General features: G+C 40.3%; 13 gene segments (V, D, J or C); 3 read left to right on the top strand and 10 right to left on the bottom strand.

Annotated features, from left to right (window-relative positions):
- Positions 1 to 46,845: 46,845 nt before the first annotated feature.
- Positions 46,846 to 368,393, bottom strand: LOC104661218. The segment is given in 4 exon segments: positions 46,847 to 47,374; positions 51,571 to 51,605; positions 332,777 to 333,071; positions 333,197 to 333,326. Coding segments are annotated over 4 exon segments (705 nt in total).
- Positions 80,670 to 81,816, top strand: LOC104661217. The segment is given in 2 exon segments: positions 80,670 to 80,950; positions 81,164 to 81,816. Coding segments are annotated over 2 exon segments (507 nt in total).
- On the top strand, positions 114,696 to 116,376 carry LOC104661220. The segment is given in 3 exon segments: positions 114,696 to 115,081; positions 115,329 to 115,433; positions 116,181 to 116,376. Coding segments are annotated over 3 exon segments (291 nt in total).
- Positions 125,538 to 126,149, top strand: LOC115894314. The segment is given in 2 exon segments: positions 125,538 to 125,586; positions 125,703 to 126,149. Coding segments are annotated over 2 exon segments (330 nt in total).
- A 20,159-nt stretch (positions 368,394 to 388,552) lies between the features above and the next one.
- LOC115894309 lies at positions 388,553 to 389,112 on the bottom strand. The segment is given in 2 exon segments: positions 388,553 to 388,875; positions 389,001 to 389,112. Coding segments are annotated over 2 exon segments (378 nt in total).
- A 22,385-nt stretch (positions 389,113 to 411,497) lies between these two features.
- Positions 411,498 to 412,073, bottom strand: LOC104676478. The segment is given in 2 exon segments: positions 411,498 to 411,802; positions 411,972 to 412,073. Coding segments are annotated over 2 exon segments (354 nt in total).
- A 19,195-nt stretch (positions 412,074 to 431,268) lies between these two features.
- On the bottom strand, positions 431,269 to 431,795 carry LOC115894310. The segment is given in 2 exon segments: positions 431,269 to 431,591; positions 431,717 to 431,795. Coding segments are annotated over 2 exon segments (378 nt in total).
- Positions 431,796 to 451,135: 19,340 nt separating this feature from the next.
- LOC104676489 lies at positions 451,136 to 460,659 on the bottom strand (the record flags this gene model as incomplete). The annotated part of the segment is given in 3 exon segments: positions 451,136 to 451,482; positions 451,606 to 451,636; positions 460,651 to 460,659. Coding segments are annotated over 3 exon segments (387 nt in total), but the record flags the coding sequence as incomplete, so codon positions are not given.
- A 9,643-nt stretch (positions 460,660 to 470,302) lies between these two features.
- Positions 470,303 to 476,523, bottom strand: LOC115894308. The segment is given in 2 exon segments: positions 470,303 to 470,859; positions 476,461 to 476,523. Coding segments are annotated over 2 exon segments (396 nt in total).
- A 23,671-nt stretch (positions 476,524 to 500,194) lies between these two features.
- Positions 500,195 to 500,797, bottom strand: LOC104676477. The segment is given in 2 exon segments: positions 500,195 to 500,517; positions 500,643 to 500,797. Coding segments are annotated over 2 exon segments (378 nt in total).
- Positions 500,798 to 520,398: 19,601 nt separating this feature from the next.
- On the bottom strand, positions 520,399 to 521,075 carry LOC115892029. The segment is given in 2 exon segments: positions 520,399 to 520,736; positions 520,862 to 521,075. Coding segments are annotated over 2 exon segments (378 nt in total).
- A 5,826-nt stretch (positions 521,076 to 526,901) lies between these two features.
- Positions 526,902 to 527,425, bottom strand: LOC115894311. The segment is given in 2 exon segments: positions 526,902 to 527,224; positions 527,350 to 527,425. Coding segments are annotated over 2 exon segments (378 nt in total).
- Positions 527,426 to 540,342: 12,917 nt separating this feature from the next.
- LOC104676487 lies at positions 540,343 to 561,339 on the bottom strand. The segment is given in 2 exon segments: positions 540,609 to 540,956; positions 541,082 to 541,293. Coding segments are annotated over 2 exon segments (378 nt in total).
- Between the last annotated feature and the right edge of the window lie 15,377 nt (positions 561,340 to 576,716).

Genomic DNA, 576,716 nt, shown 5'->3' on the forward strand with positions numbered 1-576,716 from the left:
TCAGGAATCAGGCTTGGACAGAGGTACGTGCAGCACTGGAGATGACTGATGCAGGGAGAGAGAGGCTCTGGAGCAAGGGAGCTCATCACCTGCTGGTGTCCCAAGGAGGAGCGGATCTAAGTGAGTGAATCTAGCGGCACAAATTGGGATCTGAGCTCTGCAGATTTGGGGGAGGAACTGGTAATGCTCCCTCACAGCCCCTCCCTTTGAACAGGAGCTCGCCTTTGACTCTCAAGTCCAGCATCTAGTTTTTACTGAGACGTGCTTCCCTGCACCTGGCTGTGAAGCAGGCTCACCTCCACCCCGGCCCTGGGCCCACGTCCCACGCTGACCTCCTGCCCGAGGCCCGCTCTCCTTTGCCCACCTCCAGAAAACCCATGCTCTGACCGCCCCTACAGCTCCACTTGCTGGCCCAGAACTCCGCTCTGAGCGGCTCATCAGCTCCTTGTGAATGTTCAGACCTCCTCCACCTCTTCCTGGCTCACACTGAGCCTCTGATGTTTCTTCAAAAGCCTCACAAGCTCAGTGGGCCCCAGGGTCCTCTTCTTGCCCCACTCTCCGAGCCTGATGCCTGTGGCCCCTGACTCCTCCTGCCTCCCTTGCCAGCCATGTGCAAAGCCACCCCAAAGGCTACTGATTTCCCTGCCTAGCTCATGGGACATGCATTTCTCCCTTGTCTCAGCCACTGGCATCCCAGGCCAGGCCCAAGATACCTCCCTGCCCAGAAAGGCCAGTTGTCCTCACCCAACCCAGGACATCCACCCAGGAGGAGCCATGCTGCTGGTTCTTACCAGAACTCTCCAGGATTCAAATCTTTTGTAAAATCCAAACAAGGAAGACAACAGGAACCTCAGGGAGGTGAGAAACGAGGTGAGTGAGACATACATCACCCATCCTTGCAACAATGGGTTTGCTACTCAGGTGGTGGCCACCAGGATCCAGACCTAGAACCCAAATATCTGGAAGATAAAAGCATTAAAGGAGGGGCTTCATTAGCTAGTGTCGAGCATGTTTCCCTTTGCAGGGCATCTCTTTTCTGTCTCTAGTTAAACGTTCAGGTGAAGTTAGGAGGTAACCAAGCGGGAAATGGGGAAGGAAGGCTGGCCCCTCTGAGTCATGGTAAAGTCAGATCCGGTTGTTAGGAAATTCAAGGGATTAATGCAGAGGTTGCAAACAGAGGGACTCTCGACCAACTCTGGCCTGTGAATGTGTCTTCTTGGCTCAAGCAGTTTTGGCACATACACTTTTAAACAATTCAGAATAAGTTGCCAACATTTAAAACAGGATATTTCATATGGAAAATCCAGATTTGGGTCATTTCTTTAGAAATCCATGGGTCCTGGCCACAATCTACCCATTTCTCAGGTCAGAGTAGGCTTAGAGTAGGCTGGAATGAGTTGTGACTGTCTCTTTAAAAAGGACCTGCAGTCCTCAGTGGACCACGTCCCCTCACCCAGTTAACCTCACAGCACGCTGTGACACGTTCCCTGTTGCTCACTGACAATGTGGAATTGTTTACTAATGAGATAGAGCTTATTTTTGCATATTTGTTAGCCATTAATATTTCCTTCTCTGTAAAGTCTTTTTAATTTTTTTATCAGTTAAGTATTTTAAAATAGATTTTTCCTTTTCTTATTGATTCATAGGAATTCTTGACAACAGTGCAGATTTCATGGGCTGTCATAAACATTGCAAATATATTCTACTAGCACTCACATACTTTATGGCTTCCTTTGATTAACTAAGCCTGTAATTTTAATGCAGTTGAATATGTCAATCTTTTCCTTTATTGACTATGTTTTTTATAAAGTTTAAGAAATTCTTCTCTATTTTGAGTCATGAAGATATTGTTGCATTCCAGATTTTCCTCCTGACACAATTTTCTTTCTTCCTGAAGTGCACCCTTTAGTAATCTCTTTAGTGAAGGTCAGTGGGTAGTAGTCAGTTTGATTTATTAGAAAATGTCCTTAAATTTCCCCTGACAATTATTTTCTCTCCACACTTCTGAGATGTATTTCCGCCGTGTTGCATATGTTCCGTATGCTTCTGTTGTGTTCTGGCTTCCATGGTTGCTGCCGAAAGGTCAGCTGTCAGTTGAACTCTTGCTTTGTAGGAATCTGTCTTCCGTATTTGGCTGTATTTAGTCTTCACTCTGTCTTTGGCATTCTGCAGTTTGTGAAACAGTGATACCATGTGTTGAGATGTGGATTTTTTTTTATTACTCCTGGTTGGTATTCATTCTATATTCAATATCTGAAAATTCCATTCACTTGCTCTTAATAGCTTGATTCTGCAGTTTGTGGCTTCCATTAACTTCTATTCTTGTTCACTTGTTTCCTCTTATGTTTAGTGAATTTTGTTTGGAAGTTCATGTCTGTGGGGGTAACTCAGTTCTGAATGATGCATTAGAAACTTTCTAGACCAAACAACTTCACTCACATTTTTCTTTCTTGAGAGAGTCTCTCTCTGTCACTCAGGCTGGAGTGCAGAGGTGCAATCATGGCTCACTGCAGCCTCCAACTCCTGAGACCAAATGATCCTCCCACCTCAGCCTCCTTAATAGCTAGGACTACAGGTACATACTACCACACCTGGCCAATTTGTATTTTATTTTTTGTAGAAACAGGGTCTTGCTGTGTTGCCCAGGCTGGTTTTAAACTCCCAGCCTCAAGCAATCTTCCTGTCTTGGCCTCCCAAAGTGCTGAGATTACAGGCATGAGCCAATGTGCCCTGCCTTCACTCTTTTCTGCATAGCTCAGCCAAAAGATATATAACTTCAGTTCTGCTTTCCAAACTATGTCCCTGGCTTTCTGGGACCAGCAGTTCTTATCTTACAACTGGCCAATACATAGACATAGATATATCACCCTTTCCCTTCTGAGGCTTCCACTTGCTGTTGTCTGGCTGTTGTCTTTGAATTTATGGAGTATTCATGGTCTCTTAAGGAGAAAAAAGAAAAGGGAGATGAGAAGCCAGAATAGAACAGGAAGTTGACCTCAAGGCAGACTCCTCAGCAAGGAGTACAATCACAACTTTACAGGGCTGGAAAACAGCCTCTTAAAGCACCAGTTCTGGGAGCAAATTCCTGTTTAACAATCAATATCCAAGTGAATTTTGGAAGTCCTAGGCTGGTCTGAGACTGCCAAAGAATGAGTCAAGGCTGGCTTGTCCCAGAGAGGGGGCGGGAGGGATGGAAGCTGCTGTCCTGTGGCTCCCCCTTAACTGTGCTGTTGCGTGTCAGTCCCAGTGGCAAGGGCTGCTGATGCTTCAGAAAGGGCTGCTGATGCTTCAGAAAGGTACCAGGGCTCAGCTTTAAGGCACTTACCAAGCGACCTCTCTGCCCAGCCATGAGAAGTGCATTAAAATTTTGGCATGTGAACAGCACCCAAATAATGCTGGTTATTAGTGGTTCACCAGGTACTTTACAGTTAATAAAATGCATTCACTCAGAATGCCTCGTTTAGTCCACACAACAATTCTAACTCCCTTGGAAAGACCAGAGAACTATCATTTGATACCTTCCACTGCTTACTGCTAGCTCACCTGTGCCAGGCATGGGGACAGCAAGGGAACCTCAGCTGCATCTTGCCAGTCAGTGCCTGCAGAGAGGTCCCAGTCCCTGTCTTTCCATCAGAAGCTTCCTTGACCAGACACAGCGATATGCATGTTACTTACATTCGCACATTTAATCTTTGCCACAGTCCATGAGGTAATACTGTACTGGAGGGGACTGGGGCCTGAGGTCACACAGGCAGTGCGTGGTGGGGGACTTGGACATGGTGTAGGACACTTGTGGTTTTTGCCCTGAAACCAGATTTCACCGCCAAGGGCAGGGCCAGATAGAGGCTCCTAGAATGTGCTGTAGGGTGGCCTGCTAGAGCCTCAGCCAAGTTCTGCCTGGGGCATTAGGGGCCTTGATGGGGATATCATACCTGCAGTCTCAGGGAGCCCATCAGTGGCCTTCTCTCTCTGGGTTCCAGCTACGGCTTAGGGATCCTTGTACTGCCTTTCACAACAGGCCAGGGGCCTCTGAGCATTTGGGAATCTACTCAAATGTCACGGGAACCTTCCTGCAATGGCTTCAGTGTTGCAGAATTAATGTTCTGCAGCAGAAAGTCACTCATTTCTTATTTCCACACCCCTCTACCTCCTGAACAGTAGGAGGGACCAGAGCCAAGGGCTGCAGGTGGATTTAAACCCAGTGGAGTTCGTGATCTCATTTCTGTCTCAAGTAGTGTAGCTTGGATTCCTTATAGTTGGGAAAACTTTGAGTATTTGTTTTTACTTTTTCTTAAAGCTCATATGGTGGCCTAAACTGCTTTCCCATTTTAATGTTTATTTTTGTATTTCATCAGAGCTGAAGACATTTTTCAATGGTTGGGGCTGGCCCTCAAAGTGGAGAAATATTTGATTACAGTGAGCCCTTTAGAGCAAGTAGATTTCAAGCACAACACCGGCAAAATCCTTTTCTATAAGAAACACACACAGTCTTATATAAATTTTCCAAAAGGCTGAACTGACACTTGAAAGGACGTTTTAAGGAAAGATGGATATTAACAATAGGTTTTTAAAACCTATTCTTCTCTAGAACATGAAGAAGAGCTCCTTCATGGTTAGAAAGTTGGTTAAGAACCAGAATATAATAACTGGGGTAACAACACCCAGATTGGAGTCCAGGAAGAAAGGGCTGACACCAGGTTTGGAGAGGGAGGTTGAGCCTGGATGTTACCACACCAGATAGTGAGAAAATTTCCAAAGGCTCTTGAGGTCCGGTCAAAAGGATCAGAAGGCTCCTGCTGTCCAAAGATGGGACCGCTTGGGCTTCTTACAGCTACAATGGATTGGAATGCACCAACTAAGGTGAAATTCACGAGTTCAAAATGATACTTAAAACAAAAACTTCTTTGGTCACTTTTGGAGGATGCTTATTATTTTGAAAACTGCTTTAAAAGATAAAGAAACTGGCAAAAAATGTGTTGTGGGGGCAAAGAGCTTCTCAAATACACGCATAACTGAGCACTACCCTCCGGGCAGCACTCCAAGTCCTGCTATTCCTAGAACCCTTTGGGGACTTCAAGAAAGTCCCAAGGTCTGGGTCCTGCCCCAGAGAGTCTGCTTGAACAGGCAAGGGAGGCTGCATTGTTGAGAGTTCCCCAGGCGGGGTGGCCAGGGCTTAGAAAACCTGAGGCCAGCTCTCTACTTCTACTCTCACCTCCACTCCATGCATCATGCAGCACCATTCCTTCTGGGTTTGAATCCCAGCTCTGCCTGGTGGGTAGGTTGTTTAGCTTGTCTGTGCCTCTGTGTCCCTGTCTATCAAATAGAGGAAGCAGGGGTCTCACTGGCCCCTCTATCATCTGGCCCTTGTGAGGGCTTTGTGAGTCTGTCTGGTACATGGTGAATGTTGGCTGTAGTAGCCATAACCATTTGGAATGGCACAGAGGGCAGGAAGGGACATTCCATGAGAAGGATACAGAGGAAGGAAGGTCCAAGAGGGGCCTCTCTAAAGGATGGGAGGTTCACTTTTGGAAAGGAGGGATGAGAGATCAATTAGCTGGGTGGGCAAGATAACATTTAGAGGGCACAGACCTTTCTTATGAGTTGATGATAGCTTTAGCTACCAAGAAAAATGTACCTATACACATACACAACCTTTGCCTACAAATCTAAGGACTCACAGACCCCCCAATGTCCATCTGCAACCCTCCAGTTGAAGACCATTGCCACCTCCAGGTTAAATAACTGTGTCATCAACGACTCTATTATTTTGGCATTATTGATCAAAACATTACATGCTCATACTCTTCAACTAAGTAATTTCGCTTAATGGAATTTATCCTACAAATGATGCATGTGAGCAAAATGACGAATGCAAAAGTTGTTTATTGCAGCCTGTTGATTACAGAAAAGCTAGGAAATGACCCCTTCATCCAGAGGGAGACAGTTAAATCAATTATGTCTGTAAAGTGAAACACTCTGCAATCTTCCAAAAAAAGAGAGAAAATTCTGTATTCCAAAATGGAACAAGCTCCAAGAATTTGTAAAGGCACAGACCAGTGTACCCAGTGTGCTATGATTTGTGCAGAAAAATAAGAAAATGCATATGTGAGTGTCTGTGCATATGTGCATTTGTTGCAGGTGAACAGAATGTTTCCAGAATGAAACGCAATAAGCCAGTCCATGCCTTGGTGTCAGGGGAGCAAGACCTCTTGGCTTGGAGACAGTTTTGAATGTAGGACCATGTTCATGTTTACATTAATCCAAAACAAATAATATGTAAATTTTTTTAAAAAAAGAAAGCTGCGTGGGCATTGGAGGCTCACTGGAGAATTCTGAATGGGAAAAGATAAGGAGGATGGCCTTTGGGGATAGTGGATCTGTTCACCTGCACAGAGCAGCTGGAAGCCTCTCATGGGCTAGAGAGGGGCTGCTACAGGGGCCAGGTTCACCCACTGAGAGGTTCTGAAACAGACACTGCCTGAGTAATGACGCCCTGGGAATGGTGAAGGATATGTCAAGAAGATGCATGGTCTCAGGTCTGTGTGGCCAGGGCTCCAGGCTGTGGCTGGGAGGTGTGAGTTTGGGGTGGGGCAGACAAGGAGCTGAGAAGCAGGAAGGAGTGCCAGGGGTGGGTACCTGGTGGCAGGTTTTTCTGCATAGCTGGGCGTTGCTTCAGCATGGCAGGTTTCATGTACTGCCAACCCCAAATTCCTTTTCTTACTGCGCCTCTTAATTTTCATGACAGCTTTGCCTCTCCTTCTCTTCCCTGGTATTCAGGTGACCACAGGCTTCATAAAGCCTCAAAAACTTCAGGCCAAGAGGAAGAGACCCCAGTCAAGATGGGTGCGGCTCATGTCATCAGCACACAAGTGAGCTGGGGTCTCCTGGTTCCACTACGGGCCAGGCAGGCGTGGGCTCTGTAAAGGACACACACGGGCGTTGCCCACAGTGGGAACCTGGATGCCCCGAAGGCTCCCTCTGCCACTGTGATGTTTCAGGATGAAGGAAACGATTGTCCCTCGTATTCAGGTGTGCAGAGTACATGCTGTTTAAGTCCAGGCTCTCTTGTCTACTCTATACCTCTCTCTCTTTTTAAAAATTGTGGCTAAATACATATAGCAAAATCAACCATCTTAACCATTTTTCAGTGTACAGTTCAGTGGCATTCATATTCATTCACACTGTCATGCAACCATCATCACCATCCATCGCCAGAGTGCTTTCCATCTTGCAGATCTGAAACTCTGCACCTGTTAAATAACAACTCCCCATTCTTCCCTCCCCACAGTCCCTGGCAGCCACCATTCTACTTTCTGTCTTCTCTGGGTACCTGATATGAATGGAATCATGCCTTGTTTGTCCTTTTGTGACTGCCTTTTCTCACTTAGCATAATGTCCTCAAAGTCCATCTGTATTGTAGTATGTGTCAGAATGTCCTTTTTCAAGGCTGAATACTATTCCATTGCATATGTGTGTCACAGCTGGTTTATCCACTCATCTGCTTATACACACTGGGCTTGCTTCCACCTTTTGGCTGTTGTGAATAATGCTGCTATGAACACAGGTGTCCAAATAGCTCTTCGATGCACACTCCCGAAAAGGAAAAAAACAGCTGGGTGCAGTGGCTCACGCCTGTTATCCCAGCACTTTGGGAGGCCAAGGTGGGGATCACTTGAGCCCAAGGGTTCAAAAGCAGCCTGGGCAACATGGCAAAACCCTGTCTCTAAAAAAAAAATACAAACATTACCCAGACATGGTGGCACATGCCTATAGTCCCAGCTACTCAGGAGGCTGAGATGGGAAGACCACTTGAGCCTGGGAGGTGGACAGCCTTGACTATGCCACTGCACTTCAGCATGGGTGACAGAGTGAGACCCCGTCTCACAAAAAAAAAAAAAAGGGAAAAAGCAAGACAAGGCCTATCCTGGGGCTGTGCTTCAGACCCCATCAGGCAGTTGCCATGCAAAATGCTTCAAGAGTCACAGCTCTGTCAAACAGATGTGCGCATGTTCCTGCCACTGTAGCATCCCTTGGGAGTTTGGTTCTGTTCATGCAAAATGAGTGGGAGTTTGGTTCTGAACACGCAGCACTAAGGGGACCTCAAAAAGGACACCTTACAGCACAAGAACTCAAACAGGAAGGCAGAGTGTCACCTTGCTTGACCTCAGCTGGGAATGTGTGTGCATGTGTGGCAACTCAAGTTGTTCGTTGCTCTGAGCATGTCAGTGACTGTGAAAGTGCCAAGTGTATTAATTTGGGGGTTACAAATACATCTTAGCAAGTGGATGAATTTGCAGAATCTAGGAGTTATGAGGGTCCACTGTATTTTCAATGTCAAAATTATCTTCCATCTATTTGATAAAACCTCATTTACTCAATTAGGCCCTAGTCAGGGTATGTGGGGTTTTCTAGCTTTTTCCTCTTACAGATGCTGCTGCAGCAAACACTGCAGCTGGCCTAGAGCTAGCCTCAAATGCCTAGCCTCCCAACTCAGCTTCCCAAAGTACTGGGATTACAGGTGTGAGCCATTATACCCAGTTGGCTTCAGTTCAGAGAGCATTCTCTCGTTATAAACTTTCTGTGGAATGAGCTCCCCAACTGGGCTTTCTGGTGAGAGGTATAGGCTCTCACCAGTAAGGGGATGTCACTGCCCATGCCATTAGGTGGTTCACATTCCCTAGCTAGGGACACATACTTGACTATTCAATAAGACAGAGGGAAAGTCTTCCTGGTGCCTAAGAAGGGGGCACAGGGCACAATGGTCCTCTTCTTGCTCTGGCCATTACTGTGCAGTGGTGAACCTGGAGCCATGAAATGGAGGAGGAGAAAGGTGAAAGGAGCCTGCATCCCAGATGACATGACCAAGTTGCTGACCCAGATTGCAGGACACAAGATAGTGCATTTCCCTTCTGTTAAGGCCAGTCTCAGCCAGCGACAGCCCTTTCACAGCACTGCTGAGGAGTCCATGGGATTCAAGTCTGTGCAGGTCACCCATACACCTCGCCCTCTCTTCAAACACTGCACTGCCTCCCACAACTCCCAGGCCAAACTCAGGGCAACCACTCTCTGCCTTTATGCCGGACTCCCCAAGCCTCCACCACTTCTCCCAGTCCTGAGACTGGCAAACTGTGAGTGAGACTCATTCATGGATTGTGACTTCATTTAGTGGATTATCAACCAGCATTAAGAACTGAAGCTGGCCGGGCGCGGTGGCTCAAGCCTATAATCCCAGCACTTTGGGAGGCCGAGATGGGCAGATCACGAGGTCGGGAGATCGAGACCATCCTGGCGAACACGGTGAAACCCCGTCTCTACTAAAAAAATACAAAACCTAGCTGAGCGAGGTGGTGGGCGCCTGTAGTCCCAGCTACTCAGGAGGCTGAGGCAGGAGAATGGCGTGAACCCGGGCGGCGGAGCTTGCAGTGAGCCGAGATCGCGCCACTGCACTCCAGCCTGGATGACAGAGCGAGACTCCGTCTAAAAAAAAAAAAAAAAAAAAAAAAAAAAAGAACTGAAGCCAACTGGGCATAATGGCTCACACCTGTAATCCCGGCACTTTGGGAAGCTCAGGTGGGAGGATTACTTGAGGCTAGGCATTTGAGGCCAGTCTACGCAACAAAGTGAGATCCTGTCCCTAGAAAACATTTCAAAAAATTAACTGAGCATGGTGACACACACCTGTAGTCCTAGCTACTTGGGAGGCTGAGTGGGAGGATCCTTTGGGCTCAGGAGTTCGAGGCTGCAGTGAACTATACTCATACCACTGCACTCCAGCCTGGGTGACAGGGCAAGACTCTGTCTCTTAAAAAAAAAAAAAAAAGAACTTAAGCAGACTAGGATATAAAGTATAGGAGTGTATTTTGTACAGGAAAGGGAAATACTGTTTCATGAGTATTTTGTTTCACTCACACACACCCACACCCGGCTGTAGTGTACCAGGTTGCCATGGAAATCTCTTTCTGTGAATGAGTTTGTGGGAGACTTTGCTCCAGCATGCCTTCCTTCCTGCCTGTCCCTGGACCACTCCTCTTCTTCACAGCACTTTCCCATGGGTAGGCCACAGCCCAGCACAGGTCCCAGCCTGGCAGCTGCAGCAGGAGCCCCATCCCAGGGCCTCAGGGGCCATGTGGGGGCCTAGGTGGGAGTGGGAGCCACTGAAGAAGGTAAAGGGAAATGTGGTGAGATGACAGGCCCGTTGTCAGGGAGTGTGGGAGGAGCCCTGGAGTGCCCTACCTCTGTGGGGCTGGAATTCCCTGTACCTGAGCTAGGGTCTTCCACACACATGTTCCCACCCAAAGTGCCACAACTGGAGGCCAGGGACCCAGCCAGGCTGTGCTGGGTGCTCCTGGGCAGGGCTCACCTGACTGCAACTCTCCCTGTGGGTGGCTCAGAGACCCAGAGCCCACCTGGGTGCTGCTTACAGCTCATGAGGCACCTCCCACCCCCGTGTCACTGGCCCTGCAGCCTCATGAAGCCTTCTGAGCAGCCATCCTTATCTCCTTTGTGCTTTGAATACGGGAGGATGCTGGCTCTAAAAGGCAGAGGGGCATCCTCAGTTACCCAGTAGGGGCGTGGCAGGCCTGTCTCCTGTACCCCAAGAGGACACCGCAAATAAGTAGCATTGCATGGAAGTTCCACACTCTGCAGTTCAACCTAGCACACTTCCAAACCCTGAGTCACTGCGTCCTGGCCATGGAGGGAGAATTTCCTTTTTCTGTGGCTTTAAGACTAGTAGGAAATTGCCAGCCCAGGCCCCTTAGGCCTCCAGTGAGGGCCAGTTCTCATCTCCCACTGGAGAACAGTGTGGGTGGGAACTTCCATCCAGCACTGGTGGGAACTCGCATCCACAGCTGCTCCTGGCTGAGCAAGTCATATAACAGGGTCCTTGGCACTCATAAGCACTCACAGAATGCGGCTGGCAGTGTGCCAGGCCTCCCTGGGATGGGTCCAGAATGCCAGGAAACGCAGTCTGGGAGGAGCCCTGAGTTAGGGCCAGGCCTCCCCATTCCTGCTTCCTCCTCCCCCAGGACCACGTCTACCCATTCCTCTTTTATTTTCTTTTGGTATATATGTAAAAATTTTCATACCACTATAATTCATCTTTTTAAAAAACATATATATGTATGTATAACTTTCTTAGTAATTTCTGTAGTTACTGAATCTGGAAGGAAGACTAAGAGGTCACCAGGCAGGCAGTTTGATGGAAGGAGTGAGGGGAGAAGGAGCATCCACACCGAGGGAACAGCGTGTACAAAGACAAGGGTCAGTGAGGACGTGGTTGGTACAGGTGAATTCGAGGAACTTTGAAGGCTGACAAGTAATGCTGGCTCTGGGGAGGTGTTGAGAGAAGAGAAGGGAAGGGAGGAGCCATGTAATGAAAAGCCGTGCTCACCATCACTAAGAACTCTGGACTTAACCTGACAGTGGGGATTTTTAGGCAGTGGAGTGGCATGATCAAAGCCATTGCTGGCTGCAGGGAGGAGGCTGGGTTGAACGAGGCAGAAAGAGTTTGGGCTGGGGCATCAGTTATGAGTCTATAGAAATGGTTCAGGGAGGGGTCTCAGCTGATTGTAAGGCTTTCTTTAAAGCTGATGGAATGTTTTATTTCCAGTTTCAAGGCACAGCAAGTGTGGGTTGTGAGAGATGCTTCTGCTACCACTTCTATTGCTCACAGCAAGGCAAAATGTCAGTCTAGATTCAAGGAGGCGGAGAAATAGATTCCACTTCCTGATGAGAGAAGGAATGAATGCAGTTTGCAAGTTGTCTGTTAAAGGGAATGACAAAGATGCAAGAAGAGTTAAACTAAAGTTCATTCAGCTGGCAGCATCCAGTCCAGTGGTGGGTGGCAGCAGTGACAGGAATAGCATTCAGGCAGCAGCATTAATAGTGACATTTATTTTTTTCCCAGAATGTTTTAGAGTAGGACCTTGGCCATATTTCCAGCTTACCAGCTTCCCTTGTTTTCACCTATTTTCTGAGCCTAATTTTTCAGGCTTCCCATTCACTTTGGAGTTGCATGATATCCTTTTAATAAATGTCCTTTCTGCTTAATTTAGCCAGAGACAGCCTCTGTTGTTTTCCTCTAAGGGTGCTGACTGATTCTTTGGTCAATAAGATAATCACTAAGGACTGTACAGTAAAATAAACAGGATAATTTACCAAAGAGGAAATGCAGGTGGGTAATAAACTCCTGAGCAATGTCCCACCTCACTTACAATAAAAACAAAACACATCTAAATTGAAACAGTAACAACCAGATGCCTTTTTGTTTTTGCCTTTACATTTGCAAATGCATCTAATCACAGCTGCAGAGGGTATGGTGAGACAAGCTTTCTTCAACTGCTAGTGGGATAGTAAACCGACCTAACCTTTTTTCCTGGAGATTTTTTTGGCTATATGTACTAAGATCTTAAAATGAGTCATTCTTTGTCACTTCCAGGAATCTAGTCTAAGCAAATACTTAGACGTATGGAAAGAAATTTATGCACGAAGATGTTCACATTTTAGTAAAAATTGGAAACTTGAAATGAAATGAGGCAATTAAGATGTGATATAATAAGATAATAAGCAGAAGCAACCCCTAAGAAAGGTTTGTAAAGAACTGAGACTTGGCTGGGCACAGTGTCTCACGCCTGTAATTCCAGCACTTTGGGAGGCCAAGGCAGGTGGATCACGAGGTCAGGAGTTCGAGACCAACCTGATTAACATGGTGAAACCCTGTCTCTACTAAAATACAAAAATTAGCCAGGCATGGTGGCAGGTGCCTGTCATCTCAGGTACTGGGGAGGCTGAGGCAGGAGAGTTACTTGAACCCGGGAGGTGGAGGTTGCAATGAGCCGAGATTGTGCCACTGCACTCCAGCCTGGGTGACAGAGCAAGACTCCATCTTGGAAAGAGGGGGAAAAAAGGGGGGGCTGACGATTTATAGGAAAACCTTAATGGAATAATAATCCATTGTTAAGTAATAAATTAACCAAAAATTATACATGTGACATTTATCATTCATGATCCAGTGGGGAAAATAAACTGCCCTGGACACTTTAAACAAAGGGAATTTATTGTGGGAAATGCTTCACAGGTGATGAAGAGCAGAGACCTAATCATCATGGAAGCAGCCCAGAGATGGGTCACAGCAGGAAGCCACTCCACCCCCAGGGCTGCAGAAAGTGGCGCTGAGAGAGCCCAGAGTCTGGGCACTTGGTGGCAGCTAGAATCATGCAGGAGATGCAGCTACTGATGCAAAACTCTTCCTGAAGCAGAGAGAGGGACAAGTACCCTGCCTTATCCCTTCTTTTCACTACCCAGTCTCTTGCTGGTGTCTCCCGTTGGCCATGTACAGCTGGAAGCCAGTTGTCAATAGAACCATGGACAGGAAACGGATCTGAGTAGATGGACAATGACCACCACACAGCATCATCTCGACTAGATAAACATGATGCATGTTAAATGGTATTAAAAGTACTTACTTTTGCTGATAGGGCTATATATGGCTTTTAGTTTCCTATTTTTTCTGTATTTTCTAAAGAAACTGAACAATATTATTAAAATTAAATAAATGGAAAGTGTGTTTGTGGCAGATACAATAACATTTTAAAAAAGATAATGTGTATTTAGGGATGGATGAGATGTTGTTATACAATGGACTTCGACATGCTGTGTCTCCTCCTGCTCCCTCCAGCTTTTGTCAGTGGCCCTAAAAGGGCTAGTGTCCTGGCTGCATGCGGCCAGCAGGGGGCGATCCAGTCTAGCACAAGGCCTCCCTTGACAGGTGGACTGTGGCTGGGATTTCCTTGCATTTCAGAGCAGGACCCTAGGGCAGGTGTCATCCTGTCAGCTAGCTCCTGCCTCCAAGAGGTTTGTCTCTGTCAGCCTCCATCTCAGAGCTGACCCTTCCTCCCATTTCAAGCAGGCTCTTACCAGGACTCATGAGAAAGCCAAGCCAAGCACCAATGGCACTCCAGGGTCCTTCCTTGTCCCTTTGGGTGATTGGCACGGGTGTCCATTGAGCCCAGAGCCTCACTGTGCTCATTATGTGTAGCCTAAGGGCACTTGCATGGAGGTGCCAGTGGTCACTGCTTAGAGCTTTCAGCCCTACATGGCGTATCATAGTTAATGCTCCACAAAACCCATCGTGGCTTTTCCTTAGGAAGCCTCAAATCACTGCATGCAAGACTTCATATATGAGAGTATCTGCTGTCTCCTGGAGCCATCTCACCCAAATCCACTGACTCTGGGAGACCAGCCCAGGCCACAAACCAGCAAAGCACCAGTTATAGTAAGAGCTGCATTATGAAGTGGCCAGAGGACATTTCTTGGCAGTGAGATGTGTATTGTGAATGTTTGGGGCCAGTGCTCGCCTAGTCCTCATCTTTGCTCTCCTAGGTACACAAAGCCATCCCATGGCTGCAAACGTTAGCTGGGCTGGGCTGCCTACTTGCCTCAAGCCCCTTCATAGACCCTTCAGGCACATGCTTTTCCCTGGACATTTACAGACAGGTCCTCAGAGGTCAGAGCAGGTTGTCCTAGGGAGCAGGGAGACTTCCTGGGGAGATCAAACTCCAAATAGTGGATGTGGCAAAAATGCAGTTGTAGCCTCACGAGGAGCCGCCCTGGGCTGCCACTAGGGTTCCCACAGTGTGCGCTGCCAACCTGCTGCCCGTGCAGAAACTCTGGGGTAAGAGCTGGCTCCTAGAGTCCCACCCAGGCTGTGTGTCCCTCACAGTTTGCTCTGTGTCTATGTGTGTGTGTGTGTGTGTTGGGGGGATATTATTGGACAATTCAAGGGAGGTTCAGTGAGGAGGAAGGAAAATTTCATATAATTCTTTCTGGTTTGTCTTTCTCAACCCCCTCCTCCTGCCTACTCCCTAACTGAGAGAGTGTACTTTTATTTGTGTCACCTGTTTTTTTCCTCCAATACGCATGGAAGTTTGTATAACTATGCTTTTCTGTTTTGGAAAATGACTTAAAATCATTTAAAGAAAAAGTTTACTTAGGTGAAATGTAAATAAAGAGATTGTGTCAGCAAAATATAATTCTTAAGGGTAACAAGGGTCATGGATGCAATTTTAATTGTGAAAATAAGCAGAATTTCATCAAAGTAAACTATTGCAGGTGAGAAAAGTTGAATTGCCATAAATAAGCATTATCCTGGGCTGATAATGCTTACGAATGTTGATCTTGAAAATTCTGCAGGTACCTTTCAGAGCTGAGAGTTGTGCTCTCTGGGGTGACTCTCCAAGAAGATTGGGTCCTTTTTTAAGCACAATTTTCTTGGGTTTTTAGTACATTCTTACTTTTTATTGAAATATACAATAAAAATTCATCATAATACACTCTTACTCCTAAAAGAGATTGCTGTATCATAGGACATGTGTGCATATGAAATTTTATATTTATGTTGAAAAGTTTTGAGGAGAAAAGAAGAATCCTTTCTCTAAGTAACTTTATAGATTTTGTTTTTAATTGCATGCACACAAAAAGCTCTCATTAATTATAAATTCAGTTCATGGGCAAAATATATTTTCTGTGTGCCCCTTTCCATAGGAAACTTACTGGATTATTTGTAATTCTGAGTCTGTATCTGAGTGTAAATAGTGACAATAAGTAAATGATCCCAAATATATTTATATAAGTAAGAAATTGCATTCTAGAACCTATTTTTTGAATAATTTCCTATGATTAAAATGACGAGCACTTTTACAATCTGAATTTCATAGTAAGGATAATTCTAAACAAATTTTGAAAGTTTTGGTTTTAGAAGAAGTTCAAGAACTATTTGGCTCTGCAAGGAGAGCTTATACAAGCTGTACCTCTAAGCCCTAGCTGCTTGTTATGCCTTTATTAACATACCAGTTTTGGGGTTAAAAACCTACTTTAGAGCGAAAATATTTTATTAAAAATTTTAAAAGCCTACTTCAGAGATAAAATATTTTATTAGAAATTTCTTAGCCTGGGGGATATGGAGTGATAGAGAGAATAACTTCCCATGGCTACTCTCTTGCACTTTTTGAATATTTTACCAAATGCATGCATTGCCTTTCCAGAAGAAATGGAAACATTATAATAGTCAAATCAGTAAAATTTCTGATGCTTTTCAGTTTTTTTATACCTACTTTTGCCTTTTTGAATACTCTCAAGAATGGAACTAGACAAATGGAAGTGATAAATTAGAGAGAAGTGACTTTAACTTAAACATGCATCTGTCCCCAGACACACCCTTGTTAATTTGTTAATATTTTAGACAATTGTCAGAATCTAGAGTACTTCCAGTTCTCAATCTAGAATGGCTGGACTTATTTTTGTGGTTCTACATGCCACTTGACAATAAAAGATCGTTTATGATTCTAGGAAGCATTTGCCTCTCATGTGGCATTGTAAATCAGTACGATCTTTTGAAAAGGAATTTAGTAACACATTTCAAAAGCCACGAAAATGCCACTCCCTTTAACTGAATGATTTCAGTAAATTTAAAAGTCAGACATTAGAAGGCATGCCATGTTGCCTTTCACAAAAATAATTCTGCTACCATCCCAGGAAGCTGTTGTTAGAAGGTCATGTTCAATAAGCTTACAATGTTTTCTATCGTTGTTTGTGTGACCATTAAAATTTCACCAGTATTGGGGAATTTTTACCTTTCGGATCATTTAGTTCAAACTGTTAGGAAGCAATTAGCTCTTATGTTCTTCTGGTTGGTCAAAGTGTTTTACTTTTGGTGCAAGAGCAGGGTCTCTGGGGCTGTGGAATGATCCACGCAGGCCCTGGCATGGGAGGGACTGGTTCCATCTCAATCTGAAAATCAGACAAAGGTTTATTTCTTACTTCTGCTATGCAATGTTGGCAGGTTGTTCTGCCTCTTTTCCCATTCCTGAATATTACTTGTTGTGTAATAAAAATGATATTCTAACTAAAAATTTTAAAGAAAAAATTTGCAATCTTGCACTTTGATGCAAGATTAACCATAGTCTCAGCATTTTTGTCTGTGTTCTCTTTTCAGGCTTTGTTTATAAACACATATGTTTCTATGTAGAGCTGACTGTAAGAGGTATAGAATTCCACACTTTATAAATGCTTAGTTAACTTATTGTTTTCCATGTTGTCACATAGACTTCAAGGGCCTCCTCTCAACCGATTGCAAGTTACCCACTGAATTGGTGCCCCATTAGTTCCTCGGTCATTTCTCCTATTGTTGAGCATTTAGAACTTTTCTAACGATTGACTTTTAAATTTCTTGAAATTATTGAGTTAAAGGGAGCAGAATTTTAGCGACCTTTGTTGTGCATCACTAAATCCCTTTTCAAAAGATTGTACTGATTTCAATGTCAATTAAATGTTTTACAAGTGTTATTTTCCAACTATGTGAGGATTATTTTTCAGTTTATTTCTATACATTGCTATCTCTCCTCTCCAACCAGCAAAGAAAAAAAAAAGTTCTTGGGAGTGAATTAGGATATAGACATATATATATATGCTTGTGTGTTTACTTTTACTACGAATGTCTAAGCCTCAGATATTGAATTCTACAGATATTCTCTCACTGAGGAACAAGAATAACTGACTTATCCAGGCTGCAAGTCTGGTGCTTGTTCTATTTGATAGTCTGATGCTGTAAGATTTTTTTTTTTGGTCACAAACTCTGAAGAGTAAAGTGGAAACTTTGACTTTTTGCTTCTGATTGCAGATTTCTATCCAAAGAGGGAGTTGAGGGAAATGCTCCCTGCTGTCCTAATTACACAGTACTAAGTGAACACTGGATATGGAGTCAGAAGGGAACGTAGACTTGTGAGCCCATCACATACAGAGAAAATGCTTTTGGTTCCTACTGTTGGCAGGGACAGGGAGGCATGCCATGTTGCCTTTCACGAAAAAAAATCTGCTACCATCCCTGGGAGCTATCGTTAGAAGGTCATGTTCAACAAACTCTCACAGTATTTTCTTGATCATTGTTTGTGTCACCATTACTCGATGTTGTGTAGAATGTAGTCAGGTGATTTTATCCCCAATTTTATACCGAGACTTATTTTAGATGGGTTATATGATTCAGTCAGAATCGCATCAAAGCAGAACCAGATCCAAGTTTGTTTTCAACTCCAGTTCTGCTTTCCAAAGTTTTATTTCCATTTTCAGCAACTTAACTATTTTAAAACATATCCTTTGGAGTAGGGATCTCTCAATAGGAATCCATAGCAAAGATAAACAGAAAACTAGATCAGTTGCCTTGGCAATTTTGTCCACTCAAACCAGGATATTCAGGGATTTCTAGATTGAATTTGTGTTTCCTTCTGACTACATTGTTGAAATAATCTGGATCATCTCCTGATCTTGCTCTTGGACTCTCTAGGTGTGTTCTCAGTGTCTTTGAGGGAGGGCATGTGTTTTAAGCAGTGAGTTCCTAAAGGCCTGTGGAGGCCCAAGGCCATGCACACTGGGGGAGTTGTGGATCAAGCTGCATGATGGGCCCAGTCTATTTCAGGCAGAGCTATTATTTTAGCTGTTATTCTCTTTGGTCCATTATCTTCCTTAGAGTAGTGCCTCTTTGAATGCTTTTTCATTTGGTGAAATCTAAACATTTGTCTCTAAAAAGAATGCTACCAGGCCTCTTTTCATAATGAAGTGGTCATCTCCACATTGTAGATAGTAAATCATGTTCAAAGAAAAGACCTTAAAAATTCTTCATATTGCCTTGCAGAAATCATAGTATATCGCTCAGTCTAACCTGCTCATGTTACAGACAGGGAAACTGAGGCCTGGTGACTTTCCCAGTTATTAACAAGGTAGTGACTGAGAAGGGACTTCAGTTCACTGTTTTTAATGACTGTTTAGTGAGCATCTGATGTTTGGTCTTCTTCTACAGAAAGGGAACAGAGTTGAGTAAAGGGAAAATATCCTAGTTCAGAAATCAGAGGCAAAAAGATTAATCATAATCACAATGGCACCTTACAGTTGTGGAGTCCTTTATAGGTTTTAGACTCTTAGACACAGAGAAATAGAGAAATATAAATATAGAAAATAAGGTTTATTTGATATTTTATGAAATGGAACCTTAATTTGCCAACATTTTTACCCCTTTATAGTACTGCAATAATTTGTTGTGAAATTCTGAAATGGTTTCTGAATTATCAGAGGAAGAAAATCATTTAAAAAAGGAAACCAGAGCTACTGGCTCTATCTTACTTCAGTCATGGTCTTTTAAAATCTATTCAATTTATTTTAACTAGACTAACTCATTCTTAAAGTAAGGCAGCTAATATAGAATTTTCTGAGGTTACTTAAAAAATTTTGGCAATTTCCTTAGCTCTGCATCAAGTATTTTTATTTCTTCTTCTTCTTCTTTTTTTTTTCTAAAGAAATAGTGTTTGTGGATCTTGATAACTGCCCACAACAGATCTTAAATCATCTGGTTTTGATAGATCAAGGGGGTCTAATGAATGATTGAAACTAACATTTACAAAGTCTTTCAAGTTTGAGAGGCAGGTTCTTGGAAGAAGGAGGATACAACAGAATGGCCTCTGTATCACTGGTAGGACTCTGAAGACAGGATTTATTGCTTATGTTCTGATATGAAGAAACAGACTAGTGAAGTATGTTGTCAAAACTTTGAAAATTGTAAAGCAATGTTCACATGTAAGTTAATAAAAGTAACAAAAGAAGTTAAGTTTACCTAGGTCCTACCCTAGGTGCTGCCATGTTGTCACCACCTTCATAATAACCTTCAAAGACGTGCTCTGTTATTATCTTTAAAAATTACAGATGAAGAAACTGAGGTTTAGACAGTGTTAGTAACTTGTTCAAAGCCAGTCACTCAATGTGTGGCAGAGCTGGATTCCAAGTCAGTGCTGTCTGGCTCTAAAGCTTAGAATCTTTTCATTGCACTTTTATTATTAAATCAAATAAATTATGATTAAAATATATTTTGCTTTCCTTGACAATTTATTTCAAGATCTAACCATTTCTTTTTCCTGGACCTGCTGAGCACAGAGCACTAGCTCTCAACTTCCCTGCCTCTACCCTCTGGCTGGGCTGCACCTTCTCCTGCTTCCTTTTCCTCCTGCTTCATCAGCACACAGTGGGACTACATATGAGCCAGGGTGTTAGACAGGCCCTCCCAGGAATTTGTCTTACTTTCCCCCTTGGTGTTATGAGGACAAGCTCTGTAGTAACTAAATTGAGAATCTTAGGAGCAAAGTCTCCCCACCCCCATGGGGGCACATCAGTGACATTTGGCTCCTCCATTTTGCTTAAGAAACCTGTGACCCAGACCCTCACCCTAGGCCCATAGTGAGAAAAGTCTGTTTTCATTTCTTCTTTCACCAGGCCCATCTGGATAGAGCAGGTGCAGGGCCAGGCTCTTAAAATAGAAGCCCTTGTTTCATGTGACGTGGCATGGTGGAAACTCCCTTGCTTCCTTGCCTGTTGATCAGATTAATGAAATGATGAAGATCTTTCCCCTCATCGTGGTGTTTTCTTGACTTCCTGTCATTGTCAGTTGACCTTTCTGGTTTCTTCATTTGTAAAATACAGGACTTGTTCTTCCTAACCTCAAGGGTCTCTCCTAGCTTTGATAATCTGTGTCCATGCTTCTGATAAGGGCCCAGATTTTGGAATTCACCATTTCTATCTTGTTTAGTTCTCCCAGCAATGTTATTCCAGCAGGAATAGCTTGGACTAAAACTTATTCTTGGTTAAAGCACATCATCTCACCATGTTGACATCACATTTGCTCTATACCATCAACCATCTCTGTCCCTAGGCCCTGAACCCCAGTCTCCTTCTCTGTAAATTAGGAATAATAATACCTTATTCATGGTGTGAATCATATGAGAGAGAGGATTTAACATTGTTTGGCAAGTGATACAAGTTAGGCATTCAGACAATGCTTGTTCACTTGAGGTCAAATAATAAAGTCCATTTTCTCTTCATGACTTCTAGTTACTGACTAGCTTTGAGGCTGAAAAATGAGTTTCAGATGGGCCCTCTGATCTCAAGAGGCTAGCAATATTTTATCTCTTTTTTAAAGCTATTTCCTAGAGGAAGGAAAGCTAGCAATATTTTGGATAAGATAAAATAAATGCATATGAAACACAGAAAGGATTAAGTCAGGAAAATCCTTCAAATGCTACACCTAGGACAAGGTAACTCATGCAGAACAGGCAAATTCTTAAAAAGGTGGTCTCTGAGTCAAATTTTGGAGAGTGAAGTGCCAGCATAGCTGATCATCCTAAGAAAAAGTCAAGACCCCAAGTTATGGGTTCCAACAATGGAGAAAAGGCTAAGTAAGTTATGCACTGTTAGTAAGAGGGAATGATGTGCACCTTTGAAAATGGTCAACATGATGTATAAGTAGAAAAAAGAAGTCCTGTGAAACAACAGCAAGTGAAAGAATTTGAACACAAAATTGTAGTAATGGTGTCAATGACCCTATGGCTATGTATGAAGATACTCAGATAAATGTTAGAAAAGAATATAATGTGGGAAATTAAAATAATAGATGTGTTAGGGTTATGGGTTTATGGATGAATTTCAAAAACTTTCCTTTTATTAGGCTTTCACTTCATAAGCCAAGCACTTTGAAAAATTACACATTGCATAATGACTTGGATGGCACAATATACCAGTCCCTGGGTGAAGATTCCATCTTTTTCTGGGGCAGGATTTCCTCTCTGGTTTTCATCATGATTTCTGCCTTTGAATGGCTTGCTTTCTTTTAAGAGAAAAAGGTATGACAAACCCAGTAGGTGATGGAATCCTCTCTCTTCCATTTACATTTCTGTGGATCTTCCTTCTGAAACTCCCTATAACCTGATATTGAATCCGAAGGAAGGGAGAGTTTCTGGGAGCCTTGATACTAGGGTTCAGGGATTTGTTCTGCCATTTCTTTAGAAAATGCCTGGTTCTCCCAAGAATGGGTCAGCCCTAATGGAGGTACCTATTCCTTCAAGAAAAAGCAGTCAACTTAGCAAACGGATAATTCCAGAGGTGATTTACATTTTACTTTGGCAGATGGAGCCCTCATTTTCAAAAGAACTCCCTGTGAACTTCCTTTAAAAGTGTTTTGACTTTCCTGGAACACATGGACTCCATGCAGTGATGTGCCCTGTGGGTGGTAATGCATACTTAGGGCTGGCCTTCCACAGCTTGGGTAGGTGGGTTCCCTTTAAATGAAACAATCTGAAGAGATGCAACACAGCTGTGATCCTTGGTGGTCTCCCAGCTTTTAATCGGATTTGAGTCACTTGTTTCAACCCTATGCAAGCCAATCTGACGCAAACGAGTCCAATCTAACCAGTCCAAAAAATACTCGGGTGTTTGTGCCAGTAAATCTAATGATCAAATCATTTCCCTGTGAATTACAAGTTAACAAAACAGCATAGCTCATGCTGCCCTCTAGTCATTGCTGCCACCATTAAGAAGCCTGAGGCTCTTTCTTACTCCTTGTGCCAACTTCTCAGGGCCTCCTTGTCTAATTTTGCTTGAGAATGTAGAGTAGAGGAAGGAGAAATGGACAGACAGCCTCGAGAAGTGGCTTCTAGTCTGGGTTCAACTCCAACTACTAACAGTGTTGACAAAGTCAGTCAGCTTCTAAAAGTCTCAGTCCCCATATTTGTTAAAATAAAGAGGGTAGTCTGATTTTTCTGGCTCCTTCTCTCCAGTCCTCCTAGTCTATGAATTCATTTTTAGCTTTTTAATGCAAATTTTTGATTCATTAGAACCTAGCTTCTTCACTCTGCCACTTTTATTTGGCTCTTGTTAGAGCATTAGTGCTCAGTTTGCACTATTAGAATTTTCCCGTGTTTGTACCCTTCAAAATTTTTCTTTTTTTGGCAAGAATTGAATTTTTTTCTTTTTAACTGGCTCCTTGAGGATAGATGTTGTGATATTTGTGTGCTTGTATGTCCTCACTGTGCCCTGCATTCTTAGGCCCTTGTCAAAACAACACATTTTTCAGTGATTCTGAGACTCTTTCTCTTATCTTTCGAAGTCATAGCTCAAGAGTAAAATCATATCAATATTTTACATAAACCCTATAATTTTTATAGATTGAATATTTCTTTTTAGAGTACATATTGGAAGTAACTTCACAAGGAACATTTTCTTTTCTTTTTTTTTGGAAAAAAGATTTATTATTATTATTATTTATTATTATTATACTTCAAGTTCTAGGGTACATGTGCATAACGTGCAGGTTTGTTACATATGTATACTTGTGCTATGTTGGTGTGCTGCACCCATCAACTCGTCAGCACCCATCAACTCGTCATTTACATCAGGTATAACTCCCAATGCACCAAATGAGGTTGTTTGGCAAATTTGTCTGGAGAGACACACACCCTCAGGGCAAATAGGCACTCCTTTCCTGGGCAACTCAATGACCTCTTGCCTCTGGTCAAACCACTCCACAAATAAAGTGGACTGATCCTCTTGACTCTACGTGTAAGTGCCCATTGTGTGTGCACAGAGCTGGTGAGAGTGGCCATGGTGCTAGGTGGGGGCAGTGTTGGTGGAGTTGGACTAGATTATCTGGGATCATGTGAAATGAAAATTCATTTCTAGCTGGCTGGTTTCAGAAGATGCCATCTCCTATTTTTATATGAAGCGTTCTTTGGAACTCAGGGCAACAAAGGGTGAGTGTGCTGCACAAGGACAGCAGAAGAGTGAGCTGACCAGTCCCTGAAGTCACAGTTGGAAAGTGGATTAGTAGTGTAGTAGAACTCTTCAGGGAGGCCTGGGCCATCAGGTCTAATGGTGTTGTTCCAGGTGGGTGGTCATGTGGAGTAAAAAGATTTGAAATCAGCGAGCACGTACCTGAGAGATGACATTTCTACTTGGGCAAGTCTCTTGATATTTCCCGTCCTGTTTCTTCATCTGTAAACTGGGTTAGTAATGTCACACTCTGTGAGCTGGTGCATCCAAATAACAAACAACCCCACACACAGAAAAACAATCTCCATAAATGCCCTATAAACATATATTAATCATCAACAATTCATTTATTCATTCACTCATTTATTCAACAAATACTTGTATGACCAAGGCACTTCGCTTTGTGCTAAGCACTACAACAAATATGAAATTGTATAAAGACCAAGGTGTAAAAATTCTAGTTCAGGTCCTCAATAAATGATAGGTGAATCAGACTGAAACATGGAAGTAAAGTAAGGAGGTCTTCCACGACTATTGTGATCCTCAAATGTTCTTTTGGGTGCACAGTTTCCTAGGGAAACTTCCAGTTTCTATAATGGACAAAAGGCCTTGCTTTTCAGGAGTATGTATTTTGATAGGAAATAAAGATAGAAATACTTGGAACTTAGACAAATTAAATACATAAATGATGGATGGTACGTAGTGAATACAGTACTGTGGGGAATCAAAGAGAGGGTGAATTCTGGGTGAAATCAGGAGGGTACCTCATTATTCACAGATGGTCTCTTTAGGGGAGGTGGGACTTTTTAGGTCAGCTGGAAATGGAGCCAGGCTTTCATGTTCAGATATACCTGCAGATAAATAGCTCACAAGAATTATAAGACTAACAACTTTGTTAGTGTTACATTTGACAATTTATTTGTGTCTCGTTATTTTGGAATGTGTCAAGAATCTGATAACATGGGTGACAATGCTATTTACCACTGTATTATCAGGTAGTTCTAGTGAATATGTAACTTTTAAGAACTTGTTTAATTGTATCTACCAACTCTTACTACAGAACATAGACTTGAAAGAAGCACATTCCTTTTTCTTACTTAATCAAATCATTTCTTACATTAATCATTAGGGGTTACTACATTTCTGAGCAACAAGGCTCAAGAGTTTCCAGTGGAAATGTAATTTCAATTAGAAAACCAAACTGAGGTTGAGGGTGGAGAGAGCCAGCTGCAGAAGGTATCTGGACAGCAGCACGTATCTGCCAGCCTGCGTGGGTGCCAGGGTGGGGGCAAGGAGGGGTAGATTGTGTCATTTTCCGCATATGTTTATTTAGCTTCTCCTGTTTCAGGAACTTTGGGTTTATTAATAGTCAATTTAGGATATTCTGCCTCTGTCCTCAAGCATTGACAATCTTAAAAGGATGGGTGGGAATAGTGGGCATTAAGCCTCAGAATCTTCTAGCCCCTTGGCTGGAGTGGTTCTCTTTGCTATTGCTGCAACCTGAGGAAATCTTTCAAATTCTGGGTAGGCTGCTCTGGTTAATATAGTGGAGACTCTAATAAAAATATGTCATCCAGCAATGGAACTCTGGTGCAGTGAGTGGCAGACTAGCTGATGAACATCTCAATGCACAGCATTTCTCAGAAACCCTCAGTCAGAACCCTCCTAGGGAGGGCCTCTGGTTACAATGCTCTTCAGAGCCTGCCCGGTCTGTCTCTGTTTCTCTGTCTTTTCCTTTCCTTTCTCAGTATTCCCATCACTATTATTGTTTCTCTTTCTCTAAAGTCAGTATATTATCCTTTCCCCTAGTCCTTTGAAAAATTTACTTCAATTGCACACACAGTGGAATTAAATGATAAACATCAATTTTCTAAATAAAATACTGTGTACACCCACACTCACACCCACAGAATATTTTCTATTTCTTAACAACAACAAGAAAAACAACAAAACACATAGAAATAATTAAAAAATCTGGAGGAATATTGAAGGCCAGGGCAGATTATTTGTTTAGATTAGTGACCCTTAATCCAGAATTTCTTCACATCTAGATTATTTTCTGGTGGATGACAAAGGAAAACATATATTGGAAACCCAATTGTGGATCCTTGAGAATACAGTAGAGACTACAGTGAAAATTGAATGGGAGAAGGTGAGAAATCCTTCTTATTCATGTCCAGGAACAGATTTGGGCTTTGGTTTGGTGGCTGCAGCTCTGAAAGGACTCAGTGAGTGTCTGTAAATCCTGCTCAGCACTACGAGGACAGGGGTTGCCATGTCCTCCTCTTCCTTGTGTTCCTTCCCTCATCTGCCTCCCTATTTCTAGCACATGGACCAGGGGTTCATAAATGTCTATAGGAAGGAAAAATCCAGGAATACATGTGGGGTCAGAAGTTGTAAGAGATTGGGTTGAATATATTCTGATTCCCCAAGTTGTTTGTCTACTTATTTTCTTTTTCTTCTCTATCCGTGATGGTTCTTTTTTTCTTGTTGTTTGTATCTTTGCACAATGAAAGACAAAAAAAAAAAAAAAAAAAAAAAAAAAAAAAAAAAAAAAAATAGTTCTAGTCCCTAGAGGACTTCAGTAAACATGCTATCACTTCCCTGCCCATGAACCAAGAGGTTGGGAAGACAGGTCTCAATTGGCATGTAGCCCGAGAAGAGTTTGTCACATCTTAGAGTCTACAACCTCCTTTCCCACAAAGATACAAAACAAACACTTAACTCACTGGTGTTTTGGCTGGGAAGATAGCTGAATGATAGCACCGCTTTAAATTATATACTGATGACTGGTGCTGATGGTGCACATTTCTCTTTTTTTTTCAGTATGAAATATCAGTTTTTGTGGAAATCCACCACTCACCCTAATCTTGCAGCATTTTGTAACTTCCATCATAGCACCAGGCAGGAGGCAGGAGGCAGGAGGCAGGAGGCAGGAGGCAGGATGGACTGAAGGGAAATACACTGAACTGAACAGGATCCTTAGGCCTGTAGGTGAGACACAGTATTGGCAGCTAGTGCCTTCACCTTGTGGCTCAGTTTCTTTAGGTTTCAAAATTGAGAAACTTTTTTTCCCCCTCATTAATTATTTTATTTATACAGGAAAGGTAGAATTCTTTATCCCTCTCCGACTTTATTTATCAATGCGTAGAGTAGTCACTTAGTGATCTAGCAACCTCTCATGTAAACCAATGCATTTTTTAAAGTATCACAATGAGCTCACAAATTTGTATATAGTTGATATTTTAATCCATTGCAGTCACTATTCTTTAAAATTTTTACGTAACTTCTTTGATTTTATACTTGGATCTCTTTTTTCTTACTGTGAAAATCTCAGTTCCTAATGGAATTAAAACAAATATTTGCTTTTCTTTTTCTGTGTCATGTCATTATTGGTACTACAATAAGACAACTGAATGCAATGTAAGTTTTTTGTGGTTCTTTTTCCTTTAGAATATATCCTACTAGAGGTGTACTGACATTTATTTATTTATTTATTTATTTATTTATTTATTTATTTATTTATTTTACTTTAAGTTCTAGGGTATATGTGCACAACATGCAGGTTTGTTACATATGTATACATGTGCCATGTTGGTGTGCTGCACCTGTTAACTCGTCATTTACATTAGGTATATCTCCTAATGCTATCCCTCCTTCCTCGCCCCCAAAACTGAGAGACTTTTTGCTTTTACATGTTAGGTAGGTAAGGATGAATGGAAGGATTGTAATGTATTGCATATTGGAAGAAACAAAGGTATCAGGTCAAAGTTAAGAAGGATTTCTTTGTGAAATTACTGCAGGGAGAATATCCACTGAGCTCAGCCGTTGAACTCAAGAGCCTGTTAATAATAAAGAATATGAAAAGATTGTGAATTGAGCACCTTCTCTGCACCATGCCCTGTACAAAGTGGATTATACACAGTATTTCATTTGCTGCTCACAGTGATGTTGACATAGAGGTTTACTGTTATTGCTTTATTATAAACAAGTAACCCCAAACCAAGAGGGGATAAAAAAGTGATAGATTCCCATGTGAGAATTCATGAACCCATGGCATCCCAAACAGAGGTCTGGAGGATTGGAATGACTTGTGAAGACACTGTTGATGTTAGGTAATTCCCAGGTTGACTCATGTTTGGGCAGGAGGGGTGTACCTTCTCTGGCCTCCAATATGTGTTAGGTGCCCCTTCTGTGTGCTTACACAGAGCTCTCTAGGCACTCCTTTCAACTCCATTTCTCTGTGTTGCAATTTCTGATTGTTTCTACACTAGGCTAGGAGCTCCTTGAGGTTGAGAGTTCTGTCTTGTTGACTATGTTATCTGCAAATCTTTGTTGAGAGCCAGGTACACGGAAATGCTAATACATTTCTATGGAATTAGTGAAGGTGGACATTCATACACCTAGGCATAAGAACAGGTATTTTCTGGAGTTGTTGTTATTTGGTGTAAAAGGGCTGTCAATAAGCCTTATGACTTGAGGAAGGATCAACAGATGGGTGGATAGAAGTACAGATGGTTATATGCATGGATGGAAAGGGAATATGGTAGAAGAGAATGCTTCTGTCATGGGCTCTAGGAAGTTTACTGAAATAAACTTATTCTTCCCAGCCTCTCTTTTCTGAGAATACCAAACTATTCAACATAAATGGTTTATTGCTGCTCTTAAATATTTCCAGGACACTTCTGGGTCTCATGAAGCTCCTGCTTGCTCACAACTTCATTCTCACATGCAGTCTGCATGGGTCCTGTTACCATATCCAACTCTTGGAGGACACTATTCTGGCCTGAGGTTTTCCAAGATGAGAACCCCAGGACTGGAGATGAAGCAGTGCATTTAGGTGAAGTGATATCAAACAAGGTTGGGGTTCGTGTTACTTCCATACCAGTGCTGGACACAGCCTCAGCCAGGTGCTGTGGGGGCCCCAGGTGCGTGGGGCCTTGGGAACTTCTGAAAGGGTGTGGAGTGCTCCACCCAGCCCTGTTGGAGGAGGATGGGAGTGAAAGCAACAGATGTGCCCAAGGTTCTGTTTTCAGTTCCCCAAAGCGTCTTCTCCTTGACCAAAGCAGTGTGACGGTTGCTATGACAGTTGCTATCTTGGTCCCTGGGACTCTCCCTCATAAGGTAGCATTACTTTTTTTAATCTTCTCAGGCCAATAACCATGAAACTCTGTAATAACTAGTCTGAGGTAGGGCTGGTTGGGGGCATGTTTGGGCCTGAGTACTGGGATGTGATGGTGGAAGATGCTGGGGTACCAAGAGGTACCTTTGATTAATGAGTTATTTTTCCAAATTAGACCAACACTCCTCCTAGTTGTCTTAGGCTTGGTGACTCTCCATTTTTGCAGACATTCAGAATTCTTCCCCTGAGATGTCTGCAATTAGCTCAAATAGTGAAAGCATAACAGATAGAAAGAACATTGACCTTGAATCTCAAATCTGTCTCTACCAGGTCATGTCATTCAGTCTCTGCTTGGGTCTTTTCATGTATTAAATGAGAGACTTGATTTCCAAGCTCCTTTTTACTCTGCGAGTCACTGATGCTTTGCCTCTGAAAATGGCAACCACGAAGAGTAGTTATTGAGAAACCAGCACTGTGTTTTAGAGTTAGGGCTCTTGATCGGGCTGCCTGAGTTTGAATCCTGATTTGGGAATTTCTGATGATGTGATCTTGGACATGGTATTAACTCTCTCTAAGTCTTAGTTTTTTTTTTTTTTTTTTTTTTGTATACAAAAGAGGGTAAAACAAGCTCCCCAGAGGTTGCTGGAAGATTCAGTGACATGATGCTTGTCAGTGTTGAGACGTTGTATCCATTACAACTATCACAGAATGAAAACCTGTTACAAGTTGGCATGGGCCGAGATGCCAGCAATTTCATACATCTCTTTTGTGCCTATTTTGTTTTTCATTTTGATCATCAATATTTTAATGCTGTGTCATAAATTGGGGGCTCTTTCTTGTTTATTCTTGGACCCATGGTGAAATAAAGGCTTGTATATTTTTTAGAAGGATTCATAGAGATGAAAGGCCCTTACTGAACATTTAGTCTGACTTTATTAGTTTTAAAGGAGCTGACTGAGACCTAACTGTTCTTATTACAAACCAATATTATTGGAAACCAACACAGAAGCTACCATGTGCAAAACTGTGGGGAATGCTTGGAAGTCTGGGTTTGACAAACTGAGTTTAAATAGTGATTCTTTGTCTTATTAGCTCTGCAATCCCAAACACGTTATGCAATCTTTCTTAGTCTGTTTCTTCATCTATGAGACAGGGCGAATGAGAAACATTTCAGTGTATGGTATGACAGCAAAGGGGTCATACAAGTGACAGTGCTAGCAAACGTCAGCCTCCTCCTCTTCTCTACTTCCTAACTCCTTTGACCCTCTCCTCTGTCATCCGTTTTCTGGCTACATGCAGAGAATCTTGCTAACTTTAGGGATACAAAAGGTTCCAGAGTTGGGAGACAGACCCTTCTCATACAGAGATCAATAACCACATGGTATGGGTAGTAAGGGCTGTTCAGACCCTGAGAAGAGCTTGGCAGGTCAATAGAGAGGTGAAAAGGATGAGAGGAACTGGGGAGAGAGACAGAGAAGAGGGAAGGAAGAGGAAGGGAGAAAGGACATTTTGTATCTGAGAACAGGAAAGGAGCAAGTGGAGTGGAAAGAGGAGAGGGAAGGCAGCAGGTGAGGGCATGTTTGTTGGGGTGTTTATGGAGGGTCTTTTCAGGGAAAGGGTCTGCAAGTGGAGCCAACAAGAAAGGACTGGCAGGTGGTCGGGATGTCCTCCTGTGAGAGTCACTCTTCTCCCCATCCTCTCTTCTCTTAGCACCCTCGCTAGAGCTTTTCCTTGCTCATTTCAATTTTCAAGATGTTCCCAAGCTTCTAAACCTGCAAAATCTAAGTGACATACATTTATTGGAGAAATCACAAACAGTTCCCAGCACCCCTGTGGACCTCTCTGCATCTGTGCCCTGGATACCTCTTTCTCCTTTGTTTCTGTGGATGAAGTATCTGTGTTCCTAGCTGAGGATGACACCTCCATCTATCTTCATCCACCCTTCTTACCTCCTCAGGAACATTGCTCCAGCAATTTTCTCTTCTCTTCCCTTCAGCACTAACTTTTCCCTTTCTACCAAATCATTCTTATTAGCACTTAAAAGTGCTGTCATTTCTCTCCATTTAAAATAAACCCTCACCTGCATATCATGTAGAACTATCTATAAACAAAATGGTAAAACATAAGAAAATAAAGAAAAAAGGTAAGCCCCCTTGTCCTTCCAGTGACCACCTCATTTCTTTCCTTCCCTCTTCTAATTCTCTCCTTGAAAGCATTGTCCACGCATGCTCTCTCCAATTTCTTTGCTCTTATTCTCTTTTTAACCCATTTGGATCAGACTTTTGTCCCTGGTGTTCTATAGAAACTGCACTCGTCTAGTTCACCGGTGATTCCCAATATGGCTAAATCCAGTGGCCCATTTCCATTCCTAATCTTGGTTGACTTGTTATCAGCAATTGACATAGTTGATCCATTTTTTCCTCTTTGTAATGTTTTTCCTCTTGGGTCCTAGGATAACACCTGTCTCCTGTTTTGTTTTTTTGTTCATCTCCTTCTCTGGCCAGTCTATTTCAATCTTCTTTTCTGCTTCCTCCTCATCTTGCCAGCTTCTTTACATTGGAGTGCCTCCTGGCTCAGTGCTTGGATTTCTCTTTCCATATGTCATTGCTAGGTACTTCCTCCCAGTCTGATGGCTTTTTACACCATATGTGTGGTGATGACATCATGTTTGTGTCTCCAGCACTGACCTCTTCCTTCTGAATTCTTGACTCTTACAGCCAGTTGTCCATCTGACATCTCTACTTCGTTGTCTAATAGACATCTCAGACTCGACGTGCCCAAAACAGAGCTCCTGAAACTTCAGGAATCGAGACTGTGTCTATTGGCATAAGGATAATCAAATTGATCAGGGGAATTAAATAGAATAGAAATAGACCAAACTTACATTGCCAGTTGATTTCCAACAAAGGCACCAAAGCAATCTAATGGGAAAGAAAAGTCTCTTTACATGAATAGTGCTGGAGTTTTCAGCAGCTCAGGAAATAGGTATATATTTTATGAAAAAAAAGTAAAAATAAAAGTAAAACATAGTGCTGGAACAGCTGCACATCCACATGGAAAAAATGAACCTTGACCCTTACCGTATACGCAAAAATTAATTCCAGGCGAATTCAAGTTGAGCTTCCAAACTTATCCCTATATTCTATAGACTTCTTCATTTCAGTTAAGGCAAATCTATCCTTCCAATTCATCAGGCTGAAAACCCTGGATTCCCCCTTCAATTTTCTTTCTTCCCCACATCCACACTGGCAGTGTTTCCTGACAGGGCTACTTTCAAAGTAGCTTCATCACCCGCTTGGATTATGTAATTTGCTCCCAACTGGGGTTTCCACACTTCTTCCTATCCCACCCCTGATGGGTTATTCTCATCAGATTACCTAGAGAAATCCTGTTTATATATATCATGTGATACTTTTTTTTTTGGCATTAAGCTGGCCCATGAAGAAATAAGATATAAGAAATAAGAGTTTCCTTATAAGGGGAATAAGGGACTCTACAGAGTCCCTAAATAAGGGGCTCTACAGAGGGTATTATTTTTATTTTTGAGACAGGGTCTCACTCCATCTCCCAGGCTGCAGTACAGTGGCACGATCACGGCTCCCTGCAGCCTCCACCTCCCTGGGCTCCCTATCTCAGCCTCCCAAGTAGCTGGGACTACAGGAACATGCTACCACACCTGGCTAATTGTTTGTATAATATTTTTTGTAGAGAAAGGGTTTCCCCATGTTGCCTAGGCTGGTCTCAAACTCCACCCACCTCATCCTCCCTAAGTGCTGGGATTACAGGCGTGAGCCACCATCCCTGGCCTCAATATTATTATTTTGCTCGAAGCCTACCAGCCTCAGCTCACTTAGAGTAAAAGAAATGCTTCCTGTGACCCACAAAACACGACATGACCTGCCCTCCTTATAACCCTGTGTCGTGAGCACTCTGGGCACATGCCCACCTCGGGACTTTTCATTTGCAGTTCCTGCTGTGTTCTTACCTATTTATCCACATGGTTTACTTCCCACTTCATTTAAATCTTCACCTGAATGCTACCTTCTTAGTGACACCTTTCCTGATGACCCTGCCGAAACTTATAACCCTCCTCCAACAATTCCTGCCCTTGCTTTAATGCTTTCTTTACCCCATCATTACCTGAAATAATAAATTTTAAAATTTATCAATCTTTATCATTTATCTCCCCAGCTAGACTATAAGCTTCACAAAGGCAGGGAGTTTTACCTGTGTGATAACCTCAGCATCAAAGACACTACCTGGCACATTTCAGGCATTCAATACATACTTACTGAGTGAAAGAAGAAAGTGTGGCCTGACGCGGTGGCTCACACCTGTAATCCCAGCACTTTGGGAAGCCGAGGTGGGCAGATCATCTGAGGTCAGGAGTTTGAGACCAGCCCAACGAACATGGTGAAGCCCTGTCTCTACTAAAAATACAAAATTAACCAGGCATAGTGGCACATGTCTATAATCCCAGCTACTCAGGAGGCTGAGGCAGGAGAATCACATGAACCCGGGAGGCAGAGGTTGCAGTGAGCTGAGATTGCACCATTGCACTCCAATGTGGGCAACAAGAGCAAAACTCTGTCTTGAAGAAAAAAAAAAGAGTAAATTGTGATTGAGGTCTACAGATGACTGGTCAGTGTTTCCCATGTCCCCAAACTGTTTTCCTGCCTGATGCTATTGTTTCATGGGGCAAGTTCAACTTCCTTATCCATTGCTTGACTGTCCAGTTAGATTGGCAGAGCACTAATGGCAAGGACTGTGGATCTTATCTTGTACTGTTCTATATCTTCCACTACTGCTGCCATTGTGAGGGGGAACATGGGAGTGGCTTCCCTCCATCCAGTTCCCTACATCATATGTCATATCATACAAATAGATTAGTGTTTATAAGTGTTTTAGGTCTACCTCCTTCTCACTCTGTACAAAATATGTCATATCAATATTTGAGTTTTAGTATATTCATATTCTTGGGCAATTATGTAATTATGGCTAATGTTGTTATAACTTCTATGTGTATATTTATAAGAAAATTATTGAGAGCATTTCCAGGAGAATAATTGACTGAAAGAAGAGAGAGTGGTGAAAAGGAATTAATAGTGAGCTAACTGTCAGGATATACAAGCCCAGCTTTCTAGGAGCCAGATAATCTGAAGCAAGAATTTCTCTGTCAGTTTTCTTGTCTGTACAATAGTAAGAGTGGGGGTGTTGAAGCAGAAAAATCCTTTGATTAATATTTATTCTAATCCTTGCTGAGGTGCTGGGTGTGAGTCTAGGGAACTCTTATTTCTTATATCTTATTTCTTCATGGGCCAGCTTAATGCCAAGATCCAAAACTCTCTTGTGCTTGGGACCACTTTCAAGGATACGTTTAGTAGTTTAGAATAATCTAGATAACACTGTCTGATAGAAATACGTGGGAAATATAGAAAATTATAATGTGATCCACATATATAATTTAAAAATTTTCACTAGCCATGTTATAAAAGTAAAAAGAAATCTGTGAAATCAATTTTAATAATAAATTTGGTTGCTTCCAATATATATAGGGTAATCTCAACATGTAATCAGTGTGAAATATTAAAATTTACCTGTATTTTTTGTACAAAATATTAAAAAATTGGATGTGTTTTTACATATATAGCCCATCTCAGTATGGACTGGCCTTATCTCCAGAGCTCAATAGCTCTGCGAGGCTAGTGGCAGGATATTGGATATCAAGTCTAGAACATATATGAGTTAATTCAAGGTTCAAGCACACTGAGGCTGAAAGAGTTATGACTGAAGAGCAAGTTCAGGGAGGAAATCAAACAATAGCCAAATTTCACTGAGTTACTCCTTCCACTACTAATGATAACAAATATTTATAGATCCCTTAGTATATATTAGACCTGATGCTTAGAACTTTATGTGAATTGTTTCATTTAATCCTCACAACAATCTTACAAGTAAGACCCCCACTCCCTTTCAGATGAGAAAACTGAAGAACCAAAGTGCAGTAACTTGCTATTATGACTTGTGAGCATATTTTCCTAGGCAATTATATGCACAGGATGATGTAGGGAAAGCAGCCCAATAACTTATTCACTGTGTTTCTCCATGCTCATGGTAATGGCTGACTTGATCCCTGGTGGCCACCCACCTGTGCTCCATGAGTGAGGGAAGGGCTGCAGAGCCCCTGGCTTGCGTTCTAGTGACTCACGCTTGGGTTCTCCAGTGGCTGCTCTGGTTGACACTTTAGTTTAGTAAAATGATAGATCCCACCCTGATAACTGTTATAAAAAATCCTCCTTCCCCTTCACCAGCACAGGTACCCAGCCCAAGGGGCACTTTCTGTGGGAAGAAGAAAAGAACTGGCATGCACTTGAGCTCACTGGGGGTGCAGGTTTCAAGAAAGAACAAAGAGAGCTATAAGGTTGAAGGGAAGCAGCTGAAGAGTTAAGTCTTGGAATTGTTAATACCTGGAACAAGGTCCAGCGTGAAAAGACAAAGAAACACACAAACATCGATCTGGCTTCCTCTTTTCTCTTTCTGTTTCATTTCTTATCCTCCATCAGTCAGCCTTTGCTTCCTCTTTCCCCTCCTTCACCTCCTCCTCCCCGCCCTTCCCAATTTCTTTCTGTCTTCCATTTATTGTTCTTCTAAAATTCATTTACTCATCCTCTCTTCTCCATTTCTCTTTTCTCCAAAATAATATGTTCAACTTATTGACTTGCTCAGGGACTTGTGGGTGAAGGTATTAACACCAACTCTAGGAAACATGGCGAATTCTAAAAACTTGTTCTCATAGGAAAAAGAATTAAAAATAGAAAGCGATAGTCCGGTTTTGAAGCCACAGAGGACCCCACTCTGATGTATAGACATGAGACCCAGAAAAAGACTTTGAAATGATCAGCGAAGCTCCTTGTCCCACAGACAGGGTGAGGGAGGGACAAGGGGAATTGTGTGCCCAAGCTTACCTGGGATGGTGTAGGTGACTGATAAGAGTGTCAGTGGAGGTGGTGGTTAGCATTTGGAGTGCCCCAATCTTGTGACACTAAACATTTATTGTTATACTAACCCCACTGCCAACTATCAGTAAGTTTTCATTTTTCTTACTGTGTCTTAGTCTCTGTGGCATCCATATACTGTTTTCCCCCATGTCCAGGCATCGTTCCTCTCCCACAGTTGATGTGAGGCTCTGTGCCATGGGTGTGGGCCTGCCTCTTTTCTCTCAGAATGACCACTGTTTCATGCTTGGTGAGCCATATGGTGTGCCAAGCTGCCATCTCTGACCTGGAGTAAGGATACCCATCCTACCACAGATGGGGCATATCATGGAATGGCCTTCCTGGTTTTCCTTTGCAGACGTATTTTTCTCACTTTTTTGTCTCTCCTCCCTTCTCTTTTTCCCTCCCTCTTTGATTTCTTCTCTTTTCCTTTTCTTTCTCTTGCCTCGCTTCTGCCTTAGATCTACCATGGGACCCAGGGAGCTTTGGAGCCAAAGAGTAGCCTACCCTGAAGATCAATGAAAGCACATGTGTTCACTCAATAGCTGGCACTCACCGAGCTTTTCATACAATCCACATTGTGCTGAGCCTTTTACTCGTGCTCTCTCTTTTAATCTTCACAATCCTTTACCTATCAGGCATTACTATCATGATCTGCACCTCACAGGTGAGAAAGGGAGGCCCAGGCAGATTAAGAAACTTGCTCAGGCCCTTGACCCAGCCATCCCATTACTGGGCATATACCCAAAAGATTATAAATCATGCTGCTATAAAGACACACACACACATATGTTTATTGTGGCACTACTCACAATAGCAAAGACTTGGAACCAACCCAAATGTCCATCAATAATAGACTAGATTAAGAAAATGTGGCACATATACACCATGGAATACTATGCAGCCACAAAAAAGAATGAGCCCATGTTCTTTGCAGGGACATGGATGAAGCTGGAATCCATCATTCTGAGCAAACTATCGCAAGGATAGAAAACCAAACACCACATGTTCTCACTCATAGGTGGGAATTGAACAATGAGAACACTTGGACACAAGGTGGGGACTTGTTGTGTGGTTGGGGGAAATGGGAGGGATGGCATTAGGCGATATACCTAATGTAAATGACGAGTTAACGGGTGCAGCACACCAACATGGCACATGTATACATATGTAACAAACTTGCATGTTGTGCACATGTACCATATAACTTAAAGTGTAATAATAATAAAAAAAGAAACTTGCTCAGGGCCACACAGCCTGTACCTGTCAAAGTAAGGGCATTCTTATTCCAAAGTTCATTTTTAGAGCCAAAAGCATACCACATCTCAGGAGAAGCAGGCTAGACCTCTTGTCTATTTGGCTTTTAACTCATACTGACCTGAACTTTTTGGATTTGAGTAACTCTCAGACCTGTGGAGCCTGATTTCTGTGAGTGGATTTGGCCAGCCACCTGGGGAGGTGAAACCTCGCTGGGGTCTGGCTCATCAGTGTAGACGGGAGTTCCTTGGGAAGTGTGCTCTCTTCTTGGCCATCCCCATTGTAGTAGTTTCTTGGTTCTGCCCTAACAAAGTACCACGAACTAAGAGCCGTAAAACAACAGAAGTTTGTTCTCTCATAGGGCCTGAGACAGAAATCTGAATTCAAGGCACAAGCAGAGTTAGTGTCTTCTGGAGGCTGTCAGGGAGAAACCATTCCACACCTCCCCAGCTTCTGGTGGCTCCCAGCAATCCTTGGTGCTCTTTGGCTCTCAGCTGCATCCCTCTGGTCTCTGCCAGAGGCATTCTTGGTCACGTGGTATTTTTCCTCTGTGTCCCTGCATCTCCAATCTCCTTGTCTTTATAAGGACACCGGTCATTGGATTTAGGGCCCACTCGGATCCAGCATAAAAAAAAGTTTTTTAAAAATTACTTGGAAATAGTTATAGATTCACAGAAAGTAGCAAAGACAGGATATAAAGCACAGAGGACTGATGTGCCCTGAACCCATTTTCTCCTGATGGTTACTTCTTACATAATTACAGTACAATATTAAAACCAAGAATTTGGGGGGGCAGAGCAAGATGGCTGAATAGAAACAGCTCCAGTCTCCAACTCCCAGCGTGAGCGACACAGAAGACCGGTGATTTCTGCATTTTCAACTGAGGTACTGGGGTCATCTCACTAGAGAGTGCCGGACAATCAGTGCTGGTCAGCTGCTGCAGCCCGACCAGTGAGAGCTGAAGCAGGGCGAGGCATCGCCTCACCTGGGAAGCGCAAGGGGGAAGGGAATCCCTTTTCCTAGCCAGGGGAACTGAGACACACAACACCTGGAAAATCGGGTAACTCCCACCCCAATACTACGCTTTAAGCAAACGGGCACACCAGGAGAATATATCCCACACCTGGCCGGGAGGGTCCCACGCCCACGGAGCCTCCCTCATTGCTAACACAGCAGTCTGTGATCTAACTGCAAGGCAGCAGCGAGGCTGGGGGAGGGGCACCCGCCATTGCTGAGGCTTAAGTAGGTAAACAAAGCCGCTGGGAAGCTTGAACTGGGTGGAGCTCACAGCAGCTCAAGGAAACCTGCCTGTCTCTGTAGACTCCACCTCTGGGGACAGGGCACAGCCAAAAAACAACAACAAAAAAGCAGCAGAACCTCTGCAGATGCAAACGACTCTGTCTGACAGCTTTGAAGAGAGCAGTGGATCTCCCAACATGGAGGTTGAGATCTGAGAAGGGACAGACTGTCTGCTCAAGCGGGTCTCTGACCCCTGAGTAGCCTAACTGGGAGACATCCCCCACCAGGGGCAGTCTGGCACCCCACACCTCACAGAGTGGAGTACACCCCTGAGAGGAAGCTTCCAAAGTAAGAATCAGACAGGTACACTCGCTGTTCAGCAATATTCTATCTTCCGCAACCTCTACTACTGATACCCAGGCAAACAGGGTCTGGAGTGGACCTCAAGCAATCTCCAACAGACCTACAGCTGAGGGTCCTGACTGTCAGAAGGAAAACTATCAAACAGGAAGGACACCTATACCAAAACCCCATCAGTATGTCACCATCACCAAAGACCAGAGACAGATAAAACCACAAAGATGGGGAAAAAGCAGGGCAGAAAACTGGAAATTCAAAAAATAAGAGCGCATCTCCCCCTGCAAAGGAGCGCAGCCCATCGCCAGCAATGGATCAAAGCTAGTCAGAGAATGACTTTGACGAGATGAGAGAAGAAGGCTTCAGTCCATCAAACTTCTCAGAGCTAAAGGAGGAATTACGTACCCAGTGCAAAGAAACTAAAAATCTTGAAAAAAGAGTGGAAGAATTGACAGCTAGACTAATTAATGCAGAGAAGATAATAAACGAAATGACAGAGATGAAAACCATGACACGAGAAATACGTGACAAATCCACAAGCTTCAGTAACTGACTCCATCAACTGGAAGAAAGAGTATCAGCTATTGAGGATCAAATGAATGAAATGAAGCGAGAAGAGAAACCAAAAGAAAAAAGAAGAAAAAGAAATGAACAAAGCCTGCAAGAAGTATGGGATTATGTAAAAAGACCAAATCTACGTCTGATTGGGGTGCCTGAAATTGAGGGGGAAAATGGAACCAAGTTGGAAAACAATCTTCAGGATATCATCCAGGAAAACTTCCCCAACCTAGTAGGGCAGGCCAACATTCAAACTCAGGAAATACAGAGAACGCCACAAAGATACTCCTCCACAAGAGCAACTCCAAGACACATAATTGCCAGATTCACCAAAGTTGAAATGAAGGAAAAAATCTTAAGGGCAGCCAGAGAGAAAGGTCGGGTTACCCACAAAGGGAAGCCCATCAGACTAACAGCAGATCTCTCGGCAGAAACTCTACAAGCCAGAAGAGAGTGGGGGCCAATATTCAACGTTCTTAAAGAAAAGAATTTTAAACCCAGAATTTCATATCCAGCCAAACTAAGTTTCATCAGTGAAGGAGAAATAAAATCCTTTACAGATAAGCAAATGCTTAGAGATTTTGTCACCACCAGGCCTGCCTTACAAGAGACCCTGAAGGAAGCCCTAAACATGGAAAGGAACAACTGGTACCAGCCATCGCAAAAACATGCCAAAATGTAAAGACCATCGAGGCTAGGAAGAAACTGCATCAACTAACGAGCAAAATAACCAGTTAATATCATAATGACAGGATCAAGTTCACACATAACAATATTAACCTTAAATGTAAATGGACTAAATGCTCCAATTAAAAGACACAGACTGGCAAACTGGATAAAGAGTCAAGACCCATCAGTCTGCTGTATTCAGGAGACCCATCTCACATGCAGAGACATACATAGGCTCAAAATAAAGGGATGGAGGAAGATCTACCAAGCAAATGGAGAACAAAAAAAAAGCAGGGGTTGCAATCCTAGTCTCTGATAAAACAGACTTTAAACCATCAAAGATCAAAAGAGACAAAGAAGGCCATTACATAATGGTAAAGGGATCAATTCAACAGGAAGAGCTAACTCTCCTAAATATATATGCACCCAATACAGGAGCACCCAGATTCATAAAGCAAGTCCTTAGAGACTTACAAAGAGACTTAGACTCCCATACAATAATAATGGGAGACTTCAACACTCCATTGTCAACATTAGACAGATCAACGAGACAGAAAGTTAACAAGGATATCCAGGAATTGAACTCATCTCTGCAACAAGCGGACCTAATAGACATCTATAGAACTCTCCACCCCAAATCAACAGAATATACATTCTTCTCAGCACCACATCGCACTTATTCCAAAATTGACCACATAATTGGAAGTAAAGCACTCCTCAGCAAATGTGCAAGAACAGACATTATAACAAACTCTCTCTCAGACCACAGTGCAATCAAACTAGAACTCAGGACTAAGAAACTCAATCAAAACCGCTCAACTACATGGAAACTGAACAACCTGCTCCTGAATGACTACTGGGTACATAACAAAATGAAGGCAGAAATAAAGATGTTCTTTGAAACCAATGAGAACAAAGATACAACATACCAGAATCTCTGGGACACATTTAAAGCAGTGTGTAGAGGGAAATTTATAGCACTAAATGCCCACAAGAGAAAGCAGGAAAGATCTAAAATTGACACTCTAACATCACAATTAAAAGAACTAGAGAGGCAAGAGCAAACACATTCAAAAGCTAGCAGAAGGCAAGAAATAACTAAGAGCAGGGCAGAACTGAAGGAGATAGAGACACAAAAAACCCTCCAAAAAATCAATGAATCCAGGAGTTGGTTTTTTGAAAAGATCAACAAAATTGACAGACCGCTAGCAAGACTAATAAAGAAGAAAAGAGAGAGGAATCAAATAGAAGCAATAAAAAATGATAAAGGGGATATCACCACCGACCCCACAGAAATACAAACAACCATCAGAGAATACTATAAACGCCTCTACGCAAATCAACTAGAAAATCTAGAAGAAATGGATAATTTCCTGGACACTTACATTCTCCCAAGACTAAACCAGGAAGAAGTTGAATCCCTGAATAGACCAATAGCAGGCTCTGAAATTGAGGCAATAATTAATAGCCTACCCACCAAAAAAAGTCCAAGACCAGATGGATTCACAGCTGAATTCTACCAGAGGTACAAGGAGGAGCTGGTACCATTCCTTCTGAAACTATTCCAATCAATAGAAAAAGAGGGAATCCTCCCTAACTCATTTTATGAGGCCAACATCATCCTGATACCAAACCCTGGCAGAGACACAACAGAAAAAGAGAATTTTAGACCAATATCCCTGATGAACATCGATGCAAAAATCCTCAATAAAATACTGGCAAACCGGATTCAGCAGCACATCAAAAAGCTTATCCACCATGATCAAGTGGGCTTCATCCCTGGGATGCAAGGCTGGTTCAACATTCGCAAATCAATAAACGTAATCCAGCATATAAACAGAACCAAAGACAAGAACCACATGATTATCTCAATAGATGCAGAAAAGGCTTTTGACAAAATTCAACAGCCCTTCATGCTAAAAACGCTCAATAAATTCGGTATTGATGGAACGTATCTCAAAATAATAAGAGCTATTTATGACAAACCCACAGCCAATATCATACTGAATGGGCAAAAACTGGAAAAATTCCCTTTGAAACTGGCACAAGACAGGGATGCCCTCTCTCACCACTCCTATTCAACATAGTGTTGGAAGTTCTGGCTAGGGCAATCAGGCAAGAGAAAGAAATCAAGGGTATCCAGTTAGGAAAAGAAGAAGTCAAATTGTCCCTGTTTGCAGATGACATGATTGTATATTTAGAAAACCCCATTGTCTCAGCCCAAAATCTCCTTAAGCTGATAAGCAACTTCAGCAAAGTCTCAGGATACAAAATTAATGTGTAAAAATCACAAGCATTCTTATACACCAGTAACAGACAAACAGAGATCCAAATCAGGAATGAAATTCCATTCACAATTGCTTCAAAGAGAATAAAATACCTAGGAATCCAACTTACAAGGGATGTCAAGGACCTCTTCAAGGAGAGCTACAAACCACTGCTCAGTGAAATCAAAGAGGACACAAACAAATCGAAGAACATACCATGCTCATGGATAGGAAGAATCAATATTGTGAAAATGGCCATACTGCCCAAGGTTATTTATAGATTCAATGCCATCCCCATCAAGCTACCAATGAGTTTCTTCACAGAATTGGAAAAAACTGCTTTGAAGTTCATATGGAACCAAAAAAGAGCCCACATTGCCAAGACAATCCTAAGTCAAAAGGACAAAGCTGGAGGCGTCACGCTACCTGACTTCAAACTATACTACAAGGCTATAGTAACCAAAACAGCATGGTACTGGTACCAAAACAGAGATATAGACCAATGGAACAGAACAGAGTCCTCAGAAATAATACCACACATCTACAGCCATCTGATCTTTGACAAACCTGAGAGAAACAAGAAATGGGGAAAGGATTCCCTATTTAATAAATGGTGCTGGGAGAATTGGCTAGCCATAAGTAGAAAGCTGAAACTGGATCCTTTCCTTACTCCTTATACGAAGATTAATTCAAGATGGATTAGAGACGTAAATGTTAGACCTAATACCATAAAAACCCTAGAAGAAAATCTAGGTAGTACCATTCAGGACATAGGCATGGGCAAGGACTTCATGTCTAAAACACCAAAAGCAATGGCAGCAAAAGCCAAAATTGACAAATGGGATCTCATTAAACTAAAGAGCTTCTGCACAGCAAAAGAAACTACCATCAGAGTGAACAGACAACCTACAGAATGGGAGAAAATTTTTGCAATCTACTCATCTGACAAAGGGCCAATATCCAGAATCTACAAAGAACTCAAACAAATATATAAGAAAAAAACAAACAAACCCATCAAAAAGTGGGCAAAGGATATGAACAGACATTTCTCAAAAGAAGACATTCATACAGCCAACAGACACATGAAAAAATGCTCATCATCACTGGCCATCAGAGAAATGCAAATCAAAACCACAATGAGATACCATCTCACACCAGTTAGAATGGCAATTATTAAAAAGTCAGGAAACAACAGGTGTTGGAGAGGATGTGGAGAAATAGGAACACTTTTACACTGTTGGTGGGATTGTAAACTAGTTCAACCATTATGGAAAACAGTATGGCAATTCCTCAAGCATCTAAAACTAGATGTACCATATGACCCAGCCATCCCACTACTGGGTATATACCCAAAGGATTATAAATTATTCTACTACAAAGACACATGCACACATATGTTTATTGCGGCACTATTCACAATAGCAAAGACTTGGCATCAACCCAAATGTCCATCTGTGACAGACTGGATTAAGAAAATGTGGCACATATACACCATGGAATACTATGCAGCCATAAAGAAGGATGAGTTTGCATCCTTTGTAGGGACATGGATGCAGCTGGAAACCATCATTCTTAGCAAACTGTCACAAGAACTGAAAACCAAACACCGCATGTTCTCACTCATAGGTGGGAATTGAACAATGAGATCACTTGGACTCGGGAAGGGGAACATCACACACTGGGGCCTATCATGGGGAGGGGAGAGGGGGGAGGGATTGCATTGGGAGTTATACATGATATAAATAATGAATTGATGGGTGCTGACGAGTTGATGGGTGCAGCACACCAACATGGCAAAAGTATACATATGTGACAAACCTGCACATTATGCATATGTACCCTAGAACTTAAAGTATAATAATAAAAAAAAACAAAAAACAAAAAACAAAGTGTATTGGCATGGATTTTGTTGCATCTTTGGTAACTACGTAAATGAGAAATTTTATGTAACCCACAATAAAATCAAAGCCATGAAAAAAAAAAAAACACCAAGAATTTGACATTGATAAAATAAGTGTGTACAGCTCTATGTCATTTTATTACATGTCTAGATGTCTGTAACTACCACTGCAATCGAGATACAGAATTATCCCGTGATCATGAAGATCTCCCTTTATAGTCTCGTCTACTCTTCTTTCTCCACCCTAACCCCTGGCAACCAGAATCTGTCCTCTATCCCTATAATGTTGTCACTTCAACAATGTTACATAAAAGGAATCAACTCTCAAATGACCCTTTGAGATTGTTTTTTTTCACTCAATAGAAAGTTCTTCAGAATCACTCCAGTTGTTCTCTGTATCAATACTCCGTTCCTTTTTATTGCCTCATAGTATTCTATGGTATGGATATATTACAATTTGTTAGACCAGTTGCCTATTGAGGGATGGATTGGCTCTTTCTAGCTTTGACTAGAACAAATAAAGCTGCTGTGAACAATTCTGTATGGGTTTCTGTGTGGACATAAGTTTTTATTTCCTGGGGGCAAATTCCCAAGGAGCACAATTCCTGGATCATATGGTAGGTGTCTTTTGTTTAGTTTTTCAAGAAACTGACAACTATTTTCTAGAGTAGCTATACCCTTTTATATTCCCACCAGCAATATATGAATGATTCATTTTCACCACATCCTCACAGACATTTCAGTATGACCTAATTTTGACTTGACTACCTCTGCAAAGACCCTATTTCCAAATAAAGTCATGTTTATGGGTACCAAGAGCTAGGAGTTGAGCAAGCCTTTTTGAAGGACGCAATTCCACCTGCAGCACCTGTCTTCACTTGCTTAGGTTATGGCTGGGTCTCGCTTCAGAGTGTTGCCTTCTGAGAAGAAGGTTTGAATTCATAACTGGATTATGCCTGCCTTTGATTATTCAATTTGGCCCCCAGGGATGAGTGAGCAAGTTCACGTCATTAGAAGGGACATTACTGAGTCTTTCTTACCCCTACTCAAACCTCCAAAGTTTGAAAGATTTGATAATCATCGACATTCTCAAGAGGCAGAAGGGCAAGGTGCTTCCTTATAGAGTTTTTCCATGACTGTCCTTCCCCACTGTCCCAGCACTGACGGGAAAGAAAAACAGAGCAGGACAAGGGGATTGTCAGTCAGTTGAGGGAAGGGGTGCTGTGTTAGTTATTCCTGAACCCCCTTCGGAGTGTAGGCAGAGAGAGGTGCTTAAAAAGGTGTGTTGGATAGATGAGTAGCTGAGAGGGGTGGGGCCAGAGTGCCCCACAGAATGAGGAAGAGTCAAAGTTGGTATTACATGTGCCCCTCCCACTTCCCAAAGATGTGAGCATTCATACATGGGTTTCCAGTGTCTGGGCAAGGTTACTTCTATCCTCTGAACCCTCGCTGAAGGTCTGTTTCATTTAATTTCTGTGTATGTGTGCTCCTAGCTAGACAAACAGGGCAGAGATGCCAGGAAAATAGCAGGCCTGCTATTTTGTCCAGTACCTTGAGCCCTGGAAGGCAGGCTCATTCAGGGGTCAAGAGGGCAGGATTAGGCAGGTAGCTATTTGATCCCAGGCCCCCGCCCTTACCAGCTGTATGGTCTTGACTTATTACTTATTCCTCTCCACCTCTTCTATCTATTAACTGTGTATAAGATGTTCTTTATGTGCAGTTATTTTGAAGCATAATGTATATACAGAACAGTGCACAGACCATAACCTCACAACCCCACACTGAGGAACAGAACATTACCAAGAACCCAGAAGCCCCTTCTTGTCTTCTCCCAGGCACTACCTCACCCACCCCCAGCTGAGAGTAATTTCCATCCAAATTTATAATTTTATTTTTACCTGGTTTTGAACTTCATGTGGATGAAAACGTACAGAACATATTTTTGCACTGAGTTTCTCTTATGTAACATTATTTTTACGAGATTTGTCTGTGTAAGTAGGTATAGTTGTAGTTTGTTAATTCTCCTTATTGGGTATTCTAATGTATAAACATACCACAGTTCAATGACTCATTCTATTGTTGGACAATCGGGCTATTTCCAATTTTTGGCTTTGTAAATAAAGCTGCTTTGAACATTCTTGCATAGTTTTTGGTGGGTGGGGACACTCAGTCATCTAGAAGTGAGATTGCTGAGTTATAGGATATATTTATCTCTCAGCTTTATAGAACCTTTGCAACATTTTAATGAATGTTTTTAACCTCACAGTATAGTGTGGATTAAATTAGGTTGTGGAAAGTACTCAGTAAGGCCATTGGCAGACAAAAGTCACTCAGCACATGTTTAAAAATGTAAATAAGGCATGACATTCCATTAAGTCTAAGTACCATGATGAACTTAAACGTTTCCCTATTGTTTGTTCGTTTAGGTTGCTTTTATTGTGTTGTTATTTTATATCGTGTTGCAATGAATGATTCTCTTTATAGCAGGTTTCTTCTTTTGAAAAATTTGCTTTGGTAGATTCTCAGGGTAGGTTGAATTAGATCAAAGGATATGTGACTGTAAGAACTGCCACCCTTAAAAAGGACTATGAGGGCTTGCTGAGGAGGGGAAATCAAGGAAGCAAGTCTCTCCTACCACGGCCCAGGGGACTGTGAGGACAGGAGGCTTGTGGGTTTGAGGGAGGAGTGTCTTGCAGAGGATGACGGGGTAAAATAGAATGAAGGATGATTTTTATAAATGCTGATGCGCCTTAGGACAACTACATATTTAGTCCCTTATAAGAGAAATTGAGTAGTTGGTAAAACAACAGATAATAATTATTAAATGAGGAAGGAGAGAGAAACCACAGGTGCAAAGATTCACTTTATTTATTAATTCTCCTCCAATATTAGCATAATTAGAGCCAAGGAGGAGGAGGGGGAGGAGGTGAAAGATGAGCTCGAGGGCTGAAATAGGGGTAGGTCCCCTGTGGGAAAAGGGCCAGAGGCCAAAGGATGGGAGGGGGTGAGGCTGGGGCTGAGGAGCAAGTAGGGGGCCTGGGGCACTTCTCCCTCTAACACTCTCCCTTGTTGAAGCTCTTGGTGAGGGGTGAGCTCAGGCCCTGATGGGTGACTTCGCAGGCATAGACTTTGTGTTGCTGGTACTGTGTGCTGCTCAGCGTCAGGGTGCTGCTGAGGCTGTAGGTGTTGTCCTTGTCCTGCTCTGTGACACTCTCCTGGGAGTTACCCGTTTGGACGACATCATCCACCTTCCACTTTACGCTGGCCTCTCTGGGATAGAAGTTATTCAGCAGGCACACAACAGAGACAGTTCCAGATTTCACCTGCTCATCAGATGGCGGGAAGATGAAGACAGATGGTGCAGCCACAGCTCCTGAGGAAAGAAGCAAACAGGATGGTGTTTAAGTAACAAAGTTTTGCACTTGGGTGTGTTACTTGCGGATAATCACAGGGCATGTTAGGGACAGACAGAAAACAGCATGCTTATCCTGGATAATTATAGCAAGGAGGCCAAGAAGTGTATTCAAAAACTTGATGTTTGAGTTTCTTCCTAGCTTCCCCCTATTCCTTAATAAAGTTCTAAATTGTTTTGTTGGAGCTCTTTGCAGCCGTTCTGAGGCCTTTGCATGCTTTTCTGACCTTGCAGTAAACTCAATGCTTTAGGTAAAGAGACGCCACGTCATCTGACCCCCTCAGAGTTTAGAATTCAGAACAGGTCTGAAGAAGACCAGGCAGTGGCTGAGTCAAGAAAAGCCTCTGTCTGCTTTTATTTCCGCTGTGCCTCTTCCAGGACTATGCAGCAGGCTCCTGGGGGTTACTTTGGCTGGGCTGGGCTAACACCCCCTTGCAGAGTGGGCCCTGAGCCCTGCCTCTGTTCCTGGGTGGTGTCAGCCCCTCCACCTTCTGACTGTTCCAGCAACTCTCTAAGCCCTCCCAAAGGCCTCGTAACCATATGCGGCAATTTTCAGTCATACCAGGAGAGGTCAACTGTAATCTTGACCACCTGCTTAAGAGGAAGTGGCTAGCTTCACTTCTGACCCTCAGCAACTGCCAGGTGGCCTCTTGGAAATCCCCCTCTGGGGATTTCCAGCCGTCAGGTGGGAGAGCAGTAGTTAAAATGAAAAACAAGAATCTTTTGCCGGGAGAAGTCAACAGATAACAGGAAAAGGATTTTTTTTTTTTTTTTTTTTTAAAGCTAAATTCGCTGTTAACCAAGTAGTTCAACATGAAAGACTGAAGCTTTTATGTTTAATATTTTCTTCTCTTTTAACCTTCATTACTAATTTTTTTCAGGTAATTGTATAAAATAACCATGGTAGCAAAATAATGTGATCACTGGAAAATAAGCAAGGGAAAACATGCTATGAAGATACTCCTATCTGTGTGAATTCTTGATAGCTTTACCTTTTTCATCTGACATTTAAACATTAAACAATGTATTTGATATGAAAATTATTTCAAGATATCTTATTAGCTTTTAATAGAGTTTAAAAAGTGTTTAAAAGAGTTTTCAAAAGGCTCTAAAATCATTTTGAAATAGTTTAAAACAGTTAGATAGTTTTGAATCGTTGTAAGTTAGTTTTAATAGAGCTTTAAAAAGGCCCTAAAATAGTCCTATCAAGTTGCTGCAGACCAAAATAATCCTCCTTAAATATCACTTTTGAAGTCAACTGGAGTGAACAACAGCAACACAATGACAAATCGTTAAACCATTTTAGAGGTATGAAATTAAAATACTCAGATTAAAATTTTCCTATCACAGAATTAAGGTACTGGAAAATATGTTTGAGTTTTTATTAATCACATTGCTATAGGTTTAGATATTTTGTACAACTGAAATATAATCACACACCGGCGGCTACATTTTTGAAAATTAGAAACATGGTCACGAATATATCTTATTTTTAAATCAGTTAATATTCCTTAATGGTATTTAATACCAAATTCAAAGTGAATTGATCAAGCCCTCAGTGGCCAAGTTACGGGTGTGATTTTTACTCTGAAAGAATTACATATTTCTTTCTTTTTGATTGAGCTTTTGTTATTTAAATACATTTGATGAGAGGATATTGAAATAATTAAATAGCACTGAAAAAAAAAAGCTTTAAATTCTTTACAATCCCCAATGGAAATTTTCACTAATGAGATATCGTAATGAGTGTGAATTTTATTTCTGAAATCTCTAATAAATCAGTCTTCTCCCTGGTTTTCCCAGCTCAGTGTCCGTTACTTTTCTGTTCTCTTTCCGTTAATGGCATTATTTGTATCACTGTGCATCAGGAAATCTGGCTACGGCAGCATTAATCAGGCAGACGCGGGGTGGCCATGGCCGCTAGCGGCAAGGCGGGTGCCCCAAGAGGGCGGTGGCAAGGCCACCAAACCCGCTCAATCAAGAAAGACCACGGCTCTGTCTACAGCTCGCGGTGCCACGGACTTCTTGGCGGATTAAAAATGTAGACAAGTAACAACAGAGGGTAATAAAAGAACATACTCTTTAAAATATTTCCTATTTTTTCATAGACCCATGGTCATTAAAAAATGCAATTATTTACTTTTTTTCATTTAAACACATTTCTTTGAGATTGAGCTTTTGGGAATAACCACCTTTCCACCATTGCAATAGGCGATAATTTCATGTTTAGTCTAATGTACAAATTGGATTTTTAAAAAATGAGCTCTCTCTGTGAAGCCCTTATTCCTACAGAATGTGTCTTTTTGAGTTTATTGCTTATTATAGACCCTGAAAACAACATTGCTGCGGATTTTCAAGTAAGCTGCCTCTTCTACATAGCAAATAGGTACATGTCACTTTTTCCTGATTTTTTTAGGGCATGCTGTTGATTTTTACAGTTGTCTGAAAAGGTAATTTATCAAACAAAAGGGAGAAAGACTAAAAAATATATTTTTCCACTTCTCTGTATCATGCATAATCAGCAACAGCCAATACAATATTTGGCAAGAGTGAACAAAAATAAATTTACTTTTGCTCCTTAGAAATACAAGGATTCCTTTTTAGTTACACTTTTTTTTTTTTTTTTTTTTTTTTTACTTTGTGTCATTCAATTTAGAACAATTTAATTTTTTTTGTATCCAAATCCATTTTTGAAGCTGAGTTTAACTTTTGCAACCCATGGTATATCTTAAATGCCCTAATTTACCCATCTTTACAAAACTCCTATTTAAGCCTCTAAAAGTCAATACTGGCAATCAGACCCAAATTTCAGAAGGCAATAGTGAAAAATTACTTACGTTTAATCTCCAGTCGTGTCCCTTGGCCGAAGGTGATCCACAGTATTAACTTAATTACTTTCCCCTTAACAAAAATCTCTTTTCACTGTTAATATCACTAGCCTGACTGATGCAGAGAAAATCTTGCAATTTAGATGCCTCACTCAACCGGCAAGCGCTTGGCTATCCCTTAAGATGAACTAATTTTCGGTCCCTTATTCATCTGACTTTTTGAAAGAATCTGGTACTCTTTGGAATTGACCTGAGCTAATATCTTAAACATAAAAATTCCCCAAATTTACAACCTTGTAAGAAAAAGCATTACAAAAGTGCACTTACGTTTGATCTCCACCTTGGTCCCTCCGCCGAAAGTGAGCCACAGTGAGGGATCTTACCCTTTCCCTCAACAAAAACCTCCCTTGAAGCCCATCATATGAGATAGGCTGCTTGTTCAGAGAAAAATCTAGCTATTTCTTTCCCATTTCCCCCATGAATCCTATTCTCCTCCCAAACCCAATGATTTGTCTATTTGCTCAGCTTTTTAAGTTGATTTTCTGGTGTCCTGCTGTTTACTTCTGGGTCACCAGGTTTATTTAACCAAAATATCACAAAACTTGCACAAATGATACAATGGCACCAAAATCTCACAAATCATTGAGACAGATGTACTTACGTTTGATATCCACTTTGGTTCCGGGGCCGAAAGTGAATCACAGTGATTCGTCCTAACTTCTCCCTTTACAAAAACCTCCCTGAAAGGTCAGCAAGCCTCCTTCCCCCAATGAAGTTATTTTGATTTAGAAATCTTAAAAGTTAGCCACAAGCTAGCCTGCTGTGGAACAATTTCCCCTCCTCTGCACCTAGCCCGGGAATGAAGTTTGTTAGTTCCCTGACATCCAACTAATGAAAATCCACACAAAGGAACACAAAGTAAACTAATTAGACAGAAATAGTGAAGAATCAGTGGAAAAAAGTACTTACGTTTAATCTCCACCTTGGTCCCCGCGCCAAAACTGTACACACAATGGTTCCTCTTAACCTCCCTCCTATACAAAAACTCCCTTTCTGACAATTGACCAAGGCTTTGTCCAGAACATGTTACGTTCCCCAGGACATTTCTGAAGCTATTGCTTAGGCAAGTTATTCTTACCCAATGACTGAATCTTGCTTGCTCTTCAAAGAAAATGTACACTCAATTCTCGAGTTTGACTACAGACTTATCTTTATATTTTCCCTGAAGGATGTCAGAGTCTGATTGCAGAGTCAGCTTATAGATCACTTCATAGACACAGGGAACAGAAGACACAGACAACGAGGAAGCAAAGTTTAAATTCTACTCACGTTTGAGTTCCAGCTTGGTCCCTTGGCCGAACGTCCACCACAGTGAGAGCTCTCCATTGTCTTGCTGTACAAAAACCCTTCTCACCAAAGGGGAACAGAGCCCTGGGTCAGCTGCTGAAGCTCAACTCCCTTTTTGAGCAGGTGTCAAAGCCCTGAGGCTTCTCTGACATAGCATATGTTTGTTTTCTTAGGTGAGATCTAAAATCCAAGAAGAGAATGTATTTATTTCTACGGCCTGATTGTTCCTTTCTTTAGCAACTTGCCACATCTGGACTGCTTATTATTTATTTATTTTTTTAGAAAGTAGACTGAATGTAAATTACAAATAAAAACAAGCAATGAAAAAAATGGTCAGTTTTTTTTGTACTTTCTTTTGGGGTGGGCTGGGGGGCTTTTGCAAAGGATAAACTTCATTTAGTGTAATTATGGAAATCATCAGCTTCTCAGTGAGTAATAATTACAGGCTGTCTTACTATTTTAACTTCTCCTTTGCTGCAATGTTATTTTTAAAAAGGTAGACTAAATGTATATCAAATTAAGGCTCATAACTTTGAAGTACATTTTGAAATGTAGCTACGGATGATGTACAAAACCAAAGTGAAGATTAACAGAGTAGAAAAGTAGACTTTACTTGGTTGGTGTGTCTGTTGTCACAGCACAGGTAGAGCTCAGCTCTTATTGAGCTGGACCAGGTGCATGCCATCTTTGGAGCTGCCATGGAGTCCCAGTGTTCCATAGTGTTTCCACAGAAATCTCATCAACAACACTGAAGATCTTTGCAGTGTTTTGAGTCCAGCTCCATTTTTGCAGTCTTGTATCTCTCTTAACCTTCCATCTCCACCGCTTCCATACATTACTCCCACCTCCCGACACTCCTTACAGTTTTTCTATGGCCTCCAGCTTTTGCACTCCCTCTGCTTGGGAACACCTTTGTCCACTTGGATTAGTTTGTGAACTGCTAATTGTCTTTCAAGATTCAACTGAAGAAAGACTTTCTCTCAGATTATCCCTGAGCAGGTGACCTGAATTTACAGAGTACAGAGACAGGTCACTGGGCCTAGAGTGCCTATTTATTTTTTATTTTTTATTTATTTATTTTTTTGAGACGGAGTCTCGTTCTCTCGCCCAGGCTGGAGTGCAGTGGCACGATCTTGGTTCACTGCAAGCTCCACCTCCCTGGTTCACGCCACTCTCCTGTCTCAGCCTCCCCAGTAGCTGGGACTACAGGTGCCTGCCACCCTGCTCGCCATCATGCCCGGCTGATTTTTTTGTATTTTTTTAGTAGAGACAGGGCTTCACCGCGTTAGCCAGGATGGTCTCGATCTCCTGACCTTGTGATCCGGCCATCTCAGCCTCCCAAAGTGCTGGGATTATAGGTGTGAGCCACCGCGCCTGGCCGAGTGCCTGATTATTTTTACCTGCTTTCAGATTCTCTTCTACCCTTCTAAATTATAAGTTGTTTGATGTTTTATTTGTCCTGTATTTGGGAGGCTCAGTCCAGTATCTTTACTTAGTAAATGATTAACAAACATTTTCAGAATAAATAAAAAAAATACACATTTGAAAATCAATAATAGATCAGAGATGCTATCATAGACCAGAGACTAATACTGACTACCACAATAGTAACTTTTACAACACAAAACATAACTATAATTCTAAAGATTAAGGGTAGGTTTATTTGATTCTGTCACTGGCAGCTTTGCTAGTTGCCTTGAATAGCCGAATCAGCAGTTGGTCTCACCAGAAGGTGAGGAATGAGAGGGATCAAGATAGAGGTGCAGAGTTAACATTGGCAAGTGAAATTTAAATGTGCAAAATAGCTGACCAAGGGCACAGTCCTTTTTTAAAGGGGACATAAAATGATTTTCTCTGCAGACATACAAGCAATACCAGTCATAAAGGGTGACATTTATTGAGCACTTACTTAAGTGCCAGACATTGTACATGGATCATCACATTTAATTATTCCCAAAGACTCTATGAACTACCCCTATTTTGTAGGTGCAAAAACTTGAGGGCAGAGAGGTCAAGGAACTGGCATATGGCAGTAAGTGGCAGAGCTGTGACCTAAACTCAGAACCCATGTACTTAACTGAACTTTATACTCCAGGAGTAAAGTCACCCAACGGAAGCAGCAAGCATGACAGGGAGTGCTGAGATTGGGAAAGGTAAAAGGAGCTCCTTAGACTGGGATAAGCGTGTCCAGACTTATATATAAGACTACGCATGGAAATATTGTTTAAAAAGTGAAAAATAACTGAAATCCTCATTAATAGGAGTTTAATTAAACTCCTATTAGAGCTTTACAATGTAGCACAAAGCCAGAAAATAAGAGGAAGACGTAGGCTTCTATATAGTTATGTGGAAGGTGTTTGTGAAAATGCAGGTCACTGAAGAGTATGTGTGGTGAGATATCATGATCCCATCTAAATTGATTATATATGTATATAAATATGGGCTGATTTTTAAAGGACACATAAATTGTGCTTGGTAGTTATCTCCTGGGATTGCAGAGGAGGAACAATGACACTTTCTCTTCCTACTCTTCTGTATGGTTGTGTGAATATGTTCATTTTACAGTTTTTAGAAATAATAAAACTGTACTAATTTTGAAAAAAAAGTAAACTCTGATATTGCCTAGTAGCATTCTCAATATTCTTGTGCAATGCGTAAACATAAATTTTTAAATGATATGTACACACATGCGTGAGTTTTCTTTGTCAAATACTTTTCTATAATCTTTAAATCAAGCATGCCAAAAAGGTAAAAGCTTTCCTGTTTCAGTGTAGGAGATAGTCTTCTGCAAATGAAAGAGATGTAGGGGATAGAAATGGGAATGGAAAAGATGACTGAGCTGTTCAAGGGACTCATGTTCCTAAGTGAACTAATTGGAAATCTAATATGAACAGTGCAACCTAATAACTATTGTAAAGCAGAATTTGTAACCAATAAAAGACGATTAGCATAAGTATCATTGTGGCAAAACTACTTTATTGATCACATGCAGTGGTGATCTATAGGAATGATTGTTGTAATGTTTGCTGTAACATAAAATGAATCATGGAAAGTGGCTGAGATCCCTAGGATGTGTGTGGCTCATTTTTTGAAAGCAAATGATATCTCAGAAGCATCTGTGAGACTCTGCCAGGATCTACCATTCTACAAAATATCCATGATGGACATTGATAAGATTGATTTGTTGAGGAAAGGCAAGGTGTCAGTAAGATAGTCTGAGAGGTTCTTGGATTTCATGTATAAGAGTGCTGGAAATAGAATTTCTTGGGGAACATTCCAACTAACTCATCACTGAAGCTGCATTACATTGAATCAGCAAAGTTAGATTATCAGAAAAAAAAATAAACTGCTGTGGAGGGGAGAGGAAGGAAAGGCAGGGAGGGAGGGAGGCAAGGAGAGAAAGAGAGAGAGAGAGAGGAGAGAGAGCACAAGCACACACTTCAATGCACATCTATAAATCATCCTGAAAACTACTGATAAATTATTTTAGCAATGTTCCTCAGGTGTAACATTTCAAGAATCATCATTTTTGCTTTTTATTTGGCATAATTTTCTAGCTAATTTAGGAAGTTCCCCTCACATCAGTAGCATACAGTACATCACCCAGTACGTCAGGGGACACAATGGCATAAGTTTGCCTTTTGCAAGGTTTAAGGGATGGTAGTTTCCCTACCTGACTCAGGAAAGTCTGTAGCTGATATCCATCTTCAAGTTTGTGGTTCTTTCTCTCTTTGTATATATTTGAGCTCAGCAGTCACGCTGAAACCCAGAGTAGGTGATTCTTTTTGCTTTAGCTTGACTCCTTCTTAAGATTGTAACTCTCATTTTTACATTTTTTGTCAGACATAAGCTGATATTCCACAAGGAGAGGGGGAAATTCTGTGGTTCACATCCAGTGGTGCTTAGAACCTGATTGGTTGTCATTCTTCCAGCTAGTTTGTCACGAGTGGATATCTGTCCTGGATTCCCAAGGATCAAGGCTGCCCCATTAGCCAGGAAGGAGGGAGACAGAGGAGGTTACTTGAGAAAGAGCTGCTTCTTTGCTGCTTCCAGGTTGTGTCTGTTCCCTCTCATGTCTGAAGACAGATGTGCTGGCAGAAGTAAAGTCCTTTGTCCGGCCATGTGCAAATGCATGGGACATAAATATGAACAGATATTCTGGTCCCACTCTAGAAAATGTCGATGTTCATCTTGTTTCCAAGGGGACAGTAGGGCTGCAGGTGTTTTTTTGACTTCCTTGAGAGAAAGAGAAGATAGAAGCAATTGTGTCAGGGCTTATTATCCTAGGAGGGGTTCAGCCACCGATATTTACATATTCAGTGCTGTGGTTTTTGTTTCATTTTGCAAGAGGAATGAGCCCCTCAAGCTCTGTCTTAGAGTTCCCTGCCCTCCCTGTCTACCTACTTGGCACCCAGCCCCTATGTTCTCTTCTCATATTAAGGCATAGAAACTCATCATAGGCAACTATTATGGTCAGGCTGGCGCGCTCAGCATACGGAGGACCCACACCGGCACCGGTGTCTGAGTTCCTTCAGTATTTATTGATTACTACTTTCACTGTCTCAGCAAGAGGAATGCGGCAGGAGAACAGGGTGATAGTGGGGAGAAGGTCAGCAAGAAAACACGTGAGCAAAGAAATCTGTGTCACAAATAAGTTCAAGGGAAGGTACTATGCCTGGATGTGCATGTAGACCAGATTTACGCTTCTCTCACCCAAACATCTCAGTGTAGTAAAGAATAACAGAACAGCATTGCTGCCAGCATATCTCACCTCCAGCCATAGAGCGGTTTTCTCCTATCTCGGAATAGAACGAATGTACAATTGGGTTTTACACCGAGACATTCTATTCCCAGGGGCATGTAGGAGACAGAGGCCTTCCTCTTATCTCAACCACAAGAGGTCTTCCTCTTTTACTAATCCTCCTCAGCACAGACCCTTCACGGGTGTCGGGCTGGGGGACGGTCAGGTCTTGCCCGTCCTGCCTGTAAACATATTGTTAACAAGGCACATCCCGCACAGCCCTAGATCCCTTAAACCTTGATTCCATACAACACATGCTTCAGTGAGCACAAGGTAGGGGCTAAAGTTACAGATTAACAGCATCTCAAGGCAAAACAGTTGTTCAGCCTACAGATCAAAATGGAGTTTCTTGTGTCTTCCTTTTCTACATAGACACAGTAACAGTCTGATCTCTCTTTCTTTTCCTTACACTGGTGGAGGCTAGAGTTCCAAGTCCAAGAGGGAGGATAGGAGGCCGACAGGCCAATGGAAACAACAAATGAGCAACAGATGGAAACAAGGAATAATGTAGATTTTTGAGTTCGTTAGTGTATCCTCCACTCTTTCAAAACCTCCTTTGCAATGACAGAAGAAATATAAAAATGATAATGAATTTATTTCATGGTTGGAGAATCATGAGAGGTCCTATTAGAAGAAAAAACTTTGAAGAACACTACAGATATTTAAACCATGTCATTGAATTCATAGAGAAACTGGAATCTAGAAACGTTTTTTTCCATTGCAAAAACAGGAGGAGTCCTTGAAGCAGCAGCCAGTTCTAGTTTTCCCCACAGAGCCCCAGAAAAGCCATACTTCAGAGCTATCAGGGGCTGGGAATGGTATAGGTGGGCAGTGGAGAGTGGAATAACACCTGGGTCATCTCTCTGCTGGTTACAGACAGCTTGACCCTCATGCTTCAGGCTGTGGGAATAGAGATTGAAAGAAAAAGGGGCCAAGCTAACAGGCATTCAACAGTAATGGGATTAAAAAACCCTCCCGAACCACTAGAAGGAAAAGAAATAGACAAAAATAATAAACCAACCCAGCAAAATTCAGGAGAAGTGAATAAAAAATTGAGGCAAGCATGATACATCAAATACAAAATAAGTTTGAAGGACAAAGCCAAAATACACAGTCACAAACTACCGTGAATGTTAAGTTATTTAAAACTTTAAATAATCTATGTAAAAATAAAAATAAAGCAAAAAGATGACTTTGTGTCTTTTTGAGGATGTTTGATTCACTAGAGAAACAGTTCATTTGCTTTCTATTTATGATTGATTAAAAACTAGATTGCAAAAAGTTAGATGTTAATGTAAAGAAAACTTTATGAACATGATAATGGATTTTTATCTAGTAGAAAAGATAACCCCAATGCCTGTGGTTTTATTGCTCTGTAGGACATTAACAAGTTGTGCATCTTATTTAGCAAAGTTATTCCAACATTAGTAGATGGGCGTGTGTGTGTGTGTGTACACATATAGGTGTGTGCATGTATGTGTATATGTATGTATGTAGGTATATATGTATATACTAGCAAATGATAAGGCTGGTTCAAAGGAGGATGTACAGTAGTACATCCTTATCCACAGTTTTACTTTCTGGGGTTTCAGTTACTTGTAGGCAGCTGTAGTCTGAAAATATTAGATAGAAAATTCTAGAAATAAGAATGTACCCATTTTAAATTGTGTGCCTTGGTAGTGTGATGAAATCTCATGCCCTTCCGCTCCATACCAGCCTGGGACTGAATCATCCCTTTGTCCAGCATCTCCATGCTGTCTTCACTTACCCTCCTATTTAGATGCTTAGTAGCCCTCTTGGTCATCAGATTGACTGTCATGATATCCTAGTGTTTGTGCTCAAGTAACTCTTATTTTACTGAATTCTTCTATTTTATTACTAGTTATTGTTGTTACTCTCTTGCTGTGACTAATTAATACATTTTATCATAGGTAGGTATGTATAGGAAAAAACATAGCATGTATAGGGTTGTGCACTAGCATCCGCTGGGGGGAGAATTTTGTTAAAGGTAGAACAGAGAGGACTGTCCAGAAGAAAGAATTTTCTGTTTTTTCCACCTTTTTTCTGTTTGATGTCGCCACGTAAGTCTCAGTGTTATGATCTGTCTCCCCACCTCAGTCACTGTCTTCTGTCTCTGGAAGGAAATTCCCATTGGGCTGAGGCCAGCATGGTGCTAGACAGGAGATATCCAGTACCCACTCTGGAAAATTTCATAGGATGTCTGGTTCTCCACCTTCTTCAGGGACCTTTTATTATATCTCATGTGCCCATGGCCTTTGTCACTGCCATCTGCACAACACTGAACTCCAGCAACATCAACTGAGAAGAAAGACAGAGAGGGGAAGAAAGAGAAAGAGAGAGAAAGAGAAAAGTCATTTGTTGATTGAGCCACAAAAATTATTATATTTCTAATTAAATTATATATCAAGGTAGCTGCAATATGATACAATCCCAAATACACATATTTATTAAATATTATTCAGAGAGCATTTATTGAGTACTCTGTATCAAGGCACAAGGTAAAATAAATGCAAAATTACTGGTGATTTTTATGCCTTTCTGTGGCACTTGACTCCCTCTGGTTGGAGGTACTGTGTGAGAGCACATAAGCTCCAATCAGGTGGTCTGGAGGGAGCAAAATGCCACTGTTGGAGGTTAAATATGAAGAGAAATAGCAGTAGGCACCAGATAGCACAGAACGAAAATAAAAGTACATATACTTTTAATGTCTTGTTCTAGATTCCTTTTTTTTTTTTTAAATTTTGTTTTTGAGACGGTCTCCCTCTGTTACCCAGGCTGGAGTGCAATGCCGTGATCTTGGCTCACCGCAACCTCTGCCTCCCAGAGGCCATTCTCCTGCCTCAGACTCCTGAGTAGCTGAGATTACAGGTGTGCACCACCATGCCTGGCTAATTTTTGTATTTTTAGTAGAGACGGGATTTCACTATGTTGGTAAAGCTGGTCTCAAACTCCTGACCTCATGATCCACCTACCTTGGCCTCCTAAAGTGCTGAAATTACAGGCGTGAGCCAGCGCACCTGGCCTCCTTGTTTTTTAAAACAGTTCAAACCCTCAACTCATAACTTGGGAAATTCAGGTCATAGGATGCCCTGTTTTTTATAAGGTATTCAGCAACAATGCATGGAACAGAATATTTAACTATTAAAAGCTTATATTAGGTTGTTGCAAAAGTAATTGCTGTTCTTTTTTCCTCCTTCCTTCCTTCCTTCCTTGCTTTCTTCCCTTCTTCCCTCCCTTCCTTCCTCCCTTCCTTCCTCCTTTCCTTCCTCCCTCCCTTCCTCTCTCTTTCCCTTCCCCTTCCTTCCTTCCTTCCTTCCTTCCTTCCTTCCTTCCTTCCTTCCTTCCTTCCTTCCTTCCTTCCTTCCTTCCTTCCTTTCTTTCTCTCTCTCTCTTTCCTTCCTTCCTTCCTTCTCCCTTCTCCCTTCCCTTTCCTTTCCTTTCTTCTTTCCTTGTGTTCCCGGATGATTTAGTGTTACCTACAGTTCCCAGAGAAAGGATCCTCCCTTCCTTCCTCCCTGCCTTCCTCCTTTCCTTCCTCCCCTCTTTCCTCCCTTCCTTCCTCCCTCCCTTCCTCCCTCCTTCCCTTCCCTTCCCCTTCCTTCCTTCCTTCCTTCCTTCCTTCCTTCCTTCCTTCCTTCCTTCCTTCCTTCCTTCCTTCCTTCCTTCCTCCGTCCTCCCTCCCTCCCCCCTCCCATCCCTCGCCTCCCTCCCTCCCTTCCCCTTTTCTTTCTTTCTTTCTTTCTTTCTTTCTTCTTCTTTCTTTCTTTATTTCTTTTCTTCTTCTTCTTTCTTTCTTTCTTCTTTCTTTTCGTTTCTTGCTTCTCTCTCTCTCTTTCCTTTCTTTCCCTCCCTCCTTTCTCCTTCTCCCTTCTCCCTTCCCTTTCCTTTCCTTTCTTCTTTCATTGTTACCTACAGTTCCCAGAGAAAGGATCCTGTCTTGAGGGGTGGCTGGGGCAGGGTACTGCTCTTCTTGCTCTGTGCTCTAGTGGCCGTTGGCTCAGGTCCAGCTGCCAGGCCACATTTCCCGGGGAATAGCATTGTGTCTTCCTAACAAGGACAAAATAGGTGCTTAGTAAATATAAGAGGACTTCAGGTTTAGTACATGCGTAATCATAAATATAATTTGTTTAAAACTTGAACTATTCTGATGTTCTCACTGGCTAGCCAAACTTAAAATGTGTTTTTGGGCTTGAATTTCCCACCAAGGGTGTTACTGGCTTCTTTATTGTTGCAGCTGCTTTTTGTTTTGTTTTTGAAAGTTTAAAAAAATACACAAGGGGGCTTTTGCTTCCTGAAAGATGGAGTAGAATTATTTTTACCTATTTCTCTCAAGTAAAATAAAAACCCTGGACATTGCACTTAAAGCAAACTTACGAATACTGTGGAGGGTGGAGAGAAGAAGGCAGACCAGTTAGGAACACTGGGACCTAAGGAGCGACCCAGCAGTGCATTCCCCGGGGTTTCTTTTTGCCTCATCCATTCCAGACTTGGTTCTGGAGAAGTTTTTGTCAACCCAGAAACACCAAAATGCCCAGACAGACAAAAAGCCCTAAGAAAAGCTGGCTCTCTCTAGTCAAAGGAGAAAGAAAGAGGAAGCCCAGTGAAACAATTCTTAGGCAGTAACTGCTCTGCTCCATTCATACACCATGACAAAAACCCTAACTTTTTCCTGAGTGGCAAAAGAGGAAGTCCGCTGAGATGAGTTTAAACGAGATACAAAGCCTCATAACACAATACTCCAAAGTCTAGATTTCAACTGAAAACCACACATCCCACCAGGAACCAGGGGAACCAGGAAAATCTCAGCTTTAATGAGACAATTAAGAGGCACTAATACTTACATGACAGAGATGTTAGAATTATCTGACAAGAATGTTAAAGCTGCCATCATAAGAACACATCAAACTCAACAACACCATCAATGAGCAAGATCATAAATCAACATTGCTAGAAAACTCCAACCAGCACCAGCAGAATTCACATTCAAGTGCCCATGGAACATATACCAAAATTGCCATATACTGGGCCGTGTAACAAACCTCAACAAATTCAATAGAATTGAAATCACACGGAGTGTGTTCTCTGACCACCTGGAATCAAACTGGACATCAGTAATAGAAAAATAATGGAGAAAATGCCAAACCCTTGGAAACAAAACAGCACACTTCTAAGCAATCCAAGGGAGGTTTCAAGGAAAAGAAACAATTATATATTGAATAGAATAAAACTGAAGATGCAACATATTATAATATCAAGAATACAGCAAAAGCCCAAAGAAATGAAAACTTATCCCAGAAAAATGAAAACTTATGTCAGCACAAAAATGTATATAGTACACAACTATTTATAGCTGTTTTATTTGTGTTAACAAAAACTAGAATCAGCCAAAATGTCCTACAATAGATTAATGGTAAGACAAACTGTGGTACATCCATGCCATGAAATAGTACTATTAAAAAGTAGTGAGTTGATCACAGTGGTTCATACCTATAATTCCAGCACTTTGTGAAGTAGAGGTGGGAGAATCGCTTGACCTAGGAATTTGAGACCAGCGTGGGCAACATAGTGAGACCATGTCTCTTAAAAAAATAAATAAAAATTTAGCTGTGTGTTGTGTCCCGTGCCTATAGTCCTAGCTACTTGGGAGGCCGAGGCAGGAGGATGCTTAAGCCTAGGAGTTCGAGGCTGCAGTGAGTTATGATCTCACCACTGCACTCCACCCTGTGTGACAGAGTGAGACTCTGTCTCTAAAAAACATAAAAAATAAAATAGTGAGCTCTTGATACACATGACTTGAATGGATCTGAGGGGCATTATGCTGAGTATAACTGGTCACATATTGCATGATTCCGTTTACATAGCGTTTTTGTCTTTTCAAAAATATTGCAAGGGGGTACTTCTTGGTTGCAGGGTGTGTGCATTTTTCAATTTACAAATTGGCCTCAAATTCATGTATTAAATTTACATCCCCACATTTGCAATGATAGTTCCTCCATGGAGTTTCCTCACTCTACATCCTCTCCAATACTTGATATTATCAGGCTTTTTCATTTTTTTCCAGTCAAATGGGCAACACATTGTATTTTATTTTTGGTTTAATATACATATTTGTGTTTTCTGATCACTCATGAGGTTGACCATGGCTATTGGGGTCTCATCTGTTGTGAATTGCCTGTTCTTAAGGTATGCCCACTTTTTTATTGAGTTGCTTATTTTTTTCGCTATTACATAGATGTTTCCAATCTTTCCTCCCTCCTCTTATTCTTTCATAACAGAATCCCAATTTTTTACAGGGCAACAGTGTCCCAGTCAAAAATCTAATTCCTCAGCTCCTTTTCAGTTAGGACTGTTGAGACATAATCTGAAATCTCTTGTGCATTTCTGGAAAAATTTTGCTTGATTGACAGAGGCAACCCTGCTTATTTATCCTTTGTGTTCTGTCTTCTTCTGTCTGGAACTTGGCAGAAGCACCATCTTGCAGGATGAAAGTCACAAGCTAGAGTGGAGAAGCAGGTAGGGAAAGGACATGGGTCCTGCAGCAGCTGTCTAGTTCTGAAACACCTGCCTCCGGAGTCAGTCTTGGTGAGAAAAATGTACCTCTTTATCTGATCAAGCTCGTCTAGTTAGATTTCAACTACATGTAGCTGAGTGAATACTGATGAATACTGAATAATAATACTAGTACACCTTTCTAATATTTTCTTTTAGAGTTCTGCATTGAAGTTTTAAAATAAGTTTAGTCTGTACCTTTCTTTTTCATTTTCAGTCTTCAATTTTGACTTCAAGATAATTCTAGCCCTATGATGTGATTTATGTTTCTAAATAATGGAATTTGGCTGGGCGCCGTGGCTCAAGCCTGTAATCCCAGCACTTTGGGAGGCCGAGACGGGCGGATCACGATCTCAGGAGATCGAGACCATCCTGGCTAACACGGTGAAACCCCGTCTCTACTAACAAATACAAAAAAAAAAACTAGCCAGGCGTCGAGGCGGGCGCCTGTAGTCCCAGCTACTCGGGAGGCTGAGGCAGGAGAATGGCGTAAAACCCGGGAGGCGGAGCTTGCAGTGAGCTGAGATCCGGCCACTGCACTCCAGCCTGGGCGACAGAGTGAGACTCCGTCTCAGGAAAAACAAAACAAAACAAAAACAAACAAACAAAAAAAATGGAATTTACCCTCTTTCACTATTCCCTGGAATTGGAAAAAATATAGATATTTATTTATTTATTTATTAGGTTTTGGTAAAACTTAACCATATGTTTAACAGGAGGTGGACTTTGATTTAAGCAAAATTAGGGTAAAAGCAGTTTGAAGACAATCAAGGAAATTTGAATAAGAAATGGGTATTGGATATTAAGGAATCACTCTCCATTATGCTAAAAATCATAATAGAATGGTAGTTATTTTTTAAAAGTCCTTGTCAGTTGGCAATATATTAATGATTGACTGAAAAATACTACCAGTGTCTGTGTGTGAGAGGGTGAGAGAACAGTAATTGGTTGGGGGGCGGTATTTGAAACAAGATTGGCAAAATGTTAACTTGTGAAGCTTAGGGTTCGTTATGCTATTTGTGTATATTCATAAATGGTTGAACATTTCTATAAACATTGAAAATGAAAATAAAGTGGTTTCACGTTGCTGACTGTGACTGTGACACTCTGTCAGCAGATGGCAGTGTTGTATAAACCATGAGCCTACACAAGCCTAATGGATCATTGTGCTTGCTAAGTAACAGAAGCAATGACACAGGTCAGATTTTATTGCTTTTAGACAAAAGGGCATGGTAAGATTTGCAGAGTAAAGAACAGGTACAGAGTAATAACAAATTATTTTTAAAATTCTAAGTGATTCACTGAAGTCTTATAGAGAAGTTAGGTAGAAAACTACATAAAATCCCCACAAACCTATGAACTTATTACAATTATAAAATCATTTGGCCTTTCTTTCTCAAAGTCTCCTCTTATCTGCAATTTAAATCAGTATTTTCATACATACATATTTGCAAAATCTACTTGGAATTTGCTTTAAAACCTTATATGATAAACATAAATATTATTCTGTCATTCTTTTTACCCAGCTTTTAACTGGCATAGTTCAATCTATGAAAAGAGCTCCATATTTTGAAAGATTTTCTAACTATGACAACAGGCAACATTTCATAGATGATAAAATGTCTTATCAACTAATACCATTGTATTTTAACTTAGGTTATGTACAATAGCTTTAAGAACCAGTTGTAGAATTTGATATATAGAAAATAATATAGACTCTGTCGCTGGACAAACTTATGGTGGAATCATTTTTTGTGTTGTTGTGGACAAATTATTCTTTCTGAAACCCTGTTTGGATTTTTTTTAAAGCCTATAATTTGGGCATCCTTATAAAGTAGTGAAGTCTGAAATTAGACAATCAATGTCAGAGAGCTAGTTTCCTTTCTCGGCAAGAGAATATGACTCTAAAATTTATGGCCAAGTTAGACTATTTCTATCTTGCCTCTTTCCCCTAAAATATTTGGGTTTAATTAAAAATTTACAATGAAATTAGAAAAATAAAAATAAAAATAGAAATTCAAATTGAGATAAAATAACAGTGGTAATCAAAATCAACCCCTATTTTGATCTAGAAAAGAAAAGGAAAAAGATAATTTGGACATCATAAAAATTAAACTTCTGCTTTTCAAATGGCACATTAAGAAAATAAAAGGTGCCACACATTGGGAGAACATATTCATAAAACACAAATGTGAGAAAGAAATCATATGCAGAATATACAAAGAACTCTCATAGTCCATAGTAACAACACCCCAATAAAAACTTGATCAAAAATTTGAAAGGATATGTCATCAAAGAAGGTATATAATGAAGTTACAATACTAGGCTCGAGCAAGTGGAACCCTCATACACTGCTGATGGGAGTGCAAAATAGCACAGCCACTTCGGAAAACAGTTTGGCAGTTTCTTATACACCTACCAGATGACTCAGCAGTCCCAAAGCTAGGAATTTACCCAGGCGAAATGAAATCCTGAGTTCACACAAAAATCTGCAATGAAAAGCTTACAGTAACTTTATTCTTAGCAGCCAAGAATTAGAAATGACCTAATGTCTTTAAATTGTTAACTAGATAAATGATCTGTGGCATATCCACAAAATGGAATACTACTCAACAAAAGACAGCGAACTAGTGATATATGAAACAGCATGGATGAATCTCAAATGTATTCTCCTAAATGAACAAAGTCAGACTCAAAAGGCTTCACACTGCATGACTCCATTTATATGACATTCAGGAAGAGGCAAACGATTGGATCAGACAAAAACCAGTGGTTGCCAGGGGCTGGGGGTGAAGGAAGGGGCACAAAAGGGTGTTAAAGGATAATTGACCTGTCTTATATCTTGAATGTGGTTGTGGTTTCAGAGCTATGCATTTTCCAAAACTTATAGAAATATACATGAAAGGGTGGCTTTTATTGTAATTTATACCTCAGTAAACTTCACTTAAAATAACCAGTTTTTGATTGATCACAAAATCTGGTTCTGAGCTTTTTGGAAACTGACTGAATGAAGATAATGTGTTAACTTACATAATTTTCGTCTAGGGGAAAAAATTCTAGTTTCTAAGTGTGACTGAAGGTTTTCCTGGGATAAAAGTTGAAGACAATTTCTATTTTGGGGCATTGCATAGGAGCTGCTAAAAAGATAATATTGCAGGCATTGCATAGAATCTGCATTGGATAATACTCTTAGTAGTAATTTCATAGAGAATAAAAAGCAGAATTCGTATGACTTTATTTTTACTTGTATAAATTTAAGTGGTACAGGTGCAATTTTGCTACATAGCTATATGTGTAGTGGTGAAGTCTGGGCTTTTAGTGTATCTATCGCCTGAATCATGTACATTGTATCCATTTAGTATTTTCTCATCACTCAACCTCCTCCCACCCTTCCACCCATCTCAATCACCAGTGTTTATCACACCACACTCTATGTCCATGTGTACACATTATTTAGCTCCCACTTATAAGTGAGAACATGTGACATTTGACCTTCTGCTTCTGAATTATCCACTTAAGATAATGGCCTCCAGTTCCAACCACATTGCTGCAAAAGACATGATTTCATTCTTTCTTTATAGCTGAACAGTATTTCATTGTGGTATGTACACACACACACACACACACACACACACACACACACACACTACGTTTTCTTTATCCAATCATCTGTTGATGGACACTTGGGTTGATTCCATATCTTTGCTATTGTGAATATGGCTGCAATAAACATGTGAGTGCAGGTATCTTTTTTATATAATAATTTATTTCCCTTTGGGTAGATACGCAGTGGTGTTAATGCTGAATCACATGGTAGTTCTATTTTTAGTTCTTTGAGAAAGCTCCCTAGGGTTTCCCATAGAAGCTGTACTAATTTACATTCCCACTAATAGTGTGTAAGTATTTGCCTTTCTCTGCATCCTTGCCAACATGTTATTTTTTGATGTTTTATTAATAGCCATTCTGACTGCTGTTAAGATAATATCTCCTTGTAGTTTTAACTTGCAATTCTCTAGTGATTAGTGATTTGAACATTTTGTTTTTTGTATGCTTCCTGGCCATTTGTATACTGTTTTAGTCTGTTCTTACGCTGCTAATAAAGACATACCCAATATTAGGTAATTTATAAAGAAAAAGTGGTTTAATTGACTCAGTTCCACATGGCTGGGGAGGCCTCACAATCATGGCAGAAGGCAAAGGAAAAGCAAAGGCACATCTTACATGGAGGCAGGCAAGAGAGTGTGTGCAGGGGAACTCCCCTTTATAAAATCATCAGATCTCATAGGACTTATTCAGTATCATGAGAAGAGCATGGGATAAACCTGCCCTCATGATTCAATTACCTCCCACTGGGTCCCTTCCACGATATGTGGGGATTATCATAATTTAAGGTGAGATTTGGGTGGGGACACAGAGCCAAACCATATCATATGCCTTCTTTTGAAAAATGTCTATTCATGTCCTTTGCCCACTTTTTGGTGGGGTTATTTTGTTGCTGTTGTTCTTGAATTGTTTGAGTTCCTTATACATTCTAGACATTAGTTCCCTGTAGGATGCATAGTTTGCAAATATTTTCACTCATTCTGCAGATTGTTCACTCTATTGATTATTTCTCTTGCTGTTCAGAAGCTTTCTAGTTAAATTAAGTCCTGTTTGTCTATTTTTGGTTCTTTGCCTGTGCTTTTGATATCTTAGTCCCGAATTCTTTGCCTAGATCAATTCCAGAAGCATTTTCCTTAGGTTTTCTTCTAGTGTTTTTGTAGTTACAGGTCTTATATATAAGTCTTTCATCTGTCTTGAGTTAACTTTTGTATTTAGTGAGAGATAGAGGTCTAGTTCCATTCCTCTGCATATGGCAATTCAATTTCCCCAGTACTGTCTGTGGAAAAGGATCCATATGACTATTTCTTGTGTAAATGTTGAATGTGAATAGAGAGCATCAGATGGTAAAGCTGGTATGTGGCTTGGGAATCAGGTGGACTGTCCATCTGGTGGTCTCAGAGGGTGGCCTCCTAGGTATTCACCTTGATGAAGCTAGCAGAGCTGAGGGCACACTTTTATGCTTGTGTGCTCATGAACCCTTGGATGCAATTTCAGCGCTGGATAGATTCTACTATTGCAAACCAAAATGTTGATTTATTCATCTGTGCCTAGAAATCTAACCATCCTATAAACTTGACGACGGCATCCTTTGGCTAGCATGTTTCTTCTTAGTTGGAGGCGTGGTATGTTCAATGGAGCATCAACTTAGACACGGAATTAGAATCCTAACTCTGCATCTTATGAACTAGGTGTGACATTAGGTAAATTATTTAACTTTCCCCAAGCCTCGAATTTCTCATCGGAAATGTGGAAATAATAACATTTCTCTTATAAACTTGCTGTGAGGAGTAAATAAAATAATGTTTATGAATTACTTAGCATAATCCCTTGGCATGTAATTTCTTGGTAAGTACTAATTTTTGTTGGTTAGATCCAGTTACAGGGGAAGCAAATTTATAGATACGTGGTTCATGAGCAACAGGTTTTTGGATTATTGTCTTACACACAGTAACCAGACTGATCTTTAAAAATCACAAACAATAAACAAACCAAATTATTCCACTACTTAAACTCTCTGAAAGTTTCTTATTGCACGTAGAAATTCATTGTTATGATCCCTAGGCCGACATCTGTGGTTCTCACCCTTAGCTACTGTGCATAGAAACTCCTGGAGAACATTGAAAACTGCTGGTGCCCAAATTGATGTCTAGAAATTCTGAAGAGCCTGGTCCATGTGGGGAGTGGGCACTGCGACTTTTATGAGCTCTCTAGATGTTTCCAGTATGATCTTGCCTTGACCCCTCCCTCCTGTCTAACTGTGTTTCTTATTGGGCCTTCTCTCCTTCCCTGCTCCTTTGACTGGGAACTCCCTTCTAATCTTTGAATGCATTGAGCTCTTCCTTCAGGACCTAAAGCCTCTTCATTCTGAGTCAGGTGCTACCACCCCTTCCATGTCAAGCTCATGTTCCATCTTCATTATGACTCTGGCCTCTGATCAGAACCTGGGGTGCTCTTTCCCTTCAGGAAACTGGGGCTTGGAGGCCCGGGATTTCACCATCACAGTCTTTTGTTCCTAGTTGTAGTTGGAATCTCATGCATTTTCATGTACAGATTACACTGTTTGCAGGGCCCATCTGGTCTTCACAGTGAAGAGAGAAGTCTTAGCTGTTCAACAGTCATGTTGCTTGCTATCGGAGCCCCTGATATGTGGCCCAGACTATGGTGAGAAGAGTGAGGCATTGCCTTGGTCATAAAATTTAAGGAGGTCCCCCAAACTCAATAGTGAAGATAAAGAATATTTTAATGCAATATTTAAGCAATCAAAATTAATGCAAAAATCCATGATGAAAAAAAATCAGAATTTAAGTCAATTCTGGGTCTATTTAGTGAATAAAGAGACATCAATAGGGACTGCTTTATCTTACTGGATTTTATTTATTTAAGATGGAAGTCTCGCTCTGTTGCTCAGGCTGGAGTGCATTCGCACAATCTTGGCTCACTGCAACCTCCACCTCCTGGGTTCAAGTGATTATCCTGCCTCAACCTCCCAAGTAGCTGGGATTACAAGTGCCTGCCACCACTCCTGGATAATTTTGTATTTTTAATAGGGATGTGGTTTCACCATTTTGGCCAGGCTGGTCTTGAACTCCTGACCTCAAGTGATCCACCCTCCTTGGCCTCCCAAAGTCTTGGGATTACAGGTGTGAGCCAACACCCCAGGGACTGTTTTATATTTGTGGCTAAGGGGGATATGAGGGATAATTTGAGTCTGTTCTGCTTTCTGGGGTTGTGTTTCTCAAACTGCTTTATGGGGATTTCCAACGATGTAAATTTTGTGATGAAAATATTTTATAGTAAAGCACACATGGCCATATTGCGGAAAGAAATGCCAAAATTTTATGAAATTTTGAAATAAATCAGGCTCAACTACTAGAGAAGCTGAGGTAGGAGGATCGCCTGAGCCCGGGGGTTGGAGGTTACAGTGAGCTATGCATTCAAAAGCAGAACAGAATCAAATTATCCCTCGAATGCACTATAGCCGCAATATAAAACAGTCATTACTGATATCTGTTTATTCACTAGATAGATCCTGAATTGTCTCGCTCTGTCGCCCAGGCTCGAGTGCAGTGCGAGACCTTGTCTCTAAAACAAATAAATAAATAAATACAAAAACAAATACAAACAAAAACAAGCTCAAAACTTTGAAGAAATGGTACCCCAGAGCTTTGAGAACAGAGACTCCCGAGTTACACATATTTTCTTCTTTCTGCTACTAGGTGGAGGCAGTGGAGCGGGTTGAGAAGCACTGTCATAAAGCTTGTAATTAAAGAACATCAGAGTGCCAGTGGAGTTGCTATAAAGTGCAGAGTAGCTACTCTTGTGCTGTATACTTGGTCGCGCATGAGAGAGAAGTGAATGGGAGGGAGGCTCGAAACAATGGGAAGAGCCCTAAGAATCAGGTCTGATGAACTTACATAATCGGCCTTGCACACAACTTTTCTGGCTGAACCTACACTTCCCATAAGTCAAATGCAAATGTTGGAAGGAATATCTTGTGAGGTTCTTTTTTTTTTTTTTTTTTTTTTTTTTTTGAGACGGAGTCTCACTCTGTCGCCCAGGCTGGAGTGTAGTGTAGTGACCGGATCTCAGCTCACTGCAAGCTCCGCCTCCCGGGTTCAGGCTATTCTCCTGCCTCAGCCTCCCGAGTAGCTGGGACTACAGGCGCCCGCCACCTCGCCCGGCTAGTTTTTTGTATTTTTTTTAGTAGAGACGGGGTTTCACCGTGTTAGCCAGGATGGTCTCGATCTCCTGAGCTCGTGATCCGCCCGTCTCGGCCTCCCAAAGTGCTGGGATTACAGGCTTGAGCTACCACGCCCGGCCAAGGTTCTTTCTAGCTTGTACAGTCTGAGCTATTTTAAAGGAGAAATGCTGACGAGCAATAGTCCTTGGAACTTGTAGTGCATAAACTTGACCAACAGAGGGCGGCAGTGCCCACTCTTTTAAGGAGTAACCTTCCAAATTTTCTACTGCCATGGGAGAGTTCTGATCCTACAAATGAGGCAGCGTTTGGACCACTTAATAACAACCAACCCTAAAAGTAAATTTTCTTTTTATTAAACATTTTAATTTTACATTTGTAAACAGAAAATAAATTCTTATTGTGTTGGCTCTGGGACACCACGTTCTTGGTTCAACTCCTTCTTCCCTGACCACTACTTCTAAGTCTCCTGTGATGGTTTCTTCTCATCTCTTTGACCTCTGCTTGTTGGGTTACGTACCAGGGCCCAGTCTGCCTTCATTGATTTAACTCATTACCTAGTAACCTCGACCTGTTTCCCAAATTTGCATCTTCAGCCCAGACTATTTCTCTGAACTCCAGAATCACACATATTCATCCACCTGTCCAAGGGATATTACCAGTTAGAGGTCTAGCAGGTATCTCAAATGTCTAATATGTTCAACTCTAAGCCCTGATTCCCACCTGCCTTCCCTGTCTCAGAAAACGTCCTTCCAAATTCTCTAGTTGCTCAGGTTCAAGCACTTGCAACCACCTTGATTTCACATTTCTCCCATGCCTCACATCCAATATGTTAACAAATGCTATTTTGTTTACCTTTGAAACATGACCAGAATCTGACACTTTTCACCACTGCTGCCACCGGGCCTCTTGACTGCCATTAAGAAAGGAGGTATGCTCTGGTTTGTAAAGATTTATTAAAAGATGTTAAATTGGGACTTTTTTTTTTTTTTGTATTTGTTTTGTAAGGTATCTCAAAGGCCGAGAATAATGTAACAGATATTGTGTCCTCTAATGGAACGATTCATTTTCTCTCCTCCTCCACTGGCTTTCTGGGGATGGTGGAAATATTGGAGGATTTTCAGAATAAGAAACAATTTTATTGCTGTTCACCAGATGTCAGGAGGGTATGGTGTGGTGGGCCTGTGAGTGGACTGCTTAACCTTAGAACTTAGAAACTAGGGTCCCTGTGGAGTACAAACCCTAATAGGTCTTGGTGAGTAATAGAAGAGATAAAAGAGAGCTCAGTCTGGTCATAAATCCTTTGACCAGTTGCCATCTATTGCCATGAGAAATTCCCCAAGAAGGCACCCACCTCTTTTGCAGACAATTCTGTTTACTAGATTCTGAAGGATTCGTTATCATCGTATCATAGAACTGCCTTCTAGTTGGATGGTGCGTTAGTCAGAATTCTTTTTGCAAGTAACATAAGTCAGCTGTAACACATAAAACTAGAAAAGGAATTAGAAAAAGAAAAGTAGTTATACTAATGTGAAAGAAAAAATAAACCTCAGGACCCCAAAATCACTAAGCCAAAAGTGAAAGTAAAGCTGGGAACTGCATCAGGCAAACCTGCCTCAGATTTTATTCCTAAATAAGATAGCTACAAAAATAAAAAGCTACATAGCTCCCTCACAATTTTCCCACAAGGGAATTCTTTGTGGACAAAGAAAGGACTGAACTCAAAGTCATCCCTCTGTTCACTTCAGACAAATGCATATGCATTGCTTCTTCTGCGCTATTGTTCCAATAAGCTGGACTAAGGCATAGGTGAGTATTTCTCTACCCACCTTTCATATGTGAATTGTATATTCAGTGAAAGGCTGATCAGAGACTCAAAATAATGCAACCCCATCAGGAAGCCCCCTTCCCTGCCTCGAGTTGTCACGCCTTTTCAGACAGAAGTGATGTACATCTTATACACAATGATTGAGGTTTCTTGTCTCCCTAAAATATATAACACCAAGCTGTGCCCCGACCATCTTGGGCACGTATAGTCAGGACCTTTGGAGACTTTATGATGGGCTTCTCCTTAACCTTGGGAAAATAAACTTTCTAAATTAATTGAGATCTGTCTCTGACACTTTGAGTTCACACTAGGTTGCTCACAAAGACACAGGGAAGGCTGTAGATCCAGGATGGGGCTATGCAGGTGGAAAATGTACCCTTGATCATGTCACTAAACTAGTCCAGGGATACGCCCAAAACATGCTCAGCAGCGTGAGGCTGCAGCGTGCGCTGATGACATGACTGTTTATGGACTTGGTCTCATTGCTAATGTGAGTCATTTTCTTGATTACTTTTCTCAAATTTGGGTGAGGTGAATCTGTAGTTCCACAAGATGGTGTAACAGGGGGCAATGTGAAGCCATGTAACCTTATCAAACGTCTTTTTAGAGTGTCCATTTTACTTGAATGTTTAATGGAAAAAAATTATATTAAAATTTACGCACACATAAAAGGCACAAGTTGTAATATTTACATGAGAAGAAAACATGATTTAAAAGATAAGCTTCAAACTGCACAAATAGCAGTGGGGGAGACGAAGGCAGTTATTCATTTCCCTCTGCAGCTTATTGTGAACCATGAGAAGCCCCATCTTAAAGCGTCTGATCAAATACACTGACTTATAATAGCAGATTTATGCATATGTCTTATTTTAGCCTTTTCTGCTAGACTTTGGGTTGGAGAAGTGATATGAGAAGGTGGAAAGAGCACAAAATTAGGAGTCAAGGGGGCGGAGCAAGACGGCCGAATAGGAACAGCTCCAGTCTCCAACTCCCAGCGCGAGCGACACAGAAGACCGGTGATTTCTGCATTTTCAACTGAGGTACTGGGGTCATCTCACTAGGGAGTGCCGGACAATCGGTGCTGGTCAGCTGCTGCAGCCTGACCAGCGAGAGCTGAAGCAGGGCGAGGCATCGCTTCACCTGGAAAGCGCAAGGGGGAAGGGAATCCGTTTTCCTAGCCAGGGGAAGTGAGACACACAACACCTGGAAAATCGGGTAATTCCCACCCCAATATGGTGCTTTAAGCAGACAGGCACACCAGGAGAATATATCCCACACCTGGCCGGGAGGGTCCCACGCCCACGAAGCCTCCCTCACTGCTAACACAGCAGTCTGCCGCGATCTATCCACAAGGCAGCAGCGAGGCTGGGGGAGGGGCGCCCGCCATTGCTGAGGCTTAAGTAGGTAAACAAAGCCGCTGGGAAGCTCGAACTGGGTGGAGCTCACAGCAGCTCAAGGAAGCCTGCCTGTCTCTGTAGTCTCCACCTCTGGGGACAGCGCACAGCTGAAGACCAACAGGGGAAGCAGCAGGGGCCGGTGCAGACGCGAATGACTCTGTCTGACAGCTTTGGGGAGAGCCGTGGATCTCCCAACGCGGAGGTTGAGATCTGAGAACCGACAGACTGCCTGCTCAGGTGGGTCCCTGACCCCTGAGTAGCCTAGCTGGGAGACATCCCCCACTAGGGGCAGTCTGACACCCCACACCTCACAGGGTGGAGTACACCCCTGAGAGGAAACTTCCAAAGGAAGAATCAGACAGGTACACTCGCTGTTCAGCAATATTCTATCTTCGGCAACCTCTGCTGCTGATACCCAGGCAAACAGGGTCTGGAGTGGACCTCAAGCAATCTCCAACAGACCAACAGACAGTCCTTCTGACTGTCAGAAGGAAAACTATCAAACAGGAAGGACACCTATACCAAAACCCCATCAGTACGTCACCATCATCAAAGACCAGAGACAGATAAAATCACAAAGATGGGGAAGAAGCAGGGCAGAAAAGCTGGAAATTCAAAAAATAAGAGCGCATCTCCCCCTGCAAAGGAGCGCAGCCCATCGCCAGCAATGGATCAAAGCTGGTCAGAGAATGACTTTGACGAGATGAGAGAAGAAGGCTTCAGTCCATCAAACTTCTCAGAGCTAAAGGAGGAATTACGTACCCAGCGCAAAGAAACTAAAAATCTTGAAAAAAGAGTGGAAGAATTGACAGCTAGACTAATTAATGCAGAGAAGATCATAAACGAAATGACAGAGATGAAAACCATGACACGAGAAATACGTGACAAATGCACAAGCTTCAGTAACCGACTCAATCAACTGGAAGAAAGAGTATCAGCGATTGAGGATCAAATGAATGAAATGAAGCGAGAAGAGAAACCAAAAGAAAAAAGAAGAAAAAGAAATGAACAAAGCCTGCAAGAAGTATGGGATTACGTAAAAAGACCAAATCTACGTCTGATTGGGGTGCCTGAAAGTGAGGGGGAAAATGGAACCAAGTTGGAAAACACTCTTCAGGATATCATCCAGGAGAACTTCCCCAACCTAGTAGGGCAGGCCAACATTCAAATTCAGGAAATACAGAGAACGCCACAAAGATACTCCTCCAGAAGAGCAACTCCAAGACACATAATTGCCACATTCACCAAAGTTGAAATGAAGGAAAATATCTTAAGGGCAGCCAGAGAGAAAGGTCGGGTTACCCACAAAGGGAAGCCCATCAGACTAACAGCAGATCTCTCGGCAGAAACTCTACAAGCCAGAAGAGAGTGGGGGCCAATATTCAACGTTCTTAAAGAAAAGAATTTTAAACCCAGAATTTCATATCCAGCCAAACTAAGTTTCATCAGTGAAGGAGAAATAAAATCCTTTACAGATAAGCAAATGCTTAGAGATTTTGTCACCACCAGGCCTGCCTTACAAGAGACCCTGAAGGAAGCACTAAACATGGAAAGGAACAACCGGTACCAGCCATTGCAAAAACATGCCAAAATGTAAAGACCATCGAGGCTAGGAAGAAACTGCATCAACTAACGAGCAAAATAACCAGTTAATATCATAATGGCAGGATCAAGTTCACACATAACAATATTAACCTTAAATGTAAATGGACTAAATGCTCCAATTAAAAGACACAGACTGGCAAATTGGATAAAGAGTCAAGACCCATCAGTCTGCTGTATTCAGGAGACCCATCTCACATGCAGAGACATACATAGGCTCAAAATAAAGGGATGGAGGAAGATCTACCAAGCAAATGGAGAACAAAAAAAAGCAGGGGTTGCAATCCTAGTCTCTGATAAAACAGACTTTAAACCATCAAAGATCAAAAGAGACAAAGAAGGCCATTACGTAATGGTAAAGGGATCAATTCAACAGGAAGAGCTAACTATCCTAAATATATATGCACCCAATACAGGAGCACCCAGATTCATAAAGCAAGTCCTTAGAGACTTACAAAGAGACTTAGACTCCCATACAATAATAATGGGAGACTTCAACACTCCACTGTCAACATTAGACAGATCAACGAGACAGAAAGTTAACAAGGATATCCAGGAATTGAACTCATCTCTGCACCAAGCGGACCTAATAGACATCTATAGAACTCTCCACCCCAAATCAACAGAATATACATCCTTCTCAGCACCACATTGCACTTATTCCAAAATTGACCACATAATTGGAAGTAAAGCACTCCTTAGCAAATGTAAAAGAACAGAAATTATAACAAACTGTCTCTCAGACCACAGTGCAATCAAACTAGAACTCAGGACTAAGAAACTCAATCAAAACCGCTCAACTACATGGAAACTGAACAACCTGCTCCTGAATGACTACTGGGTACATAACGAAATGAAATCAGAAATAAAGATGTTCTTTGAAACCAATGAGAACAAAGATACAACATACCAGAATCTCTGGGACACATTTAAAGCAGTGTGTAGAGGGAAATTTATAGCACTAAATGCCCACAAGAGAAAGCAGGAAAGATCTAAAATTGACACTCTAACATCACAATTAAAAGAACTAGAGAGGCAAGAGCAAACACATTCAAAAGCTAGCAGAAGGCAAGAAATAACTAAGATCAGAGCAGAACTGAAGGAGATAGAGACAAAAAACCCTCCAAACAATCAATGAATCCAGGAGCTGGTTTTTTGAAAAGATCAACAAAATTGACAGACCGCTAGCAAGACTAATAAAGAAGAAAAGAGAGTGGAATCAAATAGACGCAATAAAAAATGATAAAGGGGATATCACCACCGACCCCACAGAAATACAAACTACCATCAGAGAATACTATAAACACCTCTACGCAAATCAACTAGAAAATCTAGAAGAAATGGATAATTTCCTGGACACTTACACTCTCCCAAGACTAAACCAGGAAGAAGTTGAATCCCTGAATAGACCAATAGCAGGCTCTGAAATTGAGGCAACAATTAATAGCCTACCCACCAAAAAAAGTCCAGGACCAGATGGATTCACAGCTGAATTCTACCAGAGGTACAAGGAGGAGCTGGTACCATTCCTTCTGAAACTATTCCAATCAATAGAAAAAGAGGGAATCCTCCCAAACTCATTTTATGAGGCCAACATCATCCTGATACCAAAGCCTGGCAGAGACACAACAAAAAAAGAGAATTTAAGACCAATATCCCTGATGAACATCGATGCAAAAATCCTCAATAAAATATTGGCAAACCGGATTCAGCAGCACATCAAAAAGCTTATCCACCATGATCAAGTGGGCTTCATCCCTGGGATGCAAGGCTGGTTCAACATTCGCAAATCAATAAACGTAATCCAGCATATAAACAGAACCAAAGACAAGAACCACATGATTATCTCAATAGATGCAGAAAAGGCTTTTGACAAAATTCAACAGCCCTTCATGCTAAAAACGCTCAATAAATTCGGTATTGATGGAACGTACCTCAAAATAATAAGAGCTATTTATGACAAACCCACAGCTAATATCATTCTGAATGGGCAAAAACTGGAAAAATTCCCTTTGAAAACTGGTACAAGACAGGGATGCCCTCTCTCATCACTCCTATTCAACATAGTGTTGGAAGTTCTGGCTAGGGCAATCAGGCAAGAGAAAGAAATCAAGGGTATTCAGTTAGGAAAAGAAGAAGTCAAATTGTCCCTGTTTGCAGATGACATGATTGTATATTTAGAAAACCCCATCGTCTCAGCCCAAAATCTCCTTAAGCTGATAAGCAACTTCAGCAAAGTCTCAGGATACAAAATTAATGTGCACAAATCACAAGCATTCTTATACACCAGTAACAGACAAGCAGAGAGCCAAATCAGGAATGAACTTCCATTCACAATTGCTTCAAAGAGAATAAAATACCTAGGAATCCAGCTTACAAGGGATGTAAAGGACCTCTTCAAGGAGAACTACAAACCACTGCTCAGTGAAATCAAAGAGGACACAAACAAATGGAAGAACATACCATGCTCATGGATAGGAAGAATCAATATCATGAAAATGGCCATACTGCCCAAGGTTATTTATAGATTCAATGCCATCCCCATCAAGCTACCAATGAGTTTCTTCACAGAATTGGAAAAAACTGCTTTAAAGTTCATATGGAACCAAAAAAGAGCCCGCATTGCCAAGACAATCCTAAGTCAAAAGGACAAAGCTGGAGGCGTCACGCTACCTGACTTCAAACTATACTACAAGGCTACAGTAACCAAAACAGCATGGTACTGCTACCAAAACAGAGATATAGTCCAGTGGAACAGAACAGAGTCCTCAGAAATAATACCACACATCTACAGCCATCTGATCTTTCACAAACCTGAGAGAAACAAGAAATGGGGAAAGGATTCCCTATTTAATAAATGGTGCTGGGAAAATTGGCTAGCCATAAGTAGAAAGCTGAAACTGGATCCTTTCCTTACCCCTTATACGAAGATTAATTCAAGATGGATTAGAGACGTAAATGTTAGACCTAATACCATAAAAACCCTAGAAGAAAATCTAGGTAGTACCATTCAGGACATAGGCACGGGCAAGGACTTCATATCTAAAACACCAAAAGCAACAGTAGCAAAAGCCAAAATTGACAAATGGGATCTAATTAAACTAAAGAGCTTTTGCACAGCAAAAGAAACTACCATCAGAGTGAACAGGCAACCTACAGAATGGGAGAACATTTTTGCAACCTACTCATCTGACAAAGGGCTAATATCCAGAATCTACAAAGAACTCAAACAAATATACAAGAAAAAAACAAACAACCCCATCAAAAAGTGGGCAAAGGATATGAACAGACATTTCTCAAAAGAAGACATTCATACAGCCAACAGACACATGAAAAAATGCTCATCATCACTGGCCATCAGAGAAATGCAAATCAAACCACAATGAGATACCATCTCACACCAGTTAGAATGGCAATCATTAAGAAGTCAGGAAACAACAGGTTTTGGAGAGGATGTGGAGAAATAGGAACACTTTTACACTGTTGGTGGGATTGTAAACTAGTTCAACCATTATGGAAAAGAGTATGGCAATTCCTCAAGGATCTACCATATGACCCAGCCATCCCACTACTGGGTATATACCCAAAGGATTATAAATTAGTCTACTACAATGACACATGGACACGTATGTTTATTGCGGCACTATTCACAATAGCAAAGACTTGGAATCAACCGAAATGTCCATCTGTGACAGACTGGATTAAGAAAATGTGGCACATATACACCATGGAATACTATGCAGCCATAAAAAAGGATGAGTTTGCGTCCTTTGTAGGGACATGGATGCAGCTGGAAACCATCATTCTTAGCAAACTCTCACAAGAAGAGAAAACCAAACACCGCATGTTCTCACTCATAGGTGGGAACCGAACAATGAGATCACTTGGACTCGGGAAGGGGAACATCACGAACTGGGACCTATCATGGGGAGGGGGGAGGAGGGAGGGATTGCATTGGGGAGTTATACATGATATAAATGATGAATTGATGGGTGCTGACGAGTTGATGGGTGCAGCACACCAACATGGCATAAGGATACATATGTAACAAACCTGCATGTCATGCACATGTACCCTAGAACTTAAAGTATAAAAAAAAAAAAAAAAAAAAAAATTAGGAGTCAAAAGGCCTGGTTTTAACCTCAGCTCTGCCACAAACTAAATAAGTGACCCGGGTTGAGACATTTCTATCTGTGCCCTCTAAGATATTTCCTTACATCAAATAATGCGATAGATAATTTCTACGATTCTTTTTGGTTTTTAGTCTGTAAGTCATTGGAATGGAGATGTTAGGCGAGCATTCTTCTTTGGAGCTGTAGAACATTAGTGTGATCACCAGAAGGCACAAGATCCTGTGGTGATATAGGAGTATAGGAAATGAACAAAACACAGTCTTCTCTCACTCACTTCTCTCACAGTCTTCTCTCACTTCTCTCTCTCTTCTGTCTTTTATGTATTTATATTATCCATAATAGGGTAGGTTATACCATTGCCCCAAATCTCATGGTCTAGCACCAACAAATGCTTATGTCTTGCTCTTGCTACATTCTTCACAAGGGCCATCCAGTCACTCAAGGATCCAGGCAGACAGAGGCTCTACCATCTTGTATTCACACCATTTGGAGCACATGGCCTCTTAAGTTGCTTCTGTAGATAAAGGATAGACAGGAAAATTCCATGTGCTCTTTTTCCTGCCTCAACCTGCAAGGGATGTATGTTACTTCCATGCCTATATCATTGGCCATAACTGATTACATCTGTAAGGAGGCTGGGACATATAGGTGAGCAAATGGAACTTATAGAAAGTAATGAGTTATTTAATATCCCGAGCTGCCTTTGGAAAATGTTGCTGAGCAGGCACTGAAGAGTATCAATAAAATTTATTGAGAATTTGTTTATTATGATTGATTAACACAGTTAAAAGCCAGCATATTACTGATTAATATACGTAAAATGCAGTCAAGAAATTGGGAATGCTTTCTCTTCTGCTATGATGCACAAGGTGTTTAACATTTATGCCCCTATGAAAATTACTAGGTAGTCCTAGTCATTAGATCATCTAGAAGTTTGTAGTTTTAGAGCTTCGAAGTTGACTTCTGTCTTTTCTATTCATAGAGTTACATATTCTGTGGTGATATTTTTGGCTCTTGATTTACATTGGATACTTTCATAAGTCACTGCTCATGAAATTTGCTTTTGTACTTACTGATCATTTTTGCATAGACCCCTCCAGGCCATGACCAGCTGTTCGGATTTTATAAACGGGACCTTTGCATTGTGAACTGAGCTACAACAGGCAGGCAGGGGCAGCAAGATGGTGTCGCAGACCCAAGTCTTCATTTCCCTGTTGCTCTGGATCTCTGGTGAGGATTTCAAAAGTGCCACAGTCTTTTCAGAGTCATATCTGTGTGGAAATAAAAAAAAATTAAGATATAGTTGGAAATAATGACTATTTCCAATATGGATCCAATTATGTGCTGACTTATAATACTACTAGAAAGCACATTTAAATGACATATTTCAATTATATATGAGAAAGCGTGTGTAAGTTTATGTATAATCATTGTCCATTACAGGTGCCTATGGGGACATTGTGATGACCCAGTCTCCAGACTCTCTGGCTGTGTCTCTGGGAGAGAGGGTCACCATCAACTGCAAGTCCAGCCAGAGTCTTTTATACAGCTCCAACAATAAGAACTACTTAGCCTGGTACCAGCAGAAACCAGGACAGGCTCCTAAGCTGCTCATTTACTGGGCATCTACCCGGGAATCCGGGGTCCCTAACCGATTCAGTGGCAGCGGATCTGGGACAGATTTCACTCTCACCATCAGTGGCCTGCAGGCTGAAGACATGGCAGTTTATTACTGTCAGCAGTATTATAGCACTCCTCCCACAGTGCTTCAGCCTCGAACACAAACTTCCTCCCCATGCATTGGGCCAGTGGGTCTTTGCTGCAGCAGCTGCTTCCTCTGCACACAGCCCCAAACATGCGTGCTTCCTCTATGTGTCAGGGAGGTCACTCTCTTGATTTAGTCCTTGGAGGGTTTGCAGGGCCCAGGATAAAATTAAGGGATTTGGCTTTTTCTGGATTTCTTTCTGTGGAAGGTTATTAAAGCAAAATGTTGTAAAGATCCCTTAGAGACATTGTCAGGAGTTTTCGTGTTTCAGGAACCTTCATGTTTCACACTGACACATCACATGACCGAGCCAAATAGATTTATCTTTACTTTCTAGACCAGGGTTCACTGAGTTTTCCACACGGATGGGTGAATTCTTTCTTCTGTGTGCTTCCTTGACTCTGGAAAGTTTCTACTTGGATTCCTAATTCTCTTATTTTTTTTTTTTCCTTCATCTGCAATCCTTCCCAATGTTAAACCTTGATCCTTCCTGTTCATAGCCTCCCACATAGAAGGTAGTGTCCTTCTGTAGCTTTTTCCTTCCAGAGACCTTCTACTTCCTTTTGTTCTGCCCTTCCCACCCCCAGTTTCTTTCCATCATATTAATACTTTCATAGGCAATTTTCTAATTTTTGTTACTCTAGAAATATGTGACAGCATTTTTCATTGCCTTTTACAATAGTTTGCCAACTTTCTTCTTATTTATCATTTTTAAATTTTCAATTTTCACGGTACATAGTAGGTGTGTGTGTGTATGTATATATATATACATACACACACACACACATATATATATATGTTGAGCACCTGAGATATTTAGATACAGGCATGCAATGTGTAATAATCACATCATGGAGAATGGTGTCTCCAGCCCCTTAAGCATTTATTCTTTGTGTTACAATCCAATTATACTCTTTTAGTTATTTAAAACTGTATAATTAAGTTATTACTGACTAAAGTCACCCTGTTGTGCTAGCAAATAGTAGGACTTATTTATTCTTTCTAACTACGTTTTGGTATTGATTAACTATCCCCACTTTCCCCCTACTCCCCACCCCCGCCCACTACTCTTCTCAGCCTCTGGTCGCTATCCTTCTAGTCTCTATGTTCATGAATTCAATTGTTTTCATTTTTAGACTCTGCAAATACATGAGAATAAGTGATGTTTGTCTTCCTGTGCGTGGCTTATTTCACTTAACGTAATGATGTTAGTTCCATCCATATTGTTGCAAATGACAGGATCTCTTTCTATTTTATGTCTGAATAGTACTCCATTGTGTTTATGTACTACATTTTCCTTTCCTTTTCTGTTCATCTGTTGATGAACATTTAGGTTGCTTCCAAATCTTAGCTATTGTGAATAGTGCTGTAACAAATGTGAGAGTGCAGATCTCTCTTTGGTATACTGATTTCATTTCTTTGGGGTATATACCCAGCAGTGGAATTGCTGAAGGACGTGGTAGCTCTATTTTTAACTTTTTGAGGAACCTCCAAACTGTTCTTCATAGTGGATGTACTAATTTACATTCCCACCAACAGTGTACAAGGGTTCCCTTTTCTCCACATTCTTGCCAGCATTTGTTATCGCTTGTCTTTTGGATATAAGCCATTTTAACTGGGGCGAGATGATATCTCATTGTAGTTTTGATTTGCATTTCTCTAATAATCAGTGATGCTGAGCACCTTTTAATATGCCTGCTTGTCATTTTTATGTCTCCTTTTGGGAAACATCTATTCGAATCTTGTGCCTAATTTTGATTGGGTTATTAAACTTCTTCCTATAGAGTTGTTTTAGCTTCTTATATATAAATTATGGTTCTTAATCTCTTGTCAGATGGATAGCTTATAAACTTTTTCTCCTATTCTGTGGTTGGCTCTTCACTTTTTTGATTGCTTCCTTTGCTGTATAGAAGCTTCTAAACTTGTTGTGATCCCATTTGTCCACTTTTGCTTTGATTGCCTGTGGTAGTGGGGTATTACTGATGAAATCTTTCCCCAGACTGATGTGGAAAGTTTCCCAAATGTTTTCTTGTAGTAGTTTCATAGTTTGAGTTCTTAGACTTGTCTTTAATCCATTTTGATTTGCTTTTTCTATATGGTGAGAGATCAAAGTCTAGTTTCATTCTCTTTCATATGGATAGCCAATTTTCCCAGCATTATTTATTGAAGAGAATCTTTTCCCTAGTGTCAATTGATGACACTTTTGTTGAAAATGAATTCACTGCAGGTATGTGGATTTATTTCAGGGTTCTCTATTCCTTCCCTTGGTCTATGTGTCTCTTTTTATGCCAGTGCCACCTTGTTTTGTTACTATACCTCTGTAGTATAATTTGAAGTCAGGTAATGCAATTCTTGAAGTTTTGTTCTTTTTGCTTAAGATAGCGTTGGCCATTGTGGGTCTTTTGAGGTTTAATATAAATTTAAGGATTGTTTTTTCTATTTCTGTGAGAAATGTCATTGGCGTTTTGATAGGGATTGCATTGAATCTGTAGTTTGCTTTGGGTAGTATGGAAATTTTAACAATGCTGATTTTTCTAATCCATGAGCATGAAATATCTTTCCGTTTTTGGTGTCTTCTTCAATTTCTTTCATCAGTATTTTATAGCTTTCATTATAAAGATCTTTCTCTTGTTTGGTTAATTCTTATGTATGTTAGTGTGGTTATTGTAAATGGGATTATTTTTAATTTTTTTCAGAGTGCTCACTGTTGTCATATAGAAATATTATTGTTCATATGGTACATCTAGTTCTAGATCCTTGAGGAATCGCCATACTGTTTTCCATAATGGTTGAACTAGTTTACAATCCCACCAACAGTGTAAAAGTGTTCATATTTCTCCACATCCTCTCCAGCACCTGTTGTTTCCTGACTTTTTAATGATTGCTATTCTAACTGGTGTGAGATGGTATCTCATTGTGGTTTTGATTTGCATTTCTCTGATGGCCAGGGATGATGAGCATTTTTTCATGTGTCTATTGGTTGTATGAATGTCTTCTTTTTTGTGTGTGTGTGTGTTGAGACAGAGTCTCGCTCTGTCGCCCAGGCTAGAGTGCAGTGGCCGGATCTCAGCTCACTGCAAGCTCCGCCTCCTGGGTTTACGCCATTCTCCTGCCTCAGCCTCCGGAGTAGCTGGGACTACAGGCGCCCGCCACCTCGCCCGGCTAGTTTTTTGTATTTTTAGTAGAGACGGGGTTTCACCGTGTTAGCCAGGATGGTCTCGATCTCCTGACCTCGTGATCTGCCCGTCTCGGCCTCCCAAAGTGCTGGGATTACAGGCTTGAGCCACCGCGCCCGGCCATGAATGTCTTCTTTTGAGAAATGTCTGTTCATATCCTTTGCCCACTTTTTGATGGGGTTGTTTGTTTTTTTCTTGTAAATTTTTTTGAGTTCTTTGTAGGTTCTGGATATTAGCCCTTTGTCAGATGAGTAGATTGCAAAAATTTTCTCCCATTCTGTAGGTTGCCTGTTCACTCTGATGGTAGTTTCTTTTGCTGTGCAGAAGCTCTTTAGTTTAATTAGATCGCATTTGTCAATTTTGGCTTTTGCTGCCGTTGCTTTTGGTGTTTTAGACATGAAGTCCTTGCCCGTGCCTATGTCCTGAATGGTACTACCTAGGTTTTCTTCTAGGGTTTTTTAAATCATGCTGCTATAAAGACACATGCACACGTATGTTTATTGCGGCACTATTCACAATAGCAAAGACTTGAAATCAACCCAAATGTCCATCTGTGACAGACTGGATTAAGAAAATGTGGCACATATACAACATGGAATATTATGCAGCCATAAAAAAGGATGAGTTTGCGTCCTTTGTAGGGACATGGATGCAGCTGGAAACCATCATTCTTAGCAAACTCTCACAAGAACAGAAAACCAAACACCGCATGTTCTCACTCATAGGTGGGAACCGAACAATGAGATCACTTGGACTTGGGAAGGGGAACATCACACATCGGGGCCTATCATGGGGGGGGAGGGGAGAGGGATTGTATTGGGAGTTATACATGATATAAATGATGAATTGATGGGTGCTGACGAGTCGATGGGTGCAGCACACCAACATGGCACAAGTATACATATGTAACAAACCTGCACGTTATGCACATGTACCCTAGAACTTAAAGTATAATAATAAAAAAAAAGAAATATTATTGTTTTTTGTATGTTGATTTGTATCCTCCAACTTTACTGAACTGGTTTTTCAGTTACAATAGTTTTTCAGTGGAGTCCTTAGGTTTTTCAAAATAAAAGATCATATCATCAGCTAACAAGAATAATTTGACTTCTTCCATTCAATTTTTGATACCCTCTATTTCTTTCTCTTGTCTGATTGCTCTAGCTAGGACTTCCAGTACAATGCTAAATACGAGTAGTGAAAGTGGGCATCCTTGTCGTGTTCCAGATCTCTCAGGAAAAGCTTTCACTTTCCTCCCATTCAGTATGATACTGAGTGTCTGTTATATATAGTTTTTATTATGTTAAGATATGTTTCTTCTACATCCAGTTTATTAAGCGGTTTTTATTTATTTATTTATCTCTCTTTCTTTTTTTTTTTTTTTTTTTGAGATGGAGTCTCGCTCTGTCGCCTAGGCTGGAGTGCAGTGGCACAATGTGGGCTCACTGCAAGCTCTGCCTCCTTGGTTCACGCCATTCTCCAGCCTCAGCCTCCCTAGTAGCTGGGACTACAGGTGCCCGCCACCACGCCCGGCTAATTTTTTGTATTTTTAGTAGAGACGGGGTTTCACCGTGTTAGCCAGGATGGTCTTGATCTCCTGACCTCGTGATCCACCCGTCTCGGCCTCCCAAAGTGCTGGGATTACAGGTGTGAGTCACCGTGCCCGGCCATTTGTTTGTTTTTTTACACACCACTTCTATTGGCCATTCCTAGCTCCAAAAGGGTCTGTGTTGATGTTGTTATTGTTTTCTAATAAGGAAAAAGAGGACAACTGAGGTTAGGAGACAAATGCCACCTGTGCACAGGGTCAGACATAAAGTCAAATGATCACTGATGCAGTTCTGGTGATCAGTTTCTCTGAAAAATCACCAAACTTAACCCCAAATCCTAAGGACTCCATACCTAAAACCCCCTAAAATGAGATCAGTGAAAATGAACAGGGAGCAAAATTGGGACCCATGAGAATGCATCCAGTAGGATCATGATCAGTCAAGCAAATGGGTTTAACTTGGGTTTCCTGGACTTGGTTTTCTTTCATTATTATTAATATTATTATTATTATACTTTAAGTTCTGGGATACATGTGCAGAACATGCAGGTTTGTTACATAGGTATACACGTGCTATGATGTTTTGCTGCACCCATCAACCCGTCATCTACATTAGGTATTTCTCCTAATGCTATCCGTCCCCTAGCCCCCCCATCCCCGACAGGCCCTGATGTGTGATGTTCTCCTCCCTGTGTCCATGTGTTTTCATTGTTCAACTCCCACTTATAAGTGAGAACATGCGGTGTTTGGTTTTCTGTTCCTATGTTAGTTTGCTGAGAATGATGGTTTCCAGCTTCATCCATGTCTCTGCAAAGGACATGAACTCATCCTTTTTATGGCTGCATAGTATTCCATGGTATACACGAGCCACATTTTCTTTATCCAGTCTACCATTGATAGGCATTTGGGTTGGTTTCAAGTCTTTGCTACTGTGAATAGTGCTGCAGTAAACATACATGTGCATGTGTCTTTATAGTAGAATGATTTATAATTCTTTGGGTATATACCCAGTAATGGGATTGCTGAGTGAAATGGTATTTCTGGTTCTAGATCCTTGAGGAATTGCCACACTGTTTTCCACAACTGTTGAACTAATGTACATGTACCAAAACACATATATAGACCAATGGAACAAAACAGAGGCCTCAGAAATAATTCCACACATCTACAACCATCTGATCTTTGACAAACCTGACAAAACAAGCAATGGAGAAAGGATTCCCTATTTAATAAATGGTGTTGGGAAAACTGGCTAGCCATATGCAGAAAACTGAAACTGGATTCCTTCCTTACACCTTATACAAAAATTAATTCAAAATGGATTGAAGACTTAAATGTAAGACCTGAAACCATAAAAACCCTAGAAGAAAATGTAGGCAATACCATTCAGGACATAGGCATGAGCAAAAACTTCTTTAGCATTTCTTTAATAGAGTAGCACTGACAAGTATCTGTTTTTTTTCCAACTGTATTTCCTTCTGCTCTATTATTTTTTGTCTCTCTGTGACTTCAAATATTTGTAAATTAATTATTGAGAAAATAATAATAGTAATAATAATAATTATTATTATTTGAGACAGAGTCTCACTCAGTTTCCTAGGCTGGAGTGCAGTGGTGCAATCTCCATTCACTGAAACTTCTGTCTCATGGGTTCAAGGAATTCTCCCGCCTCAGCCTCCTAAGTAGCTGGGGCTACAGGTGTACACCACCAAGCCTGGTTCATTTTTGTATTTTTAGTAGAGGCAGAGTTTTACCATGTTGGCCAGGCTGGTCTCAAACTCCCGACCTCAAGTGATCCGCCCACCTCGGCCTCCCAAAGTGCTAGGATTACACGCATGAGCCACCGCACCCAGCTGAGATAATGATTTTTTAATCAAATAATTAAGTTTTATTTCTGTTCTCTATATATTGATGTATGATATATATTGTTATTGAAATTTTGATTGTACTCACCATGGGAGATCTTACTTTGGGATAGGCAGCATCTCAAATACAATTTATTCCCTTTGGCAGAAGGAGGATTATTTTGTTGTGAATTCAAACCTTCATTAACTTTAGTGCAACATTATGCCATAAGTGATGTGTTCTGTTATTAAATCACAAATAGTATTAGGAATGAGAGGCTTAGGCAGGAAAATGGCTTGAGCTCATGGGTTTGAGGCCAGTTTGAGTGACAAAGCGAGAACCCTTATGGAAAAAAAAGAGAAACTTTTAAATGCAGTATATATATATATATATATATATATATATATATATATATTTTTTTTTTTTTTTTTTTTTTTTTTTTTTTTGAGACGGAGTCACGCTCTGTCACCCAGGCTGGAGTGCTGTGGCCGGATCTCAGCTCACTGCAAGCTCCGCCTCCCGGGTTCACGCCATTCTCCTGTCTCAGCCTCCCGGGTAGCTGGGACTACAGGCGCCGCCACGTCGCCCGCTAGTTTTTTGTAGTTTTTAGTAGAGACGGGGTTTCACCGTGTTAGCCAGGATGGTCTCGATCTCCTGACCTCGTGATCCGCCCGTCTCGGCCTCCCAAAGTTCTGGGATTACAGGCTTGAGCCACCGCGCCCGGCCTAAATGCAGTATATTTAAAACATATATTTCTAGACATTTATTACTGGTATAAGAAAATCATATTTATTATCTAATATTATAAACTGACATGATCACTATCATTTCTTTAGTTTTTAAAAATTTTCCGCATTTATGTGATTATGTCATATGTATTTATTGATTGACATAGACCTTAATGTCTTATAATAAAGAAGTGGACATCTGTATATTATAATTTAATTAAAAAATGAAAGAACTTCCACGTAGAATACCCCCATAGCTGTTGCTATAAATGCAGAAATAAACAAAAAGTTAACTAAAAATTCATGTGTATGATGACATCGGAGAGCTACAGAAGACACGAAGATCAGATGAACTAAAATTCTAGAGAAGAAAGAGACGTCTGTAGGTGAGATAAATCTGAGCTCTCATTTAGGTTTGTGTGTGTGTGTGTGTGTGTGTGTGTGTGTGTGTGTGTGTGATTTCCATGGAATTTATTTAATCAGAACGCAGAAGGTTCTAGAAAAACACATTTTTAACCAAGGAGTGCAGATGATTCTAAGTTTTGAGTAAAAACATGGTTGGGGGAAACAATTTTACGCTTTACTGTGTGTCCAGTTACATATACGATAAAACTAAAAGCCATGTAATGGAATAAAACATTGCTTTATATATTAGTAGATACCTAAATGCAATATGGTCTTAAAAATGAAATCATATGTATATAGTTGTATTCCTAAGTATATTAGTGCCCCCTCATGCAAAAATCCCCTTTCTGTGGTTTCAGTTACCTATAGTCTACTGCAGTCTAAAACACATGAGTACTGTACAAGAAGATATTTTGAGAGCAAGAGAGACCGACCAAATTCACAAAAATTTTTATTACAGTATGTTGTTAACATTGTTCTATTTTATTATTGTTATTAATCTCTTGCTATGCCTGATTTACAAATTACACTTTATTATAGGTATGTATATATAGGAAAAACAGTGTATAAAGGGTTTGGCATTTTCTGAGGTTTCAGGAGTCCACTCGGTGTCTTGGAACACATCCCTGAGGATAAGGGGGAACTACTCTACCCAAAACTGAAGCTATACAACAATGAAAAATATTGAGAAGACAAATCCAAGTATAAGTGAAGACATTTCTTTGAATTCCCAGGTTTCATCAAGCATCAAACCTGCCAATCTTGTTGCCCTTTTCTTGTATGTTATTTTGTATCCACATTCTCTGAATCTGATTGGATCCCTGTATTTTATTTCATTGTCTGTGTGACATTCTCCATATATAGTTATAGATATACATATATAGATATACATATACATGACATACATATGTATATACATATGTATGTCATTGGTTTCTGCTTTAGGGGTTGAACGTCCTTCTGGGTGTCCATTGTTAGCCCCTGCATGGCACAGGGAAACTTCTCACTCTGCGCTTCTAAACAGAACCCGGCTTGTTGCTATCTCACTTAGTTCTGCAGTGAAGTTTGCTGAAGTTGAGTGTTGACAGGATTTCTGGGTTGGCCCAGGCAGAGGTACACTACTGGGAGGAGAATCCAGCTGAGTTTGGCAGTTGCTTGGAGCTGCCTTAATAGATTGTCAGGAGCTGAACTCGTAATACCGGGCTGGATTTCTCCTTGGTATATTTGCTGTGGTCTCGGGTGAGAAAGGCAGCTGAGAGGGTGTGCCTGAAAGACAGTGTGAAACTTCTCACAGTTTCATGGGGCTTCCTGTCTCTAATGCTGCACTAATTGTCCCTTATATGTTCTTAGACATGGCCCTTGGCTCCCACCACTGAATCTCCTACTGACCTTCCCAGACCCAGTTCTGCCTTTTGGTCAACATAATCTACTTCCTGACTACATGGTCTGCTCTGAACGATGTTCTCTCTCAGATCATTTTCAGGTGTATGATAAAGGTAGATTCAACCTTTGGCCGCTCACCTATACTCTACTGTGTTAAACAAGAATGTGTGATATGACCTGAGGTGCATTTGGACTGGAACTTTACTAACCGTTGAATCTCTGAGACTGAGAGCCCCGTGTGATGCTCCTCTTTCCCATCAGCTTCATCAGCTTGCAGTGGCTCAGGGCACAGTCTTGAGTGCCAGGAAGGCATTCCTTCAACTCTGTGATTCTTCCTAAGAAATACCTCAGAGCTCACACCTGGATTTACATCTCAAACCCCACCCACCAGCATCAACATCCAACTTAGGAGCCACAGAGCTGGGTCTTGAGCCCACAGTTGACCTCTACCATGTGCCCTGTATCTTCTTATTTACTGTCCTATGTCCAAAGCCAGGTGTGTGTGTGTGTGTGTGTGTGTGTGTGTGTGTGTGTGTGTTTTGGGGGGGGAGGGAGAGATATTAGCTTTTCTATAATCTTGTATTGAGCATATATTTTTATGAATTCTAATTCTTCCAGACTTGGTGTTTTACTTTTAAAATGCAGCTTGGAATAGAAAAAATTTTTTATTCCAAGTCTGTGACTGAGACTGTTCAAAGACTCTTTGGCACTAGGCCTTTGTGTTTGAAGAGATTTACAAACTCTATCCAGCAGCTCAAAATAAAAAATATAAATAGTTTTCCTTTGCTACTCCCTGGAAGACAGTAGTATAAAATCCTGTGCCTGCCCCTGCACTGGAGAAGGACTTGTGCTAGAAGAAAGTGGAAAGGGGGAAGTGGGGTAAATGAAGTGGGAGTAGAAAGTGGGAGGTGGGAGAGAAAAAGTGTCTTATGTCACCAGATATTATCATGTGTGCACACTAGCACCTGCTTAACCAAGTAAAACAAACAAAAAAGTCTCACTTTTGCGTTGTCATGAATAAGCTGCAATTATGTGGCTCTCAGGCTGAATGAATTTAATTGATGAATGTACACAAGGCAGGGAGGAGGTGTATGAGCTTTTACTAGGCTTTCTCATCTATCACTTCTGGTTGCTTGAATGCCTCCATTCTGCTCCTGGTACTGCCATGCCAAACAGCTGCAGCTGAGGAGGTTGAATGAATGGTCCTTGAGTTGAAGCTGAGGCATGCATGCACCCTAGCCCTCAGGGGTAAGCTCTTTCCCTGAGCTCTTTGACATCTTTCCATTATATAGACTCAGAGATTCTATTAAATTACTCCCCGGAGAAGCAGCACATGTGGGGAGCTGAGCCACTTCAGCAGGGAAGCTTAGGTTTGGAACTGTATCACTGTGTGAGGAGATTGTGTACCTTGCAAGCAGTGATAAATCCCAACATCCTCAACCTCCACTCTGCTGACTTTTAGTGTGAAGTCTGTGCCTAACCCACTGCCACTGAACCTGTCTGGGAGCCAGAACAGGTTGGAAACACCATAGATCAGGAGCTGTGGAAACTAGCCTGGCTTCTGCAGGTATCAATGCAAATAGGTGTATTCATCACTATGCAGGAGGCTCTAACTAGACCTGCAGGAGATGGAGGCCGGCTCTCCATGGGTGACGGGCAGGGAGAGTGGAATCTGGGTCATCACAGTAACCCTAATGAATCCTGAAACACTGAGAGAAAAGTACAGGGTTATGTACAAATGTGTGTTATTTTCATAATTTCATAATTTTTGTGAATTATTTCAGGCTATATCATTTTTGTATGATTATGATTTGGTTTACATCTCTAAATGCCTAATTTTTAAAGAATGGATATTTACAAGACACATACGAACTTCTAGAGTTTTCCTACATCATCTTCCTCTTTGCGTGTCAGAGTCTTTCCCACAGCACAGGTCCTTGTTCCTTCTGGATTATTCCACACATTCATAGATCTAAACATCACATGCCCCATCCTGGAGGACAGTAACGTGCACATCTGACACGTGCACAGAACACATATAGGAGTCTGTGGGTCCCCCAGAGCTCACCCTCCTACCCCATTCTCTTTCCTTGTCTCCTTCTTTCCTTATCAGGGACCCAGAGCATCAACAGCCCCAGGAGCTGAGCAGGGAGCCTCATTGTGAGAAGATGAACTGAGGAGTCCTGATCAGTCAAGGCAAGGTTAGAGCTGAGCTTTTATCTCAGACTCACAAGGGAAAGTCCTCCCTAGGGGACAATATGCAAATCCCCTGGTGGGTGCAGCAGTGTGGAAAGAGCCAAGGGGAGGGTGGCGGTCCTCTTTTTTGAGCAAAATGACATCAAGCATTTTCTGTCTTTGGAAGAAAGCATATAGAGATTAAGTCCATGCCCCCTGAAGCAGGGGGCAGAGGGATTCCAGTGTGAAAGTCTAGATTTGTGGTGAGGACACAGTGCATGTGGTCCTGCCCCTCTAAGAAAGCATCACAGATCTGACAACATGGAGATGTTTGTTTAGGTCAATCTTTGGGATTGCCGTCTTGTTTGGCTCCTTTCCAGCTAGTCTGAAGACGGAAACAGCTTCCAACTTGTCTAGTACTGATCCTCACAATTTTTTCCTAATAACAGCATGGAGTTGAACTAGTTCAAGAATTGTCTGGTATCTGCTATTACCAGATAAACTGTTTAAGAATGTTAGGAACAAGTGTTAGAAATGGTCTTTTCCTAAACATAGTGAATTAAACTTCAAGACAGCACTCAAGTCAAGAAAACTTGGCAGGGAAAAATACATCTGCCTCTTTAAGCTAGAGAGTTAATAACTTTGTTTAAGGTAGAGGTAACAGGGAAAGGATTTCAGGCCTCAGATAGTGAATATAAAATTTCTTGTAATTAGTTGTTATAAACTGGTGGATATTCTATTCTCTGTGTGTATATTTATAAAATATATATGCATAAAATCTTTCTATATAGAGATTATATAGCATGTATATGTGTGTATATGTACATATATAATTCATATATGTGTGTATATATGTTTATACATCTATATCAGATTAATCAAAAGGTTTCTTAAGGAAGTAATTCTCATTAATCAAAAGATTTCTTAAGGAAAGAATTTTCCCAGGACAGTAGGACAGAATGAACAAGTAACTATAATTTGCAACCCAACACTTAGGAATAAATACACAGATTGGGCCGGGCGCGGTGGCTCACGCCTGTAATCCCAGCACTTTAGGAGGCCGAGGTGGATGGACCACGAGGTCAGGAGATCGAGACCATCCTGGCTAACACAGTGAAACCTCGTCTCTACTAAAAAATACAAAAAAAAAAAAAAAAAAAAAAAAAAGCTTGGCGTGGTGGCAGGCGCCTGTAGTCCCAGCTACTTGGGAGGTTGAGGCCAGAGAATGGCGTGACCCCAGGAGGTGGAGCTTGCAGTGAGCCAAGTTCGTGCCACTGCACTCCAGCCTGGGCAACAGAGCGAGATTCTGTCTCAAAAAAAAATTAAAAACAAAAAAAAAAACCCAACCAACCAAACAAACAGCAACAACAAAAAAGAATAAATACACAGATTAATATCCTAGTTAACAGAGAGCTCAGGAAAAGCTCGGTGAATGTATTTATTCTCTGAGTGTATACATCCTCTCTAAACAACATGAGAAGCAGGTATGTTCACTTTCCTGACTTTTCTGGACCCTCAATACTTTGCCCTCCATCGGCTGAATCAGAGTGAGTAATAGTAAATAAATGAAAGGAAATGGATTTCGAGCTCATAGGAACAGTCACAAAGTAAAATCATAAAATCTAACAAAAATCTAGAGAATATGATAACTTGTTAGAAACCTACTTGGGCAGATCTTACTCATCTTTAGTGTCCTCGTATCCAGAAATTAGGAACCTCCTCAGCCCAGACAGTTTGACTATGTCATATTATGGTATCCTAGCAGACGTAGGTAAAATTGGAAACAGATTATAAGAATTCATTTAAATATTCTATATGAGAAAAGTTCCCCTAAATTATCCATTTATAGAAAAATAAAAGGGGAACCATGCTGTTATATGGAGAAATTAAAACTCATGTTTGGTGGTCAATAACGTTCTGGCTGAATGCTAAAGTTTTAAGATAAGTTAAATAATTTTATTTGGATCCAAACTAGCCTTCGATGCCAATTAAATCCAGTTGGTTGAAGAGATTCTTGTTTTCCCTTTTTCGCTTTTTGTACTTTGCACATAATGGCAAGTTTGTTACTCATTTCCTTAAATATGCTTTCATAATCCCAAATATGAAATCTAGGCAGACTTTGCTCTTTTGTTATTTCTGTTGTTTCTCCTTCATTCTCCAATTGTTGTATTGTGCTTCAAAATGAAGAATCTCTGACTTCGTGGTCTATTGGCCCTTAGAAAACTATTTGTAAAGTTTCTTGAAAATTTAACATGGTCGTGCCCTCCTCCAGAGGACATTTCATTTGGATGCCACACCAGAAAAGTTATCTTAAAGCAATTTCAAGACTGGAGAGCTCTAGACCCTTCTTGGACATGCATTCTTGGAATGAAAATCCTTGGAAGTGTTGATCTGCAGCCATTACTTTCTAAGGAAATCGTGTTTGGTTTTTTCTCTCCGTTTCCCAATTAACCTGGAACCCTCTTTTCAGTTTCTAGCAGTTGTGGAAAGCAGACTTTCCAGTTTCTCTTTGGTTCACTCTTACTTTAAGATTAGAGCCCCTCTTGCCCCTAGCTTAAATTAGGGTCACACAAGATTTTCCACATGAGTGAATTCTGGGCCTGTGTTCTGTTGCTCTGGCCCAGACATAGCCCTGAAGCCAGATCAGATTGTTGATCTGAGTAAGGCAGCCTATCGTTTCTGCAAACTCAACCTATTTAAATATATTCCTGACTTAAAACCAAAGGTCTTCACTAGATCATTTAGTGGTGTGTAGTAAGCTTCTGAATTTATCTTAGAGTTTCTCAAATTATTTAACTGATCTGGCTTCAGGGCTATGTCTCAAATTATTTAACTGATCTTAAAACTTTAGCATTCAGCCAGAAACATTATTGACAACCAAATTGTCTTTAATTTCTCCATATAATCAATATGCTTTCCCCTTTTATTTTTCCTTAGCACCATTTGCATTGTTCTTAAGTACCTTCAGGATACAAGTGGCTTTAGAGATGATACATTTTTTTGGTTACAGATTTTATAAAAATTTGAGCCAAAAGTTGTCATTTTATTTTTGTCTTTTCCTTTCTGTCCCTCTTTTTTTTCCCTCCTTCCTTCCTTCCTTCCTTCCTTCCTTCCTTCCTTCCTTCCTTCCTTCCTTCCTTCCTTCCTTCCTTCCTCCCTCCCTCTCTCCCTCCCTCCCTCCCTCCCTCCCTCCCACTCTTCCTCCCTCCCTCCCTCCCTCCCTCTCTTCCTCCCTCCCTCCCTCCCTCCCTCCCACTCTTCCTCCCTCCCTCCCTCCCTCTCTTCCTCCCTTCCTTCCTTTGTTGTTTTGTTTTCTTCTTAGCATGTTTTGTTATTTCACTAGAATTGTTGATCTGAGGAAGGTAGCGTATTCTTTCTGGAAACTCAACCTACTTAAATATACTCCTGATTTAAGACTAAAGGTCTTCATTAGATTACTTAGTGGTGTGTACTAAGCTTCTAAATTTATCATAGTTTCTAAGTTGAATTTTGTGTCTTTTCTAGTCACACAATTACATTTTCTGTGATGATATTTTTGGGTCTTGATTTATGTTGGATACTTTCACAGCCCATTGCCCATGCAGTTTGCTTCCAAACTCTCTGATTGGTTTGCACAGGACCCTCCAGACCCAGGTTAGTTGACCAAATTTTGTAAGCGGGAACGCTGAAATATGAACTAAGCTGCATCACACAGGCAGCGGCAGCAAGATGGTGCTTCAGACCTAGGTCCTGATGTCTCGGTTACTCTGGGTCTTGGTTTTAAATTCCTCCAGAATTTAAAATTGCCGTAGCTTCTTCAGAGTAACATCTGTGTAGAGACAAAAAGGAATTTTAAGATGTAATGAGAAAAAAATGACTATTTTCAAAGTATACTCAATTATGGGCTGACATTTAATATCATTAGACAGTAATTGATATCATTGTTTTGTAAGTGACATATTTCAATGTGTATAAGATAAAGTGTGTGTGTATGTGTATGATCATTCTTGATTGTAGGCACGTCAGGGACATCATGACAACCCAGTCTCCAGGCCCCATGGTTGTGTCTGCAGGAGAGAGGATCACCATTAGCTGCATGTCCAGTCAGAGCAGTAGAAACTACTTCACTGGCACCAGCAGAAACTGGGACAGGCTTCTAACATGCTCACCTCCTGGGCATCCATCCACCTGGGCATCCGCAGTCCTGGGTCAATTCAGTGGCAGTGGATCTGGGACAGTTTTTACTCCCACTATCAGCAGCCTTGGACTCAAGATGTAACATTATAATTGTCAGGAACATTCCACTCCTTTACAGTGCTTCAGCCTTGAACACAGTCCTCCTCTCAGAGTCTCACCTGCTGCTTCCTCCCCACATAGCCCTGGACTAGAATATGTACTGTATCTGCCTGAGAGACTGTGTCCTGACTAACTTACGGGAAGGTTTGCAGAGCCCAGCAGAAGATTAAGGGACTCAGTGTCTCTTAGATTCCTGGCTATGGAAGATCCTTATTTAAAAAAGTCATAAAGAGCCAGGCATGGTGGCTCACGCCTGTAATCCCAGCACTTTGGGAGGCCGAGGTGGGCAGATCACCTGAGATCAGGAGTTCGAGACCAGCCTGGCCAACAGGGTGAATCCCATTTCTACTAAAATTACAAATAAGTAACCCAGCGTGGTGGTAGTTGCTTGTAATCCCAGCTACTCAGGACGCAGAGGCAGAAGAATCACTTGAACCTGGAAGGCAGAGGTTGCAGTGAGCCAAGATTGCACCATTGCACTACCAGCCTGGGCAATAAGAGCGAAACTTGGTCTCAAAAAATAAAAATAAAAGAAAAATGTCATAAAGACCTTTGTATTAGCTTTCTTTTTCTTCTGTAACAATTTACCACAAACTCAGTGGCTTGAACATTAGGAATGTATCATTTTACAGTTCTGAAGATCAGAAGTCTAACACAGGTCTCACTGGGCTAAACTCAAGATGTTGGCAGGGCTGCGCTCTCATCTTGAGGTGTAAGAGGGAATCTGTGTTTTGCCTTTTCCAGCCCCCAGACTCCTGCATTCCTCAGCTGGTAGCCCCACTCCTCCATCTTCAAAGCCAGCAAGAAGTCATCTCTCTGCCCATTCTTCCAGAGCCACATTTCCCTCTAAAGTGTCTCCTATTTGCTTTCCAAACATCAACACTGAGAAATCTCACTCCATGCTGATGATGGATGTGATTTTGTGTTTGACAGACTACCTTCCAGTCCTCACATCTCCCATGAATGAATAGAATTCAATGTTTGGAACAGAATAATTTTTGTGCCTTTATGAAAATGATTTGCTAACTAATGCCATTCATATATTTATTTAAAATAATAATTGAGCACCTACTCTGGCACAGGGAGATACAGTGGAGAACAAGGGTCCCATAGACCATATATAAATGTTTGGGAACTCCAGAGCATTTTAAAGCTGTCTGCATATAAATCAGCCCTTCCTAATTTGCTTTGTCTGCTGACAGGTCTATAGCAGGAACATGGATGTGTTAGGTGTACCCAGAGAAGAGTATGAGGTGGTGTGAGCTGTGTGAAGTAAATGTATAATGGGATCTCACCTGAAATGTTATCTATAATTAGGATATACAAAGAATTTGCATAACAGAAATAGCTGATAGCCCTTCCTTACATCCTATACAAAAATTAAGATGGAGCAAAGACTTAAATGTAAAACCCCAAACCATAAAAACCCTGGAAGAAAACTTAGGCAATACCATTCAGGACATAGGCATGGGCAAATAATTCATGATGAAAATACCAAACACAATTGCAACAAAAATCAAAATTGACAAATGGGATCTAATTAAACTAAAGAGCTTCTGCACAGCAAAATAAACCATCATCAGAGTGAGCAGACAACCTACAGAATCTAAGAAAATTTTTGCAATCTACCCATCCGACAAAGGTCTAATATCCAGAATCTACCAGGAACTTAAGCAAATTTACAAGAAAAAAACAAGCAACCCCATGAAAAAGTGGGCAAAGGATATGAACAGACACTTTCAAAAGAAGACATTTATGCAGCCAACAAACATGAAAAAAAAGCTCCTCATCACTGATCATTAGAAAAATGCACATCAAAACCACAATCAGATAGCATCTCATGTCAGTCAGAATGGCAATTATTAAAAAGTCAAGAAACAACAGATGCTGGCAAGGCTGTGAAGAAATAGGAACACTTTTACACTATTGGTGGGAATGTAAATTCATCCAACCATTGTGGAAGACAGTGTGGCGATTCCTCAAAGATCTAGAACCAGAAATACCATTTGAGCCAGCAATCTTGTTACTGGGTTTATGCCCAAAGGATTATAAATCATTCTACTATAAAGACACATGTATATGTATGTTTATTGCAGCACTATTTACAATAGCAAAGACATGGAACCAACCCAAATGCCCATCAATGATAGACTAGATAAAGAAAATGTGATATATATACACCATGGAATATTATGCAGTCATAAAAACGAATGAGATCATGTCCTTTGCAGGGACATGGATGAAGCTGGAAGCCATCATTCTCAGCAAACTAACACAGTAACAGAAAATCAAACACTGCATGTTCTCACTCATAAGTGGGAGTTGAACAATGAGAACACATGGACATAGGGAGGAGAACAACACACACACTGGGGCCTGTTGGTGGGGTGGGGGATGAGCAGAGGGAACCTAGATGACGGGACAATATGTGCAACAAACCACCATGGCACACGTACACCTATGTAACAAATCTGTACATTCTGCACATGTATCCCAGAACTTAAATTAAAATAAAAAAAAGAAAAATGGAAGAAATGAAAGAAAAAACATTTTTTCTTTAGAATGAGATAACAATTTGAACTGTCTTGTGATGTCCCACATAGAAAGAAACATCCATATTGGGCATCTGAAGCCCCTGGGACCTTAATCAAATGCGCAGGCAGCAGCGTGAGTCAGGTCCTTTAGGAGGTCCTCAGCTCGGTCCTGTCTCCTATAGAGCACTTTGCCCAGAGTTTCCCCAACTATCAGACAACTTAGCCAAAAATACAGAAGGGATAGACCCATGACCTTTTCAAAGCTGATCTGTTCCTACTTGTATTTTTATAGAGTTCTATTCAGCCATAATCTTGTGAGTGTTGACACCTATTAGGAAAATACCTGTGGTAGGAAAAGAGCAGAAACTGACCAAAGTTCATCTCAAGTCCAAGATTTCAGTATCATCTTGGCCATGAGCTAAGTTGGACGCACCATTAGCCTCCACAGGCCGACTGTGAGGGTGAAATGTGCCCAGACCTACTCTCATAGAAGTGGTTGGAGACCTCAGAGATGTTCTTGGGTAACAAGTGGATCAGGAGCTTAGGAACTTTTTTCTCCTGTTGCTAGTTTCACAGGTATCACCAACACTGCTGCTCCTGACCTTGACTGGGCAGATGTTAGCGGTCCCCTCTCCTGGAAAAACGGTCTAAATAAAGACAGGGTCTGTTCATGGTCCAAGGTAGAGGCTAAATTAAAACTTACATGAGAAACAAAGGCAAATTCCTGTGTGCTTGGGGAAAGCTAAATGGCTTGTGAGAAGCAGTCACTAGGAATGGTCCTCACTCTGAGTGTCCTTGCCAGTAGGTAAGGGAATAATTATGCATACACAATCACACACAAACATACACGTAAACACAGCACACACACTTACATATATTCATGCTGCATTCCCAGCTGTGAAGAAGTTAGGAAATATTGATGAAGTTAGGAAATATTGATGTTAAGGTCTTAATCTACTTGTCAAAGATTTATGAAGTAGAAAATGTGTGAAATAAAATGTAAGCTGTTTACACACATCAAAATTTCTAAAATTAAAGACAGAGTTTAACATATTTTTTCTAGCCTACATTTCTTATAATAGAACCAGTTAGGAAATACTATTGAAAAAATAAATGTCTTAAGTGTTGGAAAAAAATTAGTGGGAACAAAGAAAAACATTTCTGCATAAATTTTCTTGGTCTCTACAAAGGTAAAAGAATGATGACCTTTTGGCCTCCTTGTTAAAAGTCACTAATGGTTAAAGTGAATGAAGAGAGAGCTATGAAGTTCATAACAAATTAAAAATAATCTTTAAATATGTAATAGAAAAAAAAACATAACCTCATAATCAGTCTGAAACACAAAATGTCTCAGTATTGCTAGAGCTCGTTGCCTTTCTGATTTTTTTCTCTCTTCCCTTACTGTCCCTTTTGTTGGTTTCCAAAAATTTACCATGCACACTGGATGAAGTTAGACATTTTAATGCATGGAGGAGTGACTAAGAGTATGTACTTATAATTAAGTAAAACTAAATTTAAAATAACAAGTTATAAAATCTAATAATTTTATAAGAAAGATACAGCAAACACTAAGCTATTACACTAAGTTTTTAAAAATAAATTTTATATATATTTGAGATTTACAACATGATGTTATGGGATACATGTGGATAGTAAAATGGTTACCACAGTGAAGCAGATTAACAAATTTATCATCTCACTTTTTTTGGTGACAAGGGCAGCTACATTTTATTTAACAAAAATCTCCAATAAAATACAATTTTATTAACTATCTAAACTTGTTTATCCTATGTATCTGCTGTATATATCCCCCTTTCCTTCTGCTCCCTGCCCATGGTAACCACTGTTTCATTCTCTAGCTATGCATATTTTGAGTATCTTCCTTTTTCATATTCCACATTTAAGTGAGATCATGCATTTTTTTTTTTCTTTCTGTGCCTGGTTTATTTCACTTGGCATAATGTTCTCCAGGTCTATCTGTGTTGTGGCAAAAAGCAAAATCTCATACTTTTCCAAGGCTGAATAATATTCCATTATGTATATAAACTATATATTCTTTATCTACTTGTTTGATGATGGACATTTAAGTTGTTTTCGTATCTTGGCTATTGTGAATAATGCTGCAATGAACATAGGAGTGCAGATATCTTTACAAGCTGGTGATTTCATCCCCCTTGCATACAAACCCAGAAGATAGATTGATGGGTTGCATGACAGTTCTATTTTTAATTTCAAAAGAGGAATTAAAAAATATCTTAAGACAAACAACAACAGAAACACAACATATCAAAACCCATGAGATGCAGCAAAAGCACTTCTAAGATGGAAGTTTATTTATAGCAATAAATTCTTATTAAAAAAGAAGGAAGATTTCAAGTAAGCAGCCAAACATTACACTTCAAGGAGCTAGAAGAAGAAGAACAAACTAAATTCAAAATTAGCAAAGGAAAGAAACAAAATCAGAACAGAAATAAGTCAAATAGAGAACAGAAAAAGCATAGAAAGAAATCAATAAAAACAAGAGTTGGTTCTTTGAAAAAATAAACAAAATCACCAAACTCCTAGCTGAACTAAGAATGAAAGAGGGAATACACAAATCAATTAAATCAGAAATCAAAGTGGAGACATTACAACAGATGCCTCAGAAATAAAATGGATCATAAGGGACTACTATGAACAATAATACACCAAAAAATTGAATAACCTAAAGGAAATGGATAAAAAGCCTAGAAATTCTAACTTACCAAGTTTGAATCAGAAAGCAATGGAAAGCTTGAACAGACCAGTAATAAATAAACTGATTTAAGTCCTTGATCCATCTTGAGTTAATTTTTGTGTAAGGTGAGAGATGGAGATCTAGTTTTATTCTCCTACATGTGTCTTGCCAATTATCCCAGCACCATTTCTTGAATAGGGTGTCCTTTCCCCACTTTATGTTTTTGTTTGCTTTGTTGAAAATCAGTTAGCTGTATACGTTTTGGTTTATTTCTGGGTTCTCTGTTCTGTTGCATTGATGCATGTGCCCATTTTTATGCCAGTACCATGGTGTTTTGGTGACTATGGCCTTATAGTATAGTTTGATATCAGGTAGTGTGATGCCTACAGATTTGTTCTTTTTCTTAGTCTTGCTTTCACTATGTGGGCTATTTTTTGGTTCCATATGAATTTTAGAATTGTTTTTTCTAGTTCTGTGAAGAATGATGGTGGTATTTTGATAGGAATTGCATTGAATTTGTAGATTACTTTTGGCAGTATACTCATTTTCACAATATTGATTCTACGAACCCATGAGCATGGAATGTGTTTCCATTTGTGTTGTCTATGATTTCTTTCAGCAGTGTTTTGTAGTTTTCCTTGTAGAGGTCTTTCACCTCCTTGGTTAAGTATGTTTCTAAGTAATTTTTTTGTGCAGCTATTGTAAAAAGAGTTGAGCTCTTGAACTGATTCTCAGCTTGATCACTGTTGGTGTACAGCAGAGTTACTGATGTGTGTATATTAATTTTATATCTGGAAACTTTACTGAATTCTTTCATCACATGAAACTATAAAAATTCTAGAAGGTAACATCAGAAAAATCCCTCTAGACATTGTCTTAGGCAAGGGTTTCATGACCAAGGACCTAAAAACAAATGCAATAAAAACAAAAATAAATAGCTGGAACTTAATTAAACTAAAGAGCTTTTGCATGGCAAAAGGAACAGTGAGCAGAGTAAACAGACAACCCACAGAGTGAGAGAAAATCTTCACAATCTACACATCTGAAAAAAGGCCGATATCCAGAATCTACAACGAACTCAAACAAATTAGCAGGAAAAAAAAAAACAAACAATCCCATCAAAAAGTGGGCGAAGGACATGAGTAGACGATTCTCAAAAGAAGACATGCAAATGGCCAACAAGCATGAAAAATTGCTCAACATCACTATGATCAGGGAAATGCAAATCAAAACCACAGTGCAATACCACCTTACTCCTGCAAGAATGGCATAATCAAAAAATCAAAAAATAATACATGTTGGCATGGATGCAGTGAACATGGAACACTTCTACACTGCTGGTGGGAATGTAAACTAGTACAACTGCCATGGAAAACAGTGTGGAGATTCCTTAAAGAACTAAAAGTAGAACTACCATTTGATCCAGCAATCCCACTACTGGGTATCTAACCAGAAGAAAATAAGTCATTACATGAAAAAGATACTTGCACACACGTGTTTACTGCAACACAATTCGCAACTGCAAAAATGTGGAACCAACCCTAATGCTCACCAATCAACAAATCAACAAGTGGATAAAGAAACTGTGAGATATCCATATCTATATCTATATCTATATCTGAATACTAATCAGCCACAAAAAGGCATGCATTTTTCTGATCATTAGTGATGTTGAACATTTTTTATACGTTTGTTGGCCATCTGTACCTTTGGGAGGTAATTAGGATTAAATGAGGTAATGAGAGTGAGGCATTAGTGGCTTTATAAGAGAAGGAGAGACTTGAGCTAGAATATTCAACCCCCTTGACGTATGATGCCCTGCGCCACCTTAAGACTCCATAGACAGTCCCCACTGGCAAGATGGCTCTCACTGGATGTACCTCCTCAAACTTGGCCTTCCCATTTCTACTCCAAACTTCAATGTCATGCAATATACCCATGTAACAAACCTGCACATATACCCCTTAATCTATAATACAAGTTGAAATTATAAACAAACTTACCAAAATGTTAAAAAAAAAAAAAAAGAATGTATATCTACATATAAAGTGTATAGAGAGGGTATTGTTACCAACAGTAAAATGTTAATCACTGGGAGCTAGGCAAAGAAATTTAAAAAAAATCAGAATTAGTTTTGCAATTATCTGTAAGTTTGAAATTAATTTAAAATAAATAATTAGAAAAATTCCCTTAAGAGCATATTATCAATGACAGCCCCTTGGGAATCACAGCTCCAACATCCCTGCAGTTCCTGCCTTCCCACTCCTGTTTCTTCCTTTGTGACTTTAATGTTTATGAAGTCAGAAACTTGGGAGGGCCAGGAACTATTCCTCCCTGCTCCCTTTGGAGTTCCCTCAGGAAACGGAGACAACAAGGATGCATGTATTACTGTGTTGTGTTAGGTACAGGCACCAACACATCCCTGTGCAAGTGGACAGCTCTCCAGCACACAGGTCCAGTGTCCACCCTGTATCCATTACTCACATCATTTTTCATGAGCTAATAATTTGTCTTCTACACAACACTTTCCTAAGTGGCTCCCAGCAACTTACTCCAAACAGAGACTAGTTAAACCACATGCGATTTCTCATGCCCTGATAAGTAAGTGAAGTTATTTTATTTTTTTCTATCTAGCCAATTTTCATGAAATGAGGGCCCAGTTTCCGTGGAAACAAGAAGCAGGCAGGTATCTGTGGCCCCTCTTGAACCTTCCATTTCACATGATCAGCTCTGATTTTTAGTACCTTACTTTTGGGTCCACAGCAATGTCAGCCATTTCAGAGTCATATGGTCACCTTCGCTCTCCCTTGCTTGGATTATTACCTTATCACATTCCCATTTTAATAATGTATTATTAAATTATTACATATCTCATTTACCTTATCACATTCCCATTTTAATAATTTAACTATGTTATTTCTATTACATAACCCTAACTCTGACTATTCCCTCTTCCAATGAAATAAATTTCACTTCTAATCAATTCTCCCTACAATGTCAGATAGAGATAAATGCTATGAAGATAATAACACAGGGTGTATGTGGGAGAGCAATTGACTAGATGGCACTGGGGATATTAGACAGAATAGCAAAAAAGCCAGGAACAAGAAAAATTTAGATGACATATTAGAGAAAGTTTACTTTCTATGGTTTTCTAGGCGGGGCCTTTACAAATGCGGGCCAGAAAAAGTATCTGCCCATTTCTGAGGGAAATTCTCTGCCCACATATCGTTATGAATTACCAGACTAGGCCAGTTATTGAAGTAGCAGTGCTTAAGTTATAAACCACATATTGGAACTGAAAATATTGATATACTTCCGGGGGAAAAGTGTCACCTGACCCAGGCTTAGCCAATGTAAAGACTTACCAAGGGTTTATGACATGGGCTAGTATAAACATATGTCAAAGATGGATGATGGAGATTAATTGGTAGTCATATATTTTCCACATAGAAATTTGACCAGAATTGTCTAGGAAGACAATTTGTCAGACTGTAGCAGAAGGAGGAGCTGAAAGGCAGTGCAAAGCCAGGAGTTAGATACCACTTGTAGCTGAGACAGGCTCAGAGAAAACATGTTCTAGGTAGATCTTGAAGAGTTGGTGGGTGGAGCTGAGAGAGGGAGGGAGCTGGGAAAGAGACAGCCAGGCTCCAGAGGAGCAGGAATTAAACACCTCCCTTGCCCAGAAGGTTGCAACACACCCTCACCTCCAGGGCTGCTTCCCCTTAGGAACTGACTTCAGGGGTCCAAGACTTTCCTTCTTCATGGTCCTGATAGTGAGGTCGATGCAAGCTCACGTCTAGTGTTCACATTAGTCCTTCTATAAACTCTCTAAGTTCAGTATATTTCTCCTTCTTGCAAAATGGTACTCTGTCAGCCTTATTTCTCATGAGGCTCCAAGTACTAGACGCTCCCTCATGTTTTCTGAAAATCACTTTTTTTGACTTTGGTACTTTTATATTATAAAGAAATGATACTAAGGTGATCAACGGCTAAAAATCAGGAAAGGGTTCTTCAGGCAGCTGTTAGTGTTGAGTCTCACCTTCCCACTCTGGGACTCCTTGAGGAGTGTGACATGTGTCTTTAGAAGCTTGGCATGAGGCCGGAAGCAGTGGCTCACACCTGTTATCCCAGCACTTTGGGAGGCCGAGGCGGGCAGATCACTTGAGGTCAGAAGTTCAAGACCAGCCTGGCCAACATGGTGAAATCCAATCTCTACTAAAATACAAAAATTAGCTGGGCGTGGTGGCAGGCACCTGTAATCCCAGCTACTCCCCAGAGGCTGAGGCAGGAGAATCACTTGAACCCAGGAGGCGGAGGTTGCAGTGAGCCAAGATTGTGCCACTGTACTCCAGCCTGGGCAGCAGAGCGAGACTCTGTCTCAAAAAAGAAAAAAAAAAAAAGAAGCTTGGCATGAACACAGGAGATCTGTGTCAGATTTCTTTCTCTTTGAGGCAACTAAAGGAGAGGCTGGCTGAAGTGCTGCTCTGCAGAGTGGGAGTCCAATGATGAGAGGTGGATTTCTTAAGCGAGGCACTGACTCCCAGCACTGGAACAAGTTGTCTACTCTCCTCACACTGAGGGAGCTGGTGGCAGTGAGATCCGTGCAAGGAAAGTGAGCTCAGGAGAGAGGTGCCACCTGACCCCTCCCCACCTCAGACAGCAGCCCATGGGGAACCCAAGCTGGGGGAGGGGAGGGAGCGGAAGACCAGTGCTTCTTCAGGGGGCAAGCAATACCACACACCCAAAGAAGACTCGACTGTGACAAAAAATGTCCATATGATGGTATTATTTCAGATTTACCAAAAATGGTGTGAGATTTGCTGGTGATTTCATCCAATGGGCAAGAAAAATGACCCCTCAGGTGGAAATTAGCACCACGGGGGAAGATAACAAACCTTTGTCTGAGTTCATCTCACGATTCAGCTTGTTTAATGAATAGCTAAACAACCAAGGGGCTAAGTCTACAGTGAGGATAAGTTGAGAAAGAAGAGTTGGCCATTCTACTGTTCTGGAATCACAGCTCAGCACCCAATAAATGTCCACAGGAAAAGGAGCAAAGCAACACCTGGGGACAACTGACCTTGTATTTCTGAGTCACAGGGACACAGGTGTTGTCTGATGCCTCATAGATGACTGCTCTTGTTCTTTTATAGGCGGTACCATGGTATATCTTAGAGGTGACATAGGGCCCTGCTGGGGAATTATGAACACAGGAGCTGCACCCCTGTCACTACCAAATGTCTGTTTACACTGGGTGTTGTGGGGGGAGCTCACATAACCACAAGCACAGGCATATCGTGACATCCCCAGGGCAGGGCAGGGCAGGTGGCCCAGAGGATGCTCTGGTTGGTGCATCACCAGGTGTGACCACAACCTTGAATTTCAGGAGCCCTGCCTTCATCCTGGATGAGGATTTGCATAAATGTCCTCACTGACCCCACCACAGGCACAGTCTTGTGACTGAGCCTAATAAATAAAGCCTTTTGTCAGAGTCAGGCTGGTGAGAGGCAGAAAGATGGTGCTATCCCAGCTCCTAGGGCTCCTGCTGCTCTGTGTTCCAGGTGAGATAAGGTCCCTGTGGACAGCTCCTTCAGGGTGTTCCTCGTGCTCCCTGAGAAGAGTGGTGTTGGGAGGGGCAAGAAACAAATACCACTAACGCCACAGGCCTGGTTAGGGTTTGTCCTCACCCTTGTGGGCACATTCCAGCTTTAATAGGATCTCACAGCACCTCTGGATTAACCCTGTGTGCTTCTGATTTCAGGTTCCAATGGGCAGATTGTGCTCACCCAGGCTGCAGAGTCTCTGCCCTCCTCCCTGGGAAAGAAAGTCTCCCTGCGGGGCCAGTGAGAGGCTCCTCTACACGGACGGGAAGGACTACTTATCCTGGTACCAGCACAGACCTGGGCAGAGCCCTAAGATTCTCATTTGCCGTGCTTCCACCCAAGTCGACGGGGTGCCCATCCGGTTCAGTGGCAGTGGATCTGGGACAGAATTTACTCTCACCATTGAAGACCTGGAGCCAGAGGACTTTGCAACCTATTTCTGTCTTCAAACTCTGAAGAGTCCTCCCACAGTGATTGAGCCCTGAACACTAACTTCCCTACCAGGGCAAGCCCACAGACCCAGCCTCCCTTTGGGCCCCTCACACAGGAGCTCATCTGGCAGGAACAGCTGAGCACAGTCAATACACAAGCATGTGAGAAGCAGTTTAACGGTACTGGCCACAGGCTGCCTGGAGACCTCTCTTGTCCCCTTGTGGTCTTAAATATTTTGCATAGAAAACACTTCAAAGATAGGAGCAGTCACACGAAAAAAGTAGAAGGAACCAGGATGAATTTATTCTCTGTCTCTTTCCCACATGTCCCTCTCCTGAGTCTCCTCTGGACATTGGCACAGCTCCTTCTCCATCTCTTACAGTCACTTCTCTTCTTATCCTTTCAACCCCTAACTATGGAATGTAGGCCTAGGTCATTTGCAGCCACAGGCCAGCCCTCTCCAATTAGACTTAACCTCATTTTCCAGTTGTCCATCTCACTGTCCCTACAACCCTGTTCACTAGGCCCACTGATGGCCACTGTTACCTTCATAGAAACATTTCTCCTCTATGGCTTTGTGGCCTGACAAGACCATTTAGTGCCATGACTCAGCCACTGGCCTAAAAGTGAGACTCTGTTAGGTCACTGGCTGTCTTATTGCCAGAAGTAATATAAACTCTGCTTTTTCTAGATGTCTGTCTACACAGGGAAGGACTCCTAGCATAGACACAGTTTGGAACAAGAGGTACTCTTTATCATAGAAAAATCAAGAATTACATCTTGCATAAGAGAAGCTCATCAAAGGAGTTTACAAGAAGTGAATCACTTGTTCAGTGACAGATAAATAATGTAGATTTCTAAAATTTAGTACTTAAGCACAGAGTTTCTCTTGTCCTATCTCTCTCCACTCCCTGAGTTTTGAAAATCTTCTACTATGTTTTTCAAAAACTCTCGTTAGTTATCACGAAATCTTCTTGAATAGCACTGTTCAATAGAACTTTCTGCAACGATGGAAATATTCTGCATTTGTGCTAAGCATTATAGTAGCATTAGAGTCTAGTGACTAAACCCACGTGGCCATTGAGCACTTGAAATGTGGCTAGTGCATCTGAGGTCCTGGATTTTAAAATTTAATATAATTGTACTCAATGTTAAATTTAAACTATTTTTCCATAGTGGCTGTACTAGTTTACATTTACACCAGCAGTGTAGAAGTGTTCCCTGTTCACTGCATCCACGCCAACATCTACTGTTTTTTGATGTTTTGATTATGGTCGTTCTTGCAGGAGTCAGGTGGTATCGCAATGTGGTTTTGATTTGCATTTCCCTGATCATTAGTGATGTTGAACATTTTTTCATGTGTTTGTTGGCCATTTGTTTATCTTCTTTTGCACATTCAGCATGATGTTGGCTCTGAGTTTTTCATAGATGGCTCTTATTATTTTGAGGTATGTTCCTTCAATGCATAGTGTGTTGAGGACTTTTAATGTGAAGTGATGTTGAATTTTATTGCAAGATTTTTTTACACCTACTGAGATGAATCATATTGTTTTTGTTTTCGTTCTGTTTATGTGGTAAATCACATTTATTGATTTGTGTATGTTGAACCAACCTTGCAGCTCATGGATAAAGCCTTCTTGATTGTGGAAGATTAGCTTTTGATGTGCTGCTGGATTTGATTTGCTAATATTTGTTGAATATTTTTGCAGCAATGTTCATTACGGATATTGGCCTGAAGTTTGCTTTTTTTCTTGTGTTCCTGCCAGGTTTTGGTTATCAGGATGATACTGGCCTCATAGAATGAGTTAGAAACAAGTCCCTCCTCCTATTTTTTGGAATAGTTTCAGTAGGAATGCTACCAGTTCCTCCTTATACATTTGGTAGAATATGGGTGTGAAACTACCTGGTCCTGAAATTTTCCTGGGTGATAGGCTTTTTGTTACTGATTCAGTTGAACTCATTATTGGTCTGTTTGGGGATTCAGTCTTTTCCTACTTCAGTCTTGGTAGGTTGTATATTTCCAGAAATTTATTCATTTCCTCTAGATTTTCTAGCTTGTGGGCATAGATATATTCAGAATAGTCTCTGAAGGTTTTCTGTACTTCTGTGGGGTCAGTGGTAATGTCCTCTTTGTCATTTCTGATTGTGTTTATCTGGATCTCTTTTCTTCTTTATAAAATACATGATCAACATATACTGGTGGTCTGTTGTATAACCTTTCTATAATGTCTTCTGTAATTGATTCCACTGTTTTATTTATACTCCATGAATTCTAATATTTTACTAAGCTTGCCCTATGTGTCCTTGACTCATTTTTCCTAGTCTGATTACATTTTTTTCATTTATATTATGATTCCTAGTTCTGCTTTTCTTTTTCTTCAACCTATAGCCTGATAAATTTATTTTAATATAATTTTCCTGTTAAATATCTCACTTTTGTTATAAATTGTATGTGAGTTTTTCGGTGTCTTTTAAATGTACAATTATTTGTTGCAGAAAATAATTTCGCATTTTTCAAAATAGTAGTTTAATTTGCCATTGTCTTGCTATGTTCTCTCACCAGGCACAGATCTCTTCCCCATGATGCATTTGCAATTTTGCAGTACCATTTCATTTAAAGTTACTTATCTTTGATGGAATTACTCTATTCAATCTTCTATTTTTCAAAATATTGCACAAGAATTCTCCCTGATTTTTCCAAATACATCTGGGTACATTTTATGATTACCTTCCCTCACCACCATTCAGAATTGGGCCTGAGCACTGTGTCCTTAGGGGCTTTGTTTAGCAGATCCTTTGTAGCACTTGGTTGTTGGGCAAAGAGTGGAAGACAGAGCATGGGGCCATGGACCATTTCAGGTGGTTGATTTTGTCTCCGTTTTCTTTTCTGAAATCCTCTTAATGACCAGTCACCTAGATTGCCTAGTAAAGAGCTCTAGCTCTTTCTCCAAGTCCTTGCATTTTCCCTTCCATCTCTGCTGCTTTCCTCCTCCACTCAGAGTTGTATTAGTCAGTCAAGTACCGGGGCTTCTGGTGAGAATTTATCAGCACTTTGCTTCTAGCATAGCTGCTTCCCTGAAATATTTTATTTTTTAATTCCATCAACAGATCTTTTCCGCCCACCTTCTACCCAGATGATATTCCTTCAGCACTATTCTATCTTTATCACTAGAGTGGGAAAAGCCAGAGGTACATATTAGCTGTACTTCAGGCACTGAGAAGTCATAATTTATCTTCATGACAAGAGACACATTTTGCCTTTTTACCACTGAGAATATAACAGAAGTGCTGAAATAGAAAATTTAAGCGCTACTTTATTCTACTAAGTCAACCACTGACATTACCATTTGGATGCATTTTAATGCAGGTGTGTGTTTGTGTGTGTGTGTGTGTGTGTGTGTGTCCATGTGTGTATTGCTGATCACTGGGTAAAGAATGAACTATTTCGTAAATAATTTTAGGCAATGTATCTTATTCATATGGGAAAAATGCTATCAGATTTTTTTTATAACATACACAAAAAATACTTTACAAATGGATTAAACTCTTAAATATAAAACACAAAGTATTTAGACTTATAAAAGAAAATATGAAGCAGAACATATTTAGAAAATGTGAGCCCTGGGTAGGGACATCGGATTCATCAAAGCATGTCTTAGTCTCATTCTTTTTTCTTCTGATCTTACAAAGGGTCTTAAGGCTAGTAATTTCCAAGCCTTTCAATTACAGAACCAGTAAGTAAACTTTTGAAACACAGAATTGTGAGACTTTCTGTTGTAGGTGAACCCCAAATTGAGACTCAGCCTGGGAGACCAACTGAGTTATTGGCTTACTGTAAGAAAGCATTCAAGAGTCAGCCAACATAGTAAAGTAAAAGCAAGTTTCTTAAAAAGTCAAAGAATAAAAGGGTGGCTGCTCCATAGGCAAAGCAGGGTTACTCCATAGGTAGAGTAGAGTGGTGGGGAAAGGAGGGGGCTACTAGCTGACTATTTTATGGATATTTCTTGATTATATGCAAAACAAGGTATAGATTATTTATGAGTTTTCTGAGAAAGGGGTGGAGAGCTCCTGGAACTGAGAGTTTCTCCCCAGTCCATACCATACAGGGTAACTTCCAGGTGTCACCATGGCATTTGTAAACTGTCATGACACTGGTGGGAGTGGGAGTGGTTTTTAGCATGCTAATACATTATAATTAGCATATAATGAACAGTGATGATCACTTTTATTACCATCTTGGTTCTAGCTGGTTTAGGCTGGTTTCTTTACTGTATCCTGTCTTATCAGCAAGGTCCTGCTTGGTACCTGCTGCTTACTGTCTCTTGTCTTCTCAGTGGGGTCATGTGACCTGTTGCCTTGGAAACTAGTACTGTCTTATTCCTATTTTACCTCCATGCTCATATTTAATCAGAATCATGAGTAGGCAATCATTGGAGAATAAAGAAATGACACTCTGGGATGACTTGGATAGTTGTTTTGGGAAGGAGAAATGTAAGGGAAGAAAATCAAAATCAAAATCTAATACATTGGTTTTAATCTTCAAAAAATCTAGAAAGAGGCTGAGCGACAGTATTTCACATGAAAATCAGCATCTGAAAAGCTTTATAGCACTGCTTCCAAAACCAGAGAGAGGTGAGTGCTGGAACCTAAGGTACTGAATCCACCTCAAAGGAGAATTTTGTTGAGGACTGAAGCTCTATGGGAGGAAGGTTCAGTCATGTTGACAGGAATACTTGCAGCTGTATCAACCTGGTATTCTGATTGGAGTGAGAAATCTGTGTGGCACCCACTGCCTCTGATACCACAAGGGACCTCAAAGGTTGGGATGGCAGTCATGTAAAATAAAAAGTTTTAAAATTGGCTTTAATTTGTCAGGGTAGACAGCTAGTTTGTAATTGGTTGTGATTCTCTCTTTTATAGACACTATGAAGGATGAGGAAGACCGAGTCAGCACAATGTTACAAATAAAGTGTGGAATTACACTGAGAAGGTCCACACAATGAGAAAGTAAAACATAGGCAGATCTGAGGACAATCATGCATCACTATAAACAGACTGCATGCCAAGGCGTTTGCGATCAGACAAACTTATGTCTAAACTCTGACTCGTCTTTTAGCTAGATGTTTGAACTTGAAATTTATTTAACATATCAACCAGGTGATCCTCAAGGAGTGATTAAAAAAATATCTCACAGACCTGATAGGAAGCATAGAGGAGATGTTGTGCTTGGTATGGGGCCTAGGAACATAGAATATGCTCTGTTAGCTGTAGCTATTAATCAAAATTCTAAGCACTACTGTTTTCATATACTTGTGTGGCTTAATAAATTGCAATTAAACTGAAGTGTAATTAATTTTAACTCTCCAGCCTGAGCACCAGGACAGGACCTGCTGATGCTCAGGCAATAAACACAAATAAAAGCATACATAGGAACACTGTAATAAAATATATCAGGGAGCTATTAGAATTCTTCAAAGAGTAGATTCTCCAGTTTTGAAAACTGCTACAACAATGCAAAACAAATTTCCACAGTATTAGAGGTAAAAATTAAGTGTAAACGTATTGTTATATTTGATAAAAAAAGAACATTATTTTCATATGAAGCTTCAGATTAATCAATTATTAGTGACAAAAACTATTTACAATATTTTTTCTTGTAGTGGAAGAGACAGTGATAGAATGTATCAATAGACATCTTGAATTATATGAAGTCTATCTTGCTACTCATGTTATTATTATATCTTAAAACTAATAAAATATTTTAAAGGGAATTCTCCTCCTGTTTCAACAAGCAGCCCTGCATTTTCCCCCTGCCCAATGGGGCCTACAAGTTATGCAGCTGGATCTGTTTTCCAGTTTTTCAGCTGGATCTGATTCCAGTAATCAGGGAATTGAGTGTGCAGTATTCAAGTGAAGCCTCTCTCACCCCGGATTTCACTGAGAGTAACAGAATAGGATCCTGGGTATGGTGCTCAAAGAGTGGGTAATTATTGCTAATGTTAAGAGTATCACCATGGAGTCTACCACTGGTAGGTACTAAGGATCAGAACCACAGAAGATATAACACTAAAGCCTGCAGAATGATGAGTTTTGTGGCAGAAAAGCAAATAAAGGGAAAGATGATAACAGCGTGCCCAAGAGGTTACATTAATCATGACGTTCTGAGTGTGCACAGTTGTGAAGATAAAACCATGTGGATCTCACGGGTTAGGTTTCACACATTCTGCCATTTAAGCACTCTCTCCCCATGTCTTATCATGTACCATATAATTCACATTTTTTTCCCTTATATAACCCCCTATCATCTCTGCAGTTATCATATATGCTGTCAAACTGATTAGGCAACTACCACCTGTAGGTCGGGGCCAAGGCCACGGCATCCCAGGTTCAGCTCCTCAGCTTCCTCTTCCTCTGGATCTCTGGTTAATGAAACAATTCCTCTTCCCCATGTCCCTAGGTTCTCCACATCTCCACAAAAATATAGTTTCATAAAGAATTGATTTTCCTCATTCTCTCCAAATATGATGTAGTTGATTTATGTTTTTTACTTTCCTCCATAATCAGATGCTAGGACAGAAACGATACTCACTCAGTCTCCGGCGAGTGAGTCAGCGACTCCAGGAGACAAAGTCACCATCTCCTGCAAAGCCAGCCAAGACATTGATGATGATATGAACTGGTACCAACAGGAGCCAGAAGAAGCTCCTAAACTCATTATTAAAGATGCTACTACTCGCGTTTCTGGAATCCCACCTCAATTCAGTGGCAGTGGGTATGGGATAGATTATTATCCTGACAATTAATAGCATGAAATCTGAGGATGCTGGATATTACTTCTGCCAACAGAGGGATAATACACCTCTCACAGTGATGAACCCTGTTACAAAAACCTCCAAATGCTCTCGGTGGGATTGCCTCAGCTGCTACTGAAAATATTCAGAATGTGGAACTGGGTGGCCCTGTGGTGTTTATAATGCTTCTCCATGCCCATGCAACTCACTTCCTTTTTGTTTCTGTAGTTTCTGCTGCCCCCATGCTGTGCCTGACACACTTGATATGGCAGAGACTAGGACAGCCTTCCTCACATTGTCCAGCTGTGCCAATAATCTCATTTCCGAGCAGGGGTAAGTTCACATGGCCAAGTCCCTGTTTTTTGCCAAACTCATCATTTCCACCTCTAAGGAAAACAGAAACAAAGACCAAGATTGATCTAGCTTAGATTCCAAATAGTAGCATTAAAGGAAATTTTTCCTCCCTCTCAGCGTGCTCACCCTCATCCACACAGTCATTGTGACTCTTTGCTAACGCTCTGAGTTCTCCAGTTCTCCCTCCGATAATAGGGGGAAAACAAGGATAAATATGAAAGCGGCATGTAACCTGGGCGCAGATCGTACAGTCTTGCTCTCCTTAAATCCCTGGAATTTTTATTTCATCTGGTTTGTTCTTGCTAAATGACCACTAATGACCACTAGGATCTCTCTTACTTATTTCTCTCTCTTCTTAAACATCTCCATTCTTCTTTGATATTATTCAACTACGTAATACCAAGGTTAAAGGGTTTCCTCTTGTACTCTTGGCATAAACTATTATCAGGTGACCTTTCCGCTTAACCCCATTGCACTACTGGCCAACTTTCACCTAACATCTTACACGGAAGGAGTATGTAGAGAACAAAGACATTACCTTAAATTTTGGAATTCAGAATACTCAAGGAGGCAATAATCTGTGTACCACCCCATTCTAATCAATAAGGATTAAATAACAGTTAGGTTATTTAATTATTTGTTGTCTAAATGAAGTTTTGTTGTGTCTGCTGAGAAAACAATGATAACATTAAACTAATCTCTATGTTTTGATCTTATCATTCCCAGCGTATCAGCTTCCTTGCCGTTGTTTCCCTATAGTCTCCACCTACAGAACTTTCATGTGTATGTGTTCAAAACCTGTGGCTTCTAATGAGACTTTGAGGTCTACCCAAAACTACACCTGACTCTACAACCTTTAATGAGTACTAAGTTTAGTATTTAATAGCCATCAAACAAAGAAAGCAGTGGAAGTAAGGGGAGCCCCAGAAAATTGTCAATTTTAAACAATTCTTTTCATACACTGTAATCATTTAAAGTTGTAAGTTTTCCTCTGAGTATTGTTTTAACTGCATCCCAAAGTTTTTAAATGAATGTTATCATTCTTAGTTTCTTGATCATAAAAACATTTGGAGAATACAGATTATTATAATTGGAGTTAGAAAAAGTATTAAGTAATGTTGTTGCCATTTTTTTCAAATGTATATATTTTCAATTGACAGATAAAGCTGTATGTATTTATCATGTACAATATGATATTTTGAAGTTTATATACATTGTGGAATGGCTAATTCTAGCTAACTAACATGTGCTTTACTTCACATAATTCTTATTTTTGTGGTGAGAACATGTAACATCCATTCAGCATTTTTCAAGAATAGAATGCTCACTAGTCATAGTTACTTTGGTGTATCATAGATCTCTTGAATTTGTTTCTCCTATTTAACTAATTATGTATTTTTGACCAACATCTCCCCAGTACATCTCCTCTCCCCTAACCACCCCAGGCTCTGGTAACCACCATAATGTTCTATTTCTATGAGATCAACTTTTTTAGATCCCGTATACGAATGAGATCATGAGGTGGTTGTCTTTCTTCATCTGGCTTATTTCACTTAACATAATGTCCTCAAAGGTCGTCCATGTTGTCATAAATGACAGAATTTCCTTCTTTTTATGGTTGAATGCTATTCCATTGTGCAGATATACCACATTTTCTCTCTCCATTTATCTGTTGATGGACCCAGTTTGATTCCATATCTTGGCTATTGTGTATAGTGCTGCAAGAAACATGGAAGTGCAGATAGATCTTTGACATATTGATTTTATTTCCTTTGGATGCATATCCAGTAATGGCATTGCTGGATCATATGGTAGTTCTAGTTTTTGAGAACTTGGTGTTAGGCAAGTTGAGGATAGAAGCATAGATATGGAAGCCTGATTCCCTTACTGTCTGCTAGGAGTTTTTTCACTTATCTGTGGCTTCAGGAACTCTTTCAAACTCATATTTGAGTTCTAAGATATTGTTAGGTAAACTTGGTGCTGTGGCATCATCTTGCTGCCATTCACTGCCTAATGTACTTGGGCCCAACTCCAGGGAACCTCATTAATACAGCTTGGTGCCTGAGGAGCCTATGCAAAATTTCAGAGAGCATTGAGAGCAAAATTGCCTCCGTGAAGACAAGCAGTGGAAAGAGGAGAAAAAAAAAAAAAAAAACCATTACTCCAGAAATGTGATTGTATGCCTACAAGGCTCAGGAGTTAAATTAAAACTAAAAGTTTTGATAAAGTTTAACAAAGTTTCTTAATGTAAATTTTTTACATCATCTACACTCTTTCAAATCAACAGCAGTCAACTTGAATGCGTAAATAACTTTTATAATAGACCCTGTGTTTATAAGCATGTAATTTCAACACACAATTGAAACATAAATTTGATATCAGTATGTGAAATATATTTGTACCACTAAATGGAATAAAGTGCTCAAATTTATCTATCTCAGACTCTCTTTTGAATTTTGAATACGTATTTTAAGTTTCTCCTGGACATCTCATAGGCACTTCAATAAATCCAGACCAGATCTCTGATATTTCCCTCAGCATAAACAATATCTCAGAAAATGAGTCACCACAGACTTAGGAATCTCCCTTGTCACTGCTTTTAGGTCTACCAGGTTCTCAAATAACATGTCAAGACCTCCCAAGTCCTTCTGTCACTAGCAGACCTAAGGTGTCACAGCTCCTCCTGGGGGTGGTAGGTGAAATTGCTTCAGCTTTTAAACTGGTATAGCAATTCTTCATTTATTCCAAAACCCAAATAAAAAACGTTTGTAGAATTACACAGATAACAGGATCATTATTTGTATAAAATAGTATACAAATAACAGTATCAACATCTTGAACTCTCCTAGGCAGAGTGCATTTTGAACAAATACAAAAGAAGCCTTGCCCTCATAGAGTTTTCATTTTAATGGCAGGGACAGGTAGTAAACAAACAGATAACATTTCACTGCTGCTCTGTCCCTGCTCCCCCTGAGTTCCTCCCCTGGAGATTCTATTACTCAGGGCAGGTGGGGCACCTGGCACCCGGGTCCACTTAGTGTATTATTACTGTTCATTCCTCAGCATGGACAGTGAGAGGAAGGGGGAACATATTAAGGAAGTTGAACACTTACATTTTCTGAAAAATACAGCCAATTGTAGTCTTGTTCATTGCCAGATAACGAAATCATCTTATGTTCAAAGATAGTGGTCTTTTAATGCATCATATCCCTGCTATGTGAAACCTCCTAACACAGTGCTCTGATACCATATATAAGAATGAACTGGACCCAATTTTAGCAGAGAGTCTTTTCCTAAGTTTAGTATTTATTTGTAGTGAAGATCACTTTCTTCCTCTTTACTCTCCTCTATTTTCTTCTTTAAACATGTTTGTTTTTTTTCTAGGCAAAAGAGAGAAAGGAGCCATCTTTCTTTATGTCCCTCAGATCTATAATGACTCCTCCTTGAAATTCCAGCTTATCTTTCCACTTACATTCTTTAACTCTGAGCTATGTTCACAGATGGAAGAGTGAACATTTGTATTCTTTCGTCTAAAGCAGCTATTTTCTTCTTCCATAGATCTCAATTACTATTTAACAGGCTGTTTTGTTTTGGAAATATATATCCCAATCCAACTCCAAGGATGTATTGCCCAGTTGGGTTTAATCTCAGAATTACTGCTGGAGTTATAAGAATGAGCACCATATATGAACAAGGAGTATAAAACACCAGGATTTCTCAGCGTCAATTCTAAAGCCCCTTAATATGGAACTGGCACAATGGAAAGCACAGTGGAGAGGTGTAGGGTCCAGCCCCACAGGGTCGGTGGGTTTTTCTCCCCGTGTGTGGAGACAAGAGATTGTAGGAATAAAGACACAAGGCAAAGAGATAAAAGAAAAGACAGCTGGGCCTTGGGGACTACTGCCTCCAAGATGCGGAGACTGGTAGTGGCCCCGAATGCCAGGCTGTGCTGTTATTTATTGGATACAAGACAAAGGGGTAGGGTAAGGAGTGTGAGCCATCTCCAATGATAGGTAAGGTCATGTAGGTCACATGTCCACTGGACAGGGGGCCCTTCCCTGCCTGGCAGCCGAGGCAGAGAGAAAGAGAGGAGAAAGACAGCTTACGCCATCATCTCTGCATATCAGAGACTTTTATTACTTTCACTAATTTACTACTGTTATCTAAAAGGCAGAGCCAGGTGTACAGGATGGAACATGAAGGTGGACTAGGAGCGTGACCACTGAAGCACAGCATCACAGATGAGACCGTTAGGTCTCTGGATAACTGCGGGCGGGCCTGACTGATGTCAGGCCCTCCACAAGAGGTGGAGGAGTAGAGTCTTCTCTGAACTCCTCAGGGGAAAGGGAGACTCCCTTTCCTGGTCTGCTAAGTAGAGGGTGCTTTTCCTTGACACTGACGCTACCGCTAGACTACAGTTCGCTTGGCAACAGTCATTTTCCCAGATGCTGGCGTTACCGCTAGACCAAGGAGCCCTCTGGTGGCCCTGCCCGGGCATAACAGAAGGCTCACACTTGTCTTCTGGTCACTTCTCACTATGTCCCTGCAGCTCCTATCTCTGTATGGCCTGGTTTTTCCTCGGTTATGATTGTAGAGCAAGGATTATTATAATACTGGAATAAACAGTAATTGCTACAAACTAATGATTAATGACATTCATATATAATCATATCTATTATCTATATCTAGTGTAACTATTCTTATTTTATATCTTTTATTATACTGGAACAGCTCATGCCCTCCATCTCTTGCCTCAGCACCTGGGTGGCTTGCTGCCCACAGAGCGGTAAGAATAAATTAGATTGTAGTGACAAAAATGAGTCAATTAGATAAAGCTTTCTCTGAAAACTTCTTCTCTGGACTTTATGTTAACTTGAGTATTGACTCAGCTTGGATTTGTTTCCCATCAAATCTCATGAGGAACCAGGATCCCCAGTGTTGGAGGTGGGACCTAGCGGGAAGTGTTTGGGTCAAGGGGGCGAATCCCTCATAAATGGCTTGGCACACTCTGGTATTGAGTGAGTTCTGCCTAGTTAGTTCCCTGGAGAATGGATTGTTTAAAAGAGGCTGGAGCCTCCTCTCTCTATCTTGCTCCCTCTCTCGCTATGTGATGCTTTCTGCCCTTGTCTTCTGCCAGAGCAAAAGCTTACTGAAGTCTCACCAGAAGGAGATGTTGGTGCTGTGCTTCTTGTACAGACTGCAGAGCCATGAGCCAAATAAACCTCTTTATAAATTACCCAGCCTCAGTATTCCTCTATAGCACCACTAAAAGGACTAATACAAATATCAACATTCCATTTACTATTTAATACAGTGTAAGCTGAGATTTTTGCTCATTGGAACTAAAAATTTATCAAATGATCCTGTAGTCTTAACCAGTGTAATTTGGTAATAAAATGGAAAATATCATCATTTTATATTTCACCCTACAAGTGAAATTCACAGAAAACAAAAAAATCATTATTTAAAATGGTCTATTCTTAAATCACCATAAAGAACTTATTCATGTAACCAAAAACCACCTGTTCCCCGAAAACCTATTGAAATAAAAAATAAATTAAATAAAAATCAAAAAATTAAAATAGGCCGGGCGCGGTGGCTCAAGCCTGTAATCCCAGCACTTTGGGAGGCCGAGGCAGGTGGATCACGAGGTCAGGAGATCGAGACCATCCTGGCTAACATGGTGAAACCCTGTCTCTACTAAAAATACAAAAAAATTAGCCAGGCGTGGTGGCGGGTGCCTGCAGTCCCAGCTACTCGGGAGGCTGAGCCAGGAGAATGGCATGAACCCAGGAGGCGGAGCTTGCAGTGAGCCGACATCGTGCCAGACCAAGACTGGGCAACAGAGCAAGACTCCGTCTCAAAAAAAGAAAAATTACATGGTTTGTTTTTAAACCTGGAGAGTCATGAAAATTACAAATCAATATTTCACAGATCAGCATTTTCTAGGCAGACAGTTCACTATTTCATAGGATTATTAAAAAGGTTTTTCAAGTCATTAAAAGCCATTAATTTGAAGAATAAATTTAACATTTAAAATATTATTACAGTCCTGAGACAGGACATGATCTAATTCTGGAATGAGTACAGAAGGACAGAATGGAACACACACATACATATATTTGTAATGAAAACAGCGGCAACATTGGTAGCAACATTGGTCAGTATCTTTTAATTACCTGCATATGTTTACATGTATTCTGCCATCTATTTTTCATCATATATTATGTTATCTTCATCTTCTACATAGAAAAAATATTGCTTTGAATAGAGACTTTTAGAATACATTTTGATAACACAGATATCTAAAAACATTGAGTAACATTTCTCTATACAACAGAAGGTACGTGAGTCATCATAGATGCAAATGGCACCAGTACCGCTGTGCAGACACCAGCATTCCCACCCTAGGTTGTGTGGACACGGGTTCACTTTGCAGCCTCCACTTCAGGCCTTGGGGACTCCTTGGCGTTGATACATGAATAGCAGGGCAGGTGTTTTTTTCATCCCCATTTCCCCTTCCTCCCTGGTCTCTCTGCAACTAACAGTAATTTCCTAGGTGACATGGTCTTGGTTGCTTTTCATCCTACATTGAAGAAAATTAATCCCAGGTGACCTAGGTGATCCAGGATCTATCCTAATCCAGACTCCAATTATGAGGCAATCCTTTTTAGTTGGAGGAAGAAATGATTTATGCTGAGGTAGTTGGGCCTGACAACACTAGTCAGAATTTTATCCTGATAAGATATAGAATATAAAGCCAAATGATGCCAAGGAGGTAGAATATGGGGACCCCAATCAAGAAAGAGGCGCAATTTATTAGTTCACTGGGTATTAAAGAGACTTATGACTTTTGGTCTCTGGACAATAATGTATGTGTGAGTGGCACATCCTTTGAGCAAACGTGATATCATCTTGTGTATCTCTAGTAAATCACTTGATGTTATAATGATGACAGAGATGGGTCGGAGCCACTCCAAAATACTAAGAATATCTTTAGCACGCACTTGAGAACTGATGTTTTATTTTTAAAACTTTGAAAGAAATGTAAGAACAGGCTGGGGACGCGGTGACTCATGCCTGTAATCCCAGCACTTTGGGAGGCTTGGCCAACATGGAGAAATCCTGTCTCTATTAAAAATACAAAAGTTAGCTGGGTGTGATGGCACATGCCTGTAATCCCAGCTACTCATGAGGCTGAGGCGGGAGAATCGCTTGAACTCAGGAGGTGGAGGTTGTAGTGAGCTGAGATCGCACCACTGCCCTCCAGTCTGGGCAACAGAGTGAGACTCAGTCTCAAATAAATAAATAAATAAATAAATAAGAAATTTAGGGACAGCATGAAGTACTTATTTCCCACTGGAACCATTTGAGGGTAAGTTGAAAGTGTTATAGACGCATTCTAAGACTCTACTATGTGTCACTACAAATGACTTTCTCCTGCGTCATTTCAATACAATAATGAAATCAGGAAACCAGCATTAACACATCACTCTATGTAGTCCTCAGGTCTGTTTCAAGTTTTGTCAATTGTTCCACTAATGACTTTTGTAGCAAAATGACCCATTGTGTGCCTCCTTTACCGGCCCTTGTCTCTGTAGTTTTCTTTAGTCTGGAACAGACCCTCAGTCTTTCCTGAACTTCATTGTCTTGTAACTTTTGAAGATGATGCACTAGTTATTTTGTGAGATGTCCCACAATTTGGGTTGGTTTGTTTGTTTCCCCATTATTAAGTTCATTATTAAGTTCATTATTAAGTTATTATTAAGTTATTAATGCATCTTTTGCTGTAGATTCATTTGTTACAATTGCCAGAGCAAAGTACCACAGATTGGGTGGCTTGAATTTCAGAAATTCATTTTCTCACAATTCTGAAGGCTACAAGTTTAAGATATAACTGTCAGCAGGATTGTTCTCTTCTGAGGCCTCTCTCCTTGGCTTATAGATAGCTGTCTTCTGAAGTGTCATCACAGGGTCTTCCCCTCACATATGTATGTGTCCCAATTTCCCCTTCTTATAAGGATACCAGACATGTTGGATTGGGCCTTAACCAAACGATTTTGTTTCACACAATTACTTCTTTAAACACTGTATCTCCAAATATGTTCATATTATGAGGTACTACAGGTTACAACTTCAACATATAAATTTTGGGAGATACCAATACAGCTCACAACAGGCAGGAATGTCTAGAAGTGATGCTCTGGTTTTCTCATTGCATCCTACCAGGCGGTGCCTTATTTTAATTTGTCCTGTTACTGATAATGTTTGTTTTGGACCTGAATTAAGGTGATGTCTGCCAGAACTCTCTGAGGCACAGTTGCTTTTTCCCTTTGTAATTAATAAAAATTTGGGAAGTTGTTTGATATTTTATGACTCCCCCATTTGTTTTTGAAATATCGGTATGAACTCACAGGCTTATATTTTCTTCATTGGGTTATAATATGATATCATCATTAATCATCATTTTGATACTTAAAATTTCTCAGATCTGACTAATTGGTGTCACATTCAAATTGGCTTGTATTTCCTCTTGCCATGACTACATCATTCTTTCAGCGTTTGTTAGTTTCAAGATGGTCCAGGCTCATCTTGCATTTTCTCTATCCTAGTCCTAGAAATAGACGTTTCTCCAAGAATTACTGGTTCCTTTTAGTGGAAAATGGCATTTTCAAATGAATATCTGAACACCATGGGTACTATTTAGGACTGCGGTATCATTTTTTTCTAGGCTAGGAAAGATTATCTATTTACACATAGATACACATTTATGTCTATATCTACAAAAACCCTGAGTTTACACTGGTATCTCTAATTCTATTCCAAAACCAAAGAGTTTATTAAAATATTCCTCTTTTATTGTTTGTAACATTTTTTCTAACTGCGAAAATCTTGGCTCTATCATTAATGCATTTGCTAATTCAATTTTTCTATTAAAAACCAGTCTCTAGTCATCACTGTCACCTACCCCTTCCTTGCAGACAGCTCTGCACACACAAATCCACACCCCCTGCTCTAGTTCTGATACCATTTCTGTGGCCATCCCTTACTTTGTGCCCTCTGTGTTGGTGTCCTCCTTACGCCGCCTGGGCTCTGACTTCTGCACTGGGAACTCTTACCTATGTGAATGCACTGCCCATCCCACCTTCTGGTATACACACTGACCCAACAGTGCCTTCTCTTCCATTTGGGGAAACATCCCCTTACCACTGTAGTTCCAACATCCCAGGCAGGGCTTCTAACTTCACATTCTGCCTGCTTCTCCTCACCCTGCTTGGGCCCCACTGTCTTAAACCCAACCATTGAGAAGTGCATTTATTTTCTTAGTAATACGAAGAGATTTGGTGATGATAAACGATGTGGGTTTAGGAACACAGTAGATTGGAGTATAAATGAACACTTGATCTACAGAGGACCTGAACTTCTGAAGGGAATGGCTTGGGTTAACAGGGAATAGAATGCATGACAATAATCTGAGGCACTAAGGGAACATTCAGCATGTATCTGCGGTAGCAAACCAACCCAGGAAGGTAGCTGATGCTCTGATGCTGTCAGATGCGGAAGAAGAAAACCCTTGTCCTTAGCTGGCCTTGATGGAAGTAGTAGGGCACAGTGCTCAGAGATGGAGAAGGACAGGTCACTTAGCTGGAGATGGCTGGTTAATAATGACAAACACTGTCCTTCCTTACAACTCATGATCTACTATGTTTTTTATTACTCTTCTACTTCATACCATCTCTGGATGATAGTGCTGATAATTTATCACATGAAGGTCATTACACAATCAGAGCAATGAGGAAGCCTGTCTGGCCTTCGTCATATGTACAGGTAACAAAATGTAACCAAATGCCCCCCCAGCAAGAAACATGTTCTCTGCAGGCAAATCTGTTCAGCTCTTATCTAACCTGGGACACCTGGGAACATTGGGCCTCTGCTGAATAATTGCCCTGCAGCTGTGCTCAGCCTGCCCCATCCCCTGCTGATTTGCATGTTTGCAGAGCACAACCCCCTGCCTTGAAGACTTATTAATATGCTGGTCACACTCTGTGCAGGAGTCAGTCTCAGTCAGGACACAGCATAGACATGAGGGCCCCTGCTCAGCTCCTGGGGCTCCTGCTACTCTGTTTCCCAGGTAAGGAAGGAGAACGCTAGGAATTTACTCAGCCAGTGTGCTCTGTACTGCCTGGCTCTTCACAGAAATTCTCTTACAACATAACTGTGCGGATAATTATTGTTTTTCCCTCTCAGGTGCCAAATGTGATGTCCAGTTGACCCAGTCTCCAACCTTCCTGTCTGCATCTGTAGGAGACAGAGTCACCATCGCTTGCCGGGCGAGTCAAAGCATTAACAGAGGATTAGCCTGGTATCAGCAGAAGCCAGGGAAAGCGCCTAAGCTGCTGATTTCTTATGCATCCAGTTTGTACACTGGTGTGCCATCGAGGTTCAGTGGCAGTGGATCTGGGACAGATTTCACGCTCACCATCAGTAGCCTACAGCCTGAAGATGCTGCAACTTATTATTGTTTCTAGTATAATAGTTACCCTCTCACAGTGTTACAAGTCAGAACATAAACCACCCAAGGAAGAAGATATGTAAGGGTGGGCTGCCCAAGATGCTCCTCTTGCAGCTCTATCTGCTGACAGCATTTCTTGGAAATAGCCACATTTTGAAGGTCACTTTTTGGTTTTGGTAGAAGGAGTCAGGGATGCTCCTCTGCACTTTAATAAGTCTCTTCTCCTCAGCCCCAGCAACACAGGCAAGACCATTTATCTCATGAGTTAATTAAGGACAGCCTGTTACACTTGAGTAGTTTGGATTATAGTATCAGTCAGTGTTCATAAAATAAGGAAAATCAGGCCGGGCGTGGTGGCTCACGCCTGTAATCCCAGCACTTTGGGAGGCCGAGGCGGGCAGATCACAAGATCAGGAGATCGAGACTATCCTGGCTAATGAGGTGAAACCCCGTCTCTACTAAAAACACAAAATATTAGCCGGGAGTGGTGGTGCACACCTGTAGTCCCAGCTACTCGGGAGGCTGAGGCAGGAGAATGGCGTGAACCCGGGAGGCGGAGCTTGCAGTGAGCTGAGCGAGATCGGGTGCCACTGCACTCCAGCCTGGGGGACAGAGTGTGAGACTCCATCTCAAATAAATAAGTAAATAAATAAATAAATAAATAAGGAAAATCTTCTCTGGATATTCCAATAGGTTTTTTTTTCTTTTAACACAAGGAATTATATTTTAAACTATAGCCATTAAAATCTAATTTTATCAGCTATGATACTCAGGAAAGTTGATACTAGAAATACAGAAGCCAGAGCACATTTTCTGCTGAAGGTATAAGTTACTTAACCAGGTGGTCCTCAGACCTGTCTGGTATGCTGAGGGGTGTGGGTGCTGATGCTCACAGTTGCTTATAACACCTTTCCGGCTGATCTTCCAGTCCTCACCTGTGTCCACCTGTCTGTCCACAGATGCTGATGGCTAGTATTGAATCCTGCTCTTCTGACCTCCAAATCTCAAGTGAGATTTGATTAAAACTATACAGACAAATATAGATATCGCATATGTTTCCCTTAATATGGAAATACCTTGCTGTTCAAAATGTGTTCAGAAATTATAGGTAACTTGTTAGAAATGTGAAATAGAAGTCTGTATACCTATTGATGAGAATGTCCATTTTAACAAAATACTAGGGGGTCTGTATAAGTTTAGGATGCTGTGTTTAAAGGGACATTTATGGCAGCCAAGGTGACCATTTTTTTTCCAATGAGGTTATCTTGAAAAATTCTGTTTAAAGCCACACAGTGAAAATGGTCTTGCTTTCCTTTCAAATTAATGGAATTTTTTTTGAGACAGGGTCTTGGTATGTTGCCCAGGCTAGAGTGCAGTTGCGCCATCATAGCTCACTTCAGCCTTGAACTCCTAGCCTGAAACAATCCTTCTGCTACAGCCTGCCGATTAGCTGGGGCTATTGGCATGCACCACCCCCTCAGCTTTTTGTATTTATTGTAGAGATGAGGTCTTGTTATGTTGCCTATGCTGGTCTTGAATTCTTGACCACAAGCAATCCTCTTATCTTGTCCACCCAAAGCATTGGAATTGTAGGTGTGAGCCACCACCGCTGGCTCAAAATCATATTTAAGACTTATTTAAAATTGTCAAAAAAGAAATATATAATTATTTTTCAATGATGTCTTTAAGTATCTTGGAAATTAAATGGGGTAAAAGTGTTTTTGTTGTTGTTGTTATTTTTCTCCAAGATATTGGATTAGAAAGTTTGTCAGCATGCCTCATCTATTTGGAAATAGCAAAATTGTGTGTTAGGGATTCACAGTGTGAACTTTTATCCAGAAGGAACATGGGACCTCAACATAAAAGTGAAAGAAACTTTAGATACTTTGAAAACTATGGTGGGCAGCAACCTGCCCTGCTGGTCTAGTGGAGAACTGTGAGCCTCCAGTGCACGAGACTCCCCAGATCTAGCGCTCAGTTGTCTGAAGGAGCTCCACCATAGCCTGGACTACCTAGCTTCCCATGTATGCCCACTGGGGAGCTGGGTATTCCAGGGTATAGTGGAGCTCCTTGAGACAACTAAGTGCTGGATCTGATTTGGGGAGCACAGGACAGACTGTGAGAAGGAAAGGGAGAAAGAAGTGCTTGGTGCATGCTCACAGACCTCGGCATTGATGGAAGGCAGCTATTTCTGATCCTTACTCTGAGGGGGTTGTGGGGGAAATCTGTTAGCCAGCACAGGCTGTATGCAGTCAATGGTTTGGAGAGTCTCCGGACTGAGATTTGCAGTCTAGTCTTGAGTAGGGTAGGAGCCCCACAGCCAGATATGAAAGAAGAGTATGGCATGGGCTTGAGCCATGGGCAGAAGGGGAATCACTTTTGCTTTTTCTTAGAACTGGACGGAGAGGGGTGTGACCTAAGAGTCACAGTTTTTGTCTCAGGCACAGAGTTTTATGGCTTGTGGCGGTTTTGCAATCTGATGACAGCCTGCTTGTAACTGGGCTGACTGTTTCAGTTTTCTGCCATCAGTAAGCCATGGGAGGAAACCCTGCCAAGTCAAGAGAATGGAAGTGAGGCAGGTCTCACTACCACCTGCTTATCTGTGGATCCATTCCTATTTCCAATGTTAGCTCTTTGGCATGGCAGAAGTTGCTCTATTTCCCTCTGGAGTGTTGCCCCTGCAGTTTGAGAGCTGCTTTCTGACCCCCATCATGGCCAGAAATTGTGCATACCACTGGGGAGTCCAAGCAAAGGCTTTCCCAGCCCAGCCCCTCCTAGCTTTCCTGCCCCACAAACTTCAAAGGTAGAGAATGAGACTGGGACTCATTGGAGTCTGGTAGCCCATTCCATTGACCAGGATATACCAGTACCTCTCTTCACTAACAAAGGTCAAGCCCTAATATCACAATCGCAGCAGTTCTCACTTACAAGTGATACCTACTGCCCTGGAAGTCAATTTTGCTAGCCTGTTACAACATCTACTGACACAATTGCATAGCACTCAGAAAGGACACAAATTTTGCATGACCTCTGCTACCAGCAGCACCCACAACCCTGGCTAATCAGGATGTCCAGAGCCTGCTCACCCACCTGTTCTATTACTAGTACAACTGGAATTTGAGAAAGGCAGTAAACAAAGGCTACTAAAATCAAAGTAATCATACAGTGTACACTATGTTCCTGCCACTCCCATCAGGGCTGGTGCTTGTACCTGCTACTGGACAAAAGGGTGAAATTGGTAGTGTCATCTTTGACAAGCCTGATCCCTCACTCAGGGGTGAGCATGGAGCCCAGGCTAGTTCTTGGCATGCATTTCACAGATCAGCCTATTGCCTGAGGTACTGGAGAGCTTCTCCAAATTAAAAAAAATGCAAGCATAAACCCTACTTCTACTGCTGTAGCTGGCTCTTACCTGCAAGCATGGACTACTGGCTTGGAGGTGAAAGTGCATAATTCAACACAAAATCTGCTGGTATGAGAGCACAACACCTGGGAATGCAATAAGCTTCCTGATACCTCTGCCACGCAGGCTCTACTGGAGGCCATGAGCCTGCTCACACAGCCAGTACCTCACTGGCTGTGATTGGCATTTAGGAAAGCTACCACTCTAAGGCTATCTATAATCAAGGAATTTGTACAGAGTTTTTGACACTGAAAGTACCCAGAAGCAAAACTAAAGGACCATACAAAACATATAGGCACATCCTCAAGTGGAAAAAAAGGAAAAGATCCCATCCAAATGAACATAAATTCAATAATAAGAAATAATAGTTTCTCCAGATGAGAAGGAAGGGATCAGTGTATAGCAATACTGGAAGTATGAATAAAACAGGATGTTATGACACCCTTAAAGGATCACACTAACCCTCTAACAATGAGTCCTGACCAAAATGAAAGTTTAAAATACAAGATAAAAATTTTTAAATATTGATTTTTAAGGCACTTAGAAAGATCCAAGATAAAATGTAAAATAAATATAAAGAAATCTGAAAATCAATTCAGAATATGAGTGAGAAGTTTACTATAGAGATTTAAAAAAAAAGAAAAAAGAAGTTCTTGAAATAAAAAATGTATTAAAGGAATTACAAAATATGATTGAAAACTTCAATGATAGACTATACTAAGTAGAAGAAAGAATCTCAGAACTTGATGACAGATCTGAATTAATTCAGAGGGCAAAAATAAAGAGAATAAAGAAGAATGAATAAAGCCTTCAAGAGGTATGAGGCTACGTAAAATGATGAAACCTATGAATCATAGGTATTTCCAAAAGAGAAGAAAGAGCAAAAATTTAGAAAACCTGTTTAAGTAAACAATTGAGAAAAGCTTCCCTAGTCTAGCAAAATATTTAAATACTCAGATACAAGAGGACCAATGAACTCCAGAAACATACATTGCACAAAGGACCTTGTCACAACATAATCATCAGACTATCTAAAATCAACGGTGAAGGAGAAATCCTAAAATCAGCAAGAGAAAAGCATTTAATCACTTATAAAGATAATCTCGTCAGACTAAGAGTAGACTTCTCAGCAAAACCTTATGTCAGAAGAGATTGAGATTCTATTTTCTAAGTGTGCAAAGAAAAAAACTGGCAACCCCCAATTTTGTATCCTGTTAGAATAAGCTTCAAAAGTGAGAGAGAAATATATAATTTCCCAGATAAGAATATGCTGAGAAAATTGATCACCATTAGACTGGTCTTACAAAAAGTGCTCAAAGAAGTTCTAAACATGGCAAGGAAAGATTGATACTTGCCATCATAAAAATACATGAAAGTATAAAACTCACAAGTCTTATAAAACAGTAATAAAAAGGAGGCCACAAAGCAAATAGTAAGTAATTAACATTATGAGAGTAACAAAATTTCACATAGCATATAAACCTTGAATGCAAATAGATTAACTTTTCCACTTAAAAGATATGGATTAGCAGAATGAATTTTTAAAAGCATGATCTAAGTATATGCTGCTCACAAAAAACTCATCTTACTGGTAAGTACAATTGGAGAATGCAACAAAAGGGGTGGAAAAAGATATTCCATGCAAATAGAAGCCAAAACCAAGCAGAAGTTTGTGTATCAAATCAAACAAATTTTAAATCAATAATACTTAAAAATGACAAAGAAGGTCATCGTGTAATAATAAAGGAATCAATTTGACATGAAGGTATAGCATGCTGAAACATATATGTGGTCAATACTGGAGCACTCAGATTGATAAAACAAATATTATTAGACCTAGGAAAATTGATAGACAGCAATACAATAATAGTCGGGGACTTCAACTCCCACAAACAGCAATAGACAGATCACTGAGATAGAAAATCAAAATAGATCTACTAGATTTAAATTAGAGTTTAGACTAAAGTGACCCAACTGACATTTACAGAATATTCTACCCAACAAGAATATAGAATGTAGAATATATATAAATTTTTCTTATCAGTACATGCGACATTCTACAAAATAGACAATATATTAGACCACAAAACAAGTATAAATTAATTTAAAAAATTTAAATCATATATGTATCTTTTTGGACCACAGTGAAATAAAACTGAAATCAATTCCAAGGGGAATTCTCAAAATAATGCAGAGGTGTAGCAACTAAATACGATGCTCCTAAATAATTTTTTGGTTCATTGATGAAATTAAGATGGAAGTGAAAAAGTTTTTTTTGAAATAAATGAAAATGGAGACACAACATACGAGAACCTTGGGATAAAGTAAAAGCATTTCTAAGAGGGAAGTTTACAGTGTTAAATGCTACATCAAAAAAATGAAAAGATTATACACTAACACTCTAATGTCACAAACACAAGAACTAAAAAAGTAAGAACAAACTAAACCCAAACCCAGCAGAAGAAAAGAAATAACAAAAATCAGATCAGAAATAAAGTAAATTGGAACAAAAAATACAAATAATAAATGAAACAAAATATTGGTTATTTGAAAAGATAACATTGATAGACCACCAATTATGTTAACCAGGAAAAGATGAGAGAAGATTCAAATTAACACATTCAGAAATGCAAAAAGAAACATTACAATTGATATCACATAAATAAAAATATCATCAGAGATGACTATAAAATCCTGTGAACACAAACTAGAAAGCCCAGAGAAAACAGATAAATTCCTGCAAACACACAACCTTCAATGATTTAACCAGGAAGAACTAGAAATCCCAAGTTGGCCGCTAATCAGTACTGAGATTGAATCAGTAATAAAAACATTTCCCAATAAGCAAAACTCCAGCAATAGATGTATTCTGTATTAGTCAGTTCTTGTATTGCTATAAAGAAATACCCGAGACAGGGTAATTTATAAGGAAAAGAAGTTTATAAGAAAATTGGCTCGCAGGTACAGGAAACATGGTGGTACCTACTTGGCTTCTGAGAAGGCCTCAGGAAATTTACAAGCATGGCAGAAAGTGAAGGGTGAGGCAGCAACGTTTCACATGGCCAGAGCAGGAGGAAGAGAGAGAGTGGGAAGGTGCTACACACTCTTAAATAACCAGATCTCATGAGAACTCTATCATAAGAACAGCACCTGGGGAGATGGTGCTAAACCACTCATTAGAACTTTCCCTTATGGTTCAATCATCTCCCACCAGGCCCCACCTACAACACTGGGGATCACAATTCAACATTAGATTTGGGTGGAGACACAGATGCAAACCATATCAGATTCACAGACAAATTATACTCAATGTATAAAAAAAAGGGTACCAAGTATACTGAAACGGTTTCAAAATACAGGGGAAGAGGGAATCATTCGTATCTCCTTCTATGAAGCCAGTATCACACTGATACCAAGGTCAGGCAAGGATGCAGCAACAACAAAAAAGAAAACTACAGGCCAATATATCTGTTGAATCTAGATACAAAAATCCTTAACAAAATACTAGCAAACCAAATCCAACAGCACATCAGAAAGATAATACACCACAGCCAAGTGGGTTTTATTCCAGGGATGGAAGGATGGTTTATCAATGCAATCAATAAATGTGACTGACCTCATAAACAGAATTAAAAACAAAAATGATATGATGATCTCAGTAGATGCAGAAAAGGCATTTGATAAAACATAGTATTCCTTGATCATAAAAGCCCTCACAAACTAGGCAAAGAAGGAACATACCTCAAAATGATAAAAGCCATATGCAACAAAATCACAGTTATCATTATACTGAATGGGGAAGTTGAAGTTCCCCCAAGAACGGAAAGAAGACGGGGATGTCCACTCTGCCATAGTACTGGAACTTCTACGCAGAATGTTCAGGCAAGAGAAAAAATAAAGGTAATCAAACTGTAAAAGAGGAAGTCAAATGATCTGTGTTTTCTAATGATGTAAATTTCTACCTAGAAAATTCTAAAGAATTCTATAAAAGACTCCTAAATTTGATAAATGAATTAAGTAAAGTTTCAGGATACAAAATCAATGTTCCAAAATCAGTTTTATTTCTATACACCAATAACAATCAAGCTGAGAACCAAATCAAGAGCCAATTCCAATAATAATAGCTATCAGGAAACAAAACCTAGGAATATATTTACCCAAGTAGGTAAAATACCTCTACAAGGAAAACTAAAACATTTACAAAAGAAACTGTACATGACACAATCAAATGTAAAAGCACCCCATACTTACGGGCCAGAAGAATCAATTTTATTAAAATGACCATTATGTCCAAAGTAATCTATAGATTTAATGCAATTTCCATCAGAACACCAATGTCATTTTTCATAGAATTAAAAAACATAATTCTAAAATTTATATGGAACCAAAAAAGAGCCCAAATTGCTAAAGCAATTTGAAGGAAAAGGAGCAATGCAGGTGCCACCACATTACCTGTTCAAATTATACCATAAAGGTATAATAACCAAAGCTGCATGATAATGGTGTAAAAATAGAGAGACATAGAGGGACAGAACAGAATAAAGAACCCACAAATACAGCCATATACTTAAAGCTAGGTGATCTTTGATAAAGTTGACAAAAACATATACTAGGGAAAGGACACCCTATTCTATAAATAGTCCTGAGAAAATTGGATTGCCATATGCTGAAGAATAAAAATGAATCCTGTCTCTCACCATATACAAAAGTTAGCTAGAGATGGATTAAAGACTTAACTGTAAGGCCTGAAACTATAAAAGTACTTGAAAAAAAAACCTCGAAAAACTCCTCTGGATATTGGCCTAGGCAAAACATTCATGACTAGATTTCAAAAGCAAATGCAACAAAAACAGACAGTTGGGACTTCATTAAACTAAAAATCTTCTGTAGAGCAAAATAAATAATCAACAGAGTGAACAATATGACAAATGCAAAAAACTTATGCAAGTCTACCTGTATCCTAATGATTTTAACAGACAGCAGCATTGTGATAATCATTTTGGTGTAGATCACCTGCTCTAATTCCTCCTTTTTATAAATAAAACAGGATAAATGGGACTTAGAGATGATTACTACTGAATATTAAAAATTCCCCAGTTAGGCACTTTGGTATGAGAAAAAAATAAACACTTATAATTCCTGGTTAATCCTGGTGTTTCCTTTTGTTTCTGAATTATTTATAGAACTGGGAAATTTTCTTTTCCTAGATAGTTGTGAGAATGTATACTCCCCCTGACTCCTCATGATTGTTTTCTTACACACTCCAGATTTTATGCCTATTGTTTAAAATCCTTAAATATGAACTTTGATTATTACCTCCCAGGTCGAGATTTTTACCTCGCTTCAAAAAGAGAGGAAAATAAAATATGGTACCACTTGCCATGATAATGACTCTACTATTAATTCAATTTTCCTGGGTCATTCTGTAGGTAAGTAACATGGCACCAAGAGCAGAGCAGTAAGAATGATCATGTCATGATACCACTGAGAGGAACACGGCCATTACGTCATTACTAACAGGATGGGGCCACCTAACAGTGCTGGTCAAAGCACCTGTCCTATAGCGCTTAAACTCCTTAAAAAATAGTTACCTTGTTGGATTGCTAGGAATATTCACTAGAATGAATGATAGCATTAAATGTTCTAAGAGTCTGGTTTTTATTTCTGTAATTAATTTTTTTTTTTTTTTTTTTTTTTTTTTTTTTGCTATGGAAGCTTGCTCTTGTTGCCCAGGCTGGAGTGCAGCAGCAGCATGATCTCGGCTCACTGAAACTTCTGCCTCCTGGGTTCAAGTGATTCTCCTGCCTCAGCCTCCCAAGTAGCTGAGATTACAGGTGCCCACCACCAGGCTTGGCTAATTTCTTTATTTTTAGTAGAGATGGGGTTTCACCATGTTGGCCAGGCTAGTCTCAAACTCCTGACCTCAGGTGATCTGAGACCTGATCTCAGGCCTGACCTCGGCCTCTCAAATTGTTGGGATTACAGGCTTGAGCCCCTGGTTTTTATTTTTTAATATTTGATATCTGTTCCAGGTAATAGATTTTGCTGTCTCAGTCTCTAGCTCCCCTTTCTGCTTTTCTCTTTGGGAGGCTGTCACCTTTTTCTGTAGAACCTCTAAGACAGTAACTTACGAAAGAGGCTATCAGGTCACACAATAGTTTTAAGAGAAAACAGGATAAACACCTAACCACAGACTATACTATGTCGGTCAACTTTCTGTATTTCTGTGGTGCCCATAGAGCATGACAGTTTAAATGACTGGACCACAGATTTAACCTTTTCAATTAATAGTCTTGAGGCTAGTGCCATTGTTAAGTTTGAATACCAACAGGTCAGTGAAGCAAACTTTCCAGGCCCTAGTCAGAGACTTGGCTCTCTCACCTATGACACCCATAAGAAAGGGGTTCTCAGTTTAGTCACCTGGTCCTTAAACCCCTGTACAATCATAACGTTTTAAGTAGCGAGAAAGCCAAAAAAGAAGAAAATGAGATAATGAGATACTATCATTGATTGTTACACAACTATGGTTACTCATTTTTTAAATTATATTATACTATTAGGAACAGCTTGATTCTAAAATATGTGGGGAAATTTAATAGTCAAAAAATTGAAAGAAGAGTAAATTTGTAGAGCTATAATAGCAACAGAGTGAATGAAAATACATTTCGTATTTTTGATATTTCTTGTGTTGACTGTATGGCAGAAAAATATAAAACATTTGAGAATTGCATTAACTGGCTTCACAAATATGGCTTGAATCATAATGTGACCTATTTATACTAGACTAGATCACGCAGTTAGAACGATTTCTAAATTTTTTAAAATAAAAGTGAGATAACTATGATATTAAGATAGTAAAAGTAACGTAAAGAAAATCACAGATAAATGTTTGGGTGATGAATATGCTCTTTATCCTGACATGATTACTACACATTGTATTTATCGAAACTCAATATGTACCACATAAATATATAAAACTATTATGTGTCTTCTAAAAAATTTAAAAATCAGCTCTCCAAGATGGCCAACTAGACACAGTCAGGTGGAATATCTTTCATCAAAGGACTGGGATATTGAGAAGACTGGTATACTTCTAGCAGATTTTTAGAGGGAAGACATCGAGGGTGGACAGAGGGAAGACACAGATGCTGGGAGGAAGGGGGAGAAAGCTGGGAACCCTGCACAGGCTACTTCATACCAGGACTTGTTCCTGGCCCCCAACAACTCCTGTGGAAGGGGTGAGTCGAACAGGCAAGGAGCAACTGTCTCTTGCCACAGACCCCTGGAATCCTGGCAGGAGGAGACCACTCAACCACCCTGGACACCAGAGTTGCAGGGAGAGCTTCTTAGAAAAGAAGTAAGGGCAGAACTCCAGCTGGTGCAGAGCTGGAGGGTTTGGTGCAGGAGCATCTGTGATGGAGCACCGCCAGGGATGCCCATCTCCCTAGGTTCAACTTGCTCCCATAGGAGACTTTCAGCCCTAGGAGAACTGTCAGATCTGAGCTCTCCAGGGTGATGGGGTCATTCTGACCTGAGCACCTCAGTCTGCTTGCCTCTTTTGGGCCCCCTGGGACAGTGCAGCTCCCCGCTCCGCCCAGGTGTTTCCTCTGGGCTCACATCATAGCTCCAACACTGGCAGACCATGCCTGGCCAGCAGAATGCTACAGCAGAATGGGCCCTGGTGACATGCAACAGCCCACCCACCCTCCTGCCACTGCAGCCTCCCCTGTGTCACTTTGCCTGCATGCACTTGCCCAGGGCCACTATACAATTGCTTTGCCATGTGTGCATGTACACAACTCAATTTCTCTTTACCAGCATGCTTGTGTACATGTACCGTGCCATGCCACTGTTACTGGCACGAGTGTACCCCATTTCCCCTTCCTCTACTGCACAGTCATCATTGTCACACCATTTTCAGACATGGAGCCCACCAGCCCTGCCCCTGCCAGCACCTTTCACCTGTGCTGCCACTGCCACTGTGGAAAACTAGGCATTCAAAACAGCGAAATCACACCCACTCTGAGTGGCCACTGCTACCTGTGGAAATGTGTACAGAGGGTGCACATAGTACTGTGCCCTGCAGTGTCGTGCCCCTGTGCTAACACCACTGCTGGAGCAAATGTATGCACTGTAATTAATGGGAAACCCCTGCCTCTCCAAGTTGTGCTGCCACTGCTCCTGCTGCAAATACCTGCATAAATGCTAGCACCCCAATACCCACTAGGACACTGTTGTGGCCAATAAGCATTCACCATGCCACACGGTCACTGCTGCTGGCACATGCAAAAGAGGGATGCATTCCATTGCCACAACCCTACAAAGTTATTTGGCTGGCAGTACCCATCAGGTTGTTGTGATCAGTAGTTTGGGAGAACTTTGGCCCCTCCAGTACAGCACATTTCTAACCTCAAGGAGCCAGAGAACAAAGCTAGGGTCCAATAACAGTACCCCAGAGTTAGAGCAGGCAGTCCAGGAGTCCTGAGCTGAGCCTTGGCCCCCTAAAATATTATAGAAACAAAGTCAGTTGACTGAACCCACCTTATAGCACAATCAACCCCCAAGGTCATCAAATAGGATAAGAAAAAGAAAACCCATTTCTGTCTAGGGACAGAAATGTCAAAGATTGAAGGAACATCATCCCGCAAAGATGAGAAATAACCAGTGCAAGAACTCTGACAATTCACATAGTCAGAGTGTCTTCTTTCCTTCAAATGACTGTACTAGTTCTCCCAAGAGGGTTCTTAACTAGAAAATAAAAGAACCTAACTGACCTAACAGAGCTGAAAAACACTGCAAGAATTTTATAATATAATTGCAGGCATTAACAGCAGAATAGACCAAGCTGAAGAAAGAATCTCAAAGCTTAAAGACTGTCTTTCTGAAATAAGATAATCAGACAAGAATAAAGAAAAAAGAATTAAAAGTAATAAAAAACTCCAAGAAATGTGGGATTATGTAAAGAGACTGAATCTATGACTCATTGGCATCCCTGAAAGAGATGGAGAGAATGGAAGTAACTTGGAAAATATACTTCAGGATATTATCCATGAGAACTTCCCAAACCTAGCTAGAGAGGCCAACATTCAAATTCAGGAAATGCAGGGAACTCTAACAAAATACTTCACTGGAAGAATATTCTCAAGACAAAATTATCAGATTATCCAAGGTTAACATGAAAGAAAAAATGTTAAAGAGAGCTAGAGAAAAGGACAAGTCACCTACAAAGGGAAACCCATCATAATAACAGTGAACCTTTCAGCAGAAATTCTATAAGCCAGAAGAGACTGGGGGCTAATATTCAACATTCTTAAAGAAACAAAATTCCAACTAAGAATTTCATATCCAACCAAACTAAGCTTTATAAACAAAGGAGAAATAAGACCCTCTGCAAACAAGCAAAAGCTGAGGAAATTCATTACCACCAGATCCGCCTTACAAGAGCTCCCGAAAGAAGCACTAAATATGGAAAGGAAAGACCATTACCAGTCACTACAAAAACACACTGAAGTACACAGACAGTGACACAATAAAGCAACCATATAAGCAAGGGTGGAAAATAACTACCCAACATTATCATGACAGGATCAAATCCACACATATCAATAATAACCTTGAATATAAATGGACTGAATGCCCAAAGTATTAGACACAGGGTAGCAAGCTAGATAAAGAACAAGTATGTATTGGTATGCTGTCTTTGAGAGACCCATCTCACATGCAATGACACCCATAGTCTCAAAATAAATGGATGGAGAAAAATATTCCAAGAAAATGGAAGACATAAAAAAGCAGAGGTTGCAATCCTAATTTCAGACAAAATAAACTTTAAACCAACAAAGATCACAAAAGACAAAGAAGGATATTACATAATGGTAAAGAGTTCAATTCAGCAAGACCTATTTTAAGTATCTATGCACCCAACACAGGAGCACTCGTATTCGTAAAGCAAGTTCTTAGAGGCCTTCAAAGAGACATAGACTCCCAAACAATAATAGTGGGAGACTTCAACACCCTAGTGACAGTATTAGATTACTGAGGCAGAAAATTAACAAAGATAGGCCCGGCGCGGTGGCTCAAGCCTGTAATCCCAGCACTTTGGGAGGCCGAGACAGGCGGATCACAAGGTCAGGAGATAGAGACCATCCTGGCTAACACGGTGAAACCCCGTCTCTACTAAAAATACAAAAAACTAGCCGGGCGAGGTGGCGGGCGCCTGTAGTCCCAGCTACTCGGGAGGCTGAGGCAGTAGAATGGCGTAAACCCGGGAGGCGGAGCTTGCAGTGAGCCGAGACGGCACCACTGCACTCCAGTCTGGGTGACAGAGCAAAGACTCTGTCTCAAAAAAAAAAAAAAAAAAAAAAAAAAAAGAAAATTAACAAAGATATTCAGAACACTGGACCAAATGCACCTGCTAGACGTATACAGAACACTCCACCTAAAGCAACAGAATGTACCTTATTTTAATTTTCACATGGCACATACTCTAAGATCAACCACATGATTGAAAATAAAACTATCCTCAGCCAATGTAAAAGAACAAAAACATAACCACCACTCTTGGACCACAGCACAATAAAAGTAGAATTCAAGACTGATAATTGTTCAACCCATACAATTACATGAAAATTAAACAACTTGTTCCTGAATGACTTTTGGGTAAAGCATAAAATTAAGGCAGAAATCACGAAGTTCTTTAAAACTAATGAGAACTAAGATACAATACAGCAGAATATTTGACACACTAAGGAGTGTTAAGAGAAGAGGGAAATTTATAGCACTAAACTCCCACATCAAAAAGTTAGAAAGATCTCAAATAACCAACTAACATCACAACTAAAAGACTTAGAGAAGCAAAAGAAAACCAACGTGCATGCTAGCAGCAGACAGAATCACAGCTGAACTGAAGGAGACTGAGACACACAAAAAAACTAAAAGTTAAATGAATCAAGGAGATGTTTTGAAAAAATAAAAATTAATAAGATACATAGATCACCACCTAGACAAATGAAGAAGAGGAAGAATATCTAAATAAACACATTTAGAAATGCCGCGGGGAATATTACCACTGACCCCACAGAAATACAAAAAGCCATCAGAGAATACTATGAACACCTCTATGCAAACACAGTAGAAAATCTAAAAGAAATTAATAGATTGCTGGACACATATGTCCTCCCAAGACTGAACCAGGAATACTTTTTTTTGAGAGAGTCACCCAGACTGCAGTGCAGTGACGTGATCTTGGTTCACTGCAACCTCTGCCTCTCGGGCTTAAGTGATTCTCCTGACTCAGCCTCCCAAGTAGCTGGGACTACAGACATGCACTATCATGTCCGGATAATTTTTGTGTTTTTGTAGAGATGGGGTTTCACCATGTCGTCCAGCCTGGTTTCTAACACCTGACATCAAATGATCCATTGACCTTGGTCTCTCCAAGTGTTGGGATTACAGGCTTGAGCTGCTGTGCCCCACCTAAACCAAGAAGAAATTGAATCCCTGAATAGACCAATAAAGAGCTCTGAAATGGAATTAGTAATAAATAGCCTACCAACCAATAAAAGCCCAGGGCCAGATAGATTCACAGCTGAATTCCACCAGATGTAGGAAGAGCTAGTACCATTTCTACCAAAACTATTCCAAAATTGAGGAGGAGGGACTGCTGTATGAAGCCAGCATCATCCTGATACTAAAACCTGGCAGAGACAAAACAAAAAAGAAGAGAACTCTAGGCCAATATCTTTGATGAACATTGATGGAAAAATCTTCAGCAAAATATCAGCAAACTGAATCCAACAGCACATCAAAAAGCTAATCCACCACTATCAAGTAGGTTTTATTCCTGGGATGCAAGGTTGGTTCAACATATGCAAATCATAAACAGAACTAAAGACAAAAACCATATGATCATCTTAATAGATGCAGAAAAAGCTTTTAATAAAATTCAACAACCCAGTCATGCTAAAAATTCTCAACAAAGTATTGAAAAAAATATACCTTAAAATAATTAGAGCCATCTATGACAAACCCACAGCCAATATCATACTGAATAGACAAAATTTTCCATATGAAAATCAGCACAAGACAAAGATGCCCTCTCTCACCACTCTCATTCAACATATGTTAATAATTTAAAGTCATTGCCAGAACAATCAGGTAAGAGAAAAAAATAAAGGGTTTTTTTTTTTTTTAATAATAAACAAAGAAGAGAGGAAGTCAGACTATCCCTGTTTGCAGATGACATGATTCTATATCTACACAATTACGTATTCTTGGCCAAAAACCTCTGTAAGCTGATAAACCACTTTAGCAGTGTTTCAGGATATAAGATCAACATGCAAAAAAAAAAAAAAAAAAAAAAAAAAATCACTAGCATTCCTGTACACAAACAACAACCAAACCAAGAGCTGAATCAGGAAAGCAATCCCATTAACATTTGCCACAAAAAGAATAAGATACTTAGGAATGAGGCTAACTAGGGAGGCGAAAGATCTCTATAATGAGAGTTACAAAACTTGCTCAAATAAATCAGAGATGACATAAACAAATGGAGAAACATTCCATGCTCATGGATGGGAAGAGTTAATATTGTTTAATGACCACACTGACCAAAGTAATATACAGACTTAATGCTATTCCTACCAAACTACCAATGACATTCTTCACAGAAAAAAAAAAACTATTTTAAAATTCGTATGGAAACACAAAAGGGCTCAAATAGCCAAGGCAACCCTTGGACAAAAGAACAAAGTAGGAGACATCATGCTACTGGACTTCAAACTATACTGCAAGCCTACAGTAACCAAAACTGCATGATACGGGTACAAAAACAGACACAAAGATCAATGGAATAGAACAGAGAGCCCGGAAGTAATGTCTAACACCTAAAACCATCTGATCTTTGACAAATTTGACAAAAACAAGAAATGGAGCAGGTATTCCTTGTTCAATAAATAGTGCTGAGGTAGCTGGCTAGCCATATGCACAAGACTGAACCTGGGCCTCTTCCTTACACCATATAAAAAAATTAACTCAAGATGGATTAAATAGTTAAATGTAAAACCCCAAACTATAAAAACCCTGGAAGACAACCTAGGAAATGCCATTCTAGACATTGGAATGGGCAACGATTTCATGCAAAGGTGCCAAAAGCTACTGCAACAAAAGCAATAATTGACAAATGTGAAAATTTTTGCTAACTGTGCTTCTGACAAAGGTCTACTATTCAGCATGTATAAGGAACTTAAACAAACTTACAAGAAAAAAAAAACCCATTAAAAAGTGGGCAAAGGAACAGATACTTTTCAAAAGAAGGCATTTATGTGGCCAAAAATCATGACGAAAAGCTCTACATCGCTGATTATTAGATAAATGCAAACCAAAACCACAATGAAATATCATCTCACAGCAGTTAGAATGTATATTATTAAAAAGTAAAAAAAATAACAGATGCTAGTGAGGTTACAGAGAAAAAGGAACACTTATACACTGTTGATGGGAATGTAAATTACTTCAACCATTGTGGAAGACAGTGTGGTGTTTCCTTAAAACCTAAAAGCAGAAATACCATTTGACCCAGCAACTCACAGGAATATAAATCATTCTATTATAAAGATACATGCCTGTAAGTCCAGCACTTTGGGAGGCCGAGGTGGGCAGATCACGAGGTCAGGAGATTGAGACCATCTTGGCTAACACGGTGAAACCCCGTCTCTACTAAAAATACAAAAAAAAAAAAAAAAAAAAAATTATCTGGGCTTGGTGGTGGGCACCTGTAGTCCCAGCTACTTGGGAGGCTGAGGCAGGAGAATGGCGTGAACCTGGGAGGCAGAGCTTGCAGTGAGCTGAGATCATACCACTGCACTCCAGCCTGGGTGACAGAGCAAGACTCTGTCTCAAAAAAAAAAAAAATTAAATTAAATAAAAAAATAAAGACACATGCATGCATATGTTCACTGCAGCACTATTCACAATAATGGCAAAGACATAGAGTCAACATAAATGCCCATCAATGACAGATTGGATGAAGAAAATGTGGTACATATACACCATGGAATACTATGCAGCCATTAAAAGGCAAGACCATGACCTTTGCAGGAACATGGATGGAATCGGAGTCCGTTATCCTTAACAAACTAACACAGGAACAGAAAACCAAATACCACATGTTCTCACTTCTAAGTGGGAGCTAGATGATGAGAACATATGGACATACAGAAGGGAACAACACGCACCAGGGCCTGTTGTACGGTCAATGGTGAAAGTTGGAAGAATATGAAGAAAAATAACTAATAGGTACTAGACTTAATACCTGAGTGACAAAAAATCTGCACAACAAACCCCTGTGACACAAGTTTATGTATATAACAAACTTCCACATGTACCCCCGAACCTAAAATAAAAGTTTTAAAAAACCCACTCATTAAAAAAGATTAAAAAATTAAAAACAAGAAAATTACAGACCAATGTCATGTGTAGACCTAAATGCATAAATAGTAAATAATTATTAAAATTACTTCCACATACATTATTAAAATACTGTGATGAAATAGATTAAATTGCAAGGATATGAGGAATTTGAAGGATGTAAGAAAGCTTTAAGAAAATTTGTATGAGTAAGTTCACATTTTTTTGTTTGTCTGATACACTATCACATGGGAATGGTCATAGGGTTGGTAATTTTCTAGGGAGTATTTGAGAATGGCTGACGACGATATACCCATCATGGCTGAAAAATGTACTTGCAAGAACACTTCAGAGTGCTGGTCCTTTCGGCCACACAATAGTTGAGATGAAGGAGAGATTTTCATAGTGTTGTGAGGTCAAGAGTATAAAAGGTTTGTCCCAAAATATCGGCTATGTGGTGTAATTGAATTTCCCCTTAAGAATTGTAGCTGGACCTCAGGGAGATAGACAGCCACCTTCTCAACAACTGCATAGGGTCAAATGAGCATCCATGAGTGCCCACCCCACATGGCCAGCTATAGGATAATAATGATCCCTAGCATCTCCCATGGTAATGATAATCTCAATAGCTTCAGTGAGTTCAGAAGGTTTATTGAAGTATTTGTACGTAAAAATGGGTCACAGAAGAAAATGGTTCAGTTATATTAATAGATGATATAAAGATATTTGCTAAAACATTAATTACTAATTTTTATTTAAGAAATATATTATTAGTAAACTGGAAAGATAAAAGGAAAGATAAAAAATCTGTATATAGAGTCATCTGAATTAAGCCATTCATGAGCATTTACAAATTGGACGCTATTAATGATAACACAAGAAATATATCAAGCAAAAAGAACACATCGTTAACTTCAGATATGAAAGTACAATGAGAGGAATTTAGTGAGAGAAATGAGAAAAAAGTTAAGTGAAAGAAAGTTAATATACAAAATATATTAATCTCCAAAATTGACAATAATGCTGGATGTGGAAATATACTCCAAGAAGCTATGAGCCTTCTCTGCTGCACAGTGCCCAAAGTGTCGTGGCACAGATTTCCTCCAAAGACATTTTCTCCTCTTTTCTTCCCCCATAGTTCACAATATCTACGCTAATAATATATCAAGATAAAAGCAATACATCCACCTCTAGCAGATAATGTTTTGTGTAATTCTAGGGGGACAGTTACATGTTCAAATTAAAGTTTAAGTCTAGGGAGGGGGGTCATTTAACTTTTAAATTTCCTCATTCTTAGAAGGAGGACTTCATATTCTAACTACAATCTTTTATGCCCTGAGGATACATAAAGACCAGAAAAATTAGAGATGGTTTTATCTTACAAACACTAGGAAAGAACTCCTCTGAGACTGAAAGTGACACCTGCATTCAGTGTTTGAATGCAGAGCCGAGAAGGAACAGAGCCCTTCACGGGCATCAGCTCTTCAGCTGCAAGGCCAGACCTATTCAACCCCTCCCTGGTTTGCATAATTTCCCTGGAGTCCACATCTGCTTTTCAGAATTCTCATGAATAGGCTTCACAGTGGTTCTGGGCAAGAAACAGCCTCTGGCTTACCTAGAATGAACATGGGTGTCCTGACTCAACTCTTTTGCCTTGTGCTGCTCTCTCACCCAGGTGAGGAGGGGAATGCAGGGAATACCTCTGAGATGATGGGGACCTCCTCTCCTAATTGTGAGAGCCCTGCAGCATCTCTGTGGATTTCTGATCCATCGTCTCCCCTCAGAGACCCAAGTGCTCTCAGGTTAGGGGTATAGAGCTTCTGGAACATGCTGGAGGAAAATGGAGTGGGATTGAGTTACTGAAGGTGAATTTGTGTTTTGCTTCCTTTTCAGGTGTCAGAGGGAACACTGTGCTGACTCAACTCTCCAGCCCTCCTATCTGTGTCTCTGAGAGACAGCATCTCCATCCTTTGTAGGGCCAATCAGAGCCTTCGTGTTTATTTAACTTGGTATCAGCAAAAAACACGCATGGCTCCTAAGATCCTTATCTATGATGCTGATAACCTGTATTCTGGTGTCTCCCCTCAGTTCTCTGGGATACAGTCTGGGACAGACTTCATTCTCACAGTCAGCAGTGTGGAGGCTGATGACGCTGCTACTGATTACTGCCAGCAGGACTATGCAGTCCCTTCCACCATGTTACAGCCCTTAACACAAACCTTCCTGTCAGGCTCGTTGTGCAGTGAGTGTATATGGTTTCACGGTTGCACTCTCCCATGTGGTGTCTTCAGAAATACAGTGTCTAATTTTGAGTAGAGTTTCCAGGTTTCTGGGAAAAAAAAACCTGAAAGGAATTTTTGTACTCGAAAGGCTTACTTTTGCAACAGTTAAAGACACCCAAGTCTTCAATTAATTCTAAAAAGGATATCTCTGGATTAGGCCTGCCAAAGACTCCATTCATAGTATGGTTTTTGAATTCCCTCTCTGGGAAGAGATGTTTTCTTAGGTAGACAACTAGGTTAACAAACAAACAAACAGACAAAGAAACCAATACCATATCCAGGGAAATAACAACTACAACTCTTAGGCAACTACATTGTCTGTTGTCATTTACTAAAGTCCTGGGGACTTCCTGTGTGTTGAATATAGTACGAAGGGTAAATAAACGTGGCGGAATTACTCTCACAATAATCATCTGTAGATCAGAAGTTAGAGATTCCCAGAGTTTTAATTGCTCAAGGTACCAGTGTTTGTGAGAGAACATAAAACAGATACTCTGATACTAATCCGCTAATGTTGACTGTGTAATTTCTACTCATCATTCATTACTTTCAATGGCAAAAGCTGCAATTACTTTTGCACCAACCTAATAACTAATTTTTAAAATTCTAAATATAGCTAAATTTAGTGAACTGTATTTACTGCATATAAAGTGAATATAAAGTGTACAGTTTAATGAGTATAAACATATACATACCCGCTGTAACCACTACCCAGATGAACCCATACACCGTCCTCAGCATCCCAAATGGCTTCCTCATGCTCCTTCTCCGTCAGTTTCATGATCCATCCACCACTGCCAGAGACCATAATTTTCTATTGTCCTCCAATATTGATTGAGTTTCTTTGTTCTTGAATGTTATATAAATGAAATATTATAGGATGTAACCTTTCATATCTTGCTTCTTTGGTCATCATGTCTTTTGAGCTTTTCCTATGTTGTTGGTGTGGCAATAATTTGTTCCTTCTTACTGCTGTGTAATTTTCTATTATATGAATATAATACAATTATCAATTCATTCTTCAATTAATTGGTTGTTTTCCTTTTGAAACTATCATTAATAAAGTTGTTAGGAGCATTTTTGTACATGCCTCTTGTGGACATGTGCACACACTTCTCTTGGATATATTTGTAGGAATGGAAGTGTCAGTCATAGGACTGGCAAAGCCTTGGCTATTGGTAGAGCTCAGTTTAGGATCCTGTGATTCTCTTCATGACTGCCCCCATCTAACTTTACCCTGACTCAGTGGAACTGGTGGAAGACAGAGGCGTCGCTCACAGTCAGGGCTCTAAGGCTGAGGAGACTGCACAGTAACACCTGCCTTGGTCCTCCTCACATGATCCTGCAGGAGAGTCTGTGACCCCTTGTGCTGCTGCCTCTGGAGTCCAACCTGCACCAGCTGCTTCCTCACTCCCATGGTGACTTTTTGGGTTACTGTGATGGGGATCAGAAAAATAGAGTAAATTTCATGCAACATAATGTTCAATCTCACTTTGTATTACTTAACAATATGTAGTATATGATAACAAAAGACAATTCGAGGCACATTGCCAAAGAAAGGTTCTGCAGTTTAGCATCATTTTATTTACTTGCAAGTAAGCCGTAGAGCCATAGGCTTTGATTATTTCTACATGATAGATGGTGCATGTGGCCTGTTAGTTCTCCTGGGCAACTGTTGTAACATAACTGATCAGTGTTCACACACCACCTCCCTTTGCTGATACAATTTGCACAGTGCAATTGGTCAGGTTCAGAATCATGATAATGGCGCCCTCCACAACTCAGCAGGTGAAAAAAATTATCTATATAATTTTTATTACATAATTATAATACACATGTGTGTGTGTGTGTTTTCATTCAAAGCCATGGCTTTGAATGAAAAAAAGCTATTTGACAATGAGTGCATTGTCCCATCACTGCAAAGTAACCTAGTCATTATTCCAGGAGCGAGTATGGCTGTCGTGTCTCTCTTCATCAAGAGGAACAAATAGCAACTAATTAAACCTATGGATTCCACCAACTCCCTATGCCTACAACCACTACCTGAGTGTTGAACACTTCTTCCTGTTACTCTAGTTCTTTACTCAACATTCTAGTCCTACCTGATGTGTCACTCAAAGCAACTATTTCTCAGGGAGGACATTTATATGAAAAACGCCTAAATATGATGTGTCAATTTTTTTCTGTAATGACAATTGTTTTGTATTTGCATTCAGATTATGATTACATTTCTTTCTTTTTCTATAGTTTCCCATGCTGTGCTGATTCAGTCTCCATTCCTTCTGTCTGTGGCCATGGGAAAGAGTGTCTCCATCTCATGCAAGGCCAGTCTTAGGCTCATCCACAGTAGTAGAAACACCTACCTGCACTGGTTCCAGCAAAAGCCAATGATCATAGGATGTCCAACAGGGCTCCTGGGATCCCAGCCTGGCTCAGTGGCAGTGCTTCTGTGACAGATTTCTCACTCACAATTACTGATGTGCAGCATGGAAATGGTGGAGAGACCTTGAAAGAGGGTGGGAAGATACTCAGGGTGAGCAGGGATCCCTCTCATTAGATGGCCAATGTCCAGACTGCATTGCTGGGGTGGCTCACAGATGGCTCTATGTTGAGCCTCTCCCCTTGGGCTCCTAACATCACTGACCCCGAAGGAATGGTCACCTGTTCTCCATGTCACCAAGAGCACAGGCCTGCATGGCCCTGACTTCAATCTTACACTCACAGCCTCATCGCAGATTCCACTGGGCTGTAGGCAGTGTTGCGTCCCCAAGGAGAGGCTGTTCTGTGGGCCTAATAACACTGTCCTTCCCTTATTCTCCCTCATGAAAACGTTCAGGTCATTACAAGCTGAATCACTCTACACGGGTGCTATCATAAAAACAGAAAACTTCCCTCAGTATGAGAAACATAAGACAACAAAGTTTATATCTTACATGATTGTGATCTAGTCAGAGACTCATATTTTGCTAAATTCAATTTGATTCTGAAGCTTCTGATTTTTGGATTCTCTCCATGTGTTTCATGTGGTCCATCCATCCTAGTTCTCAAGCTGGCTATCCCTCGTTCATGTTTTTCCCAAGTCTGACATAATTATCCCTTAACAATGTTGTAAGTTAATTCTCTTACTTTCTGGATTTCTACGGAAACAAATGCCTTCAAGTTTAGTCTTGTCGAGACCTCAGAATGACAGGGCAAAAACAGTGAAGTGACCTTGTATGTGTAAGAGTGGTTTGGTCATTATTCTGTCACTTATCTTTTTGGTAAGTTATTTCTTTTCTCTTAAAGGAGGTTTCCAATTTGCAAATATATTTTTTTAACCATCTGTGACTTCTTCCAATACGTTTCTTCTAAGTCTTTTCTCCAAAAGCCCTTAAATTTCCTACTGGCCCTTAAATAGGACCCAGTAGGAAGAGTGACAAAAGAAGTTGTCATGGTTATGCTTGACCATAACTATACAGTATTGTTGGCCTCAGCCCTCTCCTAAATCTTGCCTTTCATAACAACCAAAATACAAAGTCCCATTGATTGGTTGGATCAGTAACTGAAAACAAGGAAAAACACATATTACTAGAAAGAAATGTCGTATAGATGCAGCCACACCTTCTTTAGCTGAGACCAAAGAATTTTAGATTCCTGGAAGTAATGGCTCAACTGTGCGAATCTTAATATGGCACCAATGGCATCTCGATCCCCCAGGTAGATATTGCTTAGCACATGTTGTACCTATTTAATTTCCGCAACATTCTAAGAGCTGGAAAATTCCATCCATTTATCCATTTATTTGACTGAGCTATAGGCATTCACTGGTGGATACTCACCATGTTTTTACAAATCCTATTACTCTTCTTTCTCCATACTCTCACCTTCCCAGTGGTAAACGGCTATTACAAAATCATTTGTCATTTAATAGTAAACAAAATGTATTTCTTCAACAATGTCTACTGGATAGCAGCCTTTAAAAAGAACTAAATTCTGAAAAATATAAGTAAAGACAGACTCAAAGAGAAAAATATTATTTCTAATAAAAGTGAGCATAGGACCCAGTAAGAAGAGTGACAAAAGAAGTTGTCATGGTTATGCTTGACCATGACTTACTGATGAGGAGGGTTTCATTAGTCATGTTCATTTATTATCAGCAGTGATAACACATATTGACATTATGTGATTCTTGATATGATGAACTGAAAAGGATTTATTCTTTCTATAATATTTTTGTCAAAAATGTGTAATGTGAATCTAATCAATAGAAAACATCAGACAAATCTGTGTCAAAGGGACATTCTGCAAAACAACTGTTCAGTATACCTTAAAAGTGCCACAGTCATGAGAAAAAAAGAAAGAATAAAGAACTGTCACAGATTTGGAGGAGACTGAAGGGATATGACAGCTAAATTCAGTAGAGAATCCTGGATTTGGTCCTGAAACATATAAAAGCTGTCAACAAGTACTGTAATTTAACCAACATGGGATGGCAGCAAAAACTCGTAGCTTCTTGCCAAAGGGGGTGAACTTGAGTCGGGGTGGAGACTGGAGCAATAGTCTTCACCATTTCAAGTTATTTAAATATTAATTTTAAAATATTTGGAGAAAAAAATGGCAAAAACTTTCAAACATAATGAAACATATTAATCTATTGATCAAAGAAACTCAATGAAACTTATCTAGGTAAACACAATGAGACTCAGAATTACACACATTATAGTTCAAACACTGCAGGACAAAGATTTAGAGACAATCTAATGCAATAAGAAAAAACTGACCCATATATTACAGGGAAGTAATAATAAAATTATTGGCTAACTTCATCATTACCAGTGGAGGTTAGAGAAAAGAGGAATGGCATATTTAAGTGTTGAAAGGAAATGAAAGTTAAAAAGAATTATGTATCTAGGGAAGCTAATCTTCAAAAACTATAGGCAAAGGCTGGGCACTGTGGCTCATGCCTGTAATCCAGCACTTTGGGAGGCCAAGGTGGGAGGATCATTTTAGGTCAGGAGGTCGAGACCAGCCTGGCCAACGTAAGGAAACCCTGTCTGTACTAAAAATATAAAAAGTATTGGCACCAAACTATCCAAGAGAACCCATTTAACCTGTCTTTCATTGTTTGTTTGTTTGTTTGCTTTTTGAGATGGAGTTTTGCTCTTTTGCCCAGTCTGGAGTGCAGTGGCATGATCTTGGCTCACGGCAAACTCCACATCCTGGATTCAAGCACTTCTCCTGCCTCAGCTTCCTGAGTAGCTGGGATTACAGGTGCATGTCACCACACCCAGCTAATTTTTGTCTTTTTAGTAGAGAGGAGGTTTCACCATGTTGGCCATTTCATTGTTTATGTAGATTTATATTGGCATTTTCATAGTCCTCTTCTTTTTCTAGTTGTGGCTGTTTTATGTGCTCTTGTGACACCTGGGCATACTTCGTGCAGCACAAGAATGTACAATAATGTACGTGTATACATATACATACACATATACCATATATATACACACACACATATATACATACACAGTTGATTCTTGCTATTTATGAGAGTAGTGTTCTATAAAGACACCATGAATGCTGAATTACCATAATACTATTGGTCTTAGGAGAAACACAGGCTTAGGGGGTCTATGAAGACACTGGTTACAACACTTCATCAACTGGTCAATTCATGACCTTGGGTTGTATGTCTTTGTTTAAAGACACCATATTTAACATATATATAATCTATGTATTTAACATATATTATATATTTATTCTATGTATGTGTGTGTGTGTACATATATATACACATTTGATTCATTCACGTTGAATGCACAGCAAACAGTACTGTTATTCATGGATTCATGCTTGAACAAAGCTAATTGAACACACCAGTCTTCTCTTTGGACACATTAGAGCTTTTTTGTGCTTAGCAACATTAGACAGCACTTTAGTACTAGACTTGGGTGCCATTTGAGAGTGACATCACCAACAAAAGCACACAAATGTGAGCAATGTGGGTGTAAATTACTGAAAATTGTCACCACTCTGTTCACATTTCTGGACAACCATGAAAGTGCTGGATTACAAATCAATTTTAGCAAGTAGGCAAACTTGCAAATATGGAAGCCAACAAATGATGAGCATGTATGTATCATTTACAATAGACTGTGAGCTTCTGAGTGTTAAGACACAGACATTTCTCATCCTTCTTCCAATGGAAAGAGTATCATGCACTGGGTAATCTATAGACTAAGCTATTCTTATACTTTTAAAAATTATAGTGTTTATTAAAAACTTAAAACACATATAAAATAGGTAAGTCCAAATAAAATAGATAAAAGTTTTCCTCTGCTTGATATTTTGTCATTCCCCTTGTCCTTTGGACCCATCAAGTGAATTGTGAGAGATTATATTACAAGCAGGAACCAGGCCTCTAGAAATGATGCTTTTCAGATTCTAGGATCTTAGCTGAGTGCATTTTTTCTTACTCAAAGCTGTCTCACTCCCTAGGCATTCTTAGGATAAACGCACTGATGCCACCTCTCCTGGAAAACACCACTTACGATTCTTAGTTTGATGTCATTCCTCAGCTGGTTGGTGTGTAAACATGCCTAATATATACAACTGGTATTGAAAAGACTATTTCAAGACAAATTGTAAATTGTCCTGTTGAGATCTCTGCCCCTTTTGCTTTCAGAAATCATTAGGTAACATAGTTTCCTGGAAGTAATTACTCTTCTTATATAAGGAATTCATTAGGGAGGAGTGAGGCCCCAAGGTATTGCATGAACCCACACCAAACTCAGGCACAAACATAATTGTCCATGTAGAAGGGCTTTGGGAGGGCTTTCTATACATTTTTATGTTATAACACCCCTGTGTAATGTTACAGAAGGACTATGTTTAACAGTTGAGGTTTGATAATGTAAAAAGAAGCAAAATTAGACCTTAATCTGTGTCAAAGCCAACTAAATGAAATTTTCAACATACTTAGTCCCTGGTCCTGGCAGAGAATCTAGGTGATGTACCCAAGAGTTGACATTTGTCTACCAGTTCAGCTGTTCTTTGCCTATAAGGGCTGTATGAGAAAGTGTTCCTATAGACCCCACAGTCCCAGAAACTACCTTGGAACACATATCTCCTTTCACAAATCTAATATTCTGGGAGGAATATTAGATTTGTGAAATATAATATTTCACCTAAACAATGTTATTTCATGAGACAGGATCAGCAAATTTTTTTCATCCTCGCCATCTCCTGTAAACCCACAAGGAAAAGTGCTCTGCGTAAACTTCAGGAACCTTCCTCTCATGTTTATGGTAAATATCAAGAAACAAGAACATGCTTCCTGCCTTGTAGTTCTGTTTCCTACAACCAGGATTCCAATATTATATAAGGCATTCAGCTTCTCCTTGGCTTCCATTCTTTGAATGAACATAAATTTTAGAAAGATCCTATTTTCACATGAAGAGGTGGCTAAAGTCTCATAAACTTAGACCACATTTCACGTGAAAATGGTTGTGTTTCTCTGGTGATACAGCCTCTGTCCACAGAGAGTGGAGATAAGCTAAACTACTTACTATAAAGAAATGCATTTTGGTATTCAATGGAAGGGATGTGACCTAAAATGTGAAAGTTTAATCTGTGGCAAGGAATCTACGGTTATAGAAAAGTGAATCTTTGTGGATGTTCTGATGCCAAGAATCAACTTATCTTTCAGCAAGATGTGGGAGATGAAAATATAGTTGGTTTTTAATGATTATTGATCTTTTGTATATCTGTCTTGCTGGTTACCAAAAATAAAAATAAAATAAAATAAATAAAATAAAAATACAAAAAGCCAGACGTGATGGCACATGCCTGTAATCCCAGCTACTTGGGAGACTGAGGCAGGAAACTCTCTTGAACCTGGGAAATGGAGGTTGCAGTGAGCTGAGGTCGCACCCCTGAGTTCCAGCCTAGGTGACAGAATGAGACTCCATCTCAAAACACACACATATGCGTGCACACACACACACACACACCCCAAACAAACAACCCACCCCCCAAAAACCATAGGTAAAGTAAAAACATTATTTGATAGACAAAAATGAAGAGGAATCGGCCAGGGGTGTGGACTTATGCCTGTAATCCCAGCACTTAGGGAGGCCAACACAGAGCGCTATTGAGGCCAGGGGTTGGAGACCAATTTGGGCACCATAGAGAGACCTTTCTCTACAAATAATAATAACAATAAATTAGCTGGACATGGTGGCGTGTGCCTATAACCCCAACCACTCAAGAGGCCGAGGCGGGCAGATTGCTTGAGCCCAGGAGTTCCAGGTTACAGTCAGCACCACTGCATTCCAGCCCGGGTGACAGAGTGAGACCCTGTTTTCAAACAAACAAACAAATAAACAAACAAACAAGCAAACAGACAGACAAACAAACAGAAACATTACATGCAGACACTCTCTGTAAGAAATTCAAGCGAAAATCCTTTCTACTCACAGGAAATGCCGTGGGATGGTTACTAAAATACACAGGAAGGAATAAAAGTCTCCAAAAGGGTAAAGAAATAAGAAATAATCTAGAAACAAAATGATACTTTATTTGATATGATATTCAAGTCCAGGAAGACCTAAGGCATTGTGATTGATGTAAAAATGGCAGTTACTTTGGTTGGAATATCAAGAGCAATAATCGACAGAAAAGGTGCATTAAAGAGGTATCTGGAGAATTTGAAATATTCTGTACTTTGATCTGGATCATGATTACTTTGATCTGGATCATGATCTCCATGATCATGGAGAAAACTTTATTCAGTTTCATACTTGAGGTCTCTACCCTTTACTCTGTATGTATTTTATGTCATTCCCCGCCGAGAAAAGAGACCAAAACTAGACAATTTAAACCAATATGAACAAGTAATTATTTCATAATTATTTCACCAAATAATTATGAAAACTCAACCTTATTAAAATGAAGTGTGAAATGTGCCTGGGAAACTGCTAAATAACTAGAACATGGGTAGAAAACAAACAAACAAAAAAACAGAAAGAAAATTAAAATATATTCTTTCTCCCAGTCAGAGAACATAGATTTTATTTCCTAGTTTTGCCTCAAACACAGAAGACATTTTTACATTACTTTGCTCATAAGAAGGGCTTCTCTTCCCCACTCTCAACCCCTTCTGGCTCTTTCCATATCACTACACCCGCCAGGGGATTTGGATGGTGTCTCCTAGGGAGGACTGCTCCTTGTGAATCTCAGATAAAAGCTCAGCTCTACCCTTGCCTTGACTGATCAGGATTCCTCAGTTCACTTTCTCACAATGAGGCTCCCTGCTCTGCTCCTGGCGTTGCTAATGCTCTGGGTCTCTGGTAAGGATAGAAGGCGATGAGGGAGGAGAATGGAGTGGGAGAGTGAGCTCTGGGGGCCCCACTGCCTCTCATGTGTGTCCTGTTTATTTATTAGATGTGCACATCTTGTCCTCCAGCATGGGGCATATGAGGTTTAGATCTGTGAGACTGAGGAAGATTCCAGAAGGAGTAAGGACCTGTGCTCTGGTGAACACTCTGACACAAAAAGAGGGGGATGGTTTAGGAGAATTATAGAGGGGTTTTGTGCTTGTAAAGCTCAGTAATTCAATGTTTTTGGGGCATGAATAAAAATCACAAACTTGAAAAATGATTTAGACTGAAATTAGTAACGAAGGTAAATTGTGAAAATTGCTCATAACATTTGTAAATAAATTCTCACTTCTCTGTCATCATTTCAGGATCCAGTGGGGATACTGTGATGACCCAGACTCCACTCTCCCTGCCTGTCACTGGGCCAGCCTCCATCTCCTGCAGGTCTAGTCAGAGCCTCCCATATGGTAATGGAGTTAACTATTTGAATTGGTACCTGCAGAAACCAGACCAGCCTCCACAGCTCTTGATCTACTTGGGTTCCAGTCATTTTCCTGGAGTCCCAGACATGTTCACTGTCAGTGGGTCAGACACAGATTTCACACTGCAAATCAGCAGGGTGAAGGCTGAGGATGTCGGGGTTTATTACTGCGTGCAATGTCTACAAATTCCTCACACAGTGGTACAGCCCCAAACACAAACCTCTCCCTTAAGGTGGTCCAGTTGCCCAAATGTTCTTCTTGTCCAGAAAACAACAGACAGATTTTCTGAGTCTACTGGAGAAGACTTGAGAGAACCCAGGGGAGTATTTACTGCTGAGGGCTCTGGATCCTGAATGCTACAGTTTCACCTCAGATACCTCATGTTTATGTCCCATCAGTTGCAGCTCTGACAGCCATAAGCAGCAGGAGATAAGTGGTCCACATGTCGGTGAATACCCTGGCATGAGGGAAGGGAGAGGTGAGTAAAATCCCATCCTAATTTCACTCTTTTTTGTACATTTGGCATTTAAATTTAGTTGGCATCACAGACAGAGCACTGAGGAAGATTTGTGGCAATACAAGTGGAATACATGCTGGGGTTTAGGAGATTTTTTCCTGTATTTTTCGTAGGACAATATTTGTTAATATGTAGAAACTTTCTCTCTCAACTTCCTATGTCTCTTTGTTACTATGTATCTTCCTATGCCTTTAGCAGGTTTGAGATAGCATTCTACACAAGTTGTCCTCAGAAAGTTAGCTGAGAACAACTAGTAAAACCCTTGACTTTGAGCAGCCAAATAGCCTTTTGTAAATTCATTGCACATAGAAGATCTTAGTGTTAAAAGTCTTTGATTTGCCTCAATTAACTTTTGCTCAAAGAAAAACTGAGTTCTTGAAATTCCAAAAGCAGAGTTTGAAAACTAAACGCATAAACTGGAAGATGTAAAGTATAGAATTTACCCTTACACAACTAGACAAATACAGAATGATATGACATCTTATTTTCTTTTTCAAAACCTAAGAATATTAATTCTTTGGGCAGACTGCAAGAATGGGTACATGAAGAGACTGTAGTAGCCATCAGTTATTGGACAATTAACCTGCTCTTTGGCTTATAAATAGCAGAATTGGGGGTAGTGGTAGGGTTGTGAGTTGATAATACATTGATAATACAAACCTAGAAAAAAGCCCAGATGTGTTTTTTTTTTAAAAGAATCAGTGTTAAAGGAGACTCTGTTAGACTTCCTAGAATAAACCCTGCACCACTGAAAGTTCCATTAGTAAGTAGTACATCAAGCAGGACTTTGCTTATTTCTGTAATAATAAAATGTTTAGTAAAGTTCCTGCGCAAGGAGACCTAAGATCATGTCACCCAGTCCCAGTCAGCCCAACACAGCAGAGGAGAACTTCAGTACACTCTGCCCCAAGACATGAACAAAATTGTATATTACATGAAGAATACAGAATTCAGGTGAAAAATTCCAACAAAGAATTTTGTATATCACCAAATCTTTATCAACAAAGGAGAAATCAATTTTTTTCCAGAGACACAATCTCTAATAAAATTTATTACCACTAGACCAGCTGTACTAGAGATCTTTAAGAGAGTTCTAAACCTGGAAATGAAAGAATGATACCTGCCACCACAAAACACAGTTAAATACATAGCCCACACACCCTATAAAGCACTTATACACTAGAAACTATGAAACAATCAACAACTTCACGATAGGAACAAAACCTCACAGGTTGATATTAACCTTGAATATAAATGATCTAAACTTTCCCAGGTAAAAGGCACAGAGTGACAATTTGGATAAAAAAAACAAGACCCATCTTTCTGTTGTTTTCAAGAGACTCATCTCACATATAGTGACATCAACAGGCTCAAAGTAAAGGGTTGGAGAAAGATCTACCTTGCTGATGGAAAACAAAAAATAAGCAGGAGTCGTTGTTCTTACATCAGAGAAAACAGGTTTTAAATCAACAACAGTGAAAAAAGACAAAGAAGGACGTTACATAATGATAAAGAAAACAATTCAACAAGAAGACTTAACTGTTCTAAATATACATACATGCATCTAACCTTGGCGCACCCAAATTAAAAAAATAAGTATTTCTGGACCTATGGAAAGGCTTAGACAGCCACACAATAACAATGGAGAACAGCAACACCCCCCACTGACCATGTTAGACCATTGAGGCAGAAAATTAAGAAATTAAATTCTGGAATTAAATTTGACACTTGGCCAATTAGACTTAACAGACATCTACAGAATATTTACCCATCAAATATAAAATATTCGTTCTTCTCATCTGCATATGGGACATACTATAAGATCTGACCACAGTGAAATAAAAACAGAAATCAACACCTGGAATATATCCCAAAACCATGCAGTTACATGCAAATGAAACAACTTGCTCCCAAGTGATTTTTGGGAAAACAATGAAATTAAGGCAGAAATAAAACTACTATTTGAGATAAATGAAAAGAGAGACAAGACATACCAAAATCTATGGGATGCAGCAAAAGCAGTGTTAACAGGAAAAGCTTATAGCAATAAACACCTACCTCAAGTAGATAGAAAGATCTCAAATTAATGATCTAACATCACACCTAGAGGAACTGGAAAAACAAGAACAAACTAAACTAAAGCTAGGTAAAGAAAATAAGTAACTAAAATCAAAGAAGAACTGAAGGAAATTGAGGCCCCAAAATTCATACAAAGGACCAACAAAACCAAAAGTCAGTTTTTTGAAGGGATAAGCAAGATTAATAGATCATTATGTAGATTGCAAAAAAAAAAAAAAAAAAAAAAACTCAACTAAGCACAATCAGAAATAAAAAACTCACATTACAACAGATCCCACAGGAATACAAAATATCCTCAGAGACTATTATGAACACCTCTATGCACACAAACTGGAAAAACTAGAGGAAATGAATAAATTCCTGGAAACACACAACCTCCCAAGATTGAACCAGGAAGAAATCAGATCTCTGAGCAGGCCAATTTTGAACTCTGAAATTGAATCAGTAATGAAAAAAAGAAAAACTGCTTACCACAAGAAGTCCCAGACAGATGAGTTCACAGCCAAATTTTACCAGATGTAGAAAGAATAGCTGGTATCAGTACTAGTGGATCTATTCCAAAAAAATCAAGGAAAAGGAATTGCTCCCTAACTCATTCTATGAATCTAGCATCATCCTGATACTAAAATCTGACAAAGACACCACAAAAAACAAAACAGCAGGGCAATATCCTTGATGAACATAGATGCAAAAGTCCTGAACAAAATACTAGCAAACTGATTTTAGCAACATATTAAAATATTAATTCACCATGATCAAGTAGGCTTTATTCCAGGGATGTAAAGTTGGTTTGACATACACAAATCAATGCATGTGATTCACCACATAAACATAATTAAAAACGAAAACCATAGGATCATCTCAATAGATGCAGACCAAACTCCTGATAAAATTTAACAACCCCTCAGAACAAAAACCCTCACAAAGCTAGGCATCAAAGGAATTTACCCAAAATGAATAAGGGTCATCTATGACAAATTTATAGTCAACATTATAATGAATAGACAGAAGCTGGAAGCATTCTCCTGAAAAACTGGAAGAAGAGAAGGATGTTCATTCTCACCACTACTATTCAATATGGCACTTGCAATCTTAGCTAGAGCAATCAGGCAAGAGAAAGAAAGAAAAGGCATCTAAACAGGCAAAGGAGAAGTCAAATTATCTGTCTTTGCTGATGATATGATTCTATACCGAGAAAACCAGTGAATCTGCCAAAAGGTTCCTAGAAATAATCAATGATTTCAGTAAAGTTTCAGGATACAAAATCAAATACTAAATATTTGATGCATTTCTATACATCGATAGCATTCAAACCAAGAGTCAAATCAAAAACTCCATCCCATTTACAATAGCCACACATTAAAAAAATTATCTAGGAATACATCTAACTAAGGAAGTAAAAGATCTCTACACAAAGAACTACAAAACACTGCTGAAAAGAATCAGAGATTATGCAAATAAATGGAAACACATTCCATGGTCATGGTTGGGAGAGTCACACTATCATTAAAATGGTCATACTCCCTAAAGCAATCTGCAGATTCAATTTGATTCCTATCAGACTACTAATGTGATTTTTCACAGAATAGGAAAAAACTATTTTAAAAAAGTCTGTGGAAACAAAAAGTGCCTGAATAGACAAAGCAATCCTAAGCAGAAGGCATTACACTATACTATAAGGCTACAGTAATTAAAACACCATGGTACAGGTACAAAAATGGACACATAGACCAATGGAACAGAACAGAGAATTCATAAATAAAGTAAGACACTTACAACCATCTGATCTTTAGCAACGTTGATAAAAATAAACAATGGGGGCCAGGTGTGGTGGCTCACGCCTGTAATCCCAGCACTTTGGGAGGCCGAGGCAGGCGGATCACAAGGTCAGGAGATTGAGACCATCCTGGGTAACATGGTGAAACCCCATCTCTACTAAAAACACAAAAAATGAACAGGGCGTGGTGGCGGGCACCTGTAGTCCCAGCTACTCAGGAGGCTGAGGCAGGAGAATGGCATGAACCTGGGAGGCGGAGGTTGCAGTGAGCCGAGATCATGCCACTGTACTCTAGCGTGGGTGACAGAATGAGACCCCATCTCAAAAAAATAAATAAATAAAATAAAATAAACCATGGGAAAGTGCTCCCTATTTAATAAATGGTGCTAGAGTAACTGAGTAGCCATACGCAGAAGAATAAAACTGGTCTCCTACATTTCATCATATGCAAAAATTAACTCAAGATGGATTAAAAATTTAAATGGGAGACCTCAAACTGTAAAAATCCTAAAAGAAAGCATAGGAAATACCATTCTGGACACAGGACTTCACAAAGATTTCATGGCAAAGTAACCAAAAGTAATTGCAACAAAAACAAAAATGGACAAATGGGACCTAATTAAACCAAAGAGTTTCTGAACATCAAAGAAACTATCAACAAAGTAAACAGACAGCCTACAGAATGGGAGAAAATGTTCACAAACTATGCAACTGATAGAGGCCTAATCTCCATAATCTATAAGGAATTTAAATGGCTTAACAAGCAAAACACAAATAACCCCATTAAAAAGTGGACAAAAGGCATGAACAGAAACTTTTCAAAAGAACACAGACAAGTGGCCAAAAAACATGAAAAAATGCTTTGCATCGTTAATCATCAGAGAGATGCAAATGAAATCTACAATGAGATATCATCTCATGCCAGTAAGAATGGTTATTGTTAAAAAGTCAGTAAATAACAGATTCTGGTGAGGCTGTGAAAAAAACAGAATGCTTATGCACTGTTGGTGGAAATGTAAAGTAGTTCAGCCACTGTGGAAAGCAGTTTGGAGACTTCTGAAAAATCTTAAATTATTTGACCCAGCAAGCCCATTACTTGATATATATCCAAAAGAAAATAAATTGTTCTATAAAAAAGATACATGCACTCATGTGTTTATTGCATCACTATTCACAATAATAAAAACATGGATCAACCAAGTTGCCCATCAATGAAGAATTGGATAATGAAACTGTGGTGCATATACACCACGGAATACTATACAGCCATTGAAAAGAGTAAAATCATGTCCTTTTCAGCAACACGGATTCAGCTGGAGGCCATTATTCTAAGTGAATGAAGCAAGAACAGAAAACCAAATACCACATGTTCTCACTTATAAGTGGGAGCTAAACATTGGGTACACATGGACATAAAGATGAGAACAATACACACTGGGAACTGCTAGATGGGGAGAGAAGGAGAAGGGAGAGAACTGAAAAGCTGCCTATTGAGTAGTATGTGCACCACTTGGGTGATGGGATTATTTGTACTACAAGCCCCAGTGTCACATGGTAAACCTATGTAACAAACCTGCACATGTACCCCCTGAATCTAAAATAAAAGTTGAAATTATTTGAAAAAAGCAAAATAAAAAAGGAAAACCGTAGACTAATATTTCTCAAATCATAGTTGCAAAACCCCTTGACAAAACAGTTTCAAAAATAATCCATCAATAAATAGAATGGAATAATGCATCACAACCAAATAGAATTTCTTCCAAGAATGTAGGGCTGATTTGTATTTGAAAAGCAATCAATAAAATTCACTGTAATAACAGATTAAAAAAGAAAAAGTAGCAATTAGAGAAGTAGAGAAAGAAAATGGAATGAATTATGACATAAGACGAGGAAACAGAGTTGCAAATGTAGAACATTGGTAAACACTAAAAAAGATTCAACCTTGCTGAATATGTACTATTCGGTAGAGATTTTAAAAAACAGTATATTCATATGGTATCTTATTTAATCATTTTCATATTCTGAGAAATAGTGCCTGACATTGTTTTACATACAAGTGAACTGAGGCACAGAAAATAACTTGACCTTTTTTTTTTAAACCAAAAATATGTCTGGAATCCTATGAACTCATATGTGTCTTCTTTCATAACCCACCTTATTTATTAGTAACTAGCGCTTTCTAAGCCTGGCTGAACTTCACAATCATGGGAAGCTTGTGAAAATATGTTTTCTCCAGATATCAACTCATCTTAAAAGATCAGCATTTCCAAACTGCGGAGGGGAAATCTGCATTTTAACAACACCCTAGGTGATTCTTCTGTTGCCTAAAATAACAGCAGACATGCTTTTGAAGGCCACATTTGCACGATATTTTTAAAAGACAGAAGAATCACAGTATTGTCTACCAAAATTTTAACATGGTTAGTTATCTAGAACAGTGCACCACACATGGTGAATCTACAACAAATAACAATGATTATGTGTGCAAATGTGAAAGTGAAGTCAGACAAGGTAAGAAGGGAATACTTCCAATTGGATTTAAATTTCTAGTTCGTGAGTGACCTATGATTGATGGATCAAGTTATCGAGATGGTTGCACACATTTACAGAGTTAACACTGGTGGCTTCTGGAGGGACAAAGAGCACCATGCGCTATACTTATATCTAAAGAAAGCCTATACGGAGGAAGTAGAATACCAGAATGGAAATTAGAAAATACTTATGTCCCAGAGGAACAGGAAGGAGGAAAGAATCCAGTTTGGAAACAAAGCCCACAAGGTAAATGCAGAAAGTCAGACCAAGAAGCACTTACTAGAAGAGCCTTGTTGGAGAGTATATAGGCTAGAGAAACAGCCTAAGGTCTGATGAAGAAGTTCTTGATAGTAAGGTACTGAGGATTGAACCTGGGAGGCTCCCAAGGTGAGTGAGTGATACGAGCAAGGTGACACAGCAAAGGAACAAAATGGAAAGTTCAGTGTCATCAGACACAAGGAGGAGATGGTGAATGAATCAGGGTGTAAAGCCAGCTATCTCTACACCACAAGATGCATATGAAGGCTGGATGGGCTCAGCATACAAATACATCTGTCGGGACAACGCAGAGTCAGGTGATGGAAAGAAAACCTGGAGCAACGTAGAGAAGGGACCATGATAGATCACTACAGAGTGTTCATGGGATAACTTCCATGTGCAAGAGACTCAGAACAGGATAACCTTCTCAATCTTCTCTTGAAACGTGCACATACTTCCATGATTAAACTAGGAGAAGGCTTCTCATACAAATAAGGGAGAAATAGGGCTGAGCAGAAAGGAGGCAGCAGCTGCAGCAAAGACCCACTGACCCATGTCCTGGGAAGGAGGCTTGTGTTTGAGTCTGAAGCACTATGGGAGAAGTGCTGTAATAGTGCTGACAGTAATAAACTGCCACATCTCCAGCCTGGAGGCTAGTGAAGGTGAGAGTGAAATCTGTCTCAGACCTGCTGCCAATGAACTGGTCAGGGACCCCGGGTGCCTGGGTAGATGCCCAGGAGATGAGCATCTTAGGTACCTGTCCTGGTTTCTGCTAGTGCCAGGCGAAGTAGTTCTTATTGTCAAATGTGTTTAAAAGACTCTGACTGGACTTGCAGTTGATGATGACCATCTCTCTTGGAGACACAGCCAGCAAGCCTGGAGACTGGGTCAGCATGATATCCCCACAGGCACCTGCAATCAGGAATAGACAGTGACAACACGTTCTATCACAAAGATACTAAAATGTACATCTAAAATATATTTTTAATCATAATAATCAGACTGTTTTCAGATGAAATTTTTCACTCTACATATCAGAATCATGTTTCCAATTTTCTAAAAGGACAGTCATTTAAACCTTCATCTGAGATTCAGATACCAGGAAGATTAGAAATTTGGACTGTGACTCCATCTTGTTAAATTCCCTCTTCTGATGCCCCCAGGCCCCATCTCCAAGAAACTCCATGAATAGAGCTCTGAGAAGCCAGCCTGGTGCCCGAGAAGCCTATGCAAAGCATTAGAGAGGAAGGCAGCAAAAGTGTTTGTGCAGTGAGCTCCAAAGACAATGGAAAGAGGAGACCACAATACTATTACCCCAGAAATATTATTGTATGGCTACAAATGCCCAGGAATCAACTTAAGACTATAATTTTTAATAAAGTTTAGCAAAGTTTCCTAATGGAAAATATTTTTTACATACACTATATTCTTGCAAATAAGATGCAGTCAAGTTGAAAGCATAAATGACTTTTGAAATAGACTATATATGTTTGTGAGGATATAATTTCAAAACTTAACTGAAACATTAATACGGTGTCAGTGCATGGACTGCATGTGTGTCACTGGATATAGTGAGGGTACAGCGCACAGATTTATACCTCTATCTCAGATTCTCTTTTTAGTTTTAATTATATATTTTAAATTCTTCTCAGACAACTCAAAGGCAAATACATCCAAATTAGACCTCTGATACTTCCCTCATTACTACCTGAAAAATCAGTTATCCAATACATATGAATTCTCCTTGTCACTGCTATTTAGGCCAACTAATTTCTCAAATAACATCTTAGAGTCTTCCTAGATTCCTGTCACTAGCAGACCTAAGGTGTCACAGCTCCTCCTGGGGGGAAATTGGTGAAATAGCTTCAGCTTTCAAGTTGTGATAGAGCAGTTCCTCATTTATTCCTATCCCTTTTCCCCAAAATACAAACTTACACAATTAGCAGTATCATAAACTCTTCTAGGCAGGGGGGATTTTGAACAAATTAAACAGAGCCCCCAACTGCATAGAGCATACATTGTAATAGGAGGGATGGATAATAAACAAACACATAACGTTTCTCTGTGGCTCCTCCCCTGCTCCCCATTAGTTCCTCCCTTGCAGCAATGCAATTACTCAGGGCAGGTGGGACAGTGGGCATCTGGGCCCACTTAGTGTACCCTCATCTCTCAGGATGGACACTCAGAGGAAGACAGAGCAAGTTGGTGTAGCTGAACACTTGTGTTTTCTGAAAAAAGAGTCAATTGCAGTCTCATTAATTGCCTGATATCCAAATTATCTCATGATTAAGGATAGTGATTTTATAAGGCATAATTTTCCTGCAGCATGAAACCCCCAGCACACAGGTCAGTGACAAGAATCAATGTTTTGACACAATATATAAAAATGAGCTAGACCCACTTTTAGCAGAGGGGTTTTTAACGTTTCTTATTTATTTGTAGTGCAGATCACTTTATTTCTCCTTTACCTTTACTTTTTTAAAATTTATTTTTTATGTATTTTTTTTCCTGGGCTAGATAAGAGAAAAGGAGCTTTCCCCTGTTATGTTCCTTGGGTTTGCTATAACTTCTCATTAAAGTTACTGCTCTGTTTTTTTTTCTGTAATCTGTAACTCAGAGTTCTACGACAAGTAGAAGTATGGACGTTTGTGTTTTCTCCTCCAACAGTGTCTATCTACTATTTTAAAACTCTCAATTGCTGTTTGGTAGACTGTTTGGCTTTGGAAATGCTGATTTCAACCCAGGGAAGAAATGCAGGACAGTGATGAGCCTCTCAGAGAAGCCATCTCCTTGGCTGCAATGACCTGTCAATGGATGGTCATTATCTAAGCTTTACTACATGGAGAGAATGTCAGATTCCTGATGGAATGTGAGGAATGAACACAGAACATAAAAAGAAGCATATAATTATGGGATCTATGGGCATCCAGACTAAATTTTCCTTAGTATGTAACTGGTACAAAGGTAGACAGAGTGCAGAGGAAGGACACTGTCTAAGTCATATTAGATCTTAGTGATGCAAATTAGATCTTACTGATACAAATGAGACATTGAATTAAGTCTTTCTCTCAGTCTGGCCCTTAGAATTTTCTTTTGTAAGATTTTAAAATGCTTTAAGAAATACTTACATATGTAAAAGCTGACCCCTGAGCCATCACTGACACAGATGATACCAGGACCACTGTGCACAGACAGGCTTTTGACTCTGAGTAGCAGACACAAGTTTGCTGTATTTGCAGCCTCCACTTGAGGGCTTAGGGGTTCCCTGGCCTGACTACATTGATAGCACAACTGGCTTTGACTCTATCCCCAATTCCCCTTCCTCCCTATCACCTATGCAACTCACAGTAATTCTCCAGGTGATATCCTGCGGATATTCTTGGTCTTCATCCTGCCTTAGAGAAAACTGATCCTCAGCGGCCTCACCTGATCCAGAGTTTTAGGTTTATCCTGACCCAGACTCTAATTCTAGGGTTATCATCTTGAGTTGGAGGAAGCAATGGTGATTTTTAGAAGATAATCGCTGTGGCATCAGTAGTCAGAGGCTTCGTGTTGATGAGCTGTAGGAAATAAGATCAAATGGCAGCAAAAGCATGGAATATGGAAGTTTCCAAAATAAGAATAAGGTATAGCCCATTTGGTTCACTGGAAATTAAAGAGACCTATGGCCTTGGACAATGATGTATGTGTGAGTTACCCACTCTTCGAAGAAACATGGTGTTATCTTTGTGTATTTTCACTGAATGGCTTGGTCATATAATGGTAATAAGAATGGCAGCAAAATGCTCAGTCATTGCCCAATGGGCTCATGAAAAAGTGATCGCAGTGGCAGGGATGGAGCTAGCTTATGCATGGCCTCGGTAAAATGGACTTTCATTCCCTACAGCTGATCTGGCTGTGGCCACAGCTGAGTGTCCAATTGGTCAGATGCAGAGACCTACACTAATTCTCTAATATGGCACCACTCCCCTGGGTGATAAGCAGCTACCTGGTGGCAGATTGATTACATTAGACCACTTCCATAATGTAAGAAACAGCATTTCATTCCTACTAGAATAGATGGCTACTCTGGATATGGATTTACCTTCTCTGAACACAGTGCTTTTGCTTGAACTATGATCTGTAAACTTACAGAAAGCCAATAGTCCTAAGCAATTTTATATTCTCTGGACATGGTGTTTAGCTGCTGCAATCAAATATGATTTAATTAACTTACCATGAGTAAGTGGCTTCTCTTGCTTAGCTAACAAATATGCCACTCAAAAACTTAGTTTGGCGGCAGCCTCATTTTCATTTTTTAGTTTTGTGAATAAATTCTGCTATGAACAGCTATTGTGTTTTAAATTTTCTAATTTTTGAAAGTCATGAATAGGTATTGGATTTTGACAAATGATTTTTCTGCACCTAATGATATGATCATGTGAAATTTCTTCCCTCTCAATCTGTATATCTTTTATTTCCATTATTTGTCTTATTATGTTGGCTAGAACTTGTAGTACTATGTAGAAAAGGAAGTGAGAGGGAACATCCTTTCCGTATCTTAGCAGGAAAGCTTCTAATTTCTCACCATTAAATTTATATGTAGATTTTTGTAGATGGACTTTATGACTTGCATCTACAAAAGGAAGTTCTTGTCTATTCTCAGTTTACTGAGAGTTTTTTCTTTATAATTAGTGAGTATGGGATTTCTTTAAGTTCTTTTTCTGCATCTATCGATATGATTATGTATTTCTTCTTAATCTGTTGATATGAAGGATTACATTAATTGGTTTATTAATGTTGAACCAGCCTTGCAGATGTGGAATAAATCTCAATGGTTGTAGTATATAATTCTTTTTAGATATTGTTGGGTTTGATTTACTAATATTTTATTGAGGAATATTGCATCTATTTTCATGAGCAATAGTGGTCTGTAGGTTTTTTTGGTAATTTCTTCATTTTGGTTTGGCATTCTGGTTATGTTGGTCTCATAGGAACAGGAAGTATTCTCTCCACTTTTCTCTTCTGTAATATGTTGTAGAGAATTGGTATAATTTCTTCCTTAAATATTAGATAGAATTCACCTATAAACCCATCTAGGCCTGGTGTTTTCCATTTTGAAAGCTTGTTAATTTTTGATTCTACTTCTTTAACAGATATAGGTCTTTTCTGATTTTACTATTTCTTCAGTGTGAGCTTTAGTAGATTGTATTTTTCAAAAAGTTGGTTTATTTCATCTAGTTTATCAAGTATGTTATCTATAGTAATCCTGTACTATTCTTTAGTGTCCATAAAATCTGTAATGATGTCCTCTTTTTAATTTAATTCCTTGATACTTTTCCTTGCTCTGAAGTCTGGTCTGTCTGAAGCTACTCTGGTTTTCTTTTGATAAGTGTTAGCATGGTATATTTTTCTCTATCCCTTTACTTTTAATCTATATGTCTTTATATTTACAATGGATTTCTTATAGACTACATATAATTGGGAGTGTTTTTAATGTATGCTGACAATCTCTTTTAATTGATGTATCAACCTATTGATGTCTAAAGTGACTATTAGTACATTTGGATTAATGTCTACTGTTTATTATTATTTTGTATTTGGTGCCCTGGTTCTTTTTTCTCATTTGTCTCCACACTTTTTTTCTGCCTTTTGTGATTTCAATTGAGCATTTTGTATGATTCCATTTTCTTTCTTTCCTTAGCATATCAGTGAGGGTGATCTATTTTTTTTTTTTTTTTTACTTTTTAAGTAGTTGTACTAGGGTTTGCAAATGTACAATTAATCTAAGTCAACTTTTATTTTTCTTTTTTATGTTAAATTTTTTGTTAGAATGAAAGCTGATAAGAAAACAACTTATAGAGAGAAAACTTTTACTATATATTCTTAAGTGTAGATTATATAAGTGATGTTTGAATACATTCTTGTTATTATGAGACTACAATAAAGTATTTAGATTAAAAAGTAAAAGCCACTCTTTATATACCACTAGTGGTCTTTCTACTCTTCCGGTGATTTAATAAAATAATTTTTTATTGTTTTTCCAAAATATTTTATTATTAAATTTTAATTTTTCATATTTATAGGATAAATGTGATATTTTGATATATGCATACAATGTATAATGATCAAATCAAGATATTTAGGATACCCATCATTTCAAACATTCATAATTTCTATGTGTTGAGAATATTCAAAATCTTCTCTTTTAGCTATTTTTAAATGTACAATGTTATTGATAACTATTGTCACCCTATGATGCTATAAAAAATTTAAGCCTTTTCTGTAACTGCATGTCTGCACCCATCAACCAGCCTCTGTTTATTCCCCCCTTCCCAGTTTCTGGTAACTATCCTACTCTCTGGCTTCATGAGATCCACTACTTTAGCTCTTACATATGACTGAGAAGAGGAAATATTTGTCTTTCTGTGACTGATTTATTTCTAAGTCCACTTTTAATTTACATTAAACTGTTTCATGGGTAGTGCAAATATGTTATGATAGCTATTTATAGTCCCCATCTCCTATTCCCTTCATCATGACTGTCAATTATTTCATTTCTTGATATCTCACTCCCCCCGTCCTTGTTTGCCTGGTTTCTGAGGAGGAGTAGTGTGAAATTTTTATCTTTGCTTGTCTACAGGTACTGTGACTTTTTTCTTTGGTTTCTTTCAAGATATTACCTTTGCATCTTTTTTTCTGAATTTTGCATCTGATATGCCTAGGTATAATTTTTTGTTATTGCTTTTTGTTGCAGGGCAGCATTTATCTTTGCTTGGTGTTTTCTGAGCTTCCTGGATCGGTGATTTGGTGACTGACATTAATTTGGGGGCTTTCTCAGTTGTTACTCCAAATATTGTTTCTTCCGAATACTTTAACTTGGTTAATTTTCTTCTGAATATTTTTCACATTAAATTTACGAAATTTAATTTTAAATTAATAAAATTAAACGTTCTTCAATTAGTGAGTTGTTTACAATTGCGGGCTGTATTTAGAAAAGTTTTTAGAAACATTCTTGTACATGTCTTCTTGTGGACTTGTGCAACCACTTCTCTTAGGCGTATTCCTAGGAATGAAAGTGCTGAGTCGTAGGGTTGGCGTAGGTTTGTCTTTACTAAACCTATGAATAATGATGTTGGGTGACTTGTCATATGCGTATTCTTTATTGGCTATTTGGATAACTGTTTATTGAGATATGCTTGTTTAAATCTTGCAATAAATGTGTAATTAATCCAAATCAACTTTTTTCACCCTTTTAAGCTAAACTTTTTATTAGAATGAAACTCAATAATAAAGTCTATATACATAGGTTCAAGATGTGCTTCTTCAAATCATGCATTTAACACCATGCATTTAAATAAGCACTATGTGTCTCAAGACTATGTGTATAGCCTTTTAAAGTTCTTTATATATAGTGTATATAGTCATTTTTTGAGTTCTTTGTATATTCTGATAACATTTTTGTTATAAATATGCATTAAAATATCCTCTCCCCTTTTTCAATGTGTCTACTTACTTTATTAATGTTATCAGCACATCACTCTCAAAAAGTGATCCTTTGGGGATTTTAACTGGATTGCATTGATTCTTCATGTCAATTTTTAGGAAATTTAAATTATAACAATACTGAGTATTCTGCTCAGTGAACATGCAAAAAAATATTGACTGAAATCTTCTTTAATTGACAGTAGATATTTTATACGTTGACATCATATCCAAAGACTTGGTTAAGTTGTTGTTTTTATTGGTTTATTTGTAGATTGCCTAAGAATTTAGGTACACAATATACTACTAGCAATAAAGACATATTTCTCTTTCCAGAATTGTACCTTTTACTTCTTTGTGCTGCTTTATTGTATTTTCTAAGACCTTCAGTAAAATTTTGAATAGAAATGGTGCCAATGGATATCTATGTGTTTTTTTCTAATCTGGTTGATAAAATATTCAATAATGTATGACTGAGTGTGATGTTTGTAGTAGGATATTTGTATGTACATCATTAGACTAAGGAATTTCTCCTTTGTTTTTGACTTACTGAGAATTTTAACTATGAATAACTGTTGACTGTTTTTAAATGATTTTAGCATCTATTGGGATATTCATATAGTTTTCTTTGGTATTCTCTCACCATGATGAATTATACAGATTCATCTTTTTACATTAAAGTAACTTTGCATTCCTGGAATATATTCTACTTGGTCATAATGAATTGGTGTACATACATATAGATTACATATAGATATAATATTGATTATATAATATATGTTGACACAGTCTCCAGCCACCCTGTCTCCAGGGGAAAGAGCCACTATGACCTGCAGGGCCAATTAGAGTGTTAGCAGCTGTTTGGCCTGGTACCAGCAGAAACCATGCATAGTCTTGTGGATGGATTTAATTTTCTCTCTCTCTTTTTTGTTCTTTTGAGACGGAGTCTCGCTCTGTCGCCCAGGCTGGAGTGCAGTGGCGCGATCTCGGCTCACTGCAAGCTCCGCCTTCCGGGTTCACGCCATTTTCCTGTCTCAGCCTTCTGAGTAGCTGGGATTACAGGTGCCCGCCACCAAGTCCAGCTAATTTTTTTTCTATTTTTTAGTAGAGACGGGGTTTCACCGTGTTAGCTAGGACGGTCTGGATCGCCTGATCTCGTGATCTGCCCACCTCAGCTTCCCAAAGTGCTGGGATTACAGGCGTGAGCCACTGCGCCCGGCCTTCTCTCTTCTTAAAAATAATTTTTATGCCTATGTTCATGAGAAATATTGGTTTTTAATTTCATATTTGTAATGTTTCTATCACTTTTTGGTATTGAGATTACCCTGAGCTCATATAATAATTTTGGAAGTATTTTTCCTCTTTTATTATCTTGAAAGTTCATTTAATTTTGATATGGTATATTACTTAAACACTTGGTATAATTAACCAGTCCACCATATATGAGACAGGAGTTTATTCCAGATTCATTATTACTGTGTCAAAAAAGTTGCCATAAAAGTTTCACATCCTCCTTTTATCTTTTTACTTTCATAGTCTCTGTAATGATTTCCTCCTTTCTGATAATGTATTTTGTGTCTTTTTCTCTCTCCCCTCATTTTGTCCTGTCCCCCTTCTTGGATAGCCATAGGCTTCAATTCCTTTTTGGTGCTGTGATATGTTGGTTATTCTGAGTATGAGACTATTCACAGTTTTTATATGTAACAATTTGGAAAGCGTTATGACATCAGCCTCCCTTTCACCAAACTGTGACCTGTTCAAGCATTATCTCCCAATCAATGCACAGTTTCTCTGCTCATTACTGAAACAATTCAGATAAGCAGTACAGGATTTCAGTTTACATTTGGAATGTAACCCTCCACAACTCAGAGGGAGTAAAGAAGATGAAATGATTAATAGATATAAAGTGGGTTTGAATAAGAAAATCTATTTAAGAAGGAAAGCATAATCATTTCAGTATAAGCTAGCCTAGTAATTCTTCCAGGAGTGAGCCTAGTTTAATATCTCTCTCTCCATCATCATAAAAGTGTGGCACCTAACCAAATCTAAGAAACCCACCAGCTCTCTATGTTCACAACTGTGACTACCTTCTGTTATGATAGTCTTTTCCTCTACACTGCAATCTTACCTGGCATGTTACTCAAAGCAACACTTAGGAAAAAAAAAATCCAGATAGAGCTAACAAGACTTCTCCAAGTAAGGGATATGTAAACTAGCTTGATTGTGGTAATCGTTTCACAATGTATGTGTGTATTGAAGTTGTACACCTTAAATATGTATATTTACTTCTCTAGAGATGTCTGGACCATCATTTCTCCATCTCTAGAGGGAGCTATGGGTATGAAGAAGAGCAGAGCTTGTAAATCTTCCAGGCGCTTTTACTCTGTCTTCCACAACAACAACAACAACAACAACAACAACAACAACCACAATCACACAGCACAGCACAGGCCTCTACTGTTTCTAGTGCTTTTATGTCATAAGTATTCTGCCTTTGACACAATTGACACAATTGTGGTTGTCTTTGTACCCATAGTGCTGGGCCTAATTGGGTGTTGCTCTTTGTTAATTCTTACAGAGAATAAGAAATGAGGTGGCTTCAGAGAGCTTGGGGAAAAAAAAAAAAGCCAGGTAGTAAAGGAAAGAATAATTTGAAATATAAATTTCTGGGCAACTCCTTATTTTGTCTGTTTCAACCATGCACCAAAGGAGGTGTCTGAATGTTTTGGTGTTGGAAAGAGAGACGGGACCTCTCAATATGGTTGTACTAAACACCACCTAGCTGAGTCTAGGTAAATGGTATGGTGAGAAGACACAGGGATTAAATTTTTTGACCACAGGGGAGGAGTTTTACCCTCAGGCTGAGCCAATGGCCTTTCCTAGCCTGACCACCTGGGCAGGGGCTGCTCCGTGCAGAGAAGAGGAGGCAGGTGGTCTCTGCAGCTGGAAGCCCAGCACTTGCCTCAGCTGCTTTGCATGTCCCTCCCAGCTGCCCTGCTGTCATATTAATGCCAGGATCGGAGCTGGAGGAAGAGCTGCTAGGTTAGGACCCAGAGGGAACCATGGAAGCCCCAGCTCAGCTTCTCTGCCTTCTGCTACTCTGGCTCCCAGGTGAGGGGAACATGGGATGGTTCTGCATGTTGGTGAAACTCTCTCAATGTCGTGGAGTCCTAGGACCTGGCACCTCTGCTCAATAAGCACAAAAATTAAAGCTCAATGTAGATCAGTGGTCCTGGATGTACTGGGAAGACAGTGGGTTTGATCTAGATTGCATGAGTGACTTTTCCATTTTATTCCAATCTCAGGTACCGCCGGACAAGTTATATTGACACAGTCTCCAGCCACCCTGTCTTTGTCTACAGGGGAAATAGCCACCCTCTCCTGCAGGGCCAGTCAGAGTGTTAACAGGTACTTAGCCTGGTACCAGCAGAAACCTGGGCAGGCTCCCAGGCTCCTCATCCATAGTGCATCCAGCAGGGCCACTGGCATCCCAGACAGGTTCAGTGGCAGCGGGTCTGGGACAGAGTTCACTCTCACCATCAGCAGCCTGGAGCCTGAAGATGTTGGAGTTTATCACTGCTATCAGTATAATAGCAGGTACCCCACAGTGATTCAACACAAAACAAAAACCTCCAGGAGACCATCAGTGTGTTTCGCTTACACCACCTGTTTCCTTTATAGGCAGCTGCCATAGTGGCTGCTCAGCTTCAGCATTTCTGCCTCTATTTGGAAATTTTAGGGTTCTAAAGAGTAACTCCTTGATGAGATTTGGGCTCTGATTTCCAGAGTTTTTCTCACACTTAGTTACACAGGAAGTTTCAGGAACCATTTCACTTCCAGTGGTATTGGATCAGACTTACATGAGTGAATGTCTTTAAAGATATACCTGGTCATGCCCAGTGCAATAAGACAACAACAACAACAACAGCAAAAAACAAGAATTAGAATGAAAGAATTAAAACCGTCACAATTGGCAAATTAAAGAATCGTGTGCAGAGAAAATTTGAAAGATTATACGGAGAAAGTATTAGGGTTAATAAGGGAAATAGCAAGTCACTGGATTCAGGTTCAATACAGAAATATCAATTTGGTTTCTATCTAACTGTAACAAATGATGAAAAATGATGAAGCATCATTTGTGATTGTTTGGACGAACGGAGGCAAGATGGTGCACTTCCGGGTTCTTCTTCACCAACTTTTCCCGCAGAGCGAAAATGCAGCAGGCGCCAGGGAAGGTGCAGACCAACTGGGCATGCGCCAGGTGACGTCAATCGGAAGAGACCAAGATTTACCTGGTCGCACCTGTGGAACGCCCCCTGACACGCCCGTGCCCCGCCTATTGCCCTCCCACTCCTAGAAAAGCCGCTCCGGAGGGATGCCACGCGCGGCCTTCCTCAGTCCTCCACTCCTGTCAGGATGTCAGGACTGCAGGAACTCCGTCCGAGAGCCCCACCGGGGGACTCTGTCGGCCTTTTTTGCCGGAGGCCGACAGACCTCTTCCCCACACCTTAGGTGACCAAAATAAACTTGCGGTTTTGCTCCTACCCTTGCCTACTCACTGGTTCTTTTGTGCCCGCTCTGGTGGTCTTAGAAAAACAAATCAGTGATTGCATAAACACATTAAATATTTAGGAAAGAATAAAAAAGTGTAAAATTTCTACACTGAAATATCCAGAATAGCATTCAATGAAATAGAAGAAAACCTAAGGAAATAGAGAAGTATATTATGTCCAAGGATTGAAAGTTTTAGTATTATATGGATGTTAAGTCTTCACAAATTGATGTGTTAATTCATTATAATTGAAATCAAAATTCTAAGATAATTATCACAAGAAGAGAAAACCAAACACCGCATGTTCTCACTCATAGGTGGGAACTGAACAATGAGATCACTTGGACTCGGGAAGGGGAACATCACACACTGGGGTCTATCATGGGGAGGGGGGAGGGGGGAGGAGGGAGGGATTGCATTGGGGAGTTATACATGATATAAATGATGAATTGATGGGTGCTGACGAGTTGATGGGTGCAGCACACCAGCATGGCATAAGTATACATATGTAACAAACCTGCACGTTATGCACATGTACCCTAGAACTTAAAGTATAATAAAAAAAAAAATAAATAAAAATAAATAAATAAATAAAAATAAAATAAAAGTATTTATTTTAAAATACTAAAAAAAAAAAAAAAAAAAATTTGTAATGGAAAAGTATAAGCTGATTTTAAATTTTTTATGGGAATGTGAAGAGCATAGAACAAGCACAACGATCCTGAAGAAGCACTGGAATAAAGTTTACAGTGCTCCATGCCAGGAATGTGCAGCTGGTGTAAGTTCAGCCACATTGTCCCATGGAACAGAAGAGAATGTTCAGAGATACACCCACCCATATACAGTTTACTTTTTAACTTCAAAGATGACGCTGCAGAAACTGTATGTACCTCTTTACAGAAAAGATCTAGGTCAATTATACACATGAATGGTCAGCTACGATATAACAGGTCCTCAGCATCACAAATCACCAGAGAGTGACGATCACAGCAAGCAAACTACTGCTAAATCATAAGATGACTAAACACTAATAAGACAAACCGTGCTAAACACAGCATAGGGAGTGGAGCATCTGGAACACTCAGACTTTGAGTTTGGGAATGTGGGGAAAAGACAGAGAGATCAGACTGTCAGTGTGTCTATATAGAAAGAAGTACACATAAGAGACTCCATTTTGTTCTGTATTCGAGATGCTGTTAATCTGTGACCCTACCCCCAACCCTGTCCTTGCAAGAGACATGGGCTGTGGTGACTCAAGGTTAATGGATTTGGGGCTCTGCAGGATGTGCTTTGTTAAACAAGTGCCTGAAGGTAGTATGCTTGTTAAAAGTCATCACCATTCTCTTAATCTGAAGTACCCGGGGACACAAACACTGCAGAAAGCCACAAGGATCTCTACCTAGGAAAACTAGGTATTGTCCAAGGTTTCTCCCCATGTAATAGTCTGAAATATGGCCTCGTGGGAAGGGAAAGACCTGATCGTCCCCAGCCTGACACCCATGAAGGGTCTGTGCTGAGGAGGATTAGTCAAAGAGGAAAGAAGGCCTCTTGGCAGATGAGATAGAGAAAGGCATCTGTCTCCTGCCTGTCCCTGGGCAATGGAACCTCTCGGTGTAAATCCTGATATTGTATGTTCTATTTACTGAGATAGGAGAAAACTGCTTTAGGGCTGGAGGTGAGACGTGCTAGCGGCAATGCTGCTCTTTATGCACTGAAAATGTTTATGGAGATGTTTGCATATGCACATCAAGGCACTTTTCCTTAAACTTATTCATGTCACAGAGATCTTTATTCATAGGTTTTTCTGCTGACCTTCTCCCTGCTTTATCCTGCCACTTCCCTTTTTCTTAAATATGGTAAAGATAATTATCAATAAATACTGAGGCAACTCAGAGACTGGTGCCAGCGCCAGGTCCTCTGTAGGCTGAGCGCAGGTCCCCTGGGCCCACTTTTTCTTTCTCTATACTTTGTCTTGGTATCTCATTTCTTTTCTCAAGTCTCTCGTTCCACTTAATGAGAAACGCCCACAGGTGTGGAGGGGCAGGCCACCCCTTCATGGGAATTTTCAAGTGGCACTAAGCTGGAGAACTCACACTGAATATATAAATCTCCTGTGATCCATCCTTTCCACTCAGAAGCACATACAGGTGTGCAGCGGAACACATGGCCAATAACGCTTATAGTATTATTTGTAATAGTGACAAACGGGGAGGAGCCCAAGTGCCAACCAGCAGTTGAATAGTTATTTCCATTCAGTGTTCTGCTGACTGAAAATAATTGTATCATTGGAAGAACAGAGAGGGGTTGATTCTGCCAGAACACAAGTCAGTTAGATGATTAGCTGCTGGGCATGGTTGCGCGCCTGCAGTCCCAGCTACCCTGGTGGCTGAGGTGGGAGGATCTCTTGAGTCCAGGAGTTTGAAGCTGCAGTGAGCAATAATTGCACCACTGCCCTCCAGCTTGGGTGACAGAGCTAGAGACCCTGCCTGTAAACATAAATTAAAAAAAGAAAGAAAGAAAGCTCTAAGTTTTCTTTTCTTTTTCTTTTCTTTTCTCTTATTTTCTTCTCTTCTCTTTTCTCTCTCTCTCTCTTTCTCTCTCTCTCTCTCTCTCTCTCTCTTTCTATAGCACTTAGGATTCATCTCCACTGGTTAAAGATAGATCTGATTCCATTGAGGGATAAGGGGTTACTCCAGGACTCCTCACAACAGTGTGGAATTGTGATGTGTTGATGTTACTTTTATAATCTGTTCTTTAGAACTTGTTTTTATGCCTGATGCTTTTTAATGTCTTCTGTATTTTTCTCTCTAAATACTTTACTTTCTGCATGTTATATTTCCTTTACATATCATCATGGAGAAAATTATATAAATTTTTTCTTTTATCTTAAGTCTACATAAATCTACAGTTAGTATTTGTAAAGTTAAGGGAAGAAAGTCATTACGTTTCTCCTTATGTTAATTTAGTGTGAAGGCAAAACTTGCTTTCTTCCTTTGACCCCAACCCCCAATTCTGCTCCCTGTTTTTACATGAGTAATAACATCATTTTTATACATAGATTATTGTATCTTAAATTCTATTGTATTACATACCCTGTATTTGAGGAATTGTTCAAATGCAATGAATAGTTATAAACAAAGTTTCAAGCTACTTAGATTAAGTTCTTGGTTTCAATGATTTCTATCCTCATCAACAGCCTTTAAAACCACAAATCACAGTTTATCTTCTTAACTCTCAACTGTATTATTTCTACTCTTGACCAGTTGAAATCAACCTTCCAAGATTTTCTATTTTTTAAATTTTTATGGGCACTATAATTTCTGCCTAGCTTCATAACTGCAAATTTATGTCACATTCATCATTCCTTAAGGTCACTATCACATGCTTGGGTCATAAACTTTTTTCTCTCAAAACTTTATGATTTTGTAGATATCATTACAACACCAGAGTAGAATGCCAAATTAAACCTAAATATTATGTCTTGAGGAAAAAAACTTTTAGAAGTTTTAGCTTTTCATTTGATTATGTTTTTAAAAAAAGTTACAAATTATTTGTATGCTTTTTTTTGTACTAGACTTAGGCCTAGGATTGAGTGAATCCATTCAATTTATAGTCAGCTCCTAGCGGCCTCAGAAATATTATCTTAAATTATGTATTTTTAATTGTTTTTATTCAAATAATTCTGCTATAGTTCTAAAAATGTTTAATTCTTAGGTTTGGCTCTCTACACTGCTTTTTTTTTTTTTTTTTTTTTTTTTAAAATCTATTTCACTCCCTCTCTTTATTATACAATCTCATTATACTTCTAGAATGTGAAGAGGGCGCAGTGCTCCAGTGTGACTTTCACGTTGCAGACAGGCTCCGTCATAGTGCTAAGTCCAGTTGCTATTGCCTTAAATATTGGTTATTTTTTTAAATAGTGAATTTAGGTTGTATTTTTCTCATTCACCAGCAGAGTTCATAGACCTAGACTTACATTTACACTTTTGTGTTGCACATTTTTGTTCGATTTTCTTGTGGGATTATGATAGTCATTCTTCAATTCTATTGATTATGTGAAAATACTGCAGAATTTTTCTTCTGGAATCTGCATAAGATTTTTTCATTACTTATTTTTATTGTCATCTTTCCCTCTGTCTTTCTTTCTTTTGTCTTTACACTATCTTTGTATCATTTTTCTTTTTTCTTTCCTTTGAGATAGGGTTTCGCTGTGTTCCTCAAGATGGACTTGTACCCCTGGGCTCAAGTGATCCTTGTACTTCAACCTCCTGAGTAGCTGGGCCTGCAGGTGAACAGCACTGCAACCAGCTTAATTATCAGCATTTGTCATTCTTATTTGCTATTAATTATTACAGTTGTGGTCTGTAATAATTATGAAGATGTTTAGATCAGATATAAGTTACTGTCATGGTTCTAACTTGCATTTTGTGTAGTAGGTTCACATGAGTTTATTACATTGTTATATATAAACATATTAATGAATGAGTGCTTGAATAAATAACTAATCATTACCACAGTTGTGGTCTATAATAATTAATAGAAAATAAGAATGACACATGATCATAATTACTTAGCTATAATTTTTGGTTCATAATACACTTTCATTTGTCCTTTCATGGCTCTTTCTTAGTATTTATTCAGGCACTCATTTTATTAATAGGTTTGTATATAACAATGTAATAAACTCATGTGAACGTACTACACAAAATGCAAGTTAGAACCTTGACAGTAACTTATATCTGATCCGAACATCTTCATAATGCCATACACCTACCTCTCCCCACCAAGGTAATTACATTCTGAATCTTTCTTTTTTATAATTTGGCTTTCTTCTGGGAAGTTTATTTCTTCAATATGTATTTGTAAAAAGGTAACTGTATTTATTTGTTTAATACAAAAAAGAAATCATGCTAGTGATGTCTAACTTGTTATTCTTTTCCATTGTGTTTGGTGTGTTGTATATCTTTTTAAGAAAATCTTTGGCTATGTTTAGGTCATTAAAGATGTTTCTATGACATTTTCTAGAATCTTTATTCTTTTCACTTTCATATTTAAGTCAATGATTCATTTAGCACTGATATCTATAAACGGTAAAACGTAAAGTTTAGAGTTCATTTCCTGGAGTTAACGGGAGGAGTGTCACAGTTTATCTACTAATAGATCTCATAGATCACACTGTTAGAGGAACATGTAGAATGAGAGATCTTCTTACAATCCTCTCGGAGAATATAATCATTTATGTTCACCTTTGCTAAAACAATCCACACTCTGCCCATATGTAAAATACACTAATTCTCATCCCCAAATCCCAAGTATTATTCCACAAGTGTCAGGTTAAAGTCCAAGATACCGTTATTTAAATCAAGTTCTGTTGTGAATGAGTTCTCTTGTCTGTGGTTCTTTGAATGCTGTTCCTTGAGTCCTGTTCTTTTAAATCTGAGAACCTGCAAATAATAGTGAGACAGGAATGGCACAACTGCTATAGACCCTCCCATCCAAAAAGAGGGCAGTAATTAATATTCTTATAGTGTATAAGGCAGCTTCCCTCGTGGGCCCTCTATCTTGCTCTTACTTCCTCTATTTCAACCCATATTTATTCCTTTAAGCTACTTCATCAGAACAAACCCCAATAATGAGTCTTAAAAAGTGTTTTCTATGTTAATCTCACTTCTTATTCCTCTTACAGGCAGTTTTAGCTAAATTTTTTTTATAAATCCTTTTCTATTTTTACTTTATTATGACATTTTCCTCTTTAGATTACACATTATTACTCTCAAATATAGCAGGTATGGCTGCAGTATTGAGTTATTTAAATTCTTTATTTACATTGTTCCACCGAATTCTAAATTCAAAAGTTCCTTTAATTTGGAAACTGTCTTGACAGTTGTGATCAGTCTTCGATTGAACGTTTCCAGAGTTAGGTTCATACCAGGAAAAGGGTTCTGTGTTCCAGCTGTTAGAGGAACCCTTGCTTACCAGGCCTCTCGTTCAATGAAACATGCCAAGAGTGTCTCCATTTTAAAGTGAGTAGCTGAGCACCCAGAGGGCTGGGTGGGAGTCATACAGAATAAAAGGCTTTAGAACTAGCTTTAGTTTAACAGCATAGACAGTTGGCCAGTTTATAGTTACCTGTGATTCTCTCTTTTATAGACATTATGAAAGATGAGGGAGACTGCAGCACAATGTTACAAATAAAGTGTGAAATCACACCAAAAAGATGAACATGAGAAAGTAACACATAGATGAATCTGAAGACAACCATGCATCACTGTAGACAGACCAAGGGCTTTCAGATTAGGCAAACTAAGGTCTAAACTCCGACTTTTCTTTTAGCTAATGTTTGAACTTAGGAAAGCTATTTAATGTATCAACCAGGTGATCCTTTAGGGGTGATTAAAAATATCTCACAGACATGATAGGAAGGGTAGAGCAGGTACTGTGCCTTTGGTATGGGCCCTGGGAACATAAGCTATGCTCTGTTAATAGTAGCTATTAATCAAAATTCTATGTATTACTGTTATTATATAATTATGTGACTTAATAAATTGAAATTAAATTAACGTATAGTTAATTTTAACTCTTCAACCCGAGTATTAAAACAGGAACTACTAATGCTTAGGCAGTAAACAGTGTGAGTAAAACATTACAAAATAAAATCATACTCATAAACATTGTAATAAAACTTATCAAGGAGTTATTATAATTCTCCCAAGAATTTAGAATCTCCACATTTGAAAATTGCTGTAATAATGCAAAGCAAATTTCCAGTCTTGGAAGTAAAAACTAAGTTTAAATATTGTTATATTTGATAGGAAAGCACTTTATTCTCATATGAAGATTCAAATTAATTATTAGTGAGAAAAACAATTTAAAAATTATTTTTTCCTTGTAATGGAGGATCCAGTGATATGATAGAATGCATAAGCAGACATTTTGAATTATATGAAAGCTTATCTTGCTATTCATGCTACTACTATATTTTCAAAGTTAAAAAATATTTTAGAGAAAATTCTCTTCCTGCTTTAAGAAGCAGCCCTGCATTTTTATTTTGCACTGGAGCTCACAAATTATGTAGTTGGTTCTGTTTTCCAGTAATACATATCAGATACCAGCAATGTTGAAGCTTGGAAACTTTCTAGAATGCTTTTTGTTTCATTAGCAAGAATCCTCCACCTCCACGTCTAGAAGACATCCTTTGTCTTCTAGAAGAATAAAATGGGAAAAACAGAATTTTATTATTAAAAAAAAACCCAGGAGAGTAACATCACTTTCCACTCAAACTGATTATACTAATCTAATTTCTCACTCTTTATCTCTTTTATGCTAAGGTATGCCTGTAATTTTCAGAGTTCCATTTTCAAAGTCTGCTTATAGTTTTTAAAAATGTGCATTTATGGTATAGAAAGAAAATCATTTTATGACAACCAGGTTCCTTTGAAAAGCAATTAATACACTGTAGTCAAAATAAAAATTTTAATACATGAAAACAACTCTCAGGATATTATGAAGTTATAGTTTAGTAGAACTAACAAGTGCATTAATGCCAAAGAAAAGTAGGGCTCAGTAATCAGGGAAGCGTGCATTGTAAAAGTACAGCCTCTCTGACCCTGAGTTTCATCACAGGGAACAGAACAGGATGCTTGATGTAGGGCTCAAAGAAAGGCAATTGTTGGCAATGTCAGGAATATTGCCAGGGTGTCTACCAGTGGTAGGTTACTGAGTATCAGAACCACAGAAGAGGCAGCACTGAAGTCTGCAGAATAATGAGTCTTGTTGCAGAAAAGCAAAGAAAAAGAAAGATGATAAATGCACACCCAAGAGGTTACGTCAATTTTAACCTTCTGAGTGTGCACAGCTGTGAAGCTAAAACTATGCACAGCTCATGGGTTAGATCTCACACACTCTGCCATTTAAACACTCCCTATGTCACCATCATGTACCACATAATTTGCATATTTCTCCCTTATATAACCCTGTAATATGTTTGTGACCATAAAATTTATGCTGTCAAACTGATTAGGAAACTGACTACCACCTGCAGGTCAGGGCCAAGGTTATGAGATCCCAGGTTCACCTCCTCAGCTTCCTCCTCCTTTGGATCTCTGGTAAGAGAAACACTTCATCTCCTCTGTGCCATTAATTCCCCTCATCTCCACAAAAATATTATATTTTCATAAGGAATTGATTTTCCTCATTCTCTCCAAATATGATGCATTTTATTTATGTTTTTTACTTTGCTCCATAATCAGCTACCAGGGCAGAAACGATACTCACTCAGTCTCTGGCATTTGTGTCAGCGACTCCAGGAGACAAAGTCACCATCTCCTGCAAAGCCAGCCAAGACATTGATGATGATATGAACTGGTACCAACAGGAACCAGGAGAAGCTCCTAAACTCATTATTAAAGATGCTACTACTCTCGTTTCTGGAATCCCACCTCGATTCAGTGGCAGCGGGTATGGAACAGATTTTACTCTTACAATTAATAATATAGAATCTGAGGATGCTGCACATTACTTCTGTCTACAACATGATAATTTCCCTCTCACAGTGATGAACCCTGTTACAAAAACCTCCAAATGCTCTCGGTGGGATTGCCTCCGCTGCTGCTGAAAATATTCAGAATGTGGAACTGGGTGACCCTGTGGTGTTTATAACGCTTCTCCATGCCCATGTAACTCACTTCCTTTTTCTTTTTGTTTCTGTAGTTTCTGCTGCCCCCATGCTGTGCCTGAAACACTTGATATGACAAAAACCAGGACAGCCTTTCTCACATTGTCCAACTGTGCCAACAATTTCACTTCCAAGCAGAGGTAGTTTCTCATGACCAACTCCCTGTCTTTTGCCACACTCATCATTTCCACCTCCAAAGGCCAAAAATGCATCTAGCTTAGATTCCAAATAGTAGCATTAAAGGACACTGTCCCCTCCTATAAACATTCTCACCCTCATCCACACAGTCATTGTGACTGTTCCCTAACCCACTGAGTGCTCACCAGTCCTCCTCAGTCCTCCCTCCAGTGATGGGGAAAAGCAAGTGATTGAGAGCAACATGTAACCTGGGTACAGACTCTTACTAGTCAGGTTCGCCTCAGATTTCAAGTATTTATCTTTCTTTTATTTTCCTTTTTTTTCTTACTTATATTGATCAGTAAGATGTCTCATTTCTTCTTTTTAAGAAACTTGTTCTTTTGAGATACTTGTTCTTTTAACACAATTCAATTCTATAATTCCAAATATAAAGAGATATCCTCTATGTCTTTGGACAAGTTTTGGTTTATCCCCGTCATGCCACTGCTCAAATCTTACCTGAAATCCCACATAATTTTCCAAAACCTGAAAACTGTGTAGAGGTTGAGGAAATTAAATTTGACAAATCACAATACTTGAGGAAACACATATCTTTCTATCTTCACTCTTTAATGTTCAGGAGATTCTTTTTAATTGAGCATTTGCTATTTAGAATCACTTCTCTGAAACTTGTGGGAAAATAACACCAGCGAAGTAGTCTTCACGTTTCGACCTCGTTCTTCCCAGATTATGCTAGCCTTCATGTTGTTGTTCTACTACAGCCACTACCTAAAGAAATCTCATGTAGGATTGTTTCCTAAGGAAATATTAAGATTTATCTGTAATTATCCCTAACTCTGCAAACTTAATTGACTTCTCAGGTTAGTATTTAATAGCCAACAAATAAGGAGTGGCTGAAATAATATTACCAAGGAAGGAAATAATTGGATCATAGAAAAGAGGACTTTGTGGTTATTGCATGGTGAAGACCAACAAAGGCCATTGCACCCAGTAATAATATGCGCAATGATGAGCTCATAGTTAAGAGCAATTTCTGTCTTAGATTTACTGTCATTAAACTGGGCTGGAACCCTGGAGGGCAAGGTAGATGAATGATAATCAAAAACATGATTTCATATGTGAAGTTCTTTGGAAGGCTCAATTTCAGAGATCTCCCCCACTCTCTGTAAGAGCAGACATCAGAGAATCTGATTCTGGAATCTCATTTTTTCTCTTACAGCTCTTTTCTGCTATAATTGTTTTCCCACTTCCAAGGACATACATTGATAAATATGGTCAACAGAATATTAAGGTGATGTCAATATTAGTGACTACCCTATAAGAGTGAACAGAAACATTTGTGTTTGTCAGTTTTTAGTCCTCACTTATGCTTCTTTCTTGACTAATGTAATCTCTCCCCTTAATGTCTGGAGCAGACATCAATAAGAATAATAAATAATATGTTTAGTCTCAAAGATGGTGAATACAGAAAGTGGTCAGAATGTGAACAAGACTATTGAGTATTTAGCTAAAAATAAAACTATTGAGTTTTGCAGATTCTTATCAAGTCTTCTCTAAGATTGAAACTCCAGGTTTTAGTGAATATCTTGTCCAGGAAATATTACATTATAATCCCTTTCTCTCTGCTCCCATCTACTTTAGGCTCATAGTGACATAAAAGTGAATTTCCATTCTATGAGAATATATAAACCCTGATTAATTATTTTTATATAGATGCTCTATCCCTTGCCTATGTGCTACTTTCTTACTGAGTCACTAGCTTGCACCATATACACAACCCCCAGTGGTTTATGATAGGATGAACCTATTGAAGCAGCTGGCAGAGATAAGGTTATTTATGTGGGTAATTGTGTACACTTCTTGGACAGTCCCTGGGTCTCTCACACTGTTACCACAGCAGCATTATAAAAACATCATCTATCTATCACTCTATCAGTTGATCTATCTGTCCATCTATCTATTGTCTGTCTAATCTATCTCCATAAACACACACACATACTCACATTTGTGTGTGTGTGTGTGTGTATAGAAGAAATGATAAAAGTTATATATATCTTATGTCTCAAACTTTAGAAAGGATATGTAACATGTTAGCAATCTTTGAATACACTTGGTGGAATATAAAGTAAAATACATTGTTGCTGGTATATCAAACTGTAGTGGATAATCCTTTTGATTTCCAAACAGGGTATACAAATGTACCTTTCTACCAGCAATGTGTGAGAGTTTCTATTGTTCTACATCTCCACCAACACTTGGTATTGTAAAACTTTTTAATTTAAGCCTTCCTTCTACATGTATGTAGTATCACTCCATAATTATGGTCTGTGTTTACGGGATTATATATGGATTGTATATGCTTGTAAGGCATTTGACCATCCTCTGGGTTAAAATTTCTGTCCAGGTCTGCCCATTTGCTAATGCATTTTCTGATTTAGCTGAATTGATATGTATGAAAAAATATATATAACATACGTGTGATATATATCAGCATATATCTGCCTATCATCCATCCATCTATCTATCCATTGATCAAGACAGACCGAATGTTTGTGCTCTGCCAAAATTCATATGTTGAAATCTTAATTCCAATATATTGATCAAGATTGAGCCTTGGCAGATAATTAGACTGTTAGGGTAAAGCCCTCATGAATGGAATTAACGTCTTTATAAGAAGAAGCCAAGAGACCAGAAGGCTAGGTAGCTCTCTGCTCTCAGCTACATGAGGATGCAAGGAGAAGGCCCTCTACAAACCTGGAAGTGGGGCTTCACCATAGACCAGATTGGCTGGCACCTTGATCTTGAACTTCTCAGCTTCCAGAACTGAAATAAATTTCTGCTGTTTAACCCCTTCCATCCCCCAGTTTATGGTAATCTGATATAGCAGCCTGAACTAACATCTGTATCCGTATTTATAAAACTATAGATATAGATAGAGAGAACCAGTATTTTTTTGCATTTGTCTCTGTCTCTGGCAAAAATTATCTTTTTATTCACTTAAGTCTGTAAATGGAATCATTTTCTTAATTTATTTTTCAGATTGTTTATTGTTATTGTAAAAATGAAACTTTTTAATTTTCTGTCCTGAAACTATATTTAATTTATTTATTAGTTCTAATATTTTTTGATGAGTTTTAAAAAAATATTTTGTTTTAAGTTCCAGGATATATGTACAGATGTACAGGACGTGCAGATTTGCTACATAGGTAAACATGTGCCGTGGTGGTTTGCTGCACCTATCAACCCATCACCTAGATATTAAGCTCTATGTACATAAGCTATTTATCACGATGTTCTTCCCCATCCCCCAGTGTGTGTTGTTCCCCTGCCTGTGTCCATGGGTTCTCATTGTTCAGCTCCCACTTATAAGTGAGGACATGAGATGTTTGGTTTTCTGTTCCTGTGTTAGTTTGCTGAAGACAATGGCTTCCAGCTCCATCCATGTCCCTGCAAAGTACATGATCTCATTACTTTTTATGGCTGCATAATATTTCATGGTATAAGAACCACATTTTCTTTATCCAGTCTATCACTGATGGGCATTTGGGTGATTCCATGTCTTTGCTATTATGAATAGTGCTGCAATGAACATACATGAGCATGTATCTTTGTAATAGGATGATTTATATTTCTTTGAGTATATACCCAGTAATTGGATTGCTGGGCCAAATGGTATTTCTGGTTCTATGTCTTCGAGGAATTGCCAAACTGTCTTCCACAATGGTTGAACTAATTTATATTCCCACCAATAGTTTAAAAGTGTTTCTATTTCTCCACAGCTTCACCAGTGTCCACTGTTTCTTGACTTTTTAATAAGTGCCATTCTGACTGGCATGAGATGGTATCTCATTGGGGTTTTGATTTGTGTTTATCTAATGATCAGTGATGTTGAGCTTTTTGTTCATATTTTTTTGGCCACATATATTTTGTCTGTTCATGTCATTTGTCCAGTTTTTAATAGAGTTGTTTTTTTTTTCTTGTAAGTTTGTTTAAATTCCTGGTAGATTCTGGATATTAGACCTTTGTCAGTTGGATAGAGTGCAAACATTTTCTCCCATTCTGTACTTGTCTGTTCACTCTGATGATAGTTTATTTTGCTGTACAGAAGCTCTTTAGTTTAATTAAGTCACATGTGTCTATTTTTGCTTTTATTTCAATTGCTTTTGATGTTTTTGTCATGAAATATTTGCCTGTGCTTATGTCCTGAATGGTATTGCCTAGATTTTCTTCTAGGGTTTTTATAGTTTGGGGTTTTACATTTAACTCTTGATATGGTTTGGTTGTATGTGTCCCCACCCAAATCATCTTGAATTGTAACTCCCACAATTCCCACATGTCATGGGAGGAACTCGGTGGGAGGAACTCGGTGGGAGGCGATTGAATTATGGGATTGGGTCTTTCCTGAGCTGTTCTCATGATAGTGAATGAGTCTCATGAGATCTGATGGTTTTAAAAAAAGAGAGTTTGCCTGCACAAGTTCTCTCTTTGCCTGCTGCCATCCATGTAAGAGGTGACTTGCTCCTCCTTGCCTTCTGCCATGATTGTGAGACCTTCCCCAGCCATGTGGAACTGTAAGTCTAATTAAACTTCTTTTTCTTTTTTTTATAAATTGCCCAGTCTCAGGTATGTCTTTATCAGCAGTGTAAAAACGAACTAATACAAGTCTTTAATCCATCTTGAGTTATTGATGAACTCTTCCGGGTTTTCTGTATATAAGATCATGCTGTCTGTAAGCAGAGACAATTTAACTTCTTTCTCTTTGATTTGAATGCCTTTAATTTCCTTTTCTTGCCTAATTGCTCTGACTAGGACTTTCCAGTACTATATTAACAGAAGTGGTTAGAGTGAACACTCTTGTATTATTCCTGTTCTTAGAAGAAAAGCTTTTAGCTTTTCACCACTGGGTACAATGTTAGTTGTGGGATTGTCATATATGGCCTTTATGTGGAGGTACATTCTTTCTATACTTAGTTTGTTGAAAATTTTTGATCATTAAAAATGTTTAATGTAATCAAATGTGCTTTTGCATCTATTGAGATGCTCATATGATTTTTTTCCTCTTTCACTCTGTTATAGTGGCATATCAGATTTTATTTACCTGTGTATGTTGAACTATCCTTGCATCCAAGGGATAAATTCCTTTTAATTGTTGTGAGTAATCCTCTTAACATGCTGATGAATTCAGTTTTCTAGTAATTTGCTAAGATTTTTTGCCTCTAGGTTTATCAGTGATATTGGTCTGTAATTTTCTTTTCTTGTAGTGTTCTTATCCAGCTTTGGAATAAGGGATGCTGATGTTATAAAATAAGTTTGGAAGTGTCTCCTCTTCTTCAATTATTTGGAAAGCTTGAGAGTAATTGGCATTAATTCTTCTTTAAATGTTTGGCAGAATTCAATAGTAAAGCCATCAGGTCCTTTTCTCTTCTTTGTTGAGATATTTATGATTACTGATTGAATCTTCTTACTAATTACTGGCCTGTTCAGATTTTTAAAGAAATTTTCACAATTCTCTCTTGGTACATTGTTACTCATCCTTATTTTATGGCACAGCACAGGTTATGTCTTATTTTGGTGAATATTCTATGTACACTTGAAAAAGATGTATATTCTTTCATGTTGGGGGATAGTGTTCATGAGCAGTTAGTTCAGGTTGGTTGGTATACTCTGTTACATTTTCGATATACCTAATGGTTTTCTGTCTTGTTATATCAATTACTGAAAGTAGTATGTCAAAATGTAACTGCATTTATGGAAATCGGTAAATGCTGCACACCAGGAATTTTAGTTTTTTGAGGGGCTGATTGCTACATATTATTAGCCCAATAATGGTGCTATGCCGTTTATAATTGTTGCTTTTTTAATTCTCTTTAAAAAAAAAATTCTATTACTGTCTTTCTACTTTTCTTTGCTCCTAGGTCCTCTGTCTATTGCATATAATTTTTTCACCTACAATGATTTTTAAGGCTGTCTAAATCACATGCTTTCTGACAGATTTCTCTTAGACCCAGGCATCTCATTCCCAGGGAGGATGAACAATGTTCAGGGAGGACACTTGTATCCTACCTGCATGACTAGAGAAGACATTAGGGACTGCCAGGTCTTAATTACACCAGATTAAAGGGTCAACAGTCAAGGAATGCTGCCCTATCTGCTATCAATAGGATTTATCATCTCAAGAAAGAAAATAGAAACAATAGAATGGGCACAATACTGTAAGAAATTTGTCAGTTTGGACATTTCATAACATCATAGTCCCCTTTTTGGGTAACCCTGTTAAACTTCACAGGGATTAGAATTTTATCATTTATTCCAAAAATAATTTAAATATTACCATTCACTATAGAAGAAGGTTGGGTTTTATATCAGCAGTCCTTAATACAAAGTAACATATTATTTCAACCAAATGACCCAAAGGATCCAGGACTGTGTGCTTGCTGCCTATAATCATATTTTCTTGATTGGAGAGAAGTTCTACTGCTAGTTTTATCCTCCTCGTCCTGCTTATGCAGCCACATCTTAAGAAACAACCTACCTAAAGATTAATGCTCTACTGAGAAAAGAATTGCAACATACCTGTACTTTTGCCTTTGTTACACCAGCTGCCACCAAACTGGAGCCCTTTCAAGGGGTTTATTTGTCCCCTTGACCTTGTTTCTTTACTTTCTTCTACTGGTCAACCATCATCAGCAGTCAACTAATCCCACCCAGACTTCACTAGAGGCCACTGTGAAGCAAGAAGCAGGGACCATGACCCTCACAGTCTCAGAGGGGGAAGCAGATGGGCCGTGAGGAAGAGGGTTTTTGTTCCAGTCTCTAACACTGTGGGTGGAATGTTATTCCAATGCTGACAGTAATAGTTTCCAGCATCTTCAGCCTCCATGCTGCTGATTGTGAGCGTGTAAGAGGTCCCAGAACCGCTGCCACTGAACCTGGCTGGGACTCCAGAAGCCAGACTTGATGTTCTATAAACAAGAAGCCTTGGAGGGAATCCTGGCTTCTGTTGGTACCACTGCAAGTTGCTGGTGCTTACACTTCAGCTGGCCGTGCAGGAGATGGTGACTCTTTCTCCTTGGGAGACAGCCATGGATGTTGGAGACTGGGTCAGCACAATTTCTCCATTGGACACTAGGATTATATAGAATGGATGAAAATGTATAAATGTGAACAAAAATAGAATATTCTTATACCATGCAATATGTAAAAGTACTATAAGACTTAATTTTAAAAGAAAAAAATGAAAAGCCTATTTTAGACTCAAACTCCCGTGCAAAATACAATCCTGAGTTTAGAGCTTCCTCTCTTTCTTACCTGTGACACTGAGCAGAAGGAAGATGAAAATTTGAGCCTGAAAATCCATTATGTTAGCTGAGCCCTGTCACATGCTAAACATACCTCTTCTTAAAATGAACACCCTTTAAAAGCAATTCTGAGCATTTTGTGGTTATTGAGGAAGAAGTAGGCAAATTAGCAGGGTAGGAGGTCCTTGGCTTGTAAGTCCCTATGGGCCTTCCTCTTGTATAAGTGATACAGGACAGGGAAGCTTCTCAGTTCTTTTTCTGAAGTGGTGTGAACACTGGTTCAGGGCATTATCTGTTTGTGTGCACACAGGCTTAATTTGACCTCTTAGCAAGGGAAGTTCTACTGCGCAGGGTGTGAGCTGTATTTGCTCTGTGGTATGAATTTGCTAAGGAATACCTATATAATGTCCATGGGAAAACCCCAATTCCACAGATGTTCCTTCTCTTTCTCTGGAAGTTGCTAAACGGAGACCTTGCCCAATCACTATGGTCTCCTCAAATGACTCTACTAAAATCCCAGTAATCTGGAACCTAAACATCCTCAGGGATGTTTTCACAGAAGATTCACACTGGTTTCATTCAGAGAAGATAAAACACCAGTAAGGTAGGGCAAAGTAAACCTTTTTGTGTGAAATTGATTGAAATCCAGTCATTAGTTCATTAACAAGTACAACTTACCTAGCACTATACCTCTACTGATTTTGAAAGCACCCTGGGCTTTATGGAGCTGGAATAGAGGTTCAGATTAAATAACTACAAATCAAAGTGATGGTTATTTTAGTCACAATATGGGTAGTGTTCTATTGCTAGAGTGTTTAGCTAGAGGCCCTATTTTTATCTGGGTATGCTGAAGAATAGTTTTCCTAAAAGTTATATATTAATTAACAAAGAGTTAGTGAGAGCACTAGAAGCAGAGAATATATGTAAGAGCTTGTTCAAAGTAAGGTCTTAAATTTTAGTCTCCTTGCAAATCTGGATTCTATTCCTCTTGAATGGACTACTGAAGAGTAGTCCTCTTGAAGTTCCTCATGAAGACCACGAGGAAGCATGAAAATATCTGCATTGCTTCCTCAAGGATGTTTAATTGCCTCATTGATTCTCTTGGGAAAGAATTCTCCCATTGTTGCTCATTGATTCTCAAAGATTAGAAGTAAAAATAACTTAGGGAATTTGTGACTAAAGTTCTCATGCTCAGAGATACTGACCTCCTATGTGGTGTTGAGTTTACCTTAATTCTTGAAGGATGCTTAACTTTGAAGCGAATTCCAGGTATATGGCTACCTTTTCTTATCATTTTAAGGATATTTTATGGTCTCTGCTTCTCCTTATTTATGTTTAGAGGTTAGCTATTAATCTTATTCTCATTTCTTAGAAATGAGAGAATTTTTTCTGAATAAGATTTTTTGTTTGATCAGTAGACACTAAAGTGTGACATTATTTATACAAAGTAATGCTACATAGCAAGAAAAATTAATAAATTGCAACAACTTGAATTTTTACAATAAAATTAAAATGACACGTATCTACTACCCAAAACACATCTGAGAAGCCAATTTATAGAAATAGAAGTATGCATGTGTAAAGATATAGGTAAAATTATATTAACTAATCTATTGGTTATGCTAGCAAAACCTGAACATAATTTAATTTCCCCTCAATAGAAATGCTTGAATGAAGTATAGGTTCTCTACACAATCCAAAATGTGACGATAAAGAATAGGTTATATTTTTCATCTCTTGATCTGGAGATAATCTCTTTAAATATATTTAAATATAAATTCCCAAAAATGTTGTTTTATGAGCCAATATTTGAAAACACAGAAGCAGAATTATGAAGAGTAGTAGTTTGTCTTTTCTATCTTTACAAATATGGAATCATTTTGCATCTTGTGGGGTTACAATAAAGGCAAAAAAGGGGGTTATGACAATGGGAAAAATGTATGCATAACACACAGCAATGTTCACAGAGATGAATGAAGTTATAGTGACAAATGAAAAATGTAAAAGGCAATTTGATTTATATTGAATATATATATGTCAGGAATATGGAATGAGAGGAGACAGGTAAACACAATAAAAACTGACCAATGCCTGAAATAAGGATACTACAGAAATAAAACAATGCTATATAAACATCTAAAAACAGCATAATAATCACTAAAACAGCATAATAATCACTAAAACTAAAAGAGATCCTGTATATGTGTATTCATTCATAGAAAGATGGAAGTCCCTACATTACAATTAATATTTTCACCATCAGAGAAATAGTATGCCACTCAGAAAAATATTTTTTAAACAATTGACCTAAATCATATCAGGTAATGAGATATTTCTTGAGTCCAGGCATGATCGTGTAAATGCATGTTGGTTAAATCCTTGGACTTGTAATGCACATTACAACTTTCAGAACTCCCCTCTGTTTAGCATTATAGGAGACTTTCTGACTACATCAAACTTCATCTAATCACATTTTAACTGCACTGAAAACTTTTGGCGGGAAGTGAGATGGAAAGCTGTAGTGTCATTGCATATTCAGACCCCAAGAGGGAGCTGAGAGATCATGCCTTTGGGAAGTGATTATGAAATAGTCCCCACAGTGGAGGATTCCAGAGCTCTGCGTGATAACATTGCCTATCCACTGACCCACGCCCTCCCGAGATGTGCAAAGAAAGTCCAGCTGCCGGAAGCCCTTATCAGTGTGCAGATTCACCATAATCAACACTCCTTTGCACCCACCACATCTGTAGGGGAAGTGTAGTTCCAGGCTCAGCTCCTCAGGTGTCTTTTACCCAGGTGAAAGTCCAAGGTAGATCCGTCACAAAATCAAAGTCCTCTGTGGAATTTTTAAATTGCTTTATTAAAGTACAGTGTCAAACCCTGAAAAGCACCTATTTTAAGTGTGCAAATCAATGACTTATGGTAAATTTGCAAAGTTGTAGATAACAAGAGTTTAATCTTGCAACATTTTAATCACCCCCTGAAGGATCCCTTATGCAGACCGGCAGCTATTTTTATTTCCACTCCCAGTCTCAGGCATTTATTAATCGACTTTCCCTCTATTGATTGTCTGATATGAACATTCTATATAAATGGAATAATGCATGCGTACTCGTTTCTATCTGGTTTCTTTCCATTAAACTAAGTTTAGGTTCATCCCTGTTTTAGCATGTATCGGTAGTCCATTCCTTTTTGTTTTGGATAGCATTCTGCTATATGGATTTTATTTATCTATTCACAGGTTGAGGAACAATCAGGTCCTTTGCACTTTTTGGTTATACGATGATCAACAATGCTGCTATGAATATTTGCCTGTAAGTCTTTGTGTGGACACTGGTTTTGATTTTTCTCAGATAGACCTCTACAAGTGGAAATGCTGAACCATACAATAAATTTCTGTTTGTTTTTTAAAAACTGCCAAACTGTTTTCAAACGTGGCTGCATCATTTAACATTTGCACCAACAGTGTATGAAGGCTCCTTTTCTGTCACCATGGGAACTTTTTTGTCTGGCACCAACTTTTGTTATTGTCTGTTTTTTAAATTATTATCAAAATCATTATAGTGTATATGGAATGGTGCCTATTGTGAATTTAATTTGATTTTTGCTAATGACTAATAATGTTGAGCACCTTTTCATGTGCTTACTATCTGTTCATGTATCTTCTTCCATAACATTTATACTAAAATATTTTATTCATTTTTGAATTGAGTTGTCTTATGACTTATATATTCTGGAAATATGGCATTTATCAGATAAATGGTTTACAAATAATTTCTCTTGTCTGTGGTTTGTCTTTTCATTTTTTAATGGTATCCTTTGAAATGCAAATGTTTTGAACATTAATGAAACCTAGTATATTGGCATTTTCTTTCATAAGTTGAGCTTTGGATACTGTAACTAAGAAATATTTGATGAACCCAGAGATGGAAAAGTTTTAACCTAAAGGCTTTATAATTTCAGCTTTTAGGAATGGGCAGAAGCTGGAAACATTCCCCTTAAAAACTGACACTAGACAAGGATGTCATTTCACACCACTCCTTTTCAATTGAGTATTGGAAGTTTTGGCCAGGGCAATCAGGCAAGAAAAAGAAATAAAGTGCATTCAAATAGGAAGACAGGAAGTCAAACTATCCCTGTTTGCAGATGACATGATCCTGTATCTTGAAAATGTCATCATTTCAGTCCCAAAGCTTTTTAAGCTGGATAAGCAACTACAGCAAAGTCGCAGGATACAAAATCAATGTGCAAAAATCACTAGCTTTCCTATACACCATTCATACATTCGTACAGCATTCCTATACACCAACAACAGTCATGCCGAGAGCCAAATCATGAACTCCCATTCATAGTTGGCACAAAAGTAATAAAATACCTAGAAATACAGCTGACAGGGGAAGTGAAAGATCTCTGCAAGGAGAACTCTAAACCACTACTCAAAGAAATCAGAAACAACACAGACAAATGGAAAAACATTCCATGTTCACTGATAGGAGGAATCAGTATCATTAAATGGCTATACTGCCCAAAGCAATTTATAGATTCAATGCTATTCCCATTAAACTACCACTGACATTCATCATAAAACTAGAAAAAAACTATTTTAAAGTTCATATGGAACAACAATAACAAAAAAGCCTGAATAACCAAGGCAATCATAAGCAAAAAGAACAAAGCTGGAGGCATCACACTACCCAGTTTCAAATTATGCTAAATGGCTACTGTAATCAAAACAACATGGTAGTGGTACAAGAACAGACACATAGACCAATGGAATAGAATAGAGAGCCCAGAAATATGTCCTCACACCTATAACCATCTGCTGTTATCCTCCGCAAACTAACACAGGAACAGAAAACCAAACCCTGCATGTTCTCACTTATATAAATGAGAGTTAATGATGAGAACATATGGACACATAAGGGAGAACAACACACACTTGGGCCTATAGGAGGGTGGAGGGTGGGAGAAAGATAACTAATGGGTACTAGGTTTAATACCTGCGTGATGAAATAATCTGTACATCAAACCCCCATGACACATGTAACAAACCTGTACATCCTGCGTATGTACCCCTGAACTTAAAAGTTAAAAAATAAAATTAGGTCTCTGATTTATTTCGATCTAGTGTGCATGGCAAGAGGTCAGGGCCTAAATTCGTCTTTTCACCTATAGATACCAATTGAAAATCTATCCTTCCTCCCATTTAATTTCCTAGGCATTATTGTAAAAAATAACTTACCAAAAATATAAAGGTTTATTTCTAGATTCTGAATTCCATCCTACTGATCTATAAGTTCATTTTTGTGCCAGTACCATCTTGTCCTGAAAACTGTAGTTTATAGTTGTTCTCTGCTTTACAGTATAGGCGATCCTTGGACAACACTGATTTAAGCTGCGCAGGTTCACTCATACATGGATTTTCTGCCACATCTGAAATTACAAGACCAATCTCTCCTCTCCCTCCTCCTCAGCCTACTCAATGTGAATACGATAAGGATGAAGACATTTATAATGATCCACTTTCACTTAATGAATAGTAAATATATTTTCTCTTCTTTATAGTTTTCTTAAAACATGTTCTTTTCTCTATGTTACTTTATTGTAAAATACAGTATATAATACATATAACAGTCAAAATATGAGCTAATCAGCTGTTTATACAATTGGTAAGGCTTCCAGTCTACAACAGGCTATTAGTAGTTAGATTTTTGGGGATTCAAACATTACACATAAATTTTCTATTGTGCACAGCGTCTGGGCCCTTAACTCCCACATTGTTAGAGGGTCCATTGTACATTTTCAAACTGGAAACTTTTATGCCCTCCAACTTCAATTTTCTTGCAGAGTTGTTTTGGTTATTTGAAGTCTTCTGAATTTTCATATAAATTTTGGAATCAGTTCACCAAATTCTATAAGAAGGCTACTGGGATTTTGACTCAAACTGTGTTGAATCTGTAGATCACACTGGAGAGAATTATCATGTTAATAATATTGAATCTTCCAATCCATGAAAATGTAATGTCTCTTCACTTATTTAGCTCTTCTTTAATTTCTCACAGTAATGTTTTATAATTTTCAGCATATCTCTTTTTTGTTAAATATATTCAGAAGTATTTTCTTCTTATCAATGCTTGTTCATTGTCTTTATACTTTATTTTCAAGTTATTGATCAACAGTATCCTATTTGTGTATTGATCCTATTTGTGTATTCTGTATTTGTGAGTTTGCCTGCCTGCTAAAATTTAATGTAATCCCAAAGTCAGTACACATGGTGCTTTTATTCTCATTTGTGGACATGCACAGAGTGGCAAAAAGATTGAGCCACCGAACATGCATGTTCCCAGCTGAGGTTTAACAAAGCTACACTCTGTCATCTTGTTTCACTTCTCATACTGTAAACAAGCGTCCTTCTGCTCAGTTTTGTTCTTTATGTCGGTAATTTTGCTGTTATAAGTGTTCCCCAAACATAATGCTGAATTGCTGTTTAGTGTTCCTAAGCACAAGAAGTCTGCCATGTGTCTTATGAATAAAATATGTGTGTTAGATAAACTTTGTTCAGGCACAAGTCACAGTGTTTTTGGCCATGAGTTCAATGTTAATAAATTTTGTGTGTGTGTGTGTGTGTGTGTGTGTATAGGAAGATGCATTGTTTTATTGCACTTCACTTTGTTGCTCTTTGAAGATACTGTTTTTTACAAATTGAAGGTTTGTAACAACCTTGGGTTGAGCAAGTCGATCAACACCATTTTCCCAAAAGAATGTGTTCAGTTTGTGTCTCTGTATCACATTTTGCTAATTTTCACAATATTTTAAACTTTTTCATCATTATTATATTTATAAGGGTGATCTGTATTCAGTGATCTTTGATGTTACTATTATAATTGCTTTAAGGAAACACAAAACACACAAACCACACCTATGTAAGATGCAAACTTAACTGATAAATGTGTGGTGGTGACTGCTCCAGTAACTGGCCATTTCTTGTTTTGTTCTTGTTGGGCCTCCCTATTTCCTGAAACACGATAATATGAAAATTAGGCTAATTAAGAACTTTATAATGATCTATAAGAGTTAAAGTCAAAGAAATAGTCACATGTCTCTCACTATCAATCAAAAGCTAGAAATGGTTAGACTTAGTGAACAAAGCATGTCAAAGGCTTAGATAGACCAAAAGCTAGACCTCTCGCCCCAGTTAGCCAAGTTGTGAATGCACAGAAAAACTTCTTGAAGAAAGTTGACAGTGCCACTCCGGTTAACACATCATGAATGTCTACAAAGCAACATAGCCTTATTGCTGATATGGAGACAGTCTTAGTGATCTGGATAGAAGCTCAAACAAGTCGCAACATTCCTTTAATCCAAAGCGTAATCCAGAGGAAGGCCCAAACTCATAGAATTTATGGAGGCTGAAAGAGGTGAGGAAGCTGCAGAAGAAAAGTTTGAAGCCAGCAGAAGTTGGTTCATGATGTTTAAAGAAAAAAGCCATCCCCATGACATATACGTGGAAGGTGAAGCAGCAAAGTGCTGATGGAGCACCTCCAGCAAGTTATCTAGAAGATCTAGCGAGAATTATTATTATTATTATTATTATTTTTATTTTTATTTTTTTGAGATGCAGTCTCGCTCTGTCGGCTAGGCTGGAGTGCAGTGGCTGGATCTCGGCTCACTGCAAGCTCCACCTCCTGGGTTTAGGCCATTCTCCTGCCTCAGCCTCCCGAGTAGCTGGGACTACAGGTGCCCGCCACCTCGCCAGGCTAGTTTTTTTTTTTTTTTTTGTATTTTTTAGTGGAGACGGGGTTTCACCGGGTTAGCCAGGATGGTCTCGATCTCCTGACCTCGTGATCCGCCCATCTCGGCCTCCCAAAGTGCTGGGATTACAGGCTTGAGCCACTGCGCCCGTCAATCTAACTAGAATTATTAACGAAGGTGGCTACACTAAACAACAGATTTTCAATGTAGATGAAACAGTCTTATGTTGGAAGATGATGCCATCTAAGACTTTCATAGCTAGAGAGGTTCCTGGCTTAAAAGCTTCCAAGGACAAGCAGACTCTCTTATTAAGATAATGTGGCTGATGACCTACGTTAAGTCAAAGTCAATGCTCATTTACCATTCTGAAAGTCCTAGGGCCCTTAAGAATTATACTAAGTCTGCTTTTCCTGTGCTGTATATATGGAACCACAAAACCTAGATGACAGCACATCCATTTAGAGCATGGTTTACCAAATATTTTTTGAGACCTACTGCTCAGAAAAAAACATGTCTTTCAAATATTACTGCTCATTGATTTACAATGCACCTAGTCACTGAAGGACTCTGAAGGACATGTACAAGGAGATGAATGTTGTTTTCATGCCTGCTAACACAACATTAATTCTTCAGTTCATGCATCAAGGAGAAATTTTGACTTTCAAGCTTTATTGCTTAAGAACCACGTTTCATAAGGGCTAGAACTGCTGTAGATAGTGATTCCTCTGATAGATCTGGGCAAAGTAAATTAAAAACCTTCTGGAAAGGATTCACTATTTTATATGTCATTAAGAAAATTTGTGATTCATGGGAGCTGGCCAAAAGATCAATATATGTATTGTGAAATAACAATGGATTGTATATTTCTTTTTAAAAAATAACAATGCATTGTATATTTCTTTTCTTCTTGTTTTCTTTTTTTATTTTCTATTATACTTTAAGTTCTAGGGTACATGTCCACAGCATGCAGGTTTGTTACATATGTATACATGTGCCATGTTGGTGTGCTGCACCTGTTAACTCGTCATTTACATTAGGTATATCTTCTAATGCTATCACTCCTCCCTCCCCCTACCCCAAGACAGGCCCCGGTGTGTGATGTTACCCTTCCTGTGTCCAAGTGTTCTCATTGTTGAGTTCCCACCTATGAGTGAGGACATGTGGTGTTTGGTTTTCTGTTCTTGCAATAGTTTGCTGAGAATCATGGTTTCCAGCTGCATCCATGTCCCTACAAAGGACATGAACTCATCCTTTTTTATGGCTGCATAGTATTCCATGGTGTATATGTGCCACATTTTCTTAATCCAGTCTGTCATTAATGGACATTTGAGTTGGTTCCAAGTCTTTGCTATTGTGAATAGTGCTACAATAACCATACGTGTGCATGTGTCTTTATAGCAGCATGATTTATAATCCTTTGGGTATATACCCAGTAATGGGATGGCTGGGTCAAATGATATTTCTAGTTCTAGATCCCTGAGGAATCACCACACTGTCTTCCACAATGGTTGAACTAGCTTACAGTTCCACCAACAGTGTAAAAGTGTTCCTATTTCTCCACATCCTCTCCAGCCCCTGTTGTTTCCTGATTTTTTAATGATTGCCATTCTAACTGGTATGAGATGGTATCTCATTGTGGTTTTGATTTGCATTTCTCTGATGGCCAGTGATGATGAACATTTTTTCATGTGTCTGTTGGCTGCATGAATGTCTTCTTTTGAGAAGTGTCTGTGCATATCCTTCACCCACTTTTTGATGGGGTTGTTTGTTTTTTTCTGGTAAATTTGTTTGAGTTCGTTGTAGGTTCTGAATATTAGCCCTTTGTCAGATGAGTAGATTGGAAAAATTTTCTCCCATTCTGTAGGTTGCCTGTTCACTCCGATGGTAGTTTCTTTTGCTGTGCAGAAGCTCTTTAGTTTAATTAGATCCCATTTGTCAATTTTGGCTTTTGTTGCCATTGCTTTTGGTGTTCTAGACGTGAAGTCCTTGCCCATGCCTATGTCCTGAATGGTATTGCCTAGGTTTTCTTCTGGGGTTTTTATGGTTTTAGGTCTAACATTTAAGTCTCTAATCTATGTTGAATTAATTTTTGTATAAGGTGTAAGGAAGGGATCCAGTTTCAGCTTTCTACATATGGCTAGCCTGTTTTCTCAGCACCATTTATTGAATAGGCAATCCTTTCCCCATTTTTTGTTGTTGTTAGGTTTGTCAAAGATCAGATGGTTGTAGATGTGTGGTATTATTTCTGAGGGCTCTGTTCTGTTCCATTGGTCTATATTTCTGCTTTGTTACCAGTACCGTGCTGTTTTGGTTACTGTAGACTTGTAGTGTAGTTTGAAGTCAGGTAGTGTGATGCCTCCAGCTTTGTTCTTTTGACTTAGGATTGTCTTGGCAATGTGGGCTCTTTTTTGGTTCCATATGAACTTTAAAGTAGTTTTTTCCAATTCTGTGAAGAAAGTCATTGGTAGCTTAATGGGGATGGCACTGAATCTATAAATTACCTTGGGCAGTATGGCCATTTTCACGATATTGATTCTTCCTATCCATGAGCATGAAATATTCTTCCATTTGTTTGTGTCCTCTTTGATTTCACTGAGCAGTGGTTTGTAGTTCTCCTTGAAGAGGTCCTTGACATCCCCTGTAAGTTGGATTTCTAGGTATTTTATTCTCTTTGAAGCAATTGTGAATGGGAGTTCACTCATGATTTGGCTCTCTGCTTGTCTGTTACTGGTGTGTAAGAATGCTTGTGATTTTTGCACATTAATTTTGTATCCTGAGCCTTTGCTGAAGTTGCTTATCAGCTTAAGGAGATTTTGGGCTGAGATGATGGGGTTTTCTAAATATACAATCATGTCATCTGCAAACAGGGACAATTTGACTTCTTCTTTTCCTAACTGAATACCCTTGATTTCTTTCTCCTGTCTGATTGCCCTGGCAAGAACTTCCAAGACTATGTTGAATAGGAGTGGTGAGAGAGGGCATCCCTGTCTTGTACTAGTTTTCAAAGGGAATGCTTCCAGTTTTTGCCTATTCAGAATGATATTGGCTGTGGGTTTGTCATAAACAGCTCTTACTATTTTGAGATACGTTTCATCAGTACCAAATTTATTGAGAGTTTTTAGCACGAAGAGCTGTTGAATTTTGTCAAAGGCCTTTTCTGCATCTATTGAGATAATCATGTGGTTATTGTCTTTGGTTCTGTTTATATGCTGGATTACGTTTATTGATTTGTGTATGTTGAACTAGCCTTGCATCCCAGGAATGAAGCCCATTTGATCATGGTGGATAAACTTTTTGATGTGCTGCTGGATTCGGTTTGACAGTATTTTATTGAGGATTTTTGCATCGATGTTTATCAGGGATATTGGCCTAAAAGTCTCTTTTTTGTTTTATCTCTGCCAGGCTTTGGTATCAGGATGATGTTGCCCTCATAAAATTAGTTAGGGAGGATTCCCTCTTTTTCTATTGATTGGAATAGTTTCAGAAGGAATGATACCAGCTCCTCCTTGTACTTCTGGTAGAATTTGGCTGTGAATCTATTTGGTCCTGGACTTTTTTGGTTGGTAGGCTATTAATTATTGCCTCAATTTCAGAGCCTGTTATTGGTCTATTCAGGAATTCAACTTCATCCTGGTTTAGTCTTGGGAGAGTGTATGTGTCTAGGAATTTATCCATTTCTTCTACGTTTTCTAGTTTATTTCCATAGAGGTATTCATAGTATTCTCTGATGGTAGTCTGTATTTCTGTGGGTTCGGTAGTGACATCCCCTTTATCATTTTTTATTGCATCTATTTGATTCTTCTCTCTTTTCTTCTTTATTAGTCTTGCTAGTGGTTTATCAATTTTGTTGATCTTTTCAAAAAACCAGCTCCTGAATTCATTGATTTTTTTGAATGTTTTTTTGTGTCTCTATCTCCTTCAGTTCTGCTCTGATCTTAGTTATTTCTTGCCTTCTGCTAGCTTTTGAATGTGTTTGTTCTTGCTTCTCTAATTCTTTTAATTGTGGTGTTAGGGTGTCAATTTTAAATCTTTCCTGCTTTCTCTTGTGGGCATTTAATGCTATAAATTTCCCTGTACACACTGCTTTAAATGTGTCCCAGAGATTCTGGTATGTTGTATCTTTGTTCTCATTGGTTTCAAAGAACATCTTTATTTCTGCCTTCATTTCATTATGTACCCAGTAGTCATTCAGGGGCAGGTTGTTCAGTTTCCATGTAGTTGAGCTGTTTTGAGTGAGTTTCTTAATCCTGAGTTCTAGTTTGATTGCCCTGTGCTCTGAGAGACAGTTTGTTATAATTTCTGTTCTTGTACATTTGCTGAGGAGTGCTTTACTTCCATCTATGTGGTCAATTTTGGAATAAGTGCAATGTGGTGCTGAGAAGAATGTATATTCTGTTGATTTGGGGTGGAGAATTCTGTAGATTTCTCTTAGGTCTGCTTGGTGCAGAGCTGAGTTCAATTCCTGAATATCCTTGTTAACTTTCTGTCTTGTTGATCTGTCTAATGTTGACAGTGGAGTGTTAAAGTCTCCCATTATTATTGTGTGGGAGTCTAAGTCTGGGTGCTCGTGTATTGGGTGCATATATATTTAGGATAGTTAGCTCATGTTGAATTGATCCCGTTACCATTATGTAATGGCCTTCTTTGTCTCTTTTGATCTTTGTTGGTTTAAAGTCTGTTTTATCAGAGACTAGGATTGCAACCCCTGCCTTTTTCTGTTTTCCATTTGCTTGGTAGATCTTCCTCCATCCGTTTATTTTGAGCCTATGTGTGTCTCTGCATGTGAGATGGGTATCCTAAATACAGCACACTGATGGGTCTTGACTCTTTATCCAATTTGCCAGTCTGTGTCTTTTAATTGGAGCATTTAGCCTATTTATATTTAAGGTTAATATTGTTATGTGTGAATTTGATCCTGTCATTATGATGTTAGCTGATTATTTTGCTCATTAGTTAATGCAATTTCTTCCTAGCATCAATGACCAAATAAGAACAGCTCCAGGCTACAGTTTCCAGCATGAGTGATGCAGAAGATGGGTGATTTCTGCATTTCCAACTGAGGTACTGGGTTCATCTCCCTGCGGCATGTCGGACAGTGGGTGCAGGACAGTGGGTGCAGCCTACCGAGCGAGAGCTGAAGCAGGGCAAGGCATCGCCTCACCCAGGAAGTATACGGGGTAAGGGAATTCACTTTCCTAGCCAAGAGAAACCGTGGCACACAGCACCTGGAAAATTGGGTCACTCTCACCCTAATACTGCGCTTTTCCAAGGGTCTTAGCAAATGGCACACCAGGAGATTACATCCCGCGCCTAGCTTGGAGGGTCCCATTCCCATGGGGCCTCACTCATTGCTAGCACAGCAGTCTGAGATCTAACTGCAAGGCAGCAGCGAGGCTGGTGGAGGGGTGCCTGCCATTTCCTAGGCTTGAGTAGGTAAACAAAGTGGCCAGGAAGTTTGAACTGGGTGAAGCCCACCGCAGCTCAAGGAGGCCTGCCTGCCTCTGTAGACGCCACCTCTGGGGACAGGGCATAGCCAAACAAAAGGCAGCAGAAACCTCTGCAGATTTAAATGTCCCTCTCTGACAGTTTTGAAGAGTGTAGTGGTTATCCCAGCGTGGAGCTTGAGAGCTGAGAACGGACAGACTGCCTCCTCAAGTGGGCCCCTCACTCCTGAGTAAGCTTCCAGGCAGCAATATTTGCTGTTCAGCAATATTCACTCTTCTGCAGCCTCCGCAGCTGATACCCAGGAAAACAGGTCTGGAGTGGACCTCGAGCAAACGCCAACAGACCTCCAGCTGAGAGGCCAAACTGTTAGATGGAAAACTAACAAACAGAAAGGACATCTACACCAAAATCCCATCTGTACGTCACCATCATCAAAGACCAAAGGTAGATAAAACCACAAAGATGGGGAAAAAAAAGAGCAGAAAAGCTGAAATTTCTAAAAATCAGAGTGCCTCTCCTCCTCCAAAGGACTGCAGCTCCTCGCCAGCAATGGAACAAAGTTGGATGGAGAATGACTTTGACGAGTTGAGAGAAGAAGGCTTCAGATGATCAAACTTCTCCAAGCTAAAGGAGGAAGCTTGAACCCTTCGCAAAGAAGCTAAAAACCTTGAAAAAGGATTAGACGAATGGCTAACTAGAATAACCAATGGAGAGAAGTCCTTAAATGACTTGATAGAGCTGAAAACCATGGCATGAGAACTAAGTGATGCACACACAAGCTTCAGTAACTGATTCGATCAACTGGAAGAAAGGGTATCAGTGACTGAAGATCAAATGAATGAAATGAAGTGAGAAGTTTAGAGAAAAAAGAGTAAAATGAAATGAAAAAGCCTCCAAGAAATAGGAGACAATGTGAAAAGACCAAATCTACGTCTGATTGGTGTACCTGAAATTGACGGGGAGAATGGAACCAAGTTGGAAAACACTGTGCAGGATATTATCCAAGAGAACCTCCCCAATCTAGCAAGGCAGGCCAACACTCAAATTCAGGAAATACAGAGAATGCCACAAAGATACTCCTCGAGAAGAGCAGTTCCAAGGCATGTAATTGTCAGATTCATCAAAATTGAAATGAAGGAAAAAATGTTAAGGGAGGCCAGAGAGAAAGGTCGGGTTACCCAGAAAGGGAAGCCCATCAGACTAACAGCGGATCTCTCAGTGGAAACTCTCCAAGCCAGAAGAGAGTGGGGGCCAATATTCAACATCCTTAAAGAAAAGAATTTTCAACCCAGAATTTCATATCCAGCCAAACTAAGTTTCACAAGTGAAGAAGAAATAAAATCCTTTACAGACAAGCAAATGCTGAGAGATTTTATCACCACCAGGCCTGCCCTGCAAGAGCTCCTGAAGGAAAGGAACAACTGGTACCAGCCATTGTAAAAACATGCCAAAATGTAAAGATCAATATTAACAGAAGTTTGAAAAAAGTTGATTCCAACCCTCGTGGATGTTTTTGAGAATTATTAACAGAAGTTTGAAAAAAGTTGATTCCAACCCTCATGGATGATTTTGAGGGGTTCAAGACTTCAGTGGAGTAACTTAAGATGTAGTAAATTTAAAAGAGAACTAGAATTAGAAGTATACCTACGTAACAAACCTGCATGTTCTGCACATGTATCCCTTTTTTTTTTTTTTTTTTTTGAGACGGAGTCTTGCTCTGCTGCCCAGGCTGGAGTGCAGTGGCCGGCTCTCAGCTCACTGCAAGCTCCGCCTCCCGGGTTCACGCCATTCTCCTGTCTCAGCCTCCCGAGTAGCTGGGACTACAGGCGCCCGCCTCGTCGCCCGGCTAGTTTTTTGTATTTTTTAGTAGAGACGGGGTTTCACCGTATTAGCCAGGATGGTCTCGATCTCCTGACCTCGTGATCCGCCCATCTCGGCCTCCCAAAGTGCTGGGATTACAGGCTTGAGCCACCGCGCCCGGCCCCATTTTTAAGAAGAAATAAAGAAAAGAAAAGAAGTGGAGCTTGAAGATGTAACGGAATTGCTGCAATATGACCGTAAAACATGAATGGATGAGGAGTTACTTCATATGGATGAGCAAATAAAATAGTTTCTTGAGAGGGAATCTACTGCTGTGCAGATGCTGTGAGCAAGGTTACAATGACAACAAAGGATTCATAATTGTATAAAAAAAACTTAGTTGATAAAGCAGCAGTAGGGCCCAAGGATTGACTCCAATTTTGAAAGAAGTATTGCTATAGGTAAAATGCTATCAAAAAGTATGTCATGCTACAGAGAAATATTTAATTAAAGGAAAATTCAATCAATGCAGAAAACTTTATTGCTGTCTTATTTTAGGAAATTGCCACAATCGCCCCAACCATCAACAACCGCCACCCTGATCAGTCAGTAGCCAACAACATTGAGACAAAACTCTCAACCAGCAAAAAGATTACTCACTGAAGGCTCAGATAGGTATTATCAATTTTAGTAATGAAGTATTTTAAATTATGCACATTGTTTTTAAAACATAATGCTATGGCACACTTAATAGACTACAGTATAGTATAAACATAATTTTTATATATACTCAGAAACCCAAAAGTTTGTGTGATTCACTTTATTGTGATAGTTGCTTTATTGCAGTGGTCTGGAACCAAACCTACAGGTATGCCTATATGTATATGTCTATATTTAAGACTTTATCAGATATATGTAATCTGTTTAAGATACACAAAAATTTACATATTGATCAGCTAATGAAAATGTGACCAGAGGCTCACAGGAACATAAACCAGTACTACCACTAGGACCAATGGTTCAATATTTGTTAATTCAGCATTTGTGACTTTACAGATATCTATTGAAACATAATAAAATGTAACTGTATATACAGATAAAATTTATTTGTGCATAATGCATATTTTATTGTGTTACTTTGCCAAAGTTGTTTGTTACTAGTAGATTATATGTGTAGTGGTGGGAGACACATATTCCTTATCATTTAATATACATACAGGATTATATTTTCTGTAATTAAAATAATTTTACTTCTTTCTTTTACATATGGATGTATTTTATTTTTCATTTTTTTCTTGCTTGATAGCTTGACAAGAGCATCCAGCGCAGTGTTGAATTGAGTAGCAAGAGTGAATATACTTGCTTGTTTATAATATTAGAAGGAAAACATTCTTTTAACTTTAAATATGATGTTAGCTGTAGGTTTTTCATATATATCCTTTATAAGGCAAAGAAAGTTTCCTTCTGTTACTACTTTGTTGAGAGGTTTTGTCATAAAAGCGTTTTGAGCTTTATCAAATAGCTTTCTCCATTTATTGAGATGATTACAGTTTTTGCATTTATGTGACATATTACATTATTGATTTTCAGATGTCAATCTACCTTGCATTGTTTAATAAATCTCATTTTGATTATGGTGTATAATCATTTTTATATGCTACTGGATTCTATTTATTAATACCTTTTGAGAATGTTTTCACATTCATTAATAGGGCATATTGGTCTATGGTTTTCTTTTCTTAGACTGTCTTTGTTTGACTTTGTTATTACGGTAATACTGGCTTCATAGAATGAGTTGGGAAGTATTCTTTTCTCCTCTGTTTACTGAAATAATTTGTGGAAGATTGGTAATATTTATTCTTTAAATGCTTGATAGAATTCGCCAGTGAAGCCATGTAGTCTCAACTTTTCTTTTCTTTTTTCTTTTTTCTTTTTTTTTGAGATGGAGTTTCACTCTCTCGCCCAGGCTGGAGTGCAGTGACGTGATCTGGGCTCACTGCAACCTCCGCCTCCTGGGTTCATACCATTCTCCTGCCTCAGCCTCCCGGTAGCTGGGACTACAGGCATCTACTACCAGGCCTGGCTATTTTTGTTGTATTTTTAGTAGAGACAGGGTTTCACTGTATTAGCCAGGATGGTCTCAATCTCCTGACCTCATGATCTGCCCGCTTCAGCCTCCCAAGGTGCTGGGATTACAGGCATGAGCCACCGCACCGGGCCTCAGCTTTTCTTTATCGGAAATTTTTAAATTTCTTCTCTTGTTATAGTTCTATTCATATTTTCTATTTGTTTTTGAATTAGTTTTGGGCTATCACATCTAAACTATCTAATTTAATAACATAATATTGTTTAACATATTCTCTTACTATATATATATATATATATATTTGTCTTTCTGTTCCTGGTTTATTTCACTCAACATAATTATCTTCAGTTCCATCCATGTTGTTGCAAATGACAGAATCTCATCCTTTATAATGGGCTAACAGTACTCCATCATGTATATGTACCACGTTTTCTTTTTTTTTTTTTATACTTTTTTTTTTATTATTATACTTTAAGTTCTAGGGTATATGTGCATAACGTGCAGGTTTGTTACATATGTATACTTATGCCATGTTGTGTGCTGCACCCATCAACTCGTCAGCACCCATCAATTCATCATTTATATCATGTATAACTCCCCACTGCAATCCCTCCCTCCTCCCCCCTCCCCATGATAGGCCCCAGTGTGTGATGTTCCCCTTCCCGAGTCCAAGTGATCTCATTGTTCAGTTCCCACCTATGAGTGAGAACATGCGGTGTTTGGTTTTCTGTTCTTGTGATAGTTTGCTAAGAATGATGGTTTCCAGCTGCATCCATGTCCCTACAAAGGACGCAAACTCATCCTTTTTTATGGCTGCATAGTATTCCATGGTGTATATGTGCCACATTTTCTTAATCCAGTCTGTCACAGATGGACATTTGGGTTGATTCCAAGTCTTTGCTATTGTGAATAGTGCTGCAATAAACATACGTGTGCATGTGTCTTTGTAGTAGAATAATTTATAATCCTTTGGGTATATACCCAGTAGTGGGATGGCTGGGTTATATGGTACATTTAGTTCTAGATCCTTGAGGAATTGCCATACTGTTTTCCATAATGGTTGAACTAGTTTACAATCCCACCAACAGTGTAAAAGTGTTCCTATTTCTCCACATCCTCTCCAACACCTGTTGTTTCCTGACTTCTTAATGATTGCCATTCTAACTGGTGTGAGATGGTATCTCATTGTGGTTTTGATTTGCATTTCTCTGATGGCCAGTGATGATGAGCATTTTTTCATGTGTCTGTTGGCTGTATGAATGTCTTCTTTTGAGAAATGTCTGTTCATATCCTTTGCCCACTTTTTGATGGGGTTGTTTGTTTTTTTCTTGTAAATTTGCGTGAGTTCTTTGTAGATTCTGGATATGAGCCCTTTGTCAGATGAGTAGGTTGCAAAAATTTTCTCCCATTCTGTAGGTTGCCTGTTCACCCTGATGGTAGTTTCTTTTGCTGTGCAGAAGGTCTTTAGTTTAATTAGATCCCATTTGTCAATTTTGGCTTTTGCTGCCGTTGCTTTTGGTGTTTTAGACATGAAGTCCTTGCCCATGCCTATGTCCTGAATGGTACTACCTAGATTTTCTTCTAGGGTTTTTATGGTATTAGGTCTAACATTTAAGTCTCTAATCCATCTTGAATTAATCTTCGTATAAGGGGTAAGGAAAGGATCCAGTTTCAGCTTTCTACTTATGGTTAGCCAATTTTCCCAGCACCATTTATTGAATAGGGAATCCTTTTCCCATTTCTTGTTTCTCTCACGTTTGTCAAAGATCAGATGGCTGTAGATGTGCGGTATTATTTCTGAGGACTCTGTTCTGTTCCATTGGTCTATATCTCTGTTTTGGTACCAGTACCATGCTGCTTTGGTTACTGTAGCCTTGTAGTATAGTTTGAAGTCAGGTAGCGTGACACCTCCAGCTTTGTCCTTTTGACTTAAGATTGTCTTGGCAATGCGGGCTCTTTTTTGGTTCCATATGAACTTTAAAGCAGTTTTTTCCAATTCTGTGAAGAAACTCATTGGTAGCTTGATGGGGGTGGCATTGAATCTAGAAATAACCTTGGGCAGTATGGCCATTTTCACGATATTGATTCTTCCTATCCATGAGCATGGTATGTTCTTCCATTTGTTTGTGTCCTCTTTTATTTCACTGAGCAGTGGTTTGTAGTTCTCCTTGAAGAGTTCCTTTACATCACTTGTAAGTTGGATTCCTAGGTATTTTATTCTCTTTGAAGCAATTGTGAATGGAAGTTGATTCCTGATTTGGCTCTCTGCTTGTCTGTTACTGGTGCATAAGAATGCTTGTGATTTTTGCACATTAATTTTGTATCCTGAGACTTTGCTGAAGTTGCTTATCAGCTTAAGGAGATTTTGGGCTGAGACAATGGGGTTTTCTAAATATACAATCATGTCATCTGCAAACAGGGACAATGTGACTTCTTCTTTTTCTAACTGGATATCCTTTACTTCTTTCTCTTGCCTGATTGCCCTAGCCAGAACTTCCAACACTATGTTGAATAGGAGTGGTGAGAGAGGGCATCCCTTTCTTGTGCCAGTTTTCAAAGGGAATTTTTCCAGTTTTTGCCCATTCAGTATGATATTAGCTGTGGGTTTGTCATAAATAGCTCTTATTATTTTGAAGTACGTTCCATCAATATCGAATTTATTGAGCGTTTTTAGCATGAAGGCTGTTGAATTTTGTCAAAAACCTTTTCTGCATCTATTGAGATAATCATGTGGTTCTTGTCTTTGGTTCTGTTTATATGCTGGATTACGTTTATTGATTGTGAATATCCCTTGCATCCCAGGGATGAAGCCCACTTGATCATGGTGGATAAGCTTTTTGATGTGCTGCTGAATCCGGTTTGCCAGTATTTTATTGAGAATTTTTGCATCGATGTTCATCAGGGATATTGGACTAAAATTCTCTTTTTTTGTTGTGTCTCTGCCAGGCTTTGGTATCAGGATGATGTTGGCCTCATAAAATGAGTTAGGGAGGATTCCCTCTTTTTCTATTGATTGGAATAGTTTCAGAAGGAATGGTACCAGCTCCTCCTCGTACCTCTGGTAGAATTCAGCTGTGAATCCATCTGGTCCTGGACTTTTTTTGGTGGGTAGGCTATTAATTGTTGCCTCAATTTCAGAGCCTGCTATTGGTCTATTCAGGGATTCAACTTCTTCCTGGTTTAGTCTTGGAAGAGTGTAAGTGTCCAGGAAATTATCCATTTCTTCTAGATTTTCTAGTTGATTTGCGTAGAGGCGTTTATAGTATTCTCTGATGGTAGTTTGTATTTCTGTGGGGTCGGTGGTGATATCCCCTTTATCATTTTTTATTGCGTCTATTTGATTCCTCTCTCTTTTCTTCTTTATTAGTCTTGCTAGTGGTCTGTCAATTTTGTTGATCTTTTCAAAAAACTAACTCCTGGATTCATTGATTCTTTGGAGGGTTTTTTGTGTCTCTATCTCCTTCAGTTCTGCTCTGATCTTAGTTATTTCTTGCCTTCTGCTAGCTTTTGAATGTGTTTGCTCTTGCCTCTCTAGTTCTTTTAATTGTGATGTTAGAGTGTCAATTTTAGATCTTTCCTGCTTTCTCTTGTGGGCATTTAGTGCTATAAATTTCCCTCTACACACTGCTTTAAATGTGTCCCAGAGATTCTGGTATGTTGTATCTTTGTTCTCATTGGTTTCAAAGAACATCTTTATTTCTGCCTTCATTTCGTTATGTACCCAGTAGTCATTCAGGAGCAGGTTGTTCAGTTTCCATGTAGTTGAGCTGTTTTGAGTGAGTTTCTTAATCCTGAGTTCTAGTTTGATTGCCCTGTGCTCTGAGAGACAGTTTGTTATAATTTCTGTTCTTTTACATTTGCTGAGGAGTGCTTTACTTCCAATTATGTGGTCAATTTTGGAATAAGTGCGATGTGGTGCTGAGAAGAATGTATATTCTGTTGATTTAGGGTGGAGAGTTCTATAGATGTCTATTAGGTCCGCTTGGTGCAGAGATGAGTTCAATTCCTGGATATCCTTGTTAACTTTCTGTCTCGTTGATCTGTCTAATGTTGACAGTGGAGTGTTGAAGTCTCCCATTATTCTTGCATGGGAGTCTAAGTCTCTTTGTAAGTCTCTAAGGACTTGCTTTATGAATCTGGGTGCTCCTGTATTGGGTGCATATATATTTAGGAGAGTTAGCTCTTCCTGTTGAATTGATCCCTTTACCATTATGTAATGGCCTTCTTTGTCTCTTTTGATCTTTGATGGTTTAAAGTCTGTTTTATCAGAGACTAGGATTGCAACCCCTGCTTTTTTCTGTTTTCCATTTGCTTGGTAGATCTTCCTCCATCCCTTTATTTTGAGCCTATGTATGTCTCTGCATGTGACATGGGTCTCCTGAATACAGCAGACTGATGGGTCTTGACTCTGTATCCAGTTTGCCAGCCTGTGTCTTTTAATTGGAGCATTTAGCCTATTTACATTTAAGGTTAATATTGTTATGTGTGAACTTGATCCTGTCATTATGATATTGACTGGTTATTTTGCTCGTTAGTTGATGCAGTTTCTTCCTAGCCTCGATGGTCTTTACATTTTGGCATGTTTTTGCAATGGCTGGTACCGGTTGTTCCTTTCCATGTTTAGGGCTTCCTTCAGGGTCTCTTGTAAGGCAGGCCTGGTGGTGACAAAATCTCTAAGCATTTGCTTATCTGTAAAGGATTTTATTTCTCCTTCACTGATGAAACTTAGTTTGGCTGGATATGAAATTCTGGGTTGAAAATTCTTTTCTTTAAGAACGTTGAATATTGGCCCCCACTCTCTTCTGACTTGTAGAGTTTCTGCTGAGAGATCTGCTGTTAGTCCGATGGGCTTCCCTTTGTGGGTAACCCGACCTTTCTCTCTGGCTGCCCTTAAGATTTTTTCCTTCATTTCAACTTTGGTGAATCTGGCAATTATGTGTCTTGGAGTTGCTCTTCTCGAGGAGTATCTTTGTGGCATTCTCTGTATTTCCTGAATTTGAATGTTGGCCTGCCCTACTAGGTTGGGGAAGTTCTCCTGGATGATATCGTGAAGAGTGTTTTCCAACTTGGTTCCATTTTCCCCCTCACTTTCAGGCACCCCAAACAGACGTAGATTTGGTCTTTTTACATAATCCCATACTTCTTGCAGGCTTTGTTCATTTCTTTTTCTTCTTTTTTCTTTTGGTTTCTCTTCTCGCTTCATTTCATTCATTTGATCCTCAATCGCTGATACTCTTTCTTCCAGTTGATCGAGTCGGTTACTGAAGCTTGTGGATTTGTCACGTATTTCTCGTGTCATGGTTTTCATCTCTGTCATTTCATTTATGACCTTCTCTGCATTAGCTAATCTAGCTGTCAATTCTTCTACTCTTTTTTCAAGATTTTTAGTTTCTTTGCGCTGGGTACGTAATTCCTCCTTTAGCTCTGAGAAGTTTGATGGACTGAAGCCTTCTTCTCTCATCTCGTCAAAGTCATTCTCTGACCAGCTTTGATCCGTTGCTGGCGATGGGCTGCGCTCCTTTGCAGGGGGAGATGCGCTCTTAGTTTTTGAATTTCCAGCTTTTCTGCCCTGCTTTTTCCCCATATTTGTGGTTTTATCTGTCTCTGTTCTTTGATGGTGGTGACGTACTGATGGGGTTTTGGTATAGGTGTCCTTCCTGTTTGAAATTTTTCCTTCTGACAGTCAGGACCCTCAGCTATAGGTCTGTTGGAGATTGCTTGAGGTCCACTCCAGACCCTGTTTGCTTGGATATCAGCAGCAGAGGTTGCAGAAGATAGAATATTGCTGAACAGCGACTGTACCTGTCTGATTCTTCCTTTGGAAGCTTCCTCTCAGGGGTGTACTCCACCCTGTGAGGTGTGGGGTGTCAGACTGCCCCTAGTGGGGGATGTCTCCCAGCTGGGCTACTCAGGGGTCAGGGACCCACCTGAGCAGTCTGTCCCTTCTCAGATCTCAACCTCCGCGTTGGGAGATCCACGGCTCTCCCCAAAGCTGTCAGACAGAGTCGTTCGCGTCTGCACAGGCCCCCGCTGCTTCCCCTGTTGGTCTTCAGCTGTGCACTCTCCCCAGAGGTGGAGTCTACAGAGCCAGGCAGGCTTCCTTGAGCTGCTGTGAGCTCCACCCAGTTCGAGCTTCCCAGCGGCTTTGTTTACCTACTTAAGCCTCAGCAATGGCGGGCGCCCCTCCCCCAGCCTCGCTGCTGCCTTGTGGATAGATCACCGCAGACTGCTGTGTTAGCAATGAGGGAGGCTCCGTGGGCGTGGGACCCTCCCGGCCAGGTGTGGGATATATTCTCCTGGTGTGCCTGTTTGCTTAAAGCGCAGTATTGGGGTGGGAGTTACCCAATTTTCCAGGTGTTGTGTGTCTCAGTTCCCCTGGCTAGGAAAGGGGATTCCCTTCCCCCTTGCGCTTCCAGGTGAGGCGATGCATTGCTCTGCTTCAGCTCTCGCTGGTCAGGCTGCAGCAGCTGACCAGCAACAATTGTCCGGCACTCCCTAGTGAGATGACCCCAGTACCTCAGTTGAAAATGCAGAAATCACCGGTCTTCTGTGTCGCTCGCGCTGGGAGTTGGAGACTGGAGCTGTTCCTATTCGGCCATCTTGCTCCACCCCCTCTTACAATATTTTTAAAGTTTCTGTAGGGTAGGCAGTTATATCCCTTATTTCAACCCTGATTTTAATAATCTTGGCCTTCTCTTTTGTTCTTCAAAAGTCATAAGGGATTTTCAATTTTTCCAGTCTTTCCAAATACACAACTTTTGGTTTCAATAATTTTCTGTCTTTTACTCCATGGATTTATACTCATTTTTTATTATTTTCTTCCATCTGCTTGCTGTGAATCTTGCTGGCTCCTCTTTTTCTAATCTCTTAGGATAGAAACTATCCCATTGGTTTTTAGATATTCTTTCTTTCTTTACTAATACAGGTAATTAAAGGCCAATATTTATACAATTATTTATTTATTTCAAATCTTCTACTCTATAGAGGAAACCTTCACTGCCTCACTCAGGAAGTAACAGGAGGAACATGAGAAGCTGGGATGAAAACACCATTTTGAGGGATCTGTTTGTCTGATGCTGGTAAGAACATATTACCAAGGGAATCTTCCTTATTTAATCCCCTTAGGGCAGGGGTCATTTGAGAGAAAGAGAATAAAAACAAACAAAACACTTAGACAGTATGACAGCTTTAGTGGACAGTCCTAGGTGGGTTCCATGATACATAACTACTGGTGTTCATAAACAGTGTAATTCCCTCTTCTTGAGTCTGGGCAGAATTTGTGACTTCCTTCTAGCATAGACAATATTGCAAAGCTGAAAGTCCTTTGCAGATGCAATCAGGGTCCCGAATCAGCTGGGTTTGAGTTAATCATAAGGGAGATTATTCTGAGTGGATCTGACTTAATTAGGTCAAAGCCTTTAAAAGAGGAACTGAACTCTTTTTGTTACCAAGAAATTCTCCTAGCTGGTTTGATTGTTAGTAGCTCATGTGGCAGGAAAGTTCAGATGCTCTCTAGGACCTTAGGGTAATCTCCATCCAACAGCCAGCAAAAAGCCAGAACCCTCAGCCTTAGAGTTACTATGAAAATAATTCTGTCAACAACTTGAATGATCACAGAAGCAGACCCTTTAAGTCCCCAGGTGAGAATACAGACTGGTCAACACCTTGACTATAGCCTGTGAAACCTTGAAGAGAGGACCCAGATAAGCTGTGCCCAGGCTCCCGACTCATAGAAACTGCGTGTGAATTATAAAAAGTGTGTTATTTTAAGCCACTAAGTGTGTGATTATGATAATTTGCATGGGCAAACAGTCAACTAATAATAAAATTTCAGATATAGTGAGATAGGGTTACAAATTTAGAAACCAATGTAAATCTTATTAGATTGAAATGCTGCAAAAGCCTATTTTGCCAGAGTTTCTCTGCTTCCTTTGTGGAGGATGCAGAAGACTGAGGGAGGCCAAGGTAGGGATGGAGGGGCACAGGATCACTAATTTTTCATGATCGTTGCTATGCACACTTGCATTTCTGGAGTCCACTCTACCTGTAGTGTTAGAGCAATTAGAAAAGCAAAAAGAGAGAAGATGAGAGAAAACCTTGACAATGGACGTGGAAAATATCATAGAAAAAGGACCTGTAATCCCAGCGCTTTGGGAGGCCGAGGCGGGTGAATCATGAGGTCAGGAGCTCATGACCAGGCTGGCCAACATGGTGAAACCCCATCTCTACTAAAAATATAAACAATTAGCTGGGCGTGGTGGCAGGCACCTGTAATCCCAGCTACTTGAGAGACTGATGCAAGAGAATCACTTGAACCTGGGAGGTGGAGGCTGCCATGAGCCAAGATTGTGCCATTGCCCTCCAGCCTGGGTGACAGAGTGAGACACTGGGAAAAAAAAGAAAAAAGAAAAAAGACATGAACACTGCATGAGGAGTAAAAGACAAGTTATGAAATCTAGAGCTGAGAATCTAACTTTTGGGAAAGGCACAGAGATAGAGACATCTAAATTAAATAAGCAGAGATAACTACCTCACAATTGTTAGGTTTCTAAATAACTAGAAAAGCCTTTTAATGTGGATTCAGCAAATAAAAGTGGAGAAAAGTCAAAATTCAGGTGAGAAGGTCGCCTATATCTGAAAGATATAGCAATAATTTTGATTATTCAGAACATTTTTAAAAAATGACTACAAAATTTTCTTAAAGTTTGAAATTCTTCTGTTGGTAAGGGTCTTTGACGTAAAAATATACATTGAGAAGTAGAAAATTTCTGAGAGGTCCTGATGCGGTAAAGAAATTATTAAATTATAAAGCTGGTTGTAACACACACACGTGCACACACACAAACATCAATTTAAGGATTTTCTGATAGTTTGACCCTTTGTTCAAACAAGCCTATGACAGCAGGCTGATGGACCTGGATAAAAAGCCACATCTGAGGGATTAGAGCTTCAGGGAGCAGCTGCCTGGGGAGGTTTTTGTTTAGAGCTAAAGCACTGTGGGAGGAAAATTCTTACTCTGCAGACAGTAATAATTTGCAGCATCGTCAGCTTCCACAGGATTAATTGTGAGGGTGAAATCAGTCCCAGACCCAATGCCGCTGAACCTGGCTGGGACCCCAGTGTCTTTATTGGATACTTGGTAAATCAGGAGTTTAGGAGGTTGTCCTGGTTTCTGCTGATACCAGTGAATTAAGTTTATTCCAAAGAAATTGACACTCTCACTGGCTCTGCAGGTGATGGTGGCCCTCTGCCCTGGAGACACGGCCAAAGAGGCTGGAGACTGGGTCAGCACAATGTCCCCATTGCAGCCTGAAATGATAAAGACAAATAAACTATATCAGATATACTGAGACTGTTCCCAGGTAGGCCCATGCATTGGTGACACTTGTAACCACAGTCATATGCAGCATCTTGAGTAACCAGAAAACAAAAGATAACTGAGGAACGTACAACCTCCAATGAATGCCTGAAATCCAACAACCAAGAACCCAGACACACAAAAAACAATGGTGGCCACATGAGTTTGCCCGATGTTTCTCTATGCCCCCTCACCTGGAGCCCAGAGCAGGAGGATCCACAGGAAAGGAGCCCTGGACCCCATCTCTGAGAGCTGAACTAGAGGCTGCTCCTCAGGGCCCCTAACAAGCTGCCTTTTTTTTTTTTTTTTTTTTTTAACAAATCTAAAAAGTTTTTATTTTGACAGTCTGAGTACACGGATTAGGCACTGTTAGTTTTCTGTGATGAGAGGGCATCCACTGCAGTAAACATTTGATGAATTGATGGGTGCTGACTAGTTGATGGGTGCAGCACACCAACATGGCACAAGTATACATATGTAACAAACCTGCACGTTATGCACATGTACCCTAGAACTTAAAGTATAATTAAAAAAAAAAAAAAAAGAAAAAGAGAACCCTCTTCCCAGGCTCCTGTAAGTTGGAGGTAATTAGGTCTTGAGGCAAAAAACATATTTTACATTTCAGAGGTTTGCTTTTGCTTTCATATATAACTCTTTAAAAATATTATCCTGAAACTGAAATTTGAAAGCTGACCCTGCTAACTCTGGATTCATAAATCTTTTTGAAGCCACAGAACACTCTGAACACAAAGCATTTATTTTTAGTCCTGTAACAGAAAAACAAACATACATCCCTCCTGAAGGGAGACCCCCGCCTCAGAGCTTCAGAATGGGGTCTCCCAAATAGAGAGGACTGACTGGTGGCCAGAGTCTTAACCAAGGATAAAAGAAGTCCTGAACAAGCTGCCTTTAAGGATGCTCTGAGCAGCTTGAGCCATTGTCTAATGACCCAACATGCAAATCAGCTCAGAAAAGTTTGGGTTGGTGCTGAAAGGGGACACCTGCTCTTATTTCACCCAGTGGGAGTTGGGGCTAACAAAACATTTCCTAGGGTAGCTCAAGCATGTCCCAAGGGATTTTGTGACTTTTTCTATTGGATCTTTGCCTGCCAGTCTACTTGAGATGCCATGTGGAGGAGTGTACTGGGGCTGCCCTGCCATTTGGATATAAGTTATTTTAGAAATACTTTGGATTTTTCAAAATTCAAATTTTCTATCATTATCAATAATCCTGCATTTTAAATTGTTATCATTGTGAGAAAGAGAAAGCAAGCTGGGTGACTTTTATGAAACTGGTTCATATGGGAAGGGGAAGTTTGTTCCACTGAGTAAGTAGTATTTAAAACAAGTCTATAAATATTATCATGATCTGGAAAGGATGGGGGGGTGACTATGAAACCTTGATGAAGACTGAAAAATTAAACTAATCAAGGAACTTGCCTCAGTGTGGACAAGGCAGGGTCTCTCCATCTGCTTAGTCCTGAAACCAATGCTGTATCCACCAGAGGCCCTGAGAGGCAGAAGAGTCATTGTAGTGGATCTTATTCAGAGTGGAGAATAACCATCCCCCAACTCCCACTGGTTCCATCTGCCTTGCCACTGGAAGCTGAGAGCTAAGGAACTCCATCTTCTCCTACAGCGAGAGAGGGTGTCCACACCAGTCAGCTAGCACTCTCACCCCCCCATAGGTGAAGGTTTTCCCCCACCAAAACCAGTGTAAAATGTCTGGAAGAAGGGCCTGCATCTTCAAAAGTGTGGACACCAATAAAAGGCTACAAGGAACTTGAAAAGCCAGGGAGCATGATGCCAGTCATCACTTCTCCATGAGCTCCACTCCAGGATTCTATTCTGTTACTTGTGATGGAGTTCAGGGCCAGAGAGGTCCCTCTACACTGCTTCCAACTGTGCACTTGAGTCCCTGATTACTCAGTTCTATTTGTCATTGATATTAACATGCATATTAGCTCTACTTAACTAAAGGTTTTCTTTTATCACTCTGGGAGTTGTTTTTATGTTTTTAAAATTTTATTTAGACTAAAATAAATTAGTGGTTTCCCAAAGGATCTAGGTAGAACTACAATAATGATCTTTCTACACCTTAAATCTACATTTTTATAAACAGTTGAAAATGAACACCTGAGAATTACAGCTATACCTTAGGGCAAAGGAGATGAAGAGTGGGAACTTAGATTAGTGTGGTGAGTTCGAGTGGAAAATTCTATAACCCTCTTGTTTTTCCTAAATAATTGAATTCTGCTTACCTAGCTCTATTCCCCTAGAAGAAAGTAGGAATAATGGAATTTGAGTATTCCTTGAAGAAACAAAGAGCATTTTCAAGAAATTTAAGAAATTTTCAAACTTTAACCTTTTGGATGTCTAGTAGATATCTCTGGAAAACAGGGCGAGCATCAATTTGTGGATTGAAAAGAAAGATAAAATATTTCAGAGGAGCCAGCATGCCATGAGAAAAGTCCTGAAAAACTCCACCTGAACCCTTGGCACTTTTGTGCTATGATTAGGGTTGGGACAATCCCTGAGCTTTGCCCCCTCCTACAACTCTGGGTGGAGGAGGACAGAAGCAGAGGTAGGAAGTAAAAGGCAGATGATTGGGGTGAAATTTGCATTTTTTTTTCCTTGGGTCACCAAGAAGACCTATCATTAAGAAGCCTCTAGAAAATAGAGACAAACCTGACCACTTTAAATTGTCCACTATCCCATCCTCTGTCTTCTACTCTTTCTCCAGCAACCAAGAGATAAAAAGGACCTACTAAACATAACCTGCAAGGGCACAGTCCTCAGGCTCAGTTCTGAGGTGGAGGTAGGGAAGGTACTGATAAAATGCACCCACATGTGTTTGGAGCAATCAAGAAATATTGAACCACACCATATTTTGGCAAATAGAAGACTTGGATAAAGCAACCCCATCAAGGATAAGAAATCTGAAGTGAAATAATACTGAAAATTACAAATATACCATGGGAGAGGGCTATATGACTGACAAAAATACATAGCAAATAAATAATAAATTAGATAACTCTTCTGAAAATGATGTGCGCTAGTATAACAAAAGTATTTTCTGCAGCAAATGATTGTAAATTTAGAAGACACACCAAAAAAAAAAAAAAAGCACTTAAATTTATTTTCAAGGATGAGATAATTAGCAGGAAAATAATAGGTAAAATAAATGTGTCTGGCTACAGGTACAGGATTTAAAAAGTGAAACAGAACTAGTAAAAAAATCAATTACAGATAATTATAGAAAGGAAAGGAAACAGGCACCCGATATACGTGAATAGTTGATGTGTTTTAACTATAGAATTTAATAAAATGACATATGAAGTAAAATGCAATAACATAATGACCAGAATGTCAGTATATTTAAGTGAAGATATGTTAAAACACCCCACCATAACATATATATGAATTACATATTTATTAAATACATAAATATTAAAAGATAAATCTATAAAATTATATAACAAAGAATTTATATGAATATACATCTGACTTGGTATTTAAAGAGACTATTTGTAAGCCAGAAGAAAAAGGAATTCTAAAAGAAATAAAACATAGATATAAAAAGAAGGCAACAGAAACCTAATATAAAGTTTCTAAGTAGGAGTTTTAAATCAATGTCAAACACAAAATCATACGCTGAAGAAAATCAATACATACAAAAATAAAAAACTATAACAAAGATATCTCAAAAATAATCAAGAAAGCCAATTTAAATTAGGAAAATAATCCATAAAATGAAAAATTAATAAATTACTCCTCACCTAAATTGAAGTTTTTGATCTGAAAAGAAATGTCTCTTAAAGGGATGTAATAAATTGAAAGTGGACTTAGGCAATTTAGCAAATGAACTCTTGAGCAATTATCTCAGAGAAATAAAACACTGTTATACAGAAACTTGTACATGAATGTTCACAGAAGCTTTATTTATAGTAGCTAAATCAAGGAAATTACCCAAATGTCTTTCAGTAAGTAAACAGTTAAATAAACTGGGGTAATCATGTCATAGAATACATTCAGAAATAAAAAGCAATAAACTATTGCTATATCCAACTTTGATGAGCCTCAAGGGTATTATGCTCAGCGAAATAAACCAATCTCAAAATGGTACTTATGGTATGATGTCTTTTACGTGGTGTTTGCCAAGGGTTAAGGATGGGGTAGAGAATGTGAGTGTGGCTATAAAAGGGTAACATCAGGAGTCATGTGGTTATGATTTAGCTGAGTTTCTTGATTACAGTGGTGGTTATAGAAGACCACATACATGATTCGTTCACATCGAGCTACACACACATAAACACAATCACATAAACAAATAAAAATTGTGTGCATGTGTAACTTGTGAAAACTGAGTAAGTTCTATGGATGACATCAATGTTGATTTCCTGTCTTTGGTATTGTACTGTAGTTTGAAAGATGTCAATATTGGAGGAAGTTGAATGAAGATGCAAGAGACTTCTGTATATTTCTTTACAACTTCCTGTGAACCTATAACTATGTAAAAACAAAAAGAAAAAAATCATAAGCTTTAATACTTGAAAACCTTGAAAAAAAATTAATTGCCCTTTTCCATGAAATAATTGGCAAAAAACTTAAAGCCTTATGCCTCCCTCTGCTGGTGGGAATGGAGGGGAATGGAAAAGCCATTATTGGGTGGCTGCAATGTGGATTTCTACAGACCTTCCTAAGTAATGTCTGCTCACTATTGGAATGAAATTTAGAATATGTATACTTGTTGACCCACACTTGCTACTAAGAAAATTGCCTATAGAAATGAAAACTCCGTGTTGTCTAAGGAAACATCTGAATGCCTATCAGTAAGAGATGGCTAAATAAATTGTGCTATTTTCATATTATGAAAAGTCACGCAAGTTTTGAAAGGGTTAATTTCAAACAATTGATCTGTTTATTATACAATATCAAGTGTAAAAGCAGAAATGCAAAATGTGTTTTTATAACACATAATCCAATGTTTGAGAACCTACAATAATAACGACAGAACTATAGCATACACAATATAGCAATTTTTTTCATATATTAAATATGATTCACATTTCTTGGGGTGACTATAGTTTTCTCACTAATAGAAGCACAGTAAGTTGATTGAACCAAAAATCATGATACAATTGTATAGGAAGGAAGTCAGAGCACTCGTTCTTAAGCTCAGCTCTAGGGAGAAACTATTTAACCAGCCTAATATGCTACATACAGTTTTATTATTGTCTAACTGACTGGAGAAAGAGAAATAGTCAACTCCATCCAGCTCTAGATCCTGTGCCACCCACATGGGTGGAGAAAGAAGCAAAGAGACACTTGTGATGTTTACAGTCCACAGACATAAGCTCACTAAAGCACTGAACCCTAAGCATAGGAGTATAGAATGGTTCTCTTCCCCTACACCTTACCCCCATATTATTAAAGGCCTATTTCTAGCACTTACCTGCACCCAATGTATTTTATCTGGCTATCAAGTGAAAATTATAAGGCAAAAGACACGGTTTGAAGAGATCAAGCAAGCATCGAAACCAGACATGGCAGGGATGTTGTAATTTTTAAAAGAGGAGAAATGTAGACTGAAAGATGAAGATCCCAAGAAAAAGCAAAAAAAAAAAAAAAAAAAAAAAAAAAAGCTAGAGATTAAAAAACAAAACAAAACAGAACACTGTAACTGAAAGGACTGGGTACGACTGAGAAAAAAAAAAAAGTCTGATTCTGAGAGTATATTGATAGAAATCTCCAAAACTGAAGAGAAAAGAGAATGAAGACTGAAAACCAAAGGCCCAAGAACTGTGAGACAGATATAAAAGGTGTTACATTGTTTAATCCTTTTTTTCTTTAGAAAAAAAAGTACAGTTTTCTGCAGGCATTCATGTGATTTTACATAAACACATTCTTTGAGGCTGAAGCAAATTTGACTGATTTTCAATGTGAAATAAAATATAAAATCTATTCTTGGAATTATTTCTAAACAGAAGTTGTCTCTAATCCTAATATAACAGAAATGTGTATGATAATCCATATTTAATAATTTTTTGTGTGATAAATTTCAAAACACAGAACAACGTAAAGTGGAATATCACATTCCACACAAAAATATCACATTTCTCTTCAAGTTGTCTCACTAGGCTTGTCTTTGTACAAGCAGCAAACTTTGCAGCGACCAGTTGGATTTCGTTTCCTTGATGTTGGTGGTATGCTCTTGGGGAAAAGTCTTCCATACAGGTGAAGAAGTATGACATCATCAGAGCAAGGGTGACCTGGGAGACTTTGCTGCCCTGGCTTGTGATGCTTTAACAGCATTTTTCCAATCAATGTCAGTCTGAAGTTTACATGGATAATTGTGTGCTCAGGATTGTCCTTGAGCAGGATGTAGAGGTTCATTCAGCACTGCAATGTTTAGAAGGTAGTGAAATACTTCCTTAGACCAAATCTTGTGCTTTTTGAAGAAGTGAGCATTAAATCAACTGGGTCCATTGCTCCCATCTTCTCATTATAGTCCACAATGACATGTGGCTTCTTAGTTTTCTTTCCATTTCTGTTGTCTGCTTCAATCACAGTATTATTGTAGAATGTTGGTCACATTCTCACTTTCTTCTTCTTGAGGTTAACACCGTAGCTGGAAGTGCTACCAGCAAGTATTCTTGGGCAAAAGGCAAATAGGCTAATGGACACGAAGAAAAAGGAAGAGGACGGGGTGGAGGGGTGATAACCGAAGCAATATTGACTAAAAATATTTCTAAATTAATGTCAGACATTGAACCACAGATCCAGGAAGATCAGAAAACACCAAGCAGTATAAATGCCAAAATAAACAAACAAGCAAAACAAACAAAGAAACAAAACAAAAACGAAAACAAAAAAACACTTGAGTATATAATTTTTAAACTATAGGAAGTCAAAAACAAAGAAAAAATATTGAAAAGAGAGAGAGAAAGAGCATGAACAGAAGAGAAACAAACCTTTTATAAAGAGGAGCAAATGTAAATATTGCATCCAACTTCTTCTGTGAAACAAGAAGCATTCTTCACTTCAATGCAAGCAAGAGGGGAGGAGAGTGAAGTGTTTTGTGCTGAGAGAAGAAAATTACCAACCTGGGATTCTGTTTTCTATTAAATCATCCTTCAAAAGGAAATGATAACGACGGCACGATGGCTTTCTCAGGCAAACAAAAATTCAGAAAATTTGTTGCCAGTAAACATGCTTTGTAATAAATAGAAAAAGAAAAGTTATTTTGAGGAAGGAATATAATATCGGCCAGAAATTTGAATTTACATAAAAGAAGAGCATCAAGAAGAAATAAGTGAAGGAAAAATTAAGGTACATATTTTTCTTATTCTTAACTGATATAAATTTTTTCAAAATAATAGTAATGTGATTATTATGTATGCTGATGTATACATTTACATATATAAATACACATACACATATATGCATACTTATTTATACTTGCATTTAAGTGAAATGAATGACAATAATGCAACAAATGGAAAAAATTAGGAATACTTTGTTATTATCAGGTACTCACATGACCTATAAAATGTTATAGGAGTATTTGAAAGTGGGCTTGGATTAGTTGTAAATGTATCTTGAAAACTTCAGAGCAACACTAACAGTGGTTGAAAATCTAATATGCTAATAAAGGAGAGAAAATAGAAGTGTATAAGATGCTAAAGTAAAACCATAAAAAGCATAAACAAGTAGAAGATAAACATAGAAAAAAATCCCCAAGGACAATAAATAGAAAACGGTGAAAATATGGTAGACATTAATCCAAGGCATCAATAATTAGTTGGAGCATCAAGTGTCTAAATGTACAAATTAAAAGATATATTATTAGAGTATATCAAAAAGTAAGATTCAACTATATGGTGTCTACAAGAAACCTAATTATAATATTAAGGCACATATAGATTGAAAAATATATGAATGGAGAAAGATATACCATGCTAATATTAATCAAAAGAAACCACAAGTAGCTATATTAATTTCAGAAAAGAAGATCTCAAAGCAAGGAAAGTTATCATGGACAGAAAGAGAATTACATATGAAAAAGAGGCAAATTCTTCAAGAAGATAAAACAATGCTTAACATATGTGAGCTTAACAACAGACTGTCAAAATAAATGAGGCAAAAACTGATAGAACTACAAGAAGATAGAATTGAGTCCACGATTATAGTTAAAGGCTTCAACACTTCACTATCAGAAATGGATAGATCCAGCAGACAGAAAACCCATAAAAACAGTCAAACTCAGCAACACTATCAATGAACTATGTATAATTACCATCTGCACACTGTTTTGTCCAAACACATATTTTTTCAAGATCACATGGAATATTCTCTGTGATAGACTTAATTCTGGGTCATAAAACACACAGTAACATATTTCAAAAAATAGAAATCACTCAGTGCCTTCTCTCAAACCACAATGGGATTAAAATATAAATCAATACCAAAATGCAGACAATACCCAAATATGTGGAGATTAAACAGCACACTTCCAAATAACAAAAGAGTCAAAGAAGAAATCTCAGGAGAAATTTTAGAAGATTTTGATCTAAATGGAAATAAAAACATAACTCATCAATATTTGTGGAATACAGCAAAAGGAAGTGCTGAGAGGGAAATTCATATTATCAAATGTATAAATTAGAAAGAAAAATCTAAAATCAGTCATCTAAGCTTTCACTGTATGAAATTAGAAAAAGAAGATCAAATTAAATCTAAATTAGGCAGAAGAAAGGAAATAAATATTAGAGCAGATACAAGAAAATTGAAAACAGGAAGTCAACAGAAAAAAACATTGAAAACTAATACTATGAAAATACAAATAATATTGATAAGTCTCAAGCCAAGCTAAGGAAACACAGAAGGCACACACATTACTAATAGCAGAACTGAAAGAGGGGACATCACTACAGATCCCCTGAAGCTTAAAAGGATGTTATAGGAATATTATAAACAATGCTATGAACCAAACTTGATAACTTTGACGAAATGGACAAAGTCCTTGAAAGAAGGAATCTACCAAAACTAACTAAAAGAAATAGACAGTATAAACTGGCCTACAAATATTTTATATATTTAATAAATTGAATAAATAACTAACAACCGTTTTAAAAAATAAAGCACCAGATTCAGATGGATTCAATGGTGAATTCTACCAAATGTTTGAGGAAGAAATTCTTCAAATTCTCAATCTATTTCACAAGATAGAAACAAAGGGCATACTTCCTAAGTCATTCTGTGAGGGAAATACTAGTCTACTAACAGAACCAGGCAAAGACATTACAAGAAAATAGAACTACAATTATTTCTCATGAAAATAGATGCAAAAATCTTCCACAAAGTATTACCAAATTGACTACAACAATGTACAAAAAACACTGTGCAATATAGTATGCCAAGCTGGATTTATGCTAGGTATGCAAGTCTGATTCAGTAGTTAAAAATTAATTGATTTAATCCAATGTCAATTCTAGTGCATCCAACACAATTGAGCATCCAGAGAATGGAATATTATTCATTGCCTAAAATAAACAAGCTGTCAAACCATGAAAAAACACGGAGGAAATTTAAATGCATATTACTAAGTGAAAAAGTCAATCTGAAAAGACTGCATATTATATTATTTCAACTGTATGATATTCTGTAAAAGACAAAACCATAGAGACAGTTAAAGGATCAGTGGTAGGGATTTGGGAGGGTGGGGGATGAATGGGGGAGATGAACAATTTTTAGGGCAGTGAAACTGCTATGTCTGACACTACAAAGATGGATATTTCCTATTAGACATTTTTTAAAACCTATAACATGTATAACATCATAAGTGAACCCTAATTTAAACTAAGAAACCCTAATCTAAACTCTGGGTGATAATGTTGTATCAATTTGGTTCACTATGGTGGGGGATGTTGATAACTGGGGAGGTTTTGCCCATGTCAAAGGAAGACATGAGAATCTGCACCTTCCAAAACTACTCTAAAAATGAGCTCTTTAAAAACATAGCTTCTTAAAAACTAATGAGTTCTTTCCACTATCTAATATAGCAACTTGAATTGTGGGAAAATGAGTAACAGTGAGAGATTTGTCATGTTTTCTTTTATCATAAATCAATTATTAAAAATATTATTCTTACAAAATAATCTTTTTTGAATTTCAGAGTATTGCTATTACCAGTAAAAATTAATGATAAACCTTTAAAAAGTCTGCCTTGTAATTGGTTATTTTATCTCAAAATCTGTTGCCCTTAAGTATTCAGAACATGTACAATTTTGTAAGAATTCTTTAATCAGAAAAAGCCTTTGAAATTTTCTCATACTGTCAATAGAGTGGGAGTATAATATTCTTAATTCTAAATGGGAATCTCCCCCTTCTGTATGTTAATATACCATGCCAAAACGTTGACAACAGCAGCAAAGTGGATCACTCCACACTGGACAAAGATAAGAATTGATAAAATTTGTAAGAACAGCCTATGTTTAAATCCAGGTGGGAAGCAGGTCACTGTGGGTCTCCAATCTTGGCCACATTCAACTACATGAGGACGGACTTATATAGATCTGTTTTCTTGTAGTTCAACTTTCTTTTCAAATTCTGTTTGGGGGTCCATAAGTGTAAAAGCGCATGATATACATATATATATGTAATAATATATATATTACATGAAATCAACCAAAATTGTGTTTTAACTACTTTATTTTTTTTCCAATGAACAACAATCAAAAACATTAAAGTAAGATATAATAGGTGAATGAATTGTTTGGTGGTCACTCTTAGTCACAATGAGATAATAATGAGACAATATCTTCATGAGAAAGTGGAAATCGTGACTTTCTGCCTTAAGGGAGCAGGGGAGCATGGGAGTCAGATTTGTAAACTTTCCCTCTGTCTTGATCTTTCTTGTGCAGGAGTTATATATATGTATCTCATATATATAATGTATACATGAGATATATATATATGACTTGGGAAAGAAGAGTCTTGGCAGTGGAATTGTTTGTGTCCATTAAGCTGGATTCAGTGTTGGTAGGGTGGAGTGTGAACCTATTTGTAAGGGATTTGGGGGCTTATCAAGGAAAAGGAGGTGACCACAGAGTGGCAGTAGCACACACATTTATTGGGTGAAACTTTGAGGGGCTCACGGAGACAAGTCCTTCACAGCAGGAGTCTTTGCAGAGGTGAAGGTGCCAGGTTGCTATTCAGAAAGGAAGGGAAACAAGAAAACACCTGAGGAAAGGGACCCTGGAGAATGGGGCTTATGTGTCTAGGTGATGTCACACAGCAGCAAGATGGGGAGCCTCTGGGTCAGAAAGCTCCAGAGGACAGTTGCAGTTTGGGGATTTTTTTTGCCTGAATCTTACCTTATTTATTGGCAGCAGGTGAAGTTTCCTGGCATATACAAAACAAGCAGTGTCTAAATGGCAAAAAAATAAAATTTGAGGGCTATTTTTGAAATAATTAGTTGTGTAAAATTTGAACTTGATGGTAGTAGTTTTAAAATAAACCTGCAGTTTAGCAATACAAAACTTCGAGGCCAGTAAACAGAGCTTTGATTCATTTGTACAACACTGTCGCACATCCTGTAGTCTTTGTTCTGTAGACTTTATCAACCTAAACTCTCCAAACCCATAATGCTTTGCACTAGAATACATATCTAGATATGTGTTTCCTTCCCATACCCAAATGGAGGCTCCTTATAACATTGATTGTGGTGATGGATTCATGGGTGTGTACTAATCTTCAAACTCATGGAACTGTGTACATTAAATATGTACAGTTTTTTTTGCATGTCAATTATCTCAATAAAATGGTTTTAAAAATCTCAACTAGCAGAGGGAGAGTCCCCAAATGCAGATCAAGGCACTTGTAATGAAAGCTGGTTGTCTTTTCTAAGTAACTATAAATTGTCACCCGGAAGAAGTAAAATTCATGGCTAACCATTCTGTGTTACAGGTTCAGAGAAGGCTCTGTGGGCGTATTTATCCTCCAAATTTATATATTCTCTCTAAACACTGGGAGATACTAGTATGTTTATATGTCTGACTTCTCTGAGTTGTCAAGACGCCGTTTTTGATCTACCTAATATGAATTTGAATCCAAATGTTTAAATTCTTTTTCTTTCTTTTTACTTGAAGTAGATACTAAAAAAATCCTGCAGAGGTACTCAACCAAACCATAAAAATGAGTTTGAGAATCATGTGTTGGAGATGAAGGCTTTTTATCTGTAAATGCTAAACTTTCTGCTGAGCCCAGCTCACCCACGGACTAACTGGATAAAGTGAGACAATAATTCCATTGTCTACCCGAGCATTCCCCACCTTGCATTGGGAGTTATACCTGATGTAAATGACGAGTTGATGGATGCTGACGAGTTGATGGATGCTGACGAGTTGATGGGTGCAGCACACCAACATGGCACAAGTATACATATGTAACAAACCTGCATGTTATGCACATGTACCCTAGAACTTAAAGTATAATAATAATTAAAAAAAAAAAAGTTTTTAACTTGCTCTAAGATCTCTGCTCTAGGCTCACTCTTGAAGACAGAGTCTTCTATCTTGAAAAGAAGTTTTTCTCAAAAGCCAGAGCTTGTTTGGAAGTTTAAAAATTTTCAGGTTTTTTAATGTGAGATTTGTCTATTCCACCTTGTAAGAAAATTTGATTTGCCAGACAAATGAAAAGTGGAAAAGTCAAGAAGAGTTTAGAGACAGAATGAAGAACAAATAGCATCTTAAACTGTGGTTACATCTGTCTTCGAAATAAGAATTTGTATAAATATACTGAAATGACGAAGTAAGTAATTTTTCTGTATTTTTAATTTAGGTAAGATAGTTTACTTGCAGGAAAATGGAGAATATGAACTTAGAGTTCTCAAATTCAATGTTTTTTCTTCCAGTTTAAATAATTTCAAGAATCTATAAAATACTTACATAAACTTTAAATAAATAAATTTTAAGAGCTTCAGAAAAAATCAAAGACCAAATTAAATCCCTTACACTAATTTCTGAAATCAACCAAAATTGTGTTTTAACCACTTTGTTTTATTTCCAATGAACAACAATCAAAAACATTAGATAAAGTAAGATGCAATAGGTGAATGAAGTGTTTGGTGGTCACTCTTAGTTATAATGAGATAATAATGAGAAAATATCTTCATCAGAAAGTGGAAATGGTGATTTTCTGCCTTAAGGGAGCAGGGGACTCACAGTTGTAAACTTCCCCTCCGTCTTGATCTTTCTTGTGCAGGAGCCGAGGGTAGCCCACTGTTTCAGTGGTCTTTGAGCAGCAACGGTCCTCATCTTTCTGTAATTCTCGAAATGTTCATACTGGCTCTTCTATAACACTTTTTATGCCGAATAGAAAAATAAGGATCAGTAATAAAATAAAAAGAAATAAAATAGAATAAAATAAAATAACTTAGGAACTCCTGGAAGTAGTTGTGGGATAAAATTATGAAGTTTAACAAAAAAATAGAGCCTACAACAACTTACTAAAAACTAATTTAGTCAAATATTACTCTTATTTTATACTCTTGCCCTCACAAATTAGGAATTTTCTCAACCCAAAGAATGATTGCCTTTCTTATATTCTGGAATCCTGACAGCCATAGGTGAAATTTGAAACTATGAGAATTTATACTAACCAGAATATCCTAGGAAATCTGTTACACAAAAATTAACTATTTAGAGTAAAATAGAAGGAAAAACCTGTTGATTCCATGGAAATAATTAACTGAATATTTGCTGGTCAATAAAGCTAATCCTAAGTATGCCCCTACATAACAGTGACATCATTGTTCCTGGATTAATGCTCAGTTTTCAAGATTAGTTAAAAGCAATTTGCCTTGGATTCAGACTCACAGTATTGGTCATAACTGTAATTCAACTACCACCAGGACTTGTAGAAGACAACAACAAAAAAGAAGAGATAATGAGAAATATGTTATGAAATGTATCCCAATGTTAACATTTGTGAAGGAGAGGGGGATGTTTTATGAATATCCATTTTCATAGCACTGATATCTTCAATTTGATAAGCAAATGCAAATATTTAAACCAGAACTTGGAACAGGGTAAATATGGCTCTCATGAATTTGACCTGACTGCACCCTGGGTTTGTATTCACATAAAGACTAGATGGAGGTACATACAGCGGAAGTAATGAAAAATTATAATGTCAAATTTTAGATCCTCCTAACTAAAGCAGTTCAGATACTATATAAAGATTTTTTAAAAAAGTTATGTGAAAATGCCCTGGAACTGTTTCTGGGCTGCCTAGTAACATTGTGACTGTGGTTGGATGGCTGATTTATCCCAGCTGGAAGTATGAGTACTGTACAGCTGAAATTTGTGGGCACTCCCCTCTGCAGTTGTCACCAAATGGCTTATACTTTTATTTTCAAAATCCACTTGTGATTCTAATAATTCTCCTTGTCTCTCACAAAAGGCAGTTGAGGCAAATCAAAGACTTTTGGGATAAAATGTTATATCCGCTACGAAATGACAAAGTCTATTTAGATATTTGCAAACTAAACATTTTCACTAATTGCTGTGAGCCACACTCCCCCTGAGTAAAGCTTGTGTAGAATGCAATCACAGGCATATAAGTGGAGGTTTGGTAAAACTGGTAATGGAGAGGTAGGAAGTTAAAGAGTGGGAAAATACCAATTTCTGAATATTACCAAATATTATCATGTTAAAAATATAACAAAACCTGCTAATCCTAACATATACCCAACCTTTGTAGCCATGAGTATGCCTCAATTTTCTTGCTGTTAGGCTGACTAAATCTCATTGACTAATGCAGGAAACTCAGGGAGGATCAGAATGCACTTTTAAGGTAGCTCTCTCTTCTGTCATGTTTAGTTGCTCAGAGATCACTTTGATCACCTTCGTTCTTCTGCTTGAGCAATGTGAAATAAGGCTGTTACAGTGATGGGGCCAGAACAGTCTGGATCTTTCTGCAAATTATTCCCTCCAGTCATCTAACATCTACCTGTGAAGCCAACTCAGAATCTGCCATGCAGGCTTCCCATACAAACACCTGTGGACAGCTGGGCCATCCCAAATAGGAATGTTTGTGTTCAGGGCTGTACCACTGTGTGAGGACCTTGCAGACCCTGTTCACAGCAATACACTCCAATATCCTCAGCCTCCACCTTGCTGAATTTAGGTGTGAAACCTGTCCCTGACCTGCTACCACTGAAACTGCTTGGGACTCCATAGAATTTGTGAGAAATTGTGTAGATAAGAAGCCATGGAGACTGGCCTGGCTTCTGGAGGTACCAATCCAAATAGGTGTTTCCATCACTATGCAGGAAGCTCTGACTAGACCTGCAGGAGATGGAGGCTGGCTGTCCAGGAGGGACAGGCAGGGAGAGTGGATTCTGGGTTGCCACAGTATCCCCACTGGATCCTAAAATAATAACAGTGAGAAGTACAAGGTTACATACAAACATTGTGAGACATTTTTATAATTTAGTTTTATTGTATATGTTAGGCTACTTTTTGTGTTTGATTAGATTCATACACTACATTTATCCAATATCTAAAAATAATCCAATAATTAAAGGCACAAAGTGGCCTCTTTCTTTTTGAAGTTCTCAACAGAGCACTATTCTTTTTCCTTGTAGCTTGTTCTTAGTTCTTACAGGTCTAAATATTAAATTCCCTTTGCTGGAGGGCAAGACATCTGCATCTGACATGTGGACAGAACACAAGTGGGAGGCGGTAGAATCCCCAAAGCTCACCCTCCAGTCCCATTCTCCTCTCTTCTGTCTTTACCAGGGACCCAGAGCATCAGCAGCCCCAGGAGCTGAGCAGGGAGCCTCATTGTGAGAAGGTGAGCTGAGGAGTCCTGATCACTCAAAGTAAGATTAGAGATGAGCTTTTATCTCAGGCTCACAGGGGAAGGTCTTCCCTAGGGTACAACATGCAAATCCTCTGGTGAGTGCAGTAGTGAAGAAAGATCCAGTTGGGATCAAAGAGTGGGCTTCTTATGTAAGCAAAGTGACACAAAATATCTTTTGTGCCGGTGAAGCCAAAATAAAAATATTGGTGTTGCCTGGCTTACAAGGGTGACATTCTGAAATACTATGAATCAACGTGGAAGACAGTGTGACTGCAGCCTGTCACTCTTCACAATTCATATGCTGCTGATGCAATGGAGATTCTTATGATGAAGATGTGTGTCAATCTCTAGGTGGTGAATAAGCTTTCTTCTTGGCTCCACCCAGCTAATTCTTAGGAGGAAATAGCTCTCACTAACTCTGGTGCTCATTGATAGAATGTCTCCAAGTATCAGGATTAACTTGAAACAGTTCTAGAGTTATTTGGCTGTAGTTGTAAGACTGATTTCTTGCAGCTTCTATTTCACTGTAGTTGGTATTTCTGGGCACTTGGCTCTATAGCCGCCATTAAATGGCACTAAATGATGCTCCAGTGAATAAGCTAGCTGTAAAGTGTGCTTCATAGAGTTCACGGGAAGAGGAATGCATATTCCATTCCATTGTATCTAATAAGTATCTTTGTCTTTGAAAGCAGGAAGGACCTTTTGGCCTTTATGGATTCTGGAGGCAAGAAATTCTGTACCTTGGAATACTGTTCTGGCTCACTGACCGACTGATAACAGGAGTCAGCCAGCCTTGAGTGGGACTGGGGCCAAAAAAAGGGCTTTGCAGCAGGTTCAGCCTGTAGCAGCCCTGCCTCTCAGGCCAGTGCAGATGCAGATGAATTGGACAACACAATAAACCATCTGGACATAATTGACACTTTGAGAACACTCCACCAGCACACCAGATTGCATAATCTTTTCAAAACATTTACTAAAATAGACCATATTGTTACCAGAAAAGGGGATTTTGAACCAAACTCCCAGAGAAGATTCTTGGATTTCATGCAGGAAGAAATTCAAGGAAAGTCACAAAGTGCAGTGAGAAGAGATAGTTTATTGAAAACTACTCCACTACAGAGTAAGGCATCCTCAGAAAGCAAGCAGAGGAGCACACCATCTTTATTTTAAGTTTTTCTTATATAGGAGTATTGTCTATGTAAAGACTAAACTAAGCTGTGCCTACATGCGGATGAGCAGACATTATGACAAAATTTATTATTTTGTTGATTTAAGAGAAACTATTCTTGACATTCTAGTGTGTGAATACATCAAAGCATACCTATAGTTATTTTGAAAGCACATACAGTTATGGGATTGGGACTTCTGGACTTTCCGCTGCTGTAGGAGTGTGTCCTTGCAGGTATCCTTAGGCTGTTTCCTCAACTATGAACATCTTATGACCATGGATCATGGCTGGCTAGGAATGTGCCTTGTTAGTCTCAAGATGGAGCTGTATTTAAAATGGCATTACTCTGGCTCTCCTAGGCTTCACTTTAATATTTTGAGCCACAAGATATTTTGATAAAATTAAATAGATTCAAATTATGCAAAATACATTTTTGAAATCAAGAAAATTATATTTGAAATTCACAACAGAAAGTTATAAGAAAAATCCCCAAATATTTGAAAACAGAATAATAAAATACTAAAAAGAAATCTGGATCAAGAAGAAAAAAAAATGAAATAAGAAAGTATTTTGTACTAAAATACAACATGGAATATCAAAATTTCTGGAATGTAAGAAAGCAGTCAATGCACAGCATTGAACTTACAGCACTAAGTGGGTATATTAGTAAAGTATTAAATCAATCAGCTCAGGCACCTGCCATACCTGCAATACTAGTGAAAGAAAAATTAAAGTAGAAATCAGGACCTTTTATGCTTACAAACTTAGGAAAGTGATAAGCACTGTCTAGTGCTTATTCTATTTTCTAGACATCAGTCTGAAAATAAAAACACATATTAGCAACTTCACAAAAGTCTGATAGTGGATGGGCAGAATGAGTAACTGCTCAGAGGGAATGAGAAAGTGGAGAAAGTCAAAACAGGATCAGTATGTGTTATTATTATGGACTGTAGATATGTGAAACCCCATGAGCTTTGACTTGATGTTGTGGTTTGGATGTTTGATCCCTGCAAATCTTATGTTGAAATGTAATCCCCAGTGTTGGAGGCTGGGCCTAGTGGGAGGTGTTGGATCACAGGGGTGGATCCCTCATGAATGGCTTAGCACCATTCCCTTGGCGATGAGTGATTCCTCAATGAGTTAGTTCACAGATGATCTGGTTGTTTAAAAGAGTCCAGGTCCTCCCCCTTCTCTCTCTCTTGCTCCTGCTCTTGCCATGTGATGCACCTGCTCCCGCCTCACCTTCCTCCATGATTGTAAGCTTCCTGAGGCCTCACCAGAAGCAGATGCTAGCACTGTGCTTCCTGTACAGCCTACAGAACTGTGAGCCAATTACATTTCTTTTCCTTATAAATTACCTAGCCTAGGTATTCCTTCTTAGCAACACAAGAACAGACTGACACACTTGGTCAAAAGGTAATAGTCATGCAGTACAGGCAGCTTTCCATTCTTCTGGTGATTGGTGCCAGTGAGGGTCACTTGGCAAAGGCATGAAGTGCCCTGAAGGTCATCAGTGGCAGCAGGTGATGCCAGGACATGCTAGGGTCTTGTCACAGTATGTTTAGTTTTGCTGTAAAGGAATAACCGAGGCTGAGTAGTTTATAAAGAAAAGAGGTTTATTTGGCTCATGATTCTGCTGGCCGGAAGACTGAGTGTCTGATGAAAAACCTCAGACTGCTTCCACGCATGATGATAAGCAAAGGGGAGCTAGTGTGGGCAAAGATCAGGCCAGACAGGAAACAAGAGAAGGAGAGTGGAGGTGCCCAGCTCTTTTTAACAACCAGCTCTCTCAGGAACTAGTAGAATGAGAAGTTCCTCTCCCTCCAGGGAGGGTATTGATATATTCAAGAGGGATCTTTTCCCGTGATCAAAACACCTCCCACTGGGGCCTACCTCCAACATTGGGAATAAAATTTCAACATGAAGTCTGGGAGACACAAACATCCAAACTGTAGCAGGTCTCCTCCCAATGACATGAGTGTCCCTGCAGCCTTGAAAGGCAGCTCATGTAGAATGCTGTCTCTATTATCTTTGTGGAGTAGGGAGATAAGTAGAAAATAAGAGATAAAGGAAGTTGGGAAAGTGGAAAAATACCAATCTCTGAATATTACTAAATATTTTATGCTTAAAAATACAGCAAAAATTGCCAAACCCCAAAATGTATTCAACATGTATTGCCAAAAATCTGTGTCGATAGGCTGGCTGTTAAATTGACTAAATTATATAGACAAACATAGGTAAAATCAGTGGGATTAGGATGGGCTTTTATTCACCTTTCCTTTCTTTTATGCTTGTTTACTCCGAGGGCACTTGGATCCCCTCATTCTTGCACTGTTTATGTAAGGGCCACTGCAACTGATGGGCATAAATAGGGGGTGTCTTAGCTGTAGCTGAGGCTCCCATAGTCCAGACTGCACAGCTACACCTAGCACACCACTTACTTATGGTTATGGGAAATTATTCCCTGTTCTGCAGCATCTTCCACTGACACAGACTCAGATAAGCTGCTAAGCTGCTTCTTGGACAACAAGAAATAAGAGCAGCTGGGCCAGAGCAAGCAGGAAGGTTTCTGTTCGGGGTTGTATCACTGTGGGTGGAAGTTGTGTACTTTGCGTGCAGTAATAAAATCCTGCATCCTCAGCCTCCACCCTGCTGATTTTCAGGGTAAAATCTGTCTCTGACCCACTGCTGCTGAACCTGTCTGGGACCCCAGAAAACCGGTTAAAAAAAAACTTTATAGATCAGGAGCTGTGGAGACTGGCCTGGCTTCTGCAGGTACCAGCACAAATAGGTGTTTCCATCACTGTCCACAAGGCTCTGACTAGACCTGCAGGAGATGGAGGCCGGCTCTCCAGGGGTGACGGGCAGGGAAAGTGGAGTCTGGGTCATCACAATATCCCCACTGGATCCTGAAATTAGGAAAGCAAAATGCAAGGATATAAACAAATGTTAGGAGACATTTTCATTATTTTTCTTTTGTTATTTATTTCATAATATGTCATTTTTAGTTTCTGTCTTATTTTGATTTCTACATTAAAATCTATCAATTTCAAAAAAAAAAAAAAGCAGGGATTTGCAAAGCACAAAGAAGTCTCTAGATATCACCTACACCATGACCCTCTTTCTGTGTCGGAATCTTCACCAGAGCAGAGGCCCTTGTTCCTTCTAGAATCTTACTCACTCTCACAGATTTAAACCTCACATGGCTCATCCTGGAGGATAAGGCGAGCACACCTAACACATGGGAGATAGAGGGGCCCCAAGAGCTCACCTTCCCACCCCATTCTCCTCCCTCATCTCCTTCAGTCCTTCCCAGGGACCCAGAGCATCAGCAGCCCCAGGAGCTGAGCAGGGAGCCTCATTGTGAGAAGGTGACCTGAGGAGTCCTGATCAGTCAAGGCAAGGTTAGAGCTGAGCTTTTATCTCAGACTCACAAGGGAAGGTCCTCCCTTGGGGACAATATGTAGATCCTTTGGCAAGTACAGGAGTGTAGAAAGAGCCAGCAGGTACGGGGGAGGCATGTTGTGTGAGCAAAGTGACATAAATTTATTTTCTCTTTGGAGGACACCTAATATATTAATCCATGAGAAGAGTCAAGTCCAACAACCTTGACTGAGAGAAAATAATGTGTCTCTTACAGATGGAGAGGTAATAGCTCAGTGTAAGGCAACAGGAAAATGGGAAATAATTTTATGTCTCAGTAAGTGGATATGAAATTCCCAGTAGCTAGTTGTTACAATCAAATGAGTTCTAAGAAAAAATTCCCTTGAGAAAATGGGTCAAAATAAACAAAAGCTAATTTTATATATTTTTTTCTGAATGGTGCTTAGCAACTTTACACATTGAAACCATCCTCACAGGGTTAACAAGAATTATATGGTGGATTCTAGGCAGAAATAGAGTCATAATTAAGCATTAAGCAGGTTGCACTTTGCTCCACTTCCTTGTAGCCAAATGCCACATAGCACTCAATACAGATCATTTGTATCCCCATTGTTTCTGTAGATAGGGTTTCTGATCTAAGAATCTTAAAGCTTTTGTTTAAGAATTGATTTGCATCCCCATTGTCCCTATGGATAGAATTACTAATGTTACAATCATAAGGCTTTTTGTTTAAGAATAGCTGAGGCACTTTACAGCCTGATTTCCAGTAGAAGGGCTGAGGTGAACCAGTTCAAAGACTTCCACAGAGGAACCAACTCACCATGAAAATGGAGTTTCTTCATTTCCATGACTGTACCCTACTCTATTTGACCCATCGACTATCCCCAAACCTTGTCCCACTCCAAACTCTTTAAATTCCAAGTTCCAAACTCCTTATGAAGGCAGATTTGAGGCTTCCTCATTTAGCTGCCCTACAATTATTAAACCCTTTCCCTGTTACAATCCCTAGTGTCTTGGCATATTGATTTGCTGTGCTTCAGGCGAACAAACCTATTACAAGTAAGGTTACAACATCAATTCTTTTCATCATGTAGAACCAGGTCCTGTCACAGTTTCTGGTGTCTTGTTTGCTCTGTGTGAGAGCCTAAGACTCTCATCTGGACTATACGTTGGGCCTCCACAGTATACAGTTCAAAAGGAAATTCTGTGAGAAGAGCAAAAACTGGATCCCCATTTATAATGTCTCAGGGTAATCTGTACCTATGTCTAACATTTTCCTGGTCCTCTCGTTAAAGATGGTCACTATGTAATAGGGGCTGTGTCAGAGCTGCTCATGGGTGCCCATCTACAACACTACTCTTCATTAAAGAGGGAAAGAACATGAATATTCTTCTTGTATCAGCCTGATGCAGGTCATGCTGAAATGAACACATTCTGAATAAATTGTGCCAATTGTTTGGACGAATGGAGGCAAGATGGCGCACTTCTGGGTTCTTCATCACCAACTTTTCCCGTGCGTGCAAAAGTGCAGCTGGCGCCCGGGAAGGTGCAGACCAACCGGGCATGCGCCAGGTGATGTCAATCCGAAGAGACCAAGATTTACCTGGTCACACCTACAGAACGCCCCCCGACACGCCCGTGCCCCGCCTATTGCCCTCCCACTCCTAGAAAAGCCGCTCCCAGCAGATGCCCTGTGCGGACTTCCCAGCCCCCACTCCTGTCGGGACTGCAGGAACTCTGTCCGAGAGCTCCACTGGGTGACTCTCTTGGCCTCCTTTGCTGGAGGCCGACAGACCTCTCCCTACCCACCTTCTTCCCTGAAGCTAGGTGACCAAAAATAAATTTGCAGTTTTGCTCCTACCCTTGTCTACTCACTGGTTCTTTTGTGCCCGCTCTGGTGGTCTTAGAAAAACAAATCAGTTGGTGCCGAAGACCTGGGAGGAGACCACTCCTCAGGCCTTTACGGGTTGAGGAACCTCCTCCTGCTCCCACGCCGCAGACGGACCAGGACCTGAGACCTGCTTCCCTCACTCTCATGGCCTCTCTGGGGTAAGTGCCCTTGTCTCCTCTTTACCTCCCTCAGCCAAAAATCCTGCGCAGGTCTGAGGCCCACTTTTGAGCCACCAAGTGGCTCGAGAGACCCATTCAGGACGGAGACGTCCACCTGAAGGTAATCTCCACCTTGGCTCCAAGAGCCTCCAGTCTGTCTCTGCTGGTTCCAAAGGATGCTTTGAAGCCAGGCAGAGATCCACTTCCATTTCCATTGTGTCCATTGTGTAAGTAAAGAGGAAACAAATGGGAAACCCCCAGTCCAAATTTCCAAAGAGCACCCCCTTAGGGTGCCTCCTAGCCAATTTAAAAACCTTACAGCTCGAACAAGACCTTAGGAGGAAGCGGTTAATTTTCCTTTCCACTGTGGCGTGATCGACCTCAGCAATTTCTGCCAGCGGCTAGGCAAGTGGTCCAAAATTAATTACATACAAGGCTTTTGGGCCTTACGCTCTCGTCCCGATCTGCCCTATACTCCTCCTTCTCTCCGCGCTCTCTCCACCCCCTCCCTTCCTGTCCAGACTCCTCCTTCCTCCTCCTTATCTACTAGTAATCCACTCGATCCCGTGCCTCCTTCGGGGCCCCCAACTGGCTGACTTGAGTCCCCTATCTCTGCACACACCCTCTCTGAGTGCCCCGCTAACACCCCCACTCCTGCCCCACACCCTCCTACAGTGTTAGCAACTTTGTGAGAGGTAGCTGGGGCAGAGGGGGTAGTCAGAGTACATGTCCCTTTTTCACTGGCCGATCTTTCCAAAATTGAGAAGCATTTAGGTGATTTCTCAGCTAATCCTACCATATACATAAAGGAATTTAGATACCTTTGTCAGGCCTATGACTTAAGTTGGCATGACCTCCAGGTTATCCTAACCTCTACCCTAAACTGACTGAGGTTCTAACCCAGTATACCCAGTTAGATCCGGCCTCCCCCACAGGGGCCACCATTTTGGCATCTTATTTCATTTCTCAATCAGCTCCTGACATTCGTAAAAAACTTCAAAAGGTAGAGGATCATCCTCAGGCATCAATGCAAGACCTGGTTAAATTAGCCTTTAAGGTCTATAACTCCAGAGAGGAGATGGCAGGCTCGCCTCGAACAGAAGGTACAGCTCCTAGCAGTGGCTTTACAGCCCAGCCGTAACCCCAGGCCAAAGAGCGCACACGCCACAGACTCCAAGGCTACAAAAGGAGCCTGCTATAAGTGCGGCAAGGCAGGACACTATGCCAACAGGTGTCCACAAGGTCCCCGAGCCCCAGTGCAGCCTTGCTATAAGTGCAAGGTGTCAGGACATTGGGCCAGTGAATGTCCTAACCCTTGTCCACCAGCAACCCCCTGCCCTGCTTGCCAGCAGGGAGGACACTGGAAGTCTGATTGCCCCACCCTGAGAGCAGGTGCCGCGTCTCCACGTGACCCCCTTTCCCAGGATCCTGGGAGCTCCTTCCAGCTCCTACATCTGGACGACGATAACTGAAGGTGCCGAGACTCGGGGACCCCCCCATCACCCTCACCGAGCCGCGGGTAACTCTCCTGGTAGCAGGTAAGATAATTAATTTTTTAATCAGCAGCGGGGCTACCTATTCTGTTTTGCCGTCCTTCTCTGGACCTAGCCTTCCATCCAATATCTCTGTAGTAGGAGTAAGTGGAAAGCCATCCACTCCACAAAAAACTCCACTCCTTAATTGCTGCCTGGCCAACAACTACTTTGCGCACTCGTTCCTCATTATACCCTCATGCCCTACCCCCTTACTAGGCTGAGAAATCAGTTTGGCTTTCCCCCACTCACCTCAAACTTACTAAATTTTCTTAACTATCTCATACTCCTCAGCCTTGCCAGGACTATCCTTCTGGGTTTTGTCCATGTTCCAACGAATGCTTCCATTCCTCATTCTTATACTAATACTGTGCCTTATTTTATGTTTTGTCCCCATTTTGATCAAATTTCTCAGTGCCAAGATTCCGTACGTCTGAATACCAACCATAGGCCCCGACCTTAATGACGCCCCTTAACAGCAGGAAGTAGCCAGACAGACCACGGCCGACCCTTTTCACTATTATCAATAAAAGGTTGGACTGTTTGGATGAACGGAGGTAAGATGGCGCACTTCCGGGTTCTTCATCACCAACTTTTCCCGTGCGTGCAAAAGTGCAGCTGGCGCCCGGGAAGGTGCAGACCAACCGGGCATGCACCAGGTGATGTCAATCCGAAGAGACCAAGATTTACCTGGTCACACCTACAGAACACCCCCCGACACGCCCGTGCCCCGCCTATTGCCCTCCCACTCCTAGAAAAGCCGCTCCCAGCAGATGCCCTGTGTGGACTTCCCAGCCCCCACTCCTGTCGGGACTGCAGGAACTCCATCCGAGAGCTGCACCGGGCGACTCTCTTGGCCTCCTTTGCTGGAGGCCGACAGACCTCTCCCTACCCACCTTCTTCCCTGAAGCTAGGTGACCAAAAATAAATTTGCAGTTTTGCTCCTACCCTTGCCTACTCGCTGGTTCTTTTGTGCCCGCTCTGGTGGTCTTAGAAAAACAAATCACCAATGCCACATTGCTTTTGTCTTACAAACAAAATCGTGGAGCAACTAAAAAATAGAGTATGCAGTCCCATTAAATCTAATGCCTAATTTAAGACTAAAGTCGTACTTAATTGACCAAGAAAACAAACACAAATTTAGGTACAATTCCATACCAATCTTGATTTGAATATCTTCGGGGAAATTCTCAAGAATAAGATTTTTTGAAGAAGGTTGGAAGAGAAAATTGAGCAAAAATGATATTTACCTTCAAACTTTGATCTCCTTGTTTAGTCATCTGATTTATTCAAGATCAATTGTGGTGACGAGGTCAGTGTAGAATTGTACACGCCTCATGTTTTACTACTTAATGTATTATTTACTCTTTTACTTATTTCATTTTTTAAAGGTGTTTGTTCTTCAAACTGATCATTTCTTATGATGCTAAAAAAGAGAATTTTGAGTCTTAATCCTACTTTCTGAAAATACTGACGCAAATAGATGTTGCTGTTACCAGGTAGGAGACTGCTGTCCTGAAAATTCCAGTCCTCCTAATTAACCACCCTACTGAAAGGAGTCAGAAAGAAAAATAGTTGAAATAAAAAACAAAAATAAATAAAAGGACACTGTTGTAAATCTTAAAGCTAGTTTGGAAAACCATTCTAAAATGGTATTAAATTAATAATTAAATTTTACTTATTTTTATAGGTTGAACTGTGTCCTCCTAAAAATTGTGCTTAAGTCTTATTCCCTAGTACCTCAGAATGTAAGATTATTTGGGGAAAAAAAATCATTGCAGATATAATTAGTTTACCAAGATAAGGTCATACTAGAGTGTGGTGAATCCTTAATCGAACATGACTGATGGCCTTTTAAGAAGACAAGAGAAGACACAGAGGCAGAGACATGAAGGAAGAAGTTAAGATGTGAAGACAGAGGCACAGATTTGAGCTTTGGTGCCAAGAGCCAAAGAATACCTGGGGCTCCCAAAAGCTAGAAGAGGCAAAAAGGGATCTTTCCCCATAGGTTCAAAAAAGACATGGCCTAGCTGACACCTTGATTTCAGACTTTCAGGCTTTAGAGCTGTGAGAAAATAAATTTTTACTGTTTTTTGCCAACATGTTTGTGGTACTTTGTTAAAACAGATCTAGGAACTAATATACCACCTATCCCATATGGAAACATAGAGCATGTGAAATTCAGTGGTGAGAATGTTGTTGTGTTTTCTTCTATTACCAATCAAAGTAGCATTTTTTTTGAAAATGCTACTTTCACCACTTATTTTTTAAGATGCTTGGATTTCAGAGGGTATTGCTATTTTCTGTGAAATTAATATAATCCTTTAAAATCTCCAATTCTGACTGGTTTTTCCATTTTATAATCCACTGCCCTGAAATATATAGAAAATGTAAAATATCTTTAATACTATTTCTGGCTTAGAAAAAGCATTTGAGATTTTCCTATACTGCCTGTATAGGAACATTTTTTTGTAGGCAAAATGTACGATAATCTTAATTCTAAAAATGTATCTCTGTGTTCTGAGTGTTAACAAACCATACTGAGGTCACTAAACAAAACTAACCAGCAGCCAATTCCAGTCATGGCTCACTTCACAGAAATAATGGGCTTATAAGTGTCTAAAAATCAACCTCTGGGTGGAGAGCAGACCACTCTGAGTCTCTAGTCTTGACCATAATAGAGTGAGGAAGGACTTATATAGCTAGGTTTTATTGTAGTTCTGTCTCTGTTGTCAGGTGGTATTAGTTTGGGGTTCAGAAAACTGGAAGCCAGTCTGTGATTTGTGTGACTTGGGAAGAATTGTTCTGTCTTGGTGGAACTGATTGATACCATTACCTCACAGCCTTCTTTTGTGCGTGTGTGGGGTTGAGAGTATGAAACTGTTATTCATTCTGTAGACTTTATCTAGATATTGTCATTCCAAGGAGCCTAAGCCTTACCTTTTAGAAAAGATTAGAGACACAGAGGCTAGTTCTCCACCTGTACACAAATGGAAATTCTTTCTGATTAAAAGTGAGAATTTGTTCTTGGGTGAGAATTGAGATCAATCCACCCAGCAGAGGTAGCCGCTACCAGCTGTAGGTTGGTTGGGGTGGATTCCTGACCCCAGAGGTACCTGTGATTGAAACTAGAAACTCTTTCTTAAAAACTGCAAATTGTCACTCCGTAGAAGATAATTTCATGGATAGATATCCTGGTTTACAGGGAGCCCAGGGAAGGCTCTGTGAATATGTTTATCTTCTGAGATTATATGACCTCTCCAAACACCGAGAAACAGGTCTTGTGTGTTTATGTGTCTCCTTTTTCTGGATTCTTGAGATCTTATTCTCCATCTGCCTAATGTGATCTACATTTAAATCTTTAACATTTTTTCCTTCTTGAAATAAATAGGAAACTCCTAGAGTTATACAATTGAGCCATAGGATTATTTGGGGAAACGTGTGCTATCATTGAAAGCCTTTGTTTGACAAAGTTAATCTTTTTACTGAGTCTCAGTTCACCCATGAATTAACTGGACAAAATGAGACAATAATTCCGTTGCCTAGCTGAGAATTATCTGCGGCATAAGTTCTTTACTGCCTCTAAAATCCCTCTCAAGGCTAACCCTTGAAGAAAGGGGCCTTTGTCTTCAACAGAAGGTCTCCTTAAAAGCCACAGCTTGCCTACAAGTTTAATAAAACTCTTAACAGTGTCTTGACGTAAGCTTTGTCTGTTTGACCTTGTAATAAATACTGCTTTACTTGGAAGATGAAGAGAGGAAAGCCCAAAAAGATGCTGGGGACAGGATAAATATTCTAGCCTTAATAAATTGTAGTTGAAACTGCCATTATCATGAAATAGAGTAGGAATATACCAAAATGATTTAAAAAAAGATATTCTTTGAATTTTTAATGTAGATACAATAGTTTACCCACAGAAAAATGGCAAATATATACTGAGAATTCTAAAATTAAATACTTATTTTTCAATATTATAAAATTTCAAGAATCTGCAAGATGATTATATAGCTGTGTAACGAGAAAACTTTAAGACCTGTAGAAAAAAATCAAAGACCAAATTAAGTTACTTAATCTGACTCCCCAAATCAACTTAAATTTTCTTTTAATCAGTTGTTTTCATCTCCTGTTCATAAAAGTAAAAAACATTTTAGAAGAGAAAGTCTGAATGAATTATTTAATAGTGCCCATTCTTTGTTTTATAAAGAAAAATACAGTCTCTTCATCAATAAGTGGAAATGGTAGCTCTTTATTCTAATATTGAAGCAGTCTTACAGCAGTACATTTCACTTCTCCTTTCATCTGTTTTGGCCAAGCATCACTCAAAGTCTTAAGTGCTCTTTGATAGGCAACTCATCTCACCTTTAGTCCTTCTAGGAGTTTACATGTTGCCTCTTCTAAAACACCTCATACCAAGCAGTTAATGAAGGAAATCAGTAGTACTAAAGAAAAATGAAAAAGAATATAATAAAATAAAGTAAATAAACACGTGCTTTCTGGAACAGCGAGGGGATGAAATTGTAAAGTTTGGAAAACAATAATGACAACAAACTAACAAACAAAAAATCCCTGGAGGCTATAATAATCCGTTAGGAACTTACTTGGGTAAATCTTTTTTTAATTATTATTTTATTTTATTTTAAGTTCTGGGCTACATGTGGAGAACATGCAGGTTTGTTATATAGGTATACATATGCCATGGCGGTTTACTGCTCCTATCAACCCGTCATCTAGGTTTTAAGCCCCGCATGCATTAGGTATTCATCCGAATGCTGTCCTTCCCCTTGCCCCCAACCTCCCAACAGGTCTGGTGTGTAATGTTGCCCTCCCTGTGTATTTGGGTAAATTTTACTCATCTTTCGTAAATTTTACTCATCTTTCTTATGCGTGACTTGAAAAATAGTAAGCTCCAAAATCCAGAGGCTGTTTGGTTCTCTCATATTCTATAATTCCAGCAATCCTAGGTGAAATATTAAACATTATGATAACTATATTAATCTACTACCCCAGGAAATATGTATCAAAACTTCTTAAGGCAAAATAAAGAGAATGAGCCTGTTGATTTAAAAATATTAAAGCAAATATTTGTTTGCCAGCAGTATTTCTGAGTATACCCCTAAAAAAAAGAGCAACATCTTTTATCTGGTATAGTATTTCAAGATTCAGTAAAAGTAATTTGCTTGGGATCAAACTAAATTCTTAGTAGTGCTCATAACAGTGGTTCAACTCATTTCAGAACTTGTAGAGAAAAAACAGACACAGAAAACCTGTTATAAAATTTGATCCAAGGTAAAGTTTTAATGTTTGGAGAGAGAGACAGAGAGATTATCTATCTGTCTATCTATCTATCTATCTATCTATCTATCTATCTATCTATCTATCTATCTATCTGTCTATCTATCAATCAATCATCTATCTATCTACGTCATCATCATCCATTGAGAGAGAAACACAATTTGGTTAACCATCCTAATAGCCTTACATTTTTCAATTACATACACAAGTAAAGAAAAACTTTGGTCTGGAATTTGGAACATGATAAATATGTCTATTGAGAATTTGACTTGAGTGTCTCTATTATGCTTTGCACATAAGCACCAGATGGAATAGGTACAACAGAAGTACAGAAACAACACTCTAACATTTTGGAATCTCCGAATCACCAATCTAGAGATTATGCAGAGACCAACTTACCTGAAAGTAACACAGGAGCTCTTTCTGGACTGCCTGGTAACATTCTGGTGGTGATCTGGAGGCTGATTTCCCTAAGCTAGAAGAGTTGTACAGCTTGTTTTTTTCTGGCACTCCCTTCTGCAGCTATAACCAAATTACACAAAATAATTTTCCCTGCTGATAAGGTCCTAGGGGATAAAGTAGAAATTCTTATCTTCAATAGACAACTGGCACTATGGCTGTTAACCCTTCTAGAGGAGGAGGAGAGTTATAGTACTCTTCTAAAAAACACAAAATACGAAATTTATAATTTTTTTATTCAACAGATATTTTGTTGTACCTTGTAAGGAATGTACTACATGGCGAATTCCTTGCTAAAGGAAAAATACTAAATGTTTCAGCATTGGATCCCAAGACTAGCAGAGACAACGACTCGTGGTAAATTGTAAATATATATATGTTTGATAAATAAATACGAAAAATAAATTAATACAGAAATATTCCTGGAACTTATTCTAGTAGCAAAATTTGAGATTTTGCACACTTTTATTAGTACAGGCATGTTTCTTTAAAAGTATGTAAGGCTGTTTTTCAAAGTTTCCTCATCATTTTCTATCATCTACTGGGGGATTTATAATTAGATGAAATGAATGCTTTCAAATATCCTTCTAAAACATTTTTTTCCAGAATTTCTGTGATTCTTTGGATAAAGACCATTGCATTGAGAGAGGGCAGGACTCTGTCCCCTCTGAATCAGTAATAGCATATCAAGAATAAAACTCATTGGTTCTTTTGTGCCTACATGGCAAACATGAGAAACATAATAGTAGCTATTAACTATTAAAGGTCACATGTACTTGATATCTTCTCGTTGATTATATTTCTAAGCTTAGATGGCTGAAGAGTCTGGGGGTGGTTGAGTGAGGCGATGACTTGCACACACATGCTGTCTTTTCCAAAGCAGTGGGAAGCTTGGTGGTGAGTGAGGAAGGAGTAGACATGGGTGAGAAGCCAGTGAAAAGTTCCAGGGTTGGGCCCTTTAGGTGGCTCATTTTTCTTTTATCTGGTGTAATGTTTTCAGATTATATTCTATCATTTGGAGACTAAATAAAATAAGATTTATAAATGTAATGAAATGCTAAGCATCCATCAAAAATAATGCTGAATGGCATACAGACTATTCACAAATGCTAATTGCAGGTAGACTGCTGTGAAAGATGGGTTATACCACAGTGTTTTTGACCAACAGTCAAACACACATATAGGAGAAAAAAAAAAAACTCTTGGAAGTTGATGTGATAAAATATTCTATGGCATGGTTTTTGAGGGGTGATTTGATGTTAAGCATTTTACAATTATCTTCTTTGGGCTTTTCTTTTATATTCAAAAATTATTAAAATAACAACAGGTTTATTATTAATCATATACAAATAAATGTTAATCCAATACATGAATATGTTTTTCTATATCTCATTGATCATCACTTTGAAAATATTGCAAAGTTCAAAATGAAACTACCTGGGACACAATGTCACAGAGAGACATTATCTAGCTGGTGAGAAAATGCATCTTATCATTTCCTGCTGCTGAGAAACTGGGTGGTGTCTTTTCTTTTCTTTGTGAATTTATGCTTTCTCAAGTGTTTTTAATACAAATTGATTCCCCAAAGTTGTGAAAATCACCTAATATTTTAAATTAATTGGCACATTAGTTATTTGTCTTTGTTATACAGAAGATATCCTAGTCCTAAATATGCAGCATAAGGCTTGGGAGAATTAGGATATGTGGCTGCCTGTTGAGTCACATAAATGACATCTAAGTATAAATAGGGATTTGTTTTTATCAGAATAAGCAGCATATGCTGAAGAAAGTTTTTGTTATGTCCCAGAGGCTCCAAGCACCCAGTGGACAAGTATTGGTTCAGGGTCATGCCACAAAGAGCAAGTCTGACTCAAACAGCTTGTCTCCTTTGGTTCTACCCTGCTGACTGTGACATTATAACCCCACTCTGACAGCCACTGAAGTTGATTTGGGGCTGCTGGGGTCTGGTGGTCACTTCCTAGATTACCACCTAAGATTCTGCTCCAAGAATTTGAGATTGCTCCAAGAATTAAGATTTTGAGTTGGTACCAGCCTAAGTCAGCACTAATACCCTGAGTGGCCCTGCTGGTCCCCTCTGTTCCAAAGACACGGATGGAGAGTTAGAGATTGGTTAATAATATCCCCTGTTGCATCTGCACTGGGAAACAGAACCAATGCAACCAAACTGTCAGCAAGGTCATATTCTTCATCTCCCAGCAGAGCCAGGCTGGCCTGATCATTTGGGATGTTAGAGGTGAGTTTTAGCTGGGTTACTAGGCACACCCCACAGAGGCAACCAAGAGCATCCAGTAATGAGTGATGTTCATCAGCACCTAGGACTGCCCCATGCCCATTTTCCTGGGCAGCAGGAAGCTGAGGGACTGAGCCAGTGGAAGTGGCTGCCCAATTATTAAAGGTTCAGAGGGTTCAGAGTGTTAGGGGTTGGCTTTAAAGAACTATGCAATGCAATTCCAGTTATTAGAGAGAAGTTTCAGTTCCCAGTTGAAAGCTGGTTTTCCTTCAGTGGTCAGTTCATAATTGTTCTCCTCCATCACTGAAGCAGGACATTCCGATGTGGATGATTTTTGTTCCTTGGGGCTCACATCTTCTCCTTTTAGGATTCACTATACAGAACATATCAGGATATGTGCTGCAAATGCGTTACTTGTGGGACTTTTTATCAGCTTTATTGAGGTATAATTGACAAATAAAATCACATATTTTTAAAGCACCCAAGATTATTTAATATATATATATATATACATGGTGTAATGATTACCACAATCAAATTAACTACAACATACAATACCACACAATTTTGTGATTGTTTTGTGAGTTTATGCATTTTTGTGACATCTAATGATTTTAGGGCTCTGGAAATTGCCAAAGACATCAAACAAATGGCAAAGTACTTATTTAAAAAAAAAAAAACTAGAACTTTACATAAGGACAGAAGTCGGTGGCCTTCTGTCCTTTGCCTTGCAAATTTCCCCTCCATCTCAGTCATCAAAAACTGAAATTCTTCACCAAAATTATTTCAAAATAAATTAAAGTCTGTAAGATCAATAAATACTTACAGTTGCTGCATTCTCAATACATTGAACTGGGTATCTTGTAACAAACAAAAGTGGAACCAGTAATCCCAGACCCCAAACGTATCACAAATCTGACCCCTTGTCCCACCTCTACCCCCACTGTCCCATCCTCTGGAGCTTCCACCATCTTCCACCTGGACTATGGCCATCTCTCCCCAAATATAAGATTCTCCTTTGTCCCTTGTTCTTAGATATATGGTCTTCACTTTCATGCCTCTAAGCCTTCGGCCACAGGTCCTTTCATCTCATACCCACAACTTTTCCCAGGAGTGACTCTGGTATCCTTTATTCTGGGAATCCTGACCCACCCTTCTACTGCCTTCCTGGGAATCAAGCAATAAGTACCCGGAAGGTTTCTTCGTAAACCCTCCAAATGCAACCTCTGACAGGAACCTGGCTGGAGCAGTCAGCATCTTCCCATCAGAAACCACTGAGAAGGATGGGAAACTGGAACACAATTTCGGTGTTGAGGAGATACATACAGTCCCCAGACTTTATGTCTTCTTCAAGTATCTTGCCTGTTTCTAGCAGACCTTGGGAGAGGAAGAAATTAAGGAGAATGAAGAGCTAATTGTTTAGAATATAAAAAGAAAAATGGAGATGAAGAAAGCAGAATTCATGAATTCTTCAAAGAGGTTTGGGTTTCTCCAGCCCTGAGCATGACAGGACAAAGATGTTCACAATGGCCATGTCTGCCCTATGCACAAGCTTCTGAATATTTGCTGTTTTACTTTCTGGTCTTGCAATAACTACAACTTGCCAACAATGACCCTTCCACTAAGATTCATATGGTGGAGTCAGAACTACAGGCTCCACAATTGACTGGGATGTGTGAGAGACACAAGGGTGGCAACTCTGAAGACATGGACAGCCTATGTCTAAAGTGAGAATGAATTAGCATCATGAATTCAGAATAAGAGGTGGAAGAAACACCCTTACATTCTCCATGCATGGATGCCATGGAGATGCACTGGAGGTGCCACAGAGAGGAGGAGGGAAGGGGGTGGGAGGAGAGGGAATGATCAGAGCTGTCCCCAGCCTGTTCCCCAAGAAGGTCCGGAGCCTGAGAAATCCCTGGATAGCAGCGCCACAGCTGGGGGAAGTTTGTGTCCATGTAGTGATAGGAGGTGGGGGCATGTGGGGCCCTGAAGGTAACTTGGCTGCTGATGGCCAGAGTGATGTCTGTCTAGCCTCACCACTCGTAATCCTGGCAGGCATCATGCCCAGTGGGCAGCAGGATCCAGTGGGAGCTCAGAGCAGGGCCTGGGTTCTGCTTGAGCCAGGCTAGGATGCTGTTAACACTCTGGCCATCCTTGTAGGTGACAGCGACCTTCTCTCCTGGGACACAGTGAGGGGGCTGGAGGCAGGGTCCTATAAAATCCCCACTGGCATCTAAGTAGGGATCAAGCATGAACATCCCCAAATATTAATATCAAGCAAGTAGTTCATTCAGTTTGATTAAATTCTGATCAGGAAGCAAAATAAGCTAACAATTTCTTCTTCAAGGAAACATTCGTGTTTAATGCAAAAGCAAACAAACAAACAAACAAATCTAAGGATGAAGCCTGATTTCTTCTTCCTCACTAGAAAGTCAGAATAAGAGGAGGAAGAGGAACAAAGCTGGGCCTCCAAGTCTACAGGGTGCCCTGAGACTGATCCTGCTCAAAGAGGGTGGGGACAGTGGATGAGTCTGCTTGAACTCCTACATCAAAATATCCCAGGCTGGCTGGACTAAACCAGAGAAATGTATTTTCTCACAGTTCAGAAGGCTGTGAAATTCAAGTCAAGGTCCATCAGGGTTTGCTTTCTGAAAAGGACCTTCTCCCTGGTTTGCAAGCATCATATTTTCACACGGCCTTTCCTCAGGGCATGATGGCAGGATGGATCAGACAGGGGATGCACTCATCTTGTGGACACAAGTTCTATTGGATCAGGGCTCCACTCTTACGACCTTCTTTAACCTTAATTACCTCTTTATAAGGCCGATATACAAATAGAGTCACATTGGGGGTTAGGAGTTCAATATATGAGTTATGCGGACATAATTCAGTCCATGGCAGATGGGCCTTGGGGACACAGCCAACGCAGCAGGGAGGGGCAAGGCCAGGCTTTCAATTTCAGCATGGAACACAGACAGGGTTCCCGCAAATCAGCACACTGGCTCCTCCCAGGTGCTCCAGGTCACATATGAGAACCCATTCCAGCCTTAGGGGCTCTCTACTATTAATGGGACTCTTATCATTACATTTTCAGCATTTCTGAGATCAGACTTCTATATTTTGCTTATATATATATATGTATATACATACACATATATATATACGTATATATATATATACATATATATATATGTCTAGTTATGATGATGCAATTGTGTGAAAACTGTGTCTCCAGGGTGCATACCAGGGTGGGCTCCTGCTTCTCATATGTTATGGACATCCCCTCTCTCACATCTGCAAGCAGTCAGGGAAGCAACTTGGAGGGCTGAGCTGCACTGCTCACTCAACTTGGACAGATACATGTTGCAGAATATAGTCTCTTTAGAGGACTGCTAAATGCTGGAATAATTTGCAGCAGGTTCAGCTTCCACGTTACTGACAGTCAGTGGGGAATCTGTCTCAGATAATCCACACTGATCAGACTCTGACCCCAGAGATGATCTAGGGACAAATCTAGTAAAGGCTTTGGAATCTGACCCAGGTTTCTGACCCAGTACAAACTGATGTCAAATTCTGACCTGTCCTGCACATCAAACCAACAGGTTAGCAAAACATTGTAGACAATCCAGCCATAGCTGAACCACCAGCTGACTACAGACACATGAGTGAATGCAGCAGCTCAGCCAGGTCAGAATAAAGGCACCTGCAAGTTGGCCCTCAGAATTATAAGGAGTAATAAATACTTATCTTCTACCATTATGTTTGAGCTGGTTTGATTTTCAGCTAAGGCTAACTGATACAGGTTTTGTGAAAAGGAGGCAATAGAGTTAAGTGTGGGGTAGGCACAGTTACTATAATTGGTGTAATTTCAAAGCATATCTGCTTATTTTTTAATCCAGATATGAATAAACATGTCTGATTATTATGGACTTTGTATATCTCCCTTATCTCCCCAGCAAATCCTAATGAACTGGGGAAAAAGACTCTTTTTGTCCATTTCCTCTCATTCTTTTTGACTATGAGGAGCAGCACACTACTGTTTATACTTCTCATTATTCAGACAAATTGATGTTTTAATTTTAGTAGGTTGTCTTCAACGTTTACAGGTCACTGATGTTAATTATGTCATGAAGAGTTTCTTGCGTACTCATTTTTCATCCATTCATTCCATAAAGTGTTAGTTGAGCACTTACTCTGCACCAGGCATGTGTTTAGGCTGCAACCCTGAGAAAGTCAATGTCTGACTCTCACTGACTTACACTCTACTATAAACAATATAAAATGTTTGGTTAAACACAAATCAACAGTAAGATTTTAGGAAAATTAAAGCTATAGAGGAGAATCAGTATAGAGAGAAGTGGAGACTAGATCAGTTGGGAAGGCAGAGCCTGCTTCCTCTGAGGAGGTGACTGATGCAGAGGCAGACAACTGGCCTGTGGGAAATCTCATGAGGAGAGCTTCAAGGTCCGCAGAGATCAGGCACAAAGTATCTGAGAAGGAACACTATAAGAACACGTGAAGGACAGAGAAAGCCACTGGGAGGAGAGTAAATCAATCCAGGAAAGGAAGAGGAAGTCAGAAAAATGGCAAGTCACTGTCTTATCTCAGAGTCTTATAGATCACCACACATAATGGGTGTCAAATAAAGAAGTCCCTCCCTGTCAGTCCGTTTTCATACTGCTATAAAGAACTATCCGAGACGGGGTAACTTATAAAGAAAAGAGGTTTAATTGACTCACAGTTCAGCACGGCTGGAGAGGTCTCAGGAAACAAATACCACATGTTCCCACTTATGAGTGGGAGCTAAATATGGGGCACACATGGACGTAAAGATGGGAACAATAAACACTGGGGACTACCAGAGGTGGGAGGGAGGAAGTGAGTTAAAAAAAAACAACTGCTTATTGGATACTACACTCACTACCTGGAGGACAGAATCATTTGTACCCCAAGCCTCAGCATCATGCAACATACTCTTTTAACAAAGTACATGTACCCACTGAATCTAAAATGAAAGTTGGAAAAAAAAGACTCATTGGGAGCCCAAAGTGAAAATCTTGTAAATTGCTGCCAGTGGATGGCAAATAAACTCTAAAGCAAAATATATATATATTTTGCTTATATATATATATATGTTCAATAAAATAGTTCTGAATTTGCTTCGCATTCTGCCCTGTGTGTTTTTATCTAACTTAAATTTTCCAAAATGGAAATATTTATGATTTCTGTGTCAGGTGCTTATGGAAAGAAACAGTTGTGGAAGACAGGATGTTAACCAATCAGGGAACAATAAAGAATTTATAATCTTACTACTGCTGTCAGGAGTCTGCACACTGGTTATTTGGGTTCTATCCGTAGGGTTTCACAAGACTGTACCCAAGTGTAGCTTGGGTTGCATTCTCACCTGAGACTCACTTGAGTACATATGCACTTCAAAGCTCTTTCAGGTTGTTACAGAACTCATTTCCTGGCATCTCTATGACTTAAGGCTTGAATTTCTTACTGGCTCTTGGCTGGAGGCTGTATTCAGGTCCTAGAGGCTGTGGACAATCCCCTGCTATGTGATCCTCCCACAGGCAATGCACACATGGCTGTTTGCTTATTCAAGGCCAGCAGAAAGTGTCTCCCTTCAGTTTGTTAAGACAGAAGATTATATAATCTAATACAATCATAGGAATTCTATCCCATCACTTTGCCATATTATATTGGTTAGAAGCAAATCACAGGTCTGCCCACTCTTAGTGGGAGCAGATTACATGAGTGTGACTCACTGTGGGACGGGTGATACACCCTAGAGTGTTACAGCATCTTCAACTATCAGAATACTGATACTGAGTTTGAACTATGTCCTGGATCCACTGCTACTGAATAGAGCTGGGATTTTTTATCCTTTAACTAGATCAAATGTGCTAATTACCTTAATGGAATCTTTTAAATCCTTGTTGTGATATTTTCTGAAACATCTATAGCAGCTAGAGGGTAAAGTCTTCCATCAAAACATGGAGTTGGCTTTTTCTCACTTTATTTAATCAATTTTAACTTATATATTTTGAATCTATGTTTTGTATTTGATGTGGTATGGCTATGTCCCCATCCAAATCTCCTCTTGAATTCCCATGTGTTGTGGGAGGGACCCAGTGGGAGGTAATTGAATCATGGGGGCAAGTCTTCCCAATGTTGTTCTTGTGATAATGAATAAGTCTCTTGAGATCTGATGGTTTTACGAAGAGGAGTTCTTCTGCACAAGCTCTCTCTGCCTTCTGCCATCCATGTAAGATGTGACTTGCTCCTCCTTCCCTTCTGCCATAGCTGTGAGGCCTCCTAAGCCATGTGGAACTGTAAGTCCATTAAACCTTTTTTTTCTTTTTTTTTTTGGAAATTACTCAGGCTTGGATATGTCTTTATCAGCAGCATGAAAATAGACTGATACAGTAAATTGGTACCAGGAGAGTGGGGGCACTATTGAAAAGATACCCAAAAATGTGGAAGTGACTTTGGAACAGGGTGATAGGCAGAGGTTGGAACAGTTTGGAGGGCTCAGAAGAAGACAGGAAAACGTGGGAAAGTTTGAAACTCCCTGAAGACTTGTTAAATGGCTTTGATCAAAATGCTGGTAATGATATGGACAATGAAATCCAGGATGAGGTGGTCTGAGATGGAGATGAGGAACTTGTTGGGAGCTGGAGCAAAGGTGATTCTTGTTATGTTTCAGTGAAGAGATTGGTGGCATTTTGCCCCTGCCCTAGAGATCTGTGGAACTTTGAATTTGAGAGACATGATTTAGGGTATCTGACAGGAGAAATTTCGAAGCAGCAAAGCATTCAAGAGATGACTCAGGTGCTGTTAAAGGCATTCAGTTTTATAAGGGAAGCTGAGCATAAATGTCCAGAAAATTTGCAGCCCTACATTGTGATAGAAAAGAAAGTCTCATTTTCTGAGAAATTCAAGCCAGCTGCAGAAATTTGCATAAGTAATAAGGAGCCCAATATTAATCCCCAAAACAATGGGGAAAATGTCTCCAGGGCATGTCAAAAGTCTTCCTGGCAGCTCCTCCCATCACAGGCCCAGAGGCCTAGGAGGAAAAAGTAATTTTATGGGCCAGGCCTAGAGTCCTGATGCTGTGTGCAACCTAAGGACTTGGTGGCCTGTGTCTCAGCTGTTCCAGTCATGGCTGAAAGGGGCCAATGTAGAACTCAGGCTGTGGCTTCAGAGGGCACAAGCCTCAAGACTTGGCAGCTTCCACGTGGTGCTGAGGCTGCAAGTGCACAGAAGTTAAGAACTGGAGTTTAGGAACCTCTGCCTAGATTTCAGAGGACGTACAGAAACACCTGGGTGCCCAGGCAGAAGCTTGTGGCAGGGGCGGGGTGCTCATGGAAAACCTCTGCTAGGGCATTGCAGAAGGGAAATATGGGGTTGGAGCCTCCACACAGAGTCCCTATTGGGGCACTGCTCAGTGGAGCTGTGAGAAGAGGGCCACTGTCCTCCAGATCCCAGAATGGTAGATCCACTGACAGTTTAAACTGTCCACCTGAAAAAGCCACAGACACTCAATGCCAGTTTTTGCAAGCAGCAGGAGGGAGGCTGTACTCTGCAAAGCCACAGGGACAGAGTTACTCAAGACCATGGAAACCCACCTCTTGCATCAGTGTGACTTAGAGATGAGACACGGAGTCAAAGGAGATCATTTGGAGCTTTAAGATTTAACTGCCCTGCTGGATTTCAGACTTGCTTGGGGTCTGTAGCCCCTTTGTTTTGGCCAATTTCTCCCATTTGGACTGGCTGTATTTACTCAATGCCTGTACCCCCATTGTGTCTAGGAAGTAAATAACTTGCTTTTAGTTTTACAGGCTCATAGGTGGAAGGGACTTGCTTCGTCTTGGATAAGACTTTGGACTGTGGACTTTTAAGTTAATGTTGCAATGAGTTGAGACAGTGGGGGACTGCTGGAAAGGCATGATTGGTTTTGAAATGTGAGGACATGGTATTTGTGAGGGGTTGGGGCAGAATGAGATATGGTTTGACTGTGGCCCCACCCAAATCTCATCTTGAATTCCCACAGGTTGTGTGAGGGACTTAGTGGTTGGTAATTGAATCATGGGGGCAGGTCTTCTCCATGCTGTTCTCATGATAATGAATAAGTAACATGAGATCTGATGGTTTTATAAAGAAGAGCTCCCCTGCACAAGTTCTCTCTCTTTGTCTGCCACCATCCACATCAGATGTGATTTGCTCCTCCTTCTGCCATACTTGTAAGGCCTCCCTAGCCATGTGGAACTGTAAGTTCATTAAACCTCTTTTTTTTTGGTAAATTGACCAGTCTGAGGTATGTCTTTATCAGCAGAGAGAAAATGGACTAATATAGGATTTAGACAGATTTAGAATGTTAATGGTTTCTTGATGGATTTACCCATTTATCATTATGAAATACCCATTTCTATCTCTTGCATTAAAGTCACAACTTAGTTTCTTTTGCTCAGTTTTGCATGATATGTACTTATCATCCTTTCATTTTCAAAGCCATTCTATATTCTTACCACAGTGTGTATTTTATGAGTAGCATACATCTTTGATTTTAATCCTGTCTGATAATTTTATGACTTACTTGGAAAAAATTGTCCATTTATGATGCGATTATTTGTAAAGTTAAGGCTAAAGCTACTATCTTGTTTTCCCCAGTTTTCTTGATTCATGGTTTCATTTGAATTGGTCAGTTTAATTATAGTTTTTTTCTTACATGAACTTGCTAAATATGCAAGTTTATTATACAGCAGATATCCTCAATTTATTACTACCTAATACACATATAGTGTATTATAATTTCTCTCTCAAATCATTCCTAGGTAAATGACAGAAGCAAAATCAACCTTTGGAAGCTCATCTATGTCCTGCTGGGTTTACCTGGAATGTGTGATATGACCTAAGGTAACCTTTGAGACATCACACAGACCTAGAGCTCTGTGTGATGCAGCACTTCCTCAGGAGCTTGCAGTGGCATCAGGGCCCAGCCTTGAACACCAGGCAGGGATCTCTCAACTCTGTGATTCTTCCCAGGAAATACGTGAGAAATTCCATCTGGGTTCATATCTCAAATACAACCCACCAGTCTCTCACTTACTGCCCTCTGCTCCAAGTCTTCAGATGGTTGTTTTGCATGGGGTAAAAAGTTAGCTTATATATTATCTTGTATTGATCCAGATTCTATTTAAGATGGCATACATATGTTTCCTCATTCTTTCAAAGTTGGCCCTTATTGTTGAAACCCAGCTTTGGAGTACAGAAAACTACATTTTTACTTCAATATGCTGTGATTGAGACTCTGCGAAGACTTTTGGCACTAGTTCTTTATTTTTACATACATTTCTTGCAACATGTCTAGTAATTTAAAAATCTAGACTGTGAAGGGTTATATTTGGGTACTCCCTGAAAAAAGTAAGATACAATACTGTGCCTGCTGCTGTCCTAGTCAGGGGTCTGCTTTATGAAAAGTGGAGTGGGGAGGGAAACAGTGTTTTAATATCACCAAACCTTATCAATGTACCTATACTCTGGTAACTGCTGGACCAAATCAAAAGAATGTATTAGTTTTGTGTTTCCAGTAATCAGTCTCAATTAGGTGTCTGTTATGCAGAATGAATTTACTTGATGAATGAATGTAGGGAAGGAAGAGAGGATTAGAATGAGCTCTCATTGAGTTTTCTGTTCTCTCGTATCTCATTGCTCAGAGGGCACGTGGACCTCCTCCTTTCTGCAGACTCTGTCATGCAAAGGCTGCTGCAGCTGAAGGGAACTTAAAATTTAGTGTCTGCAGTATAGCTGAGAAATTTATGGTCATGAGCCCTCAGCTGCACCAAGTCCTCTGAGTTCTCCAACATCTTCCTCTTTAGGCATCTAAGACAATCCACAGTACTTGCTCTCCACAGGAACAACACATCTGGGCAGCTGGGCCACAGCAAGCAGGGAGGTTTGTGTTTAGGACTGTACCATTGTGGGAGGATAATGTGTACTTTGCTGGAACTAATGAACCGCAACATCCTCAGACTCCACCCTGCTAATTTTAAGCGTGGAATCTATCCCCGATCCACTGAAACTGCACTTGTCTGGGAATCCAAGGTCCCAGCTGGAAACCAAATAGATCAGGAGCCATGGAGGTTGGCCTGGCTTCTGTAGGTAACAATTCAAATAGGTGTATCTGTTACTGTGAAGGGGGCTGTGACTGGACCTGCAGGAGATGGAGGTTGGCTCTCCAGGGGTGACGAGCAGGGAGAGTGGAGGCTGGGTCATTACAGCATCTCCATTGGATCCTGAAATAATGAGAGAGAAGGGCAAGGTTTTGTACAGACATTGTGAGCCATTTTAATAATTTTCTATCTGTTATTTATGTTCTACTAAATTATTTTTGTGTGTGATTTTGATTAATCCTTCCAAAACATACAGTTTTAAAAAGAACCAAGATTTGCAAGGCACAAAGGGGCCCCTAGAAGTCACCTATCACATCCCCCTCTTTCTGTGTCACAGCTTTCATTAAAGTACATGTCCTTGCTCCTTCTGGAATCTTCCTCACTCTCACAGATCTAGACATCACATGCCCCATCCTGGAGGACAAGATGCATCTAACACGAGGACAGGACACACATGGGAGGCAGTGGGACGCCCTGAGCTCACCCTCTTACCCCATTCTCCTTCCTCATTTCCCTTCTGCCCTTACAAGGGACCCAGACCATCAGCAGCCCCAGGAGCTGAGCAGGGAGCCTCATTGTGAGAAGATGAACTGAGGAGTCCTGAGCAGTCAAGGCAAGGTTAGAGCTGAGCTTTTATCTCAGACTCACAAGGGAAGGTCCTCCCTAGGGGACAGTATGCAAATCCCCTCTTGGGTGCAGTGGGGTGGAAAGAGCCCAAGAGAAGCTGGAGGCCTCTTTCGTGGAGCAAAATGACTTAAGTACGTTTTACGTTTTTAAGGAAATCAATAGAGGTAAAATCCATGTTGCCTGAGTGGCAGAAGGCACATATTTAGATATTTCCTGCTGTTTCCTCTACCAGGCTTCTAGTTCTTTAGGACTTTCTCAGGGATATTTTACACTTTTCTTTAATAAGGTTGAGCTTTCATAAATATTTGGTGATTCTTATTTCTTTGTTTAGGTTTATTTAAAAGAGACAAGGTTTGTTTTATTTTATTTTATCAAAGATAAAACACACAGTGCAAAGGATGTGAATCTTAAGGGTGCAAATGAGTGTCAAGATTCAGATCTTTTAATGTCATAATCCACATCGAAATATGGAAGGTTTCCAGTTCTCCTGCTGCTTTGCTTATGCAACTTACCAGTCAAAAACTGCTGCTCAAAACACAATCAATGTAACTAATATTCTGACATCTATTATAATTGTTTTTTTTTTTCCTGGACTTAATCTTTATATCAGGTAAAGTAAACATTTTTTTTTGTAGCTTCTTTCATACTTGTTTCATTTCTTGAGGTTTTCATTCCTTCTTTTCTATTTGAATTGCTATCTGCTGCCACTCCCTATGATTCTGAAGAATTTTCTCTTGAATCTCTTGCAAGGTATACATGCTATTAATGAATTAACCTTTGTATATAAAGAAATATTTCTACCTTGCCTTTATATTTAAATGATTGTATTGCTGGATATAGAATTTGTGGCTGACTTTTCTCCCCCAGCATTTAAATATGTCATTCCACTGTCTTCTCATCTCCATTGGTAATGATGAAAATTTAGCCAATGGCTTCATTATTGCTTCCTAGTATAGAGTAAGTCAGTATTTTAGTGATGCCTTCCAAATTCTCTGTGTCTTTGTCTTTCAACATTGGTACTATAATGTGTATAGTTATGAATTGCATTGTGCTTATCCTAAAAGGATTTCACAGAGTTTCTTTCATTTATAGATTAATGTGTTTCATCACTTTGAAAAATGATTTTCATTGTTTCTCCATTTTTTTTTCTTTTTCAGTTTTTATTTTAGAATCAGAGCATACATGTACAGATATGTTACAAAGTTATTTTGCACAATGCTGAGGTTTGGGATATGACTGAAGCTATTAACCAGGTAGTGAACATTGTACCCATAGGTAGTTTTTCAGGCTCTGCCCTTCCTCCCTCTCTCTCCCATCTAGTAGCACCCAGTGTCTATTTTGCCCATTAACCATGGACTGGATAAAGAAACTGTGGTATATATGCACTGTGGAATACTATGCAGCCATAAATAAGAACAAAATCATGTCCTTGCAGAAACTTGGATGCAGCTAGAGGCCATTTTCCTAAGGGAACTGGTGCAGAAACCAAAAAACAAATACCACATGTTCTCACTTATAAGTGGGAGCTAAACATGGGTACACATGGGCATAAAGATTTTCCTTTGTGTTTCCTAATACAAATTTGTTGGTATTGTTCACATGGACCTATAATGTCTGAGGTTTTATGCATTTTTCCTTACAATTTTTCCCTTCTTTATATGAGATCATTTCTATTGACTTGTTTTTCAGTTCACTGATTCTTGTGTCATCTTAAATTGCTGGTGAGTCCGTCTAATACATTTTTCAATTGAGTTGTTGTATTTTTTATTTCTAGAATTCCCAGTAGGTCTGTTTTCATAGTTTTGTCTCTGTTTGAGAGCCTCTATTTCTTGAGTCATTGGCTATACATATCCCTTTTTAAGTCTTTTATTATAGGTTGCATGATTCTTTGAACATATATTTGATAAGGGTGGAACACATAGACACCATGGAGATGGACCATAAGGCAGGGAGCTTAGAATTAGAGTATTTGAATTTGGAGTCTCTGACTAGACGATGCTCTTGTGAGGTTTAATTATTTTCCATGTTTTATGTTTCTCATATTACAAATGGCTTCAATTTTTAAGATAGTAACTATGTATGGAAATTCTGCTTATAAATGCCTGGAAATTTCTAACAGAAAAGTTGATGAGAAAATGGTCTCTTAGACCCCCACACCAGCCTCTGCCTGGGACCTGACTTTGTCTTTGAGGTAGTGGAATCTGTGATGAGGTTTTGAGTTGGGCAATGAAATCATGGCAGGGCAGGCTCTGGGTGCTGTGGAGGACAGGAGGACACTCCTTCAGTGTCAGTAATGCTGGGAGTTCGAGGGGAGACTCAGCATGGAGCTGCCTGTAAGTTGCACTAGCACTGCTGTCTGGACAGTGATCATCTCACAAGTGTACTCGGATGCCAGTGGATGGCCCAAACGTGGGCTCAGGTTGGAGAAGGACAAAGCTTTAGGGATGACAATGTGGGGTTCATTTGATACTCTGAAGTTTCAGCACACCATAATAAATCATATGTGAAGAGACAGGAATCACAAGGTTGTGACTTTTCATTTGGTATTAAAATATATCCCCTCTGCTCATTTTTCCCACCAGAATGTAACTACTGATATGCATTTTACCAAAGTCACTGTTTTTAATTGTCATTTTAGTAATGGACAACCTGTGTGCACAGTTCTTAAGTAACTGAGAAGTCAGACCATCATTCTTGTGGGTGAAGCCAGGAAGTGACTGTGGATGTGAACAAATGGGAGTTTCATGTACACGTCTCCAAAGCCACAGGCCACTGATCTGGGAAGAACCTGCAGTCACTTCACTTTCCCATGCCCAGATGAGAGGACACCTTGATCTGTGTTCTTCGGATGAACTCTAGACACTGGACCATGTTCTGAAGGTTTAGTTCGCCCTTCTTTTCTGTGCTAGAGGGACTCTCTCACTCACATGTATTGTACCTTCTGCATAGGACAGTATGTGATACATACAGTTTGTTTTCTGCTAAATACCCATAAATCATGTCATTTATGAGTTTTCCATAGGTGTTAACTGTCCTATGGCTATGGGGTCTTCCAAAAGAATGGACCAGAGGTGGAGCTGTGAAACTGTAGCTGGATGAAAAGTGTAAGTGTCAAGATAGGGTAAAGAAGTGGTGATAATAATGATAATATTCCAAATTATTCTGGGCTCTTGGCTGTGATTACTGGTAAGTGTGAAAGAGTCTAGGTTTGGTTTTTATTAGTTTTATTTCAATTGATAAAGCAGTCAGAGAAAAGTGCACACAAGATTAGTGTGTGACTGAATAAAGTTTATGTGTAATTCATTGTCTGGGTGGAATGAAAGAATATTTCACATTCCCTTGTGCTTCCCTCATGGACAATCTTTGTCAGTTGTCACCCCTCCCAGCCAGCAAAAGTTAACTGTCTTTCTGACATCTACACAATCATTTAGGTTTTTCCTATCTTGAACTTCATATAAATAGCATTAAGTGTATTTTTATCTTTTCAGACTTGGTATTATTCCTTACTACTTTTGAGACCGTCATTTCTTCCAGTGGACTCGAGGTCCATGTGATGTCATTTCCTGTGATTCTGAAGGATTTTGTCTCAATATCTTATAAGACATAACTGCTATGAATGAATGTATTTTGTTTATCAAATAATTTTTCTACTTTTTCTTTAGATTCGAAGAATATTTTCACTGGATATAGATTTGCTGGTTGCCTTCTTTTTTTTTCCTTTCAGCATTTAAATATGTCATTTCACTGCTTCTAGACTCTATTGGTCCTGATGAAAACTTAGCCAATGGCTGTATGGTTGTTTTCTGTACATAGTGTCTGATTTCATTCTTGATGCAATGAAGATTTTCTCTTTGTCTTTCAACATTTTAATATGATGTGCTCAGTTATTAATTTCTATTCAGTATCTAAAAGGGTTTTATTAAATTTTTAATCTAAGATTATTTTTTCTTTCTTTTGAAAAGATTTTGGTCATTATTTCTACAAATATTTTTTCAGCCACTTTTTCTTTCTCTCCTCCTTTGTGTCTCTCATTATACATTTGTTTGTATCCTTCACTCTGAGCTAAAAATCTCTGATGTCTTCTACTTCTTTTTCTAAACATTTTCTTTAAACTCCATAATTTCTATTCCTCTATTTTCAAGTTAACTGTTCTGCCATCTCAGTTTGCTCTTAGATCTAGCTAATAAATATTTAAATTGGGTTATTGTATTTTTCATTTCTAGAGTTCTCATTTGGTCATTTTTTGTACTTTCCATTTCTTTTCTTGAGGCCCTACTTGCTGAATCTTCTTCTTTTTAATATTTTCTTTTTGTCAATGATCATAGTTTTAAAAATAATTATTTGAATATCTGCATATTAACTGTTTTGTAGTCTTTGCTAAAGCCAATAGTTAGGGCAAGTTAGATACAGTTTTCATTGACTGTTTTCTGTTGTTATTATTATAGTTGCTTTATTTTTGTTCCTTCAGTATAGATCATACTTTTCTGTTTTTTTCCATAAATTTTTAAACTGAAAACTGTATAGTTTTGATAATATATTATAATACCTCTCTTTAGATTGTGGGTTAATTTTATTTTTTTTAGAAACAGGGTCTCACTCTGTCACCCAAGCTGGACTGTGGTGGCGTGATCATAGCTTCTTGCAGCCTCAACCTCTTGGGCTCCATGGTCCTCCAGCTTCATCCTCCTGAGTAGCTGGGACTATAGGTGCATGCCACCACTCTCTGCTATTTTTAAAAAAAATTTTAAAGATAAGGGTGTCACTCTTTTGCCCAGCCTGGTCTCGAACTCCTCACCTCAAGTGATTCTTCAGTATCAGCCTCCCAAAGTACTGGGATTACAAGCTTGAGTCACCATGTAAGGCCTGGAATTTGTTTCATTTTTTAAAGCATTTTAAAATGTTCTTCCTAGTCACTTGTCTGAACTTACTGATAGTACCTGACTTATGGCAGTTGGAGTTATAATTTTTTCACTTTCAGATGATGTGAAAGTGATATGCATTCAAGTAGAAATAGTACTTCCCGTATTCATACAACCATTCTATTTTCTCTTTCAGTACAGTATTCAATAAATTACATGAGATATTCAACACTTTATTTAAGATAAGGTTTGTGTTAGACAATGTTGGCAAACTGTAAGCTAATGCATGTATTCTGAGCACATTTAGGATAGGATAGGTTGAGCTATAACATTCAGTGGATTAGACATATTAAATGTAATTTCAATGCATGATATTGAAAAATCTGTATCTCACATGGTGTTTGACCATTGATATCTCTGCTTTAGTTTGAATTTATAGGAACTGCACATGTACCTGCATAGCCCAGTGGTCACCAATCATTTGAGAAGAATTTCTGCTCAAATATCTGGAGCTTGTAAATCTGTCTTCTGTCAATCCATCTGTGTGTAGTTTAAAAAGCACATGCAAAATGCAGCCAGTTCTTACCTCTCTCGGGTTTTACTTTGCACCGGGCACTCCTGGGTTTCATCACTCATATCTATAGCTTCTAAGTTACTAGGAATGTGTGCAGAGGTTGTTTCAGCATATGGCTCTATCTTATTCAGGAATCTGCTACTTACTGTCAGCAGTTGTACTAGTTGCCCCAACCAGGGCATCATCTTGGACTAGCAAAGCTGTGGGCTTTTTCTGTTCATTTCCTGTGGCGTTCTGCATGTTTAGCTGGAAACACTGAATAATTTTACTTCACTTCTTGGCTTTACTCAAGTCCACCCATTTTGGCAGCAAGCTGCTAGTTTTATTTGCTATCCTATATTGGTAACACTCTAGTTCTGTAATTCATGCTGACTGAGCTGTGGGTAGAAGCATGCTGTCACAGGCGAGAGGCTACAGACTTTTTCTCTCCTTACTCAAAGTACTAGTACTTCTTTTTCTATAAAGAATATGCATCTTTAATTATTTTAGCTTCCTCAATTTTCGGAGTGCTGAAATAGTTTTGACTTTTTAGCTTTGTATTTATACGTGTTTGTTGTTTATTTTTGCACAGAAGGTGTATTAAACTCTTTGGGATGCCATAAACAGACATGCCTTCTAAAATGCATTTAAATGAACATAATGGCCACGCTGAAAGGGAATAAGGTTATGGACTAACGTAAGTAATTTTGGACTTGAGAACTTGAGCTCTGTACCCTCCATTTAAAAAGAAACCAAGGTTCTAACAAGTAGAGAATCCTGATCCCTAGTTTTCACATTCATGAAGGAACGCCCTGTCAATTTTTAAGATGCCTTCTTTGTGTTGTAGAACTGAGCAAATTAGTGATTACACTCTACATAATGTGAGCTATGATTGTAGACCTAGCATCTTTAATAAAGATGAGAATTAGAAACAAAAAAAGGTTCAAAATATGAGGAAACTTGCGGAATTGTTTAATAAGCACCTTTTTCTTATTTTTTTTTTTACTCACTTGTGTGTGTATGTGTTTTAAACTTATTGGGAAATACATTTAGACTTAAAATTTTAAAAATATAGCAAAGATGGTTCCCATATACTACTCCTCCAACTTGCTCTAATGTCCGCTTCATAAATAACCACAGTATAAGTATCACAACCATGAGATGAACATAGATATAATGTTATTAGTTAACTCATGTAAAATCCTATGTGGATTTCACTGATTTTCCCATTAATGCCATTTTTTATGTTACAAGATAAAATTCTGGTTTTCATATTTATATCATATTTATATCATATATCATAGATGTTAAGACATTATGAGCCAAAGTCTGTTGGCTCATTAACATGTTAATGTCTTAACATCTATGATAGTTTAATGTCTTAACATCTATGATAGTTTTTCACTTTTGTTTCTCTTTCATGGCCTTCAAACATTTGAAGTTTACTGGCCAGTTATGTTGAATAATGTCCTCCTAATTGGTTTTGTATGATGTTTACTACTGTTTCAATTCACACCATTAATTTTCGCAAGAATAATACAGATAGGATGTGTCCTCAGTACTTCATATCAGATGTTACATAACGTCAACATGTCTTATAGGTGACAAAAAATGAATATGATCAATGAAATCCCTTTTGGAAGGAAGTCTTGGAGAAAAATAATGAAAACAACTGCTTCTATCACTGCTTCTACTTGGTCATTTGCAGACATCATTAGGAATAGTCTATTTCTTCCTTACCTAATATGTACTTTATTTTTACAGACTTTAATCCTTTTAGAGTCCGCTGAATCATAGGGAAAACTGAAGAAATATTTTAGTTCACTTTTAAATAGCAAACGTTTCCATAATAACCATTTACCACTGAAATGTTGATAGCCTGAAGAAAAAAAAAAAGAATGGTATTTATTCAGCTATGGTAGTATCTTCACATGAACAGCTTTAAGTTATTCAACTATTTGGATAAATACATAGAATTTTCTACTACTTAGAATATTGCAGAATTCAAATGGAGCACTGTAGCGTGCACTGAGTTACTTCTACTGGGAAAGTTAAGAAAGACTGGGGCTATATAAGGATTCATATAGTGAGACATTATTTCTGGAAACCTGAGATTCTGGGGCCTCAGCTGAAGAGAGTCCAAGAATCAGAGTCCAAATTATTCAAGGAGTTGTGTGTGTGTGTGTGTGTGTGTGTGTGTGTGTGTGTGTGTGTTAAACCGCAAAATGTCAAATTAGAGCAGAGGTGCTAAAACTGAGTGGCCACCACACTTGCTGTCTGTGACGGAAGCAGCTGGTATAATCTAGTAAACACTGAGGGTCTTATTGAGGTTTTTGTTTCATGTTGAATCACTGTGGTTTCCAGTTACTATCCTGCTGACAGTAATAAACTCCAACATCTTCAGGCTCCAGGCTGCTGATGGTGAGAGTGAAGTCTGTCCCAGACCCACTGCCACTGAACCTGGCTGGGATGCCAGTGGCCCTGTTGGATGCACCATAGATGAGGAGCCTGAGAGCCTGCCCAGGTTTCTGCTGGTACCAGGCTAAGTCTCTGACTGGTCCTGCAGGAGAGGGTGGCTCTTTCCGCTGGAGACAAAGACAGGGTGGCTGGAGACTGCGTCACTACTGTTTCTCCGGTGGTATCTGAGATTGGAAATAAAACAGAAATGTACTCATGTAATCTAGATCAAAACTACTGTCTTTGAGTAGAGCCAAAATTGTTGATCTACACTGAATTTTAATTATATTTCTTGCTGTGCAGAGGTGTCAGGAGTTTTCAGTGATGTGCAAAACCACCTGGGAGGGACATGCAAAGCAGTTGGGGTGGGAGCTGGGCTTCCAGCTGCAGAGACCATCCGCTTCTTTCTCTCTGCACTGAGCATCCTGCGCCTCCCTGGTTGTCAGGTCAGAAAAGTCTGTTGGCTCAGTCTGAGTGTAGAACTTCCCCCTTGTGAGGACAGAATTTCACTCCTGTGTCTTTCTTCTCCTCAGTTACCTCAATTCACCCAGATGATGCTTGGCATAATCGCATTAAGAACAATATAAAAGGCTGTGTTTTCATTTATCTCTTCTGTCCTCAATATATCCGGTCATCTCCATAAGTGCATTATTGGATTGATGTAAATGAAGAGTCTGTTAGAACATAATCTTCCGGATACACCTTTCATTTGCTTGTTAGTCATGTTTTCTGAGGGTCCTGAAGCTTTCCATTAACCCACACACATACGCTCTTTGAAGTAAAAACTTCTGTTCACAGTCACATGTCCTGGCAGGCCCTGACATAGATGCTCTATGGCTTGCCGATTGCTTGAAATTAACCAAGTAACTTAGCTTCCCTGTGTCTCAGTTTCCATGTCTGTGTAACTGTGACAATAGTAGTACCTACCTTACAGTGCTGTAGATAATTTAAAGAAAATAAAACATTTACAATAGTTTTCAGGACATTATGTATGTGACAATTGTTTGTGTTGTTTAGGTTTTCAGCATTATAGTCATCATCATTATCGTAAATATACTTAGCATGGAAAATAGTCTCAAATCTAATCTAAGAATTTTTTTTTTTTTTTAAACAGAGTCTCGCTCTGTCACCCATGCTTGAGTGCAGTGAAACGATCTCTGCTCACTGCAAGCTCTGCCTCCCGGGTTCACGCCATTCTCCTGCCTCAGCCTCCCAAGTAGCTGGGACTACAGGCGCCCGCCACCATGACCGGCTAATTTTTTTGTATTTTTTAGTAGAGACGGGGTTTCACCTTGTTAGCCAGGATGATCTCCATCTCCTAACCTTGTGATCCACCTGCCTCAGCCTCCCAAAGTGCTGGGATTACAGGCGTGAGCCACTGTGACCGGCCTCCAAGAATGTTTTATCCACAGTCAAATTAAATTCTAAGGCTTTTTCTTCAGTAACTGTACACAACTCTAAAAATCCTAATGATGTGGTCTTAGTCTGTGCTAAAGTACTTAGGTCTTCAATCATTCCCACCCATCCCTGTTTAACACATTACTTCTCATTATCAATTATCAAAATGTTACCGTATAAAAGGTTGCCATGTCCTGTTGCTGTCCTTCTTTCTTATGTAATCTTTATTCTACCTTGTTATCTTTTGTGTTTTTCTTGCCTCAGGACTGACGCTAAGGAAAAGCTACCATCATTACTTGTGTGCTCGCTCCAGTATAATTTTGTTGGGCTTGCTATCTTGGAAATGAGGACTGTGTCTTGCAAAGAAACATATTCTCTGGGGCAATGTGTTATCAAAAAAAAAAATTATCTACTTATGATCCAATAATTAATTTAGACTGACTTCAACAGACTTTTCTTTAATGACAAAAAGAAGAAGATGATATAAGAGGAAAATACAATACAATAGAGAACACAAGCTATTATAACTCTTGCTTCATGGATTTTTACATATCTATTAGACATATGCTGGGTATATGTGTGCAATGATAATCTATAAACTGCATGGTAACTGGCTTAAGGAATGCCTGCATTACACTGAGTCTTGCCCACTTTTCCAATTATGAAAAGAAAGCTACAGCACTATTTGTATGAGTATCAAACCTAGCTGCTGTGATAGAGGCAGAACTGATTTACTGAGATAAAAGCCTTTGAAGTAGTAGATGTTTGTTCTATGATGTTCCGGTGCTGCTGTGGCTGTTGTTAGGAAATACAGTGGTAGTGAAATCAAGTAGATTTACAAGCTCTGCTCTTCCTCAAACTCACAGCCCCCTCTAGAGATGGACAGATGGTAGTGCAGGAATCTCTGACACCTTAGAAGCCTTTTGCTCTTTCCAGAATGTTTCCTGACAAGTATTGTTTTGAGTCACAGATTAGGTGGAACTGTGTGTAGAAGAAAGGACTAGAGCAAGGGAGAAAGTTTTCCTTCCCAGGTAGTGGTTGTTGGCACAGGGAAATGGATTTTTTCATAGATTTATGCCACACTTTTATCATGTTGGGGAGAGAGGCATCAAACCAGGCTCATTCCTGAAAGAATCATTACATTATTTTAGAGAGAAGGAACTAGCAATTTCTTGTCAAATAGATGTTTAAAATTTAAAGCTACTGAATTATTTATTTATTTATTTATTTATTTATTTATTTTGAGATAGAGTCTCGCTGTGTCACCCAGGCTGGAATGCAGTGGCATGATATTGGCTCACTGCAACCTCCGTCTCTCTGGTTAACGCAATTCTCCTGCCTTAGTCTCCCAAGTAGCTGGGATTACAGGTGCGTGCCAACATACCTGGCTAATTCTCATATTTTTAGTAGAGAAGGGCTTCACCATGTTGCCCAGGCTACTCTGAAACTCCTGACCTCAGGTAATCTGCCTGCCTCGGCCTCCCAATATGCTGGAATTACAGGCTTGAGCCACTGTGCCCGGACCTACTGATGTATTAATATTATTCATCTTCTTGAATACACCAAGTGATAAAGTGCAAATCCACAATTTAAACTTGAGATTTCTACCCCTATGTGAACTAGTGAGGAACAAAAAAAATTCTATTGGTTGGGAGATGATGTTTGACAGTGGTCAGTTTGTGAAGTGGAGGCTTGTGTCACAGTACTTTTTACAGTGTTACATATGAAAATGGTGAATGGCCTCATACCCAGAAGAATCAGCGTTTCTCATGAGCCATACTACCAGAAGAAAGAACTGAATTGAAGCCTGTGACTACTTGATGAAGGGTGTATAAAGAAGAGGGAAAGAAAAAGGACACAAAACACAATCTGGTAAATGGAAAGGAGAAAGTCATTACACAGCCTATAAGAGTAAAATAATTAAAGAGAGGATATTATGAGTAGTTTTTGACAACTAACTTGACAAAAGTGGTGCAGGGCAGGTTCTTGGCCTCACTCAGGAAGGAGCGCAGCGTAAGCGGGTGGTGGAAGGAAATGGCTTTACCGAGGTGGCGGTTACAGCTCTGTGACTGCTCTTGTGGAGCGGAGCTACCCACAGGCAGTGTGCCAGGAGCAGCAGCGCAGGGGCAGTTTTACAGTCGTATTTATCCCCTCTTTTAATGACATGCTAATTAAGGAGTGGGTTATTCAGAAGTAGCTAGAAGATGGACATTAACTTTCAGGTGTTGCCATGGCAATGGTAAACTGATATGGCCCTGGGGGGCATGTTTTATGGACAGGTGCTTCCAGTGTCTCTTCCTTGTGTCAACTAGTCTTCAATCTGGACCCGGGTTGAGTTCCACCCACCTCCTATCTCATTGCCCTCAGAGATTAGATACTCCTGCTTAATCTTAAGGGGACTGCAGAAGAGCAGAGTCCATTTTCTGTAAGTGCTTCCTGCTGACTTTCTGGGCGCAGGCCTTCCCTAGCATGTGAGGAGTAAAAATCTTTGGTACCTGAATGAAGGGGCCCAATGGCAGGATGCTTTCATTTGTGGGGTCAGAAGACAGAATGGATTGGAAGATTTGTGACGGACCATATCATCTTTACATGAAATTTAGAAATTTATAAGATATGAACTTTACTAGGAGGTTAAACCAGAAAATTATAATTGGAAGGGAGAGAAAAATTAACGTTCCTACGTCCACCCACAGAACCACGTTATTAATCTATGTGTTTGCAAAACAACAGCCTTAAGTTTTCTAGGTTTTATAAATGGAGGTTGTGGCGTCCACCTTTTGTGCCTGCAGGACCTCATAGGAAACAGATTTAATCCTGGACAGCTGTACCCAACTAGTGGCTTCCTGAAGCCTAAGAGTAGTTAGAGTAATTAAGAATATCTGATAAGGGCCCCTTTATTCTGGTTATTATTGATTCTTGGGGGAACACTTCGCTGTTGCTCTTTGAGAGAGAGTCTTGCTCTGTTGCCCAGGCTGGAGTGCAGTGACACAATCTCGGCTGGGCTCACTGCAACCTCTGCCTCCTGGTTTCAAGCTATTTTCATGCCTCAGCCTCCTGAGTGGCTGGGATTACAGGCATGTACCTAGATGCCCAGGTAAGTTTTTGTAATTTTAGTAGCGATGTGGTTTTTCTATGTTGGCAAGGCTGGTTTCGAACTTCTGGCCTCACATGATTCACCCACCTCAGCCCCCCAAAGTGTTGATGTTACAGGCGTGAGCCAGTGCACCCAGCCAGTTCCTTCTTTTTAAGTTTTCAGTAAGACTAAGCCTTCCGGTTAAACAGAGGAGCTACTATTTTCTTTTGTGTAAAGGGGCACTATTTTATTTTCATAATTTTAGAACGCCTTTTGAATCTGGCCTACATTTCAAATAGGGGTAGAGCAAGGTGTGTCTGACTCCCTGTTTCCCACATGGCCTTAATTAGATTTGATTACGTTTCTTTGGTAGTTTCTTTGGCCAAGAGGTTTGGAATAAAAAAAATTTACAGCCAATTAAATATTTTAGGCCAGACAGTATGGAGGTTGGAGGCACTCATTAGTCCTTAAGCAGGCAAATCATGAGGTCAGGAGACAGAGGCTATCCTGGCTAACACGGTGAAAACCCAACTCTACTAAAAATAAAAAAAATTAGCTGGGCGTGGTGGCACATGCCTGTAGTCCCAGCTACTCAGGAGGCTGAGGCAGGAGAATCGTTTGAACCCAGGAGGTGGAGGTTGCAGTGAGCCAAGGTCACACCTCTGCACTGCAGCCTGGGTGACAGAGTAAGACTCCATCTCAAAGAATATATATATATTTTAAAGCTGTATAAAATAAAAAAGAAAGCCCCAAATAATATTATTTATGTTAAAAAACCAAGTCCATAGAATAATACTATATTGGGGAAAACATTGCTTCCACAGAACTTTAAGGCAAAACACTTCAGCATCAAGGCTGCAACAACAGTCAGAACTGGAGGTGAAAAAGTCACAGCAGCTGATGAAGAAGCAAAAGGAGAGAGCAATGATCCCAGACCTGTTTAAAGGAAGAACAAGCTGAAAGCAGCAAAACACAACAGTTGAATCTCTAAGACATGAATCTCAGAAGTTTTAAAACAATTTCGTTATCAAATCAAAGGCAAATTTTTCTGTTTTACTTTTTTTTTTTTTTGAGATAATCTCGCTCTGTCACCCACACTGGAGTGCAGTGGCACGGTCTTGGCTCACCACAACCTCCACCTCCCAGGTTTCAGCCGTTCTCCTGCCTCAGCCTCCCGAATAGCTAGGATTACAGGTACAGTACATACCACTGCACCTGGCTAATATTTGCATTTTTAGTAGAGATGGGATTTTACCATGCTGGCCAGGCTGGTCTTGTACTCCTGACCCCAAATGATCCACCCTCCTCGGCCTCCCAAAGTGCTGGGATATGGGCGTGAGCCACTGCACCGGCCTCAAAAACAAAATTTTCTACAGTTTAGGAAATCAGTAACTTAAGAAAACCCAGTTTCAATATGCAGACCATTTTCTAGAAAGTGACTGGGCCATCATTGCTCTCATCTCAGATTTCCACTTCCTGCATAGAAGGTGTAGGAAGAGGTAGTAAGACGTTATGAAAGTGGACTGTAAGCATGTCTTAGTGTACAAAATATGACTAAAGCACTATTTTAATATTTTAATTTTTATTTATTGTTATTATTTTTTGAGACAGGGTGTCACTCTTTTACCCAGGCTGGAGTACAGTGGTGTGATCTCAGCTCACTGCAACCTTCGCCTCCTGGGTTCAAGCAATTCTCATGTCTCAGCCTCCCAAGTAGCTGGGATTACGTGCATGCACCACCATGTCCAGCGCATTTTTTTCATCTTTTTAGTAGAGACAGGTTTCACTGTGTCAGTCAGGTTGGTCTTGAACTCCTGACCTCAAATGATCCGCCCACCTTGGCCTCCTAAAGTGCTGGGATTACAGGCGTGAGCCACCATGCCCGGCCTTAAAGCAGTATTTTTATTAAATAAAATATAGAAGAAAAAGTGTAAATAAAGTGACACCAAGAAAACAAAATGCCGTTATGGAAAATGATACTTTTAGGGCAGAAAACAAGAAAAGGCAAATCAAGATTCCCGTTGGGTGGAGCTCCAATCCACAATCCTCAGACGAATGTCAATGCTGAAAACCCTGGAGCATCCAGGGAGTGGCCAACATTACCAAATGCTGCAAACCCAGAGTACCTGAGTATCAGCCTGGGAGTGTCCCCACACCAAATGCCAGGAAGCCCTGGAATATCCAGGGGCTGAGCAGTGCAGGAAATTCCTGGAGCCTCAGTGGGGTGGCCAACAGTGAGCCCCAAAGGCCTGGTTGGGGCCATAGAACAATGTGACTCTGGCTTCTTAGAGTCAACAGAATGGGAGAATTCTTACAACCAAGTGTCCTGCCTTAAACAATTGCACAAACATAATTAGCAGCGAGCCAAAGCCAAAACTGCAAAGCAAACACGTATATCGGGGCAGAAAATAAGATAAAATGACTGATGGATAAATAAAATGACATTCGAGGAAAAGTGACTAAGGGAAGGAGCAACGAGGATGTCGTCAGGTGTGCTATGGGGGACTTCAAATGGACTGTCTAGCTCAAGGCCTGATTCCCTGGATCATCTGATATAGGGCAGGTAGGCAGAGGGGACACTTACAGGTGTGCGGGAGCCAAAATGGTGCCAAACAGTCTCTAACGTGGGGCCTGCGTGAAGATCTCTCCAGGGTTCCCAGCTTGGGTGGGTTGGGCTCCCGCGGGGAAACTGGTGCATGGAGTGGCCGCCCTGCATGAAGCAGTGGCTCCGTGGCCACTTGCCCATCTGCTTGGCTCCACTGCCTGTCAGGAAAGATGATGGCTCTTAAAACAGCCTTTGGCTAGTGTTAACTGCTCTGCAATGTTAGCAACTATGTAGCTTTGATGGCTGTAGCGCTGGTCACTGTGTCGCCCTCTCTCACTGGTCGCTGTCTTGCCATTTCTCCAATAGCTGTCTTGCCCATTGCTGATCACTATGTCCATCTTCTCACAAAATACCATCTCTTGCTGTCTCTTGCTGTCCTGCTTCTCCGCTGTTCCACTGACTCACTACCACATCAAACGCTGCCTCTCACCATGTCCCATTTATCCTCCCTCCTCATTAAACATCCATCTGCATGTCCAGCCCTTGCATCCCCTGATGTCTCTGTCCTGGGCCAGGGACTGGAGAGTATTTTTCCTCCAACTTCACCAGTAAGCCATGGTTCTCTCACATCAAACCTTCTCACTGCACCAATTTTGCCAAGAAGGTTTGCTGTGCACTGGTCTCCAACTTACCCAAATTGGGTGAGACACAACACCTATGCACACCCAGTTACATGAAGTGGATTACTACTTACAGAGAGTCAACCAGACAGAGCAGAAAGCTGCCGGGGCCGGATTGACTCGAGACCATGCATACCCCACAAGGACTGCAACTGAGGGGCCCTGGAATGCAGCCCACCCTGGGTTTTATGTCTTAGAATCACTTGACACACTGGGTTAGAGTGTTGAAGAAATTTCTGTTTCTAGTAGGGACAGAAATGCAGCCAGTGCAGGCTGTTCTGGCCAATCGTGCCCTATCTCAGAATGTTACAGTTCCAGAGCATTCTATAGTTATTCCAGAAAACTACAAGCAAGAAAGAGAGGGGGACTGTGCTGATTCATAGCAAAATGGAAACTGTACTGCAAATACCGTAGTGAAATCATAACTCAGTAATCTTTTTGTGACTGGCTTATTTCACTTAGTGTAATGTCCTCCAGTTTCATCAGTGTTGTAGCATGTGTCAGAATTTCCCTTTTTAGAGCTAAATAATATACTATTGTATGTATATACCACATTTGGGTTACTAGTTCCCTCCTTTGTGAACATTTGAGTTGCTTCTACCTTTTGGTTATTGTGAATAATTCAGTTCTGAATGTGAGTATACAAATATCTCCTCAAGTTAATGTCTTCAATTACTTGGGTGTATGTCCAAAAGTGGAATTGCTGAATTATATATTATTTCCATTAATTCTTCAAGGAATCACCACCTGGCTTCTCACAGCAGATGGGCCATTTACTTCACCATGACAGTGTCCAGAGGAGCTCCAGTTCCCTAAATTCTCACTAATACTGGTCATTTTCTGTTGGAAAAAAAAAAAATCCTAATAGGTGAGAGATGGGTTTTGTTTTTATTTTTCTAAGGATTAATACTACTAAGCATCTTTTCCTATGCTAGTTATCTAATTATCTCTAAAGAATATTCTTTAGAGAAATGTTGATTCATGTACTTTTCTCATTTTTTTTTATTTTTTATTTTTTTATTATTATACTTTAAGTTCTAGGGTACATGTGCATAACGTGCAGGTTTCTAACATATGTATACTTGTGCCATATTGGTGTGCTGCACCCATCAACTCGTCAGCACCCATCAATTCATCATTTATATCAAGTATAACTCCCAATGCAATCCCTCCCTCCTCCCCCCTCCCCATGATAGGCGCCGGTGTGTGATGTTCCCCTTCCCGAGTCCAAGTGATCTCATTGTTCAGTTCCCACCTATGAGTGAGAACATGCGGTGTTTGGTTTTCTGTTCTTGTGATAGTTTGCTAAGAATGATGGTTTCCAGCTGCATCCATGTCCCTACAAAGGATGCAAACTCATCCTTTTTTATGGCTGCATAGTATTCCATGGTGTATATGTGCCACATTTTCTTAATCCAGTCTGTCACAGATGGACAATTGGTTGATTCTAAGTCTTTGCTATTGTGAATAGTGCTGCAATAAACATACGTGTGCATATGTCTTTATAGCAGCATGATTTATAATCCTTTGGGTATATACCCAGTAGTGGGATGGCTGGGTCATATGGTACATCTAGTTCTAGATCCTTGAGGAATGGCCATACTGTTTTCCATAATGGTTGAGCTAGTTTACAATCCCAACAGTGTAAAAGTGTTCCAATTTCTCCACATCCTCTCCAGCACCTGTTGTTTCCTGATTTTTTAATGATTGCCATTCTAACTGGTGTGAGATGGTATCTCATTGTGGTTTTGATTTGCATTTCTCTGATGGCGAGTGATGAGCATTTTTTCATGTGTCTGTTGGCTTTATGAATGTCTTCTTTTGAGAAATGTCTGTTCATATCCTTTGCCCACTTTTTGATGGGGTTGTTTGTTTTTTTTCTTGTAAATTTTTTTGAGTTCTTTGTAGGTTCTGGATATTAGCCCTTTGTCAGATGAGTAGATTGGAAAAATGTTCTCCCATTCTGTAGGTTGCCTGTTCACTCTGATGGTAGTTTCTTTTGCTGTGCAGAAGTTCTGTAGTTTAATTAGATCCCATTTGTCAATTTTCGCTTTTGTTGCCATTGCTTTTGGTGTTCTAGACGTGAAGTCCTTGCCCATGCCTATGTCCTGAATGGTATTGCCTAGGTTTTCTTCTAGGGTTTTTATGGTTTTAGGTCTAACATTTAAGTCTCTAATCTATGTTGAATTAATTTTTGTATAAGTTGTAAGGAAGGGATCCAGTTTCAGCTTTCTACATATGGCTAGCCTGTTTTCTCAGCACCATTTATTGAATAGGCAATCCTTTCCCCATTTTTTGTTTTTGTTAGGTTTGTCAAAGATCAGATGGTTGTAGATGTGTGGTATTATTTCTGAGGACTCTGTTCTGTTCCATTGGTCTATATTTCTGTTTTGTTACCAGTAACGTGCTGTTTTGGTTACTGTAGACTTGTAGTGTAGTTTGAAGTCAGGTAGCATGATGCCTCCAGCTTTGTTCTTTTGGCTTAGGATTGTCTTGGCAATGTGGGCTCTTTTTTAGTTCCATATGAACTTTAAAGTAGTTTTTTCCAATTCTGTGAAGAAACTCATTGGTAGCTTGATGGTGATGGCATTGAATCTATAAATTACCTTGGGCAGTATGGCCATTTTCATGATATCGATTCTTCCTATCCATGAGCATGAAATATTCTTCCATTTGTGTGTGTCCTCTTTGATTTCACTGAGCAGTGGTTTGTAGTTCTCCTTGAAGAGGTCCTTGACATCCCTTGTAAGTTGGATTCCTAGGTATTTTATTCTCTTCGAAGCAATTGTGAATGGAAGTTCATTCATGATTTGGCTCTCTGTTTGTCTGTTACTGGTGTGTGATTTTTGCACATTAATTTTGTATCCTGAGACTTTGCTGAAGTTGCTTATCAGCTTAAGGAGATTTTGGGCTGAGACTACGGGGTTTTCTAAATATACAATCATGTCATCTGCAAACAGGGACAATTTGACTTCTTCTTTTCCGAACTGAATACCCTTGATTTCTTTCTCTTGCCTGATTGCCCTAGCCAGAACTTCCAACACTATGTTGAATAGGAGCAGTGATAGAGGGCACACCTGTCTAGTGCCAGTTTTCAAAGGGAATTTTTCCAGTTTTTGCCCATTCAGTATGATATTGGCTGTGGGTTTGTCATAAATAGCTCTTATTATTTTGAGGTACATTCCATCAATACCGAATTTATTGAGTGTTTTTAGCATGAAGGGCTGTTGAATTTTGTCAAAAGCCTTTTCTGCATCTATTGAGATAATCATGTGGTTCTTGTCTTTGGTTCTGTTTATATGCTGGATTACGTTTATTGATTTGCGAATGTTGAACCAGCCTTGCATTGCAGGGATGAAACCCACTTGATCATGGTGGATAATCTTTTGGATGTGCTGCTGAATTCGGTTTGCCAGTATTTTATTGAGGATTTTTGCATCGATGTTCATCAGGGATATTGGTCTAAAATTCTCTTTTTTTTGTTGTGTCTCTGCCAGGCTTTGGTATCAGGATGATGTTGGCCTCATAAAACGAGTTAGGGAGGAGTCCCTCTTTTTCTATTGATTGGAATAGTTTCAGAAGGAATGGTACCAGCTCCTCCTTGTACCTCTGGTAGAATTCAGCTGTGAATCCATCTGGTCCTGGACTTTTTTTGGTGGGTAGGCTATTAATTATTGCCTCAATTTCAGAGCCTGCTATTGGTCTATTTAGGGATTCAACTTCTTCCTGGTTTAGTCTTGGGAGAGTGTAAGTGTCCAGGAAATTATCCATTTCTTCTAGATTTTCTAGTTTATTTGCATAGAGGTGTTTATAGTATTCTCTGATGGTAGTTTGTATTTCTGTGGGGTCGGTGGTGATATCCCCTTTATCATTTTTTATTGTGTCTATTTGATTCTTCTTTCTTGTCTTCTTTATTAGTCTTGCTAGCAGTCTGTCAATTTTGTTGATCTTTTCAAAAAATCAACTCCTGGATTCATTGATTTTTTGGAGGGTTTTTTGTGTCTCTATCTCCTTCAGTTCTGCTCTGATCTTAGTTATTTCTTGCCTTCTGCTAGCTTTTGAATGTGTTTGCTCTTGCCTCTCTAGTTCTTTTAATTGTGATGTTAGAGTGTCAATTTTAGATCTTTCCAGCTTTCTCTTGTGGGCATTTAGTGCTATAAATTTCCCTCTACACACTGCTTTAAATGTGTCCCAGAGATTCTGGTATGTTGTATCTTTGTTCTCATTGGTTTCAATGGACAGCTTTATTTCTGCCTTCATTTCGTTATGTACCCAGTAGTCATTCAGGAGCAGGTTGTTCAGTTTCCATGTAGTTGAGCGGTTTTGATTGAGTTTCTTAGTCCTGAGTTCTAGTTTGATTGCACTGTGCTCTGAGAGACAGTTTGTTATAATTTCTGTTCTTTTACATTTGCTGAGGAGTGCTTTACTTCCAATTATGTGGTCAATTTTGGAATAAGTGCGATGTGGTGCTGAGAAGAATGTATATTCTGTTGATTTGGGGTGGAGAGTTCTATAGATGTCTATTAGGTCCGCTTGGTGCAGAGATGAGTTCAATTCCTGGATATCCTTGTTAACTTTCTGTCTCGTTGATCTGTCTAATGTTGACAATGGAGTGTTGAAGTCTCCCATTATTATTGTATGGGAGTCTAAGTCTCTTTGTAAGTCTCTAAGGACTTGCTTTATGAATCTGGGTGCTCCTGTATTGGGTGCATATATATTTAGGAGAGTTAGCTCTTCCTGTTGAAATGATCCCTTTACCATTATGTAATGGCCTTCTTTGTCTCTTTTGATCTTTGATGGTTTAAAGTCTGTTTTATCAGAGACTAGGATTGCAACTCCTGCTTTTTTTATTCTCCATTTGCTTGGTAGATCTTCCTCCATCCCTTTATTTTGAGCCTATGTATGTCTCTGCATGTGAGATGGGTCTCCTGAATACAGCAGACTGATGGGTCTTGACTCTTTATCCAGTTTGCCAGTCTTTGTCTTTTCATTGGAGCATTTAGTCCATTAACATTTAAGGTTAATATTGTTATGTGTGAACTTGATCCTGCCATTATGATATTAACTGGTTATTTTGCTTGTTAGTTGATGCAGTTTCTTCCTAGCCTCGATGGTCTTTACATTTTGGCATGTTTTTGCAATGGCTGGTACCAGTTGTTCCTTTCCATGTTTAGGGCTTCCTTCAGGGTGTCTTGTAAGGCAGGCCTGGTGGTGACAAAATCTCTAAGCATTTGCTTATCTGTAAAGGATTTTATTTCTCCTTCACTGATGAAACTTAGTTTGGCTGGATATGAAATTCTGGGTTTAAAATTCTTTTCTTTACTAACGTTGAATATTGGCCCCCACTCTCTTCTGGCTTGTAGAGTTTCTGCTGAGAGATCTGCTGTTAGTCTGATGGGTTTCCCTTTGTGGGTAACCCGACCTTTCTCTCTGGCTGCCCTTAAGATATTTTCCTTCATTTCAACTTTGGTGAATCTGGCAATTATGTGTCTTGGAGTTTCTCTTCTGGAGGAGTATCTTTGTGGCATTCTCTGTATTTCCTGAATTTGAATGTTGGCCTGCCCTACTAGGTTGGGGAAGTTCTCCTGGATGATATCCTGAAGAGTGTTTTCCAGCTTGGTTCCATTTTCCCCCTCCCTTTGAGGCACCCCAATCAGATGTAGATTTGGTCTTCTTACATAATCCCACACTTCTTGCAGGCTTTGTTCATTTCTTTTTCTTCTTTTTTCTTTTGGTTTCTCTTCTCGCTTCATTTCATTCATTTGATCCTCAATTGCTGATACTCTTTCTTCCAGTTGATCGAGTCAGTTACTGAAGCTTGTGCATTTGTCACGTATTTCTCCTGTCATGGTTTTCATCTCTGTCATCTCGTTTATCTCCTTCTCTCCATTAATTATTCTAGCTGTCAATTCTTCCACTCTTTTTTCAAGATTTTTAGTTTCTTTGCACTGGCTACGTAATTCCTCCTTTAGCTCTGAGAAGTTTGATGGACTCAAGCCTTCTTCTCTCATCTCGTCAAAGTCACTCTCTGACCAGCTTCGATCCGTTGCTGGCGATGAGCTGCGCTCCTTTTGAGGGGGAGATGCGCTCTTATTTTTTGAATTTCCAGCTTTTCTGCCCTGCTTTTTCCCCATCTTTGTGGTTTTATCTGCCTCTGGTCTTTGATGATGGTGATGTACTGATGGGATTTTGGTATAGGTGTCCTTCCTGTTTGATAGTTTTCCTTCTAACAGTCAGGACCCTCAGCTGCAGGTCTGTTGGAGATTGCTTGAGGTCTACTCCAGACCCTGTTTGCCTGGGTATCAGCAGCAGAGGTTGCAGAAGATAGAATATTGCTGAACTGCGAGTGTACCTGTCTGATTCTTACTTTGGAAGCTTCCTCTCATGGGTGAACTCCACCCTGTGAGGTGTGGGGTGTCAGACTGCCCCTAGTGGGGTATGTCTCCCAGTTAGGCTACTCAGGGGTCAGGGACCCACTTGAGCAGGCATTCTGTCCCTTCTCAGATCTCAACCTCCGTGTTGGGAGATCCACTGCTCTCTTCAAAGCTGTCAGACAGAGTCATTTGTGTCTGCAGGGGTTTCTGCTGCTTTTTTGGTGTTGTTGTTTAATTGTGCCCTGTCCCCACAGGTGGAGTTTACAGAGACAGGCAGGTTTCCTTGAGCTGCTGTGAGCTCCACCCAGTTCGAGCTTCCCAGCGGCTTTGTTTACCTACTTAAGCCTCAGCAATGGCGGGCGCCCCTCCCCCAGCCTTTCTGCCACCCTGCGGTTAGATCGCAGACTGCTGTGCTAGCAATGAGTGAGGCTCTGTGGCCGTGGGACCTTCCCGGCCAGGTGTGGGATACAATCTCCTGGTGTGCCCACCTGCTTAAAGTGCAGTATTGGGGTGGGAGTTACCCGATTTTCCAGGTGTTGTGTGTTTCAGTTCCCCTGGCTAGGAAAAGGGATTCCCTTCCCCCTTGCGCTTCCCAGGTGAGGCGATGCCTCCCCATGCTTCAGCTCTCGCTGGTCGGGCTGCAGCAGGTGACCAGCACCGATTGTCCGGCACTCCCTATTGAGATGACCCCAGTACCTCAGTTGAAAATGCAGAAATCACCGGTCTTCTGTGTCGCTCGCGCTGGGAGTTGGAGACTGGAGCTGTTCCTATTCGGCCATCTTCACCTTTCTCATTTTTAATCAGGTATTTTATTTTTACTCTTGACAGGTAAGACTTATTTTTATATAGTGGATATTATTAACCCCTTATCAGATATATGATTGATAAATATTTTCTTCTATTCCACATGTTGCATTTTCATTGTGTTGATTATGACTTTTGATGCACATTTTTGTCCCGACCTGCAGGACAGTCGAACGGGCCCTGGAAGTGGGAGTGGGAATGCAGGAGACAAGAAAACACAAGAAATGGAGACAAGACAAATAGCCTGATCAAATCTCGTTTATTGAATGCAGGGTCATGCCTTATATAGGCTGGCAGGGGAAGAGGTTGGGCCAGGGCGGTGACGGGAGGCTGGGCTTACTCAAATTACAATCGTGCATGTCCCGAGGGTTTGTACTTTTCCCGGGCGCGGGATCGCGCCTGCGCCCTAGGGTGCATATCTTCCTGGGCGGGAAAATGTTTGTGCGCACACGGGAAAGGTTGGCGCGCGCAGGAACAGTTTAGGCGCATGCGGGAAGGGTCCGCAATAAAGAACCCGGAAATGTGCCATCTTGTCTCTGCTTTGTGGAGATCAAGCAACAGAGGTCGGCTAATTCCGGGCCTCATGGCTCCGGACAGGTCCCCCTTTTTTATATATAATTACTGCTAGAAGACTGTCCCTCGGGAACTGCGCCTGTCTTAGGTTGGAGTAATGCATCTCATCACTGGTACCCGTCATGGGATTAGGCAGTAGCTTATGACGGCCCTCCTGTCTTAGGTTAGTGAGAGATGACACTCTCTTACCCGTCATTGGCTGTCCAGTTCAGTGCATAGGGAAGGTGGTCATAATGGGTGTGAGTATGAAACACCGCGATCTTCTTGTTCTAGGTGATGATAATGGACCTGTATAGGCTTCGCTTGGATAGCCTCGACTTGTTGCTTAATGAATGTCATGAGCTTATTGAAGACCAAAGGTCCTACAGAGAGTAAGATCAATAGGCAAAGCAGGGGGCCCAGGAATGGCATAAGATAGGGAAGGAGTCCATGGAACCCAGTCCAAAACGGGTTATCGGTTATTTCTTTTCGTCGTTTTTCTAGGTCTTCTTGTAGACGCCTGATTTTATCCCTGACGATCCCAGATTTGTTGGCATAGAAACAGCACTTCTCCTGTAAAGCCAAGCAGATGCCTCCCTGTTCTGCAATTAGTAAATCTAGGCCTCTTCTATTTTGGAGCACTACTTCTGCCAGAGAATCTACCTGATCTTGTAAATCTTGTATAGTACTTGAAATGGCCTGCATATCTGAGATTAATTGGTGATACAATTTGGTATATTGAGTAACAGAAACCCCTAGGCCTGTAGCCCCAGTTGCTACGGCAGTAGTTATGCCTAATCCTGCAAGTAAGGGGATAAATTGTATTGCCCTTTTGTTTCTTCCTAAAAAGTGATCTATAGCTGGGATAGGCACAGGTTCATCTCCAGGGATAATGTCTATGTCTGGCAAAAGTGTGGCTAAGACACAGCGTCCTGTCCAGTTAGTAGGTAAATAGGTATAAGCCCTATTATTGCCACATATAAAAACTGAGCTGTTTGGGGCACACAGCGATTGGGAAATATTTACTATGGTGGAACAATTATTGAATTGATTGAATCCTACATCAAGGTCGTAAGTGTTATTAAGGGGAGGGGAATAGATGCAAGAGGAACTAGGAAATTCTAAAGGTTGTACTTTAAGGGGAGGAATTATGGTGCAAGGGGTATTGGATGTATAATTTAAGTCATTGCTGGGTATGGCAAGAAGAACGGGATCTCCTGATTGCAGACACAGCCAGCAGTCATTAGCCAGACTAGAGTTGGAATTGTTAAGCAGGTTATGAGTAGCTGTGAGGATGGCAAAGGTCTGGGCATCAACTTTCTCTTTCCCTCGGGCTTTGGGCAAGGCCAAGGGGTGGTAGTGAATTTCCGGGTACAGGGACCTTTGCAACTCTTCAAGTTTTTTGTATACCCTAATTTCTTGGACCTTGTCTTGTGGTCCTCCTCCGTCAGAGATGTGAAGAGGGGGGTGAATATTCCAGCAGACAGGCTGTCCTACAATGCCAGTACAGCCAGCTGATATAAGGTTATTGGTATTTCCTACAACTGTAGGGACACTACTGGCCCCTATAGTGGGGGTTCTAGATCTTGTTAAGATAGCAGTATAGTATGTTTTACCGCCAGAGGTACATTCTAAATAAGTAGTGTAGCAGGAACTATGCATAGCAGTCTCAAATGTGTCACAAGGGCAGGTTGTGGTATACCCTCTGCTAAATATTCTTGGGGTTGACACACACCTCCACTTAAGAGAGTCACTAGACAGGTATGCTGTGTAAGTGGAGCAGGACACAGCTGAGATGTACGTATTTGGAAGGGAGGTCACATATCCCCCCAAACAATCACAGGGCTTACCGTATCGTTGTCGTATATATTTACGGGCCTCATGGGGATTACCAAAGCCGGCATATACCTGGAGTGCTTGGCAAATCAGCACCATGATCCAGAGGGGCTTATAGTTGAAGTTCATCTCTGCAATAGAGGAAAAGAGTACTCTCAGGGAGAAAATTACTCCCTGGATTTGATATTGTTAGGTACCTGTCTTACCAGTCGCTCTGGTAGCCATCTGGCTGCATTATGAGTTTGAGAAAAAACACAAACTGAGCCTCTTCCCCAGATTAACACTGGGTCTGGACCATGCCATGTGTTGTCTAAGGGGTCTTTCTATTTAACCATGGCAAATTGTTTTTTGGACTCGGAATGCCAAAATCGATCGGCTGCTGATCTGTTCAGGTTATCCAAATTTAAAAAATTTAAAATAAAAAGTGTGTGATTAAGGATATTTCTAGGGGTGCCCTTAGTAGGGTACCATTCTCCCTTTTTTATTTTGTCAATGGTGGTTTTTAAGGATAGGTGTGCTCTTTCAACTATTCCTTGTCTTTGAGGGTTATAGGGAATTCCAGTAATGTGTTTTATTTGTAATTTAAGACAAAAGTCTTGAAAGGCTTTGGATGTATAGCCAGGACCATTGTCTGTTTTTAGTTGTTTAGGCTTTCCAACTATGGAAAAACAGTGTAGTAAATGAGCTATGACATGTTTGGTAGCTTCTCCTGTTTTTAAGGTGGCTAGTATAAATCCACTAAATGTATCTATACATACATGGATGTATTTTAAGTTACTGAATTCTGAATAATGAGTGACATCCATTTGCCAGATCATGTTGGGAACTAGTCCTCTTGGGTTAATTCCTAAGTGAGGGACTGGCAGGTATGTTCTACAGGTCTGACATTGTTTAACTATTTGTCTTGCTTGTTCTCTAGTTATTTTAAACATCAGTCTCAAGGTTTGAGCATTAAGATGGTGTAAGGCATGAGTAGCCTGTGCTTGGGCTAGGTTTGTATTTGTAGCTATGGCTACCGTCTTGGTTGCCATATCAGCCAGTTGGTTGCCCTGGGATAGAGGTCCTGGTAATCCTGAATGAGCTCTAATGTGTCCAAGAAAGAAGGGTGTTGTTCTATTACGTATTAATTGTTGGCATTGTAAAAATAACTCAGCTATATGTGACACACGCTTAATTTGTGCTACTGTCTCAAGTAGAGGTATTGAGTGAACTAAGTATGCACTGTCGGTATAAATATTAAGAGCCTGATCAGGGAAGGTTAACAGCACCGCGATTAGGGCCTGCAATTCTACTAGCTGAGCCAAAGTATGGCTGGTTTTGAATTTAACAGTGGTGTCAGCAAAGGTATATGCAGCAGTTCCTGTGGATGACCCATCAGTGAATACTAATAAGGCATTGTCTAAAGGTGTTTTACTGATGACATGAGGGAAGACAAAAGCATGTAGCTTACAAAATTGGATAAGCTTATTTGGCGGGTAATGGTTATCTAAGTTACCAGCATAAGAGGCGCAAGCAATCGGCCACGTTTCAGTGTTTTGCATTAGCCAATGGATTTGTGGCTTAGAATAAGGTTGTATGATTGTAGAGGGTTCAATTCCAAAATATCTTTTGCTATTGTCTCTACCTAAGATGATTATATCGGCTATGGCATCATAATAGGGGAGTAATACCTTTTTGGGTGATGAAGGCAAGTGGACCCACATAATAGGGTTATTTTGCCAGAATAAACCAGTAGGTGTCAGTGTTGTTTTAAAAATTAAAAAGATTAATGACTGTGAGTAGTCTATGTTAGTAACAAATTGTTCAGCAATGGCCGTCTCTACCCTATTAAGTGATAAAAGAGCTTCTTTGGATAACGACCTAAGGGACTTAGGGTTGGGGTCACTTCTCAGGGTGTTGAATAAAGGTTTTAAGTCTCCTGTGGTGAGTTTTAAGTATGGCTGAAGCCAACTTATGTCTCCAAGGAGCTTTTGGAAATCATTGAGGGTTTGTAACTTATCTTTACGGATAATGGCTTTTTGATTTGTAATTTTAGGTCCATTTATTTGAAAACCTAAATATGTATAAGGGTCCTGCAGTTGTATTTTTTCTGGAGCTATTTGTAACCCCGCTGTGATTAGTTCCTGTTTGAGTTGGGCAAAACACTGTAAGACTTGTTCTCCTACTTGTCCTGCTATAAGAATGTCATCCATATAGTGTATAATATACATTTGTTTCCATGTCTCTCTAACTGAGTGTATGGCTGTGGCCACATATTTTTGACACAAGGTGGGACTGTTGGCCATACCTTGAGGTAACACTTTCCATTGGTATCGCTTCATTGGTTCTTTAAAATTTATAGATGGTAAGCTAAAGGCAAATCGTTTTTGGTCAGTAGGATGAAGGGGAATTGTAAAAAAGCAATCTTTAAGGTCTATGATAATTTTAAAATATCCTTGAGGGATTGCTACCGGAGAGGGTAGCCCTGGCTGTAAGGCGCCCATAAGGACCATAGTAGCATTTACTGCTCTTAAATCTTGTAAGAGTCTCCACTTTCCGGATTTCTTTTTTATGACAAATATGGGGGTGTTCCAAGGAGAGTTGCTTTCTATAATGTGTCCTGCCTCTAATTGTTCCTGCACTAACTGTTGGGCAGCGGCAAGCTTCTCATTGGTTAGTGGCCATTGATCAACCCAAATGGGTTCATCTGACTTCCAAGTGATTAGATCAGCAAATTTTTGGGGTGCAGGCATGTCAATGGCCATAGTTAAAAATTTCCAAGCCCCCTTTTATCCAATTTTTCTATGACTGGGATTGGCTGTAAAATGCCATCTCCTCTATTTCCTAACCCTTTTCCAGGGTGGTAGCCCTGAGCCAACATTTGTGCAGTGACTATATCATTTGGGCTACCCATCATGACCCTCATTTGGGAGAGAAGATCTCAACCCCAAAGGTTAACAGGCAAATCAGGGATAACAAATGACTTAATGAGACCAGAATTACTTTCTTGATCTCTCCAGGTGAGATATTTGGAACTTTGTCTAGGGTTATTACTTTGCCCAATTCCTCGTAAATTTGTTAAGGTCTCTGAAGTGGCCCAACTGGAGGGCCAATCTTGCTGTTTAATAATTGTTACATCGGCCCCTGTGTCTATCAGTCCTGTAAATAACTTTCCGTCTAGCCACAAGGTGAGAGAGGGTTTTTGATTAGTAATGGGCTGTACCCAGTAGATGTCAGAGAATCCGAATCCTCCCTTTCCCCTTCGGGGCGATTGGACTTTATTGGCTGTTTTTAGCAATGGTAACAGGAGTAACTGTGCTATTCTATCCCCTTGAGGAATAATAATGATGTTGTCAATAGCCTTGGCCATGATTTTGATTTCTCCTATATAATCACTATCAACTATTCCTGGAAAGACCTGTAGGCCTCTCATGGTGATGCTGCTTCTCCCTAGGATTAATCCAAACATGTTTGAGGGTAGGGGTCCATATATACCCGTACTTAGGGCTTGGCGTCCCATTTCAGGGGTTAATACTGTCTGGGAGGTGGAACAGAGGTCCAATCCTGCGCTTCCTGGGGTTGCTCTACTAAGCTGTGAAATGGATTGTTGTTGGTTGGTACAAAACTGACCACCCCATAAGCTTGTTTTGGGGCCTGGGGCCGGCCCCTCAATCCGTTTCCCTGTTGAGGTGTTAGGGGATTTCCTTGATTGTCAGTTTTAGATTTACATTCATTGGACAAATGTTTTCCTCTTTTACACCTAGGGCAGAGGCCTGGAGCTTTTGCCTCTAAGGTCTTAGCTAGCTCTCCCTTACAATCCCTAGCGAAGTGTCCCATTTTTCCACACTTAAAGCACCCCTTGCTATTCTTATTTTTACTGGTGAGGAGGTCTTTTACAGTTTGTCCACTAAAGGCAGCAGCCATAGCCAAACCCTGTTGATATGAGGGCCCTATGTCTGAACAGAGGCGGATGTAACCTGTTAAGTCTGTTTTCTTTCTATAAGGTCTGATTGCTGCCTGACAAGCCGGGTTAGCGTTTTTGTAAGCTAATTGTTTTACATAATCCACCCCTGCCTCGGCATTTCCAAATATTCTGCTGGCCATGGTTAAAAGTCTATGTACAAAGTCTGCAAAATGCTCATCAGGCCCCTGTTTGACCCCCGTGAGCGAGGCTCCTGGATCCCCCTTAACAGGAAGTTTTCTCCAGGCTTTGGTAGCCGCTGCTTGGATTTGAGAAAACAGTCCAGGATGTACTGTATCTGAGCATTGGTTTCTGTGTAATTACCCGAGCCAGTTAGCATATCAAAATCCCAACCATTTCCAGCTTGTTGGTTTCTCTTGGCCATATCTCTACAATTTTCATAAAATTCTGACTTCCAAATCAGATGGTCGCCTCCGGAAAGAACTGCTCTAACTAAGGTATTCCAATCTATGGGAGTGAGCCAATTTTCGGCCACAGATTCGACTATGGCCAGGGTGTACGGGGCAGTAGCTCCATATTGCGAGACAGCAGTTTTTAGTTCTTTTATTACAGTAAATTCAAACCCATTGTGGTGTCTCCAGGCTCGGCCCTGCGCATCTGTAGTTTCAGTTACTGGAAAAATGTCTCGAGGAGAGGAATCCTCCCTATCCCTACTACCAAGTGACCTTCCTTTTGGAACATGCTGTCCAGGCCTCTGAAGGTGAGAGTGTTTCTCTATTCTTTAGGGTATTGAACGCTTTCACTTCCTGTCCTTAATTTCTGCAATCTAGTGATTAAAGACTGATGTAGTTCTTCGAGCTTTATTTGCTCTTCAAGTTGTGCAATTTTTTCTCTAAGCTCCTCTTTTGGGTCTATTACTGCCATAACTGCGGGGGCAGAAGCCTTATTATAGGGAGGGGGATAAGTAAGAGTTTGTGGCCAGTCAGAATTATGATATTTTGCTGCCCCTTCCTCTAAATTATCCCAGTTTACTTCTGAAGGGTTAAGGTTATTTTTACTTTTGCTTTCATTAGTTGTAGGTAAAACTGGGTATTTTTTAGCCTTTTCCTTATTTGATGTTTCTATATTTGTAAAAGAGGGTACGCCAGCCTCTTCCTCATCGCTTTGTAGCGATATAAGGTCTATTTCTTTATTAGGTATGGATTTTTTGAGATCGGTTTGGAGCTGCCTCTTAATATTTCCTCAGTCTGAGTAACCACCACCATTACCTCAGGATCTTTTTCTTTTTCCTTTTTATCTATTATATCTCTGATTAGATTCCAATAAGAAAAAGCTGTCACCGGAACCTTCTCTGGTCCAAAAGTACTATAATAATCTTGAAAACAATCTCCCACTCTACGCCACCTCTTTATGTCAATGGTTCCCTCTTGTGGAAACCAAGGGCAGGTATCTTTTACGAAATCAAAAAACTTATATAAATCATTACTTTTAACCTTTACTCCTCATGTTTTTAAAGCCTCTTTTAATTGCCCTACATAAATTTGATGCTGGCTTAATTCTTGTCCCATAATCAGACACTATTACTCACCTCTGGTTCCAACGCGGCAGGCTCCCGCGACGTCTGGAGGAATTTCTTCCACTTTCACTTTCGGCCGACTTTAGTGCCTTCTTCCTCACTTTTTCCCCGTGTCCAGGTCCCTGTTCGGGAGCCAGGTGTCCCGACCTGCAGGACAGTCGAACGGGCCCTGGAAGGGGGAGTGGGAATGGAGGAGACAAGAAAACACAAGAAATGGAGACAAGACAAATAGCCTGATCAAGTCTCATTTATTGAATGCAGGGTCATGCCTTATATAGGCTAGCAGAGGAAGAGGTTGGGCCAGGGCGGTGACGGGAGGCTGGGCTTACTCAAATTACAATCGCGCATGCGCCGTGGGTTTGTACTTTTCCCGGGCGTGGGATCGAGCCTGCGCCCTAGGGTGCATATCTTCCTGGGCGGGAAAATGTTTGCGCGTGCGCAGGAAAGGTTGGCACGCGCAGGAACAGTTTAGGCGCACGCGGGAAGGGTCCGCAATAAAGAACCCGGAAATGTGCCGTCTTGTCTCTGCTTTGTGGAGATCAAGCAACAGAGGTCGGCTAATTCCGGGCCTCATGGCTCCGGACACATTTTAAATTTTTATGTAGTCCATTATTTTCTTTTCTACTTTTGCCTGTATTACAGTGCTGAAGTTGTTAGTATCTAAATGTCTATAAATACTGACTTACTATGCTGAAAAGGTCACACTAGGCCATCTTTCTGATGGTGGAGCTAAGAGTTTTACACTATCCCATTTCGAATAGGGACAGTGCAGCTGCGTGAGAACCCAGTGGCTTTCCCAAGCTTATTTGTCTTGCATTTTTGGTGACGTGGATTGTTGTTAACATTGGCTTCCTCTGGTAGGTCCACCTGGAAAGCATTGTATTTTGTAAGAAAAACGGAGGCTGTGAGTGATGTCACTGTAAACTGTCTGTATTCCCTGTTGCTAATGTCAAACCCATGAAGCATAAAAGGATTTACTGGAGGATATTAAATTCCTTGCAAATTGTTGAAGAGCCTTAAGGAACAGGCTCCACGCAAAGCCTCTACAGCAATTTCAAGAATGGTACTGCTGGCACAGGCTGGGGAGGAGCTCCTGCTGCCTGAGACTCCACATTCAAGCTGTCTCCTGCAGAAAAGAGAGCAGCTCTTCTCACTACTGCCCCCAGAAGGACAGCAACTCTGCTGTCAACTACTAGAGATCTGACCCCTTTCTCTGCAGCCCTTCCTGTGTTGACATCTTCATTTCAGTCTCATGTCGATTCATCTGTTTTCATGGATGCAGGTGTTATTTCTGCCCAAGTGCATCCTGTGGCTTTCTATCATAAATACACATCCTTCTACACTTGCATTTTCAGGCATTACTAGTATCAACAGCAACATGCTACAACCTAACATAAATATTTACTTTACAAAGAACATCATGCTACTCACATAACATTGTGCTTCCCAAAATGTGGGGGAAACTCCAATCTGTTCAGCCCAACACCTTCTAGGAAAAAAGGATCTTCTTTCATGAGTCACTAATCTGTTTACTTATTATTTAATTTGTGGTCTAAATTGTAAAGTTGGCTAAAAAGAGCACTTTGAATTTTATAGAAAAGATTAAATTATTTAAAATACATATACGCATGGCACATTTAGTTATTGTCACCAGCTTCTTTCATATTTATTTCATTCTCCAGTTTCTGGCAATACTTTCTCTATGGTAGAGTCTGGAAAGGCTACTCCTCATGTCTTTGGAGGACATGTCCTAAGTCCCAGATGTGGTGAAGAATGTCCATCAAATGTGTTGCTACAGAATGCTTTTGGATTGAGATGAGGGAGGGGAAGTGCCTAATCTCACTCAAATGTGCTTATTTTCCTGGTCTGGGTCACAGCCAGGCAGAACAGTCCTGTGGGCACAATATCTTCACTTGCCAGGATTCCATCAAAATAAGAGTATCCTTCTTGACTTTGGAAAACACAGGACAGGGAGAGGATCAAGGAATAGCAGAAGGAATACTTGGAGTTGCCTGAGCTGTTACTCTGGTTTCCCCAAATGTTTTCTATCCATTAATTCATGATAATAAACACCTTTTTGCGTAACCAGACATAATGACTTTTCTCAGTTCCAACTGATTCAGGGATAAATCTAAAGAGAAAAAATAAATACAGTTTTCAATATTTAAGCTGACCAGGAAGCTGTCCCTGGTGTTTACACCTCCATATCCCACTATGCATTTCATCTTCCCTTTGCCTCACTGGAGATCCAAGTGCAGGGAATTCTTCACATGACTGTGATCCCTAGAACTTCATCCCGATGACTGTTGAAATCTTCTCTGAGTTTTACCACTGGAAATGGCAATAAATAGAAACATTCCAGAAGGTCCCCTAGGGTCCATATTTTCTGTACTTCCTCTCTAAAATATGTAAAATCAATTCTATTTGCTCTTGCTTTATATAGGCTAGATCTATGGCCCCAGCATACATCCTAACGCCCTGTGTTGACAACTTATCCAGTATTGTATTAAGTCTAAATGGTCACATGCTTATCTTAACAGTTGTTCCAATTTAATGGTATAATTGTCATGTCAACTCTTTGGATTAAGAACCATCAACCAGGCGGGGCGCAGTGGCTCACAGCTGTAATCCCAGTACTTTGGGAGGCTGGTGTGCACAGATCATGAGGTCAAGAGATAGAGACCATCTTGGCCAATATGGTGAAACCCCGTCTCTATGAAAAATACAAAAATTTGCTAGGCATGGTGGCACACACCTATAGTCCCAGCTACTTGGGAAGGCTGAGACAGGAGAATAACTTGTACCTGGGAGGCGGAGGTTGCAGTGAGCCAAGATTACACCACTGCACTCCAGCCTGGCGACAGAGCAAGACTACGTCTGAAAAACAAAAAAACAAAACAAACAAAAAACCATCAGCCAGAAAACTGCAGCCCTGAGAAAATATAGAGCATTTCAAGTTGTTCAGCTTGCGTAACAATGATGAGTCTACAGCTCATTTTCAAGATATAAATATTCTGTTTATGGGAATAATAGCACCATTCATGGTTAGTGTTTCAGAACCTCCACCACATCTGACAGCATAGCAATTCAATAGCACAAGGGTTTATGTGCCAGCTTTGCTTCATTAATAATGGGTTTTTCTCTGTCAATAGGGATAGTTGCACCTGTGCACATGACAAGCTCATGAGTTACACTTTGCTTCATTTTTTTTTGAGGTAAAAAAGTTGCTTGATCCAAAGCCATAGTACGGAAGAATTTCCTGACTCTGATGAAAGCAGTTGCAAAATCCCCAAATAATATTTTATGCAGAAATATAACTGAAAAGAAAGGCAAATTCATATATGGGAAAATAACCAGTGCCCTCCTCATGTTACATGAGGTCTACTAGTATCACCTGACCCCAGCTGTTCGTCTGAGCCCTGATGTGTGGTACAATGTTACGGGTTCAGGAGGAGTTAGGTGTTCGGAAGAGCCAGTAGCCCTGTACATCTCAGTTAGTTGAAACTCTTATTATTGAGTCCCCACAAGGACCTCCACAACATTTGTTCATTAGACTCCCTGTGAAAGCTGGAAAAGGTGACTGATTGAAGTCCAAGTGTTGAATCATCCTCATTATTAAAAACCTCATGCTCATTAATGGCATTTCAATTAATATTCACTTGGAAATTTTATGGCTCATTTTTGAAACATCTACTCACTGCTCCTCCAGAATGGCTTTGTCTGCAGTCATCCTGTTGTGTTTCTTTTAAGGCCTGATGATCTGCACTCCAGCCTGGCGACAGAGCAAGACTACGTCTCAAAAACATAAAATTATTTTTATTAAAGTACTGTTCTCTTTGCAATGTGCTGTTCTCTTTGCAATGTGATCATCAGATGTAACCCTTGCAGTTTACTCATTGTTATGGTTTTTACGTTTCCAGGGCTTCCTTGACAATGTGACTCTATCCTGCATCCATTGTTGTGAGAACTCTGTTTGGCATATCATCATCGTGGGCATGAACATAATGGAGACTTCATAGGATGCAATGGTTACTATTCAACATTAGTCAAAATATACTCTAGTCCTACCCTGGGAGCTCTACTTGGTTGGAAAAATATTTTAGGTAAGGACAACCATTTGGTAGAGTTTTAAAAATAAAGTCTACAAAGAAATTTTCTTTAGCAAGAGTATGAACTATATGTGGTGCAGAATATCATATTTTTATGAAATGTAACAGATTATTTAAATGTATATGAATACTATATATATTTATAGCCAATGTTTTATTAAATATATATTCACTTCTATGTATCTTGTATATATACATGCACATTTTTCCATAAATAAGGTAAATTTTATTTAAGGAAATACTAATTAGTTTTAATTTTGTCTTTAATTTTCCCTTAATCACTTCATAATTTGATTACTAAATGTTCACATTTTTACCACCAATTTAAGAAAAAATACATGTGTGTATATATAGGTAGAGGTATAAATACTGTATCAGTAAGATTTTATGCATTAAATATTGGTAACTAGTTAAATACTAAATTCAGTGGCTGATAACAGTAAACATTCATTTTCATGCTCATGGATGCTCATGTTCACGATCATCTGGCTGATCAAGGAGGGGTTCAGCTGAGTGGTTCTTCTGCAGGACACAGAGATCATCTTCAGCCTATAGATATAAATTGTCTGAAGACAAAGCTGAACAGCAGTGACTACACATGACACAAGATTCTTGTGACAGTTCACAGGAGTGAACAACATCCCAAACCAAGCCACACAGTTGAATTTAAGTCCGATAATTTCTAACATAGCTTCACACATTTAAATATATTCCTTTATTTCAGTGAGTACAAATTTTCAAGAAAATATTTACTCCATTTAATTATAGAAGTGCTTGATCATTCCATGGACAAATAATTATGTTTTCAACCTTTACAATTTTGAAAATATTTGCAAATGTACATTTGCATTAATAAGAAAATAAAGATGGATGTGTTTTCAACTTGTGCCTTTAAATATAATTTTTTAAAATGGCCTCATTGGGGGAAAAATCATTTAACGTATGTAAATATGTCTTTTTAGCTCCCTTTTGTCCTATAGAGTTGCCCAGTAAGAGATCCTCCCATGAGATTTGGAAGTGAGAAAAGGATGACTCAATATTCTCCACTGGTACCTAAGAAAGACACAGGGACAGAGGTTAGGACTGCAGAAACACCTGGAAAGATGCTGTAGGAAGCTGAAAGCATCAGCACCGCAACCCGTAAGCTTCCAGACAGGACTGAGGACCACATGGTTAGATAGCCCGTATTTCAGGGGCAGATGCATTCTGTTTTCTGAGGGAGCACCAGAGAATCCTGCTTCTAATATCAGCTTTCATGACTACTATATCCTTGGTTTTGAAAGATTGTAGTGTGAAAGTTAATCATAGGAATTAAGTCATTCTTGTCATACCCAACACAGCCAAGAAACCAGGGGGAAAGGCACTCAGTGTGCAAAGTATTGTGTCTAGAATGCAATGGAAATAGGCCCTATTATCCCATGGAACCAATGTTTATGGTTTTTTTGAATAAACATAGAAATTGACTCCCCCAGTCTTAAAACTCAAGATAGTTACATTTGTCTTATCTGAGTTCTTTTCTCAGGAAACCAACCATCAGGCCTCCAGATACTATCAAGGAACTGAACCTTACATATCACTGAATCAGGACAGTGAGACGTCAGACCCTTCCCTCATTATGATTGACTAACTGACCTCCTGCTTCCTGTTGACCAGATTATCTTCATTACCCCTCCCTAATTCCTGTTGTCCCACATTTCTTCCCTGCTATCTAAACCCCTAATTTTAGTTGGTCAGGGAGATACATTTGTGAATGGTGTCCCACCTCCTCGGCTGCAGCACCTGATTAAAACCTGTTCCTTGGCAATACTTGCTGTCTTAGTGATTTTTTTCTGTGTGGTGAGCAGCAGGATCTACACTGAATCCTTGGCATTTCAGTAACAGAATTCTCTTCAAGCTTCCTGCTTGGCTTCTTGTTCCTTGAAATCACATTTACCCACAACTTCTAAGATAACTTGATATTATTCTAGGATTCACTTTGTCCACCACTGCTTACCAGTCTGAGCTTGCCAGCTCCCAACCTTCCTAGTGCCAATGAACTTTCTCAAAGAGCCATAGGTAATATTTTCCCTTTTTCATAAAACTCTAACCTTCTCTTTGTTCTTCCAACATATTGAAGACCATTGAGTTTTCCTGTATGCCCCATTTGGCAAATATTCCTTTGCAAATAAAACATTAAACTTAGAGATTCATCTCTACATTTTATTTAGACTTCAGTACTTTAGACTCTAATTCTCCATATTAAGACAATTTCTGCTTAGAACAACTATTTTGGCTTCTTTGTTATATGAATTCCAACTGAAGCTATAAACTAGACTCCTCAGGTGTAAGCATCTCTGTCTTTATTAAAATAGGAGAGTCTTTGTTATGGCTGTGCAGTTGGGGCTGAGAAAGCGAAAAGTATTATGGTGCAAACGTGACTTCATGTCCCCCTCTACCAACACCATCAGAGTGTGGCTGCATCTGAGGAACACTCTCAGCCGATGCAGGCTTTAGGAGGAGCAGCTGGGGCAGCCCAGCCTCACACATCTGCTTCCCTGGGGGTTTATGTTCGGGTATGTAACACTGTGGGAGGGTTACTGTATACCTGTTGACAGTAATAAGTTGCAAAATCTTCAGGCTGCAGGCTGCTGATGGTAAGAGTGAAATCTCTTCCATATCCGCTGCCACTGAACCTTGATGGGACGCCACTTTGCAAACTGGATGCCCTATAGGTCAAGAGCTTAGGGGCTTTCCCTGGTTTCTGCTGATACCAGGCTAACCAGCTGCTAATACTCTGACTGGCATGGCAAGTGATGGTGACTGTGTCTCCTACAGATGCAGACAGGGAGGATGGAGACTGTGTCATCTGGATGTCACATCTGGCACCTGAGATTGGAAACACAAAAACAAATATTCATACTATTGATCATATTATAGGAAGACTTCCTTGAAGAGCCAGACAGTACTGAGCACACTGGGCTGAGTAAATCGCTAATGTTCTCGTTCCTTACCTGGGAACCAGAGCAGCAGGAGCCCTAGGAACTGAGTAGGGACCCTCATGTCCATGCTGTGTCCTGACTGGATCTGACTCCTGCACGAAGTGTGTCCAGCCTATTAATAAACCTTCAGGGCAGGAGGATGTGCTCTGGGAATATGCAAATGAGAAGAAGACGGGGCAGGCTGGGCCCAGCTGCAGGGCTGTCTCATCTCAGTAGCTAAGCACTGGCTCAGTGTCCCCAGGTGTCCCAAGTAAGACCAGGGTAGCATAAATTTGTCTGCAGAGAATGTGTTTCTACTGGGGACTATTTTGTCATGAGAAACATTTTTTAGTTTTTTTCTGACAATTTGAAATATTTCTCAAGAGTCAATGGAGTAATGTATTTCATTGGTGTATGGGGATTATTTAGGAGAATATTCTTGTTTGTAGGAAACACATAGTAAAATGCTAGACAGTAGGATTCTCAGGTCTTCAAAAGTCTCTCATAATTCCAGTTAGGGAAGGGTACGTTGTCCTATACTTTTAACATTTCTGTGAGTTTAACATTGTTCCTTTCTAAAAAAGTTAAAAATAAAATTTATTGACATGATGCCATATATATTTGTAAGTATTAGGTAACGGTGTTACGGCATTGTTTTTACCAGTATTAGCTGAGCCAATTTACTACAGATACACAGATGATACCATGTTTCCTCAATGCGTGCAGCACTCATAGATCCGCCATTATCAAGAGCTGCAGGTCTCTGTAATACCCAGAGACTAAATGGGCTGCACCTTATTCTTGTTTTGGGCACCTTCATAGTCTACCTTCTTTTCTGCCACTGAGTATTATTTCCCAAAGTTCATCCCTCTTAGTGAGGGTGACCACTGCATGAAGCATGTCCCTGCCATGCACCATCAATGACACTTTCTTCTATTACTTTTTATCAGTGAGTTAGGACATCATCCTGGCCGAGATACCAGCCTCCCTGTTAACATCTTTAGGAAAAACATACTCAGTTTCTTATTAAGCAACTGCCTATGCTATGTACATGGAAAAATCAATTGGATCCAAGTGAAACTGGACACAGATTTGTGCTCATTATATCTCACATTTCTAACATGCCCTAAAATGTCCCATCCTGGCTCAGTAGCAGGGGAAGGGGATCCAATGATATCAGCATCAGTGGCCTACAGCCTAGGGCTGTATAAAAGTTTACTGATGTCTGACTAGGGGAGTCAAATCACAGTGCTGTAGCCTGTGTACAAAGCTTCCTGCTGCTTTGTAAGCAGCCTAATTTTTAGGCTGCTTATTGAGAGAAAGGAAGAAAGCTCCATTTGTCCTCTAAATATTTGCTGAAAATGAATGGACGAAAGGAAGATTAATAAGAGAAAAGGCAAACGAAATTCACTTAAAGTGCAGTGGGATATCATCGCAGGGTGATTACCCAGGTTACTCCGTGAGATCCAGTTCATACTTCCTTTCTAGGGTAGAGGGAAATTGGAAGTGTATGCAACCTGGAGATAATAGATGAGCATAGAATTGCATCCTCAAACGAACATGTAATAGCCTTTCTGGATAAAGCATCAACTTCTAGGCTCTTTTATTTTGATTCCTGTTTTGTGTTCATCTTTCCAGATATAAAAATTCCCAGGATGAGTTTTCTTGACAATTGGTTTCCTTCTGGTGAATCTGCTTTTAGGCAGATAAGGGATATTTAGGAAAAGCCTATTTGTGCATTTGCTGCTTTCTAAATGTCTTTGGTTTTACATAATCATCATACCAATGCAGCATAGTTTGAGATGTTATTTCCTGGATTCCTTTACTTGCAACTACCTGCGAAGATCCTGTTCCAGAGAGATGCAGTTATAGACTGAAAGAGCAGCTGACTCCTGAACAACGTAGAGGTTGGGGCACTGATCACTGCTGCAGATGAAAACCTGTGTAGAAATGTTTCATGCTTAACTTAAGTACTAATAGCTTACTTTGGACTGGAAGCCTTAGTGATAAAATAACTAGTTGATATATTATAGTCTCTATTCTTCTAATAAAATGTGCTAAAGGAAAAAATGTTATTAAGAATAGCATAAAAATGAGAAAATATATTTACTACTTATTAAATGCTTGCTTACAGGTGACACACACAGAAGAAAATATACGTGGATCTGAAACTTTCAAACCCAGGTTATTCAAGGGTTAACTGTTCCATGATGAATGTAGCAGTCCCCATCTGTAATCTACTGCTTTCCCTTTGTTGTACTCTGCTGACTTCCAATGGCCATATATATGTCTTATGTTCTATATGATCTTGGGCAGAGAACTCTGCCTGCATGCATTGCTGCCCAGATGGCCTGGAATGTGTATCTTTTAGGAAAGTTTTATGGTTTCACTGTGTCCTCCAGAATCCATCTGTTGTAAAGTTAATTCTCAGTGTAAACGTATTGCCAGGTGGGGCCTAATGGGATGTGTTAAGGTCATGAGGGTGGAGCCCTCTAGTGGAGTACATTATTGACACAAGAAACAAGGATTACAGGGCTGGGATCTCTCTCTCTTCTGTTCCTCTGTCATGTTAAGACATGGCCTTCCTTCCTTTGAAAGACTCAACGATCCAGGCATCATCTTGAAAGCAGAGAAAGCAGACCTTAACCTGCCCATTCCTTGATGTTTGGGTTTAACCCAACAGGCACACAATTCAACTTTCTCTACATCGTGTTTTCCAACTTGAAACATCATGTGAAGGGAACTCATGACTGTGTCTGCCTGAAATCAAAACATAGACATATTATTTCATATCATATTTTTTCACCTTGGGGTAAAATATGTGTGGTATGAAAAAAATTGAATGAAAACTGACATAACGTTTTGTGACCAAATATGATGAAAATCATTAATTTAAATGTAATTTACTGTGATGTCAGTCTGCATCGCTAATGACTAGATTGTATCCCCAAAGTTATTTTTGAATGCATAAATAAGTACACAGCAAACAAAGTCAAAGAAATGAACTTAGTTTGCATTAGAATCAACAAATATTAGCAGTAGGATACTGGTCTCAAAATTAAGTATGGTGAAATTAAAAAAAAAAAAAAACATGTTCAAACTGCAGTTTGGATTTTGGATGAGAATGAAAGAGGAGACAAACAGTGTTTTTGATGTGCAGAACAGAAATTCACTCTAAGGATCATGGGTGATCCTCCTGTACTTCCTATGTCAAGCAAGATATGAAACAAAATGCCCATTTAGTTTGATCACCTTCTTTGAGCTCCCAAAGCTACATTCTCTTGCTTGGGAGTGCCTTGGTACACTCAACTTTTGGTGAAAAATTTCTCATTGAAGAACTGAGGATTCTTGATTTCAAATCAAGAATGGGCATATTAGCATAATGTAACTATACGTATATCAAAATCACCACTGATCTAGTTAAACAAGCAAGAAGAATACGCATTGCTTTTTATAAATTCACATTTAAAAAGCACGCTAAATTTCATAAGAGGCAGGGTTCCTAATGAAAAAAAAAATCACGGATTGAAATAGTTGTCTCACTTTTAGCTTTGTCCACATATTCTCACCTGGAACACAGAGCAGCAGAAACCCCAGGAGTTGTTATGGGGACACCGTGCTGCTTTTGACTTGTAAGTTTTGCTTAAGCCACATCTCAGAGAAAAAACCTCTTACAGACACTGAGAGGCAGGACCACTTTAGATGTGAGAGGAGGGATACATGCAAATTATGACGGCGTCCTATTGCTTTAAATACACAGACATCACTGTTGCCAGGAGATCGCCCTGCCGCCCCTTCCGTGAGTCTGAGATGCGCCCTCTGCTGGCACCTGCAGATGAGCCCAGCTGAGGCTCGGACAGGGCTTGACCAGACCCAGGGCCCAGTCACAGAGTGAAGACAGAGTCCATCGCAGTCTGGGAGAGGCTCTGCAGTCATCTGGGGTGAAGAGCAGCTCACATCCTCAGTCTTGGCCCTGGACTACATTAACTCTCCTGCTCTCTGTCACAATGTAGGCCGAAGAAACATTGATCCTGAGGACCTTTCACAAAGCATCACCCCATAAAGATGAGATCATGCAATAAGCAGAAAATTATATGGATTCTCAATATACAATGAAGACACCTGAGGAACAGAAGATAAGATTCATCGCCACAAATTCAAGGGCCTGTCTCATTGGGGAAGATATCAGGGATTTAGAGAAGGGGAGTGAGTCATGATGATCATTCCTTTCAAAATAAGGGAAAATAATATCGTCTTGCACCTCCAACCAATGAGAACAAACCACAGTGCTGGCAAGCCCACCCTGTAGTTCCATCACAACACATTCCACGCTTGGGTCTACTACACCATCTTGTTTATCAGCTTATTTACAAGGCTGTCTGTTTGGAGTAGACTCAGAGAATGAGAAGTTCTGTCGCAAGTTCGGGTTCCGATACAGGTGGCTCTGTTGCTTGGGCTGTGTGATCCAGCACATTGCTTGCGTTAGACGCATCTGTATTAGATGAGGACGCTGAACTCTCTTGCCAGCTCCAAGAAAGATTCACAGCATCAGTCTCTGGGGTTCTAGAGGAGGACTATGTAATGCACAGAAAACAAACACACAAACAATTCTCTGTTTAAAATGCAGCTATCAGAATATCTCAGGGTCCTAGTAGACATGCACATAAGGAAATAAGTAGCTATGTGACTAAGCTGCCCCTCATACAGTGAGAATTTTAGTCTCAACAATTTATATGTCCAGGTGATGCTCAGAACTACTCAATATTACAGTGAAGATTGTACTTCAGAATTGGGTGAAAGCAGATTCAGAGAGAGTGTGCTTCACTTAGAATGACAGGAGTTCCAGTTTCCCATGTAATGCTCCTTTCTTATGCTAATGTTCAATGACCTCAAGGATTTTCCCATTCAGCTAATTTCAGAGGGGAAAAACATAAAAACAAAAACAAACAATCAAAACCACAATGACAAACAAAAAAGCTAGGCTTCTTTTTGAATGAATCTGCACCATACATTTGTGTAAACAAAAGTGAATTCCTCCCACACTATGGCCACAATCATGGGTGGGTGGCTGAAATTTTACCTGGAGTCAGAAGGTGTTTGAGCAGGACACACAGTAATCAAACTAATGTGGCAAGAAAATGGTGAGTTAATTATATACATGGATTCCTGGAAAGCTGGTTGGGCAATATCCTAGAAAAAAAAGATTGGGACCGGGTGTGGTGGCTCACACCTATAATCCCAGCACTTTGGGAGGCGGAGGTGGGCGGATCACGAGGTCAGGAGATCGAGACCATCCTGGCTAACACGGTGAAACCCCGTCTCCACTAAAAATACAAAAAAATAGCCGGGCGTGGTGGCGGGCACCTGTAGTCCCAGCTACTCGGGAGGCTGAGGCAGGAGAATGGCCTGAAGCTGGGAGGTGGAGCTTGCAGTGAGCTGAGATCGCACCACTGCACTCTAGCCTGGGCGACAGAGTGACACTGTGTCTCAAAAAAGAAAAAAAAAAAGAAAAAAGAAAAAGGAGATTGGAATATCAGAGACAAGTAGCTCTAGAGAAGAGACGTGAATGCACTCCTGTGAGTAGGAAATTTTGGGTGAAGAATTTTGTTTATTGAATCAAAACAGCAGAGAACATCTGCCATAGGTGAGGCATCAACAAATCCCCCGTACTCAAGACACATCCACCTCTAGACAGACCAACTGAATCTAGACTTTTCTCTTAACTCTCACAGTATTTGCATAATACATTTTTTTATTTTTATTTATTTTGTTGTTGTTGAGACGGAGTCTCGCTCTGTCGCCCAGGCTGGAGTGCAGTGGCGGGATCTCAGCTCGCTGCAAGCTCCACCTCCTGGGTTTACTCCATTCTCCTGCCTCAGCCTCCCAAGTAGCTAGGACTACAGGCACCCGCGACCTCGCCCGGCTAGTTTTTTGTATTGTTTTAGTAGAGATGGGGTTTCACTGTGTTAGCCAGGATGGTCTCGATCTCCTGACCTCATAATCTGCCCGTCTCGGCCTCCCAAAGTGCTGGGATTACAGGCTTGAGCCACTGTGCCCGGCCGCATGGTACATTTTTATACAAAGCAGCCATGGTGACGTGGAGGGCACATGTGCGACACATGAGTCATACCTTCACATCACCATTTGTACCTGTGCTGATCCAACTATTGCCACTTCTGGGTACCTGACTCCCCACAGCAGAAACAAATACCATCAGAAATTTGGTAATAATTTGGCATATTAGATCACTTTCCGTGGAGGTGGCTGTAACACATTTGTATTAGGATTCTTCTGTATTCTAGATAAATGTTTGTCTTTTCTACTGACCTATAATTGACTATTACAATGCTCAGAGTCTGTATGTTTTATTGATATGGGAATCTTTCATAATCAGGACACTACTATGTGGGAAAAGAAATGAAATAATAGACACAAGATCATGGCATCTATTGGTCCTATCAAATATTTCACCCAAGAAAGTCCATGTGGATATGAGTTTCTACCGACTTCAGACACTATCCTTCAATATGTGCTGAATCTTTAAACTGATGACCATGTTAACGTGAAGCAATGGTTTAGGAAGCCCTAGGGCAGAAATAGGAGCAACCACTCTTATAATTCACAGGAACAGAGCTGGGTTACATGGGTTCCCACTCATGCAATTTTAGACCCTGCTGACCACAGGGCCTGATACACAGGAGTGGATGCCTTTACTCGTTTCCTCAAGTAGAATATATAGAATATTCTAAAGTGAAACCTAAAGCTATGGTCATGCAGGGTTCCCCCTTGCCAATACACACAAGGGCAACCAAATAATTACCTACTTTAGCAAAGTTAAACAATGAAGTTATCATGAAGTGATAGTTTTCTGTTCCTTATTTGTGACAGGAGTATGTCAGGGAATATGTCTGGACTGAAGGACATCATAGAAGATGCTCTGGGTTTTAAATCCCGGTGTCACAGGACACATGGAGCTAAAGTACTGGAGGACTTAAATACAGGAGGACAGTGCTAGAGGGAGCTGGAACAGAGGCCAGGCTGTTCTGACCAGTCCCTCCCTGTTTCAGAATGTTACATTTCCAGCACATTCTACAATTATTCTTGAGAAGTGTAAGAAAGAGAGAGGGGAAAACCAAGTGAGTCCAGGACCATCGGAGGACTGTAGTGAAGTCATCCCCTAACCCAGACATCCCCCTTAGAAAGCTATTCTATTTTGTATGCCCACCAACCACCCTGAACTGGAGGCGGAGGTGTGTCTTGTCAGACTGATGAAGCACCTTGACTAGCACAGTCTCAAAGCAACATCACTGAGCCAGATCCAGAATACATTTCACCAGGCCAGTGAAAACTACTACCAGAGGCAGGATGATCAGGCCCACCTGAAGCAGTTATGTAGCCCAGGATCCCATGATCCACAGAAGAATTAGCTAAAAGAGTGGTAGGCCCGTTTTCTGCAATTATGAGCCTGTTTCCAGATCTTGTGTGTACAGCTTCCTGTTACATTGTTAGTAACATCCAGGGGTGGAGAGGATGATATTACTGTCAATATTGCGGGGGGTGTACATCCCCCATTATATTGTTGGCAATATCCGGGGGAGAGAGGAGATGATATTACTTTCAATATTGTAAATGGCTTTTGTGTACAGCTGCCTGTGATTTGTTCATAATATCTGGGGCGGGAGGGGATGATATTATTCCCAATATTGAGAAGGGTGTACAACCCCCTGTGATATCATCTGTAATATCCAGTGGGAGGAAGGAGATGATACTACTATCAACATCATAAACAACTTGTGTGTACACCCCCCTGTGATATTGTTCATAATATCCAGGTGGGGAGAAGATATTACTCCCAATATCACGGAAGGTGTAAACCCCCTGTGATAGTTTTCATAATATCAAGAGGGGGAGAGCATGATGTTACTCCCAATATCGCGTGAGATGTACACCCCCCTGTGATATTGTTCATAATATTCAGAGGGGGAGTGGATGATATTACTCCCAACATGGCAGGGGCATACACCACCCTGTGATATTGTTCATAATATAGAGAAGGGAAGAGGATGATATTATGCCCAATATAGCAGTGGGCGTACACCCCCCTGTGATATTGTTCATAATAACCAGGAGGGGAAAAAAGGACATTATCCCAATATCGCGAGGGAGCTACACCCCCTTATGATATTTTTTGTAATATCCAGGGAGGGAGGGGATGATATTACTCCTAACATCGTGGGGGGTGTACTCCCCCCATGATATTGTTTGTAATATCCAGGGAAAGATTTGAGATGATATTACTTTCAACATCATAAACACCTTGTATCTACACCCCCCCGTGATATTGTTTTTAATATCCGGGGAAGAGAGGATGATATTACTCCCAATATCATGGGTGGTGTACAAACTTCTGTGATATTGTTCATAATATACAGGGGAGGAGAGGATGATATTACTCCCCATATTGCAGGCATATCGCGGGGGGTGTACACCCTCCTGTGATATTGTTAGTAATATCCAGAGAGGAAGAGAATAATAATACTCCCAACATCATGGGGGTGTACATCCTCCTGTGGTATTTTTTGTAATATTCAGAGGGAGAGAGGATGATATTACTCCAAACATCCCAGGGGGCGTACACCCCTCTCTGATATTGTTTGTAATATCCAGTGGGGGAGAGGATGAAATTACTCCCAATATCACGGGGGGTGTACAACAGCGTGGAATATTGTTCATAATATCCAGGGAGGGAGAGGATGATACAATTCCCAATATTGGGGGAGGTGTACATCCCCTTGAGATATTGTTTGTAATATCCATGGGGGAAGGGGATGATATTACTCCCAATATTGCAAGAGGTGTGCACCACCCTGTAATACTGTTTGTAATATCCAGAGAGGAGAGGGTGATGTCACTCCCAATATCGTGGGGGGTGTACATTCCCCTGTGATATTGTTCATAATACCCTTGGGGGATTGGAGATGATATTACTTTCAATATCATAAAAACCTTGTATGTACACCCTCCTGTGACATTTTTCATAATATCCAGAGGGTGGAGGATGATATTCCTCCGAGTATCGTGGGCAATATCCAGGGTGGGGGAGAGGATGATATTACTCCCAGTATGGCCGGGGTGTAAATCCCCTGTGATATTGTTCGTGATATTTAGGGGGAAAGAGGATGATATTGCTTCCAATATAGCAGGGGGTATATACTACCCTGAGATATTGTTCCTAATATCCTGGGGTGGGGAAGATGATATTACTCTCAATATCTCTGGAGGTGTACACCTTTCTATGATGTTGTTAGTAATATCCAGGGGGAGATTGGAGATGATATTACTTTCAATATCATAAACACCTTCCTTGTACATCTCCCTGTGATATTCAAAACATCCAGTAGGGGAGAGGATGATAGGACTTCCAATATCGCGAGGGGTGTACATACCCTGTGATATTTTTCATAATATCCATTGGGGGATTGGAGATGATATTACTTTCAATATCGCAAACACCTTGTGTGTACACCCCCCTGTGATATTGTTCGTAATATCCAGGGGAAGAGAGGATGATATTACTCCCAACATCACAGGGGGTGTTCACCCCTCTGTGATACTGTTCGTAATATCCATGGGGGTAGAGGATTACATTATTCCCAGTATCACGGGGTGTGTACACCCCCCGTGATATTGATCATAATATACAAGGGGGAAAGGGATGATGTAACCCCCCAGTGTCGCAGGGGCTTACTGTCCTCGGTGATATTGTTTGTATTACTGTGGGTGGGAGAGGATGATATTACTCCTAGTATGGGTGGTACACTCCCCTGTGATATTGCTCATAATATATAGGGGTCAAGAGGATGATGTTACTCCCAGTATGACGGGGGATATACACCCCCCGGGATATTGCTTGTAATATCCAGGGGGAGACAGAATGATATTACTTCCAGTATCGCAGAGGATGCACACCTCCCTGTGATACTGATAGTAATATCCAGGGAGGGAGAGAATGATATTGCTTCCAGTATCGCAGGGGGTGTACACCCCCCTGTGATATTGTTCATAATATCCAGGTGGGGGAGAGGATATTATTCCCAGTATTGTGGAGGGATATACACCTTTCTGTGATATTGTTCATAATATTTAGGTGGGGAGAGGATAATATTACTCCCAATATAGCGGGAAGTGTACACACTCTTGTGATATTGTTTATAATATCCGGGGGGAGGTTGGAGATTATATTACTTTCAATATAATAAACATCTAGTGTATACACCCCCATGTGATATTGTTCATAATGTCCAGTAGAGGATAGCATGATATTACTTCCAATATCACGGGGGGTGTACACCCCCTGCATACTTTTTCATAATATTCAGAGGATGAAATTACTCCCAATATCACACGCGGGTGTAATATGTGGGGGGAGAGAATAGTAATAGTATTATTGGTAATATGCAGGGGGAGAGAATGATATTATTTTCAATATAGTACAGGATATACACCCTCCTAGGATATTTTTCGTACTATCCAGGGTTGGAGAGGATGATACTACTCCCAATATTTCAGGGGATTTAAACCCCCTGTGATATTGTTCATAATATCTGGGGGGAGAGGATGATATTTCTTCCAGTATCATGGTGGGTGTACATACCGCTGTGATATTGCTTGGAATAACCAGGTGGGAGAGGATGATATTACTTTCAATATTGCAGGGGGTGTACACCCCTCTTCGATATTGTTCATAATATCCAGTAGGGGATGGGATGATATTACTCCCAGTATCATAAGGGGTGTACACCCTTCTGTTATACTGTTTGTAATATTCAGGGGGCGATTGGAGAAGATATTACTTTCAATACCATAAACATCTTTTTTGTATACCCCACTGTGATAATGTTCATAATATCCAGGAGGGCAGTGTGTGATATTACTCCCAATATTGTGGGGGGTGTACACGTGATATTGTTTGTAATATCTAATGGGGAGAGGATGATATTACTTCCAATATTGTGGGCAGTGTACTCCCCTTTTCCTGTGATATTGTTCATAGTACCCAGAGGGGGAGAGGATGATATTACTTCCAATATCTTGGACGTTGTACCCCACCCCTGTGTGATACTATTTGTAATACTCACCGGGGAGAGGATGATACTACACCCAATATCACGTGCTGTGTAGCCCCTCCTTGATATTGTTCATAATACCCGGGGGAGGGAGAGGATGATATTATTCCCAATATCTCTGGCATTGTACCACCTCCCATGTGATATTGTTCATAATACCCAGGGTCGGGGGAGAGGATGATATTAGCACAATATTGCAGGTGGTGTAGCCCCCTTGTGATATTGTTTGTAATACCTGGTGGGGGAGAAGATATTACTCTGAAAATCCCGGGGGATGTACTACACCCATGTAATATTGTTCATATTACCCAGGGCAAGTCTTCCCCATATTGTTTTCCTGATAGTGAGTAAGTCTCTTGAGATCTGATGGTTTTATGAAGATGAGTTCTTCTGTACAAGCTCTCCCTCTTTGCCTTCTGCCATCCCGGTAAGATTTGATGTGCTCCTCCTTGCCTTTCATCATGACTGTGAGGCCTCCCCAGCTATATGGAACTGTAAGTCCATTAAACCTCTTTTTTTGTAAATTGCCCAGTCTCAGGTATGTCTTTATCAGCAATAGGAAAATGGACTAATACAGTAAATAGGCACCAGGAGAGTTAGGGGCTATTGAAAAGATACCCCAAAATTGTCGAAATGACTTTGGAACTGGGTAACAGACAGAGGTTGGAAGAGTTTGGAAGGCTCAGAAGAAGACAGAAAAGTGTGGGAAAATCTGAAACTCCCTAAAGACTTGTTGAATGGCTTTGGCCAAAATGCTGATAATGATATGGACAATCAAATCCAGGCTGAGGTGGTCTCAGATGAAGATAAGGAAATTGTTGGGAGCTGGAGCAAAGGTTATTCTTGTTATGTTTTAGCAAAGAGATTGGTGGCATTTTGCCCCTGACCTAGAAATTGCTGGAACTTTGAATTTGAGAGAGATGATTTAGGGTATCTGGTGGGAGAAATTTCTAAGCAACAAAGCATTCAAGAGATGATTCCAGTGCTGTTGAAAGCATTCAGTTTTATAAGGGAAGCAGAGCCTAAATACCCAGAAAATTTGCAGCCTGACAATGTGATAGAAAAGAAAAATACCATTTTCTGAGGAGAAATTCAAGCCAGCTGCAGAAATTTGCATAAGTAAATGTTAATCCCTAAGACAATAGGGAAAATGTCTCCAGGGCATGTCAGAGGTGTTCATGGCAGCTGCTCTCATCACAGGCCCAGAGGCCTAGGAGGAAAAAGTAATTTTGTGGGCCAGACCCAGGGTCCTCATGCTGTGTGCAGCCTAAGGACTTGGTGGCCTGTGTCCCAGCTGTTCCAACTACGGCACAAGGGGCCAATGTAAAGCTCAGGTTGTGGCTTCAGAGGATGCAAGCCTCAAGCCTTGGCAGCTTCCACGTGTTGAGCCTGCAAGCATGCAGAAGTCAAAAATGAGGGTTTGGGAACCCCTGCCTGGATTTCAGAGGATGTGTGGAAACACCTGGGTGCCCAGGCAGAAGTTTGTGCCAGGGGTGGGGTGCTCTTGGGGAGCCTCTGCTAGGGCAGTGCAGAAGGGAAATGTGGGGTTGGAGCCCTGACACAGAGTCCCTACTGGGACACTTCTCAGTGGAGCTGACAGTGAGAAGAAGGTCACTGTCCTCCACCTCCCAGAATGGTAGATCCAACTGACAGCTTACACTGTTCACCTGGAAAAGTCAGAGACACTCAATGCCAGCCCTTGCAAGCAGCCAGGAGGGAGGCTGTACCTTGGAAAGTCACAGAGACAGAGTTACTCAAGACCATGGGAACCCACCTCTTGCATCACTGTGAACTGGATATAACACATGGAGTCAAAGGAGATCATTTTGGAACTTTAAGATTTAACTGTCCTGCTGCATTTAAGACTTGCCTGGGGTCTGTAGCCCCTTTGTTCTGGCCAATTTCTCCCATTTAGAATGGTGGTATTTACTCAATGCCTGTACTACCATTGTGTCTAGGAAGTAACTAATTTGCTTTTGGTTTTATAGACTCTCAGGCAGAAGGGACTTGCTTTGTCTCAGATAAGACTTTGTGCTGCGGACTTTTGAGTTCATATTGAGATCAGTTGAGACTGTGGGGGACTGCTGGAAAGGCATGATTTGTTTTGAAATGTGAACACATGATATTTGTGAGGGGCCAGAGTCAGAATGATATGGTTTGGCTCTGTACCCACCCAAATCTCATCTCGAATTCCCACAGGTTGTGGGAATTTATATAACCACAGGTTTTATAAAGAGGAGTTGCCCTACAGAAACTCTCTCTCTCGTTGTCTGCCACTATCCATGTAAGATGTGACTTGCTCCTCCTTTTACCATGATTGTAAGGCCTCCTCAGCCATGTAGAACTGTAAGTCCATTAAATCACTTTTTTTTGTAAATTGCCTGGTCACAGGTATGTCTTTATCAGCAGGGTGAAAGCAAACTAATACAGGATTTAGAGAAATTTTGAATTTTAATGGCTTCTTGATGGACTTACCCATTTATCATTAGGAAATGCCCATTTTTATCTCTTGCAATAAACTCACAACCTAGTTTCTTTTGCTCAGTTTTTGCATGATATGTACTTATCATCCTTTCATTTTCAAAGCCATTCTATACTCTTACTATGGTGTATATTTTATGAGTAGCACACATCTTTGATTTTAATCTTGTCTGATAATTTTATGATTTACTTGGAAAAATTTGTTTATTTATGATGCAATTATTTGTAAAGTTAAGGTTAAACCTATCATCTTGTTTCCTCTGATTTTCTTGATTCATGCTTTCATTTGAATTAATCAGTTTATAGTTTTTTCTTATATTAACTTGCTAAATATGCAAGTGTATTATACAGCAGATATTCTCAACTTATTACTGCCTAATACACATTTAGTGTATTATAATTCCTCTCTCAAATTATTCGTAGGTAAATGACAGAAGCAGAATCAACTCTTGGAAGCTCACCTATGTCCTGCTGGGTTGAACTGGAATGTGTGATATGACCTAAGGTTTATGTGGACATGAACTTCCCTAACCTTTGAATCACTAAGGACCTAGAGGTCTGTGGGATGCAGCACTTCCTCAGGAGCTTGCAGTGACATCAGGGCCCAGGCCTGAACACCAGGCAGGGATGTCTCAACTCTGTTATTCTTCCCAGGAAATACATGATTTTAAGTTTCTGTCAGCTGCAGCAGCCTTTGCATGACAGAGTCTGCAGAATGGAGGAGGTCCACGTGCTCTCTGAGCAATGAGACGTGAGAGAAGGGAAATGTGGTCCCTGAGGTGTAGCTAAGAAATTTATGGTCATGAGCCCTCAGCTGCACCAAGTCCTCTGTGTTCTCCAACATCTTCCTCTTTAGGCATCTAAGAGAATCCACAGTGCCTACTCTCCACAGAAACAACACATCTGGGCAGCTGGACCACAGCAAGCAGGAAGGTTTGTGTTCAGGACTGTACCATTGTGGGAGGATAATGTGTACTTTGCTGGCAGTAACAAACCCCAACAACCTCTGCATCCACCCTACTGATTTTAAGCATGAAATCTGCCACTGACCCACTGCCACTGAACCTATCCAGGACTCCAGGGTCCTGGTTGGAAATCAAATAAATCGGGAGCCATGGAGGTTGGCCTGGCTTCTGTAGGTCCCAATTCAAATAGATGTATCCATTACTGTGAAGGGGGCTGTGACTGGACCTGCAGGAGATGGAGGCTGGCTCACTAGGGGTGACGGGCAAGGAGAGTGGAGGCTGGGTCTTCACAGCATCTCCACTGGATCCTGAAATAATAAGAGAGAAGGGCAAGGTTATGTGCAAACATTGTGAGCCATTTTAATCATTTTCTGTCTGTTATTTATGCTTTTCTAAATTATTTTGTGTGTATGGTTAATACTCTCAAAACATACAGGTTTAAAAAGAACCAAGATTTGCAAGGCACAAAGGGGCCTCTAGAAGTCACCTACCCCATCCCCCTCTTTCTGTGTCACAGCTTTCACTAAAGTACATGTCCTTGCTCCTTCTGGAATCTTCCTCACTCACAGATCTAGACATCACATGCCCCATCCTGGAGAACAAGATGCATCTAACATGAGGACAGGAAACACATGGGAGGCAGTGGGGCCCCCAGAGCTCACCCTCCCACGCCATTCTCTTCCATCTTCTCCCTTCTGTGCTTACCAGGGACCCAGAGCATTAGCAGCCCCAGGAGCTGAGCAGGGAACCTCACTTTGAGAAGGTGAACTGAGGAGTCCAGATCAGTCAAGGCAAGGTTAGAGCTGAGTTTTTATCTCAGACTCACAGGGAAAGGTCCTCCCTAGCAGACAGTATGCAAATCCCCTGGTGGGTGCAGTGGGGTGGAAAGAGCCAAGGAGAAGGTGGAGGCTTCTCTTGTGAGCAAAATGAATTAAATATATTTTATGCTTTAACGGAAATCAAGAGAGGTAAAATCTGTGTTGCCTGAACGGCAAAAGGGACAAATTTAGACGTATCCTGCTGTTTCCTCTACCAGATTTCTAGTTCTTTAGGACTTTCTCAGGCATGTTTCACATTTCTCTTTAACAATGTTGAGCTTTCAAAATATTTAGTGATTCTTATTTATTTGTTCGGGTTTATTTAAAACAGTCTAGGTTTGTTGTTATTTTATTTTATTTTATTTTACATATGATAAAACACACAGTGCAAAGCGTGCAAATGAGTTTTAAGATACAGATCATTTCATGTCATAATCCAAATCAAAATACGGAAGGTTTCCAATTCTCTCGCTGCTTTCTTTATGCACCTTCCCAGTTAGCAATTGCTGCTGAAAACACAATCAATGTAATGGCTATTCTGACATCTATAAGAATTGCTTATTTGTTTTCCTGGACTTTATATCAGGTAAAGATTTTTTGTAGCTTCTTTCTTATTTCTTTCATTTTCTGAGCCTTGATTCCTTCTTGTCAATTTGCATTACTAACTACTGTCATTCCTTGTGATTCTGAAGAATTTTCTCATGAGTCTCTTGCAAGGCATATATGCAATTAATTAATTAATCTTCGTATATGAAGGAATATTTCTACCTTGTCTTTACATTTAAATGATTGTTTTGCTGGATACAGAATTTGTGGCTGACTTTTCTCCCCCAGTATTTAAATATATCATTCCACACTGTCTTCTCACCACCACTGGTAAGGATAAAAATTTAGCCAATGGCTTCATTATTGCATCCCAGTATAGAGTAAGTCAGTATTTTAGAGATGCATTCCAAATTCTCTGTGTCTTTGTCTTTCAACATTGGTACTATGTGTATAGTTATGAATTGCATTGTGTTTATCCTAAATGGGTTTCACTGAGCTTCTTTCATGTATAGATTAACGTGTTTCATCACACTGAAAAATGATTTTCATTGTTTCTCCATTTTCTTCATTTTCAGTTTTTGTTTTATAATCATAGCATACATGTACAAATATGATACAAAGTTATTTCGCACAATGCTGAGGTTTGAGATATGACTGAACCTTTCAACCAGGTAGTGAACGTGTACCCCATAGGTAGCTTTTCAGCCTCTGCCCTTCCTCCCTCCCTCTCTCTTCTAGTAGTCTCCAATGTCTATTGTGTCCATCAGCTGTGGACTGGATAAAGAAACTGTGGTATATATGCACTATGGAATACTATGCAGCCATAAATAAGAACAAAATCATGTCCTTGCAGAAACTTGGATGTAGCTGGAGGCCATTTTCCTAAGGGAACTGATGCAGAAACAAAAAACCAAATACCACATAATCTCACTTATAAGTGGGAGCTAAACATGGGGTACATGTGGTCATAAAGATGGGAACACATTTTTTAGCCTCTATCTTTTCTTTGTTATTCCTAATACAAATTTGTTGGTATTCTTCACATGGACCTATCATGTCTGAGGTTTTATTCATTTTTCTTTACAATTTTCCCTTCTTTATATGAGATCATTTCTATTGACTTGTTTTTCAGTTCACTGATACTCGTGTCATCTTAAATTGCTGATGAGTCTACCTAATATATTTTTTCAATTGAGTTGTTGTACCTTTCATTTCTTGGATTCCCAGTAGTTCTGTTTTCATAGTTTTGTCTCTGTTTGAGAGCCGCTATCTGTTTAATCATTGTCTTTATGTATTGCTTTTTAAATCTTTTATGATAGGTTAAAATAATTATTTGAACATATATTGGATAAAGGTGGAGCACATAGACATCATGGAGATGGACCATAAGGCAAGGAGCTCAGAATTAGATTAGTTGAATTTGGAGTCTCTTACTACATGATGCTACTGTGAGATTTAACTATTTTCCATGTATTATGTTTCTCATATTAGAAATAGTTTCCATTTTTAAGATAGTAACTATGTATAGAAATTCAGTTTATCAATCCCTGGAAATTTCTAACAGAAAAATTGATGAAAAGATAGTTTCTCTTAGGCTCCCACACCAGCCTCTGCCTGGGATCTGAATTTGTCTTTGAGGCAGTGGAATCTCTGATGAGTTTTTGAGTTGAGCAATGAAATCATGGCAGGGCAGGCTGTGCTCTGGGTGCTGTGGAGGACAGGGGGACACTCCTTCAGGGTCAGTGGTGTTGGGAGTTTGAGGGGAGACTCAGCATGGAGCTGCCTGTGAGTCATCCCAGCAATGCTATCTGGACAGTGATCATCTCACAAGTGTACTCAGATGCCAGTGGATGGCCCAAACGTGGGCTCAAGTTGGACAAAGACAAAGGTTTAGGGATGAATATATGGGGCTCATTGGATCCTCTGAAGTTTCAGCATTATCATAATGAATGACGTGGGAAAAGAAAGAAGTCACAAGGCTGTGATTTTTAATTTGGTATTAAAATATATCCCCTCTGCTCATTTTTCCCTCCAGAATGTAACTACTGATATGCATTTAACAAAAGTCACTGTTTTAATTGTAATTTTATGAACTGACAGCCTGTGTGCTCAGTTTCTAAGTAACTGGATAACCAGACCATCATTCCTATCGGTGAAGCCAGGAAGTGACTTTGGATGTGAACAAATGTGGGTTTCATGTACACGTCTCCAAAGCCACGGGCCACTGATGTGGGGAGAACCTGCAGTCATTTCACTTTCCCATGCCCAGATGAGAGGACACCTTGATCTGTGTTCTTCGGATGAACTCTAAAAACTGGACCATATTCTGAAGCTCTAGTTCACACTTCTTTTCTTTGCTACAGGGACTCTCTCACTGACATGTATTGTACCCTCCGCATAGAACAGTATGTGATACATACAACTTGTTTTCTGCTAAATACCCAACAATCATGTCGTTTATGAGTCTTCCATAGCTATTACCTGCCCTATGGCTATGGGGTCTTCCAAAAGAATGGGCCAGAGGTGGAGCTGTGAAACTGTAGCTGGATGAAAATGTAAGCTTCAAATAGGATAAAGAAGTGGTTATAATAATAATAATGATATTCCAAATTAGTCTGGACTCTTGGCTGTGATTACCGGTACGAGGGAAACAGTCTTAAGTTTGGTATGTTTTTGTCTGCTTGTTTCTGTTTTTTCAATTGATAAAACAGCCAGAGTAAAGTTCACACATCTTGAATGTGCAACTGAATAAAGTTTATGTGTAATTCATTGTCTGGATGGAATGATAGAATATTTCACATTCCCTTGTGCTTCCCTCATGGACAATCTTTGTCGGTTTTCACCCCTCCCACCCAGCAAAAGTAACTGTCTTTCTGGCATCTACACAATCATTTAGGTTTTCCTGTCCTGAACTTCACATAAATAGCACTAAGGGTATTTTTTTATCTTTTTAGCCTTGGTATTGTTCCTTATTATTTCGAGGCCTTCATTTCTTCCAGTGGAACCAAGGTCCTGTCTGATGTCATTTCCTGGCATTCTGGAGGATTTTCTCTCAAATATCTTAAAAGACATAGCTGCTACGAATGAATCTAATTTGTTTATTAAAGAATTTTTTTTTTGTTTTTTTTCTTTAGATTCAAATGATATTTTCAGTGGATATATATTTCCTGGTTGCCTTTTTTTTCCTTTCAGCATTTAAATATGTCATTTCACTGCTTCTATCCTCTATTGGTCTTGACGAAAACTTAGCCAATGGTTATGTTGTTTCTCTGTATATAGTGTCTGCTTTCATTCTTGATGCAATGAAGATTTTCTCTTTGTCTTTCAAAATTTTAATATAATGAGTTCAGTTATGTTTCTACTGATTATCTAAAAGGATTTTACTGAATTTTTTCATCTAAGAATATTTTTTATTAATTTTAAAAATATTGTCATTATTTCTCCAAATACTTTTTCAGTCACTTTCTCTGTCTCTCCTTCTTTGTGACTCTCATTATACATTTGTTGGTATCTTTTACTCTGTCTGAGCTCTAAATCCCTGAAATCTTCTACCATTTTTTCTAAACGTTTTCTTTAGACTCAATAATTTCTATTCCTCTATTTTCAAGTTAACTGATTGCTCTGTCATCTCAAATTGCAATTAGACCTAGCTAATAAATATTTAAATTTAAGAAACATTTAAATTAAATTTAAATAAATAAAAGTTATTGTACTTTTCATTTCTAGAGTTTCTATTTGTCCATTTTTTAATACTTTCTCTTTCTTTTCTTGAGGCTCTATTTGCTGAATCTTTTTTAAAATATTTTATTTTTTATGTCAATGATCATAGTTTTAAAAATAACTATTTGAACATCTGCATATTAACTGCTTTGTAGTCTTTGCTAAAGTCAATATTTAGGAAATGTTAGAATCAACTTTCATTGACTGTTTTCTGTTGTTATTATTGTAGTTACTTTATTTTTGTTCCTTCAATATAGATCATACTTCTCTGTTTTTTTCCAGGATTTTTTAAACTGTAAACTGCACATTTTTGATAATATATTACAGTATCTCTCTTTAGATTATTGGTTTTTTAAATTTAAATTTAAATTTGCTTAGAAACAGGGTCTCACTCTGTCACGTAGGCTGGAATGTGGTGGTGTGATCATAGCTCACTGCAGCTTCGACCTCTTGGGCTCCAGTGATCCTCCAGCTTCATTCTTCTGAGTAGCTGGGATGTAGGTGAATGCCACCACTCTCTGCTATTTTTAAAAAAATTTTTGTAAAGACAAGGATGTCACTATTTTGCACAGCCTGGTCTCAAACTCCTGGCCTCAAGTGATGCTTCTGCATCAGCCTCTCAAAGTACTGGGATTACAGGCTTGAGCCACCATGTCAGGCCTTGACTTTGCTTCATTTTTCTGAGCATTTTCAAATTTTCTCCTTAGTTACTTGTCTGAAGTTACTGATAGTACCTGACTTATGGTAGTTGGAGTTATATTTTTTTGTCTTTGAGATGGTGTGAGGGTGATATGCATTCCAGTAGAAATAGTACTTCCAGTATTCCTACGACTATTCTATTTTCTCTTTCAGTATAGTATCCAACAAATTACCTAAGATATTCAACACTTTATTGTAAGATAAGCTTTGTGTTAGATAATGTTGCCCAACTGTAAGCTAATGTGAGTGTTCTGAGTACATTTAAGAGAGGGTAGGTTGGGCTATAATAGTGAGTGGATTAGATATATTAAATGTATTTTCAATGCTTGATATTGAAAAATCTGTATCTCATGTGGTGTTTGACCACTGATATCTCTGCTTCTTTTTATTCTTAATATTAATCTTTAGTTTGAATTTATAGGAACCACACATGTATCAGCACAGCTTAGTGGTCAACAAGGATTTGAGAAGAAGTTTGCTCAAATATCTGGAGCTTACAAATCTATCTTCTGTCAATCCATCTGTGTGTAGTTTTAAAAACACAAGCAAAATGTAGCTAGTTTTTACCTCCCTCTGGTTTTACTTTGCACCAGGCTCTCCTGGGTCTCATCACTAGAATATATAGCTTCTAAGCCACCAGGAATGTGTGCAGAGATTGTTTCAGTATATGGCTCTGTCTTATCCAGAAATCTGTCAGCAGATGTACTACTTGTCCCACACAAGGCCCCATCTTGCACTAGCAAAGCTGTGGGCTTTTTCTGTTTATTTTTTATAAGATTCTCCATGTTTAATTGGAAACACTGAAGAAGGTTACTCCACTCCTTGGCTTTACTCAAGTCCACCCGCGTTGGCAGCAAGCTGCTAGTTTTATTTGCTATGCTCATATTGGTAAAGCTTCAGTTCTGTAATTCATGCTGACTGAGCTGGGAGTAGAAGGGTGCTGTCACAGGCAACAGGCTACAGACTTTTTCTGTCCTTACTCAAAATACTAGTACTTCTTTTTTCTATAAAGAATATACATCTTTAATTATTTTATGCTTTGCTAATTTTCAGTGCTGAAATAGCTTTAATTTGTAGCTTTACATTTGTATGTGTGTTCGTTGTTGATTTTTGCACAGAAGGTTTATTCAACTTTTTGTGATGCCACAGACAGAGATGCCTTCTCAAGTATATTTGAAAGAACATAGTAGCCACACTGAAGTGGAAAGAGGTTAAGGACTAACACAAGTAATTTTGTATTGGAGAAATTGAACTCTGCACACTCAGTTTAAAGAGAAACCAAGGTCTTCACAAATAGAGAACCCTGATCCCTAGATTTCACAGTCATGAAGGAACACACTGTCAATTTTTAAGTTGCCTTCTTAGAACTGAGCAAATTAGTGATTACACTCCACATAATGAGAGCTATGACGGTCTTTAATGGAGATGAGAATCAGACATAAGAATAGGTGCAAAATAGGAGGAAACTTGCGGATTTTTAAAAAAACACCTTTTTCTTATATTTTTAGTTTCTTGTGTGTTTGCACGAGTTTTTAATTTATTTGGAAATATTTTTAAACTTAAAATTTTTAAAACATAGCAAAGATGCTTCACATAGACTCCTCCTCCAGCTTGCTCTAATGTCAGCATCATGCATAATCACAGTGTAAGTATCACAACCATGAGATGAACATAGATATAATGTTATTAGTTAACTCCTTTAAAATACCATATGGATTTCACTGCTTTTCCCATTAATGTCATTTTTTTATATTACAAGATAAAATTCAGGTTTCTTTATTTTATTTGGTCATCTTGTCCTTAATATGTTTAAATCTGTGACAGTTTTTCACTTTTGTTTCTTCTTCATGGCCGTGAAACTTTTGAAGGTTACTGGCCAGTTATGTTGAAGAATGTCCTCCCAATTGAGTTTGTATGATGTTTACTCTTGATTTAATTCACAGCATTAATTTTTGGCAAGAATAATACAGATAAGATGTATCCTCAGTGCTTCACAGCAGATGTTACATAATGTCAACATGTTTTATTGACATAATAAATGAATATGATCAATGAAATCCCTTTTGGAAGGAAGTCTTGGAGGAAAATAATGAAAACAACTGCTTCTATCCCTCCTTCTACTTGGTCATTTGCAGACGTCATTAGGAATAGTCTATTTCTTCCTTTTCCAGTATGTACTTTATTTTTACAGACTTTAATCCTTTTACAAACTACTGAAACTTAAAGAAAATTGAAGAAATAATTTAGTTCACTTTTAAATGGCAAAAGTTCCCACAATAACCAATTGCCACTGAAATGTTGATAGCCTGAAGAAAGAAAAAGAATGGGATTTATTCAGCCATGGTAGTATCTTCGCATGAACAGCTTTACTGAGTCAACTATTTGCATAAATACATAGAATTTTCTACTACTTAGAATGTTGTAGAATTCGAATGGGGCGGTGTAGCATGCACTGAGCTACTTCTACTGGGAAAGTGCAGAACCACTGGGTCTATATAAGGATTCATACAGTGAGACACTATTTCTGGAAACCTGGGATTCTGGTGCCTCAGTTGAAGAGAGTCCAAGAATCAAAGTGCAAATTGTTCAAGGGTTTTTTTTTTTTAGAACCACAAAATGTCCAAATAGAGTAGAGATGCTAAAACTGAGTGGCCACCACACTAGCTGTCTATAAAGGAAGCAGCTGGTATAATCTAGTAAACACTGATGGTTTTGTTGAGGTTTTTGTTTCAGGTTGAATCACTGTGGGTTCCAGTTACTATACTGCTGACAGAAATAAACTGCAAAATCTTCAGGCTCCAGGCTGCTGATGGTGAGAGTGAACTCTGTCCCAGATCCACTGCCACTGAACCTGTCTGGGATGCCAGTGGCCCTGCTGGATGCACCATAGATGAGGAGCCTGGGAGCCTGCCCAAGTTTCTGCTGGTACCAGGCTAAGTAGCTGCTAACACTCTGACTGGCCCTGCAGGAGAGGGTGGCTCTTTCCCCTGGAGACAAAGACAGGGTGGCTGGAGACTGCGTCATCACAATTTCTCCGGTGGTATCTGAGATTGGAAAGAAAACAGAAATGCACTCATGTAATCAAGATCAAACCCACTGTCTTTGAGTAGAGGCAAAATTGTTGATCCACACTGAATTTTAATTGTATTTGGTGCTGAGCAGAGGTGGCAGGAGTTTTCAGTGATGTGCAAAACCACCTCTTGTTCCCCTCACCTGGGAGCCAGAGTAGCAGGAGGAAGAGAAGCTGCGCTGGGGCTTCCATGGTTCCCTCTGGGTCCTAACTGAGCAGTTCCTCCCCGGAGCTCTGACCCAGGCATTGATATGGGCTCTGGAAGGTAGGGCAGCTGGGAGGGACATGCAAAGCAGCTGGGATGGGAGCTGGGCTTCTGGCTGCAGAAACCACCTCCTTCTTCCTCTCTGCACTGAGCATCCTGCGCCTCCCTGGTTGTCAGGTCAGAAAAGTCTGTTGGCTCAATCTGAGTGTAGAACTTCCCCCTTGTGAGCACAGAATTTCACTCCTGTGTCTTTCTTCTCCTCAGTTACCTCAATTCACCCAGATGATGCTTGGCATAATCGCGTTAAGAACAATATAAAAGGCTGTGTTTTCATTTATCTCTTCCTGTCCTCAATATGTCCGGTCATCTCCATAAGTGCATTATTGGATCGATATAAATGAAGAGTCTGTTAGAACATAATCTTCCGGATACACCTTTCATTTACTTGTTAGTCATGTTTTCTGAGGGTCCTGAAGCTTTCCATTAACCCACACACATACGCTCTTTGAGGTAAAAACTTCTGTTCACAGTCACATGTCCTGGCAGGCCCTGACATAGATGCTCTATGGCTTGCCGATTGCTTGAAATTAACCAAGTAACTTAGCTTCCCCTGTGTCTCAGTTTCCATGTCTGTGTAACTGTGACAATAGTAGTACCTACCTTACAGTGCTGTAGACAATTTAAAGAAAATAAGATAAAACATTTACAATAGTTTTCAGGACATTATGTATGTGACAATTGTTTGTGTTGTTTAGGTTTTCAGCATTATAGTCATCATCATTATCATAAATATACTTAGCATGGAAAATAGTCTCAAATCTAATCTAAGAATTTTTTTTTTTTTTTGAAACAGAGTCTCGCTCTGTCGCCCATGCTTGAGTGCAGTGGCACGATCTCTGCTCACTGCAAGCTCTGCCTCCCGGGTTCACGCCATTCTCCTGCTTCAGCCTCCCAAGTAGCTGGGACTACAGGCGCCCGCCACCACGACCGGCTAATTTTTTTGTATTTTTTAGTAGAGACGGGGTTTCACCGTGTTAGCCGGGATGATCTCCATCTCCTAACCTTGTGATCCACCTGCCTCAGCCTCCCAAAGTGCTGGAATTACAGGCGTGAGCCACCATGACCGACCTCTAAGAATGTTTTATCCACAGTAAAATTAAATTCTGAGGCTTTTTCTTCAGTAACTGTACACAACTCCAAAAATCCTAATGATGTGGTCTTAGTGTGTGCTAAAGTACTTAGGTCTTCAATCATTCCCACCCATCCCTGTCTAACGCATTATTTCTCATTATCCATTATCAAAATGTTACCGTATAAAAGGTTGCTATGTCCTGTTGCTGTCCTTCTTTCTTATGTAATCTTTATTCTACCTTGTTATTTTTTGTGTTTTTCTTGCCCCGGGACTGACGCTAAGGAAAAGCTACCATCATTACTTGTGTGCTCGCTCCAGTATAATTTTGTTGGGCTTGCTATCTTGGAAACGAAGACTGTGTCTTGCAAAGAAACATATTCTCTGCGGCAATGTGTTAACAGAAAAAAAAAAAAAAAAAGAAAAAAAAATTTTATCTACTTATGATCCAATAATTAATTTAGACTGACTTCAACAGACTTTTTTTAATGACAAAAAGAGAAGATGATATAAGAGGAAAATACAATACAATAGAGAACACAAGCTATTATAACTCTTGCTTCATGGATTTTTACATATCTATTAGATCTATGCTGGGTATATGTGTGCAATGATAATCTAAAAACTGCATGGTAACTGGCTTAAGGAATGCCTGCATTACACTGAGTCTTGCCCACTTTTCCAATTATGAAAAGAAAGTAACAGCACTATTTGTATGAGTATCAAACCCAGCTGCTGTGATAGAGGCAGAGCTGATTTACTGAGATAAAAGCCTTTGAAGTAGTAGATGTTTGTTCTGTGATGTTCCGGTGCTGCTGTGGCTGTTGTTAGGAAATACAGTGGGAGTGGAATCAAGTAGATTTACAAGCTCTGCTCTTCCTCAAACTCACAGTACCCTCTAGAGATGGACAGATGGTAGTGCAGGAATCTCTGACACCTTAGAAGCCTTTTGCTCTTTCCAGAATGTTTCCTGACAAGTATTGTTTTGAGTCACAGATTAGGTGGAACTGTGTGTAGAAGAAAGGACTAGAGCAAGGGAGAACGTTTTCCTTCCCAGGTAGTGGTTGTTGGCACAGGGAAATGGAATTTTCCATAGATTTATGCCACACTTTTATCATGTTGGGGAGAGAGGCATAAAACCAGGCTCATTCCTGAAAGAATCATTACATTATTTTAGAGAGAAGGAACTAGTAGTTTCTTGTCAAATAGATGTTTAAAATTTAAAGCTACTGAATTATATATTTATTTATTTATTTATTTATTTATTTATTTATTTATTTATTTTGAGATAGAGCCTCTCTGTGTCACCCAGGCTGGAATGCAGTGGCACGATATTGGCTCACTGCAACCTCCGTCTCTCTGGTTAACGCAATTCTCCTGCCTCAGTCTCCCAAGTAGATGGGATTACAGGTGTGTGCCAACACATCTGTAGTTTTCAGGACATTATGTATGTGACAATTGTTTGTGTTGTTTAGGTTTTCAGCATTATAGTCATCATCATTATCATAAATATACTTAGCATGGAAAATAGTCTCAAATCTAATCTAAGAATTTTTTTTTTTTTTTTGAAACAGACTCTCACTCTGTCGCCCATGCTTGAGTGCAGTGGCACGATCTCTGCTCACTGCAAGCTCTGCCTGGCTTCACCATGTTGCCCAGGCTACTCTGAAACTCCTGACCTCAGGTAATCTGTCTGGCTTGGCCTCCCAATATGCTGGAATTACAGGCTTGAGCCACTGTGCCCGGACCTACTGATGTATTAATATTATTCATCTTCTTGAATACACCAAGTGATAAAGTGCAAATCCACAATTTAAACTTGAGATTTCTACCCCTATGTGAACTAGTGAGGAACAAAAAACAATTCTATTGGTTGGGAGATGATGTTTGACAGTGGTCAGTTTGTGAAGTGGAGGCTTGTGTCACAGTACTTTTTACAGTGTTACATATGAAAATGGTGAATGGCCTCATACCCAGAAGAATCAGCGTTTCTCATGAGCCATTCTACCAGAAGAAAGAACTGAATTGAAGCCTGTGACTACTTGATGAAGGGTGTATAAAGAAGAGGGAAAGAAAAAGGACACAAAACACAATCTGGTAAATGGAAAGGAGAAAGTCATTACACAGCCTATAAGAGTAAAATAATTAAAGAGAGGATATTATGAGTAGTTTTTGACAACTAACTTGACAAAAGTGGTGCAGGGCAGGTTCTTGGCCTCACTCAGGAAGGAGCGCAGTGTAAGCGGGTGGTGGAAGGAAATGGCTTTACCGAGGTGGCGGTTACAGCTCTGTGACTGCTCTTGTGGAGCGGAGCTACCCACAGGCAGTGTGCCAGGAGCAGCAGCGCAGGGGCAGTTTTACAGTCGTATTTATCCCCTCTTTTAATGACATGCTAATTAAGGAGTGGGTTATTCAGAAGTAGCTAGAAGATGGACATTAACTTTCAGGTGTTGCCATGGCAATGGTAAACTGATATGGCCCTGGGGGGCATGTCTTATGGACAGGTGCTTCCAGTGTCTCTTCCTTGTGTCAACTAGTCTTCAATCTGGTCCTGGGTTGAGTTCCATCCACCTCCTATCTCATTGCCCCTCAGAGATTAGATACTCCTCCTTAATCTTAAGGGGACTGCAGAAGAGCAGAGTCCATTTTCTGTAAGTGCTTCCTGCTGACTTTCTGGGTGCAGGCCTTCCCTAGCATTTGAGGAGTAAAAATCTTTGGTACCTGAATGAAGGGGCCCAATGGCAGGATGCTTTCATTTGTGGGGTCAGAAGACAGAATGGATTGGAAGATTTGTGACGGACCGTATCATCTTTACACGAAATTTAGAAATTTAGAAGATATGAACTTTACTAGGAGGTTAAACAAGAAAATTATAATTGGAAGGGAGAGAAAAATTAATGTTCCTACGTCCACCCACAGAACCACGTTATTAATCTATGTGTTTGCAAAACAACAGCCTTAAGTTTTCTAGGTTTTATAAATGGAGGTTGTGGTGTCCACCTTTTGTGCCTGCAGGACCTCATAGGAAACAGATTTAATCCTGGACAGCTGTACCCAACTAGTGGCTTCCTGAAGCCTAACAGTAGTTAGAGTAATTAAGAATATCTGATAAGGGCCCCTTTATTCTGGTTATTATTGATTCTTGGGGGAACACTTCGCTGTTGCTTTTTGAGAGAGAGTCTTGCTCTGTTGCCCAGGCTGGAGTGCAGTGACACAATCTCGGCTGGGCTCACTGCAACCTCTGCCTCCTGGTTTCAAGCTATTTTCATGCCTCACCCTCCTGAGTGGCTGGGATTACAGGCATGTACCTAGATGCCCAGGTAAGATTTTGTAATTTTAGTAGCGATGTGGTTTTTCTATGTTGGCAAGGCTGGTTTTGAACTCCTGGCCTCACATGATCCACCCACCTCAGCCCCCCAAAGTGTTGATGTTACAGGCATGAGCCAGTGCACCCAGCCAGTTCCTTCTTTTTAAGTTTTCAGTAAGACTAAGTCTTCCAGTTAAACAGAGGAGCTACTATTTTCTTTTGTGTAAAGGGGCACTATTTTATTTTCATAATTTTAAAAGGCCTTTTGAATCTGGCCTACATTTCAAATAGGGGTAGAGCAAGGTGTGTCTGACTCCCTGTTTCCCACATGGCCTTAATTAGATTTTATTACATTTCTTTGGTAGTTTCTTTGGCCAAGAGGTTTGGAATCAAAAAATTTACAGCCAAGTAAATATTTTAGGCCAGACAGTATGGAGGTTGGAGGCACTCATTAGTCCTTAAGCAGGCAAATCATGAGGTCAGGAGACAGAGGCTATCCTGGCTTACACGGTGAAAACCCAACTCTACTAAAAATAAAAAAATTAGCTGGGCGTGGTGGCACGTGCCTGTAGTCCCAGCTACTCAGGAGGCTGAGGCAGGAGAATCGCTTGAACCCAGGAGGTGGAGGTTGCAGTGAGCCGAGGTCACACCTCTGCACTCCAGCCTGGACGGTAGAGTGAGACTCCATCTCAAAGAAAAACTAATATTTTAAAGCAGTATAAAAATAAAAAAGTAAAGACCCGAATAAGGTTACATATGTTAAGAAACATTAAGTCCATAGAATAATACTATATTGGGGGAAAACATTGCTTCCACAGAACTTTAAGACAAAACACTTCAGCATCAAGGCTGCAACAATAGTCAGAACCGGAGGTGAAAAAGTCACAGCAGCTGATGAAGAAGCAAAAGGAGAGAGCAATGATCCCAGACCTGTTTAAAGGAAGAACAAGCTGAAAGCAGCAAAACACAACAGTTGAATCTCTAAGACACGAATCTCAGAAGTTTTAAAAGAAACTCGTTATCAAATCAAAGGCAAAATTTTCTGTTATACTTTTTTTTTTTTTTTTTTTTTTTTTTTTTTTTTGAGATAATCTCGCTCTGTCACCCACACTGGAGTGCAGTGGCACGATCTTGGCTCACCACAACCTCCACCTCCCACGTTTCAGCTGTTCTCCTGCCTCAGCCTCCCGAATAGCTAGGATTACAGGTACATACCACTGCACCTGGCTAATATTTGCATTTTTAGTAGAGATGGGGTTTTACCATGCTGGCCAGGCTGGTCTTGTACTCCTGACCCCAAATGATCCACCCTCCTCGGCCTACCAAAGTGCTGGGATATGGACGTGAGCCACTGCACCGGCCTCAAAAACAAAATTTTCTATAGTTTAGGAAATCAGTAACTTAAGAAAACCCAGTTTCAATATGCAGACCATTTTCTAGAAAGTGACTGGGCCATCATTGCTCTCATCTCAGATTTCCACTTCCTGCATAGAAGGTGTAGGAAGAGGTAGTAAGACGTTATGAAAGTGGACTGTAAGCATTTGTTAGTGAACAAAATATGACTAAAGCACTATTTTAATATTTTAATTTTTATTTATTGTTATTATTTTTTGAGACAGGGTGTCACTCTTTTACCCAGGCTGAAGTACAGTGGTGTGATCTCAGCTCACTGCAACCTTCGCCTCCTGGGTTCAAACAATTCTCGTGTCTCAGCCTCCCAAGTAGCTGGGATTACGTGCATGCACCACCATGTCCAGCGCATTTTTTTCATCTTTTTAATAGAGACAGGTTTCACTGTGTCAGTCAGGTTGGTCTTGAACTCCTGACCTCAAATGATCCGCCCACTTTGGCCTCCTAAAGTGCTGGGATTACAGGCGTGAGCCACCATGCCCGGCCTTAAAGCAGTATTTTTATTAAATAAAATATAGAAGAAAAAGTGTAAATAAAGTGACACCAAGAAAACAAAATGCCGTTATGGAAAATGATACTTTTAGGGCAGAAAACAAGAAAAGGCAAACCAAGATTCCCGTTGGGTGGAGCTCCAATCCACAATCCTCAGAAGAATGTCAATGCTGAAAACCCTGGAGCATCCAGGGAGCGGCCAACATTACCAAATGCTGCAAACCCAGAGTACCTGAGTATCAGCCTGGGAGTGTCCCCACACCAAATGCCAGGAAGCCCTGGAATATCCAGGGGCTGAGCAGTGCAGGAAATCCTGGAGCCTCAGTGGGGTGGCCAACAGTGAGCCCCAAAGTCCTGGTTGGGGCCATAGAACAATGTGACTCTGGCTTCTTAGAGTCAACAGAATGGGAGAATTCTTACAACCAAGTGTCCTGCCTTAAACAATTGCACAAACATAATTAGCAGCGAGCCAAAGCCAAAACTGCAAAGCAAACACATATCGGGGCAGAAAATAAGATAAAATGATTGATGGATAAATAAAATGACATTCGAGGAAAAATGACTAAGGGAAGGAGCAACGAGGATGTCGTTAGGTGTGCTATGGGGGACTTCAAATGGGCTGTCTATCTCAAAGCCTGATTCCCTGGATCATCTGATATAGGGCAGGTAGGCAGAGGGGACACTTACAGGTGTGCGGGAGCCAAAATGGTGCCAAACAGTCTCTAACGTGGGGCCTGCGTGAAGATCTCTCCAGGGTCCCCAGCTTGGGTGGGTTGGGCTCCCACGGTGGAACTGGAGCAGGGAGCGGCTGGCCTGCATGAAGCAGTGGCTCCGTGGCCACTTGCCCATCCGCTCGGCTCCACTGCCTGTCAGGAAAGATGATGGCTCTTAAAACAGCCTTTGGCTAGTGTTAACTGCTCTGCAATGTTAGCAACTATGTAGGTTTGATGGCTGTAGCGCTGGTCACCGTCTCGCCCTCTCTCACTGGTCGCTGTCTTGCCATTTCTCCAATAGCTGTCTTGCCCATTGCTGATCACTGTATCCATCTTCTCACAAAATGCCAACTCTTGCTGTCTCTTGCTGTCCTGCTTCTCCGCTGTTCCACTGACTCACTGCCACATCGAACGCTGCCTCTCACCATGTCCCATTTATCCTCCCTCCTCATTAAACATTCATTTGCATGTCCAGGCCTTGCATCCCCAGGCTGATGTCTCTGTCCTGGGCCACATACTGGAGAGTATTGTTCCTCCAGCTTCACCAATAAGCCATGGTTCTCTCGAATCCAACCTTCTCACTGCACCAATTTTGTCAAGAAGGTTTGCTGTGCACTGGTTGCCAACTTACCCAAATCTAGTGAGACACAATTCCCATGCACAACCAGTTACATGAAGTGGCATACTAGCTACAGAGAGTCAGTCAGAGAAAACACAAAGCTGCCAGGGCCTGATCGACTCTAGACCACGCATACCCCACAAGGACTGCAGCTGAGGGACCATGGAACGCAGCCCACCCTGGGTTTTGTGTCTTAGAATCACATGACACACTGGGCTAGAGTGTTGAAGAAATTCCTTTCTAGTAGGGACAGAAACGGAACCCAGGCTGTTCTGGTCAATCATGCCCGATCTCAGGATGCTGCATTTCCAGAACATTCTACAGTTATTCCAGAAAACCGCAAGCAAGAAAGGGAGGAGGATTGGGTTGATTCTAGACAAATGGAGACTGTTCTGCAAATACCAAAGTGAAATCACAACTCAGTAATCATTTTGTGACTGCATTATTTCACTTAGTGTAATGTCCTCTAGTTTCATCTATGTTGTAGCATGTGTCAGATTTCCCTTTTAAAAGCTAAATACATGCTATTGTATGTATATACCACATTTGGGTTACCAGTTCCCTCCTTTGTGAACATTTGAGTTGCTTCTACCTTTTGGTTATTGTGAATAATTCGGTTCTGAATGTGGGTGTATACAAATATCTCCTCAAGCTTATGTCTTTAATTACTTGAGTATATGTCCAAAAGTGGAATTGCTGAATTACATATTATTTCCATTATTAATTTCTTGAGGAATCGCCATATGGTTTCCCACAGCAGGTGAGCCATTTACATAACCACAGCAGTGTCCATGGGAGTTTCAATTCCCTAAATTCTCACCAAGACTGGTCATTTTCTACTGGACAAAAAAAAGTCCTGATAGGTGTGAGGTGGGTTTTGTTTTTATTTTTCTGAGGATTAATAATGTTAAGTATCTTTTCCTATGCTAGTTATCTAATTATCTCTAAAGAATTTTTTTTTTTTTTTTTTTTTTTTTTTTTTTTTTTTTTTTGAGACGGAGTCTCGCTCTGTCGCCCGGGCTGGAGTGCAGTGGCCGGTTCTCAGCTCACTGCAAGCTCCGCCTCCCGGGTTTATGCCATTCTCCGGCCTCAGCCTCCAAGTAGCTGGGACCGCCATTTTAGAAAAAATACATGTGTGTACATATAGGTAGAGGTGTAAATACTGAATCAGTAAGCTTTTATGCATAATGATTGATAACTGGTTAAATATACAACGAAGTGGCTGATAGCAAACATTTGTTATCATATTCATGGATGCTCATGTTCACAATCATCTGGCTGATCAAGGAAGGGCTCAGCTGAGTGGTTCCTCTGCAGGGTACTGAGCTTATCTTTAGCCTACAGATATCAATTATCTGAGGACAAAGCTGAAGAGCAGTGACTACACATGACACACGATTCTTGTGACAGGTCTCAGGAGTGAACAACATCCGAAACCAAACCTCACAGTTGAATTTAAGTCCAATAATTTCTAACAGAGTTTCAGATATTGAAAATATATTCCTTTATTTCAGTGAGTACAAATTTTCAATAAAATGTTTAACCATGTAATTATAGAGGTGTTTTATCATTCTATGGACAAATAATTATGTTTTCATCCTTTAAAATCTTGAAAATATTTGCAAATGTAAATTTGCATTAATAAAATAAAGCTGGATATGTTTTCAACACGGGGCTTTAAATATAATTTTTAAAATGGTCTCATTGGGGGAAAAATCATTTTAACTTACGTAAATATCATTTTTTGCCTCTCTTGTATCCTATAGAGTGGCCCAATAAGAGGTCCTCCCATGAGATTTGGAAGTCAGAAAAGGATGACTCAATATTCTCCATTGGCACCTAAGACAGACACAGGGGCAGAGATGAGGACTGCAGAAACACCTGGAAAGATGCTGTAGGAAGCTGAGAGCATCAGCATCCCTACCCCTAAGCTTCCAGACAGGACTGAGGGCCACATGGTTAGATAGCCCGTATTTCAGGGGCAGATGCATTCTGTTTTCTGAGGGAGCAACAGAGAATCCTGCTTCTAGTATCAACTTTCATGACTACTATATCCTTGGCTTTGAAAAGTTGTAGTGTGAAAGTTAATCATAGGAATTGAGTTATTCTTATCATACACAACAAAGCCAAGAAACCAGGATGGAAAGGCACTCAGTGTGCAAAATATTGTGTCTAGAATGCAATTGAAATAGGCCCTATTATCCCAGGGAACTAATGTTTATGGGTTTTGAATAAACATAGAAATTGACTCCTCCAGTCTTAAAACTCAAGATAGTTACATTTGTCTTATCTGAGATCTTTTCTCAGAAAACCAACCATCAGGCCTCTCAGATCCTATCAAAGGAGCTGAACCTTACATATCACTGAATTAGGACAGTGAGACGCCAGAACCTTCACCCGTTATTATTGCCTAACTGACCTCCTGTTTCATGTTGACCAAATTATCTTCCTTACCCCTCCCTAATTCCTGTTTTCCCACATTTCTTCCCTGCTCTATACATCCCTAATTTTGGTTGGTCAGGGAGATACATTTGTGAATGGTGTCCCATCTCCTCGGCTGCAGCACCTGATTAAAGCCTGTTTCTTGGCAATGTTTGTTGTCTTAGTGATCGGCTTTCTGTGTGGTGAGCAGCAGGATCTTCACTGAATCCCTGGTATTTCAGTAACAAAATTCTCTGCAAGCTTCATTGCTTTGACCTCTTGTAAACTGAAACCAAATTGATCCATAACTTCTGAGATAACTTGATATAATTCTAGGATTCACTTTGTCCACCACTGCTTAAAAGTGTGAGCTTGCCAGCTCCCAACACTTCCTCGTGCCAGTGAACTTTCTCAAAGAGCCATAGGTAACATTTTCCCTTTTTCATAAAATGCTAACTTGCTCTTCGTTCTCCCAATATATTGAAGGCCATTGAGTTTTCCTGTAAGTCCCATTTGGCAAATATTTCTATGCAAATAAAACATTAAATTGAGAGATTCATCTCTACATTTTATGTAGATTTCAGTAGTTTAGAATCTAATTCTCTGTATTAAGATAGTTCCTCCTTAGAACATCTATAGTGGCATCTTCTGTGTTATATGAATTCCAACTGAAGCCATAAACTAGACTCCTCAGGTGTCATGATCTCTGTCTTTAGTAAATCAGGAGAGGCATTGCTATGTCTGTGCAGCTGGGGCTGAGAAAGAGAAAAGAATTAGGGTGCAGAGGTGACTTCATGTCCGCCTCTAGCAACACCATCAGAGTGTGGCTGCATCTGAGGAACACTTTCAGCCCATGCAGGCATCAGGAGGGGCAGCTGGGGCAGCCCAGCCTCACACATCTTCTTCCCTGAGGGTTTATGTTCGGGTGTGTAACACTGTGGGAGGCTTACTGTTATACTGTTGACAGTAATAAGTTGCAAAATCTTCAGGCTGCAGGCTGCTGATGGTGAGAGTGAAATCTGTGCCGGATCCACTGCCGCTGAACCTTGATGGGACCCCACTTTGCAAAGTGGATGCAGCATAGATCAGGAGCTTAGGGGCTTTCCCCGGTTTCTGCTGATACCAAGCTAAATAACTGCTAATACCCTGACTGGCTTGGCAAGTGATGGTGACTCTGTCTCCTACAGATGCAGACAGGGAGGATGGAGACTGTGTCAACTGGATGTCACATCTGGCACCTGAGATTGGAAGCATAAAAACAAATGTCCACACAATTAATCATGTAGTGAGAGAATTTCCCTGAACAGCCAGGCAGTACTGACCACACTGGGCTGAGTAAACTGCTAGTGTTCCTGTTCCTTACCTGGGAGCCAGAGCAGCAGGAGCCCCAGGAGCTGAGCGGGGACCCTCATGTCCATGCTGTGTCCTGAGTGGTTCTGACTCCTGCAAGAAATGTGACCAGTCTATTAATAAGTCTTCAGGACAGGAGGCTGTGCTCTGAGGACATGCAAATGAGCAGGGGATGGGGCAGGCTGGGCACAGCTGCAGGGCTGGCTCATGTCAGTAACTCAGCAGTGGCTCAGTGTCCCCAGGTGTCCCAGGTCAGACCAGGGTAGCACAAATTTTTCTGCAAAGAATGTGTTTCTACTGTGGACTATTTTGTTTTGAGAAACATTTTTTAGGTATTTTTTTAACAATTTGAAATATTACTCAGGAATCAATGGAGTAATGTATTTCATTGGTGTATTGGGATTATTTAGGAGAATATTCTTATTTGTAGGAAACACAGTAAAATGCTAGATGGTACGATTCTCAGGTCTTCAAAAGACTCTCATAAAATTCCAGTTAGGGAAGCAGGTAATTTTGCTATACTTGCAACATTTCTGTGAGTTTAACATTTTTCCTTTGTAAAAAAATTAAAAATAAAATGTTTCGACATGATGCTACATATATTTGTAAGTATTAGGTACACTTGCAACATTTCTGTGAGTTTAACATTTTTCCTTTCTAAAAAAATTAAAAATAAAATGTTTCGACATGATGCTACATATATTTGTAAGTATTAGGTAATGGTGTTATGCCTTTGTTCTTACTAGTATTAGATCAAGCAATTTACTACAGATACACAGAGATGATATCATGTTCCCTCAATGCATGCAGCACTTACTGATCCACCACTACCAAGAGTGACAGGTCTCTTTAATACTCAGAGACTAAATGCGCTGCACCTTATTCTTGTTTTGGACACTTTCATAGTCTACCTTCTTTTCTGCCATTGCATATTATTTCCCAAAGTTCATCTCTCTTAGTGAGGATGGCCACTGCACGGATCATGTCCCTGCCATGCACTTCAATGACACGTTCTTCTTACACTTTTTATCTGTGTGTGGGCACATCATCCTGACCCAGACACCAGCCTCCCTGTTAACATCTTTAGGAAAAAGACACTCAAACTCTTATCAAGCAATTGCCTTTGTACATGGAGAAATCAGTTGGATCCTTATGTAACTGGACAGGCATTTGCACTCATTATATCTCACATCTCTAATGCGCCCAAAAATGTCCCAGCCTGGTTCAGTAGCAGGGGAAGTGGATCCAACCACATCAGCATCAGCATCAGTGGGCTGCAGCCTAGGGCTCCACAAAATGTTACTGATGCCTGACTAGGGGAGCCAAATCACAGTGCTGTAGCTTGTGCACAAACCTTCCTGCTGCTTTGTAAGCAGCCTGAATTTTAAGGGAACTTGCTCATATTGGGATAAAGGAAGAAAGCTCCATTTGTCCTCTAAATGATTGCTGAAAATGAACTGACAAAAGAAAGATTAATAAGAGAAAAGGCAAATAAAATTCACTTAAAGTGCAGCAGGATATCATAGCAGGATGATTACCCAGATAACTCAATGAGATCCAGTTGTTCATATTTCCTTTCTAGGGAAGAGGGAATTGGGAAGTGTAGGCAACCTGGAGAGAATAGATGAGAATAGAAGTTCATCTTCAAAAGAACAGGTATCCAGCCTGTCTGGATAAAGCATCAACTTTCAGTCTCTTCTATTTTTGATTCCTCTTTTGTGTTAATCTTCCCTGATATAAAAATTCCCAGGGAGAATTTCCTTGACAATTGTTTTTCTTCTGGAGAATTTGCTTTTAGGCAGATAAGGGATATTTAGGAAAAGGGTTTTTGTGCATTTGGTGCTTTCTAAATGCCTTTGGTTTTACATAATCATCATACCAATGCAGCACAGTTTGAGATGTTATTTTCTGGATTCCTTTACTTGCAGCCACCCGCCAAGATGCTGTTCCAGAGGGATGCAGCTACAGACTGAAAGAGCAGTTGACCCCTGAACAACGTGGAGGTTGGGGCACTGAGCACTGGTGCAGATGAAAACCTATGTAGAACTTTTGCATCCTTAAGTACTAATAGATTACATTTGCCTGGAAGTCTTAGTGATAAAATAAATAGTTGATGAACACTTTTTTACACTAGATATATTTTATACTCTACTCTTCCAATGAAGTGTGCTAAAGAAAAAAATGTTTTTAAGAAAACCATAAAAATGAGAAAGTATATTTACAACTGATTAGGTTACTTGCTCTCAGGTGACACACACAGAAGAAAATATAAGTGGATCTGCAAACTTCAAACTCAAGTTATGCAAGCGTTAACTGTACTATAATGAATGTAGCAGTCCCCATCTGTAATCTAGGGCTTTCCCCTTTGCTGTTGTACCTGTACTCACTTCCAATGGCAATATACATGACTTATGTTCTTTATGATCTTGGACAGAGAGCTCTGCCTACATGCATTACTGGCCAGATGTCCTGGAATGTGTATCTCTGAGGAAAGTCCTATGGTTTGCCTATGTCCTCCAGAATTCATCTGTTGGAAAGTTAATTCTCAGTGTAAAGGTATTGCCAGGTGGGGCCTATTGGGATGGGTTTAGGTCATCAGGGTGGAGCCCTCTAGTGGAATACATTAATGACAGTATAAACAGGGTTTATGGGGCTGGAATCTCTCTCTTTCTCCTGCTTGTCTGTCATGATAAGACATGGCCTTCCTTCCTTTGAAGGACTCAATGCTCCAGGCATCATCTTGAAAGGAGAGAAAGCAGAACTTAAGCTGCCCATGCCTTGGTCTTAAACTTCCCATTCTCCAGAAGTGTGAGAAAATATATTTCCGTTTTTTATGAATTACACAGGGACAAGGAATCTGTTATAGCAGCTTGAAAGAGAACAGGAGAGACAGCTCACAATCAGTGAGGACAGGATGGGGGCATACCCTGGTTTCCTCATCTCTCAGGTGGAACAGCCCAGTGGAATTTAGTCCATGTTTCCACATGTGGTTGATCTTCAGTTCTCCTGAGTCAGGTGGGTTGTTGATGTGTCTTTTACCATTCATTTTCTGTTCCCTCCTTCACTTTCCTCCTTTCCTCCCAGTGTAAATTTACGGCCTAAACAGGAATCCTCATTGCTAGTGGACCCAAACAAAGATAGTAAAACAAATTGCTAATCTTTTGTATGAGGGGTATTTCCCATCTTTATTCTTATTACTTCTCTTTCTTTGACATGTAGGAATATTCAGAAAGCACTTTTTTTTTTTTTTACCAATCTATTTTAGATTGAATTTATTGAGTGATTTTTTTTTTTACCAATCTATTTTAGATTGAATTTATTGAGTGATTTTTTTTTTCTGTGTGTTTTGTAAACCAAAGATTAAGTTGTAAGCCACCAACCAGCTGAATGGACCCCTCTTCTGGCAGAGAGAACTTCAAAGAAATCTGAAAAACTAGGTTAGGCCATTACTGGCAGATGGGTTTAGATGTGCCTCATTATACTCTCCTCCCGTAGGAGTTCAGACACAGCTGACCAGCATTATCATTATAACAGAGCTCTTTGGACTGAGAAAACAGATGCTTTGTAGCAATAAGATACCATACTCCAACATGACAGATAATAGGCCTTGAAGAAAATCTAAAAATCTAAAAATTTTACTCTAAAAAAAAAATATATATATATATATATATTTTAGATAGAGTCTTGCTCTTTGCCCAGGTTGGAGTGCTCACTGCTGCAAGCTCCGCCTCTCGAGTTCATGCCATTCTCCTGCCTCAGCCTCCCAAGTAGCTGGGACTACAGATGCCCAGCTAATTTTTTTTTGTATTTTTAGTAGAGACGGGTTTCACCCTGTTAATCAGGATGGTCTTAATCTCCTGACCTCCTGATCTGCCCATCTTGGCCTCCCAAAGTGCTGTGATTACAGACGTGAGCCTCCACACACGGCCTAGTCTATTTCTTTGATATATTCTGAAGTGGCCCTGCAAAGCTGCTTGTTGTGGGGGAAATTTGCATTGTGTAGAGAATCTCGTGTGCTTAGTAATTCTTTTCCAAAGATCTGACTTTTGTTTTTAAGATCTGACAAGCAATATCTACTTTGTCTGCAACTCATAGGATTCATCTACATGACAAGAATCTTGGCTTATCTAAACTCAAGCATTTCTTTATGGTGAATTCAGCTCTTTAGGCAGAACTTAACTCTTTCAACCAGTTGCCAATCAGGAAAGCTTTGAAGCCACCTGTGACCTGGAAGCCCCTGCTTCAAGCTCTCCCACCTTTCCAGGACAAACTAATATATATCATATATGTATTTATTTATTTCTTTGCCTGTAATTTCTGTGTCTCCCTAAAGTTTATAAAATCAATGTGTAACCCAAATACCTTGGGCATATGTTTGCAGGAGCCCAGAAGGCTGTGTCACAGGTCATAAGCCTTATCTTTGGCAAAATAAACCTATAAATTGATTGAGACTTGCCTCAGATTCTTTTATTTACACTGGGTCACAAAAGTTAAAAATCCTCTAAAACTATCTACACATCCATAAATCTACATTAGAGGCAAAGGAGTGAGATTACTCCAACAGTTAAAACTCACAAGTTAGAGGAACCTGAGTCTAAGATTTTCTCCAGCTCTCTTACTTCATAAAATTACTTTGTGATTTTTTAAGTTTTACTTTAGAGAAGGACAATTTTAGGGAATACGTTTATTGTTGGTGGAACGAATAATGTCCCACCCCAAAAGATGTCCATGTCCTTGTCTCTGGAACCTAAGTGTTATAGGATTTATTAAGAAATTATTTTAGGCAGATAGAGAGGAAAAAGGGTCCTTGGGAAGGTTTTATTTCTTTTAAAGCAGCTCCAGAAATGTTTCTTGTTTAGCAGGAAAGCCCTGGCTCTTAAGAGCTGGACCAGCAAGTTTGTTTGCTGTCGTTGAGATGGATTCTCACTCTCCAAATTAGCCCAGTTTGGAGTGCAATGGAGCAATCTCGGCTCACTGCAAGCTCCACCCCCTGGGTTCACGCCATTCTCCTGCCCCAGCCTCCCAAGTAGCTGGGACTACAAGTGCCTGCCACCATACCTGGCTACTTTTTTTGTATTTTTTAGTAGAGACGGACTTTCACTGTGTTAGCCAGGATGGTCTTGGTCTCCTGACCTCGTGATCTGCCCACCTTGGCCTCCCAAAGTGCTGGGATTACAGGCGGCAAGTTTTGATATACGAATACTGGCCATTAGAAACTGGGTCCAGCCAAACATGGCGATTCCCACATTCGTCTTCCTTTTTCTTTTTTCTTTTCTTTTCTTTTTTTTTTTTTTTTTTTTTTTTTGAGGCAGAGTTTGCTCCATCGCCCAGGCTGGAGTGCAGTGGAACGATTTCGGCTGACTGCAACCTCTGCCTCCTGGGTTCAAGCGATATTCCTGCCTCAGCCTCCTGAGTAGCTGGGATTACAGGCACGTGTCACCACACCCAGCTAATTTTTGTATTTTTAGTAGAGACGGGGTTTCACCATGTTGGCCAGGATGGTCTCCATCTCTTGACCTCATGGTCCACCTTCCTTGGCCTCCCAAAGTGCTGAGATTACAGGCGTGAGCCACTGTGCCCACCTTCTTCTTCCTTGCCCCCACATGTGCCTGGCAACATGGCTGTCCCCACATATCCCTGTGTGTGTAGAACATTATGGCACCCTGCATTTGCATATTAAAACGCTAGGGTGGGAGGGCCAGTATTTTCTCAGGCTACATGAATGACATGCCCGGTCAAACCAATCCCCTGAGCCCTATGCAAATCAGACACCACCTCCTTCAGCCTCCTCATATAAGAAGCCACTTTTCCACCGCACATGGAGCTTTCTCTTTGTTGGAATCCCCCGTCCTTCTGTCTCTGTACGGGGGAGCTGTTTTCTTCTTCCTTTCTTCTTGTGTATTAAACTTTTCGCTACTTAAAACAACTCCACGCAGGTCGGTGTCTTTTTAAACAAACCGGCGTGAGACTAAGAACCCTGGTGTTCCTCCAGTCATCGGAGCCTTATCAGAAGGATTCTACCTTACATAGCAAAAGAAGAACTTGACAAATGTAAGTTAAGGACTTTGAGAATAAGCAACCTGGTTATCCAGATGAAAGCAATGTAATCACAAAGGTCTTTAAAAGAGAGGAGGAGGCTTGCAGTCAGAGAGGAACCGGGACAATGGGGAGGGATGTGGTTTGAGGAAGGAAGGGGCCATGGAACCAGAAATGTGGGAGCACCTGGAAGATAAGAAGCAGAGGATCGAGTTCTCTCCTCCAGAGCATCCAGAAGGATTACAGCCCTACTGACACCTTATCATTAGCTCAGTGACACTTCTGACCTCCAGAACTACAGGGTAATACATTTATGTTGTGTGAGGCCAGTAAGGCTGTGGTGATAAACAGCAGCATTGGAAGCTAATGCAAGGGGGAAGACATGTCTTTCACCTCACTGAGCCACCTGCTTGTCCTCTGTTCTTGGAAATATTTTCACCTTGTCTTCTGGTGTCATTTGTGAAAAGTGACAGAGAAAATTTTTTCTGAGAGAAGAGCTAATACGAGAATTTGTTTTTAGCTAAAAAATCTCTTTGGTAAATTCCCATGATTATCTCTTATATGATCTGGATATCACAGAGTTTGGGGTCAGATCTCACAGCACATGATAGGAGGAAGAGGCTTTTGTTTGTTGGTTTATTTTCGTATTAGGAGGAAAATTAGATTTTCAGGACACAATCTGAGAGGGACACACTGAGTCAGAGATATTGTAAGAGAAAGAGAAAATGTGGAAGGAGTCAGGGAAATGAGACATGTATCCCTGCTCCCAAATCTAAAAGGAAGTCATTGATTTTAGAAGGTGAAGCAAAGCTCTTCACCTTCCGTCTTCTTATGAAGGATCAAATTCTTCCCAGAGTCCTTGCCCCTCCTTCACTCCGCTGACATTGCACTGTTGAGCTAATCACATGTGCCCTTAATCCCTGCTCCTGTCCGAGGCTGGGAGAGACTCACTGTCCTCACCACACCCAGCAGGCTAGAGCTGGTGCCCTATGCACCAAAGGAGAAGAGGACGGTTCCAGTGCAGGCGATGAGAGCTTTACCACATTTTACATTTCACTATAATTCTAAGTAAAGTTGTGTGGAGAGAAGAGAACATATGGGCAACTTTATCTGGTGAGGTTGGAAGAGGCCAGGCTCTGAGAATAACAATTCACATGTCTAATTTTTCAGGTGGCAAATGCTAGCTTTAGCAATAGTGGAAATGTGGACTTTGAGTTTAAGAACAAGACAGACTTTCAGGTACTTCGATTAATGAGGAGACATTTGCAATAGGGTTCTTGGCCCAGGGTAAAGGTCAGGCTGGCATTACCTGAGAGCTACCAGGTGCTGGTCCAGCACTGTGGGGGAAGCAGCTGTTCTCCTGAGCCACAGGGCTGAGGACCTGGGAGGAACCACAGGCCCTGCCCACAGGACTGCCTGGTGGGGGCTTCAGGGAAGGAAACTACTCACAAATTCAGGGGAGCTGCATTAAGCATATATCCCACAGCCCGGCAAGAGTGAAATTCTCAGAGAATTCCCAGAATTCCCTGGTCATGAATGACTTTGCCCCCGTGGGAGCCAAAGAGGGAAGTTCAGCAATTGTCCTCAGAGTCTTTACTCAGCCAGACTCTGTTCTGCTCGGAAAGAAAAGGAACATATGCTACACAAATAAACATAAAATTACGTGTATCTGTAATAAGAATTTCCAATGTAATTGTACATATTGAATACACATATTTTAGAAATAAGTTGTATGCATATATTTGCATATACTATGTATCTATGGATAAATATGTGGTACACGTTTATATATAGAGAGATATAACTTTGGTTGCTAGTATAAGATATAGTTTTAAACTTTAATAAATTGAACAAGAACACTGAAAAGAAGCACTGGGTGCACCACCTCATGGCCCCTCCTCACTCCTGGGCCTGAGGGTCATAAAGCTCAGGACCTTCTTCCATGTCCCCTGGGCAGAGAGCAGTGAACTGACCATTGCTGAGGATCATGAGTGACCTGAGGGTGTCTGTGGAATCACAGAGCAGCAGATGCTCAGGAGATGGATAGTGGGTCTGGGCTCTGAATGGAGGGAGGTTTTGTCCCCAGAGTTCAGCATAGACAAGTCCTCTTCTGGTCATTTCTGTCAAACAAAGCAACACATGTGGCTCAGAGGCTGCATGGTCACAGGATGAATACCCTCCAAGGCTCATTCCCAGCTTCCCCTCTGACTGGGGTGATGTGGGATCTCTCTGCCCAGCTTTCATGGCTCACCAGCTGCTGGGACCCTTGACAATGACCTATGTCTGTCCCATGCACAAACTTCTCAATAGTTGCCATCTTACTTTATGGTCTCTAATAACCACAAATTGTCAGCCATGACCCTTCCACAAAGATTCATGGAGTGGAGTCGGAGCTATGGGTTCAGCAATGTGCTGGGGCATGTATGTAAGAGAAACAAGGCGTGGACAGTCCGTGTCTGAAGTGAGGATGAATTTTCATCATGAATTGGGAGTAGGAGGTGGCAGAAAACATCCTGACATGCTCCAGGCAGTGATGCCCACAAATTCACTACAGGTGCCCATAGAGGAGATGGGAAGGGGGTGTGAGAAAAAGAGGGTATGTGAATTCAGAGGTATCTCCCAGACTGTTCCCCTCAAAAGATTTCAGACCCTTAGTAACACCTGGGGCCCTGGGCAGAGCTGTTGCTAGGGAAGATTTTGCAGGACAGGGACAGGAGGAGGGAGCACCTACCTCTGAAGGCATCTTGGTTGCTGATGGCCAGAGTGACATCTGTTCAGGTCCACTGCCCCTGACCCAGACAGGGATCATGTCCAGTGGGGCAGCAGGAGCCAGCAGCAGGAGCTCAGAGCCAGGCCTATGTTCTGCTGGTTGTTCTTCATACTCTGGCCAGCTCTGCAGGTGACAGTGACCCTCTCACCTGAGACACAAGGAGGGGGACAAAGATGGCATCCACCTAACATGCTCACTATCATCCAAGTGGGGGAACAAACCTGCAGACCCCCAAATATTGATACCAAGCTTGTAGTTCATCCAACTTGGTGCAATTCTGATCATAAGGAAAAACAGGCGAACAACTTCATCATCAAGGAAAGTTCATGTTTAATACAAACTATCTGAGGATGAAGCCTGAGTTCCCCTTCCTCACCAGGCAGTCAAAACAGCAAGAACAAGAGGAGAAAAGATGGGTCCCAAAGTCCACAAGGTGCCTCCTGAGGCTGATCCTGCTCAGAGAAGGTGGCGACAGTGGATGAGTCTACTGGGACTGCCACACCAACATACCCTGAGCTGGATGACTTGAGCCATAGACATTTATTGCTAATTTATTAAACATTTATTGCAAATGTATTAGAACCCTGAAAGGTTCAAGATCAAGCTCCAGAAGGATTTGCTTTCTGGTGAGAACCCTGTTTCTTGTTTTCAGATGTCATCTCTGGATACATACTCACATGGGTTCAGCAATGTGCCCAGGCATGTGTAAGTAGGAGAAGCAAGTACATGCTTTCCTCAGTACGTGCTTGGAGGCTGGTGAGGGGTCAAGGACCAGCTTGATGATGTTTATTTTTACTAGCAAATAAATCTTATTAAATCAGAGTCCCAAGGTTTTCACTTCATTTCACCCTAATTACCCCTTCATAACCTCTATGTCTAAATACAGTAATGTTGGAGGTTGGAGATTCAAAACATGAATTTGTGAAACACAATTCAGTTCATAGCAGGTGCGCTTTGAGGACATGCCCAAGGCAGTAGGAAGAACAAGGTGAGGCTTCCAGTCTCAGAGCGCAGAGGTGGTTTCCCCACCACTCAGCATACTGCCAGTTCCTCCCAGGTGATTCAGGTCACACATGAGACCCCAATCCCACCTTGGGGGCTGCCTGATGATACTGGAACAATATCACCCTTAATTTTCACTATTTCTAAGATCAGGCTTCTATCTCATGTTTATTATGGGGTTTGTCCAATGGCAAGGTTTGTGACATACCACCTAATGGCAGGTTTGGGACATAACATCAAACAGAATTTTAGATGCTGCTTTCTAATGAGACTTGATGGAGTTTTTTCATGGGTTTTCATGCAGTTGATCTTACTACATCCACCATTAGGCTGCATTCTGTAGGGAACACAAAATGATTCCTCTCCTCAATAAACCAGTCACCTAGTTGAAGATAAAGGGTGTTCAGAAAACATGGTCACAAAACAATTAGGGGCTAGATTCTGTGATCCATGTGAGATGCCAATGATGTGATTCTGGAAAGGAGACGGTGAGGTTGTGAGGGGCCCTGCAGCACACAATGCCCAAGCTAGGGTGGGGAATAGAGGGCCCCTGATCTGGATGTGTCTACCCAGCTTCATTCCTCCCATTCTTGAAACTGGCTGCACCAGCCAGGAAGCATCTGAGACCACCTGATTCTCTGGACTAACAGCTGCTGAGGTTTGTACTCTGAGCTATAACACTGTGAGTGTGTAAGTGTAACCATTTAGATCAGCACTAATGAAAATAAGTTTTTAAGACGGTGAAAATGTCCATATTTATGCTTTGCAAAGGTAACCATTATATGTCATATGTGGCTACTGAGCACTTGAAATGTAGTGAAAACAACTAAGGAGCTACATTGTTAATTTTAATTAATTCCAATGTAAATGTTTGTGGCTGGGCACTGCTAGTGTTTGCCATGTGAGACAGGGAAGTTTCAGATGATAATAAACAGCAATATCATCAGGACAACCAACCTGCTAAATGTTAAGCAAAGATGATCCCAGGACCATTGCACCAAGCTGGAGTGGACAAGGTAGAAAGAGCATGTAGGTGGATCTTTGGAACCTTCCCAGGATTCTGTTTCCTCCAGGTGGATGATGTAAACTCTGTCTTGAAGACACTGAAATTGAAGCTAGCTGCTGGGGACCAGACTCTTTCTCCTGGAATTTGAGGTGGAAACAGAACACAAATCTTCCCTAGTATGAATGATGTCCCTCTTCGTAGGCTTCGCAGCAGAGTAGTTCTGTCTGATAAAGTGGGAGGTGAATGCTGGTCCTCCCTAATCAATAGTCTTTCTCAGTCCCATGCAACATACGAACCCTCTCACATGCAGCCCCTGCAGTTGAAGCCAGAGCACCATGACCCAGAGGGCCAGAACCCCGTGTCCAGTGTCCAGTGTTGCCTCTGCCTTCAGTGATCCCACCCTACAGGACCCAGTGATGAAGGCTTGAGTGGTAGAGAAGACCAAGATTTTAGGTAGAGATATTTTGATTTAAAGTAGAGAAGGGAGCCTGCCAACTAGCAATAAGGGTGCAGCCCTTTGCTTACAGCTTCTGAGCAAGGCAATATTCTATGTCCTGGATGTGATCCAGGTCAAGGTGTTTGATAAAAGATATTACAATAAATTATATTCTTAAGAAAATAAAAACACATAAGGAACCTGATTATGATAGCAGTGTTTGGGTTTTATAGTACTAAAGTGGTAAAAATAAATTTTTCAATGTGCAGTGGTTGATCGGGAATCTCCTAGCCCCTCCCCTTCCTATGATCATTCCATGGTCTTTGCAGGTCGTGGTCACTTGGCTGCCTGCTTCTCAATCAGATGCATCCTCAGTACAACCCCAAGATCCTCCCCGATCAACATAGATGAGCAGCTTCAGCCTCCAGATACCACATACCATTGCCTGATTTGTATGTAATTTATCAACACTGAAAGTATTCTATTCGGTTTCATTATATAGTTATTGTTCTCTGCATGGCTCATTCCCCCTACTGAAAATCAGTACCTGGGATCAAAAATTGTCTTATTTACTTACATGCACTAAACCTTAAATGATAGTATTTATTGGTTCTGAAAACTCTGACATTAAGTTAAAATCCCTTAAAAACAACTATATGCTTCTTTTTTTAATTAGAAGAAATATGGTGCGATCACCTCAACTAAGGAAACTAAACTTCTTTCACCATTGAAAATGATTAATTGGACATGGGAAAACATATTGACAAAAGTGACAAGCATTATTATGATGTTAAATAAACACAGTTTACATGTAAAGTGTACAGTTATGATTAATTGTATTCAACACAGGAGGAAGAAAGGCCCTCATAGTTTGTGTGGCTTGCTGGAGTGGGTAGGTGGTTTAGTCCTTAGAAGCAAGGGGGAGCTGATGAGTGATCTCAGGCAGGCATCCAATACCAGGACCTAATATGATTAATTACAATGTTCTTTTCTTTAAGGTTTGATATTTTAAGCTGGTCCTGCTGGGGAAGTTGTGAGCACATTCACGGAATACGTGGAATAAAAATTAAAAACAGTATGTTTCAAAATACTCTTAAATAGCTCAGAAACACCCAAAGAAAAGTATCTTATAAAACATCATACTTTCCTCACCCCTTCTTGATATTTGGGTTTAACCAATCATGGCTCACAGTTGGACTTTTCTCCACATTGTGGGCTACTGTGTTGAAGAAACTCCTCTTTCTAGTAGGACAGAAATGGAGTCAATCTTGCCGTATCTGGCCAATCTTGTTCTGGCCAATCTTGCTTTATCTCGGAATGTTACATTTCCAGAACCTTCTACAGTTATTCCTAAAAACTACAAGGAAGAAAGGGAAGAGGACTGGGATCATTCAAGACAAAATGGAACCTGTTCTGCAAATACTGTAGTGAAACCATAACTCAGTAATCATTTTGTGACTGGCTTATTTCACTTACGTAATGTCCTCTAGTTTCATCCACGTTGTAGCATGTGTCAGAATTTCCCTTTTTAAAGCTAATTTTCCTTTTTTTAAAGCTACAATATGCTACTATATGTATATACCACATTTGGATTACAAGTTCCCTCCTTTGTGAACATTTGAGTTGCTTCTACCATTTGGCCATTGTGAATAATTCGGTTCCGAATGTGAGTATACAAGTATCTCCTCAAGTTAATGTCTTCAATTACTTGGGTATATGTCGAAAAGTGGAATTGCTGAATTATATATTATTTCTATTTTTAATTCTTCGAGGAATTGCTATCTGGTTTCCCACAGCAGGTGGGCTATTTACATCACCACGACAGTGTCCACAGGAGTTCCAGTCCTCTAAGTTCTCACCAAGACTGGTCATTCTCTGTTGGGAAAAAAATTATAATAGGTGTGAGGTGGGTTTTGTTTTTATTTTTCTAAGGATTAATAACATTGAGCATCTTTTCCTATTCTAGCTATCTAATTATCTCCAAAGAATCTTCTTTAGAGAAATGTTTATTAATGTACTTTCCTCATTTTTAAACAAGTATTTTATTTTAATGTTGACATTAAGACTTATTTTTGTATAGTAGATATTATCAACCCTTTATCAGATATGATTTACAAATATTTTCTTCTATTCCACATGTTGCATTTTCACTGTATTGATTATGTCTTTTGATGCACATTTTAAATTTTTATGTAGTCTAATTTATCTTCTTTTCTACTTTTGCCTGTATTTTGGTATTAAAGCTGTTAGTATGTAAATGTCTATAAATACTGACTTACTATGCTGAGAAGGTCACATTCCACCATCTCTCTGACGGTGGAGCTCAAAGTTTTACAGTCTTCCATTTTGTACCAGGGCACAGTGCAGCTACGTGAGAACCCAGTGACTTTCCCGAGCTTATTTGTCTTGCATTTTTGGTGACATGGATTGTTGTTCACATTGGCTTCCTCTGGTGGGACCACCTGGAAAGCATTATATTTAGCAAGAAAAAAGGAGGCTGTGAATGATGTCACTGTAAACTGTGTATATTCCCTGTTGCTAATGTCAAATCTGTGAAGCATAAGGGGATTTAGTAGAGGATATTAAATTCCTTACAAATTGTTGAAAAGCCTTAAGGAACAGGCTCCAGGCAAAGCCTCTGGAACAATTCCAAGAATGGCACTGCTGGCGCAGGCTGGGGAGGAGCTCCTGCTGCCTGAGACTCCACATTCAAGGTGTCTCCTGCAGAAAAGAGAGCAGCTCTTCTCACTACTGCCCCCAGAAGGACAGCAGCTCTGCTATCAACTACTAGAGAGCTGACCCCTTTCTCTGACTGCCCATTAGCTGTGTCACTACAGAGTGGTTTTGGATTGAGATGAGGGAGGGAAAGTGCCTGATGTCACTCAAATGTGCTCATTTTCCTGGTCTGGGTCACAGCCAGGCAGCACAGTCCTGTGGGCACAATATCTTCACTTGCCAGATTTGTATAACATTAGAGTATCTTTCTGGCCTGTGGACAACATGGGGGTGGGGAGGGTCAAGGAATAACAAAAGGAGTATTTGCAGTTGCCTGAGCTGCCACTCTGGTTTCCCCAAATGTTTTCAATCCATTTAATTCGTGATAATAAACATGTTCCTGCCTAACCAGTCATAATCACTTTTCTTAGATCCAAATGATTCAGTGATAAAACTAAAGAGAAAAAAACCAAATAAGCTTTTCAACATTTAAACTGACCAGGAAGCTGTCCCTGGTGTTTACACTTCCATATCCCACTATGTGTTTCATCTTCCCTTTGCCTCACTGGGGATCCAAGTGCAGGTAATTGTTCACAGTCACGTGATCCCTAGAACTTCATCCTGATGACTGTTGAAATCTTCTCTGAGTTTTACCAGTGGAAATGGCAATAAATAGAAGCATTCCAGAAGGTCCCCTAGGGTCCATATTTTCTGTACTTCCTCTCTAAAATGTGTAACATCAATTCTATTTGCTCTTGCTTTATATTGGCTACATCTATGTTCCCAGCACACACCCTAAAGCTGTGTGTTGACCACTTGCCCACTATTGTATTAAGTCTAAATGGTCATATGCTTATCATATTATTTCTTCCAATTTAATGAAATAATTGTCATGTCAAATCTTTGGACTAAGAACCATCTACCAGAAAACCACAGCCCTGATAAAATAGAAATAGAGTATTTCAAGCTGTTCAATTTGCATAACAATGATGTGTCTACAGCTCATTTACAAGATATAAATATTCTGTTTATGGAGTAAGAGCACCATTCACGGTTAGTGTTGCAGACCCTCTGCCCCATCTGACAGCACAGCAATTCAATAGTGCAAGGGTTTGTGTGCCAGGTTTGCTTGACTAACAGTGGGTTTTTCTTTGTCTATAGGGAAAGCTGCACCTGTGCACATGACAAGAGCATGAGAAAAAATTTTCACTTTTTTTGAAGTCAATAGGCTGCTTGATCCAAATCCATAGTATGGAAGAACTTCTTGACTCTGATGAAAGCACTTGGAAAATCCTCAAATAATATTTTATGCAGAAACATAACCGAAGAGAAAGGAAAATTCTTATATAGGATAATAACCACTGCCCTTCTCATGTGACATCAGGTCTACTAGAATCACCTGACATTAGCTGTTAGAGTGAGCCCTGATGTGTGGTATAACGTTAGGGGTTCAGCAGGGGTCAGTTTTCTTGGCAAATTAGGTGTTCAGAAGACCCAGTAGCCCTGTACATCTCAGTTAGTTGAAACTCATATTATTGAGTGCCCACAGGGACCTCCATAACATTGGTTCATGAGGCTACCTGGGAATGTGGGCAAAGGTGATTGACTGAAGTCCATGTGTTCAATTATCCTCATTATTAAAAGCCCCCTGCTCATTAATGGCGTTTGGATTAATATTCACTTGGAAAGCATGTTTGTTTTTTGATTATGGATCATTTTTTAAACATCTAGTCATAGCTCTTCCAGAATGACTTTGTCTGCATTCATCCTGTTGCGTTTCTTCTGATGCCTGATGGAGATTTTCAGTGAGTACAAATTTTTAAGAAAAAGTTTACTCTATTTAATTATAGAGGTGTTTTATCATTCCATGGATAAATAATTATGTTTTCAACCTTTACAATCCTGAAAATATTTGCAAATGTAAATTTACATTAATAATAAAATAAAGCTGGATGTGTTTTCAACATGTGGCTTTAAATCTAATTTTTAAATGGCCTCAAAGGAGGAAAATCATTTTAACTTTTGTAAATGTCCATTTTTATCTCTCTTGTGTCCTATAGAGTTGCCTAATAAGAGGTCCTCCCATGAGATTTGGAAGTCAGAAAAGGATGACTCAATATTCTCCATTGGTACCTAAGGCAGACACAGGTACAGACATGAGGACTGCAGAAACACCTAGACATATACTGTAGGAAGCTGAGACAGTACTGAAGATCACATGGTTAGATAGCCCATACTTCAGGGGCAGATGCATTCTGTTTGCTGAGGGAGCACCAGAGATTCCTGCTTCTAATATCAGCTTTCCTGACTGCTGTATCCTTGGTTTTGAAAGGTGTAGTGTGAAAGTTAATCATAGGAATTGGGTCATTCTTGTGATACCCAACAGAGCCAAGAAACCAGGAGGGAAAGGCATTCAGGGTGCAAAATATTGTGTCTAGAATGCAATCAAAATAGGCACTATTACCCCATGGAACTAAGGTTTATGGTTTTTTGAATAAACAGAAATTGATCCCCCTCCCCCCCATTTTAAAACTCAAGATAGTTACGTTTATCTTACCTGAGGTGTTTTTTTTTTTTTTTTTTTTTTTTTTTTTTTTTTTTTTTTTTTTTCAGGAAACCAACCATCAGGCCTCCCATATGCTATCAAGGAGCTGAAACTTACATATCACTGAATTGGGACAATGAGACATCAGACCCTTTGCCCATTACGATTGCCTAACTGATCTCGTGCTTCCTGTTGACAAAATTATCTTTCTTACTCCTCTGTAATTCCTGTTTTCCCACATTTCTTCCTTGCTGTATAAACTGCTAATTTCAGTTGTTCAGGGAGATACGTTTGTGAATGGTGTCCCATCTCCACAGCTGCAGCACCTGAATGAAGCCTGTTCCTTGGCAATACTTGTGTTAGTGATTGGCTTTCTGTGTGCTGAGCTGCAGGATCTACACCGAATCCCTGGCATTTCAGTAACGAAGTTCTCCGCGAGCTTCACTGTTTTCGTTTATTGTAACCTGAAATCAAATTGATCCACAACTTCTGAGATAACTTGACATAATTCTAGGATTCACTTTGTCCACCACTGCTTACCGGCCTGAGCTTGCCAGCTCCCAAGCCTTACTAATGCCAGTGAACTTTCTCTAAGAGCCATAGGTAAGATTTTCCCTTTTTCATAAAACGCTAGATTTCTCTTTGTTCTTCCAACATATTGAAGACCACTGAGTTTTCCTGTATGCCCCATTTGGCAAATATTTCTTTGCAAATAAAACATTAAATTTAGAGATTCATCTCTACATTTTAGACTTCAGTAGTTTACTCTAATTCTCTGTATTAAGACATTTCCTGCTTAGAATATCTATAGTGGCTTCTTCTGTGTTATATGAATTCCAACTGAAGCCATAAACTAGACTCCTCAGGTGTCATGATCTCTGTCTTTAGTAAATTAGGAGGGGCATTGCTATGTCTGTGCTGTTGGGGCTGAGAAAGAGAAAAGAATTCGGGTGTAGAGGTGACTTCATGTCCCCCTCTACCGACACCATCAGAGTGTGGCTGCATCTGAGGAACACTCTCAGCCCATGGAGGCATCAGGAGGCGCAGCTGGGGCAGCCCAGCCTCACACATCTGCTTCCCTGGGGGTTTATGATCGGATGTGTAACACTGTGGGAGGGTTACTATTACCCTGTTGACAGTAATAAGTTGCAAAATCTTCAGGCTGCAGGCTGCTGATGGTGAGAGTGAATTCTGTCCCAGATCCACTGCCGCTGAACCTTGATAGGACCCCAATTTGCAAAGTGGATGCCTTATAGATCAGGAGCTTAGGAGCTTTCCCCGGTTTCTGCTGATACCAGGCTAACCAGCTGCTAATACTCTGACTGGCTTGGCAAGTGATGGTGACTCTGTCTCCTACAGACGCAGACAGGGAAGGTGGAGTCTGGGTCATCTGGATGTCACATCTGGCATCTGAGATTGGAAACATAAAAACAAATGTCCACACAATTAATCATGTAGTAAGAAAATTTCCCTGAATAGCCAGGCAGTACTGACCACACTGGGCTAAGTAAACTGCTAGTGTTCTTGTTCCTTACCTGGGAGCCAGAGCAGCAGGAGCCCCAGGAGCTGAGTGGGGACCCTCATGTCCATGCTGTGTCTTGAGTGGTTCTGACTCCTACATGAAGTGTGACCACCCTATTAATAAGTCTTCAGGACAGGAGGCTGTGCTCTGGGAACATGCAAATGAGCAGGTGATGTGGCAGGCTGGGCACAGCTGCACGACTGGCTCATCTCAATAACTCAGCAGTGGCTCCGTGACCCCAGGTGTCCCAGGTCAGACCAGGGTAGCACAAATTTTTCTGCAGAGAATGTGTTTCTACTAGGGACTATGTTTTGATAAACATTTTTTAGGTATTTTTTTTGACAATTTGAAATACTCCTCAGGAGTCAATGGAATAATGTGTTTCATTGGTGTATGGGGATTATTTAGGAGAATATTCTTGTTTGTAGGAAACACATAGAAAAATGTTAGACAGTAGGTTTCTCAGGTCTTCTAAAGACTGTCATATGATTCCAGTTAAGGAAGGGGGTAATTGTGCTATGCTCGCAACATTTCTGTGAGTTTGACATTTTTCCTTTCTAAAAAAATTAAATATAAAATTTATTGACATGATGCTATATATATTTGTAAGTGTTAGGTAATGGTGTTATGCCATTGTTCTTAACAGTATAAGATCAAACAATTTATTACAGATACACAAAGATGATACCGTTCTTCTTCAATGAATGCAGCACTCACAGACCCACCATTATCAAGAGAGACAGGTCTTTTTAATACCCAGAGACCAAATGGACTGCACCTATGTAGAACTTTTGCCTCCCTAACTTAAGTACTAATAGATTACTTTTGACTGGAAGACTTAGTGATAAACAGTTGATTAACACTTTTTTAGGTTTTTTATATATTATATACTCCATTTTTCCAACAAAGTATGCTACAGAAAAAAATGTTATTAAGGAAACCATAAAAATGCGAAAATATATTTACTACTTATTAAGTGCTTGCTCACGGGTGACACACACAGAAGAAAATATAAGTGGATTTGCAAATTTCAAACCCAAGTTATTCAAGGGTTAACTGTACCGTGATGAATGTAGCAGTCCCCATCTGTAATCTAGGGCTTTCCCTTTGCTGTACCTCTGCTGACTTCCAATGACCATATATATGTCTTATGTTCTTTCTGCTCTTGAGCAGAGAACTGCCTGCATGCATTTCTGGCCAGATGGCCTGGAATATGTATCTCTTAGGAAAGTTTTATGGTTTCACTGTGTCCTCCAGAATCCAAAGTTCATTCTCAGTGTATAGTATTGCCAGGTGGGGCCTATTGGGATGTGTTTAGGACATGAGCGTGGAGTCCTCTACTAGTGGAATATATCAGCCACTATAAACAAGAATTATAGGGCTGGGATCTCTCCCTCTCCTGCTCGTCTGACATGTTAAGACATGGCCCTCCTTCTTTTGAAGAACTCAATGCTCCAGGCATCATCTTGAAAGCAGAGAAAGCAGACCGTGAGGGTTGATCTTCACTTATCCTGAGTCAGGTGGTTGTTGATGTGTCTTTTACCATTCATCTTCTGTTCCCTCCCTCCCTTTCCTCCTTTCCTCCCAGTGTAAATTTGCTACCTAACAGGAATCCTTATTGCTGGCAGACCCAAACTAAGATAGTAAAAAAAAAAAAAAATCCTTAATCTTTTGTACGGGGGTATTTCTCATCTGAATTCTTACCATTTCTCATTCTTTGATATGTAGGAATATTCGGGAAGCAACTAATTTTTTTTTTTTTACTAATCTATTTTAGATTGAATTTATACTGTGGTTTTTTTTTTTTTTTTTTTTTTTTTCTGTGTGTTAAAACAAAAAATTAAGTTGCAAGCCACCAACCTACAGAATGGACTCCTCTTTTGGCAGAGAGAACATCGAAGAAATCTGAAAAACTAGGTTAGGTCATGACTGGCAGGTGAGTTTAGATGTGCCTCATTATACTCTCCTCCCTTTGGGGTTCAGACACAACTGACCAGCATTATCATTACAACAGAGATCTTTTTTTTTTTTTTTTTTTTTTTTTTTTTTATTATACTTTAAGTTCTAGGGTACATGTGCATAACGTGCAGGTTTGTTACATATGTATACTTATGCCATGTTGGTGTGCTGCACCCATCAACTCGTCAGCACCCATCAATTCATCATTTATATCATGTATAACTCCCCAATGCAATCCCTCCCTCCTCCCCCCTCCCCCCTCCCCATGATAGACCCCAGTGTGTGATGTTCCCCTTCCCGAGTCCAAGTGATCTCATTGTTCAGTTCCCACCTATGAGTGAGAACATGCGGTGTTTGGTTTTCTCTTCTTGTGATAGTTTGCTAAGAATGATGGTTTCCAGCTGCATCCATGTCCCTACAAAGGACGCAAACTCATCCTTTTTTATGGCTGCATAGTATTCCATGGTGTATATGTGCCACATTTTCTTAATCCAGTCTGTCACAGATGGACATTTGGGTTGATTCCAAGTCTTTGCTATTGTGAATAGTGCCGCAATAAACATACGTGTACATGTGTCTTTGTAGTAGACTAATTTATAATCCTTTGGGTATATACCCAGTAGTGGGATGGCTGGGTCATATGGTACATCTAGTTCTAGATCCTTGAGGAATTGCCATACTGTTTTCCATAATGGTTGAACTAGTTTACAATCCCACCAACAGTGTAAAAGTGTTCCTATTTCTCCACATCCTCTCCAACACCTGTTGTTTCCTGACTTCTTAATGGTTGCCATTCTAACTGGTGTGAGATGGTATCTCATTGTGGTTTTGATTTGCATTTCTCTGATGGCCAGTGATGATGAGCATTTTTTCATGTGTCTGTTGGCTGTATGAATATCTTCTTTTGAGAAATGTCTGTTCATATCCTTTCCCCACTTTTTGATGGGGTTGTTTGTTTTTTTCTCGTATATTTGTTTGAGTTCTTTGTAGATTCTGGATATTAGCCCTTTGTCAGATGAGTAGGTTGCAAAAATTTTCTCCCATTCTGTAGGTTGCCTGTTCACTCTGATGGTAGTTTCTTTTGCTGTGCAAAAGCTCTTTAGTTTAATTAGATCCCATTTGTCAATTATGGCTTTTGCTGCCGTTGCTTTTGGTGTTTTAGACATGAAGTCCTTGCCCATGCCTATGTCCTGAATGGTACTACCTAGATTTTCTTCTAGGGTTTTTATGGTATTAGGTCTAACATTTAAGTCTCTAATCCATCTTGAATTAATCTTCGTATAAGGGGTAAGGAAAGGATCCAGTTTCAGCTTTCTACTTATGGCTAGCCAATTTTCCCAGCACCATTTATTAAATAGGGAATCCTTTCCCCATTTCTTGTTTCTCTCAGGTTTGTCAAAGATCAGATGGCTGTAGATGTGCGGTATTATTTCTGAGGACTCTGTTCTGTTCCATTGGTCTATAGCTCTGTTTTGGTACCAGTACCATGCTGTTTTGGTTACTGTAGCCTTGTAGTATAGTTTGAAGTCAGGTAGCGTGACGCCTCCAGCTTTGTCCTTTTGACTTAGGATTGTCTTGGCAATGCGGGCTCTTTTTTGGTTCCATATGAACTTTAAAGCAGTTTTTTCCAATTCCGTGAAGAAAGTCATTGGTAGCTTGATGGGGATGGCATTGAATCTATAAATAACCTTGGGGAGTATGGCCATTTTCACGATATTGATTCTTCCTATCCATGAGCATGGTATGTTCTTCCATTTGTTTGTGTCCTCTTTGATTTCACTGAGCAGTGGTTTGTAGTTCTCCTTGAAGAGGTCCTTTACATCCCTTGTAAGCTGGATTCCTAGGTATTTTATTCTCTTTGAAGCAATTGTGAATGGAAGTTCATTCCTGATTTGGCTCTCTGCTTGTCTGTTGCTGGTGTATAAGAATGCTTGTGATTTTTGCACATTAATTTTGTATCCTGAGACTTTGCTGAAGTTGCTTATCAGCTTAAGGAGATTTTGGGCTGAGACGATGGGGTTTTCTAAATATACAATCATGTCATCTGCAAACAGGGACAATTTGACTTCTTCTTTTCCTAACTGGATACCCTTGATTTCTTTCTCTTGCCTGATTGCCCTAGCCAGAACTTCCAACACTATGTTGAATAGGAGTGGTGAGAGAGGGCATCCCTGTCTTGTGCCAGTTTTCAAAGGGAATTTTTCCAGTTTTTGCCCATTCAGTATGATATTGGCTGTGGGTTTGTCATAAATAGCTCTTATTATTTTGAGGTACGTTCCATCAATACCGAATTTATTGAGCGTTTTTAGCATGAAGGGCTGTTGAATTTTGTCAAAAGCCTTTTCTGCATCTATTGAGACAATCATGTGGTTCTTGTCTTTGGTTCTGTTTATATGCTGGATTACGTTTATTGATTTGCGAATGTTGAACCAGCCTTGCATCCCAGGGATGAAGCCCACTTGATCATGGTGGATAAGCTTTTTGATGTGCTGCTGAATCCGGTTTGCCAGTATTTTATTGAGGATTTTTGCATCAATGTTCATCAGGGATATTGGTCTAAAATTCTCTTTTTTTGTTGTGTCTCTGCCAGGCTTTGGTATCAGGATGATGTTGGCCTCATAAAATGAGTTAGGGAGGATTCCCTCTTTTTCTATTGATTGGAATAGTTTCAGAAGGAATGGTACCAGCTCCTCCTTGTACCTCTGGTAGAATTCAGCTGTGAATCCATCTGGTCCTGGACTTTTTTTGGTGGGTAGGCTATTAATTGTTGCCTCAATTTCAGAGCCTGCTATTGGTCTATTCAGGGATTCAACTTCTTCCTGGTTTAGCCTTGGGAGAGTGTAAGTGTCCAGGAAATTATCCATTTCTTCTAGATTTTCTAGTTGATTTGCGTAGAGGCGTTTATAGTATTCTCTGATGGTAGTTTGTATTTCTGTGGGGTCAGTGGTGATATCCCCTTTATCATTTTTTATTGCATCTATTTGATTCCTCTCTCTTTTTTTCTTTATTAGCCTTGCTAGCGGTCTGTCAATTTTGTTGATCTTTTCAAAAAACCAACTCCTGGATTCATTGATTTTTTGGAGGGTTTTTTGTGTCTCTATCTCCTTCAGTTCTGCTCTGATCTTAGTTATTTCTTGCCTTCTGCTAGCTTTTGAATGTGATTGCTCTTGCCTCTCTAGTTCTTTTAATTGTGATGTTAGAGTGTCAATTTTAGATCTTTCCTGCTTTCTCTTGTGGGCATTTAGTGCTATAAATTTCCCTCTACACACTGCTTTAAATGTGTCCCAGAGATTCTGGTATGTTGTATCTTTGTTCTCATTGGTTTCAAAGAACATCTTTATTTCCGCTTTCATTTCGTTATGTACCCAGTAGTCATTCAGGAGCAGGTTGTTCAGTTTCCATGTAGTAGAGCGGTTTTGATTGAGTTTCTTAGTCCTGAGTTCTAGTTTGATTGCACTGTGGTCTGAGAGACAGTTTGTTATAATTTCTGTTCTTTTACATTTGCTGAGGAGTGCTTTACTTCCAATTATGTGGTCAATTTTGGAATAAGTGTGATGTGGTGCTGAGAAGAATGTATATTCTGTTGATTTGGGGTGGAGAGTTCTATAGATGTCTATTAGGTCCGCTTGGTGCAGAGATGAGTTCAATTCCTGGATATCCTTGTTAACTTTCTGTCTCGTTGATCTGTCTAATGTTGACAGCGGAGTGTTGAAGTCCCCCATTATTATTGTATGGGAGTCTAAGTCTCTTTGTAAGTCTCTAAGGACTTGCTTTATGAATCTGGGTGCTCCTGTATTGGGTGCATATATATTTAGGATAGTTAGCTCTTCCTGTTGAATTGATCCCTTTACCATTATGTAATGGCCTTCTTTGTCTCTTTTGATCTTTGATGGTTTAAAGTCTGTTTTATCAGAGACTAGGATTGCAACCCCTGCTTTTTTTTGTTCTCCATTTGCTTGGTAGATCTTCCTCCATCCCTTTATTTTGAGCCTATGTATGTCTCTGCATGTGAGATGGGTCTCCTGAATACAGCAGACTGATGGGTCTTGACTCTTTATCCAGTTTGCCAGTCTGTGTCTTTTAATTGGAGCATTTAGTCCATTAACATTTAAGGTTAATATTGTTATGTGTGAACTTGATCCTGCCATTATGATATTAACTGGTTATTTTGCTCGTTAGTTGATGCAGTTTCTTCCTAGCCTCGATGGTCTTTACATTTTGCCAAGTTTTTGCGATGGCTGGTACCGGTTGTTCCTTTCCATGTTTAGGGCTTCCTTCAGGGTCTCTTGTAAGGCAGGCCTGGTGGTGACAAAATCTCTAAGCATTTGCTTATCTGTAAAGGATTTTATTTCTCCTTCACTTATGAAACTTAGTTTGGCTGGATATGAAATTCTGGGTTTAAAATTCTTTTCTTTAAGAACGTTGAATATTGGCCCCCACTCTCTTCTGGCTTGTAGAGTTTCTGCCGAGAGATCTGCTGTTAGTCTGATGGGCTTCCCTTTGTGGGTGACCCGACCTTTCTCTCTGGCTGCCCTTAAGATTTTTTCCTTCATTTCAACTTTGGTGAATCTGGCAATTATGTGTCTTGGAGTTGCTCTTCTGGAGGAGTATCTTTGTGGCGTTCTCTGTATTTCCTGAATTTGAATGTTGGCCTGCCCTACTAGGTTGGGGAAGTTCTCCTGGATGATATCCTGAAGAGTGTTTTCCAACTTGGTTCCATTTTCCCCCTCACTTTCAGGCACCCCAATCAGACGTAGATTTGGTCTTTTTACGTAATCCCATACTTCTTGCAGGCTTTGCTCATTTCTTTTTCTTCTTTTTTCTTTTGGTTTCTCTTCTCGCTTCATTTCATTCATTTGATCTTCAATCGCTGATACTCTTTCTTCCAGTTGATCGAGTCGGTTACTGAAGCTTGTGCATTTGTCACGTATTTCTCGTGTCATGGTTTTCATCTCTGTCATTTCGTTTATGATCTTCTCTGCATTAATGAGTCTAGCTGTCAATTCTTCCACTCTTTTTTCAAGATTTTTAGTTTCTTTGCGCTGGGTACGTAATTCCTCCTTTAGCTCTGATAAGTTTGATGGACTGAAGCCTTCTTCTCTCCTCTCGTCCAAGTCATTCTCTGACCAGCTTTGATCCGTTGCTGGTGATGGGCTGCGCTCCTTTGCAGGGGGAGATGCGCTCTTATTTTTTGAATTTCCAGCTTTTCTGCCCTGCTTCTTCCCCATCTTTGTGGTTTTATCTGTCTCTGGTCTTTGATGGTGGTGACGAACTGATGGGGTTTTGGTATAGGTGTCCTTCCTGTTTGATAGTTTTCCTTCTGACAGTCAGAAGGACTCTCTGTTGGTCTGTTGGAGATTGCTTGAGGTCCACTCCAGACCCTGTTTGCCTGGGTATCAGCAGCAGAGGTTGCCGAAGATAGAATATTGCTGAACAGCGAGTGTACCTGTCTGATTCTTCCTTTGGAAGTGTCCTCTCAGGGGTGTACTCCACCCTGTGAGGTGTGGGGTGTCAGACTGCCCCTAGTGGGGGATTTCTCCCAGCTAGGCTACTCAGGGGTCAGGGACACACCTGAGCAGGCAGTCTGTCCGTTCTCAGATCTCAACCTCCGCGTTGGGAGATCCGCGGCTCTCCCCAAAGCTGTCAGACAGAGTCGTTCGCTTCTGCACCGGCTCCCGCTACTTCCCCTGTTGGTCTTCAGCTGTGCGCTGTCCCCAGAGGTGGAGACTACAGAGACAGGCAGGCTTCCTTGAGCTGCTGTGAGCTCCACCCAGTTCGAGCTTCCCAGCGGCTTTGTTTACCTACTTAAGCCTCAGCAATGGCGGGCGCCCCTCCCCCAGCCTCGCTGCTGCCTTGCGGATAGATCGCGGCAGACTGCTGTGTTAGCAGTGAGGGAGGCTTCGTGGGCGTGGGACCCTCCCGGCCAGGTGTGGGATATATTCTCCTGGAATGCCTGTATGCTTACAGCGCAGTATTGGGGTGGGAGTTACCCGATTTTCCAGGTGTTGTGTGTCTCAGTTCCCCTGGCTAGGAAAACGGATCCCCTTCCCCCTTGCGCTTCCAGGTGAGGCGATGCCTCGCCCTGCTTCAGCTCTCGCTGGTCAGGCTGCAGCAGCTGACCAGCACCGATTGTCCGGCACTCCCTAGTGAGATGACCCCAGTACCTCAGTTGAAAATGCAGAAATCACCGGTCTTCTGTGTCGCTCGCGCTGGGAGTTGGAGACTGGAGTTGTTCCTATTCGGCCATCTTGCTCCGCCCCCCAACAGAGATCTTTAGACTGACAAAACAGACGCTTTGTAGCAATAAGATACCATATTCCAACATGACAGAGATTAGGCCCTGAAGAAAATCTAAATATTTTCCCCTAAAAATACTTCTTTGACATATTGTGAAGTGGCCCTGCAAAGCTGCCTGTTGTGGGCCCAATTTGCATTCTGCAGAGAATCTCCTCCTCTTACTATGTCTTTTCCAAAGAGTCTGACATTTCTTCAAAGGTCTGACAAGCAACATTCACCATCGACTTTATTTGCTACCCATAGGATTTATCTGCATGACAAGAACCTTGGCTTCCACACCCTCTTATCTAAACTCAAGTATTTCTTTATAATGAATCAACTCTTTAGGCAGAGCTTAACTCTTTCAACCAGGTGCCACTCAGGAAAGCTTTGAAGCCACCTGTGACCTGGAAGCCCCTGCTTCAAGCTCTCCCACCTTTCCAGAACAAACTAATGTATAGCTGATATGTATTGACTTATGTCTTTCCCTGTAGTTTCTGTCTCCGTAAAATGTATAAAACCAACGTGTAATCCAACCACCTTTGGCACATATTTGTAGGGCCTCCTAAGGCTGTGTCACAGGCCATAAGCCTTATCTTTGGCAAAATAAACCTGTACATTGATTGAGACATGTCTTAGATACTGTTGTGTTTATACTGGGTCACAAAATTTAAAAATCCTCTAAAACTCTCTGCACATCCATAAATCTACATTAGAGACAGTGGAGTGAGTATACCTCAACTCAACTCAAACTTTAAGAACCAGACAGACTTTCCTGTACTTCGATAAATGAGGAAACATTTGGAATAGGGTCCTTATCCTGGGGCAAGGTCAGGCTGGCAGTCCCTGAGAGCCTCCAGGCACTGGCCCAGCACTGTGGGGGAAGCATCTGCTCTCCTGAGCCACAGGGCTGAGGACCTGAGAGGAACCACAGGCCCTGCCCACAGGGCTGCCCTGCAGTGGCTTGAGGGAAGGAAACTGCTCACAAATTCAGATGACCTGCATTAAGCATATATCTCCCAGCCTGACAAAAGTGAAAGTCTCAGGACCCACGCCTTAGGGCTAGGGCGGGGTTCCTGGGCTGCCTGCTATCAGCTCTGTCCTTCCTGGTCCTGAATGACTGGGACCCTGGTGGAGCCAAAGACGGAGGGTCAGCAAATGTCCTCAAAGTCTTACTCAGCCAGACTGTTCTGTTTGGAGAAAAAAGGAGCACAAACTACAAAATTAAAAACTAAACATAAAATTATGTGTATTTGTATAATGAATTTGTAACATAAACTTTACATATGGAATACATAAAATATTTTATAAATAAGTTGTATTTATATATTTATATATACCATGTATATATGAATAAATATATGACGCACATTTATATATAAAGAGATATAACTTTCATTGCTAGTGTAAGGTATAATAATTTAAACTTTAATAAATTGAACGTGAACATTGAAAACAGGCACTGGGTGCACCACCTCATGGCCCCTCCTCACTCCAGGGCCTAACCATCAAAAAACTCAGGACCCTCTTCCATGTGCCCCCCTGGGCCAATAGCAGCAGGCTGCCCATTGCTGAGGATCATGAGTGACCTGAGGGGGATCTGCAGAATCACAGGGCAACAGATGCCCAGGAGATGGATAGTTTGTACCCTGAATAGAGGGACGTATTGTCCACAGGGCTCAGCATAGACAAGTCCTCTTCTGGTCATTTCTGTGAAACAAAGCAGCACATGTAGCTCAGAGGCTGCATTGGTCACATGATAAAGACCCTCCATGACTCATTCCCAGCTTCCCCTCTGACTGGGGTGATCTCTCTGCCCAGCTTTCATGGCTCACCAGCTGCTGGGACTCTGTTGACAAGGGCCTATGTCAGTCCCATGCACAAACTTCTCAATACTTGCCATTTTACTTTCTGGTCTCCAATAACCACAACTTGGCAACCATGACCCTTCCACAAAGATTCACAGAGTGGGGTCAGAACTAGGGTTCTGCAATGTGCTGGCGCATGTATGTAAGAGAAACAAGGCGTGGCCAGCCCATGTCTGAAGTGAGGATGAATTTTCATCATGAATTCAGAGTAGGAGGTGGGAGAAAACATCCTGACATGCTCCGTGCAGTGACGCCCACAAGATACACTAGAGGTGCCCATCGAGGAGGTGGGAAGGGGGTGTGAGACAGAGGTGATGTGAATTCAGAGGTGTCCCCCAGCCTGTTCCCCTGAGAACATTTCAGACCCTTAGCAACACCTAGGCCCCCGGGGAGAGCTGTTGCTAGGGAAGATTTGTGCCTGACAGGAGGAGGGAGCACCTACCTTTGAAGGCATCTTGGTTAGTGATGGCCAGAGTGACATCTGTTCAGGCCCACAGAGCTATAACACTGTGAGTGTCCAACGGTAACCATTTAGATCAGCACTAATGAAAACGATTTTTTTTTTTTGGGACGGAGTCTCACTTGGTTGTCCAGGCTGGAGTGCAGTGCCCGGATCTCGGCTCACTGCAAGCTCCGCCTCCCGGGTTTACGCCATTCTGCCTCAGCCTCCCGAGTAGCTGGGACTACAGGCGCCCGCCACCTCGCCCGGCTAGTTTTTTTTTTTTGTTTTTTTTTTTTTTTTGTATTTTTTAGTAGAGACGGGGTTTCACTGTGTTAGCCAGGATGGTCTCGATCTCCTGACCTCGTGATCCGCCCGTCTCGGCCTCCCAAAGTGCTGGGATTACAGGCTTGAGCCATCGCGCCCGGCCAAAAATAATTTTTCAAGATGGTGAAAATGTCTGGAAATTTCTAACAGAAAAATTGACAAAAAGATGGTTTTTCTTAGGCCCCCACACCAGCCTCTGCCTGGGACCTGACTTTGTCTTTAAGGTAGTGAAATCTGTGATGAGGTTTTGAGTTGGGCAGTGAAATCACAGCAGGGCAGGCTGTGCTCTGGGTGCTGTGGAGGACGGGGGGACACTCCTTCAGTGTCAGTGATGCTGGGAGTTCGAGGGGAGACTCAGCATGGAGCTGCCTGTGAGTCGCCCCAGCAATGCTGTCTGGACAGCGATCATCTCACAAGTGTACTCTGATGCCAGTGGATGGCCCAAACATGGGCTCAGGCTAGAGAAGGGCAAAGCTTTAGGGATGACAATGTGGGGCTCATTTGCTACTCTGAAGTTTCAGCGCAACCATAATAAATCATATGGGAAGAGACAGGAATCACAAGGTTGTGATTTTTCTTTTGCTATTAAAATATATCCCCTCTGCTCATTTTTCCCTCCAGGATGTACCAACTGATATACTCGTAACCAAAGTCACTGTTTTTAATTATTGTTTTAGTAACTGACAACCTGTGTGCAGAGTTCCTAAGGAAGTGGGAAGCCAGACCATCATTCCTATGGTAAAGCAAGGAAGTGACTGTGGATGTGAACAAATGTGAGTTTCATGTACACATCTCCAGAGCCATGGGCCACTGATCTGGGGAGAACCTGCAGTCACTTCACTTTCCCATGCCCAGATGAGAGGACACCTTGATCTGTGTTCTTCGGATGAACTCTAAACACTGGACCATATTCTGAAGCTCTAGTTCACACTTCTTTTCTGTGCTAGAGGGACTCTCTCACTCATATACATAGTATGTATTGTACTTTCTGCATAGGACAGTCTGTGATACATACAGTTTGTTTTCTGCTAAATACCCATCAATCATGTCATTTATGAGTCTTCCATAAGTGTTACCTGCCCTATGGCTGTGGGCTCTTCCAAAAGAATGGGCCAGAGGTGGAGCTGTGAAACTGTAGCTGGATGAAAAGTGTAAGTTTCAAATTAGGGTAAAAAAGTGGTGATAATAATATTCCAAATTAGTCTGGGCTCTTGGCTGTGATTGCTGGTAAGTGCAAAGGAGTCTATGTTTGATTTTTATTAGATTTATTTCAATTAGTAAAGCAGCCAGAGTATAGTGCACTCATTTTGAATGTGCAATTGAATAAAGTTTCTGTGTAATTCATTGTTCGGATGGAATGATAGAATATTTCACATTCCCTTGTGCTTCCTTCATGGACAATCTTTATTAATTATCACCCCTCCCACCCAACAAAAGTAACTGTCTTTTTGACATCTATGCAATCATTTAGGTTTTCCTGTCTTAAACTTCATATAAATAGCATTAAGTGTATATTTATCTTTTTAGCCTTGGTATTATTCCTTACTACTTTTGAGGCCGTCATTTCTTCCAGTGGACTCGAGGTCCATCTGATGTCATTTCCTGTGATTCTGAAGGATTTTCTCTGAAATGTTTTATGAGACATAGCTGCTATGAAGAATGTATTTTGTTCACCAAAATTTATTTTTGCTTTCTTGTTAGATTTGAAGGATATTTTCACTGGATAGATTTCCTGGCTGCCGTTTTTTTTTCCCCCAACATTTAAATATGTCATTTTACTGCTTCTAGCCTCTATTGGTCCCGATGAAAACTTAGCCAATGGCTACGTTGTTGTGTCTCTGTATATAGTGTCTGCTTTTATTCTGATGTAATGAAGATTTTTTTCTTTGTCTTTCAACATTTTAATATAATGTGTTCAGTTATTAATTTCTGTTGACTGTCTAAAAGGGTTTTATTGAATTTTTTTCACCTAAGAATATTTTTTATTACTTTTGAAAAGTTTTGTCATTGTTTCTCCAAATATTTTTTCAGCCACTTTCTCTGTCTCTCCTCCTTTGTGACTCTCATTACACATTTCTTGGTATCCTTCGCTCTGAGCTATAAATCTCTGATGTTTCTTCCTTTTTTTTCTAAACATTTTCTTTATGCTCAATGATTTCCATTCCTCTATTTTCAAGTTAACTGATTGTTCTGTCATCTCAATTTGCTATTAGACCTAGCTAATAAGTATTTAAATTGGATTATTGTACTTTTCATTTCTAGAGTTCCCATTTGGTCATTTTTTATACTTTCCATTTCTTTTCTTGAGGTCCTATTTGCTGAATCTTCTTTTTTAAAATATTTTCTTTTTTTTTTATGTCAATGATCATAGTTTTAAAAATAATTATTTGGACATCTGCATATTAACTGCTTTGTAGTCTTTCCTAAAGCCAATAATGAGGACAAGTGAGAATCAACATTCATTGGCTGTTTTCCGTGGTTATTATTGTGGTTGCTTTATTTTTGTTCCTTCAATATAGATCATACCCCTCAATTTTTTTTTCAGGATTTTTTAAAACGGAAAACGGTACACTTTTGACAATGTATTATAGTACCTCTCTTTAGATTGTGGGGTTTTAATTTTAATTTTAATTTTTTTTAGAAACAGAGTCTCACTCTGTCACTCAGGCTAGAGTGTGGTGTTGTGATGATAGCTTGCCACAGTTTTGAAATCTTGGGCTCCAGCAATCCTCTAGCTTCATCTTCCTGTGTAGCTGAGACCTATAGATGCATGCCACCACTCTCTGCTATTTTTACAAAAAAAAAAAAAAAAAAAAAATTTGTAGCGATAAGGGTGTCACTATTTTGGCCAGCCTGGTCTTGAACTCCTCATCTCATGTAATCCTTCTGCATCTGCCTCTCAAGTACTGGGATTACAGGCTTGAGTTACCATGTCAGGCCTGGAATTTGTTTCATTTTTTCTGATATTTAAAAAATTTTCTTTTTAGTTACTTGTCAGAACTTACTGATAGTGCCAGACTTATGATATTTGGAGTTATCATTTTTTGACTTTCAGATGATGTGAAAGTGATATGCATTCAAGTAGAAATCGTACTTGTAGTATTCATACAACTATTCCATCTTCTCTTTCAATAGGGTATTCAATAAATTGCATGAGATATTCAACACTTTATTGTAAGATAAAGTTTGTGTTAAATAATGTTGCCTTATTGTAAGTAATGTAAGTGTACTGAGAACATTTAGGATAGGATAGGCTGAGCTAGTGGATTCCATATATTAAATGTATTTTTAATGCATGATATTGAAAAATCTATATCTCACATGATGTTTAACCACTGATATCTCTGCTTCTTTTTATTCTTAATATTTAGTTTGAATTTACAGAAACTGCACATGTATCTGCACAGCTTAGTGGTCACCAATGATTTGAGAAGTTTTGATCAAATATCTGGAGCTTACAAATCTGTCTTCTGTCGATCCATCTGTGTGTAGTTTAAAAAGCACAAACAAAATGCAGCCAGTTCTTACCTCCCTCTGGTTTTACTTTGCACCGGGCACTCCTGGGTCTCATCACTCATATCTATAGCTTCTAAGTCACCAGGAATGTGTGCAGAGATTGTTTCAGCATATGGCTCTATCTTACCCAGGAATCTGCTACTTACTGTCAGCAGATGTACTACTTGCCCCAAACAGGGCATCATCTTGAACTAGTAAAAGTGTGGGCTTTTCCTGTTCATTTCCTATGGAGTTCTCCATGATTAGCTGGAAACACTGAAGAAGTTTACTCCTTGGCTTTACTCAAGTTCACTCCCATTGGCAGCAAGCTGCTAGCTTTATTTGCTATCCTCATATTGGTAAAACTCCAGTTCTGTAATTCATGCTGACTGAGCTGTGGGTAGAAGCATGTTATCACAGGCAAAAGGCTACAGACTTTTTCTGTCCTTACTCAAAGCACTGGTACTTTTTTTTCTATAAAGAATATACATCTTTAATTATTTTATGCTTCACCAATTTTCAGAGTGCTGAAATAGTTTTGATTTTTTAGCTTTGTATTTATATGTGTGTTTGTTATTTAATTTTGCACAGAAGGTTTATTAAACTCTTTATGATGCCATAAACAGAGATGCCTTCTAAAATGCATTTAAATGAACATAATAGCCATGCTGAAATGGAATGAGGTTATTCACTAACATAAGTAATTTTGGACTTGAGAACTTGAACTCTGCACCCTCAGTTTAAAGAGAAACCAAGGTTCTAACAAATAGAGAATCCTGATCCCTAGTTTTCACATTCATGAAGGAACACACTGTTAATTTTTAAGATGCCTTCTTTGTATTCTAGAACTGAGCAAATTAGTGATTACACTCTACATAATGGGAACTATGATTGTCTTTAATAGAGATAAGAATTAGAAATAAGTAAAGGTGCAAAATAGAAGGAAACTTGTGGAATTGTTTAAAAACCACCTTTTCCTTATTTTTTAGTTACTTGTGTGTGTGTTTTAAATTTATGTGGAAATACTTTTAGACCTAAAATTTGAAAAATACAGTAAAAATGGTTCACATATGCTCCTCCTCCAGCTTTCTCGAATGTCAGCATCATAAATAACCATAGTATAAGTATCACAACCATGAAATGAACATAGTTATAATGTTATTAATTAACTCATTTAAAATCCCATATGGATTTCACTGCTTTTTTCCACTGATGACTTTTTTTTTTTTATGTTACAAGATAAAATTCAGGGTTCTGTATTTTATTTGGTTATCCTGTCCTTAATATGTTTAAATCTGTGATAGTTTTTCACTTTTGTTTTCTTTCATGGCCTTGAAACTTTGGAAGGTTACTGGCCAGTTATGTTGAAGAATGTCCTCCCAGCTGGGTCTGTATGATGTTTACTATTGATTCAATTCACACCATTAATTTTTGGCAAGAATAGTACAGATAGGATGTATCCTCAGTGCTTCATAGCAGATGTTACATAATGTCAACATGTCTTATAGGTGGTAATAAATGAATGTGATCAATGAAATCCCTTTTGGAAGGAAGCCTTGGACAAAAATAATGAAAACAACTGCTTCTATCACTCCTTCTACTTGGTCATTTGCAGACGTCATTAGGACTAGTCTATTTCTTCCTCTCTAATATGTACTTTATTTTTACAAACGTTAATGTTTTTACAGTCTACTGCATCATAGAGAAAATTGAAGAAATAATTTAGATCACTTTTAAATGGCAAATGTTTCCATAATAACCATTTGCACTGAAATGTTGATAGCCTGAAGAAAGAAAAAGAATGGGATTTATTCAGCCATGGTAGTAGCTTCATGCGAGCAGCTTTTACTGAGTCAACTATTCAGATAAATAGAATTTTCTACTACTTAGAATGTTGCAGAATTCAAATGGAGAGGTGTAGCATGCACTGAGCTACTTCGACTGCAAAAGTGAAGAACAACTGGGGCTATATAAGGATTCATACGGTGAGACACTATTTCTGGAAACCTGGGATTCTGGTGCCTCAGTTGAAGAGAGTCCAAGAATCAGAGTCCAAATTGTTCAAGGATTTTTTATTTTTTTTTATTTTTTAGAATCACAAAATGTCCAAACAGAGCAGAGATGCTAAAACTCAGTGACCACCACATTAGCTGTCTATAAAGGAAGCAGCTGGTAAAATCTAGTAAACACTGATGGTCTTGTTGAGGTTTTTGTTTCATGTTGAATCACTGTGGGAGGTAAGTTACTACCCTGCTGGCAGTAATAAACTGCAACATCTTCAGGCTCCAGGCTGCTGATGGTGAGAGTGAAGTCTGTCCCAGACCCACTGCCACTGAACCTGGCTGGGATGCCAGTGGCCCTGCTGGATGCACCATAGATGAGGAGCCTGGGAGCCTGCCCAGGTTTCTGCTGGTACCAGGCTAAGTAGCTGCTAACACTCTGACTGGCCCTGCAGGAGAGGGTGGCTCTTTCCCCTGGAGACAAAGACAGGGTGGCTGGAGACTGCGTCATCACAATTTCTCCGGTGGTATCTGAGATTGGAAAGAAAACAGAAATGCACTCATGTAATCAAGATCAAACCCACTGTCTTTGAGTAGAGGCAAAATTGTTGATCTACACTGAATTTTAATTGTATTTGGTGCTGAGCAGAGGTGGCAGGAGTTTTCAGTGATGTGCAAAACCACCTCATGTTCCCCTCACCTGGGAGCCACAGTAGCAGGAGGAAGAGAAGCTGCGCTGGGGGTTCCATGGTTCCCTCTGGGTCCTAACTGAGCAGTTCCTCCCCAGAGCTCTGACCCAGGCATTGATAAGGGCTCTGGAAGGTTGGGCAGCTGGGAGTGACATGCAAAGCAGCTGGGGTGGGAGCTGGACTTCCAGCTGCAGGGACCACCTGCTTCTTCCTCTCTGCACTGAGCATCCTGCGCCTCCCTAGTTGTCAGGTCAGAAAAGTCTGTTGGCTCAGTCTGAGTGTAGAACTTCCCCCTTGTGAGGACAGAATTTCACTCCTGTGTCTTCTCCTCCTCAATCACCTAAATTCACCCAGATGATGTTTGGTATAAACCTGTTAAGAACAATATAAAAGGCTGTGTTTTCATTTCTCTCTTCCTGTCCTCAGTATGCCCAGTCATCTCCCTAAGTGCATTATTGGATCGATTGAAATGAAGACTCTGGTAGAACTTAATCTTCCAGATATACCTTTCATTTGCTTGTTAGTAATGTTTTCTGAGGGTCCTGAAGCTTTCCATTAACCCCCCCACACGCTCTTTGAATTAAAAACTTCTGTTTACAGTCACATGTCCTGGCAGGCCCTGACATAGATGCTCCATGGCTTGTTGATTGCTTGAAATTGAACAAGTAACTTCACTTCCCTTTGTCTGTTTCCATATCTGTATAACTGTCCCAATAGTGGTACCTACCTTACAGTGCTGTAGACAGTTTAAAGAAAATAAGACAAAACATTTACAGTAGTATTCAGGACATTATGTATGCGGGAATTAATTTTGTTGTTATTGTTTAAATATTCAGCACTATAGTCATCATCATCATAAATATACTTAGCATGGAAAATAGTCTTAAATCTAATCCAAGAATGTTTTATCCACAGTCAAATTAAATTCTAAGGTGTTTTCTTCAGTAACTATACACAACTCTTAAAATCCTAATGATTTGGTCTTAATCTGTGCTAAAGTACTAAGACCTTCAATCATTCCCACCCATCCCTGTCTAACGCATTACTTCTCATCATCCATTATCAAAATGTTCCCCAGAAAAGGTTACTATTCCTGTTGCTGTCCTTCTTTCTTATATAATCTTTATTCTACCTTGTTATCTTTTGTCTTTTCCTGGCCCCAGGACTGACAATAAGGCAAAACTACCATCATTACTTGTGGGCTTGCTCCAGTATAATTTTGTCAGGCTTGTTATCTTGGAAATGAGGACTCTGTCTTGCAAAGAAACATATTCATTGGGTCAACGTGTTATGAAATAAAAGATTTTATTTATGATCCAATAATTAATTTAGAATGATTTGAACAGATATTTTTATGACAAAAAGAAGACGATAGAAGAGAAAAATATAATATGATAGTAAACACAAGCTAATATAATGCTTGCTTCATGGATTTTTTGCATACATGTTAGACATATGCTGGGTATATGTATGCAATGATAATCTACAAACTGAACGCTAACAAGTTTAAGGAATGCCTGCATTACACTGAGTCTTGTCCACTTTTCCAATTATAGACAGAAAGCCACAGTACTATTTGCATCTGTATCATACCTTCTAGCTGCTATGGTAATGGTAGAGCAGATTTCTTGAGATAAAAGCCTTGGAAGTAGTAGAGGTTTGTCCTATGATGTTATGGCTGTTGCCGTGGTTGTTGTTAGGAAATCCAGTGGGAGTGAAAGCAGGTAGATTTACAAGCTCTGCTCTTCCTCACACTCACACCCCCCTCTAGAGATGAATAGATGGGGTCCAGGAATCTCTGACACTTCTTAGAAGACTTTTGCTCTTTCCAGAATGTTTCCTGACAAGTATTGTTTTGAGTCACAGATTAGGTGAAACAGGGTTTAGAAGAAAGGACTAGAGCAAGGGAAGAACTTTTCCATCCCAGATAGTTATTGTAGGGACACGGAAATGGAATTTTTCATAGATTTATGCCACACTTCTATCATGTTGGGGAGAGAGGCATCAAACCAGGCTCATTCCTGAAAGAATTATTACATTTTCTAAAGAGAAAGTACTATGAATTTCTTGTCAAACAGATGTTTAAAATTCAAAGCTACTGACTTTTTTTTTGATAGAGTCTCACTCTGTCACCCAGTTTGGAGTTCAGTGACATGATCTTGGCTCACTGCAACCTCCATCTCTCTGTTTAAAGCAATTCTCCTGCCTCAGCCTCCCAAGTAGCTGGGATTACAGGTGTGTGCCAACATACCCTGCTTATTTTCATATTTTTAGTAGAGATGGGGTTTCACTATGTTGGCCAGGTTGGTCTCAAACTCCTGACCTCAGGTGATCTGCCTGCCTCAGCCTCCCAATGTGCCGGGATTACAGGCTTCAGCCACTGTGCCCGGCCCTACTGATGTATTAATATCATTCATCTTCTTGAATACACCACATGGTAAAGTGCAAATCCACACTTTAACTTGAGATTTCTACTCCTATGTGAATCATACTAGTGAAGAACAAAAAAAATCTGTATTGGTTGGGAGATGATGTTTGACAGTGGACAGTTTGTGAGGTAGAGGCTTATGTCACAGTGCTTTATACAGTGTTACATATGAAAATGGTGAATGACCTCATACCCAGAAAAATTAGCATTTTTTATGAGCCATATTACTACCATCAAGAAAGAACTGAATTGAAGCCTGTGACTACTTGATGAAGGGGTCATAAAGAATAGGGAAAGACTTGGAAGGCCAAGGAGGGTGGATCACGAGGTCAGGAGATCAAGACCATCTTGGCTAATACGGAAATCCCATCTCTACTAAAAATACAAAAACATTAGCTGGGCGTGGTGGAGTCCCAGCTACTCGGGAGGCTGAGGCAGGAGAATGGCATGAACCCGGGAGTCGGAGGTTGCAGTGAGCCAAGATTGCACCACTGCACTCCAGCCTGGGTGACAAAAGGAGACTCTGTTTCAAAAAAAAAAAAAAAAAAGAGGGAAAGAAAAAGGACACAAAATACACTATTGAAATGGAAAGGAGAAAGTCATTACACAGCCTATAACAGTAAAAAAATAAAATAAAGAGAGGATATTATGAGTAATTTTATGTCAACTAACTTGACAAAAGTGGTGCAGAGCGGGTTCTTGGCCTCCGTCAGGAAGGAGCGCAGCGTAAGTGGGTGGTGGAAGGAAACGGCTTTACCGAGGTGGCAGTTACAGCTCTGTGACTGCTTTTGTGGAGCGGAGTTACCCACAGGCAGTGGGCCTGGAGGAGCGGCGCAGGGGCAGTTTCACATTCATATTTATCCCTACTTTTAATGACATGCTAATTAAGGAGTGGGTTATTCCGAAGTAGCTAGAAAATGGGCAGTAACTTTCAGGTGTTGCCATGGCAATGGTAAACTTACATGGCACTGATGGGCATGTCTTATGGACAGGTGCTTCCAGTGTCTGTTCCTTGTGTCACCCAGCCTTCAATCTGGTCCAGAGGTGAGTCCCATCTACCTCCTATCTCATTGCCCCTCAGAGATTAGATACTCCTCCTTAATCTTAAGGGGACTGCAGAAGAGCCGAGTCCATTTTCTGTAAGTGCTTCCTGCTGACTTTCGGGGTGCAGGCCTTCCCTAGCATGTGAGGAGTAAAAATCTTTGGTACCTGAATGAAGGGGCCCAATGGCAGGATGCTTTCATTTGTGGGGTCAGAAGACAGAATGGATTGGAAGACTTTTGACAGACCGTATCATCTTTACATGAAATTTAGAAGATATAAACTTTACTAGGAGGTTAAACAAGAAAACTATAATTGGAAGAGAGAGAAAAATTAATGCTCCTATGTCCACCCACAGAACCACATTATTAATCTATGTGTTTGCAAAACAACAGCCTTAAATTTTCTAGGTTTTATAAATGGAGGTTGTGGCATCCACTTTTTGGGCCTGCAGGACCTTGTAAGCAACAGGTTTCATCCTGGATAGCTGTACCTAACTAGTGACTTCCTGAAGCCTAACAGTAGTTAGAGTAATTAAGAATATCTGATAAGAACCTCCTATTCTGGTTATTATTAGTTCTTGGGGGATTATTTTGTTGTTGTTGTTGTTGTTTGAGACAGAGTCTTGCTCTGTTGCCCAGGCTGGAGTACAGTGGCACAATCTTGGCTGGGCTCACTGCAACCTCTGCCTCCTGGTTTCAAGCTATTTTCATGCCTCAGCCTCCTGAGTGGCTGGGATTACAAGCATGTGCCACTATGTCCAGCTAATTTTTTGTAATGTTAGTAAAGATATGATTTTTTTATGTTGGCAAGGCTGGGTTTGAACTCCTGGCCTCAAGTGATCCGCCCACCTCAGCCTCCCAAAGTGTTGAGATTACAGGCATGAACCATTGCACCCAGCCAGTTCTTTCTTTTTAAGTTTTTAGTAAGACTATGTCTTCTGGTTAAACAGAGGAGCTATTATTTTCTTTTGTGGAAAAGGGCACTATTTTATTTTCATAATTTTAAAAGGCTTTTTGAATCTGGCCTACATTTCGAATAGTGGTAGAGTGACTCCCTGTTCCCCACCATGGCTTGAATGAGATGTTTTTAGGTTTCTTTGGTAGTTCCTTTGGCCAAGGAGTGTGGAATAAAAAAATTTATAGATGATCAAATATTTTAAGTCAGACAGCATGGAGGTGGATAGGCACTCATTAGCCCTTAAGCAGGTAGTTCACAAGATCGGGAGATAGAGGCCATCCTGGCTCACATGGTGAAACCCCATCTCTACTAAAAATAAAAAAAAATTAGTTAAGTGTGGTGGCACGTGCCTATAGTCCCAGCTACTCAGGAGGCTGAGGCAGGAGAATCACTTGAACCCAGGAAGCGGAGGTTGCAGTGAGCTGAGGTCACACCACTGTACTGTAGCCTGGGTGACAGAGTGAGACTCTATCTCAAAGAAGAATATATATATTTTTAAAGTTGTATAAAAATAAAAAAGTAAAGCCCCAAATTTGGTTATATATGTTAAAAAACCAAGTCCATAGAATAATACTATATTGGGGAAAACATTGCTTCCACAGAACTCTAAGACAAAACACTTCAGCATCAAGGCTGCAAAAACAGTCAGAACTGGAGGTGAAAAAGTCACAGCAGCTGATGAAGAAGCAAAAGGAGAGAGCAATGATCCCAGACCTGTTTAAAGGAAGAACAAGCTGAAAGCAGCAAAACACAACAGTTAAATCTCTAAGACACGAATCTCAGAAGTTTTAAAAGAAACTCATTATCGCATCAAAGGCAAAATTTTTTGTTTTACTTTTTTTTTTTTTTTTTTTTTTTTGAGGTAGTCTTGCTCTGTCACCCAGCCAGGATTGAGGTGGCATGATCTTGGCTCACCACAACTTCCACCTCCCAGGTTTCAGCCATTCTCCTGCCTCAGTCTCCCGAGTAGCTAGGATTACAGGTACATACCACTGCGCCTGGCTAATTTTTGTATTTTTAGTAGAGACGGGGTTTTACCATGCTGGCCAGGCTGGTCTTGTACTCCTGACCTCAAATGATCCACCCACCCTGGTTTCCCAAAGTGCTGGGATTACCCACCATGCCTGGCCTTAAAGTAATATTTTCATTAAGTAAAGTGTAGAATAAAAAGTGTAAACAAAGTGACAAAAAGAAAACACAATGCCGTTATGGAAAATGATACTTTTAGGGCAGAAAACAAGAGAAGGCAAAGCAAGATTCCCATAAGGTGAGGCTCCAATCCACAATCCTAGGAGGAATGTTGATGCTGAAAATCCTGGAGCATCCAGGGAGTGGCCAAAAATACCAAATGCTGAATACCCAGAGTACCTGAGTATCAGCCTAGGAGTGTCCCCACACCAAATGCCAGGAAGCCCTGGAATATCCAGGGGCTGAGCAGTGCAGGAAATCCTGGAGCCTCAGTGGGGTGACCAACAGTGAGCCCCAAAGGCCTGGTTGGGGCCATAGAACAATGTGACTCTGGCTTCTTAGAGTCAACAGAACAAGAGTATTCTTACAACCAAGTGTCCTGCCTTAAACAATTGCACAAACATAATTAGCAGCGAGCCAAAGCCAAAACTGCAAAGCAAACACATATATTGGGGCAGAAAATAAGATAAAATGACTGATGGATAAATAAAATGACATTTGAGGAAAAGTGACTAAGGGAAGGAGCAACGAGGATGTTGTCAGGTGTGCTATGGGGAATTCAAATGGACTATCTAGCCCAAGGCCTGATTCCCTGGATCATCTGATATAGGGCAGGTGGGCAGAGGGGACCCTTACAGGTGTGTGGGAGCCAAAATGGTGCCAAGCAGTCTCTAACGTGGGGCCTGCATGAAGATCTCTCCAGGGCCCCCAGCTTAGGTGGGTTGGGCTCCCGCGGGGAAACTGGTGCATGGAGCGGCTGGCCTGCATGAAGCAGTGGCTATGTGCCCACTTGCCCATCCCCAGGGCTCCACTGCCTGTCAGGAAAGATGATAGCTCTTAAAACAGCCTTTGGCCAGTGTTAACAGCTCTACAATTTTAGCAAATCTGTAGCTTTAATCGCTGTAGCTCTGATTACCGTCTCGCCCTCTCTCACTGGTCGCTGTCTTGCCATTTCTCCAATAGCTGTCTTGCCCATTGCTGATCGCTATGTCCATCTTCTCACAAAATACCATCTCTTGCTGTCTCTTGCTGTCCTGCTTCTCCGCTGTTCCACTGACTCACTACCACATCAAATGCTGCCTCTCACCATGTCCCATTTATCCTCCCTCCTCATTAAACATCCATCTGCATGTCCAGCCCTTGCATCCCCTGATGTCTCTGTCCTGGGCCAGGGACTGGAGAGTATTGTTCCTCCAACTTCACCAGTAAGCCATGGTTCTCTCACATCAAACCTTCTCACTGCACCCATTTGCCAAGAAGGTTTGCTGTGCACTGGTCTCCAACTTACCCAAATTGGGTGAGACACAACACCCATGCACACCCAGTTACATGAAGTGGATTACTACTTACAGAGTGTCAACCAGAGAGAGCAGAAAGCTGCCGGGGCCGGATTGAATCAAGACCATGCATACCCCACAAGGACTGCAACTGAGGGGCCCTGGAATGCAGCCCACCCTGGGTTTTATGTCTTAGAATCACTTGACACACTGGGTTAGGGTGTTGAAGAAACTTCTGTTTTTAGTAGGGACAGAAATGCAGCCAGTGCAGGCTGTTCTGGCCAATTGTGCCCTATCTCAGAATGTTACAGTTCCAGAGCATTCTATAGTTATTCCAGAAAACTACAAGCAAGAAAGGGAGGGGGACTGTGTTGATTCATAGCAAAATGGAAACTGTACTGCAAATACCGTAGTGAAATCATAACTCAGTAATCTTTTTGTGACTGGCTTATTTCACTTAGTGTAATGTCCTCTAGTTTCATCAGTGTTGTAGCATGTGTCAGAATTTCCCTTTTTAGAGCTAAATAATATACTATTGTATGTATATACCACATTTGGGTTACTAGTTCCCTCCTTTGTGAACATTTGAGTTGCCTCTACCTTTTGGTTATTGTGAATAATTCAGTTCTGAATGTGAGTATACAAATATCTCCTCAAGTTAATGTCTTCAATTACTTGGGTGTATGTCCAAAAGTGGAATTGCTGAATTATATATTATTTCCCTTAATTCTTCAAGGAATCACCACCTGGTTTCTCACAGCAGATGGGCCATTTACTTCACCATGACAGTGTCCACAGGAGTTCCAGTTCCCTAAATTCTCACTAAGACTGGTCATTTTCTGTTGGAAAAAAAAAATCCTAATAGGTGAGAGATGGGTTTTGTTTTTATTTTTCGAAGGATTAATACTATTAAGCATCTTTTCCTATGCTAGGTATCTAATTATTTCTAAAGAATATTCTTTAGAGAAATGTTGATTCATGTACTTTTCTCATTTTTTTTTAATTTTTATTTTTTTATTATTATACTTTAAGTTCTAGGGTACATGTGTATAACGTGCAGGTTTGTTACATATGTATACTTGTGCCATGTTGGTGTGCTGCACCCATCAACTCGTCAGCACCCATCAATTCATCATTTACAACAGGTATAACTCCCAATGCAATCCCTCCCTCCTCCCCCCTCCCCATGATAGGCCCCGGTGTGTGATGTTCCCGTTCCCAAGTCCAGGTGATCTCATTGTTCAGTTCCCACCTATGAGTGAGAACATGTGGTGTTTGGTTTTCTGTTCTTGTGATAGTTTGCCAAGAATGATGGTTTCCAGCTGCATCCATGTCCCTACAAAGGATGCAAACTCATCCTTTTCTATGGCTGCATAGTATTCCATGGTGTATATATCCCACATTTTCTTAATCCAGTCTGTCACAGATGGACATTTGGGTTGATTCCAAATCTTTGTTATTGTGAATAGTGCCGCAGTAAACATACATGTGCATGTGTCTTTATAGCAGCATGATTTATAATCCTTTGGGTATATACCCAGTAGTGGGATGGCTGGGTCATATGGTACATCTAGTTCTAGATCCTCGAGGAATCGCCATACTGTTTTCCATAATGGTTGAACTAGTTTACAATCCCACCAACAGTGTAAAAGTGTTCCTATTTCTCCACATCCTCTCCAGCACCTGCTGTTTCCTGACTTTTCAATGATTGCCATTCTAACTGGTGTGAGATGGTATCTCATTGTGGTTTTGGTTTGCATTTCTCTGATGGCCAGTGATGATGAGCATTTTTTCATGTGTCTGTTGGCTGTATGAATGTCTTCTTTTGAGAAATGTCTGTTCATATCCTTTGCCCACTTTTTGATGGGGTTGTTTGTTTTTTTCTTGTAAATTTGTTTGAGTTCTTTGTAGGTTCTGGATATTAGCCCTTTGTCAGATGAGTAAATTGCAAAAATTTTCTCCCATTCTGTAGGTTGCCTGTTCACTCTGATGGTAGTTTCTTTTGCTGTGCAGAAGCTCTTTAGTTTAATTAGATCCCATTTGTCAATTTTGGCTTTTGCTGCTCTTGCTTTTGGTGTTTTAGACATGAAGTCCTTGCCCATGCCTATGTCCTGAATGGTACTACCTAGGTTTCCTTCTAGGGTTTTTATGGTATTAGGTCTAACATTTAAGTCTCTAATCCATCTTGAATTAATTTTCAGAGAAGGAGTAAGGAAAAGATCCAATTTCAGCTTTCTACTTATGGCTAGCCAATTTTCCCAGCACCATTTATTAAATAGGGAATCCATTTCCCATTTCTTGTTTCTCTCAGGTTTGTCAAAGATCAGATGGCTGTAGATGTGTGGCATTATTTCTGAGGACTCTGTTCTGTTCCATTGGTCTATATCTCTGTTTGGTACCAGTACCATGCTGTTTTGGTTACTGTAGCTTTGTAGTATAGTTTGAAGTCAGGTAGTGTGATGCCTCCAGCTTTGTTCTTTTGACTTAGGATTGTCTTGGCAATGCAGGCTCTTTTTTGGTTCCATATGAACTTTAAAGCAGTTTTTTCCAATTCTGTGAAGAAACTCACTGGTAGCTTGATGGGGATGGCATTGAATCTATAAATAACCTTGGACAGTATGGCCATTTTCACGATAATGATTCTTCCTATCCATGAGCGTGGTATGTTCTTCCATTTGTTAGTGTCCTCTTTTATTTCACTGAGCAGTGGTTTGTAGTTCTCCTTGAAGAGGTCCTTGACATCCCTTGTAAGTTGGATTCCTAGGCATTTTATTCTCTTTGAAGCAATTGTGAATGGAAGTTCATTCCTGATTTGGCTCTCTGTCTGTTACTGGGAGAATGCTTGTGATTTTTGCACATTAATTTTGTATCCTGAGACTTTGCTGAAGTTCCTTATCAGCTTAAGGAGATTTTGGGCTGAGACAATGAGGTTTTCGAAATATACAATCATGTCTTCTGCAAACAGGGACAATTTGACTTCTTCTTTTCCTAACTGAATACCCTTGATTTCTTTCTCTTGCCTGATTGCCCTAGCCAGAACTTCCAACACTATGTTGAATAGGAGTGGTGAGAGAGGGCATCCCTGTCTTGTGCCAGATTTCAAAGGGAATTTTTCCAGTTTTTGCCCATTCAGTATGATATTGGCTGTGGGTTTGTCATAAATAGCTCTTATTATTTTGAGTTACGTTCCATCAATACCGAATTTATTGAGTGTTTTTAGCGTGAAGGGCTGTTGAATTTTGTCAAAAGCCTTTTCTGCATCTATTGAGATAATCATGTGGTTCTTGTCTTTGGTTCTGTTTATATGCTGGATTACGTTTATTGATTTGCGAATGTTGAACCAGCCTTGCATCCCAGGGATGAAGCCCACTTGATCATGGTGGATAAGCTTTTTGATGTGCTGCTGAATCCGGTTTGCCAGTATTTTATTGAGGATTTTTGCATCGATGTTCATCAAGGATATTGGTCTAAAATTCTCTTTTTTTGTTGTGTCTCTGCCAGGCTTTGGTATCAGGATGATGTTGGCCTCATAAAATGTGTTAGGGAGGATTCCCTCTTTTTCTATTGATTGGAATAGTTTCAGAAGGAATGGTACCAGCTCCTCCTTGTACCTCTGGTGGAATTCAGCTGTGAATCCGTCTGGTCCTGGACTTTTTTTGGATGGTAGGCTATTAATTATTGCCTCAATTTCAGAGCCTGCTATGGGTCTATTCAGGGATCCAACTTCTTCCTGGTTTAGTCTTGGGAGAGTGTAAGTGTCCAGGAAATTATCCATTTCTTCTAGATTTTCTAGTTGATTTGCGTAGAGGTGTTTATAGTATTCTCTGATGGTAGTTTGTATTTCTGTGGGGTCGGTGGTGATATCCTCTTTATCATTTTTCATTGCGTCTATTTGATTCCTCTCTCCTTTTCTTCTTTATTAGTCTTGCTAGCGGTCTGTCAATTTTGTTGATCTTTTCAAAAAACCAACTCCTGGATTCATTGATTTTTTGGAGGGTTTTGTGTCTCTATCTCCTTCAGTTCTGCTCTGATCTTAGTTATTTCTTGCCTTCTGTTAGATTTTGAATGTGTTTGCTCTTGCCTCTCTAGTTCTTTTAATTGTCATGTTAGAGTGTCCATTTTAGATCTTTCCAGCTTTCTCTTGTGGGCATTTAGTGCTATAAATTTCCCTCTACACACTGCTTTAAATGTGTCCCAGAGATTCTGGTATGTTGTATCTTTGTTCTCATTGGTTTCAAAGAACATCTTTATTTCTGCTTTCATTTCGTTATGTACCCAGTAGTCATTCAGGAGCAGGTTGTTCAGTTTCTATGTAGTTGAGCGGTTTTGATTGAGTTTCTTAGTCCTGAGTTCTAGTTTGATTACACTGTGGTCTGAGAGACAGTTTGTTATAATGTCTGTTCTTGTACATTTGCTGAGGAGTGCTTTACTTCCAATTATGTGGTCAATTTTGGAATAGGTGCGATGTGGTGCTGAGAAGAATGTATATTCTGTTGATTTGGTGTGGAGAGTTCTATAGATGTCTATTAGGTCCGCTTGGTGCAGAGATGAGTTCAATTCCTGGATATCCTTGTTAACTTTCTGTCTCGTTGATCTGTCTAATGTTGACAGTGGAGTGTTGAAGTCTCCCATTATTATTGTATGGGAGTCTAAGTCTCTTTGTAAGTCTCTAAGGACTTGCTTTATGAATCTGGGTGCTCCTGTATTGGGTGCATATATATTTAGGATAGTTAACTCTTCCTGTTGAATTGATCACTTTACCATTATGTAATTGGTCTTCTTTGTCTCTTTTGATCTTTAATGGTTTAAATTCTGTTTTATCAGAGACTAGGATTGCAACCCCTGCTTCTTTTTGTTCTCCATTTGCTTGGTAGATCTTCCTCCATCCCTTTATTTTGAGCCTATGTATGTCTCTGCATGTGAGATGGGTCTCCTGAATACAGCAGACTGATGGGTCTTGACTCTTTATCCAGTTTGCCAGTCTGTGTCTTTTAATTGGAGCATTTAGTCCATTTACATTTAAGGTTAATATTGTTATGTGTGAACTTGATCCTGCCATTATGATATTAACTGGTTATTTTGCTCGTTAGTTGATGCAGTTTCTTCCTAGCCTCGGTGGTCTTTACATTTTGGCATGTTTTTGCAATGGCTGGTACCAGTTGTTCCTTTCCATGTTTAGGGCTTCCTTCAGGGTCTCTTGTAAGGCAGGCCTGGTGGTGACAAAATCTCTAAGCATTTGCTTATCATGTAAAGGATTTTATTTCTCCTTCACTTATGAAACTTAGTTTGGCTGGATATGAAATTCTGGGTTTAAAGTTCTTTCTTTAAGAACATTGAATATTGGCCCCCACTCTCTTCTGGCTTGTAGAGTTTCTGCTGAGAGATCTGCTGTTAGTCTGATGGGTTTCCCTTTGTGTGTAACCCGACCTTTCTCTCTGGCTGCCCTTAAGATTTTTTCCTTCATTTCAACTTTGGTGAATCTGGCAATTATGTGTCTTGGAGTTGCTCTTCTGGAGGAGTATCTTTGTGGCGTTCTCTGTATTTCCTGAATTTGAATGTTGGCCTGCCCTACTAGGTTGGGGAAGTTCTCCTGGATGATATCCTGAAGAGTGTTTTCCAACTTGGTTCCATTTTCCCCCTCACTTTCAGGCACCCCAATCAGATGTAGATTTGGTCTTTCTACATAATCCCATACTTCTTGCAGGCTTTGTTCATTTCTTTTTCTTCTTTTTTCTTTTGGTTTCTCTTCTCGCTTCGTTTCATTCATTTGATCCTCAATCGCTGATACTCTTTCTTCCAGTTGATCGAGTCGGTTACTGAAGCTTGTGCATTTGTCACGTATTTCTCGTGTCATGGTTTTCATCTCTGTTATCTCGTTTATGACCTTCTCTGCATTAATTATTCTAGCTGTCAATTCTTCCACTCTTTTTTCAAGATTTTTAGTTTCTTTGCGCTGGGTACATAATTCCTCCTTTAGCTCTGAGAAGTTTGATGGACTGAAGCCTTCTTCTCTTATCTCATCAAAGTCATTCTCTGACCAGCTTCGATCCGTTGCTGGTGATGAGCTGCGCTCCTTTTCAGGGGGAGATGCGCTCTTATTTTTTGAATTTCCCACTCTTCTGCCCTGCTTTTTCCCCATCTTTGTGGTTGTATCTGCCTCTGGTCTTTGATGATGGTGATGTACTGATGGGGTTTTGTATAGGTGTCCTTCCTGTTTGATAGCTTTCCTTCTAACAATCAGGACCCTCAGCTGCAGGTCTGTTGGAGATTCCTTGAGGTCTACTCCAGACCTGTTTGCCTGGGTATCAACAGCAGAGGTTGCAGAAGATAGAATATTGCTGAACAGCGAGTGTACCTGTCTGATTCTTACTTTGGAAGCTTCCTCTCAGGGGTGAACTCCACCCTGTGAGGTGTGGGGTGTCAGACTGCCTCTAGTGGGGTATGTCTCCCAGTTAGGCTACTCAGGGGTCAGGGACCCACTTGAGCAGGCAGTCTGTCCGTTCTCAGATCTCAACCTTGGTGTTGAGAGATCCACTGCTCTCTTCAAAGCTGTCAGACTGAGTCGTTTGCGTCTGCAGGGGTTTCTGCTGCTTTTTCGGTGTTGTTATTTAATTGTGACCTGTCCCCAGAGGTGGAGTTTACAGAGACAGGCAGGTTTCCTTGAGCTGCTGTGAGCTCCACCCAGTTCGAGCTTCCCAGCGGTTTTGTTTACCTACTTAAGCCTCAGCAATGGCGGGCGCCCCTTCCCCAGCCTTGCTGCCACCCTGCGGTTAGATCACAGACTGCTGTGCTAGCAATGAGGGAGGCTCCGTGGCCATGGGACCTTCCCGGCCAGGTGTGGGATACAATCTCCTGGTGTGCCCTCCTGCTTAAAGCGCAGTATTGGGGTGGGAGTTACCCGATTTTCCAGGTGTTGTGTGTTTCAGTTCCCCTGGCTAGGAAAAGGGATTCCCTTCCCCCTTGTACTTCCCAGGTGAGGCGATGCCTCGCCCTGCTTCAGCTCTCACTGGTCGGGCTGCAGCAGCTGACCAGCACCGACTGTCCAGCACTCCCTATTGAGATGACCCCAGTACCTCAGTTGAAAATGCAGAAATCACCGGTCTTCTGTTTCGCTCGCGCTGGGAGTTGGAGACTGGAGCTGTTCCTATTTGGCCATCTTCACTTTTCTCATTTTTAATCAGGTATTTTATTTTTACTGTTGACAGGCAGGACTTAATTTTATATAGTGGATATTATTAACCCCTTATCAGATATATGATTTACAAATATTTTCTTCTATTCCACATGTTACATTTTCATTGTGTTGATTATGACTTTTGATGCACATTTTAAATTTTTATGTAGTCCAATTTATTTTCTTTTCTACTTTTGCCTGTATTACAGTGCTAAAGTTGTTAGTATCTAAATGTCTATAAATACTGACTTACTATGCTGAGAAGGTCACACTAGGCCATCTTTCTGATGGTGGAGCTAAGAGTTTTACACTATCCCATTTCGCATAGGGACAGTGCAGCTACGTGAGAACCCAGTGGCTTTCCCGAGCTTATTTGTCTTGCATTTTTGGTGACGTGGATTGTTGTTAACATTGGCTTCCTCTGGTAGGTCCACCTGGAAAGCATTGTATTTTGCAAGAAAAACGGAGGCCGTGAATGATGTCACTGTAAACTGTCTATATTTCCTGTTGCTAATGTCAAACCCATGAAGCATAAAAGGATTTACTAGAGGATATTAAATTCCTTGGAAATTGTTGAAGAGCCTTAAGGAACAGGCTCCAGGCAAAGCCTCTACAGCAATTTCAAGAATGGTACTGCTGGCGCAGGCTGGGGAGGAGCTCCTGCTGCCTGAGACTCCACATTCAAGCTGTCTCCTGCAGAAAAGAGAGCAGCTCTTCTCACTACTGCCCCCAGAAGGACAGCAACTCTGCTATCAACTACTAGAGATCTGACCCCTTTCTCTGCAGCCCTTCCTGTGTTGACATCTTCATTTCAGTCTCATGTCGATTCATCTGTTTTCATGGATGCAGGTGTTATTTCTGCCTAAGTGCATCCTGTGGCTTTCTATCATAAATACACATCTTTCTACACTGGCATTTTCAGGCATTACTAGTATCAACAGCAACATGCTACAACCTAACATAAATATTTACTTTACAAAGAACATCATGCTACTCACATAACATTGTGCTTCCCAAAATGTGGGGGAAACTCCAATCTGTTCAGCCCAACACCGTCTAGGAAAAAAGGATCTTCTTTCATGAGTCACTAGTCTGTGTACTTATTATTTAATTTGTGGTCTAAATTGTAAAGGTGGCTAAAAACAGCACTTTGAATTTTATAGAAAAGATTAAATTATTTAAAATACATATATGCATGGCACATTTAGTTATTGTCACCAGCTTCTTTCATATTTATTTCATTCTCTAGTTTCTGGCAATACTTTCTCTATGGTAGAGTCTGGAAAGGCTACTCCTCATGTCTTTGGAGGACATGTCCTAAGTCCCAGATGTGGTGAAGAATGTCCATCAAACGTGTTGTTACAGAATGCTTTTGGATTGAGATGAGGGAGGGGAAGTGCCTAATCTCACTCAAATGTGCTTATTTTCCTGGTCTGGGTCACAGCCAGGCAGCACAGTCCTGTGGGCACAATATCTTCACTTGCCCGGATTCCATCAAAATGAGAGTATCCTTCTTGACTTTGGAAAACACAGGACAGGGAGAGGATCAAGGAATAGCAGAAGGAATACTTGGAGTTGCCTGAGCTGTCACTCTGGTTTCCCCAAATGTTTTTTATCCATTAATTCATGATAATAAACACCTTTTGGCGTAACCAGACATAATGACTTTTCTCAGTTCCAACTGATTCAGGGATAAATCTAAAGAGAAAAAATAAATACACTTTTCAATATTTAAGCTGACCAGGAGGCTGTCCCTGGTGTTTACACCTCCATATCCCACTATGCATTTCATCTTCCCTTTGCCTCACTGGAGATCCAAGTGCAGGGAATTCTTCACATGACTGTGATCCCTAGAACTTCATCCCGATGACTGTTGAAATGTTCTCTGAGTTTTACCACTGGAAGTGGCAATAAATAGAAACATTCCAGGAGGTCCCCTAGGGTCCATATTTTCTGTACTTCCTCTCTAAAATATATAAAATGAATTCTATTTGCTCTTGCTTTATATGGGCTAAGTCTATAGCCCCAGCATACATCCTAACGCCCTGTGTTGAAAACTTATCCAGTATTGTATTAAGTCTAAATGGTCACATGCTTATCCTAACAGTTCTTCCAATTTAATGGTATAATTGTCATGTTAACTCTTTGGATTAAGAACCATCAACCAGGCCGGGCGCAGTGGCTCACAGCTGTAATCCCAGTACTTTGGGAGGCTGGTGTGCACAGATCATGAGGTCAAGAGATAGAGACCATCTTGGCCAATATGGTGAAACCCCGTCTCTACGAAAAATACAAAAATTTGCTAGGCATGGTGGCACACACCTATAGTCCCAGCTACTTGGGAAGGCTGAGACAGGAGAATAACTTGTACCTGGGAGGCGGAGGTTGCAGTGAGCCAAGATTACACCACTGCACTCCAGCCTGGCGACAGAGCAAGACTACGTCTCAAAAACAACAAAACAAAACAAACAAAAAACCATCAGCCAGAAAACTGTACCCTGAGAAAATATAGAGCATTTCAAGTTGTTCAGCTTGCATAACAATGATGAGTCTACAGCTCATTTTCAAGATATAAATATTCTGTTTATGGGAATAATAGCACCATTCATGGTTAGTGTTTCAGAACCTCCACCACATCTGACAGCATAGCAATTCAATAGCACAAGGGTTTATGTGCCAGCTTTGCTTCATTAATAATGGGTTTTCTCTGTCTATAGGGATAGTTGCACCTGTGCACATGACAAGCTCATGAGTTACACTTTGCTTCATTTTTTTTTTGAGGTAAAAAAGTTGCTTGGTCCAAAGCCATAGTATGGAAGAATTTCCTGACTCTGATGAAAGCAGTTGGAAAATCCCCAAATAATATTTTATGCAGAAATATAACTGAAAAGAAAGGCAAATTCATATATAGGAAAATAACCAGTGTCCTCCTCATGTTACATGAGGTCTACTAGTATCACCTGACCCCAGCTGTTCGTCTGAGCCCTGATGTGTGGTACAATGTTAGGGGTTCGGGAGGGGTTAGGTGTTCAGAAGAGCCAGTAGCCCTATACATCTCAGTTAGTTGAAACTCTTATTATTGAGTCCCCACAGGGACCTCCACAATATTTGTTCATTAGACTCCCTGTGAAAGCTGGAAAAGGTGACTGACTGAAGTCCAAGTGTTGAATCATCCTCATTATTTAAAACCTCATGCTCATTAATGGCATTTCAATTAATATTCACTTGGAAATTTTATGGCTCATTTTTGAAACATCTACTCACTGCTCATCCAGAATGGCTTTGTCTGCAGTCATCCTGTTGTGTTTCTTTTAAGGCCTGATGATCTGCACTCCAGCCTGGCGACAGAGCAAGACTACGTCTCAAAAACAAAAAATTATTTTTATTAAAGTACTGTTCTCTTTGCAATGTGCTGTTCTCTTTGCAATGTGATCATCAGATGTAACCCTTGCAGTTTACTCATTGTTATGGTTTTTACATTTCCAGGCTTCCTTGACAATGTGACTCCATCCAGCATCCATTGTTGTGAGAACTCTGTTTGGCATATCATCATCGTGGGCATGAACATAATGGAGACTTCATAGGATGCATTTGTTACTATTCAACATTAGTCAAAATATACTCTAGTCCTACCCTGGGAGCTCTACTTGGTTGGAAAAATATTTTAGGTAAGGACAACCATTTGGTAGAGTTTTAAAAATAAAGGCTACAAAGAAATTTTCTTTAGCAAGAGTATGAACTATATGTGGTGCAGAATATCATATTTTTATGAAATGTAACAGATTATTTAAATGTATATGAATACTATATATATTTATAGCCAATTTTTTATTAAATATATATTCACTTCTATGTATCTTGTATATATATATGCACATTTTTCCATAAATAAGGTAAACTTTATTTAAGGAAATACTAATTAGTTTTAACTTTGTCTTTAATTTTCCCTTAATCACTTCATAATTTGATTACTAAATGTTCACATTTTTACCACCAATTTAAGAAAAAATACATGTGTGTATATATAGGTAGAGGTATAAATACTGTATCAGTAAGATTTTATGCATTAAATATTGGTAACTAGTTAAATACTAAATTCAGTGGCTAATAACAGTAAACATTCATTTTCATTCTCATGGATGCTCATGTTCACGATCATCTGGCTGATCAAGGAGGGGTTCAGCTGAGTGGTTCTTCTGCAGGACACAGAGATCATCTTCAGCCTATAGATATAAATTGTCTGAAGACAAAGCTGAACAGCAGTGACTACACATGACACAAGATTCTTGTGACAGTTCACAGGAGTGAACAACATCCCAAACCAAGCTGCACAGTTGAATTTAAGTCCAATAATTTCTAATGTAGCTTCACACATTTAAATATATTTCTTTATTTCAATGAGTACAGATTTTCAAGAAAATATTTACTCCATTTAATTATAGAGGTGCTTGATCATTCCATGGACAAATAATTATGTTTTCAACCTTTACAATTTTGAAAATATTTGCAAATGTACATTTGCATTAATAAGAAAATAAAGATGGATGTGTGTGTTTTCAACTTGTGCCTTTAAATATAATTTTTTAAAATGGCCTCATTGGGGGAAAAATCACTTAACTTATGTAAATATGTCTTTTTAGCTCCCTTTTGTCCTATAGAGTTGCCCAGTAAGAGATCCTCCCATGAGATTTGGAAGTGAGAAAAGGATGACTCAATATTCTCCACTGGTACCTAAGAAAGACACAGGGACAGAGGTTAGGACTGCAGAAACACCCGGAAAAATGCTGTAGGAAGCTGAAAGCATCAGCGCCACAACCCGTAAGCTTCCAGACAGGACCACATGGTTAGATAGCCCGTATTTCAGGGGCAGGTGCATTCTGTTTTCTGAGGGAGCACCAGAGAATCCTGCTTCTAATATCAGCTTTCATGACTACTATATCCTTGGTTTTGAAAGATTGTAGTGTGAAAGTTAATCATAGGAATTAAGTCATTCTTATCATACCCAACAGAGCCAAGAAACCAGGGGGGAAAGGCACTCAGTGTGCAAAGTATTGTGTCTAGAATGCAATGGAAATAGGCCCTATTATCCCATGGAACCAATGTTTATGGTTTTTTTGAATAAACATAGAAATTGACTCCCCCAATCTTAAAACTCAAGATAGTTACATTTGTCTTATCTGAGTTCTTTTCTCAGGAAACCAACCATCAGGTCTCCAGATACTATCAAGGAGTTGAACCTTACATATCACTGAATCAGGACAGTGAGACGTCAGACCCTTCACTCATTATGATTGACTAACTGACCTCCTGCTTCCTGTTGACCAGATTATCTTCATTACCCCTCCCTAATTCCTGTTGTCCCACATTTCTTCCCTGCTATCTAAACCCCTAATTTTAGTTGGTCAGAGAAATACATTTGTGAATGGTGTCCCATCTCCTTGGCTGCAGCACCTGATTAAAACTTGTTCCTTGGCAATACTTGCTGTCTTAGTGATTTTTTTTCTGTGTGGTGAGCAGCAGGATCTACACCGAATCCTTGGCATTTCAGTAACAGAATTCTCTTCAAGCTTCACTGCTTTGGCTTCTTGTTCCTTGAAATCACATTTACCCACAACTTCTAAGATAACTGATATTATTCTAGGATTCACTTTGTCCACCACTGCTTACCAGTCTCAGCTTGCCAGCTCCCAACCCTTCCTAGTGCCAACGAACTTTCTCAAAGAGCCATAGGTAATATTTTCCCTTTTTCATAAATCCTAACCTTCTCTTTGTTCTTCCAACATATTGAAGACCACTGAGTTTTCCTGTATGCCCCATTTGGCAAATATTCCTTTGCAAATAAAACATTAAACTTAGAGATTCATCTCTACATTTTATTTAGACTTCAGTACTTTAGACTCTAATTCTCCATATTAAGACAATTCTTGCTTAGAACATATATTTTGGCTTCTTTATTATATGAATTCCAACTGAAGCTATAAACTAGACTCCTCAGGTGTAAGCATCTCTGTCTTTATTAAAATAGGAGAGTCTTTGTTATGGCTGTGCAGTTGGGGCTGAGAAAGCGAAAAGTATTATGGTGCAAACGTGACTTCATGTCCCCCTCTACCAACACCATCAGAGTGTGGCTGCATCTGAGGAACACTCTCAGCCGATGCAGGCTTTAGGAGGAGCAGCTGGGGCAGCCCAGTCTCACACATCTGCTTCCCTGGGGGTTTATGTTCGGGTATGTAACACTGTGGGAGGGTTACTGTTACACTTTTGACAGTAATAAGTTGCAAAATCTTCAGGCTGCAGGCTGCTGATGGTGAGAGTGAAATCTGTGCCAGATCCACTGCCGCTGAACCTTGATGGGACCCCACTTTGCAAACTGGATGCCTTATAGATCAGGAGTTTAGGGGCTTTCCCTGGTTTCTGTTGATACCAGGCTAACCAGCTGCTAATACTCTGACTGGCATGGCAAGTGATGGTGACTGTGTCTCCTATAGATGCAGACAGGGAGGATGGAGACTGTGTCATCTGGATGTCACATCTGGCACCTGAGATTGGAAACACAAAAACAAATATTCATACTATTGATCATATTATAGGAAGACTTCCTTGAATAGCCAAGCAGTACTGAGCACACTGGGCTGAGTAAATCGCTAATGTTCTCGTTCCTTACCTGGGAACCAGAGCAGCAGGAGCCCCAGGAACTGAGTAGGGACCCTCATGTCCATGCTGTGTCCTGACTGGATCTGACTCCTGCACGAAGTGTGTCCAGCCTATTAATAAACCTTCAGGGCAGGAGGATGTGCTCTGGGAATATGCAAATGAGAAGAAGACGGGGCAGGCTGGGCCCAGCTGCAGGGCTGGCTCATCTCAGTAGCTAAGCACTGGCTCAGTGTCCCCAGGTGTCCCAAGTAAGACCAGGGTAGCATAAATTTGTCTGCAGAGAATGTGATTCTACTGGGGACTATTTTGTCATGAGAAACATTTTTTAGTTTTTTTCTGACAATTTGAAATATTCCTCAAGAGTCAATGGAGTAATGTATTTCATTGGTGTATGGGGATTATTTAGGAGAATATTCTTGTTTGTAGGAAACACATAGTAAAATGTTAGACAGTAGGATTCTCAGGTCTTCAAAAGTCTCTCATAATTCGAGTTAGGGAAGGGTACGTTGTCCTATACTTTTAACATTTCTGTGAGTTTAACATTGTTCCTTTCTAAAAAAGGTAAAAATAAAATTTATTGACATGATGCCATATATATTTGTAAGTATTAGGTAACGGTGTTATGGCATTGTTTTTACCAGTATTAGCTGAGCCAATTTACTACAGATATACAGATGATACCATGTTACCTTAATGCGTGCAGCACTCATAGATCCACCATTATCCAGAGCTGCAGGTCTCTGTAATACCCAGAGACTAAATGGGCTGCACCTTATTCTTGTTTTGGGCACCTTCATAGTCTACCTTCTTTTCTGCCACTGAGTATTATTTCCCAAAGTTCATCCCTCTTAGTGAGGGTGACCACTGCATGGAGCATGTCCCTGCCATGCACCATCAATGACACTTTCTTCTATTACTTTTTATCAGTGAGTTAGGACATCATCCTGGCCGAGATACCAGCCTCCCTGTTAGCATCTTTAGGAAAAACATACTCAGTTTCTTATTAAGCAACTGCCTATGCTATGTACATGGAAAAATCAATTGGATCCAAATGAAACTGGACACAGATTTGTGCCCATTATATCTCACATTTCTAACGTGCCCTTAAATGTCCCATCCTGGCTCGGTAGCAGGGGAAGTGGATCCAATGATATCAGCATCAGTGGCCTACAGCCTAGGGCTGTATAAAAGTTTACTGATGTCTGACTAGGGGAGTCAAATCACAGTGCTGTAGCCTGTGTACAAAGCTTCCTGCTGCTTTGTAAGCAGCCTAAATTTTAGGCTGCTTATTGGGAGAAAGGAAGAAAGCTCCATTTGTCCTCTAAATATTTGCTGAAAATGAATGGATGAAAGGAAGATTAATAAGAGAAAAGGCAAACGAAATTCACTTAAAGTGCAGTGGGATATCATCGCAGGGTGATTACCCAGGTTACTCCGTGAGATCCAGTTCATATTTCCTTTCTAGGGTAGAGAGAATTTGGAAGTGTATGCAACCTGGAGATAATAGATGAGCATAGAATTGCATCCTCAAAAGAATATGTAATAGCCTTTCTGGATAAAGCATCAACTTCCAGTCTCTTTTATTTTGATTTCTGTTTTGTGTTCATCTTTCCAGATATAAAAATTCCCAGGATGAGTTTTCCTGACAATTGATTTCCTTCTGGAGAATCTGCTTTTAGGCAGATAAGGGATATTTAGGAAAAACCTATTTGTGCATTTGCTGCTTTCTAAATGTCTTTGGTTTTACATAATCATCATACCAATGCAGCATAGTTTGAGATGTTATTTCCTGGATTCCTTTACTTGCAACTACCTGCGAAGATCCTGTTCCAGAGAGATGCAGTTATAGACTGAAAGAGCAGCTGACCCCTGAACAACGTAGAGGTTGGGGCACTGATCACTGCTGCAGATGAAAACCTGTGTAGAAATGTTTCATGCTTAACTTAAGTACTAATAGCTTACTTTGGACTGGAAGCCTTAGTGATAAAATAACTAGTTGATATATTATAGTCTCTATTCTTCTAATAAAATGTGCTAAAGGAAAAAATGTTATTAAGAATAGCATAAAAATGAGAGAATATATTTACTACTTATTATGCTTGCTTACAGGTGACACACAGAAGAAAATATACGTGGATCTGAAACTTTCAAACCCAGGTTATTCAAGGGTTAACTGTTCCATGATGAATGTAGCAGTCCCCATCTGTAATCTACTGCTTTCCCTTTGTTGTACCTCTGCTGACTTCCAATGGCCATATATATGTCTTATGTTCTATATGATCTTGGGCAGAGAACTCTGCCTGCATGCATTGCTGCCCAGATGGCCTGGAATGTGTATCTTTTAGGAAAGTTTTATGGTTTCACTGTGTCCTCCAGAATCCATCTGTTGTAAAGTTAATTCTCAGTGTAAAGGTATTGCCAGGTGGGGCCTATTGGGATGTGTTTAGGTCATGAGGGTGGAGCCCTCTAGTGGAATACATTATGACACAAGAAACAAGGATTACAGGGCTGGGATCTCTCTCTCTTCTGTTCCTCTGTCATGTTAAGACATGGCCTTCCTTCCTTTGAAAGACTCAACGATCCAGGCATCATCTTGAAAGCAGAGAAAGCAGACCTTAACCTGCCCATTCCTTGATGTTTGGGTTTAACCCAACAGGCACACAATTCAACTTTCTCCACATCATGTTTTCCAACTTGAAACATCATGTGAAGGGAACTCATGACTGTGTCTGCCTGAAACCAAAACATAGACATATTATTTCATATCATATTTTTTCACCTTAGGGTAAAATATGTGTGGTATGAAAAAAATTGAATGAAAACTGACATAACGTTTTGTGACCAAATATGATGAAAATCATTAATTTAAATGTAATTTACTGTGATGTCAGTCTGCATCGCTAATGACTAGATTGTATCCCCAAAGTTATTTTTGAATGAATAAATAAGTACACAGCAAACAAAGTCAAACAAATGAACTTAGTTTGCATTAGAATCAACAAATATTAGCAGTAGGATACTGGTCTCAAAATTAAGTATGGTGAAATTTAAAAAAAAAAACATGTTCAAACTGCAGTTTGGATTTTGGATGGGAATGAAAGAGGAGGCAAACAGTGTTTCTGATGTGCAGAACAGAAATTCACTCTAAGGATCATGGGTGATCCTCCTGTACTTCCTATGTCAAGCAAGACATGAAACAAAATGCCCATTTCGTTTTAACACCTTCTTTGAGCTCCCAAAACTACATTCTCTTGCTTGGGAGTGCCTTGGTACACTCAACTTTTGGTGAAGAATTTCTCATTGAAGAACTGAGGATTCTTGATTTCAAATCAAGAATGGGCATATTAGCATAACATAACTATACGTATATCAAAATCACCACTAATCTAGTTAGACAAGCAGGAAGAATACGCATTGCTTTTTATAAATTCACATTTAAAAAGCACGCTAAATTTCATAAGAGGCAGGGTTCCTAATAAAAAAAAATCACTGATTGAAATAGTTATCACACTTTTAGCTTTTTCCACATATTCTCACCTGGAACACAGAGCAGCAGAAACCCCAGGAGTCGTTATGGGGACACCGTGCTGCTTTTGACTTGTAAGTTTTGCTTAAGCCACATCTCAGAGAAAAAACCTCTTACAGACACTGAGAGGCAGGACCACTTTAGATGTGAGAGGAGGGATACATGCAAATTATGACGGCGTCCTATTGCTTTAAATACACAGACATCACTATTGCCAGGAGATCGCCCTCCCGCCCCTTCCGTGAGACTGAGATGCGCTCTCTGCTGGCACCTGCATCACCATTTGTACCTGTGCTGATCCAACTATTGCCACTTCTGGGTACCTGACTCCCCACAGCAGAAACAAATACCATCAGAAATTTGGTAATAATTTGGCATATTAGATCACTTTCCGTGGAGGTGGCTGTAACACATTTGTATTAGGATTCTTCTGTATTCTAGATAAATGTTTGTCTTTTCTACGGACCTATAATTGACTATTACAATGCTCAGAGTCTGTATGTTTTATTGATATGGGAATCTTTCATAATCAGGACACTACTATGTGGGAAAAGAAATGAAATAATAGACACAAGATCATGGCATCTATTGGTCCTATCAAATATTTCACCCAAGAAAGACCATGTGGATATGAGTTTCTACCGACTTCAGACACTATCCTTCAATATGTGCTGAATCTTTAAACTGATGACCATGTTAACATGAAGCAATGGTTGAGGAAGCACTAGGGCAGAAATAGGAGCAACCACTCTTATAATTCACAGGAACAGAGCTGGGTTACATGGGTTCCCACTCATGCAATTTTAGACCCTGCTGACCACAGGGCCTGATACACAGGAGTGGATGCCTTTACTCATTTCCTCAAGTAGAATATATAGAATATTCTAAAGTGAAACCTAAAGCTATGGTCATGCAGGGTTCCCCCTTGCCAATACACACAAGGGCAACCAAATAATTACCTACTTTAGCAAAGTTAAACAATGAAGTTATCATGAAGTGATAGTTTTCTGTTCCTTATTTGTGACAGGAGTATGTCAGGGAATATGTCTGAACTGAAGGACATCATAGAAGATGCTCTGGGTTTTAAATCCCAGTGTCACAGGACACATGGAGCTAAAGTACTGGAGGACTTAAATACAGGAGGACAGTGCTAGAGGGAGCTGGAACAGAGGCCAGGCTGTTCTGACCAGTCCCTCACTGTTTCAGAATGTTACATTTCCAGCACCTTCTACAATTATTCTTGAGAAGTGTAAGAAAGAGAGAGGGGAAAACCAAGTGAGTCCAGGACCATCGGAGGAATGTAGTGAAGTCATCCCCTAACCGAGACATCCCCCTTAGAAAGCTATTCCATTTTATATGCCCACCAACCACCCTGAACTGGAGGCGGAGGTGTGTCTTGTCAGACTGATGAAACCCCTTGACTAGCACAGTCTCAAAGCAACATCACTGAGCCAGATCCAGAATACATTTCACCAGGCCAGTGAAAACTACTACCAGAGGCAGGATGATCAGGCCCACCTGAAGCAGTTATGTAGCCCAGGATCCCATGATCCACAGAAGAATTAGCTAAAAGAGTGGTAGGCCCGTTTTCTGCAATTATGAGCCTGTTTCCAGATCTTGTGTGTACAGCTTCCTGTTGCATCTGTTGCATTGTTAGTAACATCCAGGGGTGGAGAGGATGATATTACTCTCAATATTGCGGGGGGTGTACATCCCCCATTATATTGTTGGCAATATCCGGGGGAGAGAGGAGATGATATTACTTTCAATATTGTAAATGGCTTTTGTGTACAGCTGCCTGTGATTTGTTCATAATATCTGGGGCGGGAGGGGATGATATTATTCCCAATATTGAGAAGGGTGTACACCCCCCTGTGATATCATCTGTAATATCCAGTGGGAGGAAGGAGATGATACTACTGTCAATATCATAAACAACTTGTGTGTACACCCCCCTGTGATATTGTTCATAGTATCCAGGTGGGGAGAAGATATTACTCCCAATATCATGGAAGGTGTAAACCCCCGTGATAGTTTTCATAATATCAAGAGGGGGAGAGCATGATGTTACTCCCAATATCGCGTGAGGTGTACACCCCCCTGTGATATTGTTCATAATATTCAGAGGGGGAGAGGATGATATTACTCCCAACATAGCAGGGGCGTACACCACCCTGTGATATTGTTCATAATATAGAGAAGGGAAGAGGATGATGTTACGCCCAATATAGCGGTGGGCGTACACCCCCCTGTGATATTGTTCGTAATATTCAGAGGGGGAGTGGATGATATTACTCCCAACATGGCAGGGGCATACACCACCCTGTGATATTGTTCATAATATAGAGAAGGGAAGAGGATGATGTTACGCCCAATATAGCAGTGGGCATACACCCCCCTGTGATATTGTTCATCATAACCAGGAGGGGAACAAAGGACATTATCCCAATATCGCGAGGGGGCTACAGCCCCTTATGATATTTTTTGTAATATCCAGGGAGGGAGGGGTTGATATTACTCCTAACATCGTGGGGGGTGTACCCCCCCATGATATTGTTTGTAATATCCAGGGAAAGATTTGAGATGATATTACTTTCAACATCATAAACACCTTTTATCTACACCCCCCCGTGATATTGTTTTTAATATCCGGGGAAGAGAGGATGATATTACTCCCAATATCGTGGGTGGTGTACAAACTTCTGTGATATTGTTCATAATATACAGGGGAGAAGAGGATGATATTACTCCCCATATTGCAGGCATATCGCGGGGGGTGTACACCCTCCTGTGATATTGTTAGTAATATCCAGAGAGGAAGAGAATAATAATACTCCCAACATCATGGGGGTGTACATCCTCCTGTGGTATTTTTTGTAGTATTCAGAGGGAGAGAGGATGATATTACTCCAAACATCCCAGGGGATGTACACCCCTCTCTGATATTGTTTGTAATATCCAGTGGGGGAGAGGATGAAAATACTCCCAATATCACAGGGGGTGTACAACCGCATGGAATATTGTTCATAATATCCAGGGAGGGAGAGGAAGATACAATTCCCAATACTGGGGGAGGTGTACATCCCCTTGCGATATTGTTTGTAATATCCGTGGGGGAAGGGGAGATATTACTCCCAATATTGCAAGAGGTGTGCACCACCCTGTGATACTGTTTGTAATGTCCAGAGAGGAGAGGGTGATGTCACTCCCAATATCATGGGGGGTGTACATTCCCCTGTGATATTGTTCATAATACCCTTGGGGGATTGGAGATGATATTACTTTCAATATCATAAAAACCTTGTATGTACACCCGCCTGTGATATTTTTCATAATATCCAGAGGGTGGAGGATGATATTCCTGCGAGTATCGTGGGCAGTGTATTGTTCGCAATATCCAGGGTGGGGGAGAGGATGTTATTACTCCCAGTATGGCCGGGGTGTAAATCCCCTGTGATATTGTTCGTGATATTTAGGGGGAAAGAGGATGATATTGCTTCCAATATAGCAGGGGGTATATACTACCCTGAGATGTTGTTCCTAATATCCTGGGGTGGGGAGGATGATATTACTCTCAATATCTCTGGAGGTGTACACCTTTCTATGATGTTGTTAGTAATATCCAGGGGGAGATTGGAGATGATATTACTTTCAATATCGCAAACACCTTGTGTGTACACCGCCCTGTGATATTGTTCGTAATATCCAGGGGAAGAGAGGATGATATTACTCCCAATATCACAGGGGGTGTTCACCCCTCTGTGATACTGTTCGTATCTTGGAAGCTCACCTATGTCCTGCTGGGTTGAACTGGAATGTGTGATATGACCTAAGGTTTATTTGGACATGAACTTCCCTAACCTTTGAATCACTAAGGACCTAGAGGTCTGTGGGATGCAGCACTTCCTCAGGAGCTTGCAGTGACATCAGGGCCCAGGCCTGAACACCAGGCAGGGATGTCTCAACTCTGTTATTCTTCCCAGGAAATACATGATTTTAAGTTCCTGTCAGCTGCAGCAGCCTTTGCATGACAGAGTCTGCAGAATGGAGGAGGTCCACGTGCCCTCTGAGCAATGAGACGTGAGAGAAGGGAAATGTGGTGCCTGAGGTGTAGCTAAGAAATTTATGGTCATGAGCCCTCAGCTGCACCAAGTCCTCTGTGTTCTCCAACATCTTCCTCTTTAGGCATCTAAGAGAATCCACAGTGCCTACTCTCCACAGAAACAACACATCTGGGCAGCTGGACCACAGCAAGCAGGAAGGTTTGTGTTCAAGACTGTACCATTGTGGGAGGATAATGTGTATTTTGCTGGCAGTAACAAACCCCAACAACCTCTGCATCCACCCTACTGATTTTAAGCATGAAATCTGCCACTGACCCACTGCCACTGAACCTATCCAGGACTCCAGGGTCCTGGTTGGAAATCAAATAAATCGGGAGCCATGGAGGTTGGCCTGGCATCTGTAGGTCCCAATTCAAATAGATGTATCCATTACTGTGAAGGGGGCTGTGACTGGACCTCAGGAGATGGAGGCTGGCTCACTAGGGGTGACGGGCAAGGAGAGTGGAGGCTGGGTCATCACAGCATCTCCACTGGATCCTGAAATAATAAGAGAGAAGGGCAAGGTTATGTGCAAACATTGTGAGCCATTTAAATCATTTTCTGTCTGTTATTTATGCTTTTCTAAATTATTTTGTGTGTGTGGTTAATACTCTCAAAACATACAGGTTTAAAAAGAACCAAGATTTGCAAGGCACAAAGGGGCCTCTAGAAGTCACCTACCCCATCCCCCTCTTTCTGTGTCACAGCTTTCACTAAAGCACATGTCCTTGCTCCTTCTGGAATCTTCCTCACTCACAGATCTAGACATCACATGCCCCATCATGGAGAACAAGATGCATCTAACATGAGGACAGGACACACATGGGAGGCAGTGGGGCCCCCAGAGCTCACCCTCCCACCCCATTCTCTTCCATCTTCTCCCTTCTGTGCTTACCAGGGACCCAGAGCATTAGCAGCCCCAGGAGCTGAGCAGGGAACCTCACTTTGAGAAGGTGAACTGAGGAGTCCAGATCAGTCAAGGCAAGGTTAGAGCTGAGTTTTTATCTCAGACTCACAGGGAAAGGTCTTCCCTAGCAGGCAGTATGCAAATCCCCTGGTGGGTGCAGTGGGGTGGAAAGAGCTAAGGAGAAGGTGGAGGCTTCTCTTGTGAGCAAAATGAATTAAATATATTTTATGCTTTAATGGAAATCAAGAGAGGTAAAATCTGTGTTGCCTGAATGGCAAAAGGGACAAATTTAGATGTATCCTGCTTGTTCCTCTAATAGATTTCTAGTTCTTTAGGACTGTCTCAGGCATGCTTCACATTTCTCTTTAACAGTGTTGAGCTTTCAAAATATTTAGTGATTCTTATTTATTTGATCGGGTTTATTTAAAACAGTCTAGGTTTGTTGTTATTTTATTTTGTTTTATTTTACATATGATAAAACACACAGTGCAAAGCGTGCAAATGAGTTTTAAGATACAGATCATTGGGGGGCGGAGCAAGATGGCCGAATAGGAACAGCTCCAGTCTCCAACTCCCGAGCTGAGCGACACAGAAGACCGGTGATTTCTGCATTTTCAACTGAGGTACTGGGGACATCTCACTAGGGAGTGCCAGACAATCGGTGCTGGTCAGCTGTTGCAGCCTGACCAGCGGGAGCTGAAGCAGGGCGAGGCATCGCCTCACCTGGAAGCGCAAGGGGGAAGGGAATCCATTTTCCTAGCCAGGGGAACTGAGACACACAACACCTGGAAAATCAGGTAACTCCCACCCCAATACGGCGCTTTAAGCAAACAGGCACACCAGGAGAATATATCCCACACCTGGCCGGGAGGGTCCCACGCCCACAGAGCCTCCCTCACTGCTAACACGGCAGTCTGCGGTGATCTATCCGCAAGGCAGCAGCGAGGCTGGGGGAGGGGCGCCCGCCATTGCTGAGGCTTAAGTAGGTAAACAAAGCCGCTGGGAAGCTCGAACTGGGTGGAGCTCACAGCAGCTCAAGGAAGCCTGCCTGTCTCTGTAGACTCCACCTCTGGGGACAGCGCACAGCTGAAGACCAACAGGGGAAGCAGCAGGGGCCGGTGCAGACGCGAACGACTCTGTCTGACAGCTTTGGGGAGAGCCGTGGATCTCCCAACGCGGAGGTTGAGATCTGAGAACGGACAGACTGCCTGCTTAGGTGGGTCCCTGACCCCTGAGTAGCCTAGGTGGGAGACATCCCCCACTAGGGGCAGTCTGACACCCCACACCTCACAGGGTGGAGTACACCCCTGAGAGGAAACTTCCAAAGGAAGAATCAGACAGGTACACTCGCTGTTCAGCAATATTCTATCTTTGGCAAACTCTGCTGCTGATACCCAGGCAAACAGGGTCGGGAGTGGACCTCAAGCAATCTCCAACAGACCAACAGACAGTCCTTCTGACTGTCAGAAGGAAAACTATCAAACACGAAGGACGCCTATACCGAAACCCCATCAGTACGTCACCATCATCAAAGACCAGAGACAGATAAAACCACAAAGATGGGGAAGAAGCAGGGCAAAAAAGCTGGAAATTCAAAAAAAAAGAGCTCATCTCCCCCTGGGAAGGAGTGCAGCCCATTGCCAGCAACGGATCAAAGCTGGTCAGAGAATGACTTTGACGAGATGAGAGAAGAAGGCTTGAGTCCATCAAACTTCTCAGAGCTAAAGGAGGAATTACGTACCCAGCGCAAAGAAACTAAAAATCTTGAAAAAAGAGTGGAAGAATTGACAGCTAGAATAATTAATGCAGAGAAGATCATAAACGAAATGACAGAGATGAAAACCATGACACGAGAAATACGTGACAAATGCACAAGCTTCAGTAACTGACTCGATCAACTGGAAGAAAGAGTATCAGTGATTGAAGATCAAATGAATGAAATGAAGCGAGAAGAGAAACCAAAAGAAAAAAGAAGAAAAAGAAATGAACAAAGCCTGCAAGAAGTATGGGATTACGTAAAAAGACCAAATCTACGTCTGATTGGGTGCCTGAAAGTGAGGGGGAAAATGGAACCAAGTTGGAAAACACTCTTCAGGATATCATCCAGGAGAACTTCCCCAACCTAGTAGGGCAGGCCAACATTCAAATTCAGGAAATACAGAGAACGCCACAAAGATACTCCTCCAGAAGAGCAACTCCAAGACACATAATTGCCAGATTCACCAAAGTTGAAATGAAGGAAAAAATCTTAAGGGCAGCCAGAGAGAAAGGTCGGGTTACCCACAAAGGGAAGCCCATCAGACTAACAGGAGACCTCTCGGCAGAAACTCTACAAGCCAGAAGAGAGTGGGGGCCAATATTCAACGTTCTTAAAGAAAAGAATTTTAAACTCAGAATTTCATATCCAGCCAAACTAAGTGTCATCAGTGAAGGAGAAATAAAATCCTTTACAGATAAGCAAATGCTTAGAGATTTTGTCACCACCAGGCCTGCCTTACAAGAGACCCTGAAGGAAGCCCTAAACATGGAAAGGAATAACCGGTACCAGCCATTGCAAAAATATGCCAAAATGTAAAGACCATCGAGGCTAGGAAGAAACTGCATCAACTAACGAGCAAAATAACCAGTTAATATCATAATGGCAGGATCAAGTTCACACATAACAATATTAACCTTAAATGTAAATGGACTAAATGCTCCGATTAAAAGACACAGACTGGCAAACTGGATAAAGAGTCAAGACCCATCAGTCTGCTGTATTCAGGAGACCCATCTCACATGCAGAGACATACATAGGCTCAAAATAAAGGGATGGAGGAAGATCTACCAAGCAAATGGAGAACAAAAAAAAGCAGGGGTTGCAATCCTAGTCTCTGATAAAACAGACTTTAAACCATCAAAGATCAAAAGAGACAAAGAAGGACATTACATAATGGTAAAGGGATCAATTCAACAGGAAGAGCTAACTATCCTAAATATATATGCACCCAATACAGGAGCACCCAGATTCATAAAGCAAGTCCTTAGAGACTTACAAAGAGACTTAGACTCCCATACAATAATAATGGGAGACTTCAACACTCCACTGTCAACATTAGACAGATCAACGAGACAGAAAGTTAACAAGGATATCCAGGAATTGAACTCATCTCTGCACCAAGCAGCCCTACTAGACATCTATAGAACTCTCCAACCCAAATCAACACAGTATACATTCTTCTCAGCACCACATTGCACTTATTCCAAAATTGACCACATAATTGGAAGTAAAGCACTCCTCAGCAAATGTACAAGAACAGAAATTATAACAAACTGTCTCTCAGACCACAGTGCAATCAAACTAGAACTCAGGACCAAGAAACTCAATCAAAACCGCTCAACTACATGGAAACTGAACAACCTGCTCCTGAATGACTACTGGGTACATAACGAAATGAAGGCAGAAATAAAGATGTTCTTTGAAACCAATGAGAACAAAGATACAACATACCAGAATCTCTGGGACACATTTAAAGCAGTGTGTAGAGGGAAATTTATAGCACTAAATGCCCACAAGAGAAAGCTGGAAAGATCTAAAATGGACACTCTAACATCACAATTAAAAGAACTAGAGAGGCAAGAGCAAACACATTCAAAAGCTAGCAGAAGTCAAGAAATAACTAAGATCAGAGCAGAACTGAAGGAGATAGAGACACAAAAAACCCTCCAAAAAATCAATGAATCCAGGAGTTGGTTTTTTGAAAAGACCAACAAAATTGACAGACCGCTAGCAAGGCTAATAAAGAAGAAAAGAGAGAGGAATCAAATAGATGCAATAAAAAATGATAAAGGGGATATCACCACTGACCCCACAGAAACACAAACAACCATCAGAGAATACTATAAACGCCTCTATGCAAATCAACTAGAAAATCTAGAAGAAATGGATAATTTCCTGGACACTTACACTCTCCCAAGGCTAAACCAGGAAGAAGTTGAATCCCTGAATAAACCAATAGCAGGCTCTGAAATTGAGGCAACAATTAATAGCCTACCCACCAAAAAAAGTCCAGGACCAGATGGATTCACAGCTGAATTCTACCAGAGTTACAAGGAGGAGCTGGTACCATTCCTGCTGAAACTATTCCAATCAATAGGAAAAGAGGGAATCCTCCCTAACTCATTTTATGAGGCCAACATCATCCTGATACCAAAGCCTGGCAGAGACACAACAAAAAAAGAAAATTTTAGACCAATATCCCTGATGAACATCGATGCAAAAATTCTCAATAAAATACTGGCAAACCGCATTCAGCAGCACATCAAAAAGCTTATCCACCATGATCAAGTGGGCTTCATCCCTGGGATGCAAGGGATATTCACAATCAATAAACGTAATCCAGCATATAAACAGAACCAAAGAGAAGAACCACATGATTATCTCAATAGATGCAGAAAAGGCTTTTGACAAAATTCAACAGCCCTTCATGCTAAAAACGCTCAATAAATTCGGTATTGATGGAACGTACCTCAAAATAATAAGAGCTATTTATGACACACCCACAGCTAATATCATACTGAATGGGCAAAAACTGGAAAAATTCCCTTTGAAAACTGGCACAAGACAGGGATGCCCTCTCTCACCACTCCTATTCAACATAGTGTTGGAAGTTCTGGCTAGGGCAATCAGGCAAGAGAAAGAAGTAAAGGGTATCCAGTTAGGAAAAGAAGAAGTCAAATTGTCCCTGTTTGCAGATGACATGATTGTATATTTAGAAAACCCCATTGTCTCAGCCCAAAATCTCCTTAAGCTGATAAGCAACTTCAGCAAAGTCTCAGGATACAAAATCAATGTGCAAAAATCACAAGCATTCTTATACACCAGAAACAGACAAACGGTCAAATCAGGAATGAACTTCCATTTACAATTGCTTCAAAGAGAATAAACTATCTAGGAATCCAGCTTACAAGGGATGTAAAGGACCTCTTCAAGGAGAACTACAAACCACTGCTCAGTGAAATCAAAGAGGACACAAACAAATGGAAGAACATACCATGCTCATGGATAGGAAGAATCAATATCGTGAAAATGGCCATACTCCCCAAGGTTATTTATAGATTCAATGCCATCCCCATCAAGCTACCAATGAGTTTCTTCCCAGAATTGGAAAAAACTGCTTTAAAGTTCATATGGAACCAAAAAAGAGCCCGCATTGCCAAGACAATCCTAAGTCAAAAGGACAAAGCTGGAGGCGTCACGCTACCTGACTTCAAACTATACTACAAGGCTACAGTAACCAAAACAGCATGGTACTGGTACCAAAACAGAGATATAGACCAACGGAACAGAACAGAGTCCTCAGAAATAATACCGCACATCTACAGCCATCTGATCTTTGACAAACCTGAGAGAAAGAAGAAATGGGGAAAGGATTCCCTATTTAATAAATGGTGCTGGGAAAATTGGCTAGCCATAAGTAGAAAGCTGAAACTGGATCCTTTCCTTACCCCTTATACGAAGATTAATTCAAGATGGATTAGAGACTTAAATTCATAAAAACCCTAGAAGAATATCTAGGTAGTACCATTCAGGACATAGGCATGGGCAAGGACTTCATGTCTAAAACACCAAAAGCAACGGCAGCAAAAGCCAAAATTGACAAATGGGATATGATTAAACTAAAGAGCTTCTGCACAGCAAAAGAAACTACCATCAGAGTGAACAGGCAACCTACAGAATGGGAGAAAATTTTTGCAACCTTCTCATCTGACAAAGGGCTAATATCCAGAATCTACAAAGAACTCAAACAAATATACAAGAAAAAAACAACCCCATCAAAAAGTGGGGAAAGGATATGAACAGACATTTCTCAAAACAAGATATTCATACAGCCAACAGACACATGAAAAAATGCTCATCGTCACTGGCCATCAGAGAAATGCAAATCAAAACCACAATGAGATACCATCTCACACCAGTTAGAATGGCAATCATTAAGAAGTCAGGAAACAACAGGTGTTGGAGAGGATGTGGAGAAATAGGAACACTTTTACACTGTTGGTGGGATTGTAAACTAGTTCAACCATTATGGAAAACAGAATGGCAATTCCTCAAGTATCTAGAACTAGATGTACCATATGACCCAGCCATCCCACTACTGGGTATATACCCAAAGGATTATAAATTATTCTACTACAAAGACACATGCACACGTATGTTTATTGCGGCACTATTCACAATAGCAAAGACTTGGAATCAACCCAAATGTCCATCTGTGACAGACTGGATTAAGAAAATGTGGCACATATACACCATGGAATACTATGCAGCCATAAAAAAGGATGAGTTTGCGTCCTTTGTAGGGACATGGATGCAGCTGGAAACCATCATTCGTAGGAAACTATCACAAGAACAGAAAACCAAACACCACATGTTCTCACTCATAGGTGGGAACTGAACAATGAGATCACTTGGACTCAGGAAGGGGAACATCACACACTGGGGCCTATCATGGGGAGGGGGGAGGAGAGAGGGATTGCATTGGGGAGTTATACATGATATAAATGATGAATTGATGAGTGCTGACGAGTTGATGGGTGCAGCACACCAACATGGCATAAGTATACATATTTAACAAACCTGCACGTTATGCACATGTACCCTAGAACTTAAAGTATAAAAAAAAAAAAAAAAAAAAATACAGATCATTTCATGTCATGATCCAAATCAAAATACGGAAGGTTTCCAATTCTCTCGCTGCTTTCTTTATGCACCTTCCCAGTTAGCAATTGCTGCTGAAAACACAATCAATGTAATGGCTATTCTGACATCTATAAGAATTGCTTGTTTGTTTTCCTGGACTTCATATCAGGTAAAGATTTTTTGTAGCTTCTTTCTTATTTCTTTCATTTTCTGAGCCTTGATTCCTTCTTGTCAATTTGCATTGCTAACTACTGTCATTCCTTGTGATTCTGAAGAATTTTCTCATGAGTCTCTTGCAAGGCATATATGCAATTAATTAATTAATCTTCATATATGAAGGAATATTTCTACCTTGTCTTTACATTTAAATGATTGTTTTGCTGGATACAGAATTTGTGGCTGACTTTTCTCCCCCAGTATTTAAATATATCATTCCACACTGTCTTCTCACCTCCATTGGTAAGGATAAAAATTTAGCCAATGGCTTCATTATTGCTTCCTAGTATAGAGTAAGTCAGTATTTTAGAGATGCATTCCAAATTCTCTGTGTCTTTGTCTTTCAACATTGGTACTATGTGCATAGTTATGAATTGCATTGTGCTTATCCTAAATGGGTTTCACTGAGCTTCTTTCACATATAGATTAACATGTTTCATCACACTGAAACATGATTTTCATTGTTTCTCCATTTTCTTCATTTTCAGTTTTTGTTTTAGAATCATAACATACATGTACAGATATGTTACAAAGTTATTTCACACAATGCTGAGGTTTGAGATATGACTGAACCTTTCAACCAGGTAGTGAATATGTACCCCATAGGTAGTTTATCAGCCTCTGCCCTTCCTCCCTCTCTCTCTCTTCTAGTAGTCCCCAATGTCTATTGTGCCCATCAACTGTGGACTGGATAAAGAAACTGTGGTATATATGCACTATGGAATACTATGCAGCCATAAATAAGAACAAAATCATGTCCTTGCGGAAACTTGGATGTAGCTGGAGGCCATTTTCCTAAGGGAACTGATGCAGAAACAAAAAACCAAATACCACATAATCTCACTTATAAGTGGGAGCTAAACATGGGGTACACGTGGTCATAAAGATGGGAACACATTTTTTGGCCTCGATCTTTTCTTTGTTATTCCTAAAACAAATTTGTTGGTATTCTTCACGTGGACCTATCATGTCTGAGGTTTTATTCATTTTTCTTTACAATTTTCCCTTCTTTATATGAGATCATTTCTATTGACTTGTTTTTCAGTTCACTGATACTCGTGTCATCTTAAATTGCTGATGAGTCTACCTAATATATTTTTTCAATTGAGTTGTTGTACCTTTCATTTCTTGGATTCCCAGTAGTTCTCTTTTCATAGTTTTGTCTCTGTTTGAGAGCCGCTATCTGTTTAATCATTGTCTTTATATATTGCTTTTTAAATCTTTTATGATAGGTTAAAATAATTATTTGAATATATATTGGATAAAGGTGGAGCACATAGACATCATGGAGATGGACCATAAGGCAAGGAGCTCAGAATTAGATTAGTTGAATTTGGAGTCTCTTACTACATGATGCTACTGTGAGATTTAACTATTTTCCATGTATTATGTTTCTCATATTAGAAATAGTTTCCATTTTTAAGATAGTAACTATGTATAGAAATTCAGTTTATCAATCCCTGGAAATTTCTAACAGAAAAATTGATGAAAAGATAGTTTCTCTTAGGCCCCCACACCAGCCTCTGCCTGGGATCTGAATTTGTCTTTGAGGCAGTGGAATCTCTGATGAGTTTTTGAGTTGAGCAATGAAATCACGGCAGGGCAGGCTGTGCTCTGGGTGCTGTGGAGGACAGGGGGGCACTCCTTCAGGGTCAGTGATGTTGGGAGTTTGAGGGGAGACTCAACATGGAGCTGCCTGTGAGTCATCCCAGCAATGCTATCTGGACAGTGATCATCTCACAAGTGTACTCAGATGCCAGTGGATGGCCCAAACGTGGGCTCAAGTTGGACAAAGACAAAGGTTTAGGGATGAATATATGGGGTTCATTGGATCCTCTGAAGTTTCAGCATTATCATAATGAATGACATGGGAAAAGAAAGAAGTCACAAGGCTGTGATTTTTAATTTGGTATTAAAATATATCCCCTCTGCTTATTTTTCCCTCCATAATGTAACTACTGATATGCATTTAACAAAAGTCACTGTTTTAATTGTAATTTTACGAACTGACAGCCTGTGTGCTCAGTTTCTAAGTAACTGGATAACCAGACCATCATTCCTATGGGTGAAGCCAGGAAGTGACTTTGGATGTGAACAAATGTGGGTTTCATGTACACGTCTCCAAAGCCACGGGCCACTGATCTGGGGAGAACCTGCAGTCATTTCACTTTCCCATACCCAGATGAGAGGACACCTTGATCTGTGTTCTTCGGATGAACTCTAAACACTGGATCACATTCTGAAGCTCTAGTTCACACTTCTTTTCTTTGCTACAGGGACTCTCTCACTGACATGTATTGTACCCTCCGCATAGAACAGTATGTGATACATACAACTTGTTTTCTGCTAAATACCCAACAATCATGTCGTTTATGAGTCTTCCATAGCTATTACCTGCCCTATGGCTATGGGGTCTTCCAAAAGAATGGGCCAGAGATGGAGCTGTGAAACTGTAGCTGGATGAAAAGTGTAAGCTTCAAATAGGATAAAGAAGTGGTTATAATAATAATAATGATATTCCAAATTAGTCTGGACTCTTGGCTGTGATTACCGGTACGAGGGAAACAGTCTAAGTTTGGTATGTTTTTGTCTGCTTGTTTCTGTTTTTTCAATTGATAAAACAGCCAGAGTAAAGTTCACATATCTTGAATGTGCAACTGAATAAAGTTTACGTGTAATTCATTGTCTGGATGGAATGATAGAATATTTCACATTCCCTTGTGCTTCCCTCATGGACAATCTTTGTCGGTTTTCACCCCTCCCACCCAGCAAAAGTAACTGTCTTTCTGGCATCTACACAATCATTTAGGTTTTCCTGTCCTGAACTTCACATAAATAGCACTAAGGGTATTTTTTATCTTTTTAGCCTTGGTATTGTTCCTTATTATTTCGAGGCCTTCATTTCTTCCAGTGGAACCAAGGTCCTGTCTGATGTCATTTCCTGGTATTCTGGAGGATTTTCTCTCAAATATCTTAAAAGACATAGCTGCTACGAATGAATCTAATTTGTTTATTAAAGAATTTTTTTTGTTTTTTTTCTTTAGATTCAAATGATATTTTCACTGGATATAGATTTCCTGGTTGCCTTTTTTTTTCCTTTCAGCATTTAAATATGTCATTTCACTGCTTCTATCCTCTATTGGTCTTGACGAAAACTTAGCCAATGGTTATGTTGTTTCTCTGTATATAGTGTCTGCTTTCATTCTTGATGCAATGAAGATTTTCTCTTTGTCTTTCAAAATTTTAATATAATGAGTTCAGTTATGTTTCTACTGATTATCTAAAAGGATTTTACTGAATTTTTTCATCTAAGAATATTTTTTATTAATTTTAAAAATATTTTGTCATTATTTCTCCAAATACTTTTTCAGTCACTTTCTCTGTCTCTCCTTCTTTGTGACTCTCATTATACATTTGTTGGTATCTTTTACTCTGTCTGAGCTCTAAATCCCTGAAATCTTCTACCATTTTTTCTAAACGTTTTCTTTAGACTCAATAATTTCTATTCCTCTATTTTCAAGTTAACTGATTGCTCTGTCATCTCAAATTGCAATTAAACCTAGCTAATAAATATTTAAATTTAATAAATATTTAAATTAAATTTAAATAAATAAAAGTTATTGTACTTTTCATTTCTAGAGTTTCTATTTGTCCATTTTTTAATACTTTCTATTTCTTTTCTTGAGGCCCTATTTGCTGAATCTTTTTTAAAATATTTTATTTTTTATGTCAATGATCATAGTTTTAAAAATAACTATTTGAACATCTGCATATTAACTGCTTTGTAGTCTTTGCTAAAGTCAATATTTAGGAAAAGTTAGAATCAACTTTCATTGACTGTTTTCTGTTGTTATTATTGTAGTTACTTTATTTTTGTTCCTTCAATATAGATCATACTTCTCTGTTTTTTTCCAGGATTTTTTAAACTGTAAACTGCACATTTTTGATAATATATTACAGTATCTCTCTTTAGATTATTGGTTTTTTAAATTTAAATTTAAATTTGCTTAGAAACAGGGTCTCACTCTGTCATGTAGGCTGGAATGTGGTGGTGTGATCATAGCTCACTGCAGCCTCGACCTCTTGGGCTCCAGTGATCCTGCAGCTTCATTCTTCTGAGTAGCTGGGATGTAGGTGAATGCCACCACTCTCTGCTATTTTTAAAAAATTTTTTGTAAAGACAAGGATGTCACTATTTTGCACAGCCTGGTCTCAAACTCCTGGCCTCAAGTGATGCTTCTGCATCAGCCTCTCAAAGTACTGGGATTACAGGCTTGAGCCACCATGTCAGGCCTTGACTTTGCTTCATTTTTCTGAGCATTTTTAAATTTTCTCCTTAGTTACTTGTCTGAACTTACTGATAGTACCTGACTTATGGTAGTTGGAGTTATATTTTTTTGACTTTGAGATGGTGTGAGGGTGATACGCATTCAAGTAGAAATAGTACTTCCAGTATTCCTACGACTATTCTATTTTCTCTTTCAGTATAGTATCCAACAAATTACCTAAGATATTCAACACTTTATTGTAAGATAAGCTTTGTGTTAGATAATGTTGCCCAACTGTAAGCTAATGTGAGTGTTCTGAGTACATTTAAGAGAGGGTAGGTTGGGCTATAATAGTGAGTGGATTAGATATATTAAATGTATTTTCAATGCTTGATATTGAAAAATCTGTATCTCATGTGGTGTTTGACCACTGATATCTCTGCTTCTTTTTATTCTTAATATTAATCTTTAGTTTGAATTTATAGGAACCACACATGTATCAGCACAGCTTAGTGGTCAACAAGGATTTGAGAAGAAGTTTTGCTCAAATATCTGGAGCTTACATATCTATCTTCTGTCAATCCATCTGTGTGTAGTTTTAAAAACACAAGCAAAATGTAGCTAGTTTTTACCTCCCTCTGGTTTTACTTTGCACCAGGCTCTCCTGGGTCTCATCACTAGAATATATAGCTTCTAAGTCACCAGGAATGTGTGCAGAGATTGTTTCAGTATATGGCTCTATCTTATCCAGAAATCTGTCAGCAGATGTACTACTTGTCCCACACAAGGCCCCATCTTGCACTAGCAAAGCTGTGGGCTTTTTCTGTTTATTTTTTATAAGATTCTCCATGCTTAATTGGAAACACTGAAGAAGGTTACTCCACTCCTTGGCTTTACTGAAGTCCACCCACGTTGGCAGCAAGCTGCTAGTTTTATTTGCTATGCTCATATTGGTAAAGCTTCAGTTCTGTAATTCATGCTGACTGAGCTGGGAGTAGAAGGGTGCTGTCACAGGCAACAGGCTACAGACTTTTTCTGTCCTTACTCAAAATACGAGTACTTCTTTTTTCTATAAAGAATATACATCTTTAATTATTTTATGCTTTGCTAATTTTCAGTGCTGAAATAGCTTTAATTTTTAGCTTTACATTTGTATGTGTGTTCGTTGTTGATTTTTGCAGAGAAGATGTATTAAACTCTTTGTGATGCCATAAACAGAGATGCCTTCTCAAGTACATTTGAAAGAACATAGTAGCCACACTGAAGTGGAATAAGGTTAAGGACTAACACAAGTAATTTTGTATTGGAGAAATTGAACTCTGCACCCTCAGTTTAAAGAGAAACCAAGGTCTTCACAAATAGAGAACCCTGATCACTAGATTTCACAGTCATAAAGGAACACACTGTCAATTTTTAAGTTGCCTTCTTAGAACTGAGCAAATTAGTGATTACACTCCACATAATGAGAGCTATGACTGTCTTTAATGGAGATGAGAATCAGACATAAGAATAGGTGCAAAATAGGAGGAAACTTGCGGACTTTTTAAAAAAACACCTTTTTTCTTATATTTTTAGTTTCTTGTGTGTTTGCACGTGTTTTTAATTTATTTGGAAATATTTTTAAACTTAAAATTTTTAAAATATAGCAAAGATGCTTCACATAGACTCCTCCTCCAGCTTGCTCTAATGTCAGCATCATGCATAATCACAGTGTAAGTATCACAACCATGAGATGAACATAGATATAATGTTATTAGTTAACTCCTTTCAAATACCATATGGATTTCACTGCTTTTCCCATTAATGTCATTTTTTTATATTACAAGATAAAATTCAGGTTTCTTTATTTTATTTGGTCATCTTGTCCTTAATATCTTTAAATCTGTGACAGTTTTTCACTTTTGTTTCTCCTTCATGGCTATGAAACTTTTGAAGGTTACTGGCCAGTTATGTTGAAGAATGTCCTCCCAATTGAGTTTGTATGATGTTTACTTTTGATTTAATTCACAGCATTAATTTTTGGCAAGATTAATACAGATAAGATGTATCCTCAGTGCTTCACAGCAGATGTTACATGATGTCAACATGTTTTATTGACATAATAAATGAATATGATCAATGAAATCCCTTTTGGAAGGAAGTCTTGGAGAAAAATAATGAAAACAACTGCTTCTATCCCTCCTTCTACTTGGTCATTTGCAGACATCATTAGGAATAGTCTATTTCTTCCTTTTCCAGTATGTACTTTATTTTTACAGACTTTAATCCTTTTACAAACTACTGAACCTTAAAGAAAATTGAAGAAATAATTTAGTTCACTTTTAAATGGCAAATGGTTCTGTAATAACTATTTGCCACTGAAATGTTGACAGCCTGAAGAAAGAAAAAGAATGGGATTTATTCAGCCATGGTAGTATCTTCGCATGAACAGCTTTACTGAGTCAACTATTTGCATAAATACATAGAATTTTCTACTACTTAGAATGTTGTAGAATTCGAATGGGGCGGTGTAGCATGCACTGAGCTACTTCTACTGGGAAAGTGTAGAACCACTGGGTCTATATAAGGATTCATACAGTGAGACACTATTTCTGGAAACCTGGGATTCTGGTGCCTCAGTTGAAGAGAGTCCAAGAATCAAAGTGCAAATTGTTCAAGGGTTTTTTATTTTAGAACCACAAAATGTCCAGATAGAGCAGAGATGCTAAAACTGAGTGGCCACCACACTAGCTGTCTATAAAGGAAGCAGCTGGTATAATCTAGTAAACACTGATGGTTTTGTTGAGGTTTTTGTTTCAGGTTGAATCACTGTGGGTTCCAGTTATTATAGTGCTGACAGAAATAAACTGCAAAATCTTCAGGTTCCAGGCTGCTGATGGTGAGAGTGAACTCTGTCCCAGATCCACTGCCACTGAACCTGTCTGGGATGCCAGTGGCCCTGCTGGATGCACCATAGATGAGGAGCCTGGGAGCCTGCCCAGGTTTCTGCTGGTACCAGGCTAAGTAGCTGCCAACACTCTGACTGGCCCTGCAGGAGAGGGTGGCTCTTTCCCCTGGAGACAAAGACAGGGTGGCTGGAGACTGCGTCATCACAATTTCTCCGGTGGTATCTGAGATTGGAAAGAAAACAGAAATGCACTCATGTAATCAAGATCAAACCCACTGTCTTTGAGTAGTACTAAACTTGCTGATCTACACTGAATTTTAATTGTATTTGGTGCTGAGCAGAGGTGGCAGGAGTTTTCAGTGATGTGCAAAACCACCTCATGTTCCCCTCACCTGGGAGCCAGAGTAGCAGGAGGAAGAGAAGCTGTGCTGGGGCTTCCATGGTTCCCTCTGGGTCCTAACTGAGCAGTTCCTCCCCGGAGCTCTGACCCAGGCATTGATATGGGCTCTGGAAGGTAGGGCAGCTGGGAGGGACATGCAAAGCAGCTGGGATGGGAGATGGACTTCCAGCTGCAGGGACCACCTGCTTCTTCCTCTCTGCACTGAGCATCCTGCGCCTCCCTGGTTGTCAGTTCAGAAATTCTGTTGGCTCAGTCTGAGTGTAGAACTTTCCCCTTGTGCTCACAGAATTTCACTCCTGTGTCTTTCTTCTCTTCAGTCACCCCAATTCACCCAGAGGATATTTGGTACAACCCTGTTAAGAATAATATAGAAGGCTGGCTGCGTTTTCATTTCTCTCGTCCTATCCTCAATATGCCCAGTCATCTCCCTAAGTGCACTGTTGGACCCACTGAAATGAAGACTCTGGTAGAACTTAATCTTCCAGATACACCTTTCATTTACTTGTTAATAATGTTTTCTGAGGGTCCTGAAGCTTTCCATTAACCCAGACACATACCTTCTTTGAGTTAAAAAGTTAAAACTTTTGTTTACAGTCACATGTCCTGGCAGGCCCTGATATAGATGCTCCATGGCTTGCCGATTGCTTGAAATTAATCAAGCAACTAAACTTCTCTGTGTCTCAGTTTCCATATCTGTGTGACTGTGACAATAATTGTACCTACCTTACAGTGCAGTTGATAGTTTAAATAAAATAAGATAAAATATTTACAATAGTATTCAGGACGTTATGCATGTGACAATTAATTTTGTTTTTATTATTTAAATATTCAGCACTACAGTCATCACCACTATCAGAAATATGCTTACTTAGTATGGACAGTATTCTTAAATATAATCCAAGAATGTTTTATCCAGAAATTAAATTCTAGGGCTTTTTCTTCACTAACTGTACACACTCTTAAAATCCTAATGATTTGTTCTTAATCTGTGCTAAAGTACTCAGACCTTCAATCATTCCCACCCATCCGTGTCTAAGGCATTACTACTCATCATCCATTATCAAAATATTACCCTATAAAAGGTAACCATGTCCTGTTGCTGTCCTTTTTTCTTATGTAATCTTTATCCTACCTTGTTATCTTTTGTCTAATTCTTGCCCCAGGGCTGACAATAAGGCAAAGCTACCATCATTACTTGTGGACTTGCTCCAGTATAATTATGTCAGGTTTGTTATCTTGGAAATGAGGACTCTGTCTTGCAAAGAAGCATATTCATTGGGTCAAGGTGTTATCAAATAAATGATTTTATCCACTTGTGATTCAATAACTAATTTAGACTGACTTGAACAGATTTTTTTTAATGACAAAAAAGGAGAAGATGACATAAGTGGAAAATACAACACAATAGAAAACACCAGCTATTGTAACTCTTGCTTCATGGATTTTTACATATATATTAGACGTATGCTGGGTATATGTGTGCAGTGATGATCCAAAACTGAATGGTAACTGGTTTAAGGAATGCCTGTATTACATTGGGTCTTGTCTGCTTTTCCAATTATGAACAGAAAGCTACAGCACTATTTGTATGAGTATCAAATCTTCCAGCTGCCTGAGATAGAGGGAGAGAAGATTTACTGAGATAAAAGCCTTGGAAGTAGTAGACGTTTGTCCTGTGATGTTATGGCTGTTGCTGTGGTTACTGTTGTTAGGAAATACAGTGGGAGTGAAAGCAGGTAAATTTACAAGCTCTGCTCTGCCTCATACTCACAACCCCCTCTACAGATGGACAGATGGTGGTGCAGGAATCTCTGACACCTGTTAGAAGTCTTTTGCTCTTTCCAGAATCTTTCCTGACAAGTATTGTTTTGTGTCACAGATTAGGTAGAGCTGGGTGTAGAAGAAAGGACTAGAGCAAGGGAAGAAGTTTTCAATCAAAGGTAGTTCTTGTAGACACAGGGAAATGGAGTTTTTCATAGATTTATGCCACACTTCTATCATGTTGGGGAGAGAGGCATCAAACTAGGCTCATTCCTGAAAGAATCAGAACATTATTTTAGACAGAAAGAATGATGAGTTTCTTGTCAAAAGGATGTTTAAAATTCAAAGCTACTGATTTTTTGTTGTTGTTTTTGAGATAGAGTATTGCTCTGTCACCCAGGCTGGAGTACAGTGGCATGATCTTGGCTCACTGCAACCTCCACCTCCCTGGTTCAAGCCATTCTCCTGCTTCAGCCTCCCAAGTAGCTGGGATTACGGGCATGTGCCACCACACCTGGCTAATTTTTGTATTTTTAGTAGAGATGGAGTTTCTCTATGTTGGCCAGGTTGGTCTCAAACTCCTGACCTCAGGTGATCTGCCTGCCTCAGCCTCCCAATGTGCTGCAATTACAGGCTTGAGCCACTGTGCCCGGACCTACTGATGTATTAATATTATTCATCTTCTTGAATACACCAAGTGGTAAAGTGCAAATCCACAATTTAAACCTGAAATTTCTACTCCTATGTGAACTAGTGAGAAACAAAAAATTTCTATTGGTTGGAAGATGATGCTTGACAGTGGTCAGTTTGTGAAGTGGAGGCTTGTGTCACAGTACTTTTTATGGTGTTACATATGAAAATGGTGAATGGCCTCATACCCAGAAGAATCAGCGTTTCTCATGAGCCATACTACCACAAGAAAGAACTGAATTGAAGCCTGTGACTACCTGATGAAGGGTGTATAAAGAAGAGGCAAAGAGAAAGGACACAAAACACAATCTGGTAAATGGAAAGGAGAAAGTCATTACACAGCCTATAAGAGTGCAAAAATAAAGAGAGGATATTATGAGTAGTTTTCTGTCAATTAACTTGACAAAAGTGGGGCAGGGCAGGTTCTTGGCCTCACTCAGGAAGGAGCGCAGCGTAAGCGGGTGGTGGAAGGAAACGGCTTTACTGAGGTGGCGGTTACAGCTCTGTGACTGTACTTGTGGAGTGGAGCTACCCACAGGCAGTGGGCCTGGAGCAGCGGTGCAGGGGCAGTTTCACACTCATATTTATCCCCACTTTTAGTGACTGCTAATTAAGGAGTGGGTTATTCTGAAGTAGCTAGAAAATGGGCAGTAACTTTCAGGTGTTGCCATGGCAATGGTAAACTGACATGGCACTGATAGGCATGTCTTATGGACAGGTGCTTCCAGTGTCTCTTCCTTGTGTCAGCTAGTCTTCAATCTGTTCCAGATTTGAGTCCCACCCACCTCCCACCTCTTTCCCCACTCAGAGATTAGATACTCCTCCTTAATCTTAAGGGGACTGCAGAAGTGCAGAGACCATTTTCTGTAAGTGCTTCCTGCTGACTTTCTGGGTGCGGGCCTTCCCTAGCATTTGGGGAGTAAAAAATCTCTGATACTCGAACTAAGGGGCCCAATGGCAGGATGCTTTCATTTGTGGGGTCAGAAGACAGAATGGATTGGAAGAGTTGTGACAGATCTTACCATCTTTACATGAAATTTAGAAGATATATACTTTACTAGGAGGTTAAACAAGAAAATTATAATTGGAAGAAAGAGAAAAATTAATGTACTTATGTCCACCCACAGAACCACATTATTAATCTATGTGTTTGCAAGACAACAGCCTTAAATTTTCTATGTTTTGTAAATGGAGGTTATGGTATCCACCTTTTATGCCTGCAGAGGACCTCATAAGAAACAGCTGGATAGCTGTACCCAACTAGTGACTTCCTGAAGCCTAACAGTAGTTAGAGTAATTAAGAATATCTGATAAGGGTCCCTTTATTCTTGTTATAATTAATTCTTGGGGGATCCTTTTTTTTTTTTTTTTTTTGAGATAGAGTCTCGCTCTGTCGCCCAGGCTGGGGTGCAGTGGCGCGATCTCGGCTCACTGCCAGCTCCGCCTGCCGGGTTCACGCCATTCTCCGGCCTCAGCCTCCTGAGTAGCTGGGACTACAGGCGCCCACCACCGCGCCCGGCTAATTATTTGTATTTTTAGTAGAGACAGGCTTTCACCGTGGTCTCGATCTCCTGACCTTGTGATCCGCCCGCCTCGGCCTCCCAAAGTGCTGGGATTACAGGCGTGAGCCACCGCGCCCGGCCTTTTTCTTTTTTTTTTTAAGATAGAGCCTCGCTCTGTTGCCCAGGCTGGAGTCCAGTGGCACAACCTCGGCTGGGCTCACTGCAACCTCTGCCTCCCAGTTTCAAGCTATTTTCATGTCCCAGCCTCCTGAATAGCTGGAATTACAGACATGTACCACCATGCCCAGCTAAGTTTTTGTAATTTTAGTAGAGATGTGGTTTCACGATGTTGGCAAGGCTGGTTTCGAGTTCCTGGCCTCAAGTGAGCCACCCACCTCAGCCTCCCAAAGGGTTGCGATTTTAGGCATGAACACCCAGCCAGTTTCTCCTTTTTAAGTTTTTAGTAAGGCTAAGTCTTCTGGTTGAACAAAGAAGTTATTTTTTTCTTTTGTGGAAAAGGGCACTATTTTATTTTCGTAATTGTAAAAGGTCTTTTGAATCTGACCTACATTTAAAATGGGGTAGAGTGAGGTGTGTCTGACTCCCTGTTCCCCACCATGGCCTGAATTAGACTTTTTTTAGGTTTCTTTGGTAGTTCCTTTGGACAAGGGGCTTGGAATAAAAACATTTATAACCAATTAAACATTCTAGGCCAGACAGAATGGAGGTGGGAAGGCACTCATTAGCTCTTAAGTGGGTAGATCAAGAGGTCAGGAGATCGAGACCACTCTGGCTAACATGGTGAAACCCTATCTCTACTAAAAATACAAAAAATTTTCCTGGTGTTGAAGGCCGGGCGCGGTGGCTCAAGCCTGTAATCCCAGCACTTTGGGAGGCCGAGACGGGCGGATCACAAGGTCACGAGATCGAAACCATCCTGGCTAACACGGTGAAACCCCGTCTCTACTAAAAATACAAAAAACTAGCCGGGCAAGGTGGTGGGCGCCTATAGTCCCAGCTACTCGGGAGGCTGAGGCAGGAGAATGGTGTGAACCCGGGAGGTGGAGCTTGCAGTGAGCTGAGATCCGGCCACTGCACTCCAGCCTGGGGGCAGAGCGAGACTCTATCTCAAAAAAAAAAAAAAAAAAAAAAAAAAAAAAAAAAAATTTCCTGGTGTGGTTGCGGGTGCCTGTTGTCCCAGCTATTTGGGAGGCTGAGGCAGGAGAATCACTTGAACCCAGGAGGCAGAGGTTGCAGTAAGCCAAGATCACATCACTGCACTCCAGCCTGGATGATAGAGTGAGACTCCATCTCAAAGAAAAACTAATATTTTAAAGCAGTATAAAAATAAAAAAGTAAAGACCCAAATAAGGTTACATATGTTAAGAAACATTAAGTACATAGAATAATACTATACTGGGGGAAAACATTGCTTCCACAGACCTGTAGGACAAAACACTTTAGCATCAAGGCCGCAACAGCAGTCAGAACCGGAGGTGAAAAAGTCACAGGAGCTGATGAAGGAGCTAAAGGAGACAGCAATTATCCCAGGTCTTTTTAAAGGGAGAACAAGCTAAAAGCAGCAAAACATAACAGTTGAAACTCTAAGACACCAATCTCAGAAGTTTTAAAAGAATCTCATCATTGTATCAAAATCAAAATTTTCTTTTTTTTTTTTTTTGAGATGGAGTCTCACTCTATCACCCAGGCAGGAGTGCAGTAGGGGAGTCTTGGCTGACTGCAACCTCCGCCTTCCAGGTTCGAGTCATTCTCCTGCCTCAGCCTACCAAATAGCTTAGCTGGGATTACAGGTATGTACCACTGCTTCTGGCTAATTTTTGTATTTGTAGTAGGGATGGGATTTTACCATTTTGGACAGGCTGGTCTTGAACTCCTGACCTCAAGTGATCCACCCACCTCAACCTCCCAAAGTACCAGAATTATAGGAACAAGTCACTGCATCCAGCCTCAAAAACAAAATTTCTATAATTTAGCAAATCAATAATTAAAAAAAAAACCAGTTTCAATATGCAGACCATTTTCTAGAAAGTCTACTACAAACAATTTTTCTTCAATTATAGCAGACTTAATCATGCACAAAATTTCTTTCATAAATTCCTGTTCACAAACCTTACCTTGACTTACACAGGCTCCCTATAACATGCTTGAGCTTTCTAACTTCACCTATACTATACCTTTCTTAGATAATTAGTCAATTTACTCTAGGACAAGAATTTATCATGCAAGATCCTTTTGCACACAAAGTTACTCTTTCTTTATAGCCCTCCCTGAAAAAACATACATCTTCCACCTATAACTCTCCTCATATCTCTCTTTATTTAGTGGTTTCCTCATATTTTGAACCTCCCTTTTAATAACTTCCAAATTAGACAAAAATTATTTTCCCAATAAAGATTGCATTTGTTTGACACATTTGATATATACCTAGGAAGCAAGAAATGATAAGCTGCCCACTAGACATTGGTGTTGTAGGAGGCAGAAATAAATTATTTAGGTGGACAGTGAGGGTAAAGCAAGCCCCGGCAGAAAACTTTCCTTCTAATGGAAAGCAGCTCAAAAATAATCCCCTTTCTAATGTCATGCAGTTCAAAGAAATCATTTCCTTTCCAACAAAAGGCAGCCTGAAAGTTCAGGCTGTAAAACACAGATTAGACAGCTGGGGCACAGAAGGAAAGTAGGGGAAGTCTCCTGGGTAATCACCAAGCTTCACATTTATACAATGACCCCCTGTAAAACAGGGCGCCTTAATAAGCATATTCCTTTCTCTCTAGGCACACTAAGATAGGGAAGCTAAAAGCAGACTGGGGGAATGCCTAGAGCTGCAAGATGTCTGGAAACAGACACAGAAACTCACCCTCCCAGATAAGCAAAACAAAGAAACACAGGCTAAGAGTAAAAGCTAATAGACAACTCTGCTCTATACAGATAGAACAACTGGTCCCAACTAAATCTTCAGGCCTTGGGAAGATAAGGCACTCCTTCTCACTAGCCTATTTATACAAAACCTGACAGTTTTACTACAACTTGGCAGCCTGCTCAAGACCTTTCTCTGTGATGGAGGCCTATTCTTTTCTTTTTGCTATTGAACTCTTGCTCCAAACTCTGTGTGTGTGTGTGTGTGTGTGGGTGTGTGTGTCCGTGACCGTGATCTCCTTGGCCATGAGAGCAAGAACCTTGGTATTTACCCCAGACAAGGAGGCTGCTTCATTGGCATTCTATAGATGAAAACCATTCTACAATTTTATGATTTTAACTATACAAAAAGCTCACTAGTTAATGTCATTTTAACCATTTTAAAGCCTACCGACATTAGTGGCTTGCCTTAGTACAAATCTTAAAGTTAAATTTTAGAAAAGACAACATTCTCTTCAAACTAACAGGTATAGACTAGTCTTATTTGTTTAATTTATGAGTGGTCTTTTATTTATAAGCCAATTTGATAGCATGGTAGACACAAAACATACCTCACAAACTAAGTGACTTACACAAAACAGCTGAATCCAAGTTATTTACAAAACCAAGACTTGTCTACCTTGCTAAACTTTGCCCCAATAGGTATGAAAGACAGGAAGAGGTAGGGAAGGGGATACCAAAACATGAAATAAGGAAGGAAGGGGGTGGGCCACGTTGCTCAAAGGGAGACCTCAGAATTATCTGGAGCTTTACTAGAGAGCTCACTCAGCAGTGGAGACACCAGAAAGATGTTCAACTGGCCACTTGTCTGCCAGTACAAAAGCTATCCACCAGGTTAAGGGTATGGGATGCCTGATAATTTTGTTATAGGAGTTATTAAGAAATTATTTTAGGTAGATAGAGAGGAAAAGAGGTCCTTGGAACATTTTTTTTTTAAAGCAGCTCCAGAAATGTTTCTTTTCTGGAAGGAAAGTCCCAGCTCTTAGAGCAGGGTAGGCAAGATTTGATATGCAAATACAGACCATTAGAAACTGGGTCCACCCAAACATGGTGATTCCTGCAGTCTTCTCCTTGTTCCCACTATGACTGGCCACCCCTGCAAATCCCAATGTGTGTAGAACATCACTGTGCCCTGCATTTGCATATCAAAAGGCTAGGGTGGGAGGGCCAGCTTTTTGCAGCTACGTGAATGACATACCTGGTCAAAAGAATCCCCTGGGCCCTATGTAAATCAGACACCACCTCCTCCAGCCTCTCCATATAACTGGCTGTTTTCCTCCACACTTGGGGTTTCCTGTCTCTGCTTGGAGGCCCCTTCCCCTGTCTCTGTGTAGGGAAGCTTCTCCTTTCTTTCTTGCCTATTAAACTCTCCACTTCTTAAAACCACTCCACGCGTGTCAGTGTCATTTTATCTAAATCGTTGTGAGACTCAGGACCCTGGTATTCCTTCAGTCATCGGAGCTGTGTCAACTTTACTAGAGCAAGGCACCTAGTTGGGGCTAGTGAAAGAAGGTTAGTTCTGGTATTGACGGGGAGCCAATTCCTCTCCCACCAGGGATGCTTAAGACATTCTTATTTCCAATATCCCTTTTGCTTATATTAATAGCATGCACACTGATTCTGACTGAAGGGCTGATACACTGGAGGCTCTCATCTAGGCATCCTAGACACTGATCTCGTAATACTTTCTTGGGATGGGCAACCCTGGGGTGGCAGGGTTTTAAAGCAGTTGCTAATAATTGTGCTTGTGGCTATTTCTTCTTATTATCTCCACCTCTTTTGTCCTGTCCCTATTGTTGTAAACCTTAGAGACCATGTTTAAGAGTGGCTTATAAGGGTTTAAGGTTTCATAGCAAGGAGTATAGGCTGGTGTTAGTTGGATAAGGCGGTGGGGGTCAGGGGGGTTTCTTTATTACCTTAAGGTTAAATCCTATCTTAGAGAACTGGTCAGACCTCCCTCAGAACTAGGGGATAGAGGAAACTCTGAGGAGGCCTTGTAGGCCATCTAGGGAGAACAGCAAAGAGGGAATCCTCCAGGTGTGGCTTCCTGGTGCCTGGAAATAACAGGAGGGAGTAAAGGGCCTTAAAGCATGTACACAAGAGACCATTTTTCTTCTTTTTTACAGAATAGGTCTAATTGTGAAATAGCATTAAAATGTATGGAAACATGTTTAAGACAAGTCTCTTGGTTTTCTAATTTGTGTTGAACCCAAGCAGTGTTGTGATAGAAAATGAGTTTCTTTTTCTCTAAGGTGAATTTGAAATTGCTCCAATAGCCTAATAGACACCATAGTGGCAAGTCCTCTGTGATGCTCACCATTGTCCCCATGTCTAACAAGGATTTCTCCTGGACACAGAAGTTTGTCTAAGTCTAACAAGAGGGAAGGTGATCGGGCCTTCATTGTTCTCATCTCAGATTTCCACTTCCTGCATAGGAGGTGTAAGTAGAAGTAGCAAGACGTTATGAAAGTGGATTGTAAGCATTTCTTAGTGGACAAAATATGACTAAAGCAGAATTTTGATTTTTTAAATTTTTATTTATTATTATTATTTCTGGAGACAGGGTGTCACTCTGTCACCTAGTCTTGAGTGCAGTGGCAGGATCTTGGCTCACTGCAACCTTTGCCTCCTGGGTTCAAGTGATTCTCATGCCTCAGCCATCCAAGTAGCTGGGATTACATGTGCTCGTCACCACGTCTGGCTCATTTTTTTTTTTTTTTTTTTTTTTTGTATTTTTAGTAGAGACACGGTTTCACCGTTCTGTCCAGGCTGGTTTTGAACTCCTGATCTCAAATGATCCATCCACCTCAGCCTCCCAAAGTGCTGGGATTACAGGTGTGAGCCACTATGCCCAGCCTTAAAGCGGTATTGTTATTAAGTAAAGTGTAGAAGAAAAAGTGTAAATAAAGTGACAAAAAGAAAACAAAATGCCATTATGGAAAATGATAACTTTAGGGCAGAAACCAAGAAAAGACAAATCAAGATTCCCATAGGGTGAGCCTCCAATCCACAGTCCTAGGAGGAATGTCAATGATGAAAACCCTGGAGCATCCAGGGAGTGGCCAACAATACCAAATGCCGAAAACCCAGAGTACCTGAGTATCAGCCTGGGAGTGTCCCCACACCAAATGCCAGGAAGCCCTGGAGTATCCAGAAGCTGAACAATGCAGGAAATCCTGGAGCCTCAGTGGGGTGGCCAACCGTGAGCCCCAAAGGCCTAGTTGTGGCCATAGAACAATGTGACTCTGGCTTCTTAGAGTCAACAGAACAGGAGAATACTTAAAACCAACTGTCCTGCCCTAAACAAACATAATTATCAGGGAGCCAAAGACAAAACTGCAAACCAAATATATATATCAGGGCAGGAAATAAGATAAAATGGCTGATGGATAAATAACTGGCATTAGAGGAAAAATGACTAAGAGAAAGAGCAACAAGTGTTACCCAGGGTCTCTGCTCCCAGAGCTCCCAAGATGGTGGTGGGCTGCTTCCAAAATGGCAGGCGAGCCACTTACAAGATGGTGGCAAGCCTCGTGTTCTCTGATCTGGGGTTCTTGGCCTCATGGATTCCAAGGAATGGAATCTTGGGCCATGCGGTGAGCATTATAGCTCTATTAGAAGCCATGGGTCATGGACGAGAATCGGGAAACCCAGTGACTAGTGTTCAGCTTGATTAGGACAAACCCAGGCCCTTAGCTGTGCAGGAACATTGGCGAGCCTTTACCCCGATCAGGAGTGGCAATGGGTGCCTCGCTGGATCAGGAGGCCAGTGGACACCTTGCCGGATCTGGAGGGATGGAAGTCAGCGGAGAGCCTGCCTGGGCAGCAAACAGCACTGGTGGATGGTGAGCAAAAGCTCAGCTCCAGCCGTAACAAGAATGGACCAGAAGAGTGTAGTTGCAAGATTTAATAGGGTGAAATAGACTGGAAATAGAGCTCCCATACAAAGGGAGGGTACCTAAGGAAGGTAGCAGTTGGGAGCTCGAATGCCTGGGTTAATATCCCGATCATTGTCCCGCCCGCTGTGCTCTCAGGCAGTAGATGACTAGCTATTTCTTTACCTCTTGTTTTTGTCTAATTAGCATTTTAGTGAGCTCTCTTTACTATCTGATTGGTTGGGTATGAGCTAAGTTGCAAGCCCCATGTTTAAAGGTGGAAGCAGTCACCTTCCCAGCTAGGGTTAGGGATTCTTAGTTGGCCTAGGAAATCCAGCTAGTCCTGTCCCTCATGATATAGTCAGGTATGCTATGGGGGACTTCAAATGGACTATCTAGCCAAAAGCCTTATTTCCTGGCTCATCTGATATGGGGCAGCTGGGCAGGGGACCCTTACAGGTGTGCAGGAGCCAAAATGGTGCCAAGCAGTCTCTAACGTGGGGCCTGCATGAAGATCCTCCAGGCTCCCCAGCTTGGGTGGGTTGGGCTCTGGCGGGGGAACTGCAGCACCGAGTGGCTGGCCTGCATGAAGCAGTGGCTCTGTGGCCACTTGCCCATCTGCTTGTCTCCACTGCCTGTCAGGAAAGATGATGGCTCTTAAAACAGTGTTTGGCTAGTGTTAACTGCTCTGCAATGTTAGCAACTCTGTAGCTGTGATTGCTGTAGCGCTGATCACCGTCTCACCCTCTCTCACTGATGGCTGTCTTGCCATTTCTCCAATATTTGTCTTGCCCCTTGCTAATCGCTGTGTCCATCTTTTCACAAAATGTCATCTCTGCTGTCTCTCATTGTCTTGCTTCTCTGCTGTTTCCACTGACTCACTGCCACATCAAACGCTGCCTCTCACCATCAACTTCATGGGAGTTCTCAATGTTTCAGCTATTTGTTTTTAAGACTTTTTCTTAATCTTCACTCAACAATGACCAGAATGGCTAATGATCATTGAGCCATGTTTTCCTTACAATTTTCTTGACTTTTATGGGTGCTTGACTTGTATCAGGATTTTGAAAACAGGATCAATGTTGTCTCAACCCCCTTTCAAACACTTTTCCTAAGTCATGATATTTAGGATGATAACAAGAGATCTAAAGGGACTGTTGGTAGTAGTAACAGACATTATTCAATATTTATTATTATATTCCTTAAGGCAATACATTTTAAGTGAAATAGCATTCAGTTAGACTCAGGATAAAAACCTTCTAATCTCAGCTTTAGCATTAAATGTTAGACAACATTGAAAACAATCCAGGAAGAGAAATCAGAGGGTATTTTGCTAGTGGAGAAGTGCTGCAACACCTAAATCCTATTAATGCCAGGACTTTGCAGTGATTTCCACTCATAAGGTTGGGTTGACTCCTTGCCTTGTTCTCCTATGTGTCTGTGTGACTTCATACTGTGTGACTTCATACTGTGACTTAATACTGTGATGTCATCTCACAGACGGAGAAGTGCACTTGTGTATAGAAATATGGCTTAGAAGGTTGACTTCGGAGGTGGCTGCAATGGAGTATATGTTTTGAAGAAGTCCCTTATGAAATGTCTTATAAATTTTTCTTATGGCCAGGTGCTCGGGCTCACACCTGTAATATGAGCACTTTTAGAGACTGAGGAGGAAGGATCATGTAAGGCCAAAAATTTGATGCTAGCCTGGGCAAGATAGGGAGACCACATGTCTACAACACACACACACACCTCCACACAGTTTGTGAACAACGGCATCACAAAGTGATTATTTATGAACATTTGCCAAGAAAATTAGAAAATAAAGCATGTCTTCTGTGCTAACAATACGATAAAAAAGATGTTAATTCTTTAACTATAGTCAATACAAATAACATAAAATTGTCTATCTTAACCATATTTAAGAGTGCAGTGCAATAGCATTAAGTATATTCACATGTTCTGCCATTATTACTGATACGATCTACAGAAATCTTTTCATCTTATAAAAGTTAATATCTATACCCCTTAAATAATACTCCCTCATTTGCTCTATCCCTACCGCCAGCAACCACCATTCCAGCTATGTCTCAATGTCAATGACATCTTTGAAGCAGGTTCACCGTGCACTGGTTACTAACCTACTTGAGCTTGGGGAAAAGAACACCCCACACAGCAAGTTACCTAAAGTTGGCTTATCATTTACAGAGAAGCAGCAAGGGAACACAAAAGTCTTGCACTTATAATGGGTCAATACCCCAAGACACAGGAAAGCCATGTGGAGCTGATGGAGTTGACTGTGTGCACCGCCGTTGCACCACAGCTCAGAAACCCAGGAAAGCAGCCACTCTGGGTTTTATATCCTGGGGTAACAAGTCACACAGGGCTAACGTGCTAAAGGGCATTCTGCCCTATAGGAAGTTGGTAGAGAGCACAGGTAGGTTGTTCTGTCCAGTTCCTCTCTCTATTTCAGGATGTTACAATTCCAGCACATTCTATAATTATTCTTGAGAACTCTTAAAATAAGCAAGAAAGTGGAGAGAATTAAGTCAGTCAAGGGTCATTGGAGAACTGTCTTGCAGTTACCCCATCACCTAGACATCCCTCTTAGCAAAGCTAGGACATTTCATATGCCCACCAACTTCTCCTGAACTGGAGGCAGTGGTTTATCTTTTCAGATTGATGATTACCTTGACTTACACAATCTCAGTGCAGATTATTAAACCATAGTGAGAGAACATTTCATTGGGCTAAAGAAAGTTACTACCACTGGTAGGAGGATAAGACCCCCAAAGCAGTGACATAGTCCAGGATCCCATGATCAAGAAAGTGAGATGCTAAAGAGGTGAAAGGTGGATGCTTCTGATGCCCCATTGGCTGCAGCCATTGCACCTGCTTCAGGATCACCTCCACTTGTATTTCTAGGATACCTGAGGTGTTTCTCCAGGTACAGTGGGCAGTGTTGGGTGTTGGTTATTGTATGGAACGTCCATTATGTTCCAGAAGAATGTACCCATTGTCATGTTGATTGTGCAGTGAGGCTGTTCCTTGGACAGAGTGAAGTCTCATGGAATATCCAAAAACAGGATATAAATTCCTATTAAGGGTGGCCAAGGTAGCCCCAGCATCTAATTGAGTGACATATATTTAGCTGTCCAGGAAACAAACTATGGCCATAGTCCTTTTCCCTACACAGGGGATCCTTTAATAGTTCAGTCACTCAGTTGATGTTTTCCTGACCAGGTGGCTGGGTTGTTGACAATGGCCCATGATTTAGTGGAAATGGAGTAAAATATAGTGTAGGGACAGCCTGCATGGCTACTGTCATTGCATGTAGTTTGGCCCATTGGGCAGAATGTCCGTGTTCAGTGTCAGTCAAAAGATGCCATCCCCTGGCTGGATGGTGGCCACATCCAGTGGACTCACTGGCATGTGTTTTGTACAATCATCAGGGCCCCATGCCATACTGACACAGGCATGGCTCTGAATCTTTGACTCTATGTGGCCAAAGGAGAAACTAAATTGTCCCCTATGCATCATTTGTTCCCTTCTCGCAAGCTTGTTATTTGTTCATGGGGCACATGGGTCCTGTGGGATCCTGGTTAGGGCTGATTCTGACTGTATCATTTCCATTTATAATTTGGATCTGTTGGGTCCATCCAGTTTTATTGGTTGTGTTCATAGGCACCAAAGTGAGAATGGGTAGTCAAGGTAGGAGCGTCACGCCTGGTGCTCTAGCTTTGAGATACTAGGCCCTATCAGTTTCCTACAGCAAGCAAGTAGTTGCCATTCAAAAGAGGCACAACTGGTGGCTGCTTCAGGAAACTTTTGTGTCCCAAATCTGAGTCTGGTACACCCAGTGACAATTTTGCATTGCCATAGACTCCAGTCAGCATGCATGGAAATAGTGGACACCTGGATTTCCATTGAGCAAGCAGGATCTAAAGGTCTTAAAGAAGTGCCTCAGACATGCCTTTTTGAACAGATTCCAAGGCTACCGTTGCAAAGGACTCTGTTCAAGGATGGCAACTTTGTTCATGATTTTCACTAAGGTGACCAAAAGAACACCGAGCCAAGGTTTATACTGCCCCCAGTACCCACAGAGGCCTACCAGTTTTGGGGTCTCCTTTTTATTAGTAGGTACCACCAGGGCCATCAATGATTAACTATATCTGGGATATTTCCTTGGTTTCCTGTTCAGGTGGCCTTGGCATTCAGCGTTAAACAGTCCATCGTTAGTCTCCATGACCCTCATGTCCCCAGCGTATTTTTGGTGTCCCTAACTGGGTCGTTCCATCATGACAGGGCATGTTTGATATTTTAATCTTTTTGTAGAAACTAGTAAATTAACCAGGTAGTGTCCTGCTCTTCATTTAATATGCAGTCCTCCTTTGGCTGAATAATGCTCTGGGACTTGAGAAGCTTAGGTGGCAGGCAGGAGTGGATATTCCCCACTGTCATGACTTGAATACTTAGCTATGAGTAGGGATAGCCCCTCAGGTAGCAGTGATGTTCTGTAGCACAGCAGCAAAATGTCCATACCTCTATTGCACTCAGCAGTGGGAACCATGATCACCAGCTCCCAACATGGCCCAAAGGGAATGAATGGTCCACATGCAGATCAGCACACACGTGCATACTCACCACGGGCTCTGCATTTGTCCTGACACCTTCTGATGTCATGAGTTTAATCTTTTCTGAGGGGACCTGGAAATATTGTCATATGGATTCCTCCATACAAAAATCACAGAAAAGTCTTAATTCCTTTCTTTTCTCCTTTTATCTTGATAGAAATATAGGGCCACTAACCTCTGGTGGAGACCTTGCCATATTCCTAGTTGTGCCATTCAGACAAAGACATTTGGGTCTGCAATGTGGCTTAATCACACAAACACACCAACTCGCTGCATAAGACTTCCCTGGCCTTTTTCCATGTCCCTTCTTTAGAGAGTGAGCCTTCTTTGCTGTGAAGGCCCTTGTTGTTCCTTTTGGTTTCTTCTCAGATGCTTCAGAGACCACTGAAAATATCTTTCTTGTTTCCTCTTGGGTGACTCAGGGTCCATTTGAGTACCCATGTCCTGAGATCTCTGGCCCCAGGCAAGAGCAATCATATAAGTGTCTAACAACTAGGAAATTGTGTACCCCATTCCCATTTCCACATTCCTTTCTTTCTGTTTCAATTCAGTCAACTAGCTGATCCATTTTAATGGGTGGAAAGACAAATGTCCCATTTATGCTTCCTCTGCATTAAACATCCATCTGCATGTCCAGGTCTTACATCCCCAGGCTGATGTCTCTGTCCTGGGCCAGGTACTGGAGAGTATTGTTCCTCCACCTTCACCAATAAGCCATGGTTCTCTCAAATCCAACCTTCTCACTGCACCAATTTTGCCAAGAATATTTGCTGTGCACTGGTTGCCAATTGACCCAAATCTAATGAGACAGAACACCCATACACAACCAGTTACATGAAGTGGATTACTACCTACAGAGAGTTAGCCATGATTGACTCTAGACCATGCATACCCCACAAGGACTGCAGCCCAGGGACCCTGGAATGCAGCCCACCCTGGGTTTTATGTCTTAGAATCACATGACACACTGGGCTAGAATGTTGAATGAATTCCTGTTTCCAGTAGGGACAGAAACGGAGTCAATCTTGCTGTATCTGGCCAATGGTTTTCTCATCAATCTTGCTTTGTCTCAGACTGTTACATTTCCAGAACACTCTACAGTTATTCTTGACAACTACAAGCAAGAAAGGGAAGGGGACTAGGTTGATTCAAGACAAAATGGAACCTTTTCTGCAAATAGCATAGTGAAATCGTAACTCAGCAATCTTTTTGTGACTGGCTTATTTCGCTTAGTGTAATGTCCTCTAGTTTCATCGATGTTGTAGTATGTTTCAGAATGTCTCCTTTTAAAGCTAATTTTCCCTTTTTAAAACTACAATATGCTATTTTATGTCCATACCACATTTGGATGACCAGTTCCCTCCTTTGTGAGCATTTGAGTTGCTTCTACCTTTTGGTTATTGTGAATAATTCAGTTCTGAATGTGAATATGCAAATATTTCCTTAAGTTAATGTTTTCAATTACTTGAGTATATGTCCAAAAGTGGAATTGCTGAATTATATTGTATTTCAATTTTTAATTCTTCGAAGAATGGCCATATGGCTTCCCATAGCAGGTGGGCCATTTATATCACCATGATAGTGTCCACAGGAGATCCAGTTCCCCAAATTCTCACCAAGACTGGTCATTCCCTGTTGGGAAAAAAAATCCTAATAGGTGTGAGGTGGGTTTTGTTTTTATTTTTCGAAGGATTAATAATATTCAACATTGTTTCTTATGTTAATTAGCTCTAAAGAATCTTGTTTAGGGAAATGTCTATTCATGTACCTTCCTCGTTTTTAATCATGTATTTTATGTTAATGTTGACATGTAGGACTTCTTTTTATATAATAGATACTATTAACCCATATCAGATATAATGATTTACAAATATTTTCTTCTATTCCACATGTTGCATTTTCACTGTGTTGATTATGACATTTGATGCACATTTTAAATTTTTATGTAGTCTAATTTATCTTCTTTTCTACTTTTGCCTGTATTTTGGTGTTAAAGGTGTTAGTATGTAAATGTCTATAAATACTGACTTACTATGCTGAGAAGGTCACACTCCACCATCTCTCTGATGATGGAGCTAAGAGTTTTACACTCTCCCATTTTGTACCAGGGAACAGTGCAGCTACGTGAGAACCCAGTGGCTTTCCCGAGCTTATTTGTCTTGCATATTTAGTGACATGGATTGTTGTTCACATTGGTTTCCTCTGACAGGTCCTCCTGGAAAGCATTATATTTAGCCAGAAAAAAGGAGGCTGTGAATGATGTCACTGTAAACTGTGTATATTCCCTGTTGCTAATGTCAAATCTGTGAAGCATAAAGGGATTTAGTAGAGGATATTAAATTCCTTGCAAAGTGTTGAAAAGCCTTAAGGAACAGGCTCCAGGCAAAGCCTCTGGAACAATTCCAAGAATGGCACTGCTGGCGCAGGCTGGGGAGGAGCTCCTGCTGCCTGAAACTCCACATTTCAAGGTGTCTCCTGCAGAAAAGAGAGCAGCTCTTCTCACTACTGCCCCCAGAAGGACAGCAGCTCTGTTATCAACTACTAGAGAGCTGACCCCTTTCTCTGACTGCCCATCAGCTGTGTCACTACAGAGTGGTTTTGGATGGAGAGGAAGGAGGGGAAATGCCTGATCTCACCCAAATATGATCATTTTCCTGGTCTGGGTCACAGCCAGGCACCACAGTCCTGTGGGCATAGTATCTTCACTTGCGAAGTTCCTCTCAAAATGAGAATATCTTTCTTGACTGTGAAAAAACTGAGGCAGGGAGGGTCAAGGAATAGAAAAGGAGTACTTGGAGTTGCCTGAGCTGCCACTCTGATTTCCCCAAATGTTTTCAATCCATTTAATTCATGATAATAAATACCTTTCTGTCTAACTAGCCATAATCACTATTCTTAGATCCAAATGATTCAGTGATAAAACTAAAGAGAAAAAAAAAAAATAAATACGCTTTTCAGCGTTTAAGCTGACCAGGAGGCTGTCTCTGGTGTTTACACCTCCATATCCCACTATGTGTTTCGTCTTCCCTTTGCCTCACTGGAGATCCAAGTTCAGGGAATGCTTCACATGACTATGATCCCTAGAACTTCATCCCAATGACTGTTGAAATCTTCTCTGAGTTTTACCAGAGGAAATGGCAATAAATAGAAACATTCCAGAAGGTCCCCTAGGGTCCCTATTTTCTGTACTTCCTCTCTAAAATATTGAACATCAATTCTATTTGCTCTTGCTTTATATGGGCTACATCTATGGCCCCAGCAAAAACCCTAACGCCCTGTGTTGACAACTTATCCAGTATTGTATTAAGTCTAAATGGTCACATGCTTCTATCATTTCTTCCAATTTAATGAAACAATTGTCATGTCAACTCTTTGGATTAAGAACCATCAACCAGTTCATCCACAATTTCTGAGATAACTTGATATAATTCTAGGATTCACTTTCTCCACCACTGTTTACCTGTCTGAGCCTGAGTTTTCCTGTATGCCCCATTTGGCAAATATTTCTTTGCAAATAAAACATTGAACTTAGAGATTCATCTCCACATTTTATTTAGACTTCAGTAGTTTACTCTAATTCTCTGTATTAAGCCTATTCCTACTTAGAATACCTATAGTGGCTTCTTCTGTGTTATTTGAATTCCAACTGAAGCCATAAACTAGACCCCTCAAGTGTAATGATCTCTGTCTTTATGAAATCAGGAGAGATATTGTTATGTCTGTGCAGCTGGGGCTGAGAGAGAGAAAAGAATTAGGGTACAGAGGTGACTTCATGTGCCCCTCTACCAACACCATCAGAGTGTGGCTGCATCTGAGGAACACTTTCAGCCCATGCAGGCATCAGGAGGGGCAGCTGGGGCAGCCCAGCCTCACGCATCTTCTTCCCTGCGGGGTTATGTTCGGGTGTGTAACACTGTGGGAGGGTTACTGTTATACTGTTGACAGTAATAAGTTGCAAAATCTTCAGGCTGCAGGCTGCTGATGGTGAGAGTGAAATCTGTGCCAGATCCACTGCCGCTGAACCTTGATGGGACCCCACTTTGCAAAGTGGATGCAGCATAGATCAGGAGCTTAGGGGCTTTCCCCGGTTTCTGCTGATACCAGGCTAAATAACTGCTAATACCCTGACTGGCTTGGCAAGTGATGGTGACTGTGTCTCCTACAGATGCAGACAGGGAGGATGGAGACTGTGTCATCTGGATGTCACATCTGGCACCTGAGATTGGAAACATAAAAACAAATGTCCACACAATTAATCATGTAGTGAGAGAATTTCCCTGAACAGCCAGGCAGTACTGACCACACTGGGCTGAGTAAACTGCTAGTGTTCCTGTTCCTTACCTGGGAGCCAGAGCAGCAGGAGCCCCAGGAGCTGAGCGGGGACCCTCATGTCCATGCTATGTCCTGAGTGGTTCTGACTCCTGCAAGAAATGTGACCAGTCTATTAATAAGTCTTCAGGACAGGAGGCTGTGCTCTGAGGACATGCAAATGAGCAGGGGATGGGGCAGGCTGGGCACAGCTGTGGGGCTGGCTCATGTCAGTAACTCAGCAGTGGCTCAGTGTCCCCAGGTGTCCCAGGCAAGACCAGGGTAGCACAAATTTGTCTGCAGATAATGTGTTTTTACTGGGGACTAGTTTGTGAAGAGAAACATTTTGTGGTTTCTTTTTGACAATTTGAAATATTCCCCAGGAGTTGATGGAAAAATGTATTTCATTGGTGTGTGGGGAGTACTTAGGAGAGTATTCTTTTTTGTGGGAAACACATAGTAAAATTTTAGACAGTACAATTCTCAGGTCTTCAAAAGACTCTCATATGATTCCCGTTAGGGAAGGGGGTACTTGTTGTATACTTGCAACATTTCTGTGAATTTAACATTGTTCCTTTCTAAAAAACATTAAAAATAAAATTTATTGACATGATGCTACATATATTTGTAAGTGTTAGGTAATGGTGTTATGCCACTGTTCTTACCAATATAAGATCAAGCAATTTACTTCAGATACACTAGGTTGATACTGTGTTTCCTCAATGCATGCAGCACTCACAGTTCCACCATTATTAAGAGCTACAGGTCTCTGTTATACTCAGAGACTCAGTGGGCTGCACCTTATTCTTGTTTTGGGCACCTTCATAGTCTACCTTCTTTTCTGCCACTGAATATTATTTCCCAAAGTTCATCTCTTTTAGTAAGGGTAGTCGGGCACGGTGGCTCAAGCCTGTAATCCCAGCACTTTGGGAGGCCGAGACGGGCGGATCATGAGGTCAGGAGATCGAGACCATCCTGGCTAACATGGTGAAACCCCGTCTCTACTAAAAATACAAAAAACTAGCCGGGCGAGGCGGCGGGCGCCTGTAGTCCCAGCTACTCCGGAGGCTGAGGCAGGAGAATGGCGTAAACCCGGGAGGCGGAGCTTGCAGTGAGCTGAGATCCGGCCACTGCACCCCAGCCCAGGCCACAGAGCAAGACTCCGTCTCAAAAAAAAAAAAAATAATAATAATAAAAGTAAGGGTAACGACTGAACGGAGCAGGTCCCTGCCATACACCATCAATGACACTTCCTTCTTTCACTTTTTATCAGTGAGTGGGGACATCATCCTGACCCAGACATCAAGCTCCCTGTTAACATCTTTTGGAAGGAGACACTCAATCTTTTATCAAGCAACTGCCCATGTACATGGAGAAATCAGCTGGATCCAGATGAAACTGGACAGGGATTTGCACTCATTATATCTCACATCTCTAGTGTGCCCAAAAATATCCCAGCCTGGCTCAGTAGCAGGGAAAGTGGATCCAACTACATCAGCATCAGTGGGCTACAGCCTAGGGCTCCACAAAATTTTACTGATGCCTGACTAGGGGAGCCAAATCACAGTGCTGTAGCCTGTGCACAAACCTTCCTGCTGCTTTGTAAGCAGACTGAATTTTAAGGGAACTTGCTTATATTGGGAGAAAGGAAGAAAGCTCCATTTGTTCTCTAAATGTTTGCTGAAAATGAACTGACAAAAGGAAGATTAATAAGAGAAAAGGCAAACAAAATTCACTTAAAGTGCAGCAGGATATCATCACAGGGTGATTACCCAGATAACTCAATGAGATCCAGGTGTTTATATTTCCTTTCTAGGGAAGAGGGAATTGGGAAGTGTAGGCAACCTGGAGAGAATAGATGAGAATAGAAGCACATCCTCAAAGGAGCAGGTAATCACCTGCCTGGGTAAAGTATCAACTTCCAGTCTCTTGTATTTTTGATTCCTTTTTTGTGTTAATCTTCCCTGATATAAAAAATTTTCAGGTTGAAATTTCTTGAAAATTTGTTTCCTTCTGAAGAATTTGCTTTTATGCAAATAAGGGATATTTAGGAAAAGCGTTTTTGTGCATTTGCTGCTTTCTGAATGCCTTTGGTTTTTCATAATCATCATATAAACGCAGCATAGTCTGAGATCTTATTTTCTGGATTCCTTTACTTGCAACCCACCTGCCAAGATGGTGTTTCAGAGAGATGCAGCTACAGACTGAAAAAGCAGTTGACCCCTGAACAACGTGGAGGTTGGGGCACTGAGCACTGGTGCAGATGAAAACCTGTGTAGAACTTTTGCATCTCCAACTGAAGTACTAATAGCTTACTTTTGATTGGAAGCTTTAGTGATACAATAAATAGTTGATTAACCCGTTTTTATGTTATACATATTATATACTCTATTCTTCCAATAAAGTACGCTAAAGAAAACAAATTAAGAAAACCGTGAAAATGAGAAAATATATTTACTACTCATTAAGTGCTTACTCACAGGTGACACACACAGAAGAAAATGTAAGTGGATATGCAAATTTCAAACTCAAGTCATATATATGAGATATGTATGATATATATCATATATATATCATATCTATATATCTATATATATATATCTATCTTATGTTCTTTGTGATCTTGGGCAGAGAGATCTGCCTGCATGCATTTCTGGCCAGATGACCTGGAATGGGTCTCTCTTAGGAAAGTGCTATGGTTTGACTGTGTCCTACCGGAATCCATCTATTGTGAAATTAAATCTCAGTGTAATGGTATTGCCACGTGGGGCCTATTGAGATGTGTTTAGGTCATGAGGGAGGAGCCCTCTAGTGGAATACATTAATGCCACTATAAACAGGGATTGTGAGCCTGGAATCTCTTTCTCTCTTCTGCTCCTCTGTCATGTTAAGACCTGGTCTTCCTTCCTTTGAAGGACTCAACGCTCTAGGCATCATCTTGAAAGCAGAGAAAGCAGACCTTAACCTGCCCATGCCTTGATCTTAAATTTCCCATTCTCCAGAAGTGTGAGAAAATACATTTCTGTGCTTTATGAATTACACAGTGACAAGGAATCTGTTATAACAGCTTGAAAGAGAACAAGAGAGACAGCTTACAATCAGGGAGGACAGGGTGAGGAATATACATACCCCAGCTTCCTCATCTCTCAGGTGGAACAGCCAAGAGGAATTTAGTCCATGCTTCCACATGTAGTTGATCTTCAGTTATCCTGAGCCAGGTAGGTTGTTGATGTGTCTTTTACCAGTCATTTTCTGCTCCCTCCCTCATTTTTTCCTTTCCTCCCAGTGTGAATTTGCTGCCTAAACAGGAATTTTCATTGCTGGTGAACCCAAGCTAAGATAGTAAATAAAATCGTTATTCTTTTGTATGAGGGGTATTTCTCCTCTGAATTCTTATCATATGTCTTTCTTTGACATGTAGGAATATTCAGGAAGCAATTAATTTTTTTAACAAATCTAGTTTAGATTGAATTTGTGCTGTGATTTTTGTTTTTCTGTGAGTTAAAACAAAAAATTAAGTTGTAAGCCACCCAACAGCTGAGTGCACTCCTCTTTTGGCAGAGAGAACTTCAAAGAAATCTGAAAAACCAGGTCAGGCCATGACTGGCAGGTGGGTTTAGATGTACCTGATTATGCTCTCCTTCCTTTGGAGTTCAGACACAATTGACCAGCATTATCATTACAACAGAGACCTTTGGACGGATATCATACTCCAACATGACAGAGCACATGCCCTGAAGAAAATCTAAGTATTTTACTCTAAAAATATTTCTTTGACCTATTCTGAAGTTGCCCTGCAAAGCTGCCTGTGGTAGGGAAAATTTGCATTCTGCAGAGAATCTCCTCCCCTTACTAAGTCTTTTCCAAAGAGCCTGACAGATGTTTAAGGTCTGATAAACAACATAACAACATTCACCATCTACTTTGTTTGCTACCCATAGGTTTCATCTATGTGACAAGAAACTTGGCTTCCACACCCCCTTATCTAAACTCAAGCATTTCTCTATGATGAATTAACTCTTTAGGCACAGATTAACTCTTTCATCCAGTTGCCAATCAGGAAAGCTTTGAAGCCACCTATGACCTGGAAGCCCCTGCTTGAAGCCTTCCCACCTTTCCAGGACAAACTAATATATACCTGACATGTATTGATTTATGTCTTTCCCTGTAATTTCTGTCTCCCTAAAGTGTTTAAAGCCAACATGTAATCCAACCAGCTTGGGCACATATTTGCAGGACATCCTAAGGCTGTGTCACAGGCCATAAGCCTTATCTTTGGCAAAATAGCCCTATAAATTGATTGAGACCTGTCTCGGATACTGTTTTGTTCACACTGGGTCACAAACCTAAAAATCTTTTAAAACTGTCTACACATCAATAAATCTACATTAGAGAAAGTGGAGTGATCATACCTTAACAGTTAAAGCTCACAATTTAAAGGAATCTGAGTTTAAGATTTTGTCCAGCTCTCTTGCTTCATAAAAAATACTTCATGATTTTTAAAATTTTACTTTAGAGAAAGGCAATTTTGAGGAATATATTTACTGTCAATGGAATGAATAATGTCCCCACCCCAAAAGATATCCATGTCCTCGTCTGTGGAACCTAAGTGTTATATGAGTTGTTAAGAAATTATTTTAGCCAGATAGAGAGGAAAAAGGGGTCCTTGGTAAGGTTTTCTTTCTTTTAAAGCAGCTCCAGAAAAGTTTCTTGTCTAGCAGGAAAGCCCTGACTCTTAGAGTCAGGCTGGCAAGCTTCGATATGCAAATGTCGACCATTGGAAACTGGTACCAGCAAACATGGTGATTCCCACCATCTTCTTCCTTGCTCCCACATATGCCTGGCACATGGCTGTCCCCACATATCCACATGTGTATAGAATATTTTGGCGCCCTACATTTGCATATTAAAAGGCTAGTGTGGGAAGACCAGTTATTTTGCAGGCTATATGAATAACATGCCTGGTCAAACCGATCCCCAGAGCCCTGTGCAAATCAGACACCACTTCCTCCAGTCTCCTCATATAAGAGCCACTTTTCTGCTGCACACACAGTTTTCTCTTTGTTTGAGTCCTCCCTCCCTGTGTCTCTGTATGGGGGATCTGTTTTCTTCTTCCTTCATTCTTGCATATTAAACCTTTTTCTTCTTAAAACCACTCCATGCGTGTCCGTGTTGTTTTATCCAAACTGGTGTGAGACCAAGAACCCTGGTGTTCCTCCAGTCATCGGAGCTGTATCATAAAATTTCTACCTTATGTAGTAAAAAGAGAACTTGACAGATGTAAGTGAAGGACTTTGAGAATAAGAAACCTGGTTATCAAGATGAAACCAATATAATCAGAAAGGTCCTTAAAATAGAGGAGGAGGCTCACAGTCAGAGAGGAGCTGGGACAATGGGGAGGGATGTGGTTTGAGGAAGGAAGGGGCCATGGAACCAGAAATGTGGGAGCACCTGGAAGATAAAAAATAGAGGATCCAGTTCTCTCCTCTGTAGCATCTGGAAGTATTACAGCCCTATTGACACCTTAACTTTAGCTCAGTGAGAATGCAGACCTCCAGAACTACAGGGTGATACATTTATGTTGTGTGAAGCCAATAAGACTGTGGCAATTAAAACTGCAGCGTTGGAAACTAATGCAAGGGGGAGAGATGTCTTTCAGCTCACTGAGCGCATGGTTGTCCTCTGTTCTTGGAAATATTTCCACCTCGTTTTCTGGTGTCAGTTATGACAAGGAACAGAGAAAATAGTTTTCTGAGAGAAGAGCTAGCACAAGAATTCTTTTTAGCTAAAAAATCTCTTTGACAAAATCCCATGATTATCTCTTTTATGATCTGGGTATCACAGAGTCTAGGGGTCAGAACTCACAGCACATGATAGGAGGAAGAGGATTTTGTTTGTTGGTTTTTTTTTCATATTAGGAGGGAAAATTAGATTTTCAGGACACAATCTGAGAGGGAGACTGAGTCAGAGCTATTGTAAGAGAAAGAGGAGATGTGGAAGGAGTCAGGGCAATGAAACATGTGTCCCTGCTCCCAAATCTAAAAGAAAGTCATTGATTTTAGAAGATGAAGCAAAGCTCTTTACCTTCTACCATCTCATGAAGGCTCAATTTTTTCCCAGCGTTTCTGTTCCTCCTTCACTCCCCTGACATTGCACTGTGGGGCTAATCACATGTGCCCTGAATCCCTGCTCCTGTCCCAGGCTGGGAGAGGTTCACTGTCCTCACCATGCCCAACAGGCTAGAGCTGGTGCCCTAGGCACCAAAGAAGAAGAGGATGGTTTCTGTGCAGGTGATAAGGGCTTTACCACAAGTTACATTTCACTACAATTCTAAGTAAAGTTTTGTGGAGTGAAGAGAACATATGGGCAACTTTATCTGGTGGGCTTGGAAGAGGCCAGGTTCTGAGAATGACAATGAATTCACACGTCTACTTTTTCAGATAGCAAATGATAGCTTTAGCAATTGTGGCAATGTGGACTTGTGTACACATGGGCAACACATGAGCCATGTTGTACCATCACCATCTGCACCAGTGCTGATTCAACTATTGCCATCTCTGGGTACCTGACTCCCCACAGCAGAGACAAATACCATCAGAAATTTGGTGATAATTTGGAAATTAGATCAATTTCTCTGGAGGTGGTTGTAACACATTTGTACTAGGATTCTTCTGTATTCTTCATAAATGTTTGCCTTTTCTACTGACCTCTAATTGACTATTACAGTGCTCAGAATCTGTACATTTTATTGATATGGGAATCTTTCATACTCAGGGCACTACTATGTGGGGAAAGAAATGAAATAATAGATACATGATCACGGCATCAACAGATCCTATCAAATACTTCACCCAACAGGTCCTATCAAATACTTCACCCAAGGAAGTCCATGTGGGTATGACCTACCGACTTCAGACACTTTCCTTCAATATGTGCTGAATCTTTAAACTGATGACCATGTTAACATGAAGCAATGGTTTAGGAAGCCCTAGGGCAGAAGTAGGAGCAAACTCTCTTATGATTCACAGGAACACAACTGGGTTCCATGGGTTTCCAGTCATGCAATTGTAGACCCTGCTGACCACAGGGCCTCATACATAGGAGTGGATGCCTTTACGTGTATCCTCAAGTAAAATACATGGAATAATCTAAAATGAAACCTAAAGCTATGGCGATGCAGGGTTACCCAATGTCAATACACACAAGGGCAACCAAATAATTACCTATTTCAGCAAAGTTAAACAGTAAAACTATCATGAAGTGATAGTTCTCTGTTCTGTATTTGGTGACAGGAGTATGTCAGGGAATATGTCTGGACTGAAAGATAGTGAACACATGTCAAAATCAGATGATGATTACCCTCAAATTAATATAAAGTAAAACTAGGAGTCATTAAAACAAAACAGATAAAATCATATATTTTAAAATAAATCCAAGATTAATATGTGACCCAGCTTTGGCTCCAGCTCTTCCAGAAGATAACAGTCTCCAGGGCTCACCAAGTGCATTCACATTCTCTTAGTTCTGTACCAGCAGCATGGGTCATGTGTGCTCATTTTCTGTTTCAGACCTCACACTACAAATCAACCTTTTCAAAGTAACCCTAACCATACACTGGAATCAAACAGGAATAATTTAAATTATTGATAACTGCTCTAACCCTTGCCGAGTTGGCTAAAAATATTTCACTGGAATTCAGGCAGCCACATATTGAAAAATATTCACAAGATATTTGTAGGTGTTAAGTAGGATAATCAACCACTAGTTTAACTGGATCTCTGCCTCTCTGCCGTCCAGCAGCCACAGCATTGGCATGAACTGGGAGCTTGTTAGACTTTCAAAATATCAGGCCACACACCATAACACAGCATCCAGAAGGTCCACATATTAACCAAAATACACTCTTCATGCCAGAAACCAGGGAAAATTTCAACTGGAATAAGAAAAGACTATAATTAGATAGTAATTCATGTATACTAACTTAAAATAATCTTAAAATGATTTTAAGGCAACCATTATAAAAATGCATCAAGGAACAATTGCAAACATGCTTAAAACACATGAAATAATAGAAAACATCAAGAAGGCAATATAAAATACAAAAAAGGAAAAATATGGAAATTTTAGAAGTGAAAGATAAAATCACCATAATAAACAGCTCAGGGGATGGCCTAATGGCAGAATGGTGTAGGCAGAGGAAAGAATCCATGAGGTGGAAAGTGAAATAATAGTAACTACTCCATTTAAACAACAGTGAGAGAATAGACTAAAAAGAAAATGAACGCAGAATAAACAGAAATAAATGTGTGCCAAGACATATCACAAACTTCTAAAAACTAAAAATAACAACGAAAAATCTTATAAGCAACATAAAAAAAATTATTCCTTACTTTGAGCAGAAAAATAATGACAGTTTCTCTTCAGAAACCATGGAGGTCAGAAGGAAATACCACATTTTCTAGTTTTACCCTAAATTCTATGTTCAGTAAAAGTATTATGTAGAAATGAAGGACAAATTGAGGAGTCCTCCATTGTAGAAAAACTAAGAGTGTTTGGTACTAGCGGATCCACTTTAAATACAGCCACCATGAGCCCTAGAAAGGTAAAACTAAAAATAAAGAGGGGATATTAAATAATATTAAGGACAAAAGGATACAAAAATGAAAAGATAGATGAATAGAATGCATTTCTAAATAATGTGTGATAGTCGTATCAAAGTTGTAACACTGTTTTGTTTCCAATACTGCAAAGAAATTACTTTCTAAAAATTATTACTAATGGGGGAGGAAAAATGACATAAAAGAAGGTAAAATTCTATATTTAATTTAAATGGTAATATATTGACACCAACATACTGTGAGAAGTTATACATACAAAGGAAATACCATGACTACAAATTTAAAAATCACTATAAAAGGAGATACCAAAAAATTAGGTAAATTAGATTGTAATTGTAAATCTGTTCAAGTAACCCAAAGGAAGGCAGCAAAAAGAAAACAGAGAAGCAAAAAACGATACGGCAAAAAAGAAGAGTGCAGACATAAATCTTAATACATCAATAATTATTAACATATTAAGTATATAAATTATGAAGTTTACAAAAAGACAGAAATTGATGAATCAGAAAGAAATGTCCCAACTGTATGTTGTCTATGAGACACTCACATCAAATATAACAGTTTAAGTAGGCTGAATATAAAAGGAAGGAAAATGATACACTATGCAAATAATAATAAAAAGAAAGAATCAGTAGCAAATACTAATATCAGATAAAGTAGACTACAGAGCCAAAGAATGTTACCAGAGACAGAAAGGTACATTACGTAATGAAGAAAGTCATTTTGGAAAGAAGACAGAGCAGTTCTAAGTGCATAGACACCAAGCAACAGAGCAATATAGTGCCTGTGGCAGAAACTAACAAAACAATTACACTTGGAGACTTCAAAACCCCTTCTTGATTTTCGATAGGACAACTTACAGAAAATCGACAACGATGGAGAAGAACTCAACAAGGTCATCAACCCATGGGATCTAACTGACATTTATAGAAGACTCCAACCCATAACAATACTAGTTCACACTTTTTCTTCCAAGTGCCCACAGGACACACACCAAGATAGGACACATTTTGCCCACATAACCTCTCAACGTATTTGCAGTAATTAAAGTCATAGTAAGTATATTCTCTGACCACAGAGGGATCCAACTAGAAATCAATATTAAAACTATAACCCCCAAATTTTCAAATATATAGGAACTATACAACATCTTTCTTTCCAAAGAACGAGTCTTTGGTTTGCTTGGTGTTCAATGTCAGTTTTTTGTTTGCAGTTTTATGGATTTCTGCCCTAATATTTATTATTTTTTTCCTCATATTCTACTTCAGATTTAAATTGTTCCTCTTTATGTAGTTTCATAAGGTAGACGCTGAGATTATTGATTTTATGACTTTTGTTTTCTGAAAAGCACTCATGTGTATGTTCATATACGTGCATACACATGCATAAATATGTGCATATGCATATGCATACATGTGGTTTTAATATCATAAATTACCCTGTAAGCACTGCTGAATACCTATGTGTATTTTCTTTCCTCTGAGCTCAAACCCCATTCACTTGCAAACCTGGCCACTTAATCGGCGTGTTTATTGGTGTCACAATCTAAAAATGAGCAACAATAACAAACTTTTATTTTATCCCGATTTCCTTGACCACTGATACATTTGACATCAGTAAATCAAAATCTATGTAATAGATTAATGCCAAAGCCTCCAGGTCACTCCTAATCTGACTCTTCTCATATCAAGGTGTGTAATTGACATTAATTTAAAAATATAGTCTCATCTGCTTATGTCTCCAATAATCTTCACTGCCCCATGTTTACTTTATGCCAGGATTCACTTTGTCCAGATAAGTATTTCTTCTGCTTCTCACAGCCCAGCTAGAGTCGTTACTCTGCTAAAAAATAAATAGAACATTGGGGGTAATATGCTTAAAACATTTCCCATAATGTCCTACTGTAGTTAGAAAGCATTTGCTCCCCAAACAGAAAATGAAGGCCTTCTTCATTTCACACCAGTCATATATAGTGATCTTTAAGACACTGAAAGAAAATGGCTCTGACTTGCCCCCTCTCTGACTTCCTCTTTTTTCCCTTGGTTAAGTCACTCTCCTCATAGTGTCTTTCTCTGTTCTTCCCATGTTCATACTGTGTTCCTTCTAAGAGCCTTGATTGTCATGAACCTCAATGCCCTTCAGAAACTTCTCTTCAAGTCAGTTGTTCTCCTTACCCAGGTCAGTCACCTCCTCAGAGGAAGCAGTTTCTGCCTCCCCAAATAACTGACTCCATTTCCGCATTAACCACTTCCTCTTCTCTTGCTATTTTTTTTCTTTATGACTCTTTTCTTTTTCTAGAATCTTCCTGTTGATTTATGTTTAATTAAACATGGCCTTTTGTTCACCAGGAAAGATGTAGGAAAATGAGAATCAAACACTGACTTTCTCAGGGGTGCAGCCTACACACATTCCTGGTCCAGCATTGTTGCTCAATTAACACTTTATTGAATAAATGAAAAGTGAATGAGCAAGAAACTCTCCAGACTCTTTCAACACTAGTGACCTATACACATTGAAAACAATCCCACTGAATGTAAAACGTGAATTATTCTGAGTAATGAGAAGTAGAACAGCAGTGTGATGCTCTTCTTAGAAAGAATTAGAGGAAATAGAGGGAAGGAATTGCTTTCTCACTGCATTTTTCATATGCTGGGGAGATAAGAAAGACATCCAAAGTCCATGATAATCAGGTATAAGGATTCTGATCTGGTTTAAAAAAGAAGTGAATACTCTTTGCAATCACACAAAAAAATTACAATAAATGTGACTACCATATCACTTAACTCTATTGCCTCCTGTTTACAAAAACAGGTTGTATTAGTTAGCTCTTCTTCCAAAATAAACCAGTCCCAAACACAATGCCATAAAATAAACATTTACAGTCCTCCCTCAGTATTCATGGGAAATGGGTTCCAGGACACCCTACAGATACTTAAATTTTTGGAGACTCAAAACCTTTATGTGAAATGCACAATATTTGTGTATAACATATATTGTCCTCCTGTACAGTTCACACCATCTCTAGCCTACTTATAATACCTAGTATGATGTCTACACATGATTTTACTTGTGTGGATTCACCTAACTAGTACTCAGCACATGGCAAAGTCAAGTTTTGCTTTTTGGAATTTTGTGGGTATTTTTTTCTAAATATTTTTGATCCAGGTTTAGTTGAATCTATGGGTGCAGGTCCCATGGATAGAGGGCTGACTGTACTGCTTCTTGAGACTCTGAGGGTCACCTCTGTGGTTCCTCCATTCTGGACTAGTTGGACTGATATCTGCTGAACCCGCTCGTGTGGCTGCAGTTAGCCTGTGGTTCATTTGTGAGTGGATGGTCTGATGTGACTTCTTTAACGTGTCTTGAAGCTGGTTTGATGTGCCAGTTGGACAACCTTTGGTATCGGTTTTCACGGGTCAGGGAGATGGGTCCTGTTCCCCACTCTCTATTAGGTTTGTTCCCAGATTAACTCTAGGATGTGAGTATCTTCATTGTGGGTTCTTTGGGACAAATTCCACACAGACCATCTGTAATGAAGAAGCTGAACGGCTGTCATTTATTGCTGTAGCAGTTATTATTATCCTCTGAAATGCATCTCATATAACCAAGGTCTCCCAAGGTAGCCGAACAGCGCAGCTCAGCTCACCCCATCCAGTCACTTCCCTGGATGCCTGTGAGAAAGGCAATGTGCTCAGTCACAGGAAAGGCAGGGGCCCACCCTGGTGCTGAAAACTGCAGACACAGCTTTCACACAGTTTCATTGCAAAATACAAAGACTTCGTTTTCTTTAAACTTAAAATAATTATACATTTTCTTTCTATAATATCCCCATGCTTTTTAACTAATTTGAATTTTTACAACTGGACATATTTATTATTTCTGTGTTAGATGCTCTTAATCACTTATCGCAAGAGTAAGTTAATAGAGATAGGACGTGGATTAGCCATGGAAAGATAGAGAAGTGTGTGGGTTCAGATAGGATAAAGATCAAACGGGTCACAAATACATTCTTTTGCAGAATCCGGTTCTCATAGATCACCAGAGGCCAAAGTCCACAATCAAGGTGCAATGGCATGTCAGCCACATTGTGCAAATTGTCACTCTGCAGAGTAAACTTGACCAGCACATTGTAGTGCCAAAATTATATGTAAAGTTTTCGGGAACACAAACCATCATAGAAATGATAGTTTGAAGGAGTTCTCAGTTATTTATACTTGGATATAAAGCAGAACACTACAACGAATGAAGCTACAACCTAAAAACTTTTAGCCCTTTAAGGAGGCTTCCCTTTTCGAAGGGTATTTCTTAACAAATAATAATAATAAAAATTATGGATAAACTGCTTGCAAAATTAGCTGCAATAAATCCCTTCCCTGCACTCGTGCTTTGGTCAGCCTCATTCTAAATGGACTCTGATGTTGCCCGTATGTCTTGCTCAGGCCAATAGGATAATAGTAGATGTGACACAAGTGGAGTCCTGGAAAGGGCTTGCACATCGAAGCTTTCCTCTTTCATGCAGTGCTTGGAAACCCTAAGGTCACAATGAGAATAAGCCTGTGCCCATCTACAGTCAATGTCAGTAGCATGACTGTTCTTAGTTCTACTATTTGTTCTTAAATTGTATGTTAAGTTTGTTATGGCCATGTAACAAATTACCACAAATTTATCAGCTTAAGACTATACTCATTTATCATCTCTCAATTTGTGAGTCAGCAGTCGGCACATGGCTTTGTTTGTTCCTGCCCATTGGGTTTCACAAGACTGTGCCGCAGTGTAGACTGGGCTTCATTCTCCCCTGAGACTCCCTGAGAACACAAATACTTTAGAGCTCTTTCAGGCAGTTGCAGAGCTCATTCCTTAGCACTTCTATGACTTAGGGCTACAGCTTCTTACTGGCTCTTGGATCAAGGTTGCTGCCAGGTCCTAGAGGCTGTGGACAATTCCCTGCCATGTGATACTCACACAGGCAATACCCACATGGCTGTTTGCTTATTCAAGGCCAGCAGAAGCTTGTCTCTTTCCAGTGTGCTATGACAGAGGCTTAGAGTACAATACAATCATTGGAAAGACATCTATTTACCTCTGCCATGCCATATGGATTAGAAGCAAGTCTAGGTTCTGCCTGTTTTCTGAGGAAGTAGATCATACAATTCCATGACTCAGTGGGGTTCGGCTAGGGTGTTCTGGCATCTTTAGTTTCCTCAAATATCAGGGTACTTGTACTGAGTGTGAAATCTGTCCTGGTCTACTTCACCTTACGGTGTCATCTGACTAATCAGACATTTGACAAATTACTTTTGTTTTTAAGTAGATTTAACAAAGTCTATTTAGTAGCCAAAAGCTGAGAATGCCAATAGTTTTACCCGGCTACTCTCTGAAAGAGTGGTGCAAAAAGGAGTCGTTCCAGCCCCTTTCCTGGAGACAGACAGAGGCTAAGAAACAGTGGAAGTGTGAAAGTGAGGGAAGGGAGAGAAACAGTCTTCACATACCTAAACTAACCCAGCTGCATGTAAAACAGTAACTATACATCAAAATAAAATACAGAAAACATGTTAGTTTTGGTTTGGTGTGAAGCAGCCTTAAATACAAAGTTGTTACACTGAATGGGTTTAATTGACCAAAATGTGTAGGGAAGGCAGAGAGAATTAGGATGCCCTTCTACTCACCTTTATCTGCTGTCACATCTGGTTCTTCAGGAAACACTTGGATCCCCTCCGTTATCCTGCAGGTTCTGCCACGCCAAGGCTGTTAAATCTGGCAGGGTCTCATGTGTGGACTTTTGGGTATATATAGGGAGGATATCAGAGAAAGGCAGAGCAGACTTTACTGGACATAGTTAATCTGACTTGGGCTTTTGGAGAAAAAAAGGCTTTAGATGAAAAGTGTTTGACAAAGTCACACACAGATATTTAAAAAGCAAAAAATCAAGTACAACTTGAAAACTCTCGCTAGAGAAAGTAGATAACTTTAGAACAAGGTGAAGTGACACTTCAGTTTCCCAAGTCACTCTTCCTCATACACTTTTGCCGAGCTCTTTTTCACCTTCTAGCTCTGAGATCTTAGAAGGGCCTGGGCTTCAAAGAATTTGTTTCCATAGGAATCCAGCAGGTAAAAGAATACATAACATCAAATAAACGACATCATTAGCATCATTGGCATAGACGCATGTCAAAGAAACTGAGATTAGGTTGTGAGTTTTGGAACAAGCATTAGAGAAACAGTGAAAAGATTTAAAAGATAGAATAAGGCTTCAACAAGAAAGCAGGACAGCAATATGACGAATCTATTATAGAATAGTGATTTGATAATGGATAGTGAGAAGAAATGCATTAGACAGATATGCATGGACATGATAGAAGATCTGAGCAATTTAGCAGAGATCAAGACAAAATCCTTAGGATTTAAAGAGTTGTGATCTGGGTAGTGAAAACACCCATTTTAGCACCTACTGGGGCTGTAGATGAAATGAACTTGCATTCAACACTATTTCCAATAAGTTTTTGTTAAGTTAGTACAGTTATGATAATGATGAGCATTACAGTGCTAAGTATTATAGTAATAATAATAATCAAATTAATAGCAGCGTATATTATATGATGGATAATATTCTAAATGTTTTACTTTGTTTAAATTGTAAACAGGCCTATGAGGAAGAACCTATTATTGTCACAGCATTGCAGGTATAGAAACCGAAACAAAGGGAGGTCAAGTTACTTTACTAATGTCACACAGTCTATAAGCACTAAAGCTCTGTCCCCAAGCCCAAGTGTTTGACTTCAGGGCCTTCCAAAAAAAATCTGTGTTGTAGAATGGATCTTGTCTGGCTATACATGAAGCTCTAATTTCAAGATGGATGAAGATTCCATTAAAACTTGGAGTAGCATTAATAAAATTGATTCTTTGAGACCAAGAGAAAAGTCCAGAAAGCAAAGAAGTTTAACTGCTTAAAGAAAAGGAGCAGATTTATAGGAAATGAGACTCTGAAGTGTGAACACAGTTTTTCAAAACCGTTAGGGAAAAGAGAAATTGACTATAGTTTGATAGATGTGTTGTGCAGAGTGAGTGTAGTGGAGACTAGAGAGTCAGCCAAGGAATGGTCCCCTGCCTTCCTGGAGGGCATCAACATCTGTCTTCATGGCAATTGTATCAGTTTCCTGAGGGTCAGTGCTTTCGTCCTGCTGATCCATGCAGCTGTGGTCACCTTTGCACCTGCACTTCTTGAGTTACTCGAGTGTTACTCTTTAAGGCAGCTTCAGGACACTTGGTAAATATCACTACGCAGCAAGTGAAAGGCATTCTTGGAAGAAAAGTTCTAATCAGCTCTTCATTCCCACCTGATGCAATTTTTCCTGCTGCTGAGACCTCCAGTTCCTTGACCCCATTTTTTTTTTTTTTTTTTCTGAGACAGAGTTTTGCTCCTATTGCCCAGGCTGGAATGCAGTGGTATGATCTCAGCTCACTGCAACCTCTGTCTCCTGGGTTCAACCGATTCTCCTACCTCAGCCTTCTGAGTAGCTGTGATTACAGGCACACACCACCACGCCCAGCTAATTTTGTATTTTTGGTAGAGAAGGGATTTCACCATGTTGGTCAGCCTGGTCTCAATCTCTTGACCTCAGGTCATCTACCAGCCTCAGTCTCCCAAAGTGCTGGGACTACAGGCATGAGCCACTGCACCCAGTTCCTTGCCCCTTTTCTAAATAGAAACTAACACCAGACCAAACAGAAATTTTCTCAGGCAAGTTTTAATAGATTTGTGACATGAACAAAACAGAGGGACAGCCTATTGGTAAGAGATCCTGGTGGCAATTCCCTGAAGTGCCCAGCTCTTATTATTTTAAGGAAGCTGAGGCAGAAAAAGGAACGACATTCAAGCATGTTTAGGCAGAGTTTTCTTTGCATTTGTGCAGTGGAGCATCATGCTGTAACACGATGTAACATGATCAGGAAATGGAGAATAAGCTCTGCCTTCAGCGGATATTTCAGTATTACAATGAGATTATAATGACGAAAAATCAGTGAAAGGCCAGTGCTGAAGACCATCTCATCTTCAGCTGGCTAGACCTCATTTGGTTCTTTGGGGCAATGCCAGATCTTGTAGCAACCTTGCAAGATGGTCAGGTTCTTATCAGGAACATTAGAGTTCCACTTTAGAAACCTTGGGAGGCTGGGCGCAGTGGTTCACGCTTGCAATCCCAGCACTTTGTGAGGTGGAGGAGGGTGGATCACTTGAGGTCAGGAGTTTGAGACCAGCCTGGCAAACATAGGGAAACCCTGTCTTCACTAAAAAGAAAAAAGAAAGGAAGAAAGAAAAATAGCCAGGCATGTTGGTGTGCTCCTGTAGTCCTAGCTACTTGGGAGGTAGAGGCAGGAGAATCGCTTGAACCTGGGAGGCAGAGGCTGCAGTAAGCAGAGATCGTGCCACTGCACTGCATCCTAAGTGACAGAGTGAGACCCTGTATCCAGTAAAAAAAAAAAAAAAAAATGAAACCTTGAGAGACATCACCAAAGGAGATAAATGGTTGGGCTCTTCTTTTAATGGATAGAATTTTGGTCTAGTCACCTAAGTTGGGAGCGGACAGCTTTTTGCTATGTAACTGGAGTCAGTTTGTTAAGGGAGGCAAGAAGGTAGGAGTGGGAACATGCCGGGAAATGTGAGGCCCACTGGGATCCTGAGAACCATCTATTTTTTCTGCCACAACTGGCTCTCTTCCTCATACTCTCTCACATTCATGCACCAAGAGAGAAAACAAGGCACATTTTGGGTAGAAAGAGAGAAATGAGGCCACAGGTTTCTACTTTGTTCCTAACAGTCTTGTGCCAAACACCATGTCAGTGACTCTAGATGACTGGTGAGACAGGAGAACACAGGCATTAAATTCTGTGACCAAGGACAGAAATTCTAAACTCAGGCTGAGCTAATAGACTTTTCTGACCTGATCACCTGGGCAAAAGCTGACGTATATAATACATTTTTAACCATATAGATAGATTCATTTTATAAAAATTGATGATATAGATATGACTAGTTGGTAATCCATTTAGAAAAATATTAATAAGAAACTAAAACTGAATAATATTTGAGTAAAATGAGCGTAATTTGTGTCTTAAATTTAAAATGTGTATATGGTATATAACTACTAAAAACTCAGTGACTAGTAACATTAAGCATTTATTTTTCTGTTCATGATAACAATAATCTGTTGATTAAGGAAGAACTTAGCAGGGTGGTTCTGCTGCAGGGCACTGAGATTATCACCAGCACTTGGATAGGGTTTGATCTGGGACCCAGGCAGGATCTAACCAAGGTACAACATGCCTATGGCAAGCAGCAGGAGTGAATACAATCCCCAAGCCAAGCTCCATAGGAAAATAATTTAACTCTAATTATTGAACTTCAATTATTTGCCTATTCAGCTTAAGTCTAATAATTATTATAAGTTCAATAATCTCTAACCCAGGTGCACACAATTTAAATTTATTCTTTCACTTTGGCAAATACTAAAATTTCAAAAAATCTTTACTGCATCTAATTATCAAGATATTTGATCTACTGATAAAAAAAGATGTTTTAACTTTTACAATGTTAAAAAAGGTTTCAAAAGTAGTTTTTTATTAATTAGAATTAAAGCCGACTGTGTTTTTAACATGTGGCTTTAACATAAATGGCCTCATTGTAAAAAATATACATTTTTTTAGCTGAAGTAAATATCCTCTAGTATATAGCTCCTGAAAACTCCGGTAGGTTACCTGTACACTTGTTGAAATGCAGATTGTCACACAATAGGTCTAAGATGGATTTGTTAGTTTGTATTTGTAACATGCTCACCGAGATGCTGAGGAGGCAGTTGACATCCGGACAAATTTTGATTAGCAAAGTGTTTACATATTAAAGAAAAAATATACTTTGTGAACAATTAGGTTTCTTATTTGTGTTATCGAGAAAGGTTTTTCATTTGTTTGTCAAAGAATTGCTAGGTATGTTAAGCAATTTTCTCATTTTTCTTTTTACTTTATGACTTAGAAAGATTTTTTTGCAATGATCCCAGACTTGCTAATAAGATGTGGAAGCACAGGCAAGGATATTCTGGGGTCATCCCAAATCTGAAAAATTGAGATTTGGGGTAAAATTGGCCTTACTTGGTTGTCAGCTGTCAATTCCTCTTTATCACCATCATTTCTGGAAGCACATTTCAAAAAAACCCTTTTCTCTATAATTTCTGGTAGAGTTGCTCAATAAGGCACCCTCATGTCCTATATAAAAGTCAGAAGAAGATGATTCAATATTCATTGACACCTGCAGGTAGAAACATGGACTGAGGTGAGGACTGGAGAATCACCTAGTGAGGTGCTACAGGCAGCTAAGAGAACCAGCACCCTCACACTCTGCTTCCTAGACCGAGGAGAGGACCACGTGGTCAAGCAGTCCACACCTTCAGGGGCAGATGCATTCAGGCTTCTAGTGGACCACCAGAGAGTCCCCTGTTTCTAGTATCAGCTTCTCTGATTACCACACCTCCAGGTTGGATTTTTGACTCTAATTTCCTGTTTTAAAACAATTCCTTCTTGAAATCTGTAGAGTGGTTTCTATTTTGATGTACAATCCCTGAAAGATGCCACAACACAGATTCCTCAGATATCATCATTGCTATCCATTACTAAATCAGGGAGACATTGTCATGTCTGTGCTGCTGGGACTGAGAATGAAGAAAGAGAGTGAGCATATGCAGGAGACTCCCTGATCCCTTCTGCCAAAAGCTTAAAAACTTGTATACATCTGAGAAATGCTTTCAGGGGATGGGGGCACCAGGAGGAGCAACTGTGCAGCCCAACTTCATATGCTTGTTTCTCTAAGAGGTTTATATTCTGGTTGTAACATTGTGGGAGGGTAACTGAATTTCTGTTCACAGTAATAAGCTGCAAAATCTTCAAGCTTAAGGCTGCTGATTGTGAGAGTGAAATCTGTCCCAGATCCCCTGCCACTGAACTTCGACGAGACTCCAGTGCACAAATCTTTTGCGTCATAGAGGAAGAGCTTAGGGGATTTCCCTGGTTTCTGCTGATACCGGGCTAAATTATTGCTAATGCCCCCACTTGCCTGGCAAGCGATAGCGACTGTGTCTCCTACAGATGCAGACAGGAAAGATGGAGACTGGGTCATCTGGATGTCACGTCTGACACTGGGATTGGAAACATAAAAACAAATATCCACACTATGAATCATGGTATAAGAGAAGTTCCCAGAAGTGCCAGACACATTGAGCGCACTGGGTTAAGAAAATTCCTAGCGTTCTCCTTCCTTACCTGGGAGCCAGAGCAGCAGGAGCCCCAGGAGCTAAGTGGGGGCCCCTCATGTCTATGCTGTGTCCTGACTGGGTCTGACTCCTGCACAGGGTGTGACTAATCTATTAAGAAGTCTTTAGGGCAGGGGGTTGTGTTCTGGGAACATGCAAACCAGCAGGGGGTGGTGCAGGCTGGGCACAGTTGCGGGGCTGTCTCGTCTCAGTAACTCAGCACAGAGACAGTGTCCTCAGTGTCCTAGGTCAGACCAGGGCTGCCCAGATTTGCCTGCAGAGAATGTTTCTTCCTGAAGTACATTTTTGTGCATCTATTGGCAAAATTTGAAGTGGTTATGAGAACTAAATGGAGTAATGTATTTCAATGCTGGATTGGGAATAAGTAGGAGAATATCGTAGTTTGCAGAGAGTGCTTAATAAAGTCTTAGAGGGTGGGGCTATTAGGTCTTCAATATACTGTGCAATTGTTCCACTTGTGGGGAGGGACACGTTGTGACACACATACTACATGTTACTAAGTGTGAAATGGATTTTTTTTTTTAAACAAAAAAGAACACTTAATATGAGCAAGTGAAGTGTTGTCAAAATTATTTTGTAATGGCCCTAAACCAATGTTATTTCCAGTATAAGGTCAAGAGGTTTACTGTGGATGAACAAAGAGGATAACATGATTCCTCAAAGCATCTGACATCCACAGATCCTGCATTGTCCAGAGCTATAGGTCTCTTTAATAACCGAGTGTTAATGGGATTCACTTTATTCTTGGTTTGAGGACCCCCGTATTCTACCCCCTTTTCTATCATTGGGTATTATTTTCCACAGTTCATCAGCATGAAGGTCTGCCTAAGAATGCTAAATCTGATTACTTTAAAACAACTGTTTTTTTCTTCCGCTATGCAAATCTTGATTAGTATAAACTTGAAACTTTGTGTTAGTTTTCTTAGGATAATGGCCTCCAGCACCACCCATGTGGCTGCAAAGGATATGAACTCATTTTTTTATAATTGTAAAGTAAGTATTCCATGTTGCATATGTACCACCTTTTCTTTATCCAGTCTACCATTGATGGACATTTAGGTTGATTCCATGTCTTTGCTATTGGGAATAGTGCAGTGATAAACATAGACATGCATGCATCTTTAAGATAGAACAATTTATATTCCTTATGGTATATACCCAGTAATGAGATTGCTGGGTCAAATGATATTTCTATTTTAAGTTCTTTAAGAAATTGCCAAACTGCTTTTCATAATGGCTGAACTGACTTAAATTCCTATGAGCATTGTATAAGCATTTCCTTTTCTCTATAAACTCACTAGCATCTGTCATTTTTTTGATTTTTAATAACGGCCATTTTAACTGGTATAAGACAGTATCTCATTGTGGTTTTGATTTACATTTTTCTAATAATTAGTGATTTTTGGCACTTTTTCCTATGCTTTTTGACCATTTATATCCTTTTTTTGAAACGTGTTTGGTCATGTACTTCGTTCCCTTTTAAAAGGGTTGTGTCGTTTGTTTGTTTGGCTTGTTAATTTTGCTTGTTCACTATAGATTTTTTAATGAAAAACAAGAATAAAAGTATAAGAGGAAATATAATACAACAGAAAATACAGACTGTGGTAAGTATTGCCTCATGGATTTTGATATATATATATTAGACACATGCTGTGTTTATGTGTATAATGATGATCCACAAACTAAAATGTGACTGGTTTAAGGAATGCCAGTATTACGCTAAGTCTTGCCTAATTTTCAATTATGAACAAAGGCTACGGCACTACTTGTATGACTCTCAAAACTTCTAGCTGCATAAGATAGAGGTAGAGAAGATTTACTCAGATAGATTCACTGGAAGCTGTAGAAGCTTGTCCTGTGGTGTTGTGGATGTTGCTGTGATTGTAGTAGTTGTTAGTATAGTGGGAGCAAAAGCAGCTGGAAGATTTAAAAGTTCTTCTCTTCCTCATACTTACAACTCCCTCTAGAGATGGATCAATGATAGTCCAGGAATCTCTGACAGATTAGAGAAAAGGAGTGAAAAAAAGACATGAAACAGAGGACTATAAATACAAAGGGGAAAATCATTGTAGAGTCTATGATGATAAGAATATAAAAGATGGATATTATGAATATTTTTATGGCAACTAACTTGACAGAAGTAACAAAAAATCCATACTATAAACTTACCCAGAATGAAAAATCCAATTTTACATCTGCCTGACTGGTGACATGATACCTTATCAAAATTACACATACTTTCAAGAGAATCAAAAAGAGCAAATATCCCAAACTTATCACATGAGATCACCATATCCTTCAGTCCAAAATCTAACAAGGACACAACAAAGGGAGAAATTAAATGCTGGTATCTGTTATGAACATAAACACAAAAATTCTGAAAAATAGGTAAAGGACAACAGAATCATTTTTATATCTATTCATTTGTGAACACACATGGTTAAGTGTACTACAGTTTTTTGTTTGTTTTTGAGACAGAGCATTACTCTGTCACTTAGGCTGGAGTGCAATGGTGTGATCTCAGCTCACTGCCACCTCTGCTTCTTGAGTTGAAGCGATTCTCCAGCCCTAGCCTCCTGAGTAGCAGGGATTACAGATGTGTGTCACCATGTGGTGCTAATATTTGTATTTTTAGTAGAGATGGGAGTTCACCATGTTGTCCAGGCTGGTCTCAAACTCCTGATCTCGTGATCTGCCTGCCTCAGCCTCCCAAAGTGCTGGGATTACAGGCTTGAGCCACCAGGCCTGGTGTAAATATATTACAGTTTTTATGCTAGGAACACTTGATATGTAGTTATAAGTTCTTAAAATTTGATATGAAATAGAAGATGTGACAGTTTTATTTTCCTAATTTTTAAAGGAATATTTCATCTTATTTAAATAAATTTTCCAATTTTGTATGACTTTTTATTTTGCTCAGACTTTTAGTTAAAATGAATAACCGATGTGTATTAAAAGCCTACCATTTTGACTTAATCTATGAAGTGTATTTAAATTCTCATTCTATAGAAGAAATGTCCAAAGTACCTAGAAAAGAGAGATCTTGCAAGAGATACACAGTTCTTCAGTTTCAGAGCTGAGATTATCTCTCAGATATTCTGGCTCATACAATTTTCAGTACACTGCAAGATAGAAGATGCAAAGACAACATTACCCAATTGGTCTTGCACTTACTTTATTCACTGTTAACTAAGTTTATTGAAAAAAAATTACAAAACAATACACCGTCAAAGAACTGTCACAGATAAATAAATCTTTAGAACCAACTCCAAAATACAGACATAGAACATTTCTGTAACTCCAAAAAGTTTTGACCCACACTTTTGGAATCAACTTGCTTTCCACCACAGAGATCAGGGAATTCTTGATCTGCTTATTGTCAGTACAGATTTCATTTTCTTTTTAAGAGTTTCACGTAAATGAAATATAGTATGTGCTCTTTTGTGTCTGGTGACTTTTGTGCAGCACATCTGTTTCTCAGATTCATTCAGATGCCCTGTGTTCCAATTATGTGCTCCTCTTTTTTTTTTTATTTTTTATTATTTATTTATTTTTATTATACTTTAAGTTCTAGGGTACATGTGCATAACGTGCAGGTTTCTAACATATGTATACTTGTGCCATGTTGGTGTGCTGCACCCATCAACTCGTCAGCACCCATCAATTCGTCATTTATATCAGATATAATTCCCAATGCAATCCTTCCCCCCCCTCCCCCCTCCCCATGATAGGCCCCGATGTGTGATGTTCCCCTTCCCGAGTCCAAGTGATCTCATTGTTCAGTTCCCACCTATGAGTGAGAACATGCAGTGTTTGGTTTTCTGTTCTTGTGATAGTTTGCTAAGAATGATGGTTTCCAGCTGCATCCATGTCCCTACAAAGGACGCAAACTCATCCTTTTTTATGGCTGCATAATATTCCATGGTGTATATGTGCCACATTTTCTTAATCCAGTCTGTCACAGATGGACATTTGGGTTGATTCCAAGTCTTTGCTATTGTGAATAGTGCCGCAATAAACATACGTGTGCATGTGTCTTTATAGCAGCATGATTTATAATCCTTTGGGTATATACCCAGTAGTGGGATGGCTGGGTCTTATGGTACATCTAGTTCTAGATCCTTGAGGAATTGCCATACTGTTTTCCATAATGGTTGAACTAGTTTATAATCCCACCAACAGTGTAAAAGTGTTCCTATTTCTCTACATCCTCTCCAGCACCTGTTGTTTCCTGATTTTTTAATGATTGCCATTCTAACTGGTGTGAGATGGTATCTCATTGTGGTTTTGATTTGCATTTCTCTGATGGTGAGTGATGATGAGCATTTTTTCATGTGTCTGTTGGCTGTATGAATATCTTCTTTTGAGAAATGTCTGTTCATATCCTTTGCCCACTTTTTGATGGGGTTGTTTGTTGTTTTCTTGTAAATTTGTTTGAGTTCTTTGTAGATTCTGGATATTAGCCCTTTGTCAGATGAGTAGATTGCAAAAATTTTCTCCCATTCTATAGGTTGCCTGTTCACTCTGATGGTAGTTTCTTTTGCTGTGCAGAAGCTCTTTAGTTTAATCATATCTCATTTGTCAATTTTGGCTTTTGCTGCCGTTGCTTTTGGTGTTTTAGACATGAAGTCCTTGCCCATGCCTATGTCCTGAATGGTATTACCTAGGTTTTCTTCTAGGGTTTTTATGGTATTAGATCTTACATTTAAGTCTCTAATCCATCTTGAATTAATTTTCATATAAGGAGTAAGGAAAGGATCCAGTTTCCTCTTTCTACTTATGGCTAGCCAATTTTCCCAGCACCATTTATTAAATAGGGAATCCTTTCCCCATTTCTTGTTTCTCTCAGGTTTGTCAAAGATCAGATGGCTGTAGATGTGTGGTATTATTTCTGAGGACTCTGTTCTGTTCCATTGGTCTATAGCTCTGTTTTGGTACCAGTACCATGCTGCTTTGGTTACTGTAGCCTTGTAGTATAGTTTGAAGTCAGGTAGCGTGATGCCTCCAGCTTTGTTCTTTTGACTTAGGATTGTCTTGGCAATGTGGGCTCTTTTTTGGTTCCATATGAACTTTAAAGCCGTTTTTTTCCAGTTCTGTGAAGAAACTCATTGGTAGCTTGATGGGGATGGCATTGAATCTATAAATAACCTTGGGCAGTATGGCCATTTTCACGATATTGATTCTTCCTATCCATGAGCATGGTATGTTCTTCCATTTGTTTGTGTCCTCTTTGATTTCACTGAGCAGTGGTTTGTAGTTCTCCTTGAAGAGGTCCTTGACATCCCTTGTAAGTTGGATTCCTAGGTATTTTATTCTCTTTGAAGCAATTGTGAATGGAAGTTCATTCCTGATTTGGCTCTCTGCTTGTCTGTTACTGGTGTATAAGAATGCTTGTGATTTTTGCACATTGATTTTGTATCCTGAGACTTTGCTGAAGTTGCTTATCAGCTTAAGGAGATTTTGGGCTGAGACAATGGGGTTTTCTCAATATACAATCCTGTCATCTGCAAACAGGGACAATTTGACTTCTTCTTTTCCTAACTGGATACCCTTTACTTCTTTCTCTTGCCTGATTGCCCTAGCCAGAACTTCCAACACTATGTTGAATAGGAGTGGTGAGAGAGGGCATCCCTGTCTTGTGCCAGTTCTCAAAGGGAATTTTTTCAGTTTTTGCCCATTCAGTATGATATTGGCTGTGGGTTTGTCATAAATAGCTCTTATTATTTTGAGGTACGTTCCATCAATACCGAATTTATTGAGCGTTTTTAGCATGAAGGGCTGTTGAATTTTGTCAAAAGCCTTTTCTGCATCTATTGAGATAATCATGTGGTTCTTGTCTTTGGTTCTGTTTATATGCTGGATTACGTTTATTGATTTGTGAATATTGAACCAGCCTTGCATCCCAGGGATGAAGCCCACTTGATCATGGTGGATAAGCTTTTTGATGTGCTGCTGAATCCGGTTTGCCAGTATTTTCTTCAGGATTTTTGCATCGATGTTCATCAGGGATATTGGTCTAAAATTCTCTTTTTTTGTTGTGTCTCTGCCAGGGTTTGGTATCAGGATGATGTTGGCCTCATAAAATGAGTTAGGGAGGATTCCCTCTTTTTCAATTGATTGGAATAGTTTCAGAAGGAATGGTACCAGCTCCTCTTTGTACTTCTGGTTGAATTCAGCTGTGAATCCATCTGGTCCTGGACTTTTTTTGGTTGGTAGTCTATTACTTATTGCCTCAATTTCAGAGCCTGCTATTGGTCTATTCAGGGATTCAACTTCTTCCTGGTTTAGTCTTGGGAGGGTGTAAGTGTCCAGGAAATTATCCATTTCTTCTAGATTTTCTAGTTGATTTGCGTAGAGGTGTTTAGAGTATTCTCTGATGGTAGTTTGCATTTCTGTGGGGTCATTGGTGATATCCCCTTTATCATTTTTTATTGCGTCTATTTAATTCTTCTCTCTTTTCTTCTTTATTAGTCTTGCTAGCGGTCTGTCAATTTTGTTGATTTTTTCAAAAAACCAACTCCTGGATTCATTGATTTTTTGGAGGGTTTTTTGTGTCTCTATCTCCTTCAGTTCTGCTCTGATCTTAGTTATTTCTTGCCTTCTGCTAGCTTTTGAATGTGTTTGCTCTTGCCTCTCTAGTTCTTTTAATTGTGATGTTAGAGTGTCCATTTTAGATCTTTCCAGCTTTCTCTTGTGGGCATTTAGTGCTATAAATTTCCCTCTACACACTGCTTTAAATGTGTCTCAGAGATTCTGGTATGTTGTATCTTTGTTCTCATTGGTTTCAAGGAACATCTTTATTTCTGCCTTCATTTCGTTATGTACCCAGTAGTCATTCAGGAGCAGGTTGTTCAGTTTCCATGTAGTTGAGCGGTTTTGATTGAGTTTCTTAGTCCTGAGTTCTTGTTTGATTGCACTGTGGTCTGAGAGACAGTTTGTTATAATTTCTGTTCTTGTACATTTTCTGAGGAGTGCTTTACTTCCAATTATGTGGTCAATTTTGGAATAAGTGCGATGTGGTGCTGAGAGGAATGTAGAGTCTATTGATTTGGGGTGGAGAGTTCTATAGATGTCTATTAGGTCTGCTTGGTGCAGAGATGAGTTCAATTCCTGGATATCCTTGTTAACTTTCTGTCTCGTTGATCTGTCTAATGTTGACAGTGGAGTGTTGAAGTCTCCCATTATTCTTGTATGGGAGTCTAAGTCTCTTTGTAAGTCTCTAAGGTCTTGCTTTATGAATCTGGGTGCTCCTGTATTGGGTGCATATATATTTAGGATAGTTAGCTCTTCCTGTTGAATTGCTCCCTTTACCATTATGTAATGGCCTTCTTTGTCTCTTTTGATCTTTGATGGTTTAAAGTCTGTTTTATCAGAGACTAGGATTGCAATCCCTGCTTTTTTTTTGTTCTCCAGTTTGCTTGGTAGATCTTCCTCCATCCCTTTATTTTGAGCCTATGTATGTCTCTGCATGTGAGATGGGTCTCCTGAATACAGCAGACTGATGGGTCTTGACTCTTTATCCAGTTTGCCAGTCTGTGTCTTTTAATTGGACCATTTAGTCCATTTACATTTAAGGTTAATATTGTTATGTGTGAACTTGATCCTGTCATTATGATATTAACTGGTTATTTTGCTCGTTAGTTGATGCAGTTTCTTCCTAGCCTCAATGGTCTTTACATTTTGGCATGTTTTTGCAATGGCTGGTACCGGTTGTTCCTTTCCATGTTTAGGGCTTCCTTCAGGGTCTCTTGTAAGGCAGGCCTGGTGGTGACAAAATCTCTAAGCATTTGCTTATCTGTAAAGGATTTTATTTCTCCTTCACTGATGACACTTAGTTTGGCTGGATATGAAATTCTGGATTGAAAATTCTTTTCTTTAAGAATGTTGAATATTGGCCCCCACTCTCTTCTGGCTTGTAGAGTTTCTGCCGAGAGGTCTCCTGTTAGTCTGATGGGCTTCCCTTTGTGGGTAACCCGACCTTTCTCTCTGGCTGCCCTTAAGATTTTTTCCTTCATTTCAACTTTGGTGAATCTGGCAATTATGTGTCTTGGAGTTGCTCTTCTGGAGCAGTATCTTTGTGGTGTTCTCTGTATTTCCTGAATTTGAATGTTGGCCTGCCCTATTAGGTTGGGGAAGTTCTCCTGGATGATATCCTGAAGAGTGTTTTCCAACTTGGTTCCATTTTCCCCCTCACTTTCAGGCACCCCAATCAGATGTAGATTTGGTCTTTTTACATAATCCCATACTTCTTGCAGGCTTTGTTCATTTCTTTTTCTTCTTTTTTCTTTTGGTTTCTCTTCTCGCTTCATTTCATTCATTTGATCCTCAATCGCTGATACTCTTTCTTCCAGTTGATCGAGTCGGTTACTGAAGCTTGTGCATTTGTCACGTATTTCTCGTGTCATGGTTTTCATCTCTGTCATTTCGTTTATGATCTTCTCTGCATTAATTATTCTAGCTATCAATTCTTCCACTCTTTTTTCAAGATTTTTAGTTTCTTTGCACTGGATACGTAATTCCTCCTTTAGCTCTGAGAAGTTTGATGGACTGAAGCCTTCTTCTCTCATCTCGTCAAAGTCATTCTCTGACCAGCTTTGATCCATTGCTGGCGATGAGCTGCGCTCCTTTGCAGGCAGATATGCGCTCTTATTTTTTGAATTTCCAGCTTTTCTGCCCTGCTTTTTCCCCATCTTTGTTTTTTTATCTGCCTCTGGTCTTTGATGATGGTGACGTACTGATGGGGTATTGGTATATGTGTCCTTCCTGTTTGATAGTTTTCCTTCTAACAGTCAGGAACCTCAGCAGTAGGTCTGTTGGAGATTGCTTGAGGTCCACTCCAGAACCTGTTTGCCTGGGTATCAGCAGCAGAGGTTGCAGAAGATAGAATATTGCTGAACAGAGAGTGTACCTGTCTGATTCTTACTTTGGAAGCATCCTCTCACGGGTGTACTCCACTGTGTGAGGTGTGGGGTGTCAGGTCTGCCCCTAGTGGGGGATGTCTCCCAGTTAGGCTACTCAGGGGTCAGAGACCCACTTGAGCAGGCAGTCTGTCCGTTCTCAGATCTCAACCTCCGTGTTCGGAGATCCACTGCTCTCTTCAAAGCTGTCAGACAGAGTCGTTCGGGTCTGCACAGGCCTCTGCTGCTTCTCCTGTTGGTCTTCAGCTGTGCCCTGTCCCCAGAGGTGGAGTCTACAGAGACAGGCAGGTTTCCTTGAGCTGCTGTGAGCTCCACCCAGTTCGAGCTTCCCAGCGGCTTTGTTTACCTACTTAAGCCTCAGCAATGGCAGGTGCCCCTCCCCCAGCCTCGCTGCTGCCTTGTGATTAGATCGCAGACTGCTGTGCTAGCAATGAGGGAGGCTCCGTGGCCGTGGGACCCTCCCGGCCAGGTGTGGGTATAATCTCCTGGTGTGCCCGTTTGCTTAAAGCGCAGTATTGGGGTGGGAATTCCCTGATTTTCCAGGTGTTGTGTGTCTCAGTTCGCCTGGCTAGGAAAAGGGATTCCCTTCCCCCTTGCGCTTCCCATGTGAGGCAATGCCTCGCCCTGCTTCAGCTGTCGCTGGTCGGGCTGCAGCAGCTGACCAGCACCGATTGTCCAGCACTCCCCAGTGAGATGACCCCAGTACCTCAGTTGAAAATGCAGAAATCACCGGTCTTCTGTGTTGCTTGCGCCGGGAGTTGGAGACTGGAGCTGTTCCTATTCGGCCATCTTGCTCCAGCCCTCTATGTGCTCCTCTTTAAAGTGTGGTAGTTCAAACCATCAGTTCACCAATGTTTTTTCAGTTGTGGTCATGACATTTTCCACAGAGTCAATTCATTTAAGCATGGGGCCTCCAGTTTCCTCCCATGTGGCAGGTGTCAGATCTTCACTTGGTAAGCCAGTGCTTGGGTCCTGTTGATGTACATCATGTTATTAGGAATGTTGACTGTTATTTAACTGTTTGGTAATTTTATGATGGATCCCTTCACCTGTTGATTGCCTTTATAAGTTGTTTCCCCTTTGGGCTATTATGGATAAAGCTGCTATGAATGTTCTTGAATGAGACTTTGCATGAACATGTGTCTTCATTTCTTTTGGGCTAATACCTAGTCTTGTAGTTGCTGGGTCTTACAGTAAGTGTTTACTACTCTGTCCAACTTTTTCCAAAGTGGCTATAACATTTTAAATGTTCACCAATAACATAGCTCCACAGTCTCCAACTGCGGTTTTGAATTTAAGATTTCACCTTATGGTGCATCAAAGTATCAGTCCACCAATGTTTTTTTTTTTAGTTGTGGTCATGACATTTGCCAGAGTTAATTCACTTAAACAGGGGGCCTCCAGTTTCCCCCCATGTGGCAGGTGTCATATCTTCACTTGGTGGGCCAGTGCTCGGGTCCTGTTGATGTACACCGTGGTATTAGGAATGTTGGTGTAGAATGAAAGGGAACCATGAGTTAGTGACAGTACGAGGTGAAGAATGGCAGATTCAGTATTTTGAAAGATTACCCTTGGTGACTGGGAAGAAGCTAACAAAGACGTTATGCTTCTAGGCCTTTGCTGCCTCATCCTTGCCAAAATGCAGCCTGACAGGTTAGTGCATCATCTCTTACCCATCCCAAGGTCTCAGGTGTCCCCTAGCCACATACAAGGGTTGGGCCGTGTTGTTGTAGGAACCCGTTCTGGCTGTCCTTGCTCTGTGAACAATCCATTGCCTTTGTCACTATACCCAGACATTTCAGTCCTGATTGTCCACTCCAGGAAGGGAGGTCATGCCCTTCTCATAACATCACCAACACTAAAGGAAGGATAAGATGTCCCTGGCACCAGAAGAGAGCCCCTAGCTTCCCCATATTTCTTAGTCGTGTTATACTTCCTTGTGGGGTCTTGTAGAAAGGAGGCACTCAGAGGAAACACAATCCTCATATTAGAGTTAGGGGGCCTGTCCAGGGTATGATGATGACTGAACTGGAAACCACCCCAGGGCATGCATTCTAACGGGAAAAGAGTAATACAGTGGTCAGGGACACTGAAATGGCTTTCACAGGTCCAGACTAATACGGTGTCTTCCTGGTCTACTTTCGTCGTCACGCAGCTCGGTGTTTCTCAACATGCGCTATTTCCCTTGTTCTGGAGAGCGATGTTTAATGTCCATATTGCTGTAGCCAGATGGCATACCACCCCTGTTAGCAGACTCTCAAGATGTCCTTTCTAGATGTTGCTGTGTGAGTCCACTGATCTAGCATTCACTAGATTCACTGGCCTGTGGATACAGGGTGCATGGAAAGTTCATCGTGTTCCATGACAGTGTGCCTATTGTCATGCTGCTTGGGCAGCAAAAGATGCTCCTTGGTCAGTGGGAAGTCTCATGGGGTATCCATAAATATAACATAAGTTTCTCTCAAGGGTGACCTTGGTAGTTACACCATTCAATTGATCATCATACCTCTTTTTCTTCCAGGTGGAAAGCTGTGGCCATAGTCCTTTTCTCCACACTGGGGATTCTTTAACAGTCCTGTCACTCAGTTCTCATTTTCCTGAACAGATGGCGAGGCTCTTGGCAATGCCCCAGGATTTAGTGAAAATGTGGCATGGTATGATGTTGGGACAGCCTGAATGGCCATTACCACTGAATGTAGTTTGGTCCACTGGGTAGAAAGCCCATGTGAAGAATCAGTTTAAAAAGTGTCCATCCACTGGCTGATGGTGGCCACACCTAGTGGACCTGTCAGTTTGTGTTTTGCTCAGCCGACAGGTGATTCCTGCCATATGAAAATCTCTGAATCTTGGGCTCCACATGGGCAAATGAAGATCCAAATTATCACCTACAAGTCATTTGGTCCCTTCTAGCAAACTCCCCATTTGTGCATGGAGCCACAGATCCTGTGGGGTCCTGATTAATCCTGATCAAGAATGTGCCAGTTCCATTTGATGACACAACTCTGTTGAGATTGTCTGGTTTTACTAACGGTGTTGGTAAGTATCCAAGTGAGAATGGACATCTAAGGGAGCAGTGTCACAGTCACACATGGTGCTGAAGCCTTAACGTTTTCAGTCTCCATTAGTGCCCAATAGCAAGTAATGAGTTGTCATTCAATAGAAGGACATCTTATGGCTGCTTCAGGCAACTTATTTGCCCAAAAATTGGGAGGCTGGTGCACTCAGTGACAATTTTCTGTTGCCACATACTCCAATCAGTATGCATAGAAGTTGTGGATACCTGGACTTCCATCTGGCTAGCAGGCTATAAAAATCATAAACAAGAGTCTGGGCAGTGCCTTGTTGAACAGATTCCAAAGCTACTGTTGCAAATGGCCTCCTTCAAAGTTGACAACTTTTTTCATGATTTTTACTAAGGGAACTAGAAGAACACCCACATGAGGTTTATGCTGCCTCCCATAAGCAAAGGGGCCTACCAGCTGTTGAGTCTTCTTTTTATCAGTGGATGCCAAGGGGACCAATGTTTCAAGCTGTTCAGTTGGCATAATAATTAACCATGAGTACACAGTTCACATTCAAGATACAAATATTCCTTGATGGAAGTAACAGCGTCATACATGGTTAGTGTCACAGAACCTTCACCACATCTGATAGAACATCAATTCAATTACCTGGGTTTGGTGTCAGTTTTGCTTGACTGAGAATACGTTTTCTCATTTCTCTAGAGACAGCTGCACCTGTGTAGGTGATAAGATCATGAGCTGCATACTTTACCTCAGTTGTTGTTGTAAAGAAGTTGCTTCACTTAGTGCCATATTATGGAAGAATTTCCTAATTGTGATGAAAGCAGTTGGAAAATCCTCAAATAATATTTCATGCTCAAATATAACTGACAAGAAAGACAAATGCATATACAGGGAAACAATTGCTGCCCTCCTCATGTTGGATGAGGTCTGCTAAAAACACCTGACACCAGCTATAAGTCTGATCCTTGATATCTGGTACAATCTTGGGTTATTATCCTTGGAAAGATTGATGCTCAGAAGTGCCGGTATCACCGTGAGTCCCAGTTAATTGATATTCATATTGTTGAACCCATGCATGGATAGTCATGATGTCAGTTCATGAGTCTCCATGGGAAAGTTGGGAAAGGTGACTGACTGAAATCAATGTTTTGAATTACTTCAATTATTTTGAGCCCTTGCTTCCAATGGCCTTTAGATAAGTATTCACTTGGAAAGCATTTTTTTTTTTTTTTTTTTGAGCAGCACCAGCAAGATTTATTGTGAGTGAAAGAACAAAGCTTCCACAGTGTGGAAGGGGACCTGAGCAGGTTGCCCTGGAAAGCGTTTATTTTTTCTAGTGGTCCATTTTTGGAAAGTCCAGTCATATCTCCTCCAGAATGACTTTATGTTGAATCCTTCAGAGGTGTTTCTTCTAAAGCCTGATGCTCTGTCAAAACCAGTAGTCAATATTGTGATATTGTTCGTAATTTCCAGAGGGGGGAGACGATAATAGTAATGGTAATAATGTGGGAAGTGTACACTGCACCCCCTTGTGATATTGTTCATAACATCCAGGTGGAGAGGACGATATTACTTCCAATATTGCGGGGGGTGTACAACCCCCCTTATGATTTGTTCTTAATGTCAAGAGGCAAGAGGATGATATTACCACCAATATCATGGGAGGACACATTCCTCTTGTGATATTGTTTGTAGTGTCCAGAAGGAGAGAGGACGATATTACTCCCAATATCACGGGGGGTGTACACACCCACCCCTTATGATATTGTTCGTAATATCCAGAGAGGAAGAGAATAATACTCCCAATATCGTGGGGGTGTACACACTCCTGTGATATTTTTTGTCATATCCAGAGGGAAAGAGGATATTATCCAAACATCCCGGGGGGTGTACACCCTCTGTGATGTTGTTCGTAATATCCAGGGAGGGAGAGGATGATACTACTCCCAATATCGCGGGGAGTGTACACCACCCTGTGATATTGTTTGTAATATCTGGAGGGGGAGAGGGTGATGTGACTGCCAATATTGTGGGGAGTATACAGCTTCCGTGATATTGTTCATAATATCCTTGAGGGGTTGGAGATGATATTACTTTCAATATTGTAAAAACCTTGTGTGTACACCAGCCTGTGATATTTTTCATGATATCCGTGGGGGAGGAGAGGATGATACTCCCTCCAAAACCGGGGGGGTGTACACCCCTCTGTGATATTGTTCACAATATCCAGGGTAGGGGAGAGGATGATATTACTCCCAGTATGACGGGGGGTGTAAACCCCCTGTGATATTGTTTGTAATATTTAGGGGGAAAGAGGATGATATGACTCCCAATATAGTAGGGGGTGTACACCCCCCTGAGTTATTGTTCTTGATATCCTGGGGTGGAGAGGATTATATTACTCTCAATGTCGTGGGAGGTGTACACACCCCTGTGATATTGTTTGTAATATCAAGGGGAGGGAGAGGATGATATTACTCTCAATATCTCCAGAGGTGTACACCTTTCTATGATGCTGTTAATAATATACAAGGGAAGATTGGAGATGATATTACTTTCAATATTGCAAACATCTTGTGTGTACACCCCTCTGTGATATGGTTTGTAGTATCCAGTGGGGGAGAGGATGATATTACTCCCAGTATCGCCGTGGGTGTACAGTCCCCGGTTATATTGTTCGTAATATCCATGGGGGTAGAGGATTATATTATTCCCAGTATCACAGTGGGTGTACACCCTGCTGTGATATTGATTATAATATACAAGGGGTGAAAGGATGATATAACTCCCAGTGTCTCAGGGGCTTATTGTCCCCGGTGATATTGTTTGTATTATTCAGGGTGGGAGAGGATGATATTACTCTCAGTATGGGTGGTACACCCCCCACTGTGATATTGCTTGTAATATTTAAGAGGTAAGAGGATGATATTACTCCCAGTATCATGGTGAGTGTACACCCCCTTGGGATATGGTTCAGAATAACTGGGGGGAGAGGATGATATTACTCCCAATATTGCAGGGAGTGCACGCCCCTCTCTGATATTGTTTGTAATATCCAGTGGGGGAGGGGATAATATTACTCTCAATCTCGTAAGTGGTGCACACCCTTCTGTGATATTGTTTGTAATATTCAGGGGACGATTTGAGATGATATTACTTTCAATACTGTAAACACTTTTTGTTTACACTCCCCTGTGATAATGTTTGTAATATCCAGGGGGGCAGAGTGTATTATTACTTCTAGTTTTGCAGGGGATGTACACATGATATTGTTCATAATATCTAAGGGGGAGAGGATGATATTACTCTCAATATAGCAGGTGGTGTACTCCTTTTCCCCCGTAATATTGTTCATAATACCCAGAGGGGGAGAGGATGATATTACTCCCAACATCTCAGGCATTGCACCCCCCACCATATAATATTGTTCGTAATACCTGGGGGGGAGAGAATGATATTACTCCCAATATCATGTGTGGTGTACCCCCCCTTGATATTGTTCATAATACCCATTGGGAGAGAGGATGATATTACTCCCAATATTGCAGGGAGTGTACCCTACTCACGTGATACTGTTCGTAATACCCAGGGCAAGTCTTCCCTATGTTATTCTGGTGATAGTGAGTAAGTCTCCTGAGTTCTGATGGTTTTATGAAGACGAGTTCTTCTACACAAGCTCTCCGTCTTTGCCTTCTGTCATCCACGTAAGATTTGATGTGCTCCTCCTTGCCTTCTGTCATGACTGTGAGGCCTCCCCAGCCATGTGGAACTGTAAGTCCATTAAACTTTTTTTTTTGTAAATTGCCTAGTCTCAGATATGTCTTTACCAGCAATGGGAAAACGGACGAATACAGTAAATTGGCACCAGGAGAGTGGGGAAACATTGAAAAGATATCCAAAAATGTGGAAATGACTTTGGAACTGGGTAACAGGCAGAGCTTGGAACAGTATGGAGGGATCAGAAGAAGACAGAAAAATGTGGGAAAGTTTGAAACTCCCTAAAGACTTGTTGAATGGCTTTGACCAAAATGCTGACAATGATATTGAGGATGAAATCAAGGCTGAGGCGGTCTCAGATGAACATGAGAAACTTGTTGGGAGCTAGAGCAAAGGTTATTCTTGTTACATTTTAGCCAAAAGATTGGTGGCATTTTGCCCCTGCTCTAGAGAATGGTGGAATTTTGAATTTGAGAAAGATGATTTAGGGTATCTGGCAGGATAAATTTCTAAGCAGTAAAACATTCAAGAGATGATTTGGGTGCTGTGAGAGGCATTCAGTTTTATAAGGGAAGCAGAGCCTAAATATCCTGAAAATTTGCAGCCTGACAATGTGATAGAAAAGAAAATCCCATTTTCTGAGAAATTCAAGCCAGCTGCAGAAGTCTTCATAAGTAACAAGGAGCCCAATGTTAATCCCCAAGACAATGGGGAAAACGTCTCCAGAGCATGTCAGAAGTCTTCATGGCAGCCCCTCCGATCACAGGCCCAGAGGCCTAGGAGGAAAAAGTAATTATGTGGGCCAGGCCCAGGGTCCTCATGCTGTGTGTAGCCTAAGGACTTGGTGGCCTGTGTCCCAGTTGTTCCAACCATGGCACAAGGGGCCAATGTGGAGCCTAGGCTGTGGCTTCAGAGGGGGCAAGCCCCCAGCCTTGGCAGCTTCCATGTGGTGTTGAGCCTGCAAGCACACAGACGCCAAGAATTTGGGTTTGGGAACCTCCACCTAGATTTCAGAGGATGTATGGTAACACCTGGGTGCCCAGGCAGAAGTTTGTGGCAGGGATGGGGGGCTCATGGAGAGCCTCTGCTAGGCTAGTGCAGAAGGGAAATGTGGGGTTGGAGCCCCCACACATAGTCCCTTCTGGGGTACTGCTTAGTGGAGCTGTGAGAAGAGGGCCACTGTCCTCCAGACTCCAGAATGGTAGATCCACTGACAGTTTGCACTATTCACCTGGAAAAGTCACAGACATTCAGTGCCAGCCCTTCTAAGTAGTCAGGAGGGAGATCATACCTTGGAAAGTCACAGGGACACAGTTACTGAAGACCATGGGAACCCACCCCTTGCATCAGTGTAACCTGGAAATGAGACATGGAGTCAAAGGATATCATTTTGGAATGTTAAGATTTAACTGCCTTGCTATATTTCAGATTGCCTGGGGTCTGTAGTCCCTTTGTTTTGGCCAATTGAAATGGCTGTAGTTACCCAATACCTGTACCCCCATTGTGTCTAGGAAGTAATTAACTTGCTTTTGGTTTCACAGGCTTATAGGCAGAAAGGACTTGCCTTGTCTCAGATAAGACTTTGGACTGTGGACATTTGAGATAATGTTGAGCTAAGACTGTGGGGGACTGCTGGAAAGGCATGATTGGTTTTGAAATGTGAGGACATGATATATGTGAGGGGCCAGGGGCAGAATGATATGGTTTGGCTGTGTCCCCAGCGAAATCTCATCTAGAATTCCTACAAGTTTAGGAGGGACTTGGTAGTTGGTAATTGTATCATTGGGGCAGTTTTTCTCCATGCTGTTCTTATGATAATGAATAAATCTCATGAAATCTGATGGTTTCACAAAGAGGATTTCCCCTGCGCAAGCTCTCTTTCTCTTTGCCTGAGACCATCCACATAAGATGTGACTTGCTCCTTCTTCTACCATGTTTGTAAGGCCTCCCCAGCCATGGGGAATTGTAAGTCCATTAAACCTCTTTCTTTTGTAAATTGCTCAGTCTCAGGTATGTCTTTATCAGTAGGGTGAAAACGTACTAATACAGGACTCAAGCAGATTTAGAATTTCAGTGGCTTCTTGATGCCATTTATCATTATGAAATATCCATTTTGTCTCTTGCATGAAAATCACAACCTAGTTTCTTTTGCTAGTTCTTGCATGATATGTATGCTTCATCCTTTCATTTTTAAAGCCATTCTATATTCCTACTATGGTGTGTATTTAATGAGTAGCATACATCTTTGATTTTAATCCTGTCTGATAATGTTATGATTTACTTGGAAAAAGTGTTTATTTATGATGCAATTATTTGTAAAGTTAAGGTTAAACTTACCATCTTGTTTCCTCCAATTTTCTTGATTCTTGCTTTCATTTGAATTAATCAGTTTAATTACAGTTTTTCCATATATTAACTTGTGAAATATGCAAGTGTATTATACAGCAGATATCCTCAACTTATTACTGCCTAATACCCATATAGGGTATTATGATTTCTTTCTCAAATCATTCCTAAGTAAATGACGGAAGCAGAATCAACTTTTGGAGGCTCATCTATGTCCTGCTAGGTTGAACTTGAAAGTTTGAAATGACCTAAGGTGCATTTGGACACAAACCTCCTTAACCTTTCAATCACTAATGACCTAGAGCTCCGTGAGATGCAGCACTTTCCCATGAGCTTGCAGTGGCATGGTGCCCAGCCTTGAACGCCACACAGGGTCTCTCAATTCTGTGATTCTTCCCAGGAAATACATAAGAACTTCCATCCGGGTTCATATCTCAAACACAACTCACCAATCTCTCATTTACTGACCTGTGTTCAAAGTCTTCAGATGGTTATTTTTCAGGGGGTAAAATGTTATCTTATATATTATGTTGTATTGAACCAGATTCCGTTTAAGATGACATGCATATGTCTTTATTCTTTCAAAGTTGGTCCTTATTGTTGAAACCCAGCTTTGGAGTTCAGAAAACCACTTTTTTACTTCAATATGCTGTGGTTGAGACTGTGCAAAGACTTTTAGCACTAGGCCTTTATTTTTGCATACATTTGCCAGAACATAACTAGTAATTTAAAAATCTAGACTGTGATGACTTTTATTTGTGTTCTTCCTGAGAAAAGTAGGAAAAAATACAGTGCCTGCTGCTGTCCTGGTCAGGGGTCTGCCTTGTGAAAAGTGGTAGGGGGAGGTAAAGGAGGGAAGGGAAACAGTGTTTAATATCACCAAACCTTATCAATGTACAAGTACTCTAGTAACTGCTAAACCAAATCTAAAGAATGTGTTTTGCTGGCAATAATAAACCCCAACATCCTCAGCCTCTACCCTGCTGATTTTAAGCATGAAATCTGTCCCCAACTCCCTGCCACTGAACATGTCTGTGACTCCAGGGTCCCGGTTGGAAACCAAATAAATTGGGAGCTGTGGAGGCTGGCCTGGCTTCTGTAGGTCCCAATTCAAATAGGTGTATCCATTACTGTGAAGGGGGCTGTGACTAGACCTGTAGGAGATGGAGGCTGGCTCTCCAGGGGTGATGGGCAGGGAGAGTGGAGGCTGGGACATCACAGCATTTCCATTGGATCCTGAAATGATAAGAGAGAAACGCAAGGTTATGTACAAACACTGAGTCATTTTAATCATTTTCTGTCTGTTATTTATGTTTTGCTCAATTATTTTTTTGTGTGTGATTTTGGTTAATACTCCCAAAATATACAGGTATAAAAAGAACCAAGATTTGTATGGGGAAAAGAAAGAGAGATCAGTCTGTTACTGTGTCCCTGCAACACATGTGCCATAATATACAAACTTCTACTTTTGTCAGTCCTTAACATCTACCTCTCTGAATTTTCATGAATTTCTGTTTCACAAGGGTAATTGTTTTATATACACTGATGGCAGCATACAATAAAACTTAGTATGAAAGTTAAGAAAAAAAAAAAGAAAAAGAAAAAGATAGAGTCTCTGTTATGGCAATGCCAATCCAAATACAGTGTCCACAATATCAGTCGGTAGAAAATAAGACCCAGCCACCAGTAGCCTATCAATACTGGCTGCCAGCTGAACTTCAGTATCGGTTGCCCCCAGAAAATCCGTATGCACAGCCAGGAAGGTTTCTAGCCCCACAGCGTGGGGCGCCATATCCTCAGCCTCCCACCATGAGACTTAATCCTACAGCACCGCCTAGTAGACAGGGTAGTGCATTACATAAAATTATTGATGAGGCAGGAAAACAAGGAGATATTGAAGCGTGGCAATTCCCAGTAATATTAGAATCAAGACCACCTGGAGAAGGGACCCAAGAGGGAGAGCTTCCCATAGCTGAAGTCAAATATGAGTCCTTTTCTATAAAAATGCTAAAAGAAATGAAAGAGGGAGTAAAACAGTATGGACCCAACTCTCCTTACATAAGAACATTATTAGATTCCATTGCTCATGGACATAGACTCATTCCTTATGATTGGGAGATTCTGGCAAAATCATCACTCTCACCCTCTCAATTTTTACAATTTAAGACTTGGTGGATTGATGGGGCACAAGTACAGGTCTGAAGAAATAGGACTGCCAATCCTCCAATTAACATAGACGTAGATCAACTATTAGGAATAGGTCAAAATTGGAGCACTGCTAGCCAACAAGTAATAATGCCAAATGAGGACATTGAGCAAATTAGGGCTATCTGCCTTAGAGCCTGGGAGAAAATCTAAGACCCAGGAACCACCTGTCCCTCCTTTAATACAATAAGACAAGGCTCTAAAGATCCTACCCTGATTTTGTAGCAAGGCTTCAAGATGCTGCTCAAAAGTCAATTACCAATGAGAATGCCCGTAAGGTCATAGTGGAGTTGATGGCATATGAAAATGCCAATCCTGATTGTCAATCAGCCATTAAGCCATTAAAAGGAAGGGTCCCGATAGGCTCAGATGTAATCTCAGAGTACGTTAAAGCCTACGATGGAATTGGAGGAGCTATGCATAAAGCTATGCTTATGGCTCAAGCAATCACAGTAGATGTTTTAGGAGGACAAGTTAGAACATTTGGGGGAAAATGTTATAATTGTGGTCAAATTGGTCATCTTAAAAAGAATTGCCTAGTCTCAAATGAACAAAATGTAACTACTCAAGCTACTACAACAACAGATAAAGAGCCACCTGGCCTATGTCCAAGATGTAAAAAGGGAAAACATTGGGGAAATCAATGTCATTCTAAATTTGATAAAAATGGGCAATCACTGTTGGGAAACAAGAGGAGGGGCCAGCCTCAGGCCCCTCAACAAACTGGGGCATTCCCAATTCAGTCTTTTGTTCCCCAGGGTTTTCAGGAAGAACAACCCCCACTGTCACAAGTGTCTCAGGGAATAAGGCAGTTATCACAATACGGTAATTATCCTCTGCCACAAGCGGCAGTGCAGCAGTAGATTTACATACTATACAAGCAGTCTCTCTGCTTCCAGGGGAACCTCCACGAAAAATCCCCACAGGGGTATATGGCCCATTGCCTGAGAGGACTGTAGGACTAATCTTAGGAAGATCAAGTTTAAATCTAAAGGGAGTTCAAATTCATACTGGTGTGATTGATTCGGACTATAAAGGTGAAATTCAATTGGTTATTAGTTCCTCAATTCCTTGGAGTGCCAGTCCAGGAGACAGGATTACTCAATTATTACTCCTACCTTATATTAAAGTTGGAAACAATGAGATAAAAAGAATGGGAGGGTCTGGAAGCACTGATCCAGCAGGAAAGGCTGCATATTGGGCAAGTCAGGTCTCTGAGAGCAGACCTGTGTGTAAGGCCATTATTCAAGGAAAACAGTTTGAAGGGTTGGTAGACACTGGAGCAGATATCTTTGTCATTGCTTTAAATCAGTGGCCAAAAAATTGTCCTAAACAAAAGGCTGTTACAAGACTTGTCGGCATAGACACAGCTTCAGAAATTTGTCAAAGCACAATGATTTTACATTATTTAGGGCCAGATAATCAAGAAAGTACTGTTCAGCCAATGATTACTTCAATTCCTGTTAATCTATGGAGTTGAGATTTATTACAACAATGGCGTGCAGAAATTATGCCCGCTCCATTATACAGCCCCACGAGTCAAAAAATCATGACTAAGATAGGATATATACCAGGAAAGGGATTAGGAAAAAATGAAAATGGCATTAAAGTCCCAATTGAGACTGAGAAAAATCAAGAAAGAAAAGGAATAGGGTATCCTTTTCAGGGGTGGCCACTCTAGAACCTCCTAAACCCATTCCATTAACTTGGAAAACAGAAAAACTGGTATGGGTAAATCAGTGGCCGCTACCGAAACAAAAACTGGAGGCTTTACATTTATTAGCAAAGGAACAATAATAAAAGGAACACATTGAGCCTTCATTCTCGCCCTAGAAATCTCCTGTATTTGTAATTCAGAAAAAAATCTGGCAAATTACCTATGTTAACGGACTTAAGAGCCCATAAATGCTATAATTCAACCCATGGGGCCTCTTCAACCTGGATTGTCCTCTCCAGCCGTGATTCCAAAATACTGGCCTTTAATTATAATTGATCTAAAAGATTGCTTTTTTACCATTCCTCTGGCAGAGCAAGATTGTGAAAAATTTGCCTTTACTACACCAGCCATAAATAATAAAGAACCAGCCACCAGGTTTCAGTGGAAAGTATTACCTCAGGGAATGCTTCATAGTCTAACTATTTGTCAAACTTTCATAGGTCAAGTCCTTCAAACTGTTAGAGACAAATTTTCAGATTGTTATGTCATTCACTATATTGATGATATTTTATGTGCTGCAGAAACAAGAGACAAATTAATTGACTGTTACACATTTCTGCAAGCAGAGGTTGCCAAGGCAGGACTACAATAGCATCTGATAAGATTCAAACTTCTACTCCTTTTCATTTTTTAGGGATGTAGATCAAAAATAGAAAAATTAAGCCACAAAAAATAGACATAAGAAAAGATACATTAAAAACATTAAATGCCTTTCAGAAATTACTAGGCGATATTAATTGGATTCAGCCAACTCTAGGCATTCCTACTTATCCCATGTCAAATTTGTTCTCTATCCTAAGAGGAGACCCAGACTTAAATAGTAAAAGAATATTAACCCCAGAGGCAACAAAAGAAATTAAATTAGTGGAAGAAAAAATTCATTTAGTGCAAATAAGTAGAATAGATCCCTTAGCCCCACTCCAACTTTTGATTTTTGCTAATAGCACATTCTCCAACAGGCATCATTGTTCAAAATACTGATCTTGTGGAGTGGTCATTCCTTCCTCACAGTACAGTTAAGACTTTTACATGGTACTTGGATCAAATAGCTACATTAATTGGTCAGGCAAGATTACGAATAATAAAATTGTGTGGTAATGACCCAGACAAAATAGTTGTTCCTTTAACCAAGGAACAAGTTAGACAAGCCTTTATCAATTCTTGTGCATGGCAGATTGGTCTTGCTGATTGCATGGGAATTATTGATAATCATTACCCAAAACCAAAAATCTTCCAGTTTTTAAAATTGACTACTTGGATTTTACCTAAAATTACCAGACATGAACCTTTAGAAAATGCTCTGACAGTTTTTACTGATGGTTCCAGCAATGGAAAAGTGGCTTAAACAGGGCCAAAAGAGCAAGTAATCAAAACTCAATATCAATCGGCTCAAAGGGCAGAGTTGGTTGCAGTCATTACAGTGTTACAAGATTTTAATCAACCTGTTAATATTATATCAAATTGTGCATATGTAGTACAGGCTACAAGGGATGTTGAGAGCTCTAATTAAATATAGCATGGATGTTCAGTTAAACCAGCTGCTCAGTTTATTACAACAAACTGTAAGAAAAAGGAATTTCCCATTTTATATTGCTCATATTCGAGCACACGCTAATTTACCAGGACCTTTAACTAAAGCAAATGAACAAGCTGACTTACTGGTATCCTCTGCATTCATAAAAGCAAAAGAACTTCATGCTTTGACTCATGTAAATGCAGCAGGGTTAAAAAACAAATTTAATGTCACATGGAAACAGGCAAAAGATATTGTACAACATTGCACCCAGTGTCAAGTACTACACCTGCCCACTCAAGAGGCAGGAGTTAATCTCAGAGGTCTGTGTCCTAATGCATTATGGCAAACGGATGTTACACATGTACCTTCATTTGGAAAATTATTATATGTTCATGTAACGGTTGATACTTATTCACATTTCATATGGGCAACATGCCAGACAGGAGAAAGTGCTTCCTATGTTAAAAAACATTTATTACCTTGTTTTGCTGTAATGGGAGTTCCAGAAAAAATAAAAACTGACAATGGACCAGGATATTGTAGTAAAGCTTTCTAAAAATTCTTAAACCAGTGGAAAATTACACATACAACAGGAATTCCTTATAATTCCCAAGGACAGGCCATAATTGAAAGAACTAATCGAACACTCAAAACTCACTTAGTTAAACAAAAAGAAGGGGAGACAGTAAGGAGTGTACCACTCCTCAGATGCAGCTTAATCTAGCACTTTATACTTTAAATTTTTTAAACATTTATAGAAATCAGATTACTACTTCTGCAGAACAACATCTTACTGGTAAAAAGAACAGTCCACATGAAGGAAAACTGATTTGGTGGAAAGACAACAAAAATAAGACATGGGAAATAGGGAAGGTGATAACCTGGGGAAGAGGTTTTGCTTGTGTTTCACCAGGAGAAAATCAGCTTCCTGTTTGGATACCCACTAGACATTTGAAGTTCTACAATGAACCCATTGGAGATGCAAAGAAAAGTGCCTCCACAGAGATGGAAACACTGCAATTGAGCACCATTGACTCGCAAGATGAACCAAGTGGTGATATCAGAAGAACAAAATGGAGTCTCTTATGTATACTTCTTTCTATATAGACACAGTAACAGGCTGATCTCTCTTTCTTTTCCCTTCAATTTACAAAACACAAAGGGGTCTCTAGAAGTCACCTACCACATCCCCCTCTTTCTGTGTCACAGCTTTCACTAACGTACATGTCCTTGATCCTTCTGGAATCTTCCTCACTCTCACAGATCTAAGAATCACATGCCCCACCCTGGAGGACAACACACATCCAACAGGAGGACAGAATACACATGGGAAGGAGTGGGTCTCCCAGAGTTCACCCTCCCACCCTGTCATTCTCCCTTATTTCCCTTCTGCCCTTACCAGGGACCCAGAGCATTAGCAGCCCTGGGAGTTGAGCAGGGAGCCTCATTGTGAGAAGATGAACTGAGGAGTCCTGATTAGTCAAGGCAAGGTTAGAGCTGAGCTTTTAACTCAAACTCACAAGGGAAAGTCCTCCCTAGAAGCAGTATACAAATCCTCTGGTGGGTGCAGTGGGGTGGAAAGAGCCAAGGAGAAGTTGGGGGCCTCTCTTGTGAGCAAAACGACATAAATATATTTTATGTTTTAAGGAAATCAATACAGGTAAAATCTGTGTTTCCTGAGTGGCAGAAGGGCCATATGCAGATGTTTCCTGCTGTTTCCTCTACTAGACTTCTACTTCTTTAGGACTTTCTCAGGTATGTTTTCCATTTCTCTTTAATAAGGTTGATCTTTAATAAATATTTGGTGATTTTTATTTCTTTGTTCAGGTTTATTTAAAAGAGTCTAGGTTTGTTTTATTTCATTTTATTTTATCTAAGGTAAAACACACAGTGCAAAGAGTGCAAATCTTAAGGGTGCAAATGAGTTTCAAGATCCAGATCACTTCATGTCATGATCCACATCGAAATAGCTAAGGTTTATAATTCTCTCACTGCTTTCATTACGCACCTTCCCAGTCAAAAACTGCTGCTCAAAACACAATCAATATCACTGATATTCTTATGTCTATTATAATTGTTTTGTTTTCCTGGACTTAATCTTTATATCAGGTAAAGTAAACATATTTTATAGCTCTTTTCTTATTTCTTTCACTTTCTGAGGCCTTGATTCCTTCCTGTCAATTTGAATTGCTATCTACTGTTATTCATTCCCTGTGATTCTGAAGAATTTTCTCTTGAATCTCTTGCAAGGCATATATACTATCAACGAATTAGTCTTTGTATATAAAAGAATATTTCTACCTTGTCTTTATATGTAAAGGATTGTTTTGCTGGATATAGAATTTGTGACTGAATTTTCTCCCCCAGCATTTAGATATATCATTCCACTGTCTTCTCACCTCCACTGATAATGATGAAAATGTAGCCAATGGCTTTATTATTGCTCCCTAGTATAGAGTAAGTCAGTATTTTAGTGATGCCTTCCAAATTCTCTTTGTCTTTCAACATTGGTACTATAATGTGTATAGTTATGAATTGCATTGTGCTTATCCTGAAAAGGTTTCACTGAGTTTCTTTCATGTATGTGTTTCATCATTTCTACAGATGATTTTCATTGTTTCTCCATTTTTTTTCTTTTTCAGTTTTTATTTCAGAATCAGAGCATGCATATACACATATGTTACAAAGTTATTTTGCATGATGCTGAGGTTTGGTGTATGACTGAACTTATTAACCACGTAGTGAACATTGTACCCATAGGTAGTTTTTCAACCCTTCCCTTCCTCCCTCTCTCTCCCCTCTAGTAGTCCCCAATGACTATTGTGCCCATCAACCATGGACTAGATAAAGAAACTGTTGTATATATACACTATCGGGGGAACCTGCCCCCAGTATTTCAGCATTGGTTCTTTCTATTTTCCATCAGTGTCAGCCAGCTGAGAAATAAAGAGATAAAGTATAAAGAGAAAAATTTTACAGCTGGGCCACTGGGGGTGACATCACATATTGGTAGGACCATGATGTCCACCTGAGTCTCAAAACCAGCAAGTTTTATTAAGGGTTTCAAAAGCGGAGGGAGTGTAAAAAGAGAGAGTAAGTACAAAGATCACATGCTTCAAATAGCAAAAAGCAGAACTACTAATCAGGGTCTAACAAAGGTCACATGCTTCAGAGGGAACAGGACAAAGGGCAAAAGCAGAACTACTGATAAGGGTCTATATTCAGTGGTGAACGTATTGTCTTGATAAACATCTTAAACAACAGAAAACAGGGTTCAAGAACAGATAACTGGTCTGACCACAAATTTACCAGGGTGGAGTTTTCCCCACCCTAGTAAGCCTGAGGGTACTGCAGGAGACCAGGATGTATCTTAGTACTTATCTCAACCACATAAGACAGACATTCCCAGAGCACCCATTTATAGACCTCCCCCCAGGAATGTATTCCTTTCCCAAGCTATTAATATTAATATTCCTTGGTAGGAAAATAACTTAGTGATACCTTCCCTACTTACACGTTTGTTTATAGGCTCTCTGCAAGAAGAAAAATATAGCTCTTTTTGCCCAACCCAGCAGGCAGTCAGATCTTATGGTTGTCTTCCCTTGTTTCCTAAAAATCGATGTTATTCTGCTCTTTCTCAAGGTGCACTGATTTCATATTGTTCAAATGCACATGTTTTACAATCAGTTTGTACAGTTAACACAATTATCACAGTGGTCCTGAGGTGACGTACATCCTCAGTTTATGAAGATAACAGGATTGAGAGATTAAAATAAAGACAGGCATAAGAAATTATAAAAGTATTATTTGGGAACTGATAAATAACCATTTTAAAATTAAATATTCACAATTTATCTTCCTCTGTCGTGGCTCCAGCCAGTCCCTCCGTTTGGGGTCCCTGACATCCCACAACAATACACCATGGAATCATATGCAGCCATAAATAGGAACAAAATCATAGGAACAAAATTATGTCCTTGCAGAAACTTGGATGCAGCTGGAAGTCATTTTCCTAAGTGAACTGATGCAGAAACAAAAAACTAAATACCACATCTTCTCACTTGCAAGTGGGAGCTAAACATGTGGTACACATGGACATAAAGATGGGAACACATTTTTTAGCCTGTTTCTTTTTTTCCTTTTTGATTCCTAACACAAATGTGTTGGTATTGTTCACATGGACCTATAATGTCTGAGGTTTTATTCATTCTTCTTTATAATTTTTCTCTTCTATATATGAGATCATTTCTATTGACTTGTTTTTCAGTTTACTGGTTCTTGCATCATATTATATTGCTGTTGCATTTATATAACACATTTTTCAATTTAGTTGTTGAACTTTTCATTTCTAGAATTTCCAGTAGGTCTGTTTTCATAGTTTCTCTGTTTGAGAGCCTCTATTTGTTGAATCATTGTCTTTACAAATTCCTTTTTAATTCTTTTTTAAAGGTTAGAATAATTCTTTGAACATATATTTGATAAGGTTGGAGCACATAGACACTATGGAGATGGACCATAAGGCAGGGAGCTCAGAATTTGATTAGCTGAATTTGAAGTCTCTGAATAATGATGCTCTTGTGGGATTTAATTATTTTCTATGTTTTATGTTTCTCAGATTACAAATACCTTTTATTTTTAAGATAATAACTATGTATAGAAATTCAGCTTATAAATCCCTGGAAAATTCTAACAGAATAATTGTTGAAAAAAATATTTTCTCTTAGGCCCCCAAACCAGCCTCTGACTGGGACTTGCCTTTGTCTCTGAGCCTGTGAAATCTGTGTTGAGGTTTTCAGTTGGGCAGTGAAATCATGGCAGGGCAGGCTCTGGGTGCTGTGGAGGACAGGAGGACACTCATTCAGGGTTTGTGATGCTGGGAGTTTGAGGGGAGAGACTCAGAATGGAGCTATCTGTGAGTTGCCCCAGCAATGCTGTCTGCACAGTGATCATCTCACAAGAGTACTTGTATGCCAGTGGATAGCCCAAATGTGGGCTCAGGTTGGACAAAGACAAAGGTTTAGGCATGAATATATGAGACTCATTTGATACTCTGAAGTTTCAGCACAAGCATAACGAATTATATGGGAAAAGTAAGGAGTCACAAGGTTGCGATTTTTCATTTGCTATTAAAATATATTTCCTCTGCTCATTTTTCCCTCCAGAATGTAACTCCTGATATACATTTAACCAAAGTCACTGTTTTTAATTGTTGTTTTAGTAACTGACAGCCTGTGTGCAGAGTTCCTAACTGGGTAGCCAGACCATCATTCCTATGGGTGAAGCCAGGAAGTGACTGTGGATGTGAACAAATGTGAGTTTCATGTACATGTTGCCAAAAGCCATGGGCCACTGATCTGGGGAGAACCTGCAGTCATTTCACTTTCCCATACCCAGATGAGAAGTCACCTCGATTTATGTTCCTATGATGAACTCTACACACTGGATCACATTCTGAAGCTCTAGTTCACATTTCTTTTCTGTGCTAGAGGGACTCTCTCACTCACATGTATTGTACCCTCTGCATAGCAAAATTTGTAATACATAAAAGCTGTTTTCTGCTAATTACCCATCAATTGTGTCATTTTTAGTCTTCCATAGGTGTTACCTGCCCTATGGCTATGGGGTCTTCCAAAAGAATGGGCCAGAGGTGGAGCTGTGAAACTGTAGCTGGATAAAAAGTATAAGTGTCAAGATAGGGTAAAGAAGTGGTGTTAGTAATAATAATATTCCAAATTAGTCTGGGCTCTTGGCTGTGATTACTGGTAAGTGTGAAAGAATCTAGGTTTTGATTTTTATTCATTTTATTTCCATTGATAAAGTAGCCAGAGTAAAGTGCACACTTCTTGAGTGTGCAACTTAATAAAGTTTATGTGTAAGCCATTGTCCGGGTGGAATGATAGAGTATTTCACATGCCCTTGTGCTTCCCTCATGGACAGTCTTTGTAAGGTTTCCCTCCCATTCAGCAAAAGTAACTGTCTTTCTGATATCTAACACAATCATTTAGGTTTCCCTGTCTTGAATTTCACATAAATAGCATGAAGTGTATTTTTATCTTTCCAGCCTTGATATTGCTCCTTATTACTTTTGAGATCTTCATTTCTTCCAGTGGACTCAATGTCCTATCTGATGTCATTTCCTGGGATTCTGAAGTATTTTCTCTCAACTATCTTATAAGACATAGCTACTAAGAATGAACATATTTGTTTACCAAAGAATATGTTTGCTTCTTTGTTCGAGTTGAAGGATATTTTCACTGGATATAGATTTCCTGGTTGCCTTCTTTTTTTTTTCTTTCAGCATTTAAATATGTAATTTCACAGCTTCTAGCCTCTACTGGTCCCAATGAAAATGAAGCCAATAGCTATATTGTTGTGTCTCTGTATAAAGTGTCTGCTTTCATTCTTCATGTAATGAAGAGTTTCTCTTTGTCTTTCAATATTTTAATATAATGTGTTCAGTTATTAATTTCTATTGAGTATGTTAAAGGGTTTTATTGAATTTTTTCATCTAAGAATATTTTTTCTTACTTTTGAAAAGTGTTTGTCATTATTTCTCCAAATACTTTTTTCAGCTACTTTCTCTTTCTCTCCTCCTTTGTGACTGTCATTATATATTTGTTGGTGTCCTTCACTCTGAGCTATAAATCTTTGAAGCTTTCTTCCTTTTTTTCTAAACATTTTCTTCAGTCTCAATAGTTTTCCGGTCATCTATTTTCAAGTTAGCTGATTGTTCTGCCATCTCAAATTACTATTAGACTTAGCTAATACATATTTAAATTGGGTTATTCTACTTTTCATTTCTAGAGTTCCCATTTGGTCTTTATTTATACTTTCCATTTATTTTCTTGAGTCCCTACTTGCTGAATCTTTTTTTTTTTTTTTAATATTTTCTTTTCTATGTCAAGGATCATAGTTTTAAAAATAATTATTTTAACATCTGCATATTAACTGCTTTGCAGCCTTTGCTAAAGTCAACAATGAGGGCAAGTTAGAATCAGCTTTCATTGGCTATTTTCTACCGTTATTGTTGTAGTTGCTTTATTTTTTTTTTTTTTTTTTTTTTTTTTTTTTTTTTTTTAGTTGCTTTATTTTTATTCCTTCAATATCGGTCATACTTCCCTGTTTCTTCCAGGATTTTTTAAACTGAAAAGTGTACATTTTTGATAATATATTATAATACCTCTCTTTAGATTGTGGGCTTTTTAATTTTAATTTTAATTTTCTTAGAAACAGAGTCTCACTCTGTCAGCCAGACTGGAGTGTGGTGGTGTGATCATAGCTCGCTGCAGTCTCGACCTCTTGGGCTCAAGCAATCCTCCAGTTTCTTCCTCCTGAGTAGTTGGGAATATAGGTGCATGTCACCAATTTCTGCTTTTTAAAAAAAAAAAATTTTTGTAGAGATAAGGGTGTCACTATTTTTTCCAGCCTGGTCTCAAACTCCTGGCCTCAAGTCATCTTTCTGCATCAGCCTCTCAAAGTACTGGGATTATAGGCTTGAGCTATCATGTCAGGCCTGGAATTTGTTTTATTTTTCTGAGCATTTTTAAATTTTCTTCTTAGTTGTTTGTCTGAACTTACTGATAGTACCTGACTTATGATAGTTGGAGTTAAAATTTTTTGACTCAGATGGTGTGTAAGTGACATGCATTCAAGTAGAAATAGTACTAGTATTCATACAGCTATTCTATCTTCTCTTTCAGTGCAGTATTCAATCAATTACATAAGATATTCAACACTTTATTGTAAGATAAGCTTTGTGTTACATAATGTTGCCCAACTGTAAGCTAATATATGTGTTCTGAGCAGATTTAGGATAAGATAAGGTGAGCTATAATGTTAAATGGATTAGATGTATTCAAAGCATTCTCATTGCATGGTATTGAAAAATCTGCATCTCACGTGGTATTTGACCACTGATATCTCTGCTTCTTTTTATTCTTAATATTAATCTTTGGTTTGAATTTATAGAAACTGCACATGTATCTGCATAGCGTAGTGGTCACCAATGATTTGAGACATTTTGCTCAAATACCTGGAGCTTTTAAATCTGTCTTCTGTCAATCTATCTGTGTGTAGTTTAAAAAGCAAACTGCATGCAAAATGCAGCTAATTCTTACCTCCCTCTGGTTTTACTTTGCACCGGGAACTCCTGGGTCTCATCACTCATATCTATAGCTTCTAGGTCACTAGGAATGTGTGCAGAGATTATTTCAGCAAGATGGGTCTATCTTATCCAGGAATCTGCTATTTGCCATCAGCAGATGTACTACTTGACCCAAAAAGGGCATCATCTTGGACTAGTAAAGCTGTGGGCTTTTTCTGTTCATTTTCTATGGAGTTCTCCATGTTTAGCTGGAAACACTGAAGAATTTTTTTCCACTCCTTGGCTTTACTCAAGTCCAGCCCCTTTGGCAACAAGTTACCAGGTTCATTTGTTATCCTCACATTGGTAAAACTCCAGTTCTGTAATTCATGCTGACTGAGCTGGGGGTAGAACGGTGCTGTCACAGGCAAAAGGTTACAGACTTTTTCTGTCCTTACTCAAAGCACTAGTACTTTTATTTCTATAAAGAATATACATGCTTAATCATTTTATGCTTTGCCAATTGTCAAAGTGTTGAAATAGTTTTGATATTTCAGCTTTATATTTATATGTGTGTTCGTTGTTGATTTTTGCACAGAAGGTTTATTCAGCTCTTTGTGATGCCACAAACAGAGATGCCTTCTAAAATGCATTTAAATGTACATAATAGCCAGGCTGAAATGGTATCACGTAATGGACTAACATAAGTAATTTTGGACTTGAGAACTTGAACTCCAAAATGGCCAAATAGAGCAGAGATGCTAAAACTGAGTGGCCACCACACTAGCTGTCTGTAAAGGAAGCAGCTGGTATAATCTAGTAAACACTGAGGGTCTTACTGAGGTTTTTGTTTCATGTTGAATCACTGTGGGAGGCCAGCTATAATCCTGCTGACAGTAATAAACTCCAACATCTTCAGGCTCCAGGCTGCTGATGGTGAGAGTGAAGTCTGTCCCAGACCCACTGCCACTGAACCTGGCTGGGATGCCAGTGGCCCTGCTGGATGCACCATAGATGAGGAGCGTGGGAGCCTGCCCATGTTTCTGCTGGTACCAGACTAACCTGCTGCTGACACTCTGACTGGCCCTGCAGGAGAGGGTGGCTCTTTCCTCTGGAGACAAGGACAGGGTGGCTGGAGACTGCGTCATCACAATTTCTCCGGTGGTATCTGAGATGGGAAATAAAACAGAAATGCACTATCGTAATCTAGATCAAAATCACTGTCTTTGAGTAGCGCCAAAATTGTTGACCTACATTGAAGTTTAACTATATTTCTTGCAGAGCAGAGGTGGCAGGAGTTTTCAGTGATGTGTGAAACCACCTCATGTTTCCCTCACCTGGGAGCCAGAGTAGCAGGAGGAAGAGAAGCTGCGCTGGGGCCTCCATGGTTCCCTCTGGGTCCTAACTGATCAATTCCTCCCCAAGGCTTTGACCCAGGCATTGATAAGGGCTCTGGAAGGTAGGGCAGCTGGGAGGGACATGCAAAGCAGCTGGGATGGGAGCCGGGCTTCCCACTGCAGAGACCACCTGCTTCTTCCTCTCTGCATGGAGCATCCTGCGCCTCCCTGGTTGTCAGTTCAGAAAAGTGTGTTGGCTCAGTCTGAGTGTAGAACTTCCCCCTTGTGCTCACAGAATTTCACTCCTGTGTCTTTCTTCTCTTCAATCACCTAAATTCACCCAGATGATGTTTGGTACAAGCCTGTTAAGAACAATATAAAAGGCTGTGTTTTCATTTCTCTCTTTCTATCCTCAATATGCCCAGTCATCTCCCTAAGTGCATTATTGGATGGATGGAAATGAAGAGTCTGTTAGAACATAATATTCCAGATTCACCTTTCTTTTGCTTGTTAGTAACGTTTTCTGAGGGTCCTGAAGCTTTCCATTAACCCAGACACACACCCTCTTTGAGTTAAAAGTCAAAAACTTCTGTTTACAGTCACATGTCCTGGCAGCCCCTGACATAGATGCTCCATGGCTTGCCAATTGCTTGAAATTCATCAAGTAACTTAACTTCCCTGTGTCTCAGTTTCCATATCTGTGTAACTGTGACAGTAGTGGTACCTGCCTTACAGTGCTGTCGACAGTTTAAAGAAAATAAGATAAAACATTTACAGTAGTACTCAGGACATTATGTATGCGGCCATTAATTTTGTTTTTATTGTTTAAGTATTCAGCACTATAGTCATCATCATTATAAATATACTTAGCATGGAAAATAGTCTTAAATCTAATCCAAGAATGTTTTATCCACAAATTAAATTCTAAGGTGTTTTCTTCAGTAACTGTACACAACTCTTAAAATCTTAATGATTTGGTCTTAATCTGTGCTAAAGTACGCAGACCTTCAATCATTCCCACCCACCCCTAACACATTACTTGTCATCCATTATCAAAATGTTACCCAGAAAAGATTACCATGTCCTGTTGCTGTCCTTCTTTCTTATATAATCTTTATCCTACCTTGTTATCTTTTGTCTTATTCTGGCCCCAGGACTGACGATAAGGCAAAGCTACCATCATTACTTGTGGGCTTGCTCCAGTATAATTTTGTCAGGCTTGTTGTCTTGGAAATGAGGACTCTGTCTTGCCAAGAAACATATTCATTGAGGCAATGTGTTATGAAATAAAAGATTTTATCTACTTATGATCCAATAATTAATTTAGAATGATTCAAACAGATTTTTGATGACAAAAAGGAGAAGATGATGTAAGAGAAAAATGCAATACAATAGAAAACACAAGCTATTTAACACTTGCTTCATGGATTTTTACATATATATTAGACATATGCTGGGTATATGTGTTCAATGATAATCTAAAAACTGAATGGTAACTAGTTTAAGGAATGCCTGCATTACACAGTCTTGCCCACTTTTCCAATTATAAACAGAAAGCTACAGCACTATTTGTATGAGTATCAAACATTGTAGCTGCTATGGTAATGGTAGAGTAGATTTACTGAGATAAAAGCCTTGGAAACAGTAGAGGTTTGTCTTATAATGTTATGGCTGTTGCTGTGGTTACTGTTGTTAGGAAATACAGTGGGAGTGAAAGCAGGTAGATTTAGAAGCTCTGCTCTTCCTCACACTCACAACCCCCTCTAGAGATGGACAGATGGTAGTGCAGGAATCTCTGACACCTGTTAGAAGTCTTTTGCTCTTTCCAGAATCTTTCCTGACAACTATTGTTTTGAGTCACAGATTAGGTGGAACTGGGTGTAGAAGAAAGCACTAGAGCAAGGGAAGATGTTTTCCATCCCAGATGTTGTAGGAACAGGGAAATGGAATTTTTCATAGATTTATGCCATACTTCTATCATGGTGCGGAAAGAGGCATCAAACCAGGCTCATTCCTGAAAGAATTATTACATTTTTAAAAGAGAAAGGACTATGAATTTCTTGTCAAATAGATGTTTAAAATTCAAAGCTACTGAGTTTTTTTTTGTTTTTGTTTGTTTGTTTGTTTGTTTTGAGATAGAGTCTCGCTCTGTCACCCAGGCTGGAGTGCAGTGGCACAATCTTGGCTCACTGCAACCTCCATCTCTCTGTTTAAAGCAATTTTCCTGCCTCAGCCTCCCAAGTAGCTGGGATTACAGGTGCGTGCCAACATACCCAGCTTATTTTCATATTTTTAGTAGAGATGGGGTTTCACTATGTTGGCCAGGTTGGTCTCAAACTCCTGACCTCAGGAGATCTGCCTGCCATGGCCTCCCAATGGCTTGAGTCACTGCGCCCAGCCCTACTGATGTATTAATATTATTCATCTTCTTGAATACACCACGTGGTAAAGTGCAAATCCACACTTTAAACTTGAGATTTCTCCTCCTATGTGAATTGTACTACTGAGGAACAAAAAAATTCTGTATTGGTTGGGAGATGATGTTTGACAGTGGTCAGTTTGTGAAGTGGAGGCTTATGTCACAGTACTTTTTACAGTTACATATAAAACTGGTGAATGGCCTCATACCCAGAAAAATTAGCTTTTTTAATGAGCCGTATTACTGCCACCAAGAAAGAACTGAATTGAAGGCCGTGACTACTTGATGAAGAGTGTATAAAGAATAGGGAGAGATTTGGGAGGCCACAGAGGGTGGATCATGAGGTCAGGAGATCGAGACCATCCTGGCTAACACGGAAACCCTGTCTCTACTAAAAATACAAAAAAATTAGCTGGGTGTGGTGGAGTCCCAGCTACTCAGGAGGCTGAGGCAGGAGAATGGCATGAACCTCGGAGTCGGAGGTTGCAGTGAGCCAAGATTGCACAACTGCACTCCAGCCTGGGCAACAGAGCGAGACTCTGTCTCAGAAAAAAAAAAAGAAGAGGAAAAGAAAAAGGACACAAAACACAATATGGTAAATGGAAAGGAGAAAGTCATTACACAGCCTATAAGAGTAAAATAAATAAAGAGAGGTTATTATGAGCAATTTTGTGTCAACTAACTTGACAAAAGTGGTGCAGGGCGGGTTCTTGGCCTCACTCAGGAAGGAGTGCAGCGTAAGCGGGTGGTGGAAGGAAACAGCTTTACTGAGGTGGCGGTTACAGCTCTGTGACTGCTCTTGTGGAGCGGAGCTACCCACAGGCAGTGGGCCTGGAGCAGCAGTGCAGGGGCAGTTTCACACTCATATTTATCCCCACTTTTAATGACATGCTAATTAAGAAGTGGGTTATTCAGAAGTAGCTAGAAAGTGGGCAGTAACTTTCAGGTGTTGCCATGGCAATGGTAAACTGACACAGCACTGGTGGGCATGTCTTATGGACAGGTGCTTCCAGTGTCTCTTCCTTGTGTCAGCCAGTCTTCAATCTAGGCCCTGGTTGAGTACCATCCACCTCGTATCTCATTGCCCCCTCAGAGATTAGATACTCCTCCTTAATCTTAAGGGGACGGCAGAAGAGCAGAGTCCATTTTCTGTAAGTGCTTCCTGCTGACTTTCTGGGTGCAGGCCTTCCCTAGCATTTGAGGAGTAAAAATCTTTGGTACCTGAACTAAGGGGCCCAGTGGCAGGATGCTTTCATTTGTGGTGTCAGAAGACAGAAGGGATTGGAAGACTTTTGAAAGACCGTATCATCTTTACAAGAAATTTAGAAGATATAAACTTTACTAGGAGGTTAAACAAGAAAATTATAATTGGAAGAGAGAGAAATATTAATGCTCCTTTGTCCACCCACAGAACCACATTACTAATCTATGTGTTTGCATTCAACAGCCTTAAATTTTCTAGGTTTTATAAATGGAGGTTGTGGTGTCCACCTTTTGTGCCTGCAGGACCTCATAAGAGACAGGTTTAATCCTGGACAGTTGTACCCAACTAGTGACTTCCTGAAGCCTAACAGTAGTTAGAGTAATTAAGAATATCTGATAAGGGCCCCTTTATTCTAGTTATTATTGATTCTTGGGGGATCATTTTGTTGTTGTCTTTTGAGACAGAGTCTCACTCTGTTGCCCAGGCTGGAGTGCAGTGGCCCAATCTCGGCTGGGCTCGCTGCAACCTCTGCCTCTTAGTTTCAAGCTATTTTCATGCCTCAGCTCCTGAGTGCCTGGGATTACAGGCATGTACCATCATGCCCAGCTAATTTTTTGTAATATTAGTAAAGATATGGTTTCGCTATTTCGGCAAGGCTGGGTTTGAACTCCTGGCCTCAAGTGATCCGCCCACCTCAGCCTCCCAAAGTGTTGAAATTACAGGCGGGAGCCACTGCACCCAGCCAGTTCCTTCTTTTTAAGTTTTTGGTAAGACTAAGTTTTCTGGTTAAACAGAGGAGCTATTATTTTCTTTTGTGGAAAAGGGCACTATTTTATTTTCATAAATTTAAAAGGCCTTTGAATCTGGCCTACATTTCAAAGAGGGATGGAGTGAGGTGTGTCTGACTCTGTTTCCCACGATGGCTTGAGTTAGATTTTTTTGGGTTTCTTTGGTAGTTCCTTTGGCCACTGGACTGGAATCAAAAAATTTATAGCCAATTAAACATTTTAGGCCAGACAGCATGGAGGTAGACAGATACTCATTAGCCCTTAAGCAGGTAGTTGATGAGATCAGGAGATAGAGGCTATCCTGGCTAACATGGTGATACCGCATCACTACTGAAAAAAATAAAAATAGCTGGGCGTGGTGGCATGTGCCTGTAGTCCCAGCTACTTGGGGAGGAGCCCCAAATAAGTTTATATATGTTAAAAAAAAAATAAAGAAAGAAAGTACATAGAATAATACTATATTGGGGGTAAACATTGCTTCCATGGAACTCTAAGACAAAACACTTTAGCATCAAGTCCACAACAACAGTCAGAACTGGAGGTGAAAAAGTCACAACAGCTGATGAAAAGCAAAAGGAGATAGCAATGATCCCAGGCCTTTGTAAAGGGAGAACAAGTTGAAAGCAGCAAAACACAACAGTTGAATCTCTAAGACATGAATCTCAGAAGTTTTAAAAGAAACTTGTTATCATATCAAAGGCAACATTTTCTGTTTTACTTTTTTTTTCTCTTTTTGAGGTAGAGTCTTGCTCTGTCACCCAGGCTGGAGTGCGGTGGCATGATCTTGGCTCACTACAACCTCCACCTCCCGGGTTTCAGCCACTCTCCTGCCTCAGCCTCCCGAGTAGCTAGGATTACAGGCTAATTTTTGTATTTTTAGTAGAGACGGGGTTTTACCATGTTGGCCAAGCTGGTCTTGTACTCCTGACCCCAAATGATCCACCCGCCTTGGCCTCCCAAAGTGCTGGGATTACAGGCACGAGCCACTGCATCCAGCCTCAAAAACAAAATTTTCTGTAATGTAGCAAATCAATAATTTAAGAAAACCCAGTTTCAACATGCAGACCACTTTCTAGAAAGTGATTGGGCCATCACTGTTCTTGTCTCAGATTTCCACTTCCTGCATAGGAGGGGTAAGAAGAGGTAGCAAGACATTATGAAACTAAATTATAAGCATTAGTGCACAAAATATGACTAAAATACTATTTTTAATTTTTTTTTAAATTTTTACTTATTTTTATTATTTTTTGTGACAGGGTGTCACTCTTTCACCCAGGCTGGAGTGCAGTGGTGCGACCTCAGCTCACTGCAACCTTCGCCTCCTGGGTTCAAGCAATTCTTGTGCCTCAGTCTCCCAAGTAGCTGGGATTACAGGCATGCACCACCACGTCCAGCTCATTATTTTTTGTATTTTTATTAGAGACATGTTTCACCATGTTGGCCAGGTTGGTCTTGAACTCCTGACCTCAAATGATCCACCCACCTTGGCCTCCCAAAGTGCTGAGATTACAGGCATGAGCACCATGTCTGGCCTTAAAGCAGTATTTTTATTAAATAAACTGTAGAAGAAAAAGTGTAAATAAAGTGACAAAAAGAAAACAAAATGCTGTCATGGAAAATGATACCTGTAGGGGAGGAAAAAAGACAAGGCAAATGAAGATTCCAATAGGGTGAGGCTCCAATCCACAATCCTCAGATGAATGTCAATGCTGAAACCCCTGGAGCATCCAGGGAGCGGCCAACATTACCAAATGCTGCAAACCCAGAGTACCTGAGTATCAGCCTGGGAGTGTCCCCACACCAAATGCCAGGAATCCCTGGAGTATCCAGGGGCTGAGCAGTGCAGGAAATCCTGGAGCCTCAGTGGGGTGGCCAACCGTGAGCCCCAAAGGCCTGGTTGTGACCATAGAACAATGTGACTCTGGCTTCTTAGAGTCAACAGAACAGGAGTATTCTTACAACCAAGTGTCCTGCCTTAAACAATTGCACAAACATAATTAGTAGGGAGCCAAAGACAAAACTGCAAAGCGAACACATATATCAGGGCAGAAAATAAGATAAAATGGCTGATGGATAAATAAAATGACATTAGATGAGAAATGACTAAGAGAAAGAGAAATGAGGATGTCGTCAGGTGTGCTATGGGGGATTCAAATGGACTATCTAGCCAAAGGCCTTATTTCCTGGATCATCTGATATGGGGCAGGTGGGCAGAGGGGACACTTACAGGTGTGCAGGAGCCAAAATGGTGCCAAGCAATCTCTAACGTGGGGCCTGCGTGAAGATCTCTCCAGGGTCCCCAGCTTGGGTGGGTTGGGCTCCCGCGGGGAAACTGGTGCATAGAGCGGCCGCCCTGCATGAAGCAGTGACTCTGTGGCCACTTACCCATCCACTCAGCTCCACTGCCTGTCAGGAAAGATGATGGCTCTTAAAACAGCCTTTGGCTATTGTTAACAGCTCTGCAATGCTAGCAACTGTGTAGCTTTGATGGCTGTAGCGCTGGTCACCGTCTCGCCTTCTCTCACCGGTTGCTGTCTTGCCATTTCTCCAACAGCTGTCTTGCCCATTGGTAATCGCTATGTCCATCCTCTCACAAAAGGCCATCTCTTGCTGTCTCTTGCTGTCCTGCTTCTCTGCCGTTTCCACTGACTCACTGCCACATCAAACCCTGCCTCTCACCATGTCCTATTTATCCTCTCTCCTCATTAAACATCCATTTCTATGTCCAGGCCTTGCATCCCCAGGCTGACGTCTCTGTCCTGGGCCAGGTACTGGAGAGTATTGTTCCTCCAACTTCACCAATAAGCCATGGTTCTCTCGAATCCAATCTTCTTACTGCACCAATTTTGCCAAGAAGGTTTGCTGTGCACTGGTTGCCAATTTACCCAAATTGGGTGAGACACAACACCCATGCACAACCAGTTACATGAAGTGGATTACTACTTACAGAGAGTCAGCAAGAGAGACCAGAAAGCTGCCGGGGACTGGTTGACTCTAGACCATGCACACCCCACAAGGACTGCAGCTGAGGGAACCTGGAATGCAGCCCACCCTGGGTTTTATGTCTTAGAATCACATGACACACTGGGCTAGAGTGTTGAAGAATTTCCTGTTTCTATTAGGGACAGAAATGGAACCCAGGTTGTTCTGGACAATAATGCCCTTTCTCAGAATGTTACAGTTCCAGAACATTCTATAGTTATTCCAGAAAACTACTAGCAAGAAAGGGAAGAGGACTGGGTTGATTCAAGACAAAATGGAAACGGTTTTGCAAATACCATAGTGAAATCACAACAACTTAGTAATCTTTTTGTGACTGGCTCATTTCACTTAGCATAATGTCCTCTAGTTACATCCATGTTGCAGCATGTGAAGAATTTCCCTTTTTAGAGCTAAATAATACGCTATTGTATGTATATACCACATTTGGGTTACCAGTTCCCTCCCTTGTGAATATTTGAGTTGCTTCTACCTTTTGGTTATTGTGAATAATTTGATTCTGAGTGGTATACAAATATCTCCTCAAGTTAATGTCTTCAATTACTTGGGTGGAATTGCTGAATTATATATTATTTCTATTATTAATTCTTTGAGGAATCGCCATATGGTTTCCCACAGCAGGTAAACCATTTACATCACCACGACAGTGTCCGCAGGAGCTCCATTTCCCTAAATTCTCACCAAGACTGGTCATTTTCTGTCTGGGAAAAAAAAAAATCCTAATAGATGTGAAGAGGTTTTTGTTTTTATTTTTCTAAGGCTTAACAATATTAAGGATCTTTTCCTATGCTAGTTATCTAATTATCTCCAAAGAATGTTCTTCAGAGAAATGTCAATTCATGTACTTTTCTCATTTTTAATCAGGTTTCTATTTTAATGTTGACATGTAGGACTTACTTTATATAGTGGATATTATGATCCTGTTATCAGATATATGATTTACAAATTTCTCTTCTAGTCCACATGTTGCATTTTCACTGTGTTGATTATGACTTTTGATGCACATTTTAAATTTTATGTAGTCCAATTTATCTTCTTTTCTACTTTTGCCTGTATTTTGGTGTTAAAGGTGTTAGTATTCAAATGTCTATAAATACTGATTTACTATGCAGAGAAGGTCACTCTAGACCATCTCTCTGATGGTGGAGCTAAGAGTTTTACACTCTCTCATTTTGTACTAGGGGACAGTGCAGCTACGTGAGAACCCAGTGGCTTTCCCGAGCTTATTTGTCTTGTATATTTAGTGACATGGATTGTTGTTGACATTGGCTTCCTCTGGTAGGTCCACCTGGAAAACATTATATTTAGCAAGAAAATAGGAGGCTGTGAATGATGTCACTGTTAACTGTGCATATTCCCTGTTGCATATGTCAAATCCATGAAGCATAAAAGGATTTACTAGAGGATATTAAATTCCTTGCAAAGTGTTGAAAAGTCTTAAGGAACAGGATCCAAGCAAAGCCTCTAGAACAATTTCAAGAATGGCATTGCAGGCAGAGGCTGGGGAGGAGCTCCTGCTGCCTGAGACTCCATATTCAAGCTGTCTCCTGCAGAAAAGAGAGCAGCTCTTCTCACTACTGCCCCCGGAAGAACAGCAGCTCTGCTGTCAACTACTAGAGATATGACCCCTCTTTCTGCAGACCTGCCTGTGTTTGTGACATCATCATTTCAGTCTCACGTAGATTCGTCTTTTTCACAGGTACAAGGGTTGTTTCTGCCAAAGTCCACCATGTGGCTTTCTGTCATAAATACACATCTTTCTACACTTGAATTTCCAGGCATTACTAGTATCAACAGCAACATGCTACGACCTAACATAAAGATTTCCTTTACAAAGAACATCATGGTACCCACATACCATTGTGCTCCCCAAAATGTGGGGGGAACTCCAATCTGTTCAGCCCAACACCTTCTAGGAAAAAAGGATCTTCTCTCATGAGTCATTAATGTGTCTACTTATTTTTTAATTTTTGGCCTAAATTGTAATGGTGGCTAAAAATATCACTGAATTTTTTTTTAAAGAAAGGGTGTATAGAAAGGATTAAATTATTTAAAATACATATATGCATGACACATTTAGTTATTGACCTCAGCTTCTTTCATATTTATTTTATTCTCCAGTTTCTGGCAACACTTTCTCTATGGTAGAGTCTGGAAGGGCTACTCCTCATGTCTTTAGCTTCCTAAGTCAGAGATGTGGTGAAGAATGCGCATCATCCGTGTTACTACAGAATGCTTTTGGATTGAGATGAGGGAGGAGAAGTGCCTGATCTCACTCAAATGTGCTCATTTTCCTGGTCTGGGTCACAGTCAGGCAGCCCAATCCTACGGGCACACTTCACTTGCCAGGTTTCTATCAAAATGAGAGTATCCTTCTTGACTATGGAAAACATGGGGCAGGGAGAGGATCAAGGAATAGCACGAGCAGTACTTGGAGTTGCCTGAGCTGCCATCCTGCTTTCCCCAAATGTTTTTTATCCATTAATTCATGATAATAAACACCTTTCTGCCTAACCAGCCATAATTGCTTTTCTTAAATCCAAATGATTCAGTGATAAAACTAAAGAGAAAAAATAAATACACTCTTCAGCATTTAAGCTGACCAGGAGGCTGTCCCTGGTATTTACCCTTCCATATCCCACTACACATTTCATCTTCCCTTTGCCTCACTGGGGATCCAAGTTCAGGGAATTCTTCACATGACTGTGATCCCTAGAACTTCATCCTGATGATTGTTGAAATCTTCTCTGAGTTTTACCAGTGGAAATGGCAATAAATAGAAACATTCCAGAAGGTCCCCTAAGGTCCCTATTTTCTGTACTTTCGCTCTAAAATATGTAAAATTAATTATATTTGTTCTTGCTTTATACGGGCTAGATCTTTGGCCCCAGCACACACCCTAATGCCCTGTGTTGGCCACTTATCCAGTATTGTATTAAGTCTAAATGATCACATGCTTATCCTATCATTTCTTCCAATTTCATGGAATAATTGCCTTTTTTCCTTTTTATTAGGAACCATCAACCAGAAAACCACAGCCCTGAGTAAATAGAAATAGAGTATTTCAAGCTGTTTAGTTGGCATAACAGTGATGAGTCTACAGCTCATTTTCAAGATATAAATATTCTGTTTATGGGAGTAAGAACACCATTCACATAGTGTTTCAGAGCCTCCACCACATCTGACAGCATAGCAATTCAATAGCACAAGGGTTTGTGTGCCAGCTTTGCTTGACTAATAATGGGTTTTTCCCTGTCTATAGGGAAAGCTGCACCTGTGCACATGACAAGAGCATGAGCTACACTTTCTTCACTTTTTTTAGGTAAATAAGTTTCTTGATCCAGAGCCATATTATGGAAGAATTTCCTGACTGTGATGAAAGCACTTGGACAATCCTCAAATAATACTTATGCAGAAACATAACCAAAAAGAAAGGAAAATTCATACTTGGGAAAATAACCAGTGCCCTCCTCATTTTACATGAGGTCCTTTAGTATCACCTGACCCCAGCTTTTAGTCTGAGCCCTCATGAGTGGTACAATGTTAGGGGTTCAGGAGGGGTCATTCTTCTTGGTAAATTAGGTGACCAGAAGAGCCAGTAGTCCTGTAAGTCTCAGTGAGTTGAAATTCATATTATTGAGTCCCCACAGGGTCCTCCATAACATTGGTTCATGAGACTTGCTGGGAAAGCTGGGAAAGGTGACTGACTGAGGTCTATGTGTTGAATCATCCTCAATTGTTAAAAATCCCCTGCTTGTTAACAGCATTTTGATTAATTTTCATTGGGAAAGCTTTTTTTTTTTTTTTTTTTTTTTTTTTTTTTTTACTTTGGCTCATATTTGAAACGTCTAGTCATAGCTAATCCAAAATGGCTTTGTCTGCAATCATCCTGTTGCATTTCTTTTAAGGCCTGATGATTTGTCAAAGCCAAAAGCCAATATTATTGCATTGCTGTTATGTTGAGAAAAGTTGAGTGTTGGGAGAAGCTGAGACAGGGTTTGCATGTCTGACATAATGTAAAAGAGTCTTGGAACGTGTCTGGGGTCCAGGGTCTAAAACCCCTCATGGCCTTTGGAACACGAAGCTCTGTGCTAAAGGGTGGAAGGCTACCCTGGCACACCATAATTAAGCCCAGGGCATAAAATCCCTTGTGGCTTGGACAGAATCTGGGGCTCGTGGCTCTGGAATGTGTCTACACTTGCTGGCTCCTTGCTCTCTCAGGATCGATTGTATCTTGAGTTAAAAGAACCTGCTCTCCATTATCTCAAGTAGCCGAACAAATGCTAAACTGTCACAGTTGTAAATCATGTACTTAATACAATGCGGCCTTTTGACCTCCACATTCTCACCACCTGTTTCTTTGTTGGATTACCAGTAAATACCATGGGCTCCCAGAGCTCAGGGCCTTCGCAGCCTCCATACACTAGCGATGGCCCCTGGTGCCTACCTTTCTCTCTCAAACTGTCTTTTCTCAATCCTTTGACTCCGCCAGACTTTGTCACCCCCACGACCTGGTGCTGGGTCTGATCACCCCAACACTGTTATCGTTGCAATGTGATCATCAGATGTAACCCTTGCAGTTTACTCATTGTTATCATTTTTATATTTCTAGGGCTTCCTTGACAATGGCACTGATGTGACTCCATTCAGCATCCATTTCTGTGAGAACTCTATTTGGCATATCATCACTGTGTGCATGAACATAATGGAGACTTTCATAGGATGCAATGGTTAATATTCAACACTAGTCGAAATTTGCTCTAGTCATACCCTTGGAGCTCTACTGTGTTCGAAAAATATTTTAGGTAGGGACTAGCATTTGGTAGAATTTTAAAAATAAAGGCTACAAAGAAATTTTCTGTAGCAAGAGTAAGAACTATATGTGGTCCAGAATACCACTATTTTATGGAATGTTACAAAAAATTTTAAATGTATTTAATTTAGAGAAGAATTTTATAAACATGCTTATAGTACATATATGATAGAATAAATGTACTTAAACATGAATACTATATATATTTGTAGCCAACATTTTACCCAAAAATATGTTCACATCTATGTATCTTATATATATGTATGCATGTTTTTCCATAAATAAGGTAAATTTTAATTTTTTACTGAAATACTAATGAGTTTTAATTTTGTCTTTAATTTTCTCTTAACTTCATAATTTGATTACTGAATATTCACATTTATACCACCAACTTAAGGAAAAATACATGTGTGTACATATAGGTAGAGGTGTAAATACTGTATCAGTAAGCTTTTGTGCATTAATGATTGGTAACTGGTTAAATACACAACTCAGTGGTTGATAACAGTAAACATTTGTTATCATGCTCATGGATGCTCATGTTCACAATCATCTGGCTGATCAAAGAAGGGCTCAGCTGAGTGGTTCCTCTGCAGGGTACTGAGCTCATCTTCAGCCTATAGATATCAATTTTCTGAGGACAAGACTGAACAGCAGTGACTACACATAACAAAAGATTCTTGTGACAGGTCACAGGAGTGAACAACATTCGAAACCAAATTCACAGTTGAAGTTAAGTCTGATAATTTCTAACATAGCTTCAGATATGTAAAATATATTCTTTTATTTCAGTGAGTACAAATTTTCAAGAAAATGTGTAATCCATTTAATTATAGAGGCGTATGATCATTCCATGGACAAATCATTATGTTTTCATCCTTTACAATCTTGAAAATATTTGCAAATGTAAATTTGCATTAATAAGAAAATAAAGCTGGATATGTTTTTGACATGTGGCTTTAAATGTAATCTTTTAAAATGGCCTCATTGGGGGAAAAATCATTTTAACTTATGTAAATATCCTTGTTTGCCTCTCTTATTCCTATAGAGTTGCCCGGTAAGAGGTCCTCCCATGAGATTTGGAAGTCAGAAAAGGATGACTCAATATTCTCCATTGGTACCTAAGACAGACACAGAGACAGAGATGAGGACTGCAGAAACACCTGGAAAGATGTTGTTGGAAGCTGAGAGCATCAACATCCCTACTCCTAAGCTTCCAGAGAGGACTGAGGACCACATAGTTAGATAGCCCATACTTCAAGGGCAGAAGCATTCTGTTTTCTGAGGGAGCACCACAGAATCCTGCTTCTAATATCAACTTTCCTCACTACTATATCCTTGGCTTTGAAAGGTTGTAGTGTGAAAGTTAATTGTAGGAATTAGGTTATTCTTGTCATACCCAACAGAACCAAGAAACCAGGAGGGAAAGGCACTCAGGGTGCAAAACATTGTTTCTAGACTGCAATTAAAATAGGGCCTATTATCCCATGGAACTAATGATTATTGTTTTTTGAAGAAACATAGAAATTGACTCCCCCAGTCTTAAAACTCAAGAAAGTTATATTTGTCTTATCTGAGATCTTTTCTCAGGAAACCAACCATCAGTCCTCCCAGATACTATCAAGGAGCTGAAACTTACATATCACCGAATCAGGACAGTGAGACATCAGAACCTTCAACCATTATGATTGCCTAACTGACCTCCTGGTTCCTGTTGACCAAATTATCTTCTTTACCCCTCCCTAATTCCTATTTTCTCACATTTCTTCCCGGCTATATATACCCCTAATTTTAGTAGTTCAGGGAGATACATTTGTGAATGGTGTCCCATCTCCTAGGCTGCAGCAACTGATTAAAGCCTGTTCCTTGGCAATACTTGTCTTAGTGATTGGCTTTTTGTGTGCTGAGCTGCCGGATCTACACTGAATCCCTGGCATTTCAGTAACAAAGTTCTCTGCAAGCTTCACGGCTTAGGCTTATTGTAAGCTGAAACCAAATTTACCCACAACTTCTGAGATAACTTGATATAATTCTAGGACTCACTTTGTCCAGCACTGCTTACCAGTCTGAGCTTGCCAGCTCCCAACCTTTACTAGTGCCAGTGAACTTTCTCAAAGAGCCATAGCTAACATTTTCCCTTTTTCATAAAACTCTAACCTTCTCTCTGTTCTTTGTTCTTATTGAAGTCCATTGAGTTTTGCTACTGCGGGATCTGGCCAACAGCCTGCAATGCAGCAGGACTTTCTCTTTGTTCCCAGGCAGATCAGTAAGTCAAGAAATAATAGACACACACAAGATAGTGAAAGCTGGGTCCAGGGAGGTCACCGCCTTCTGGTCCCACAGTGCCAACAATGCACTGGATATGCCAGCATTTATTATTAAGCTTAGTGAGGGCGGGGGTAGGTTAGTGAGGGATTTAGGGTCATTTGATTATGAGGTGAGATGGTCACATAGGGATGAAGTAATTCTTTAACGTAACATCTGTATGCAGAATACAGTATACAGAGATAAGAATTTACAATATAGTGTGTGCATCAGTAATTTCTAACAGAGCCTTAAAACAGGAACACAGTCTTTCCATAACCTATGATTAGCAAGATATTAATCAGCAGTAACAGTTACAGCAAAAGCTGGTTACAAACAATTCATAGAAGCAGGACATGAAGTTAGACAACCGGTTAGACCAGAAATTCTCAGAAGGGAGTATGCCTTAACCCTAAAAAGGACTAGAAGAGCCGCAGCAAGATGAGGGCATTTGTAGCCCTATCTTATCCATATGGACAGGTGCCCCCCATGTGTCCGTTTATAGGCTCACCACGAGGGTCACATTCCATTCCCAGAGCTATGAACATTTGCTTTTCTGGGATAGGAATCTTGGTGATGTGAAACCTCCCTGACTGCATGTCCATTCATAGGCTCTCTGCAGGGGGAAGTACATCACGCGCTGTTGGCTCATTCTGGCAGCCCAACCTGGCATTATCTTTACACAATCCTGTGTGCAATTTTGTATTTACAATAATCAGGAGCATTTCATCTTTTATTCAGTAGCAATAGTTTCGGGTGTCTCTCTACATTTTCCTGTATGCCCCATTTGACAAATATTTCTTTGCACATAAAACATGAAATTTAGAGATTCATCTCTACATTTCATTTAGACTTCAGTAGTTTACTCTACTTTTCTGTATTAAGACAATTCCTGTTTAGAATATCTATAGTGGCTTCTTCTGAGTTATATGAATTCCAACTGAAGCCGTAAACTAGACTCCTCAGGTGTCATGATTTGTCTTTATTAAATCAGGAGAAGTATTGCTATGTCCGCACAGGTGGTGTTGAGAAAGAGAAAAGAATTAGGGTGCAGAGGTGACTTCATGTCCCCATCTACCAACACCATCAGAGTGTGGCTGCATCTGAGGAACACCCTCAGCCCATGGAGGCTTCAGGAGGAGCAGCTGGGGCAGCCCACCCTCACACATTTGCTTCCCTGGGGGTTTATGTTCGGGTATGTAACACTGTGGGAGGGTTACTGTTATGCTGTTGACAGTAATAAGTTGCAAAATCTTCAGGCTGCAGGCTGCTGATGGTGAGAGTGAATTCTGTCCCAGATCCACTGCCACTGAACCTTGATGGGACCCCACTTTGCAAACTGGATGCCTTATAGATCAGGAGCTTAGGGGCTTTCCCTGGTTTCTGCTGATACCATGCTAACCAGCTGCTAATACCCTGACTGGCTTGGCAAGTGATGGTGACTCTGTCTCCTACAGATGCAGACAGGGAGGAAGGAGACTGGGTCATCTGGATGTCACATCTGGCACCTGAGATTGGAAATATAAACACAAATATTCATACTATTAATCATATTATAGGAGGACTTCCCTGAATAGCCAGGCAGTACTGAGCACACTGGGCTGAGTAAACTGCTAGTGTTCTCCTTCCTTACCTGGGAGCCAGAGCAGCAGGAGTCCCAGGAGCTGAGTGGGGACCCTCATGTCCATGTTGTGTCCTGACAGGGTCTGACTCCTGCATGAAGCGTGTCTAGCCTATTAATAAATCTTCAGGGCAGGAGGCTGTATTCTGAGAACATGCAAATGAGCTGGGAGGGGTCAGGCTGAGCACAGCTGCAGGGCTGGCTCATGTCAGTAACTCAGCACCATCTCAGTGTCCCCAGTGTCCCAGGTAAGACCAGGGTAGCACAAATTTGTCTGCAGAGAATGTGTTTCTACTGGGGACTATTTTGTTATGAAAAACATGTTTTAGGTATTTTTTTGACAATGTTAAGTATTCCTCAGGAGTCAATGGAGCAATGTATTTCATTGGTGTATTGGGAGTATTTAGGAGAATATTCTTGTTTGTAGGAAATACATAGTAAAATGTTAGATAGTAGGATTCTCAGTTCTTCAAAAGACTCTCATTAGATACCGGTTAAGGAAGAGGGTAATTTGTCCTATACTTGCAACATTTCTGTGAGTTTAACATTGTTCCTTTCTAAAAAAATTAAAAATAAAATTTATTGACATGATGCTATATATATTCGTAAGTATTAGGTAATGATGTTGTGCCTTTGTTCTTACTAGTATTAGATCAAGCAATTTACTACAGATACACAGATGATACCATGTTTTCTCAATGCATGCAGTACTCACAGATCCACCATTATTAAGAGCTACAGGTCTCTTTAATACCTAGAGACTAAATAGGCTGCACCTTATTCTTGTTTTTGGCACCTTCATAGTCTTTTCTGCCATTGAGTATTATTTCCCAAAGTTCATCTCTGTTAGTGAGGGCAACCGCTGCATGGAGCCTGTCCCTGCCATGTACCATCAATGCCACTATCCTCTTTTACTTTTGATCAGTGATTGGGATATCATCCTTACCCAGACACCAGCGACCCTGTTAACATCTTTAGGAAAGAGACACTGAATCTCTTATCAAGCAATTGCCTATGTACATGGAGAGATCAGTTGGATCCAGATGAAATTGGACAGGGATTTCCACTCATTATATCTAATATCTCTAATGTGCCCAAAAATGTCCCAGCCTAGTTCAGTAGCAGGGGAAGTGGATCCAACTACATCAGTATCAGTGGGCTGCATCCTAGGACTGTACACAATTTTACTGATGCCTGACTAGGGGAGCCAAATCACAGTGCGGTTGCCTGTGCACAAACCTTCCTGCTGCTTTGTAAGTAGCCTGAATTGTAAGGGAACTTGCTTATATTTGGAGAAAGGAAGAAATCTCCATTTGTCCTCTAAATGTTTGCTGAAAATGAACTGCAAATAAATGAATTAATGAAAGATTAATAAGAGAAAAGGAACACAAAATACATTTAAAATGCAGTGAGATATCACAGCAGGGTGATTACCCTGATAACTCAATGAGACCTAGTTGTTTATACTTCCATTCTAGGGAAGAGGGAATTGGGAAGTGTGGGCAACCTGGAGAGAACAGATGACAATAAAAGTGCGTCCTCAAAAGAGCAGGTAATAGCCTGTCTGGATAAAGCATCAACTTCCAGTCTCTTCTATTTTAGATTCCTCTTCTGTGTTAATCTTCCCTGATATAAAAATTCTCAGGAAGAATTTTCTTGACAATTGGTTTACTTCTGGAGAATCTGCTTTTAGGTGATAGGGATATTTAGGAAAAGGGTTTTTGTGCATTTGCTGCTTTCTAAATGCCTTTGGTTTTACATAATCATCATACCAATGCAGCATAGTTTGAGATGTGATTTTCTGGATTCCTTAACTTGCAACCCACCTGCCAAGATGCTGTTCCAGAGAGATGCAGCTACAGACTGAAAGAGCAGTTGACCCCTGAACAATGTGGAGGTTGGGGCACTGAGCACTGGTGCAGCTGAAAACCTGTGTAGAACTTTTGCATTTCTAACTTAAGTACTAAGAGCTTACTTTTAACTGCTAGCCTTAGTGGTAAAATAAATAGTCGATTAACACTGTTTTTAAGTTATTTATATGATATACTCTATTATTCCAATAAAGCATGCTAAAGAAAACAATTATTATTAAGTTATTTAGAAAACTATAAAAAGGAGAAAATATATTTACTACTTATTAAGTGCTTGCTCGCAGGTGACACACACACAAGAAAATATAAGTGGATCTGCAAATTTCAAATCCAATTTATTCAAGGGTTAACTGGACCAGGATGAAGGTAGCAGTCCCCATCTGTAGTCTAGGGCGTTCCCCTTTGCTGTACCTCTGTTCACTTCCAGTTGCAATATCCATGTCTTATGTTCTTTATGGTCTTGGGCAGAGAACTCTGCCTGTGTGCATTGGTGGCCAAAGGGCCTGGAATGTGTATCCCTTAGAAAGTGCTATGGTTTGACTCCGTCCTCCAGAATCCATCTGTTGTAAAGTTAATTCTCAGTGTAATGGTATTGCCAGGTGGGGCCTACTGGGATGTGTTTAGGTCGTCAGGGTGGAGCCCTCTAGTGGAATACATGAATGCCACTATAAACAGGGATCATAGGGCTGGGATCTCTCTGTCTCTCTTCGGCTTGTCTGTCACATTAAGATATAGCGTTCCTTCCTTTGAAGGACCCAAAACTCCTGGCATCATCTTGAAACTGGAGAAAGCAGTCCTTAACCTGCCCAGGCCTTGATCTTAAATTTCCCATTCTCCAGAAGTGTGAGAAAATATATCTCAATTTTTTTATGAACCACGCAGTGACAAGGAATCTGTTATAGCAGCTTGAAAGAGAGCAAGAGAGACAGCTCACAATCAGTGAGGACAGGATGAGGGGTATACATACCTCAGCTTCCTCATCTCTCAGGTGGAACAGCCCAAAGGAATTTAGTCCATGTTTCCACATGTGGTTGATCTTCAGTTATCCTGAGTCAGGTGGGTTGTTGATGTGTCTTTGACCACTCATCTTCTGTTCCCTTCCTCACTTTCCTCCTTCCTCCCAGTGTAAACTTGCTGCCTAAACAGGAATCCTCATTGCTGGTGGACCCAAACTAAGATACTGAAAAAAAATATTGTTAATCTTTCATATGAGGGGTATTTGTCATCTGAATTCTAATAATTTCTTTTTCTTTTAAATATAGGAATATTCAGGTAGCACTTAATTTTTTTTTTAACCAATCTATTTTACATTGAATTTCTGAAGTGATTTTGTTTTTCTGTATGTTAAAACCAAAAATTAAGTTGTAAACCACAAACCAGTTGAATGGACTGTTCTTTTGATAGAGAGAACTTCAAAGAAATCTGAAAAACTAGGTTAGGGCATGACTGGCAGGTCGGCTTAGATATGCCTCATTATACTCTCCACCCGATGGAGTTCAGACACAACTGACCAGCATTATCATTACAACAGAGATCATTGGACTGATAAAACAGATACTTTGTAGCAATAAGATACCATACTCCAACATGACAGATAAGAGGCCCTGAAGAAAATCTAAATATTTTACCCTAAAAATATTTCTTTGATATATTCTGAAGTGGTTCTGCAAAGCTGCCTGTTGTGGGGGAAATTTGCATTCTATAGACAATGCCCTCCCCTTACTAAGTCTTTTTTAAAGAGTCTGACATTTTTTAAAGGTCTGATAGCAACATTCACCATCTACTTTATTTGCTACCCATAGGATTCATCTACATGACAAGAACCTTTTCTTCTACAACCCCTTTTCTAGAATCAAGTATTTCTTTATGATGAATTCAACTCTTTAGACAGAGCTTAACTCTTTCAACCAGTAGCCAGTCAGGAAAGCTTTGAATCCACCTATGACCTGGAAGCCCCTGCTTGAAGCTTTCCCACCTTTCCAGGACAAACTAATGTATATCTGATATGTATTGATTTATGTCTTTGCCTGTAATTCCTGTGTCTCCCTAAAGTGCATAAAACCAATGTACCCAACCATGTTGGCTACATGTTTACAGGACCTCCTAAGGCTGTGTCACAGGCCATAAGCCATATTTTTGGAAAAATAACCCTGTAAACTGATTGAGACCTGTCTCAGATACTGTTTTGTTTACACTGGGTCACAAAATTTAAAAATCCTCTAAAACTATCCACACAGCAACAAATCTACGTTAGAGACAGTGGAGTGAGCACACCCCAACAGATAAAACTCACAAGTTAGAGGAACGTGAGTCTAAGATTTTGTCCAGCTCTCTTGATTCATAAGAAGGACAATGTTGGGGAAAATGTTTATTGTTGGTGGAATGAATAATGTCCCACCCCAAAAGAAGTCCATGTCCCCGTATCTGGAACCCAAGTGTTATAGGAGTTTTTAAGAAATTATTTTAGGCAGAGAGGAGGAAAAAGGGTCCTTGGGATGGTTTTGTTTCTTTTAAAGCAGCTCTACTAACACTTCTTGTCTAGAAGGAAAGCCCTGGCTCCTAGAGCCAGGTTGGGGAGCTTTCCTATGCAAATGCCAGCCATTAGCAACTGGATTCACCCAAACATGGTGATTCCCACTGTCTTCTTCCTTGTCAACACATGTGCCTGGAGAAAAACCTGAAAGATGCTGTAGGAAGCTGAGAGCAGCAGCACCACCATCCTTAGCTTTCAGACAGGACTGAGGATGACATGGTTACATAGCCCATACTTCAGGGGCAAATGCATTCTATTTTCTGAGGGAGCACCAGAGAATCCTGCTTCTACTATCAACCTTCCTGACTGCAGTATCCTTGGCTTTGAAAGGTTGTAGTGTAAAAGTTAATCATAGGAATTCGGTCATTCTTGTCATACCCAACAGAGGCAAGAAACCAGGAGGAAAAGGCACTCGGGATGCAAAATATTGTTTATAGAATGCAATTGAAATAGGCCTTATTATCCCGTGGAACTAATGTTTATGGTTTTTTGAATCAACATAGAAACTGACTCCCCCAGTCTTAAAATTCAAGATAGTTACACTTGTTAATCTGAGTTCTTTTTTCAGGAAACCAACCATCAGGCCTCTAGATACAATCAAGGAGCTGAAAGTTACATATCACTGAATTGAGACAGTGAGACATCAGACCCTTTGCCCATCATGATTGCTTAACTGACCTCTTGCTTCCTGCTCATCAAATTATCTTCTTTACCCCTCCCTAATTCCTGTTTTCCCACATTTCTTCCCTGCTATCTAAACCCCTACTTTTAGTTGGTCAGGGAGATACATTTGTGAATGGTATCCCATCTCCTCGGCTGTGGCACCTGTTTAAAGCCTGTTACTTGGCAATACTGTTGTCTTAGTGATTGGTTTTCTGTGTGCTGAGTAAGAAGATCTACACTGAATCCCTGGCATTCCAGTAACAAAATTATCTGCAAGCTTCCCTGCTTTGGCTTATTGTAACCTGACATCAAATTTACCCACAACTTCTGAGATAACTTAATATAATTCTAGGACTCAGTTTGTCCACCACTGCTTACGAGTCTGAGCTTGCCAGCTCCCAACTCTTACTAGAGCCAATAAAATTTCTCAAAGAATGATAAGTAATAATTTCCCTTTTTCATAAAACTCTTTGTTCTTCCAACATATTGCAGACCATTGAGTTTTCCTCTATGTCCCATTTGACAAAAATTTTGTTGTCAAATATTAAATTAGCAAATTTAATAGCAAATATTAAATTAGCAAATATTAAATTTAGCAAATATTAAATTAGCAAATATTAAATTTAGAGATTTATCTCTACATTTTATTTAGATGTCAATACTTTAGACTGTAATTCTCTGTATTAAGACAATTGCTGCTTAGAATATCTATAGTGGCTTCTTCTCTGTTATATGAATTCCAACTGAAGCCACAAACTAGACTCCTCAGGTGTCATGATCTGTCTTTATTAAATCAGCAGAGGCATTGTTATGTCTGTGCAGCTGGGGCTGAGAAAGAAAAAGGAATTGGGATGCAGAGGTGACTTCATGTCCCCCTCTACCAACACCATCAGAGTGTGGCTGCATCTGAGGAACACTCTCAGCCCATGGAGGCATCAGGAGGAGCAGCTGGGGCAGCCCAGCCTCACACATCTTCTCCCTGGGGGTTTATGTTTGGGTGTGTAACACTGTGGGAGGGTCACTGTTATGCTGTAGACAGTAATAAGCTGCAAAATCTTCAGGCTGCAGGCTGCTGATGGTGAGAGTGAATTCTGTCCCAGATCCACTGCCGCTGAACCTTGATGGGACCCCACTTTGCAAAGTGGTTGCATAATAGATCAGGAGCTTAGGGGCTTTTCCCGGTTTCTGCTGATACCAATCTAAATAACTGCTAATGCCCTGACTTGCCCGGCAAGTGATGGTGACTCTGTCTCCTACAGATGCAGACAGAGAGGATGGAGACTGGGTCATCTGGATGTCACATCTGGCACCTGAGATTGGAAACATAAAAACAAATGTCCACACAACTAATCACGTTATAAGAGAAGTTCCCTGAACAGCCAGGCTGTACTGAGCACACTGGGCTGAGTAAATTTCTAGTGTTCTCCTTCTTTACCTGGGAGCCAGAGTAGCAGGACCCCTAGGAGATGAGTGGGGGCCATCATGTCCATGCTGTGTCCTGACTGTGTCTGATTCCTGCAAGAAGTGTGACCAGCCTATTAAGAAGTCTTCAGGGCAGGAGGATGTGCTCTGAGAACATGCAAATGAGCAGGGGATGGGGGCAGACTGGGCACCGCTGCAGGGCTGGCTCATCAGAGTAACTCAGCCCCAGCTCAGTATCCCCAGGTGTTTCAGGTAAGACCAGGGTAGCACAAATTTGTTGGCAGAGAATATGTTTCCACTGGGGACTATTTTGTTATGAGAGACATTTTTTAGTTTTTTTTTTTTTTTTTGACAGTTTGAAATATTCCTCAGGAGTCGATGGAGCAATGTATTTCATTGGTGTATGGGGATTATTTAGAAGAGTATTCTTGTGTATAGGAAATACATAGTAAAATGTTAAATGGTATGATTCTCAGGTCTTCAAAAGACTCTCATTAGATACTGATTAGGGAAGGGGTTACTTTGTACTATACTTGCAAACATTTCTGTGAGTTTAACATTGATCCTTTATTAAAAAAATTAAAAATAGAATTTATTGACACGATGCTATGTATATTTGTAAGTATTAGGTAACGGTGTTTTGCCATTGTTCTTAGCACTATTAAGATCAAGCAATTTACTGCAGATGCACAGAGATGATACCATGTTTTCTCAATGAGTGCAGCACTCACAGATCCACCATTATCCAGAGCTGCAGGTCTCTATAGTACCCAGAGACTAAATGGGCTGCACCTTATTCTTGTTTTTGACACTTTCATAGTATACCTCTTTTCTGCCACTGAGTATTATTTCCCAAAGCTCATCCCTCTTAGTGAGGGTGACCACTGTGTGGAGCATGTCCCTGCCATGCACCATCAATAACACTTTCCTCTTTTACTTTTTATCAGTGACTGGGACATCACCATGACCCAGACACCAGCGACCCTGTTAACATTTTTAGGAAAGAGACACTGAATCTCTTATCAAGCAATTGCCTATGTATGTGGAGAAAGGAGTTTGATCCAAATGAACCTGGAAATGATTTGCAATCATTATATCGCACATCTCTAATGTACCCAAAAATGTCGCAGCCTGGCTCAGTAGCAGGGGAAGTGGCCCCAACTACATCGGCATCAGTGGGCTGCAGCCTAGGGCTCCACAATATTTTACTGATGCCAGACTAGGGGAGCAAAATCACAGTGCTGTAGCCTGTGCACAAACCTTCTTGCTGCTTTGTAAGCAGTCTGAATTGTAAGGGAACTTGCTTATATTGAGAGAAATGAAGAAATCTCCATTTGTCCTCTAAATGTTTGCTGAAAATGAATTGACAAAAGAAAGATAAATGAGAGAAAAGGAAAACAAAATTCATTTAAAATGCAGTGGGATATCATAGCAGGGTGATTACCCAGATAACTCAATGAGATCCAGTTGTTCATATTTCCTTTCTAGGGAAGAGGGAATTGGGAAGTGTAGGCAACCTGGAGAGAATAGATGACAACAGAAGTGCATTCTCAAAAGAATAGGTAACAGCTTGTCTAGATAAAGCATCAACTTCCAATCTCTTCTATTTTTGATTCCTGTTCTGTGTTAGTCTTCCCTGATATAAAATTTCCTAGGAAGAATTTTCTTGATGATAGATTTCCTTCTGGAGAATCTACTTTTAAGCAGATAAGGGATATTTAGGAAAAGACTTTTTGTGCATTTGCTGCTTTCTAAATGACTTTGGTTTTACATAATCATAACACTAATTCAACATAACTTGAGATAGTATTTTCTGGATTCCTTTACTTGTAACCCACCTGCCAGAATCCTGTTCCCGAGAGATGCAGGTAGAGTCTGAAAGAGCAGTTGACCCCTGAACGACATGGAGATTAGAGCACTGACCACAGGTGCAGTCGAAAACCTGTGTAGAACTTTTGCATCCCTAACTCAAGTACTAATCGCTTACTTTTGACTAAAAGCCTTAGTGATGAAATGAATAGTCAATATATTATATACCCTTTTCTTCTAATAAAGTATGTTAAAGGAAAAAATGTTATTAAGAAGATCATAACAATGAGTCAATATATTTTTTACTTATTAAGTGCTTACTCACAGGTGACACACACAGAAAAAAATGTAGGTGGATCTGCAAATTTCAAACTCAAGTTATTCAAGGCTTAATTGTACCAGGATGAATGTAACAGTCCTGTCTGTAGCCTAGGGCTTTCCCCTTTGCTGTACCTCTGCTCACTTCCAATGGCCATATGTATATCTCATGTTCTTTATGATCTTGGGCAGAGAACTCTGCCTGCATGCCCTGCTCGCCAGATGGCCTGCAATGTGTATCTCTTAGGAAAGTTCTATGGTTTGACTGTGTCCTCCAGAATCCATCTGTTGTAAAGTTAATTCTCAGTGTAAAGGTATTTCCAGGTGGGGCCTATCAGGATGTGTTTAGGTCAGGAGGGTGGAGCCCTCTAGTGGAATTCATTAATGCCACTATAAACAGGGACTATAAGGCTGGGATCTCGCTCTCTCTTCTGCTTGTCTGTCATGTTAAGACATGGCCATCGTTCTTTGAAGAACTCAACTATCCAGGCATCATCTTGAAAGCAGAGAAAGCTGACCTTAAGCTGCCCATGCCTTGATCTTAAATTTCTCATTCTCCAGAAGTGTGAGAAAATAAATTTCTGTTCTTTATGAATTACACAGTGACAAGGAATCTGTTACAGGCAACTTGAAATAGAACAAGAGAGACACCTGACAATCAGTGAGGACAGGATGAGGGGTATACATACCCCAGCTTCCTCATCTCTCAGGTGGAACAGCCCAAAGGAATTAAGTCCATGTTTCCACATGTGGTTGATCTTCAGTTATCCCGAGTCAGGTGGGTTGTTGATGTGTCTTTTAGCATTCATCTTCTGTTCCCTTCCTCACTTTCCTCTTTTCCTCCCAGTGTACATTTGCTGCTTAAATGGAAGTCATCATTGCTGGTGGACCCAAACTAAGATAGTAAAAAATAAAATCATTATTCTTTGGTATGAGGGATATTAATCATCTCAATTCTTATCATTTCTTTATCTTTGGCATGTAGGAATAATCAGGAAACAATTTTTCTTTACCAATCTTTTATATTGAATTTATGCAATGATTTATTTTTCTGGGTGTTAAAACCAAAAATTAAGTTGTAAGCCACCAACCAGCTGAGTGGACTCCTCTTTTGGCAGAGGGAACTTCAAAGAAATCTGAAAAACTAGGTTAGGCCCTGACTGGCTGGTGGATTTAGATGTGCCTCATTATGCTCGCTTCCCTTTGGAGTTCAGACAAATCTGACCAGCATTATCATTACAGCTGAGATCTTTGGACTGACAAAACAGACTCTTTGTAGCAATAAGATACCATACTCCAACATGACAGATAATAGGCCCTGAAGAAAATCAAAGTATTTTACCCTAAAAATATTTATTTGACCTATTCGGAAGTGGTCCTGCAAAGCTGCCTGTTGTTGGGAAAATTTGCTTTTTGTAGAGAATCTCCTCCCCTTACTAAGTCTTTCCCAAAGCATCTGACACTTTTTTTTCTAAGGTCTGATAAGCTCCCGCCCACCCACATCTACTTTGTCTGCTACCCATAGGATTCATCTACATGACAAGAACCTTGACTTCTATGCTCCCTTATCTAAACTCAAGCATTTCTTTATGACGAATTCAACTGTTCAGGCAGAGCTTTCCTCTTTCAACCAGTTGCCAGTCAGGAAACCTTTGAATCCACGTATGACCAGGAAGCCCTTCCTTCAAGATATCCCACCTTTCCAGGACAAACTAATGTTTATCTTATATGTATTGATTTGTGTCTTTGCCTGTAATATCTGTGTCTCTCTAAAATGTATAAAACCAATGTGTAATTCAACCACCTTGGGCACATGTTTGCAGGACCTCCTAAGGTTGTGTCACAGGCCATAAGCCTTATCTTTGGCAAATAAACCTGTAAATTGATTGAGACCTGTCTCAGATACTGTTTTGTTTACACTGGGTCAAAAAATTTAAAAATCCTCTAAAATTATCTACGCATCCATAAGTCTACAGTAGAGACAGTGGAGTGAGCACATCCCAACAGCTACAACTCACAAGTCAGAGGACTCACAAGTTAGACTCTGACTAAGTCTAAGATTTTGTCTGGCTCTCTTGCTTCATAAAAATACTTCATGATTTTTAAAATTTTACTCTAGAGAGGACAATTTTGGGGAATATATTAATTTTTGGTGGAATAAATAATGTCCTACCTCAAAAGATGTCCATGTCCTTGTCTCTGGAACTCAAGTTTTATAGGAGTTATTAAGAAGTTGTTTTAGGCAGATGGAGAGGAAAAGGGGTCCTTGGGAAGGTTTTGTTTCTCTTAAAACAACTCCAGAAATGTTTTTGTCTGCTAGGAAAGCACTGGCTCTTAGAGCCAGGCAGGCAAGCTTTGATATGCAAATGAAAGCCATGAGAATCTGGGTTCACCCAAACATGGTAATTCCCACCTTCTTCTTCCTTGCCCTGACATGTGCCTGGCAACATGACAGCCCCAACATATCCCCATGTGTGTAGAATATTACGGTGCCCTACATTTGCATATTAAAAGGCTAGGGTGGGAGGGCCAGTTTTTTCTCAGGCTACATGAATGACATGCCTGGTCACACCAATTCTCTGAGCCCTATGCAAATCAGACACCACCTCCTTCAGCCTCCTCCTATAAGCGCCACTTTTCCACTGAACATGGAATTATCTCTGTTCGAATCTCCCGTCCTCTGTCTCTGTATGGGGAAGCTGTTTAGCTGTTTACTTCTTCCTTGCTTGTTGCATATTAAACTTTTCTCTCCTTAAAACCACTCCATGAGTTTCTGTGGCGTTTTATCTAAAGCAGTGTGAGACCAAGAACACTGGTGTTCCTCCAGTCACTGTGGCTGTATCATAAGGATTCTACCTTACGTAGCAAAAAATGACCTTGACAGATGTAAGTTAAGGACTTTATGAATAAGCAACCTGGTTATCCAGATGAAATCAACATAATCACAAAGGTCCTTAAAATAGAGGAGGAGGCTGGCAGTCAGAGAGGAGCTGGGACAATGGGGAGGGATGTGGTTTAAGTAAGGGAGGGGCCATGGAACCAGAAATACCGGAGCACCTTGAACATAAGAAGCAGAAAATCAAGTTCTCTCCTCTGGAGCATCCAGAAGGATTACAGCCCTACTGACACCTTACCATTAGCTCAGTGAGACTTCTGACCCCCACAGGGTAATATCTTTATGTTGTGTGATGCCAATAAGACTGTGGCAAGTTAAACAGCAGCATTGAAAACTAATGCAAGGGGGAAGAGATGTCTTTCGCCTCACTGAGCTCATGGCTGTCCTCTGTTCTTGGAAATATTTCCACCTTATTATCTGGTGTCAGTTATGACAACAGACAGAGTAAATTTTATTCTGAAAGAAGATCTAGTACAAGAATTGTTTTTAGCTAGAAAATCTCTTGGGTAAAATCACATGATTATCTCTTATATGATCTGGGTATCACAGAGTTTAGGGGTCACATGTCACTGCACGTGATAGGAGGAAGAGGGTTATGTTTTTTGGTTTGTTTTCATATAAGGAGGGAAAATTAGATTTTTAGGACACAATCTGAGAGTGACAGACAGAGATAGAGCTATTGTAAGAGAAAGAGGAGATGTGGAAGGAGTCAGGGCAATGAAACATGTGACCCTGCTTCCAATCTAAAAGAAAGTCATTGATTTTAGAAGGTGAAGCGAAGCTCCTCACCTTCCATCTTCTTAGGAAGGATCAAATTCTTTCCAGAGTCCCTGCCCCTCCTTCACTCCCCTGACTTGCGTTGTGGAGCTAATCACATGTGCCCTTAATCCCTGCTCCTGTCCCAGGCTGGGAGTGGCTCACTGTCCTCACCACGCCCAGCAGGATAGAGCTGGTGCCCTACGCACCAAAGGAGAAGAGGATGGTTTCTGTGCAGGCCATAAAGGCTTTACCACACTACATTTCACTATAATTCTCAGTAAAGTTGTGTGGAGAGAAGAGAACATATGGGCAACTTTACCTGGTGGGATTAAGAGAGGCCAGGCTCTGAGAATGGCAGTGAATTCACATGTCTAATTTTCCAGGTGGCAAATGCTAGCTTTAGCAAGTGTGGAAATGTGGACTTTGAGTTTAAGAACAAGACAGACTTTCAGGTACTGCAATAAATTAGGAGACATTTGGAATAGGGCCCTTACTCCAGGACTAAGGTCAGGCTGGTAGTGCCTGAGAGCTGCCAGGTGCTGGCCCTGGGCTGTGGGGGAAGCAGTTGCTCTCCTGAACCCCAGGGCTGAGGACCTGGGAGGAACCACAGGCCCTGGCAACAGGGCTGCCTGGCAGGGGCTTGAGGAAAGGAAACTGCTCAGAAATTCACAGGAGCTGCATTAAGCATATATCCCGCAGCCTGGCAAGAGTGAAAGTCTCAGAGACCCAGACCTTAGGGCTCGGGCAGGGTTCCTGGGCTGGGTGCTGTCAACTCTATCCTCCCTGGTCCTGAATGACTGGGACCCTGCTGGAGCCAAAGACGGAGGGTCAGCAAATGTCCTCAAAGTCTTTACTCGGCGAGATTCTGTTCTGCTTGGAAAGAAACGAAACACATGCTACACAAATAAACATAAAATTATGTGTCTATATCATATGAATTTCTATTATAGACCTTATATTTTGAATCCATATTTAAGAAATAAATTGTATTTATATATTTGTATAATATGAATTTCTATTGTAAACTTTACATTTTGAATACATATTTAAGAAATAAGTTGTATTTATGTATTTGTATAAACTATGTATCTCTGCATAAATATATGATGCACCTTTATATATAAAGACATATAACTTTGATTGCTAGTATAAGGTATAGCTTTAAACTTTAATAAATTGAATGTGAACATTGAAAACAAGCACTGGGTGCACCACCTCATGGCCCCTTCCTCACTCCAGGGCCTGAGGGTCATAAAGCTCAGAACCCTCTTCCATGTGCACCCTGGGCCTAGAGCAGTGAACTGCCCATTGCAGAGGATCATGAGCGACCTAAGGAGCGTCTGAGGAATCACAGAGCAGCAGATGCCCAGGAGATGGATAGTGAGTCTGGTCACTGATTGGAGGAATGTTTTGTCCCCAGAGCTCAGCATAAACAAGTCCTCCTCTGGTCATTTCTGTCAAACAAAGCAGCACACGTGGCCCAGAGGCTGCATGGCCACAGGAAGAAGCCCCTCCATGGCTCACTCCCAGCTTCCCCTCTGACTGGGGTGATGTGGGATCTCTCTGCCCAGCTTTCATGGCTCACTAGCTGCTGGGACTCTTGACAATGGCCTATGTCTGCCCCACGCACAAACTTCTCAACAGTTGCCATTTTACTTTCTGCTCTCCGATACCCACAACTTGGCAACCATGACCCTTCCACAAAGATTCATGGAGTGAGGTCAGAACTGTGGGTTCAGCAATGTGCCGGGGCATGTATGTAAGAGAAACAAGGCGTGGCCAGCCTATGTCTGAAGTGAGGATTAATTGGCATCATGACTTGGGAGTAGGAGGTGGGAGAAAACATCCTGACATGCTCCATGCACTGATGCCCACAAGATACACTAGAGGTGCCTATAGAGGAGGTGGGAAGGGGGTGTGAGGCAAAGAGGGATGTGAATTCAGAGGTGTCCCCCAACCTGTTCCTCGAGAAGATTTCAGACTCTTAGTAGTCCCTGGCCACTTTGAGAGACCGAGGAGAAAGGATCACATAAGGCCAAGAATTTGATGCCAGCCTGGGCAATATAGGGAGACCCCATGTCTACAACACACACACACACACATGCACAATTTGTTAAAATGTGTGAACAATGGCATCACAAAGTGATTATGTATGAACATTTGCTCAGAAATTTAGAAAACAAAGCATGTCTTCTGAGCTAACGATACTTTAATAAATATGTTAATTTTTTAACTATAGTAAATACAGAGAACACAACATTGTCTCTCTTAAACATTTCTAAGAGTGGAGTTCAATGGCATTAAATATATTCACATTGTTCTGCTATTATTACTGACACTAAATCCAGAATGGTTTTCATCAGATAAAAATTAATATCTATATCCCTTAAACAATATTCTCCTCCATTTTCTCTATCCCTGCCCCCTCCAACCTCCATTCCAGTTCTGTCCCTATGTCAGTGACATCTTTGAAGCAGGTTCACCGTGCACTGGTTACCAACGTACTTGAGTCTGGGAAACAGAACACCCCACACAGCGAGTTACCTGAAGCGGGCTTTTCATTTACAGAGAAGCAGCAAGGGAACACAAAAGTCTTGGACTTATGGGTCAGTTCCCCAAGGCACAGGAAAGCCATGTGGAGCTGATGGAGTCAACTGTGTGTCCCCCACTTGCACCACAGCTCAGGAACCCGGGAAAGCAGCCACTCTGGGTTTTATATCCTGCCATAACAAGACACACAGGGCTAACATGCTAAAGGACATTCCATTCTGTGGGAAATTCGTATAGAGCACAGGTAGGTTCTTCTGGCTAGTTCTTCTCTATTTCAGGATGTTACAATTCCAGCACATTCTACAATTATTCCTGAGAACTCTTAAAATAAGCAAGAAAGTGGAGAGAACTAAGTCAGTCCAGGGTCATTGGAGAACTGTCTTGCAGTTACCCCATCACCTAGACATCTCCCTTAGCAAAGCTAGCACATTTCATATGCCCACCAACTTCCCCTGAACTAGAGGTGGAAGTTTATCTTTTCAGATTGATGAAGCACCTTGATTAACACAATCTCAATGCAGATTATTATGCCAGAGTGAGAGAACATTTCACTGGGCCAAGAAAAGCTAGTACCACTCGCAGGAGGATAAGACCCCCCAAAGCAGGGACTAAGATGTGAAGAAGTGTAAGGGGGATCTTTCAGATGCACCATTCTCTGCAGCCAGTGAGCCTGCTTTAGGATCAGCTCTACTTGTATTTCTGGGACACCTGAGGTGTTTACCCAGGTACAGTAGCCAGTGTTGGGTGTTGGTAATTGCATGGAAAGTCTCCATTGGGTTCCCCGAGAAAGTGCCCATTGTCATGTTGATTGGGTAGTGAGGCTGTTTCTTGGTCAGAGTGAAGTCTGATGTGGTATCCAAAAACATGACATAAATTCCTCTCAAGGATCACGATGGTCGCCCTAGCATCTAACTGAGTGACATATATTTAGCTTTCCAGGAAGCAAGCTATTGCCATAGCTCTTTTCTGTACACAGGGGATCCTTTAATAGTTCAGTCACTCGGTTGCTATTTTCCTGACCAGGTGGCTGGATTGTTGACAATGGCCCATGATTTAGTGGAAATGGAGCAAAATATAGTGTAGGGACAGCCTGCATGGCTACTGTCATTGCATGTAGTTTGGCCCATGGGCAGAATGTCCATGTTCAGTGTCAGTCAAAAGACGCCATCCCCTGGCTGGATGGTGGCCACACCCAGTATACCCACTGGCATGTGTTTTATACAATCATCAGGGCCCCATGCCATACTGACACAGGCATGGCTCTGAATCTTTGACTGTGTGGCCAAAGGAGAAACTCAATTGTCCTCTATGGGTTATTTGTTCCCTTCCAGGAAGCTTGCCATTTGTTCATGGGGCACATGTGTCCTCTGAGATCCTGGTTAGGATTGATTCTGACTGTACCATTTCCATTTAATAATTTGGAACTGTGGGGCCTGTCCAGTTTTATTGACTGTGTTCGTAGGCACCAAAGTGAGAATGGTTAGTTAAAGTAGCAGTGTCACGCCTGGTGCTCTAGCTCTGAGATACTCGGCCCTATCAGTTTCCTACAGCAGGCAAGGAGCTGCCATTCAAAAGAGGCACAACTGGTGGCTGCTGCAGGAACCTTTTGTGTCCTGAAGTGACTCTGGCGCACCCAGTGCCACTAGAATCACCTGACATCAGCTGTTAGGCTGAGCCCTGATGTGTGGTACAATGTGAGAGGTTCAGGAGGGGTCATTCTTCTTAGCAAATTAGATATTCAGAAGAGCCAGTAGCACTCTAAGTCTCAGCTGGGGGAAACTCATATTATTGAGTCCCCACAGGGACCTCCATAACATTGGTTCAGGAGACTCCCTGGGAAAGCTGGGAAAGGTGACTGACTAAAGTCCATGTGTTGAATCATCATCATTATTAAAAGCCCCTGTTCATTAATGGCATTTTGATTAATATTCACTTGGAGAGCATTTTTGTTTGGATTATGGCTCAGTTTTAAAACATCTAGTCATAGCTCTTCCAGAATGACTTTGTCTGTAATCATCCTGTTGCATTTCTTTTAAGGCCTGATGATCTGTCAAAACCAACAGCCAATATTATTAAAATGTTCTTCTCTTTCCAATGCGATTATCAGATGTAATCCTTGCAGTTTACCCACTGTTATGATTTTTACATTTCCAGGGCTTCCTTGACAGTGGCACTGATGTGACTCCATCCAGCATCCATTGTTGTGAGAACTCTATTTGGCATATCATCATTGTGGGCATGAACATAATGGGGAGTTTCATAGGCTGCGATGGTTAATATTCAACATTAGTCAAAATTTGATACCCTTGGAGCCCTACTGGGTTGGAAAATATTTTTGGGTAAGGACAATCATTTGATAGAGTTTTAAAAATAAAGGCTACACATAAATTTTCTGCAGCAAGAGTATGAAATATGAGTGGTCCAGAATACAATTTTTTATAGAATGTGACAAAAATTATTCAAATATATTCAATTTAGACAATAATTTTACAAACAGGCATATATTGCATAATTATAGCATAAACACACTTAAGTATAAGTACTATATATATTTGTAGCCAACATTTTATCAAATAAAAATATATTCACTTGTATGTATCTTACATACACTTATGTACATTTTTCATAAATATGGTAAATTTTAATTTTTTATTGAAATATTAGTTTCAATTTTGTCATTAATTTACTCTTAGTAACTTTATAATTTGATTACTAAATATTTACATTTATGCCACTAATTTAAGAAAAATTACATGTGTGTCTATACAGGTAGAGATGTAAATACTGTATCAGTAAGCTTTTATGCATTAATGATTGATAACTGGTTAAACACACAACTGAGTGACTGGTAACAGTAAACATTTATTTTCATGTGCATGGATGCTCATGTTCACAATAATCTGGCTGATCAAGGGAGGGCTCAGGTGAGTGGTTCCTCTACACAGCACTGAGCTTGTCTTCAGTCTGGACATATCAATTGTCTGAGGACAAGGCTGAACAGCAGTGGCTACACATGACTCAGGATTCTTGTGGCAGGTCACGGGAGTGAACAACATCCCAAACCAAACTGCACAGCTGAATTTAAGTCCAATAATTTCTAACATAGCTTCACACATTTAAAATATATTCCTTTATTTCAGTGAGTACAAATTTTTAAGAAAATGTTCACTCCATTTAATTATAGAGGTGTTTGATCATTCCATGTACAAATAATTATGTTTTCAACCTTTACAATGTTGAAAATATTTGCAGATGGAAATTTGCATTAATAAGAAAATAAAGCTGGATGTGCCTTCAACATGTGGCTTTAAATATAATTTATTTAAATGGCCTCATGGGGGAAAAATCATTTTAACTTACATAAATATTCCCTTTTTCCTCTCTTGTTTCTTATAGAGTTGCCCAATAAGAAGTCCTCCCATGAGATTTGGAAGTCAGAAAAGGATGACTCAATATTCTCCACTGGTACCTAAGACAGACACAGGGACAGAGGTGAGGACTGCAGAAACACCTGGAAAGATGCTGTAGGAAGCTGAGAGCATCAGCACCCCTACCCCTAAGCTTCCAGACAGGACTGAGGACCACACGGTTAAACAGCCCATACTTCAGGGGAAGACGCATTCTGTTTCCTGAAGGAGCACCAGAGATTCCTGCTTCTAATATCAGCTTTCATGACTACTGTATCCTTGGCTTTGAAAGGTTGTAGTGTGAAAATTGATCTTAGGAATTTGGTCATTCTTGTCATATCCAGCAGAGCCAAGAAACCAGAGGGGGAAGGTACTCAGGGTGCAAAATGTTGTTTCTAGAACGCAATTGAAATAGACCCTATTATCTCATGGAACTAATGTTTATGGTTTTTTGAATAAACATAGAAATTGACAACCCCAGTCTTAAAAGTCAAGATAGTTACATCTGTCTTACCTCAGATTTTTTTTTTTCTTTCAGTAAACCAACAAACAGGCCTCCCAGATACTAACAAGGAGCTGAAACTTACATATCACTGAATTGGGACAGTGACACATCAGACCCTTTGCCCATTATGATTGCCTAAATGACGTCCTGCCTCCCATTTACTAAATTATCTTCCTTACCCCTTGCTAATTCCTGTTTTCCCACATTTCTTCCCTGCTATATAAACTCCTAATCTCAGTTGGTCAGGGAGATACATTTGTGAACGGTGTCCCATCTCCTCGGCTGCAGCACCTGATTAACGCCTGATCTTGGCAATACTTGTTGTCTTAGTGATTGGCTTTCTGTGTGCTGAGCAGCAGGATCTTCACTGAATCCCTGGCATTTCAGTAACAAAATTGTCTGCAACTTCCCTGCTTTGGCTTATTGTAACCTGAAATCAAATTTGCCCACAACTTCTAAGATAACTTAATGTAATTCTAGGATTCAGTTTGTCCACCACTGCTTACGAGTCTGTGCTTGCCAGCTCCCAACTCTTACTAGAGCCAATAAAATTTCTCAAAGAACAATAGGTAACAATTTCCCTTTTTCATAAAACTCTTTCTTCTTCCAACATACTGCAGACCATTGAGTTTTCCTGTATGCCCCATTTGGCAAAAAATTCTCAGCAAATAAAACATTAAATTTAGAGATTAATCTCTACATTTTGTTTAGACATCAATACTTTAGACTCTAATTCTCTGTATTAAGACAATTCCTGCTTAGAATATCTATAGTGGCTTCTTCTCTGTTATATGAATTCCAACTGAAGCCATAAACTAGACTCCTCAGGTGTCACGATCTCTGTCTTTATTGAATCAGCAGAGGCATTGTTATATCTGTGCAGCTGGGGCTGAGAAAAGAAAAAGAAATTGGGATGCAGAGGTGACTTCATGTCCCCCTCTACCAACACCATCAGAGTGTGGCTGCATCTGAGGAACACTCGCAGCCCATGGAGGCATCAGGAGGAGCAGCTGGGGCAGCCCAGCCTCACACATCTGCTTCCCTGGGGGTTTATGTTCGGCTGCGTAACACTGTGGGAGGGGCACTGCTAAACTGTTGACAGTAATACGTTGCAAAATCTTCAGGCTGCAGGCTGCTGATGGTGAGAGTGAATTCTGTCCCAGATCCACTGCCACTGAACCTTGATGGGACCCCACTTTGCAAACTGGATGCCTTATAGATCAGGAGCTTAGGGGCTTTCCCTGGTTTCTGCTGATACCACGCTAACCAGCTGCTAATACCCTGACTGGCTTGGCAAGTGATGGTGACTCTGTCTCCTACAGATGCAGACAGGGAGGAAGGAGACTGGGTCATCTGGATGTCACATCTGGCACCTGAGATTGGAAATATAAACACAAATATTCATACTATTAATCATATTATAGGAAGACTTCCCTGAATAGCCGGGCAGTACTGAGCACACTGGGCTGAGTAAACTGCTAGTGTTCTCCTTCCTTACCTGGGAGCCAGAGCAGCAGGAGTCCCAGGAGCTGAGTGGGGACCCTCATGTCCATGTTGTGTCCTGACAGGGTCTGACTCCTGCATGAAGCATGTCCAGCCTATTAATAAATCTTCAGGGCAGGAGGCTGTATTCTGAGAACATGCAAATGAGCTGGGGAGGGGTCAGGCTGAGCACAGCTGCAGGGCTGGCTCATGTCAGTAACTCAGCACCATCTCAGTGTCCCCAGTGTCCCAGGTAAGACCAGGGTAGCACAAATTTGTCTGCAGAGAATGTGTTTCTACTGGGGACTATTTTGTTATGAAAAACATGTTTTAGGTATTTTTTTGACAATGTTAAGTATTCCTCAGGAGTCGATGGAGCAATGTATTTCATTGGTGTATTGGGAGTATTTAGGAGAATATTCTTGCTTGTAGGAAACTCATAGTAAAATGTTAGATAGTAGGATTCTCAGCTCTTCAAGACTCTCATTAGATACCGGTTAGGGAAGAGGGTAATTTGTCCTATACTTGCAACATTTCTGTGAGTTTAACATTGTTCCTTTCTAAAAAAATTAAAAATAAAATTTATTGACATGATGCTATATATATTTGTAAGTATTAGGTAATGGTGTTATGCCTTTGTTCTTACTAGTATTAGATCAAGCAATTTACTACAGATACACAGATGATACCATGTTTTCTCAATGCATGCAGTACTCACAGATCCACCATTATTAAGAGCTACAGGTCTCTGTAATACCTAGAGACTAAATAGGCTGCACCTTATTCTTGTTTTTGGCACCTTCATAGTCTTTTCTGCCATTGAGTATTATTTCCCAAAGTTTATCTCTGTTAGTGAGGGCAATCGCTGCATGGAGCCTGTCCCTGCCATGTACCATCAATGCCACTATCCTCTTTTACTTTTGATCAGTGATTCGGATATCATCCTTACCCAGATACCAGTGACCCTGTTAACATCTTTAGGAAAGAGACACTGAATCTCTTATCAAGCAATTGCATATGTACATGGAGAGATCAGTTGGATCCAGATGAAATTGGACAGGGATTTCCACTCATTATATCTAATATCTCTAATGTGCCCAAAAATGTCCCAGCCTAGTTCAGTAGCAGGGGAAGTGGATCCAACTACATCAGTATCAGTGGGCTGCATCCTAGGACTGTACACAATTTTACTGATGCCTGACGAGGGGAGCCAAATCACAGTGCGGTTGCCTGTGCACAAACCTTCCTGCTGCTTTGTAAGTAGCCTGAATTGTAAGGGAACTTGCTTATATTTGGAGAAAGGAAGAAATCTCCATTTGTCCTCTAAATGTTTGCTGAAAATGAACTGCAAATAAATGAATTAATGAAAGATTAATAAGAGAAAAGGAACACAAAATACATTAAAATGCAGTGAGATATCATAGCAGGGTGATTACCCTGATAACTCAATGAGACCTAGTTGTTTATACTTCCGTTCTAGGGAAGAGGGAATTGGGAAGTGTGGGCAATCTGGAGAGAACAGATGACAATAAAAGTGCGTCCTCAAAAGAGCAGGTAATAGCCTGTCTGGATAAAGCATCAACTTCCAGTCTCTTCTATTTTAGATTCCTCTTCTGTGTTAATCTTCCCTGATATAAAAATTCTCAGGAAGAATTTTCTTGACAATTGGTTTACTTCTGGAGAATCTGCTTTTAGGTGATAGGGATATTTAGGAAAAGGGTTTTTGTGCATTTGCTGCTTTCTAAATGCCTTTGGTTTTACATAATCATCATACCAATGGAACATAGTTTGAGATGTGATTTTCTGGATTCCTTAACTTGCAACCCACCTGCCAAGATGCTGTTCCAGAGAGATGCAGCTACAGACTGAAAGAGCAGTTGACCCCTGAACAACGTGGAGGTTGGGGCACTGAGCACTGGTGCAGTTGAAAACCTGTGTAGAACTTTTGCATTTCTAACTTAAGTACTAAGAGCTTACTTTTAACTGCTAGCCTTAGTGGTAAAATAAATAGTCGATTAACACTGTTTTTAAGTTATTTATATGATATACTCTATTATTCCAATAAAGCATGCTAAAGAAAACAATTATTATTAAGTTATTAAGAAAACTATAAAAAGGAGAAAATATATTTACTACTTATTAAGTGCTTGCTCGCAGGTGACACACACACAAGAAAATATAAGAGGATCTGCAAATTTCAAACCCAATTTATTCAAGGGTTAACTGGACCAGGATGAAGGTAGCAGTCCCCATCTGTAGTCTAGGGTGTTCCCCTTTGCTGTACCTCTGTTCACTTCCAGTTGCAATATCTATGTCTTATGTTCTTTATGGTCTTGGACAGAGAACTCTGCCTGTGTGCATTGGTGGCCAAAGGGCCTGGAATGTGTATCCCTTAGAAAGTGCTATGGTTTGACTCCGTCCTCCAGAATCCATCTGTTGTAAAGTTAATTCTCAGTGTAATGGTATTGCCAGGTGGGGCCTACTGGGATGTGTTTAGGTCGTCAGGGTGGAGCCCTCTAGTGGAATACATGAATGCCACTATAAACAGGGATCATAGGGCTGGGATCTCTCTGTCTCTCTTCGGCTTGTCTGTCACATTAAGATATAGCGTTCCTTCCTTTGAAGGACCCAAAACTCCTGGCATCATCTTGAAACTGGAGAAAGCAGTCCTTAACCAGCCCAGGCCTTGATCTTAAATTTCCCATTCTCCAGAAGTGTGAGAAAATATATCTCAATTTTTTTATGAACCACGCAGTGACAAGGAATCTGTTATAGCAGCTTGAAAGAGAGCAAGAGAGACAGCTCACAATCAGTGAGGACAGGATGAGGGGTATACATACCTCAGCTTCCTCATCTCTCAGGTGGAACAGCCCAGAGGAATTTAGTCCATGTTTCCACAAGTGGTTGATCTTCAGTTATCCTGAGTCAGGTGGGTTGTTGATGTGTCTTTGACCACTCATCTTCTGTTCCCTTCCTCACTTTCCTCCTTCCTCCCAGTGTAATTTTGCTGCCTAAACAGGAATCCTCATTGCTGGTGGACCCAAACTAAGATACTGAAAAAAAATATTGTTAATCTTTCATATGAGGGGTATTTGTCATCTGAATTCTAATAATTTCTTTTTCTTTTAAATATAGGAATATTCAGGTAGCACTTAATTTTTTTTTTAACCAATCTATTTTACATTGAATTTCTGAAGTGATTTTGTTTTTCTGTATGTTAAAACCAAAAATTAAGTTGTAAACCACAAACCAGTTGAATGGACTGTTCTTTTGATAGAGAGAACTTCAAAGAAATCTGAAAAACTAGGTTAGGGCATGACTGGCAGGTCGGCTTAGATATGCCTCATTATACTCTCCACCCGATGGAGTTCAGACACAACTGACCAGCATTATCATTACAACAGAGATCATTGGACTGATAAAACAGATACTTTGTAGCAATAAGATACCATACTCCAACATGACAGATAAGAGGCCCTGAAGAAAATCTAAATATTTTACCCTAAAAATATTTCTTTGATATATTCTGAAGTGGTTCTGCAAAGCTGCCTGTTGTGGGGGAAATTTGCATTCTATAGACAATGCCCTCCCCTTACTAAGTCTTTTTTAAAGAGTCTGACATTTTTTAAAGGTCTGATAGCAACATTCACCATCTACTTTTTTTGCTACCCATAGGATTCATCTACATGACAAGAACCTTTTCTTCTACAACCCCTTTTCTAGAATCAAGTATTTCTTTATGATGAATTCAACTCTTTAGACAGAGCTTAACTCTTTCAACCAGTAGCCAGTCAGGAAAGCTTTGAATCCACCTATGACCTGGAAGCCCCTGCTTGAAGCTTTCCCACCTTTCCAGGACAAACTAATGTATATCTGATATGTATTGATTTATGTCTTTGCCTGTAATTCCTGTGTCTCCCTAAAGTGCATAAAACCAATGTACCCAACCATGTTGGCTACATGTTTACAGGACCTCCTAAGGCTGTGTCACAGGCCATAAGCCATATTTTTGGAAAAATAACCCTGTAAACTGATTGAGACCTGTCTCAGATACTGTTTTGTTTACACTGGGTCACAAAATTTAAAAATCCTCTAAAACTATCCACACAGCAACAAATCTACGTTAGAGACAGTGGAGTGAGCACACCCCAACAGATAAAACTCACAAGTTAGAGGAACGTGAGTCTAAGATTTTGTCCAGCTCTCTTGATTCATAAGAAGGACAATGTTGGGGAAAATGTTTATTGTTGGTGGAATGAATAATGTCCCACCCCAAAAGAAGTCCATGTCCCCGTATCTGGAACCCAAGTGTTATAGGAGTTTTTAAGAAATTATTTTAGGCAGAGAGGAGGAAAAAGGGTCCTTGGGATGGTTTTGTTTCTTTTAAAGCAGCTCTACTAACACTTCTTGTCTAGAAGGAAAGCCCTGGCTCCTAGAGCCAGGTTGGGGAGCTTTCCTATGCAAATGCCAGCCATTAGCAACTGGATTCACCCAAACATGGTGATTCCCACTGTCTTCTTCCTTGTCAACACATGTGCCTGGAGAAAAACCTGAAAGATGCTGTAGGAAGCTGAGAGCAGCAGCACCACCATCCTTAGCTTTCAGACAGGACTGAGGATGACATGGTTACATAGCCCATACTTCAGGGGCAAATGCATTCTATTTTCTGAGGGAGCACCAGAGAATCCTGCTTCTACTATCAACCTTCCTGACTGCAGTATCCTTGGCTTTGAAAGGTTGTAGTGTAAAAGTTAATCATAGGAATTCGGTCATTCTTGTCATACCCAACAGAGGCAAGAAACCAGGAGGAAAAGGCACTCGGGATGCAAAATATTGTTTATAGAATGCAATTGAAATAGGCCTTATTATCCCGTGGAACTAATGTTTATGGTTTTTTGAATCAACATAGAAACTGACTCCCCCAGTCTTAAAATTCAAGATAGTTACACTTGTTAATCTGAGTTCTTTTTTCAGGAAACCAACCATCAGGCCTCTAGATACAATCAAGGAGCTGAAAGTTACATATCACTGAATTGAGACAGTGAGACATCAGACCCTTTGCCCATCATGATTGCTTAACTGACCTCTTGCTTCCTGCTCATCAAATTATCTTCTTTACCCCTCCCTAATTCCTGTTTTCCCACATTTCTTCCCTGCTATCTAAACCCCTACTTTTAGTTGGTCAGGGAGATACATTTGTGAATGGTATCCCATCTCCTCGGCTGTGGCACCTGTTTAAAGCCTGTTACTTGGCAATACTGTTGTCTTAGTGATTGGTTTTCTGTGTGCTGAGTAAGAAGATTTACACTGAATCCCTGGCATTCCAGTAACAAAATTATCTGCAAGCTTCCCTGCTTTGGCTTATTGTAACCTGACATCAAATTTACCCACAACTTCTGAGATAACTTAATATAATTCTAGGACTCAGTTTGTCCACCACTGCTTACGAGTCTGAGCTTGCCAGCTCCCAACTCTTACTAGAGCCAATAAAATTTCTCAAAGAATGATAAGTAATAATTTCCCTTTTTCATAAAACTCTTTGTTCTTCCAACATATTGCAGACCATTGAGTTTTCCTCTATGTCCCATTTGACAAAAATTTTGTTGTCAAATATTAAATTAGCAAATTTAATAGCAAATATTAAATTAGCAAATATTAAATTTAGCAAATATTAAATTAGCAAATATTAAATTTAGAGATTTATCTCTACATTTTATTTAGATGTCAATACTTTAGACTGTAATTCTCTGTATTAAGACAATTGCTGCTTAGAATATCTATAGTGGCTTCTTCTCTGTTATATGAATTCCAACTGAAGCCACAAAGTAGACTCCTCAGGTGTCATGATCTGTCTTTATTAAATCAGCAGAGGCATTGTTATGTCTGTGCAGCTGGGGCTGAGAAAGAAAAAGGAATTGGGATGCAGAGGTGACTTCATGTCCCCCTCTACCAACACCATCAGAGTGTGGCTGCATCTGAGGAACACTCTCAGCCCATGGAGGCATCAGGAGGAGCAGCTGGGGCAGCCCAGCCTCACACATCTTCTCCCTGGGGGTTTATGTTTGGGTGTGTAACACTGTGGGAGGGTCACTGTTATGCTGTAGACAGTAATAAGCTGCAAAATCTTCAGGCTGCAGGCTGCTGATGGTGAGAGTGAATTCTGTCCCAGATCCACTGCCGCTGAACCTTGATGGGACCCCACTTTGCAAAGTGGTTGCATAATAGATCAGGAGCTTAGGGGCTTTTCCCGGTTTCTGCTGATACCAATCTAAATAACTGCTAATGCCCTGACTTGCCCGGCAAGTGATGGTGACTCTGTCTCCTACAGATGCAGACAGAGAGGATGGAGACTGGGTCATCTGGATGTCACATCTGGCACCTGAGATTGGAAACATAAAAACAAATGTCCACACAACTAATCACGTTATAAGAGAAGTTCCCTGAACAGCCAGGCTGTACTGAGCACACTGGGCTGAGTAAATTTCTAGTGTTCTCCTTCTTTACCTGGGAGCCAGAGTAGCAGGACCCCTAGGAGATGAGTGGGGGCCATCATGTCCATGCTGTGTCCTGACTGTGTCTGATTCCTGCAAGAAGTGTGACCAGCCTATTAAGAAGTCTTCAGGGCAGGAGGATGTGCTCTGAGAACATGCAAATGAGCAGGGGATGGGGGCAGACTGGGCACCGCTGCAGGGCTGGCTCATCAGAGTAACTCAGCACAAGCTCAGTATCCCCAGGTGTTTCAGGTAAGACCAGGGTAGCACAAATTTGTTGGCAGAGAATATGTTTCCACTGGGGACTATTTTGTTATGAGAGACATTTTTTAGTTTTTTTTTTTTTTTTTTTGACAGTTTGAAATATTCCTCAGGAGTCGATGGAGTAATGTATTTCATTGGTGTATGGGGATTATTTAGAAGAGTATTCTTGTGTATAGGAAATACATAGTAAAATGTTAAATGGTATGATTCTCAGGTCTTCAAAAGACTCTCATTAGATACTGATTAGGGAAGGGGTTACTTTGTACTATACTTGCAAACATTTCTGTGAGTTTAACATTGATCCTTTATTAAAAAAATTAAAAATAGAATTTATTGACACGATGCTATGTATATTTGTAAGTATTAGGTAACGGTGTTTTGCCATTGTTCTTAGCACTATTAAGATCAAGCAATTTACTGCAGATGCACAGAGATGGATACCATGTTTTCTCAATGAGTGCAGCACTCACAGATCCACCATCATCCAGAGCTGCAGGTCTCTATAGTACCCAGAGACTAAATGGGCTGCACCTTATTCTTGTTTTTGACACTTTCATAGTATACCTCTTTTCTGCCACTGAGTATTATTTCCCAAAGCTCATCCCTCTTAGTGAGGGTGACCACTGTGTGGAGCATGTCCCTGCCATGCACCATCAATAACACTTTCCTCTTTTACTTTTTATCAGTGACTGGGACATCACCATGACCCAGACACCAGCGACCCTGTTAACATTTTTAGGAAAGAGACACTGAATCTCTTATCAAGCAATTGCCTATGTATGTGGAGAAAGGAGTTTGATCCAAATGAACCTGGAAATGATTTGCAATCATTATATCGCACATCTCTAATGTACCCAAAAATGTCGCAGCCTGGCTCAGTAGCAGGGGAAGTGGCCCCAACTACATCGGCATCAGTGGGCTGCAGCCTAGGGCTCCACAATATTTTACTGATGCCAGACTAGGGGAGCAAAATCACAGTGCTGTAGCCTGTGCACAAACCTTCTTGCTGCTTTGTAAGCAGTCTGAATTGTAAGGGAACTTGCTTATATTGAGAGAAATGAAGAAATCTCCATTTGTCCTCTAAATGTTTGCTGAAAATGAATTGACAAAAGAAAGATAAATGAGAGAAAAGGAAAACAAAATTCATTTAAAATGCAGTGGGATATCATAGCAGGGTGATTACCCAGATAACTCAATGAGATCCAGTTGTTCATATTTCCTTTCTAGGGAAGAGGGAATTGGGAAGTGTAGGCAACCTGGAGAGAATAGATGACAACAGAAGTGCATTCTCAAAAGAATAGGTAACAGCTTGTCTAGATAAAGCATCAACTTCCAATCTCTTCTATTTTTGATTCCTGTTCTGTGTTAGTCTTCCCTGATATAAAATTTCCTAGGAAGAATTTTCTTGATGATAGATTTCCTTCTGGAGAATCTACTTTTAAGCAGATAAGGGATATTTAGGAAAAGACTTTTTGTGCATTTGCTGCTTTCTAAATGACTTTGGTTTTACATAATCATAACACTAATTCAACATAACTTGAGATAGTATTTTCTGGATTCCTTTACTTGTAACCCACCTGCCAGAATCCTGTTCCCGAGAGATGCAGGTAGAGTCTGAAAGAGCAGTTGACCCCTGAACGACATGGAGATTAGAGCACTGACCACAGGTGCAGTCGAAAACCTGTGTAGAACTTTTGCATCCCTAACTCAAGTACTAATCGCTTACTTTTGACTAAAAGCCTTAGTGATGAAATGAATAGTCAATATATTATATACCCTTTTCTTCTAATAAAGTATGTTAAAGGAAAAAATGTTATTAAGAAGATCATAACAATGAGTCAATATATTTTTTACTTATTAAGTGCTTACTCACAGGTGACACACACAGAAAAAAATGTAGGTGGATCTGCAAATTTCAAACTCAAGTTATTCAAGGCTTAATTGTACCAGGATGAATGTAACAGTCCTGTCTGTAGCCTAGGGCTTTCCCCTTTGCTGTACCTCTGCTCACTTCCAATGGCCATATGTATATCTCATGTTCTTTATGATCTTGGGCAGAGAACTCTGCCTGCATGCCCTGCTCGCCAGATGGCCTGCAATGTGTATCTCTTAGGAAAGTTCTATGGTTTGACTGTGTCCTCCAGAATCCATCTGTTGTAAAGTTAATTCTCAGTGTAAAGGTATTTCCAGGTGGGGCCTATCAGGATGTGTTTAGGTCAGGAGGGTGGAGCCCTCTAGTGGAATTCATTAATGCCACTATAAACAGGGACTATAAGGCTGGGATCTCGCTCTCTCTTCTGCTTGTCTGTCATGTTAAGACATGGCCATCGTTCTTTGAAGAACTCAACTATCCAGGCATCATCTTGAAAGCAGAGAAAGCTGACCTTAAGCTGCCCATGCCTTGATCTTAAATTTCTCATTCTCCAGAAGTGTGAGAAAATAAATTTCTGTTCTTTATGAATTACACAGTGACAAGGAATCTGTTACAGCAACTTGAAATAGAACAAGAGAGACACCTGACAATCAGTGAGGACAGGATGAGGGGTATACATACCCCAGCTTCCTCATCTCTCAGGTGGAACAGCCCAAAGGAATTAAGTCCATGTTTCCACATGTGGTTGATCTTCAGTTATCCCGAGTCAGGTGGGTTGTTGATGTGTCTTTTAGCATTCATCTTCTGTTCCCTTCCTCACTTTCCTCTTTTCCTCCCAGTGTACATTTGCTGCTTAAATGGAAGTCATCATTGCTGGTGGACCCAAACTAAGATAGTAAAAAATAAAATCATTATTCTTTGGTATGAGGGATATTAATCATCTCAATTCTTATCATTTCTTTATCTTTGGCATGTAGGAATAATCAGGAAACAATTTTTCTTTACCAATCTTTTATATTGAATTTATGCAATGATTTATTTTTCTGGGTGTTAAAACCAAAAATTAAGTTGTAAGCCACCAACCAGCTGAGTGGACTCCTCTTTTGGCAGAGGGAACTTCAAAGAAATCTGAAAAACTAGGTTAGGCCCTGACTGGCTGGTGGATTTAGATGTGCCTCATTATGCTCGCTTCCCTTTGGAGTTCAGACAAATCTGACCAGCATTATCATTACAGCTGAGATCTTTGGACTGACAAAACAGACTCTTTGTAGCAATAAGATACCATACTCCAACATGACAGATAATAGGCCCTGAAGAAAATCAAAGTATTTTACCCTAAAAATATTTATTTGACCTATTCGGAAGTGGTCCTGCAAAGCTGCCTGTTGTTGGGAAAATTTGCTTTTTGTAGAGAATCTCCTCCCCTTACTAAGTCTTTCCCAAAGCATCTGACATTTTTTTTTCTAAGGTCTGATAAGCTCCCGCCCACCCACATCTACTTTGTCTGCTACCCATAGGATTCATCTACATGACAAGAACCTTGACTTCTATGCTCCCTTATCTAAACTCAAGCATTTCTTTATGACGAATTCAACTGTTCAGGCAGAGCTTTCCTCTTTCAACCAGTTGCCAGTCAGGAAACCTTTGAATCCACGTATGACCAGGAAGCCCTTCCTTCAAGATATCCCACCTTTCCAGGACAAACTAATGTTTATCTTATATGTATTGATTTGTGTCTTTGCCTGTAATATCTGTGTCTCTCTAAAATGTATAAAACCAATGTGTAATTCAACCACCTTGGGCACATGTTTGCAGGACCTCCTAAGGTTGTGTCACAGGCCATAAGCCTTATCTTTGGCAAATAAACCTGTAAATTGATTGAGACCTGTCTCAGATACTGTTTTGTTTACACTGGGTCAAAAAATTTAAAAATCCTCTAAAATTATCTACGCATCCATAAGTCTACAGTAGAGACAGTGGAGTGAGCACATCCCAACAGCTACAACTCACAAGTCAGAGGACTCACAAGTTAGACTCTGACTAAGTCTAAGATTTTGTCTGGCTCTCTTGCTTCATAAAAATACTTCATGATTTTTAAAATTTTACTCTAGAGAGGACAATTTTGGGGAATATATTAATTTTTGGTGGAATAAATAATGTCCTACCTCAAAAGATGTCCATGTCCTTGTCTCTGGAACTCAAGTTTTATAGGAGTTATTAAGAAGTTGTTTTAGGCAGATGGAGAGGAAAAGGGGTCCTTGGGAAGGTTTTGTTTCTCTTAAAACAACTCCAGAAATGTTTTTTGTCTGCTAGGAAAGCACTGGCTCTTAGAGCCAGGCAGGCAAGCTTTGATATGCAAATGAAAGCCATGAGAATCTGGGTTCACCCAAACATGCTAATTCCCACCTTCTTCTTCCTTGCCCTGACATGTGCCTGGCAACATGACAGCCCCAACATATCCCCATGTGTGTAGAATATTACGGTGCCCTACATTTGCATATTAAAAGGCTAGGGTGGGAGGGCCAGTTTTTTCTCAGGCTACATGAATGACATGCCTGGTCACACCAATTCTCTGAGCCCTATGCAAATCAGACACCACCTCCTTCAGCCTCCTCCTATAAGCGCCACTTTTCCACTGAACATGGAATTATCTCTGTTCGAATCTCCCGTCCTCTGTCTCTGTATGGGGAAGCTGTTTAGCTGTTTACTTCTTCCTTGCTTGTTGCATATTAAACTTTTCTCTCCTTAAAACCACTCCATGAGTTTCTGTGGCGTTTTATCTAAAGCAGTGTGAGACCAAGAACACTGGTGTTCCTCCAGTCACTGTGGCTGTATCATAAGGATTCTACCTTACGTAGCAAAAAATGACCTTGACAGATGTAAGTTAAGGACTTTATGAATAAGCAACCTGGTTATCCAGATGAAATCAACATAATCACAAAGGTCCTTAAAATAGAGGAGGAGGCTGGCAGTCAGAGAGGAGCTGGGACAATGGGGAGGGATGTGGTTTAAGTAAGGGAGGGGCCATGGAACCAGAAATACCGGAGCACCTTGAACATAAGAAGCAGAAAATCAAGTTCTCTCCTCTGGAGCATCCAGAAGGATTACAGCCCTACTGACACCTTACCATTAGCTCAGTGAGACTTCTGACCCCCACAGGGTAATATCTTTATGTTGTGTGATGCCAATAAGACTGTGGCAAGTTAAACAGCAGCATTGAAAACTAATGCAAGGGGGAAGAGATGTCTTTCGCCTCACTGAGCTCATGGCTGTCCTCTGTTCTTGGAAATATTTCCACCTTATTATCTGGTGTCAGTTATGACAACAGACAGAGTAAATTTTATTCTGAAAGAAGATCTAGTACAAGAATTGTTTTTAGCTAGAAAATCTCTTGGGTAAAATCACATGATTATCTCTTATATGATCTGGGTATCACAGAGTTTAGGGGTCACATGTCACTGCACGTGATAGGAGGAAGAGGGTTATGTTTTTTGGTTTGTTTTCATATAAGGAGGGAAAATTAGATTTTTAGGACACAATCTGAGAGTGACAGACAGAGATAGAGCTATTGTAAGAGAAAGAGGAGATGTGGAAGGAGTCAGGGCAATGAAACATGTGACCCTGCTTCCAATCTAAAAGAAAGTCATTGATTTTAGAAGGTGAAGCGAAGCTCCTCACCTTCCATCTTCTTAGGAAGGATCAAATTCTTTCCAGAGTCCCTGCCCCTCCTTCACTCCCCTGACTTGCGTTGTGGAGCTAATCACATGTGCCCTTAATCCCTGCTCCTGTCCCAGGCTGGGAGTGGCTCACTGTCCTCACCACGCCCAGCAGGATAGAGCTGGTGCCCTACGCACCAAAGGAGAAGAGGATGGTTTCTGTGCAGGCCATAAAGGCTTTACCACACTACATTTCACTATAATTCTCAGTAAAGTTGTGTGGAGAGAAGAGAACATATGGGCAACTTTACCTGGTGGGATTAAGAGAGGCCAGGCTCTGAGAATGGCAGTGAATTCACATGTCTAATTTTCCAGGTGGCAAATGCTAGCTTTAGCAAGTGTGGAAATGTGGACTTTGAGTTTAAGAACAAGACAGACTTTCAGGTACTGCAATAAATTAGGAGACATTTGGAATAGGGCCCTTACTCCAGGACTAAGGTCAGGCTGGTAGTGCCTGAGAGCTGCCAGGTGCTGGCCCTGGGCTGTGGGGGAAGCAGTTGCTCTCCTGAACCCCAGGGCTGAGGACCTGGGAGGAACCACAGGCCCTGGCAACAGGGCTGCCTGGCAGGGGCTTGAGGAAAGGAAACTGCTCAGAAATTCACAGGAGCTGCATTAAGCATATATCCCGCAGCCTGGCAAGAGTGAAAGTCTCAGAGACCCAGACCTTAGGGCTCGGGCAGGGTTCCTGGGCTGGGTGCTGTCAACTCTATCCTCCCTGGTCCTGAATGACTGGGACCCTGCTGGAGCCAAAGACGGAGGGTCAGCAAATGTCCTCAAAGTCTTTACTCGGCGAGATTCTGTTCTGCTTGGAAAGAAACGAAACACATGCTACACAAATAAACATAAAATTATGTGTCTATATCATATGAATTTCTATTATAGACCTTATATTTTGAATCCATATTTAAGAAATAAATTGTATTTATATATTTGTATAATATGAATTTCTATTGTAAACTTTACATTTTGAATACATATTTAAGAAATAAGTTGTATTTATGTATTTGTATAAACTATGTATCTCTGCATAAATATATGATGCACCTTTATATATAAAGACATATAACTTTGATTGCTAGTATAAGGTATAGCTTTAAACTTTAATAAATTGAATGTGAACATTGAAAACAAGCACTGGGTGCACCACCTCATGGCCCCTTCCTCACTCCAGGGCCTGAGGGTCATAAAGCTCAGAACCCTCTTCCATGTGCACCCTGGGCCTAGAGCAGTGAACTGCCCATTGCAGAGGATCATGAGCGACCTGAGGAGCGTCTGAGGAATCACAGAGCAGCAGATGCCCAGGAGATGGATAGTGAGTCTGGTCACTGATTGGAGGAATGTTTTGTCCCCAGAGCTCAGCATAAACAAGTCCTCCTCTGGTCATTTCTGTCAAACAAAGCAGCACACGTGGCCCAGAGGCTGCATGGCCACAGGAAGAAGCCCCTCCATGGCTCACTCCCAGCTTCCCCTCTGACTGGGGTGATGTGGGATCTCTCTGCCCAGCTTTCATGGCTCACTAGCTGCTGGGACTCTTGACAATGGCCTATGTCTGCCCCACGCACAAACTTCTCAACAGTTGCCATTTTACTTTCTGCTCTCCGATACCCACAACTTGGCAACCATGACCCTTCCACAAAGATTCATGGAGTGAGGTCAGAACTGTGGGTTCAGCAATGTGCCGGGGCATGTATGTAAGAGAAACAAGGCGTGGCCAGCCTATGTCTGAAGTGAGGATTAATTGGCATCATGACTTGGGAGTAGGAGGTGGGAGAAAACATCCTGACATGCTCCATGCACTGATGCCCACAAGATACACTAGAGGTGCCTATAGAGGAGGTGGGAAGGGGGTGTGAGGCAAAGAGGGATGTGAATTCAGAGGTGTCCCCCAACCTGTTCCTCGAGAAGATTTCAGACTCTTAGTAGTCCCTGGCCACTTTGAGAGACCGAGGAGAAAGGATCACATAAGGCCAAGAATTTGATGCCAGCCTGGGCAATATAGGGAGACCCCATGTCTACAACACACACACACACACATGCACAATTTGTTAAAATGTGTGAACAATGGCATCACAAAGTGATTATGTATGAACATTTGCTCAGAAATTTAGAAAACAAAGCATGTCTTCTGAGCTAACGATACTTTAATAAATATGTTAATTTTTTAACTATAGTAAATACAGAGAACACAACATTGTCTCTCTTAAACATTTCTAAGAGTGGAGTTCAATGGCATTAAATATATTCACATTGTTCTGCTATTATTACTGACACTAAATCCAGAATGGTTTTCATCAGATAAAAATTAATATCTATATCCCTTAAACAATATTCTCCTCCATTTTCTCTATCCCTGCCCCCTCCAACCTCCATTCCAGTTCTGTCCCTATGTCAGTGACATCTTTGAAGCAGGTTCACCGTGCACTGGTTACCAACGTACTTGAGTCTGGGAAACAGAACACCCCACACAGCGAGTTACCTGAAGCGGGCTTTTCATTTACAGAGAAGCAGCAAGGGAACACAAAAGTCTTGGACTTATGGGTCAGTTCCCCAAGGCACAGGAAAGCCATGTGGAGCTGATGGAGTCAACTGTGTGTCCCCCACTTGCACCACAGCTCAGGAACCCGGGAAAGCAGCCACTCTGGGTTTTATATCCTGCCATAACAAGACACACAGGGCTAACATGCTAAAGGACATTCCATTCTGTGGGAAATTCGTATAGAGCACAGGTAGGTTCTTCTGGCTAGTTCTTCTCTATTTCAGGATGTTACAATTCCAGCACATTCTACAATTATTCCTGAGAACTCTTAAAATAAGCAAGAAAGTGGAGAGAACTAAGTCAGTCCAGGGTCATTGGAGAACTGTCTTGCAGTTACCCCATCACCTAGACATCTCCCTTAGCAAAGCTAGCACATTTCATATGCCCACCAACTTCCCCTGAACTAGAGGTGGAAGTTTATCTTTTCAGATTGATGAAGCACCTTGATTAACACAATCTCAATGCAGATTATTATGCCAGAGTGAGAGAACATTTCACTGGGCCAAGAAAAGCTAGTACCACTCGCAGGAGGATAAGACCCCCCAAAGCAGGGACTAAGATGTGAAGAAATGTAAGGGGGATCTTTCAGATGCACCATTCTCTGCAGCCAGTGAGCCTGCTTTAGGATCAGCTCTACTTGTATTTCTGGGACACCTGAGGTGTTTACCCAGGTACAGTAGCCAGTGTTGGGTGTTGGTAATTGCATGGAAAGTCTCCATTGGGTTCCCCGAGAAAGTGCCCATTGTCATGTTGATTGGGTAGTGAGGCTGTTTCTTGGTCAGAGTGAAGTCTGATGTGGTATCCAAAAACATGACATAAATTCCTCTCAAGGATCACGATGGTCGCCCTAGCATCTAACTGAGTGACATATATTTAGCTTTCCAGGAAGCAAGCTATTGCCATAGCTCTTTTCTGTACACAGGGGATCCTTTAATAGTTCAGTCACTCGGTTGCTATTTTCCTGACCAGGTGGCTGGATTGTTGACAATGGCCCATGATTTAGTGGAAATGGAGCAAAATATAGTGTAGGGACAGCCTGCATGGCTACTGTCATTGCATGTAGTTTGGCCCATGGGCAGAATGTCCATGTTCAGTGTCAGTCAAAAGACGCCATCCCCTGGCTGGATGGTGGCCACACCCAGTATACCCACTGGCATGTGTTTTATACAATCATCAGGGCCCCATGCCATACTGACACAGGCATGGCTCTGAATCTTTGACTGTGTGGCCAAAGGAGAAACTCAATTGTCCTCTATGGGTTATTTGTTCCCTTCCAGGAAGCTTGCCATTTGTTCATGGGGCACATGTGTCCTCTGAGATCCTGGTTAGGATTGATTCTGACTGTACCATTTCCATTTAATAATTTGGAACTGTGGGGCCTGTCCAGTTTTATTGACTGTGTTCGTAGGCACCAAAGTGAGAATGGTTAGTTAAAGTAGCAGTGTCACGCCTGGTGCTCTAGCTCTGAGATACTCGGCCCTATCAGTTTCCTACAGCAGGCAAGGAGCTGCCATTCAAAAGAGGCACAACTGGTGGCTGCTGCAGGAACCTTTTGTGTCCTGAAGTGACTCTGGCGCACCCAGTGCCACTAGAATCACCTGACATCAGCTGTTAGGCTGAGCCCTGATGTGTGGTACAATGTGAGAGGTTCAGGAGGGGTCATTCTTCTTAGCAAATTAGATATTCAGAAGAGCCAGTAGCACTCTAAGTCTCAGCTGGGGGAAACTCATATTATTGAGTCCCCACAGGGACCTCCATAACATTGGTTCAGGAGACTCCCTGGGAAAGCTGGGAAAGGTGACTGACTAAAGTCCATGTGTTGAATCATCATCATTATTAAAAGCCCCTGCTCATTAATGGCATTTTGATTAATATTCACTTGGAGAGCATTTTTGTTTGGATTATGGCTCAGTTTTAAAACATCTAGTCATAGCTCTTCCAGAATGACTTTGTCTGTAATCATCCTGTTGCATTTCTTTTAAGGCCTGATGATCTGTCAAAACCAACAGCCAATATTATTAAAATGTTCTTCTCTTTCCAATGCGATTATCAGATGTAATCCTTGCAGTTTACCCACTGTTATGATTTTTACATTTCCAGGGCTTCCTTGACAGTGGCACTGATGTGACTCCATCCAGCATCCATTGTTGTGAGAACTCTATTTGGCATATCATCATTGTGGGCATGAACATAATGGGGAGTTTCATAGGCTGCGATGGTTAATATTCAACATTAGTCAAAATTTGATACCCTTGGAGCCCTACTGGGTTGGAAAATATTTTTGGGTAAGGACAATCATTTGATAGAGTTTTAAAAATAAAGGCTACACATAAATTTTCTGCAGCAAGAGTATGAAATATGAGTGGTCCAGAATACAATTTTTTATAGAATGTGACAAAAATTATTCAAATATATTCAATTTAGACAATAATTTTACAAACAGGCATATATTGCATAATTATAGCATAAACACACTTAAGTATAAGTACTATATATATTTGTAGCCAACATTTTATCAAATAAAAATATATTCACTTGTATGTATCTTACATACACTTATGTACATTTTTCATAAATATGGTAAATTTTAATTTTTTATTGAAATATTAGTTTCAATTTTGTCATTAATTTACTCTTAGTAACTTTATAATTTGATTACTAAATATTTACATTTATGCCACTAATTTAAGAAAAATTACATGTGTGTCTATACAGGTAGAGATGTAAATACTGTATCAGTAAGCTTTTATGCATTAATGATTGATAACTGGTTAAACACACAACTGAGTGACTGGTAACAGTAAACATTTATTTTCATGTGCATGGATGCTCATGTTCACAATAATCTGGCTGATCAAGGGAGGGCTCAGGTGAGTGGTTCCTCTACACAGCACTGAGCTTGTCTTCAGTCTGGACATATCAATTGTCTGAGGACAAGGCTGAACAGCAGTGGCTACACATGACTCAGGATTCTTGTGGCAGGTCACGGGAGTGAACAACATCCCAAACCAAACTGCACAGCTGAATTTAAGTCCAATAATTTCTAACATAGCTTCACACATTTAAAATATATTCCTTTATTTCAGTGAGTACAAATTTTTAAGAAAATGTTCACTCCATTTAATTATAGAGGTGTTTGATCATTCCATGTACAAATAATTATGTTTTCAACCTTTACAATGTTGAAAATATTTGCAGATGGAAATTTGCATTAATAAGAAAATAAAGCTGGATGTGCCTTCAACATGTGGCTTTAAATATAATTTATTTAAATGGCCTCATGGGGGAAAAATCATTTTAACTTACATAAATATTCCCTTTTTCCTCTCTTGTTTCTTATAGAGTTGCCCAATAAGAAGTCCTCCCATGAGATTTGGAAGTCAGAAAAGGATGACTCAATATTCTCCACTGGTACCTAAGACAGACACAGGGACAGAGGTGAGGACTGCAGAAACACCTGGAAAGATGCTGTAGGAAGCTGAGAGCATCAGCACCCCTACCCCTAAGCTTCCAGACAGGACTGAGGACCACACGGTTAAACAGCCCATACTTCAGGGGAAGACGCATTCTGTTTCCTGAAGGAGCACCAGAGATTCCTGCTTCTAATATCAGCTTTCATGACTACTGTATCCTTGGCTTTGAAAGGTTGTAGTGTGAAAATTGATCTTAGGAATTTGGTCATTCTTGTCATATCCAGCAGAGCCAAGAAACCAGAGGGGGAAGGTACTCAGGGTGCAAAATGTTGTTTCTAGAACGCAATTGAAATAGACCCTATTATCTCATGGAACTAATGTTTATGGTTTTTTGAATAAACATAGAAATTGACAACCCCAGTCTTAAAAGTCAAGATAGTTACATCTGTCTTACCTCAGATTTTTTTTTTTCTTTCAGTAAACCAACAAACAGGCCTCCCAGATACTAACAAGGAGCTGAAACTTACATATCACTGAATTGGGACAGTGACACATCAGACCCTTTGCCCATTATGATTGCCTAAATGACGTCCTGCCTCCCATTTACTAAATTATCTTCCTTACCCCTTGCTAATTCCTGTTTTCCCACATTTCTTCCCTGCTATATAAACTCCTAATCTCAGTTGGTCAGGGAGATACATTTGTGAACGGTGTCCCATCTCCTCGGCTGCAGCACCTGATTAACGCCTGATCTTGGCAATACTTGTTGTCTTAGTGATTGGCTTTCTGTGTGCTGAGCAGCAGGATCTTCACTGAATCCCTGGCATTTCAGTAACAAAATTGTCTGCAACTTCCCTGCTTTGGCTTATTGTAACCTGAAATCAAATTTGCCCACAACTTCTAAGATAACTTAATGTAATTCTAGGATTCAGTTTGTCCACCACTGCTTACGAGTCTGTGCTTGCCAGCTCCCAACTCTTACTAGAGCCAATAAAATTTCTCAAAGAACAATAGGTAACAATTTCCCTTTTTCATAAAACTCTTTCTTCTTCCAACATACTGCAGACCATTGAGTTTTCCCGTATGCCCCATTTGGCAAAAAATTCTCAGCAAATAAAACATTAAATTTAGAGATTAATCTCTACATTTTGTTTAGACATCAATACTTTAGACTCTAATTCTCTGTATTAAGACAATTCCTGCTTAGAATATCTATAGTGGCTTCTTCTCTGTTATATGAATTCCAACTGAAGCCATAAACTAGACTCCTCAGGTGTCACGATCTCTGTCTTTATTGAATCAGCAGAGGCATTGTTATATCTGTGCAGCTGGGGCTGAGAAAAGAAAAAGAAATTGGGATGCAGAGGTGACTTCATGTCCCCCTCTACCAACACCATCAGAGTGTGGCTGCATCTGAGGAACACTCTCAGCCCATGGAGGCATCAGGAGGAGCAGCTGGGGCAGCCCAGCCTCACACATCTGCTTCCCTGGGGGTTTATGTTCGGCTGCGTAACACTGTGGGAGGGGCACTGCTAAACTGTTGACAGTAATACGTTGCAAAATCTTCAGGCTGCAGGCTGCTGATGGTGAGAGTGAATTCTGTCCCAGATCCACTGCCACTGAACCTTGATGGGACCCCACTTTGCAAACTGGATGCCTTATAGATCAGGAGCTTAGGGGCTTTCCCTGGTTTCTGCTGATACCACGCTAACCAGCTGCTAATACCCTGACTGGCTTGGCAAGTGATGGTGACTCTGTCTCCTACAGATGCAGACAGGGAGGAAGGAGACTGGGTCATCTGGATGTCACATCTGGCACCTGAGATTGGAAATATAAACACAAATATTCATACTATTAATCATATTATAGGAAGACTTCCCTGAATAGCCGGGCAGTACTGAGCACACTGGGCTGAGTAAACTGCTAGTGTTCTCCTTCCTTACCTGGGAGCCAGAGCAGCAGGAGTCCCAGGAGCTGAGTGGGGACCCTCATGTCCATGTTGTGTCCTGACAGGGTCTGACTCCTGCATGAAGCATGTCCAGCCTATTAATAAATCTTCAGGGCAGGAGGCTGTATTCTGAGAACATGCAAATGAGCTGGGGAGGGGTCAGGCTGAGCACAGCTGCAGGGCTGGCTCATGTCAGTAACTCAGCACCATCTCAGTGTCCCCAGTGTCCCAGGTAAGACCAGGGTAGCACAAATTTGTCTGCAGAGAATGTGTTTCTACTGGGGACTATTTTGTTATGAAAAACATGTTTTAGGTATTTTTTTGACAATGTTAAGTATTCCTCAGGAGTCGATGGAGCAATGTATTTCATTGGTGTATTGGGAGTATTTAGGAGAATATTCTTGCTTGTAGGAAACTCATAGTAAAATGTTAGATAGTAGGATTCTCAGCTCTTCAAGACTCTCATTAGATACCGGTTAGGGAAGAGGGTAATTTGTCCTATACTTGCAACATTTCTGTGAGTTTAACATTGTTCCTTTCTAAAAAAATTAAAAATAAAATTTATTGACATGATGCTATATATATTTGTAAGTATTAGGTAATGGTGTTATGCCTTTGTTCTTACTAGTATTAGATCAAGCAATTTACTACAGATACACAGATGATACCATGTTTTCTCAATGCATGCAGTACTCACAGATCCACCATTATTAAGAGCTACAGGTCTCTGTAATACCTAGAGACTAAATAGGCTGCACCTTATTCTTGTTTTTGGCACCTTCATAGTCTTTTCTGCCATTGAGTATTATTTCCCAAAGTTTATCTCTGTTAGTGAGGGCAATCGCTGCATGGAGCCTGTCCCTGCCATGTACCATCAATGCCACTATCCTCTTTTACTTTTGATCAGTGATTCGGATATCATCCTTACCCAGATACCAGTGACCCTGTTAACATCTTTAGGAAAGAGACACTGAATCTCTTATCAAGCAATTGCATATGTACATGGAGAGATCAGTTGGATCCAGATGAAATTGGACAGGGATTTCCACTCATTATATCTAATATCTCTAATGTGCCCAAAAATGTCCCAGCCTAGTTCAGTAGCAGGGGAAGTGGATCCAACTACATCAGTATCAGTGGGCTGCATCCTAGGACTGTACACAATTTTACTGATGCCTGACGAGGGGAGCCAAATCACAGTGCGGTTGCCTGTGCACAAACCTTCCTGCTGCTTTGTAAGTAGCCTGAATTGTAAGGGAACTTGCTTATATTTGGAGAAAGGAAGAAATCTCCATTTGTCCTCTAAATGTTTGCTGAAAATGAACTGCAAATAAATGAATTAATGAAAGATTAATAAGAGAAAAGGAACACAAAATACATTAAAATGCAGTGAGATATCATAGCAGGGTGATTACCCTGATAACTCAATGAGACCTAGTTGTTTATACTTCCGTTCTAGGGAAGAGGGAATTGGGAAGTGTGGGCAATCTGGAGAGAACAGATGACAATAAAAGTGCGTCCTCAAAAGAGCAGGTAATAGCCTGTCTGGATAAAGCATCAACTTCCAGTCTCTTCTATTTTAGATTCCTCTTCTGTGTTAATCTTCCCTGATATAAAAATTCTCAGGAAGAATTTTCTTGACAATTGGTTTACTTCTGGAGAATCTGCTTTTAGGTGATAGGGATATTTAGGAAAAGGGTTTTTGTGCATTTGCTGCTTTCTAAATGCCTTTGGTTTTACATAATCATCATACCAATGGAACATAGTTTGAGATGTGATTTTCTGGATTCCTTAACTTGCAACCCACCTGCCAAGATGCTGTTCCAGAGAGATGCAGCTACAGACTGAAAGAGCAGTTGACCCCTGAACAACGTGGAGGTTGGGGCACTGAGCACTGGTGCAGTTGAAAACCTGTGTAGAACTTTTGCATTTCTAACTTAAGTACTAAGAGCTTACTTTTAACTGCTAGCCTTAGTGGTAAAATAAATAGTCGATTAACACTGTTTTTAAGTTATTTATATGATATACTCTATTATTCCAATAAAGCATGCTAAAGAAAACAATTATTATTAAGTTATTAAGAAAACTATAAAAAGGAGAAAATATATTTACTACTTATTAAGTGCTTGCTCGCAGGTGACACACACACAAGAAAATATAAGAGGATCTGCAAATTTCAAACCCAATTTATTCAAGGTTTAACTGGACCAGGATGAAGGTAGCAGTCCCCATCTGTAGTCTAGGGCGTTCCCCTTTGCTGTACCTCTGTTCACTTCCAGTTGCAATATCTATGTCTTATGTTCTTTATGGTCTTGGGCAGAGAACTCTGCCTGTGTGCATTGGTGGCCAAAGGGCCTGGATTGTGTATCCCTTAGAAAGTGCTATGGTTTGACTCCGTCCTCCAGAATCCATCTGTTGTAAAGTTAATTCTCAGTGTAATGGTATTGCCAGGTGGGGCCTACTGGGATGTGTTTAGGTCGTCAGGGTGGAGCCCTCTAGTGGAATACATGAATGCCACTATAAACAGGGATCATAGGGCTGGGATCTCTCTGTCTCTCTTCGGCTTGTCTGTCACATTAAGATATAGCGTTCCTTCCTTTGAAGGACCCAAAACTCCTGGCATCATCTTGAAACTGGAGAAAGCAGTCCTTAACCAGCCCAGGCCTTGATCTTAAATTTCCCATTCTCCAGAAGTGTGAGAAAATATATCTCAATTTTTTTATGAACTACGCAGTGACAAGGAATCTGTTATAGCAGCTTGAAAGAGAGCAAGAGAGACAGCTCACAATCAGTGAGGACAGGATGAGGGGTATACATACCCCAGCTTCATCATCTCTCAGGTGGAACAGCCCAGAGGAATTTAGTCCATGTTTCCACAAGTGGTTGATCTTCAGTTATCCTGAGTCAGGTGGGTTGTTGATGTGTCTTTGACCACTCATCTTCTGTTCCCTTCCTCACTTTCCTCCTTCCTCCCAGTGTAATTTTGCTGCCTAAACAGGAATCCTCATTGCTGGTGGACCCAAACTAAGATACTGAAAAAAAATATTGTTAATCTTTCATATGAGGGGTATTTGTCATCTGAATTCTAATAATTTCTTTTTCTTTTAAATATAGGAATATTCAGGTAGCACTTAATTTTTTTTTTAACCAATCTATTTTACATTGAATTTCTGAAGTGATTTTGTTTTTCTGTATGTTAAAACCAAAAATTAAGTTGTAAACCACAAACCAGTTGAATGGACTGTTCTTTTGATAGAGAGAACTTCAAAGAAATCTGAAAAACTAGGTTAGGGCATGACTGGCAGGTCGGCTTAGATATGCCTCATTATACTCTCCACCCGATGGAGTTCAGACACAACTGACCAGCATTATCATTACAACAGAGATCATTGGACTGATAAAACAGATACTTTGTAGCAATAAGATACCATACTCCAACATGACAGATAAGAGGCCCTGAAGAAAATCTAAATATTTTACCCTAAAAATATTTCTTTGATATATTCTGAAGTGGTTCTGCAAAGCTGCCTGTTGTGGGGGAAATTTGCATTCTATAGACAATGCCCTCCCCTTACTAAGTCTTTTTTAAAGAGTCTGACATTTTTTAAAGGTCTGATAGCAACATTCACCATCTACTTTATTTGCTACCCATAGGATTCATCTACATGACAAGAACCTTTTCTTCTACAACCCCTTTTCTAGAATCAAGTATTTCTTTATGATGAATTCAACTCTTTAGACAGAGCTTAACTCTTTCAACCAGTAGCCAGTCAGGAAAGCTTTGAATCCACCTATGACCTGGAAGCCCCTGCTTGAAGCTTTCCCACCTTTCCAGGACAAACTAATGTATATCTGATATGTATTGATTTATGTCTTTGCCTGTAATTCCTGTGTCTCCCTAAAGTGCATAAAACCAATGTACCCAACCAGATACTGTTTTGTTTACACTGGGTCACAAAATTTAAAAATCCTCTAAAACGATCCACACATCAACTAATCTACATTAGAGACAGTGGAGTGAGCACACCCCAACAGATAAAACTCACAAGTTAGAGGAACGTGAGTCTAAGATTTTGTCCCGGTCTCTTGATTCATAAGTAGGACAATTTTGGGGAAAATGTTTATTGTTGGTGGAATGAATAATGTCCCACCCCAAAAGAAGTCCATGTCCCCGTATCTGGAACCCAAGTGTTATAGGAGTTTTTAAGAAATTATTTTAGGCAGAGAGGAGGAAAAAGCGTCCTTGGGATGGTTTTGTTTCTTTTAAAGCAGCTCTACTAACACTTCTTGTCTAGAAGGAAAGCCCTGGCTCCTAGAGCCAGGTTGGGGAGCTTTCCTATGCAAATGCCAGCCATTAGAAACTGGATTCACCCAAACATGGTGATTCCCACTGTCTCCTTCCTTGTCAACACAGGTGCCTGGAGAAAAACCTGAAAGATGCTGTAGGAAGCTGAGAGCAGCAGCACCACCATCCTTAGCTTTCAGACAGGACTGAGGATGACATGGTTACATAGCCCATACTTCAGGGGCAAACGCATTCTATTTTCTGAGGGAGCACCAGAGAATCCTGCTTCTACTATCAACCTTCCTGACTACAGTATCCTTGGCTTTGAAAGGTTGTAGTGTAAAAGTTAATGATAGGAATTCGGTCATTCTTGTCATACCCAACAGAGGCAAGAAACCAGGAGGAAAAGGCACTCGGGATGCAAAATATTGTTTATAGAATGCAATTGAAATAGGCCTTATTATCCCGTGGAACTAATGCTTATGGTTTTTTGAATCAACATAGAAACTGACTCCCCCAGTCTTAAAATTCAAGATAGTTACACTTGTTAATCTGAGTTCTTTTTTCAGGACACCAACCATCAGGCCTCTAGATACAATCAAGGAGCTGAAAGTTACATATCACTGAATTGAGACAGTGAGACATCAGACCCTTTGCCCATCTTGATTGCTTAACTGACCTCTTGCTTCCTGCTGACCAAATTATCTTCTTTACCCCTCCCTATTTCCTGTTTTCCCACATTTCTTCCCTGCTATCTAAACCCCTACTTTTAGTTGGTCAGGGAGGTACATTTGTGAACAGTGTCCCATCTCCTCGGCTGTGGCACCTGTTTAAATCCTGTTCCTTGGCAATACTGTTGTCTTAGTGATTGGTTTTCTGTGTGGTGAGTAACAGGATCTACACTGAATCCCCGGCATTCCAGTAACAAAATTATCTGCAAGCTTCCCTGCTTTGGGTTATTGTAACCTGACATCAAATTTACCCACAACTTCTGAGATAACTTAATATAATTCTAGGACTCAGTTTGTCCACCACTGCTTACGAGTCTGAGTTTGCCAGCTCCCAACTCTTACTAGAGCCAATAAAATTTCTCAAAGAATGATAGGTAATAATTTCCCTTTTTCATAAAACTCTTTGTTCTTCCAACATATTGCAGACCATTGAGTTTTCCTCTATGTCCCATTTGGCAAAAATTTCTTACCAAATATTAAATTAGCAAATATTAAATTTAGAGATTTATCTCTACATTTTATTTAGATGTCAATACTTTAGACTGTAATTCTCTGTATTAAGACAATTGCTGCTTAGAATATCTATAGTGGCTTCTTCTCTGTTATATGAATTCCAACTGAAGCCACAAACTAGACTCCTCAGGTGTCATGATCTGTCTTTATTAAATCAGCAGAGGCATTGTTATGTCTGTGCAGCTGGGGCTGAGAAAGAAAAAGGAATTGGGATGCAGAGGTGACTTCATGTCCCCCTCTACCAACACCATCAGAGTGTGGCTGCATCTGAGGAACACTCGCAGCCCATGGAGGCATCAGGAGGAGCAGCTGGGGCAGCCCAGCCTCACACATCTTCTCCCTGGGGGTTTATGTTCGGGTGTGTAACACTGTGGGAGGGTCACTGTTATGCTGTAGACAGTAATAAGCTGCAAAATCTTCAGGCTGCAGGCTGCTGATGGTGAGAGTGAATTCTGTCCCAGATCCACTGCCGCTGAACCTTGATGGGACCCCACTTTGCAAAGTGGTTGCATAATAGATCAGGAGCTTAGGGGCTTTTCCCGGTTTCTGCTGATACCAATTTAAATAACTACTAATGCCCTGACTTGCCCGGCAAGTGATGGTGACTCTGTCTCCTACAGATGCAGGCAGGGAGGATGGAGACTGGATCATCTGGATGTCACATCTGGCACCTGAGATTGGAAACATAAAAACAAATGTCCACACAACTAATCACGTTGTATGAGAAGTTCCCTGAAGAGCCAGGCTGTACTGAGCACACTGGGCTGAGTAAATTCCTAGTGTTCTCCTTCCTTACCTGGGAGCCAGAGTAGCAGGACCCCTAGGAGATGAGCGGGAGCCATCATGTCCATGCTGTGTCCTGACTGTGTCTGATTCCTGCAAGAAGCGTGACCAGCCTATTAAGAAGTCTTCAGGGCAGGAGGATGTGCTCTGAGAACATGCAAATGAGCAGGGGATGGGGCAGACTGGGCACAGCTGCAGGGCTGGCTCATCAGAGTAACTCAGCACCAGCTCAGTATCCCCAGGTGTTCCAGGTAAGACCAGGGTAGCACAAATTTGTTGGCAGAGAATATGTTTCCACTGGGGACTATTTTGTTATGAGAGACATTTTTTAGGAATTTTTTTTTTTTGACAGTTTGAAATATTCCTCAGGAGTCGATGGAGTAATGTATTTCATTGGTGTATGGGGATTATTTAGAAGAGTATTCTTGTGTATAGGAAACACATAGTAAAATGTTAAATGGTATGATTCTCAGGTCTTCAAAAGACTCTCATTAGATACTGATGAGGGAAGGGGTTACTTTGTACTATACTTGCAACATTTCTGTGAGTTTAACATTGTTCCTTTATTTAAAAAATTAAAAATAAAATTTATTGACATGATGCTATGTATATTTGTAAGTATTAGGTAATGGTGTTATGCCATTGTTCTTACCACTATTAAGATCAAGCAATTTACTACAGATACACAGAGATGATACCATGTTTTCTCAATGAGTGCAGCACTCACAGATCCGCCATTATCTAGAGCTGCAGGTCTCTATGGTACCCAGAGACTAAATGGGCTGCAACTTATTCTTATTTTGGCACTTTCATAGTATACCTCTTTTCTGCCACTGAGTATTATTTCCCAAAGCTCATCCCTCTTTGTGAGGGTGACCACTGTGTGGAGCGTGTCCCTGCCATGCACCATCAATAACACTTTCCTCTTTTACTTTTTATCAGTGACTGGGACATCACCATGACCCAGACACCAGCGACCCTGTTAACATTTTTAGGAAAGAGACACTGAATCTCTTATCAAGCAATTGCCTATGTATGTGGAGAAAGGAGTTTGATCCAAATGAACCTAGAAATTATTTGCAATCATTATATCGCACATCTCTAATGTACCCAAAAATGTCCCAGCCTGGCTCAGTAGCAGGGGAAGTGGCCCCAACTACATTGGCATCAGTGGGCTGCAGCCTAGAGCTCCACAATATTTTACTGATGCCAGACTAGGGGAGCAAAATCACAGTGCTGTAACCTGTGCACAAACCTTCTTGCTGCTTTGTAAGCAGCCTGAATTGTAAGGGAACTTGCTTATATTGAGAGAAATGAAGAAATCTCCATTTGTCCTCTAAATGTTTGCTGAAAATGAATTCGCAAAAGAAAGATAAATGAGAGAAAAGGAAAACAAAATTCATTTAAAATGCAGTGGGATATCATAGCAGGGTGATTACCCAGATAACTCAATGAGATCCAGTTGTTCATATTTCCTTTCTAGGGAAGAGGGAATTGGGAAGTGTAGGCGACCTGGAGAGAATAGATGAGAACAGAAGTGCATCCTCAAAAGAATAGGTAACAGCTTGTCTAGATAAAGCATCAACTTCCAATCTCTTCTATTTTTGATTCCTGTTCTGTGTTAATCTTCCCTGATATAAAATTTCCTAGGAAGAATTTTCTTGATGATAGGTTTCCTTCTGGAGAATCTGCTTTTAAGCAGATAAGGGATATTTAGGAAAAGACTTTTTGTGCATTTGCTGCTTTCTAAATGACTTTGGTTTTACGTAATCATAACTCTAATTCAACATAACTTGAGATAGTATTTTCTGGATTCCTTTACTTGTAACCCGCCTGCCAGAATCCTGTTCCCGAGAGATGCAGGTAGAGACTGAAAGAGCAGTTGACCCCTGAACGACATGGAGATTAGAGCACTGACCACAGGTGCAGTCGAAAACCTGTGTAGAACTTTTGCATCCCTAACTCAAGTACTAATCGCTTACTTTTGACTAAAAGCCTTAGTGATGAAATGAATAGTCAATATATTATATACCCTTTTCTCCTAATAAAGTATGTTAAAGAAAAATAAGTTATTAAGAAGATCATAACAATGAGTCAATATATTTTTTACTTATTAAGTGCTTACTCACAGGTGACACACACAGAAAAAAATGTAGGTGGATCTGAAAATTTCAAACTCAAGTTATTCAAGGCTTAACTGTACCAAGATGAATGTAACAGTCCTGTCTGTAGCCTAGGGCTTTCCCCTTTGCTGTACCTCTGCTCACTTCCAATGGCCATATGTATATCTTATGTTCTTTATGATCTTGGGCAGAGAACTCTGCCTGCATGCCCTGCTAGCCAGATGGCCTGCAATGTGTATCTCTTAGGAAAGTTCTATGGTTTGACTGTGTCCTCCAGAATCCGTCTGCTGTAAAGTTAATTCTCAGTGTAAAGGTATTTCCAGGTGGGGCCTATAGGGATGTGTTTAGGTCATGAGGGTGGAGCCCTCTAGTGGAATTCATTAATGCCACTATAAACAGGGATTATAAGGCTGGGATCTCGCTCTCTCTTCTGCTTGTCTGTCATGTTAGGACATGGCCTTCCTTCCTTTGAAGAACTCAACTATCCAGACATCATCTTGAAAGCAGAGAAAGCTGACCTTAAGCTGCCCATGCCTTGATCTTAAATTTCTCATTCTCCAGACGTGTGAGAAAATAAATTTCTGTTCTTTATGAATTACACAGTGAGAAGGAATCTGTTATGGCAACTTGAAATAGAACAAGAGAGACACCTGACAATCAGTGAGGACAGGATGAGGGGTATTCATACCCCAGCTTCCTCATCTCTCAGGTGGAACAGCCCAAAGGAATTAAGTCCATGTTTCCACATGTGGTTGAATTTCAGTTATCCTGAGTCAGGTGGGTTGTTGATGTGTCTTTTAGCATTCATCTTCTGTTCCCTTCCTCACTTTCCTCTTTTCCTCCCAGTGTAAATTTGCTGCTTAAATGGAAGTCATCATTGCTGGTGGATCCAAACTAAGATAGTAAAAAATAAAATCATTATTCTTTGGTATGAGGGATATTAATCATCTCAATTCTTATCATTTCTTTATCTTTGACATGTAGGAATATTCAGGAAACAATTTTTCTTTACCAATCTATTTTATATTGAATTTATGCAATGATTTATTTTTCTGGGTGTTAAAACCAAAAATTAAGTTGTAAGCCACCAACCAGCTGAGTGGACTCCTCTTTTGGCAGAGGGAACTTCAAAGATATCTGAAAAACTAGGTTAGGCCCTGACTGGCTGGTAGATTTAGATGTGCCTCACTATGCTCGTCTCCTTTTGGAGTTCAGACAAATCTGACCAGCATTATCATTACAGCTGAGATCTTTGGACTGACAAAACAGACTCTTTGTAGCAATAAGATACCACACTCCAACATGACAGATAATAGACCCTGAAGAAAATCAAAATATTTTACCCTAAAAATATTTATTTGACCTATTCGGAAGTGGTCCTGCAAAGCTGCCTATTGTTGGGAAAATTTGCATTTTGTAGAGAATCTTCTCCCCTTACTAAGTCTTTCCCAAAGCATCTGACATTTTTTTGTTCCTAAGGTCTGATAAGCTCCCCGCCACCCACATCTACTTTGTCTGCTACCCATAGGATTCATCTACATGACAAGAACCTTGACTTCTATGCTCCCTTATCTAAACTCAAGCATTTCTTTATGACGAATTCAACTGTTTAGGCAGAGCTTTCCTCTTTCAACCAGTTGCCAGTCAGGAAACCTTTGAATCCACATAAAACCAGGAAGCCCTTCCTTCAAGATATCCCACCTTTCCAGGACAAACTAATGTTTATCTTATATATATTGATTTGTGTCTTTGCCTGTAATATCTGTGTCTCCTTAAATGTATAAAACCAACGTGTAATTCAACCACCTTGGGCACATGTTTGCAGGACCTCCTAAGGTTGTGTCACAGGCCATAAGCCTTATCTTTGGCAAATAAACCTATAAATTGATTGAGACCTGTGTCAGATACTGTTTTGTTTACACTGGGTCAAAAAATTTAAAAATCCTCTAAAATTATCTACTCATTCATAAGTCTACAGTAGAGACAGTGGAGTGAGCACATCCCAACAGCTAAAACTCACAAGTTAGAGGACTCACATGTTAGACTCTGACTTAGTCTAAGATTTTGTCTGGCTCTCTTGCTTCATAAAAATACTTCATGATTTTTAAAATTTTACTCTAGAGAGGACAATTTTCGGGAATATATTAATTTTTGGTGGAATAAATAATGTCCTACCTCAAAAGATGTCTATGTCCTTGTCTCTGGAACCCAAGTTTTATAGGAATCATTAAGAAATTATTTTAGGCAGATGGAGAGGAAAAGGGGTCCTCGGGAAGGTTTTGTTTCTTTTAAAACAACTCTAGAAATGTTTTTTGTCTGCTAGGAAAGCACTGGCTCTTAGAGCCAGGCAGGCAAGCTTTGATATGCAAATGAAAGCCATGAGAAACTGGGTTCACACAAGCATGGTGATTCCCACCTTCTTCTTCCTTGCCCTGACATGTGCCTGGCAACCTGACTGCCCCAACATATCCCCATGTGTGTAGAATATTATGCTGCCCTACATTTGCATATTAAAAGGCTAGGGTGGGAGGGCCAGTTTTTTCTCAGGCTACATGAATGACATGCCTGGTCACAACAATTCCCTGAGCCCTATGCAAATCAGACACCGCCTCCTTCAGCCTCCTCCTATAAGCAGCCACTTTTCCACTGCACGTGGAATTATCTCTCTGTTCGAATCTCCCGTCCTCTGTCTCTGTATAGGGAAGCTGTTTAGCTGTTTTCTTCTTCCTTGCTTCTTGCATTTTATCTAAAGCAGTGTGAGACCAAGAACCCTGGTGTTCCTCCAGTCACTGCGGCTGTATCATAAGGATTCTACCTTATGTAGCAAAAATGACCTTGACAGATGTAAGTTAAGGACTTTATGAATAAGCAACCTGGTTATCCAGATCAAATCAACATAATCACAAAGGTCCTTAAAATAGAGGAGGAGGCTGGCAGTCAGAGAGGAGCTGGGACAATGGGGAGGGATGTGGTTTAAGTAAGGGAGGGGCCATGGAACCAGAAATACGGGAGCACCTTGAACATAAGAAGCAGAAAATCCAGTTCTCTCCTCTGGAGCATCCAGAAGGATTACAGCCCTACTGACACCTTACCATTAGCTCAGTGAGACTTCTGACCCCCACAGGGTAATATCTTTATGTTGTGTGACGCCAATAAGACTGTGGCAAGTTAAACAGCCGCATTGGAAAGTAATGCAAGGGGGAAGAAATGTCTTTCGCCTCACTGAGCTCATGGCTGTCCTCTGTTCTTGGAAATATTTCCACCTTATTATCTGGTGTCAGTTATGACAACAGACAGAGTAAATTTTTTTCTGAAAGAAGATCTAGTACAAGAATTGTTTTTAGCTAGAAAATCTCTTGGGTAAAATCACATGATTATCTCTTATATGATCTGGGTATCACAGAGTTTAGGGGTCACATGTCACTGCACGTGATAGGAGGAAGAGGGTTATGTTTGTTGGTTTGTTTTCATATTAGGAGGGAAAATTAGATTTTTAGGACACAATCTGAGAGTGACAGACAGAGTTAGAGCTATTGTAAGAGAAAGAGGAGATGTGGAAGGAGTCAGAGCAATGAAACATGTGACCCTGCTTCCAATCTAAAAGAAAGTCATTGATTTTAGAAGGTGAAGCGAAGCTCTTCACCTTCCATCTTCTTAGGAAGGATCAAATTCTTCCCAGAGTCCCTGCCCCTCCTTCACTCCCCTGACTTGCGTTGTGGAGCTAATCACATGTGCCCTTAATCCCTGCTCCTGTCCCAGGCTGGGAGAGGCTCACTGTCCTCACCACGCCCAGCAGGATAGAGCTGGTGCCCTACGCACCAAAGGAGAAGAGGATGGTTTCTGTGCAGGCCATAAAGGCTTTACCACACTACATTGCCTATAATTCTCAGTAAAGTTGTGTGGAGAGAAGAGAACATATGGGCAACTTTACCTGGTGGGATTAAAAGAGGCCAGGCTCTGAGAATGACAGTGAATTCGCATGTCTGATTTTTCAGGTGGCAAATGCTAGCTTTCGCAAATGTGGAAATGTGGACTTTGAGTTTAAGAACAAGACAGACTTTCAGGTACTGCAATAAATAAAGGAGAAAGGATCACATAAGGCCAAGAATTTGATGCCAGCCTGGGCAATATAGGGAGACCCCATGTCTACAACACACACACACACACACACACACACACACACACACACACACACCCACACACGCACAATTTGTTTCAGGTACTGCAATAAATAAAGGAGACATTTGGAATAGGGCCCTTACTCCAGGGCTAAGGTCAGGCTGGCAGTGCCTGAGAGCTGCCAGGTGCTGGCCCTGGGCTGTGGGGGAAGCAGTTGCTCTCCTGAGCCACAGGGCTGAGGACCTGGAAGGAACCACAGGTCCTGGCAACAGGGCTGCCTGGCAGGGGCTTGAGGAAAGGAAACTGCTCAGAAATTCACAGGAGCTGCATTAAGCATATATCCCACAGCCTGGCAAGAGTGGAAGTCTCAAAGACCCAGACTTTAGGGCTCGGGCAGGGTTCCTGGGCTGGGTGCTGTCAACTCTATCCTCCCTGGTCCTGAATGACTGGGACCCTGCTGGAGCCAAAGACGGAGGGTCAGCAAATGTCCTCAAAGTCTTTACTCGGCGAGACTCTGTTCTGCTTGGAAAGAAACGAAACACATGCTACACAAATAAACATAAAATTATGTGTCTATATGATATGAATTTCTATTGTAGACCTTATATTTTCAATACATATTTAAGAAATAAATTGTATTTATATATTTGTATAATATGAATTTCTTTTGTAAACTTTACATATTGAATACATATTTAAGAAATAAATTGTATTTATATATTTGTATAAACTATGTATCTCTGCATAAATATATGATGCACCTTTATATATAAAGACATAAAACTTTGATTGCTAGTATAAGGTATAGCTTTAAACTTTAATAAATTGAATGTGAACATTGAAAACAAGCACTGGGTGCACCACCTCATGGCTCCTTCCTCACTCCAGGGCCTGAGGGTCATAAAGCTCAGAACCCTCCTCCATGTGCACCCTGGGCCTAGAGCAGTGAACTGCCAATTGCAGAGGATCATGAGCGACCTCAGGAGCGTCTGAGGAATCACAGAGCAGCAGATGCCCAGGTGATGGATAGTGAGTCTGGTCCCTGATTGGAGGAATGTTTTGTCCCCAGAGCTCAGCATAAACAAGTCCTCCTCTGGTCATTTCTGTCAAACAAAGCAGCACATGTGGCCCAGAGGCTGCATGGCCACAGGAAGAAGCCCCTCCATGGCTCACTCCCAGCTTCCCCTCTGACTGGGGTGATGTGGGATCTCTCTGCCCAGCTTTCATGGCTCACTAGCTGCTGGGACTCTTGACAATGGCCTATGTCTGCCCCACGCACAAGCTTCTCAACAGTTGCCATTTTACTTTCTGCTCTCCGATACCCACAACTTGGCAACCATGACCCTTCCACAAAGATTCATGGAGTGAGGTCAGAACTGTGGGTTCAGCAATGTGCCGGGGCATGTATGTATGAGAAACAAGGCGTGGCCAGCCTATGTCTGAAGTGAGGATTAATTGGCATCATGACTTGGGAGTAGGAGGTGGGAGAAAACATCCTGACATGCTCCATGCACTGATGCCCACAAGATACACTAGAGGTGCCCATAGAGGAGGTGGGAAGGGGGTGTGAGGCAAAGAGGGATGTGAATTCAGAGGTGTCCCCCAACCTGATCCTCGAGAAGATTTCAGACTCTTAGTAGTCCCTGGTCACTTTGAGAGACCGAGGAGAAAGGATCACATAAGGCCAAGAATTTGATGCCAGCCTGGGCAATATAGGGAGACCCCATGTCTACAACACACACACACACACACACACACGCACAATTTGTTAAAATGTGTGAACAATGGCATCACAAAGTGATTATGTATGAACATTTGCTCAGAAATTTAGAAAACAAAGCATGTCTTCTGAGCTAACAATACTTTAATAAATATGTTAATTTTTTAACTATAGTAAATACAGAGAACACAAAATTGTCTCTCTTAAACATTTCTAAGAGTGGAGTTCAATGGCATTAAATATATTCACATTGTTCTGCTATTATTACTGACACTAAATCCAGAATGGTTTTCATCAGATGAAAATTAATATCTATATCCCTTAAACAGTATTCTCCTCCATTTTCTCTATCCCTGCCCCCTCCAACCTCCATTCCAGTTCTGTCTCTATGTCAGTGACATCTTTGAAGCAGGTTCACCGTGCACTGGTTACCAACGTACTTGAGTCTGGGAAACAGAACACCCCACACAGCGAGTTACCTGAAGTGGGCTTTTCATTTACAGAGAAGCAGCAAGGGAACACAAAAGTCTTGGACTTATGGGTCAGTTCCTCAAGGCACAGGAAAGCCATGTGGAGCTGATGGAGTCAACTGTGTGTCCCCCGCTTGCACCACAGCTCAGGAACCCGGGAAAGCAGCCACTCTGGGTTTTATATCCTGGGGTAACAAGACACACAGGGCTAACGTGCTAAAGGACATTCCATTCTGTGGGAAATTGGTATAGAGCACAGGTAGGTTGTTCTGTCCAGTTCTTCTCTATTTCAGGATGTTACAATTCCAGCACATTCTACAATTATTCCTGAGAACTCTTAAAATAAGCAAGAAAGTGGAGAGAACTAAGTCAGTCCAGGGTCATTGGAGAACTGTCTTGCAGTTACCCCATCTCCTAGACATCTCCCTTAGCAAAGCTAGCACATTATATATGCCCACCAACTTCCCCTGAACTAGAGGTGGAAGTTTATCTTTTCAGATTGATGAAGCACCTTGATTAACACAATCTCAATGCAGATTATTATGCCAGAGTGAGAGAACATTTCACTGGGCCAAGAAAAGCTAGTACCACTCGCAGGAGGATAAGACCCCCCAAAGCAGGGACTAAGATGTGAAGAAGTGTAAGGGGGATCTTTCAGATGCACCATTCTCTGCAGCCAGTGAGCCTGCTTTAGGATCAGCTCTACTTGTATTTCTGGGACACCTGAGGTGTTTACCCAGGTACAATAGCCAGTGTTGGGTGTTGGTAATTGCATGGAAAGTCTCCATTGGGTTCCCCAAGAAAGTGTCCATTGTCATGTTGATTGGGTAGTGAGGCTGTTTCTTGGTCAGAGTGAAGTCTGATGTGGTATCCAAAAACATGACATAAATTCCTCTCAAGGATCACGATGGTCGCCCTAGCATCTAACTGAGTGACATATATTTAGCTTTCCAGGAAGCAAGCTATTGCCATAGCCCTTTTCTGTACACAGGGGATCCTTTAATAGTTCAGTCACTCGGTTGCTATTTTCCTGACCAGGTGGCTGGATTGTTGACAATGGCCCATGATTTAGTGGAAATGGAGCAAAATATAGTGTAGGGACAGCCTGCAAGGCTACTGTCATTGCATGTTGTTTGGCCCATTGGGCAGAATGTCCATGTTCAGTGTCAGTCAAAAGACGCCATCCCCTGGCTGGATGGTGGCCACACCCAGTGGACCCACTGGCATGTGTTTTATACAATCATCAGGGCCCCATGCCATACTGACACAGGCAAGGCTCTGAATCTTTGACTATGTGGCCAAAGGAGAAACTCAATTGTCCTCTATGGGTTATTTGTTCCCTTCCAGCAAGCTTGCCATTTGTTCATGGGGCACATGTGTCCTCTGAGATCCTGGTTAGGATTGATTCTGACTGTACCATTTCCATTTAATAATTTGGAACTGTGGGGCCTGTCCAGTTTTATTGACTGTGTTCGTAGGCACCAAAGTGAGAATGGCTAGTTAAAGTATCAGTGTCACGCCTGTTGCTCTAGCTCTGAGATACTCAGCCCTATCAGTTTCCTACAGCAGGCAAGGAGTTGCCATTCAAAAGAGGCACAACTGGTGGCTGCTGCAGGAAACTTTTGTGTCCTGAAGTGACTCTGGTGCACCCAGTGACACTAGAATCACCTGACATCAGCTGTTAGGCTGAGCCCTGATGTGTGGTACAATGTGAGAGGTTCAGGAGGTTCTTGTCAAATTAGATATTCAGAAGAGCCAGTAGTACTCTAAGTCTCACCTGGGGAAACTCATATTATTGAGTCCCCACAGGGACCTCCATAACATTGGTTCAGGAGACTCCCTGGGAAAGCTGGGAAAGGTGACTGACTAAAGTCCATGTGTTGAATCATCGTCATTATTAAAAGCCTCTGCTCATTAATGGCATTTTGATTAATATTCACTTGGAGAGCATTTTTGTTTGGATTATGGCACAGTTTTAAAACATCTAGTCATAGCTCTTCCAGAATGACTGTGTCTGTAATCATCCTGTTGCATTTCTTTTAAGGCCTGATGATCTGTCAAAACCAACAGCCAATATTATTAAAATGTTCTTCTCTTTCCAATGCGATTATCAGATGTAATCCTTGCAGTTTACCCACTGTTATGATTTTTACATTTCCAGGGCTTCCTTGACAATGGCACTGATGTGACTCCATCCAGCATCCATTGTTGTGAGAACTCTATTTGGCATATCATCATTATGGGCATGAACATAATGGAGAGTTTCATAGGCTGCGATGGTTAATATTCAACATTAGTCAAAATTTGATACCCTTGGAGCCCTACTGGGTTGGAATATATTTTTGGGTAAGGACAATCGTTTGATAGAGTTTTAAAAGTAAAGGCTACACATAAATTTTCTGCAGCAAGAGTATGAAATATGTGTGGTCCAGAATACAATTTTTTATAGAATGTGACAAAAATTATTCAAATATATTCAATTTAGACAATAATTTTACAAACAGGCATATATTGCATATTTATAGTATAAACACACTTAAGTATAAGTACTATATATGTTTGTAGCCAACATTTTATCAAATAAAAATAAATTCACTTGTATGTATCTTACATACACGTATGTACATTTTTCATAAATATGGTAAATTTTAATTTTTTATTGAAATATTAGTTTCAATTTTGTCATTAATTTACTCTTAGTAACTTTATAATTTGATTACTAAATATTTAAATTTATGCCACTAATTTAAGAAAAAATACATGTGTGTATATACAGGTAGAGATGTAAATACTGTATCAGTAAGCTTTTATGCATTAATGATTGATAACTGGTTAAACACACAACTCAGTGACTGGTAACAGTAAACATTTATTTTCATGTGCATGGATGCTCATGTTCACAATAATCTGGCTGATCAAGGGAGGGCTCAGGTGAGTGGTTCCTCTACACAGCACTGAGCTTGTCTTCAGTCTGGACATATCAATTGTCTGAGGACAAGGCTGAACAGCAGTGGCTACACATGACTCAGGATTCTTGTGGCAGGTCACAGAAGTGAACAACATCCCAAACCAAACTGCACAGCTGAATTTAAGTCCAATAATTTCTAACATAGCTTCACACATTTAAAATATATTCCTTTATTTCAGTGAGTACAAATTTTTAAGAAAATGTTCCTCCATTTATTTATAGAGGTGTTTGATCATTCCATGTACAAATAATTATGTTTTCAACCTTTACAATGTTGAAAATATTTGCAGATGGAAATTTGCATTAATAAGAAAATAAAGCTGGATGTGCCTTCAACATGTGGCTTTAAATATAATTTATTTAAATGGCCTCATGGGGGAAAAATCATTTTAACTTACATGAATATTCCCTTTTTCCTCTCTTGTTTCTTATAGAGTTGCCCAATAAGAAGTCCTCCCATGAGATTTGGAAGTCAGAAAAGGATGACTCAATATTCTCCACTGGTACCTAAGACAGACACAGGGACAGAGGTGAGGACTGCAGAAACACCTGGAAAGATGCTGTAGGAAGCTGAGAGCATCAGCACCCCTACCCCTAAGCTTCCAGACAGGACTGAGGACCACACGGTTAAACAGCCCATACTTCAAGGGAAGACGCATTCTGTTTCCTGAAGGGTCACCAGAGATTCCTGCTTCTAATATCAGCTTTTAAGACTACTGTATCCTTGGCTTTGAAAGGTTGTAGTGTGAAAATTAATCTTAGGAATTTGGTCATTCTTGTCATACCCAACAGAGTCAAGAAACCAGAGGGGAAAGGCACTCAGGGTGCAAAATATTCTTTCTAGAACGCAATTGAAATAGACCCTATTATCTCATGGAACTAATGTTTATTGTTTTTTGAATAAACATAGAAATTGACAACCCCAGTCTTAAAAGTCAAGATAGTTACATCTGTCTTACCTCAGATTTTTTTTTTCTTCTTTCAGTAAACCAACAAACAGGCCTCCCAGATACTATCAAGGAGCTGAAACTTACATATCACTGAATTGGGACAGTGAGACATCAGACCCTTTGCCCATTATGATTGCCTAACTGACGTCCTGCCTCCCATTTACTAAATTATCTTCCTTACCCCTTGCTAATTCCTGTTTTCCCACATTTCTTCCCTGCTATATAAACTCCTAATCTCAGTTGGTCAGGGAGATACATTTGTGAACGGTGTCCCATCTCCTCGGCTGCAGCACCTGATTAACGCCTGATCTTGGCAATACTTGTTGTCTTAGTGATTGGCTTTCTGTGTGATGAGCAGCAGGATCTTCACTGAATCCCTGGCATTTCAGTAACAAAATTGTCTGCAATTTCCCTGCTTTGGCTTATTGTAACCTGAAATCAAATTTACCCACAACGTCTGAGATAACTTAATGTAATTCTAGGATTCAGTTTGTCCACCACTGCTTACGAGTCTGAGCTTGCCAGCTCCCAACTCTTACTAGAGCCAATAAAATTTCTCAAAGAACAATAGGTAACAATTTCCCTTTTTCATAAAACTCTTTGTTCTTTCAACATACTGCAGACCATTGAGTTTTCCTGTATGCCCCATTTGGCAAAACTTTCTTAGCAAATAAAACATTAAATTTAAAGATTAATCTCTACATTTTGTTTAGACATCAATACTTTAGACTCTAATTCTCTGTATTAAGACAATTCCTGCTTAGAATATCTATAGTGGCTTCTTCTGTGTTATATGAATTCCAACTGAAGCCATAAACTAGACTCCTCAGGTGTCATGATCTCTGTCTTTATTAAATCAGCAGAGGCATTGTTATATCTGTGCAGCTGGGGCTGAGAAAAGAAAAAGAAATTGGGATGCAGAGGTGACTTCATGTCCCCCTCTACCAAAACCATCAGAGTGTGGCTGCATCTGAGGAACACTCGCAGCCCATGGAGGCATCAGGAGGAGCAGCTGGGGCAGCCCAGCCTCACACATCTTCTCCCTGGGGGTTTATGTTCGGGTGTGTAACACTGTGGGAGGTAAACTATTATGCTGTTGACAGTAATAAGCTGCAAAGTCTTCAGGCTGCAAGCTGCTGATGGTGAGAGTGAATTCTGTCCCAGATCCACTGCCGCTGAACCTTGATGGGACCCCACTTGCCAAACTGGATGCCTTATAGATCAGGAGCTTAGGGGCTTTCCCTGGTTTCTGCTGATACCAACTTAAATAACTGCTAATGCCCTGACTTGCCTGGCAAGTGATGGTGACTCTGTCTCCTACAGATGCAGACAGAGAGGATGGAGACTGGGTCATCTGGATGTCACATCTGGCACCTGAGATTGGAAACATAAAAACAAATGTCCACACAACTAATCACGTTGTAAGAGAAGTTCCCTGAAGAGCCAGGCTGTACTGAGCACACTGGGCTGAGTAAATTCCTAGTGTTCTCCTTCCTTACCTGGGAGCCAGAGTAGCAGGAACCCTAGGAGATGAGCGGGGGCCATCATGTCCATTCTGTGTTCTGACTGGGTTTGACTCCTGCTCAAAGTGTAACCAGCCTATTAAGAAGCCTTCAGGGCAGGAGGATGTGCTCTGAGAACATGCAAATGAGCAGGGGATGGGTGCAGACTGGGCACAGCTGCAGGGCTGGCTCATCAGAGTAACTCAGCACCAGCTCAGTGTCCCCAGGTGTTCCAGGTAAGACCAGGGTAGCACAAATTTGTTGGCAGAGAATGTGTTTCCACTGGGGACTATTTTGTCATGAGAGACATTTTTTAGGTATTTTTTTTTTTTTTTTTACAATTTGAAATATTCCTCAGGAGTCGATGGAGTATGTATTTCATTGGTATATGGGGATTATTTAGGAGAATATTCTTGTTTGTAGGAAATACATAGTAAAATGTTAAACGGTATGATTCTGAGGTCTTCAAAAGACTCTCATTAGACACTGGTTAGGGAAGGGATTAGTTTGTCCTGTACTTGCAACATTTCTGTGAGTTTAATATTGCTCCTTTATAAAAAACTTAAAAATATAATTTATTGACATGATGCTATGTATTTTCGTTAAGAATCAAGCAAATGGTGTTATGCCATTTTTCTTACCACTATAAGATGAAGCAATTTACTGCAGATGCACAGAGATGATACCATGTTTCCTCAATGAATGCAGCACTCACAGATCCACCATTATCAAGAGCTGCAGGTCTCTATAGTACCCAGAGACTAAATGGGCTGCACCTTATTCTTGTTTTGGGCTCCTCCATAGTCTATCTTCTTTTCTGCCACTGAGTATTATTTCCCAAAGTTCTTCTCTCTTAGTGAGGGTGACCACTGTATGGAGCATGTCCCTGCCATGCACCATCAATGCCACTTTCCTCTTTTACATTTCATCAGTGATTGGGACATCACCATGACCTAGACACCAGCGACCCTGTTAACATTTTTAGGAAAGAAATACTGAATCTCTTATCAAGCAATTGCCTATGTACATGGAGAAAGGAGTTTGATCCAAATGAAACCGGAAATGATTTGCAGTCGTTATATTGCACATCTCTAATGTGACCAAAAATGTCCCAGCCTGGCTCAATAGCAGGGGAAGTGGATCTAACTATATCAGCATCAGTTGTCTGCAGCCTAGGACTGTACAAAATTTTACGGATGCCTGACTTGGCGAGCCAAATCACAGTGCTTCCTCCCTTCCTGCAAATCCCATGCACAAACCTTCCTGCAGCTTTGTAAGCCACCAGAATTTTAAGGGATTTGGTTTTATTGCAAGAAAGGAAGAATGTTTCATTTGTACTCTTAATAAACTGACAAAATAAATAAACTGACAAAAGGAAGATTAGTAAGAGAAAAGGCAAACAAAATTCATTTGAGGTACAGCAGGATATCATAGTAGGACGATTACCCAGATAACTCAATGAGATCCAGTTGTTCATATTTCCTTTCTAGGAAACAGGGAATTGTGAAGTGTAGGCAACCTGGAGAGAATAGATGAGAATAGAAGTGTATCCTCAAAAGAACAGGTAATAGCCTGTCTGGATAAAGTATCAGTTCACAGTCTCTTCTATTTTAGATTCCTCTTTTGTGTTACTCTTCCCTGATATAAAAATTCTCAGGAAGAATTTTCTTGACATTTGGTTTCCTTCCAGAGAATCTGCTTTTTGGCAGATAAGGGATGTTCAGGAAAAGGGTTTTTGTGCATTTGCTGCTTTCTAAATGCCTTTGGTTTTACATAATCATCATACCAATGCAGCATAGTTTGAGATGTTATTTTCTGGATTCCTTTACTTGCAACCCACCTGCCAAGTTGCTGTTCCAGAGAGATGCAGCTACAGACTGAAAGGGCCGTTGACCCCTGAACAATGTGGAAGTTGGGGCACTGAGCACTGGTGCAGTTGAAAACCTGTGTAGAACTTTTGCATTTCTAGTTTAAGTACTAATAGCTTATTTTGACTGCTAGTCGTAGTGATAAAATAAATAGTTGATTAATACTTTTTTAAAGTTATTTATATTATATACTCTATTATTCCAATAAAGTATGCTAAAGAAAAAAATGTTATTAAGAAAACTATAAAAAGGAGAAAATGTATTTACTACTTATTAAGTGCTTGCTCACAGGTGACTCACAGAGAAGAAATATAAGTAGATCTGCAAATTTCAGACCCAAGTTATTCAAGGGTTAACTGTACCAGGATGACTGTAGGAGTCCCCATCTGTAGTCTAGGGCTTTCCCTTTGCTGTACCTCTGCTCATTTCCAATGGCAATATACATGTCTTATGTTCTTTACAGTCTTCGGCAGAGAACTCTGCCTGCATACATTGCTGACCAAATGGCCAGGAATGGGTATCTCTTAGGCAAGTTCTATGCTTTCCCTGTGTCCTCCAGAATCCATCTGTTGTAAAGTTAATTCTCAGTATAATGGTATTGCCAGGTGGGGCCTACCGGGATGTGTTTAGGTCATCAGGGTGGAGCCCTCTAGTGGAATACATTAATGTCACTACAAACAGGGATTGTAGGGCTGGGATCCCTCTCTCTTTCTCTCTCTCTCTCTCTCTCTCTCTCTCTCTCTCTCTTTCTTTCTCTCTTCTGCTCGTTTGTCATGTTAAGATATAGCCTTCCTTCCTTTGAAGGACCCGAAACTCCAGGCATCATCTTGAAAGCAGAGAAAGCAGAATTTAACCTGCCCATGCCTTGATCTTAAATTTCCCATTCTCCAGAAGTGTGAGAAAATAAATTTCTGTTCCTTATGAATTATACAGTGACAAGGAATCTGTTATAGCAGCTTGAAAGAGAACAAGAGAGACAGCTCACAATCAGTGAGGACAGGATAAGGTGTACACATACCCCAGCTTCATCATCTCTCAGATGGAACAGCTCAGAGGAATTTAGTCTATGTTTTCACATGTGGTTGATCTTCAGTTATCCTGAGTCAGGTAGGTTGTTGTGTCTTTTACCAGTCATCTTCTGTTCCCTTCCTCACTTTCCTCCTGTCTTCCCAGTGCAAATTTGTTGCCTAAACAGGAATCCTCACTGCTGGTGGACCCAAACTCAGATAGTTAAAAAACAAAAATCATTAATCTTTTGTATGAGGGGTATTTCTCATCTGAATTCTAATAATTTCTTTTTCTTGGAAATGTAGGAATATTTAGGAAACACTTAATTTTTCTTTACCAATCTATTTCAGATTGAATCTGTGCAGTGATTTTGTTTTTCTGTGTGTTAAAACCAAAAATTAAGTTGTAGACCACCAACCAGCTGAATGGACTCCTCTTTTGGCAGAGACAACTTCAAAGAAATTTGAAAAACTAGGTTAGGCCATGACTGCCAGGTGGGTTTAAATGTGCCTCATTATGCTCTCCTCATGTTAGAGTTCAGACACAACTGACCAGCATTATCATTACAACAGAGATCTTTCCACTGACAAAACAGATACTTTGTAGCAATAAGATATCATACTCCAATGTGACAGATAATAGGCCCTGAAGAAATTCTAAATATTTTACCCTAAAAATATTTCTTTGACCTATTGGGTAGTGGTCCTGCTAAGCTGCCTGTTGTGGGGGAAATTTGCATTCTATAGAGAATCTCCTCCCCTTACTAAGTCTTTTCCAAAGAGTCTGACATTTTTTTAAAGGTCTGATAAGCAACATTCACCATCTACTTCATTTGCTACCCATAGGATTCATCTATATGACAAAAATCCCCGTTTTCTAAACTCAAGCATTTTTTATGGTGAATTCAACTCTTTAGGCAGAGTTTAACTCTTTCAACCAGTAGCCAGTCAGGAAAGCTTTGACTCCACCTATGACCTGGAAGCCCCTGCTTCATGATATCCCACCTTTCCAAGACAAACTAATGTATATCTGATGTGTATTGATTTATGTCTTTGCCAGTAATTTCTGTGTCACCCTAAAGTGCATAAAACCAATGTGTAATCCAATCACTTTGGGCACATGTTTGCAGGACCTCCTAAGGCTGTGTCACAGGCCATAAGCCATATATTTGGCAAAATAACCCTGTAAATTGATTGAGACCTGTCTCAGATAGTGTTTTGTTTACATTGGGTCACAAAATTTAAAAATCCTCTAAAACTATCTACATATCAATAAATCTACATTAGAGACAGCGGAGTGAGCAAACCCCAGCAGATAAAACTCACAAGTTAGAGGAACCTGAGTCTAAGATTTTGTCCAGTTCTCTTGATTCATAAAAATACTTCATGATTTTTTAAAATTTTACTTTAGAAAAGGACAATTCTGGGGAAGATGTTTATTGTTGGTGGAATGAATAATGTCTCCACCCAAAAGATGTCCATGTCCTTGTCTCTGGAACCTAAATGTTATAGGAGTTATGAAGAAATTATTTTAGGCAGATAGAGAGGAAAAGGGGTCCTTGGGAAGGTTTTGTTGTTTTAAAGCAGCTCTAGAAATGCTTCTTGTCTAGCTGGAAAGCCCTGGCTCTTGGAGCCAGGCCGGGAAAGTTTCCTATGCAAATGCCAACCATTAGAAACTGGATTCACCCAAACATGGTGATTCCCACTGTCTTCTTCCTTGTCTCCACATGTTCCCGGCAACATGACTGCCCCAATATATCCCCCTGTGTGTAGAACATTATGGCGACCTGCATTTGCATATTAAAAGGCTACGGTGGGAGGGCCAGTGTTTTCCACAGGTTATGTGAATGACGTGCCTGGTCAAACCTGTCCCTTGAGCCCTATGCAAATCAGACACCACCTTCTCCAGCCTCCTCATATAAGCAGCTACTTTTCTGCTGCACAAGGAGTTTTCTCTTTGTTACAATTCCCTGTCCCTCTTTCTCTGTACAGGGGAGCTGTTTTCATCTTCCTTCATTCTTGTATATTAAACTTTTCTCTCCTTAAAACCACTCCACGTATGTCGATGTCATTTTATCCAAACCGGCATGAGACCAAGAACCCTTGTGTTCCCAGAATTTGACAATAAGCAACCTGGTTATTGAAATTAAATCAATATCGTCACAAAGCTCTTTAAATGTAGAGGAGGCTTGCAGTCAGAGAGGAGCTGGGACACTGGGGAGGGATGTGGTTTGAGGAAGGAAGGAGCCATGGAACCAGAAATGTGGGAGCGCCTGGAAGATAAGAAGCAGAGGATCCAGTTCTCTCCTCTGGAGCTTCCAGAAAAATTATGTCAGCCTCTGAGCCCAAGCTAAGCCATCATATCCCTGTGACGTGCACATATACATCCAGATGGCCTGAAGCAACTGAAGAACTACAAAAGAAGTGAAAATAGGCAGTTCCTGCCTTAACTGATGATATTCCACCATTGTGATTTATTCCTGCCCCACCCTAACTGATCAATTGACCTTGTGACATTCTTTCTCCTGGACAATGAATCTCAGAAGCTCCCCCACTGAGCACCTTGTGACCCCTACCCACAAGAGAACAATCCCCTACCCACAAGAGAACAACCCCCTTTAACTGTAATTTTCCACTACCTACCCAAGTCCTATAAAACTGCCCCACCCCTATCTCCCTTTGCTGACTCCTTTTTCGAACTCAGTCTGCCTGCACCCAGGTGATTAAAAAGCTTTATCGCTCACACAAAGCCTATTTGATCGTCTCTTCACACGGACATGCATAACATTTGGTGCCAAAACCTGGGACAGGGGGACTCCTTCGGGAAACCGGCCCCCTGTCCTTGCCCTCACTCCATGAGGAGACCCACATACATCCTCGGGTAGGAACCAGCCCAAGGAACATCTCACCAATTTCAAATCGGGTAATCAGTCTTTTCACTCTCTTCTCCAGCCTCTCTTGCTACCCTTCAATCTCCCTGTCCTTCCAATTCCATTTCTTTTTCCTCTCTGGTAGAGACAAAGGAGACACATTTAGTCCATGGACCCAAAACTCCGGCACTGGTCATGGACTCAGGAAGGCAGTTTTCCCTTGGTATCTGATCATCGCAGGGACGCCTGCCCTGATCATTCACTCACATTCCATGGGTGTCTGATCACTGCAGGGATGCCTGCCTTGGTCATTCACCCACATTCCCACTTGGTGGCAAGTCAGTTGTGGGGATGCCTGCTTTGGCTGCTTACCCACATTACAGCCCAGGGCTGCTTACCCCCGCTTTCCCATGTCTCTCCCTTTCTCTTTAAACTTATCTCCTTCACTATGGGCAACCTTCCACGCTCCTCCCTTAGCCTGTGTTCTCAAGAACTTAAAACCTCTTCAACTCCTGCCTGACCTAAAACCTAAATGCCTTATTTTCTTCTGCAATACTGCTAGGCCCCAATACAAACTCAACAATGGTTCCAAATGGCCAGAAAATGGCACTTTTCATTTCTCCGTATTATAAGACCTGGATGATTTTTGTTGAAAAACGGGCAAATGGTCTGAGGTGCCTCACATCCAGGCATTCTTTACTACACATCGGCCCCTCCCTAGTCTCTGCTCCCAATGTGACTTGTCCCAAATTTTTCTTCTTTCTCTCCTGTCTGTTCCTTCAGCCTCCAACCCAACCTCTGAGTCCTTTGAATCCTCCTTTTCTACGGACCCATCTGACCTCTCCCCTCCCCCCCAGGCTGCTTCTTGCCAGGCCAAGCCAGGTCCCAATTCTTCCTCAGCCTCTTCTCCCCACAATTTCCTTAGAGAGGTGGCTGGAGCTGAAGTCATAGTCAAGGTTAATGCTCCTTTCTCCTTATCTGACCTCTTCCAAATCAGTTAATATTTAGGCTCTTCTTAATCAAATATAGAAACCCAGCCCAGTTCATGGCCCATATAGCAACAACCATCAGACACTTTACTGCCCTAGACCCAGAGGGGCCAGAAGGCTGTCTTATTCTCAATATGCATTTTATTACCCCATCTGCTCCTGACATTAGAAAAACCGCCAAAAATTAGATTCTGGCCCTCAAACGCCACAATGGGGCTTAATTAACCACGTCTTCAAGGTGTACAATAATAGAGAAGAGGCAGCCAAGCAGCAACGTATTTGTGAATTGCAATTACTTGCCTCCACTGTGAAAGAAATCCCACCCACATCTCCAGCACATAAGAACTTCAAAATGCCTAAACCGCAGCATCCCGGCATTCCTCCAAGACCTCCTCCCCCAGGATCTTACTTCAAGTGATGGAAATCTGGCCAATGGGCCAAGGAATGCCCACAGTCTCGGATTCCTCCTAAGCCATGTCCCATCTGTGCAGGACCCCACTGGAAACTGGACTGTCCGACTCACTCAGCAGCCACTCCCAGAGCCCCTGGAACTCTGGCCCAAGACTATCTGACTGACTCCTTCCCAGATCTTCTCAGCTTAGTGTCTGAAGACTGACACTGCCCAATCACCTTGGAAGCCTCCTGGGCCATCACAGACACTTTGAGTAACTCTTACAGTGGAGGGTAAGTCCCCTTCTTAATCAATGTGGAGGATACCCACTCCACATTACCTTCTTTTCAAGGACCTCTTTCCCTAGCCCCCATAACTGTTGTGGGTATTGATGACCAGGCTTCTAAACCTCTTAAAACTCCCCAACTCTGCTGTGAATTTGGATCACATTCTTTTATGCACTCCATTTTAGTTATCCTCACCTGCCCAGTTTCCTTATTAGGTCAAGATGTGTTAATAAAACTATCCACTTCCCTGACTATTTCTGGGCTATAGGCACACCTCATTGCCACCCTTTTCCTCAGTTCAAAGCTTTCTTCACATCCTCCCCTTATGTTTCCCTGCCTTAATCCACAAGTATGGGATACCTCTACTCCCTCCTTGGCGACCTATCATGCATCCCTTACCATCCCGTTAAAACCTAATCACTGTTACCGCTAGGGCCTGTTATCACCCACCTGTTACAACATGGACTCTTAAAGCCTACAAATTCTCCTTACAACTCCCCTATCCTACCCATCCAGGAAGCGGACAAATCTTACAGGTTGGTTCAGGATATTTGCCTTATTAATCAAATCTTCTTTCCCATCCACCCTATAGTGCCAAACATGTACACCCTCCTATCTTCAATACCCACTTCCACAACTCACTATTCTGTTATTGACCTCAAAGACACCTTCTTTACTATTCCCTTGCATCCCTCCTCTCAGCCTCTTTTTGCCTTTACTTGGACTGACCCTGACACCCACCAATCCCAACAACTCACCTGGACTGTTCTGCCCCAAGGCTTCAGAGACAGCCCACACTACTTTGGCGAGGCCCTTTCTCATGATCTGCTTTCTTTCAACCTGTCTGTCTCTCACCTTATTTAACATTTTCACGATCTTGTTCTTCCCAGCGGGACACTATCCTGCTTCTTCAACATCTCCATTCAAAGGGGTACCGAGTATCCCCCTCCAAGGCACAAATTTCTTCCCCTAGTGTTACCTATCTCGGTATAATCCTCCATCAGTGTACATGTGCCCTTCCTGCAGACCATGTTCAGTTAATCTCCCAGACCCCAATCCCTACCACCAAACAACAACTCCTTTCCTTCTTAGGCATTGTTGGATATTTTCGACTCTGGATACCAGGCTTTGCTATCCTAACCAAACCACTTTACAAGCTCACAAAAGGTAACTTAATTGATCCCATAGACCCTAAGTCTTTTCCTCATTCTTCTTTTTGCTCTCTCAAAAAGTCCCTGGAGACCGCTCCCACACTAGCCCTCCCCGACTCGTCCCTTCCTTTTTCCTTACACACAGCTGAAATACAAGGCTGTGCTGCTGGAGTCCTCACACAGGAGCCAGGCCCACAGCCTGTTGCCTTTCTATCAAAACAACTTGACCTCACAATTCTGGCGTGGCTCTCATATTTGTGTGTGGCGGCAGCTGCTGCTATAATACTTCTGGAAGCCCTCAAAATCACAAGCTATGCTCCACTTACCCTCTACAGTTCTCATAACCTTCAAGCATTAATATCCTCCTTACACCTTTCACACTTAACTGTCTGCTCCCTACTTTTTGCAACAGGGCTATACACAGTCATCCCCACTACTTGAAATGTGCCCCAAAAACTTGTCATCCCTATTATCTTCTGTCTAGTCATACTCCTATTAACCATTATCAACTACTCATAAATGTCCTGCTCTTGTTTATACTGCTAGTTTAACTGTTTCTCCAAACCATCACAGCTGATATCTCCTGGTCCTATCGCCAAACCACCACTCTTGCCTCCCTCTTAGAGTGGATAGATGATCTTTGCTGGCAGGGCACACTCAAACAGTTGCACAATTGTATGAATTTCTCAATTCATACAAAACCACATCCAGGCCATCACCAGTCATTCTATATGACAAATGCTCCTTCTAACAACCCCACAATATCACCCATTACCGCAAATCTTTCTTAAGTTTAATATCTCCCACTCTAGTTCCCACGCTGCCCCTAATCCCGATCTAAGCATCCCTGAGAAACAACACCCATTATCTCTCCATACCAACCCAAAAATGTTTGCTGCCCCAACACTTCACCACTATTTTGTTTTGTTTTTCATGTTAATATAAGAAGACAGGAATGTCAGGCCTCTGAGCCAAGCTAAGCCATCATATCCCCTGTGACCTGCATTCATACATCCAGATGACCTGAAACAACTGAAGAACCACAAAAGAAGTGAAAATAATCAGTTCCTGCCTTAACTGATGATAGTCCACCATTGTGATTTGTTCCTGCCCCTCCCTAACTGATCAATTAACCTTGCGACATTCCTTCTCCTGGGCAATGAATCTCAGGAGCTCCCCCACCGAGCATCTTGTGACCCCTGAACCTGCCCGCAAGGGAACAATGACTTGTAACTGTAGTTTTCCACTAACTACCCATATCCTATAAAACTGCCCCACCCCTATCCCCCTTTGCTGACTCCTTTTTTTGGACTCAGTCCACCTGCACCCAGGTGATTAAAGAGGTATATTGCTCACACAAAGCCTTTTTGGTGGTCTCTTCACACAGATGCGTGTGACAGATTACAGCCCTAATGACACCTTAACATTAGCTCTGTGAGACTTCTGACCTCCAGAACTACAGGGTAATACATTTATGTTGTGTGAAGCCAACAAGACTGTGGCGATTTAAACAGCAGCATTGGAAACTAACGCAAGGGGAAGAGATGTCTTTCACCTCACTGAGAGAATGGTTGTCCTCTGTTCTTGGAAATATTTCCACCTTGTTATCTGGTGTCAATTATGTCATATTTTCTAGTATTTAAAGAAAAGATCTGCTACCCTAAAATTCTATATCCAGTAAAAGTATTATTTAGAAATGAAGGACAAATTGAGAAGTCCTCAGTTGTAGAAAAACTAAGAGTATTTCCTGCTAGTGGATCCACTTTAAACATAGCCAAAATGAGCCCTAGGAAGGTAAAACTAAAGATAAAGAGGGGATATTAAATACCGTTCTGGACAAAAGGCTACAAAAATGAGAAGATAGATGGACATAATGCATTGCTTATCATGTGTGATAGTTGTATCAAAGTTGTAACACTGTTATGTTCCTAATATATGCAGAGAAATTACTTTTAAAAAACAATCTATTTACAGTGGGGGAGGAAAAGTGACATAAAAAAGGTAAAATCCTATATTTATTTTAAATGGTAATATATCGACACCAACACTGTGAGAAGCTATGCATATAAAGGAAATACCACTACAACCAATTTGAAAATCACTATAAAAAGAGATACCCCAAAATTAGACAAAATTAAAATGAAATTGCAAAAATGTTCAAGTAACCCAAAGAAAGACTGCAAAAAGGAAACGGAGAAGCAAAAAAAGATAAAACAAAAAAGTAGAGTGCAGACTTAAATTTTAATATATCAATATCAATATATTAAATATGTAAATTATGAAATTTTAAAAAAGACAGCAATTGATTAGTCAAAAAGAAATGTCCCAACTGTATGTTGTCTATAAGACACTCCCATCAAATATACAGTATAAGTAGATTGAATATAATAGGAAGGAAAATAGTATACTATGCAAACATTACTCAAAAGAATCACTAGCAAATACTAATATCAGATAAAGTAGACCACAGAGCAAAAGAATGTTACCAGGGACAGAAAGGTACATTACATAATGAAGAAAGTCATTTTGGAAAGAAGAGCAGTTCTAAGTGCGTAGACACTAAGCAACAGAGCAATATAGTGCATGTGGTAGAAACTAACAAAACTATTACACGTGAAGACTTCAAAACCCCTTGTTAATGTTCGATAGGACAACTCAACAGAAAATCAGCAAAGAGAGAGAAGCACTCAACAATATCATCAACCACCGGATCTAACTGACATTGATAGAACACTCCAACCCATAACAATAGAAGTTCACATTTTTTTCTTCCAAGTGCCCACAGGACATATACCAAGATGGGACATATTCTGCCCATGTAACCTCTCAACACATCTGCAATAATTAAAATAGTGAATATATTCTCTGACCACAGAGGGATCAAACTAGAAATCCATATTGAAAATGTAACCCCCAAATTTTCAAATACATGGGAACTATACAAGATTGTTCTTTCCAAAGAACCAGGCTTTGGTTTGCCTGGTGTTCAGTGTCACTTTTTCTGTTTGCAGTTTTATTGATTTCTACTCTAATATTTATTATTTATTTGCTCATGTTCTACTTCAGATTTAAATTGCTCCTCTTTATGTAGCTTCATAAGGTGGAAGCTGAGGTTACTGATTTCATGCCTTTTATTTTTTGAAAAATGCTCATATGCATATATTTATCTACGTGCATACACATGCATAAATATGTGCAGATGCGTATGCATACATGTGGTTTTAATACCATAAGTTACCCTGTAAGCACTGCTGAATACCTGTGTTTATTTTCTTTCCTCTGAGCTCAAACTCCACTCACTTGCAAACCTGGCCACTTAATCTGCATGTTCACTGTCATCTCAATCTAAAATTGAGCAAAAATAACAAACTGCTTTCATTTTATCTCAATTTTCTTGACTGCTAATACATTTAACATCAGTAAGTCAGAATCTATCTAATAGATTAAGGCCAAAGCTGCCAGGCCACTCCTAATATGACTCTTCTCACACCAAGGAGTGTAATTGACATTGATTTAAAAATATGGTGTCATCTGCTTATGTCTCCAATACTCTTCACTGCCCCAAGACTAGTTTATGCCAGGATTCACTTTGCCCAGGTAAGTATCTCTTCTGCTTCTCACAGTCCGACTAGATTCATTACTCTGCTAAAAAATAAATATGACCATGGGGGTACATTGCTTCAAAAATATTCCCAGAAAGTCCTCCTATACTTAGAAAGCATTTGCTCCCCAAATAAAAAATGAAGGCCTTCTTAATTTCACACTAGTCATATGTGGTGATCTTTAAGACACTGAGAGAAAATGGCTCTGACCTGCCCCCTCACAGACTTTCTCTTTTTTCCCTTGGTTAAGTCACTCTCCTCATAGTGCCTTTCTCTGTTCTTCACGTGTTCATACTGTGTTCCTTCTAAGAGCTGTGATCGTCGTGAACCTCGATGCCCTTCAGAAACTTCTCTTCAGGTCAGTTGTTCTCCTCATCCAGGTCAGTTACCTCCTCAGAAAAAGTAGCCTCTGCCTCCCCAACTAACTGACTACATTTCCTCATTAACCACTTCCTCTCCCCTTGCCACTATTTTCCTTTATGACCCTTAACATTTTCTAGAATGTTTTTGTTGATTTGTGTTTAATTAAATCTGGCTTTTTTTTCACCAGAAAAGTTATAGGGAAATGAGAGTCAGACACTGACTTTCTCTGAGGTGCAGCCTAGATATATTCCTGGTCCAGCATAGTTGCTCAATTAACACTTTATTGAATGAAGAATGAATGAATGAATGAATGAAAAGTTAAAGAGCAAGAAACTTTTATTGAGTGAAAAATGAATGAAAAGTGAATGAGCAAGAAACTCTCCAAGACATAATCAACACTTGTGACCTATACTCATTGACAACAACCCACTGAATGTAAAACATGAATTATTCTGAGTGAGGAGAAGGTTGAACAGCAGTGTGCTGCTCTTCATAGTCAGAAAGAAGGAGAGAAAACAGAGGGAAGAAATTGTTGTCTCAGCTGCATTTTGCATTTGCCAGGGAGATAAGGAAGACATCCAAAGTCCATGATAATCAGGTATGAGTATTCTTATCTTTTTAAGAAACAAGCAAATAGACTTTGCAATCACAAATTTGCAATAAATGAGACTACTCTATCACTTAACTCTATTGCCTCCTGTTCACAAAAAGAGGTTTTATTATTTAACTCTTCTTGGAAAACAAACTAGCTCCAAACAAAATGCCATAAAATGAGCATGTACAGTCCTCCCTCAGTATCCATGGGAAATAGTTTCCAGGACAACCTGCAGATATTCCAATTTATGGAGACTCAAAACATTTATGTAAATGTACAGTATTTGTGTAGAACCTACACATTTCCTCCTGCACCCTTCACATCATCTCTAGCCTGCTTATAATACCTAATACGATGTCTACATATGACTTACCTCATGCGGATTCATCCAAGTGGTACTCAGCACATGGAAAAGTCAAGTTTTGCTTTTTGGAATTTTGTGGATTTGTTTTCTAAATATTTTTGATCCAGGATTAGTTGAATCCATGGGTACAGGTCGCATGGATAGAGGGCTGACTGTACAGCTGCTTATAATTCTGAGGATCACCTCTGTGGTTCTTCCACTCTGGGCTGGCTGTACTGATCTCTGCTGAGCCCACTTATGTGTCTGCAGTTACCCTGTGGTTCAGTTGTGACTGGATGGTCTGATGTGACTTCTTTAACCTATCTGGAAGCTGGTTTGATGTGCAGGTTGGACAACATTTGGTTTACATGGATCAGGGAGATTCCCCAACTTCTGTTAGATTTGTTCCCAGATCAACTCTGGGGTTCAAGTCTATTCATTGTGGGTTGTTTGGGAGAAATTCTACAAAGACAGTTGTTAGTGAAGAAGCTGAACTGCTGTCATTTATTGCTGTTAGCAGTTATTGTTATCCTCTGAAATGCATCTTATATAACCTAGATCTCCCCAGGGTGGCCCAACAGTGCAGCTCAGCTCAGCCCATCCAGTCACTTCCCTGGATGCCTGCAGGTGTGAGAAAGACAATGTGCTCAGTTACAGGAAAGGCAGGGGCCCACCCTGCTGCTGAAAACTGTATGACACAGCTTTCGCACTGTTTCATTACAAAATACAAATACTTCATTTTCTTTGTACTTAAGATAGTTATACAATTTTTTTCTATAATGTACCCATGCTTTTTAACTAATATTAATTTTCACAACTGGATGTATTTATTATTTATGCCTTAAGTTCTCTTAGTCACTTATGGCAAGAGTGAAGTTAATAGAGACAAGATATGGATTAGTCATGCAACAATAGAGAAGTGTGTGGATTCAGATAGGATAAAGATCAAAGGGATGACAAATATATTCTTTTGCAGAAGCAGATTCTCATAGATCACCCCCAGTCAAGGTTCACATTCAAAGTGCAATGGCGTGTCAGCCTCATTCTGCAAATGGTCAGCTCTGGAGAGTAACCTTGGCTAGCACATTGCAGGACCAAAATTACCTGTAAAGATAGGGGAAAATAAACCATCATGGAAATAATAATAACTTGAAGGAGCTCTCAGTTATTTATACTTGGATATAAAGCAGAACACTACACTGAATGAAACTACAACCTAAAAATTTTAAGCCTTTACTTCTTAGTTTTTTTTTATTTTTTAATTTTTTTTAATTATACTTTAAGTTCTAAGGGTACATGTGCATAACGTGCAGGTTTGTTACATATGTATACTTGTGCCATGTTGGTGTGCTGCACCCATCAACTCGTCAGCACCCATCAATTCATCATTTATATCATGTATAATTCCCAATGCAATCCCTCCCCCCTCCCCCCTCCCCATGAGAGGCCCCGGTGTGTGATGTTCCCCTTCCCGAGTCCAAGTGATCTCACTGTTCAGTTCCCACCTATGAATGAGAACATGCGGTGTTTGGTTTTCTGTTCTTGTGATAGTTTGCTAAGAATAATGGTTTCCAGCTGCATCCATGTCCCTACAAAGGATGCAAACTCATCCTTTTTTATGGCTGCATAGTATTCCATGGTGTATATGTGCCACATTTTCTTAATCCAGTCTGTCACAGATGGACATTTGGGTTGATTCCAAGTCTTTGCTATTGTGAATAGTGCCACAATAAACATACGTGTGCATATGTCTTTGTAGTAGAATAATTTATAATCCTTTGGGTATATACCCAGTAGTGGGATGGCTGGGACACATGGTACATCTAGTTCCAGATTCTTGAGGAATTGCCATACTGTTTTCCATAATGGTTGAACTGGTTGAACTAGTTTACAATCCCCCCAACAGTGTAAAAGTGTTCCTATTTCTCTACATCCTCTCCAACACCTGTTGTTTCCTGACTTTTTAATGATTGCCGTTCTAACTGGTGTGAGATGGTATC

The sequence above is a fragment of the Rhinopithecus roxellana genome, chromosome 17 (assembly GCF_007565055.1).
Source record: "Rhinopithecus roxellana isolate Shanxi Qingling chromosome 17, ASM756505v1, whole genome shotgun sequence".
In the NCBI taxonomy this organism is placed as follows: domain Eukaryota; kingdom Metazoa; phylum Chordata; class Mammalia; order Primates; family Cercopithecidae; genus Rhinopithecus; species Rhinopithecus roxellana.